Source organism: Aquarana catesbeiana, linkage group LG13 (genome assembly GCF_042186555.1).
Source record: "Aquarana catesbeiana isolate 2022-GZ linkage group LG13, ASM4218655v1, whole genome shotgun sequence".
NCBI classification, from domain to species: domain Eukaryota; kingdom Metazoa; phylum Chordata; class Amphibia; order Anura; family Ranidae; genus Aquarana; species Aquarana catesbeiana.
The window spans coordinates 121,802,668-122,214,965 of NC_133336.1; the positions used below are offsets into that span (position 1 = coordinate 121,802,668).

The following is a 412,298-nucleotide window of genomic DNA, read 5'->3' on the forward strand; positions in this document are numbered from 1 at the left end:
ACATTCTGCTATTACTCCTGAGTATGGCGATACCACATGTGTGAGACTTTTACACAGCGTGGCCACATACAGAGGCCCAACATGCAGGGGAGCACCTTCAGGCATTCTGGAGCACCCATGCCAATTCTGACATTTCTCTCCTACATGTAAAAATCATCATTTATTTGCTAGAAAATTACATAGAACCCCAAAACATTATATATGTTTTTTTAGCAAAGACCCTAGAGAATACAATAGCGGTCATTGCAACTTTTTATCTTGCACGATATTTGCGCAGCAATTTTTCGAACGCGTTTTTTTTGGAAAAAAAAATGTTTTTTGCTTTAAAAAAAAACAAAACAGTAAGGTTAGCCCAATGTTTTTGCATAATATGAAAGATGAAGTTACGCCGAGTAAATAGATACCTAACATGTCACCTTTCAAAATTGCACACGCTTGTGGAATGACGCCAAACTTCGCCACTTAAAAATCCCCATAGGCGACGCTTTAAAATTTTTTACTGGTTACAAATTTTGAGTTACAGAGGAGGTCTAGGGCCAAAATTATTGCTCTTGCTCTACCGATCGCAGCGATACCTCACATGTGTGGTTTGAACACCGTTTTCATATGTGGGCGGGACTTACGTATGCGTTTGCTTCTGCATGCGAGCACACGGACAGGGGCACTTTAAAAAAATTTTTTTTTTTTTTTATTGTTCATTTTACTTTATTTATTTTAGTTTGACACTTTTTTCCCCAAAAAAAATTTTTTGATCACTTTTATTCCTATTACAAGGAATGTAAACATCCCTTGTAATAGGAATATGGCATGACAGGTCCTCTTTACAGTGAGATATGGGGTCAATAAGACCCCACATCTCACCTCTAGGCTGTGCCTGAAATTAAAAAAAAAAAAAAAAAAAAAAAAGATCCTGGCATCGATCGTAGCGGTGAGTCGGTAGAAGCACCGGAGGGCGGCGGGAGGGGGGGACGTCCCCTCTCGCCTCCCGTAAGAACGATCAAGCAGTGTAACAGCCGCTATGATTGTTCTTATGGTGTAGGGAATCGCCGGCTGAAAAAGATGATATCTGAATGATGCCTGTAGCTGCACCCATCATTCAGATATCCCCGCACAAAGTCAAGGACGTCGTATGACGGAAGGCCAGAAGTGGTTAAAACGCTTTTTTTTTTTAACACAAAGTTGTCCATTTATACAATATTTATAACACATAGCATGTACATATCAAAAATGACACCCCAAAATAGATTCTCCTACTCCTCCTGAGTACGGCGATACCACATGTGTGAGACTTCCACAGCCTGGCCACATACAGAGGCAGAGTATGGCTGAGCATGGCTGGGTATGGCTGAGCATGGCTGGGTATGGCTGAGCATGGCTGGGTATGGCTGAGCATGGCCGAGTATGGCTGAGCATGGCTGGGTATTGCAGAGTATCGCCGAGTATGACTGGGTATGGCAGAGTATGGCTGAGCATGGCTGAGCATGGCCGGGTATGGCTGAGCATGGCCGAATATGGCTGAGCATGGCTGGGTATTGCAGTGTATCACCGAGTATGACTGGGTATCGCCGAGTATGACTGGGTATGGCAGAGTATGACTGGGTATCACCGAGTATTGCAGAGTATGGCTGGGTATTGCGGGGTATTGCAGAGTATTGCAGGTTATGGCAGAGTATTGCAGATTTTTGCGGGGTATTGCCGAGCATGGCTGGGTATGGCAGAGTATGGCTGGGTATCACTGAGTATTGCAGAGTATGGCTGGGTATCACTGAGTATTGCAGAGTATGGCTGGGTATCACTGAGTATTGCAGAGTATGGCTGGGTATCGCGGGGTATGGCAGAGTATTGCGGGATATTGCGGGGTATTGCAGGGTATGGCAGTGTATTGCGGGGTATTTCAGGGTATTGCAGGGTATGGCAGAGTATTGCGGGGTATTGCGGGGTATGGCAGAGTATTGCGGGGTATTCCAGGGTATGGCAGAGTATTGCGGGGTATTCCAGGGTATGGCAGAGTATTGCGGGGTATTCCAGGGTATGGCAGAGTATTGCGGGGTATTCCAGGGTATGACAGAGTATTGCGGATTATGGCGGGGTATTGCGGAGTATGGCGGGGTATTGCGGAGTATGGCGGGGTATTGCAGGGTATAGCAGAGTATTGCGGAGTATGGCGGGGTATTGCAGGGTATGGCAGAGTATTGCGGGGTATTGCAGGGTATGGCAGAGTATTGCAGGGTATTGCAGGGTATGGCAGAGTATTGCAGGGTATTGCAGGGTATGGCAGAGTATTGCAGGGGTATTGCAGGGTATGGCAGAGTATTGCAGGGTATTGCAGGGTATGGCAGAGTATTGCAGGGGTATTGCAGGGTATGGCAGAGTATTGCAGGGGTATTGTGGGGCATACCAGAGTACTGTGGGGCATTGCAGAGGGCATTGCAGGGCATGCATAGTAGTGGGGATGGCTGAGCATGGATGGATGGATGGCTGGATGTCTCTGTGCAGCGCTGTGGGCACTACACATGCAGCCCACAACGCTGCAGCCATCCATCCATCTCCCTCTCCGCTCACAGCGTACCGATCGGTACACAGAGGGGAGGAGAGGAACCGGCGTCATCAGATGACGCCGGTTTGTTTACATGTGATCGCTCCGTCATTTGACGGAGCGATCACATGGTAAACGGCCGCGATCAGCGGCCATTTACCGGGATCTGTGATGCGCCGGGTCCTCTGGACCCGGCGGTCACGGATGCTCTCGAGTGCGCGCCCTAGGGGGCGCGCGAGAGCAGAATTCTGGGAGGACGTCCCTGGACGTCCTCCCAGAGTTAAACAACCGCCCTGTAGCCGTCATTTGGCTATGGGCCGGTTGTTAAGCGGTTAATGGGACGGTTGGTGATGCGGCAGTGACACAGCAAGGTGAGGGACGTGGTGGCGCAGCAGGTGAGTGGATGCCTGCTAACAGGCGCTGCCAGGATGGATCTGAAATGACAGGTGCTCTTTAAATGTAAGGAATTATTCTTGCCGGTAGTTAGAATCTTTAATATTTGCAAACAAAATGAAGGTTTCCTATTTAGAATATTAAGCTGTCAGGTAGTAAAACAGCGATATCAGAACAGATTCAATCATACAGTTAGTAGTGTACATAGATTTGCAGAGCTTGGGTTCATTGAGTTTACTAAAAATTTAAATATTGCAGAATATACAGCCTCATGCTACATAACTAAGCTCCATTTCATGCTAATTAAACTAAATTATTAATGTAACTTAAATAGAAAACTATCTTTAGATCTTTACTCCAAAAGCATTTTTATTAAAATAAATTTGATAAAAATAAAAAAAAATTGATTTAAATCAAACAAATCAGATTTAAATTGAAAAAAATGTTTCTTTTGTTTTTGTTTTTTTCTAAATCATTGATTTATATCCACCCTGGATGGCACTGTACGGCATGCCATGGTTCTGTACGGCAGAATACACAAGCCATGACAATGATCCTGACAGGAAGGTTTCCCCACAGCTGGGATAATACCAGGGGCCCCCACCAGCCTTGACACAGGGAGACCCCTGAGCAGAGGTTGGGGGCAGGACATGGGGAGCCCAGTGACTTTGAGGGGGAATGATGATTGCTGAACAGGAAGGACATGGTAGGGCCATGGCCTGCAACATCCATCCATTGCTTGGCTGGCTAATATCTGTCTGATGTCCACAGACAGCAAATGCTCACAATCTCTGTCTTGCTATCTCCTGTATCCTGTCTGCATCCTCTTACCACCTCCTGTATCCTGTCCACAGCCTCTGACCACCTCCTGTATACTCTGACCACATCCTGTCCACATCCGCTGACCACCTCCTGTATCCTGTCCACATCCTCTGACCACCTCCTGTATCAAAGAAAAATTAAGGGTGGTGGTGATGGCGGCGCTGCTCTGTGCTAATGTAAAGCACAAACCAGCATGTAAAGTGACGTGTGCTGTTACACTTTGATGTTGGTGTCACGGAACGCCCCACACTCCGCTTGAGTGCTTCCGTCATATACCACTTCCTCCCAGTCTGTATACAGATATCCCAACCTCTCTGAGCACAAACAAGGCGACACTTGCTTGTTGCTACCAAGAACTGACTTTATTCAGAACCAGAATACAGTCTTATATACACAGGAGAAGATTACTCTAACAATACAAATGTAACCTAATTAACATGAGCTAATTATCTAATCCTTTATACAGCCTAGGTGACTGAGACATGACCTTTCGCCCAGACTTGTGGTCCCCGAGCTTCACACAGTTAATTAACACAATAGCAGCCGTCCCGTCTCCTACATTGTATAGAGGACAATGTCATTAGCTCATTCAATTAACATAAACACAGGTTGATGACACCAGTATCTCCTCACAGGATGTGTCCCAACAGAATGAATCCATTGAAAATCCAGGGCCCATAATCAAAAGGCAACAGGCTTGCATACAGTCCTCTCCAACAGCCTCTGTCCCGGCTAGGTCTGTGACATTTCTCCCCTTTCGGCAGGAGACTAACACAGGAGGAGACCCCAGACGGGTTGACTCCGAAGTTAGTAAGTAGTTCCAGTCCTCTACTGCCTGTACCCACACAGTACCCCAAACAAATTGTTCCAAACAGAGTATTACTCACCCAGCCAACCTCTGCCTCTCTCAGAGAACATATCTGCCGCTGGGGAGAGGCCTGGACTGGCTCTTCTCCCTGGAATCCTTTCTGCCGCTGGAGAGAAGACTGGGTGTCTGGGCTCACTCTGTCATGCTGTTGGGGATCGGGGCCCACTGTCCACCATCCCTGGGGTATACAGGTGGAGAATGAAGTCCCATCCACCTTCACAGGAAATCCATCCTCTGTTAGTTGAGGGCAGAGTCCAGCAGTCCTCGGCCCTGTTGCCAGCCCTTCTGCTGGAAACCCCACACCATCTGTTCCGGCTAACTGTTGGAGAGGGAGGCCGACTGCCCCGCCTCCCTGGAACTCTGTAGTTGTTGCCGGTGCTGGGCAGAGGTTGGTAGCACTCTGCCCTGTTGCCAGCACTTCTGCTGGGGACTCCGCATCCTCTGCTCTGGCTAACTGTTGGGGCAGGAGGCTGGCTTCCTCCACTCCCAAACTGTGTAGCTGCCATTGGGGAGGTGAGCCGGCTGCTTCCTTTTCCATTCCCTCATCTGGCTGCTGGGATGACATGTCGATGGTACTGTCTCCCAGGTACACGGATCTTTGCTGGGGAGGAAAGCCCACTTCCTCCACCCTGGCCAACTGTTGGGGAGGGACAACACACACCTCCTCTCCCTTCTCCCCCTGTATCTGCTGCTGGGAAGTGATTGCCATCTTCTCACCCTGAGCCTCCACAATTGCTGCAGGTGTGGGGCAGAGGTCTTGGACCCTCTGTCCGGTTGCCAGCACTTCTGCTGGGGGTTTTCCAGGTGGTTCCTCCTCTACAGAAACGTCTATTAAATCCCCAGTCTCTGGAATTGGTAAAAGTGTGGGACAGAGGTCTTGGACCCTCTGTTCAGTTACCAGATCTTCAGCTGGAGAAGTTTGTTTTAACTCCATAGATGCTGCTGGCAGAAAATCACATGTCCCTGTCAGTGTTGTGGGAGAAAGGCCGACTACCTCTTCTCTCAAGAAGGCCGAAGCCACTGTTGGTGCTGGGCAGAACACAGTGAACTTTGGCCCTGATAGCAGCTCTTCTGCTGGAGGCTAATCAGGTTGTTTTTCCTCAGCAGAAAAGTCTATCAAATCCCATGTCTCTGCAACTGATGTCTGGGGATAGAGGTTCACCATCTCCTGTCCATGGAACCCAGAAGATGCTATCATTTCTGGGCAGAGGTTAGCAGAGCTCTGCCCTGTTGTCAACACTTCAGGTTTGGGGACGGCAATCTCCGGATTTTCCACTGCCGATTCTCTGGCATGCTGCTGAACTTGTTCTAGCAGTTTCCTGTATGCCCTTTCCAGATGCTGTTCCTTCCTTAGCAAATGGTCCAGATCAGGTTTGAGCTCTGAGACCCCTGCAAGACCGAGCATAGACTCTCTATAGTCTCTCAGGTCCTCAAGGTCAGGTTCCCCTTCATCGCCAAACATAAAAAGATCTGTAAGGTTCTCCCACAGCAATCCAGGGCCGCCAAAGTCATATCCCTCCGGAGAGCATTCTGTTGTCTCCCCTAAATATCCCTCCTCTGCGTGCCATTGCAGAGCCGATAATGATTGTCCAGCTCTATCTCCTGCTGGACCAACCTGTCCAACTCAGTCACCCATTGCTCCTGGGGCTGCTCTCCCAGGAATGCCATCCGCAATGCCCGTTGGTCACTGGCCCGTTGCTCTTGGGTTGGAAAGCACTTGCCCTGTTTTATACCAGCGAGACGGAGGGCTGCAATCCAGAGCTCCACCCGAATCAGCTGCCTGAGCTCCAGGTATTCATCCTCAGACACAGTCCTGGTGTACGTTGAAAGGATGATCCGCAGCAGCCCCGGGAATTCTGATGCCAGGTCCATATCTCCGCTGGGGTGACTGAAGTCTGCTATGCTGATCTTGGATCCAGTTGGAGGTTTGGATGTCCCAGACTTCAGGAAGCTTTCCCGCTGCTTGCCACCAATGTCACGGAACGCCCCACACTCCGCTTGAGTGCTTCCGTCATATACCACTTCCTCCCAGTCTGTATACAGATATCCCAACCTCTCTGAGCACAAACAAGGCGACACTTGCTTGTTGCTACCAAGAACTGACTTTATTCAGAACCAGAATACAGTCTTATATACACAGGAGAAGATTACTCTAACAATACAAATGTAACCTAATTAACATGAGCTAATTATCTAATCCTTTATACAGCCTAGGTGACTGAGACATGACCTTTCGCCCAGACTTGTGGTCCCCGAGCTTCACACAGTTAATTAACACAATAGCAGTCGTCCCGTCTCCTACATTGTATAGAGGACAATGTCATTAGCTCATTCAATTAACATAAACACAGGTTGATGACACCAGTATCTCCTCACAGGATGTGTCCCAACAGAATGAATCCATTGAAAATCCAGGGCCCATAATCAAAAGGCAACAGGCTTGCATACAGTCCTCTCCAACAGCCTCTGTCCCGGCTAGGTCTGTGACAGATGGTAATCTTCAATGCCAAGTGCCTTATTAGCCCCTTGCCAACCAGCCGCTGTCATTTTACTGTGGCAGGTTAGCACGATCCCACGAGCCGTCGTAGCTATACGTGGGATCGGGATAGCAAGTGTGCACAGCACAGCGGGGGGTGCCGATGCTCGTGGCGAACGGTCGCGATGGCCGCCGGCCACGAGCGATCGCGGGCACGAGAGGCAGAACAGGGAAGTGTGTGTGTAAACACACAAATCCCTGTTCTGTGAGAAGAGGCGTGGCAGATCGTGAGTTCCTATTAGCTAGAAACCACGATCTGTCACTTCCTCTAAGTCAGTCCCCTCCCCCTACAGTTAGAAACACACCTAGGGAACACAGTTAACCCCTTGATCACCCCCCAGTGTTAACCCCTTCCCTGCCAGTGACATTTTTACAGTAATCAGTGCATTTTTATAGCACTGATTGCTGTATAATAGCCAATGGTCCCAAAAATGAGTCAGAAGTGTCCGATGTGTCTGCCATAATGTCACAGTCCTGATAAAAATCGTAGATCGCTGGCATTACCAGTGAAAAAAAATGATAATAAAAATGCTATAAATCTATCTCCTATTTTGTAGATGCTATAACTTTTGCGCAAACCAATCAATATACGCTTATTGCGATTTTTTTTACCAAAAGTATGTAGAAGAATGCATATCGGCCTAAACTGAGAAAAAAATTCACTTTTTAAAAAAAAAAAATGGGGATATTTATTATAGCAAAAAGAACAATATATGGCGTTTTTTTCAAAATTGTCACTCTTTTTTTGTTCATAGCGCAAAAAAAATGCAGAGGCAATCAAATACCACCAAAAGAAAGCTCTATTTGTGGGGAAAAAAGTACGTCAATTTTGTTTGCGTGCAACGTTGCACGACCGCGCAATTGTCAGTTAAAGCAACACAGTGCCGAATCGCAAAAAATGGCCCAGTCATTCAGCAGCCAAATCTTCCGGGGCTGAAGTGGTTAAAGAATGTAGTGTGACAGGTTTTATGATCCAAATAAATCCGTTTTTAGAATGACTCGTGCTAATACATATCAGTGGTTAATATAAAACATTCAATTTTTCAATTTAAAGTAACACGTGCTATTTAAAAATCATATGTGGTACACTAGACGTTGGTGAGTTAATATTCAAATCCTAGTCCATAACAAACCAAAAAAAAAACAACAAAATTGTAAAAAAGAACAAAAAAGCAAAAACTTTAGCTGTATAAAGCAGGTTTTACAGGTTTTCACAGACACAGAGACCTGCTTTATACAGCTAAAGGAGCATTTGAGGTCTGTTCCAGCATACAGCAGTAATGCCTCGTACACACGATCGGACTTTCCAGCAGAGTTGGTCCGACGGTCTTTCCGCTGGACTTTCCGGCGGACTACCTGAACGGACTTGCCTACACACAACCGGATTTTCCGGAAGGCTAGGTCCGCCCATCTTTCCGACGGACTTTCCCCGGAGTTACGGCGGACTTTCAGAATGAATGGACTTGCCCACACACTCATTTTGAACGTGACTCGGGTACGACGGGACTAGAAAAGGAAGTGAATCTCGCCGCTTTTATCGGCGAGATTGACACCTTGCGAGCCTCGTCACGGGGCATACCAGGCCCTTAAGTCTGGTAAGGATTATAAAGGGAACCCCCTACGCCGAAAAAACGGCGTGGGGTCCCCCCTAAAATCCATACCAGACCCCAATCAGAGCACGCAGCCTGGCCGGTCAGGAAAGAGGGTGGGGACGAGCGAGCGCCCCCCCCTCCTGAACCATACCAGGCCGCATGCCCTCAACATGGGGGGTGGGTGCTTTGGGGGAGGGGGGCGCCCTGCGGGGCCCCCCCACCCCAAAGCACCTTTTCCCCATGTTGATGAGGACAAGGGCCTCTTCCCGACAACCCTGGCTGTTGGTTGTCGGGGTCTGCGGGCGGGGGGCTTATCGGAATCCGGGAGCCCCCTATAATAAGAGGGCCCCCAGATCCCGGCCCCCCACCCTATGTGAATGAGTATGGGGTACATGGTACCCCTACCCATTTACCTAGGGAAAAAGCGTCAATAATAAAACACACTACACAGGTTTTTAAAATAATTTATTAGACAGCTCCGGGGGGGTCTTCCTCCAGCTTCAGGGGTCTTCTTCCGGCTTCGGGGGTCCCTTCGGTTCCTCTTCTCCCGGCGTCCGGTTGGTTCTTCTCCGCTCTCTCTGGCCTCTTCTCCCGGTGTTCCAGTTCTTCTGCCGGTTCCTCCGCTGACTTCATGCCGCTCTTTTGCCAGCGGAGGTCCGGACTTCTGGCTTCTTGTCTTCTTGGCTTCTTCCCTCTTCTCTTCTCCAGATGTTGACATGACGGTCTCTCCGGCTGGACTGCTCTCTGAGCGTTCCGCTGTGACTTATATAGGCGGAGACCCGCTCCCTTATGCTGTCACAGTCCCTGGGCATGCTGGGACTGTGACGTTTTAGGGGCCGCAGGGCCCCCCCTCCCCCAAAGCACCCACCCCCCATGTTGAGGGCATGCGGCCTGGTACGGTAAAGGGGGGGTGCTCGCTCGTCCCCACCCCCTTTCCTGACCGGCCGGGCTGCGTGCTCGGATCGGGGTCTGGTATGGATTTTAGGGGGGACCCCACAACGTTTTTTCGGCGTAGGGGGTTCCCCTTATAATCCATACCAGACCTAAGGGCCTGGTATGCCCCACGCTCGCCGCAATAGGAAAATTTGTTTTTCCTATTGCAGCGAGCGCGAGATGCAATAACCTGCCCTTGCGTCGTATCTGGTCCGTCGGACCAGCATACAAACGAGCGAGCTTTCCGTCGGACAAGCATACAGACGAACAGACTTTCCATCAGGAAAGATTTAAAACATGTTTTAAATCTAGGTCCGGCGGACTTTTGGTGAAAAAAAGTCCGCCGAAGCCTACACACGATCGGAGTATGCCGGAAAGTCCGCTCGTGTGTACACGGCATAAGGCTGTGAAAGCGCAACACCCCCTAGTGGGGAGAGCTCTCTGGTAAGAGTATATATATTACAAGAGCACGTATCGAAACACTTTGTACTTTCAAAAGTTTATTAACTCACCAGGCACCGAGAGGAAACAAGTCACCTATTTTGTTTCTGCTTTATTGTTGTTTTTTACAATTTTTTTGTTGCTTCTTTGTTTTTTTGGTTTGTTATGGATTAGGATTTGAATATTAACTCACCAACGTCTAGTGTACCATATATGATTTTCTTTTTAATACATCATGGGACACAGAATCAGGCTAATATTCATTACCTGCTGGGTTATACTTCATCATCAGGTGAATGGACACTGGTAGACCAAAGGTCTTCAGACAGGAAGTGATCCCCTATATAACCCCTCCCATACAGGAAGTACTTTAGTTTTTTACCAGTGTCTACAAGGTGGATGGCATGGTTTGTTTGAGCTCTCTGAGCTCCAGGTCTCTAGTCCCAAAAAAAGTTCCAAAATGAATCAAGGGATTGACTGATCGGATCCATTTGACACAGGCTTTTATGCTTAGATAAATGGTACCCGAGTCTCACAAAGAAGACTCAAGATCCTGCGAGGTCTTGCCTGTAATGTGGCCTCCGGGTGCTGGACCTTGCTGAGTGAAAATCCTGGACACTACAGCAGTAAGGCATTTCCTGCAGGGTGCTGTACAGGTCCAAGGGAGTGGACCCTAAACATGAAAAGGGTACCCAGTCCTTGAAGGTTCAAGTGACAGGAACCCACCATGAAGTGTGATGATTGGGCCCTTAGTTTCTAAGTGGCCCTGCGCCTGGACGGGTAAGTGAAACCCCCTTACTTTATTATTGTGGGGTGTCCCAGTGATTGTAACAATCAGTCAAGCTAGCTAAAACCTGTATGCGCCATGTGCGCCATTTCGCCTTGCTTGTCCATGGCGCACATGCGTTCGCAAGAGCGCCGCTGGGTGCAGCAGTTTGTTTGGCGGCCATAGCGTACGCGGCTTCGCCGCACATGTGCTGTAGCCTTTATCTGGGCACACGAAGATTTGCATCTTACGCAAATTCAGTCACGCCCATTCGCCGGGACCGCGCACATGCGTGTGCACACGCGCACAGAACCCTCCGGTGCACACCCAGCTTATTTTAAGCTGTGTAGGCCAAGCATGTGGTGCTTCCAGCAGCTGTGGGACACAGAGCAGGCTCTGAAAAGACACTTTCAGTGGTTCATTTTTCCTTACCAGGGTCACATGAGTCACCAGGTGTTGCTTGGCAGGCTAAAGGTGTTTATAAGGATTGTTGCATAGGGGCTTGGTGAGCCCTATTAAAGGGTCTCCCTTCTGAGGTGTTTTAATACTACACCCAAGTACTCTTTGTTTGTGGCTTATAAATGTCTTCCAAAAAGAGGAGTGGGACTAACACCACAGGGAAGGGCACACCTATGTCGTCAGTACTTCCTGATGAACCTAGTCGTATCCCTAGTGTTGTATCACCTGAAGGACCAGAGGCTTCCGGACAATCTGAGCCGCTGCGGCTATCTGGTATTGTGCCTACAGTCAACGCTGCTGCTTCACCCTTTATCACTAAGGATTAACTGTCCTCAGCCCTAGCCGGGTTAGAGCACAGGATTGCTGGCATGATTGCCTCCATCCCGCAGGGTGGCAGGAAGCGTGACAGATCCCCCTCCCGGAGTCTCCTAGTCTGGAGCAGGAATGGGTTGAGGATGGGGAGGAGCTTAAAGCTCAGGATTCAGTGGAGTGCCCGGCAGATGAGTCTGCTTCCAAGCAATCTGGACAAGACGATATCCAGTCGATATCTGCCTCTCAGTCACAGAGGCTTTTGATCCTGACTCTGACCGAAATAGTTAGTTCTGCCTTTAAGTTGCCTCTTGCAGAGGTGACTGAGCCCCCCTGGTCCTCTTTGGGATCTCAGAGGCCTCTTCAGGTCACACAGACTTTCCCTTTACACCCCTGTTGGAACAGGCGGTGTATGCTGATTGGGAAACTTCCTGAAAGGACTTTTGTTCCTCCTAAGAGGTTTTCCCTTTTATATCCCATGGATGAAAAGTTTGTCAAAAAATGGAGCATGCCAGCCGTAGATGCAGCAGTTTCTTCTTTAAACAAGAACTTAACATGTCCGGTAGATAACGCACAGGAAAGACTTGAAAGACCCTGTTGACAGGAAATTGGAGTTATTATTTTTTGTTTTTTTAACAAAGATAAACTTTATTCAAAGTCATTATTTACATGTCAGTTTACATCACATTGCAAGTAAATTAGAGTACTAATATGGTTATAGAAACCTTATTAACGGATAGTTGTACAACCAATAGCCGACTAGCGTTCAACAAAGTTTGGAGAAGGGGGTTGCAGACCTTTACCAGGAAAACGCTCTCACCCGAACCAGTGAGTCCTGAATACCTGCCCTGTCCCACCATCAACTGCAGTGTGGACAGTGCTAGTCTTGGCACCCTGCCCAGCCATAGAAAGGAGGTAACTATGGATTTTAGTTTGTTGAAGTAGGAGGCTGGGATCAGGAATGGGCTGTTCCTAAAAAGTACAAAAATTTGGGGAGGAAGATCATTTTTATTAAATTTACTCTGCCTACCTAGCCATTTAATAAATATTGGCCCAAATCCAAATTTCCAGAGAACAGCCCAAAGGAACCCCCATTCAACCAAATCAAATGCTTTTCAGCATCCAAGGATACCACCAATTTCCAGAGAACAGCCCAAAGGAACCCCCATTCAACCAAATCAAATGCTTTTCAGCATCCAAGGATACCACCACCCCTAGGCTGTCCTCCGGCGCTCTGTTCATATGTGTCAGCAGTCTGCGTATATTTATATCTGTCCCTCTGCCCGGCCTGAACCCGGATTGGTCAGGATGCAGTAAGGCCGTGATTACTGAGTTAAAGCCGCCGGCCAGTCCTTTAGCAAGTATTTTTAAATCATTTAAGAGATACATTGACTGGTAAGAGGAGCACAGTTCAGGGTTCTTGTTATGCTTAGGGAGGACAACTACCACTGCCTCAGACATAGAAGGTGGCAGCGCGCCACTCTCGGGTGCCTTTGCAAGGACCTCACGGTAGGTGGGCAGGAGATCGTCCGCATATTGTTTATAGAATTCCGCTGGGTACTCTTCTGACCCTGGCGTCTTCCCACTCTGCAGAGATTTAACAGCCACTTGGATCTCTTTCAGGGGGCTGTCCAACTTCTCCCTGGCTGTATCTGTATGGCATGGCAAGTCTACTTGCTCCAGATACGCATGCATCTCTTGTTCGGTAAACTGTACCCTAGGGTTATAAAGTTCCTGGTAGTAAGTGGCAAACTGGGTGTTAATTTGAGTAGGGTCTGTTAGTTCCCCCCCTAGAAGACTGAATTTGGCATATGGACACCTGGGAGGAGTGTTCCCGCGACAACCAGGCCAGAAGACGACCACTTCTCTCTCCTTGTTCAAAAATTCTTTGACTCTGGTGGAGCAGGTGTATTTTTGTAGTGGAAATACGGATAAGGGACACATCCCTCAGGGCCTCCTGAAGCGAGGAGTATGCCCGAGGGGTACGCTCCCTAATATAGTCTCCAGCGCCTCAGCCCTAGCCTCGGCTTGCTGCAATTCCCTGGTGAGCCCCCTTGCGGATGCTTCCAATGTGCTCATGGAAGCTACCCCTCATACAGACTACTTTAAATGCATCCCAGATGACAGGGACGGGGACAGATCTGTCCCGCGAGTTCCAGAAGGCCATCATATCAGCCTTACACGGGATATACACCCTCGAGTTGGACAAACAGAACCTAGAGAGTCGCCACAGGCCCTCTGATGGTGGGCACAACAACCCAAGCTGCAGGGACACTGGGGCGTGGTCCGAGACCCCCCTAGGCAGGATAGTGATGTCCCTTATCCTAGAAAGGACAGACCCCCCAGAATAAACCAAGTCAATCCTGGAAAACGTTTTGCAAGTGGCCGAGTGGCAAGTAAATGACCTCAGTTGGGGGTGTCTCCACCGTCAGATGTCTGTGAAGTTAAACGCTTCCGCCCATGCCTTCAATTCAGTGGCAAAGCCGGATGCCTGGGATAGTCTATCCATACCAGGGTGCAGGACCACGTTAAAGTCCCCCAGCAGCAGGATGTTGTCAGTGGCATATTGCAAGATTTTAGACACTAACTGATAAAGGAAGGAAATTGAGGCAGGAGGGGGAACATACAATCCTACAATAACCACCTCTAGATTCATGATATTTGCATGTATGATGACCGCCCTCCAGGGTCTGCTTCTAGCGCCAATAGGCAAAAGGGTAGGGATTTACGTATCAATATACTCACTCCTCTTGAGAGGTTTGAGTAGGTTGAGTGATATGAGTGGCCCACCCAGGGTCTATGAAGACTCATGATCCCCCCCCCCCCCGTCAGGTGGGTCTCCTGGAGAATACATATATGAGGGGACTGCTTTTGCAAAAACTGAAACACCAGTGACCTCTTAATCTTGGAGTTCAGACCCCTGGTATTCCAGGACACTATTTTACACACAGACATAGAGCCCCATTATCCAATTTAGAGGAAGGGGGGACACCACTGGAGCAGATTGGCCGCCCACCATACCTTACCACCTGTAAAATGATCCCTGTATAAATATGACAAGGGAAAAGGGGGTGGGGGAGGGTGGGCCCATAGGGAGCGGGCCCCGTAGGAAGCAGTTACTTCCAGCAACAGAATAATCTCAGATTGATATAATATAAAACAACTTTATTCATATATTGACAATAAAATTAACAGTAAATTCATTACTGTATTGTAGGGTGCAATGATAAATTACGTTAAATACTTGGCCAAATTTCCGCGGATACTGACAAACATACAGGACAAACATAAAACAATTAGGTGTAGCTAACCGAGTCCGTGCTTATTGCCGCTGCCCTCAGTGGCCTCAAGGCTCATGTCTGGCCATACAAAAACATTTTATGTGACTCATTGAGTCTTGTATAAAATTAATACAAAAGTCCACTGGGGGCTGAGGCAATGGAGGGGTGAGGAGAGGAAAGAGAGGGTGGGCACGTGAATTGGGGCTGATGTTAATGGATATAGCCTAAAAATACTGTATCATTGCGATCAATCAGTCCAGTAAATCGTGTATATAGGCTGCTGTAGTGTGTTATATTTCTGACCGCAGAGTCAGTCCTTTAGTCAGTTCATGCAGAAGTCCTGGTGACCATAAGCACTTGATAGCAATATTTAAATGTTCATTGGTGACTGAGCTTTGTAGCTTAAAAACACAGCACGTGTCATAGTGAAGTAGGAACGGGGGTCAGTATATATGGCCATAGTTATGTGTGTAGTAAGATTTAGAATTTCAGCTAAGAATCATATTTCTTGTATTTCATGTTGAAGCTATTTGTGACTTCCCCATTACAGGAATCTGCTACATTCCTCTTTCTGTGTAAAAAGCTTGCTTGCTGACATCATTTAAGACAGATGAAGGAACCTGCAAGAGCATACTGCAGAGAAACGAGTTTTGTATAAAGCTAAAAATATATATGGTTTTGCGGAACTGGGTTAGGATGCATAGGTTGATTTTTAAACGGTTAGAATGTCTGTTAAAAACAGAAGTGTACCGCCTGTTCGCTTGTGACGCAATATGCTGAAAATATATATGTACACTGTATTCACTGTATCTGACACTCTTGACGTGTAGACACGAGTCGGGTCAGGAGTGTCCATTCTTTTCTGGCCAGAAAGATGGAATAAAATCTCCCATACCAGAGTTCTTTGTCCAACTGTCATTCACCGATATCCTACCTAATACTTGCTACTTTAATAGTGTAAGGTGTTGCTAGCAGGATACGGACGTATTGAACAGGTGTATAGCCTGTTTATCTGTACATTACCAATCCATATGCAAGCTGCTTCCCGTTTGACCATCCACAGGGTCTTTGTGCAGTCACATTTTTGTCACTCCTGTGATGTACGGCCGCTTGTTAGGTAAGGCAGAAAATCTTGTGAACGTCTCCTTGCTGTAGCAACAATCGCGTGCTTGGGTTGAGTCTTATCACCAAGGAAGGTTAGTCACGTCACGCACTTCATTCAAGGGCTCACCGCCCTCGCCTCTCGCAGTACACACACCTCTCCGTGCTTGTGGCGTCCACGGACTGGGCTGCGTTGTGACGTCAACCCGTTTCGCCGTGACTAATGGCGTAGCTTCATCTTGGACGTCCCTGTATAAAGCACCAAACATGTATTACATAAGGCAAACTGACTCATAAATGCATTAATTTGAACCAACCAAACAAAAACCCAAACATCTCTATCCAGGAAGAAGCCTCCGCAGGCGAAGTAAAAAAAGTGTCCCCTCCCCATCTACCACCGCAGTCTTGCTGGGAAGAGCATGCTGTATTTGAGGCCTTTGACCTGCAATTTAGCGCGCACCGCGTCAAACGACTTGCGCTGGTACTGGGTTTCCATAGAATAATCAGGGAATATCATTGGTCTAGCATTTTCAAACTTCAACTCTTGCAGGGCCGTGGCCTCTCTCAGCACCATGTCTCTGTCTTTGAAGTGCAAGAGCTTGAAGATAAATGTGCGAGGAGGGGAAACCTGAGGTCCGCGTGTAGCAGGCATGTGGTGGGCCCTCTCTATGGTAAAAAAAGGGGGAGAAGCGGGCCCTAGGCAGAAGCTCTCTAAAGAGGCGCTCAGTGAATGCAGTGGGGTCGGTACCTTCTGACCCCTCCAGGAGGCCAATGATGCACAGATTGTTGTGTCTGTTAAGGTTCTCGGCATCTTCTGCATGGCTTTCCAGGGCTTTCACTCTGGCCTTTAATGTATGCAGGTCCGTGGTCAGTGCTCCCTCACTGTATCCTCTGTTGCGGACACCTGCTGCTCCACCCCCACCACCCGGCCGCGGAAGAAATCAAGATCCTGGCGGATGAAGTCTACATTTGTCTGCAGGTGATTGATCTTGTCCATCAGCGCTGCTTGGCCCCGTAGCAATTGTTTGCATGGCAATCGCGAGGTCTGCCACCGTAGCAGGAGGGGAGTCCACCATCTCTGTCTGGGACGCCATCTGAGCGATAATGGCGGCCTGGCCTCTGGTCTTGGCCCTGTCCAGGGGAGCCGCTGCTGACTTGGATCTCCGGGACTTGCCACTGGGCATGGCCCGGAGCCCCTGCTGTGTCACCAGAGCATTCTACACCACACTCTCACAGCCTAGGCACTGGGAAAAGGCAGGATAAGTGGCCGGACTCCAGGAGCTCTGTTACTGAGTGTCCTCTCCCGTCGCCATCTTGGACACGCCCCCGGAGTTATTATATTAAAGGCTTCCTTTTCTTTGGCCAGTTCAGCTATTCAGCCAGCTGTTGCAGCAATTGGTATTTGCCAGTCCGTAAAGAATCAGGTCAAACGGCCTGATAGGCCTAACCAGGAGGATGATCTGCCTGAAAGTAAGACAGATATTCCTTGAACGCTGTGTATTGCTGTTGATGCTTTAAAGGATTCAATACAGCAGGTTTCTCGTCTGGCTCTCTTGTTGGTATATATGCGCAGACTTTTATGGCTTAAGAACTGGTCAGCCAAGCTTCCTTGTAAAAAGTTATTGGCAGGTTTCCCATTTCATGGGGAACGTTTATTCGGTGATCACTTGGATAAATATATCCAAGAGATTTCCGGAGGGAAGATTTCTCTACTTCCTGTGAAGAAAAGCACCAGACGTCCCTCGTTTAAAAACCTAGGGGCTGCTTCCTCAAATGTCTCAGTGTCAGGGCGGTTGCACCGACAACAGGGCACTAGGGCCAGGGGCAAGCTGCAAGGCCAGGGCCAGAACCCAGTACCAAGTTCTCCTTTTGAGGGGACGCCCCCAATCCATCGGGTGGGGGGAAAGCTGCTGCACTTTGCGGACATTTGGAAAACAACAATTCAGGACGAGTGGGTCACCTCATTTATATCTCGCGGTTAAAAGCTGGAGTTGCGGGGGGTTCCCCCTCAGAGGTTTCTAAGATCCAGCGTGTGGACAGTGCTAGTCTTGGCACCCTGCCCAGCCACAGAAAGGAGGTAACTATGGATTTTAGTTTGTTGAAGTAAGAGGCTGGGATCAGGAATGGGCTGTTCCTAAAAAAGTACAAAAATTTGGGGAGGGAGATCATTTTTATTAAATTTACTCTGCCTACGGGGGTCAGAGGGGGCGACCTCCAGTCTGTGAAATGCTTCAAGAACTTCGCTAGCAGGGGAGTCAGATTGAGATCCATATACCTGGTACCCGGCCCAAGCATACGTATCCCCAGATATTTAAAGCTATCACCCCAGACAGGCGGACTTTGCAATGGGTGGCCTAGGTCTGGAGGGGTTCAAGGGGTAGATTAGGGATTTATCCCAATTTACTCTAACTCCTGAGTATGACCCAAACACATTGACCAGCTGCAGGGCTGTTGGGAGTGAGGAGGAGACATAATTTAAATACAGGATAGTATCATCTGCATATAAAGATATTTTCTCCTCCACCACCCCCACCCGGATTCCCCAGATTACAGGCTCAGCCTGAATCTGCGATGCCAGGGGCTCCACGGCCAGCGCAAACAGCCCGGGTGAAAGCAGGCACCCCTGCCTGGTACCCGTGCCCAGCGGGAAGGCCTGTGAGAGAGAGTGAGTTTTTAGTGCGCACCCAAGCTCTTGGAGAGGCATACATCATGCGTAGTCATTTAATAAATATTGGCCCAAATCCAAATTTTCAGAGAACAGCCCAAAGGAACCCCCATTCAACCAAATCAAATGCTTTTCAGCATCCAAGGATACCACCACCCCTAGGTTGTCCTCCGGCGCTCTGTTCATATGTGTCAGCAGTCTGCGTATATTTATATCTGTCCCTCTGCCCGGCCTGAACCCGGATTGGTCAGGATGCAGTAAGGCCGTGTTAAAGCGGCCGGCCAGTCCTTTAGCAAGTATTTTTAAATCATTTAAGAGATATATTGACTGGTAAGAGGAGCACAGTTCAGGGTTCTTGTCATGCTTAGGGAGGACAACTACCACTGCCTCAGACATAGAAGGTGGCAGCGCACCACTCTCGGGTGCCTTTGCAAGGACCTCACGGTAGGTGGGCAGGAGATCGTCCGCATATTGTTTATAGAATTCCGCCAGGTACTCTTCTGGCCCTGGCATCTTCCCACTCTGCAGAGATTTAACAGCCACTTGGATCTCTTTCAGGGGGCTGTCCAAATTCTCCCTGGCTGTATCTGTATGGCATGGCAAGTCTACTTGCTCCAGATACGCATGCATCTCTTGTTCGGTAAACTGTACCCTAGGGTTATAAAGTTCCTTGTAGTAAGTGGCAAACTGGGTGTTAATTTGAGTAGGGTCTGTTAGAATCTCCCCCCTAGAAGACTGAATTTGGCATATGGACACCTGGGAGGAGTGTTCCCGCGACAACCAGGCCAGCAGACGACCACTTCTCTCTCCTTGTTCAAAAATTCTTTGACTCTGGTAGAGCAGGTGTATTTTTGTAGTGGAAATACGGATAAGGGACACATCCCTCAGGGCCTCCTGAAGTGAGGAGTATGCCCGAGGGGTACGCTCCCTAGCCTCGGCTTGCTGCAATTCCCTGGTGAGCCCCCTTGCGGATGCTTCCAATGTGCTCATGGAAGCTACCCCTCATACAGACTACTTTAAATGCATCCCAGATGACAGGGACGGGGACAGATCTGTCCCGTGAATTCCAGAAGGCCATCATATCAGCCTTACACGGGATATACACCCTCGAGTTGGACAAACAGAACCTAGAGAGTCGCCACAGGCCCTCTGATGGTGGGCACAACAACCCAAGCTGCAGGGACACTGGGGCCTGGTCCGAGACCCCCCTAGGCAGGATAGTGATGTCCCCTATCCTAGAGAGGACAGACCCCCCAGAATAAACCAAGTCAATCCAGGAAAACGTTTTGTAAGTGACCGAGTGGCAAGTAAATGCCCTCAGTTGGGGGTGTCTCCACCGCCAGATGTCCGTGAAGTTAAACGCTTCTGCCCATGCCTTCAATTCAGTGGCAGAGCCGGACGCCTGGGATAGTCTATCCATACCAGGGTGCGGGACCACGTTGAAGTCCCCCAGCAGCAGGATGTTGTCAGTGGCATATTGCGAGATTTTAGACACTAACTGATAAAGGAAGGAAATTGAGGCAGGAGGGGGAACATACAATCCTACAATAACCACCTCTAGATTCATGATATTTGCATGTATGATGACCGCCCTCCAGGGTATGCTTCTAGCGCCAATAGGCAAAAGGGTAGGGATTTACGTATCAATATACTCACTCCTCTTGAGAGGTTTGAGTAGGTTGAGTGATATGAGTGGCCCACCCAAGGTCTGTGAAGACTCATGATCCACCCCCCCCGTCAGGTGGGTCTCCTGGAGAATACATATATGAGGGGACTGCTTTTGCAAAAACTGAAACACCAGTGATCTCTTAATCTTGGAGTTCAGACCCCTGGTATTCCAGGACACTATTTTACACACAGACATAGAGCCCCATTATCCAATTTAGAGGAAGGGGGGACACCACTGGAGCAGATTGGCCGCCCACCATACCTTACCACCTGTAAAATGATCCCTGTATAAATATGACAAGGGAAAAGGGGGTGGGGGAGGGTGAGCCCATAGGGAGCGGGCCCCGTAGGAAGCGGTTACTTCCAGCAATAGAATAATCTCAGATTGATATAATGTAAAACAACTTTATTCATATATTGACAATAAAATTAACAGTAAATTAATTACTGTATTGTAGGGTGCAATGATAAATTATGTTAAATACTTGGCCAAATTTCCGCGGATACTGACAAACATACAGGACAAACATAAAACAATTAGGTGTAGCTAACCGAGTCCGTGCTTATTGCCGCTGCCCTCAGTGGCCTCAAGGCTCATGTCTGGCCATACAAAAACATTTTATGTGACTCATTGAGTCTTGTATAAAATTAATACAAAAGTCCACTGGGGGCTGAGGCAATGGAGGGGTGAGGAGAGGAAAGAGAGGGTGGGCACGTGAATTGCGGCTGATGTTAATGGATATAGCCTAAAAATACTGTATCATTGCGATCAATCAGTCCAGTAAATCATTCTGTGTATATGTTAGAAAAACACCATATCAGAGGATTACTGTATATAGGCTGCTGTAGTGTGTTATATTTCTGACCGCAGAGTCAGTCCTTTAGTCAGTTCATGCAGAAGTCCTGGTGACCATAAGCACTTGATAGCAATATTTAAATGTTCATTGGTGACTGAGCTTTGTAGCTTAAAAACACAGCACGTGTCATAGTGAAGTAGGAACGGGGGTCAGTTTATATGGCCATAGTTATGTGTGTAGTAAGATTTAGAATTTCAGCTAAGAATCATATTTCTTGTATTTCATGTTGAAGCTATTTGTGACTTCCCCATTACAGGAATCTGCTACATTCCTCTTTCTGTGTAAAAAGCTTGCTTGCTGACATCATTTAAGACAGATGAAGGAACCTGCAAGAGCATACTGCAGAGAAACGAGTTTTGTATAAAGCTAAAAATATATATGGTTTTGCGGAACTGGGTTAGGATGCATAGGTTGATTTTTAAACGGTTAGAATGTCTGTTAAAACAGAAGTGTACTGCCTGTTCGCTTGTGACGCAATATGCTGAAAATATATATGTACACTGTATTCACTGTATCTGACACTCTTGACGTGTAGACACGAGTTGGGTCAGGAGTGTCCATTCTTTTCTGGCCAGAAAGATGGAATAAAATCTCCCATACCAGAGTTCTTTGTCCAACTGTCATTCACCGATATCCTACCTAATACTTGCTACTTTATTTGGTGCATTTGGCCGTGAGGGGTGAATATCTTTGTGACATGTTGAGGCAGGTAGCACTGTTTTCCACCAGACCTACAAGGAGTGGTCCGAGAGGCCAGCCCTGCGGGCTATATCGTAGTCTCAAAAGGCGCCTTCTAGAACTGTTATCTAGGAGACTGCGCTGTGTCCCATTTGGTGGCCTGCTGTGGACGACCTTGGTAGCGTCAAAAGGACCTGGGAATCTGAGAAAAAGATAGCTGGAGCTCCAACGGGAACAGGTGAGAGTCTTTTTACTTCTGTTTTTGGATAACAGTCAGACAGCCAGACAGCCTCTCGATGGATTGAGAGAAGGGAAGCCTGATCACCTTCCGAGAGAGACGTCCGTTCAGATGATTGTGCATCTTTCAGACGAATCCTCAGTCAGTCAGTAATTTTTGGGTGGGAGTGTCTGGTATGATTGATGTGTGTATGAGACATCACTTTGTGGTGAGGTGACCGTGGTCCTCTTCTAAGTGCGGTTCCTGGCCGGGAGACCGCGCCCAGGCCACTGACCGAGGGAAGCGTTGTCTATTGTCCCTACTTGTGTCGAGGATTCAGACCCCTTACTGAATTCTCATCATTTACCCTACCCTCTGTGTCTGTCTTGGTGTCTGTTAGGTTATAAGTATGGGTGGGAAATATAGTGTTGAATCTCCCCTACAATCCATGATCTCCAACTTTAGGAAGGGATTTGCTAAGAACTGCAATTTACAACTTAGCCCTGAGAAATTGATAACATTGTGTGAGAAAGATTGGCCCTGCTATGGAGCGCGGTGGCCCCCACAGGGAACCCTTGACTTAGAGACCATTGACTGATTATTTGAGAATATTATGCCAGACTCACAGAAACATGACCAAGACGCACCTTCCAGGAGGACTGTTCGTTCGGATGATTGTGCATCTCTCGGATAAATCCTCAGCCAGCCAGTCAGGAGGAATATCCGTCCAGATGATTGTGCATGTCTCGGATAAATCCTCAGCCAGCCAGTCAGGAGGAATATCCATCCAGATGATTGTGCATCTCTCGGATAAATCCTCAGCCAGTCAGTCAGTCAGCTAGGAGAAAACGTCCATCTGGATGATTGTGCATCCTTTGGACAAATGGGAGATAAAGACCTGCAGTGGATAGAAGCCACAAAAAGAGCAACAGTGTAGAATTATGGTTATGACAAGAGTAGTACCACTGACAAAACAAACAAAACACATATATTCTCAACCCGAAGAGACAGATCAGCCTCCCCCCGTATGTAGATGAACAGACCTCAGATAGAGACAGGTCAGAGCCATGTCCAAATGCCCCGTCCAGTAAACAAGGGGACTCAAGTTGTTGTCCACCTACATCAGATTCAGCAAGTTTGTCAATGCCAAATCTTAGTAAATATACTCCGAACCGTAACACTTTGGGTATAGGCAGGACAGAAATAGGGAACTCAGTAGTAGTCAATGGGCTCCCCAATCAAGTGTCCACTTCCACTCCGAGAAATCCTGATGCAAACAGCCGGACCCTTGCCCCGTCTTTTAACATACCTCTGCAAATGCCCCTAAGAAAACAGGCGGTGGAGGAACATCGGACTTTAGTTTACACCCCTTTTTACCACAACAGATTTACTGAACTGGAAGATTCATAACCCTGCCTACTCTGAGAAGCCCCAAGCCATCACAGATTTGCTCCGGTCAATAACTCACACCCATAACCCCACTTGGTCGGACTGCCAGCAACTTTTATTGACCCTTTTTAATACTGAGGAGAGACACAGAATTAACCAAGCAGTGCAGAAGTATAAAGGCAAAAGACCCTTCCTATTAGAAAGACTTTGTAGTTTTGGGGGGGGCATCAAGTCCAACATCAGTTCCTGTACATGCCGGATTCCCCTATTCCCTTGCTGGGCAGAGACTTACTTGCTAAACTCAGAGCATGCATATACTTCCAATCTGACGGACAGGCTATCCTAAAATTGCCCCATCCCTTTGAAGCCCGCATACTGCAAGACATCCCGGGACTATGGGCAGAAGACAACCCACCAGGATTAGCCAGACACGTTCCCCCAATCCTTATTGAATTAAAATCAGGAGCCACTCCAGTCAGCCTGAAACAGTACCCAGTCCCTCTAAAAGCCCTAGTAGGAATACAAAAGTACTTAAACAAATTCCTACACTATGGGATTCTAAAACCCTGTCAGTCTCCCTGGAATACACCTCTACTCCCAGTGCAGAAACCCGAAACAGCTCACTGTCGTCCTGTTCAAGACCTCAGAGCGGTCAATCAGGCTGTAATGACCATTCACCAAGCGGTCACTAATGAACTGTTACAATTACTGTGGGAGGCAGGTTATAAGGTGTCCCGGAGAAAGGTGCAATTTTGACAAGAGACTGTAAAGTACCTGGGATTCAGAGTATCACAAGGACAGAGACAATTGGGAGAAGGCAGGAAAGAAGCTGTTTTTCAGATTCCCACCCCGACTACCAGACGGCAAGTACGTGAATTCCTGGGGGTGGCAGGATTCTGCTGAATCTGGATACCGGACTTTGCCATAAAAGCCAGACCCCTCTATGAATCCACAAAGGGGGGGGGAAAGGAACCCTTTCAATGGGGAGAACAACAAAACAGAGCATTAAGACATTAAGGTCTCCCTAATGCAGGCTCCTGCGCTAGGCTTGCCAGATAGCCAAAAAGTCTTCTATTTGTATGTCAGTGAAAAACAAGGAATAGCTGTAGGAGTCCTGACACAATACTCTGGTTCTTGGCAGCGCCCTGTAGCATACCTTTCAAAACAACTGGACACTGTAGCTCAGGGATGGCCATCCTGCCTGCGGGCCATCGCAGCAACAGCCTTCCTTGTGGCGGAAGCTGACAAGTTGTCATTAGGTCAGGAGACTTATGTCCGAGTCCCACACCAAGTACAGGCATTAATGGATTACAAGGGGAATCACTGGTTTACTAACAGTCAAATGGTTGAATATCAAGCTATGCTGTGTGAAAATCCTTGTATCCACTTAGAGACTGTAAACACTTTAAACCCAGCCACTCTGCTCAACACCTCACAGGAACCACTAACTCATGACAGTCTCCAGGTAATGGATATGCAAGCCGACCAGACTTGAAAGACAGCCCCTTGGAAAATCCAAACGTTGAGTACTTTACTGATGGAAGCAGTTTTGTAAAAGATGTTTATCCCCAGATATAGGCTCAGACAATGGCCCTGCTTTTGTCCACAAGTGCCTCCAGGAATTTGCAACAGCACTTAAGATTACTTGGAAACTACACACTGCATATAGGCCCCAAAGCTCTGGAAAAGTTGAACGAATGAACTGTACGCTCAAGTCACAACTGGCCAAGCTCTGTCAGGAAATCCAAATGAAATGGACCTTGATGTTGCCCATTGCTTTACTGAGAATTCGGGGTACCCCAACAAAGAGGACAAATCTATCCCCCTTAAGGTACTGTATGGTAGGCCCCCATCCATCATTAGAGGGATAAGAGGAGACTTGCATCAGATAGGAGGGGTAGTTAACCGTGAACTGATACAGAGACTTGGGGAGAGTAAGCAAGACATAGGGAAATGGGTTCAAGAGAAACTGCCCGTAAGCTTGTCGAGCCCAGTACACCCCTTTAAACCAGGAGACACAGTGTGGGTAAAGGAGTGGAACTTAACCCCACTAGGGCCAAAATGGAGGGGTCCTTACACTGTTCTGCTATCTACCCCAACAGCCATTAAGGTAGCTGAGGTGACACCCTGGATACACCACTCCAGGGTAAAACGAGCTGCTGACCTCACAGACTCCTGGCACAGTACAGTAGATTCCCAAGATCCTTTGAGACTGAGATTGACCAGAGAAGTCAGAAGGAAGAACTCCAGCCCTGTGTTCAGCACACCCCTGGAAGCTGCTGAATTTACGCACGGCAGAAGATAGACAGACTGCAGCCCTGCGGCCAACACACTCCTGGAAGCTGCTGGCTCAACGCCCGGCGGAAGATAAAGGATATCTACTAAGCTCTGCTCCAACCACACCCCGGACGCTGGTTGGCCTACGCACAAGCGTGAAGCCTGAGGATATTCATCGGTGTAATGTATACTAAAATCTTTATAACGAGACTGTTGATAGTCATAGCAGTGATACTGGCCGAGCTAAAAAGAGGGGAGGGTAATTCATGTGACTCTTGTATAAGGACCACCAGAGTAGGATCCATAGCTACCAAGATGTTACTGTGGCACTCTCATTATCAATGCAAGGGCACAGAAACTGGTACTTGCATACATAATGGGACTACCTATTCAATGTGCTCCGTTGAAAATCAGATAACCTGTTATAACCCTACTTATGCTCCCTATAAAACTTGGCTAACCATCCAGAGCTTTAGCTCCACCGGTAAGCTGGTAAACCATACCCTGATCACCAACTCAAGTATTGCAGAGACAAGTTTTAATTATTTTCTGATTCTCCCTATAGTGTATGGAGTGCTAATATTTTTACTCTTTCTGCATTCTTATTGTTACCATGGGCCAAGGGTCACTATCCCAGTGTTTTATAAGTTAATGAGAGACCCGGATGGAGCCGACAATGGGGAATAATCTCGGTAGAAGAATGTTTTGTGCCTGCTAGTGAGGTCACCATAGAAAAAAAACAAAACAAAACTGTATGCTATTTAGTGATGCTTAATCTCGCTCATATTAATCGCTATGATTATGATCAAAGGGGGGAATGAAGTAGGAACGGGGGTCAGTTTATATGGCCATAGTTATGTGTGTAGTAAGATTTAGAATTTCAGCTAAGAATCATATTTCTTGTATTTCATGTTGAAGCTATTTGTGACTTCCCCATTACAGGAATCTGCTACATTCCTCTTTCTGTGTAAAAAGCTTGCTTGCTGACATCATTTAACCACTTGACGACCGCCTCACGCCGATGTACGTCGGCAAAGTGGCACGGACAGGCAAAATCACGTACAGGGTACGTGATTTGCCTTCCGCGGGTGGGGGGTCCGATCGGACCCCCCCCCCGGTGCCCGAGGCGGTCGTCTTTTGTCCAGCGGCGATCGGTGATGAGGGGGAGACCATCCGTTCGTGGCCCCCCCCTCGCGATCGCCGCCGGCCAATGAAAACACTCCTTTGCTGCTGTATGCTAAACAGCAGCAAAGGAAGTGATGTCATCTCCCCTCGGGTCGGTATTTTCCGTTCCGGCCCGAGGAGAGAAGACATCTATGTGAGTGCACCAACACACACACACACAGTAGAACATGCCAGGCATACAAAACACCCCGATCCCCCCCCCCGATCGCCCCCCGATCCCCCCCCAATCACCCCCCCCCCCCTGTCACAAACTGACACCAGCAGTTTTTTTTTTTTTTTTTTCTGATTACTGCATAGTGTCAGTTTGTGACAGTTACAGTGTTGGGACAGTGAGTACTACCCCCCTTTAGGTCTAGGGTACCCCCCTAACCCCCCCTAATAAAGTTTTAACCCCTTGATCACCCCCTGTCACCAGTGTCACTAAGCGATCATTTTTCTGATCGCTGTATTAGTGTCGCTGGTGACGCTAGTTAGTGAGGTAAATATTTAGGTTCGCCGTCAGCGTTTTATAGCGTCAGGGACCCCCATATACTACCTAATAAATGTTTTAACCCCTTGATTGCCCCCTAGTTAACCCTTTCACCACTGATCACCGTATAACTGTTACGGTTGATGCTGGTTAGTTTGTTTATTTTTTATAGTGTCAGGGCACCCGCCGTTTATTACCAAATAAAGGTTTAGCCCCCTGATCGCCCGGCGGTGATATGCGTCGCCCCAGGCAGCGTCAGATTAGCGCCAGTACCGCTAACACCCACGCACGCAGCATACGCCTCCCTTAGTGGTATAGTATCTGTACGGATCAATATCTGATCTGATCAGATCTATACTAGCGTCCCCAGCAGTTTAGGGTTCCCAAAAACGCAGTGTTAGCGGGATCAGCCCAGATACCTGCTAGCACCTGCGTTTTGTGCCTCCGCCCGGCCCAGCCCAGCCCACCCAAGTGCAGTATCGATCGATCACTGTCACTTACAAAACACTAAACGCATAACTGCAGCATTCGCAGAGTCAGGCCTGATCCCTGCGATCGCTAACAGTTTTTTTGGTAGCATTTTGGTGAACTAGCAAGCACCAGCCCCAGGCGTCAGATTAGCGCCAGTACCGCTAACACCCACGCACGCAGCATACGCCTCCCTTAGTGGTATAGTATCTGAACGGATCAATATCTGATCCGATCAGATCTATACTAGCGTCCCCAGCAGTTTAGGGTTCCCAAAAACGCAGTGTTAGCGGAATCAGCCCAGATACCTGCTAGCACCTGCGTTTTGCCCCTCCGCCCGGCCCAGCCCAGCCCACCCAAGTGCAGTATCGATCGATCACTGACACTTACAAAACACTAAACGCATAACTGCAGCGTTCGCAGAGTCAGGCCTGATCCCTGCGATCGCTAACAGTTTTTTTTGTAGCGTTTTGGTGAACTGGCAAGCACCAGCCCCAGGCAGCGTCAGATTAGCGCCAGTACCGCTAACACCCACGCACGCACCGTACACCTCCCTTAGTGGTATAGTATCTGATCGCATCAATATCTGATCCGATCAGATCTATACTAGCGTCACCAGCAGTTTAGGGTTCCCAAAAACGCAGTGTTAGCGGGATCAGCCCAGATACCTGCTAGCACCTGCGTTTTGCCCCTCCGCCCGGCCCGGCCCAGCCCACCCAAGTGCAGTATCGATCGATCACTGTCACTTACAAAACACTAAACGCATAACTGCAGCGTTCGCAGAGTCAGGCCTGATCCCTGCGATCGCTAACGTTTTTTGGTAGCGTTTTGGTGAACTGGCAAGCGCCAGCGGCCTAGTACACCCCGGTCGTAGTCAAACCAGCACTGCAGTAACACTTGGTGACGTGGCGAGTCCCATAAGTGCAGTTGAAGCTGGTGAGGTGGCAAGCACAAGTAGTGTCCCGCTGCCACCAAAAAGACAAACACAGGCCCATCGTGCCCATAGTGCCCTTCCTGCTGCATTCGCCAATCCTAATTGGGAACCCACCGCTTCTGCAGCACCCGTACTTCCCCCATTCACATCCCCAACCAAATGCAGTCGGCTGCATGAGAGGCATTTTTATGTCCTCCCGAGTACCCCTACCCAACGAACCCCCAAAAAAGATGTCGTGTCTGCAGCAAGCGCGGATATAGGCGTGACACCCGCTATTATTGTCCCTCCTGTCCTGACAATCCTGGTCTTTGCATTGGTGAATGTTTTGAACGCTACCATTCACTAGTTGAGTATTAGCGTAGGGTACAGCATTGCACAGACTAGGCACACTTTCACAGGGTCTCCCAAGATGCCATCGCATTTTGAGAGACCCGAACCTGGAACCGGTTACAGTTATAAAAGTTAGTTACAAAAAAAGTGTAAAAAAAAAAAAAAAATATGAAATAAAAAAAAATAGTTGTTGTTTTATTGTTCTCTCTCTCTCTATTCTCTCTCTCTATTGTTCTGCTCTTTTTTACTGTATTCTATTCTGCAATGTTTTATTGTTATTGTTATTGTTATTATGTTTTATCATGTTTGTTTTTCAGGTGTGTAATTATTTACACTTTACTGTGCTTTATTGTTAACCATTGTTAACCATTTTTTTGTCTTCAGGTACGCCATTCACGACTTTGAGTGGTTATACCAGAATGATGCCTGCAGGTTTAGGTATCATCTTGGTATCATTCTTTTCAGCCAGCGGTCGGCTTTCATGTAAAAGCAATCCTAGCGGCTAATTAGCCTCTAGACTGCTTTTACAAGCCGTGGGAGGGAATGCCCCCCCCCCCCCACCGTCTTCCGTGTTTTTCTCTGGCTCTCCTGTCTCAACAGGGAACCTGAGAATGCAGCCGGTGATTCAGCCAGCTGACCATAGAGCTGATCAGAGACCAGAGTGGCTCCAAACATCTCTATGGCCTAAGAAACCGGAAGCTACGAGTATTTCATGACTTAGATTTCGCCGGATGTAAATAGCGCCATTGGGAAATTGGGGAAGCATTTTATCACACCGATCTTGGTGTGGTCAGATGCTTTGAGGGCAGAGGAGAGATCTAGGGTCTAATAGACCACAATTTTTTCAAAAAAGAGTACCTGTCACTACCTATTGCTATCATAGGGGATATTTACATTCCCCGAGATAACAATAAAAATGATTAAAAAAAAAAATATGAAAGGAACAGTTTAAAAGTAAGATTAAAAAAGCAAAAAAATAATAAAGAAAAAAAAAAAAAAAAAAAAAAACACCCCTGTCGCCCCCTGCTCTCGCGCTAAGGCGAACGCAAGCGGCGGTCTGTCGTCAAACATAAACAGCAATTGCACCATGCATGTGAGGTATCACCGCGAAGGCCAGATCGAGGGCAGTAATTTTTCCAGTAGACCTCCTCTGTAAATCTAAAGTGGTAACCTGTAAAGGCTTTTGAAGGCTTTTAAACATGTATTTATTTTGTTGCCACTGCACGTTTGTGCGCAATTTTAAAGCATGTCATGTTTGGTATCCATGTACTCGGCCTAAGATCATCTTTTTTATTTCATCAAACATTTGGGCAATATAGCGTGTTTTAGTGCATTAAAATTAAAAAAAGTGTGTTTTTTCCCCAAAAAATGCGTTTGAAAAATCGCTGCGCAATTACTGTGTGAAAAAAAAAAATGAAACACCCACCATTTTAATCTGTAGGGCATTTGCTTTAAAAAAATATATAATGTTTGGGGGTTCAAAGTAATTTTTTTGCAAAAAAAAAAAAACTTTTTCATGTAAACAATAAGTGTCAGAAAGGGCTTTGTCTTCAAGTGGTTAGAAGAGTGGGTGATGTGTGACATAAGCTTCTAAATGTTGTGCATAAAATGCCAGGACAGTTCAAAACCCCCCCAAATGACCCCATTTTGGAAAGTAGACACCCCAAGCTATTTGCTGAGAGGCATGTCGAGTCCATGGAATATTTTATATTGCGACACAAGTTGCGGGAAAGAGACAAATTTTTTTTTTTTTTTTTTTTTTTTTGCACAAAGTTGTCACTAAATGATATATTGCTCAAACATGCCATGGAAATATGTGAAATTACACCCCAAAATACATTCTGCTGCTTCTCCTGAGTACGGGGATACCACATGTGTGAGACTTTTTGGGAGCCTAGCCGCGTACAGGACCCCGAAAACCAAGCACCGCCTTCAGGCTTTCTAAGGGCGTGAATTTTTGATTTCACTCTTCACTGCCTATCACAGTTTCGGAGGCCATGGAATGCCCAGGTGGCACAAAACCCCCCCAAATGACCCCATTTTGGAAAGTAGACACCCCAAGCTATTTGCTGAGAGGTATAGTGAGTATTTTGCAGACCTCACTTTTTGTCACAAAGTTTTGAAAATTGAAAAAAGAAAAAAAAAAAATGTTTTTTCTTGTCTTTCTTCATTTTCAAAAACAAATGAGAGCTGCAAAATACTCACCATGCCTTTCAGCAAATAGCTTGGGGTGTCTACTTTCCAAAATGGGGTCATTTGGGGGGGTTTTGTGCCACCTGGGCATTCCATGGCCTCCGAAACTGTGATAGGCAGTAAAGAGTGAAATCAAAAATTTTCACCCTTAGAAATCCTGAAGGCAGTGATTGGTTTTCGGGGCCCCGTACGCGGCTAGGCTCCCAAAAAGTCCCACACATGTGGTATCCCCATACTCAGGAGAAGCAGCTAAATGTATTTTGGGGTGCAATTCCACATATGCCCATGGCCTGTGTGAGCAATATATCATTTAGTGACAACTTTATGAAAAAAAAAAAAAAAAAAAAAAAAAAGTGTCACTTTCCCGCAACTTGTGTCAAAATATAAAATATTCCATGGACTCAATATGCCTCTCAGCAAATAGCTTGGGGTGTCTACTTTCCAAAATGGGGTCATTTTGGGGGGTTTTGTGCCACCTGGGCATTCCATGGCCTCCGAAACTGTGATAGGCAGTGAAGAGTGAAAGCAAAAATTTACACCCTTAGAAATCCTGAAGGCGGTGATTGGTTTTCGGGGCCCCGTACGCGGCTAGGCTCCCAAAAAGTCCCACACATGTGGTATCCCCATACTCAGGAGAAGCAGCTAAATGTATTTTGGGGTGCAATTCCACATAGGCCCATGGCCTGTGTGAGCAATATATCATTTAGTGACGACTTTTTGTAAATATTTTTTTTTTTTTTTTTTTTTGTCATTTTTCAATCACTTGGGACAAAAAAAAATAAATATTCAATGGGTTCAACATGCCTCTCAGCAATTTCCTTGGGGTGTCTACTTTCCAAAATGGGGTCATTTGGGGGGGTTTTGTACTGCCCTGCCATTTTAGCACCTCAAGAAATGACATAGGCAGTCATAAACTAAAAGCTGTGTAAATTCCAGAAAATGTACCCTAGTTTGTAGACGCTATAACTTTTGCGCAAACCAATAAATATACGCTTATTGACATTTTTTTTACCAAAGACATGTGGCCGAATACATTTTGGCCTAAATGTATGACTAAAATTTAGTTTATTGGATTTTTTTTATAACAAAAAGTAGAAAATATCATTTTTTTTCAAAATTTTCGGTCTTTTTCCGTTTATAGCGCAAAAAATAAAAACCGCAGAGGTGATCAAATACCATCAAAAGAAAGCTCTATTTGTGGGAAGAAAAGGACGCAAATTTCGTTTGGGTACAGCATTGCATGACCGCGCAATTAGCAGTTAAAGCGACGCAGTGCCAAATTGGAAAAAGACCTCTGGTCCTTAGGCAGCATAATGGTCCGGGGCTCAAGTGGTTAAGACAGATGAAGGAACCTGCAAGAGCATACTGCAGAGAAACGAGTTTTGTATAAAGCTAAAAATATATATGGTTTTGCGGAACTGGGTTAGGATGCATAGGTTGATTTTTAAACGGTTAGAATGTCTGTTAAAAACAGAAGTGTACCGCCTGTTCGCTTGTGACGCAATATGCTGAAAATATATATTTACACTGTATTCACTGTATCTGACACTCTTGACGTGTAGACACGAGTCGGGTCAGGAGTGTCCATTCTTTTCTGACCAGAAAGATGGAATAAAATCTCCCATACCAGAGTTCTTTGTCCAACTGTCATTCACCGATATCCTACCTAATACTTGCTACTTTAATAGTGTAAGGTGTTGCTAGCAGGATACGGACGTATTGAACAGGTGTATAGCCTGTTTATCTGTACATTACCAATCCATATGCAAGCTGCTTCCCATTTGACCATCCACAGGGTCTTTGTGCAGTCACATTCTTGTCACTCCTGTGATGTACTGCCGCTTGTTAGGTAAGGCAGAAAATCTTGTGAACGTCTCCTTGCTGTAGCAACAATCGCGTGCTTGGGTTGAGTCTTATCACCAAGGAAGGTTAGTCACGTCACGCACTTCATTCAAGGGCTCACCGCCCTCACCTCTCGCAGTACACACACCTTTCCGTGCTTGTGGCGTCAACGGACTGGGCTGCGTTGGGCTGCGTTGTGACGTCAACGCGTTTCGCCGTGACTAATGGCGTAGCTTCATCTTGGACGTCCCTGTATAAAGCACCAAACATGTATTACATAAGGCAAACTGACTCATAAATGCATTAATTTGAACCAACCAAACAAAAACCCAAACATCTCTATCCAGGAAGAAGCCTCCGCAGGCGAAGTAAAAAAACGGGTCCCCTCCCCATCTCCCACCGCAGTCTTGCTGGGAAGAGCATGCTGTATTTGAGGCCTTTGACCTGCAATTTAGTGCGCACCGCGTCAAACGACTTGCGCTGGTACTGGGTTTCCATAGAATAATCAGGGAATATCATTGGTCTAGCATTTTCAAACTTCAACTCTTGCAGGGCCGTGGCCTCTCTCAGCACCATGTCTCTGTCTTTGAAGTGCAAGAGCTTGAAGATAAATGTGCGAGGAGGGGAAACCTGAGGTCCGCGTGTAGCAGGCATGTGGTGGGCCCGCTCTATGGTAAAAAAGGGGGAGAAGCGGGCCCTAGGCAGAAGCTCTCTAAAGAGGCGCTCAGTGAATGCAGTGGGGTTGGTACCTTCTGACCCCTCCAGGAGGCCAATGATGCACAGATTGTTGCGTCTGTTAAGGTTCTCGGCGTCTTCTGCATGGCTTTCCAGGGCTTTCACTCTGGCCTTTAATGTATGCAGGTCCGTGGTCAGTGCTCTCTCACTGTATCCTCTGTTGCGGACACCTGATGCTCCACCCCCACCACCCGGCCGCGGAAGAAATCAAGATCCTGGCGGATGAAGTCTACATTTGTCTGCAGGTAATTGATCTTGTCCATCAGCGCTGCTTGGCCCCGTAGCAATTGTTTGCATGGCAATCGCGAGGTCCGCCACCGTAGCAGGAGGGGAGTCCACCATCTCTGTCTGGGACGCCATCTGAGCGGTAATGGCGGCCTGGCCTCTGGTCTTGGCCCTGTCCAGGGGAGCCGCTGCTGACTTGGATCTCCGGGACTTGCCACTGGGCATGGCCCGGAGCCCCTGCTGTGTCACCAGAGCATTCTACACCACACTCTCACAGCCTAGGCACTAGGAAAAGGCAGGATAAGTGGCCGGACTGCAGGAGCTCTGTTACTGAGTGTCCTCTCCCGTCGCCATCTTGGACACGCCCCCGGAGTTATTATATTAAAGGCTTCCTTTTCTTTGGCCAGTTCAGCTATTCAGCCAGCTGTTGCAGCAATTGGTATTTGCCAGTCCGTAAAGAATCAGGTCAAACGGCCTGATAGGCCTAACCAGGAGGATGATCTGCCTGAAAGTAAGACAGATATTCCTTGAACGCTGTGTATTGCTGTTGATGCTTTAAAGGATTCAATACAGCAGGTTTCTCGTCTGGCTCTCTTGTTTGTACATATGCGCAGACTTTTATGGCTTAAGAACTGGTCAGCCAAGCTTCCTTGTAAAAAGTTATTGGCAGGTTTCCCATTTCATGGGGAACGTTTATTCGGTGATCACTTGGATAAATATATCCAAGAGATTTCTGGAGGGAAGATTTCTCTACTTCCTGTGAAGTGAAGTTGCGGCGGGTTCCCCCTCAGAGGTTTCTAAGATCCAGCGTTCCCTCGGATCCTCCAAAAAGAGACTTATTGCTTCAGGCACTACATTATCTAGTGCATCAAGGAGTAATTGTAGAGGTTCCTGTATATGAAAGGGGCACAGTGTTTTACTCAAACCTGTTTATGGTTCAGAAACTAAACGGGGACACAAGGCCCATTTTGGACATAAAGTCCCTGAACATGTATCTATTGATACAGTCCTTTTGGATGGAGTCTGTCCGCTCAGGAGCAACCTCACTCCAGAGGGGAGACTTTCTAGCCTCCATCGATATAAAAGACGCGTATTTAAACGTACTTATTTTTCAGCCTCATCAGAGGTTCCTACTTTTTGCAGTAGAGGAAAGTCATTTTCAGTTTGTGGCTCTACCCTTTGGGCTTGCTACAGCTCCCCGGGTGTTCACAAAGGTCCTAGTACCAGTACTGGGTCTTTTAAGGGCCCAAGGGATTCTGGTGCTCGGGTATCTGGACGACCTCCTGTTCAGAGATCACTCAGTACAGGCTCTAGAACAGAGCATAATATACACAGTGCGGTATTTGAAAACCTTAGGCTGGATCATAAATACCGAGAAGTCAGCCTTGAGACCAGCTCAAAGTCTAAAGTATTTAGGTCTGATCCTAAACACGGTCCAAGCAAGAGTATTCTTGCCACCCGTAAAAATCTGTGCCCTGAAGGATCAGGTGCGTCAGATAAGGGGCACAAGACAACCCTCCTTTTGGCTCTGTATGAGTCTTCTAGGGAGGATGGTATCCTCCTTCAAGGCAGTGCCCTATGCCCATTTCCATTCCAGGCCCTTACAACAAGATATCTTGTTGGCTTGGAACAGAGGAAGAAAAACCCTGGATTATCCAATGTGCTTATCTCCTCAGGCATGCTTAAGCCTAAACTGGTGGTTGCAAAAATCAGAACCTGCAAAAGGGAAAATCCTTTCTCCCAGTAACTTGGAGAGTACTGACTACAGATGCCAGTCTCTCAGGCTGGGGAGCGACCCTAAACAGGCTCACAGCTCAGGAAGAAATGGTCAGGGACAGAGCAGACCCTGCTCATCAACTTCCTAGAATTATGGGCAGTACGTCTGGCCCTGTGGTCCTGGACGATGGAGCTTCAGGACTGCCCCATCAGGGTTCAGTCTGACAATGCCACGGCAGTGGCATATATAAACCATCAAGGGGGTACCAGAAGTCATTCAGCTCTGAAGGAGGTGAACTACATACTAGCCTGGGCAGAGGGACATGTGCCAATTATATCTGCAGTCTATATCCCGGGAGTAGAGAACTAGAAGACATTATCTCAGCCGCCAGCAGATCTGCCCGGGGGAATGGTCCCTACACCTAGATGTGTTCCAGGAAATTTGCCAACGTTGGGGATGGCCAGAGATCGACCTACTGGCATCCAGGTTCAACAACAAGCTACAGCAGTTTGTGTCTCGAACAAACGATCCTCTGGCAATCAGAGCAGTTCCATGGAGTTGGTACTCCCTGGTTTATGCTTTTCCTCCGATCCCTCTCCTTCCACATTTGTCTCGTAGGATTCGGAGAGAGGGGGTTCCAGTCATTCTGGTGGTACCAGCCTGGTTCCCGGAGATTATGATGGGCCATGGACGCTTCCACGTCGCCCCGATCTACTGTCTCAGGGTCCTATGCAGTCTCTAAATTTGACGGCATGGCTATTGAAGCCAGGGTGTTAAAGGACTATGGCATCTCAGGATCAGTGGTGTCTACTCTAGTGAATGCTAGAAAAGCTGTCACTAGGAAGATTTATCATAAGGTCTGGAAGACTTATATTGCTTGGTGTGAAGCCAATTCTCTCTTTTCTACATTGAGCTGTGGAAATCAAATTGGCTTTGAGTACAATCAGAGGTCAAGTTTCGGCCCTATCAGCATTCTTCCAAAGGCCTTTAGCCTCCCATTCACTGATCCAAACCTTCATGCAAGGGGCAACTCGATGGATTCCCCCCATTAGGTCACCTTTGTGTCCTTGGGACTTGAACTTGGTGCTGTCTGGGTTACAGAAACAACCATTTGAACTTATTAAGGAAATTCCATTAGACTTGCTGTCACGCAAGCTAGCCTTCCTAATGGCTATCACCTTGCATAGAAGGGTGTCGGAGTTGGCGGTCCTTTCATGCAGGGAAACGTACTTGATCCTTCACCATGACAAAGTCATGTTACAACCTGTTCCATCCTTTTTGCCAAAAGTGGTGTTGACCTTTCATTTAAATCAGGACATTATTTTGCCTTCTTTTTTCTCTCAGCCTCGTTCAGTGGAAGAGAGATGACTGCATTCTTTGGACATTGTCCGGGCAGTCAAGGTTTATTTGTCTAGATCTGCGGAGATCTGAGGATCAGACTTTTTTTGTTTTACCAAAAGGACCCAGGAAGGGGCAGGCAGCTTCCAAAGCTTCCATTGCCAATTGGGTCCGTCAGTTGGTCATTCTGGCCTATGGTCTGAAACATAAAGCTCCTCCCTTTAGGGTGAGAGCTCATTCTACCAGGGGTGTAGGAAGCTCCTGGGCTTTTCGCCATCAGGTATCTGTGGCTCAGATATGTAAGGCTGCTACCTGGTCTTCAGTGAATACGTTCAGAAAAATTTTATCAAGTGGATGTTTGAGCAGCCGAGGATTCAGCTTTTGGCTGTAATGTACTACGGTCTGCCGTATAAGTTCTGATGGCTATTGTTTGGCAGGGTGACTCCCTCCCCTCAAGGCTTTTGCTCTGAGACGTCCCAGCAGGTAATGAATATTAGTCTGACTCTGTGTCCCATGATGCATGAAAAAGAAAATAGGATTTTTCATCATACATGCCTGTAAAATCCTTTCCTTTAAGTACATCATGGGACACAGAGATCCCTCCCCTCTTTTTTGAGGATTTAGTGCTTGCCACAAAACTAAAGTACTTCCTGTATGGGAGGGGTTATATAGGGGATCACTTCCTGTCTGAAGACCTTTGGTCTACCAGTGTCCATTCACCTGATGATGAAGTATAACCCAGCAGGTAATGAATATTAGCCTGTGTTATATTCTTAATATTCAAAATTTAATTTGGTTAAAAATATATCTTTGAGGAGTTCCCCTTTAATAGTGTGAATGTGAGTTTTTTTGAGTTAATGGTTTACAGATGGTAACATTTGAGCTGAGTTCTCAATTTCAAGAAGCTATCAGATTATTTTTGATTGATATAACTGATTGTATTTTCATGAAGGAATGCCTATGTAATGGATATCTACGTTTTAGAAATTACGTGCTGTGAAGGGCCGATTCCCATCCCCCTCTCTTCCTTGACCCCCACCCTTGGATGGGAGGAGTAGGGAGAGAAAAGGGAGTGTGTATTTTTTGGCGCAAATTTTGATTAGGAGACCAGACTTGATATAAGGACAGACCTATGTTGAAGACAGGGCTTCCACTTCTTACAAACTTCTTTCAACATACAGCAAGCAACATACAGACAGCTGCTTTAAGAACAAAAGAAACAGCAGCCATTTTAGCACATGGTCTGAATTCATATTTTGAAACAAATGAACTTTATCTGAAACTTTTTGATCATATTTGAAGCAACACTAATTATGAATATGAATGTACTATTGTTGTAAGTATTTTTGTAACTTTTGTGTGAAAATAAAATTACATAGTTTGATTCAAGCTGACTCAGACATAATTCAGAAATTTGTCGCACAATCATCATTTCAAAGCTTTTGCGAATATTAAGCTATTTTTACCATGGCGCATGCCTGCCAGAATCAATTTGGCGGAAGTTTTATTTTCCACTTCCTTCCGTTGATAAGAGGGAAGAAGGTGATGAACAGAACTTAACTTTGCAAATATTGAACGAACCTAGAGGAAAAATCGATCGATTGATGATTGTGAAGACCTGAGAATTTCAAGTGGAAATCTTAATTCTTGACAGATGGTTAATCGAGTTCAGCGCAGAACGGAAACAGTTTTATATTCGGTGAGTAGAAAACCATGGATTTTGTAGATTGTTTAGCAAATAACAGTAATTTGGAGTTTGAAGGTGTAGCCAATCATGTATCAGATACTATTTTGTGGAAATCTATGTTTGAGAAATGTTTACAGGCAAATACTGAAATTGATAAGGCTAGATTCTTATTAGCTAAAACAAAAAAGAAATTACGTAATGTAATGAAGTTAGTTACGGTTTTTAATTCAATGGTTTTTGATGTGCCAGAAGATCATATGATTTACGTAGTGCACAAGTCAGGAGGTCTAAATGCACAAACACATGAGAATTTATATATTCAACAATTACTGACTGAGAAATGTGAATTGGAACAGAAAATGAATGTATTATTGGAATGGTTTAAACAAAGAGAAAGTTGTATTGCCTTTTTGACTCAGGAAAAGGTTGAAAATGAGAATATTATAAATTTGCTTAGAAAGGAATTAAAGGAAGTTCAGTCTTCCGCACATGCTCAGTGCTTAGCACAGATGGAGGCTCTCGAACATGTAGTAAAGTCAGATGCGAGTGTTAGTAATATTGCTATGGTGGGAATCAATGTTGGAGATCTGCTAAATAAAAGTGTGGTAGATGCGCTTGAAATTGATTCAGGAGTTGAAACAGTGGAGACTTCTGATGAGTCTATTGTTAGTATTTCCTCAGACAATGAAAGCGTGAAGTCTGTTGATTTCAATAATAGTAATATTATGCAGAAATGTAAGTTTTCATCGCCATATGCTCAGAGATGCGTTTATGCAAGAAGAACAGCTCTTAAATGTTTTGTTTGCAGACAAGAGGGTCACATAGCCAGGTTTTGTTTGATGGCTGATAATGATATGCAAAAGAGGTTGTATTATCCGAAAACTATACCAAGACGTTATGAAGTTTATTCTACGAGATGGTGTAGTAATTTGAAGTATAGAGGCCATAATAATCAAACCTATTTCCCTTTAAAGACCCAAATGCAGAGATTGCAAACTGAAAATTGTCAATTAAGACAGCAAAGGCATCACCATGTAGAATATACCACTGGGGGAAACAATGTTAGCAGTCCTTAAATGAACTGCATGGGTGGTAAGAATTTTCTGGTTAATGTTTCTTTGCTATGAATAAGGTTATGATGTGAGTTTTAGAGATTTGGCTTTTATGTATGAAATATTATAGGACCTTGATATATTCTTAGTATTTTCAGGGATAATCCTCTGGATTATTATTTTTTTACATTTTTCCTTGTTATGATTATTATGTTTTTATTTTTGTTTTGTTCAGGTGGAAAAATTGATGTTTAGTTCACCTGAAAGAGGGGGTAATTAGCAGCTTTGTACTCAATAAGCAGCTGAATACATTTTGTTTAAAACAATAGTGAGTTAGCTGTAGGCAATAGAACAGCAGACACATTAGCTAAGGAAGCAGCTTTGTATGGAGAATTAGTGATTCAACCTGAATTGGTTTCAATTAATGTTGTGAAGAAAACAGAAACACAGATTCCATTTTTTGCAGAGGAACATGAAGGGGTGATTTCTTTTGTCTTCTTCTCCGTGTGCCATAAGATCTTTCTTTGTTTGTGAAAACGGGATCTTGTGTCATGACTTAGATGTGTTTCTGCGTCCTGTTATACCACAACACTTCCATCTTCCATCCGTTCTAATCTAACCCATGTATCCTCTGTGTACCCTAGACATGTCTCTGGGCCTCAATCTCCTCATCTAACCCATGTGTCCTCTGTGTACCCTGGACATGTCTCTGGGCCTCCATCGCTTTTAATCTTACAGTGCAAGGGGGAACTCTGCAAGCCCTGATGTAAAGAGCAATGCTGCAGACTCTGATGTAAGTGGTAACTCTGACGTAAAGGGGAATGCAGTGGACTCTGATATAAGGTGGTCTCTGGTGACCAGAGCAACCCTTACATCAGATTTCCCCCTTAGATCATTCTCTACAGCATTCCCCTTTACGCCAGAGTTTCCTTGCTCTGTAAGGTGGAATCCTGCAGATTCTGATGTAAAGGGGAATGCAAGGAAGTCTGATGTGGGGGGGGGGACTCTGGTGACCAGAAACCACCTTCTGTATAGTGAATACACTAAGGCGGGGGTCAGCAACCTGTAGATTGCAGACAGGTGACTGGTAGATTGCGGTCTGAGCTTGCTGACTCGCCATTCCAGAGCATCAAACAGAGTGCAATGCAGAGGGACTATTTGTAAAGTTGGAGCTGTAGTGGGGCGCAACAGCCGCATAACCTGGTGCCTCCTCTGTAGTGCTGGCTCCTTTCCCATGCGGAGTGATACCAACTGCACTCCATCTCTTATCTCGGCTAGTGGTCTCCACTGTGGTGCCAGCAGCAGGAAAGAGGTTTTTAAGGACAGTGTGAAGCAATACACTGGGCATAATAGTATAGAGCTGCTCTGCGGTTTACCCACACCTGTAGCTGTAGTGTACCTGCAGGTTTGCTATACTTAGCCATAGATTTCTATTATATCCTGCTGTTTAACCACCTCCCAACTTTACGTGTGAACAAGCTCTAAGGGTGCCGCTGCCGTATGCAGCTAAGGGCTCATTCATAAGTGCAGCTGTCACGGAAGACAAGTCACCTCCGTCCGCCGGGCCGCTGGGCGCATGCGCAGGGGGTTGTTGTTGAGACGTGCACCCGTGCGCGGCCTGATGGTACGGCGCGCGCGGGTGCACGGCGGCCCGCGTGTGCGCGCCGTCGCCCGTGCGGGTGCCCGGTAGCGCGTCACGCTGACGCGCTCACTGGGAGGTACTTTAGACGACACCAGCGCCCAGTCGGGTTGCTGGTTTGTCGTCAGCTTACCCCGACCTGTGTTTTGAACCCTGTTTACTGTCACTTGTAATACCGACCTCTGCCTGGATATAACGACCACTCTTGCTTGCTGGATACCCTGACCCTCTGCCTGGATATAACGACCACTCTTGCTTGCTAGATACCCTGACCTTCTGCCTGGATACACGACCACTCTTGCTTGCTAGATACCCTGACCCTCTGCCTGGATATAAGACCACTCTTGCTTGCTGACACCCTGATCTTTGGCCTGTTAAAGGATCACTCCAGACCTGTTGGATTTCCTGTCCTCTGCCTGTGCTTCCAACCATACTTCCCACGGGGCTGCCACCCCCTTGATTCCCTCAGTTCCAAGGACTTCCTTATCACCAGTCTGTTACCTCTTAACCTTTACCCTTGCATCTCCAGGCACTTCTTCAGAAGACTCTCCACCATCCAAGCCATCCTACAGCTTACCGGAGACCCGTGCCTCCGCGTGCTTCCGATCCCCTGTCTCACTCTCGGGGGTTCGGGTGCGCGTGGTCGTAAGGGCAAGCCGCTCTCGGCATCTCGGCCTTGGTAAGTATTGGCGTGACAGCAGCAGACACTGCTGCTCCTGTGAAAAGTGATCTGAGTGTGTGTTGACAGGTGGTGAGAAGGCGATATGTCGTTCAATGCACGCAATTGCGACACGGTAGTACGGCAGAGGTTTAAATCAGGTGTGAGGAGGCAACTCTGACCTAAAGGGGGGTGCTCTGGTCACCAGAGATCACCTTATATCAGCGTCCATGCATTCCCCTTTACATCAAAGTTCCCACTTACATCAGGGTCTGCGGCATTGCCCTTTACATCAGGGTACGCAGAGTTCCCCCTTGCACTGTAAGATTAAAAGGGATGGAGGACCAGAGACATGTCCAGGGTACACAGAGGACACATGGGTTAGATTAGAAAGGATGGAGGCCAGAGACTTATTCAGCGTTTTCAAAATCTTCGGTCTTTTTTGTTTTTTTAGCTAAAAATAACCCAGCAGTGAATAAATACCACCAAAAGAAAGCGCTATTTGTGGGGGAAGAAATGATAAACATTTCCTTTGGGTACAGTGTTGCATGACCGCGCAATTGTCATTCAAAGAGTGACAGCGCTGAAAGTTGAAAATTGGTCTGGCAGTAAGGGGGTTTAAGTGCCCAGTAAGCAAGTGGTTAAACAACGTGCAAGTTCCTGTCTTTTTGCCTTGCACATGTGCTGTTGTTACATTGGTTGGCAAAGTACATGTTAAACAACGTAGATTTCGTAATTGTTCATGTATTTTTGCTGTGTGCGTGCGCAGTACTGTTGGGATAATTCCTCAGTGCACCGATGTCAGCACTGAAGTCATGTATGAAGTGCTGCGCATGCATAGTGTGCGCAGTTGGCAGAAACGGCTGATTCCACGTCACAGGAAGTGACGTGCTTTACTCATTCTGCCAGGTTCGACATTTTGTGTAGCGGCAAGATTGGTATCCCATAAAAGAATGTATCTCTTTCTGCTACTGCGCATGCTCCGTTTTCTGGCAAAACAAGCCGAACGTGAGCTGCTGCAGCCAAACATGACTGAGGTGAATTAACCCGTTACATGGTGAGTCATTGGCTAGATCATAAAGACACAGTGAGACACAGGCTGGATCTGGATGACAGCGGGACACGGCCAGACACAGGCTGGTTGGGAGGAGGGGAAAGCAACAAGCTCTATCAGTAAGACACAGGCTGGATGACATGGGGGGACACAGGCAGGATGACATGGGGAGACACAGGCTGGATGACACGGGGGTGGGGGACACCGGCTGCATGACACTGGGGTGGACACAGGCTGGACGACACTGGGGTGGACACAGACTGGATGGCGCGGGAACTGACACAGGCTGGAGTACGCAGGGCGGACACAGGCTGGACAACACGGGACGACACAGGCTGGACGACACAGGGGAGACGACACAGGCTGGACGACACAGGGGGATGACACAGGCTGGACGACACAGGGGGATGACACAGGCTGGCCGATGTGGGGGGGGACACAGGCAGCACAGGCAGCACAGGCTGGATGACTTGGGGGGACACAGGCTGGATTGAACGGAGGAACACAGGCTGGATGATCAGTGTATTCTGACGTCTGTGTGTTAGAAGGAGAGGAGAGGTCAGTATATCCTGGTGTCTGTGTGTTAGGAGGAGAGGAGAGGTCAGTGTATCCTAAAATCTGTGTATTAGGAGGAGAGAAGAGGTCAGTGTATCCTGATGTCTGTGCATTAGGAGAGGAGAAATCAGTGTATCCTGGTGTCTGTGTATTAGGAGGAGAGGAGAAATCAGTGTATCCTGGTGTCTGTGTATTAGGAGGAGAGGAGAAATCAGTGTATCCTGATGTCTGTGTATTAGGAGAGGAGAGGTCAGTATATCCTGATGTCTGTGTATTAGGAGAGGAGAGGTCATTGTATCCTGATGTCTGTGTATTAGGAGAGGAGAGGTCAGTGTATCCTGATGTCTGTGTATTAGGAGACATGACATCATTCGTGCTGGGTACAATCAGTAAAACACATTCCTATTTTGTGGTGACTAATGATGTCACCAGTGCTGGGTGCAGTGACACATGACATCATTATTACTGGGAGCAGCGACTCATGATGTCACCATTTGTGGGAGCAGTGACATCAGTAGTACACATAACAGGACACATAACAGGACCATGAGAAAATACACCACATTTTGGCCACTAGATAAAATATACTAATAACTATGTAGTGGAATATATATATATATATATAGAGAGAGAGAGAGAGAGAGAGAGAGAGAGAGAGAGAGAGACAAATGACGCCAGCAGGAACATTTCCCCCCCCCCCCCCCCGGGTGGACGTTATATGACGTTATTGGGTTCTCGCCGCTCCTGTGGACAAAGCCCATCCCAGATGAGGGTAGAGAGCCGATAAAAATGGCTCTTTACCACGTGACCGGCTGTATCCAATCACAGCCGGTCACATGTGTTGTGCTCATAATCACTGCTTGTGCGCGCCCCCAGGGGCGTGCATTGCGGCGAGCGGGGATGAGGGTGTCCCTCAGACACAGCCCATCCCCGATCAGGGTAAAGAGCCAATGAAATCGGCTCTTTACCACGTGACCAGCTGTGTCCAATCACAGCTGGTCACAAATTTCAAACGGCTGTAATGCCGTTTCCGGGTTCTCCTTCTCAGTGCGTGAGGAGACCTGGAAGGAAAAACAAAGTACAGTGCCCGATTGTTTCCCCCCCCAATAAAGAGTATCCCGGGTCCCCAGCCCTTGCCTCATAGAATATACGTTGGGGTGTTTGCTTTTCGAAATGGGGTCATTTTGTGGGTGTTTCCATTGTCCTGGTACTCCAGGACCTTCAAAAGTGTGATAGGTTGTCAGGGAACTAAATGTTCTCCTAGCAAAAAATCTTAAAAATTGACAACTTTGTGTAAGAAAAATCCTATAAATTGACAACCTTGGGTAAGAAAAAATACGTTTTCATTTTCTTTTCATATTTTTCAAGTTCAAAAGACTCATAATGCCTGATAGATTGTACCTTGGGGTGTTTGCTTTCCAAAATGAGGTCATTTTGTGAGTAATTCCACTGTCCTGGTGCTCCAGGACCTTCAAAAGTGTGATAGGTAGGAATGCAATTATATGTGTAATTATGTTTCTAGAACGCCTGATGGTGCTCCCTGCATGTTGGGCCTCTGTATGTGGCCAGGCTGTGAAAAAGTCTCACTTATGTGGTATCGCCATACTAAAAAATATGCATTTCTTTATTTTCCCAATTGGGAAACTCACCATGCCTTTTACTAAATACCTTTGACTGTCTACTTTCCAAAAAAGGGTCATTTGGGGGGTATTTGTACTTTTCTGGCATTTCAGGTCCTCAAGAAATGAGATAGGCCGCCAGTACATCAGGTTTGATCAATTTTTTATGATTTGCACTAGGGTTGCATAGATAGCGATACTAGTATCATTATCGGTGCCGATACTGAGCATTTGCCTTACTGAGCATTTTGACTTTTAATAGAGCAGCTGACAGCTGCCTCTCCTCCCTCCCCCCGGCTTTTAACTGCTTTATTGAAATCTATACAGGAAGATCGGTGCTTGTAACTCACCCCCCGCGCCGCACCAATCACCCCTGACTGTCCCCCATATCCTCCTCCAGTCCACCTCCGTGCTCCTTGGTCCCCCCCGTCCACGATCTGTCAGGATGGAGAGCTGTGGAAGGAGCCGGTAACTATGTTATTTACCGACTCCTTCCTTTTCCAAATGAACAGAGTCAGTGATCACTGACTCTGTTCATTCATAACTGTCACTGAGTATCGTAAACTGTGTTTATGATGCTTTAGTTTATGAATGGGGAGGAGCCTCTGTCTCCTGTTCTTTCATCTTCAGTGCAGCTGAGGAGAAAGGGACTGGGAATCTGTGTCCTCAGTCCCTTTCCCTGTCTCAAAAGGTTGGTGTCAGGGGTCTGTTAAGAGTAAGAGCTGTGAAAATGTGGAATAGACTCCCTCCAGAGGTGGTTCTGGCCAGCTCAGTAGATTGCTTTAAGAAAGGCCTGGATTCTTTCCTAAATGTACATAATATAACTGGGTACTAACATTTATAGGTAAAGTTGATCCAGGGAAAATCCGATTGCCTCTCTGGGATCAGGATTTTTTCCCCCTGCTGTAGCAAATTGGATCCTACTTTTCTGGGGTTTTTTTGCCTTCCTCTGGATCAACTGTGGGTAAAGGATTGGTTATATGGGATTGTATGATATTTATATATTTTATTTATTAATTCATTTATTTATTTATGGTAGATGAACTAGATGAACTTGTGTCTTTTTTTCAACCTAAATGTTGTATGTGTGTAATTAAGACCCCTGATATCTCACCAAAGCCACCCCAAAAAAAAGAAAAAAAAAAGAATTGTAATAAATAAATATTGAAAAGGTTAAATTGTAAAAAAAAAAAAAAAAATAAAAAACACACTGACACCGCCCTCCCCCCCCCCCTTTAAAAAAAAAGAGATCTTGTAAAAAATAATTGTAAAAAAAAAAAAAAAACTAGTGACAGTCCACGCATTATCAGTGCTGCATATTTGTGCCATTGTCACATGACATTAAAAAAAGCATTGGTAATCGGTAAGCGAAGTACGTGTATTCGGTCTTAAAAAAGTGGTATCGGTGCAACCCTAATTTGCACCATAGTTTGTAGACTCTATAACTTTCACACCGACCAAATACTATACACCAATTTGGGTTATTTTTTACCAAAAATATGTAGCAGTATAAATTTTGGCCCAAATTTGTGAACAAAAATCACTTATTTGCAAAATTTTACAATAGAAACTCAAAAAAAAGTTTTTTTTTTTCAAAACTTTCACTCTTCTTTTTTTACTTATAAAAATAAAAAAACGGTGGTGATGAAATACCACCAAAGAAAGCTCTATTTGTGTGAAAAAAAAGATAAAAACTTTGTTTGGATACAGTGCTGCATGACTGAGTAATTGTCATTCAAAGTGTGAGAGCACTGAAAATTGGGCAGGAAGGGGGTATAAGTGCCCTGTATTAAAGTGGTTAATACTAGAGATCGACCGATATCGTTTTTTCGGTGCGATACAATACCGATATTTTGGCCACCTCTCAGGCCGATAGCCGATATTCTCTGCCGATTATTCTATACATTTAAAATTTTTATTTTTACACTGTCCTTTTACATTTTTTTGTAATCATTGTTATTGCTGTCACAAGGAATGTAAACATCCCTTGTGACAGTAATAGGCAGTGACAGGTACTCTTTGTGGAGGGATCGGGGGTCTATAAGACCCCAAACCCCTCCTCTGCACTTGAAAGTATTCAAAACGCCAAGTTAGGCTGTTTTGAATGCTGTCACTTTTTAAAATTTGTCGCCTTTAAGTCTTCTGTAAACTGGTAGTGATATCATGACATCGCTTCCGGGTTACTAGATCCGAGACCCGGACGAAGCATCAGCTTTGTTCGGGTAAAACCCCTTGAAGCAGTATTGGTAATATCAGGTATGCTTGTGACCGATACCAATACTTCCAAAAAAGTGAATATTGCCTGCAGATAATCGGTCAATCCCTAGTTAATACACCTGTTGACATTGGGTGCGGTTAATTTTGTGTTAAGTTTAAAGGGGTTGTAAACCCGCAAGGTAACCCCCCAGGAGAGTGCTTCTCCTAGGGCACAGGTGTCAAACACAAGGCCCGCGGGCTGAATCCGGCCCTCCAGGCCATTTTTATGTGGCCCTTGCACTTCTCCCGCAGCTGCAGGAGAGCTCCAGCCCTCCTCCAGACCCCTACTTTCTGCTTTCAAGCAATGCATCCATCTTCTTCCCAGCAGCAGCATAAGGAAAGGGGGTGCACTGTGATGTTAGGGACAGTAGGGGACTCAACTTCTGATGGTGGGGTGGCTCTTGACATCTAATGTAAGGGGAGGGGATGCGCTGGACATCTAGTCTTACAGATATGGCTGGCCCTTTTGAGGACAATCATGGTGCTGATGCGGCCCACGATGAAGTTGAGTTTGACACCCCTGTCCTAGGGGGTTATACGATGCAGGGAGGAGCTACCAGCGCCGCTGGGGACCCCAGAAGAGCATGATCGGGGCCACTCTGCAAAACGAACTGCACAGTCGAGGTAAGTTTGGCATGTTTGTTATTTTAAAAAAGTAAAAAACAAAGCCTTACAATCACTTTAAGTAAAAACAGAAAAATAATCTTTTTTTTTTCTTCTTTGCAGGTATGGATTGTTTCTAAAACATTTACAATTGAGATTGACAAGATGATGATCGCAGCTGTAGCATTAAACTCCCTAGTGAGGAGCCTTTGGAACTACTCAGTAAGTATTAATTTTTACTGCTGTCATATGTGATTAGTAATGTATAAAATTGTAATATTCATTGATTTGGTAAACAGATTTCCCTTCTGTAGCTTGACCTCCCAGGCTTTTTTCTGACACTTTTGTTTACATGTAAAAATCAGTATTTCTTGCCCCTTTATCTGCGCTCTTATCTGTGCATATGCGCAGAATTCTCTGGTTGAAGCATTGGTCAGCTGAATTGCTGTGCAAAAAACTATTGGAAAGTTTTCCTTTTTCGTAGGGAACGGTTGTTCGGAAACGATTTGGATAAGCATATCCAAAAAATTTCAGGTGGTAAGAGTGCCCTTTTACTGGTTAAAAGAAGGAGTAGGCGTCCTTCCATTAACCACTTGCTTACTGGGCACTTAAACCCCCCTCCTGCCCAGACCAATTTTCAGCTTTCAGCGCTGTCACACTTTGAATGACAATTACTCAGTCATGCAACACTGTACCCAAATGAATTTTTGTCCTTTTTTTCATACAAATAGAGCTTTCTTTTGGTGGTATTTGATCACCTCTGGGTTTTTTATTTTTTGCGCTATAAATGAAAAAAGACCGAAAATTTTGAAAAAAAACGCATTTTTCTTAGTTTCTGTGATAAAATTTTGCAAATTAGTAATTTTTCTTCATAAATTTTGGCCACAATTTATACTGCTACATATCTTTAGTAAAAATAACCCAAATTAGTGAATATTATTTGGTCTCTGTGAAAGTTAGAGAGTTTACAAGTTATGGTGCAAATCATAAAAAATTGATCACACCTGATGTACTTTCTTGCGACCCGAACAAGTCAGGAAAGTACAAATACCCCCCAAATGACCCCTTTTTTGAAAGTAGACATTCCAAGGTATTCAGTAAGATGCATTGTGAGGTTTTTGATGTTGTCATTTTTTTCCCACAATTCTTTGCAAAATGAAGATTTTTTTTTTTTTTTTCCCACAAAATTGTCATTGTCATAGGTTATTTCTCTCTCCTCCTGAGTATTTCGATACCAAATGTGTGAGACTTTTACACAGCCTGGCCACATACATAGGCCCAATATTGAAATAGCACCATCAGGCGTTCTAGAAGCATAAATTACACATCTCATTTCTCAAAAGTTTTTGGAAAATGTAGAAAAAAAATGAAAACGCATTTTTTTTACGCAAAGTTGTGCATTTATAAGATATTTCCAACACATAGCATGTACATAGCAAAAATGACACCCCAAAATACATTCTGCTACTCCTCCTGAGTACGGCGATACCACATGTGTGAGACTTTTACACAGCCTGGCCACATACAGAGGCCCAATATTGAAATAGCACCATCAGGCGTTCTAGGAGCATAAATTACACATCTCATTTCTCAACCACCTATTACACTTTTGAAGGCCCTGGAGCACCAGGACAATGGAAACGCCCACAAAGTGACCCCATTTTGGAAAGCTAACACCCCAATGTATAATCTATGAGGCATAATGAGTCTTTTGAACGGTTCATTTTTTTCCAAAAGTTTTTGGAAAATGTGGAAAAAAAATGAAAACGCATTTTTTTTTATGCAAAGTTGTGCATTTATAAGATATTTCCAACACATAGCATGTACATAGCAAAAATGACACCCCAAAATACATTCTGCTACTCCTCCTGAGTACGGCGATACCACATGTGTGAGACTTTTACACAGCCTGGCCACATACAGAGGCCCAACATGCAAGGAACACCATCAGGTGTTCTATGGACACATAGCATTCACATACCAAGAATTACACCCCAAAATACATTATGCTGAGCAAAGAGTAAACAAAAGATTACTTGTGGTTGTAGTAGCGCAGTTGTACACAGGAGGATAGCACTGGTCCAGGCAGCAGACAGGGACTTGGTCAGCAAAAGCAAACGCAATCTTCCAGGCAACAGGCAGGAATACTGTCCATAGTCAGTACAGGCAGCAGGCAGGGGTACTGTCCATATATAGTCCAGGGTCAGTGCAGGCAGAGATTGTCAGCAGTGCCAATATATTGGTCCTGGTAGTAGACAGGTCCATGTGGTGTGGTCAGTTCATGCGACAGGCAGAGGCATGATGGCATAGGTCCTACAGGCAGCAGGGAGACGTAGGGCCTCGTTCAAGACAGAATGGGACCAGGGGTAGAGGCTTCTCCCACCCAAATCTCTTTGAAGCCTCCGAGTCTCCAGACCCTAATATAGGAATGAGAAAACAAATGAAATTGTTTTCTTCATCCAGAAAAACAATTCTGGAGCCCCTCACATATGTGAGACCCCTGTGTTCTGAATCCCACTAGTCCACTGGCAGGGTACAAGATCAGTCCAAGAGGCAGGCAAGAGGCATGGTCAAACAGTCCAGGGTCGGTTCCAGATCAGGCAGAGGTATGTACAGAATCGGTAGGCAGAAGCGTGGTCGAATAACAGTCCAGGGTCAGTTCCAGATCAGGCAGAGATATAAACAGAATCGGTAGTCAGAAGCATGGTCGAATAACAGTCCAGGGTCAGTTCCAGATCAGGCAGAGATATAAACAGAATCGGTAGGCAGAAGCATGGTCGAATAACAAGCCAGGGTCAGTTACAGAGCAAGCAGAGGCATAAGGGGTGTGAAGGCAGGAAGTGAGTGTTATGTTTACCATACTTCACTAATAATTTAGTGAAGTATGGTAACGGCGGAAACAGTCAACTATGCAGAGGCCTGGTTGGGAAGGACATTGGGCACAATGATAAGTGGTGTCTCTTCTCACCCCTCGTTTGGAGCACACCCGGCATTTTTTTTGTCGTTTTTGGCCTGTTGGTCTGGGAGGGATTTTATCTGGAAAGTGGCGTTCAGAGAGTCTACTAATTACATCGGATCTAATGTTTTCTGGTGGGCCGTTCGGGTATATAAGGGCAGTGGTCGGTGGAGGGTTTGGGTCTGTCGGTGGAGTTGCGATAAATTACATAGGTGTTGTAAATGGCCAAATTAAATAAATAAATCAAAACTTTTTTGTACCACTGGTATGTTCTTCTGGTGGAAAGGTAGGGCTCGAGCATCTGGTCGTTGAAGTCGACACCCCCCATATACATGTTGTATTCATAGATACACGTCGGCTTTTGAATTAGGCCATTCCTCCTGCTGATCTCAACAAATGTGTTGTTGTGGATTGAAGAAAGCATGCAGACGTCCCTTCTGTCCCTCCACTTCACAGCCAGAATTTCCTCATTCCGTAAGCTCGCCGCCTCCCCTCTTCTTAACTTTTTGTTGACGAGGCTTTGAGGAAAGCCCTTCCGATTCGTCCTCATGGTGCCGCATGCTGGAGTCTTCTTGCTATGAAGGTTTCGGAACAGAGGCAGACTAGACTAAAAATTGTCCACATATAGATGGTAGCCTTTCTCCAGAAGTGGGTTTATGAGTTGCCAAACAACTTTCCCACTCGATCCGATATATTCTGGGCAATTAGGGGGATGTAGCTGGGTGTCCTTCCCTTCGTATACCATGAAGGCATAGGTATACCCTGTAGCACGATCGCACAACTTGTACATCTTCACCCCATAGCGGGCCCTTTTGGTGGGAATAAATTGTTTTAAGCCCAGCCTGCCAGAAAATTTGATAAGGGACTCATCCACACATATGTGTTGTCCTGGGGTAAACAACTGGGGGAAGATTTCTGAAAAATAATTTATTAGGGGCCGAATTTTAAAAAGCTTGTCAAAATTTGGGTGATTTCGGGGAGGGCACTGGGTATTGTCGTTATAGTGAAGGAATCTCATAATCATGAGATATCTGGTCCTGGGCATTATTGAGGAAAAGATGGGCATGTGGTAGATGGGGAGGGTAGACCAATACGAACGTATTTGATTTTTTCTGTTTAGTCCCATACAGAACGTGAGGCCCAAAAAAATTTTAAACTCCTCCACTGTTAGGGCTCTCCATTCGTAGGGACGGGCATAAGAGGCCGTTGGGTTGCTTGCAATAAATTGTTGGGCATATAGGCTGCACTGGGCAACAATAGATGCAAGCATGTCCTCAGTAAAAATAAGGTGGAAAAAGTCTATCGGGGAAAAATTTTCTGTGTCCACCTGGACTCCTGGCTGGGCAGTGAAAGGGGGAACGTTAGCTTCCCCTGAATTGGGTGGCAGCCACAAGGGGTTTTGAAGGGAATAGGGAAGGCTGGCATGGGACCTAACCCTTTGGACCTGAGGTGACACCCCACTGGTACGTGGCCTTTGCCGAGGTACTGCGGTGCTGGTGGATGGCACCGCGGTGCTGGTGGATGGCACTGTGGTGCTGGTGGATGGCACTGCCTCCTCACCAGTACGCCTTCGTCTGGCGGGCGGACTCTCATCCTCCTCTGAGGCTGTCAGTGTACCACTGGTTAGGACAGGCTCGTAGTCCACGTCAGACTCAGAGTCGGAAAATGAGGAGGAATCAGAAGCGGAGAGCTCCCCGTTGCTCTCGTCGCCCGCAAGAATACTGTACGCCTCCTCAGCTGAATATACTCTTCTAGCCATTGTTGGTGATGACAGAAGGCACTGATGATAGCTGGCACTCTTACGTGGCACTGGTGACACTGATAACAGATGGCACGTGCACTGACGGGTGGTACTGACAGATGGTATTGACAGGTAGCACTGACAGGTAGCACTGACAGGTAGCACTGACGGCAGGTGGAACTGATGGCAGGTGGAACTGACGGCAGGTGGCACTGACGGCAGGTGGTACTGGCAGATGGCACTGGCAGATGGCACTGGCAGATCTGACTGACAGATGGGACTGACAGAGGCACTGGCAGATGGTACTGGCACTGGCAGATGGCACTGGCAGGTGGCTCAGGCAGATGGCACAGGCAGATGGCACTGGCAGATGGCACTGGCAGATGGCACAGGCAGATCTGACTGACAGATGGGACTGACAGAGGCACTGGCACTGGCAGATGGCACTGGCACTGGCAGATGGCACGGGCAGATGGCACGGGCAGATCTGACTGACAGATGGGACTGACAGAGGCACTGGCACTGGCAGATGGCACTGGCACTGGCAGATGGCACTGGCAGATGGCATGGGCAGATGGCACGGGCAGATGGCACGGGCAGATGGCACAGGCAGATGGCACGGGCAGATCTGACTGACAGATGGGACTGACAGATGGGACTGACAGAGGTACTGGCACTGGCAGATGGCACTAGCACTGGCAGATGGCACTGGCAGATGGCACGGGCAGATGGCACGGGCAGATGGCACTGGCAGATGGCACTGGCAGATGGCTGATATGTTGGCACAGTGTGTGTGTTTTACTCACAGTAACTCACAGTAAGCCTCTCTCAGTAACACAGATCGCTCTCTCTCCTCACACGCTGTCTCTGTGTGAGGAGGGAGAGCCGGCAATGAGAGATGATCTCATATGTTTACATTTGAGATCATCTCTCATTGGCAGAGCGATCGCGCTGAAAACGGCCGCTATGATTGGCCGTTTTCAGCGATCTGTGACTGGCTGTGTCCAAGGGACACGGCCAGCACAAAACTTCCCCGATGCGTGCCCGCGGGAGCGCGCAACGCGGAAGTAAACAGGAGGACGTCCAGGGACGCCCTCCCGGCAGATAGCGTCCGCGCTGCAGCCGTCTTTCGGCTATAGCGCGGGCGCGAAGTGGTTAAACGTTCTTCTTCCCTGGTACCAGGTGCTGCAGCCTCCAGGCAGTCTCAACGGCCTCCGCCGTCGGGTTCAAGAGGTAAGCCTCAAGGCCAAGCACAAGGCCAGAAGAAACCCTGGGGGCAGAAGCATGCAAAACAGAGTCCTAAGGCCTCCTTATATGAAGGGGTGCCCCCACTCGGTCGAGTGGGGGGAAGGCTTCTACAGTTTTCAGGAGCCTGGCGGGAAGAGATCCAAGACAGATCGGTCATCTCCACAGTATCTCTAGGCTACAAGCTAGAGTTTCGGGAGTTTTCACCATTTCGTTTTCTAAGATCGAATGTTCCCAGAAACCCGTTAAAAACAAGGTCTTTATTCCAGGCACTGGACCGGTTGATGTCACAGGGTGTAATTATAGAAATTCCAACAGAGGGGCAGGGCATGGGTTTTTATTCGAATCTCTTCACGGTGCCAAAACCGAATGGAGATATCAGACCCATTCTAGATCTCAAAGATCTAAATCAATTTCTAACCATCCGCTCCTTTCGCATGGAGTCAATCCAGTCAGTCGTGTCCACTCTGAGGGGAGAATTTCTAGCGTCAATAGACATCAAAGATGCATATCTGCATGTGCCAATTTGCCCCGCTCAACAGAAGTTTCTGCAATTTGAGAGGGAACAGCACCATTTTCAGTTTGTGGCCTTGCCCTTCGGGTTATCCACCGCCCCCGGTTCTGGCCCCGGTATTAGCAAGATTAAGAGTCCAGAGTATATCAGTAATGGCATACCTAGACGATCTGCTGCTTGTAGATCAGTCGGTTGCACGGCTAGACCGGAGTGTGTCCAGCACGGTCAAGTATTTGGAACACCTGGGTTGGATCCTCAACCTGGAGAAGTCAGCCTTATGGCCAGTAAGAAGGCTAGAATACTTGGGTCTGGTCATAGACATAGTCCAAGAGAAGGTCTTCTTGCCTTAGACGAAGGTCAGGGCTATAAGAGATCTAGTCCGTGTGGTCAAGGGAAAGAAGGATCCCTCCATTCTCCTTTGCATGAGGTTGCTAGGGAAAATGGTGGCTTCGTTAAAAGCTATTCCCTATGCAATTCCTTCGAGGCTGTTGCAAAACAGTATTCTGTCTACTTGGAACAAGAGGATCCAAGCCTTGGACTACCCAATGTATCTGTCCCCAAAGGTGCGCCAGAGTCTCAATTGGTGGTTGATAGCCAGAAATTTGCAGAAGGGAAAATTCTTCATGCCAGTAGCCAGAATGGTAGTAACTACGGATGCCAGCCTCTTGGGCTAGAGAGCGGTTCTGGAGGAGGCAACTGTCCAGGGGAAGTGGTCAGGGACCGAAAAAGCCTTGCCCATCAACATTCTAGAGATTCGGGCAGCGCATCTGACTCTAATATCCTGGACTTTCAGGTTGGGTTGCAGGGTTGTCCTGTCAGGATACAATCCGACAATGCCACAACAGTGGCTTACATTAACCACCAAGGGGGTACCAGGAGTCAGACGGGCCAGAGGGAGGTGGCCCATATTCTGACATGGGCAGAGAAGCATGTGCCTTTTCTGTCAGCAGTCTTCATTCCGGGAGTGGAGAATTGGCGGGCGGACTTCTTGAGCCGCCAACAGTTGTCCCCGGGGGAATGGTCCCTGCATCCCAAGGTTTTTTCAGCCACATGCCAAAAGTGGGGTACCCCGGACATAGATCTGTTGGCGTCCAGGTTCAACAAGAAGTTGGACAGCTTTGTGTCAAGGACAAAGGATCCACTCGCAATCGGGACAGATGCGCTAGTGACCGCTTGGGATTAATTTTCATTGATTTATGCGTTCCCCCCAGTTCAGCTGCTACCGTGGCTTCTATGCAGGATCAAGGAGGAAGGGATGCCAGTGATACTGGTAGCCCTGGTGTGGCCCAGAAGATCCTGGTATGCAGAGATCTTAAGGCTGGCAGTAGGGAAACCGTGGACTCTTCCATCCCGTCCAGACTTGCTTTCGCAAGGACCGGTGTTCCATCCTGCCTTACAATCACTAAGCTTAATGTTTTGGCTATTGAAACCCAACTTTTTTAAAGGATCGGGGGCTTTCAGGCTCAGTGGTGCCTCAGTGGTGACTACCCTGATTAATGCAAGGAAGCCGGCTTCTAGGGCCATTTATTATAGGATCTGGAAGTCCTATATTTCCTGGTGTGAAGCCAAAAGAAGGCATCCTCGAAAGCATGTCATAGGAAGAAAGACAAGGTGGTGTTGCATCCTCACCCAACCTTTCTGCCTAAGGTAGTGTCCAGTTTTCACTTGAACCAAGATGTCTCCCTGCCTTCTTTTTTCTCAGAACCTCGCTGTCAGAAACCATGAAATCAGACCGAGACAGAAGTACAGTTAAATCACCCTTGTTTAATAAAAAAAGTAAAAAGAACAAACTTAGTCAAAACATAGCCAAAGTTCAGTAACCGGAACAGATAGTCACCCAAGCCAGAAGTCAGGGATCAAAGTAGTGGAACAGCAAGCGGGATCTGGAGCCAGAAGGGATGTCAGCAAAGCCAGTCTTTAAACAAAAATGCAGGAGATAGTTTCTTGTGATGTGACCAAGACGAAGGCAGAGCTCCTCTGGACTGGGCGGCTTAAGTAGGCATAACTGACCAGCAGGATCATCAACAGCTGAGTAACTGTGGAGAGAGATGGGAGCTAGCAATTAGCCGACAGCTGAGTGGCCAGCTCGGAGAAGGAAGGGCTGAGCCCAGCCTTGACACACGCTCTGCGGAAGAAACATTTTTGCATTCTCTCGATGTGGTGAGAGCTGTCAGGATCACAGCTCAGAGGTGACAGCTCAGATGCGGAAGACTGATGCTTTGTTTGTGCTGCCAGAGGGGCCCAGAAAAAGAAAGGCAGCGTCAAAATCAACTATTTCACAGTGGATTCGTCAGGTTATAATTCAGGCTTATGGGTTGAAAAAAAGGGTTCCATCTTTTCAAATTAGAGCACACTCTACCAGGGGAGTGAGTGCTTCATGGGCAGTGTGTCACCAGGCCTCTATGGCTCAGATTTGCAAGGCCGTGACTTGGTCGTCAGTACATACATTTACAAAATTTTACCAGATGGATGTAAGGCGGCAGGAGGATGCCGCTTTTGGGCACAGTGTATTGCAGGCAGCAGTATAGGTCCTCACGTCTGATGGCAGCCTGCTTTGATATGTGTCTACCTCCCCTCAGGGGCATTGCTTTGGTACATCCTACATAGTAATTACTATGGCTGCTCTGTGTTCTGCGATGTACGATAAAGAAAATAGGATTTTTAACCTCTTCAGATCCGCGCTATTGCCAAATGACGGCAACAGCGCGGACCTACATTGCCGGGACGACGTCTATTGACGACGTTCCGTGCACGAGTGGCCTGCGCGCCCCCTGCAGGGCGCGCGCGGCGCGCTCAGTGATCAGCGAGTCTATGAGACTCGCCTGATCACAGATCGGAGTAAGGGGTCGGTCCCGACCCCTTACCACATGATCAGCTGTCAGCCAATGACAGCTGATCATGTGATGTAAACACAGCCGGTAATTTGCTATTTTTCTCCTCGCGCTGACAGCGTGAGGAGGAAAAAAAAAGCCGATCACCGGCGGCCGTGAGAGGGACATCAGTCCCTCTCACGGCGATCATCTGTGCCCACTGCCAGTGACACAGCAATAGACAGCAGTGCCACCTACCAGTGCCCACCAGCGTCACCCATCAGTGCCCACAGTGCCACCCATCAGTGCCCACAGTGTCACCCATCAATGCCCACATCAGTGCCACAACAACAGTGCTGCACATCAGTGCCACCTATCAGTGCCCATAAGTGCCCATCAGTGCCGCCCATCACTGCCCATCAGTGCCGCACATCAGTGCCCCCCATCAGTGGTACCTATCAGTGCCACCTATCCGTGCCACCCATTAGTGCCCATCAGTACTGCCTTATCTGTCCTTATCAGTGCTGCCTTAACTGTGCCTATCAGTGCCGCCTTAACTGTGCCTATCAGTGCCGCCTTAACTGTGCCTATCCATGCCCATCAGTGCAGCTTATCAGTGACCACCAGTGCCGCCTCATCAGCACATATCAATGAAGGAGAAAAATTACCTGTTTGCAAAATTTTATAACAAACTATGAAACATGATTTTTTTTTTTCAACATTTTCCATCTTTTTTTGTTTGTTTAGCAAAAAATAAAAATCCCAGCTGCGATTAAATACCACCAAAAGAAAGCTCTATTTGTGCAAAAAAAATGATAAAAATTTCATTTGGGTACAGTGTTGTATGGCTGCGCAATTATCATTCAAAATGCGACAGCGCTGAAAGCTGAAAAATGGTCTGGGCAGGAGGGGGGGTTTAAGTGCCCAGTAAGCAAGTGGTTAATACAGCTTACCTGTAAAATCCTTTTCTTGGAGTACATCATGAGACACAGAGGTCACTCCCCTCTTGCTGGGATATACATTGCTTTGCTACAAAACTGAGGTACTTCCTGTATGGGAGGGGTTATATAGAGGGGGACTTCCTGTCTTTTGGGTGTGCCAGTGTCTATTTACCTATAGGTGGCATATAAGCCAATGTTAGGAAAAAATACACTTTTTTGAATCTTAATGCAAAAAAACAAACTACATCACCCATTTTTTTGGTAAAATATAAAATATGATGTTTTACCGAGTAAATAGATCCCAAATATCTCACACTTTAAAATTGCCCGTGAAATGGCGATAAACAGCATAGATTTTTATTATCCGTAGGCGATGCTTTAAAAGCCTTTACAGGTTACCACTTTAGACACACACAGGAAGTCTGGTGCTAGAATTACTGTCCATGATCTGACGCTCGTGGTAGTACCTCACATATGTCGCACGATGCGTGCTTGCGGGACCGACACGTGCGTTCATCTTTGCGCACGAGCATGTGGGCACTTTACATTTTTTACATTTAATTTTTACACTGTCACTTTATTTATTTTATCACTTTTATTTCTGTAGAATTACCTTTGAACATTCATATGACAAATTAGCAAAATCATTCATCAAAGCATTTAATGGTACTTTTGTGATGTGCCAATGTGTCAGATTTGGATTTTGTTTTTGCGCATTACAATCAGTGCAAATTTTCACATACAAGAACCTAGTTAACCTTTAGAATTTTGATTTTCACATAAGATTCGATAAAAAATGTCTATCTCTCTTAGAATTTTTAGCTTACGGGTCAAAAATGACTGCTGATTTACCCACATTAAATCTTAGAAAGTTGAATGAAAGTTGTAGTAAAGCCTTTACCGCTGGATTGTGTGATAAAACTGAGCTAGTTTTCCCTGTTGGGGAGACACCCTTACTTTCTATTGAGTCACTGGGGCAGAAGTGAGGAGAAATTTCCCATATAGAGACACAGATAGCAATAAAAACTCTTATCTACTCCATGCAAAAGATATAAAAAAAGGTTTTGGTTGGAATTTACCTTTTCTTTTCAATATTTTTTATTAAATTTTAACAGACCTCAATACATAGAAATGGAATACAATCAAATACAATCAAGTGTAGGTAAGGAAGAGCAGATTGTTGTTCAATACTCAAATCATAAATAGTGGCATATTATGCAAAAAAATACTAGCAATAGCTACATTATGAGTGACGACACCTTGCCTTAGGGAGAGTTATACCTGGGACTGTTACAGGAACAAGAGATTCAGATCATTCGGTCAGACCTTCCCAGTGCAATATGTAGGCCTTTGCGTTCAGCCGACCCTTTTTGTAACCTTTTGTAATTTGGGAGGTCGATTGCTCACACCGGGCAGTCTCTCCACCTCAATGGGATCATACTGTGGAGAACACTGACCGGGGCAACCCCTCCTGAGAAATCACCTGGTCTGTCTGAAGGGGAAACATGTCCATTCAGGTCTGCTCAGAGTGACACAATAAAGGTGTCAAAATGAGTACCATGGTCCTGGCTCCTTACCTACTAGTTACTATTGTCTATTTTGATTCTGGCTACCTAATAACAAAACCGAGTTTAATGCATGACAAAAAGAATAAAGCGTAATTGGACTTTAGCGGCCGAGAGTTGCTTATAGCAAACCATGCCATAGGTATGTTTCATCTCCAATTGAAAGGAGATAGGGATTGGAAACGAGGGGGGACAGAGGTATGAGAAAAAGTATCTTAGGATGAATTAGAAACCGTGAGAAGTAAGTAGAAGAAGAGCAGAGAAGAAAAAAGAAAAGGTAGGAAGGTCACCCAGACGAAAATGAAGGATTCGGGGTCATCTACCCCCCAGGAGTCAACGGTATGCCCATGTATGTCGCCCACGGTTCCCAAATTAAGTAACTTGCTGGCTATCTTCTCTTGGGCCATGATCCATGAGATTTTACGTTTAATGCCAGCTAGCGGTACTGTGTGACATTTCCAATTCCTGGCGATGGTGATTTTGGCACCCAAGAGAATATAAAAGATCAAAGATTGTGTATGTTTGGGGATTTTCTCTACCTGGACATTGAGAAGTGCTATTTCCGGAACCTGTGGAACTGCCCTTCCTGTGATCTTGCGCAATAAGTGAAAAAAGCTGTTCCAGAAGTTCCGGATCCGTGGGCATGTCCACCAAATATGGAGTAAAGATCCCAGCTGGCCGCATCCCCTAAAAGCACAGAGGTGATGAGTCTGGGAAAATTTTAGCTAGGGTAGCCGGTACTTGGTACCACCGAGTCATGATTTTAATGCTAGCCTCCATTAGAGAAGTGTTCATAATCCCTTTGAACGATCTATGGAAACACCGACACCATTTGTTCAAGTCCCACTCATTCGCCAGGTCCTGTTCCCAAAGACGGGCATAAAGCGGTTTGTTTAGGGAACTGGCTAGGGAATTGTAGATAATGGAGATGCCCCCTCTCTGATCCTTTATGTTGGCGCACCACATATCGTATGCTGTTAATGAAGGGTGACCTGATACCTCCGACCATTTGGAGCGCAGGAAGCAAGTAATTTGGTATAGTCTGTATCTTTCGATTTCAGGCATTTCCAATTTACTCACACAATATCCGACAGAGAGGGGCCCTGAGGAATTCAGGAAGTGTCCAATCCTGTATAGGTCTTTGTTTAGCCACCATTTGAAAGCAAGTATGTTTTGGCCGGGAGGAAAATCTGGGTTGTGGAATAAGTAGGCAAGTGGATGAATGGGGGAAGTTAACGCAGAGTGTTTTTTCAGTCTATCCCAAAGGGACAGTGAGTGAGATGGGGTCGGGGCTAGTATCGCTGGTTTGAGGCGAGTGTGAGTGCAGAGTAAATAGTCAATCGTGTGACGTGGTGTCGCAAGTCTTTCCATCAATAGCCAGTCAGGTTTAGGGCCTCTAGAGTAGGCTACTGAGATCTGAGCTATTTGTGCCGATTGGTAATGCCACCAAATATTAGGTAGAGCTAGTCCCCCCTGGGTTTTGAGTCTAAAAAGCGTTTCTTTCGAGCATCGTCTGCCTTTGGAACCCCATATGAATTTCAGGATAGAGGATTTGAACCGAGTTAGTTGTGCTTTTGTGATCGGGATTGGAAGGGATCTGAAGAGATACAGGAGGCGGGGAAGGAGGGTCATTTTAATGGAATTAACCCTGCCCAGCCAGGATAGATCATGCTTAGCCCAAGCGGACATATCCGCTTCAAGGTTTTTGAACAAAGGAGGGTAGTTGTTGGCAAATAATAGGTCAAATCTAGGGGTAAGGTGGATACCTAAATAAGGGATCGATTTCGAGCACCATGAGAAAGGAAAATACGTCTGCAGACGTTTAAGGAGGTTTGGCGAGACGGATACATTCAGAGCAGCGGATTTGGAGACATTGACACAGAGACCTGAGGCTACTCCAAACTGCTCAAGGAGCTTAATAATGTTGGGGGTGGAAATGAGGGGGGATGTAACAAAAAGGAGTAGGTCATCTGCAAAAAGAGAACATTTATGCTCTTGTGGACCGCAGGAGACTCCTTTAATGTCAGGGTGGTTGCGGATTGCGATTGCTAGGGATTCAATGGCAATTGCAAAGATCAGGGGTGATAATGGGCACCCCTGTCTGGTGCCTTTCTCTATCCTAAGCGTGTCGGAGTACCTCCCTTGCATTCGTATTTGGGCACTAGGATTTGAGTATAGGGAGTGTAGAGTGCCTAAGAAGTTGGGGCCCATCCCCCATCTTTCCAGGACCCTAAATATATATGGCCAAGTAACCATGTCAAATGCTTTATGAAGATCAATGGAAAGTAGAAAACCCTCCTGAGGGGTTCCCCCGTCCCACTGTGAGCCTAGTAGGGAAATTATATCTATAGCCCGTCTAACCTGGTCTGGACTCTGTCTCCCCGGGATAAACCCCGCTTGATCTTTGTGAACATATAGTAATATGAATGATGATAAGCGATTTGCTAATATTTTCGTTAACAATTTAAGATCGTTGTTAATTAGGGTGATCGGGCGATAATTGCAAGGTACCGAGGGGTCTTTAACCGGTTTGGGAATGACCGAGATGTATGCTAGGTTCAAGGATTTATCCAGGGGAGGACCAGATTGTATGGAGTTAAAAAATTTGGCCATGTCTGCAAATTTCTTATAATAGCCTACCGAGTAGCCATCTGGGCCAGGGGCAGAGCCTTGTTTGAGATTCTTTATGGCCTCTTTGATTTCTATGGGGGTAATGGGTTGGTCCAGCAGCTCAGTATGATCCATAGATAGTTTAGGTAATAAAACTGAATCGAGGAACTCCGTGAGGTTGGAGGGAGGGTTTGGTTTATTGTCCTTGTAAAGGGCAGCATAATAGTCATGGAAACATTCCATGATACGTTGCGAGTTCTGTGTTAGTGTACCAGATGGCATACGGATTTTGGGAAAAGCTAGTTGACGTGGTTTGGGGGAGAGTTTGGAGGCTAGTTTGGATCCTATTTTATTTTTTTGTGAGTAGAACCTCGCCCCTGACCAGTGGAGGTGTTTTTCAGCCTCCGTAGTAAGGACCAGGTTGAGTTTCAGCAGGGCGGTTTCTAGTATTTGTAGAGAAGACTGGGTGTGTTCCCATTTGTTACGTTTACATGATTCCTGGTACTCTTTAGTGAGGCGGCCTATTTCTGCCTGATGTTCTTTTTTTTTAAACGGGATGAAAGCTGAATAATTTTGCCCCTTATTACAGCTTTGTGGGCTGCCCATAGCATAGTAGGGGAGATTGCATCCGTATCGTTCATGTGAAAGTATTCCTGGAGATCCTTCCCTATCAGAGTGCAGTGGACTGGGTTACTTAGGAGCGATTCATTGAGTTGTCATTTAAATTCTTTTTTAGAGTTATTGGAGTGGCATAGGGAGAGACAAACCATAGAATGATCTGCTATAGGGTAGTCTTTTGATAGTTGACTTTATTGCAAGGGGAACGTGCCTCGTCTAGATGAAAACATGATCTATCCTGGCATAGGTGTGGTGGGGGGGCGAGTAATGTGTGTAATCCTTGGAGTGAGGGTTCAATTCCCTCCAAATGTCTACCAGGCCAAATTCATAAATGAGCTTGCCAAATTTTATACTTTGTTTGGAGGGCTGTCTGGAGCGCGGTGGGCCTGATCCAGACTTGTACAGGGTTAGATCAAACGCCATATTCGACCCCCCCCCCCAGCACAATGATACCATCCAGCTGGGGAGACAGGGATTGCATCATTGAGATAAAAAATTTGTCTTGGCCCTTATTTGGGGTGTAGTACGAGACAAACGAATATAACGTTCCATCCAAGGTGCCCTTGACCAGAATGTATCTACCCATGGGGTCCCTAATCGTATGAGACATAGCGAAATTTAAGTGTTTGGAAAAGCAGACAGCGACTCCTATTGTTGATGGATAAATGATGGGTTGTATGACTTGGGGAAGTGGGTCTCTTGGAGCAGGAGGACCTCCGATTTATGGGATTGGTAGAGTGTAAATAGTTTTCTACGTTTGACAGGGGAGTTAAGGCCTTGCACATTGTGAGATATTATATGGAGATGTGGTGGTGATGTGTTAGTTATGGACATGGATCAGAGGGGGGGCATCTCCCTGATGAGAGTGGGACTTACCTTGTGTGTAGCTAGGGCAGACCGTTGACCCGGGTAGGTGCAGATTTCTGGAGGACCTTCGAGGAAGAAGAGATGAAGAAGTGGAGACAGAAGAGAGCAGAGGGGGCCTTTCTAGGTAAAAACATGAGAGAAGCATCATGCTAATAGGTAGCAACAATTGGAAAACAGTATTCCCAACCCCAGATGGTGTATGAGATCCCAATCCCAACACCATTATACCCTTACCCAAAATGAATCTTGAGTAAGCCACCTCCGGGATTTGGAGAGGCTAGTAGTCTCTAAGTGGAAAGAGGAGGAGTAATCCCCTTCTCCAGTCAGAGACAGGGAGAGCAGCAGGACAGCCGCTCCGGCCGTCTCCAGCAACCAAAAACTAAACAATGTGAGAAGGCCGAGCCCCAGAAAATGTGTAGGAAGGCGGAGATGTCCCCCATGACCACCAAGCCGGCCGAAGCCCCCACAGTAGGGGGCCAACCCGGAATGGCTCAGAGGAGAGGGGGGAGCATCTCACCCCATGGCCAGCAGAACCATGGGCCCAAGATAAAGCCCAGGGCACCAAGGACATCCATAGGTTATGTCCCTGGGCCCTGGGATGGAAAATCGCATTTAGACGTATCATAGTCTTAAACATACTATATTCGTAACAAGCGAACACAAGCAGACCAACAGAAAAACAAACTTCATATCAATTGAAAACCGTGGAAGAACAATATAAGAGGAGGAAAAAAAAAAAAAAAAAAATAAGAAAAATCATAGAGAAACCAGCAAGTTCTTGGGCTAGAGCTGTAAGACACAAAAATAAAAAAGGGAAATGATCAGGTAGGAAAATGTTTTTCAGTTCCCAACCATAGGGACAGGGGAAGGAGTGTTACGGCTAGCATAGCAACCGGGTGAAGGTGTTGAAGTGTTCATCGGAGGATCCGGCAGGATCAGAGAGGGTCATAATGAGCCTGCATGGTACCCGGGTCTTCGGTTTCGGTTATGGGGGCCTTGAGTCCTCGGATTTTTTATTCAAGCGCTGTTGCCACGCAGGGGCGATGGGGCTGGAAGGTGGGGGCCTCTTGGAGGACGAGTTAGGGATCCTGGCTGTCATTGTTGATTCGGGGTCTTGAGAGATGAGGCCCAGCTGGAGTAGGAGCTTTTCACCTTCCAGAAGCGAAGAAAAACCGTATGGCTTGTTGTGGTAAGGAGAGGTTAGGCGAAAAGGGAAGGACCACCTGTAGGTGATCGATTTCTGGGTTAATGCAAGCAGGAGCGGTTTCAGAGCTCTCCTTTTTTGTATTGTAAAGGGGGATACGTCCGCAAAAACTTGTATGGGGTGGCCTTGGAACATCAGTGACCCTTCTGCGCGGGACCGCTGCATCACTTCCTCTTTGACTTTGTAGAAATGCGGCTTGACTATAATGTCCCGTGGGAGGCCATCTTGGCAGGGGGGTTGCAAGGCTCTGTGAGCGCGGTCCATTTCGAGGCAATGAGCCGGGATGTCGGGAATAAGCTCCTTAATGAACATTTTAACAATATGATCAGTGTCCTTAAAAGATTCCGGAACTCCCCTGAGGCGGAAATTGTATCTCCGTGAACGATTCTCAAGATCATCGAGTTTGGAGAATGCAGTTTCAAGCTGTTCTTGGAGATCTTGGATACGGGCAGTATTTTGGTTTACTCTGGTTATTGTTTGGTCTGTCTTGTGCTCAATCGCCTCAATTCTAGTGCCCAAATGCTGCAGGTCATTCTGCATTGCAGTGGTAATTTGATTGGCTGTTTGAGAGAGACCCCTGGATAACATGGTGGCAAAGATTGAGATCATGGAGGAGAAGTCCTGAGGAGAGGAGGGTATGCCTTGTAGGGAGGCCTCTCCTCCCCCTGGGTTGGCTGGGAGGTCCGTCATGGGGGAGAGCGGCATATCTTCCAGGGTCCTGCTAATTAGGGACTCTGTGGAGGTGGGTGACAAGCAGCCATGAGAGAAGCCACTCACTGTGGGGCCTGCCGGCCCTTCTGGGCAGACATCCTGGTCTGCTATGGAGTCCTCCGTCTCCTGTGGGACTCCTCGTGCTGCGGCGTCCGGCGCCATCTTGGATAGGGCCGCGGGTCCCGGTCCGGTGTCCAGAACTCGGGTCAGGTCTCTCCTGACCGTGTCACCTGCCATCCTGGTGTTCCTGAGAGAGTCCCCTATCCGCAGGGCCTATTTGGAGCCGGGGATCGGCGCTGTGAAAGGTGCTGGAGGCTTTATGTGGCCGGAGCAGTGTGGAGCTGGCAGATTAGGCTTCCATCCGCCGGGCTGCCACACATGCGCTCGGAATTTACCTTTTAACCATGTGAGGACCGAGTCTATTAAATAAGTTACAATATTTTTTTTTGATAGAAAATTAATTTATATATTTTTTTTCCTAACACCCTAGAGAATAAAATGGCGGTCGTTGCAACCCTTTCTGTCACAACGTATTTGCGCAGAGGTCTTACAAGCGCACTTTTTTTGGAAAAAATACACTTTTTTTAATTAAAAAATAAGACAACAGTAAAGTTAGCCCAATTTTTTTTATATTGTGAAAGATGATGTTACGCCTCAGTAAATTGATAACCAACATGTCATGCATCAAAATTGCTCCGCCCGTGGAATGGCGACAAACTCAAGTTATGTAAGGTAGCTTCGGCTGTGGCCATGCGTTGGGGGTCATCGTAAAGTTGTCCCATACTTTCAAAGAAGGTGTCAACTGTATTTAACACAGGGCTCCTCTGTTCCATCAGACTGTGGGCCCAGGCTTGTGGTTCATCGGCCAGGAGAGAGATAATAAAGCCCACTTTTACCACCTCAGAGGAGAAAGTTCTGGGCTGGAGAGCCACATACAAAGAACAGGCATTTTTGAAAGCTCGGAACTTTTTGCGATCGCCAGAAAATCGCTCCGGTGTGGGGACCCTAGGTTCCGGGGCAGCCATGATTACCGTAGGGTTAGATGAGACTTGAGAAGAGGGGGCCCCGCTGGTGGGTGCAGGAGCGGAGGTAGGTAGTGTGGATGGCCCGGCAAGTTGCTGGAGACAACCATCTATTTGGGTGTAGCCCTCTTGTAATTTCTGAACTGCATCAGTAAGTGCCGACAACTGCTGGCACAGGATCTCAAGGAGAGAACGCACTCTGTTGGCCTCTGACATGGCTGGTTCGTACTGTCAGTAAAGTACTTACCGAGGCCGAGAGCAGTTCACCCTTGCGACTAAGCGCAGTCCACCCCCTGGAGGTGGAACAGGGAGTGGATGGCACCAAGAGGCATAGGCTACCCAGCAGGCAGGAGAAGACTTGTGTGGTAGTCCTTGCAGGGATGAGCAGCTGTGCAGAGACTGGCAGATGGGATGGATTGCTGGAGTAAGGTAAACAGAAAGTCCAGAACCAGGCTGAGATTCAAATACAGAAGATCTGGATACTCAAACACACCAGAGATGCACTCCAAGGTTTAGCCGAGCAACTGGAAGCCGCTTCACACATGACCTTCCAAAACCGCATGGCCTTAGGCATGGTCCTAACTGAGAAGGGGGGTGTGTGCAAAATGATACCTGAAACAAGTTGTATCTATATCCCAGACAACACAGGCCCAAATGGTAAAGTGACCTTAGCCATCCAGAAACTTGAAGGTTTGTCCAAAGAACTAAAAAAGAATTCAGGGCTCTCCAACCCCTGGGATCAGTACGTCACCTGGATCAAGGGGGATGGCAGGGAATTTTAACACAGATCGAAATAGCCATTCTGATAATTTTAGTGACCCTAGCTGTCATGGTCTGCTGTGTTCTTCCCTGCCTTAAGAAGTGTATGGAAAAAGCTGTTGTGAACCAGGAAATACCAGATGATGATGATGATTATGTAAGACTTGATGATGATTATGTGTTACACTCCGTTACAGTCACTCCCCCCCCCCCGAGATGCAACACCATAAGATTACTGGGACAGACAGCACCTGATTGCCCTTCTCTAAGCTGTATCAGGGGGGTAGTGAGTTAGTCGCTGCTCTTCTCTATATACAGCCCATTAGAGTTGCTGAGGAGAATGGACCAGGTGAGTAGGACTTAGTATGAGGGACAGATTTAAATAGACAGTTTCAAGGGGGGATTGTAATGGATGTGGTTGGAATATCATGATGAAATGTCTATTCCAATATATATAAGTACATGCTTTGTATGTCTGACATATATATCAGCTTCGGCTTATAAACCTTAATCATATACAACAGATGTTTGCTAGCTTGCTGTAGAACTAAACTAAACTGCAAGAGTTAACAGAAGAATTACACCTGCTCTGAAAATACACTCAAAAGTTAACACCAACGTTTTAGAAGGAGCAAGAACATAGTTATGACCGGTTGCTACTTCCTCATATGGATGACCCAGCTAAAGCCTATACTTTGTCACCAATATATATATATATATATATATATATATATATATATATATTTTGTGGTTGTTTTGTGATTTGCATACGCCAGCCTTATCTGATAACGAAATAGTATATAAGTCTTGAAGACAGGAAACAATAAAACAGAAGTAACTTTTCACTGAGCTGTGTCTGAGTGGATTTTATTTCAGAAGGTTGCACACTTCATATTGAAAATCAATTTGGCTATGGGGGCAGATATAAACATATCGGACGGTTCTGGTTCGACCCAAAACATAGTAATGTATTTACATCATTATTTTTCTATTTTTCATTATTTGTGATTAAGTTTATTACCTAAATCATATTTTTGAACAATGTAATACGATTCATGAATCTGTGTGTAATAGGTATATAAGTGTTCTTGCGTTTTTATTTAGCCTTTGCTTTCTGTTCACGAGATTCGTTAGTGACTATGTTTGACACCTACCTTTAAGATACCTTATGCTTCCCTTGCTTTTCCACGCTTGCGCATTTGGGTACTGTTAGAAGCGGGACTCTCTGTCTATTCTTATCTAATACATCTTTTACCTAAGTGAGTTTTCTCGTTCCACTTGTGCACATGCGCGAATCGAGCTGAGGTCCGCTCGTCGCGCTGCCTACAATTCCCACAATCCATTCTACCAGCAATGCTCTGACGTGATTGCATCATGTGACTTTGTCTCGTCTTTGTGTAGGGACACGGCTATTGAGTATAAATAGCCCGCAAATTTATATCGGCTTTGTGTACAGCACCAGGCTGTCTCCCAGGGGCATATCCGTCCATCTCAGTATTCATGTAAGTACTCATGCTCTCTCAGTTATGCTTTTTTTTTGTTAACACTGACTGGCAGTGTCTGTAATGCCGTTTCTCCCTTTTCATAGATCCTCCTTCTATGGGCATTGTATGCTAGTTGGGCTGTATTACATGCCACTAGCATTATTGAGTTTCACAAGTGCTTTTCCCTATTGGATACTGGATTTTCCAGTGTTATCTTTCTGGTGGTTATTATCACTTTTTGACACGAGATGCACACCTGCCCCTGCTGTAGTAACACTTTAAGTTTACTTACTAGTAGGTAACCTTATGTATTCATACTTATTTGCAGTGTTCCTCATGATGTATAATTTACTTACAATTTGTTGATCTTCATATTACCCATTAGAACCAGTTGCGTGCTGTTTACTTTTTCACAGCTTGCTAGAAGCATTCCACATTTTTGGAAACCTTCCGGCTACTGGAGATTTGTACATGAGACTTAGTCCACCTTAAGGTATCTTTTATGGCTGTTTGTGTCTTTCCATCTCTTCTGGTTTCTCTTTGATAGTTTAGCATACGCTTTTTAATGCAATATAATGTAATATATGTATATGTGATGTGTCGGATTTTAATTTGAATATATCTCATTTCAGACAGTGAGATTCGCTCTCCTCCTTTTTTTATTTCCTTTGTTACGTCTCTGAACCTTGATCGTGTCCTGAAGAAACCTAACGGCGAAACGCGTAGACGCACAAGGGCTCATTGTACAAATTGTATCATTTTATATGATTTTTAATCTTTTTGAACACTGTGACTATACCATGTACTTTTTTCAATAAATATTATTTTTGTTATTTCTCCATTGTTTCCATGCCTTTAAAGTCCGACCTTTGGTTACTTGTTTAGTACCCCTTTTTTCCCCTCTTCAATTTATGGATGTGGCATTGTGAGTGCTTTTCTTTCTCATTCTCCCAAAACAAGTTGTACCTAAAATGTATTGCAGTTTTCACTGCAAGTACTGTATTTATTGGCGTATAACACTCACTTTTTCACCATGAAAATCGGGTGCAAATAGCATGTGTGTGTTATACGCCAATACTTCAATTTTAGCTGCCTCGGAAGGGACAGGGAGGGGGGGCGGGACGAGCGCCATCAGATTACATACAGTGAGAATCTCCTGTTTACTTGGCGGCCTCTGTAATAGGAAGCCCCCTCTCCTGGGCCACCATTGGACCACTGTTCTGTCTATCATAGGAAATTCTCACTGCATGTAATCTTTCGGCGCTCGTCCCGCCCCGCTCCCTGTCCCCTCTAAACTGCAGAAGGGCATCGATCAGGCTGCAGTGATGGCAATGGTGAGGCTGCTGCATTGATGGCAATGGTGATGCTGCTGCATTGAAGGCAATGGTGATGCTGCTGCAGTGAAGGCAATGGTGATGCTGCTGCATTGAAGGCAATGGTGATGCTGCTGCATTGAAGGCAATGGTGATGCTGCTGCATTGAAGGCAATGGTGATGCTGCTGCATTGAAGGCAATGGTGAGGCTGCTGCATTGATGGAAATGGTGAAGTTGCTGCATTGATGGCAATGGCGAGGCTGCTGCATTGATGTGGACTGATGAGGCTGCATTGATGGCACTTGTGAGGCTGCAGATGGGCATTGATCAGGCTGCATTGATGGCAATGGTGAGGCTGCAGATGGGCACTGACCCAAAGTTCCTTATTTAAAATTAAAGTTTTTTTCCTGAAACTTCCTTCTTAAAATGAATCTGCGTGTTATAGGCCTGTGCGTGTTATACGCCGATAAATACGGTAATTATATTACACATAAATGCTTACTATATATTATTATATTATAATAGGGCGAGTGTGTGCATACTTAATTGAACAATGTCACGTTTTGGTTTGTGCATTTTTATAATATATAATTACATATTATTATTGTTTATATATATATATATATATATATATATATATATACACACACATATATACACATATATACACATATATACATATATATATATATATATATATATATATACACATACATATATATATATATATATATATATATATATATATATATATATATATATATATATATATATACACACACACACACACACACACACACATACATACATATATATATATATATATATATATATATATATATATATATTTTGTTTGATGTACTCACTGATTAGTCTTCATATTTTTCATATGAGGGGAAATACTGTATATGAATGTGATGTCTAGAAGTTCTATTAATGGGGATGTTTAAGAATAAGTCATTATACTTCTAGTAAGAAACATGGGGTTAAGTTCTACATTACTTCGTTTACGGAATTTAAAGATAAGGTAATTAGTGTGGGTATATTTTTTTAAAGTAATAGATCTTATAAGTTGCCGCTAGGTCTGGAGTGGTTTGACACATATGACATCCTGTATAATAATAATAATAATAATAATAATTCATGGCTTTCTGTTAAGCTTAAGTCAAAAGGTTATTCAAGTATTCAATAAAGTCAATTCTAATTCAATACCGCCCCCTGGTGGTGAAAATATTAAGAGTCCAAAATGGCTGCCCAGACGAGGTTGTCTTGGTTACATGGAAACAACCTATCAATTACTTAGTAGTGACACACACACTTTTGGGGTGGGATAAAAGAGTATACACATGACAGTGAAGGGGGATCTTGAGAAAGGCGGAGAGAATCTTGAGGCTGACAGAATTTTGAGAGGGGAGAAGATCTTAAGATGGAGAGACAAGAGGAGAAAAACTAAGCGCAAAGATGTAGTAATGAGGGCCAAAGAAGTCCTTTGGACATCCAGTTGATACTTCTCAAAACAAAAGAGTTTTAAGCCATGGTAAAGTATTATTTTTTTAATTTTACCTTTTGGGTAATTGAAGTTGTTTGAGCATATGCTTAACTAAACTAATCAATGTAGTTAGTGTCAGTTTTGAGAGTGAGTTGAATTCTAACTACAGTATGAGTTCTCCTCCCTTTTAAACAAAGAGATAAATATCTTGTTATATCTCAAAAAACTGACTTCAAAGTATTATGATTGGATTAGTTATAGCAGGGGTGTCCAAACTTTTTTCAAAGAGGGCCAGATTTGATGAAGTGAACATGCGTGAGGACCGACCATTTTGCCTGACATTCTTTGAACCATTAAAATTCGGTCTAAGTGTGTTCGTTCAAGCACTAATACAATGCCCAACAAGAATTATCTTGCCTTTGTGGCTGTGTGTGAGTAAAGAGATGAGCTTGGGCGTGTTATTTGGATATACTGTATTTATTGGCATATAACACTTTAAGAGTAGGAAAACAACTTAAATTTGAAGCAAAATAAGGGTCAGTGCCCATCTGCATCCTCACAAGTGCCATGAATGCAGCCCCACCATTGCCATGAATGCAGCATCCCCATTGCCATGAATGCAGCACCCCCCCTTGCCATGAATGCAGCACCCCCATTTCCATCAGTGCAGCACCCCCATTGCCAGGAATGCAGCACCCCCATTGCCAGGAATGTAGCACTAACCATTGCCATCAGTGCAGCCTGACTGATGCCCATCCGCAGCCTCGGAGGGGACAGGGAGGGGGGTGGGAAGAGTGCCAAAAGATTACATACAGGAGAAACTCCTGTTTTCTTGGCGGCCTCTTTAATACAAAGTCCCGCCTTCTATGATGGACAGAACAGTAGTCCAATGGCAGCACAGGAGACGAGACTTCCTATTACAGAGGCTGCTGTGTAAACAGGAAATTCTCCTGTGTGTACGGCGCTCGTCCCGCCTCCTCCCTGTCCTCTCCAAGGCAGCCAGCATATATATCTTTCGTGGCCCCGGCACTGGGAGATCGTTAGGAGCCACAAAAGATATATATGTCCAAATTAGCAGATGGGCCGTTCAAAGCCAGAACGCGTGCCACGATTGGCCCATGGGCCGGACATTGGACATGCCTGAGTTATAGTATGTGTTGAACCATAGATTCATTCTAAATTTATTTTTATTTAAAAATGAGTCTTGGTTAAATTACCAAATTTGTATATGGTTAATAAAATTGTCCATATACTGTAAAAGATATTTAAGCTTGAAGGTCTATTTGTTTTGAGAAAAATCACGTGTTAAAGTCAACACCTAGTTTGTTTACATAAGTCTATACAGCCACGGAAAGCTATTTACTAAGAGTTGAAATATGACATGTTGTAGCAAGAGCTTGTAGTAAAATTTATTATCATCTGTATCACCCATATATTTGAAATTATATATCTTTTTGTATATCACCAATTATATCTGATATTATTTTACACTATATTGTTAGTTAATAAATATATATAAATTTAGCACATTGTTGTACTTACTTGTCTTCAAACTAGCATGGATAAATGAACTTGAATTAATTGGTTACCATATTTATCGGCGTATAACACGTGCCGGCGTATAACACGCGCCGGCGTATAACACGCACCCCAAGTTTAGGAGGGAATTTTAAGGAAAAAAAACTTTTAGGAGTAAAGTTTAAGGAAGAAAAACTTACATTAAAATGCCCATCAATGCATCGTTATTGGTGTCCATCTGCAGCCTTTTCAGTGTCAGTGCAGCCTTGCTCCAGTGTCTATTGCAGCCTTGTCAGTGTCAGTGCAGCCTTGCTCCAGTGTCTAGTGCAGCCTTGTCAGTGCAGCTTTGCCCCAGTGCAGAATTGTCAGTGCAGCCTTGCCCCAGTGCAGAATTCAGTGCAGCCTTGCCCCAGTGTCCATTGCAGCCTTGTCAGTGCAGCTTTGCCCCAGTGCAGCCTTGTCAGTGCAGCCATGTCAGTGCAGCTTTTCTCCAGTGCAGCTTTGCCCCAGTGCAGCTTTGTGGGATCGCCGCGATCCCTGCCGACATACACAGCCGTGTGTATATTCAAATATGGCGCCGAGACTGCAGGGACTCGGCGGAGCCGAGATACACATACCCGAGGGTCCTCGGCTTTTCTCAGCGCCGCTTACACATACCCGAGAGTCCTCGGCTTTTCTCGGCACCGCTTACAGTCCCGTCTATGGGCGGGACTGTAAGCGGCGCCGAGAAAAGCCGAGGACTCTCGGGTATGTGTATCTCGGCTCCGCCGAGTCCCTGCAGTCTGCCCCTGCAGTCTCGGTGCCATATTTGAATTTACACACGGCTGTGTATGTCGGCGGCGATCGCTCCGATCACACAAATTGGGGGGGGGGGGGGAAATCGGCCTATAACACGCACCCACGATTTTCCCCTGATTTTCGGGGGAAAAAAGTGCGTGTTATATGCCGATAAATACGGTATATTGTGGAAACAATTGAAAATCTCCTTAAACACAGATTTTGCATAATTCCATAAATATAATACTGTTTTAATATTTCAGTATAAACATTTGACAGTACAATGTACCCCATACTCATTCACATAGGGTGGGGGGCCAGGATCTGGGGGCCCTCTTCTTAAAGGGGGCTTCCAGATTCCGATAAGCCCCCCGCCCACATACCCTGACAACCACCGCCCAGGGTTGTTGGGAAGAAGCCCTTGTCCCCATCAAAACACCTACCCCCCATGTTGAGGGCATGCAGACTGGTATGGTCCGGGAGGGGGGCGCTTGCCCCCCCCCCTTTTCCTGACCTGCCAAGCTGCATGCTCGGATAAGGGTCTGGTATGGATTTTGGGGGGACCCCACGCCATTTTTTTTGGTGTGGGGTTCCGCTTAAAAGCCACACCCTTCGGTCTGATATGGTCTTGGAGGGGGAACTCTATGGCTTTTTTTTTTTAAATTAATTTTGGCATGGAGTTTCCCCTCAAGATTCATACCAGACACAAAGGGCCTGGTAGCGTCAGGATCAAAGTCGGATCCTGTTCATTGAAGTCGGATGAAAGTCGGGCTTCAAGTCGCAGGGCAAAGTCAGATCCACAGTCGTACGACTGTCTTGTTGTACCAGTGTGAACCCAGCCAAAGGGATGCAGACTCTGCAACTTTCCTCATTAGAGCCCTGATTCTGCAGCAGCTGGTTGATAAATATGACACCACGCCCATTAGACTCCTCACTCACCACAGGGGCACAGATGAACAAACAGTGATTTCTTCAGAATAACAAAAAGGTAGGAATCTGCAACAAAGTTTGTTAAAATCCTTGCAATGTACATAGATCACCCAGAGGGGAATGTTTTTTTCTCCACAAAAGTGGTTATGCTTTAATTTTATGTCTGCATTTTCCAAAAAATTGTGGCAAAAAAAATGAAGTCTTCAAAAGACTTGCCATGCCTACTAGAAAATACCTTGGGGTGTTTGCTTTCCAAAATGTTGTAATTTTATAGGCGTTTCCACTATCCTTGTGCTTCAGGATCTCCAAAAATTGTGATAGGTAGTTAGGAAATTAGATGTGTAATGTATGCCCCTAGAAAGCCTAAAAGTGCTGTTTGGATTTTGGGCCCCTCTGTGTGGCTATGCTGTGAAAAAGTCTCACAAAATTGGTATCACCATACTTGGAAGGAGTAGCAGATTGTGTTTTGGGGTGTAATTCTAAGAATGCCTAGCCTATGCTGTATGTTGGAAATATTTTATTGACAACTTTGTGTAAAAAAAAAAAAAAAAAAAAAAACTTTTTCATTTTCTTTCCTGCATTTTATTTCCTGCATTTTCTAAACACTTGTGGCAAGAAAAATGAAATTTTCAAAAGACTCATTATGCTCCTTAAAAAATACATTTTAGTGTTTCCTTTCCAAAATGGCAACATTTTGTGGGTGTTTGCACTGTCCTGGTGCTCTTTGGATTTTGGCCAGCTGTATGCATCTAGGCTGTGAGAAAGTCTCACACGTGGTATCCCTATACTCAGAGAACAGGTGCAGAACCCCCCCACCCCTCCCCCATGCCTGTCTCCATCCCCTACCCACCCATAGGACCACTCCTTGTCTCCACCTCACACACCTCCTAGCACCACCCCCTTTAGAAAACAGGTAACCAAGAATAATTTTGGGGGCTATACAAGTAATTTGGAAAATTGGAAAAAAGCAATGTAGTAAAATATATATAACATTAGAACTATCCAACACTTATCAAAGTAAGCTCAAAGGCGCTTTCAGATGATTTCTACAGGCCTATATACTGCAAAGAGACAGCCCCATATCCCCCAAAAGACAGGCCCCATATCCAGCAAAGAGACAGGCCCCATATCCAGCAAAGAGACAGGCCCATATCCAAAAAGACACCCCCCATCTCCAAAGAGACATCCCCCATATCCAGCAAAGAGACAGGCCCATATCCAGCAAGAGACATCCCCATATCCAGCAAAGAGACATCCCCATATCCAGCAAAGAGACATCCCCATATCCAGCAAAGAGACATCCCCATATCCAGCAAAGAGACATCCCCATATCCAGCAAGAGACATTACCATATCCAGCAAAGAGACATCACCATATCCAGCAAAGAGACTTCCCCCATATCCAGCAAAGAGACAGGCCCATATACAGTAAGATACATCCCAATATCCAGCAAAGAGATAGGCTCACATCCAGCAAAGAGACAGGCCCATATCCAGCAAAGATACAGGTCCATATCCAAAGAGACATCCTCCATATTCATCAAGAGACACCCCCCATATCCAGCAAAGAGACAGGCCCATATCCAGCAAAGAGACATCCCGATATCCAGCAAAGAGACATCCCGATATCCAGCAAAGAGACATCCCGATATCCAAAGAGACAGGCCCATACCCAGCAAGGAGACATCCCCCATATCCAGCAAAGAGACATCTCCATATCCAAAGAGACATCCCACATATCCAGCAGATACATCCCCCATATCCAGCAAAGAGACATCCCCCATATCCAGCAAAGAGACATCCCCCATATCCAGCAAAGAGACATCCCCCATATCCAGCAAAGAGACATCCCTCATAGCCAGCAAAGAGACAGGCCCATATCAATCAAAGAGACATCCCCGTATCCAGCAAAGAGACGGCCCCATGTCCAGAAAAGATATAGGCTCATATCCAGCAAAGAGACAGGCTCATATCCAGCAAAGAGACAGCCTCATATCCAGCAAGAGACATCCCCCTATATCCAGCAAAGAGAAATCCCCCATATCCAGCAAAGAGACATCCCCCATATCCAGCAAGAGACATCCCTCATATCCAGCAAGAGACATCCCTCATATCCAGCAAGAGACATCCCTCATATCCAGCAAAGAGACAGGCTCATATACAGCAAAGAGACAAGCCCATATCCAGCAAAGAGACAAGCCCATATCCAGCAAAGAGACAAGCCCATATCCAAAGAGACAGGCCCATATCCAGCAAAGAGACATCCCCATATCCAGCAAAAAGACATCCCCATATCCAGCAAAGAGACAGGCCCATATCCAAAAAGACATCCCCTTATCCAGCAAAGAGACAGGCCCATATCCAAAAAGACATCCCCATATCCAGCAAGAGACACCCCCATATCCCGCAAAAGACATCCTGAAATCCAGCAAAGAGACAGGCTCATATCCAAAGAGACAGGCCCATATCCAGCAAAGAGACATCCCCCATATCCAGCAAGAAACATCCCCCATATCCAGCAAAGAGACAGGCCCATATCCAGCAAAGAGACACCCCCATATCCAAAGAGACAGGCCCATATCCAGCAAAGAGACAGGCCCATATCCAGCAAATAGACACCCCCATATCCAGCAAGATACATCCCCGATATCCAGCAAAGAGACAGCCCCATATACAGCAAAGAGACATTGCCATAACTCGCAAAAGACATCCCGATATCCAGCAAAGAGATAAGCTCACCTCCAGCAAAGAGACAGGCTCATATCCAGCAAAGAGACAGGCTCATATGCAGTAAAGAGACAGGCCCATATCCAGCAAAGAGACATCCCCATATCCAGCAAAGAGACATCCCCATATCCAGCAAAGAGACAGGCCCATATCCAAAAAGACATCCCCCATATCCAGCAAACTGACATCCCCCATATCCAGCAAAGATACAGCCCTTATATCCAAAGAGACATCCCCATATCCCGCAAAAGACATCTCAAAATCCAGCAAAGAGATAGGCTCATATCCAGCAAAGAGACACCCTCATATCCAGCAAAGAGACATCCCCATGTCCTGCAAAGAGACATCCCCATGTCCTGCAAAGAGACATACCCATATCCAGCAAAGAGATATCCCCCATAGCCAAAGAGACAGGCCCATATCCAGCAAACAGACAGGCCCATACCCAGCAATATACATCCCCCATATCCAGCAAAGAGACATCCCCATCCAGCAGACAGACATCCCAATCCAGCAAACAGACAGCCCAGTCCAGCAAAGAGACAGCCCAATCCAGCAAAGAGACAGCCCAATCCAGCAGACAGCCCAATACAGCAAAGACATGGTCCAGTCCAGCAAAGAGAATCAAATAAGCAAAAAAAAAAAATAGTAGTGATATAAAGCTCCATTTACACTTGTATGACTTTGGACATCAAAGTCGCAGGACAAGTCGCACCCCATGTTTTTCAATGAGTACCGTTCATATCTTTGCGACCTAAAGTCACAGCGACTGCAAAGACGTTTATGCACTACTTTGGACCACCGTTAACCGCTTCCCGACCGCCTCACGCAGATATGCTGTGGCAGAACGGCACGTACAGGCAGAATCACGTACCTGTACGTTGCCCTTTAAGAGGCGGCTTGCGGGCACTCGTGCCCGCCGGGAGCGTGATCGCGGGTCCCGCGGACTTGATGTCCGCGGGGATACCCGCGGTCGTCTCACAGAGAGGAAGAAATGGGAAATGCTAATGTAAACAAGCATTTCCCCGTTCTGCCTAGTGACTCTGTCACTGATCACCGCTCCCTGTAATCGAAAGCGGTGATCAGTGTTGTGTCACACACAGCCCCTCCCCCCCACAGTTAGAATCACTCCCTAGGACACACGTAACCACTACAGTGGTTAACCCCTTCACTGCCAGTCACATTTACACAGTAATCAATGCATTTTTAATTGCACTGATTGCTGTATAAATGTGAATGGTCCCAAAATCGCGCCAAAAGTGTCTGATCTGTCCGCCATAATGTCGCAGTCACAATAAAAATCGCTGATCTCTGCCATTACTAATAAAAACCCCCGTTAGACTTACCGGTAACGGTATTTCCAGGAACCTTCCAGGACAGCTACTTGAGAGATGATCGGCTCCGCCCTCTACAGGAAACACAAATCAGATAGAATTTAAAAGGCCCCTCCCTTTCCTCTGACCCTCAGTTGTTTAGAAGATCAAGTAACCTCCACCGAAGGTGCACTCGGCAGAGGAAAAAAATAGAAAACATAAAACACACCACCATCAGGAAAACATGGTTGACCAGTGAAAAAATAGAATAGGGTGGGAATATAGACGCTGTCCTGGAAGGTTCCTGGAAATACCGTTACCGGTAAGTCTAACGGGTGTTTTCCCCCCTCACCTTCTAGGACAGCTACTTGAGAGGATAAGCAAGATATTATACCTTAGGGAGGGACGACAGCCTGAAGCACTTTCCTACCAAAGGAAAGGTCCTGGCTGGAAAGCATCTGAACTCTGATATCTTCCCATGAAGCTCCCGCTCCTTCTGCCCATGATGTGGTCATGGATCTTGTTGAATGGGCCCTAATTCTAGAAGGAGGGGTGCGACCTGACGCTTTATATGCCTCACAGATAGCTCCCCTAATCAACCTAGCAATAGAACTTTTAGATGCTTTGGACCCCTTCTTGGGGCCACTGAACAAAACTAACAGTTGGGAGGAACTCCTAAAACCACTGGTCTTTTCTAGATAAAGTAGAAGACACCTCTTAACGTCTAAAAGACCAAACCTTTCCTCTTCCGCATTTTTGGGAGAGGTGCAGAAACTAGGGAGGACTACCTCCTGGGACCTATGAAAGTTGGAAGAAACTTTGGGTAAATAGAGTGGATCGGGTTTAATCACCACCCTGTCCTCTAAAATCCTCAGGATGGGATCTTTACAGGAAAGAGACTTTAGATCCGGAATCCTTCGCCCTGACGTAATAGCCAAAAGGAAGGACAATTTCAAAGAAATCATTTTCAGGGAAGCCTCATGCAAAGGCTCAAAAGGAGACCTTGTTAGTGCATTTAATACCAACGACAGATCCCAGGGAGGAACATGTTTGAGGATCCTGGGAGTATGCCTAGATCTGGCTAAAAGGAACCTCCTGACTAAGGGATCTACCGCTAGTCTTCTCTCTGAAAATAAAGATAGGGCAGCAGCCTGAACCCTAAGGGTGTTGACAGAGAGCCCGTTTTTTACTCCCTCCTGCAGAAAATCTAAAATGCAGGGAAGGGAAAAAGAATCTAAACCAGATTTCCTTTGCCAGAAAATAAAAGTTTTCCAAACTTTCCCAAGATTCTTCTTGTGACCAATTTACGGCTGTCCAGGACAGTATGAATAACCCTCTCTGAACATCCATTTAACTGTAGGATGCGCCGCTCAGCCTCCAGGCCGTCAAAAGGAAGGTCTGAGGATTTGGATGCAATACTGGTCCCTGATGGAGTAGATCCTTTCAAAGTGGAAGGGGCCAGGGAGGATACACAGAGAGGAGAACCAACTCCTCCTGGGCCACCAGGGGGCAATCAGAACGACTTCTGCTCTGTCCTGAATAATTTTCCGAACCACTAGGGGCAAAAGGGGAAAAGGAGGGAAGGCACAGACCAGGCTGAAGTCCCAAGGGAAGGACAGTGCATCCGTCCCCAAGGACTCTGTTTCTCTCTCCAGAGAGAAGAACGCCAGTAGCTTCTGTTGAGACTGGAGGCAAAAAGATCCACTGTGGGGAGACCCCACCACCACCTCCTGAAACGTGCCTTGATGTAGTTCCCAACCACTGGAACTGATGCTCACTCTGCTCAGAAAGTCCGCCAGCACATTTTCTGACCCCTTGATGTGAACCGCCCTTACTCTAGAGACATAGATCTCTGCCCAGGACAGAATCTGCTGCGTTAATGACAGAAGTGATTCCGAGCGAGTGCCCCCTTGCTTGTTCAAGTACGCCACTCTTGAGGCATTGTCTGAAAATATTAAAAGGTCCTTTGAATAGACCCTCTCTCCCAGAGACATAAGTTCTTTCCTCACAGCCAGAAGTTCTCTGAAATTCGAGGAGCGACCTGCTTCCTCTGGCAACCAGGCTCCTTCAGCCTGCCAACCCTGTGAGTGAGCACCCCAACCCCACAGACTGGCGTCTGTGGTAATCTTGATCGGGCAATGTTGTGCCCAATCCTTCCCCCTCTGCAGATGTTCTCGCTGCTCCCACCAGGCGAGATCTAGAAAATTCCCTTCTGGTAGTTTTACCAGCTGATCCAGAGAATTTTTCCTGCGATCCCACTGGAGCAAAAGAAAAGCCTGAAGGGGTCTGGAATGCAATTGAGCCCAAGGCACCCCTGGAATGGCTGCAGTCATTAGGCCCAGCAACTGCATGATTCGCCGAAGGGAGGTCTGAGGGAGCAGTTGAAGGTCTGCACAGAGAGAAGAATTCTCACAATTTTCTCTTCGGGAAGAAAAATCTTTAGGGCAACAGAGTCTATTAGATAACCCAGAAAAAGTATGCTCTGTGAGGGTACTAGGCAAGACTTCTGTTGGTTGACCTTCCACCCTAATTTTTGAAAGGTCCGCAAAACCAACTGTAGGTCTTGAATAACTCCTTGCCCTGAGAAAAAAAAAAAAAAAATCAAAAAATCGCCTAGGATATGGGACGATTGATACACCTTGAATTCGAAAAAAGGCCATGACTTCGGCCATGATTTTTGTGAAAATCCTCGGTGCTGCCGAGAGACCAAAAGGAAGGGCATTGAACTGCCAATGAGACGGCTCGTTTCCCACGAGCACTGAAAACCTGAGGAACCTTCGGTGGCTCTGGCAGATTGGTACATGAAGATAAGCGACCTGAAGGTCCAGGGTAACAACAGATTTCTTACTGAATAAATGATACGGAAACGTCTGTAAACTATGTATTGGTTCAGGACGCTTAAATTTATGACCATGCGAAAGCCGCCGGAAGCTTTCTTGACCAGAAAGACGTGAGAATAAAATCCCCGGAACTTCTGAACTACTGGGACAGGAGAAATAACTCCCTCTGTTTCCCACACAGAGATCAAATTTAACATGGCTTGCCGTCTCTCTTGGTCTCTCGGCAGGTGGGTAAGAAAAAACCTCTGGGGGGGAGATTTTTGAACTCCAATCTGTAACCCTTTACCAGAGTTTGAAGGATGAAGGAATTGGTGGAAATCTCTGCCCATTCCTTGATGAAGTGGCACAATCTTCCCCCTACCCCTAACCTGGCGTCACTGGGTATTCTTGGAAGGGGCTGAAGGAGCAAAGGGAGTTCCTCCTTTGAGTTTGTCTTTGTTAAAGGACCATTTCTTTTTAGACTGTTGCCTGTTGGCTTTAAAATTAGCCTTGTTTTGGAAGCTACGAAAAGGCCTCTTATTCTGGGGCTTATTCCTTTGGGAAGAAGGGAATCGTCTACTTTTCTCAGAGACACCAGATAAGACTTCTTCTAAGGAAGAACCAGTTTGCCTTCGAAAGGAATGCCACAGAGCTTATTTTTGGAGATAAGGTCACCTTCCCAAGATTTAAACCAGATAGCTCGCCTAGCTGAATTAATGAGAGCAGAAGCCCTAGCTGCGGATTTCACTGAATCTGCTGCTGCATCAGCTAAGAAGGCGACTGACTTGGCAATGAGTGGGAGGGATTCTCTAATGTCTTCCTTGTGGGTGTCAGATGCCAGAAGATCATCTAGATGCTGAACCCATACGTCTAAATTTCTAGCCACACAGGTAGATGCTACCGCTGGGCCTAAAGAAAAAGCTGAAGCATCCCAGGCCCTATGTAGCAATGAGACGGCCTCCATATGATCCTTAAGGACCCCAGAATCCTCAAAAGAAAGATCTGATCTTTTGGACACCTGCGACATAGGGGCATCTAATCTAGGACACTTAAAGAAAACCTCCTCAAAGTCAGGCTGAAAAGGAAATCTTCTTTGTGTCCTCTGGATTGGAACAACCTTTTTCAGGTTCTTTCCATTCAGATAGAATCATGTCTCGAAGAGACTGATGTACCGGAAAGGTTCTAGATTTCCGTCCCTGAAGGCCCCTATACATTTTATCCTGTACAGATTGAGCATGCTGTGGCATCTCAATCTGCTCTGAGGTATAAATTGCTTTTAATAGTTCATCAATATCCTCAACTGGAAAGAGATACTTGGATGAGCTACCTGTATCTTCCTCTGATGCAGACTTTTCATCAGATGAAGAGACTGAATTCTCACCCTCCTCCAGATCAGAGGTATTGCGTGAACTAATAGTCTCAGATACTAATAAGGGAAGGGACTTAGCAGAGATTGAAGGATCTTGAGCTATGGGTCTAGAAGAGGGAGGGCCTAAACTAGTAACCCTGTCATTCAGTGACCGAAAAGAATCCACTACCTCCTTCATAGAAGTCATTAACTCCTTAAAGGAGGAAGATTCTGAACTAGCTCTGGGTGGGATACAATCCTCACAAAATAGCTTTTTATAACTATCAGAGAGCCTGGCTCTACAGTTCCCACATTTCTTCTTCACCGGTTTGGCCTAGAAGAGAGCAGAAACAAGGGCCATGAATAAAAAGGATACATACAAAAGAAGTCCCTTGCTGTATCTATCCACAAACCAGGGCTTACCTTGGGGGCAGTATGGGACCCGGATGCTGCCGCTGGTTCAATACGAGCGGACGTTCCATCCTCAGACCTGTCCTCAGGCTCCATGAAGCAAGCGGAGAACGGTCGCAGAGAAGACTGCTGCTGTACCGCAAAAACTGCGCCTAGAATGGCGTTTTTAGCAGGCCATTCCCCTGCAGCATGTCCTCAGTGTCTCCACACCATGCTCCTTATAAAAACTCGGCGTCCGGAAGTGCGTCATGTGACTTCCGGTTCCGGTGCCATCTTGCTGCATCACCGGAAGTCCTCCTGACGCCATCTTGGTACACCGGAATGAAGCAATTAGGAGGACACAGTTCCACACAGCAGCGCTGGGGAAAGGAAGGGAGTTGCCACCATTTTACAAAGGCAAGTAACCCTTGGAAATAGGAAACCCTTCTGGTACAGACCATCATCCAGGACTTGGCCACAACTAGTCCTGGGTGAAACCAGAGAAGGGGGGTCCACCAACCACAGTTACCAGACCAAAAGAAAAGAACAAACGTGTCGGTGCTCCTGGAGGGGCTGGAAACATAAAAGAACTGTGGGTCAGAGGAAAGGGAGGGGCTTTTTAAATTCTATCTGATTTGTGTTTCCTGTAGAGGGCAGAGCCGATCATCTCTCAAGTAGCTGTCCTGGAAGGTGAGGGGGGGGAAAAAAAAAAATATTAATAAAAATGCCATAAAACTATCCCCTATTTTGTAGAGGCTATAACTTTTGCGCAAACCAATCAATAAACGCTTATTGCGATTTTTTTTACCAAAAATATGTAGAAGAATACATATCGGCCTAAACTGAGGGGAAAAAATGTTTTTTTTATGTAGCACTAACCCCCGAAGGAGCTGCTGAAATAAATTGGGTTTTTACCGTCACCCCCTTTACCTGTAATTTCACCATATCAGGATCCTAGAGTCCATGTTGAGCTTTGTATCCGACAATGTATGCACCAGTCACTTTAGTATTTTTCCAATGCTTTAATGAAAACTTTTTAGGAAGTAGCAGTGAAGAGGTAGAAAGGGAGTTGCAGGAAAATTCAAATACCTTTTTCAGATCATTGAGGAATTGAAGATCTTAGAGACGATTATACCTTCAGTCCAAAGATCTTTGCCCACCTGGATAGGTCTCTCTCACTGACCTAGCAGCCGGAATGGAGCGCAAACAAAAAGTCTCTGCCACAGACTTTGCAAGGAACAAAACTGCTATACAATCCTCTGCCATAGGACGTAGTGATAGATGAACAATCCTCTGCCACAGGATTCAATATCAGATGAACAGCAACACAGTACCAGAACCTTTAAGCCGACCTTAAAGGTCGGCAGTACTGTGCGGTAAGTTAGGTTAGGATGCATCCTCCAATTGAGTCACCAGGCCCCTCATGAGACACCAGCCTTCCGCACGGTCCTCTCTAAGATGGGTCCCCGCCTGGATCTTCTCAATTGCTTGGCTTCTTCCTGCAGGACAGACAGCATAGGACCACCTCTAAACCAGCGGGCCCCAGACGACCTCTGGGTCCACTCATAGTAACGAAGCCCCGGGCCAGCATGGTCCTGAGGCTGAAAGGAAGCCGTCACATACCTTTAGGCCAAGAGGGCCAGCAGGTGAAAGAGAACCAAAAATGGCGTCTGCTCCTTAAGTACTCTCTCCCAGAATGCATAGCAGTGGACCACCTCTGCTGAGTTGCTTCTGAGAAAGAAGAGCACTCAATACACTTCAGCTTGTTGCTTTTCAACACTGGCCTGTGGCGACGACACCTACAGGCGACAGCTTGAAACTGCACACAACACAGCCAATGCTGGAACAGAGGCTAATTTAGCCATAGATTAAATCTGAACTATGTACAGAACAGACAACCCACTAAATTTACATATAAGCGCCTGATCAACAGGAGCAGGGCGCTACATTTATATATTTTTGGGGGATATTTATTATAGCAAAAAGTAAAAAATAATGCGTTTTTTTCAAAATTGTCGCTATTTCTTGTTTATAGTGCAAAAAATAAAAACCGCAGAAGGTGATCAAATACCACCAAAAGAAAGCTCCATTTGTGAGAAAAAAGGACGTCAATTTTGTTTGGGAGCCACGTCGCACATCCGCGCAACTGTCAGTTAAAGCAATGCAGTGCCGAATCGCAAAAAGTGCTCTGGTCTTTGGCCAGTCAAATGGTCCGGGGCTTAAGTGGTTAATGCGACTTGAGGGCCATAGACTTCAATGTTAACCCTCAAAAGTCGCATCCAAGTCGCACCCATCCAAAGTTACACTCCAAAGTCGTGCGAAACAAGTGTGAATAGAGCCTAAACAGCATGAAAAGAAAGCACTGTCTGTCTAAAAAAAAAGGTTGGGAGATATGGTTTAGCCTTCACTGTCTGCATGCTTGTTGTAGGTAGTAAATGTAGCTAACAGTCCGGCTGCAGCCTAACAAGCACTGAGAGCTCCTGACAGTGTCACCCCATGTGATATGATTGCAGTCACACACACAGCCTGTGTCCCGCCAGTGACCCATCCAGGTGCTCTCCATGTTGTTGTCACTCACACTCCGCTCCTTGACGTGGCACTGGGCGCCGCCATGTTGGTGACGTCACGCAGTGCGCTGGCTGTCTGTCTGTCTGTCTGCTAGCAGGAGCAGAGAGTAGTGAGAGGGGAGACAGGTAAGTGTGTGTCTGTGGGGAGGGGGTAAGTGTGGAGACGGGGGTGTATGGACGGACACATAGAGGGACAGTTCAGGGTGTGTGCGGCTCTCAGTGTCAGGGGCGCAGTACACACCGGGGGTCTCTCCCCTCATAGGACAGCCAGAGAAATGACCGGCACTCCCAATTCATCTACGCACACCGGCTGAGGAGTTCTCTAAATTCTAGGGGCCACACACACTCCAAGGGCCACACACTGTGCATGGACTGCAACTTTTTGCAAGTAACGGTTCTCTTATGGGAAGGGGGAGGGTTGTCCACACTTCTCCTCACCTGTACACCTGGAGGCGGATCGGGGGGCTTCTGTGTATTGGGGGGACAATCGAGTGCTGACAGATCATTCTTCTAATATTATTATTGTATGACAGGATTGTGAGCAGTGTATTCTCTGTATATAGATCTGTGCCATGTATGTACCCTGGGTGATCTCTATTGTTTACATGGAATGTGCTCAGACCATAAGGGCCCCATTCACACCTGCTGATTTGAAACATGCATATTTTTTTTTTGCGCATTTTCGCACCACATGCATAGGGCAGCCTGTTGATTTCAATGGACTGCCAATAGCTCATGAAGCTTTTTGCCATGTTTTGGTTTGCATATTTTTTACGGCGTAGTTTTCTGCATTTGGAGTGCAATTTGCAATTGATTGTCACAGTGATCATGTGATTGGGAATCCAACCTACTCACTCCCAATCACCACTCTGTTACTGGAGCTGGGGGTGTGCAATTTAGCATGTTCGCAATACAAAACTTCAAACCCCCCCTATATGCAGCACCATGGAACCGCTCCATGCTGCCACATATATACATTCAGCAGACGGGAAGGAGTTTACAATGCTGGAGCTTCATGAAGTATGTTAAAGTGGTTGTAAACCCTCCCTCCTGACTTTTAACTATAGGTAAGCCTAGAATAAGGCTTACCTATACGTAGTGGAAATATCTCCTAAACGTGCGCCGATGATGTAATCGGCACATCCGCTGTAAAGAAACGGTCTTCCCCAGCGTGTTCCATTACTAATGGCTCCCACACGGGAGTGACGTCACGCGACTCCGGCCAGTCACAGAGCCAGTCACAGAGCCAGTCACAGAGCCAGTCACAGAGCCAGTCACAGAGCCAGTCACAGAGCCAGTCCCCACGGCCCCCGGAAGGAAGAGGGGCGAAGATGGACGCAGCCAGCACAGGCGACAGTGATGGATTTGTTTGCAGGTAAGTGTCAAATTTTGGGCTATTGTGCGATGCATACTAGCCCATTATGCTTTTAATTTGCAGGAAGTAAAACTCACCAGGGTTTACTTCCTATTTAAAGGCTAAGTTCATAATTTTGCAGCATGTTACACCCATATGTAGGTTATAACATGCTCCAGCATTTCCCCCACCATGACATCAGCTGGGGGCTCTTCTCCCCGCACCCACTGTAATTTTTCCAAAACAGTATGGCTGTGCAGTGCTCTGCTGATGAGCCCCTTTGTAGTTCATTCACAAGCCCGCAGCTTTCAAAGTGACAGTTCATACATTGGTGGTACAGGCTGAAAGCTGTAGGGCTTGTCTGCAGGAGCCTGGCATTGCACCTGTTATTCACTGATCACAGCTGCAATGCTCTGCAGGCCCAATGGGGAAACAAATAACAAAATGCACATTTCTTTCTGCAAAAATATGTGCATTTATTATTATTATTTCCCAAAAGGTAAGCTTATCCTTTAAATTGTAGACACCTTATAGGTAAGGATGGGCTCGGGCATGTTTGCAACTGCACCTACTTGAGCCCGCCAGGAAGCTTACACTGCGCATCGCTAATCACAGGTAGTGAGACATTTCCTGATCTGTGCAGCCCTGGATTAAATTCAATTTCCTGTGCTAGAGAAGGAACAGGAAGTTACAGGGAATCTCCCAAAGCTGTCACTGAATCAGGCGTCCCTGTAGGAAGATTTTTCCCTTACTTCTTCTAGGAACAACTGTAAATTTGAACTTCCCCTCCGTTTTCTATCTCCGTAACAATGACCCCAGTACAAATAGATGAGCGAATCTCAGAGACCAGTAAAAACTTGCCAGAGGGTATAACCCTTCCCCAATCTGTCCAAAACAAATAGTTTGTTTTTTATTTAGATTTTTTAATTTATTTTTTAGTCTAAAGTGTAGAGATACACTTTAACATTGTACCCGTGTATCAAAGACATTAAGTTATTGCCATATAGTATTAATTTACATTAGAAGAAAATTGTAATTTCTCACTTAGTATAATAACTATGCCGTGATGTGTTTACTGATCATTGTACACTGTGTTGTGAACCACTATCAACCATATATGAGCTTGGTTGCATTACGTATATCTGCTTAGTTCTTGTGAACAATATTGGGGCTTCATAAAGTGTGTTTAAAATGTGAACACCTAATAATAAGTAAAAAGAGAAATAACATTTTTGTAAAATAAAGTGTTTTCTAGGCTGAATTGTGTGTGTGTATGTGTGTGGTAATAATTGCATATAAAGAATCTACCCAGGGGAGGTATTGTGAAAGTAACTCACCTTTCAGGTAGTGATTAGAAATTATAGAGCTGATTTGTTGCTAGGTGTTAAATTGCTCAAGCAAATGTCGCCTTGACAGCATGCTACATTTTCTCTGGCTTCATTTGAATGTTTATGTGGCTGCTGTTTATTCTCGCTTTACCTTAAGGCTCCTACACAAGATCGGACTTTTTGACAACAAACATGCAAATTAGCTGTTTTGGAGCCACATCCAACCGTGCGTACGCTCCATCGGACAAACTTTTTCTGTTTTCATCGGACTTTTGTTGGCTGTGCGAACGCACAAACTTTCCGGCAACAAAAGTTTGATGGAGCAAAGTCTGATCATGTGTACATAAAACCGTCGGACTTTTGTACAAACTACAGTACGCAGCCGCGAGAATGTTTCCGACAACTGGTTTTCGACAACAGGGTACTGTACATCTCGCGCTGGCTGCAATAGGAAAAACACATTTTCCTATTGCAGCCAGCGCGAGAGGGAATTTCCCTCTGGGAGCATACCAGGCCCTTAGGTCTGGATCTTAAGGGGAACCCCCTATGTCGAAAAAACGGCATGGGGGTCCCCCCCAAAATCCATACCAGACCCTTATCCGAGCATGCAGCCCGGCCGGTCAGGGAAGGGGGTGGGGACAATCGAGCGCCCCCCCCCCCTCCGAACCATACCAGGCTGCATGCCCTCAACGTGGGGGGTGGGTGCTTTGGGGGAGGGGGGCGCCCTGCGCCCCCCCCCACCCCAAAGCACCTTGTCCCCATGTTGATGAGGGCAAGGGCCTCTTCCCGACAACCCTGGCCATTGGTTGTCGGGGTCTGCGGGCGGGGGGCTTATCAGAATCCGGTAGCCCCCTTTAATAAGGGGGCCCCCAGATCCTGGCCCCCCACCCTATGTGAATGAGTATGGGGTACATTGTACCCCTACCCATTCACCTAGGAAAAAAAGTGTCAATAAAAAAAACACACTAAAGAGGTTTTTAAAGTAATTTATTAGGCAGCTCCGGGGGTCTTCTTCCGACTTCTGGTGTCTCTCCGGCCTCTTCTCCCGATGTCCGGTTCTTGTCCGCTCTCTCCGGCCTCCCTCTTCTCCCAATGTCCGGTTCTTCTGCCGGGCTCCTCCGCTATCTTCTGCTCTTTTGCCGCTCTCTTTCTAGTGGTGGCCCGGTCTTTTTCGTCGTCTTCTTCCCTCTTCTCTTCTTTCGATGTTGACACAATGCTCTCTCCCGCTGTAATGCTGTGTGAGCGGTGCGCGATGACTTATATAGGCATGGGGCGTGGTCCCTGGGTGATGTGACCCCACCCCCTTATGACGTCACAGCCCCGGGGCATGCTGGGACTGTGACGTCATAAGGGGTGGGGTCACAGGATGACATCACCCGGTGGCCACGCCCCATGCCTATATAAGTCATTGCGAGGCGCTCACACAGCATTACAGCGGGAGAGAGCATCGTGTCAACATCGTAAGAAGAGAAGAGGGAAGAAGTCGGCGAATAAGACCGGGCCACCACTAGCAAGAGAGCGGCAAAAGAGCAGAAGATAGCGGAGGAGCCCGGCAGAAGAACCGGACATCGGGAGAAGAGGCCGGAGAGACCCCCGAAGTCGAAAGAAGACCCCCGGAGCTGCCTAATAAATTACTTTAAAAACCTGTGTAGTGTTTTTTTTAATTGACACTTTTTTCCCTAGGTGAATGGGTAGGGGTATGATGTACCCCATACTCATTCACATAGGGTGGGGGGGCCGGGATCTGGGGGCCCCCTTATTAAAGGGGGCTCCCGGATTCCGATAAGCCCCCGCACGCAGACCTCGATAACCAACGGCCAGGGTTGTCGGGAAGAGGCCCTTGTCCTCATCAACATGGTGACAAGGTGCTTTGGGGGAGGGGGGGGGCCCGCAGGGATTTTTTTAATCGCCTCAGTGTGAAAGCACTCGGGCTTTCACACTGAGACTGCAGACGTTTTTCAGGCGCCTTACAGGTGCTATTTTTAGCCCAAAAGCGCCTGAAAAACGCCTCAGTGTGAAAGGGGTCTAAAGGTGGAAAAGGTTCTGAAATCATTTGATATTTGTCTCATTTTTTAACATCCCAGAAACCTGACATTTTAACAGGGATGTGTAGACTTTTTATATCCACTGTATGTTGAAGTTCCTGGAGTCCAATCATGGACTTCATTTCCTTTTTTTTTTTTTTTTTTTATATGAAATGCTTATGTAGGAGTAGTGTAAAGCTAGTACATGTATTTTTTTTTTTGTTTACTGCTCAAAGCCCTGCAGCTGATTAAGGTTGGGTTCATACTGCCGTACGAAGCGGCTCACAGCAGGGGTCAAGTACGTCCCTGTTCACCGCTTCAAGTCCGATTTCGGTCCAAATTTAGAGCTGAATTCGGAACTGAAACGGACCAGCAGACACACAGAATCCTGCAATTAGCTCCAGAGATCTGTGAAGCGGTGTTCTGTCAGAATTGGCGACCCATCAAATCTTGTAATGGAAGTGACGTTCTGTCGCGGCCATATTGGCACACCCCGCTCGTCGGCATTAAGCCTACTGTCAAAAGTCGGCAAGCGGACATCTTTTTATACCCACTGATGTCTTACATTTCACAGTTATTTTTAATGATAAACTCAGCTTATATAGTGAAATGCAGTATTTAGAAGTCCGTGACACTGTTTTGATGTTGAATTGTAAAAGCAGCGGCAAGCCTGCTGATCTCACAGGTTTGCTAATCAGACAGATCACAGATGCTTTTACAATTCAACATCAAAACAGTCTGACAGATTTCTAAATATGTATTTTACTATATAAGCTCAGTTTACTGCTAAAATTAACCGTGAAATGGAAGACTTCGGTGGGTGTAACCAGATTCCCGCTTGCTGCCTTCTGACTAAGGATGCGCTCCGGCGTGTTCGCACACTCCACGTGCAGAGCCCGACAGGAAGTCGGCATAGTGCTGCGCTAATCACAGGCATTGAGACATTTTCCCGATGTGCGGCTGCAGAGATCGGGAAATGTCTCACAGCCTGTGACTAGCGCAGAGCCGTGCCGACTTCCTGGCGGGCTCTGCACGTGGAGTGTGCGAACGCGCCGGAGCTCATCCTTACTTCTGACTATATGCTTACTGCGGCCGAGTGCGAGGTGTACCAAGATGGCCACGACGGAACGTCACTTCCGTTACACGATTTGACGGGTCGCCTAATCTGACGGAACGCCGGCTCCATTGAGAGCCTGTCACGATCTCTTGACATGCGAATTGGATGCGGAGAAACCCGTATCCAACTTGCAATAGTGTAAACCCAGCCTTAAACTGAAAGTTTAGCTGTGATTTAAGGGCTCATTCACACAGGTCACACAGTCAAAAATGCTGCATACAGATGCGTACAGCAGGAGACATTCGTGTGGCGGCAATGCATGCATAGTCACTGGTACATGGTATTGATATTTACCAGGGCCAATAGTGTCCACGTAAGCTGTACAGTCTGTGTCCAGGGCCAATCACTCACAGGTAATCACCGCATATTGAATACATGCAAGCAGCAGCTATTAGGAGGTGGCAGCCTCCCATTGCTTTCAATAGTGCTCCCACAGCAAATTTCTTGGACCCCCAATTGGGGTTCTTATATGTAAATGCTTGCAAGCCCATTCGCAGCTGTGAATGTGACCTAACACACACATACAAAATTCTGGACTATACAATGAGCAGCAATTGGAAACCTACTTCTGCAGAAGAGTTCAGAGACTGCTTCATCCTGAGAGCTGAACCGCCAGACTGTGTGTCTGGGCTCAGTGTGCAATGTCTATGGGAAGGACATGGACAATGTTCAGTATACAGTTTGTGTGGTGAGTGAGTATAAATGCAGGCAGAGGAGTCTCTGGAAGAGAAACTAGAGATTGTGTGTGCTGGAGGAGGGATACATGGGAAAGACCAATGTGTGTGTGCTGGAGGTAGGCTCTCACTAGGGAAGGAGCAGCCAGATAGTTTGTACACCTAGAAATGTACTACTGGGAAAGCGATTGTAAAGGAATAAATGTTTTTTTCTAAAATGTTTCTAATACCATTGCACAGAGCAGCCCCAAACTCCTCTTCTGGGGCCCCTCATCTGCCTTCTCAGCTCCTCCTCCTCTTCTCTGAGTGCCCCCATAGCAAGCTGCTTGCTAAAGGGCACTTTTGTGGGCTCAGTCCTGAGCCAGTTTGTGCATCTATAGACTCACAGTGTGGCTTGGCCCCTCCACCGCTCCCTCCTCACAGGATTTGACTGACCGCAGTAGGAGCCAATGGCCCCCATTGCTGCCTCTGAGTCCTGTGAGGAGGGAGAGGGACCAAGCCATGCTGTGTCTATAGATGCACAAACCCTGCCTCAGGACTGAGCCCACAAAAGTGCCCTTTAGCAAGCTTGCTAACCGCCGCCACAGCACTGGACTGGGGGGGGGGGGGGGTTGACTGGGAGAAGCTGATCATGGAAGATTTTTTAGCTTAATGCAGAGAATGTAATAAAGTGAAAAAAAAAAAACCCATCCTGCCTTTACAACCACCCTTAGGCTTCATGTACACGGGACGCTTTTACAACCTCTCCTGAACGATTTAACTTGACAGATAGTAACCGACGTTTAAAACGTCCGTTTTGCCGCGTCCGCGTTTAGAAGCGTTTTAAAAAAAAATAGCCAAAAATTTAAAACGCCTGTAAATGAAACGTGGCTAAACGTCAGTTACCGGTCCTGAATGCATTTTTTTTGCTTTCCAAAAAATGCTTCTAAACTCAACTGCCTAGAAATGACTATAAACGACCCTGTGTACATGTACTGATAAGAGAGTTCAGAGGCAGCTGAAAAAAATGCCCAACTACTCCTAAACGTCCATTTACCAGCTGCAGTGTACATGAGGCCTTAATTGTTGGGAAAACTCAGTTTAGTTCGGAAGGAAGTTACACGACTTTGCCATCTCAACAGTATGAACCGAGCCTCAATTGCTTCAACAATTTGTATTATTTTGTGTAACTTTTGAAATAAAAATGTTCTCTCTAAAATACTTTGTATGTACTTGTTCCAGGTTGCACAGTAACATCTCAACATGGCAACCTTTCTGGAGTTTATTCAGCAAAATGAAGACAGAGATGGAGTCCGGTTCAGCTGGAATGTTTGGCCATCCAGCCGTTTGGAGGCCACAAGAATGGTGGTGCCGGTAGCCTCCCTCTTCACGCCAATAAAAGAGAGGCCAGATTTGCCCCCTATACAGTATGAACCAGTTCTCTGTAGCCGAACCACCTGTAGAGCTGTTCTAAACCCTCTTTGGTGAGATTTTCTTCTGTTTTGGTTTATCCTTCTTCTTTTTTTTTTTTTTTAATTTAGGAGCATATAAAATTACTTCATGAAAAAGTGACAAAATTCAATGATAAATGTAGTGATTTGAATGTAGTGAACTGCGCTTAAGAAACTGGTATGGCATATACCATCCAAGTCAAGTCAATATTATCTGGTAAGCCTCCTCCCTCTTGCACGGTGGTGGTGTTTGCTTTCATTTTTTCACTCCAAGGTTCCCAGGAATGCCAGGAACTTCCCACATGTGTATTGGATCACAAACCTAATTGGACTGTATTTCATCATTTCGTTCAACTTGGACATTTGTGTGTAGTGCAGTCACTATATTAGCACATTGCTTAATATCCATTCACATCCATTATGTTAGAGTTTTGTCATTTTGTCACATATATGTTTGAATCACATACAATTTTTCCCTTTTTTTTTGCAATCATAGAGCTGCACTCATTTATTTTCTGCCCTGTCACCACTGACATGGAATCCATCTTCACTCTGTCTTCCTTCCAGGTTTGCGGGCCCCGCCCCTTTGAATGGCTAAGCTGCGTCAACGTCACTCCCACAGCACAGCTCTCTCAATAGACGGTATGCTGTCCATTGAGAGTGCAGTGCGCATGCTCCAGTGAAGTCACCGGCTGCTACACATGTATATATCTCCTATGTGCATGTTTAGGAGATATTAACTGAACCTACAAGTAAGCCTTATAATAGACTTGTAGGTCAAAAAAATAACAAAGGGAGTTTACTCCCATTTTAAGAGGTCAGTAAGATATGTGTTTCTAACTTCTCAAGTAAAAGGCAAAATTCTGGATAGGGTAAAATTTGTGAAAAAAGAACAGATATGTCTTTGACTGTACTGTGAGAAGTACAGAGGCTGCTATTGCTGAGTACTGATTGTTTGGCTTGTAATGTAGTCCAGATGTTAAGAATTGGACTGATTGCATCTGACTTAAAGTGGTGGGCCAGCTGAAATTTTTTTTTTTTTTAAGTCAGCAGCTACAAACATTGTAGCTGCTGACTTTTAATAAGCACACTTACCTGTCCAGGGTGCCCGTGATGTCGGCTGCCCCGTCCCTCGGCTCTCGGGTCCCGGCGCCGCCATTCCAGCTATGGGAAACAGGTAGTGGAGCCTTGCGGCTTCACTGCCCATTTCCTACTGCGCATGCACGAGTGGCGCAGTGCTTTGTGAATGGGGCGCGCTGTGTTGTGGGACACACACAGTTCCCAGAACACAGCGCGCCCCATTCCCCAGAAAACAACGCGAGAAGGAGAAGACTGAAGATCACAGCGGTGTAGGAAGTGGCAGATTAGGATGATCTGCCTAGCAACAGCCATTTTTGGTAAGTTAAAAAAAAAATTTCTAAATTTTTAGGAATGTTTCATGTAAAATTTTTTTTTTTTTTTTTTTTTAGGGTGGCCCTCCACTTTAAATCATCAATTTAACTTGGGTGTTTGCAATCATACAGTAGCATGGCAGTCATTACTGCAGTATATTAATTTCTTCTTCAGCTCAATACGAATGGTAAATTCCAGCTAACCATGCATACATTCAGAGTCACTCCAAACATCTCTGCTAATAAATGAGTGGTGTCCCCTTCAACCCCCCCCCCCCCCCTTATGGAATCGTATCTTCTGTCACCAACACTGAAATGTTTCTGACACAGACTAAACTGTATGCTGCAATCCTCCTTCCACATACCAATCAAGAACTATGTCAACAGTCTCCTCTTACAACTTGCTCACACTACTCTTGTGTCACAGCTTGGGTTTCTTCAGCAGTAGTAGAATTTTGTGCGAAGAAGATAGGTTTTTTTTTTTTTTTTTTGTCCTTCATATGCATGCTTGAGGAGAGCCTTTGATTTACTACAAAGTTCTGTGGTTGTCTAACCCTATAATATCTGTGAATATTGTCCTATTGGTATCAAATTGTTGGGTTAAAAGGCACAATTGCTTTTGTCTACATACAGTACTTGATGATGAAAATAAATATGCTGGAACTCAAAGCAGGTTATTGATTGAACATAGTGTTGAATCACTATGTCAGCAAACACTTTTATATCTGAGTGTCAGCTTCTGATGACCTATCCCTTGACTTGTCCCTTTCCACATTCCTATCAAGTGTGTACACTGAGGCCTGCCTGGTCTTGTGCTGTGAATGAAATTCTTGGACGATATTTTGTGTAAGATGTGGTGTCAGATTTTTTCTGTGTTGCCAGTTGCTCTGCACATATAAGAATTAACATTTGGCATTTTGGTGATAACAGATGCTTAGTTAGATACAGGATGATTATAACACCTGGCAGGAGAAAAGTGCCTTAAAGTGGTTGTAAACCCAAAAAAAAAAAAAGCTGCAAAACAAAGGCATAATGAGCTAGTGTGCATAGCATACTAGCTCATTATGAATTACTTGCCTTAGATCGAAGCCCCCGCAGCGGTCCTCGTACCCCGCACCAGGCGGCGACATCGCTCCCGGAGTTACTTTCCAGGTATCGCGGGCTCGGGTGATTGGCCGGACTCGCAATGACGTCACTCCGGGGCATGTGGGCGGGAGCCGCCGGTAACGGCCCACTAACTGAAACAATGGCATGTACATGCCATTGCTTCAGTGCACATGTGCCGATGATGTCGGCACATGCAGATACAGGGGATATCTCCTAAACCAAGCAGGTTTAGGAGAAATCCAGGGTAGCTACAGGTAAGCCTTATTATAAGCTTATCCTGTAGCAAAAAGGGTTTACAATCACTTTAAAAAAACGCTCCTAAAGCCACATTTTGCACGTGCATTTAGGTACGTCAAGCATTTGAGCGTTACTGGATTTCATTGGCCAAAATACTTACTCTGACCATTGGAATGAATGAACACTCAAGCACTAAATACATCTAGCATTTAGGCAACTCAAGTGTTTTGTTTTTTTTTTTTCCCCCAAAAGATCCTCTCCTGAATATGTTGCTGATCATGTTGCATGATGTTGCATGTATGCATGGACACATAGGCTAAGATAAAGGTGTATTTCAAAAAACATCAAACGCCTATAAAAAGGGGCATTATTTAAGCCTTGTGTGCATGAGGTCTTAACACTGAGTGAACTGGATGAGGCAGGCAGTTTGTAACAGGTGAAGAGCTGAAGTAAAGCTGACCATACACACATAGATTTCTCTTAACCCACTGGTTGAATGAGAAAAATCTAATAGATTCCTCCATCAACACTAAACAGAATGGATGGTAGAATCTTTCCTTCCCAGCCCCAGTTGGTTGAACAATTTGTGTAGCCAGGAAGTGCTGACTGTGCCACCCATGCCTGAAATTTTTGCTGACTTGACCTGTCCATGGCAGACATAAGGTGCATAGGTAGCCCATTCAAAACAAACGTTCAGCACAAGGTGCATTAACATACTGCAAAGCTGTAAGACTAGCCTTTGCTTTGTTCTCTGTTTGCAAACCCTGAGTCAGGTTTATTATTGTAGGAGAAAAAAATTAAACATTTCCCACATTTTTCCTGAAACTTCCAACTGAAGCAAGCTGTGTTGTAAGACATGATAATAGTGCTTAAAGCTGAATTTCAGGCATGCATTTTTTTTTTTGTTAAAATATATTCCTTGATAACCACAAAGGATATATAGTGCCTTTCAAAAGTATTCACCCCCCTTGGCATTTTTTGTGTTTTGTTGCCTCACAACCTGGAATTAACATGGATTGTTTGAGGATTTGCATCATTTAATTTACAGGACATGCCCACAACTTTGAAGATTATTTTGTCCTATTTGAACAAATAGGACAAAATAACAGAAAAAGTCATTGTGCATAACTATTCACCCCCCTAAAGTCAATAGTTTGTAGAGCCGCCCTTTGCGGCTATCACAGCTCCAAGTCGCTTTGAATAAGAGCTTGCCACATCTTACAAACTGGGATTTTTGCCCATTCCTCCTTGCAAAACTGCTCCAGCTCCTTCAAGTTGGATGGTTTGCGCTTGTGAACAGCAATCTTTAAGTCTAACCACAGATTTTCTATTGGATTGAGGTCTGGGCTTTGACTAGGCCATTCCAACACATTTACATGTTTCCCCTTAAACCACTCAAGTGTTGCTTTAGCAGTGTGTTTGGTGCCATTGTCCTGCTGGAAGGTGAACCTCTGTCCTAGCCTCAAATCACACACAGAGTGGTACAGGTTTTGCTCAAGAATATCCCCTGTATTTAGCACCATCCATCTTTCCCTCAACTCTGACCAGTTTCCCAGTCCAGACTGCTGAAAAACATCCCCACAGCATGATGCTACCACCACCATGTTTTACTATGGGGATGGTGCTCTTTGGATGATATGTTGGGTTTGCGCCAGACATAGTGTTTTCTTTGATGGCCAAAAGTTAAATTTTAGTCTCATCAGACCAGAGCACCTTCCTCCATACATTTTGGGAGTCTCCCACATGCCTTTTTGCAAGCTCAAATCGTGACTTTTTTTGCTGAAAGTAATGGCTTTCTTCTGGCCACTCTGCCATAAAGCCCACCTGTATGGAGCATACGGCTTATTGTTGTCCTATGTACAGTCTCTGCTGTAGAACTCTGCAGCTCCTCGGGGGTTAACTTAGGTCTCTGTGCTGCCTCTCTAATTAATGCCCTCCTTGCCCGGTCCGTGAGTTTTGGTGTGCGGTCGTCTCTTGGCAGGTTTGCTGTTGTGCCATGTTCTTTCCATTTGGTTATGATAGATTTGATGGTGCTCCTAGGGATCATCAAAGATTTGGATATTGTTTTATAACCTAACACTGACTTGTACTTCTCAACAACATTGTCCCTTACTTGTTTGGAGAGTTCCTTGGTCTTCATGGCAGTGTTTGGTTTGTGGTGCCTCTTGCTTAGGTGTTGCAGCCTCTGGGGCCTTTTAAAAAGGTGTGTATATGTAATGACAGATCATGTGAAACTTAGATTGCACACAGGTGGACATTATTTCACTAATGTGACTTCTGAAGGTAATTGGTTGCACCAGGGCTTTTTATGGGATTCATAACAAAGTGGGAGAATACATACACACATGCCAATTATTTTTATTTCTGAAAAATAGTTTTATGTATATATTTTTCTAATTTTACTTCACCAACTTAGACTATTGTGTTCTGATCCATCGCATATAATTCAGATTAAAAAAACATTGAACTAAAGGCTGTAATGTAACAAAATAGGTAAAAAGCCAAGGGGGGGTGAATACTTTTGCAAGGCACTGTAACTCCACTTTGTGTGCACCAAAGGCCTTTACAGACCTGGCTGTACCTCCTACACGTAGCAGTGATATCCCTGTGCTGCACATGACCTGAGCAGAAAGCAGGGCTGTGGAAGGGGCTCAGCAGGCTCCACCCACTACAGGCTGCCTGCAGAAAATAAAAGGGGGCAGAAACAAGACCAGTTCCCCTGCACAAGCACAGAGAGCAGCACTGACCGGTCTTTATTGCAGGAAACTTCTGCACAAAGTCAAAGTTTTACACTAGATCTGTAAGAGATCTGTAAGAAATATAGAAAGCACACCAAAACTGAGGCAAGAATACACATGCCTCTGGTAAATGGACAAGAGTTCGGCCTTTAAAATTGGACTTGCCTTGATGAAAATGTCTTTTACATTTTTTTTATTTATTTTTTTGCCTCCACACTAATAGTAGCAGAAGAAAAAATTTATTTGAACACTTTTGGGTCACAGCTTAAAATGTGCTATCTTTATGGAAACAACTTTGCAGTTCAACCCAGGCTTCTTGTTTTAAGCCCCCAAAAGCAGTGTTTGGTTGCAAGGACTATGCTGCTGCATGATCGCACCAATACATACAGTGGGGACGGAAAGTATTCAGACCCCCTTAAAGTTTTCACTCTTTGTTATATTGTAGCCATTTGATTGCAGCCACAGTGATCTTTGGGTTCTTCTTTACCTCTCTCACCAAGGCTCTTCTCCCCTGATAGCTCCGTTTGGCCGGACGGCCAGCTCTAGGAAGGGTTCTGGTCGTCCCAAACGTCTTCCATTTAAGGATTATGGAGGACACTGTGCTCTTAGGAACCTTAAGTGCAGCAGAATTTTTTTTGTAACCTTGGCCAGATCTGTGCCTTGCCACAATTCTGTCTCTGAGCTCTTCAGGCAGTTCCTTTGACCTCATGATTCTCATTTGCTCTGACATGCTCTGTGAGCTGTAAGGTCTTATATAGACAGGTGTGTGGCTTTCCTAACCCAATCAGTATAATCATACACAGCTGGACTCAAATGAAGGTGTAGAACCATCTCAAGGATGATCAGAAGAAATGGACAGCACCTGAGTTAAATATATGAGTGTCACAGTAAAGGGTCTGAATACTTAGGACCATGTGATATTTCAGTTTTTCTTTTTTAATAAATCTGCAAAAATGTCAACAATTCTGTGTTTTTCTGTCAATATGGGGTACTGTGTGTACATTAATGAGGAAAAAATGAACTTAAATGATTTTAACAAATGGCTGCAATATAACAAAGAGTGAAAAATTTAAGGGGGTCTGAATACTTTCCGTCCCCATTGACCCCTTTTACGCGTTTTTCAGGCGTTTTTCAGGCACTTTAGCGTTAAAAAAAACACATGTAAAACGCCTGAAAGAAGCCTCATCTGCAAACCCAATGTGAAAGCCTGAGCCCTTTCACACTGCCAGCGCCCGAAAAACGCTGGTAAAGCGCAGTTTGAGACCCCGTTTTTCGGGCGCTGGCAGTGTGAAAGGGCTCGGTTCATCGGCACACCCAGCCCGGTGGCAAAAACATGAAAGCGCTGCAAAGAAGCTGCTTGCAGGACTTTTTTTTGACGACCTGCCAGCGCAGCGCCCCAGTTTGAAAGCACTCGGGCTTTCACATTGGGATTGCAGATGAGGCTTCTTTCAGGCGCTTTACAGGTGCTTTTTTTAATGCTAAAGCGCCTGAAAAATGCCCCAGTGTGAAAGGGGTCTCAGTGTGAAAGCACTCGGGCTTTCACATTGGGATTGCAGATGAGGCTTCTTTCAGACGCTTTACAGGTGCTTTTTTTTAACGCTAAAGCGCCTGAAAAATGCCTGAAAAATGCCCCAGTGTGAAAGGTGTCTAACATAGCAGCACTTGGGCCGTTGGTTCGAATACCAACTACGGTACTACCTGCCTGGAGTTTACATGTTTTCCCTGTAACTTCCCGGCTACTCTGGTTTCCTCCCACACTCCAAAGACATGCTGGTAGGTTAATTGGCTCCTGTCTAAACTGGCCCTAGTATGTGTATGTATGGATTTGAGTTAAGGATCTTAGATTGTAAGCTCCTTGAGGGCAGGAACTGATGTGAATATACCATACTGTGTAGTATGTGTAATTAGTAAATAATATCATAAACATTTTCATGTTTTACAGTTTGAGTTTTTCTTAGGACCATGACTCTTCAGGGTATTTTATGCATATTCAAGTTACACAGTTAAATGCCAGAATTATATTTAGAATGTATTTTGGAAAAATTCTGATAATTGTGCTTGTTTTGCAGTCAAGTCGATTACCGGGCAAAACTCTGGGCTTGCAATTTCTGTTATCAGCGAAATCAGGTGAGAAAAATCCCAATAGATAAATGACAGGCCCATTTTATAGAAGGAGATGGGAAAATGCATTACCTTATAGCAACCATTATTTAGGCATTTTTTGCTATTTGGCACAGTGCTACTTTAACTGGCAATTAGGTGGTCATGCAAGGCTGTACCCAAACTAATTTTATATAATTTTTTTTCACACAAATAGAGCTTTCTTTTTGGTGGTATTTGATCACCACTGGGTTTTTTTATTATATAAATGAAAAGAAACTGAACATTTTGGGAAAAAAAAGCAAAATTTGTTTACTTTCTGCTATAAAACATATCAAATAAAAAAAAAATCTAATTTCTTTGTGAATTTAGGCCACAATATATTGTGCTACACATCCTTGGTAAAAAAAATCCCAATAAATGTATATTGATTGGTTTGTATGAAAGTTATAGCATCTACAAACGATGGGGTATATACTGGAATTTCTTATTTATTTTATTTGATACTAGTAATGGCAGTGATCAGCGACTTCTAGTGGGACTGTGATAGTGCGAAAGGCAATCTGACACTTTGTGGGAACTGACAAACTGGCACTGACATCACCAGTGACACTAATACAGTGATCAGTGGTAATACTATACATTATCACTGTACTAACTGGGAAGGGGTTAACATCTAGGGCGATCAAAGGGTTAACTGTGTGCCTTTCAAGTGTTAGGCCCCTTTCACACAGGGCAATTGTAGCTGCAATCTGCTTGCTCATCAGGGGATCTCTCCGATGATCCCTGCTGAGCAGGCGGATGACAGGTCCGTGTCTGGTCTGCTCATGCAGACCCCTTTATTCTGTGGGTGGCTGGATGCCATCCGATCCCTTAGACGGAAGGGTAGCATCCCCATCCGTCTGTTTTTATCAGATCGGATTGGATGTAGGCGGGTGTAAACGGACACATGTCCATTTACACCTGCCGCTCCATAGAAGAATGGAGGTTCCGATAAATTCCGTCTGAAAACTTGACAGGTGGACCCGATTGGAACATCCATGTAAAAGGAGCTTTAATGTGTTTACTGTGTGCTGTTTTTACTAAGCAACGTGCAGGTTTTTACTCCCTGCTTTACCAACACAAAGCTCTCTTCTGTCATTCGCTCTGCTGATCAGCAGGTTCTGGCCATAAATCATTGACTGGGACCCGCTGATTGACTTGTGCTGTAGTGAATGACAGCAGAGCCGGGGCAGCGCAGCATGGCCATTCTTCCGCTGTAAATCTGCAGTAGGCGGTCCTTAAGTTGTTAACCCATAATACAGTAGATTACCAAAAGTATTGGGATGCCTGCCTTTACATGCACATAAACTTTAATGGCATCCCAGTCTTAGTCTGTAGGGTTCAATATTAAGTTGGCCCACCCTTTGCAGCTATAACAGCTTCAACTCTTCTAGGAAGGCTGTCCACAAGGTTTAGGAGTGTGTCTATGGGAATTTTTGACCATTCTTCCAGAAGCGCATTTGTGATGATGATGGACGAAAAGGCATGGCTCGCAGTCTCTGCTCTAATTCATCCCAAAGGTGTTCAATCGGGTTGAGGTCAGGACTCTGGGGTGGAGGAACTTGACTGGGCTGCACAAACTCTCTCATCCATATCTTTATGGACCTTGCTTTGTGCACTGGTCCAAATCATTTGGTAGAGGGGGGATTATGGTGTGGGGTTGCCTTTTAGGGATTGGGCTTGGCCCCCTAGTTCCAGTGATGGGAACTCTTAAGGCGTCAGTATACCAAGACATTTTGGACGATTTCATGCTCCCCACTTTGTGGGAACAGTTTGGGGATGGCCCCTTCCTGTTCCAAAATGACTTCACACCAGTGTTTACACAATGTGTGGTGGGACTATGTTGGAGAGCTAAAGTTACACTCTGCAGCGCTCAGTGAGGAGAGCTCTAAGAACTGATTGGAGGGAAGAGACACACTCCCCTTCACACAGGAACAGAGCAGAGGCTGTCAATTAGCTGAAGATCCCTCCCCTGTCACCTTGTTTCTCTTGATGTCAGGAAAACTTGTCAGAAGTAATGCAAGCTGATTGCAAAGAAATGAAGCATGAGACAGAAATAACACTTAGTGCTCTTAACTGAGACAAGTACACACTATAGAGGGACATGCTTTGTTCATATTTCATATCTGAGGCTTAGAAACACTTTAATTTTCTTTGCTGCCATGTAAAAGCTCTAATGTATGTATGTATATTTTTTTCTTTGCTCACTGTAATTTCTTTTTTTCCAGTTTCCTCCTACATATGCTGGCATCTCTGAAATGAACCAGCCCGCAGAACTCCTGCCACAGTTCTCCAGCATCGAATATGTGGTCCAGGTGCCATAGACTTTTCTTAACACTTAACTAAAGTCTCCTTACCTATGCTACTCACATTATATTACTGTAGTGTGTGTCCACCTGAGACAGGGTTGCCAACCTGACACAACTTTGTTTACTGACAGAATAAGGAGAATTTACTGACAACCTCAAAAAATGACAGACCTCCTATTAGAAACCAAAACAATCAATATTTAAACAGTATAAACACAATCTGCAAACCACTGACTATACCCATAACGGCAACTTCAGGGTTCAGGGGTGCACTGTGTGCGAAGTACAGAGGTGCCCCCTTTTCCCCCAAATCACCCCGCCACAGTACAGTGCTCCACTTGCACCCTCAAATCCCACTCCTTGATGGTACCTGATAGAGAGCTGCAGTTGCAGAAGAGCAGGATATGTTACTCAGGAGGGGAGAGTGTAGTGTAGCTGTGGGGCCGTGTGCACAGGCTTCAGGAGCTGTTGCCGCCAGACAGGCCTCGGGTTCCAACTACCTATCTATGCAGAGAGACAGCAGGCAGAGTACAGTTGAGATCACTCTGCAGTCGCAACTAGAGGAGCAGGATCGGCAAATGCGCCCATTTATTGACGACTGTAAAAATCACCTATTTTTATTTTACAAGCTGTCAGTAGATTTAATGACTGTTGGCAACCCTGACCTGAGCATTTCATTGGTTAATTCTATACTACCCATTTGTTTTTTATCTCATCCAGCAGCTTTCTAATTTTTCCATAGGGAAACTTTGTGTGTGAATCTGTGATGCTACAAATTGTTAGCATTTTAAGATTATGTATGTGCTTTGCCAAAGCCCAACTAAACTTTGTTTAACCACTTTTCTAACAGAGCTGTTTTTACATTTTTTGCACACATATCAAAATCTGCTTTTTTAGAAAATTAACCCCTTTGCTGCCAGAGCAGTTTTTGTGATTTCTTTTTTTGCACACGTTTAAAAAATCGCTTTAAGCTTGAAGCTCATACAAAGGTTTATAAAGCACAACATGTCAGTAAAAAATGCACTAAAAGTAAAAAAAAAAAAAAAAAAAAAGCAATACATTACCCAATTTTTGGTAAAATATAAAAGATGAGGCTGGACTTTTTACAAAATGGCTGAATTCCTGGAATTCAGCTTTAACCCTGAATAACAGACCTAGAATTATTGCTCTCTCTCTGGCATGCATGACTATATGTAATGTGTAGTGCAATCAATGTTTTTGTGCGGAGAATATGTTTAATCTAAGGGCTCTTTCACACGGAGGATCCGTATGTCCGTTTTTCATCCTTCCGTTTTCGGATGAAAAACGGACATACATGTATCCCTATGGAGCGTCAGATGTCAGCGGTGACATGTCTGCTGACATCCGACCCGCTCCGATCCGAAAAGTGTAACGGAGGAAAACCCTACTTTTCCATCTGTTTTCGGATCGGGTGACGACGAACTCTACGGTCCGTCGTCATCCGATCCCCCATAGGGGAGAGCGGCGCTCTGACAGGTCCGTCGCTGCACAGTGTGCAGCGACGGACCTGTCATCTTCCTGCTCAGTGGGGATCGGCGGAGCGATCCCCGCTGAGCAAGGGTGTGTTCACGGGCGGATCATCACTGATCCGCCCCGTGTGAAAGAGCCCTAAGAGAACAAAAAAAAGGAGGGGGGTGAATATTGATGATAATAAGGGGAGGGGAGGGGAGGGGAAAAAAGGCCATGAATATCTACAAAGACATCAGGAGGCGACATAAGCTGATGAGAGGATCCTAGAGCAACCCGCCAGACTAAAGTGCAGTGGAAGTAAAAGTATCAAAGTTAGATGAGTACTGGAAATGTTTCCAGACAGTCCAAAAGAGATTGTGAGGGTCAGATTTATCTTTGTCCTAGGCTATCCTATTCTCTAAGGATTTGAGTTGATTCATTTTAAAATCCCAAGCCGCTAAGGTTGATGGATCAGATTGGCACCAGCATATGGCAATCACAGACCGAGCTGCAGTCCAGAAAAATCGAATCAGACTCTTTGTGATCTGTTTGTAGGACAAAACCGTGAGCTTGGGCTGGTTGGGGTATGTATCCCCCACCAGGTCAGCGAACAATTGCATTATCTCTTCCCAAAAAAAATGCATGGGCAAGTGCCCCATATATGAGTCATAGTGCCAGGAGCCTGCAAATAGCGCCAACATAAGTCAGGGATGGTAGAATCAATTTTATGAAGAATGGAAGGGCAGAGATGCCACCTGGAGCATATACAATAATTTCATTCTTGGGCAATGGAAGATGCTGAATTTTAGGCCACTCCATTTCATCTGCCGGTGTATTAATTTCCCGGTCCTACATTTTTTTTTTTTTTTTTAATTAATAATTTTTTCCATCACATAGGAGACAAAAAATTCCCCTATGTGATACACTTTTTGGTGACAGGATCTTTTTCATAAGACATCGGGGCAGAATTGACACACCCTACATACTAGCATGATCAATACTGCTGTATCTTTGTATCACAGCATATTATTCTTTTTTTTATGCTTGGCCTGCATCTGATATTTTATCTGTTGTTTTAATTGCTTGAACAATAAAGATGTAAAAGATTTGTTTTTCTGCTAAATATAGCTTTTTGTGTATATGGTGCCGTTAAAGTCCCACACAACCATAGTAAAGGGTTTCCTATGCACTATTTTGGGATGTTGCCACAAAGGATAGTCACAGGAAATTTACTGGAAATATGCGATAGATAAACTGGACTTAGACAATTTTTTAAACTTGTGCAAAAAAACAGCTCTGACTTTAAAGGGTTAAACTGGGGGTCCAATTGGGCATTAATGATTTCTTCCCAAATCATTTATTTTTTTGGTTTATGGCGGAGAGTAATTAAATAATAAAGAAAATGATTTCACCAAAAATGAAATCAATCTCTGGCTAGACTTCTTATATGAATGCACTATTTTGTCCAGTGGTTGTAATTAAGATCTTTAATTTTGTGTTTTTGTTTTGTGGTACCAGTGTTGCTAAAGTATTCATATGTATAACAGAATATGATGCAGAATAAAATTTGCTTAGTTTTAGGCAAAATTAAAAATAAGACGTGTACTTACTTTATCCTTGACTACGAATGTGAACATACAGTACATTATTTGTCAGTCTTTGTATCCACTTATGTTCATGTCTTTGTTTTGTTTGAACTAAAGAGAGGTCCTCAAATGCCATTGATCTTCCTTTATGTTGTGGACACCTGTATGGATGATGAAGATCTTCAGGCTCTGAAAGAATCCATGCAAATGTCTCTTAGCCTGCTGCCTGCAACTGCTTTGGTGGGACTCATCACGTTTGGCCGCATGGTCCATGTACATGAACTGGGCTGTGAAGGCATCTCTAAAAGCTACGTTTTCCGTGGAACCAAAGATCTATCTGCAAAACAACTTCAGGTGAGTGATTACAATCGGTTGTCATTACCTGTTTAAGGCTTTTGCTCTTTTTTGCCATGTTAAAGTGGTTCTAAAGGCTCAAGTTTTTTCACCTTAATGCATCCTATGCTTTTAACCACTTCAATACAGGGAACGTATACACCTTCCTGTCCAGACCAATTTTCAGCTTTCAGCGTTGTCACACTTTGAATGCCAATTGCGTGGTCATACAACAACACTGTACCCAAACTAAGTTTTTATCATTTTGTTCCCACAAATAGAGCTTTCTTTTGGTGGTATTTGATCACCTCTGGGATTTTTATTTTATGCTAAACAAATAAAAAAAAGACCGAAAATTTTGAAAAAAAGTTTTTTTTTGTTTCTGTTACAAAACATTATAAATAAGTTTTCTCCTTCACTGATTGCCACTGATGGGGCTGCACTGACGGGCACTGATAAGACGGCACCGATGAGGTGGCACTGATGGGCACTGATAGGTGGCACTGATGTACACTAATTGATGGTACGGATGGATGCGAATCAGTGCCAAACAATGCCTGCCAATCAGTGATGCCCATTGTGGGCACTGATTGGCATCCATTGTGGACACTGATTGGCATCCCAATCTAGGTGGTCTAGGGTGGCATACCTGGTGGTGACACCCCTGGTCGTCCTAGTGGCGTCCCTGGTGGTCCAGTGTGGGCAGCCCCCCCCCCTCGGATAATCAATCAGCACAGACCCCCCCGTCATAGGAGCAGCCGATCTGCTTTCCTCTTCTCGCGTCTGACAGACGCGAGTGAGGAAAAGCCGATCAACGGCTCTTCCTGTTTACACTGTGATCAGCCGTGATTGGACACGGCTGATCAGGTGGTAAAGAGTCCCATCAGAGACTCTTTACCTAGATCGGTGTTGTGGTGTGTCAGACTGACACACCGCAACAATGATCACTGCGATGCGCGTCCCCGGGGGCACGCAGGGGCTTGATATCCTGGTGACATCATGTGACGTCCGGTCAGGATATTGAAACCACTTTGCCGCTGTCATTTTGCTATATGGTGGGCGGCAAGTGGTTAAGGTAAACCTTCTGGGTGCAGCTTACCCCCAGCCCCCCTGATATTTAAGCCCCATCTCGATCCAGCAATGTGCATGAGAGCAGCGGTTCTCCCGGGTCTCACTCTCCTCATTGGCTCACACAGCAGCAGGAGCCATTGGCAGCATTGCTGCTCTCAATCACAGCCAGTGAGCCAATGAGGAGAGAGTAGGGGGATGGGGCCAAGCCATGCTCTGTGTGTGAATAAACACCCAGTGCAGCTTGGGAGCGAGCCTGCTTGAGTGCCTCCATAGCAAGAGGCTATGAGCAAAGGGCACTCGGCAGGGGGGAGAAGCCAGGAGCGGCAAAAAGAAGAGGATCGGGGCTGCTTTGTGCAAAACCATTACGCAGAGCAGGTAAATATGACATATTTAGAAAAAGAAAACCATGCTAGGGCCCAAAATCATAAAGTAATCATCGGCTGCTAGCACTATACCTAAATACACAGTGCCAAATTTTGTTATACAAAAGCGCAGTGCTACGAAATACCACAAACGTGAATAATATAGGTGCAAAAATAGTTACCGTATATGTTGCCTCCACAGCGACCACATTTAAAATACATGAATCCAAGCCAAATATGTATAAAAACCAATATATGTAAAAACAATGTGTGTTAAAAACAATATCATGCATAAAGTCCCAATGAAGAGCCAAGAGGATAGTGATCTTCTCTGAAAACACCACAGGACAGAAGTGGATCCCCAAAAGCCGTGCAGGTCCTGAGGGATCAGTAGTACGCACTGGCTCAGCGTTGCACATGCATTGATCCCTCAGGACCTGCACGGCCGGGTGTATGATGGATTCATCGGTGCCCAGGGTATATAATACCATACAAAGTATTTCTCCCTCAGCGCTCATGCAAAAAAAATATGATTAAATAAAAATATATATAGCTGCTACTTTAAAAATGTAAACTGTATAAAAAAATATGGTAAAAAAACCTAAGTCTTTTAAACATTAGCAGCGCTTAAGAAGTTCATATGTGAAATAAAATACAAATAAAGATGAAAAGTTCCACTTGTGTCTTAATTGTGTACAGCAGGGTGTGGGGTGGTAGCTGATCCGTTTATAAAGAATATTGAACACCAACTCTCTGCTGATCAAAATCCCAGATAAATCCTTCACCACATTGCTTTTATGGGAATCCCCTATAGGTAATTCACTTACCAGAAGGTGATGGGTTAACAGCGTGCCTTTCACTGGTTAAATATCGACGGACTTAGTTCACTCAAATAGGACTGGATCCGTGAATGGATATTTAGATAGCTGTCAGCGCACTCTGCATACTTCCATCTAAATTAAGCTCGTAACGAGCGAAGAAATAGAAGTGCCCATAGCGTAATCCAGTAAGTTAAAATACTTTTATTTAAAAAAACAAAGTGGTCCCATATAGATGTACACTTACAATGTATCAAAATAATATAAGCATGTATCATAGATCGTTGAGTCCCGGTACACCTTATTACCGCTGAAAGCGGTATTCCTGGGTAAGGTATCATAGAAGATCAACGGCGTGGGTACTGGTAGTTAAATTCCAGTATATATCCCATAGTTTGTAGACACCATAACTTTTGTGCAAACCAATCAATATACGCTTATTGGGATTTACATGTAGCAGAATAGCAAAAAAATAATAAAATCCAGTGGTGATCAAATGCCACCAAAATATAGCTGTGTTCTGTGTTCCTCCTTGCTGATCAGCAGGTGCGGGCAGACATCCATTTGCTGGCATCTGCTGATCAGTTTGTGCTGTGCCTAATCCTTGCACAGCTGGTGCGCCCCCTACCCGGATGTGCTGGATCACATACACAGGTGAGCCACTCTCCTACGTGATGCAGTGGTTATAAAAGAAGCAAGCTTTCAGGATGTTTTTAGGTCTTTTCAGGTTTTATACAATTCTTTAAAGCCCCCCCCCCCAAAAAAGATTAAGTTAGGAGATTAATTTCAGTCAATAAAGAGCATTACTTAACCTTTCTGCATTAATAGAAAAATAGGAATTACAGCTGTTAAATCTGTATTTGCTGGGGCTCTATGATCCCTCCTATAGCTAATAATGGGATATTTTTCCTAGTGCTAGGGTATTGGTAACATGGTTTCCGCTAATGGAGGTTAGATGACTATATTTACTGGTAGGCATGTGACTGGCTGTTAAAGAGAGGCAGGGCATTGTTTTCAGCATGGGTATTGTAACCAGGCATCTGTGAGACTAGAATGAAGGGTGCCCACTCACTCCCACATGAGAAGTGTTCTGTTGTTTCCAGTTAGGAATGTATACTAAAGGTAAGCTTTACTGGTTCCTTTGTCACATTCATTTGAGCTAATTAGTCCATATTAGACAGTCAGACTGTTCCGAACAGGGAGGCTGTAGAGCCCTTAACTTGATCCACTTGGCCCGCTCCCGGGACATCCCTATGCTGCTGATTTCAGCGGACACGGAGAAGGCCTTTGACCAGGTCAATTGGCTCTTTCTTAAACGGATCCTGAGACAGTATTGGTCTGGGAGCCAATCTGTGCACTTGGGTAGATGAAATATATTCTCATCCAACAGCTACAGTCAAGGCTAACAATGCTTTTCATTAAGCAAGGGCACTAGACAGGGATGCCCCCTATCACCCCTGATTTTTGTAGTCTTATGCCGCGTACACACGGTCGGACTTTTCGTCTACAAAAGTCCGACAGCCTGTCCGACAGACTTCCTGCGGACTTTCGGCGGACTTGCAGCAGACTTTCTAACGAACGGACTTGCCTACACACGACCACACAAAAGTCCGACGGATTCGTACGTGATGACGTACACCGGACTAAAATAAGGAAGTTCATAGCCAGTAGCCAATAGCTGCCCTAGCATGGGTTTTTGTCCGTCGGACTAGCACACAGACGAGCGGATTTCGGGGTCCGTCGTAGTTACGACGTAAAGATTTGAAGCATGTTTCAAATCTAAAGTCCGTCGGATTTGAGGCTGAAAAAGTCTGCTGAAAGTCCGGAGAAGCCCACACACGATCGGATTACCAGCCAGCTTTAGTCCGTCGGCGTCCGTTGGACTTTTGTAGACGAAAAGTCCGACCGTGTGTACGCGGCATTAGTCTTAAAGCCCTTTTATGTAGAATCAGGGCCAATCCGAATATCAGAGGTCTTCAGGGTGGAGTCACACATCATAAGGTGGTGGCCTATTTTGACGACCTACTCTTCTTTTTTGCAAGCCCAGACATAACCATCCCCAGCCTTCTTCTTTAGTTGCAACACTATGCAGAACTATCAAACTATAAAATCAATGTCCATAAGTCAGAGGCTCTAAATATTAATTTGACCCCTGCAGCTCTTCACCGAATTCAGACTAATTTTCCCTTTTCTTGGGCCCAGAAGAAAATTAAATACTTGGGCGTATACCTTACACCATCTTTGTCAGAGATATTTAAAGAGAATTTTCTTCCATAGTTAACATCAACCAGGATAGATCTGAAACTCTGCCACCAGCAAACGTTTACCTGGTTCGGATGTAACAGCATTCTGAAAATGACAGTTCTACCAAGACTTCTTTACCTTTTACAAACCCTCCTAGTGGCCATTCCACGCTCTTTCCTTCACACAACTAATATGGAATTACTGAACTTTTTATGGGGCCACAAAACCAAGCGTATTTCATACCGACTTCTTACTCTGCCCAAGGAGAGAGGGGAAATTGGCTTCCTGGATACCTTTTACGTATTACTATGCAATCCATATGTCCCGTACTTTAGATTGGATCAAACATAAGTCAGAAAAGGGATGGGTAGGCCTGGCAGTCTAAACCTCTTCTGTTAGAGGTGAAACATCATGCTATGATGGGTACTAGAGTGGCAGTAGTGGCCAAAACTAACTGCCTAGGATCCGCTCAGCAGACTGTTAATCTCATGTCTCCTATAATTGGTGCTCAAGAATTTATTCCAGGCTTGGAGGATATAAGATTCAAAGACTTTCTTTTGACCAACCAATTCCGAGTTCAACATTTTCTGACAGGAGGCAGATGGAGGTCCATTTCGGAGATCTCAGCCCCTTTAGATTCATGGAGAGCCATGCAAATATGCCATTTCTTAACCACCATCAGATTGAGTAGAGTGAACCATAGTGAGATTTCTCAGTTCAAGCAGCTTTGTCCAGAATTCCCTATGCGCCATACGCTTTTAATGTCCTATTCTCTGATTTCCAAACCACCGGAGGACTTTGTTCCTCCCCTCCTTCAGAAATGGGAGTGAGACTTAGACATGGTTCTAACCCTTGCGTAGAGGGATCGGGTTCTTTACTTTGCCCACCGGTCTTCCCTGTCCAGCTGATACCAGGAAGCAGGATATAAACGTTTCACCCGCTGGTATAGGACCCCTGTACTCCTCCATAGGTTCCTCCCCACTGTTTCTCCATTGTGTTGGCGATGCCAAAAAGAACCAGGCATGTTGTTGCATAACTTTTGGTCGTGCCCTAGCGTACAACCCTTTTGGGAAGATGTCAGATGCCTGATTCATAAGCTTACTGATCTATCTCTGGAGATGCTCCCAGAGACATTTTTACTAAACCTCACCCCACTTTCGAGACAGGTCCAAGAGATCCCTCCTGATGCACCTGCGTAATGCGGCCAAGGTGTGCATCCCACAGAAATGGAAACACACTGACTCCCTGTCGTTTGGTCAATGGATAGCTGTGGTTAACGAGATCAATGATATGGAACACCTAACAGCGGCCATGAAACGCAAGAAGGAAAAATTCTGCAAAACGTGTTATTATTGGCACGACTTTCAGTGTTTACGAGATTATGCTTCGTACCTATCTCCTTGATTTGTATGGGCTCAGGCACAGTACTGATTGTTCTGTATCCTTTGGCTACTTGGGGGAGCACCAGCCCCTGCACCAATTCCTTGCTTTTCCTCTTCCCTTTTCTTTTTTCGCAATCATTCCTCCCTGATCCCCTTCTATGTCCTAATTTAGGTTTTATAGAAAATAATTTAAAAAAACACGCTCTTATGGCTTAAGCTTGAATGGGTCTTACCCCTGTTTACACACTAGTATTACATGTTCCTACATTGTATGTTCTAGGGGCCTTGTTCGGAACTAACATTTTCCATGTAATTGGATTCCCAATGGTAACAGAATTAAACAAGATGACATGGTTCCAAATATGAATTTACATATTTCATTGTTTATTACTGTTAAATGCTTTGTGAAGGTTTCTGATCCGCCGTTTTTGTTCACTTCTATACGCCGTGTGAAATGTGACACCCCCTTTACTCTAAGCCCTTGGAGGACCGAAATGTGCCATCTGACGTCACTTCCTGTTCTCAGGCATAAACAAAGGATTTTTTTTCGCTTTTTAAGGTAAATGAGAGATCTGGGGTCTTTTTGACTCCAGATCTATCAATAAAGAGGACCTGTCATGCATATTTCTATCAGAAGGGATATTTAGATTCCTCTTTATAGGAATAAAAGTGATCAAAAAAAATATAAAAATAAAGGGGCAGTCTAAAAATAGCAAGTAAAGTAAATAAGAAAAAAACGCACCCGCATATGTAAACGGTGTTCAAACCACACACGTGAGGAATCGCTGCAATCGTTAGAGCAAGAGCAATAATTCTTGTGCAAGAACTCCTCTGTAACTCTAAAGAGGTAACCTGTAAAAAATTTTAACGTGTCGCCTATGGAGTTTAAGTACCATAGTTTGTCGCCATTCCACGAGTGTGCGCAATTTTAAAGCATGCTATGTTAGGTATCTATTTACTCTCCGTAACATCATCTTTGACATTATACAAAAAAATTGGGCTGACTTTGCTGTTTTTTTTATTCATTAAAGTATATTTTTCTTTCCAAAAAATTGCGTTTGAAAGGCTGCTGCGCACAAATACAGTGTGACCTAAAATATTGCAACAACTGCCATTTTATTCTCTAGGGTCTCTGCTAAAAAATTTGATATATATATATATATATATATATATATATATATATATATATATATATATATATATATATATATATAATATGTTTGGGTGTTCTAAGTAATTTTCTATCAAAAAATACTGATTTTTACCTGTAAACAACAAATGTCAGAAAAAGGCCTGGTCTTAAAGTGGCTAGAGTCTGGGCCTGGTGGGATAAGCAGTACAATCTACGGGCAGTTGCTACTAAAATGTGCCATCCGATTTTCATTCCATGAAGCAACAAACCACTGGATGGTGCCAAACCAATGTATGGGAAGATCCTATAACGACAAATACATATGAAATGCATATTAATCTACATAAAATATATATGCCCACATGAGTTGGTGCTGCCAAGTCCAAGGAGTCCTGGAAATGCAAACGCACAAAAGAGAACCTCAGCAAAGAATTAATATTCTTTTGGGCCTTTCACAACAGTTGGGATCTCACGTACATTTGATGGGTCTTCCCACAGACCACATCTCATCTAGTTACTCATACAATTTTATGTGACTCGCACCATATATCCACAACCACATTGTGTGGCTATCGGTTGCTATAAGCTGCACACATCTGAGTGCTCTGAGGGTCTCTTTTCTCCAATTTTCATTCCACCATCCAACATGGCAACCACTGATATATTTCACAAATTTATACCTGTTGCTTGTGAAGCGCTTGGCAGGGGTTGAAACCACCTGCCAATCTCCTAAAACTGCCTCAGTAAGAATTTTTGCGATACAGCACTGCCTTATTTTAACTGACAATTGTGCGATCGTGCGACGTTGTACCCAAACAAAATTGATGTCCTTTTTTTCCCATATATAGAGCTTTCTTTTGGTGATATTCGATCACCTCTGCAGTTTTCAATCTTTGCGCTATAAACGAAAAAAAGAGCATCAATGTTGAAAAAAATATATTTTTTTTACTTTCTGCTATAAAACATATCCAATAAAAATATGTCAAAAATTTAATTTCTTCATCAATTTAGGCCAATTTGTATTCTGCTACGTATTTTTAGTAAATAAAATCCAAATTAGTGTATATTGATTGGTTTGCGCAAAAGTTATCGCATCTACAAACTATGAGAAAGTTTTAGGGACTTTTTTTAAAACTAGTAATGGCAGCGATCAGTGATTTTTAGCAGGATTGCAACATTGCGGCGGACAAATTGAAAACTAAGTGACAGCGATCAGTGCTAAAAAAAAAAAAAAAAAAAAATGCACTGATCACTGTATAAATTACACTGGTAGGGAAGGGCTTAACATCAGGGGCAATCAAATGGTTAAATGTGTTCCCTGGGTGTGTTTATTAACTGTGTCGGGGATGCTGACACTGGACAAAGAGAGAGCTCTGTGTTCCTGATTTCTAGGAATCACAGATCTCTCTCTCTTTCTGTGGCAGAACGACCGCCGTTCTGTCATTGCCGAGAATGGTCACAGGTGGCCAGCAGCTGCCTCGGCCCCGCTGATTGGCTCCCGCTGTGTCCAATCACACCGGGAGCCAGTCACGCGCCCTAGACCTTGGAGCGTGGACAGCGTACAGGTACGTTATTTCGTGCAGCCGGGCCGCCCTGCCGCAGTATATGTGCGGTGGGCGGTCCGGAATTGCTTAATAGGGTATACGTTCAGCTGTCTATCAGGCATTGGTTTCAGAATGATTGAATGTCATTTTGTTTTGCAGGAAATGTTATCACTTACAAAGACTCCTACTGCTCAGCCAGGACGTGGACCACAGATTCAGCAGCCCCCTCCATCAAACAGGTATGGGCAGTACAATGCCAAGAGATAGAGACCTGAAATTCAGCTGTGATTGAGCAGTGGTTATTGGAGAAGTTTTTTAATTCCAATTTTCTCAGTCATATTCCCCCTTTACACAGGCGTTTCTGTTCTGTGGGACCCGCTTGCTCAGCGGGGGGACTGCTCCGCTGATCGCCGCTGAGCAAGCGGATGACAGGTCTGTCTCCGCTTACTAAACAGAGCTCTTCTCTTTGGGAAAATCAGATGAAAACGGACCGCTTGTCTGTCTTCATCTGATTATATCCAATCCGCCAGATGGATGGAAAATAGGACCTCCATCCATCTGGTTTTGGCGGAGAGGATCGGAGAGCAGCAAATGTTAGCGGACATGTCACCGCTGACATCCACCACTTTATAGAGGAGAATGGAGCGTCCGATCAGGTCCGCCTGAAAAACTGACAGGCGGACCTGATCGGACAGCCCTTGTGAAAGCACCCTTATAGTAAAGATAAAGGTAAATATTTATTTTTTAATGGTTTTTGTAATGACATTTTTGAAACTGTGTTGTGTGATTGTCAGAGTTTTACAATGCCTCATGGGACATGTAGTTATGCAACAGCTGGAGGGCCGTAGTTTGGAGATCCCTGGCCCAGGCGATCTGAGCACAAGTGGGAGCAGGTCAAACCTAGGTATGGTACAAATATATTGGGGGGGGGGGGGGGTTAGGAGGAGGAGGAAGGACAGAACTTCCCCTTTTGGCTGAAGTTCCACTTTAAGGCTGGGTTCACTCCCAGCGGGGGTCCGGTACGTCTCTATTCACCGCTTCAGGTCCGATTTCAGCCTGAATTTTTGGCTGAATTCTGACCTGAAATGGACCAAAAGATGCACAGGGCTCCTGTGCAGTTTGCACCGGAGCCGCTGTGGAGATGTGTGAACCGACTCCATAGAGAGCCGGTCACAATCCCCTCCTATGTGAATTGGATGCTGGGAAACCCCCATCCAATTCGCATAAGTGTGAACCCAGCCTTAGTGTTTTTTATTGTCTTTGTTCTGTCAGCTGTTTTGTCTAATATTCCTCTGTTTTTTGTTCCAGTAATGTTTATTATCTTATGAATTTTGGATAATGATAAAGTTCAGTCTAAAGCTGACCATACATTATACAATTTTAATATTACATTTCCTTTAGATTCACCTTCAACTATGTAGTGCAAGGGCCTGCCTGATTGCATACAAATCGAAAGTGTTTAGGTTTGACCTCATATTATATGGTTTTGGTAAATCTAAAGGAAAATTGTACAAGAAAATTTTGTAATGTATGATGTACAGTGCCTTGAAATAGTATTCATACCCCTTGAAATTTTCCACATTTTATCATGTTGCAACCAAAAATGTAAATATATATTTTATTGGGATTTATTTATGTGATAGACCAAAATAAAAGTGGCACATAAGTGTGAAGTGGAAGGAAAATGATAAATGATTTTCAAAATTTTGTGAAAAGTGTGGCGTGCATTTGTATTCAGCCCCCCTGAGTCAATACGTTGCAATCGTTGCAATTACAGCTGCAAGTCTTTTTGGGTATGTCTCTATCATCTTGGCACATCTAGAGAGTGAAGAAGTGCCTGATACCTTGCACTACTATGTGCACACACATGGACTATGTGAAAGAAATGTATAAATTGAACCAAAAAGAGATCTAAAATAAAGAGAAAACCTCAAGTGAATATATGTGTATGGGTTTGCTGCTGAACAACTGCTAGTGTTTTAATTGATTGTAAGCAGTGATAAAAAATTAGATACTGTATGTGGTACAGCCCTCCCCACTAGTACTGCATAGTAAAACACACTAATGCCCCGTACACACGGTCGGATTTTCCGATGGACAATGTCCGATCGGAGCGCGTTGTCGGAAATTCCGACCGTGTGTGGGCGCCATCGGACATTTTCCATCGGATTTTCCGACACACAAAGTTGGACAGCAGGAGATAAAATTTTCCGACAACAAAATCCGATCGCGTCAATTCCGACCGTGTGTGGCCTGTTCCGACGCACAAAGTGCCACGCATGTTTAGAAGAAATTCCGACACGGGACAGCTCGTTCTGGTAAATTTAGCGTTCGCAATGGATACAGCACTTTCGTCACGCTGCAATGTAAAAAATGGTTTAATACAGCGCACTCTCTTCTTCTTTATAATGTGACAAGAATTAAGTAGTTTTGCTGCTCATATTCACACACACTTCTCACAAACTTTTATTTGTGTTTTTTTAGTGGGATTCCCTCAATATATTGTTATTAGTTGTCACATCTGACAGTTTTATATTTTTTATGTTTTTTTTTTTTTGTTTTTAAGCCTTTTTTTTTCTTTAATGTTTGGATTTTTTCCAAGGCTGGTCTTTGTTCAATGTTATTTTTATTTTTACTCCAGAATATTTTTGTGTGTGTTTTGTGTGGCAAGTTACCCCAACACCATTGATATCTTTTATTATTTAATCTCAAGGAGATTGTTTGTTGTTGGTGTCCCTTGTTCATTTCACATTGTATATTTGAAATGTACCTGAATCCTCACAAACTGTCATTTTTGAAGTAAAACACATAGGAGAGTATAATTCAAAACAAAAATCCTTTATTAAGGGATCAGAACCAAACAAAGAGGGAGGCAACACTGGATCAACAGGAGAAATTAGCGAAGCCTGGGACCCCCACGGCAGACATCAATTCTTCAACATCAAAATTGGTGGCCTGAGGAGTCCATGTGTAAGGGAGTGCAGTCTGGTCCGGGATTCGCAGAGATCCGGATAGCAGCACATGACATCTGTGTCCCCAGGCTGTGGTACCACAAGAGGCTGCATTTTTTGGCCGACCAGACTGGACCCAGGGCAATCACTGTCTGGTCTTCCTTTCACACTTCCTTCCGGGCTGTGGCTGTGCAGTTGGAGATGTGGCAGGAGGAGGAGTAGGACCTGGAGGAGGAGGAGGACTGGGGGGACCTGGAGGAGGACTGGGGGGACCTGGAGGAGGACTGGGGGGACCTGGAGGAGGACTGGGGGGACCTGGAGGAGGACTGGGGGGACCTGGAGGAGGACTGGGGGGACCTGGAGGAGGACTGGGAGGACCTGGAGGAGGACTGGGAGGACCTGGAGGAGAGGGAGGAGGAGGAGGACCATCCCAAAGCTGTGTGTGAGGTGTAATTTGGCCCCTCATACCTTTCTCCAGAGCCTCTGATATGAGGGCCTCACACATGGCTTTTTGGCCCTCCTCCATCCTCTGCATTTTATATGCTATGAAGGCAGCAATGTTCTCCTGCCTGGTGTGTGGTGCTCCCAGGACCTCTGTAGCCCTCCAAAAGAATCTGATAGCCGCCTCCTCTAGGGCACTCGTCCTACTGCCACTTTCTCTTTTCAGGGGGGGTGGAGGGACCTGCAGATCAGCCAGCCGGCTCGGCCCGGCCACCTCCTGGCTGAGACTTCCCTGTGTATGAAAAAGGGACATAGTTGTAATGTTTTGCATCATCAATCACAATCCTAAATTAGTACTCCAAACTAACATCTAGTTAACATCATTGATTGGACAAGCAGAAATATTTAGAGGAATGCTATACCTGGCTCAATCTGGGCTCCTCCACATGCGGCCTGGAAGGCCCAGGTTGGGCATCAGAAGCCTCAGCCGGGGGGGAAGGCAGCGTGGAAGGAAGACTGGAGAGGGATGGCCTGGGTTCAGTCTGGCCTGCCAGAAAGTACAGCCTATCGTAGTACAACATCCTGGGGACATAGATGTCACCTGCTGCTCCGGATCTCTGTGAATCCAGGACTTTCTTGCGCTCCCTCAGATATGTGCTCCTCAGGCCACCAATGAAAATCTTTAAATAAGTGATGTCTGCCGTGGGGATCACCTGCTTCACAATTTCACACAATTGCTCCAGTGCTGCCTTCCTCTTTGCTTGGTTCTTGAAATGGGGGTGGGTAATCTCCCACAGACAGGGCAGCTCACTTAGCATATCAATGAATAGTGACATGAAGTCAGTATCTCTCATTAAGATATCCATGTTCACTGCAAGACACAACACAAGACAAAGCCTAATGTCAGACAAAACTCTCCTAATCTTGTTACAATATAGGCCTCAATCTAGAAGCAGTATAGGCACAAGTTTGTCTCTTACCTTCGTTCTTACGATCGGCGCGTCCAATGCTCCTTCCTCCGCTCACAGATCGTACGTAATACGCACGCGTGTTACGCTTTATACACACTGCGCGTGCGTGTAACTCCGCCCGCCCCTGACGTTCTTTCTAGTGTATTACCCGCCCCTTTTCGTTCGGCGCAGTGGGTGAAGAGCATGATGTCAGAGTTACAGCAGGTGCATGCTAATTATAGCAACGAGGAGGAGGAGGAGGAAAGGCCGGATCCAGGCACGTCCCGATCCAGAAGGAGACGTTTTAAGGCCACAAATATGTCGTTTGGGGAGATGTTGGAGATGGTACACATCATGAGGAAGTCCGACTATGACGGAAAATATGGGCCTTACCCCAACCCCAACATCCGAAAGGCAAAAATCATTGGTAAAGTGGTCAGGAGTCTAGAGCGGAATTTCGGGGTACGAAGGTCTAAAGATCAGCTCAGGAAGCGGTGGTCGGACCTGAAGTTGAGAGAGCCAGAGCAGTACCGAAAGATCCGGAGAGTGCTGCAAAAAAGTAAGTAGTTGTGCTGTGTTCCTATTCTTTCTGTCTTTATTACGTTCGTTCTGCTCCATATGCTTTTATTAATTGTAACGTTTAAAAGGGCAACTTTAATGTTCATGGGCCCATTATTCGTTCGTATCAAACATTTTTATTTCGGCCTCTAGAACACCATTGTTTAGGCCATATGCATTTTCACACATTTTTTGGGGCCTACTTGGATGCCAAAGATTTGTTTGTGTAGATGGGTTTGTTACTAGAATGAAATGACAACTAGATTGTGTGTAAAGAGAGGACACTGAGCAGCTGTTTTCACATCTGGACACTGGAGCACAAGTGTGGGACCCCAGAACACCATTTTTATTAGGGGGCACATAGGTGCTCCAGTGTATACTATAGGGGGGTCTCCATCTGTGAAGCTTGTACCAAACAGGTAAAGTATTGCAGCTTGACAAAGGGCAATAAAAAAAATATACATCTTGGAACTCGGCTAAAATAGACAATTGTACCCCACTTCCAAGCAATGTTTCCTATTTCTAGTTCTGCCATCAAATATCTGTGTGCTAATTATACCATTTTTGTTTTACATAGGGGAGAAAAGACTCGGAGGACAGCCCTCATCCGAGGAGACCACAGACTCCCCCACCTATGGAAGAAGGTGAAATACCCCCAAACGAAGAAGAAGAGCAGGAGGAAGAAGAAGACGTGGTGGAGATTGGCACCACAACAGGTGAGTGTCTGCGACCACAGGCTCAGGTAAAAGAGATGGATGGTGGCAGATTTTTGAGACCTTTTTTTTGTTCTTTATCTCTTTTTAGGTGATCGTGATGTGAGGGATCCTGAACGCTTTACTTCAGAAAGTGCCCAGATACTTATCGGGGAGATCATGGGGTGTAATCTCCAATTGCAAAACATCCAGAACCAAATCAGTGATGTTATTAAAAAAAATAATAACATCATTGATGTTTTGGGGCGAATTTAAACCCCACAAAATCACCTGTTTTATTAATGTGGTCCAATCTTCCAAAAATGTTTAAAATGTTTAGAAAAGCCAAATTTGGAGGATGCACACAGTGTGCCAACATGTGCTATCTGCCATCACGGGAGATCAATGGACGCGTTTTGGGGGTGCAACACCTTCCTCAATTATAAAGTCGCATTGAGGAAAGGCTTTCTCCCCCAAAACACGTCCCTTGATCCCCCCTGATGGCAGATAGCACATGTTGCCATTCGTAAATTGGTGTGCATCTTCCAAATTTGGCTTTTCCAGGGGTGATTTCCCCCCATCTGAACGCTAGATCAAACCCAGTTCCTAAATACTGATGTCTGATCTAGCCTTCAGGTTTTACCTAATGTGAACTTTGTAAGTTCAAGTTTTTTGGCTTTCTTGTTGGTTTTACACAGGCCTGTTTTATCTGAAATGGATATTTTGATTTTTCATAATGCTACTGCAAACATTGTTATACAACAAACATGTTGGTTTGTTTTAAAAACCTTTGGTAAATGCGCATGTGATTGTGCAGGTATAAAAAAGTGCCTTACTCAAGAATGTGTGGATTATTGTCTCAACACTACAACACTTTTGGGGTGATGTAATTGTTGTTTTATGCACAAATGGGGGTTATTTCCTAAGGGCAAATCCTCTTTGCACTACAAGTGCAGGTTCAGTGCAGTTGCAAGTGCACTTGTAGTGAAATGTGTTTTTGCATTTAGGAAGTACCAGCCAACACTGTTTTTTATAAGGTTACCCAATCACGACATTTTCTGCACTCAACACATTTCTGTCAGGGTCAGCTAAAACAAACACAAGCAGTAAATGTCCACCAAGAATTTCTTTTGGTTGTTTTTTATTTGAAAAAGGTGTCACAGATTGTCTGGCATATTGATAGCCCCCCTACCCGCAAAGAACTCCAGGTATTGTAACCGGACATCACGGGCATTCAGGGAGGGCAAGCCAGGACGGCCGCTTTCAAGTGCCGTCATTGTTGATGTATTTGGGATTCCGGCCTCAGGCCCAACTGAGCCAGCATAGTTGGCTGAATGTTTTTGTAGAAAATTATGGAGAACACAGCAGGCAAGTATTATATGGTTCAGTTTATACTCCGCCATATGGATGGGTGTCATAAATAATTGGAACCGGCTGGCCAGGATTCCAAATGTGTTCTCCACCACTCTTCGGGCTCTGGCCAGCTGGTAATTAAAAACCCTCTGTTCCGGGGTGAGGGTCCTCATCGGGAATGGCCGCATCAGGTGGTCCCCCAGCGCAAATGCTTCATCAGCAAAGAACACAAATGGGAGACCTTCAACATTGTCCTCTGGAGGTGGCAAGTCCAAGCTGCCATTCTGGAGACGCCTGTAGAACTCCGTCTGGGCGATGACTCCACCATCGGACATCCGGCCATTCTTCCCCACGTCCACATACAAGAAGTCGTAATTAGCCGACACCACCGCCAACATCGCTATACTATTAAACCCCTTGTAATTATAATAGTACGACCCCGAGTTGGGTGGTGGGACGATGTGGACGTGTTTCCCATCAATTGCCCCTCCGCAGTTAGGAAAGTCCCACCGCTGGGCAAAGTGGGAGGCCACAGTCTGCCATTCCTGTGGCGTGGAAGGAAACTGTTGAGGAAAAAACAATAAACATTACTATTTTTTCACAGAAACCTGGCAAGCAGATTAGACACAAACATTATGGGGCAACCTCCAGATAGCATTTATTAAGGGGAATTTAACAACAACAAAGTATAAGGTACACCTATCATATTCCCCCTCCCCCCTCATGGGCCATTTCTAACATTATAGGGGGGGGGGAACTCTTGGACAGGTAACCCTCTTCACTTCATTGAGAGATGAATGCCTAAATACAGGGTATTACTTGGAACAGCCCCTCCTTAGTTACACTATTGGCAGCCCACTGGACAGGTAAGAAGTGTCATAATACAAAGATATAAATACACACTGTACACATTTGAGCACATTTGGACATTCTGCTATTACCTATCAAGATCATAATAGGATACAAAAACTTTAAACAGTACCATTGGAAAGTATACAGGCAGGCCCTTGCACTACATGCTTTGGGGAATTAATCCATAAATCTGAGCACTAAAGAGATGGGTATAGTGTGTATGGGTTTGGCAAAGTCAGCAGATAGATGATTGAAGATAGAGAATTGGGATCAGCTGACTTAGCAGTTGGGGGAGGGAGGGTTACAAAAAATTTGGGGACACCACAAAAAAAAGCCTCTGCCACTCTGCCTGAATTTAAATCAAAAATAACATTTCAAAACATTTTAGGGGGTGTTTGGGGTAAAGCACTACTATGGAGCTGATAAAATACATTGTTAAGTGACTACATGAGGTGAATATAGGGCAGGAGACACCATGCTGGGGAGGTTATTGAAGGGCAAATATGTATGAAGGACATAAAATAATAATTACATAAAAATCCAGCATGCATGAGGACAAAGGGGACATTCACAGCATATTACAATCATGGTAATTATGGAATGAGGGAAGAAATACAATATATTATCAAACATTCAATACAATAAAATGTGATATAAAAGGATAAAAATCTTACCTTCATATACTCCTTCTGCAGGACCTGTATGATGGCAGAACAGGTCTCTGGGATGATGATCCCCAGAGCCTGGGGGGAGATGCCTGTCGAGAACTTCAAGTCCTGCAGGCTTCTCCCTGTGGCCAAATACCGCAAGGTAGCGAACAACCTCTGCTCCGGAGTGATGGCTTGCCTCATGCAGGTATCCTGCCTGCTAATATAGGGGGTCAGCGAAGCCAACAAACTGTGAAATACGGGGTCCGTCATCCGGAGAAAGTTCCTGAAATCATCAGGATTATTCTCACGGATCTCACGGAGCAAAGGCATATGACAGAACTGGTCACGCTGAAGCAACCAATTCTTGGTCCATGAACTCCTCCCCACCCTGTTCATGGACTGGACTTGTGTCAAGGTCAGGACCCCAACGCCAAGCCCCCGCACAGCACGAACTCTACGAGGAGTACGCATACGAAACATGGCTAGAAAACGGTCGGCTGCTCAGAACGAAGTAACAGAACGCACTGAAGAACAGCAAGGCCTGTGAAGAGCGACCTGAAAAACAGCAACGAGCGGACAAGATCGCACAGAAAACTCCAATACGAACTGACTGCACGCACTGAAGAGCAGATACAAACCCACAAGCACAAACTGAACGGCAGAAAACGATCTGAAAGCCACGAGTCTGAAAAAGCGCGAATCGTCTCTCACCAAACTTTTACTAACACGAGATTAGCAAAAGGAGCCCAAAGGGTGCCGCGCTTGGTTCTGAACTGGCCTTTTCTAGTCTCGTCGTACGTGCTTGACGTCACCGCGTTCTTGGCGATCGGAAATTCCGACAACTTTGTGCGACCGTGTGTAGGCAAAACAAGTTTGAGCCAACATTTGTCGGAAAAAATCCGAGGATTTTGTTGTCGGAATGTCCGAACAAAGTCCGACCGTGTGTACGGGGCATAATAATGTATAATACGACACACTAAGCACACTAAATGTGAGGTCCTATACATCATTAGAACAAATAACATTGTGTGGAATATATATATATATATATATATATATATATATATATATATATATATAATATATATAAGCAACAAAAGACACTTTAAATAAAACACCACTGTGATGCCTAAACCAGTGATAATTAGTGATAGACGTTTCCAGTGATATAAAGTAAGCTTGAAGCACAAAAAGTCAAAACTAGTGAAGAGGCTGGTCCATGGATCCCATAAAAGGTTCACAGCAATTTCCAGTGCCCGCCACCTTCCAAACTATGCGCTCACCTCCATTACTGACCTTCCACAGGTCAATATGGGCCTTTCCCTTTAAGGGGCTAAAGAAACCCCTGGTGGGTGGTTGGAACAATCCTTATCGGTAGTACTCATAAAGAATTCAGAAAACTGACATAATGCTGAACCTTTTAAAACCACTTTAATAAAAACCATAAGAAATGACAAGTCACATTTTTCAGTGCACTAGCTCTGATGCACTCATAGCATGCATTGCACTATAAGGGAGTGCAGCCCCCTTAAGGATCGCTTGGATGTAGTACTGGCAATCACCAAACAGGGTACAATCTTCCTCTTATGCCGCGTACACACGGTCGGACTTTCCGGCATACTTGGTCCGGCGGACCAGAGTGTGCCGGACAATCCGCCCGTGTGTGGGCGGCGGCGGACTTTTCCGGCGGACTTCTTCCCAAAAGCCCGCCGGACCTAGATTTCAAACATGTTTGAAATCTTTCCGTCGGACTCAGTTTCGGGCGGAAAGTCCGCTCGTGTGTGTGCTGGTCCGACGGAAAGCCCGCTCGTGTGTAGGCTGGTCCGACAGACCAAATACGACACGAGGGGATGGTATTGCATCTCGCGCTCGCTGCAATAGGAAAAACAAATCTTCCTATTGCGGCGAGCGCGGGGCATACCAGGCCCTTAGGTCTGGTATGGATTATAAAGGGGAACCCCGCTACGCCGAAAAAACGGCGTGGGGTCCCCCTAAAATCCATACCAGACCCCGATCCGAGCACGCAGCCTGGCCGGTCAGGAAAGGGGGTGGGGACGAGCGAGCGCCCCCCCCCCTCCTGAACCGTACCAGGCCGCATGCCCTCAACATGGGGGGTGGGTGCTTTGGGGGAGGGGGGCGCCCTGCGCCCCCCCCCCCAAAGCACCTTGTCCCCATGTTGATGAGGACAAGGGCCTCTTCCCGACAACCCTGGCCGTTGGTTGTCGGGGTCTGCGGGCGGGGGCTTATCGGAATCTGGGAGCCCCCTTTAATAAGGGGGCCCCCAGATCACGGCCCCCCACCCTATGTAAATGAGTATGGGGTACATGGTACCCCTACCCATTTACCTAGGAAAAAAGTGTAAGTAATAAAACACACTACACAGGTTTTTAAAATATTTTATTAAACAGCTCCGGGGGGGGATCTTCCTCCGGCTTCGGGGGGTCTTCTTCCGGCTTCGGGGGTCCCTCCGCTTCATCTTCTCCCGGCGTCCGGTTGGTTCTTCTCCGCTCTCCGGCCTCTTCTCCCGGTGTCGCAGGTCTTCGGCCGGCCCCTCCGCTCTCTTCATGTAGCTCTATTGCGAGCGGAGGTCCGGACTTCTGGGCTTCTTGGCTTCTTGGCTTCTTGGCTTGGCTTGGCTTGGCTTCTCTTCTCTTCCCCCAGATGTTGACACGACGCTCTCTCCGGCTGGACTGGTTTCTGAGGGCTGCGTTGTGACTTATATAGGCGGAGACCCCGCCCCCATATGATGTCACAGTCCCTGGGCATGCTGGGACTGTGACGTTTTAGGGGGCGTGGTCGACCACGCCCCCCGACCACGCCCCCTAAAACGTCACAGTCCCAGCATGCCCAGGGACTGTGACATCATATGGGGGCGGGGTCTCCGCCTATATAAGTCACAACGCAGCCCTCAGAAACCAGTCCAGCCGGAGAGAGCGTCGTGTCAACATCTGGGGGAAGAGAATAGAAGCCAAGCCAAGCCAAGCCAAGAAGCCAAGAAGCCAAGAAGCCCAGAAGTCCGGACCTCCGCTCGCAATAGAGCTACATGAAGAGAGCGGAGGGGCCGGCCGAAGACCTGCGACACCGGGAGAAGAGGCCGGAGAGCGGAGAAGAACCAACCGGACGCCGGGAGAAGATGAAGCGGAGGGACCCCCGAAGCCGGAAGAAGACCCCCGAAGCCGGAGGAAGATCCCCCCCCCCCGGAGCTGTTTAATAAAATATTTTAAAAACCTGTGTAGTGTGTTTTATTACTTACACTTTTTTCCTAGGTAAATGGGTAGGGGTACCATGTACCCCATACTCATTTACATAGGGTGGGGGGCCGGGATCTGGGGGCCCCCTTATTAAAGGGGGCTCCCAGATTCCGATAAGCCCCCGCCCGCAGACCCCGACAACCAACGGCCAGGGTTGTCGGGAAGAGGCCCTTGTCCTCATCAACATGGGGACAAGGTGCTTTGGGGGGGGGGGCGCAGGGCGCCCCCCTCCCCCAAAGCACCCACCCCCCATGTTGAGGGCATGCGGCCTGGTACGGTTCAGGAGGGGGGGGGGCGCTCGCTCGTCCCCACCCCCTTTCCTGACCGGCCAGGCTGCGTGCTCGGATCGGGGTCTGGTATGGATTTTAGGGGGACCCCACGCCGTTTTTTCGGCGTAGCGGGGTTCCCCTTTATAATCCATACCAGACCTAAGGGCCTGGTATGCCCCGCGACGGGGCTCGCAAGGTGTCAATCTCGCCGATAAAAGCGGCAAGATTGACATCCTTTTCTAGTCCCGTCGCACCTGAGTCACGTTCAAAATGAACGGACTTGTCCGTGTGTGGGCAAGTCCGTTCATTCTGAAAGTCCGCCGGAACTCCGGCGAAAGTCCGTCGGAAAGACGGGCGGACTTAGCCCGCCGGAAAATCCCGGCGTGTGTGGGCAAGTCCGTTCGTTTTAAAGTCCGGCGCACCTGGCGGACAAAGTCCGTCGGAAAGTGTGCCGGACCAAGTAGGATAGAAAGTCCGCTCGTGTGTACGCGGCATTAGAGCGTGCTGACGTCACCAGGCCTTGCCCCGATAGTTCAAGCAAATCCTTAAAGTGATTGTAAAGTCTCGTTTTTCGCTATGGGGGCGCAATCGGCTTCGATTGGGTCTTGGATCTAGTAACCTGGAAGCAATGTCATGACCTCACTTCCAGTTTACAGAAGACTTAAAGGCGCCAAATTTAAAAAAAATTCCAGTATTCAAAACAGCCAAACTTGGCGTTTTTGAACGCTTTTAAGTGCAATAGAGAGATTTGGGGTCTTATAGACCCCAGATCCCTCCATAATGTGTACCTGTCACTGCCTGTTTCTGTCACAAGGGATGTTTACTTTCCTTCTGACAGCAATAAAAGTGATCAGACATTTTTTTTTCAAAGGGACAGTGTAAAAAAAAAAATTAAAAAGAATATATATATATTTTTTTTAAAGCGCCCCATCCCTCCGTGCTTACATAGCTGGGGGGGGCCTGTGTAATATGCAGATGGGGGGGAGGGCGCTGTGTGATGTAAAGGGGTCCAGAGGTAGTGTGTGAAGCCACAGCCGTGCGCCCACACTTGCAATGCCGGCGCTGCAGAGAGGAAGGGGAGACGAGCAAGGCTTTGCTGCCCCACATCACTGGACCCTGTGACAGGTAAGTGTCCAATTATTAAAAGTCAGCAGCTGCAGTATTTGTAGCTGCTGACTTTTATTTATTAATTATTTTTTTTTTAGCAGAACTCCGCTTTAAGTGGAAAAAAGTTGCTGACCCTCTTGTTCTAACAGGGTTTCTTTTGAGATTGCCATGTATTTGGCTCCATCTATCTTCCCATCAACTCTGACCAACTTTCCTGTCCATGCTGAAGAAAAGCATCCCCACAACATGATGCTGCCGCCACCATGTTTCACGTGGGGATGGTATGTTAAGGGTGATGTGCAAGTGTTAGTTTTCTGCCACACATAGCGTTTTGTTTTTAAGCCAAAAAGTTCAATTTTGGTCTCATATGACCAGAGCACCTTCTTCCACATGTTTGCTGTGTCCCCCACATGACTTCTTGCAAACTGCAAATGGGACTTATAGCTTTCTTTCAACAATGGCTTTCTTCTTGTCACTCTATAAAGGCAAGATTTGTGGCGAGCACGACTAATAGTTGTCCTGTGGACAGATTCTCCCACCTGAGCTGTGGATGTCTGCAGCTCCTCCAGAGGTACCATGGGCCTCTTGGCTGCTTCTGTGGTTAATGCTCTCCTTAATCGGCCTGTCAGTTTAGGTGGACGGCCATGTCTTGGTAGGTTTGCAGTTGTACCATACTCTTTCCATTTTTGGATGATGGATTGAACCGTGCTCCGTGAGATGTACAAAGCTTGGAATATTTTTTTTATAACCTAACCCTGATTTAAACTTCTCCACAACTTTATCATTTTACTTCCACTTCATAATTATATGCCACTTTGTGTTGGTCTATCACATAAAATCCCAATAAAATACATTTAGGTTTTTGGTTGTAACATGACAAAATGTAGAAAATTTCAAAGGGTATGAATACTTTTTCAAGGCACTGTATGGCCAGCCTTAGGCTCACCATACACTGTACAATCCTTTAGATCTACTGTCATATATGTAGTGAAAGGGCCTGCCTGATTAGATATAGATTGGTTGAATACATTAGGTGTATCCTCCTATTATATTGTTTTGATAAGATTGTGAAGAGGTTGTGCAATCAGATTGTATTATATGTGGCCATCATTTGATTAACTCTGAAGCAGTAAATCATTATGTCGCATTTGATGGTTTTGTTTCATTTCTCAAATAGGACTCCATTTGGACTTGCTGCCACCTCAATTGAGAGGTTGTTTTTCATACATTTCCTTGTATTAGATTTATTTGTTCTTGAATTCCCAACAGCCGTCACCCTTTCGTTTATTCATCAATACCTCCTTTAAAGTGTTTGTTAACCCAAAATAACAAAACAAAAAAGATCCTGTTCCCTTTAAGCATGTTATACAGCACAGTGCTTGTTCTGTGTAAATTGGCCCCCTGTATCACCTAGAAAACCTGGGTGATCCTGCCTGGCTATACCTTCCCTCCTGCAAACTGACCATGGTATATCATGGCTGCTGAGCCCTGGCACCGTGTTCAGTTTACATGCCTCTGTCAGCTGCAGCCCTGCTCTGTCCTTCTCTGTGCTCCCCCCCCCCCCCCCCCTCCCTGTCTGTCTGCTCGTGTCCGTGCACTCCCTCCCCTCCTGCTGCTCAAATAACCTTTCTTGTCCTATATAATCCTCGCTGTGCCCTAATTATAGGTGCGCCTCTCTGTGTTTTTTATTTTAAAAAAATGCCTCCTTTACCATATTCCAGAGCGTCTCCCTGGGATCACGTGACTAGTCAGCTCTCTCCTCTCCTCCCGACTGATGTCAGCGGGGGAATCTCGGCCTCGACTGCTGCAGCTGTCAGACAGGAGCAGCAGAGAGCTGGCCAGTCACATGATCGCGGAGAACCGCTCTGAATTCTGGTAAAGGAGGCATTTTTTTTAAAAAAAGCACAGAGACAGGAGATCCTGTTATTAGGAAACGAGGAGGATTATATAAAGTGGTGAAAGTGGGTTAACAACCACTTTAAGCTGAACCCTCCATCCTTATACATGGCACTATTGAAGCATTCTAGAATATCAACTGACCCCTGTAGTTTTTAAACTTTCATTATAAATGTTAAGATCTTGTGCATACTAACTAGTAATTCGTTTGCTATTCGTTTTCAGATTTTTACAGCCAGTTCAAAAGATTGATATGAATCTTACGGACCTTTTGGGAGAGCTCCAGCGAGATCCATGGCCTGTCCCACAGAGCAAGAGACCTTTGAGATCCTCAGGGGCGGCACTTTCTATTGCAGTTGGACTTCTTGAGGTAACAACAAAATGCTCCAGTCATCTATGCATGAAATTTGAACTTCTTCCTCTGAATGTGCACATTGTGAGTTATGCTGTACTTTGTTGTAATGTAAGTTATTCTAGGGAATGTGCACATTTTAAATACAGGTTGCACTGTCTGCAAACTATGTTGTGGGTAATAAGGAAAATTGAACTAGTCAAGCTTTTAATAATTTTGGTCCAGTTGTCAAGGATGGCAAGAGAAAGGAAGGATTATATTTGTACTTTATCTGCTTAGGTGAATGAAAAGGATAGCGTAAGGATAGAAATATACGTGTTTGCACTACTGACTTGTTATCAAGGATTCATGCATAGGGGCCATCATCTTTACCATTAAGTCGCTGCTTTTTTGAGCCATTGACTTGGTACAAAAGTCAGTGTATGTTAAGGAAAAAAAGACAAAACAAGACACGTGCAGCACATACCTGCAATATTTTCCCATTTTCCCATATTTCATCCCTGTAAATGCATTGCAAGTACAAAAATTTTTTTTTTGTTTATAAATACTAATATTATCAGGGTTTTTGGAAATGAGACTTTTTTTTTATCAGGAACACTGTCAGATACATTGTTTTAGCTGAATGCACACTGATGTGGAGATGCTGGTGTATTGGTTTTGGACAATATGGCAACTGTTTTTGTTGAAATCGGTGAGTTTTACAGTCAGTTTAATGTGAGCGCTGACTGAATTACAGTTGTGCTGAAGAAATTTTCATTGGGGATATGGTGTCCTATGCTGTATTCTGTAGCCCAAGATAAGAACAGGGACAACCAGTAATTATTAGACTTTTTCGAGATGACACAGAATATGTGTACAGGACAATTCTGAATTTTGAACCAATCAGCAGGTTTTCTTTTTAGCATTTATTGAACAGATTTAACAAAATGCTTTTGAAGTTATATATTTGACAGACCAAAAGAGAATTTCTCGTTAGGTTTTACATACACTTTAAGAACAACTTCTAACATACAAGTGTTTATTCTAGATCATTTGGCTCACTGAATATTGAAGCAAGGCTCAGGATAGGGCACATGTCTTTAAAAGCAGGAATAACTTTCAATCTTTCTCCGCTTTCATTCTCTCTATATTTTCTGACACATTTCTTTTAGGGGCATTTGGGTATTTTACCAATGCACCTATTCCTTCACCAGATAAAAGCATGTAACTTGTCTTTAGGACAGTCTAATATCGGTCATGATTTGTGTTTATTTTGAAACAGTGCACCTTTCCTAATACTGGGGCTAGGATTATGATGTTCATTGGAGGACCAGCCACACAAGGCCCTGGTATGGTTGTGGGGGATGATCTGAAGACTCCCATCCGTTCTTGGCATGATATTGAAAAGGACAATGCAAAGTACGTGAAAAAGGCAACAAAGGTGAGTCCTGGTTTCTTGGCTCGGGTTTTCACAAACCTCTTGGAATTTGGTTTTGATGGGCATCAGCTCCACATTTGCCCCTGCCACTGAATGCAGATCTGTGTGGGGTTCCAGGACGATGATGAAACAGATACCAGAACAATGTGATACCAACACGTGCAACCTAATTCACAATAGTTGGACAGTATTTTTTTTGTAACACTTGTAATTTTGCTGCAAAAATGTTCCTCCTTTTGCATTTGACATGGAAAGTTGTTATGCACAATGTTTACAAAAAAATGTAGTGAAATTAAATTATTCAGTGTGGCCGGGCTGACTGGATTACAAACCAGGTCAAACAGAATTGCCAATCCAATGGTACTGTATGTTATTTATACAGTGTGTTTCAAAAAGAGTGACCCTATTTCAAATAGTTACATTTAATAATGAAAATGTGTTACAGTTACATAACAAATTACAAACTATTAAGCAAGTCCTCAGGTTTCACTCACCATGTTATAAATGCTCTATGTGCCCCATCAAGACAATAGCTGAATTTGTCCCCAACGCGTCTGAGCGTGTCTTCTTCCGAAGAAGTTACTGCAGCCGTGATTCTCTTTTTGAGCACATCCTAGTCAACGGGTAATGGTGGAACATCAATGTGTTTTACATTTGTGTCGGCTTGCAAACCATTGGCTTCATATAAAGTCCCACCTCCTCCTCCTTACCCACTGGCTTTTGCTTGCGGGTTTTTTAGATATTGTTTTACATATCCCCACAAGAAAAAATTGCACGGTGTAATGTCTGGAGATCTTGGGGGCCAAGAGTGTAGTTCCAAGTCTTGGGGTCCAGTTCGACCTATCCAACATCAAGACAATTTTGTGCCAATGTCTCTGTGCTCCGTCTTGCTGAAAAATGAAATCTTCAGAGTCTTCATTAAATTGTGGGAAAAGCCAGTCCTTCAGCATTGCAAGATAGAAATGTCCCATAACAGTTTTTCCCTCCAAAAAGAAAGGGCCATAAATATTTGTAAACAAAACTGCTCAAAGTACATTCATTTTCCCCTAAAGTGCGTGGTCGCCCTGGACCTTACGTCCTTACGTAAACGCCCAAAATTGTTTATACCAATGACAAATCTTCTTTGCCACTGATGGCTCAATCCCGAACGGCGTAGAAATGTACGCTGCTCTGTTATTGCAGACTCAGTCTTGCTAAATTGTCGCATAAATGCCATCTTGTTAATGACTGAGGTTAGCGTCTGTTTGGGTGCTAGTATCTAGCACCCATTGTTTGAAATTTTAGGTAGTACAGGTTTAAAAAGCTTTTAAAGGTAAAATTTCTCTTTTTCAAAACAAAAAGACAGACACTAGCCATTTTAAAAGACCAGAACAGATCATTGCAGAGATCATACACAAGTCTACATAAGCACTAAAACCTGTGCAGTAGGACTGCAATAGATAACTTCTAGACTGTGGGGGTTATTTACGAAAGGCAAATCCACTTTGCACTACAAGTGCAAAGTGCACTTGAAATTGCACTGAAAGTGCACTTGGAAGTGCAGTTGCTGTAGATGTGAGAGGGACATGCAAGGAAAATAAAAAAACGCATTTTAGCTTGCACATGATTGGATGATAAAATGAGCAGAGCTTCCCCTCATTTCAGATCTACCCCTCAGATTTACAGCAACTGCACTTCCAAGTGCACTTTCAGTGCAATTTCAAGTGCACTTTGCACTTGTAGTTTGCACTTGTAGTACAAAGGGGATTTGCCTTTCGTAAATGACCCCCTGTATTACACAAACGTGATAGAAGAGCAGTCTAAATGTGTGGGCATCATTATTTAAACCTACTTCAGAGACAAATCTCTCAGAGTAACACTAGACCCTAAAATAGGAGTCTAGTTTCCAACTGAAATATGTCACAGAATATCCAGAAAACTACAAAGATAGGAGGAAAAGAAAGCACAAGAAGAAATTCAGTTTTGTAGCTCCTCGCTCCTGGGTAAAATAGAAAGCACTGACATTAAAGCGAACAAAAAGACTGTGGGGCCTCACAGGCGGTCCTCTCGCGAATGCCAAGGCTCCCAAACCGCATTGTGGAGTGCTGCCTTGTTTGCCAGGTGCGCTCTGAGAGATTCCATAATCTCCACATCCTTTAATCCTGGCGTAAAGCTCAATGGAGGACGGCGGCACTTGTTGCTTCCAGTGAAGGGCTACCAAGCATCAAGCCGCCGTTGTTAGGCTGTGTGTTAATTTCTTAGCTAGTCTGGATAAACTGGGAGGAAGCAACCCTAATAAAAAGATTTTTGGACTGAGGGGTATGTCCAAGTCAAACAATCGCTGAATAAGATCTTGGACCGAGCGCCAATACGGTTGCAGAAGTGGACTTTGCCAATAAATGTGTGACGGCGGCGCCAACAGCCATCTGAAGCTGAGGGGTATATGCCCTATAGGTGAGCTGCAGTCATGTACCCAAAGAAAAGCACCTTGTACAGGTTCTCTTTTTATAAAGAATACATATAGAGCTTTTAGCCGTCCGAGACCATATAGTCCTCCACTGCTCTGTGGAAAATTCTTCCCCAAGGGCCTGCTCCCATTTGAGCATATACCTATTTTTAGCCTGAGTATCCACATTATACTCATTTAATAATTGATAGATATCGGAGATTAGGCCTTTTTGAGAAAGACCAGCTAGGACTATTTGCTCAAACGGGGTCAGTTTAGAGAACTGGAGATTAGGAGCGAAAGATAAAGCGTAATGGCGTATTTTCTTTTTAAAACAAAGTTTTATTGAATCAAAAGTGCATACATGGTATTACATACATCCAGGATATAAAACATATCTTGCAGGTGTGAAGTATTCAATTACATACATGTCCAAGATTGGTTTCAAAGTGTTACAATCACATGGGAAGATTGCTCCAGGAGCTGTCGATAAGTGCTGCCTATACTAACGGTGATATGAGAGGCATAGGGTGGGATGCTTACATGGCGAGACAGACACAGGTTATGTTATGAACAGGTGTCGGAGTCTTGCAGCCAGTGATCCCAGATTTTGTTGTATTTGGCTGAGCATCCTCTGTTAACATACATACATTTTTTGTACGGTAAAGTATTGTTTACGTCCACCTTCCACTCCACAAATTTAGGGGGTAGGGATCTCATCCAGTTCTTGGCTATAACCTTCCGTGCTGAGAACAACGTCTCCTGTAGAAACATCTTTGTGTATTTATCAATAGTATCAAGGAGCAGCTCTATTGGACATTGTTTTGGGTCCAATGCTACCGGAGAGCCCATGGTGTCATGAAGAAAAGTAACAACTTGCGTCCAAAGACCTTGTATTTTGGGGCACGACCATAATAGGTGAATAAAGGTGCCCACCTCCTTCCCACACATCTGGCATAAGGTAGATTGGGTGTTTTTATACCTAGCAACCCTGAGGGGGGTGAGATATGCCTGATGAATTATGTAAATTTGGGTCAGTCTATCGGAGAGTTTGGGCGAGGCAGCCTTGCAGGATTCCAAGGCTTCCTCCCATTCCTCATCCTCCAGAGGGCCTACCGCTCTCTCCCATCGGGGCTTAAGGCCATATGCTAATTTGGTAGATACTGGGGTGGAAAGCATATTGTAGAAGGCCGATGTTAGTTTTCGGGGATCTGTATTCTTGACTATTGCCATGATAACATTAGGTGTAGATTGGGGGGGGGGGGGGGGGGGTATGGGCACGCACCTGGAATTGAGTTTGGGCCGCATGTCTTACTTGTAGGAATCTAAAGAGCATGTGGTTAGGGAGTGTAAATTCTTCTCTAAGTGTAGTGAAGGTTTTGAGGTTTCCATCAGCAGTTAGCTGATGTAGATAGAGAATGCCATGAGTGGACCAGAGGTCCGCGTCGGGCAGTTGTAGAGATTCCGACAGACTTTTATTATGCCACAGTGGAGTATAATCGTTGTATTGCGGTATTTCTAATTTGGAGGAGGCTAAATCCCATGTGCGTCTGTAGTGGTATATTAGAGTCTTTCTATCGTCTCCTAGTCCTGTACTACTAGAGCCCATCGCTATTGCGTATATTGAGTCTTTAGTGTGTCGGGCCCACTTAGGACAGAGTAGCTGGAAGAATCTCTCTGTCTGTCTTATCCAAGTGGTAAAGTTGGGACAATTGGGACGCAATATAGTATAGATTAAAGTCAGGTAAGGCAGTGCCCCCCAGGTCAGTGGGGTTTTTAAGCGCTTGCCAGGCCAGTTTATGTCTGTTGGTTCCCCAAACAAAGGGTTTGAGGAGGGCCTCGAGGGATTTGAAGTGTTTCAGAGGTATACTGGGGTGTGCCGCATAACATAGCCCCCTGATCTCTGGATTAGCTCGGATTGGAGATGGCTAAGGGTTCTGCGGCCAAGGCGTAGAGTAGTGGTGATAGAGGGCAGCCCTGTCTCGTGCCTTTACTGAGGTCAAACATCTGAGACGGCCAGCCATTGGCCACCACCTTGGCCGTGGGCGCCTGATACAGCAGCTGGAACCATTTAATGAATTTTGGTCCAAATCCATATCCCTCCAAGCAGCTCCAGAGATACTCCCACTCCACTGAATCAAATGCTTTTGCCGTGTCTAAAGTTACCACCACCTATGACCCAGCTTCTGCATGCATGGCTTGTAAATTGATGTACAGTTTACGGAGGTTGAATGAAGTGTTACGGCCCGTCATGAAACATGCTTGGTCCGCGTCTATTAGGGACAGAATGACTTTGTTTAGTCTAAGGGATAGCACCTTGGCTAATATTTTTATATCTACTTGTAGTAGAGATATGGGACGATAGGACTTAGGGTAGCCTGGGTCTTTCCCGGGTTTGGGGATAAGGACTATCGTTGCCTCTCTCATAGAGGGGGCAGGGTGAAGGTTTCAAACAGGTGATTATAGAGAGCGAGTAGTGTGGGGGTAATAGTTTGCTGAATTGGGAGTAAAACTCGATGGGGAGGCCATCCGAGCCTGGGGATCTGGATCTGGCAAAGCTAGCAATCGCAGTGACTATTTTGTGCGTAGTGAGGGGTTCCTCAAGTAGGTCAACTTGGTCGCTCGTCAGTTAAGAGAGGGTGATACTGTGGAGGAAAGCAGTCCTCGAGTCGGTTTGTCACCATCGCCTTGTATAGATCTGCAAAGAATTCTCTAAACATAGAGGTCATGCTATGTGGGTCTGTGATCTGTCGGCTTCCCGGGTCATGTAGAGTGATGACGATGGGGGGGGGGGTCTATCTTAACTATGCACTAGGTATGCTAGGAGCTTGCCTGCCTTTTCCCCGTGTTCAGTTTTTGTTTAGTAAAGAAAAGCTTTTTTTCAGGCCTTTGTAAATTGCAGTTGAGTTACCACTCTGGTTTGCATTTTAAGTTGGGCTGTTGTTGCTGGGGTAGGATTAGTGGCGTATTCTTGTTCAGTGGAGGCCAGCTCTGCTACAGCCCTGTCAAAGGCATCAACGGAGTTCGATTTAATTTTGTTTATGTGTGAGATCAGGGACGTACAGGCATATGAGTCCCAAATTGCCGCAATAGAGGTAGTTTGGTCATCTTCTGAAAAGTATAGCTTCCATTGGTCTAGGAGCTCGTCGTCCTCTGACATCAGTGAGAGCCAGAACGGGTTTAGGCACCAGGGCCTCAGTGGTTTATCTATGGGGATACCTAGGGTGGCCCAATATGGGCTATGGTCAGATAGTAGCCTGGGGCAAAAAGCGGTTTCTAAGATTCGTGGTGCTAGGGTGTGTGACACAAGGATGAAATCTATACGGGACATAGAATTGTGGGAGGGGGAGAAGCAGGAGTAGGCCCGTGTGTGTGGGAAGTTGTGTCGCCACGTGTCTATTAGGTGAAAGGTGGAGATAAGTTTTGAGAATTTTGTCTCGTCAGCACATGCGCCTGGTGCCTGCGCTGTTTGGAGTCTGTCAAGAGTGGGACGTAATGTGGTGTTAAAATCACCCAGCCATACTGCTGGTATTGTGGGGTGGCGAGCCATAAAAGTAAATCCTTCCATGACCACCGTTGTGTTGAAAGGAGGGGGTATGTAGAAGGCCATGAGAAGGAACAGCTCACCGTATAGCTTAGCATGAAGGAATACATACCGGCCCTGGGGGTCAGTGAGTACCTCACATAGTTCAAAATGTACCGATTTGGCTATTAGAATTGAGACACCCCTAGCATGAGTTGTGTGGGTGGAATCATACGCCCACCCAACCCAGGGGCGACGGAGGGCCATCTGGAGTCTCCCCTCGACATGTGTCTCAACCAGCACCACCACATCTGCTCGCTGTTTTTTTTTAGGAATGTAAGGGCTGCCGAGCGTTACATTTTCTCGCGCAGGCCCCTTACATTCCAAGTGAGCAATTTTATAGATGCCATAACACTGCAGTTTAAATATACCACTTTATTACGCAATATATGGTCTAGCAATAGGGTATAGAGATCACCAAAACAGAAGAGCAGCGAGGAATTAAACAATGTATGTGACAACCATCCAACATGTATACATTTTCCTATTACCTGCTCCTGGAGCACTGTATGTACACATAAAAATTGTAAAAATAACCGTTAAACAACCCCCTCCCCGCCCTACACCCACCCAAACATGTGCAGGCATAATCCCTTAACTTTGAACTGCCAACTGGGAAAAACAGTATCCTTTGAGTAGAAGAAAAGAATGTGGAACAGTCTTAACCACTGGGTCAAATAGTGGCGCTGGATCAGCCACCACTGTAAAAGATTAGGATGGAGCTGAATTGCGCGCCCCGCACATTTGTTTTTCATCAAGTCCCAGTTTCTATTCCCATCCGCATAGTGATGGTTCCCAGTGGTTGGTGGGGCAAAAACTCGCTGCAGGGTGCATGCGGCTTGTAGGTCTAATGCCGCGTACACACGGTCAGAATTTCCGACAACAAATGTTCGATGTAAGCCTGTTGTTGGAGATTCCGACCGTGTGTAGGTTCCATCGGACATTTGTTGTCGGAATTTCCGACAACAAAAATTTGAGAGCTGGATATCAAATTTTCCGACAACAAAATCTGTTTCTGATCGTGTGTACACAATTCCGACGCACAAAATTCCACGCCTGCTTGGAATGAAGCAGAAGAGCCGCACTGGCTATTGAACTTCGTTTTTCTCGACTCGTCGTATGTGTTATACGTCACCATGTTCTTGGCAATTGGAATTTCCAACAACATTTGTGCGACCGTGTGTATGCAAGACAAGTTTGAGCCATCATCCGTCGGAAATAAATCCAGGATTTGTACGAGGCATAACATGTCCCCATAGCTCCATTAGAAAAATAAGTGCAGGGGTGTGAAAAAGACCCCCGGGGGTAATGAATTACAGTAATTCGACTCATATTTTGTAAAAAATACCAGTTCCTTGATTGTCACTTGGAGGGTTCCATTGCATTAATTGTGGCGGTGCGTCCACCGGAGATATAGGGCTCCATGTGCCACCATGACCTGGTAAAAGTGAGTCTAGACAGAACCGTTAACCCAAGGTAAGGGCCAGGGCAGATGTGCAACAAGGAGGAGAACTATAGTGATCCAAGCAGTGTGGAAAATAAAAGGGGGGGAGAAAGTATCTCACCATATTGGCTCATCTGGTGTGTGGTTACTCTTTCAGGGGCAATTCTGCATTCCAGCCAGGTGATAACCTCTTCAGGATCCTCAAAAAAAAAAAGCACACGATCATCATTCTTCACTCTCAGGCGGGCGGGAAATAGCATGGAGTACTTTAAGTGGTGGCTGCGCAGCCTGCATTTGGCCTCCATGAATCCCTGATGTCGTCTCTGTACCTCTGCAGAGAAGTCGGGGAAAATTGCCACTTTGATGTTCCCGAGGGGATTATTGCCCTTATCCCTTGCCAGCCTCAGAGCAGCATCCGGGTCCTTGTAATTTAGGAATTTAGCGATGAAGGTACGGGGGGGAGAGGTCTAGCAGGCATTTGATGCACTGTCTCGACTGCGAGCATGGGGGACACGTCTCGGTCGTATGTGGTTACAAATAGGTGCTCAAGCAACGTTATCGGGTTTTTATCTTCCGCCCCCTCTGGGAGACCGATGAAGCAGGCATTACACCTCCTCAGCCGATTCTCAATGTCATCTTGCTTGGCAAGAAGCTGGTTAATCTGTCTTTGCATGTGATCCGACCTGGCCTGTAATGGAGGGAGAATGTCTTCAACGGTGCTGATTCGGGTCTCAGTCTCCTTGACCTGGTCGCGGAGTTTCTGAAAGTCCTGCCTGATTAAGGAGATGTCCATCTTGACCTCCTCAATCTGAGCAGTGAGGGAGGTCCAGGCATAGTGTGATAGCCTCCAGCAGCCTGTCTGTGTCTCCATTCCCTCGCTCCCCTCCCGCCTTCTCGGCGTCGCCATCTTCCTCAGTGTCCTCTCTGTCCTGCCAGCGGTACTGCGCTAGTTTCGCCGCTGCGGATTTTTTAACTTTTGAGGGGGACATGATGGCAGAAGTTAGGGGTGTCAATCTGAGCCAGTCTGGGTCCAAAATCATCTTACTGTAGAGTCACAGGATTAGGGTGTAAACAGGATCAATCGTCGGAGCTCAGAGAAGAAGCGTCCTACGCCATGCAGTGTCAGGCCACGCCCCCTGCGTAATGGCCTATTTGAAGGTATCCAAAAAGGCTCTGCAGTGCAAATCATGTTTCCCTCTGAGTTCTTCAAAGGGTAGAAGTGTGCGCGATATGGGGTCAACTAGGTGGCCAAAATGAAATGCATTTCTCGCCAACCAAGGGGAAATCATTTGGTGGGTGAGACTTTTCTGCATCTTAGGGTTATAGTGGAAGGTTGTCATTAAAGAGGCTTCAGATTGGAGGGAGTGTTTACATAGTTACATAGTGGGTGAGGTTGAAAAAAGTCCACAACACAAGTCCATCAAGTCCAACCTATGTGAAGATATCCACATAGGTATCGGCTGTCTCCAAAGATTGCGTAACAACGCCAAAGAGTGCAAAAGAGGTTGAAGGCATTAACACATCTGCATACCACAATAATTTATCCAGATGGTTTGGGGCCAACCACAATTTCTCTATTTCAGTCCAGCGAATATACAACCCACAAGGCTATTGCCCTCAATTGTACCACATAATAGTATCGTATGAGATTGGGAAAGGCCAGACTCCCATCATTCTTAGAGGACTGATAGGGCTATCCTATGCTGTTTATGGTTCAAATTTAAATTCAAAAGATCCACCTGAAAGCTCCGGAGGTGTTTCAGAGATATGGGAATCGGTAGGGTCAGGAAACAAGACAGAATCTTAGGCAATTTTAATCGATGCTAAATGACCCAGCCAAGAGATTCAGTAGTGCCTCCATTTGGCTAAAAGGAATCTTATGGATGCTAAGAGGGGTTTAAAATTAGCCCCATAGAGAAAGTGCTATCGCAGTGTAATATGGATCCCCGGGTACTTAAAATAGAACTTTACCCATACCAACTTGATAAAAAATAATGTTCTTTAGGAAAGTACATACATTTAACAGTTTAAAGTGGAGTTCCACCCACTTTTACAACTCTTCAGCATCCCTCACTAAACTGTGCACTGTAAACAAATTGGATATTTTTTTTATTTTTTTTCTCAGCACCTACTGTATATCTGCTGTGTTCATTTTTCACTTCCTCCTCCCTGGCCGCGGCCCATCGCATCATTTCCTGTTTGCAATGCCTTCTGGGAAGGGGCGGCAACTTCCTCTAAAACTGCCTTTGCTATGGAAACCTGACCTGAAACCTATTACGCTGCTTGTGCTGCACTGAGCATGTGGGGCGGCAACTTCCTCTGAAACTGCCGTTGCTATGGAAACCTGACCTGAAACCTATTACACTGCTTGTGCTGCACTGAGCATGTGCGAGATCTGCAAGGATGAGATCCAGGAAGAAATACAGTCGGGCTTCAGATGTCCACACTTAAGATGGCTACGGCCTGCTGTAAGTTTATAAAATAACAAACTACTGCTACAGACTAACAAAACAGACCTTAGTTTACAGACTAACTTTAATAGAATACATTAAGCTTGTGTATTATAGGGGTATTTTTATTTAAAAAGTATAATTTCGGCCGGAACACCACTTTAAAAAACAGTTCCATTCCAGTCAAACCGTCAAATGGCTGGTGTCATAACTGATCACCATGGCAGTTACAGAAACAACTTCCTTGGCTTTAAAGGATAGTAGGGCTTAATTTCTCTTTAGGGCTGTCAGCAACTGAGCACCTGCAGAACAGGGGGACACAGTGTGTTACTGGATTTTAAACCGTATAGGCACTTATTTTTAATGTTCTACATAGCTATACCTGCAAAAGGGGCCAGCCTGAAGTCATCTAGCAGGACTTCATTTTCTGACTAAAATTCCAAAAGTTACTGCACCTCGAGGGAGGGGATATTGAGCGGTAAAGCCTCTGATTTAGAGGAATTGACCTTATATTCAGACAAGGCACTGAACTCATGTAGTAGTTTGTGAAGATTGGGGAGGGTGATCCGGGGCTGTGTCAAAGTCAGGAGGACGTCGTCTGCAAATAAGGAAATTTTAAACTCTCTTCCCCTAACCAAGACCCTATGAAAATTGGGATCATGGCGGATCTGGGCTGCAAGAGGTTAAATACACAGAGCGAATAATAAAGGAGAAAGTGGACAACCCTGCCTCATCCCATTAGAAATGGGAAAGGGAGGGAAGGTGGCAAGCAGAGTTTTAATAGAGGCTCAAGGAGCCTTATACACGTGTTTAATCACTCTGAGGAAAGACCCCCAGAAGCCTAGGTATTCAAGGTTTGTAAAAAGGAATGGCCAGTTAAGCCTGTTAAATTCCTTCTCTGCATCTAAACTAAGTAGAAGGGCCTCCGTTTTTTTTTTTTACTAGATTAATGACCCTTCTTGTGTCTTCTGTGTGTCACCTGCTTGCCTCCAAGGGACAAAGCCCACCTAATGTTTGTGAATCAATGAGGGTTGAACCTCATTAAGCCTATAATTCACGCAAAAGGTGATATTTGATCCCTGTTTGGTTTAGGTATAAGGGTGAGATATGAGGCTAGCATATCCTTCGGAATCTCCCCCTCCCACATAAATCCATTAAATAGACGGGTCAAATGTGGTGAGAGAATGGGTAAAAAGGCCTTATAATACTTGTAAGGCTGACCGTCTGGACCTGGAGCCTTTTGGTTCAGTAAGTAGTACAGCTTTCATTCATTGGTGAGTGGTTGCACAGATATAAAATTTTAAAATTGGGTCATTCTGTTTGAAACACACTGTATTTATGCATTTGTTTTTTGCCTAGAATTTGCCCTTAAATTAAGATTCTTTTTATGAAAATCATTTTCTGTGGCACTCTGTAAGGAATAATTACAGAAAATAAACTATAGAGCATGTTAATGGACACAACGTGAATTGCAAGTAGGTGGCAGTATATCCCAGAGTACCGGTAATTCAGTATTCTAATTAAACAAGTTCATGGCAATCAGGATATGCTAAATATGGTAGCACCATGATAAATAAATATGAAACACGCTGCAGTGACACAAGTAAGATCCACTGTTTACCTCATTACTGAATCAATTTGATTATAATTATGGATTGGGATAAATTAGTGTTATTAAAATAACATAGGGACCCCCCCTTCCTTACCCTTCTTCAATATTTTCCTCATCCATGGTACAATCAATGTAATAATGTTTTTATATGTACCCTATTTTCTTTTTTAGCAGAGCCCCTAGGGAATAAAACTTTTTATGTCACACAGTATTTGTGCAGCAATTTTTCAAATGCAATTTTTTGGGGAAAAAAAACGCTTTCAGGAATTTAAAAAAAAACAAAACGCAATATTTACCCCAATTTTTTTGTATAATGTGAAAGATGATGTTGCGCCGAGTAAATGGATACCTAACATGTCATGCTTTAAAATTGCATACACACGTAGAATGGCGCCAAACTTTGGTACTTAAAAATCTCCGTAGGCTATGCTTTAAACATTTTTACAGATTACCAGTTTAGAGTTAAAGAGGAGGCCCAGTGCTAGAATTTTGCTCTCACTCTAATGTTCGCAGCGATACCTCACATGTGGTTTGAATGTCGTTTACATATGTGGGCGCGACCTATGTATGCTTTCGCTTCTTCGTGCGAGCATGCGGGGATGGGGACGATTTTACAATATTTTTTTTTTTTTAATAGTTTATTTTATTTTCATTTGTTTATTTTTACATTTTCCCTTTAATGTTTTACTTTTTGATCACTTTTATTCCTATTAAAAGGAATGTAAATATCCCTTGTAATAGGAATAGGGCATGATGGAGAGATGGATGAGATCTGGGGTCTACAAGTCCCCAGATCTCTTCTGTATGCTGGAAAGCCTGAGATTAAAAAAAAAAAATCGATCTCAGGCTTTAGCAACAAAAAAAACGGCAGTGTTTACATCTGCTGGCGCTGGAAGTGACGCCGCTTCTGGCCTCCGAGGGTCCTAGAGATGGCCGGGACCATCTGGTCCTCGGTCAGCTCTATGGTAAACTTATGTCCCCTCCTGCTGCCTGTAAAAGAAATCAAGCGCCGGAACGGCCACCGTGATAGTTTTTACTCTGCAGGGAATCGCCTGCTGAAAACAAAGATATCTGGATGATGCCTGCAGCTGCGGTTTGACGGCGGCAGAATGGATCCCCTGTGCAAAATCGCTGTAGCTGTATGGCGGAGGCTTTAAGGGATATACTCGCTGAGTCACTGAGGTGCCGATACGCAAGACTGGCGGCCACTATGTCCGCCGGGCACCCACTATCGCTAGTGACAGAGCAGGAACGTGGATCTGTGTGTGTAAACACACAAATCCACATCCTGTCAGGGGAGAGGAGACCGATCTTGTGTTCCTAGTATTTAGGAACACCAATTGGTCTCCTCCCCCCACAGTTAGAACACACAGTGAAGGAACACATTTAACCCCTTGATCGCCCCCTAGTGGTATCCCCTTCCCTGCCAGTGACATTTCTAATAGTAATCAGTGGCTATTTGCCGCCATTATTAGTAAAAAAAAATTTAAATAATAAAAATGCCATAAATAACCTATTTTGTAGGCGCTATAACTTTTGCACAAACCAATCAATATTGGCTTTTCTTTATTGTACATCACGGGACACAGAGCAGCATAGTAATAACTATATAGGGTATAGGCCACCTTTAGGTGAATGGACACTGGTATAACCAAAAAGGAAAGGGAAAGAACCCCTCCCATACAGGGAGTACCTCAGTTTTTTCACTAGTGTCTAAGGTGTTGGTCACAGTTGATAAAGTGCTAAGAGAGCTCCACTAAGTAATCCCTGATGGGATCAAGGGGCTGTGCAAACGGATCCATCTAAAGTGCTTGAGAGCCAAATGGATGGTACCCGGGCCTCGTGCAAGAAGAAACAAGGTTTTTGCCTGTAATGCTTCTCTTTTGAGAGCTGGACCCTGGGACCCGGCACCTTGGTCATGTTAATACAGCCAAAGAGTTTTCCGGCAGGGTGCTGTACAGGTCCAAGGGAGTGAACCAGTCAAGGGGGACCCGGTCCTTGAAGGTCTGGCATGACACGGCCCGCCGTGATGGGTGAAGGCTGGATCTGTCTGTGATAAGTTCCAGCAGTCCTGCTGCGGGATCAGGTAAGTCAGAAAGACAGGGAATGTGATATATATATATATATATATATATATATATATATATATATATATATATATATATATATATATATATATATATATAAAATATGATATGATTCACTTGATATTTCTGGTGTAAGTATGCAATGCCTTGCCTGTGTTTTGCCACTAGAGGGTGTAAAGCTACATACCTGGCTCCCGGCATTCCATGCTTCCCCTGTGATGTGTTCAAGTGTCAAAAAAGGCTTCCTGCGGCAGCATTGCTATTTCTCCTGCTCTGTCCGCCATCAGTAGGGGTTTGGGGGGACTATCCACCATCAGAGAGGTCAGGTTCTCCCCTGCTGAAGACCCCCCGCCCCCACCCCCCCTTGATCCTCCCTCACTATAGGGCCGGCTATCTCCTCGCAGAGCGCGGGAAAGGGATTCTTTTTTCTTAAAAAAGGTGGCGGGGCCTAAGTCGGCCGGGGGGCGTGGCTTAAATGCCGCTGGCGTGCACGTGGAGAGGCTCACTGCTTAAAAGCTTTACGCTCTGGGAGTGTCTACTTGGCTGACAGAGGGACACAGCACGCACAAGGGCATGTAAGCTGTATGGGTGTGTGGATACAGGCATTTCCAAGGGGCACGTTTACTCAGCATTGAGACTGAGCATTTATAGCAACATATTATGTAAATTGCTAGACTAAACCTCGGCAGTAGATGTATTTTGTTTAGTACCTCTGCTTTTTTTGTGCTTAGGACAGGCATGTTCAAAGTCCGGCCCGCGGGCCAATCGCCGCCCACGTTCTGGTTTTGAACGGCCCGCCTGGTTATTTGGACATATATATCTTTTGTGGTCCCCGACAATCTCCCAGTGCCGGGGCCACAAAAAAATGTATATGCCTTGGAGGGGACAGGGAGGAGGCGGGACGAGCGCCGTACACACACAGGAAAATTTCCTGTTTACGGGCGGCCTCTGTAATAGGAAGTCCTGTCCCCGGCGCTGCCATTGGATGACTGTTCTGTCCATCAAAGGAGGCGGGACTTTCTATTAAAGAGCCTGCCGTGTAAACAGGAGATTCTCCTGTAGGTAATCTTTGGCATCATGAGTGCATTGCTGGCAGTGGTGGGTGCGTTCCTGGCAATGGTGGGTGCTGCATTCCTGGCAATGGTGGGTGTTGCATTCCTGGCAATGGTGGGTGCTGCATTCCTGGCAGTGGTGGGTGCTGCATTCATGGCAGTGGTGGGTCTGCAAATGGGCACTTGTGCGGCTGCAGCTGGGCACTGACCCTTATTTTGCTTCACAGTTCTTTATTTATTTAAAACTAAATTTTTTTACTTGAAATTTCCCTCTTAAAGTGAAGGTGCATGTTATAAGCCAATAAATACGGTATATCCAAATAATACACCCGAGCTCATCTCTTTACTCACACACAGCCACAAAGGCAAGAGAATTCTTGTTGGGCATTGTATTAGTGCTCGAACGAACACACTTATGCCGCGTACACACGAGCGGAATGTCCGACAGAAAAAGTCAGACGGAAGCTTTTCATCATCTATTCCGATCGTGTGTATGCCTCATCGGACTCTTTTTCGAAAATTCTGACGGACCTAGAAATGGAACATGTTCTAAATATTTCCGACGGAACCAATTCCTATCGGGAAACCCGCTCATCTGTATGCTGTTCCGATGGACCAAAAACGACGCGTGCTCTGAAGCAAGTACGAGACGGAAGCTATTGGCTACTGGCTATTGCACTTCCTTTTTCTAGTCCCGTCGTACGTGTTGTACGTCACCGTGTTCTGGACGGTCGGACTTTGGTGTGGTGGTGTGTAGGCAAGAGTTTCGTCGGAGAAACCTTCAGAGTTTATTCCGACGGCAAAACCGGTCGTTTGTACAGGGCATAAGACCGAATTTTAATGGTTCAAAGAATGTCAGGCAAAATGGTCGGCCCTCACGCATGTTGACTTCATCAAATCTGGCCCTCTTTGAAAAAAGTTTGGACACCCCTGGCTTAGGACTATGTCTGCCCGTAGGAGGGGTAATTCATCAGGGGGAGTGCAAAGTCGCTGCGGTCAGAGCCTGAGGCTCCTAGTCGCACGCCCGCAGTTCCATCCTCCCCTGAAGGACCTGAAGCATCTGGCGAGTCTGAGCCGTCTTGTCTCACAGGCATTGTGGCTACTGCCAACATGTCAGCTTCTGCATTCGTCACTAAGGACGATTTAGCTTTGGCTCTGGCTAGTTTGGAGGGAAAAATTGCCGATTTGTTCGCGTCCTCCTCCCAGGAGGTGAGAAAACGCGGCAGGTCCCCCTCCTCCTGCACTTGACCTTCCTGTTTTGGAACAACAATGGGCAGATGATATAAAGTAAAAAATGATCAGCGCAGCTAGATGATGATACATATGAAATATTAACAATAAGTGATAAATGATGTGCAAAATCGCTAATTGCGATTATGTAAATTGCTAATGATGCTGTGCAAAATAACTGAAGCAACAGTAGCCCTATGTTCAGTGTAGATGAATACTAAAGTGCCTATGTTGTAACTGTGCAAAACCGCATAATAATGCTGTGTAAAAATCGCTAAAAAACAACAATAAACGGTGCTGAACAAACCAATCTGAGTATGTGCACATAGTGTTGTGCAAATGCAATAGTGATTCTGGGTATTAATATATTAATGTAAACGCATAGTATATATTAAAGTGCCAATAGCCCTATGTTCAGTGTACATAAACATAGAATGACACACTCCAATACTATAAGACACTGCTCCCATCATTAGGTGACCACCTAGTTAGATTATTAAACGACCTCACCAAAGGTAAGTCACTTCACCTCACCACACTACAAGCCCACATAGCTGTCATGCCTAAGGAAGGCAAGGACCCGTCCTGCTGCGGTAGTTACCGCCCTATATCCTTGCTTAACACTAACCTAAAACTATTTACCAAAATTATAGCTACCAGACTCCAAACCCACCTACCCCACCTGATCCATTTAGATCAAGTGGGCTTCATCCCAACGAGGGAAGCAAGAGACAACACCACCAAAGTCCTGAATTTGCTTTACATGGCCAATCGCATTAAAACGCCTAGTGTCTTCATAGGCACTGACGCAGAAAAGGCGTTCGATATGGTCAGTTGGAGCTTTATGTTCGCTACACTACGACATATTGGCCTAGGAGAGAACATGATGAAGTGGATATCAGCGAAATACGAGTCGCCGTTGGCCAGGGTGAGGGCAAATGGAGTGATCTCGGATACCTTCCCAATCACTAATGGGACAGGACAGGGGTCCCCCCTACTCTTTGCCCTCTCCCTGGAACCATTTCTATGTCATGTTCGATCGAACCCCGACATAATGGGAGTGAAGATAGGCCAAACCCAACACAAAGTGTCAGCTTATGCAGACAATCTCATGTTCTCACTCACTAACCCCTCGATTTCCCTTCCAAACCTGCTAAGAGAATTCGACACATACGGGGCACTCTCCAATTTGAAAATAAATTTTGCTAAATCTGAAGCGATGGGCATAGGGATACCACAAAATCAACTTGGACACCTTCAATCTAATTTCAAATTTAAATGGACGACAAATGCCTTGAAGTACTTAGGTACACTTATCCCACAGACGTTTACCTGTCTTTACGATCTTAACTTCCCGCCTTTACTGAAATCAATTAAAGCCCTACTAACTAACTAGCACATGGGCCTCCATTCTTGGATAGGTCGCTGTAATATCTTAAAAATGATGATACTTCCGAAATTTCTATACCTCATGCAAGCATTACCTACCCACATCCCTACATCCTATTTCAAACAGATACAATCCACATTTACGAAATTCATATGGGCCAAGAAAAGACCCTGAATTTCACACAAACTGCTAATACTACCTAAGCAACACGGGGGTCTAGCAGTACCAGACGTACGCACGTACTATAAGGCAATACACCTAGGGAGGCTAATAAATTGGTGCCGCCACCAGGAATCCAAGTTGTGGACATAAATCGAACAAACTCAAAGTGAGATACACCTCAATAGGGCCCCCTGGTGTTATACATCCCTACCAACAGACATCAAACAACACCCATTAATAGGTAACACATCCAGGATTTGTGCCCAACTCATTGCTAAGTCACCTCTATCTTCCTCCAACTCGCCTCTATACCCTATATTGGGGAAAACCTCGATTTTTACCGGGTGTGGAAGACGTGGTCTTTCGGAGGCTAGGCGAGAAGGGCAGATTTACTGGCCTCCTACTTTGGTGGTGCAGGGAGGTGGTGTACCATAGCGGAATTATCCGATCCCGCGGGCCCGTTTCGCCTGGACTTCCTGAGAGCATGACAATTAGGTCATTTTCTTCACTCTCTGAAACCACCCGTCAATAATGAGCAGTCTCTCACAACTTTAGAGGAACTATGTAACACATCGGGAACCATAACACATACGCTTTCATTAACCTACAGCCTCCTAAACACACCACAAGCAGACTTTATCCCACCAGGGATTCTCAAATGGGAACGGGAGCTAAACTGTCACTTTAACACAAAACGCCAACATATTCTTAGATTTACACACACATCCTCCATATGCGCCAAGATTCAGGAGACCAATTATAAAATCATGACGAGATGGTACAGGACAGCAGCGCTACTTCATAAACTCTTCCCAAGGACATCAGACCTTTGCTGGCGTTGTGGGGCAGACAGGGGAACGATGATCCACATTTTTTGGTCCTGCCCTGCCTTGAATCATTTCTGGCAAACGATACAAAGGGTCGCTCAAAAATTTACAGAACGCACCATACCAGACAACCCAGCATTCTTCCTCTTGCAGGCATCGGACATTCCTGAGAAAACATATAAAACATCTGTGATTAGACATTTACTAGATGCAGCTAGAGCCTGCATACCTCTTCAGTGGAAATCTACATCCCCACCGACAGTTACCTTATAGCTTAACAAGGTGGAAGAAATTAGACACATGGAAGACCTCATCCTCACAGCGCAGAACAGACAAGAAATATTTTCTAAGACGTGGCAACCGTAGATAATTTTCATATACTCAGCAGAGGGTCTAACACTGAGAGAACCGAATGGGACTCGGTAACAGAAAATCTTGTATTCTGTTATTGTACCCCCCGGTAATGGAACAATGATATAATAGACCAGTATAAACAATTAACAACATCACTCTCATGAGACTTCATGTTTGTGGGATCCTACCCTACACCTCCCCCCCCTTGTTTCTAACTTTTGCTCATCTTTTTCTACTTTCTGATTCCTTCCACACTATTAACCCTATCACCTTTCACAAGTTTCTAACGCTCCTTATAAAGGAGCTTTCTTTACTAAAATATAAGAGAAAATGAAGGGGTCGGACAAACTCGGGCCATCGACACCACACCGTTTTTCTTTTTTTTTTTTTTTTTTTTTTTTATTTCTCTTTCCCTTGTCTTATATTTTTCATGATACCGAGTCACAGGCAACTCCCCCCAGGAATATGAACCTTCTAGTTCCAACACGTACTTGACTAGTAATACAGCTAACAGGGAACTTATTGGGGACACACGAGACAATCTGCAAACAAACTATAGTGCTTGTGTGTACCATGTTGTATTCTGCGGTTACAAATATACAAATTGAAAAGATATTATCTGTATTATTAAACGGTTGGTATATAATGTACTATGTATTAATATGTATACATATATAATATGTATTAATCTGTAACATGTTGACCCGTGGGGGTCTCTCCCTTGTTGAAAATAAATAATTTAGAAAAAAAAAAAAACATAGAATGACTATGTTGCAACTGTGCAAAAACGCATGATGCTGCTATGTAAAATCGCTGAGTCTATGCTAATCAGATAAGTTGCAGCTAGATCAAAAGTGTGTAAATGCACTTAAATGGTATAAAGTAAATGATAATCGGCACAGTTTGATGATATATATGGAATATTTAACAATAAGCGATAAATGGTGTACAAAATCGCTAATTGCGATTATGTAAATAAACAAATAATGATGCTGTGCAAAATAACTGAAGCAACAGTTGCCCTATGTTTAGTGTAGATGAATACTAAAGTGCTTATGTTGTAACTGTGGAAAAACGCATGATGCTGCTATGTAAAATCACTGAAAGCAACAATAAGCAGTGCTAAGTAAAACAAGAGTGCGTGCACTAAGCGCTGTGCAAATGCAATAATGATCCTAGATATAAATGCCTTAATTCCAGTGTAACCACAAAATATGTAGAATAAATACATAATGATGTATAATACTAATAAAATAATGCTTGTGCTAAAAATTGTGACTGCGTGCTGACAATTCCCAAAATCACACAGTTACCGCAATACAGATGTGAAAGTTCACTAATTGAAAATGATAAAGTCTATGATAAATGAAAGTGCAAATAGTGCTCCAATGTGCTCTTCAAAACAGCCGCCGGTGTATCACTCTTCGTGTGTAACACTCGGTGTGTACTGGCCTCTTACCTCCATGGAAATGGTAAACGGCAATGGAGGTGGGTGTGGCTGGAGATCTTTGCAGGGTGTTGTAATGGATATCCCTCTTAAACCGTGGTATGGTGGATAGTGGCTTAGGATGTATTCATTTCCAGCAGATATATGCAAAGGATAAAGAAGAATCTCCCATAGTGTAATACTGAATAAGCTAATACATTTATTTAAAGCCAAATGGGTACTTAAAACAGTGTAAAATAAAAACGGCAAGTCTGTAAATTGTGCGGCTTTACGGGTGCCTCTGTGCCTCACTTTTGGTTCTCGTGCGGTCCGGTTACTCCCTATGCATTGCGTCACCTCACGTAACTTCTTCAGGGGATCCGGATTCGTTGAAACCGCTATCATTTTATATGAAAGGACGGGAAGTGTTTCGTCGGCCATTTTATTGGAAACCTGTCTCCAATATGGGTGGCGGCCATTTTTGGTTAGTCCTGTGTTAAACATAATCCTATGTGTTTGTAAAGGCAGCGGCCATTGCATTGGTGGGTAAACACACCACTGGATATATAGTATCGCCTACATTCTGGGAACTTATGTGTCAACACCTACACACAAGTTTCCGAGTATTAAAGAAAGAGGGAAGTATATAGTGCTTAAGTTAGTTCACTCATGTGTTAACTGTACCACATAATGAATAATTGGAGATAAGATCATACAAAAATAGTACTATTAATGGCAATTAATTACAATGAAAACCGGAAATGGTGTATAGAGGTAAAAACATGTTAAAATACATAAATATCTTTATTAAGAATAAAATAAAGTTGATTAAAATAAATGGGGAGTAAAAAAAAAAAAAAATAAGAATAGAAATAAAAAAAGAGGGTAGAAATAAAAATAGAATAAAAATAAAATAAAAATAAAGATTAAAAAATAGCAATTGGCATAGAAATGTCCCACCTATTAAAAATTACTTAAAAAGCAGTTAAGGTCAAACTCTATGTTGAGTCCATCTGGTACTAAAGTTTGGAGAGAATGTATCCATTTGGATTCCTTTTGGCTAATTGACCTAGCTTTATGAGCTCCTCTCCATGGTTTTTTATATTTATCAATATCCCAGAAAATTAATTGTGAGGGATCTTTATTATGTACATGTAAAAAGTGCTTACTGAGGTTGTGTTTAGGGAACCCCTTGTATATGTTTTGAATGTGCTCCCTTATTCTGACTATTAAAGGTCTTTTAATCCTTCCAACATATTGTAAATTGCAACACATATACAACTCCCTCAGTGTGGCAGCTAATAAAGTCTTTAATATGGTGATTTTGTCCCGTATGTGTGGATGTGAATTGGTTTCTTTTAATTTGTGTTTTTTTGGAGTGTTGGCGTAACATTGCTTACAAAGGAAAAACCCTTTTCCTGTAAAGAAAGTGTGTCCACTTGGAGGTGGTGGTTCCACAACGTTCTTTACAATAATGTCTCCTAATGTGGGAGACCTTGTATATACCACATTAGGGGCCTCTGGTAGTATCTGTTTAAGGTGCCTGTCGCTTTTTAGTCTATGCCAGTGTTTCTTAATCAATTTCTCCACTTCTTTGTGTTGAATATTAAAATCTAGAACTAGAACTGGGGTGTCCATATTACGTTGGCTTGGACTTTTTCCTTGTAGCATTTTTGTTCTCTCCATAGATTTGACCATGTCTATTTGTTTGTTAATGAATTTTTCTGAATATCCCTTATCCTTGAATCTATCTCCTAGAAAGGAGGCCTGTGATATGAAGTCTTCTTCCGTTGTACAGTGTCTCCTAATCCTAACCATTTGGCCTATGGGAATATTCCATAACCATGGTTTAAAGTGACAACTGTGCATAGATAGATAGCTGTTAGCATCCATGTTTTTAAAGTGTGTTTTTGTGATGAGTTTATTTCCTTCCAACATGATGTCCAAATCTAAAAAATTCACTGTTTTGTTGCTTATGTTCCAAACTAATTTAATATTTTTATCGTTCTCGTTGAGTTGGCTTAAAAAGTTTTCTAATGTTTCTCTACTTCCGTTCCGTACAATGATGATGTCGTCAATAAATCTTTTATAAAAAGTCAATTCAATTGGAGGTTTGTCATAAATTGATTTCTCTTCCCATTGTGCCATAAATGCATTGGCTATGCTTGGGGCGAATTTCACGCCCATCACTATGCCTGTAATTTGTTTATAGAAATATTGGTTATTGTAAGTAAAGTAATTGTATTTCAAACAAAATGCAATACATTTGATTAGGAACTTTCTTTGCTTGCATATAAGAGTTGTGTATTCTCTCAGCAACCATTTAGTAGCATTACAGGCCTGATGGTGTTGTACTATGGTGTATAATGACATCACATCAGCTGTGGCTAGTAGAGACCTTCCTTCAGGCACTGGGACTTCTTCTAAAAGTTGTAGGACATGCTTGGTATCTTTTAGATATGCTTTCGTTTGTTGTACGGCAGGTTGGATAAAGTTATCTAAATACTGTCCCATTCTGGATGTGAGGGATTCGATGCCATTGACAATAGGCATCCTGGTGGGTTAATTTTATCTTTGTGTAATTTAGGAACTGTATATATCACAGGGATTCTGCATGATTCCGGGATCAGGAATTTAGAGGAATTTAGGAATTTATTTAAAACCTCTTTTTTTATTCCAAGATAGACTAGTTTCTCCAATTCTTTTTTTATATTGTGTTGTTGGGTTGCCTAACAACTGTACATATGTGGATTCATCTAGTAGCTGTCGGTCTATTTCTTTCATATATTGTTCTTTAGATTGGATCACTACTATACCGACTTTATCTGCCGGGCGTATTACTATGTCTTTCCTTTTTGTGAGTGTTTGGATTCCTTTCTTAATATGTATAGGGTCGGAAGCTTGTTTAAGCTTTACTGTATCTAAATCTTGTAGAACAAGTTTTTAAAAAACTTCAGTGTGTTGGCTGTCACTCACTTGTGGGTTATATACGGAGTTGTTACGTAGAGTACTATGTTGAACTTCATTTGTTGTTGTTCTATGTTGTGTTGTCCCAACTGAAGTTGGGTTACTGAGCATATACTTTTTTAATATTGATTTTTGGTATATATTTTTGGATTCCAATATATGTATCGAATTTATTCAGATTTTTAACAGGGGCATGTTTCAAACCTTTATCTAGGACAGCCATTTCTTCTGTTGTTAGGGTTTTTCCACTTAAATTGAAGACACCTTCGCCGATTACTCTCGTTTTCTTTTTGATTCTCGTTCCTGCTCTAACTGTGTGATTTTGGGAATTGTCAGCACACAGTCACAATTTTTAGCACAAGCATTGTTTTATTGGTATTATACATCATTATTTATTCTACATATTTTGTGGTTACACTGGAATTAGGGCATTTATATCTTGGATCGTTATTGCATTTGCACAGCGCACTCTGATTGTTTTATTTAGCACTGCTTATTGTTGCTTTCAGCGATTTTACATAGCAGCATCATGCGTTTTTGCACAGTTGCAACATAGTCATTCAATTTCTATGTACACTAAACATAGGGCTATTGGTTTCCTCAGCACTGTTTATTGTTGTTTTCAGCAATTTTTACACATCACCATTATGCGTTTTTGCACAGTTACAACATAAGCACTTTATTGTTCATCTACACTGAACATGGGGCAACTGTTGCTTCAGTTATTTTGCACAGCATCATTATTTATATATTTACATAATCGCAATTAGCGATTTTGTTCACCATTTATCACTTCTTGTTAAATATTCCATATATATCATCAAACTGCGCTGATTATCATTTACTTTATACCATTTAAGTGCATTTACACACTTTGGATCTAGCTGCAACTTATCTGATTAGCATAGACTGAGCGATTTTACATAACAGCATCATGCGTTTTTGCACAGTTGCAACATAGTCATTCTATGTTTATGTACACTGAACATAGGGCTATTGGCACTTTAATATATATTATGCGTTTACATTAATATATTAATACCCAGAATCACTATTGCATTTGCACAACACTACGTGCACATACTCAGATTGGTTTGTTCAGCACCATTTATTGTTGTTTTTTAGCGATTTTTACACAGCATTATTATGCGGTTTTGCACAGTTACAACATAGGCACTTTAGTATTCATCTACACTGAACATAGGGCTACTGTTGCTTCAGTTATTTTGCACAGCATCATTAGCAATTTACATAATCGCAATTAGCAATTTTGCACATCATTTATCGCTTATTGTTAATATTTCATATATATCATCAAGCTGCGCTGATCATTATTTACTTTATACCATTTAAGTGCATTTATACGCTTTAGATCTAGCTGCAACTTATCAGATTAGCATATATTCACTTTGATAGCGCGAAGGATCTTACTTACATTTATCAATGGGCAGATGATAGTGAGGTACCTTTTGAGGGAAGGAGGTTCAGGTGATTCCTCTTCTGAGGATTCTCAACTTCGCAATCTCAGAAATTGCTAATTCAATCCCTTACGGACTTGGTCCGCTCTGGATATAAGCTGCCTCCTGCAGAGGTGGATGAGGTTTCCTTCTCCTCTTTGGGTTCACTAAAACCCCCACAGGGTTCTCATGCTTTCCCTATGCATCCGTTACTGGAGCAACTGATTTATGCTGATTGGGATCACCCAGATAAGCAGTTTTTTTCCCCCTAAGAAATTTTCATTTCTTTACCCTATGGAGAAAAAGTTCTCAAAGAGATGGGATTTACCAGCAGTGGATGCTGCCATCTCCTCTGTGAAAAGGAGTTTAACTTGTCCAGTGGACAATGTACAAGTATTTAGAGATCCAGCTGATAAAAAGTTGGAATCTCTACTAAAACCCTCATTTGCTGTAGCCGATGTGGTGGTACAGCCTGCAGTAGCAGCAATAGGCATCTGTCAATCCCTTCGGGATGAACTCAAGCAGGTTATTAAAGTTCCTCCTCAAGCTGATGAGGCCCAAAGTTTAGCTGAGCTACCTAGGGCCCTATACTTTGCAGTGGACGCTATCAAGGATTCCATCCATCAGGCGTCTCGTGCTTATGTTGATACATATGTGCAGGACTCTGTGGCTTAAAAATTGGTCAACCAAGTTACTATGCAAGAAGCTCTTGGCTGTGTTTCCCTTTCATGGAGAAAGGTTGTTTGGGGAAGATTTGGATAAGTATATCCAAAAGATTTCTGGGGGTAAGGGTACCCTTCTGCCAGTTAAGAAAAAGAATAGACAGCCTTCTTTCAAGACTTCCCCTCCTATGCCTGGGGCAACAGCCTCCAGGCAGTATCGACAGCCTCCACCGTCGGGGGCAAAGGGTAAGCCTCATAACCAGACACAGGGCTACAAAAAGCCCTGGGGTCAGAAGTCCACCAAACAGAATCCCAAGGCTTCCTTGTGAAGGGACGTCTCTGCTCAATCGAGTGGGGGGAAGACTGTGGTGATTTTCGGAAAGTTGGCAAAAGGAAATCCAAGACAAGTGGGTCCTCTCTGTAGTAGCCCTAGGCTACAAACTAGAGTTCCAAGCATTTCCACCATCGCGTTTTCAAAAATCAAATGTTCCCTAGGACCCAGCAAAGAAAAAGTCCTTTCTGGCACTGGACCGATTACTGTGTCAGGGAGTGATAATAGAGATTCCCACAGAAGAGAGGGACATGGGGTTTTATTCAAATCTCTTTATGGTACCAAAACCAAATGGAGATGTCAGGCCCATTCTAGATCTCAGAAATCTGAATCACTTCCTAAACATCCGCTCCCTTCAAATGGAATAGATTCGGTCAGTTGTTTCTACTCTATGGGGAGGAGAGGTTCTAGCATCCATAGATATCAAGGATACGTATTTACATGTGCCAATATTTCCCACTCACCAGAAGTTTCTGCGGTTTGCGGTAGAGCAGCGATGCTTTCAGTTTGTGGCCTTGCCTTTTGGGTTAGCCACTGCTCCCCGACTGTTTACAAAAGTGTTAGCCCCGGTACTAGCAAGACTAAGGGGCCAGGGTATAGCAGTAATAGCATACCTAGACGACCTACTACTGGTAGATCAGTCAATAGCAGGGTTTAATCAAGGGGTGTCCAGAACAGTCAGTTATCTGAGACACCTGGGTTGGATTCTCAATCTAGAGAAATCATTCTTATAGCCGGTAAGAAGGCTGCAGTATTTGGGCCTGGTCATAGACAGACACAACCCAGGAAAGGGTGTTCTTGTCTCAGGCAAAGGTCAACACTCTAAGAGAGCTGGTCCAGGCGATCAAGGCAAAGAAGGGTCCTTGCGTTCGCCTTTGCATGAGACTACTAGGGAAGATGGTAGCTTCCTTTGAAGCGGTTCCCTATGCCCAGTTTCATTCAAGACTGTTGCACCACAGCATTCTGTCTGCTTGGAACAAATGGATCCAAGCCTTGGATTATCCAATGAATCTGGCTACAAAGGTACGCCAGAGTCTCAACTGGTGGTTGATAACCAGGAATTTACAGAAGGGGAAATCCTTCATTCTAGTTTCCTGGCAAGTAGTAACAGCGGATGCCAGCCTATGGGGCTAGGGAACAGTCCTAGAAGAGACCACTATTCAAGGGAAGTGGTCAGTGTCCGAGAAAACCTTGCCCATCAATATCCTAGAGAGTCGGGCAGTACGTCTGGCTCTAATAGCCTGGACATCCAGGTTGCGGAATGCTCCTGTCAGGATACAATACGACAATGCCACAGCAGTGGCCTATATCAATCATCAAAGGGGCACCAGAAGCCACGCTGCCCAAAGGGAGGTGGACCATATTCTGTCTTGGGCAGAGAAACATGTTCCTTGCCTATCTGCAGTTTACATTCCAGGAGTGGAAAATTGGCAAGCAGATTTTCTGAGTTGTCAACAGTTGTTGCCAGGAGAATGGTCTCTACATCCCGATGTCTTTTGGCCATATGCCAAAGATGGCGTATGCCGGACGTGAATCTATTGGCGTCCAGGTTCAACAAGAAGTTGGACAACTTTGTGGCGAGAACAAGGGATCCACTTGCACTCGGAGTAGATGCGTTATTGATCCCATGGAATCAGTTTTCACTGATTTATGCATTCCTTCCAGTTCAGCTGCTACCACAGCTGCTTCACAGGATCAGAGAAGAAGGGAAGTCGGTAATCCTAGTGGCCCCGGTATGGCCCTGAAGACCCTGGTATGCAGGGATCATGAGAATGGCAGTAGGGGAGTCTTTGACTCTTCCAACTCGTTCGGACCTGCTGTCGCAGGGACCGGTATTCCATCCTGCCTTACAAACGCTAAATTTAACGGTGTGGCTATTGAAGCCCACATTCTAAAAAATCGGGGGCTTTCAGGTTTGGTAGTAACCACCCTGATTAATGCCAGAAAGCCTGCCTCCAGGACCATTTATTACAGGGTTTGGAAGAGCTACGTCACTTGGTGTAAAACCAAGGGTTGGCATCCTCCTAAGTATGTCCTAGGAAGAATTCTGGCCTTTTTCTACAATTAGGAGTAGAAATGAAGTTGGCCTTGAGTACAATCAAGGGTCAGATTTCAGCCTTGGCAGTGTTTTTTCCAAAGGCCGCTTGCTTCGCACTCTTTAGTCCAGGCATTCATACAAGGGGTAACTCGGATAACTCCGCCAGTTAGAATACCCTTGTGCCCATGGGATTTGAATCTGGTTTTGTCGGTTTTGCAAAGACAATCCTTTGAACCTGTACGGATTATTCCTTTTGATCCTTTTGACAAGGAAATTGGTATTCCTAGTTGTGATAACCTCTGCAAGAAGAGTATCAGATTTGGCTGCTTTCTCCTGTAAAGGCCCATACTTAATCATTCACAAGGATAAGGTTGTGCTGTGTCCCCACCCAACCTTTTGCCAAAGGTAGTGTTTGGTTTTCATCTGAATCAAGATGTTTCCTTACCTTCCTTTTTCCCAGAACCTCGTTCTGCAGAAGAAAAATGATTACATTCTCTTGATGTAGTGAGAGCAATTAAGGCCTATCTGAAAGCGACTGCTCAGATACGGAAAACTGATGTTTTGTTTGTGTTGCTGGAAGGCCCTAGAAAGGGTCAGGCAGCATCGAAATCTACTGTTGCTAAGTGGATTGGTCAGGTGATTAGTCAGGCTTATGGCCTGAAAAGAAGGGTTCCTCCCTTTTAAGATTAGAGCGCACTCTACCAGGGCAGTCAGTGCTTCATGGGCAGTGCATCACCAAGCCTCTGTGGCTCAGATTTGCAAGGCTGCTACTTGGTCGTCAGTACATGCATTCACAAGATTTTATCAAATGGATGTAAGACGGCAGGAGGACACCGCCTTCGGGCGCAGTGTGCTGCAGGCAGCAGTATAGGTCCTCGCGCCTGGTGGTGGCTATTTGCTTTGTGTCTCCCTCCCCTCAGATGGCATTGCTTTGGGACATCCCATATAGTTATTACTATTGTGCTGTGTGTCCTGTGATGTACGATAAAGAAAATAGGATTTTCTAATAGTAAGTCACGGGACACAGAGCCATAGTAGTTACTATGTGGGTTATAGGCCACCTTGAAGTGATGGACACTGGCACACCTTAAGACAGGAAGTCCACTCCCTATATAACCCCTCCCACTACTGGGAGTACTTCAGTTTTTTGGCCAGTGTCTAAGGCGTTGGTCATGAGTAAAGATGTGCTGTGCTGAGCTCCACTGGAGCAATCCTTGCTGGAGCTAGCTATGCAGCCGGATCCATTCAAAGTGTCTTTTAGGCCGAATTGAATGGTACCCAGGCCTCGTGTCCGAAGAAACGAGGTTTTACCTGTAACACTTCTCTTTTTAGAGAGCTGGACCCCGAGATCCAGTATTTTGGTATTTTAGAGCCATAATGTTTTACTGGCAGGGTGCTACTACAGGACCAGGAGTGTGGGTTCCCCGAGGGTCCCCAGTTCCTAAAGGTTTAACGGAACCCACTGTGAAGGGTGAAGATTGGGTCTGTTGGTTTTTACCACAGAAAACCCTGCGGTGGGAAAGGTAAGTGGGAGTTTTTCTAAGAAATGTTTTAATTTTCTTATGAAATGTCTCCTTTAAGAAGTAAAATGTTGTCATGCCTAAGTGTCACCACTGGGGGCTGTATGGAGCACGTACCTTCTCATGCTTTGCTCAGAGATCACACTGTGTCACAGAAGCAGCAGGCTTTTTTTCCTCCGGCTAGCAGGCAGACCTCTGGTAAGTTCGCAGGGGGGATTTTGCTTCACCAGACACCCCCTACCTGGGCTGAACTCTCCCCCTCTTCACGAGGCTGAACATTAGGAGAGAGCTAAAGAACGATCGGCGATGCTGTTTTTTCTTTCACCGCCCCTAGCACAGCGGTGGCTTTTAGGTCTCCTCCCCGCCATCCCTCCCACACAAGCCGATCCCGGCGGATCGGCGGCCCACGCTCGCGCGGGAAAACTGTTTTTTAAAAGAGAAAGGGGCGGGGCTTAGCGCGGCATTGGCGTTCTCCAAAGCCGCCGCGGGAGTGTGTTGTAAAAACTCCATTTGTGCTACCTGCAAGTTGTCGGAGGGACACAAGAGCTAAGAGGGGCATGAAAGAAGTTTGGTGACACAGGCATTCCTATTTGACACATTTACTATTTGCATCAAGCTGAGCATCAATAGCAGCGGCAGTGGCTGAACTATTGCTCAAGCAGTGGATGTGATTTCTTCTGATAGTACCTCTGCTTTTGTGCATTGGGCTAAGGTCAGAAGGGGGGTTTAAACACCCCCAAAAAGGCTAAAAGGGTCTCCCTCAAGCTCTGGAAAGCCTACCTATCTCTACAATGGCATCCTCCCCTGAGAGTGGGTAGATGGTCAGAGTGAGCATCGGGGCCATGAAATGTTTGCAACTGTTTTCATCACTGTAGCCCCTGTTTGTTACTAAAAAGGTCTGTTTTCCTCAGCCATGATAGGATTGAAGAAAAAAAAATAAAGGTTATAGGCTTTAATCGCATTCCAGTGTGGGACAAAATGCGGCAAGTTCTCTTCCATTACCCAGGACCCTCAAACTGAGGAACTAGGGGCAGGAAAAGATGAATTCCCTCAGGGGACTGTGGTGAGGCTGACTCCTCTTCTGAGGTGTCAAATGCGGGTGGATCAGCTTTCACAATCTGTAAGATTGATGGTGCAATTTCTTGCTGAATGGTCTGCTCCACATTTATGTACCCTTAACTGAGTGTTTGGGTTCGCTAAAGCCTCCTCAAGCTGTGCATACCTTTCCTGTTTCATTGCTGGAAAAGCTTTTTTGTATCTTAGTGGATCACCCAGATAACTTTTTAGGAGGGAAAAAAATCCTTTTTTTCACACTGTATTCTATGGTGGAGAAAATTCATTAAAGTGGGGTATACCAGCAATTAACGCTGCTATATCCTCTGGGAATAAGAGTTTGACTTGTCCGGCAGACAATGCTCAAATGCTTAGGGATCCAACGAATAAAAAGTTGGAATTCCTATTATTAAAAAAAAAAACAAAAGAAAAACACTTTTTTTTCTCTAGCAGATTGAGTGTTTCAGCCTGCACTGATAGTAATTAGTTAATTGTTGAGAGACCAGTCTAAACAGGTGTTCAAGGTTATCCTGCTCAGCAGGCTCAGGACCTGGCAAGCTACTAGCAGCTTTATGTTTGCAATAGTTGCTATGAGAGATTCTATCCTTCAGGCCTTTCGCCCTTCGCTAAGCACCATGCAAGAAGCTCCTGGCTAGTCTTCCTTTTGCGGTAGCTATTTGGGGATGATTTGGGTAATACATCCAAAGAAATTCTAGGGGAAAAAGTACCCCTTTGCCATTTTAAGAAAAGGAGTAAATGTATTTTCTTTTAAAGAAAACTCCAGGCAGTCACGACGGCCTCCGCCATCATGTTCAAAAGGTAACCCTCAGGGTCAACCCCAGGGACAAAAGATGTCTTGGGGGAGGAAACCTACAAAATACTGAAGCCTCCTTATGAGGAGGCGCCTCCGCTCACTCGAATAGGGGGAATTCTTCTGCATTTGTCAAGGATCTGGGGAAGAGTGTCGAGACAGATGGGGGACTTCCTCAATAGCTCCAAGGTACAAACTGGAGTTCCCAGAGTTCCTGTTTCCTCATTTTCTCAGATCAAACATTCCTAAGGATCCAGAAAAACAGAGGTCTTTCTCTCAAGCATTGGACCATCTTTTGGCAAAAAATTATCATGGTGGTCCCCATGTAAGAGCAGAGGTTGGGGTTTGGTTCAAACCTTTTTTTCCAAAACCGAATGGACATTCTGGAACTCAAAAATTCTAAATTCAATTCCTGAATATAACCACTCTTTTTTTTTCGCATGGAGTCAGTCCAATCAGTTATCTCCATCCTACAAGGAGTAGAACTTCTGGCGTCAATCGACATCAAAGATGCATACCATGTGCCTATTTCCTTGCTCACTAGTAATATCTACTTTTCAAGGTGAAAAATCTTCATTTTCAGTGTGTAGCTCTTCTTTTCGGTCTAGCTACTGCACCTTGAGTGTTTACAAAGGTTCTGGGCCCTCTTCTAGCCATATTAAGGGCCCAAGGTATAGCGATTATGGTTTACCTAGACAATCTGTTCTTGATAGACCAGTCGGTAGCCAGCTTAGACCAAAGTATGGTCACCACATTCAACTACCTGGAATATCTAGGTTGGATTCTCAACCTAGAAGAAATCTTCTTTAAGACCATGAAGAAGGCTAAAACACTTGGGTCTGATCATAGATACCCCCAGAAAAGGGTATTCTTGCCCCAGGCAAAGATCTGCGCCATAAAAGGAACTGATTCAGGTGGTCAAAGCAAGATGAATTCTTCTATTCAACGTTGCATGAGATTCCCAATGTGTCTGACTCCAAAGCCTACGGCCACACCCCCCTGAAAGCGCCCGATCTCGTTGGATCTTGGAGGCTAAGCAGGGTCAGGCCTGGTTAGTACCTGGATGGGAGACCAGGAAATACCAGGTGCTGTAGGCTGGGTGCGCCGGAGCCTCAGTTTATGGTTAATAACCAAAAATCTGCAAAGGGGAAAATCCTTCCTTCAGTTACCTGGGAAGTGGTAACAACATATGCCAACCTTTTTTGGGTTGGGGAACAGTCCTGGAAGAGGCAACTGTCCAAGAGAAGTGGCCCAGATCAGAAATGGCCTTGCCCATTAACATTCTAGAAATTCAGGCAGAGCACTTGATCCTGAGGGTCTGAATGTTCAGTTTATGGTATTGTCCTGCCAGGATTCAATCCATCAATTCCACAGCAATGGCCTATATTAATCACCAAGGGGGCACAAGAAGTTGTGCGGCTCAAAGAATGGTGAATCATACCCTATCTTGGGCAGAAAACAATATACTTTGCCTATCGGCAGTCTTCATTCTAGGAATAGAAAATTGGCAGGCGGACTACTTGATTTGCCAGCAGTTGTTCCCGGGAGAATGTAGATCTGTTTGCGTCCAGGTTTAATAAAGAAATCGACAACTTTGTGTCAAGAACAAAGGATCTGCTAGCATGCAGAACAGATGCCTTGCTATTCCCGTGGAATCGGTTCTCACTGATTTATGCATTCCCTTCTATTCTGCCTGCGTCCACGACTTCTTAGCAGGATCAAGCAGGAAGGGAAGTCATTGATTCTTGTGGCCCAGGAAATCTTGGTATGCTAAGATCGTAAAGATGGCGGTAGTGGACCCATGGACCCTACCGCCACGGCCAGACCTTCTCTCGCAAGGTCCTGTATTCCATCCTACTTTACAAACACTAAATTTAGGGTTTGGCTATTGAGACCAACATTCTACTCTGGTTAATGCAAGGAACCTGGCCTCCAGAGTCATATATTATAGTCTGGAAGGCATATGTCTCCTGGTGTGAATCCAGGGGTTGGCGCCTCAGGAAATATATCATAGGTAGAATCCTTGACTTTCTACAGCTGGGATTAGAAATAAAGCCAATCTGGAGTCCTATCAAGGACCAGGTTTCGGCCTTATCTGTATTTTTTCAGCGACCACTTCCTTCACACTCTTTGGTTTGTAGCTTTATCAAGAGGTAACGCGGCTTAAAATCTCCGGTTAAGTCACCCCTGAACTCTTGGGACTTGAATTTAGTCCTGTCGACGTTACAGAAACAGCCTTTTGAGCCGATACGACATATTCCCTTGATCTTTTTTGACAAGGAATCTAGTTTTGCTGGTAGCCATATCTGCTGCAAAAATGGTATCCAGAGTTGGCTGCTCTTTCTTGTAAAGAGCCATATATAATTATTCATAAGGTTGTATTGTGTCCTTCTCCTAACTTTCTCCCTAGGGTAGTCTCAGGTTTTCATTTAAACCAGGATATTGTTCTACCTTCATTTTTTCCCAGAACCCCATTCTACAGAAGAAAAGTCACTACATTCTCTTGATGTGGTGAGAGCAGTCAAAATCTATTTAAGAACAACTGTTCAGATTTGAAAAACTGATGTTTTGTTTGTATTGCCTTAAGGTCCTAAAAGAGGACAGGCAGCATCGAAATCTACTATTTCTAAATGGATTCGACAAATGATTGTTCAAGCTTATGGTTTAAGGAGGAAAGTTCCACCTTTTCATATTAAAGCACACCCCACTAGGGCTGTTAGTGCTTTGTGGGGGTGCATCACCAAGCTTCCATGGTTCAAATCTGCAAGCCCTCAACTTGGTCTTTAGTCCATACATTTACCAGATTTTATCAGGTGACTGTAAAAAAGGCATGAGGATATCGCCTTTGGGCATAGTGTGCTGCAGGCAGCAGTATAACTCCTCTAGTCTTATGTTGCCCTAATTCTGTTGTGTCTCCCTCCCCTCAGTTGGCATTGCTATGGGACATCCCACATAGTAACTACTATGGCTCTGTGTCCCATGATGTACGATAAGAAAATAGGATTTTTATAACAGCTTACCTGTAAAATCCTTTTCTTTGAAGTACATCAATACTTCAATTTGAAGTACCGTATTTATCGACGTATAACACGCACCGGCGTATAACACGCACCCCAAGTTTAGGAGGGAATTTTAAGGAAAAAAAAAACTTTTAGGAGGGAAGTTTAAGGGAAAAAAACTTTCATTTAAATGCCCATCATTGCAGCCTTCTCAGTGCAGCCTTGCCCCAGTGCAGCCATGTCAGTGCAGCCATGTCAGTGCAGCCATGTCAGTGCAGCCATGTCAGTGCAGCCATGTCAGTGCAGCCTTGTCAGTGCAGCCTTGTCAGTGCAGCCTTGTCAGTGCAGCCTTCCCCAGTGTCCATTGCAGCCTTATCCCAGTGCAGCCTTGCCCCAGTGCAGCCTTGCAGCTCGCAGTTTGAAAATCCTGTGATCCCCTGCGATCCTGAGCTTCAAAATCGCCGAAATGGCGCTGAAATACACAGAGCCGGTCCTCGGCTCTTCTCGGCGGCTCTCGTTCACTTTCGGCTCCACTCGTAGTCCCGCCCAGCATGGGTGTGACTGTGAGTGGAGCTATCGCGATTTTCCCCTGATTTTAAGGGGGAAAAAGTGCGTGTTATACGCCGATAAATACGGTACATCAATAAATGACATGTGTATTGCTTTGCTAAAACTGAGGTACTCCCAGTAATGGGAGGGGTTATATAGGGAGTGGACTTCCTGTCTTAGGGTGTGCCAGTGTCCATCACCTGAAGGTGGCCTATAACGCACATAGTAACTACTATGGCTCTGTGTCCCTTGTTGTACTTCAAAGAAAAGGAATTTACAGGTAAGCTATTATAAAAATCCTATTTTCATAACAGCTTACCTGTAAAATCCTTTTCTTGGAGTACATCACGGGACACAGAGGTCCCTCCCCTCTTATTGAGATGTGTATATATTGCTTTGCTACAAAAACTGAGGTACTCCCTGTATGGGAGGGGTTATATAGGGAGGGGGACTTCCTGTTTCCTTTTCTGGTTATACCAGTGTCCATTCACCTAAAGGTGGCCTATAACCCATATAGTTATTACTATGGTGCTCTGTGTCCCGTGATGTACTCCAAGAAAAGGATTTTACAGGTAAGCTTTTATAAAAATCCTATTTTTGCGTTTTTTTTTTTTAACCAAAAATATGTAGAAGATTACACATCGGGCTATACTGAGCAAAAAAATTTTTTTTTTTTTTTTTTTTTTTCAAAATTTGGGATATTTATTATAGCAAAAAGTAAAAGATATTATGTTTTTTTTTCTAAATTGTCGCTCTTTTTTTGTTTATAGCACCAAAAAATAAAAACTGCAGAGGTGATCAAATACCACCAAAAGAAAGCTCTATTTCTGGGGAAAAAAAGGACATCAATTTTTGAGTACTACGTCGCACGACCGTGCAATTGTCAGTTAAAACGACGCAGTTACATATAGCAAAAAATGGCCTTATCAGGAAGGGGGTAAATCCTTCCGGGGCTGAAGTGGTTAATAAACACTGGAAAGTTTTGAAAAATGACAGGATTCTCGACCCTAAATTACCTGAACATCCAAAGAATATCTATAGAAAGGCTAGAACATTGAGGGATTTTGTGGCTCTGAATATTGTTGATCTACCTCCAAGGGTAACCTTTTTTGGTTGCCTAAAAGTTTTTTGTTTTTTTTCCTGTCGGGGGTGCAGTATATACAAGGCTATTGGGTATTAATAGTAGTAGGACACAAACTTTTACATCTCAGAGCACTCAGACACTACGATATTCAAAGTTATATTTTGTGTTCCACTAGGTATGTGGTTTATCTCCTGCAGTGCCCGTGTGCTCTTCAATATGTTGCCAAAATATGTGGTAATATATGCATACAATGGACAGTATACTGATGAAAAAGAAGATGCATTGCTTGAATTTTCCTGCAGTGCACTTCACATTCGCAAATAATTAAGATTTTTGTCTTCTCTTCCCAGCATTATGAAGCTTTGGCAAACCGTGCAGCTGCCTCTGGTCATGTAATAGACATCTATGCCTGTGCTTTAGATCAGACTGGGCTCCTGGAAATGAAATGCTGTCCAAATAATACAGGGTAAGAAAAAATGGAAGTTGGAATGGATGCAATATTATTTCTTTCCAGCCTGTGTGGTTCTACGAAAGCCAAAGCTATGAATTTATAAAAAGCTTTAATTGTTTCTGCCTTAGAACTAGTGGTCAGTGTACAAAAAACAAAGCACAAGAGAGCAGTGCAATGTACCAGTGTATGTCCTCTATACTAAGTCTACATGTTTTCATTTTGATTTGGACAATGGAATTTAAAGCAGAACTATAGCCAAAGAATTGTTATAAAACAATAGCCTATTAAAGTTAAAGAAAAAAAGCAGCTTTTGTTGCAATACTTACCTAGGATTAATATATTAAAATGAAATACTAGCAAATATAGGATTGTGAATGCAATCCAGAAGAGAAATGAGTGTTATCAGAAAGATCCCAGTGCATGCAACCCTGTGGAATGCAATGGAGACAATTGCATTTTTTTATGTCAAACATAATTTTTACGCTTCTGGTTTTCAAATCTTTATTTTTAGTAAAAAGTAGACTGAAATTAATTTTAGTGTACACAACCACAATATAATACCCATTTTTTTTTTATAATACATAAAAGATGAGGTTGCATTGAGTAAATAGTTACCATATATGTTAAGGCGTAAAATGCACATTTACATAAAAGGGCACAAAACTACAGTACCTGAATTGTCCATAGGTGTCGCTTTAAAAGCCTTTACAGGTCATGGGGCTCGATTGACTAAAGAATATCTTATGATATACCGTATTTATCGGCGTATAACATGCACTTTTCTTTAATCGTACATTACGGGACACAGAGCCATAGTAGTTATTATATGGGTTATAGGTCACCATCAGGTGTTGGACACTGGCACACCCTAAACAGGAAGTTACCTCCCTATATAACCCCTCCCATACCGGGAGTACCTCAGTTTTTTTGTCAGTGTCTAAGGTGTTGGCCACGAGTGAAGATGTGCTGTGCTGAGCTCCACTGGAGCAATCCTTGCTGGGGCTAGCTATGCAGCAGGATCCATTCAAAGTGTCTTTTAGGCTGAATTGAATGGTACCTGGGCCTTGTGGCGGAAGAAACAAGGTTTTGTCTGTAACGCTTCTCTTTTTAGAGAGCTGGACCCCGGGAACCAGTACTTTGGTATTCTAAGCCATAAAGTTTTACTGGCAGGGTGCTATTACAGGTCCAGGTGTGTGGTTTCCCTGAGGGTCCCCGGTTCCTGAAGGTTTGTTAACGGAACCCACTGTGAAGGGTGAAGATTGGTTCTGTTAGTTTTACCACAGAAAACCCTGTGGTGGGAGTGGAGTTTTTCTAAGAAATGTTTTAATTATTCTTATGAAATGTCTCCTTTAACCACTTGCCGACTGCCTCACGACGATATACGTCGGCAGAATGGCACAGGTAGGCAGAGTAACTCGTACGTTATTCCCCTCCCGCAGGGGTGCCCGGGGCAGTCGGCATTGTTGCAGGAGCGCTCCGTCCTGAGAGGGAGACCACTGATTCATGGCCACCCCCTCACGATCGCTCCTGATGAATGGGAGGCTTCCTCTGCTTCTGAAATGCAAACAGAAGCAGAGGAAGTGATGTCATCTCTCCTCGTGGAGCCTTTTCGTTCCGGCTCCCGAGGAGAGAAGACATCAATGCGAGTTTGCACCAACACTGCACTAACCCTTGTACACACAGGCACATAAAACGCCCCCCGATAACCCCCCTGCACCCCCAGTGACACCAATAGCAGTTTTTATTTTTTTTACTGATCACTGCATTGGTGTCATTTGTGACTGTTAGGGCTGTTAGTAGTAGGCCCCTTTAGGTCTAGGGTATCCCCCTAACCCCCCCCTAATAAAGGTTTAACCCCTTGATCGCCTCCCAGTTAACCCTTTCAACCCTTGTCGCCAGTGTCACTAATCGATCATTTTTCTGATCGCTGTATAGGTGTCATGGGTGACGCTAGTTAGCCTGTTAGTTATTTAGGTTCACTGTCAGCTTTTTATAGTGTCAGGTACCCCCATATACTACCTAATAAAGGTTTTAACCCCCTGATTGCCCCTTAGTTAACCCTTTCACCAGTGATCACCTTATAAGTGTTATGGGTGACGCTGGTTAGTTTTGTTTTTTATTACCCAATACAGGTTTAACCCCCTGATCGCCCAGTGGGTGATATCAGTTAGGTTTTCGGGTCACATAGGGTCTACGTCACCCCAGGCAGCGTCAGATTAGTGCCAGTACCGCTAACACCCACGCACGCAGCATACACCTCCCTTAGTGGTATAGTGTCTGAATGGATCGATATCTGATCAGATCTATGCTAGCGTCTCCAGGAGTTTAGGGTTCCCAAAAACGCAGTGTTAGCGGGATCAGACCAGATACCTGCGAGAACCTGCGTTTTGCCCCTCCGCCCAGCCCAGCCCACCCAACTGCAGTATCGATCGATCACTGTCACTTACAAAACACTAAACACATAACTGCAGCATTCGAAGAATCAGGCCTGATCCCTGCGATCGCTAACAGGTTTTTTGGTAGCGTTTGATCCAGTTGCAGACAGCCTAGGAGCTTTTTTACCTGCGAGTCTCACTAGTGTACCAGACTATCATCTGTCAGATTCAGGCTCAGAATACGATCCTGTAGATGACAGCGGCTCCATGACAGATAGCTCTGACGACGGAGTTGTGGTCCCTGCCAAGGTCAGGCGTACCAGACCCTGATCTTCTTTTGCTGTTGTTGAGGTGCAAGAACCACAGGGCTCTCGTATGGAGCAGAGAAGTACTAGTGCCGCTCATCCTTCTGGTGAACTGGCAGGCACCAGCGGCCTAGTACACCCTGGTCATAGTCAAACCAGCACTGCAGTAACATGTGGCGATGTGGCAAGTCCCATAAATGCAGTTCAAGCTGGCGAGGTGGCAAGCACAAGTAGTGTCCCGCTGACAAAGACAGGCCCGTCGTGCCCATAGTGTCCTTCCTGCAGAATTTGCCGATCCTAATTGGGAGCCCACCACTTCTGCAGCACCCGTACTTCCATTCACTGGCCAACCCGGTATTCAGGTGGAAACAGTTGATTTTACGTCACTTGATTTTTATTTGCTGTTTTTCACCGAAGATCTCTATAGAGCTATTGTGGACCAAAGTAATTTGTATGCTGGTCAATTCATCGCCGCTAATCCCCAGTCCTCCCTTGCCGGAGATTGGAAACCAATTACGGTTTCTGAATTTAAGATCTTTCTGGGCCTATCCATCGATATGGGCTTAGTTAAAATGAGTACATTGCGGTCATATTGGTCCACTGACCCAATTTACCATATGCCCGTGTTCTCTGCCTCCATGACCAGGGCATGATACGAGCAGATCTTGTGGTTCATGCATTTCAACATCAATGAACTCTGTCGTCCTCGTGGAGACCCTGGATACGATTGGCTCTACAAAATTCGGCCCATTGTAAACCACTTCAACCAACGTTTTGCAGACTTGTTTACTCCCCATCAAGTTGTCTGCGTTAATGAGTCCCTGATTAAGTTTTCTGGCCACTTGTCTTTCAAACAGTATCTTCCCAGCAAGCGTGCCAGATACGGGGTCAAGATGTATAAGCTCTGTGACAGGGCCACAGGCTATACATGTAGTTTTATGGTTTACGAGGGAAGAGATACTCACGTAGAGCCGCCAAACTGCCCAGATTACATAGGGAGCGCTGGCAAGATTGTGTGGGACTTGGTGTCACCTTTATTCGGAAAGGGGTACCATTTGTATGTGGACAAAAATTACATGAGCGTGCCACTTTTTAGTCACTTGTTTGATCATCAGATTGGCGCACGTGGCACCGTGCGATTTAATTGCCAGGGCTTTCCCCAGCGGCTTGTAGATTCCCGTCTTAAGCTGGGGGAGAGAGCCTGCTTGAAGTGTAGTAATTTGCTCACTGTGAAGTGGAGGTATAATAAGAATGTTTTCGTTCTTTCCTCCCTTCATGCAGACACGACGGTCCAAATTCCTATGGCGACTGGTGTTGTGGAGCAACCCCTCTGTATCCACGAATATAACCAAAATATGGGAGGGGTGGACCTCAACAACCCGTTGTTGGCGCCGTACCTAGTTGCCTGTAAGGCCAGACGCTGGTACTAAAAAGTGTCTGTATACTTATTTCAATTAGCTTTGCTGAACGCTCATGTGCTATACAGAGCTTCAGGATAGACTGGATCCTTCCTTAAATTCCAGGAAGAGATCGTCAGAGCCCTTCTGTTTCCATACGGTGCTCCACCTCACCTTCCCAATCCAAATGCAGTAAGCTGGCTGCATGAGAGGCATTTTCTGTATGTCCTCTGGAGTACCCCTACCCAACAAGCCCCCAAAGAGGATGTCGTGTCTGTAGCAAGCGCGGATATAGGTGTGACAGCCACTATTATTGTCCCTCCTGTCCTGGCAATCCTGGTCTTTGCATTGGTGAATGTTTTGAACGCTACCATATACTAGTGGAGTTTTAGCGTAGGGTACAGCACTGCACAGACTAGGACACACTTTCACAGGGTCTCCCAAGATGCCATCGCATTTTGAGATTCCCGAACCTGGAACCGTTACAGTTACAACCGTTACAGTTACAAAAAAAAGTGTAAAAAAAAATATATATATATATAAAACAAAAATAGTTGTCATTTTATTGTTCTCTCTCTCTCTCTCTCTCTCTCTATTGTCTCTCTACTGTTCTGCTCTTTTTTTACTGTATTCTATTCTGCAATGTTTTATTGTTATTATGTTTTATCATGTTTTGCTTTTCAGGTATGTAATTTTTTTATACTTTACTATTTACTGTGTTTTATTGTTAAGCATTTTTTTGTTTTCAGGTACGCCATTCAGCTGCAACGCGGATTTATTTATCTTGACAGCAACAGCGTTTGCTCCCACGATACATAAAGCTGTGACTCCAGCGCTGTAGGAGGTGATTTCACCACCACAGTTAAAAAAGAGCATATATGCCAAAGCATGGGGGCAGCAGGGGTGGAGGAGTGATTTGCTCCTAACTTTTGGGGCGGGTGCCCCCATGCTTTGGCTATATTTTTTAGGCCATTCAGCTGCAGCACTGATTTATTTATCTTGACAGCAACAGCGTTTGCTCCCATGATACATAAAGCCGTGACTCCACCGCTGTAGGAGGTGATTTCACCACCACAGTTAAAAACAAAATGGTGCATGTCTGCCCATCATTAGAAGTGGGTGGATGAAGGGAGGTATTCAAATGGTGGGCATACCCACCGATCAGTCTCTTTTTTTTTTTTTTTTTTTTTTCCTTCAGCCCACAGGCTGCATGAAAAAAAAGATTACAATATATGCCCAACAAGGACCAGCAACATACTAGTATGTTGCTGGACTTTGAGTGGTTATACCAGAATGATGTACACAGAAGAACAGTAATAAAATTGCGCTTGCTCTAATTAATAAGCCGCTAACACAGCAACAAGAGAATTTGCTAAATAAACCAATAAGAAACAAAAAGTGTAGCGCTAAAAGAAAATACACCCTTAGTGTATCAATGTGAAAGATGATAAGTATTATGTGATTGTCCAATATTTTCAATACAAACAAAGGTGCATCCAAAACAATATAAATGTCTTTCGGTGACCTGGTAATAAACACTAGAGACCTCAAAGGTCACCACTGATGAGAAATTGTGTAATATACCATCAATAGCGTGTAGTTCAATATAAATATTTAAATAACAAAGTAATTTAGTATAACAAGTCTCTGGTTCAGCTGGTTGCTATTATGTCCATAGTACATACACATTGGATCTAATTAGATGGTAAATATATACAAATCCATTCCAAACACCGCACCACAGTGTCCTTAAAAGAAATGTGCAATGCCCACTCCCCGTGAAGATGGAGGCTTACCGGAGGGTTTGAACCCAGATCAGTGTATACTGTCGGGGTCAAACCAGCTTGTATTGCACAGCGGCAATGAAGGGGAGACCTTGGCAACCAGGAGATGGAAAAGTCCCAAGGAGCTTCATGGAAGGGTCTTCTCCGAAGTGGCGTTAACTATCCCCACGTATAACTCATAGAAGATAGAAAGGGGGCCACATAGTGTAAATCCGTAAACAAATACTTTTATTGTAAAAAAGAAATACACTTACATTTTAAGAAGATAAAAAAGCGCTTGTAAATAAAATAAAGGCGGCAGTGGAGTCCTCCCGACGCGTTTCGTCTAACAAGACTTCGTCTAGAGGTTACAAAGGAGAAAAGCGAAAAAGAGTATAAAGGGTCAGGGTGTTTTTAACCTGAGCTCCCAAACCCTCACTGAAGCAGAATTGTCTATATTAGATAAGGGCCTTAAATATGCCCCCCCAAAAAAACTTGATAAATTCCATACATTTATGGACGTTCACAGATACATACGTAAGGTCAACATCCAGAGGTATCTGGCCTCCAACCCAGTCCGTACCGATTATCCGGCGGCTACCTCAGGAACCGTCCATTCGGATTTGGCTAATCCTTCTCTTTTCTCCCCCCTGTTCCTATAGCCCCTGCCGTGAAAATCTTTAGGGACCTGATCTTACAGGATCTGGCTAATTTACCAGAGAAACGCATTCGCCATCCCCCACTGTCAAAAGGTGGAATGGAGTCTCTATGTGCGCGTAAAGATCTGGTGGTCCGCCCTGCGGACAAGGGAGGAGGAATAGTTGTCTTAGATAAAAGTCAATATGAATCAGAAATGCACCGAATTTTAAATGAACCAGGCACTTATCGAATACTACCCAACAACCCTACTCACATGTATAAGCAACAACTACAACATTTGGTTTCAAAAGGTTATGAATTAAAAATCCTGAATAAAAAAGAGAGAGATTTCCTGATCCCCATGGCACCCCGTATCCCTACTATATATTATCTACCAAAAATTCATAAAAATCCAGTCTGCCCTCCAGGCAGGCCAATTGTGAGTGGTATCAATTCCATCACAGCCCGAGTAGGTAAATATATAGATTTTTTCCTACAACCTCTAGTGAAGAAAACACCTTCCTATCTGAAGGACACCAGTTCTACCATCAGACTCCTTGAGAATATTAGTGTGCAAGACGACTATATCATGGCTACTGCCAATGTAGCGTCATTGTACACGTGTATACCACACGATAAGGGCATTGAGGCGGTCAAACATTTTTTGGCCCGTGAACATTCATTGGCGTCCTTCCAATGCGATTACCTTGTAGAGTTACTCGAGTTCGCAGCCAAACATAATTACTTTTGGTTTGACCACAATTTCTATCTCCAACAATGTGGAGTGGCTATGGGGGCGAAATTCGCACCTAGCCTCGCGAACTTGTTTATGGCCAAATGGGAGGAGGATGTCGTCTATACCCATGAAACCGGTTCTCTGGTCTTATGGGCCAGATATATAGACGACATCCTCCTCCTATGGAATGGTACTATGGACTCCCTCAAAGAGTTCTTCGAATGTCTGAACTCCAATGATAGAGGGATTTCTCTATCATATGAGGCTAGTAGGATCAAAATTCATTTTTTGGACTTACAGATTGAGTTAGTGGATAAAAAATTTATATTCAGTACATATTTCAAGTCTACAGACCGCAATGGTTTTATTCCTGTGGACAGTTGCCACCATGGATCATGGTTGAGCGCAGTTCCGCGAGGACAGTTTCTAAGACTTCGCCGGAACTGCACTGACACAGAAGTATTTCTTGAGCAAGCGGAAAACTTGAAATATAAATTCCTGGATAAAGGATATGATAGAGATAGTCTGGATTTTGAAATCCAAAGGGCTATGGATACTGACAGGAAATCCCTATTGGAGATTAAACCCAAGAGGGAGCCTGATGGGAAGCTACGATGGGCCATGTTGACATCTTTCTCAATACAACATAGACAAATTAAAAATATTGTAAGGAAACATTGGGACGTTCTCAAGCAAGACAACATCTTGGGTCCTCTTATTCCTGAACAAGCTAATGTTATTTTCAAGGGTGCTCCTTCGATACAAGGTCGAATAGCTCCCAATACCATCAATGCTCCCATCCATCCTTCTTTCTTTCACGACTGGACTGGCTTCTTCCCTTGTAGGAAGTGTATAGTATGCCAACATAATACTGTGAGGACTCGTAAAGTGACGGAATTTACTTCCACGGTGACGGGAAGGAGATACACTATAAAACCGTTTTGTACATGTAGTACTAGGTACATAGTGTATCTCATCACCTGTCCCTGTCACAAACAATATGTAGGCCGGACCACCAGAACTTTTTCCATAAGAGTGGGGGAGCATATTGCCCTGATTAAAAGTAGAGACCCAAAACACACAGTCCCAAGACACTTTAAAGAATTCCACGGTGGAAATCCAGATGGATCACAGTTTGTTATTATCGACAAATATATACCACCATGGAGAGGGGGTGCTAAAACCAGAGGGGTTTCCCGTCTAGAAATGTTTTGGGCACATGAGCTGCGGACATTTGCCCCATTGGGGATGAACGTGGAGATTGATGTCAATGCGTTCATAGACCAGTCTTAATTTAGGGCTCTAGCGTTTTAAGTTTTATATACGCATGTTTTGAAAGTTCACCTTTGAGCCGTATTGTTTGATGGAAAGTGTATGCATACATGTGAATCCAGCTCATTCAGTCTCCGGCATACAAACTACCTTACATGCCATATACAGTACTGATTCTGTTCCTTTTAAGGTTACCATCTATTATGGTCTCTATTGTGGGTGAGGCATTTTATATCCTTAATCACAATGTACACAGGATGTTATCGCCCCAGTATATGGATTCTTATAGGGATGATTATTTCCCCTTGCTAATAAAATGTAAGGCAATTTTTACTACCTAATTTGGCATTTTTTATGTTACGTAGAACAGTTTAGAATTCTCCTATGGGTCGCTATGTTTTTACATTAGGGGCTTGAGAAGCTCTACTGTTTGTGGGCGTAATATATGGTGGAGCGCAAGCTTCCCATTGATTGGTTGTTGCTGAAACGCGAGCCGCTCCATAATGTTAGTTGAGCGCATTCCTGTTTCGCGTCGTGACGTCACGACGTCATATCGCGCAACGTACGGAGAATTGTCTCCGTATATTTGAGGAAACAGCACCCTTTGGAACGCATACAAATCCAGAACGAGGCTTGAGATGAATCTCGTTCTCGCGGTGAGACGTTAGGACGTTATACCGCGAGATCGTAGGTGGGTTAACTCCGCACATACTAAAATACTCTCTCAGGTACCTATATCAACACTCTTATATATTACCACAACAACTTTGCGGGATTAACACTGGCCCCATTGGGATTATAATATATTGTGACCACCGGGCCGAATGATAGGGAGGTGGAACGCAAATATGGTCCCGCCATACTGAGGCCTGGAACGCACGCGGGTCCGCCATCTTGGGCTACCCGGAAGTGCTTGGTTTACGGAAATTGAATGGGCTGGAGTCACATTACATGGATTACAGCACCTATATTATGGAGTCAGGCTGCAGTGGATGGACACCCCTAGACGAAGTCTTGTTAGACGAAACGCGTCGGGAGGACTCCACTGCCGCCTTTATTTTATTTACAAGCGCTTTTTTATCTTCTTAAAATTTAAGTGTATTTCTTTTTTACAATAAAAGTATTTGTTTACGGATTTACACTATGTGGCCCCCTTTCTATCTTCTATGAGTTATACGTGGGGATAGTTAACGCCGCTTCGGAGAAGACCCTTCCATGAAGCTCCTTGGGACTTTTCCATCTCCTGGTTGCCAAGGTCTCCCCTTCATTGCCGCTGTGCAATACAAGCTGGTTTGACCCCGACAGTATACACTGATCTGGGTTCAAACCCTCCGGTAAGCCTCCATCTTCACGGGGAGTGGGCATTGCACATTTCTTTTAAGGACACTGTGGTGCGGTGTTTGGAATGGATTTGTATATATTTACCATCTAATTAGATCCAATGTGTATGTACTATGGACATAATAGCAACCAACTGAACCAGAGACTTGTTATACTAAATTACTTTGTTATTTAAATATTTATATTGAACTACACGCTATTGATGGTATATTACACAATTTCTCATCAGTGGTGACCTTTGAGGTCTCTAGTGTTTATTACCAGGTCACCGAAAGACATTTATATTGTTTTGGATGCACCTTTGTTTGTATTGAAAATATTGGACAATCACATAATACTTATCATCTTTCACATTGATACACTAAGGGTGTATTTTCTTTTAGCGCTACACTTTTTGTTTCTTATACCAGAATGATGCCTGCAGGTTTAGGTATCATCTTGGTATCATTCTTTTCAGCCAGCGGCTTTCATGTAAAAGCAATCCTAGCGGCTAATTAGCCTCTAGACTGCTTTTACAAGCAGTGGGAGGGAATGTGTCCCCCCCGCCGTCTTCAATGGTTTTCCCTGGCTCTCCTGTCCCAACAGGGAACCTGAGAATGCAGCTGGTGGTACTGCCAACTGACCATAGAGCCGTTCAGAGACCAGAACGGCTCCAATCATCTCTCTGGCCTAAGAAACCGGAAGCCAAGAGCATTTTATGACTTAGATTTCGCCAGATGTAAACAGCGCAATTGGGAAAGCATTTTATTACACCGATCTTGGTGTGGTCAGTTGCTTTGAGGGCAGAGGAGAGATCTAGGGTCTAATAGACCCCAATTTTTTCAAAAAAGAGTACCTGTCACTACCTATTGCTATCATAGGGGATATTTACATTCCCTGAGATAACAATAAAAATGATTAAAAAAAAAATGAAAGGAATAGTTTAAATATAAAATAAAAAAGCTAAATAAATAATAAAAAAAAAAAAAAAGCGCACCCCTGTCCCCCCTTGTTCTCGTGCAAAGGCGAACGCAAGCGTCGGTCTGGCGTCATATGTAAACAGCAATTGCACCATGCATGTGAGGTATCACCGCAAAGGTCAGATCGAGGGCAGTAATTTTAGCAGTAGACCTCTTCTGTAAATCTAAAGTGGTAACCTGTAAAGGCTTTTAAAAATGTATTTAGTTTGTCGCAGCTGCATGTTTGTGCACAATTTTAAAGCATGTCGTGGTTGGTATCCATGTGCTTGGCCTAAGATCACCTTTTTTATTTCATCAAACATCTGGGCAATATAGTGTGTTTTAGTGCATTAAAATTTTAAAAAAGTGTGTTTTTTTTTTTTTTTTGAAAAATCGCTGCGTAAATACTATGTGAAAAAAAAATTAAACACCCACCTTTTTGATCTGTAGGGCCTTTGCTTTAAAAAAATATATATATATAATGTTTGGGGGTTCAAAGTAATTTTCTTGCAAAAAAAATTTTTTTCATGTAAACAAAAAGTGTCAGAAAGGGCTTTGAAGAAGAGTGGGTGATGTGTGACATAAGCTTCTAAATGTTGTGCATAAAATGCCATAACAGTTCAGCCCCCCCCCCCCCCCCATGACCCCATTTTGGAAAGTAGACACCCCAAGCTATTTGCTGAGAGGCATGTCGAGTCGATGGAATATTTTATATTTTGACACAAGTTGCGGGGAAAAAGATAATTTTTTTTTTTTTTGCACAAAGTTGTCACTAAATGATATATTGCTCAAACATGCCATGGGTATATATGAAATTACACACCAAAATACATTCTGTTGCTTCTCCTGAGTATGGGGATACCACATATGTGAGACTTTTTGGGAGCCTAGCTGCGTAAAGGACCTCGAAATCCAAGCACCGCCTTCAGGCTTTCTAAGGGTGTAAATTTTTTATTTCACTCCTCACTGCCTATCACAGTTTTGGAGGCCATGGAATGCCCAGATGGCACAAGCTCCCCCCCCCCCCAAATAACCCCATTTTGGAAAGTAGACACCCCAAGCTATTTGCTGAGAGGTATGGTGAGTGTTTTGCAGACCTCGCTTTTTGGCACACAGTTTTGAAAATTGAAAAAAAAAAAAAAAAAAAAAAAAAATTTCTGTTCTTACTTCATTTTCAAAAACAAATGAGAGCTGCAAAATACTCACAATGCCTCTCAACAAATAGCTTGGGGTGTCTATTTTACAAAATGTCATGGGGGGGGGGGTTGGGATGTGCTATCTTGGCATTTTATGGCCTTCGAATCTGTGATAGGTAGTGAGGAGTGAAATCAAAAATTTACACCCTTGGAAATCCTGAAGGCGGTGCTTGGTTTTTGGGGCCCCGTACACGGCTAGGCTCCCAAAAAGTCCCACACATATGGTATCTCCGTACCCAGGAGAAGCAGCAAAATGTATTTTGGGGTGCAATTCCACATATAACCATGGCATGTGTGAGCAATATACCATTTAGTGACAACTTTTTGTAAAAAAATATTTTTTTTTTTGTCATTATTCAATCACTTGGGACGAAAAGAAAAAATATTAAGTGGGCTCAACATGCCCCTCAGCAATTTCCTTGGGGTGTCTGCTTTCCAAAATGGGATCATGGGGGGGGTTGTACTGCCCTGCCATTTTAGCACCTCAAAAAAATAGCTTTTAGTTTATGACTGCCTATCTATGTAAATTCCAGAAAATGTACCCTAGTTTGTAAACGCTATAACTTTTGCGCAAACCAATAAATATACATTGACATTTGATATTGACATGACATTTTTTTTTACCAAAGACATGTGGCTGAACACATTTTGACCTAAATGTATGACTAAAATTGAGTTTATTGGATTTTTCCTATAACAAAAAGTAAAAAATATAATTTTTTTTCAAAATTTTCGGTCTTTTTCCGTTTTTATCGCAAAAAATAAAAATTCGCAGAGGCAATCAAATACCATCAAAAGAAAGCTCCATTTGTGGAAAAAAAGGATGCAAATTTCATTTGGGTACAGCATTGCATGACCGCGCAATTACCAGTTAAAGCAGCGCAGTGCCAAATTGTAAAAAGTCCTCTGGTCTTTAGGCAGCCAAATAGTCCGGGCCTTAAGTGGTTAAAAAAAAAAGTAAATGTAATCATGCCTAAGTGTCACCACTGGGGGAGATGCTATGAGAGATTCTATCTTCAGGCCTCACGCCTGGGCGTGGTACATATGTATAGAATACTATGGTTGAAAAATTGGTCAGCTGAAGCATCATATATATAAAAAAAAAAAAAAAAACTCCTGGCTGGTTTTCCTTTTTGCAGTGAACAGCTGTTTGGGATATTTTGGATAATTCATCCAAATAATTTCTAGTGGAAAGGTACCCCTTTGCCATTTAAGAAAAGGAGTAAATGTATTTCATTGAAACAAGCTCCTTCTCCAGTGACGGGGGCATCAGCCTCCACGCAGTCATGACGGCTTCCGCCGTCAAGTTCGAGAGGTAATTCTCAGGGACAAAAGAAACCCACAAACAAGATACTAAAACCTCCTTAAGAGGGGGCGCCCCTGCTCGCTCGAGGGGGAAAGACTTCTGCAGTTCTCAAGGGTCAGGCAGAAAGAATGTCGAGACATACGGGTGGCTTCTTCAATAGCTCTAGAGTACAATCTGGGGTTTCAAGAGTTCCCGTCTCCTCGTTTTCTTGGATCAAACGTTCCTAAGAACCAGAGAAAAAGAAGTCTTTCTTCTAGCATTGGACCATACTTTAGCAAAGAGTGGTCATGCTGGTCCCCATGAAAGAGCTGTAGTTAAGGTTTTATTCAAACCTTTTTTCACTGCAAAATCGAGTGGAGGTGTCAAACCCATTTTGGATCTCAGGAATTTAAACCGGTTTCTGAATATCCGCACTTTTTTGCATGGAGTCAATCCAATCTTACAAGGAGGAGAACTTTTTACATTGATCGACATCAAGGGTACATACCTCCATGTGCATATTTCCCCGCTCACTAGAAATATTTACTTTTTAAGGTAGAAAATCTTCATTTTCAGTTAGTAGCTCTGCTTTCGGTCTAGCTACTGCACCTTGAGTGTTTACAAAGGTTTTGGCTCCTCCTTTAGCCAGACTAAGGGCCCAAGGTATAACGATTATAGTTTACCTAGACCAGTGATGGCAAACCTTTGCACCCCAGATGTTTTGGAACTACATTTCCCATGATGCACTCTGAAGTGTAGTTGAGTATCATGGGAAATGTAGTTCCAAAACATCTGGAGTGCCAAGGTTCTCAATCACTGACCTAGACGATCGGCTCTTGATAGACCAGTCGGTAGCCCGCTTAGACCAAAGTATGGTCACCACATTCAACTACCTGGAATACCTAGGTTGGATTCTCAACCTAGAGAAATCTTCCTTAAAACCATTAAGGAGATCAAAATACTTGGGCCTGTTCATTAGATACACCCAGAAAAGGGTATTCTTGCCCCAGGCAAAGATCAGCGCCATAAAGGAACTGATTAAAGTGGTCGAGGCAAGATGAATCCTTCTATTCAGCTTGCATGAGGGAAAGATGTTCCGTATGCTCAGTTTCATTCAAGACTGCTGCAAAACGGTATCTTATCGCTTGGAACAAGAGGGTTCAAGCTCTAGATTTTCCAATGTGTCTGACTCCAAAGGTGTTCCGAAGGCTCAGTTTATGGTTAATAACTAAAAAACTGCAAAGGGAAAAATCCTTCCTACATTTACCTGGGAAGCGGTAACAACATACGCCAACCTTTTTTTTAGGTTGGGGAGCAGTCCTGAAAGAGATAACTGTCCAAGAGACGTGGTCCAGATCAGAAATGACCTTGCCCATTAACATTCTACAGATTCAGGCAGAGCGCTTGGTCCTGAGGGCCTGGACGTTTAATTTGCGGAGATGTCCTGTCAGGATCCAATCCGACAATGCCACAGCAGTGGCCTATATCATTCACCAAGAGGGCACAAGAAGTTGTGCGGCCCAGAGAGAGGTGAATCATATCCTATCTTGGGCAGAAAACAATGTACCTTGCCTATTGGCAGTTTTTCATTCTAGGAATAGAAAATTGGCAGGCGGTCTATTTGAGTCGCCAGCAGTTGTTCCTGGGAGAATGGTTCCTTCACCCTGATATCTTCTGACAATAGGTCAAAGATGGGGGGATTCCAGACATAGATCTGTTTGTGTCCAGATTCAACAAAGAGATTGTCAACTTTGTGTTAAGAACAAAGGATCCGCTAGCATGCGGAACAGGTGCCTTGGTGTTCCCGTGGAATCAGTTTTACTGTTTTATGTATTCCCTCCTTTTCTGCCTCCATCCACGACTTCTTCGCAGGATCAAGCAGGAAGGGAAGTCGGTGATTCTTGTGGCCCAGATGATCTTGGTATGCAGAGATCGTAAGGTTGGCGGTAGGGGTCCCATGGACCCTACCACCACATCCAGACCTTCTCTTGCAAGGTCCAGTATTCCACCTTACTTTTCAAATGCTAAATTTAACGGTTTGGCTATTGAAACCCACATTCTGAGGAAATGTGGGCTGTCAAGTTCAGTGGTATCTACCTTGGTTAATGCAAGGAAGCCTGCCTCCATAATCATATATTATGGAGTCTGGAAAGCATATGTCTCCTGGTATGAAACCAGGGGTTGGCACCCGAGGAAAATAGGTCATTGGTAGAATCCTTGACCTTCTGCAGATGGGGTTAGAAATAAAGCTGGCTTTGAGTACTTTCAAAGGACAGGTCTCGGCCTTATCGGTATTTTTTCAACGACCACTTGCTTCGCATTCTCTGGTTCATAGTTTTTTCAGGGAGTAAGGCGGCTTAATCCTCCAGTTAGGTCAACCCTGAACCCTTGGGACTTAAATTTAGTTCTGTCGGCATTACAAAAAATGCTTTTTTTGAGTGGATACGACATATTCCCTTGGTCCTTTTTTTGACAAGGAAACTAGTTTTTTTGGTAACCATATCTTCTGCAAGAAGGGTATCAGAGTTAGCTGCTCTTTCTTGTAAAGAGCCATGATATTATTGCAGATGGGCGCAGATTAGGCTGCAGATGGGCGCAGATCAAGCTGCACTGAAGCTGCAGATGGGCACAGATCAGGCTTCACTGAAGCTGCAGATGGGCACAGACTGCATTGATGCTGCAGATGGGCACTAATCAGGCTGCATTGATGCTCACTGACCATTATTTTGCTTCAAAGTGGTTTATTTAAAAAAAAAACTTTTTTTTCCCCTGAAACTTTCCTCTTAAATTGGGGTGCATGTTATACGCCGATAAAAACAGTAATTGAATCACGTGGCACATTTTTTTCCAATTATCTCATGAGATGCTGAAAATGTCAATTCAATATCGCCTCATAAGTTGTTTTACCTCACAAACCAAAAACATGAGGTAAATACCTCTTCGTTCACTAAAGCAAATAAATAAATAAATGCATGAGTTGAATAAATAGTGGTCCAGGCATGAGGTATTTAAGGAATGTAAAAAAATAAAAGCCAATTTGGAGTAGTCTCTGCCTTTTTGGATCAGTTTCTCAACAGTAATGCATAGAAACCTAAATATGGAAGAACACAGAATCATCTGGGCTGATTTACTTAAAGTATAACTAAAGGCAAAACTTTTTTTTTTGTTTTGATTTGAGCGGAGATAGATTAGACCCCTTGCCAGGTTTTTATTGCTGTCTGTGTCCCCGTTGGAGAGATTCACCCTCCCTATTTGTCCTGTTTACTGTTATCATTGAAAGTGAAAGAAAATCCCAAATTTGGGGTTGTCCCCATAAAAGTAATAGAGGGGAAATCTTCCAACAGGGACACTGTTTCTGGTGACCTAGGCGTCCTCAAGGGATTCTTTTAATTTGTGGGGATTTATTCTCACTTCCTGCTTTGGCTATGGGACAGAAGCAGGGCCGTCTTTAACGCAGGGCAAAAGGGGCAACTGCCCAGGGCCCAGTTATTGTTGCGGGGCCCGAAGCAGCAGCCCCTTGAGCCCGCGCCAGTGGTGCCAATGATCTAACATTCTGCCTGCCACAGTGACGCTGCTGAAGTCCCGCCTCCTGGCTGCTGCTGCTGCTGACAATAGTGGTTAGTTGCTAGGACCGCCCAGCGTCTAGCAACAAACCACATGGCTAATCTGACTCCAACTCCGCCCCCGCATTCAGCGGAGATTGGAACTTTCTCCTGCAGTCCTGGCTGCTGCCACACCTCCAGGCTACCCCTGCAGCTGTCAGTGGTGGTTGGATGCTAGGTCACGACCACTCAGCATATAGCAACCAACCACATGGTTTGTCTGACTCCACCCCAGCCCGATGTGTTCAATGGATGAGCACAGGATTTCCTGCTCCAGACTGGGCTGCTGCGGCTGTTGCCAGTGCCACATGGCTTGTCTGACCACTGCCCTTCCACCCCTCAGTGTTCAGTGGAGGAGCACAGGGCCTCTTCCTCCAACTGCTGCCAGCCCAGTGCCAGCTCAGTGAACTCAAGGAAGGTAAGGAAAAGCTCTGATTTATTTTAGAAGAGTAGCAGAAGCTCTAGAGTCCCTGATATAAGGAGGGGATCCTGATGAAGGGGGGAAATGTGTGGACCCTGATGTAAGGAGGGGGTCCTGGGGGGCTCTCTGGGGACCCTGATGTAAGGACGGGGCTCTCTGGGGACCCTGATGTAAGGAGGGGGGCTCTCTGGGGACCCTGATGTAAGGAGGGGGGCTCTCTGGGGACCCTGATGTAAGGAGGGGGGCTCTCTGGGGACCCTGATGTAAGGAGGGGGGCTCTCTGGGGACCCTGATGTAAGGAGGGGGGCTCTCTGGGGACCCTGATGTAAGGAGGGGGGCTCTCTGGGGACCCTGATGTAAGGAGGGGGGCTCTCTGGGGACCCTGATGTAAGGAGGGGGGCTCTCTGGGGACCCTGATGTAAGGAGGGGGGCTCTCTTGGGGACCCTGATGTAAGGATGGAGCTCTCTGGGGACATTGATGTGAGGACGGGGCTCTCTGAGGACCCTGCTGTAAGGAGGGGGGCTCTGGGGACCCTGATGTGAGAAGGGGGGCTCTGGGGACCCCAAAGTAAGGAGTGGGCACTGGGAACCTCAATATATAGAGAGGATAGCTCTGGGAATCCTGATTTAAGTTTGGGGGCTCTGGGGACCTTAATACAAGAAAGGTGACTCTGGGACCATGATTTCAGATGGGGGGACTCTGATGTAAGGAGGGGGGGTTCTGCACTGCCACTGATCCCATCCCCTACCAGCACTGTAACTCATCTCATTGCCCCAGCACTACCACTAATCCCCCCCCCCCCCCGCCCATTGCCATTGATCACACACCCCCTCCCCCCACAGCTCCAAAAGCCAATGAGTGAGCAGTCATGATGTGCGGTAGTCTCTAGCAACCAATCAGGGAGCGTAAGTGGGGAGCAAAATTGCATGGTGGGGGCCCAAAAAAAATGTTTGCCCAGGGTCCAATCAATTCTAAAGACGGCCTTGGACAGAAGTGAAGGGAAATCTCCCCAATGACAATGTTGTCTTTTGTATTGGTGGAAGCAGGGTACTTATATATGTGTGTGATTTTTTTTGATACTATTTTCATTCAATATCTGACATTTATAAAGATATTTTGCATTTACTTAAGCACTTACGGACCGCCCGCCGTTGTTGTACGTCAGTACTTTGAAGAAGGATATCGTTGTTAAGGCAGCAGCTAGCTGCCATAACCCTGGCATCCTCTTCAGCGTGCGGTCCGCTTTCAGATAAAAGTGGTCTCTGTGGCTTATTTGCCACGAGATCACTTTTATCGGCGGTGGGAGAGTGCCCCCCTCTGAAATTTACTCTTTTTTTTTTTTTTTGCATTATAGGGTAAATATGAGATCTGAGGTCTTTTTGACCCCAGATCTCATATTTAAAAGGTCCTGTCATAATTTTTTTCTATTACAAGGAATGTTTACATTCCTTGTAATAGGAATAAAAGTGACACCATTTTTTTTAAAGAACAGTGTAAAAATAAAAAAAATAAAAGGTAAAATAAATAATAATAATAAAAAAAAATTTTAAACGCACCCTGTCCCGCCGAGCTCGCGTGCAGAAGCAAACGCATACATGAGCAGCGCCCACATATGAAAACGGTGTTCAAACTACACATGTGAGTTGTCGCCGTGATTGTTAACTAACTACTGTTGTCTTATTTTTTTTATTCAAAAAAGTGTATTTTTTTCCAAAAAAATTGCACTTGTAAGACCGCTGCGCAAATACGGTGTGACAGAAAGTATTGCAACGACCGCCATTTTATTCTCTAGGGTGTTAGAAAAAAATATATATAATGTTTTGGGGTTATAAGTAATTTTCTAGCAAAAAAAAACAGTTTTTAACTTGTAAAAGCCAAATCTCAGAAAGAGGCTCTGTCCTTAAGTGGTTAATGTGACTTACACCACGTGTGTCCTGTGAAAGCAGCTTCCCTTTGACTGGTATGCCAGTAACCTTTTTTCTTTTGTATTTATACATATGCTGCAGGGACCACACTGACTTGTGAGTTGGCATATTTCTACGGTTTAAACCATTTTACCTCCTTATTAGCACTAAAAACTGACAGGGGTTCTAATTCTTCTCCACTGTATCCATCCCACCTGATATCACATCATGAGATAAAATACTGAATAGTTTCATGAGTAAACTACCTCACATTTTAAAGAAATAACTCGTGCTTTTTTGTGTACTGCAAAAAAAAGTTTGAAAAAAGCTATTTGTTTTTTCTCTCAGATTTTAAGTGGAAAATAACCCTTTGTGGATTGAGCCCATGATCTCTTAAAGGAAATCACTTTTAAGGCCCCTTTCACACGGCAAACCTGCTCGGATCCGCCTGTCTGTTTTTCAGGCGGATCCGGGCAGGCCATCCATTGACTTCTATTGAGAGACAGATGTCAGCGGAGATGTGTCTGCTGACACCCGCCTGCCATCCGATCCACTAAAAACAGACGTATGGCGATACGTTCGCCATCCGCCTTGGCAGATCGGATGAGATCTGATGAAAATGGACATGCTGTCCGTTTTCGTCCGATCTCTCCATAGAAATCAGCGGCACTCTGACAGGCTCCTCCCCACTCAGTGAGCAGAGACAGACCTGTCATCCGCCGGCTCAGCGGAGATCAACGGAGCGATCTTCTGCTGAGCTGGCGGACTCCGCTAAACGGATCCGCCTCGTGTGGATGAGGCCTTAGACTGTTGCCTCTGGTACAGATGTCTCCATTGAAAGATTTCCCCTCGCCTCCTAATCCATTGACAAATCATAACACTTCAGATTTTCCATCCTTTTTTTTTTTCCCTAGTGACACTGGTCACCAGGCCAAATAGAGAGGCCAAATCTCCCCAAACGTACACAGACCGCAATAAAAATATAATTTGCGTTTCTAAATCTTCCTCATTCTTCTCACACACACAACAAAAATGGTTTAACCATAGACATGCTTTCTGTTCCTTTTCTTTTCGTCACTTTTTAAACCTTTTTATTCAGTGAACTTTAATCAGATTTCAAATGTACAGTAGGGAAAATAATTATTTGATCTCCTGCAGATTTTGTAAGTTTGCCCACTTTCAAAGAAATGAAGGGTCTATAATTTTTATCATACCTATATTTTAAATGATAGAGACAGAATATCAGCCAAAAATCCAGTAAAAAAACACATAAAACAAATGCTATAAATGGAGTTGCAGTTCAGTGAGTAAAATAAGTATTTGATACCCAAGCAAAACATGACTTAGTACTTGATGGAGAAACCCTTGTTGGCAAACACAGAGGTAAGATGTTTCGTGTAGTTGGTTACCAGGTTTGCACATATCTCGGGAGGGATTTTGGTCCATTCTTTACAGATCTTCTCTAAATCCTTAAGATTTCTTGGCTGTCGCTTGGCAACTCGAAGTTTCAGGTCCCTCTATAATTTTTTTATAGTATTAGGGTCTGGAGACTAGTTAGGCCACTCCATGACATTAATGTGCTGCTTATTGAGCCACTCTTTTGTTGCCTTGGCCGTATGTTTGCCCATTGGCTCCTCAATGTGGTAAAGTCGGTCTGTACCTTTAGCAGAGAAACAGCCCCAAAGCATAATGTTTCCACCTCTGTGCTTGACTGTAGGGCTGGTGTTCTTAGGGTCATAGTCAGCATTTTTCTTCCTGCAAACAGGGCGAGTCGATTTAATGCCAAAGAGCTTAATTTTGATCTCATCTGTCCACGGCACTTTCTCTCAATCCTTCTCTGAATCATTTAGATGTTCATTGGCAAACTTCAGGTGGGCCTGTACATGTACCACCTTGAGGAGGGGGACCTTGCGGGTGCTGCAGGATTTTAATCTATGACGCTGTATTGTGTTACCAATGGTTGGTTTGGTGACTGTGGTCCCAACTGCCTTGAGATCATTCACAAGCTCCTCCTGTGTAATTATGGGCTGATACCTCACTTTTCTCGTCATCATCCTTACCCCATGAGGTGAAATCTTGCATGGAGCTCCAGACTGTGGCGATTGATGGTTATTTTGTATTTCTTCCATTTGCGAACAATCACTACAACAGTTGTCTCCTTCTCGCCAAGCTTCTTCCATTCCAGCCTTGTGCAGGTCTACAATCTTGTCCCTGACATCCTTTGACAGCTCTTTGGTCTTGCCCATGATGGTGAGGTTTGAACGGAAGAGGTTTTAATAAAAAAATAAATCTAAGTACCTTTTTTATAATTATTATACAGCTGTGATGTGTCCCAACTGTTTCCCAGCCCATCTGTGGGGAAACCTAGGACAAAATGAGCTTTAATACTGGTCACGTGTTAAAGAGGAAGTAAACCCTGATGGGTTTTACTTCCTTCCTCTGCCCCTGCAAAGTAAAAGCATAATATGCTAGTATGCATTGCATACTAGCACATTATGTGACACACGAAGCCCGCGCTGTCCCTGCTGGTGGCTGCATCCATCTTCGCCCCTCTTCCTCCTGGGGCCGCGGACTCCAGCTCTGTGACTGATGGGAGCCACTTGACGTCACTCCTGCGCATGCACGGGGGAGCCGCCAGTCATGGCACTCGCTCGAAGGGCCATTTCTTCACAGCGCATGCGCTGATGACATCATTGGTGCAAAACACAGTAAATTTCTCCTAAACCTCGCACCTTTAGGAGATATTTACAGTACCTATGGGAAAGCCTTATTCTAATCTTACCTATAGGTACAACTTCCCCATGGAGGTTTACAACCACTTTAAAAAAAATAAAAACAGTCTTTGAAATACAAAGGGAAAATACATAATTTTAAATAAATGATTTAAATCCTCATACAAATGTTTTTGAACTGAAATCATCTTTTTTTTTTCTTTTTTCTTTTTTCTTTTTTCTTTTTTTTTTTGTGTGCAAAAATATGGTGTGGACGATCTAGGGGGAGGTTCTGCCAATTGCAGCCTGTTTCACCCCCCTCTAGCCTGTGTCTGTTTTGTGCTCAGAATTACAGGGAGGTAAAGCCTTCATCACTTAATATGTAATATCCCGAATTCATTATGTTTAGCTGTTGAGTGGGCATGGAGGAGGAGGAAGGGCATGGGCTGTCATTTATATGTAGTATATACACCCACATGTGTGTCTCTATAGTAATGTGGGCTGCACAGATAAGAAAAAGGAGAAAATGAATAGCTTAAAAGGGAACTGAAACTGGAGCATGTTCAGTAGAACGGCTGGTCTACACAGTCTCAGGCTGCAGTGGGGATGCAGACAAGTTGGGAGGGGCAAACTGTAAACAGCAGGATTAACCAGACTTTTTTGGAGAATATAGAAAATGAATCCCATAGTGACTGAGCGAATATGAACAGCATGTAATACAGCATGTACTGGCAGTTTTTGTGGGTTTGTTTATGATGTGGATTTAATGATACCTTAAGTCAGTGTTTGTTGTCTGTATATATAAAAGCCTTATTGATTTGCAATGATTATACTTAAAGTGTTAATATTCCTTATATGTGCCTACTGTACCATGTACTTGTGTGAGAAAGTGTCCTGTTCTCTTTGTATTGCTTCCTTTGTGTGAAATCCCTGGTGTTCCTGCCAGTCCCCTTGCTTTCCTATTTAAAAAATTTCCACACTAGGCTGAAGAGACAAATGTGGTCAGTTCTCTAGCTGTGCTGGGAACTTGGTATGCTCTCCTCCAATGATAAGACTTGCCGTGACACGCCCCTGCTGCATAGCCATTCACTGGGAAGCTCAGTGTGCTGCTGCTTCACCTCCCCCCAGCTTTTATGCAGCTGAGAATAGAGGGAATGTGATCACTTATAAAAAAAGGGAAAAGTATTTATAATTTTTTTTTATATCCATACAATATGTTTTGCTATTATTGTTTCCCAAGAAAAGTCAGCAGCTTAAAGTATGGATAATCATACATTTTTGTGGAAGTTTTAATTCCTTATTTGTTTATTGGTTGAGTTTCATGATTGTAAGGCCCTAACCAACCAAAATAACTGTGTAATGCCATTTTCAGTATAGTTTTGGGTAGCGTGGGAAAGGGTTAGAACTTCAATCAGTTTATTTCTGTCAGTAGGGGGCAAGGGTACTCTTTACTTTCTGTCTCAGTAACCACATATAAGGAGAGAGCAGAAATATTCCCAAGAGGACGGCGGTCAGCAATATAATCCTGTCTGTAATCTTTGTATCCTGATGGCCACACTAATAAAAAAAAAAATTAAAAAAAAGAAAAAAAAAGGGGGGGGGGGGAATCCTATCAGGGATTCAGGCAGCAATAATAATCTGACAGTTATCTCCACTTTCTAAATCTTTTAAAAAACCCGTGCTCAGATGTGTGTGTCGTGTATGTTTAGCATGATGTCTTGTTTTCTGATCTGTGACTTACATAGAATGATTTGTCTCCACACAGTGGTTACATGGTGATGGGGGACGCTTTCAACACCTCTCTTTTCAAACAGACATTTCAGAGAGTTTTTACTAAAGATGCACAGGGGAACTTCAAGATGGCATTTGGCGGTACTTTAGAAATCAAGGTAAAATAACATTTCTGTGGATTTATGTGGTGTAATCTTGCATAAATACCCTATTGTTATGGACTGTGACACATTTGTCACACAAACTTGTTCTCGGTCAATGTTATATTGTTTTTCTTTAGTTTATAAGTGTTTAAAGTTAAGTTTTAACTGTCCTTCTTTTATACCTGTTGTTGTTTTTTTAATGTATTTTTATTATTAAAATTTGTTCAATAGTCATTACAAAATATGGTACACCATGACATTCAGGCAAAAACAGGACACTTCATATCTGTTTTTTAAATACAGCCCCACATTCCAATAAAGTTGGGACGGTGTGTAAAATCTAAATAAAATGCAGTGATTTGCAAATTTCAAAAATCCATATTTTATTCACAATAGAAAATAGAAAACTTATCAAATGTTTAAACTGAGACCATTTTACCATTTTTGAAGATCAGGCCTTTTTTCTAAAATTTCTGTATATTTTAAAGCGGAGAAAATGGTGGGTGATGCAATTTTTTGTTATACAGTATTTGTGCAAATGTATATTTTTTTTTCCTCCCCAAAAAAAGGTTAATGAATTTTAGTGCACAAAAACACAATCTAATACCTAATTGTTTAGTAAACTATGAAAGATGTTACGCCAAGTAAATAGATACCAAACATGTCACGCTTTCAAATTTTGCAGTGAGACCTCATATGTGTGGTGCGATTGCTGTTTACATACTGTCGTTTGCCTTTGCACGCAAGCACAGGGGGACGGGGGTGCTTGAAATTTTTTATTTTTCATTTTTACGCTGTAACTTTTTATATCATTTTTTTTTTTTTGTTATTACAAGGAATGTAAACATCCCTTGTGATAAGTGATAGGCAGTGATAGGTCCTCGTTACTCAGACATCAGGTCTGTTAGACTCCAGATCTCTCCTCTGCTCTCCCCTTTCTGCCACTGTCTCCCATCTATTTAAAGTGGTGTTCCGGCCGAAATTATACTTTTTAAATAAAAATACCCCTATAATACACAAGGTTAATGTATTCTAGTAAAGTTAGTCTGTAAACTAAGGTCTGTTTTGTTAGTTTATAGCAGTAGTTTGTTATTTTATAAACTTGCAGCAGGCCGTGGCCATCTTAAGTGTGGGCATCTGAAGCCAGACTGTATTTCTTCCTGGATCTCATCCTTGCAGATCTCGCACATGCTCAGTGCAGCACAAGCAGTGTAATAGGTTTCAGGTCAGGTTTCCATAGCAACGGCAGTGTCAGAGGAAGTTGCTGCCCCTTCCCAGAAGGCATTGCAAACAGGAAATGATGCGATGGGTCACGGCCAGGGAGGAGGAAGTGAAAAATGAATACAGCAGATATACAGTAGGTGCTGAGAAAAAAAAATAAAAAAATATCCAATTCGTTTACAGTGCACAGTTTAGTGAGGGATGCTGAAGAGTTGTAAAAGTGGGTGGAACTCCACTTTAAGAGGTTCTAAATGCCAGAAGGTGGAGCTGGGCATTCCAATATTGTGACTGCTGTGATTGGCAGTCACATTGGTCACATGGTTGGAAAGCTCCTGATCGCAAGTATGCATCGGGAGCTTTCCGGTACCCACTGGTTACTGTGTCGGGAGCACTCTCTCAGCTCAGTAATGTGTTTACCTAAGGCTGCATGGGTCTGCTCACTCATCGAGAGGCCACGTACAATATATGCATACCTTGGGCAGGAACTGGTTAAAAGCTTTGAATCATACCAAGATTGGTATAATCCAATGCTTTTTTCAAACCATTAATGGTTTGTTTACAACTGGCAAAACCAGAAGTGATGAAATACTTGTCACTTCTGGTTTCTTAGACCATAGAGTAGATCAGGGCCGTTCTATGGTCAGCAGGCAGAATCGCCGGCTGCAGTCTCGGTGGGACAGGAGAATTCCCTCCTGCTGCTTGTAAAAGCAGCTAGGATTGCTTTTACAAGAAAGAGCTTCACTGCCTTGTCGTGCTTAAATAGATATGTTTTTAAAAAATGGATACCATAATAAAGAAACCATGTATATAACCACTATAAATTGCATTTAAGATTTGCTTCTTAGTTGGGAGTATCTTTTTCTGAAGATAAACACCAACCATGGTTTTTGGCTCAGGACATAAACCTACACCACATTGCATGACTTAACTCCTTCTAAGAGTTTTAAATGTAGAGAAGTAATAGGATTCAACAATATAGCATTCCTTTTCTGTTAACTGCAGTCCATTGATTTAAAAGCCTAGTAGGAAGCTTTTCTACTGTGGATTTCCCATTGCCTGACACATGTTCTACACAACCAGAGTGGCCTTATAGTAGAGGTTTGTGGCGGGTCATGACTCCTAATACATTGGTATAATTCATGTTTTGGCTTCATCATCTAAATTGTTTTCTACTTTAACCACCTACCAACCAGCTGCCGTCATTATTCTGTGGCTGGTCAGCTCTTTCCCGTGAATACCTGTTGGTGTACGTCGGCTCCTTTAAGAGGGATAACAGGCGCGCGCGGGAAAGAGAGCCAAAATGGGGAATGTAAACAGACAGATTCTCATTCTGACAGGAGATCTGCTGTTTCTAGTGATTAGGAAGAGCGATCTCTCTCCTCCCCCAGTCATTCCCATCCCCCCACAGTTAGAAACACCACCCAGGAAACACATTTAACCCCTTGACCGCCCCCTGGTGTTAACCCCTTCCCTGCCAGTGACATTTACACAGTAATCAGTGCATTTTTATAGCATTGATCACTGTATAAATGTCAATTGTCCCAAAAAAATGTCAAAAATGTCCGATCTGTCCGTCATATTGTCACAGTCCCACTAAAAATCGCAGATCACCGCCATTACTAGTAAAAAAAAAAATATATATATATATATATATATATATATATATATATATATATATATATATATATATATATATATATATATATATATATATATATATATATATATATATATATATATATATATAATGATAAAAATGCCATAAATCTATTCCCTATTTTGTAGACGCTATAACTTTTGCGCAAACCAATCAAACGCTTATTGCGATTTCTTTTCTTTTTTTTTTTTTTTGCCAAAAAGTAAAAACGATTGTTTTTTTTTTTTCAAAACTGTTGCCTTTTTTTGGTTTATAGCGCAAAAAAAAAAACACCAGAGGTGATCAAATACCACCAAAAGAAAGCTCTATTTGTGGGAAAAAAGGACGTCAATTTTGTTTGGGTACAGCGTTGCACGACCGCGCAATTTTCAGTTAAAGAGACGCAGTGCCGTATCGCAAAAAATGGCCTGGTCATTAAGGGGGAAAATCTTCTGGTCTGTAAGTGGTTAAACAGGTTTCAGGAGCAAACATTGTCATAAGAGCCCTTGTATTAAAAAACGTGTTTTTTTTTTTTTTTTAATAACAACCTTTAATTTGATTCCATTTTATGTATTTCATGGGTTATGAAGACGTCAAGAGAGATAAAAATTTCAGGTGCTATTGGACCCTGTGTATCCTTGAATGCCAAGGGACCCTGTGTGTCTGAAAATGTGAGTACTGATGTTTTTTTATTTACTAAAATTGAATGTTTTAAAACTGTTGTGTCAAATCAAATACAACTTAAAGAAATCTTCAAGTTCAAGACCTTTGTTAAGGTTTCTGTGATGCTCCTGGATGTTATTGCCTGACTAATATGTAGCTTCCCGTTGCCTTTACTGCCCAGTGAAGAGACAGCATTGTACTTTAATCAGCAAGCCACATAGGTTGGACTTGATGGACTCTTTTTTGGTGTCTTTTTTCAACCTCACCTACTATGTAACTATGTAACAAAGGGTCACAGAGAGACCCTTTGTGAGAAGAGTTGACGAGTTCTAACTGTTCCCTACGCTATCCAAAACTGAAATAAAAGTTTGGGCTAGAGATGCACTTTAAAGAGATATAGCTGGCCTGGCAAGCTAAGTATCTAGTGACAGACTGGAAAAACTGGAATAACATATAGGAGAGCATGTGCCTTAGAAGTTACTGTTAGCAGATAGTAAAACCAATTTTATAAGACTTTTTAAAAGCATCAGGATATTTAAAAGAGAAGTTCAGGGTTTGTTCCTCTTTTTTTTTTTCAAAATCATACTTACCTAGGTTGATGCAACATCGGTCCGATACTGCATCTGTCCACTGACGGCTCTAAGACTGAGAACTGAGCGATCCAACACCACTGATCGCTCAGTTCTCAGGGCTCTGCGAGCATGGAGCTGGTGACTGTCAGTCACCACTGTCTGCCCTGCCCCCCTTACCATGGTGTGTATAAATATATACAAATATGTTTGTGTATTTAGAGTACTGCAGGTTTCAAATATCATTTAATAATTGGAGTAAATGAATCTTTAAAATGAAAAGGGCCTTTACTTGAGCAAAAACAAATATAAGCACAGCATTTCACATCTTTCAAAACAAATAAATGTCCAACTAAGTCATGGCTCACCAGCCAATAGAAAGAGTTGGTATCAGGCTCGTCTTTGACCACATGACCACAAGGTTCCCAGATGGGAAGAGAGAGAGATAGCACACCGCTTCTCAGCTGGTGACAGTCTGTCCTGCTGAAATACTGCCTTTGCTGCAATTTATTTTCCAATGATTTTTATTGAAAATAAGTTTTTGACAGACAATAAGGTTCTTAACACAAATACCATTTCAACAACAGTGTTACAATAGTGGGTGTCAGATCAGTACATTTTGGTCATTCAATAAGAGTATGGTGCTGCGCTAATCCATTTAAGAACTATATAGTGCATAAATATGTGGAAATATAAAAAAAATAAAAAATGTAAAAAATGTACACAAAATATTAAGGGTGCTGGTATCTATTAATCATGATAACTTAAAACTCTATAGAGTGACTGTGTTGTACTGGCGTGCTGGTATAAAACATAAAACATGTGGTAAAAAAGCATGTGATCAATATCATGTGTAAAAAATTTCACAAATAAATACAGTAACTGGCTCCAATAAAATTCATATAAATAATCTACGAACCAGGCACACAGTAAACAAACACAGAGGGTAAAGTGACTAGTGCAAACAGACAGGGTGTCAGTGACAACTGACTACAAAAATAGGTGAAAAAGAACTCAAAAAAGTCCACAAATAAAAGTGCATAAATGGTGATCCTCTTTGGGCAAGTGAGGTGACTAGCACAAATAGTGATAATTTCTTTCTTCGTGTAACACACCACACATCGGTGGGCAGTGGCCCCTTACCTGCAGGTAATGGGGTAGTAGCATTAGCCAATTTGAGGCATGGCAGCCCTTATTCAAGATGCAGGGATGAAAAAAACTTCCGAATGGTGGAGTGCCAGCTTCAAACCAGTAGTGGGGGCAACAGTTTTTGGTCCTCTCCTTGCTAGCCTAGTATGGGGACTGCGTCCCTCCGAGTGTGGTACCAGGGTCACCAGATGGAAAAAAGAGCAAAGGAAGGTCCCACAATAGTTTAACATTGTTTGATGATAAGCAGAGTTTATTTCAACAATAATAGTACTCACATAAAAGCAGTGACACAGAGCATAAATCCGACGAGCAGCGAGCTCGTATCTCCAGTAAATAAAGAGTGCCTTTCCCGTCCCTCCGCGTGACGTCACGACACACGTGACTTCATCAGGGGATACAGGGAGGCACTATAGCTGTCCTTAAATAGCTCGCTCATAGACATTAATGGGCGACCATTTTCTAGAAGTCTAAAGGAAGTACTAAAGCGGCCATTTTCCCAGAGGTGAATGGACGCGGCCATCTTGTTGGTAACTAGCAGAGCGGTAGGGGGCGGATGTTAATACACGACGGCTGTGATGAGATAGCCAATCGGTAACACCATTAACAGCCACTGTCAGCAGAGGAGGAAAAAATAAAAAATATAAAACCGGCAAAATGACATAACTTTTATTCTGTGTGTGAAACCGCAGGAGACATCAGCACACAGAAAAGTAAAAAACGGAAATAAAACATATAAATTTTATTTAAAATTGTTTAAAAGGCCGAAAAATTAAAAATATGATTTATAACGGTAAACAATCGATCGGTCCAGGAGAGGCATCTATGTTAACCGGGACCGAGGAATAGCAAATGTGCAGGACAAGGCACTGGGGGATAGGTGCTCGGATTGTCAGTACATAGTAAACATACACAGGATCATTTATTTTCCAATGATTTTTATTGAAAATAAGTTTTTGACAGACAATAAGGTTCTTAACACAAATACCATTTCAACAACAGTGTTACAATAGTGGGTGTCAGATCAGTACATTTTGGTCATTGCACAACTATACTATCAAAGTTACTAACCACGACCGTTCCTGTCCTGAAAATAAGGTAAAGATTCATGAGATGCCTAGAATTCGCTGATCGAGAAAAAACATTCACTGTGTGCATAACAATGTTATTATTAACACTAGTATATATAAAAGATCCTGTGAGCCTCCTCTGATTATAAATTGCCTAAATGGCACTGTGAAACAGCTGCAAGAAATAAACACGTCTCATAAAAACATGCAGATAAAAGCAGAAATAAATATATACGCTGCGCTTTCAAATATACTCTTCGCATTATATATATATATGTGATAACCAAAGTACAAATATGCGTGTGAATCACACACCGTGATACATCCAGTAACTGGTGACTGTAAAAAGTGACAATAGTGCAACAAATAGTTATGAATACTTAAAAATGAACATATGAATGAAAATAATCAATCACACTAGTAAAAAGTGCTATAATGAGCATCCATATGGTGATTGGTTGTATCAAAATTATTGTTCATAAAATCATATAGTGTTCATAAAATCATATAGTGTTCATAAAATCATATACGGTTCATAAAAATATATAGTGGACTCAATCCACTAAAACATATAGATGAATAAAAAGTGCTTCTATGTACATATGTGTCATCCAGTTATTTCAGTTCAAAAGTGCTTCTAAAGTCCATGCGATTTGGAAGCTGTGTAGATAATCCAAAGCAAACCACTGTAATCACACTCAGGTGCTCCCCCCTAGGTATTAAACGCTCACCTGAGCATGTGACTTTGCACTTAATCTTAGTCAATACACGCCTGTGAACCACCTCTGGGGCTCTGCAGTTTTAGCCAGACTCCTGGACCCGTCAGCACTATACCTCGGTTGAGTGAAAAAGTACTGGATGGTGTAATAACCGTTTAACAGTTTATTAATCACATAAAAGCCCCCTATGGGGTACTCATAGTACAGGCGCGTCAGCACGCCACTCAGCATCAGGCAAACAGTATGTAAAGATACCGGATCAATATTGGAATGGTATGGGGTTCTTTCCTGGCAGGTCACCTGCTCCCCTAGGGGGGAGCACCTGAGTGTGATCACTATGGCTTGCTTTGGATTGATTCCACTATATATTTTTATGAACACTATATGATTTTATGAACACTAATTTTGATACAACCAATCGCCATATGGATGCACGTTATAGCACTTTTTACTAGTGTGATTATTTATTTTCATTTATATGTTCATTTTTAAGTATTCATAACTATTTGTTGCACTATTGTCACTTTTTACAGTTACTAGATGTATCACGGTGTGTGATTCACACGCATATTTGCACTTTGGTATCACATATATATAATGTGAAGAGTATATTGAAAGCGCAGCGTATATATTTATTTCTGTTATTATTAACACTCATAGCAAGTCAAGTCTATTGTGCTTATATGATTTCGAAAAGCATTGCATAGGAGGGAGAGCGCAAGAATCCCGCAGAGGGACTCTCGTGCAGTGGAACCAGATTTTCCAACATAAAGCCATAATAAAAAACACATTACACAGTGTAATCTAGGCTTAGGGTAACTTTAAAGCCCACTATCAAACATGTGGGAACATAAAACAGAGCAAAGTGAGAAATTGTATGAAGGAGCATGAGAAAGAAAGGAGAAAAGAGAAAAAGAAGTAGTTTACGGTCGATCACCACACTCTGCACTACTGACCCCTCCCCCCATCCCACTCCTCACGGTGACTGGAGATATCTAATCCAGGGGTTCCAAACCTTTTTGAATCAATTTTGTTGATCAATAAGGATACTAGTAAATTTTTCATTCATGATCCAGGAAATTTTATATTTCTAAAATTTTACACAGGGGTTTTCCATGCTCGCGCTATGGTGGTCTTGGCTGCCAAAATGGTTGGACTTGATGGACTTGTGTGTTTTTTCAACCTCGCCTACTGTGTAAAGATAAAAAAAGATGAGAGTCGATAAATAAAGGAATTATAAAAAAAAACACATAAGGGTCCTGAGATGTCTGGGCAGTTCACTTGAAAGATCAGAAAATAAGGCTGTCTTAATGTTTTTGGGTATATTTAATCCAGTCACTGAGTAAACCAGGTTGAAAATTCTTATCCAAAACTGTCTGACTTTTGGGCACGTCCACCAGATGTGGAGCATTGTACCCTCTTGGCCGCACCCCCAGAAACAGAGGCAATGCATCTGGTAGATTTTAGCTAGCCTCGTCGGAACGAGGTACCATCGTGACAATACTTTATAATTCACCTCCACTAGGGAAGTGTTCAGATTTCCCCTGTGCACCATGGTCGACCATTAGGACCAAACCTCACTCATCGATAGTCTCCCCCAGGTCTGCCTCCCAGGCTAATTGATCGGGGAGTTTAGAGCCCTAATCCCTTAACAGAATATACAACTCTGAGATACTACCCCTTGTCCCAGGACCCTCAGGCATTTGTTTTCATAAAAGGTTCTAGTGGTGATGTCCCCCTGATCTCGGCATAGTGTCTGTATATAATGGGTAATTTGGCACAGCCGAAACGATTCTGCCTGGGGCATTTCCAGAGTATCTCGGAAGTAAGAAGGCTTTCTAATGCCCTCATGGTCTATAAAATGTGCTATCCTGTATAGACCTTTATTAATCCACCATGTGAACTGTTACAGATGTCGTCCTGGGGGAAAGTGTGGATTTCTGAAAATGGGGGCCATTGGGGTATGAGGTGACTTTAGAGAAGATATTTTGCACGCCCTGTCCCAGAGACCCAAGAAGTGGGAAAGAGGGGCGCTAAGAATGCCTTTTATCTCCCTAGGGGGTAATCGCAGTAGAAGGTCAATGAGGAGTGTGGAACGTGCTTGTGTCTCCAGTTTTACCCAATCAGGCTGGTAAGTTGTAGAAAGAATTTGATTGAGTTGCACCAGCTGGGCCGCTCTATAGTATAACAAAAAGTGAGGAGCTCCCAGTCCGCCCCGTCATTTTGAGACATACAAGGAAGATCCAGCCACACCTCCCTGGCTCCAGATACATTTGAAAATTAATAATTGGAGTAGTTTGAAAAATGTTGTGGGAACCGGTATCGGCAGGGACCTAAAAATCATAAAGAATTCTGGGAAGTCATTGTCATTTTAATTGCACCCATTCTGCCCATCCAAGAAAGAGTATGGTTCAAGTCTTTTGCCATAGAAGAGAGGAGAGGGACATAGTTAGTTAGCCTTATATAGGGAAGAAACATCCTGGGAGCGTTTTACTTCTAAATAGGGGAGGGCCTGTGTACACCACTGAAACAGAAAAAAAGAAGCACGTATAAAAGTCATGGTTGAGGCAGGAAGATTAAGGTTCCATCGTCTCAGATTTAGTTTGGTTGACCTTCAGGCCTGACATCGCCCCAAATTTAGATAGAAGTGAAACCAAATTAGGTAGGGTCATGACAGGGTCCATGATAAATAAGAGATCATCCGCAAATAAATGCGCATTTATGATCTCTGCTTCCATTCAAGACACTGTGTATATTAGGATAGGTCCTGATGGCAACAGCCAATGTTTCTATAGCAACTACGAATAGGAGAGGTGAAAGGGGACAGCCCTGTCTGGTTCCTGTCCTAATTTGCAATAGGTCCAACTTGCGACCAAAGGCTACAATGTTAGCCGAGGGAGGGGAATACAGCACCTATAGTAGTGAGAGGAATTGGGCCCAAAATGTAATTGCCTCAAAATGTGGAACAGGGAAGGCCAAGAGAGGGAATCAAAGGCCTTATGAAAGTCTAGGGATAATAACATTCCCCGTCTGGGTCCTAAGCCATCCCAATTAGAGTGAAGTAAGAATATAATGTTCATGGCCCTACAGATCTGGTCTGCCACCTGTCGCCCTGGGACAAAGCCCACTTGATCCACGTGGACATATTTTGTCAGAAAGGTATTAAGTCTATTAGCGTACATTTTCGTTAAGAATTTCAAATCTACATTAATGAGCGATATGGGCGGTAATTTGTCACCTCACTGTGATCTTTATCAGGCTTCAGTATTAGACAGATGTGGGCTCTATTTAGGTCTCCATCCAGGTGAGACCCACCCCACAGGGAACTAATACATGGGAAAATGTATTTTAATAAGAGGCAGAGAAACCATCTGGAACCGGGGTCTTAGATGCCTGAACGTGTTTAATTGCGGTCAATGCTTCCTCCATAGTGATAGCCCCATCTATTACCTCTCTATGGGAGACAGAAAGGGACGATAGAGGCAGATCTTTTATGAAGTCATCTATAGCAACTGGTTTCAGGGTCTCTGGCTCTTTATATAAGGAGGTAAAATAAGAATGAAAAAGATCCAATATCTTTTGTGGATTTTGTGTGATGGATCCATTGGGCTGTCTGATTTATGGGACGGGGTCTGGGTGCCAATTTTTTGGTAAACAATGTTCCTGCTTTGTCTGCCTGGTTATAAAATTTTGCCTTCGTCCATCGAAGACTTTTTTCTGCCCTAGTCATTAGACAAAGTTTCAGTTCCAGTCTAACCAAATCAATCAGAGCCCTCAGGTCTAGGTCAGGATTGTCCTTATGCTGGGTTAGCAAGTTGGACAGCTCACGCTCTTTTTTGGCTGTTCAGCGAGTCGGAGGCTTTTATCAGCCATAATGCAATCTGAATGAAATGTCCCCTGATGGTCGCTTTGTGTACCGCCCAGGAATTTACCACAGAAGTGTCCAAAGGTGTCTGTGCAAAGTACTCTTTAAGATTTTGTTCGATATCGAAACATATTGAGGGATTGCTAAGCAACAAATCATTCAATCTCTAGGGGGCTGGACCAGTAAAACATTGTAGCAAGTCGCATGCTGTCCAAAGCACTGAATGATCTGACCATGTCACGTCCACTATTTTGCTGAAGTGAAACAAGGAGGCCACCAACAGAACCTTAACCATTTGCCGACCGCCACAGTACATATACTGTGGCAGGTCGGCTCTATTACGTGAAACTACGTACCTGTACGTCATTTAGTGCAATAGATAGCGGGGCCGCGCGTGCTGATTGGCTCCCCCTCTGGCCAATCAGTGGGTCTGGCGGACGTGATGTCTGGCGGCCACCCACGATCGCTCCACAGAGAAGCAGAACGAGAATGTAAACAAGGCAGATCCCCGTTCTGACACTGAAGGATATAGAGATCTTCTGTTCCTGCTAAGCAGGAACACGGATCTCTGTGTTCATCCAGTGAGTCCATCCCCCACACAGTAAGCAAACACCTCCTAGGGACACACTTAACCCTTTGGGTGAACCCTGGTGTTAACCCCTGCCCTGCCAGTGTCATTATTACAGCAACCGTGCATATGTTTAGCACTGTTTACTGTAATAATGTCACTGGTTCCCAAAAAGTGTAAGGTGTCTGATTTATCCACCGCAATGTCGCAGTCCTGCTAAAAATCCCTGATCGCAACCATTACTAGTAAAAAAATTTTTTTAAATATAAATAAATAAAAATATCCCATAGTTTGTAGACGTTTTAACTTTTGCGCAAACTAATCAGTATACACTTATTGGGATTATTTTTTACCAAAAATATGTAGCAGAATACATATTGGCCTAAATTTATGAAGAAATTAGATTTTTTACATTATTACATTTTACAATATTGTTTTTTTTTTTTCAAAATTGTCGGTATTTTTTGGTTTATAGTGCAAAAAATTAAAACCGCAGAGGTGATAAAATACCACCAAAAGAAAGCTCTATTTTTGGGAAAAAAAAGGACATCAATTTTATTTGGGTACAGAGTCGCACGACCGCACAATTGTCAGTTAAAGTAACGCAGTGCCGTATTGCAAAACATGGCCTGGTCATTAAGGGGGTAAAACCTTCCATGGCTGATGTGGTTATCTATTCTAGAATGGGTGTTATTAACATGCGAGAAAAAAAGTATAATCTTGCCTGGATGGGTAATGTTTCCGCCATAGGTCAAATAAATTATGGTAACGTTTTAGCCAGCTGAGGCTAGGTTCACACTGCTGCGAATTCTATTGCGAATTTGAGCCGTTGCGATCGCTCAAATTCGCAAGTCATTTAAATTACATAGATTAACATTAGTGCCGTTCACATCAATGCGTTGCGAATATAACTTGCGGGAAAAAAAGGTCTTGTGCGAGTTTGATCCGTGTGCGATGCGAATTCAGCTCCATAGACTACAAAATTTGCAGTAGAATCGCAAGAACACATATAGAATTCGCAATGCAAATTCGCAACGCAATCGGAACAAAATCGCGCTAAATTCGCACTGCAGCAGTGTGAACCTAGCCTTAGAGCCTATTTTCAGGAAATGCCTTTGGGAGGATTAGAGCCGTCTCATCTTTTCAAGTATAAAGTCTACAGCCATGTTTGAGAATCCCCCCCCCAAACAGGACAGGATAGTGCCCTGTAGTTCTGGGGTCACATTGTGCAAAAGCTTCCTAGAGAAGGGTAATTGACCTGTGTTCGGGGCGTAATAAGAAATTAAAGTTACCAGAGTGCCCTCCAGATGACCCACCACCAAGAGGTAGTGACCATATGGATCACCTATGAACTTCTCCAGTAAGAAGGTCACCCGCTTAGAGAAACAAATGGCCACCCCTCCAGTCTTTCCAGGTCCATTCGCTAGGTAGTGATGGTGTAAGAATTTTAGGTTGAAAGTCAGGGAGAAGTGCATTTCCTGGAGAAAAAGCACATCAGCCTTTAAAGATCTATAGTATTGGAAGGCCATCCTACGTTTAACTGGTGAGTTCAGGCCCTGTACGTTATGGGAAACAAATTTGAAAGGGTATCTATTGTTAGTGGCCGCCATGGTGCACAAGGAAAAAGGGCTGTCACTTATCGATTCCCTAGAGGTCACAAGATACATTTCCTCGAGAGGCAGAAACAGCAGGACCGCCAGAGTCTGGAACCATGGGATCGCAGCAAAATGGAAATAAAACAGATCAGGATTAGTAAAGAAAACAAAAAGAGCAACCCAAAGGAGAGTCTCCCAATGAGAGCTGGAGAATAACATACAATCGCAAGGATGTCAACTCTTTAAGCACAGTAACCAATGGGGACAATTCCCCTACTCCTTTTGGAACTGTCAGTGGAAAGGCCCCTGTGCCTGGTTTGGTTTTGGTCCCGTCACGGAGTGGGAGGTCTGAAAGCAAACAAGGCGAATGGCCGTCGCTACCAGCCTCTGCCAAACCTTGTAAAAGATATTCAAATATACATAATGCAAAGTAATATCATGTTAAGGAAATTCCGTAAACCATAATAGTAAACTAGAGAGTAAAGTGTAATGGGGAGCATACATGGTGGGTGAAACCTTGCCACTGATATTGTTAGACTGACAACTTTTTGTTAAGGGGTCCCCACAAAGTTGGCCTCCAAAGAACAAAGAGAGTACCATAACTTTAGAGATATAATGTTATATAAAGGATAATTAAGAAGATCCAATGTGATCCCGCCCATGGATCAGCATAGGAAAAAGGGTGACGACTGTCACAAACAAATGTAGCTGTATGAAACAGAAGAGTGCATGTCTTTTTCAAGGAGGTCTAGCTTTCAGCTTGGCCTTGCCTCTGGTTGAGCGCCAGACCGGTGGAAGAGGGCTTTGAGGCAATCTGCCTGGAGGAGTATGAGGTTGCGAGGGATGTGGTAAGCCCCAGGATCCACAGAAATTAGGGCTAATTTCTTCAACAGTATTACGCCTTATAAAAGGTGGAGAAAGAATGCCTTTTGCGTTGGTTGGTGAAGGCTAGACAGAAAGCTGAGGCCCAGTGATACTTGATTCCATTTGTTATGAGAGGCTGTAGTAATGGTTTAAGGCCCTGCATCTTTGCATGGTAGTAGGGAAAATATCCGCAAAGATCTGAATAGGATGTTCCCGAAAGTGTATATCCATGATTTCTCTGGCTTTGGCCATCACCTGTTCCTTGACTGAATAATAGTGCTATTTCACGATGATGTCCTATGGCAGACCATCAGCACGAGGTTCAGTCAAGGCCCTATGAGCTCTATCTAACTCCAATTTATGTGAAGGAAAATCCGGTAGGAGGCGAGGGAACCGTTGTTTGACCACTGCCATTGAATCCGTAAAAGACTCAGGAATGCCGCATACTCTAAATTTATGGCATAAGCGATTTTCCAAATCGTCAATCTTTGTTAAGGGCTTCCTCCAGTCATTGTACGTCCTTGATGCAGTTAGTATTTTGGTTGGTTGGTAGCGATCTAGTCCCATCCAGTTTGGAGTCAATGGTCCCTATGAGGGTTCCGAATTCATGAAACTCATGTTTCAGATCAGATGTTATGCCTTTAGTCGCCCTCTCCAGGCTGTGGTCTAATAATGCAGAGAAACGTGCTATGATGGCAGGGTTCCCTGGATACTCGTGTAATGGAGCAGCAGAAACATTAGGTGTAGGAGGAGGGCTGTCTTCCATGCTCCCTTGACTAAGCACTATGTCACATAAGGCTTTGTCCATGTCTGAGTTTTGGGAGGAAAACAAGTTCCCTGCCGGAATGATGCAGTGTCATGGGTGGAATAATCCACCAGCTCGCCTGTCCCAGCCATTGGTGGAGCTTCCCTGAGCTGGGCTTGTGAGGAAGACTGGCTGCTGCTGTGTATGCTGCGGCGCCGGCACCATCTTGACGGCCTGGGAGCTCTCAGGGGCTTCTCCCTGCGGAAGCTGTGAGGTTCCAGCCTGTCTCTGGCCATAGAGCGAGTCCCAGATGTGTGGGGATCTGGATCGGGTCTGTAGCAAGTGCGGGCAGGATCGCTATGGGCCAGGGTCAGTGGAGATGTGGTGGCGTGGAGCAAAGCTGAAGACAATTTCTGACACAGAAACCCACAGGGCTTTATACACTACTCCAGCAGTACTGGCTTAAAGTGGTTCCCAACTTAAACAGTTTTTCACATTAATGCATTCTCTGCATTAGGCCCCATTTCACACGGATGTTCCGTTTGTCCGTTTTTCCCCTATCCGTTGACGGATGAAGAATAAACATCAATGCATCTCTATGGAGAAACGGATGTAAACTAATCCATCCTTTTACATCTGCATCTGTCAACATCTGTTCTTTGAAACGGATAAAACCCCTATTTTTGTTCTGTTAAAAAAAACTAAACTGTTGAAAAACTAAATGGACAAATGGTCCATTTTTACATTGGTAGTAGATGTAAAAAACTGATGCAAACTGAATCAGTTTTTTTTTTTCTTTTTTCTTTAAAAAGTGACTGAACTGATAGGAATGCCCATGTGAAAAGACTCTTAAAGCGGAGTTCCACCCAGAAGTGGAACTTCTGCTCATTTGTCTCTTCTCCCCCTCTGGTGCCACAATTGGCACCTTTCGGGGGGAGGGGGGACAGGATACCTGTCATTGACAGGTATCCTGTTCCCACTTCCGGGAGTCCAGGCCGCAGCCCGTGACATCACCGCGGGGCTCCTTCCTCCTCTCCCTGTCGCCGGGCTAGTAGGAGAGAGGAGCGGGGCCTCGCGCATGCGCAGTATGTAGTTTTTTTGGGGGGCGTAACACCGCTTTAAGGCCCCTTTCACACATGCGGGCCGCTCATTTCATCAGTTCAGTTACGTTTTTTCAAAGAAAAAAAGGATGACGTTTAAATCTGTTTGTCATCAGTTTTCCACGTTTTTTTTACATCTTCCAGCTAGAGTCCTTAACCACCTAAGTCCTGGAGCCATTTTCTTCATGCAAAATAGACGGTGTGTCTGTTTTTCATCCATTTTTCCTCCAATCTGTTTTTTTAGCGGAAGAAAAAAGGGCTTTGATCTGTTCCAAAAAATGTTTCAAATGGATCTTGACGGAAGCAGATGTAAACAGATGATCATCCATTTACATCCGTTTTTCCATACAGATGCATTGATGTCCGGTTTTTCATCCGTCAACGGATGAATGAAAAACGGACAAATGGTCGGCATGTATCAAAGGGGCCTTAAGGTAAAAAAGGCCCCATACCTGTCCTAGCCTTCCTGCCCCTAAACACAAACCTGAGTTCTCCACTGATACAGCACTCTGCCCAGCTGCAGCTTTTTTCTCATCACTTTGTGGATTCCCGGGAGGCTCTGAGAGCAGCAGGAGCCATAGACTGTCAGTCAAACTCCTGTGAGGAGTGAGAGGGGGTGGAGCTTACCAGTGCTGTGTGTGCGTATCTATGGATTCACATAGCCCAGCTTGGGAGCACATAGCTTGCTGAGAGGGGCACTCAGAGGAGAAGCGGACAGTGCTGGTGGGGGGACAGAGCAGCTAAGTGTAACCCCTCTTTTATTTTAAAATAGCCTTTAGAATCACTTTTAGCCTACCTATGCGGCTCTGGGAGCTGCGTCTTGCGCAGGCTCAGCAGCCCATTCATTTGATGGCCTGCCGTGCCTCCAGAAACGCAGGGAAAAGGGCACTGCACCATTTCTGGAATCGCAGTGCAGTTCCGATTTCCAGTATGTGCAGCATGCCATTAGAATTAATAGCACTCGCAAGCTTACAGCAAGTTTTTCTGTGTGGGTGGTTGCGGCTGCGGGTACACATGCGGACTAGCTGCAGAAACCACCCGCACAGATGTGAACCTAACCTAAAACCAGAACCCTTTCTACCTACAAACTTTGAACCCCTGTGGAGCAATCATTCTCTTTAAAATGTATTGCCTGTTCTCCCAGGTGCCCTTTCCTTGCCAGGAGGTGAAAAGCTATTTTTCGTGTTCATTGGCAAAGCTTTAGCTTTTACTTTCAAACTAGCATTTAAAAGACAGACTGCTGTTCTACATTATCCCATTTGTAGATTTATATTTATATATATATATATATATATATATATCTATATCTATCTATATCTATATCTATCTATATAAACATCTGTTCTTCCTTTTCTTGCAGCACTTGCCTTACTATAATAGATTCTAAATAAAGCCTAAAACATAGAGTTGTAAAAATAGAATCAGGTTTAATATTAAATATGTTCACCCCAGCCTATTTCAGGAATACAGTGAAAATGTTGCTTTTGTCTGTGCAGAAGTATTTGTAATGCACTTGTTTTCTGGCCCTAAAACAAGTTTTCCAGCCACAGACTGAAAATCCTTGCATCAATTATTCAGTTAATTATAAATGCTGTTAAATGATATGAGATATGTGAACCGGTAATGTTCCCTGTCTATCATCGTTTGAGCTTGATATTTTCAGCGGAAATTATGTGGAAATTTTATTGTTTGGGAAAACAAAAAGCCTTAGAAGCATTTTACTGGGATACAGAAAAATTGTGCTTCTTAACTGTCCATGGCGCCTTATCTATTCTGATTTCTATCTGGCTAATGAGTGTTTCATTGCTCTAATGTATTCCACAGGAGATTGGTACGGGTGGGACGTGTCAGTGGAAAGTTTGTGGCCTTAGTCCGACCACAACCCTGGCGGTATACTTTGAAGTGGTTAATCAGGTAAGTAAATAATGCATTCTCTTAAAGATATTTTTAATAAAATGAATATAACAAAAAATAATGTACAAAAAAACAAATCTTTTCTTCCTTTTTCCTTTTTTTGTATTTGAGGACCCGATTTTTAAAATTACCTATATGGTAGAAAGACAAATATACAGTATCTACAAAAGTGAGTACACCCCTAACATTATTGTAAATATTTTATTATATCTTTTCATGTGACAACACTGAAGAAATGACACTTTGCTACAATGTAAAGTAGTGAGTGTACAGCTTGTATAACGTGTAAATTTGCTGTCCCCTCAAAATAACTCAACACACAGCCTTTACTGTCTAAAACAAAAGTGAGTACACCCCTAAGTGAAAATGTCAAAATTGGGCCCAAAGTGTTAATATTTTGTGTGGCCACCCTTATTTTCCAGCACTGCCTTAACCCTCTTGGGCATGGAGTTCACCAGAGCTTCACAGGTTGCCGCTGGAGTCCTCTTCCACTCCTCCATGACGACATCACAGAGCTGGTGGATGTCAGAGACCTTGCGCTCCTCCACCTTCCGTTTGAGGATGCCCCACAGATCCTCAATAGGGTTTAGGTCTGGAGACATGCTTGGCCAGTCCATCACCTTTACCCTCAGCTTCTTTAGCAAGGCAGTGGTCATCTTGTAGGTGTGTTTGTGGTCGTTATCATGTTGGAATGCTGCCCTGCGGCCCAGTCTCCGAAGGAAGGGGATCATGCTCTGCTTCAGTATGTCACAGTACATGTTGGCATTCATGGTTCCCTCAATGACCTGTAGCTCCCCAGTGCCGGCAGCACTCATGCTGCCACAGACCATGACACTCCCACCACCATGATTGACTGTAGGCAAGACACCCGTGTCTTTGTACTCCTCACCTGGTTGCCTCCACACATGCTTGACACCATCTGAACCAAATAAGTTTATCTTTGTCTCATCAGACCACAGGACATAGTTCCAGTAATCCATGTCCTTAGTCTGCTTGTCTTCAGCAAACTGTTTGTGGGCTTTCTTGTGCATCATCTTTAGAAGAGGCTTCCTTCTGGGACGACAATCATGCAGACCAATGTGATGCAGTGTGCGGTGTGTGGTCTGAGCACTGGCAGGCTGACCCCCCACCCCTTCAACCTCTGCAACAATGCTGGCAGTACTCATACGTCTATTTCCCAAAGACATTCTCTGGATATAACTTTGATCACAAGCACTCTACTTCTTTGGTCGACCATGGCGATATCTGTTCTGAGTGGAACCTGTCCTGTTAAACCACTGTATGGTCTTGGCCACTATGCTGCCACTCATTTTCAGGGTCTTGGCAATCTTCTTATAGCTTAGGCCAGTGATGGCGAACCTTGGCACCCCAGATGTTTTGGAACTACATCTCCCATGATGCTCTGGCACTCTGCAGTGTAGTGGAGCATCATGGGAAATGTAGTTGCAAAACATCTGGGGTGCCAAGGTTCGCCATCTTTATATAGAGCAACAATTCTTTTTTTCAGATCCTCAGAGTTCTTTGCCATGATGTGCCATCTTGAACCTCCAGTGACCAGTATGAGAGAGTGAGAGCGATAACACCAAATTTAACACACCTGCTCCCCATTTACACCTGAAACTTTATAACACTAACGAGTCACATGACACCGGGGAGGAAAATGGCTAATTGGGCCCAATTTGGACATTTTCACTTATGGGTGTACTCACTTTTGTTGCCAGTGGTTTAGACATTAATGGCTGTGTGTTCAGTTATTTTGAGGGGACAGCAAATTTTCACTGTTATACAAGCTGTACACTCACTACTTTACATTGTAGCATAGTGTAATTTCTTCAGTGTTGTCACATGAAAAGATATAATAAATTATTTACAAAAATTTGAAGGATGTACTCACTTTTGTGAGATACTGTAAGTGTAATAGTATTTTTAGTGAGTTGTTTTAATTAAAATACACCACAAGAAGGTGGTTGTTAACCCACTCTGCTAAGTTCATATAATCCTCTCTGTTTCCTAATGATAGGTGCTCCCGTCTGTGATTTATAAAAATAATGCTGGCTATACCTGATTTCAGAGTGCCGTTCGGCGCTCTTGTGACTATCCGGTTCTCCAACACCCCCCCCCCCCCCCCCCCGGTCTGACAGCTGCAGCGGGTGGTGCCGAGATTCCGCCGCTGACATCAGTCTGGACTAGAGGAGGAGAGAGCCAGCCAGTCATGTGAGAGGCGTTCTGAAATCAGGTATAGCCGGCAGTTTTTTCATAAGACGGAGACGGTAGCACCTATCAATAGGGGAAATTATATAATGTATTAAAAGTTAATTCAGCAACAGGAGGGGAGGGGGTAGGCACTTGACACACAGCATAGAGGCAGGGAGAGAGGCCAGAGGAGAGATTGTATGAAGGAGGCACGTAAACTGACCACAGTGTCAGAGCTCACCAGCCATAATGCACCTTGGGCAGTTTACAGGGGGAGGGCAGAACCAGGCAGGATCCGCTAGGTTTTTTAGGTGATACAGGGGTCCAAATTACACAGCACAATTACTGTACTGTAAATCAGTATATCATGCTTTAAAGGAACAAGATCCTTTGTTATCCCAAAGAAAAAAAAAAAAAAACATTTATACTGATGTCGTATGAGACTTGTAGAAATCTGAAACCAAAGGATGAGCGATTTAAACATTGTTCTACTGAGTCTGTGCTTGCTTCATATTTTTGTTGAGTACACAGGAAATGTCTGTTTTATGACCCCCTTAAAGTACACATCAGTACCATTTGAAAGTTAAGTGTATACCCAGATTTAGAAACCAAACCTCCCTCTCTAGACCATGTCTTAGCATTATTTGTTTTCTTTTATGCTGCTTCTGTAATGAGAAACAAATTATATTGCTCACTGTGACATCACCAGACTTTTAAAATATTTTAGGAGTAGCTGCTAGGAGATTAATTCCTATTGACATAGGCACACTCCCAGAACTAAATTTCCCAAAAGCACTTTCCCTTCACACTACATGGGGGCAGGCTCTTGGAAGTCAGCACTGTTTTACTGCAAAAAAAAATGTATGCATGTGGAGCGAAGCAGAGAGGGGAGGTGGAGCCCTTAACTACAACAGATAGGGCTTAGGACGGTTGGGATTGAAGTACAGCAAGTCAGTGTTGTCAGGTCAAACAGGTTAGAAGCACACTGTTTGTTTTTGTTTTTTTCAGATCAACAGGTATTTTTCTTTTGTGGTAAAAAAAAAAAACATGGGGAAAGGAACATTTATTGCAGAGATGTACTGGATTATTTATTTTTTTTTTTTTTATTTTGCTAAGACATAACCTGTAAGTCTTCCTTTTTATGTCAACTTTTGTTAAACATTTGCTTTTATAAAAATACCGGACGGTACATAGGTAGTCACAGACAACATAGTAATACAGAAATGCATAAGAAATACATGGCTAAAGAAAAAAATTCAACTTACTGATGCTCAGTGCATACTGAATTTTTTTTCACAACTTGGGTGCAACAATTTATGTTTTGGTTACAGAGAAAAAAATGCTTATAACGTCTATGCTTTGTGATAGTTACACCAGATGCATCCAGACAGCTGGAGCAGACAATAACCTTTTGCGTAAAATCTTTCCTGCTGATAATTTAGTCAACTGGGAACATCAACTGATCACCCTAATGAAAATGCAGTCCATGTATTCTCACTTCCACCCACTCTATGCTGCATGAAAAAAGTTGTACAACAGAAAAACTTTTGACAAGAAGCGCAGTCACACCACCAGTACAAGTGAAGATTTTGCAAGGAAGAGTGATTTGCTAAACAGTACTCTCCATCTGCTTTCTTCAGCTCTTCCCAACACATCCTCTTTTGTGATTAAGCACCAGTGCTATTCTGGGTGGTATGATGCCCATCAGGGGTGTATTAGAGTGTGGTCCAATTGGACATAAGTGTTGCGGCAAAGGAGAGATTGATTGACATGCACAATCATTTTAGGATTACAGATTCTTATCAGGTAAAATAGTTCACACATATATATATGCAACTGTCTATATAACATTTTGCATAGAGTTCAGCTTAGAGAGATCTTTTCTTTACACGACTGAAGAAACATTTTTTTTTTCTTTTTAATAATTTTTTTTAAACAATTTTTATTGAATTTAAATTTTTTCAATACAAAAAGTATACAACACAATTGAGGGAGGAAAAAAGGGAGAGAAATAATAGCAACAGACTTTTCCAGGTAGCGTGTAGGCGACTATCAAATATCAGATTTGAGGCATAGTCTAATAACCTAGGAGGCTAGATTTCAGCTCTGTAAAAGGGGAGAACATAATACTGGAGAAATAACAGTAAGAGCATCTCAGTCAAACAAACCGTTAGCATATTCTGTAACTTATAATAGCGTGGCCTGCGTATCCAGAAAAAGGAGAAAAGAGTATAAGAGGATAACAATCAGCTGGGCTTGTCCATCCTGGGCTCTGAGTTTTGCAGTGTACATGGCAAGGAGAATAAAAAGGGATCAAGGGGGGTCTATCCGAAGATACAAACACTCCCATATTGCTGTGTGTCGGTCCACCCGATCAACTAGACGAGCCGTCATGGACTCCATAACCTCCACATCCTTGATTCTGGCATAAAGATCAGATAATGTTGGGGGATTTTGCTTTTTCCAGTGAAGAACTACTAAACACCTAGCCGCCGTTAGTATATGTGTGGCCAATTTTTTGGCTAATCTGGGGAGTTTAGGAGGAAGAAGACCCAATAAAAAAAGCCATGGGGAGAAAGGGATATCCACCTCAAACAGCCGGTGGAGTAGCCCCTGGGCCGGACGCCAATAAGACTGAATAGATGGGCAGTTCCTGTAAATGTGGAGTAATGTGCCCTGTCTTGAAGACATCTCCAGCAGCGATTCGAGGCCGATGAGTATATGGGTATATAGCATGTAGGCGAGATGGTGTCATGTACCAAAAGAAGAGCACCTTATATGTGTTCTCTCTATAGAGTGTGCAAATAGAGCTCTTGGCTGCACAGGACCATACAATTTTCCATTGTTCAAGAGATAATTCCTCGCCAAGGTGTTCCTCCCATTTGCGCATGTAACTATGTTTCCCCAAAGAGACCATATCAGAAGAGTTTAAGATTTCAGATGTCAGTCCTTTCTGTGAGGGACCCGATAAGATTAAACATTCGAATAGGGGTGGCGTGGAGAATTGAAGGCTAGGGGTGAAGGTAAGTGCCTAATGCCGAATTTGGAGGTAGCCAAAGAAATAACTACGGGGAAGCTGATGCTTAATTCTAAGTTCGTCAAAGGATAATAAAACCCTAGTCACTGGATTCGCTAAGTGTCCATAATGAAACAGGTTCTTCTGCAACCATGCTGAGATCATCTGGTAAGTTAAGCTATCGGGTAATTTAAGGTTGTAAGTGGAAAGCCGTGACTAATGAGGCCTTAGATTGAAGAGGAGTCATGCAGTTTAATTGTCTCCAAATGGTTCATAGAAAATTCATAGTATGTAGTAGGGAGGTGGAGGGAACATCAGCATTTAGTGTTCCATAGTAGATTGTTCGGGTGGATGGGGGCTAGCCACAGTTTATCTATTTGGGTCCAGCGGCTATAGGCCGGGAGGGTAACCCAGGATGCTATAGCTCTCAATTGGGCAGCATAATGGTAACTAAGGGGGTGTGGGAAAGCCAAGCCCCCTTCTTTTATAGAGGCATAAAGTATTGAGCAGGCTATTCGGTGTTTATAATGCTATTTAAAATTTAGAAGGTCCATGTAAAATTTAGATGGTCCCTCTAAAGTTTTCTAAGCTGAGCAGATGGGATGGACACTGGGAGCGTCGGGGAGCAATACAAGATTTTAGGTAATATGGTCATTTTGACCAAGGCCATGCGTCTAAACCAAGATATTGGATAATGTCTCCATGTCTGAAATTTGTATCGGGAAGTAAGATACACCCCCAAATATTTAAAGTGGAGGGCCACCCTAAAATAAAAAAGTGCATCAATATTCTTAAAAAAATGAAAACATTTGAAAAAAATCTTTTTTTTTTTAACTTACCTGAAACCCCTGTTGCTAGGCAGTCTTCCTAATCTGATTCTTCCTATTCCGCGGCACTTCCTCCTGTTCGGCAAGCGGCCCCGTTGCCTTCTGGGACATGTGTGTGTCCCAGAAAACAACGGGGCCATTCACAAAGCGCCGCGCGACTCGAGCATGCGCAGTAGGAAACTGGCAGTGAAGCCGCAAGGCTCCACTGCCTGTTTCCCTTCGTTAGGATGGCGGTGTCGGCAGCTGATCCAATGGACGGATCGGCCTCGGGGGGCCGACATCGCAGACTTGCTGGACAGGTAAGTGTCCTTATTAAATGTCAGCAGCTACAGTGTTTGTAGCTGCTGATTAAAAAAAAAAAAAAAACGGCCGGAACACCCCTTTAATGGCATGGGATTTCCACATATAGGTAAAATTTTCTGAAAGACGATGCACTTCTGAGGGGGGTATATTGACTGGAAGGGCTTCTGATTTAACAGGGATCACCTTATATCCTGACAAGAACCCGTATTCCTCCAAGAGTTTATGGAGATTAGGAAGGGATACGCGCGGTCGCGTTAGGGTTAGGAGTACGTCATCAGCAAGTAACGAAACTCCAAATTTGCATCCCCTGACCGTTATACAACTAATGTTGGTATCCTGTCGGATCTGGGCCCCCAGGGGTTCAACACACAGAGCAAAAAGCAACGGAGATAGCGGACAACCTTGCCTAGTCCCATTTGAAATGGGAAGGAAGGGTAGATGCTGCAAAATGTGTTTTGATGGAAGCGGATGGAGTTGCATATAGGTGTCAAATCACCCTGAGGAACGGCCCCCGAAAGGCCAGATATTCAAGGGTTGAGAACATAAAAGGCCAGCTAAGCCTATCGAAGGCTTTCTCAGCATCTAAACTGAGCAACAGCACTTCAGTTTTTTGCCTGTTTATGATATACAGTGGGGACGGAAAGTATTCAGACCCCCTTAAATTTTTCACTCTTTGTTATATTGCAGCCATTTGCTAAAATCATTTAAGTTCATTTTTTTTTCCTCATTAATGTACACACAGCACCCAATATTGACAGAAAAACACAGAATTGTTGACATTTTTGCAGATTTTTTAACCAGTTCAGCCCCGGAAGGATTTACCCCCTTCCTGACCAGAGCACTTTTTACAATTTGGCACTGCGTCGCTTTAACTGCCAATTGCGCGGTCATGCAATGCTGTACCCAAACGAAATTTGCGTCCTTTTCTTCCCACAAATAGAGCTTTCTTTTGATTGTATTTGATCACCTCTGTCGTTTTTATTTTTTGCGCTATAAACGGAAAAAGACCGAAAATTTTGAAAAAAAATGATATTTTCTAATTTTTGTTATAAAAAAAAAAATCCAATAAACTCAATTTTAGTCATACATTTAGGCCAAAATGTATTTGGCCACATGTCTTTGGTAAAAAAAAGTCAATAAGCGTATATTTATTGGTTTGCGCAAAAGTTATAGCGTCTACAAACTAGGGTACATTTTCTGGAATTTACACAGCTTTTAGTTTATGACTGCCTATGTCATTTCTTGAGGTGCTAAAATGGCAGGGCAGTACAAAACCCCCCTAAATGACCCCATTTTGGAAAGTAGACACCCCAAGGAAATTGCTGAGAGGCATGTTGAGCCCATTGAATATTTATTTTTTTTGTCCCAAGTGATTGAATAATGACATAAAAAAAATTTACAAAAAGTTGTCACTAAATGATATTTTGCTTACACAGGCCATGGGCATATGTGGAATTGCACCCCAAAATACATTCAGCTGCTTCTCCTTAGTACGGGGATACCACATGTGTTGGACTTTTTGCGTACGGGGCCCCGAAAACCAATCACTGCCTTCAGGATTTCTAAGGGCGTAAATTTTTTATTTCACTCCTCACTACCTATCACAGTTTTGAAGGCCATAAAATGCCCAGATCGCACACCCCCCCCCAAATGACCCCATTTTGGAAAGTAGACACCCCAAGCTATTTGCTGAGAGGCATGTTGAGTCCATGGAATATTTTATTTTTTGACACAAATTGCGGGAAAGTGCCAATTTTTTTTTTTTTTTGCACAAAGTTGTCACTAAATGATATATTGCTCAAACATGCCATGGGCATATGTGGAATTACACCCCAAAATACATTCTGCTGCTTCTCCTGAGTACGGGGATACCATATGTGTGGGACTTTTTGGGAGCCTAGCTTCATACGGGGCCCCGAAATCCAATCACTGCCTTCAGGATTTCTAAGGGCGTAAATTTTTTATTTCACTCCTCACTACCTATCATTGTTTCGAAGGCCATAAAATGCCAAGATAGCACCCCATTTTGGAAAGTAGACACCCCAAGCTATTTGCTGAGAGGCATGGTGAGTATTTTGCAGGTCTCATTTGAAAATGAAGAAAGACAAGAAAAATGTATTTTTTTTTCTTTTTTCAATTTTCAAAAGTTTGTGACAAAACGTGAGGTCTGCAAAATACTCACTATACCTCTCAGCAAATAGCTTTGGGTGTCTATTTTCCAAAATGGGGTCATTTGGGGGGGGGGGGGGGGGTTGTGCCATCTGGGCATTCCATGGCCTCCGAAACTGTGATAGGCAGTGAAGAGTGAAATCAAAAATTTACGCCCTTAGAAAGCCTGAGGGCGGTGCTTGGTTTTCGGGGTCCCGTATGCGGCTAGGCTCCCAAAAAGTCTCACACATGTGGTATCCCCGTACTCAGGAGAAGCAACAGAATGTATTTTGGGGTGTAATTTCACATATTCCCATGGCATGTTTGAGCAATATATCATTTAGTGACAACTTTGTGCCTCTCAGCAAATAGCTTGGGGTGTCTACTTTCCAAATTTGGGGGGGTTTTGAACTGTCCTGGCATTTTATGCACAACATTTAGAAGCTTATGTCACACATCACCCACTCTTCTAACTACTTGAAGACAAAGCCCTTTCTGACACTTTTTGTTTACATGAAAAAATTATTTTTTTTGCAAGAAAATTACTTTGAACCCCCAAACATTATATATTTTTTTAAAGCAAATGCCCTACAGATTAAAATGGTGGGTGTTTAAATTTTTTTTTTTTCACACAGTATTTGCGCAGCGATTTTTCAAATGCATTTTTTTGGGAAAAAACACACTTTTTAAAATTTTAATGCACTAAAACACACTATATTGCCCAAATGTTTGATGAAATAAAAAAGATGATATTAGGCCGAGTACATGGATACCAAACATGACATGCTTTAAAATTGCGCACAAACGTGCAGTGGCGACCAACTAAATACATTTTTAAAAACCTTTAAAAGCCTTTATAGGTTACCACTTTAGATTTACAGAGGAGGTCTACTGCTAAAATTACTGCCCTCGATCTGACCTTCGCGGTGATACCTCACATGCATGGTGCAATTGCTGTTTACATTTGACGCCAGACCGACGCTTGCGTTCGCCTTTGCGCGAGAGCAGGGGGGACAGGGGTGCTTTTTTTTTTTTTTTTTTTTCTTTCTTATTTTTTTGCTTTTTTATCTTATTTTTAAACTGTTCCTTTCATTTTTATGGAAGACGTTGGGGGCGGCATTCCCTCCCACTGCTTGTAAAAGCAGTCTAGAGGCTAATTAGCCGCTAGGATTGCTTTTACATGAAAGCCGACCGCTGGCTGAAAAGAATGATACCAAGATGTTACCTAAACCTGCAGGCATCATTCTGGTATAACCACTCAAAGTCCAGCAACATACCAGTACGTTGCTGGTCCTTGTTGGGCATATATTGTAAACTTTTTTTTCATGCAGCCTGTGGGCTGAACGAAAAAAAGATATTGATCGGTGGGTATGCCCTATATTAGGATACCTCCCTTCATCCACCCACTTCTAATGATGGGCATACATGCACCGTTTATATATGCCGAAGCATGGGGGCATCCTCCCGCAAAAGGCAGGAGCAAATCCCTCCTCCACCCACTGCTGCCCCCACGCTTCGGCATATATGCTGAAGTATGTAACTGTGGTGGTGAAATCACCTCCGACAGTGCTGGAGTCACGGCTTTATGTATCGTGGGAGCAAACGCTGTTGCTGTCAAGATAAATAAATCCGCGCTGCAGCTGAATGGCGTACCTGAAAACAAAAAAATGGTTAAAACACAGTAAACTATAAAAAAAATTACATACCTGAAAAGCAAACATGATAAAACATAACAACAATAAAACATTGCAGAATAGAATACAGTAAAAAAGAGCAGAACAATAGAGAGAAAATAGAGAGAGAGAGAACAATAAAACTACAACTATTTTTGTTTTTTTTATTTTATTTTTTTTTTTTACTTTTTTTTATAACTGTAACTTTTAAAACTGTAACGGTTCCAGGTTTGGGTCTCTCAAAATGCGATGGCATCTTGGGAGACCCTGTGAAAGTGTGTCCTAGTCTGTGCAATGCTGTGCCCTATGCTAAAACTCAACTAGTGTATGGTAGCGCTCAAAACATTCACCAATGCAAAGACCAGGATTGCCAGGACAGGAGGGACAATAATACCGGGTGTCACGCCTATATCCGCGCTTTCTGCAGACAGGACATTTTCTTTGGGGGGCTCGTTGGGTAGGGGTACTCAGGAGGACATATGAAAAATGCCTCTCATGCAGCTGGCTTACTGCATTTGGATTGGGAAGGTGAGGTGAAGCACCGTCTGGAAACAGAAGTGTTCTGACGATCTCTTCCTGGAATTTAAGGAAGAATCGAGTCTGTCCTGAAGCTCTGTATAGCACATGAGCGTTCAGCAAAGCCAATTGAAATAAGTATACAGACACTTTTTTGTACCAGCGTCTGGCCTTACGGGCAATTAGGTACGGCGCCAACAACTGGTCGTTGAGGTCCACCCCTCCCATATTTTGGTTATATTCGTGGACACAGAGGGGTTTCTCCACAACACCAGTCGCCGTAGTAATTTGGACCGTCGTGTCTGCATGAAGGGAGGTAAGAACGAAAACATTTTTATTGTCCCTCCACTTCATAGCGAGCAACTTATTACACTGCAAGCAGGCTCTCTCCCCCAGCCTAAGAAGGGAATCTACAAGCCGCTGGGGAAAGCCCCAGTGATTAGGTTGCACGGTGCCACATGCTCCAATTTGATGATCAAAAAGGTGACTAAAAAGTGGCACGCTCGTGTAATAATTGTCCACATATAAATGGTACCCCTTTCCGAATAAGGGTGACACCAAGTCCCACACTATCTTGCCAGCGCTTCCTATGTAGTCAGGGCAGTTTGTCGGCTCTACGTGACTATCTTTGCCCTCGTAAACCATAAAACTACATGTATAGCCTGTGGCCCTGTCACAGAGCTTATACATCGTGACCCCGTATCTGGCACGCTTGCTGGGAAGATACTGTTTGAATGACAAGCGGCCAGAAAATTTAATCAGGGACTCATCAACGCAGACAACTTGATGGGGAGTAAACAAGTCTGCAAAACACTGGTTGAAGTGGTTTATGAGGGGCCGAATTTTGTAGAGCCGATCGTATTCAGGGTCTCCACGAGGACGACAGAGTTCATTGTCGTTGAAGTGCATGAACCGCAAAATCTGCTCGTATCGTGCCCTGGCCATGGAAGCAGAGAACACGGGCATAAGGTAAATTGTGTCAGTGGACCAATATGACCGCAACTCACTCTTTTTATTTATGCCCATGTTGAGGGAAAGGCCCAGAAAGATCTTAAATTCGGAGACCGTAATTGGTCTCCAATCTCTGGCAAGGGAGGACTGGGGATTAGCGGCGATGTGTTGACCAGCGTATAAATTGCTTTGGTCCACAATAGATCTTTCGAGATCTTCGGTGAAAAACAGTGAATAAAAATCCAGTGGCGTAAAATCAACTGTTTCCACCTGAATTTCGGGTTGGCCAGTGAATGGGGGAAGTACGGGTGCTGCAGAAGTGGTGGGTACCCAATTCGGATTGGCGAATGCAGCAGGAAGGGCACTATGGGCACGACGGGCCTGTGTTCGTCTTCTTGGTGGCAGCTGGAAACTACTAGTGCTTGCCACCTCACCAGCTTGAACTGCACTTATGGGACTTGCTACGTCACCACGTGATACTGCAGTGCTGGATGTACGACCAGGGTGTACTAGGCCGCTGGTGCTTGCCAGTTCACCAGAAGGAATAGCGGCGCTAGTACTGCTTTGCTCCATACGAGGGACCTGCGGTTCTTGCACTTCAAGGACAGAAGAAGAAGTTCGGGGTCTGGTACGCCTGACCTTAGCAGGGACCACAACTCAGTCGCCAGAGCTATCTGTCATGGAGCCGCTGTCCTCTACAGGTTCGTATTCTGACCCTGAATCTGACAGATGAGTGATTTCCTCTTCACTATCTGTCATTCTCAGAAACGTGTAGGCCTCTTCACTAGTGCACCTTCGATTTGCCATTTTGGGCTCTAAATTTAGGGGTACACTAGTGAGACTCACAGGCAAAAAAGCTCCTGACTGTCAGCGACTGTATCAAAACGCTACCAAAAAACTGTTAGCGATCGCAGGGATCAGGCCTGACTCTGTGAACGCTGCAGTAATGTGTGCTTAGTGTTTTATAAGTGACAGTGATCGATCGATACTGCACTTGGGTGGGCTGGGCCGGGGGGCAAAACGCAGGTGCTAGCAGGTATCTGGGCTGATCCCGCTACCACTGCATTTTTGAGGACCCTAAACTGCTGGGGATGCTAGTATAGATCTGATCGGATCAGATATTGATCCGTTCAGATACTATAGCACTAAGGGAGGTGTATGCTGCATGCGTGGGTGTTAGCGGTACTGGCGCTAACCTGATGCTGCCTGGGGCGACGCAGACCTTATCTGACCCTAAAAACGTAACTTATATCACCGCTGGGCAATTAGGGGGTTAAACCTTTATAAGGTAATAAACGGCGTGTGCCCTAAAACTGTAATAAACTATAATAAACAAACTAACTAACCAGTGTCACCCGTAACAATTATATGATGATCACTGGTGAAAGGGTTAACTAGGGGGCAATCAGGGGGTTAAAACCTTTAGTAGGTAGTATATAGGGGTCCCTGTCGCTATAAAACACTGACGGCGAACCTATATACTTACCTCCCTAACTAGCATCACCTGTGTCACTAATACAGCGATCAGAAAAACGATTGCTTAGTGACACTGGCAACGGGGGGTGATCACAGGGTTAAAACTTTATTAGGGGGGGTACCCTAGACCTAAAGGGGGGTACCCCAGACCTAAAGGGGGCTAACCCTAACTGCCCTAACACTTATAACTGTCACAAACTGACACCAATGCAATAATCAGAAAAAAAAACTGCTATTGGTGTCAGTGTGACAGGGGGTATGGGGAGGTGACAAGTGTGCCTGCGTGTTCTACTGTTAGTGTAGTGTTTGTGCAAACTTACTTGGATGACTTCTCTCCTTGGTGCCGGAACGAAAAGACCAGCTCGAGGAGAGTGACGTCACTTCCTTCGCTTCTGTTTACATTACAGAAGCCGAGGAAGCCTGTCATTGGCCAGGAGCGATCGCGAGGTGGGAGCCACGAATGAGTGGCCTCCCCCTCACCTTTGATTGCCCCTGACCTGAATCCGACCGCCGCAGGCACCGGGGGGGGGGGGTCCGATTGGACCCCCAACCCATGGGCAGGCAAGGACGTACCTGTAAGTCCTTTTGCCTGCCCGTGCCATTCTGCCGACGTACATCGTCGTGCGGCGGTCGGCAACTGGTTAAAAAAGAAAAACTGAAATATCACATGGTCCTAAGTATTCAGACCCTTTGCTGTGACACTCATATATTTAACTCAGGTGCTGTCCATTTCTTCTGATCATCCTTGAGATGGTTCTACACTTTCATTTGAGTCCAGCTGTGTTTGATTATACTGATTGGACTTGATTAGGAAAGCCACACACCTGTCTATATAAGACCTTACAGCTCACAGTGCATGTCAGAGCGAATGAGAATCATGAGGTCAAAGGAACTGCCTGAAGAGCTCAGAGACAGAATTGTGGCAAGGCACAGATCTGGCCAAGGTTACAAAAAAATTCTGCTGCACTTAAGGTTCCTAAGAGCACAGTGGCCTCCATAATCCTTAAATGGAAGACGTTTGGGACGACCAGAACCCTTCCTAGAGCTGGCCACCCGGCCAAACTGAGCTATCGGGGGTGAAGAGCCTTGGTGAGAGAAGTAAAGAAGAACCCAAAGATCACTGTGGCTGAGCTCCAGAGATGCAGTCGGGAGAAAGTTGTAGAAAGTCAACCATCACTGCGGCCCTCCACCAGTCGGGGCTTTATAGCAGAGTGGCCCGACGGAAGCCTCGTCTCAGTGCAAGACAAATGAAAGCCCGCATGGAGTTTGCAAAAAAACACCTGAAGGGATGCAAGATGGTGAGAAATAAGATTCTCTGGTCTGATGAGACCAAGATAGAAATTTTTTGGCCTTAATTCTAAGCGGTATGAGAAAACCAGGCACTGCTCATCACCTGTCCAATACAGTCCCAACAGTGAAGCATGGTGGTGGCAGCATCATGCTGTGGGGGTGTTTTTCAGCTGCAGGGACAGGACAACTGGTTGCAATCGAGGAAAAGATGAATGCGGCCAAGTACAGGGATATCCTGGACGAAAACCTTCTCCAGAGTGCTCAGGACCTCAGACTGGGCCGAAGGTTTACCTTCCAACAAGACAATGACCCTAAGCACACAGCTAAAATAACGAAGGAGTGTCTTCACAACTCCGTGGCTGTTCTTGAACGGCCCAGTCAGAGCCCTGGCTTAAACCCAATTGAGCATCTCTGGAGAGACCTAAAAATGGCTGTCCACCAACGTTTACCATCCAACCTGACAGAACTGGAGAGGATCTGCAAGGAGGAATGGCAGAGGACTCCCAATTCCAGGTGTGAAAAACTTGTTGCATCTTTCCCAAAAAGGCTGTATTAAATCAAAAGGGTGCTTCTACTAAATACTGAGCAAAGGGTCTGAATACTTAGGACCATCTGATATTTCAGTTTTTCTTTTTTAACAAATCTGCAAAAATGTCAACAATTCTGTGTTTTTCTGTCAATATGGGGTGCTGTGTGTACATTAATGAGGAAAAAAATGAACTTAAATGATTTTAGCAAATGGCTGCAATATAACAAAGAGTGAAAAATTTAAGGGGGTCTGAATACTTTCCGTTCCCACCAGGAGACTAATTCTTCAGCAGTAAGAATGGAAGGTATTCTGGGCAGAGTCTGATGATGGGCTATAACCTGTGAAGGCGAGGCCCACGGTTCAAACCACTCTCTCTGGTCTTCAGACTGTGTAGGTGGTACAGGGAGCAGATGGGGATCGATTGAGGGAGCGGGGGGAGGGCAAAAGCTCCGCACGGACCGTGGTTAGGCAGGTGATGCTGGGTTCACGGGAGCGAAGCGGTCTCTGTGGCTTTGGTGAGCTTGGGACTAAAGATGGAGTCTGAGAAGCAGGGGAGGTAGGCCGCAGCCGTGATTGTGAGCGGCCCGATTGGGAAGGGGAAAGTCATGTCTAGGGCCTTTTAGAGGGTGAGGGGACAGAAGAGGGACTCGCCCGCTGAGCTGCAGGAGTTGTCCTGACGTTCTGCCAGCAAGCCCCCCGCAGCCACCATCATTAGCTGACATCCCTCCTGTGCTGCTCGCACCAGTTCTGGTGCTGCAAATGCTCTGCACCCCGAGCCCAACCTTTTTTAAGCCAATTAGAGCCTCGGGCTCTAATCTTGTAGCTTGGGGAAAAAAAACAACACATGCAAACGTAGGGGTCCGGCACTCTGCAGGGGAGCTGCGCCCCTAATGGACCGGCCGCTCCTGGTAAGACCCCTTTCACATGGAGCCGACTCTGTCAACCAGATTTGCCTGCTCAGCGGGGGTTCTGTCTGCTGATCACCGCTGAGCAGGCGGATGACAGGTCTGCGTTCGCTCCGCTGATGCAGAGCGGACACGGACACAGCTCGCTATTCTCTATGGGGCGGTTGGATGGAAATGGATCGCTTGTTCAGTTTCATCGGATGCCATCCGATCTGCTAGATGGATGGGGAATGGTATCTGCATCCTTCTGTCTTTAGCGGACTGGACTTGATCGGATGCAGGTGGGTGTAAACGGACACATGTCCATTTACATCATCATCTCCATACAGAACAATGGGTGTTCCGATTGGGCCCCCCTTAAAAAAGGACAGGCAGACCCGATTGGTCTGCTTGTGTGAAAGGGGCCTAAGGCCTTGTTCACAGGGCAAACACAGCGTACCTTTACAGGGATGCACAGGTGTTCCGTGCATCTCTGTGCAGGCAGTCCCATTGATGTCATTTTGGGATGTTGCACCTGCACGAACAGAGCCGTTGCTCCCAATTTTACATCCATGTAGGTCTGTATGCATGTCCCTGAGCTCACACTGTCTGCGTTTTGGGGTCATGTACCCAAACCCACACCCACACGGATGTCAGATTGGGAACAGCAGCTATGCCTGTGCAGCCGTTGCATCCCAGTTGACATAAATGGGCCTGCCTGTACGGAGGATGCATGGAACACCTGTGCATTCCTGTGTGGGTAAACATGGCCCTCCATGGGCGTACACTTTAGTATGCCACATGTGAACAATGCTTTAGTAGCAATTTAGCAGGAATTTTGTAAGTTTATGTGCACTATTAATGATTTTAGTGTATTTTTAGCAAAAATATTGTTTTGATAAACATTTGCGCAAATATTGTGCTGCCTTAACCACTTCAGCCCTGGATCATTTGGCTGGCCAAAGACCAGAGGACTTTTTACAATTTGGCACTGCGCTGCTTTAACTGGTAATTGCGCGGTCATGCAATGTTGTACCCAAACGAAATTTACGTCCTTTTTTTCCCCACAATCCCCTCTGCGATTTTTATTTTTTGAGATATAAACGGAAAAAGACCGAACATTTTGAAAAAAAAATGATATTTTCTACTTTTTGTTATAAGAGAAATTCAATAAACTCAATTTTAGTCATACATTTAGGCCAAAATATTTATTGGTTTGCGCAAAAGTTATAGCGTCTTCAAACTAGGGTACATTTTCTGGAATTTACGCAGCTTTTAGTTTATGACTGCCTATCTCATTTCTTTAGGTGCTAAAATGGCAGGGCAGTACAAAACCCCCCCAAATGACCCCATTTGGAAAGTAGACACCATAGAAAATTGCTTAGAGGCATGTTGAGCCCATTGAATATTTTATTTTTTTTTGTCCCAAGTGATTGAATAATGACAACAAAAAATTTTTTTTTACAAAAAAGTTGTCACTAAATGATATATTGCTCACACATGCCATGGTTATATGTGGAATTGCACGCCAAAATACATTTTGCTGAGTATACATGTGTGACACTTTTGGGAGCCTAGCCGCGTACGGGGCCCCAAAAACCCACCACCGCCTTCAGCATTTCTAAGGACGTAAATTTTTGATTTCACTCCTCACTACCTATCACAATTTTGAAGATGGCACAAAACCCAGCCAAATTACCCCATTTTGGAAAGTAGAGACCACAAGCTATTTGCTGAGAGGCATGTTGAGTCCATGGCATATTTTATATTTTGCCACAAGTTGCGGGAAAATTAGAAACTTTTTTTTTTTTTTGCACAAAGTTGTCACTAAATGATATATTGCTCACACATGCCATGGGCATATGTGGAATTACACCCCAAAATAAATTCTGCTGCTTCTCCCGAGTACGGGGATACCACATGTGTGGGACTTTTTGGGAGCCTAGCCGCGTACGGGGCCCCGAAAACCAAGCACCGCCTTCAGGATTTCTAATTTTGATTTCACTCCTCACTACCTATCACAGTTTTAGGCCATAAAATGCCAAGATGGCACAACCCCCCCCCCCCCCCCCAAATGACCCTTTTTGGAAAGTAGACACCCCAAGCTATTTGCTGAGAGGCATTGTGAGTATTTTGCAGCTCTCATTTGTTTTTGAAAATGAAGAAAAGAAAAATGTATTTTTTTTTCTTTTTTCAATTTTCAAAACTTTGTGACAAAAAGCGAGATCTGCAAAATACTCACCATACCTCTCAGCAAATAGCTTGGGGTGTCTACTTTCCAAAATTGGGTCATTTGGGGGGGGTTTGTGCCATCTGTGCATTCCATGGCCTCCGAAACTGTGATAGGCACACTAGTCCGTCTGTTCAGATGCTATATCACTAAGGGAGGTGTATGCTGCATGCGTGGGTGTTAGCGGTACTGGCACTAACCTGACGCTGCCTGGGGCGACGCAGACCCTATCTGACGCTAAAACCAAACTTATATCACCCGCCGGGCGATCAGGGGGTTAAACCTTTATTGGGTAATAAACGGCGGGTTTAAAAAACAAATTAACCAGCGTTACCTGTAACACTTATATGGTGATCACTGGTGGAAGGGTTAACTAGGGGGCAATCAGGGGGTTATTAGGTAGTATATGGGGGTACCTGACTCTATAAAAAGCTGACGGTGAACCTAAATACTTACCTGGCTAACTAGCATCACCTGTGACACTAATACGGCGATCAGAAAAAGATCGCTTAGTGACACTGGCGACAGGGGGTGATCAAGGGGTTAAACCTTAGGGGGGGTTAGGGGGGTACCCTAGACCTAAAGGGGCCTACCACTATCTGCCCTAACACTTATAACAGTCACAAAACGACACCAATGCTGTAATCAGTAAAAAAATAAAAACTGCTATTGGTGTCACTGTGACAGGGGGTGCAGGGGGGTGATTTGTGTGCCTACATATTCTACTGTTAGTGTAGTGTTGGTGCAGACTTGATGTCTTCTCTCCTCGCCGCTGGAACGAAAAGACCTACACGAAGAGAGATGACATAACTTCCTCTGCTTCTGTTTACATTACAGAAGTAGAGGAAGCATTCCATTCGTCAGGAGCGATCGTGAGGGGGTGGCCATGAATCGGTGGCCTCCCCCTCAGCATTGATCGCTCCTGTAACGATTCCGACCGCCGCAGGCACCGGGGGGGCCCGATAGGGACGTACAGGTAAGCCCTTATGCCTGCCCGTGCCATTCTGCCAACGTACATTGACGTGCGGCGGTCGGCAACTGGTTAAAAATCGGTAGCACCTTCTTTTTATTCTACTGCCCAAATGTATGGTTTGGGGGCTCTTTTACAAATCCTAAAAGCTGTAAGTGAAAAAGGAAAACCTCTAGATTTTCTAAAATGTTTGCGTACCTCAGATTATCACTATTTCTCAAAAAGGTGCAATTTAAAATTTACAAATATTTGTTATTTATTAACTTCATACAAATTAAGCTTTTATATTTAGTAGGGATTTAGCAGGGACTTTGTAAAATTAGCTGTGTTTTTATCTGCTAAAATTGGTTTAAGTGTATTTTTTGTGAATATATTGGTTTGATAAACATTTGCGAATGAAAAATTAAAACCTTCAGATTTTTTTACCATTTTGCAAAAAGGCGCAATTTAAAAGTTACAAATATTTGTTATTTATTAACTCAATACAGGTTAAGCTTTTATATTTAGCAGGAACTTTGTAAATTTTACTGTTTTATCTGCTAATAATTGTTTTAGTGTATTTTTTGCATTTTTTTTTTTTTTTAAATATATTGTTTTGATAAACATTTGCGCAAATACTGCGGGATCTAAAAAATCAGTAGCACCTTCTTTTTAGTCTACTGATCATATGCTTTCAGCAAATATATGGTTTGGGGGGGTCTTTGACAAACTCTGAAAGCTATAAGTGAAAAATAAAAAAGCAAAGGAAAAATTGCAAAAATGGTCTGGCCTACTTAGAGTGTACAAAATGGAGCACAGGGCCTCGCAGTAAAGAAGGTTAAAAAGCCCAGGCAAATTGGGGACTCTAATCTAATTTCGTTCAGTACAAAGTTAAATAACAAAGCTTTTGAAATAAGACGAGTATTCATGAAATATTGAAGTATCTTAAAACAGGATCCCCTTCTCTCTGGTACCATTCGTCTTAGAACCAGTATTGTTTTTAGGAAAATTTATACTTAAGGCATCACATTGCCTCCAGTAGGGTTAAATATTTTAGGAATATGTACCCCACATTCACGTGTTTCCTTTTTGATCAGAAGGGGAGTAACTGAAGCCCACTAGGAGGGAGAATGGCGCCGGCTGAGAGCCTGTGGTAGGCACAACCGATGTCTCCTTCCCCTAATGCAGCCAAATATCCATAGTTCCCATCCAACACGCTCTAAGTACTCCAGTATTACTGATTCCTCTTATCCTGGTGTATAGTGGGGAATGAGTAGATGGAAACCGGCTGTCTGGCATAGCAACTGAGTAGAAGGAAGCAAACGAGAGACCCGGCTGTGGTGGACTCCCGTAAGGAAAGGAGCGGAGTAAGCGACCGGTGATACTCTGTGGCGGAGGTATTCGGAGGCACCCGAAGGAAAGCAGAAGCACCCGGAGCCATTCAGCGGCGCTCGGAGATTCCCGGTGGTACTCGGCAGTTCTCAGGGAGCTAAGCAGAGCGGCAGGTGACATCGAGAGAGATTGCAGTCGGAGTGTCCGCGACTGATGTGCACAAACAAAGCAGACCTATAAGGAAGATCCTGTGAACTCCCCCTCATTTAAAGAAGCCTCTTAAGGAAAAAGAGACGAATCCCTTTCCTTTGGCTTCACCTAAGCCCACATGGATTGAAAGAGCTAGGAAAAAGAGTGGTGAGCGGTGAGTACTATTTATTTGTACATACATAGACTGCTACATGAATAGACAACTATGTTTCAAAAAAAGGTAGAACAGGGTCGGACTTTAATTGTGCCTCAGAGGAGTATGAAAAATAGAATACCAAAACTTTGATTATAGAAAAATAAATAAACTTTATTAATCTGCCATAAGGCAGTACCTTCTAAGAATACAAGCAAGTTAAGATAAGTTACAGTCTTGGAGTTTTGAGATCAGGGTGTGCAGGTCCCAAACAGTTAGAAAGATGTGTTCCGCTTTGTCAGGGCCTTGAAAGTAGCACAATAGGATATCACATGAATTATATAGATAAAGTGTTAATAAACAATACATGTGTTACATGATTTTCATAGACAAAAATACAGATGAATAAGAGGTAGATGTATTAATACAATTGTTTTACATAGATGTATATAAGTGTCATGTCAAATTAAACATTTGTTAATACAGTATATATGTTATATTGTAGAACATTTAACATATACATACAGCTACACTATATAGTTATTGATGTACATCGGTGTTTCGCATATAGGGAGGGTTCAAGTCAGGGTGCTCAATTGGATAAAATTGAATATCTATGTGTGGAGGTTGAATTTTCTAAATGTATTGATATAGGCAGTTTTATTTCAAATACGTACACTTCCACGCACCCGGAGACTGTAAATTGAGGACGCCGGCTCAGAGGGACGTAAGTGGGCCTGGGAGCCCGTGGGGACACTCCACCCCACCTCGACGGAGGGAAAATGGGAAATAGGGCCCCTATGTGTAGATGGAGGAATCTGATGAACCATATAAATTGGATCACCACCATACACTAGCAAAATAAGCAGAAAATAAAATAGTAATTCAGGAAGTACAAAAGAAGGGAAATGAATAAGGAAGGGGTGTGGAGAAGAATAAAGAAGTGAACAATATGAGGGTGAGAACAGCAAGAGGAGGAGCTGTGGCAAAATCACCTAAAATCAGCCTAGGTCCTGGTCCAATAAAACAATACATGACCCAAGAAGGTAGTGTTGGAAAAAAAACAATAGAAAAGCAACAAGGAGCATGTGGGAGACAGAAGCGAAAGAAAAAAAAGCTCAAAATAGAACATCAACGGTAAGGAATATATACAGCCGGTCAAAAATAGAACAAGACTTTGAAATAGACCTGGGGACAGGTCATAAAGAAGAGCAACAGTTGAATGCCCAATTACCAACAAAAGTAGAAATGGCAGCCATATTTGCTGCACTGGAAAGCTCCTTGAAAATAGAGATGGCAACAATACATAAGAATCTAGGACATGTACTTACAAGGGTAGATGATACTGAAAAGAGATTGGACAGTCATACACAAACAATAAAAGAAATAAAAGGAGAAATGAAAGTCCTAAGAACTGAACAAAGGGAGCTGGAATATAAATTGGAGGATCAGGAGAACCGACACAGAAGAAAAAACCTGAGAATATGTGGCCTACCAGAGCCTATACAAGGAGAGGATTTAGTAGAAAAAAATTGGAAAATATTTAATCCAATATTGGTAGAGAAGAAATAAATCCAATAAAAATAGAAAGAGTACACAGGATTATAAGACCTGAAGGTATATCATTGGCTACCCCAAGAGACATACTAGTAAGATTCCAGGAATTTGAAGAGAAAAATGTAATATGGGGCAACATGAGAGGTAAGCCACCAATAAAATATGAAGATAAGAACCTCCAAATCTTTGCGGATCTGTCACAGGAAACACTAATGCCGCGTACACACGAGCGGACTTTACGGCAGACTTGGTCCGGCGTACCGGATTTCATCGGACAATTCGATCGTGTGTGGGCTCCAGCGGACTTTGTTTTCTCAAAAGTTGGACGGACTTAGATTTGAAACATGTTTCAAATCTATCTGACGGACTCGAGTCCGGTCAAAAAGTCCGTTCGTCTGTATGCTAGTTCGACGGACAAAAAGCCACGCTAGGGCAGCTATTGGCTACTGGCTATGAACTTCCTTATTTAAGTCCGGTCGTATGTCATCACGTACGAAGAACTGTAACAGACTGGAAATCCCTAATCCCTATTCCCTGGTTAGACTGCACTGCAGTGAGAAGAAAAATAATACAAGAAGAAGACAAATGGCAACTGATATAAAAGAATAAATAAATAGAACAGAAAATAAATGTAGTATCGTAGGAATAGAACATATTAGACTGGGGGGGGTTGGGTCAGGGGAGAACAGGACGGAATAAGATAAAATAAGGGGACGGGGGGATAAGGAGATCCGGCGGGTTTCAGACCCACATCCCTAAAAGTTTAAAGGGAGGTGGGACTTATAGGAGCGCCTGATAGAGCACCACCCCAGGACAGAAAGAGCAGATGGGTAGAGGAGACAAAATAGAAAGGACATAGAGCTGCTCTATGACCAGGAGAAGGTCAAAATGCCATCATACAACATTTTAGAGAGGGACGGATTAACCACATGCCAGGAAGTCCTGACCCTTCTCACGCCTCTTCTTCAGTGGGAAATTAATCCTTATAGTAGACGTTAGTATAAGTATGGTATCATAGAGACTCCCCAACAAAAAGAGCAAAAGGGAGGCGATAGGATTTGCAAGAGAGACGAGGTTTTCTTTGGAAGATAGGAAAGTGGACCTAGAGGGTGGGTATATATTTGTAAGAGGGAGGATACAGCATTCGGGGATAAACAATTATACCTTTTATTCCTCTGTGCATGCGACGTACATTGGGGATGGAAAGTATTCAGACCCCCTTTAATTTTTCACTCTTTGTTATATTGCAGCCATTTGCTAAATCATTTAAGTTCATTTTTTTCCTTATTAATGTACACACAGCACCCCATATTGACAGAAAAACACAGAATTGTTGACATTTTTGCAGATTTATTAAAAAAGAAAAACTGAAATATCAGATGGTCCTAAGTATTCAGACCCTTTGCTCAGTATTTAGTAGAAGCACCCTTTTGATCTAATACAGCCGTGAGTCTTTTTGGGAAAGATGCAACAGGCTTTTCACACCTGGATTTGGGGATCCTCTGCCATTCCTCCTTGCAGATCCTCTCCAGTTCTGTCAGGTTGGATGGTAAACGTTGGTGGACAGCCATTTTTAGGTCTCTCCAGAGATGCTCAATTGGGTTTAAGTCAGGGCTCTGGCTGGGCCATTCAAGAACAGTCACAGAGTTGTGAAGCCACCCCTTCGTTATTTTAGCTGTGTGCTTAGGGTCATTGTCTTGTTGGTAGGTAAACCTTCGGCCCAGTCTGAGGTCCTAAACACTCTGGAGAAGGTTTTCATCCAGTATATCCCTGTACTTGGCCGCATTCATCTTTCCCTCGATTGCAACCGGTCGTCCTGTCCCTGCAGCTGAAAAACACCCCCACAGCATGATGCTGCCACCACCATGCTTCACTGTTGGGACTGTATTGGACAGGTGATGAGCAGTGCCTGGTTTTCTCCACACATACCGCTTAGAATTAAGGCCAAAAAGTTCTATCTTGGTCTCATCAGACCATAGAATCTTATTTCTCACCATCTTGGAGTCCTTCAGGCGTTTTTTTTTTTTTTTTTAGCAAACTCCATGCGGGCTTTCATGTTTCTTGCACTAAGGAGAGGCTTCCGTCGGGCCACTCTGCCATAAAGCCGCGACTGGTAGAGGGCTGCAGTGATGGTTGACTTTCTACAACTTTCTCCCATCTCCTGACTGCATCTCTGGGGCTCAGCCACAGTGATCTTTGGGTTCTTCTTTACCTCTCTCACCAAAGCTCTTCTCCCCCGATAGCTCAGTTTGGCCGGACGGCCAGCTCTTGGAAGAGTTCTGGTCGTCCCAAACATCTTCCATTTAAGGATTATGGAGGCTACTGTGCTCTTAGGAACCTTAAGTGCAGCAGAAATTTTTTGTAACCTTGGCCAGATCTGTGCCTTGTCACAATTCTATCTCTGAGCTCTTCAGAGAGTTCCTTTGACCTCACGATTCGCATTAGCTCTGACATGCACTGTGAGCTGTAAGGTCTTATATAGACAGGTGTGTGACTTTCCTAATCAAGTCCAATCAGTATAATCAAACACAGCTGGACTCAAATGAAGGTGTAGAACCATCTCAAGGATGATCAGACAAAATGGACAGCAACAAAATGTCAACAATTCTGTGTTTTTCTGTCAATATGGGGTGCTGTGTGTACATTAATGAGGAAAAAATGAACTTAAATGATTTTAGCAAATGGCTGCAATATAACAGAGTGGAAAATTTAAGGGGGTCTGAATACTTTCCATCCCCATTGTACTCCAGATTGGACTTTATAATGGTGGAGCACAGACTGTTAGACTTAGTAGGAACAACATCCATAGGAATACAGACATTATCGGACCATATGAAATTAAAAATAAACAGCAAAGTAAAAAGGACCTGTGGAGGCTAAATGAGGATTTATTATTAGACAAAGAAAAAGAAACTATTATAAGAAAAGAGTTAGAGTTGTATTTTCAGCTTAATAAAACCCCTGAAGTATCTGAAGCCACGGTATGGGAAGCCCATAAAGCATATATGAGGAATATTAATATCCAATGGGGCTAGAAAAAAAAATGGAAAGATCAAATAATATAAATAGGTTGATAAAAAGAATATAGGAATTGGAACAATTACATAAAAAATGGACAAAAAAATACATGAGCTTACATTAATAAGAAAAGAACTGATGAAGCAAGAAACAAGGCAAGTTTTTAACTGAGTGGCAAAGGACAGATATAAATGGGGTAATAAGCTGGGGAAATATTTAGTAAAAACTTTGAAAAATAAAAAGTCAATTAATTTTATAGATAAAATGAAAAAGGAGAAACCGTATATTTAACAGAAATGGCTCAGGCCTTTCAAAGTTACTATAGTGCATTATACGCAGTGGGACAAAAGGGTTTGCAAGAAGCGGAACTGAGAAGAACTCTAAAAATACAAGAATATATAAATGAAGCAAACTTGGCTAAACTATCTAAAGAAAGATTGCAATTTTTAGAAGAACCAATAATATTAGAGGAAATAACAGCCCTAAAAAATACTCCAATAGGCAAGAGCCCAGGCCCAGATGATCTAACGATAAAATATTATAAAAGATTTTCAGAACAATTATCACTGAAACTCTGTAATTATATGAATAGGTTGGAAAAAGAGGAAAATCTGATGAAAGAATCTCTTTTGGCATATGTTGGTGATACCTAAAGAAGGGAAAGATGCAACTCTGTGCTCCAGCTATAGACCAATAGCACATTTGAATGCCAATACAAAACTGTACGCAAAGGTGCTAGCTACTAGATTGACAGAATTGATGTCTGAATGGACCCACGCAGATCAAACCGGGTTCATCCCAGGAAGAGAAGGAAATGATAATGGAATAAGAACTTTACTTCTGTTGCATAAATAAATTAAAAAGTTGAAAGACCCCTGTGCTATTTCTGTCAATAGACGCTGAAAAAGCTTTCAACAGAGTAGACTGGGGATTCATGATAACAACGTTGGAGAATATAGGAATAAGCCCTAAGATGGTTGGATGGGTCAAAGTACTGTATAGCCACCCTACAGCCGCAGTGAAAATCAATGGGAGTCTGTCATCAACTTTTGAAATGGTGAATGGTACAAGACAGGGGTGTCCGCTTTTATCCCTGTTGTTTGTTCTCTTGGCTACTATTCAAAGAAATGTGGACATAAGAGGGCTAAGGATAAGAGAGGAAGAACACAAAATAGCAGCATATGCAGATGATGTCCTATGCTATGTAACCAACCCCAGACTAACATTGCCAAACTTGGTAAAAGAACTTAAAAAATATGGAGAACTGTCTAATTTAAAAATTAATCCCATTACGTCTGAAATATTAAATATAAATATAGATAAGAAGGAAGAACAAGTTTTACAAGGAGAATTCCCTTTTACATGGGGGAATACAGAGTTAACATATCTGGGAATAAAACTCACTCCATCTGTGGAAAAAAATATATCAAGTAAATTAAATTCCCTTACTAAATGAGATCAAAACGGGGAAAAAAATTGTGATGAAACCTCCTTTCTTGGATAGGACAAATAAACATAATAAAGATGGTAATACTCCCGAAAATTTTGTACTAATTTCAGATGCTGCCAATAGCTCTACCCGAGATATATTTTAAGACACTTAGAGGAATGATATTGAGATGTATTTGGCAGGGAAAGGAACCGAGAGTTCAATATGCTCTACCGAGTAAGGACAAAGCACACAGGGGATTAGCCGCATTAGAAGGTATTATGAAGCAGTGGTTTTATCATGAATGGTGGAATGGAGTAAGATAATAAACGAAAAAAGATAGGTGAAACTAGAGATTACACAGAGTGAAACACAATTAGATAGGAATATTTGGGTATCACACAAAGATAGAACACTGAATAAAACAGCACCTGAATTAACTAAAAATGTTTTTTGAATTTGGGATAGAATGTATCAGTTGGCAAAATGGGAATACAATTCACCTTTTAATATCGCTATCGGGCACAAATATTTTTATCTCAGGGAATAAATTGCAATTTGGGGACTGGGTAAAGGACACAAAAAAAATAGAAAAATATGTTCACTTCAAGAGTTGAAACAGAGGTGATTTGAAAAAATTGAATGAATGGAGGTATTCACAGTTAAAACGCTTTGTGGCAGGGCTCCCACAACCGATTGGAACAGAAAAAAAATGAAATGCAATGGAACAACTATGCAATCCTCGGAATCTGGTCAAACATTGTATAGCGCAGATCTATAAAATAATTAGGGATATAGCGAAACTGAGAATACCTCCATTCATAGAAAAATGGGAAAGGGAATTGGGAACACGGTTAATAGAGGAGCACTTGAACAAAATATTAAAAGCGGTATATAGTTATTCAGAAGATATTCATACCATAGAAATAAATTATAAATGCCTTGCTAGATGATGTATAACTCCGGTCAAAGCACATAAATATCAGGCAGGGAGATCTCCAATGTGTTGGAGGGTCTGTAGCTCGCAGGACACTACGACACAGATATTGTGGGAATGCCCCAAGGTTAGAGAGTATTGGCAGGAGGTGTGGCAATATATAAAGGAGATTACTGAAGAGGAGGTAACATATGATCCATGGAGTGGTTTATTTCATAATACAAATAAAACAATGAAACAGTACAAAAATACATTAGTATTTCTACATATCTATTACATGCAGCCAAAAGGGTAATTCCTAAAAAGTGGTTGGATCCAGAAAAACCTACAGTGTGGGAATGGTTTAAAAGAATTGAGTATATATTTAGTATGGAAGACTTAAATAGTCGAGAGGAAGATCAAACAGAAAGATTCCAGGGGAAATGGGAAAAGTGGATGGATTTTAAAAGAACAAACAAATATACAGTGGGGACGGAAAATATTTAGACCCCCTTAAATTTTTCACTCTTTGTTATATTGCAGCCATTTGCTAAAATCATTTAGGTTCATTTTTTTTCTGTCATTCATGTACACACAGTACCCCATATTGACAGAAAACACAGAATTGTTGACATTTTTGCAGATTTATTAAAAAAGAAAAACTGAAATATCACATGGTCCTAAGTATTCAGACCCTTTGCTGTGACACTCATATATTTAACTCAGGTGCTGTCCATTTCTTCTGATCATCCCTGAGATGGTTCTACACCTTCATTTGAGTCCAGTTGTGTTTGATTATGCTGATTGGACTTGATTAGGAAAGCCACACACCTGTCTATATAAGACCTTGAAGCTCACAGTGCATGTCAGAGCAAATGAGAATCATGAGGTCAAAGGAACTGCCTGAAGAGCTCAGAGACAGAATTGTGGTAAGGCACATATCTGGTCAAGGTTACAAAAAAATTTCTGCTGCACTTAAGGTTCCTAAGAGCACAGTGGCCTCCATAATCCTTAAATGGAAGATGTTTGGGACGACCAGAACCCTTCCAAGAGCTGGCCGTCTGGCCAAACTGAGCTATCGGGGGAGAGGTAAAGAAGAACCCAAAGATTACTGTGGCTGAGCTCCAGAGATGCAGTCGGGAGATGGGAGTAAGTTGTGGAAAGTCAACCATCACTGCAGCCCTCCACCAGTCGGGGCTTTATGGCAGAGTGGCCCGACGGAAGCCTCTCCTCAGTGCAAGACACATGAAAGCCTGCATGGAGTTTGCTAAAAAACACCTGAAGGACTCCAAGATGGTGAGAAATAAGATTCTCTGGTCTGAGACCAAGATAGAACTTTTTGGCCTTAATTCTAAGCGGTATGTTTGGAGAAAACCAGGCACTGCTCATCACCTGTCCAATACAGTCCCAACAGTGAAGCATGTGGTGGCAGCATCATGCTGTGGGGGTGTTTTTCAGCTGCAGGGACAGGATGACTGGTTGCAATCGAGGGAAAGATGAATGCGGCCAAGTACAGGGATATCCTGGAAGAAAACCTTCTCCAGAGTGCTCAGGACCTTAGACTGGGCCGAAGGTTTACCTTCCAACAAGACAATGACCCTGAACACACAGCTAAAATAATGAAGGAGTGGCTTCACAACAACTCCGTGACTGTTCTTGAATGGCCCAGCCAGAGCCCTGACTTAAACCCAATTGAGCATCTCTGGAGAGACCTAAAAATGGCTGTTCACCAAAGTTTACCATCCCACCTGACAGAACTGGAGAGGATCTGCAAGGAGGAATGGCAGAGGATCCCCAAATCCAGGTGTGAAAAACTTTTGCATCTTTTCCAAAAAGACTCGTGGCTGTATTAGATCAAAAGGGTGCTTCTACTAAATACTGAGCAAAGGGTCTGAATACTTAGGACCATGTGATATTTCAGTTTTTCTTTTTTAATAAATCTGCAAAAATGTCAACAATTCTGTGTTTTTCTGTCAATAGGGGGTGCTGTGTGTACAAGAATGAGGAAAAAAATGAACTTAAATGATTTTAGCAAATGGCTGCAATATAACAAAGAGTGAAAAATTTAAGGGGATCTGAATACTTTCCGTTCCCACTGTATAAAGAACTTTGTGGCAATATAGATATCTGAGGGGGAGGAGAGGGAAGGGGTCTGTGGCATGGGGGGAGGGGAAGGGAAAATGAGGATAAATTATGTGAAATATTATATCTGTGTTTTAAGAATGTATATTGTAAAATAATAAAGTTTAACCGCTTGACGACCAGCCACCGCCATTATACTGCGGCAGGTCGGCACGATCCCGCGAGCCGTCGTAGCTATACGTCGGCTTTTGGGATCGAGATAGCAGGCGCACGCCTGCTGCACTGCGGGGGTGGCAATGCTCGTGGCCAATGGTCGCGATGACCACTGGCCATGAGCGATCATGGGCATGAGAGGCAGAACAGGGATGTGTGTGTAAACACACACACATCCCTGTTCTGTTCTGTGAGGAGTGACAGATCGTGAGTTCCTAATAGCTAGGAACCACGATCTGTCATTTCCTCTAGGTCAGTCCCCTCCCCCTATAAATTAGAAACATACACAGGGAACACAGTTAACCCCTTGATCGCCCCCTAGTGTTAACCCCCTTTTCTGCCAGTGAAATTTTTACAGTAATCAGTGCATTTTTATAGCACCGATCGCTGTATAAATGCCAGTGGTCCAGTATGCCATGTAAAACGACACAGTGCTGAATCGCAAAAAATGGCCCGGTCATTCAGCAGCCAAATCTTCCGGGGCTGAAGTGGTTAAATAAAAAAAAAAAAAAAGAAGGGGAGTCACTCACTATGGAGTGTGTTAATACATGTAGCACAGGAAAAAAAGTCAGGGGTATGGATGGAAAGTTACAACCCTATTTAACAGCTAATCAGCTGTAGGTCACAATATGTAATTTATGGCCATCTGTGCACTTGTTGCCTTTTGTATGTAAGCCATGCTTTACGTACCCCTAGGGTATGTTTTGGGAAACGCAAGGGGAATATTCTGAATGTCTATGACAAACATTCAGTCCTCCTTTCCAGCAAACACAATAATGATCTTGATAACCTTAGGGTGTTTGAAATTGAAGTGATCATGGGAGATGCTGATGCTTGCAGGTAAAGCCTCTTTTATAAGCTCTTATCTTTAGTTCTTTCCATAGATTTTGGATTGGCTGGGCCATTCCAGCAGCTTTATTTTCTTTCTTTAAAGCCAATTGGGAGTTTCTTTGGCTTTGTGTTTGGGATCATTGTCTTGCTGAAATGTCCACCCTCATTTCATCTTCATCATCCTGGTAGATGGCAGCAGATTTTTATCAAGAATTTCTTGGTACATTTTTTATGTGTAATAAAATGGGATGACACAGGGAAAAAGTATTGAACACGTGAAGAAAGGGAGGTGCAAAAAGGCATGGAAAGCCAAGACACCAGATAAAATCTATCAGTAATTAGAAAGCAATCTTGCCCCTTGTCAGTGCAAATTAATATCAGCTAGTTCAGTCCCAACTGTTAGCCTATAAAAAGGTGTCTCATTACCAAGGTGTCACACAAGAAACATCTCATGATGGGTAAAAGCAAAAGAGCTCTCTCAAGACTTTTGCAAACTTATTGTTGCAAAACATGCTGATGGCATTGGTTACAGAAGGATTTCTAAACTTCTAAATGTTCCAGTGAGCACTGCTGGGGCCATAATCCAGAAGTGGAAAGAGCATAATTTCACCATAAACCAGCCATGACCAGGTGCTCCCCACAAGATTTCTGACAGAGAAGTGAAAGGAATTTTCGAAAGAGTTGTCCAAGAGCCAAAGACCACTTGTGGAGAGCTTCATAAAGACCTGAAATTAGCAGGTACAATTGTTTCAAAGAAAACAATAAGTAATGCAGTTAATCGCCATGGGCTGTATGCATACTCACCACGCAAGACTCCATTGCTGAAGAAAAAGCATGTTGAAGCTTGTTAAGTTTGCTGCACAACATTTAGACAAGCCTGTGAAATACTGGGAGAATATAGTCTGGTCAGATGAGACCAAAATTGAACTCTTTGAATGCTACAATACACACCATGTTTGGAGGTCAAATGGCACTGCACATCGCCCCAAAAACACCATACCAACGCGAAGTTTGGAGGTGGGAATATGATAGTGTGGGGCTGTTTTTTAGCATACAGTACTGGCAAACTTCATGTCTTTGAAGGAAGGATGAATGGAAAAATGTACCAAGACATTCTTGATAAAAATCTGCCTCCATCTACCAGGATGTTGAAGATGAAACGAGGGTGGACATTTCAGCAATACAATGATCCCAAACACAAAGCCAAAGAAAGTCTCAATTGTTTTCAAGAAAATAAAGCTGCTAGAATGGCCCAGCCAATCACCTGACTTGAATCCAATAGAAAAAAATCTATGGAAAGAACTAAAGATCAGAGTTCATAGAAGAGGCCCACTGGACCGTCAGGATTTGAAGAGTTTGTGGAAGAATGGGCCAAAATTACACCTGAGCAATGCATACGAATAGTTTATCCATACAGGAGGCATTTTAAAGCTGTCATTACTAACAAAGGATTTTGTGCGGAGTATCAAATAAATTTCAGTTAGCGTGTTAAATACTTTTTCCCTGTGTCATTCCATTTTATTACACATAATTGAATTTCTGAACTTATTTGTTTTGGTTTCTTTGTATGTATGGATTGCATAGGTTGTTACCAGCGTGAAAATTTCATGTCAATAGTACCTTTTAGAAATATATTTACCTAAAAAAACAGTTACCTGTTCAATACTTATTTTACCCACTGTATGTGTGTATATACAGTATCTCACAAAAGTGAGTACACCCCTCACATTTTTGTAAATATTTTATTATATCTTTTCATGTGACAACACTGAAGAAATTACACTTTGCTACATTGTAAAGTAGTGAGTATACAGCTTGTATTACAGTGTAAATTTGTTGTCCCCTCAATATAACTCAACACAGCCATTAATGTCTAAACCGCTGGCAACAAAAGTGGGCACACCTCTGAAAAATGTCCAAATTGGGCCCAATTAGCCATTTTCCCTTCCCGGTGTCATGTGACTAGTTGGTGTTACAAGGTCTTAGGTGTGAATGGGGAGCAGGTGTGTTAAATTTGGTGTTATCTCTCTCACTGTCTCATACTGGTCACTGGAAGTTCAACATGGCACCTCATGGCAAAGAACTCTGAGGATCTGAAAAAAAAGAATTGTTGCTCTACATAAAGATGGCTTAAGCTATAAGAAGATTGGCAAGACCCTGAAACTGACCTGCAGCACAGTGGCCAAGACCATACAGCGGTTTAACAGGACAGGTTCCACTCAAAAGAGGCCTTGCCATGGTCGACCAAAGAAGTTGAGTGCTCAGCGTCACATCCAGAGGTTGTCTTTGGGAAAAAGACGAATGAGAGCTGCCAGCATTGCTGCAGAGGTTGAAGGGGTGGGGGGTCAGCCTGTTAGTGCTCAGACCATACGCCGCACACTGCATCAAATTGGTCTGCATTGCTGTCGTCCCAAAAGACGACAGCTATCTAAAGATGATGCACAAGAAAGCCTGCAAACAGTTTGCTGAAGACTAAGGACAGGGAATACTGGAACCATTTCCTGTGGTCTGATGAGACAAACATGTTTGGTTCAGATGGTGTCAAGCGTGTGTGGCGGCAACCAGGTGAGGAGTGCAAAGACAAGTGTGTCTTACCAACAGTTAAGCATGGTGGTGGGAGTGTCATGTTCTGGGGCTGCATGAGTGCTGCCGGCACTACATGAATGACAACATGTACTGTGACATACTGAAGCAGAGCATGATCCCCTCCCTTTGGAGACTGGGCCGCAGGGCAGTATAACATAACGACCCCAAACACACCTCCAAGACGACCACTGCCTTGCTAAAGAAGCTAAGGCTAAAGGTGATGGACTGGCCAAGCATGTCTCCAGACCTAAGCCCTATTGAGCATCTGTGGGGCATCCTCAAACGGAAGGTGGAGGATCGCAAGATCTCTAACATCAACCAGCTCCGTGATGTCGTCATGGAGGAGTGGAAGAGGACTCCGGTGGCAACCTGTGAAGCTCTGGTGAACTCCATGCCCAAGAGGATTAAGGCAGTGCTGGAAAATAATGGTGGCCATACAAAATATTGACAGTTTGGGCACAATTTGGACGTTTTCACTTAGGGGTGTACTCACTTTTGTTGCCAGCGGTTTAGACATTAATGGCTGTGTGTTGAGTTATTTTGAGGGGACAGCAAATTTACACTGTTATACAAGCTGTACTCTCACTACTTTACATTGTAGCAAAGTGTAATTTCTTCAGTGTTGTTACATGAAAAGTTATAATAAAATATTTATAAAAATGTGAAGGGTGTACTCACTATTGTGAGATACTGTGTGTGTATGTGTGTATATATATATATATATATATATATATATGTATGTGTGTGTGTGTATATTTAAATATAAAATAAAATCCTGGGGATGAGGTGCACTGCAGTGAACAGCATTAGTGCAAGCAATCAGGCCTTCTCAAGGGCCATATATTTTTAATTTTTTTTATCTTTTTATTATGGAGCATACTATGATGGCAATTTCTAATTCAGATTATATTTGTTGAATTGGGATGTTTTTCATCTCCAAAAGGCTTGACTGTATGAGCCCAGTGACTAATCCTATTACTTTCACTATTTCTGTATTATTATTTATGATTTTTGGGACTTGAATATCCATTTTTCAGAGCACTGTTGTGATACAATTGTTATATTAGTTAACCATTGTGGTGTAAGTCAATTGACCTCATCTCCAGAGCCTGTGGCAATAGTTGGCCATATACACACAAATGTTTAAATAAACATATATTTTATATATTTCTTTTACTCTTACTTTTGTCCCGCTTAAATTGATGTGCTTTAGTTTAATTGTGTTTTTTAGTGTTATATGGATGCATCTATGTCCCGTTTACTTCCAAGTCTACCGTCGATCCTATGCCTCATTATTATTATTATTATTATTATTATTATTATACAGGATTTATATAGCGCCGACAGTTTACGCAGCGCTTTACAACAACATTAGGGCAGACAGTACAAGTACAATACAATTCAATACAGGAGGAATCAGAGGGCCCTGCTCGTTAGAGCTTACAATCTTGCAAACCGTGTTGGTTGGGAGCATCTGCACCCTTTATGGCACAGGAGGAGTGACCATTGGCACACTTCTGGGAACATACTTTTGGTTTGCATACCAGTGATCGGCAGCCTGCTCTCCAACTGATCAGTGAGCGTGAGTGGAAGCTGCTTATTGCTTGTATTGACCGGAATCTTGGCCAGAATGCACAGATGTCCATTAACAGGATCAGCAATAACTTCTAGGCATTGTTACCTTTTTATAAACTTGCACATTTTTTTATATTTATCTATTCTATGGGTATAATACTGTATATACAGATTTTTAAAAGGTGTGTCAACATCATCATCATTTTGTATGCTAAAGGGTGTTTGGCATAAGAGTTAATAGAAAAATAGAATAGAAAAAATGAGATTGCATTACATTATGCTAATTTTTGCTTTTATGTTTACTTTCATTTTTATTATATTTTCATTATTATAATTTGTATGCATCTGGGCTCTGGAGATTGCCTCTGGCTGTCTCATGCATAGGTCCCTTTTCCTTTATAAGCGGGGCGTATAGTGAGTATCTCTTATTTAAGAAGAAATGTGGTACACAGACTAGCTTTGTTATGAAGAAGGTTTGTCCCTTGAAACATGTCAGTTGGCAAATTTACATGTCAGGATCATATGATCTTCATCTCTCATAGGACCACCCTGCCACTTGGGTTGTTTTTTTACATCACTGTTTTAGCCTTTGACTATTTTTAGTATGCACTCATTGGTTATTTATCTACAATAAATTTACTTTAGGTAATACATTAGGCTTTTGTTTCTGTTTATGTCTATATTGATCGCTATCAGTGGTAAAACTAAGTTTTTGCATCTACGATTGATGAAGCAGAGAGGAGCAGTCCATACATGTGTGAACTCTACCTTAGAGTAAAAATGGTACATTCCCCGTTTATGTTCAGTAATGAGGTGCATCACTGTGGTAAAGCAACCCTCTATGAATGTGACCGATGATTTTTTTTACATACGAAAACCCCAAAAAGAGATTTGTTGGCATTGAGGTTCACTTTCTATTTATCACAAGAAGATTCTCTTGTTTGATAGATTTATTTCAGAGGTTTTGTGATAATCAGATGTTTTGTTTATATGCACATCACTTCATACAAACAGCAAACACTGTACTAATGGATAGAACAGACACAACATGGAACAATTTACATTAGAAATATCACTTATAGTAAATTGAAATTCAATTGAGTTTTCCTTTATAAATAAGACACTAGCACATAACAGCATTTTATATAAACATAGCTTATAAACAGTAGTGTGTATTGAGAGAAGTATGCTTTTGACTATAAAGTTTCATATGTATTCAGTTTTTCACTTTTGCCTGATGCACTCTGAGAGTTGGAATAGGGCGATTCCTGGCATAAATAATACTTACTGTTCTTCTGCAAGCCCGTGGCACTGCTGAAAGTTTTTTAAACTAATGCCGCGTACACACAATCGCACATTCCAACAACAAAATACATGTTTTTTTTTTTTCAGACGTATGTTGGCTCAAACTTGTCTTGCATACACACGGTCAAACAAATCTTAGAAATTCCGAACGTCATGAACGCGGTGACATACAACACGTACAGCGAGCCGAGAAAAATGAAGTTCAATAGCCAGTGCGGCTCTTCTGCTTGATTCCGAGCATGCGTGGAACTTTGTGCGTCAGAATTGTGTACACACGATCGGAATTTACGACAGCGGATTTTGTTGTCGGAAAATTTGAGATCCAGATCTCAAATTTTATTTGTCGGAAATTCTGACGGAAAATGTCCAATGGAGCCTACACACGGTCAGAATTTCCAACAACGTGCTCCCATTGAACATTTCCGGTCGGAAAACCCGACCATGTGTACACGCCTCAAGCGTCATCTACCATACATATTTCATTTAGTTTTGCATGGAAAGGTTTGCCTTAGTCATGTCATTACTGGCATCTGAAATTGTCAGTTGTCTGGCTGCAATGCATATTCTCTTATTTCGGTATTTGAGTCATTGACCTGGAATACGTATGCAGATTGGGGTCAGAATTCATGTTTATGATATATACATGTTATCCTGTATATATCAAGCATATTGGTTAAAATGTATTTTTATACTGCCTTCACTAGGTTTATTATCTGTATTGTTAGGTACAATATCTCTTTAGATTCCCCTTTGTGAATTATGAAAAACCTGAGTTAATGTTCGTGTAAACTGTTATTTAGGGTATAGGAGCAGAAGAGAATAGCTAAAAATGTACATATTTCCCTTTGAATTGAACATTTCTGATGCTGCATACTGTAGATTTTGTAAACATTGTTAAAAATAAAGTTTATCTAGTTCCCACAGCAATAATATGCAATTATCTCATTCATACAAGAGAGTAAATGAAGCACCAGCTGCAGTGATGTATATGTTTGTATTCTTTATGATAGTAAAGAATAATAATTTATATTTTTCAATTTTACATCATAGTATGATTGATCAAAGAAACTCTGTATTGAACTTTTGGGGCAATAAGACTTGCACTACAATACATTTTCCTATCTGAGATAATAAATATAGCAACTGACAAACACCTTAAAAATAATCTACAAGTTAAGCCTTGAATCCAGTAAGATTTGGGATTCCTGTCTTGTCATCATTACTTGTATATGAAAGGAGTTCAGTTTTTACTGTTCCTTTCAGGTCTGTTCCAAGCAGACAATATTGTCACAGCTTCACTATATGTTGGTGTCAGTAGTTTTTTGAGGACAATATTCTGGGTCAGATCCTCTCATCTTGTCTTCTTTCTCCACAAGACTAGAATCTGCAGTGAATGGAAAGAAACATGTTTATGTATAACTGGAAAACATTTGCTGAGCACATTTTTCTTCAGTCCTCTCGGCTGTATGCTGAATGATATAATTTGACGACATGCATACTGGTTTTTTTGTCGCATGGCAAGCACAGCAGACTGCAGTAAATGTCAGCAACAATTTTGTGGCAAGGTTGAAGACTAATGTTTTTTGCACTTTATACATTTTTTTTTTTTTTACAAGCCTGTATTTCTCCCCATGTTTACCTTTCCAAATCACAACTTTTGTCAAAAGTAAAGCAGTTCTTAATCTGATCTAAGAGCTATCAGTGCACATTAAAGGACACTGAGCAGTGCTTTCACCATTTTGTTTGTCAGTATGCTTCATACCCTCCCTGTGAGCTCAGTAGCTGCAGTCTATATTTTCACTAATGCAACATCATTTGACAGTTGCAGTGGGAAAAGTTCAAAATGTTACCATGGTATGCAGGGGCATGATAGATGTCTGTGGGTGTGCAGTCTTTTCTGTCTGCATTTGTACTCATTAGGACTCTTGTATATACAGTGTGTATATAGCTGTATGGTCCTATCCACCTCTCTGCAATTCTGTGGGTTAGCTCTCATGCCGAATATGCTTTTTTTTTTTAAACTTTCTTGCCAGTTTTTTACTTTTAGATTGTACATTTTTCCTAAACCTACCCAATTGCTTAACTTGGGACTAGCATGCAGAGTGCATAACCTATTTGTATACACCTACTTGGGCAAATTTAGGTAGGAGCCAATTAAACTACTAGCATGCCTTTGAAGCATGGGAGGAAACCAGAATACAGTGAGAAAACCTATGCAAGCACAGAATATTGGTGCATAGTTAAAAGCTTAATTGTACATGATTTTTTTTTTTTATTATTATTTTATTGATGAATGTATATTAACTCCAATAAGTAAGTCTCTACATGGAAATATGGTGGCTTCGCAAAATTTGGAATTTTCATTTGGTTTAAGGGTAAAGTAAATATAAATCTGTTAAAGTGGAGCTCCAGTTCCCCCACCCCCCCCAGAAAAAAAAAATAATTAAAAGTCAGCAGCTACAAACCCTGGTCAGGGCACTTACCTGACCAGGGATCCAGCAATGTCCTCACCCGAGCCGATTCTTCAATTGGCTTTGGGTGCAGGCATCTTGGGTAAGGGAAACCGGCAGTAAAACCTTCTGGTTTCCTGCTGTGCGAGCCGCAGTGTTCTGGGACCTGTGATGTGTCCAAGAAGACTACGGGGGGGGAGGAGGAGGCCAAACTTCCGCACAGATTGCCATTGCGATCTGACCAAAAAATGGGAGCTGGTACCTGTCAAAACCAGGTCCCCCCTCCCCCAATTTCTAAATGTGGTGGGGGGGGGGAATGCAAACAAGCTCAACTCTTCCCTATTTGAGTGAGGTTCCGCTTTAAGTTGCCGATGTGATGTCCCAATGATCTCCTTCCCTATTCGCTTCTGTTCTGTGCCTGTCAGTGTGCCAATGTTAGCACAAATTGTAGAGGAGAATGGCAAGGTAATGTTACAGTTTACATACCATGTATGGTGCTTAATAATATCCCACACAGGACTTAATTATAAACATTTAGGTTTTCATTGAAGCTGTTGGCTTGGACTTTGACATGATGATCAGCAATGCTTTACATGGAAATATAGAACTTGTTACCTGTCATCAGGCAATATTTGTAATATGAGGCATTCCCATTCCTGTTCATGATTGAATAGAATTTGTCATGTTATGTCCTGGCAAACACTGATGAGACTGAATGCTTGAATTCCTCTCATTCTCACTTGGAGGCTCTGAACTGGAGCCCATGTCCTCAAAGATTCTTTTTAGCTTCCTCCAGCTCTCTCGGAGAGCTTTCCTGTATTTTCTAAAATGGGAGAACAAAAAAATATATTTATACTTGCATAGCAACTTGTACAAAAACACGGACAAAAAACATAATTATCTGCATCTTTGATATATTTTAATATACCAAAATGTATTTTGCAAAACAAACATTTGATTGGTAGGGAGTTTGTTTTTATAAATAAGGACTTCAATCTAGGGCAACACTATAGAGGGTTGCAGGGGGTCCTGCGCCTGTAAAGCTAGAGGTAGCTTTTTCTTAGTTATAGTTATCCTGCAACTTTAGATTCCGACTCTAGAAGGCTCATGTGGATGATGAAGGCAATTGTTTGCATTGTATTAAGAATAAATAAAACAAGGGTTGACTATGGCACACACACACACACATATTTTTTTAAAGGCATTCCTAGCACAGGTCATCCTGATTAGGGATATTTATTTACAGATTGTGGGTAGGGATAAAAATAAAATAATAAAAACTGCATTGTTATTAAAGCTCCAACAAAAGCAGCTACTGTACATCTAAACACCTGTGAAAGGAAATCTGTATCATGGGCTTTAACCAACCCACTCCATAATAACCCCCAAAAGTTATATACTACCCTGTTCACACTTCTGCCAGAACCCTGTATGTGGCTTGCTAGGAGCTGCATAGTCACTGCTTCCAATTCTCCTGTCTGGTCCATTTCTTCTCCTTATTCATGGAGAATCTCTCATTCATTCCTATGAAGAGGCTGTCTATTAATCATCCCGACAGTGGACACGGGCTCTATAGAAATTAATAAAATTTTTATGCACGTGCAGAAATGGGAATGAACCAGACAGGACACTTTACAGGAAAGATGTAGCAGGAGTGAGGACAGGTGAATATATGACTTTGGGGTGAGAATTCCTGGGAGAGGGCAGTAAGTTAAAGTTAAAAAGTCTAAAAGGTAACACATACATAAAATATGTTCGGAATATATAGATCATTTTCACTGAAGGTGATCACTGCATTTTAACATGCACAATTTGTATTGTACAAGTTTATGACAGGTTAAAGTGCTACTAAACCCACAACAGTAAAATCAGTCTGTATATGCAGAATAGCATACGTGCTCATGCTCAGTTTGGTCTCTATTGCTGGAGAGAACATTTCTTGTCTTGAGCTGAGCTTTTCAGGTACCATGATATGACATTACACATGTGGGTGTGTATACAGAGCCTAAATCACAGCCCAGTCCCTCCCTCGCTTCTCCATGCCCAGTAACTAAAAAAGAACACAGTGGGTGAAATGTTACATCTTGATTCATGGAAGATCTGCCTCCCATAACAGCACATGGACACAGGCTATAATGAAAATCTCCTACCTTAACTCTCAGAACTTGACAGACCCTGCAGTTTATCACAACAATGGTATACAGATCAGCCAAAAAGGTATATAGTGGCAGTATTTTATTGTAAAAAGATGATTTATAAGCTGTGGGCACTGAAGGGGGGGCTGATTAACTATTTTCATATTACTGGGTTTAGTAACACTTCAAAGTATAACTAAAGGCAAAACTTTTTTTTTTTTACGTTTTTTTTTTTTTTTGGATAGAGTGGAGAGGGATTAAAGCACATGTCAAAATGAAAAAAAAAGTTTTACCTATAGTTCTACTTTAACTCCTAGTGAAAAATCCAGTTTTTTAAGAACAGGTAAACCGTATTATATAGCAAAGTACAGGTGAACAAAAATACAGAATTTAGGTATGTGGGTTCTTTCTCACCTTTGTGCAAGTGTATTCACCCAAGGATTTATACCAGATGTCAGGACTACCAGCCATATTGAGGTCATCTTTACTATAGTAGGTACATTGTGAGCATAAAAGATTTCATAGAAACTAATGGTTACTGTTGGGATCCAACACACCAGCAGATAAACTAAAAGAGTAAAACAAATTAAAAATATAGATTGTAAATAGATATAAGTGATTTAAGTTGCATAGCATAAAGAAAGCTATAGCCAAACAACCAATGCACATCTGAAATACATTCAGTATACCTACCTATATTATACATACCTATTTCTTTACCAGAATTGTTTAATATTGGTCAACCAGTTATGTATATTACATAGCCTTGCCAAACTATCTTGGTTCTCCCTGCTATGAGGGCAGACACAGAAGAGGAGGAGCCAAGATTTCCGGCAGAAGGGGTGGTAAGGCGCCACTCTGTACAATACAATTGCACAGAACAGGTAAGTATAAACCGTTTTATTATTTTAATAAAACAAATAGACTTTATAATAACTTTGAAGTATAACTAAAGGCATTTTGTTTTTAGATTTGGATAGAGGGATGAGGTGTTAGAACCACTGCAGATTTTTTATTGTGTCCCTGTTAGGGAGATTTACTCACTTTAATTGTCCCGATCAGTAATGACACTGGGAACAAAAGTGAGAGTTAGGCTCCATTTGCGTTCACACGCTGCGTTATTCACCAGTAAAAATCGTCAGATTACTGCAGCTGGAAATGATAGATGTGTGGGAATTGCTGTGCACAGTGGGTGATTATTTGGAGGTATAACACATAGATAGCAGATGAAAAAACTGACAGTGGTTTTAGCCCTCTCCTACTTTACCATAATAAAAAAAAAAAAAATTGGCTTTTGAAATACTTTACTGCAATGCACGGTTATACACAACATAATGCGTGTTAACACACCATAAAGTTGTAAATAGGCCCTAAGTGTTGATGGTCTCTCCCTCCCCGAGACAGTATTTGGTAGGACCACCTTTGGGTTCAATTATACCTTCAGTTCTTTTGATGTAGGTCTCTACCAACTTTGCACATCTTGAACTTGCAATTTTTGCCTTTTTTTTTTTTTTTTGCCTAATTGCCCTAGCTCTGTCCGGTTCTCAGATAACCTGAGGTCTGGGCTGTCTTTCTAAGAAATTCTGGTTCTTTGTTTTAAACCATTCATTTGTAGCTTTGGCTGTGTGTTTTAAGGTTATTGGGGGTTATTTACTAAAACTAGAGCGTGCAAAATCTGGTGCATCTCTGCATAGAAACCGATGGGCTTCCAGGTTTTGTTGCCAAAGCTTAATTTAGAAGCTGATTGCACAGCTGCGCCAGATTCTGAGTGCACCAGTTTTAGTAAATCTCCCTCATTGTTTTGCTAGTGACCTGAGACTTTGACCTAGTCTAAAACCCCTTTCACACTGGGGTGCTTTTCAGGCAATACAGCGCTAAAAATAGCGCCTGCAAAGCGCCCTGAAAGAGCCACTCCTGTCTCTTCAGTGTGAAAGCCCGAGCGGTGTGCTGGCAGGACGGTAAAAAAAAAAGTCCTGCTAGCAGCATCTTCGGAGCGGTGAAGGAGTGGTGTGTATACCACTCCTGCCCATTGAAATCAATGGGGCAGCGCGGCTATACCGCCGGCAAAGTGCTGCTGCAGCAAGCGCCCCCGCTAGTGGCCGAATACCCCCGCAAACACTAAGGTTACCGCCAATGCCCCAGTGTGAAAGGGGCCTTAGATATCCTGCCAACTAAAACAGGTTATTCTCTGGAATCGCATGTGTTTGGCTCTGTCCAGCATGCTGTCCTGATTCTGACTTTTAACAGCAATTACTTTCTTCTCTCCATTTTTCCCATAAAACCCAGCTTTGTGAAGTGTGAAATTTGATTTTCTTCCGACCACATCTTTAGATTTCTTCTTTTCCTAGTTTCCTAGTCACTGAGATTTAGGAACTGGTCTTCTGTAGGCAGTGTCAGATGTGCCATATTGTTTTAATTTTTTAATAGTGGCCTGGTGTGCTTAGTTACACAAAAGTGATTCCATCTCACCAACAGGTATTCTTGTGCAATGCTTAAACAGAAGTGTGACATGGTTTTGCAAGAAGTAAATACCGTAACTTCCCCTTGGTCCCTGCTCTTATAACTAGTGCCTTCTCTGTCCTCAAGTATTTGGTGAATGACAGGGCTCTGCCTCGGGTAAACCATCTATATCTACTCTATAGATGCCAGGCCTCCTGTTCATTCATAGCCCAGCATTGTTTACTCTTTGCCATATGTGTCAGACAGGCCAGACCTGTCTGATGCTGTTATTTTATTTATTTTAAGGAAGAGGTGTAAATGAAGCTTTTAGTGTAACGTAGTTGATAATAAAGTACTGACTCACAAAACAACATCAGAATTAGTCTGTGACTCCAGCAGCATCCATATGCAACAATTTCATGATAATCTGTCCACTCTTTAATTATAATATAACTGGAAAAGCATGCTAGTAGGTGTCTTCAATCTATATTAAACTTTTTAAACACTTAAAGGATAACTAAAGGTTCAGTTTAAAAAATATAAATAATACAAACATGTCCTACTTACCTCCTCTGTGCAGTTGTTTTTTTACAGAGTGACCCGATCATCCTCTTCTGTCCCGCAGCAGCGCTCCTGGCTCCTCCTCTTCTCGAGTGCCCCATCGGAGAAGGGCTCTCCCTCGGGGCACCTGTGCGGGCGCGCTCCCGTGTCCTGCTGCTGCATCCATTGACACAGACAGCAGGACTCGGCTCCACCCCCCGGCTTGTGTCATTGGATTTGATTGACAGCAGCGAGAGCCAATGGCTGCGTTGCTATCAATCTATCCAATTAGGACCCCAGACACCGTCTGGAGTGGGTGTTTGTTCCCGGCGCAGGAATGAGCGGGCTCAGGCAAGTAAAAGGGGGGCTGGTTCACTACAAGAGGTTTTTGACCTCAATGCATAGAATGCATGGAGGTGATAAACCATGGGGGCTTACAACTCCTTTAAGCTGGCCATACAGTGTATGAACCTAATCGGGTTCCTAAAGGTACCTGACCAAATTTGCTATGTGGGTGCCCCATCAGCCACCTCCCACCCAACATCCAACTGAAAAATTGAAGTAGCTGGGCATAAAACTGTCAGCTAAATAGTGGCTGCATCCAATAAGATGCAACTGCTATATGGGTATTTTGACAGCCAGCAGGGCAGCTACAGTTGAAGGTTTTCCTTTCCACACTGTACAGCAGTGGTTCTCAACCTCAGTCCTCAAGTATTCCCAATGGGCCATGTTTTCAGGTTTTCCCTTATTTTGCACAGCTGCTTTAAATCTATTTTATCTAAGGGAAGTTCCAAAAAAATGTCCCGTTGGGGGTACTTGAGGACTGAGGTTGAGAACTACTGCTGTACAGCATGGATGGAGGAATTTGTTAGTTTTTATTCGTTCAGCTTATAGCCAGCTTTAAAGAAAGTACTGGGCCATATTTTGAAAACTAGGTTTACAATTGCTAAGCTATGCAGTATAATAACCTCATCAAATGGCAGACAGTGCCTAGGAGGGTACATCTACTCAGGACGTTTACTGCTCATATGATCTGAACTGACCGCAGGAGCAAGGAGGGTGTAAAAAGTGCCCACCTGGAATCAGCTGACTTAAAATTACTAATGGGAGTCAGGCCCACAATGTAGCAGGAAAATTCAGATCTTTTTTGCTGGTTAAATAATGGCCATTGCAGGGGCTGCACCAACAACTCTGGCAGGAAGATCATGCCATTGGCATCCCTAAGAGGTAAAGTACTCAAATAACAGGTCTAGGTTCAATTGTACTGTATTCCTCTAAGCCCATTCTATCTGCTCCTCGGTTTTTTGTTTGCTGGAGAGTGTGTTAAGGGAGGGGGTGTTAAGGGAACAAACTACTTTTCCCTGCATGATCACACCACAGGTTTACCTTAAAGGATAAGTTCAACTTTTTGGGTAGAATTTCACTTTTCTTAATAGAAGCAGTTTCCAATGCCATTTCTGGCCCCGCCATCCCAATGTACTTTTCTCTCACTTACCTCATCCACGAGATATTTAGAATCATGTCCCTCGTTACAATACTACCTTCCACCTACTCCCTATACAATGTGATTGTACAATCTCCTTTAGATCTCCCATCTGCTATGTAGTGCAAGGACCTGCCTGGATACAAATTGCATGGATCAGTCAGGTGTGTCCTTTATGCCATAATTCTGGTAAATCTAAAGGAAATTGTACAGAGATTGTACAATCAGATTGCATAGTGTATGGCCATCTTTATACAAGTACATAGGAGGGAATGGACAGAAACACTCAGTTGTCGGGCCCCGTTCACATCTCCACATAGTGAGAACTCTCATTCCTGCATGTGTTTGTTTTGGGTGTTTTGGAGCATTTTTACTTGTCACACATAGGGTAGTTCAATTGACTTGAATGGGCTACCCTATGCACGACAAACGTCCCAGAGAAGCTCCAGAACTTTTTTGGAGCGGTTTTTGGTGCATTTGCTGCACTTGGTGAGCCTTTAACATGTAATGACAACATTATGTTGTTAACATTATGCATAATGTATGCATTTTCTGTTTGCCATGCATCTGGAAACATAGATGTGAATGGAGCCTCGTTGTGTAAACGCATCAATTTCACTTTCAGACCCATTCACACCTAGAGTAGAAGGAGCGCATGTTTTTTGGCCCCTTTTTCCAAGTGACACACATAGGGCAGCCCATTGATATCAATGGGCTATGCTACACCTGGCAAAGAAGCTCATGGGACATTTTTGCACACATTCTACTCCATTTGTCGCCTGTTATTTCATGTGGCAAAATGTGTGTTTGCTTCTGTGTTTGGTGTGCCGTTAACAGTTAATGACACTGAAAGCGCAACTACAGTAGGTCATTTTAGGTGTATAAATGTGTACAATCTCTGTACAATTTACTTTAGATTTACAAAAACTATATACAGTAATAGGAGGACACACCATCAATCCAATCACTCTATATTCAATCAGGCAAGCTCTTGCACTACATCAGGGATGTCCCATGGGCTGCATGCAGTCTGAGCCCATCTGAAGGGATGCTGGGGAAGCTAGGCAAATGCAGGCATGGAGGAATACTGGGGATGCTGTGAAAACTTAATTGATGGGTAAAGGTGTGCTAATGAGGTCAGCTGGTAAACTCCTTCCTGTGTCTTACTGGCTAGGTTGTCTTTGTCTGTATTGTGAAGTGATCTGTGAAATATAGCCATGGGTGAGGTAAGGCCTTGTTTTCAAAATCAAAGAAAATTTGTATTTTTGTGCAACAGAGGTACATTAATGGTATATTGGTACATAGGGGAGCTGGATTTTAGAAGAAAAAAAAAAAGGTGAACGTAGCCTTTAATGTGGCAATGGCGGCCCCGCTGGAGGAGATTGAAGTACCCATGTCCCCTGCACTAATGGCGGCAACGCCTGAGGCGATTACAAAGCCCATCCTGGCAGCTATAGAGGGTTTCAAATCCATGCTGATGGTCAAGATTGAACATCTGGCATCTGAAGCACCCTCATTCGTCATGACTTAGCCTCATTAAGTATCCCTCTGATTTTGTCTGAGGGTCGCATAAGCATGGTGGAAGACCAGCAGGGATCCCACTCATCTCAGATCACTGAATTGCAGTCCCTGGTGAACATGCTGGTCCACAAAGTGGACGACTCTGAGAACAGACAAAGACGCAATAATATTCGCGTGGTGGGACTACCAGAAGGTGATGAAGGTTCCCGCTTGGCAATCTTTGCTGAATCCCTGTTTAAAAATCTGCTAAACCTGCCTGATATGCCTCCCACATATGTGGTAGAGAGAGCTCACAGGGTCCCTACGGGCCGTCATCCGGAAGGGGCCCCACCGAGGCCATTTTTAGTCCGGTTCCTCAATTACCGTGATAGGGACATGATTCTGTCCGAAGCACGGAAACATCCTGAATTGCCTTATGAGAATACTAAATGATGCTTTTCCCAGATTTCTCGGCGGAGGTACAGAAGCGACGGAGATCGTTCAATGATCTGAGACGCTGGCTGAGAGAAAAGGACATCAAGAACAGGATGTTATACCCAAGCAGATTGAGAATCCCATACAAAGGCACCGTGCGATTCTTCGAAACACCGATGGAAGCCAGCGACTGGATCGATAGTTTGTGAGTAAAGGGAGTAAATCCGGAGGCTGAAGTTGTTTGCTTTCTTATCACTGGTTAACACTGTCTGGATCTTCCTGTTTAGGGTTGGGAAGAGGAAATGGGGAGTTATGCCATACCCTTTTTTCATGCATAAATATCTGCTAATGTGCAGGCTTTCCCGAACTTGGCCTCTGTGTAAACCATCTGTACCCCCTCCTAGGGGTACATCACATACCCGGGGGAAGGGAAGGGGCACGAACTAACAATTTATCTATTTGTGTAACTCACGGGTATCCTTTGCAACGGAGTACTGCAGGCACGGACACGATGTCTTCAGACGGATGGACTCCAGAATAGTTTTTTTTTTGTACTTTTTTTGCACTTTTTTCTTTTTTTCTACTGTTTTATTCTGAACTCTTTGATGGTCACGCTATCCAGGACTTTTTTTGGTATAGTTTTGGGGAAAAAGCTGCGTGTACCTTTTTTTGTGGTTTGCTACACATCAGCAGGGAGTTACTTGGGTTTTGGGGGGTGGTTTTCTACTTAGCAGGTGCAGTTTTTCACTTTAGACCCTCTGATCTACCAATGATATGGTGCGCACAAGATTTGCATCGTCTACCGAGCAGGGGCGGATCCAGAGTCTAGTCTCGGGAGGGGCACTGCCAGAAAATACCTTTTTTTTGCGGGCAATTTATCGGGGAAACGGCTGGTGTTGGCGCTTCAATCATCACGGCACCCTGGTTATTATGGTGTCAGGATGATTGAAGCGCATTATTTCTATTCTTACATTGTAATATAAAATTAAATAGTTCAACTCACCATAATGCAGAATCAGTGGGAGCCCTGAGTGTGTCACTTTCCACGTTGCCTGCCACCAAATGCGGATTGTCACTTGCCACGTCTCCTGCAACACGTTGTGGATTGTCACTTGCCACACGTTGTGGATTGTCACGTGCCACGTCACCTGCCACACGTTGTGGATTGTCACTTGCCACAAGTTGCGAGTTGTCACTTGCCACGTCATCTGTCACCAGATGTGGATTGTCACCTGCCGTGTCACTTTCCTGCTAAGGTGGTCTCTTGCTATGTCCCAGAGTCAGGCAGCAGAGAGATGATTTAATCTCTCTGCGGCCCACAGCTGCCTTCACAGTGAGGGCGGAACTGCAGGGATGCAGGGCGGGCGCAGGGTGGTGAGAAATGTCACCTCTCTGCTCCCCTGCCGCCGGCTCCCTGATTGGCCAGCAGCCCACTCACAGTCACACATGGAGCCGCCCAGCTACCCCCCCTCACCCGCCCACTCACTGACTCACTCACTGACTCACTCACTGACTGAGCCCTGCTACCGAGTTACCTATTTATGATACGGGTACACTATATAATGTATGTTGAACTAAAAGGTGATCATGGCAGGAGTAACGGTTAATGTGGTATCTTGGAACGTTTGAGGCTTAAATGATAAATTTCGTAGAGCCTTGATGTTCCAATATTTTACAGGAGACACATCTGGATAGGAGCAAGATACTGGCATTGCGTAGAGCCTGGATACAGTGGGCGATACAGGCGACATACTCCACCTGTGCTAGGGGAGTGTCAATCCTAATTAGCAAGGCAGTACCCTGTACCATACACCATGTCATCTCGGACCCTGGTGGCTGTTTTCTAGTAGTTATAGCCGATATTAGCACGTGCAAGATGGTTTTGGTAAATGTCTATATACCACCTCCCTTCCAGGTTCAGTTCCTGTATGATCTCCTTAGTAAATTGGCCCCTTACATGCACCTTCCCCTCATAGTGGCAGGGGATTTCAATGCCATATTGTCTGCTGCCTTGGACTCGTCCAATGTATCCAGGGTGGCATCTGCCGACCTTTCTGCCTGGGCGGCTATGGCCTCCCTGACAGAACTCTGGTGATGGCATCTTGGACCACACACCACTTTCAGTACATATTGGTATTCCCTCAGCTCTGGGGGGGGGGGGGCGTGGAGATTGAACCCAGGCTGGTTGGAGGTAGAAGAGATGTCTTCCCAGGTGGCGCCACATTTTGCTGGCTACTGGAGGGACAACATTAGCTCGGCTGACCCCACTACAGTCTGGGACTCATTCAAGGCGTATATGCGCGGACACTACATTTCAGCTATTAAGCAGACACGTAGAGTCCACAATAGGAAGAAGCAAGAATTGCAAGACAAGGAAAGGACCTGTGAATTGGCTCATGCCAATGCTCAATCCGATACAGCATATGAAGATTTATTAGAGGCACGCCGCATTTTGGCACTGCACTTCACTGAACTTACACATACTACCAGAGCAAAAAGCGCAGAATCCATTTTCAAGCAGGGGGACAATAACGGAAAACTATTAGCTATGCTAGTGGCAGAGCAGAGAATACAGACCAATATACCATGTATTAAAAAACACAGGGGGACATTCTCACTAACCCAACAGATGTCATGGACAGGTTTGTGGAGTACTACAAGGACTTGTATGCTCCTATTCCAGCCTATGATAATCAACATTTAGAGGCTCTGTTGTCATCTTTGAATGTCCTGGTGTTGTCGGGGCCAGATAGGAACATTTTTGAGGCTGAGATAACAGATAAAGATATAGAGGCAGCTATCAGGGCCTCCCCCCCATAAATCACCCGGCCCAGACGGGCTTCTGTATAGAATGGTATAGATTACATATGGAGGACTTGATTCCCAGACTAAAAACACTGTATTGCCACTGTCTGAAACATAAGTGTCTCCCGGACTCTTTGTTAGATGCCCAGGTGATCCTCTTGCTGAAACCAGGCAAGGATCCATTGGTCTGCTCCTCATATAGGCCCATAGCACTCCTAAATCAGGACCTCAAAATTCTAACAAAGATACTAGCCACTAGACTCTCACAAGTTATCACTACCTTAGTGGACATAAACCAGACGGGTTTCATACCTCAAAAATCTACAGACACCAACCTACGTAGACTGTTTGCGCATTTGCAAATCGACCACAACAACTCAGGGACTAGAGTGGTAGTGTCTCTGGACATGGCGAAAGCCTTTGATTCTGTAGATTGGAATTATATGCTGACAGTGCTACGCCATATGGGGTTTGGGGACGTGTTCATGACCTGGGTCTCACTATAATACAGTAGGCCTCAAGCGGCCATAAAGTTAGGCTCTTCGGTTTTCCCCTCAGTACCTTGTGTGTAGAGGCACACGACAGGGGTGCCCGTTGTTGCCATCCCTGTTCGCATTAGCGATAGAGCCTCTGGCAATAGCTCTAAGGAAATCTACTGAAGTAAGAGCACTAGAGGTGGGAGGTATACAGGAATGCATTGCACTCTATGCAGACAACATGCTCCTTTTTTTACAGGATACAGGGTCGTCACTAGAGGCAGTGGTCGAGATATTAGATAACTTCGCCACTTTTTAAGGGCTGCAGGTGAACTGGGAGAAGTCCAGTGTGATGACTATCGATCCTGGCGCACAGACTCTGGCAACCAAAAAGGTTCCCATTTCCTGGGTGTCGGAGTTCAAGTATCTGGGCATACGCATTTCATCCAGAGTAGGGGACTTTATGCCTCTCAATCTACTCCCCTTGCTGGCTAAGGCCAAACTGCAGCTAGATGCATGGAAACATCTCCCATTGTCCCATCTACTTAAAATGAAGGTTCTCCCGGTCGTCTTATACATCTTGCGGAACTCACCAATATGGATTCCCTGTTCCTTTTTTAGACGGGTAAATAGTTTATTTAGCTCCTTTTTATGGTCTACAGCACATCCTAGAATTAGCCTCTGAACCCTGCAGGAACCCTGGGGTCAGGGTGGACTGGTGCTCCCGGACTTGTTTAAATATTTTATAGCCGGACAAATGGTAATTACCCGACGCTGGCTGACAAGAGATGATGGCGATGCAGCAACAGTATTGGAGGCGACCCTTATGGGATCGTATGAAAGCTTGTTTTACCTTGTACATAGGGGACTTCAAGCCTCCACTTCTTTGACTGGCTCGATGCGGGTTACCATTCGCGCCTGGGACAGGGCACAGAAATTAATGAAATCTGCAGATGGGGGATGGTCACAGGACACGCCTCTTTGGTTTATCCCTAGGTTACCCCATTTTGGTGCAATTCCTGACCCAATAATATGGGCCAGGGTTGGCATCAAACAACTGAAACACATAGTGGGCAGGAAAAAGTTACTTACCTTTGATCAACTCAAAGATAGATACAATCTGCCCAATTGGTATCTATTTCGATATTTCCGGCTACGACACGCATTCCTGACTCAGTTCAATTCAGACACACTGGAGCTGGGAGCATCTCCATTAGAGAATATGCTGGGTAAGGAAGACTTACAAAAACCGCTATCGACAGTTTATAAGGAATTATTTGTAGAGAGGCCGAAAATGCTTACCAAATGCAGAGATACATGGAGTGCACTGGTGACAGACTTTGGAGTGGGGGACTGGAACGATATGTGGGATCACCCGTTCTGGACTCTGGTGTCAGCCAGAGATAGGCTCATCCAATATAAACTATTACATAGGGTTTATTATACCCCAGCAAGGATAGCCGGTATCTATGGTACCGGTGCAGCAGAGTGCTGGCGCTGCACGACTAGCCCTGCGGACTTTGACCATATTTTCTGGCAGTGCCAGCCGATACAGGAGTTCTGGACGGGGGTATCACGCACTATACAGAAACTACTCTCGGTGCCGATTCCTGTAACAGTCACAGTCTGTCCATTGGGCCTGGTAGAGGACTTGGCACCAAGAAGGGCACAGAGAACCATGATTTCCCTTTCCCTCTTCTACGCACGTAAGGCTATCTTATGTTGGAAAAAACCTGAACTGCCCACAGTGTCCTTCTGGAAGGATATAATCCACAAAGCACTGCCATTCTACAAAGCAACATACCTAAACAGGGGCTGTCTGAAAAAATGTCTGAAAAAATTTGAGAAAGTGTGGCAGTGCTGGCTTGATGCCAGAAATACTTTGGGTTGACCTGCTACGGTATGGGAATGCTTTAAAAACAGCTATTTCTGATGTGGGTAAAGTGACCTTGTAAACCTGGTTAAATACGTCTCTGACTGTGTGATGATTGGGTGCACTACTGACTCCTGAGTCTAAATAATCTTGTTTTATTAAGCTTTTAATTCTGTTATTGTTGAAAGGCTGCCCAAGGGATAGGGAGGGAGGGGGGTAAGGGGGGAATTTTGGTACATTGTACTGTTTGTGTTTTGAAAATTGTTAATAAACAAAAATTAAAAAAAAAAAAAATAACATAAAAGAAGAAGCCACACATTAATGACATCTCTTGGCTCAGTAAATTTGTATTTAGCCATTTAAATAACACCTCTAATACGTGCCTATAGACCACACCTCTCTGACATGGACTAAGTCATACAAATCTATCTCTATGACTAAGCCCGTAAGGGTGAAATATGTCAGGGAGGGCTGGTCACCAGCCAGGGATGAGCTGTGTTACTTCAATGGCTAAACAAAAAATGTACTTAGCCAAGTGATGTCATTGATGCAGCTTTTCTTTTATGTCGGTGTATTTTCACAAAGTGAGATGGGGCTTCTTAGACCGCTACCCAACTGGCTTTGCAACAATGGAGGCACGGAACGGTGACATCTGTATGAGTCACTGACAATGTTACAATCAGTGTTTTCTAGGATGTAGGAAATTTATATCACTTATAATACATTTTTTGTGGAAAACTGAAATTTACAGAAATCAGATCTTTACAAAACACAATTATACTGTTCTGTGAACCATTAGGTTATTGGTAAAGATGTACTTGTCTATACAAATATGAGAATTAATAAACAAGTTATTTTCCTCAACGATTAAAATACCATGGAAATATTTGACCTTTTAAGTTGCATGTTCCAAATAAGTTTTTTTTTTTCTACATATTCAAAGAAATAACAAAGTTTCCCTAGTTTGTGGGGTATATTTAAAACTTCTCTAATACAATAATCGTGGTGGTGGTAATATTCCAGTTACTTGTTCCTCTAGAGGAAATTTTTTTTTAAACTGACTCTTGACCTCTGTGTTTAATAGACTCCTGCAGTAAAATTCTGATTTAATCCAGCTGAAAGGGATCTACTTTAAACATAATGAGCAATTCGGGCTCTCTCATGACTGTGCTGTATCTAGCTACTTTGTGAGAACAGGATATGTTCAGTAAGCCCTCTGTTAATAAATACCCACAGAATGTTTAAGGTTTAGTATAGCTTTTTTAGGCCCCTTTCACATGGGGCGGATCCGTTGGACGGACTCCGCTAGCTCAGTGGGGGATCGCTCCGTTGATGCCCGCTGAGCCGGCGGATGACAGGTCCGTCTCTGCCTTAAGGCATTGGCTTGATGTACAGTTTTTGTTCACAGTTGGAGCAAAATTATGTTTTTTTTTATTTCTTTTTCTCAAAGTTTTTTGTAGCCAGCGGTGATCTGTTGTAGAGCATTGTGCTGTATTTATGCAGCATGTTCCATTTTCACCCAACATGTTGGTGTGAACTGAGCTTATTGGAAACAATGGATTTCAGCTTGTCATTGCATTCAGTTAGCATTAATACAGTCCAGTGTGTGTGTTATGGATTGGCCTTTATTGTGACAGCCTGCATGATTGAGTACTGCCACACAAAAAGCTTATAAGAAAATCTTGCCTGTATAGTACCCAGCTTTCTGCGTGAAGATGTTTGGTACTACATAATGCATACGGTACAGTGGATATAAAATGTCTGATCACGGGTCCCGCGGACTCTATGTCCGCGGGGATACCTGCGATCGTCTCACAGAGAGGAAGAACGGGGAAATGCTGATGTAAACAAGCATTTCCCCGTTTTGCCTAGTGACACTGACACTGATCACAGCTCCCTGTAATCGGGAGCGGTGATAAGTGTCATGTCACACATAGCCCCTCCCCCCCACAGTTAGAATAACTCTATAGGACACGCTTAACCCCTTCACTGCCAGTCACATTTACACAGTAATCAATGCATTTTTAATTGCACTGATCGCTATATAAATGTGAATGGTCCCAAAATCGCGCCAAAAGTGTCCGATCTGTCCGCCATAATCTCGCAGTCACGATAAAAATCGCTGATCGCCGCCATTACTAATAATAAAAAAAATTATAAAAATGCCATAAAACTATCCCCTTTTTTGTAGGCTCTATAACTTTTGCGCGAACAAATCAATAAACGCTTATTGCGATTTTTGTTACCAAAAATATGTAGAAGAATACGTATCGGCCTAAACTGAGGAAAAAAAATGTTTTTATATATTTTTTGGGGATATTTATTATAGCAAAAAGTAAAAAATAATGCGTTTTTTTTTTTTTCAAAATTGTCGCTATTTTTTTGTTTATAGCGCAAACAATAAAAACCGCAAAGGTGATCAAATACCACCAAAAGAAAGTTTTATTTGTGGGGAAAAAAGGACGTCAATTTTGTTTGGGAGCCATGTCGCACGACCGCGCAATTGTCAGTTAAAGCGACGCAGCGCCGAATCGCAAAAAGTGCTCTGGTATTTGGGAAGCCAAATGGTCCCGGGCTAAAGTGGTTAATGTGACTGTACAATTCAGGTGAAAAACAAACTGAAATATTTTGGGTGGAGGGAAGTAAAAATAAAAAACTAAAATAATATGGTTGCATAAGTGTACACACCCTTAAACTAATACTTTGGTGAAGCACCTTTTGATTTTATTACAGCACTCAGTCTTTTTGGGTATGAGTTTATCAGCATGGCACATCTTGACTTGGCAATATTTGCCCACTCTTCTTTGTAAAAACACTCCAATTCTGTCAGATTGCGAGGGCATCTCCTGTGCACAGCGAGGGCATCTCCTGTGCACAGCCCTTTTCAGAGCACTTCACAGATTCTCAATCAGACTCAGGTCTGGGCTCTGGCTGGCACCTTCCAAAACTTTAATCATCTTCTGGTGAAGCCATACCTTTGTTGATTTGGATTTATGCTTTGGGTCGTTGTCATGCTGAAAGATTAAGTTCCTCTTCATGTTCAGCTTTTTAGCAGAAGCCTGAAGGTTTTGTGCCAGTATTGACTGTTATTTGGAACTGTTTATAATTCCCTCTACCTTGACTAAGGCCCCTGTTCAGCTGAAGAAAAACAGCCCCAAAGCATGATGCTGCCACCACCATGCTTCACTGTGGGTATGGTGTTCTTTTGGTGATGTGCAGTGTTGTTTTTGCGCCAAACATATCTTTTGGAATTATTGGCAAAAAGTTCAACCTTGGATTCATCAGACCATAACACGTTTTCCCACATGCTTTTGGGAGACTTCAGATGTTATTTTGCAAAATTTAGCCAGGCCTGGATGTTATTCTTCTTAAGAAAAGGCCTGCCATTCTACCCCATAGCTCAAGCATATGAAGAATACGGGAGATTAATGTCACATGTACCACACAGCCAGTACTTGCTGGTATTCCTGCAGCTCCTTTAATGTTGCTCTAGGCCTCTTGGCAGCCTCCCTGACCAGTTTTCTTCTTGTCTTTTCATCAGTTTTTGAGGGACGTCCAGTTCTTGGTAATGTCACTGTTGTGCCATATTTTCTCCACTTGATGATGACTGTCTACGCTGTGTTCCATGGTATATCTAATGCCTTGGAAATTTTGTACCCTTCTCCTGACTGATACCTTTTAACAATGAGATCCCTATGATGCTTTGGAAACTCTCTGTGGACCATGGCTTTTGAGTAGGATGTGACTAAGAAAATGTCAGGAAAGACCTACTAGAACAGCTGAACTTTATTTGTGGTTAACCAGAGGCACTTTAAATAATGGGCGGTGTGCATTGACTCCTATTTTACATGAGTTTGAATGTGATTGCTTAATTGTGAACACAGCTACATCCCCAGTTTGAAGAGGGTGTGCACACATTTATGCACCCTAAAGGATTTCAGTTTGTTTTTCAATTGAGTTGTACAGTTTATAGGTCACATTAAAGGTGAAAAAAGTTCTGAAATTATTTATCTTTGTCTTATTCTTTATTTTTACATCACTGAAACCTGACATTTTAACAGGGGTATGTAGACTTTTTATATCCATTGTATATAGATCATTCATAAAGAGTGTTTTGATACGAAAGTCTTCCTCATTAGCCTTTTACTAACCGCTAAGCGGAACCATCCCCACGGGCTCTATGTTGTATATATCTTGGACAATAAAAATCTGCCTACACACAAACATCTATTAGATTTAATTGGCAAGTCGCTTCTACAGTTCAGGTACATCCCCCTCAAGCTGCTGGGATGCGTATTAAGGGGGCTAAGAAGGAGGCAATGTTGTGTTTGTTTTTTTAACTAAACCTCTTCCTCACATCTTATTGGGTACACAGTAGCATATTTGCACTTGAGTTCTTGAATTTGCTCCCCCTGCCAGTGAGTCTCTCTGCCACTGTTAGATTTTAAATTTATTCACATCTTACACAAAATGTAGCTGGATGAGTTAAAACAGCTTCCATATTATAGTGATTGTTGCCACTGATGTATTACAAACATCCAAAACTCATTGAGAGTCTTTTAAAAAAACAAGGTTCTTAAACTCCGTGATAATGCATTCTCCGGAACTGATGTGGTGGTGAAGGAGGGGCATGGCTTTGGCTCTTTTGTGCCTCTCGCACTGCCAGCATGCATGTAGAGGAGACTCATGTGGAACTTCATAGGTCCTGGCAGGCACAGGGGGCACCAGTATATTGGCAGCCTGGCAGTGTGACTTGGGAAGAGTTTGAGAAGGAAACTCAAAGGAGGAAAAGTATTAAAAAAGCGAAAAACAGTATGTGCATGCACGTTCTGTTATTAACATCTTATTTATCAAAACAGAAAATTTACTTTAATGTAAATTTAAAAGATCCTTACTAGTATTGAAGTAGTGTAGTGAAGTGGCAAAGATTGAAGAGGCATCGAGGAGCTCAGCTATGAGGCAAGATTAGAGGAACTGAATTTATTTTCTCTTGAGAAGAGGAGATTAAGGGGGGATAAGATCAACGTGTATAAATTTATAAGTGGTCCATATAGTGAACATGGTGCTGAGTTATTCACTTTAAGGTCAAAACTGAGGACAAGGGGGCACTCTTAACGTCTGGAAGAAAAGAGATTTAGCCTGGGTTCACACTATTGCCAATTGTCAGGAGATTGTGACTGGCTCTCTATGGAGCTGGTTCACACATTTCCGGAGTGGTTCCTGTCCAAATTGCACAGGAGTCCTGTTGGTCTTCTGGTCCATTTCAGGTCCGAAGTCAGCCAAAATTTCTGGCTGAAATCAGACCTGAAACGGTGAATGGGGATGCACAGGAGCCCTGCTGTGAGCAGCTCTGCATGGAGGTGTGAACCCAGCCTGAATCTCCAATTGTGGAGAAGCGGAAAGGTTTCTTCAAAGTAACGGCTGTGAAAATGTGGAATAGATTCCCTCAAGAGTTGGTTCTGGCCAGCTCAGTAGATTGCTTTAAGAAGGGGTGGATTCTTTCCTAAATGTACATAATAGAACTGGATACTAACATGTATAGGTAAAGTTTATCCAGGGATCCAATTGCCTCTCGGGGGATCAGTAAGGAATTTTTCCCCCAGCTGGAGCGAATTAAATCATGCTTTGCTGGGGTTTTTATTACCTTCCTCTGGATCAACTGTGGATATAGGATTGTGTATATGGAATTGTATGCTAGTTCATTTTCCCTTTTATAAGTTGAACTAGATGGCCTTGTGTCTTTTTTTTTTTTTTTTTTTTTTTTTTTTTTTAACCTGAAAAATTATCTAACTATGAATTGCAGGTTTCAGCACTAACCCATTGAAACCACTTATGTCTACAATTATATCCTTAAAGGAGACCTAATGAAGTACAAAGTACTGTTTCAATATACATTATTGACTATCAGCATTTCTTAACCCAAAAGCAAAAATGTCTTTACCTTTGGGTAGAATGGAGAAGGGTTGGACTTTCTGTCAGGCTTTTATTGTTGTGTCTCTGTTGGGGAGATGATTCACCTCTCTGTTTGTAGCAGTGATCATTATCACCGAGAAAGAAGGTGAGGGGAAAGTCCAAAATTTTAGATTTATCTTCAGAACAAAAGGTAAGGAGGAATGTTTCAATCTGGACACCTGGTCCAGGGATAAGAGGGTATTTCCCCTCACTTTGGGAGATTTTGTCTTACTTCTCTCTTGTTCTCACTTGCTTCTCATGGACAGGAAGTGAAGAAACTTTACAATTTGCTGCCATTGCTTTTCAGCACACGTTCCACTTTAACAAAGCTATAAAGTTTCATGTTACAGCCGAGCTCCAGGTAGATATAAAATACGCAAATTAATACAGCTTTCTATTCATTAATACATCAATAAATTATTTTTTTTTTAAATACCAGCAGTGTTTGAATCTGAATCTGAGTTGGTATAAGCCTTGGAACTGGAGAATTTTACATGGTCGACTCTAAATACTGGTGGAACACGTAACATGTTCCAAAAGGTGAACTTATCCTTTTCCGGCAGCAGAGAAATTGCAGGTCTCCTGCCCTTTTTCTACCACTTTAGCTATTTTCCTAGAGTTCAGCTTTAATTACGTTGTGGGATCAAGTCACATTAGTGAAACATGTTTTTTAATGTATAAATTCATTATGATTTTGCTTTTCTGTTTACAAAACATAGTGGGCAATTTTATGACTTAATATCTTACAAAGAATAATGCCTCGTTCACACGTGGCATACTACAGCTTATGTCTGTATGAGGGCTGTGTTTACCTGCACGAAGATGCACAGGTGTTCCTTAAATTCTTAAACAGGGAGTCCTCTTGATGTCAGTTGGGATGCAGCTGCTGCACAGACACAGCCACTGCTCTCAGTTTGAGATTAGTGCAGGAACACGGCCTAAACGCACAGTCTGCATTCGGGACCATGCACCCGCACAGATGTCATATTGGAAGCACTAGTGTATTTGTGCAATTGGTGCGTCCCAATTGACATCAATGGTACTGCCGGCACCTGCGCAGCCCTGTGTGGGTAAACCCTGCCCTTGCACAGGAGTACACTGTAGTATACCCCATGTGAATGCGGCCTACGTGTCGAAAGATTTATTTTTTGCTGCTTATGTGAATGTTTTCATTGGTCTAATTCTGTCACATCTGAGAAACTTTACACCATTCAAGAGAATGACTTCTACTAAAGCCAGAGATATTATGATTGATGCTTAACAATGTGTCCACTCTTACACTTGCACTAATATTTGAAAAACACTATTTTCTTAAATAAATGAATATATATATTTTTTTTGTTTTTGTTTGTCTTTAAAGTGGATGTAAACTCTCACATATACCCAGTGAAGTGATGATCAGTCTCAGATGATATACAGGGATGAAACAAATCTTCCTACATAAGTTTTACATGTATATCTGGGGTCTTCAGCTTTATATACTGTTTAGAAAGTGCACATTGTGTAGGGAGATTTTCTCTTCCTGGTTAGCACTGCAGTGAAGCCTGGACTTACAGCCAAGACAGCTGATTGGAAAAAAGGCACACACCCCCTCTCCTCATAGGTAGAGACTTTTAGAGCTGATCGTTGAATGGTTCAGGGCTCTGATAATCTATTTATAGCATCCTCCCCAACACAAAACTCCGGCTACTTTTATCATATGTGACGGAGAACTTGGCAGGAGTTATCAGGCTGATAACAGAACGGGGCAGGAGACAGCTACGGGACATAGTGCTTTGAAGAGAGATAACAAAACACTGCAGATATATATGCCCAGCTCAAATTTTATGAATCGAGTTTACATCCACTTTAACCACTTCAGCCCTGGACCATTTGGCTGGCCAAAGACCAGAGCACTTTTTGCGATTCGGCATTGCGTCGCTTTAACTGATAATTGCGCGGTCGTACGACGTGGCTCCCAAACAAAATTGATATCCTTTTTTCCCCCACAAATAGAGCTTTCTTTTGGTGGTATTTGATCACCTCTGCGTTTTTTATTTTTTGCGCTATAAACAAATAGCGACAATTGTGAAAAAAACGCATTATTTTTTACTTTTTGCTATAATAAATATCCCCCCCCAAAAAAAAAAAATTTTTTTTCCTCAGTTTAGGCCGATATGTATTCTACATAGTTTTGGTAAAAAAAATCGCAATAAGCGTTTGGTTTGCGGAAAAGTTATAGCGTCTACAAAATAGGGGATATTTTTATGGCATTTTTATTAACAGATTTTTTTTTCTACTAGTAATGGCGGCGATCAGCGATTTTTATTGTGACTGCGATATTATGGTGGACACATCGGACAATTTTGACACATTTTTGGGGCCATTCACATTTATACAGCGATCAGTGCGATTAAAAATGCATTGATTACTGTGTAAATGTGACTGGCAGTGAAGCGGTTAACACTAGGTGGCACTGTAGGGGTTAAGTGTGTCCTAGGGAGTGATTCTAACTGTGGGGGGAGGGGCTACGTGTGACATCACTGATCACCGCTCCCGACTACAGAGAGCTGTGATCAGTGATAGTGTCACTAGGCAGAACGGGGAAATGCTTGTTTACATTAGCATTTCCCATTTCTTCCTCTCTGTGAGACGATCGTGGGTATCCCCATGGACATTGAGTCCGTGGGATCCACAATCCTACTCATGGAGCTCACGGCGGGTAAACGATGGCACGGCTGCAAATTCAAAGGGACGTACAGGTACGCCCATTTGCGCAGCCGTGCCATTCTGTCGACGTATAAGTACATGCGGCGGTCGGGAACCGGTTAACTATAACATATATTCTCTAAATGACTTAATTGTAACCTCTTTGTAAACAGTAGCCATAGTGCGCAATACTAATGGTAATTGTATCATTCTCACTTCTTACACCTTGCTTTTACTGTGTTGTAAATGTGAAAACAACTTACATGCAGACACAATGAGGATGACTGTATTCCTAAAATATGACCGGATAGGCACGTAGTAGCAATGCTGGTCATTGCAAACAAAGGTTCCTCTCTTTGCCTGGTTTCTGGCTATGTGAATAATGGCAATGTACAGCACACTGATTGTCAATATAGGGGCAAGAACTCCTCCACTGAGCAGAATCGCACCATACACTGTGGTTGAAGCGTTGAATAAGGGCAAACACATGTAGACATCACTGCTGAAGCTGTATTCTCCAAACCCCATGAATGGGAAAAGAGAGACTATTAAAGCATAAATCCACAATAATACCAAGATAATCCAAATCCGCTTCTTGGTGATCATTTGAGCATAACGCAGAGGAAAGCAAATCTCTGTAAACTTGTCAATAGTGGCCCATACCAAAGAGTTCAGTGAGGCCACCTGTAGAAAAACAAATAGGAATCCTAACAGTTTACAGGCAATATTGTTCATAGAAAAAATGCCTCCCCCTAACAGGCTGCTGTATACAGCAACTGGAATAACACTTATTCCGAAAATCAAGTCACACAGGCTGAGGTTCAGGGTGAGGGCCCACGTGTCTGTGCGCAATTTCAAGTGCGATGCAAATAGTAAGAGTAGGATGAGGTTTGCTCCCACAGCACCAATGCTGGTGGTGATCATGAGCACAGTATAAAAATGCAGTATAGCTGTCATCTTTTGCCCTGGAAATCGGTCAGGAATTTTATTTCAGGTTTTCTATCCACTTGTGGTCACCATTCTGCCTGTAAGGGGTTAAAAGAGATAAAGTTCAGAAACAAGAGAAACAAGTGTTCATCACATACAAACTGAAGTTTATGTTGGGTCTGTCTACCCAAAAGTGATATTTGCACAAACAAGAAGAATGATATTTCAGGAGTAAACAGCCTTTCTTTTTATTTGGGGGGGGGGGGGGGGTAGACAAACCCTATAAGTTAGTGATTTGCATCTGCATCTTAATTTAAGACGTCTCTTCCTTTAGTCTAAACACTTACTTTGTGACCCAATGTATAAATAAATATGATTTAAGACTCTATGGTCATTCCTATCTTTAATAATAATTGACAACCCAAAGTAATTTTTGGATACACATTCAGTACCATCTGTTAGGAACCTCCTGCACAATGAATACTGTTTATTTTGACTGTGCTAATGACAATAATGAGGGCAAAGTTAATAGAATTGCTGGAGAGCAAGCATGATATTACTATCAATGTTGGTTTATTTAATAACTCCCGTTATTTACTTAAATGATTAAATGTAATATTTTATCTTAGTTACAGGTGATCATCAGTCTGTGCAGTAGCAGAAGTGGTAGCGATTCACTTTTATATATAGCCCTGGATACTAGCAGGAAGTTAGTATAATGTTGTACACTTGTGCCTAGGAAAAGGTTTTTAGGCTTTATTTATCATCTCATGTCCTTGAATGGATTTTCTAGATAAATCAATAGCAGACTTTAACAATCGACCACTGGTAGAATGTTATGAACGGTTAACCGAAAACTTATTGACACAAACATAACGCAATCCTTTCTATGTGATCTGTATAGTGCAAGGGTTTTAGCAAAGTTTGTTCCTACTTTTTTCCTTTTTAATAAAAATAGTTGTTTGTTTTCAGCATGTCTTTTCAAGACTAATTTCTGAATTTGAGGGTTAGCTTTTATTATGACTACCAGGGAAAAAATTGGTGTTCTGATAAAGCAATAGTATCTGCATTTCTATTTAAGTAAGCAAACCTTAGGGAGTATCTCACCAAAAATGAAACTCCTAATATAGGAGATTTACTAAAATTTGATCTCTATCTCATTTAAAGCCTCCAGGTTAGAAGGGAACCACAAACTACAGCAAAAGTCTGGACAAAATCATATGGTCTGGCACAGACCCAGAATTTCCAACCGAGATTCCCATTGTAAAAGAAGGGGCTGCGCTACAATGATGTCCCAAAAGCCTGACACAGCTACTTCATGTATGATGATAAGTTTTATCTCCGGAGACTTGGTGCTTCTTTGGACATGAAAGCCGCACTGACATATGCCAACCCACTTCATGGATTGGTGGGAGGAGCGCCATGTCTTTGGAGATGAAAATCCATGCAGGGATAAGATCAGATTGTTTTTTCACTACGTTGACAATCTAATCTTTATTGTCGATCAAGAAGTCGTATTGAATTATTTCTTGACATATTTAAATGATAACCCATACAATTTGAGGTTTACAGGAATGGAATGAATCACAGGTATTATGTAAATGTCACATTGTCTGGCCAGAGCTGACTGGATGGTGTGCTTGGATGAGATGAGGGTGATCATGATAGATCATCATTGTACTGCATAATATTGCATCTGATTAAATAAAACTTGTACAATAAAACATTTTTAGAAAAAAGAGTGGCAGAGGAGAGTCAGGGCTGAAAATTTTAATGGAGAGCTACTCTGTGTGCACTGTCTGCTATTCCCCCCTGTCATCTCCCTTCTCCTCCTGTGCTGTCAGGGGAAAAAAAATTGTCTCCTTGCTAGCAGCGTGTTTGGAAAGTGGAGGGAGAGTGAGCTGTCTGACTACCCTGCTCAGCAACCAGTGCACTGATTTGAAAGGGATAAAGCATTAAGTACACAGGGTCCTCTGGGAGACTCGGCAAAGGTTTTAAAATTTGCTGACATTACTTCTACAATAAAATCTTTACAGGCAGTTTTTTTGTTGTTGGAAGTTACCTTGACTTAAATCTGTTAGAAAATTAAAGGTTACTGGCTTTAGTGGATTCTTAGCCCTCACAAAAAGATCAGCTAGCTGTGCCCAGTCTGTACCCAGTGAGTCTTTCCATTTTTATTTATCTTATCTGCCTCTCTTCTCAATTTGTTTAATCCCTTACACAAACCATCATGTATCTCAAGCTTTACTGTTGGGTAGAAAGATGTCCACTACCTTGACTCTGGCCTTTCCAAATCAGATTATTTTAGTTTTCAAAGCCATTTTTTTCTGTGAATGTGCTCCCCGATCTGTAGACTACTTTGCCGTCTGTTTCACTTCATTGCAACTCCTCATTGCAAATTATCCTCTTTTAATCCATTCCTAATTTCTCTATTAAATTCTTGGAAAACAGGTGTCTCTTGCACATAACAGATTAATGCAATCAAAATGGTCCTCCTACATAAAGTAACAGTTCTACCTATAACTGTATCTTGATATCTATATTACCAAAACAAAATCTGTGCAGAAATCAGGTACAGATTGGGCATACATTATTCAAATAAATAACCACATATTACCATAAAATACTCTCTGTGGGTTCTCCTAGATACACCCCCAATTAGAGCAAAAAAAATTGTGGGTATTACTTCAGGTCAAACCATTTCTTTGTCCACTAATGAAATGTTTTTAGATTTGTGACAAAGTCCATATTTTCTAGTGATCTGATTTCTCCCCATGTTCTTGAGTATGTGATCGATGCTTGCCCTTGAAACCTTCTGCAACACTATTTTTTAGACTAATCCAAGACATTTTGCCTTTAACCAGTTCTGAAAAACTGCCTGAATAATCCCAACACTTCTGGGTTGATTCAATATAATCACTATTCACTAATGCCAGGATTTATAAGACACACACCAGCTGCTGTATTCAAATCCTCAAACTTAGTGCCCAAAAATATTAATTATCACTAATGCAGCACTAAAATGTGCCTTATTCATTAACCAATAAATATCATATAACATTGATTATTAAAGTGTCTGTGCATTAATAACCTTACTTCCAGGTGTACCCACTTCACTCCCGGAAGTGATGTGGGTCCTCCTGGAAGTAAGGTCTGAATAGAAAGCCACTCGCACAGGTGGTCTGTGGAGTTGGCATCTCTGCAGGAGGTATGCTTGACAAACCGATGTACATAAAAATGCAATTGTGCAGTGTGAGTGGACATTGCTGTATGTGATTTTAATGGGGAGGTTTTAATAAAAGGATAAAAAGTTTTTTACCCAATAGAGGCCTTTCTTCTTTCCATGGAACTCTCTATGTGAGCTGAGATTGGTCAAGGAGTGGATGTGATCCTGGCTGGAGAGTGGAAGTGGCTCTGGAAGATTCTATCCCCTTGGAAAACAAAAGCGCTTAAAGCGGCTCTTCAGTCATTTTTTCAACTTTTCATCTATTAAATCTTCTGCCCTTGTTTTAACTTTGGATAGTAAAACTTTTTTTTTCTGACAGTAAATACCTTATACAGTCCACTTCCTCTTTCTTGTCTGGTCATCAGTCTAGGCTTATGACATCATGCAGAGCTGGAGGTATGTCTGTGTAAATCCAGGAAGTGAACAGGCAGCAGCTTCAGCTGCCCACAGTTAAAATGGCTGCAGCCAGACTTGGTGGAGGGTGATTTCTGCAGCATATTTGGCAAGTACAGAATCACAGTATATACAAAATAATATGCAAAGTGTTTGGAAGGAATCTTCAGAATGGCAAAGCTGTTTCTATTACAAATTATATGAGCAGACTGCAGCTCCTCTTTAAAGATCAACCATATATTAGGTGGCCGTGGTGATCTAGTGAGTTCTCTGGTGTGGTGGTGAAGGATCACGGATGATAAACACAGGAGTCAATAAAGGAATGGAATATTACTGGAGGATATCTGCACAGCACAGAGCACTTTTAAAATATTTTTTGCATGGGCACGTTATTAATGCAAAGACACTTTAATAGGTAATGTGGTATGTTTTTTTTTTTTTTTTTTTTTTTTTTTTTTTTTAGTGGTTAATGGATAAGGCACTTTTTAGCGCTGTATATGTAGTAAATAATACTTCTGGGGTGATATTGCGTATATATCCAGTCCCTGACTGTCATACTTTTTAGAGCTTGCATTTTTGACTGGAACCTGAAAGGGATTTCTATTCCTGAATAATTATAAAAAAGTGAAAAGTAACATGGTTTAGTGCCATCAAATGCTCTAAAACAGGGTTATGCAGTTAGCGGACCTCCAGCTGTTGCAGAACTACAAGTCCCATGAGGCATAGCAAGACTCTGACAGCCACAAGCATGACACCCAGAGGCAGAGGCATGATGGGACTTGTAGCTTTGCAACAGCTGGAGGTCCGCTAATTGCACATCCCTGCTCTAAAATGTATTAAGTATGGAATCCCTGTTCTAGTACTTTGCTTCGCTGTGCATAGTTTGGCTGCCCTTCTAAATACTACTTTCTTGTGAATAGTTTATTTTAATCCACTGTTTTGTACACTTCATTATACAGAGGGATCCCCATGTGGTGCTTTTGCATTATCAGGTTGATACATTAAATAAACACCTACCAGATTGCTCTTTTTACTCCTATCAGCTAAATGCCAATCCCTGGATGCCAAAGTCTTGTCTCCTTTTTTTTTTTTTTTTTTTTTTTAGCATATATCTAAAGCCAAAACGTGTATACTTTTGGATATTGACCCTTTTTGAATTTCTTTTGTCTATTCTTGTTACAGTGAAAATGAAATTTAAAATTTGGTCCAATCTTCACTACCAATAACATTGGTATTACGGACATATAGAGAGCATGAAGCTCCTCCAGCAGGGGCACAGACATCTATGAAAACCTAACAGACATTTTTAATCTTTCATTACGTTAAAAGGTGAAAATGTAGCTATAGCTACATTTTGGGTCTATTTATAAATGTTTTTACACAAAATTGATCTTGGAATCAAACATTTTTTGATTTGATTCAGTTGCATAAATCCTGGCTGAAAAAGTTGTGTGAATCCTGTAAACCAATATATTTAAATAGACCTTTTTAACACTTGGCCACATTTGGAAAGCTGGATTGATTATAAACATGATTTGTATTCAAACAGTTATACATATTTATATTTTCTAAGAGATATCCTTGATGCCTTCCCCTTTGTTCTTTTTCTTCAGAAGAATATCTGTTTTCTTTCTGGTACACTAAAGGGACACAGGAATTCAGAGACTGTCGGGTACACTGGCTGCTTACAGGTGGAATGGCCACAAAAAAAAATTGTGGACCAGTAAAGGAAAACCCCTCCTGGCCTGGGCAAATTCATGTTCCAGCCCTGTCAGCCATGTACAGTTAGATTTTAGTTTACCAAGAGACCAATGTAACTGTTATTAGCACTATTCAAAACATAAGCCTGAAATAATGAAACTTAAAGCATCATTTCAGGACTTTGCCTCTGCAGTCACGTGACGCTGCACCCCCAAGGGTTCTTCTGTTCTGTTTACTTCCTGCTTGGGTCCTTCATGTCAGTTCCTGCATGAGTTGGACTCATGCAGGAACCAGCATGTGGGTCCTCTCAGGATCCAGGAGAGGATGATGATGTCACAGTGGAACACTAGGGGATCAGGTATCTTGGGCTCTATTCGCACCACTGGATTCACAGTCCCCCCCCCCCCCCCCCAAACTGGCGGTGGCGAGAGATCTGGAGAGGGTACTTAGGTAAGTATATCTGGCTTCACAAAATAAGGGGAAAAATGTCTAGTGGGATAGGTTAGAGTTGGGTGGGAGAAAAATAGTTTTAGCCAAAAATGAGGCTTTAACACACAGACTTGTGCATTTCCAAAAAAGGTACAGTGAGCCCATGTTACAGATCACTACAGCCTGAGGATATCATTGCCCAGATGTCACAAGAATATCTTGCTGGCACTACAGAAAGTGTCCTAAACATTTATTCCCTGGTTATTAGATTTGCCATTTTGAATGTATTGTCTTCATATCTTACTTGCCTCAGGTTCTACAATAAACAACTGGATAGTTCTATTTTCTGTGAGGATTAGAGAAAGATGTATGCTTTCATATGTACAGGTTTTTTTTTCTTAAACGTTCTTAGATGACATTGAAGGAATAGATTTTTTATTTTTTTTATTTTTTTATTTTTTTTTAGGTTTAATTTGTATAGGCTTTTCTTAGTAAAAGTTGTCAGTGGAATAATTTTTAGTATTCCATGACTAAACCCTTATATTATTTGGATATGATTAATAGGATAGTATTTGGTATAATCTTAATTATTTTTTAAATAGTTTTATTGTAGCTTTGCAGCAATGGAAAACATTAGGTACTCCAGAGTTATATCCATGCAGGGGAGCCCCTGCTAAAACAACTGACATAGTACATAACCAATCAGTTGGTTCATGTTTGACCCTCTTTTATATATCAAGTATGTAAAATAAAAAAGTGTTGCAGCAGCCTTGTCAGTCCTCGTCCTTGAGGGGCAGGTTTCTTGCTTGTGTTCACAAGTGCACTACTTTTGGTACGACTTGCATTGAGTTCTGTTAAGGAAATCGCATGCAAGTCGTGCCAAAGTCACGCTGGGGTCTGACTTCAAAGTCGCAGGCAGCGTGAATCCGGGCTGAGTGAACATTTCACAGCAGTATGAGATTAGGGGAAAGAAGGATGAGTCTTGGCCACAGAGCATGCCATGGTCAAGCTGTTTTTGAGTTGAGGTACAGAAGACACAAATTTGTGGCCATGGAGGAATTGTCAGTCCTCGGTGCATAGATTATTTTGTCACTTTTTGGAACCATAGGTTTTTAACTTAAAAAAAAAAAAAAAAGAACTTGACCTCTACCACTGCGGTGGTTCATTAAGTCTGCGCCCCCCCCCCCCCCCCCGTTTTCTTTGGGTTGTACTTCTGGGACACGTAACTTCCGCCATTTGGAGCGCAGGTGGAATACAAACCAACGTTTCCACTTTAATTCTAAAGCCTTACTTGCTTTATTCAGTGTAAGTGCATTTCCACCTTTTCATTCAATATTAAAACCTACTACACTATGAGAGGTTCCTCTCTCTTTCTCTATATGTGAGCATATGTCGAGTTTATTTAAAGGCGCAGGAGTGCCGTATTGTCTCTGGGTGCCCACCTCCCTGTGCATTTGAGTTCCTGGCCAGATACGAGTGGATATGAGTAGAGCACATTTTCCTCAGAGACTGATGATAAAGCCTGCCTGTTAAGGATTAATTTAATGCTGCTTGACTTCCTGTAATGGGGGTCACGATGTTCTGGTGAGTGAGTTGCACATCTATGTTTCGGTGGAGAGGAAAAGCGGCATCACCCGCTTGGTGTTAAATCTCATTTCCCGCGGCCTTAAAATTCCAGGACAGTACAAATACCGTCCAAATGACGCATTTTTAGAAAGTAGACAGTCCAAGCTATTTAGTAAGGGGCATGGCGAGTTTTTTGAAGTTTTAATTTTTTGTCACCGTTTTTTGGAAAATGAATAAATGAAATAATTTTTTTTCCCCACAATTTATTTTTTTTTTCACAATTTATTTTTTACATACTTTCACAAGTACAGCACAGCATCATCATATGACTGGTGTGGTGGTGATCAGGGATACTGACTGGTGACAGTATGGTGACTGGTGACAGTATGTAAAAAACAAAACATTTAATAATTGTTTTTATTACATTTTTTAAACTTTTTTTTTTTCTTTTGAAAGATTTTTTTTTTTTTAACATACACTCATCAGAGTAGTTAGGAGTACTACTACGGAGATGATCAGTGTTTTTTTGTGTTTTTTTTTATTATTATTCATTAATATTGCTGATCACTGTTATAAGCAATAGTTTGGGCTCTCATGAATGGTTTTCATTCCAGACAGCTTGCTTACTATTGTGATCTGTGATTTAGCTACAGCTAATCACATGGTACAGGGTGCTGTGATTGGCCCATGTACCATGTGATAGCTGTGGCCAATCACAATAGTAAGTAAAACTGGCTTCCATTCATCATTGTTTATATTGTAATCATGTAATCGCTATGACCAATCATAGCGATCCCATAATACCCTGGCCGCTCACAGCAGCCAGGTACCAAGTGCCGTGATCCGCTGTGTCAACTGGATTCATGGGATTGCGGCGTGGTGCACACCAGGGGGGCATACAAGTGCACATGTGCACTGCGATGTACCAGTTAGACACAGTGCCTGCAGCTGCCGCCTGCTCACAGTTAAAGTACTGTGAGCAGGTCAGCGAGTGGTTAATAGTACAGAATCTAGTACAGAGCCTTGTGGTGTGCAACTAGTTACTTCTCTGTGTTCCGAATGATCCTCCCCATTTACAACCACACTGATATCTATCGTGTAGCCAACTGAGTATCCACTGAACCACCTAAAGGTTAAAGTGGATCTAAAGCCTGGACATTTTATACCTTAATGCATTCCAAGTGTTTGTATAGCTCCCTTGCCTCTCTTTATACTTACCTGAGTCCCTTCACGATCTAGCTCTCTTCTCTATCTCTCTGCTCACAGAGGCAGCAGTGGGAGCCATTGCTGCTGCTGTCAAATCCTGTAAGCAGGGGGCAGGCTGAGCGGGTGTCCATCAATAGAAGCACACAGCCCAGCTTGGGATTGAACCGGCAGGTGTGCCCCATAGTAAGTTGCTTGCTGTGGGGGCAAACGAAAAAAGAAGAGAAGAAGAGCACCGGAAGGGGACCCAAGTAGGTATTTTAATTAAGAAAAATTGTCTTTACAAATGCTTTAAAGTGGTGGTAAAGTCCCATTGAACACTTCTACCTACAAGATAAGCTTATGAGAGAGCTTACCTGTAGGTAAAAAGAAAAAATACTAGCACATTATGACTTGCAGGGAGAAGATTTATTTATTTTTTTTCAGTTAAAACGGGGTTCCACCCAAAAATGGAACTTCCGCTGTCCAGATTCCTTCCCCCCTCCGGTGTCACATTTGGCACCTTTCAGGGGGAGAGGGGAGCAGATACCTGTCTAATACAGGTATTTGCTCCCCCTTTCGACGAGAGATCGCCATAGGATCCGCGATGATCTACGCCATGCGTTGGAGTGACGTCATCACGGCTCCGGCTAATAACACAGCTGGAGTCCGCTGACCTGGAAGTAAGACGGGTGAAGATAGAAGTGACCTCCAGTGATGACATCGCATTGCTGGAATGACTTCGTTTTCAGGTAAGTTTCACATAATGTGCTAATATGTGATGCATACGAGCAAATTATGCCTTTACCTTGCAGGTCAGAAAAAAACAAAAAAGGGGCCCAGCGGTTTGGAACCACTTTAAGAGTTACTCTCCAAATCAGTGCCTATTAGCACAGCATGGGGATCACAGGGAGGAGAGTCGGCCGGATCACACAGAGAGGATCTCCCGCCTGCTTGTATCTGAAGCACCGGCTGCTGTCAAAGTCCCGCCTCCTGGACCCGGCTCCTATGATAGACATCCCACTACTTCAATTTCCCGGCATTAGACCATTGTGCTGTTTATCGTAGTAGGCGGGACTTTGACAGCTGCTGGCGTTTCATGTCCAAGCTGCGTCATGGAAGGCGTTCCCCTCTGTGTGTGATCCGGCCAGTTCTCTTCCTTTCCTCACCCCTCCCCACAGTTTCCTGGCCGATCTCTGGGAGGAGAATCGGCTCGCTAAATCAGTGCCCATTAGCACAGCACGGGGATCACAGGGAGGAGAGCCGACCGGATCACACAGAGAGGATCTCCCACCTGCTTGTATCTGAAGCACTGGCTGCTGTCAAAGTCCCGCCTCCTGGACCCGGCTCCTATGATAGACATCCCACTACTTCAATTTCCCGGCATTAGACCATTGTGCTGTTTATCGTAGTAGGCGGGACTTTGACAGCCGCCGGCGTTTCATGTCCAAGCTGCATCACAGAAGGCGTTCCCCACTGTGTGTGATCCGGCCAGTTCTCCTCTTCCTTTCCTCTCCCCTCCCCACAGTTTCCTGGCCGATCTCTGGGAGGAGAATCGGCCCCCATTCAAACCCCCCCCCAACCAAGCTGGAGAGTGCAAATTTTGAAGGCTAATCTAGTTGCCTCCTGGATGATACACTACCCACTGATTACTTACTTCTGTCATTTTACTCTGACCTTTTACTATTTTTTTAGAAATCTACCCATTTCAACAACATTTGTCTTTTTTTAAATCCAAAACTTCTGTAATTTGTATATGATTTTTCAGTTTTTGTTCTAATAAACCAAAGTCAGGTTCAAAATCAGGAAGACACATGACAGAAGGTTTCAAATAGTTCATAGTTTTTTTTTTTTTTTTTTTTAATTAGTTTTATACTATTTTTGACATAAATGGAAATTCTGCCTCCTCTCTTTTGTATTCTATCTTTCCTGTATAGTTTGTGCTCTGGTATAGTTATTTCCCAGTTATACATGGTACATTTTGAGGCAGTGTTATCCTTGTGATTGTATTGGGGAAATCCGGTGAACGTTCCAACCAAAATACTTACTGGTCCTTTCCTTTACTCTTTTGCAAACTCAACTCTAAATGCATGTTGATTATATTTGGATCCCGTTCTACAATTTCTGACCTATGTCATTATAAGAAAGGCTGAAATATTTAATTTTTTTAATACTTTTGCATCCTGAAGTAATCTGTTGGTAACTGACAGTGTTTAGTGATACTCCGACACTAAAATCTCTCATACTGATCCTTTCCTTTTAGAGGAGATTTTGAAAGCTCATCTCTAAACTGCATGGTGAGTTTATATTTGAAACCTAGTCCCATGATTTCTATTTAACCCATGTCAATATAAGGGTCATTCTCCCAAAAGAATAATCTTGCTGTTACTAGAAGTCATATTTTCTCCTATTTAATTGTATTTGTCACAGTAGTCATAGACATTGCTTTTTAAGTGATTTACATTGAGTTAACAAAACAGATTCTAGCCCCAAGGAAATATGTAGTTATGCACACATGGGCATTTAACAGTTATTGCTAAAATTCCTTGGAGACTGCAAATTCATAAGATCCTAAGCCTGTTGTGCTATGTGTTTGCTACAAATCTTTTTTTTCACCAGTGTATTTAACTGGATACCAAGAATTGACATTATAAGGACAAAACTAAGATTAAACAAATGGCATGCTTAATGAAAAAAACTGACTTACCGGCCTGCAGGTTTACCGTGGATGATTCAGAAGTTAAATGTAGAATTCTTGAAGGGACAGCTTATGGGATTCTGCAGGTGTTGGATACCGGCATTGCCTACACTTGGGTGGACAGTTGTATAGAGGACATCTATGGATCAGTAATCATGACATGTAGCATCCTGTTTTATCCAGTGTTTGCTAGCTGACGGAGGCATACAAGTGTCTAAGCCCTAGAGACGGAGACTCAAACTATTCCATCTGCCTGTGCATTTTTTATGGCTGGGCATCCTCCTCAATTTCCTTCTCGCTCTATTTTCAGGAGCAATGTGTAGTGTAGCAACACAACCAGTGACTGTAATTTCACATGATGTTTTATTACACTGATTATATTTGATGTCTGTCAATTTAATAGTGGCTCAGTTAATTAGTGGAGATGGCGATGTGTTATTCCTTAGAGTAATTTCCATGTCACAAGTGTAAAAATGATGTGACCAATAGTAGAGTGAGTGCTGGGGAGCAGAGTTTCTATAAGGTCTAAAACGACTGAATTGTGGCTTTAGATAAAAGCCTTAGATTGTAAATGGTTACTTGAAAAGCAGTGGTTTGCTGTTAAGAGTCTCTTTATGCGAGTCTTCACAATTGTTCCTAACCATTGAGCAGTTATAGTGTTCCTTTCTCTAAATAGACAAGCTTTTGTTTTCAATCCGGTCACTCCCTTATTGCAGCTCATGTATTTTATGTAATTTCTATGGATTACAGATGTTCCCCTACATACAAAAACTGTATGTAGGGGAACCAATCAGACATTATCTTTCTTCAGATTAGTGAAGACAGAATGAAGAAAGGTGTTTGCCGTACGTTTTTTGTTTGTGTGCTACTTTGCATTTTTTTACTCTGCACATCTACTGATTGCCTCATATGATAACAGATATACAATCCCAAACATTTCAAGAATTGTAATATTTTGATACTTCCTGCAATTTGATGTAAGTGTTGTCAGCTGCTTTATTGGATGTAGTAAGCCAAAAATTGACAGTCAGCTCTTTAACCACTTCAGCCTCGGAAGCTTTTACCCCCTTCATGACCAGAGCACTTTTTACAATTTGGCACTGCGTTGCTTTAACTGACAATTGTGCGGTCGTGCAATGCTGTACCCAAACGACATTTGCACTCTTTTTTTTCCCCACAAATACAGCTTTCTTTTGGTTGTAATTGATCTTCTCTGTGTTTTTTTGTTTTGTTTTTTTTTTTGCGCTATAAACAAAAAAAAGAGCGACAATTTTGAAAAAAAAAACAAAACAATATTTTTTACTTTTAGCTACAATAAATGTCCCCAAAAAGGATTTTTTTTTTTTTTTTTAAATCAAAAAGGTGTTTATTGAACAAATTCACATAGTTTCCAATATACAAGCATCATACATTAATATATTCTTATGCAAACAATACAGTCTAGTCATCATCTATTACCAGAGTCTTGTCTGTATGCCAAAAGATGTTTACAGTGACCCAATGCTCATCCAACCTCTGATCTTTAATAAACCTCATAAACCTCCCCCATGACACTGTAGCAATCTAGACATTACCAATTCCCTGGGACTTAGTCCAGGGGTGTCCAACCATGGTGCCCAAATTCTCTCAAATCTATTAGAGCTACCCCTATGTTGGTAAATAGATTTTTCCATAGTTAAGGTGTTACCCATATGTGTTATCCAGGATGTCACAGAGGGTGGTGAGACCGACTTCCAGCCAATCAGTATAAGTTTACGCGCCTGGAACAGTGCCCTAGTGAGTGCTATTCTAGTCATCTCTTCCGGGACAATGTCCTCTAAGACTCCTAATAGACAATGAATTGGATCTAGGGGAATGTTTGTCTGGAACACTTGATTAAGTGTCCCCAGTACCTCGCTCCAGTACCTATGGAGTTTTGGGCATCTCCAGAGTAAGTGAATGAGATCACCTGGATGTCGCTTACATCTACTACACAAAGGGTCTGGCCTTCTACCCATGTTATATAGTTTAAGTGGGGTGTAGTGCACTCTAAGTACTATATATAATTGGTTGACCTTTTGGGTCACATTGAGGGAGCATATATTAATAGATTGCAGAGCTTCCTCCCATTGGTCTCCCGTGAGTGGACCTACATCCTTCTCCCATAGGGACGATGCCTTATTTGGGTGAGCTTTTAAAAATTGCATCAGTAGCATTTGATAACATTGTGAAATAAACCCTTTAGTTTCTGTGCTGGACTGCATTAAATGAAAAATGGGGGTAGTTGACTGGGTCCAGGGAGTTGCTTCTCCCTGCGTGCCCACCGCATGTTTAAGCTGGAGATATGGGTAGTACATGGTAGTTGGTAAATTATACTTGGCTTGTAGTTCCGAGAGCGACATCAGCTTGCCATTCCGAAATATATCCCAAAAAGGTTTTTAACCACTTCCGGACCGCTGCACGCCGATATACTTCCTTAGTTTGAAGAGGAATATCGTTGTTATGGCAGCAGTTAGCTGCCATAACCCCAGTATCCTGTTCTTCGGCCAGTGGTCCGCTTTCCGATAAGAGTAGTCTCTGCGGCGGATTCGCCACAAGATCACTTTTATCGGCGGCGGGAGAGGGGCCCGCTAGATCACTTTTATCCACGGCGGGAGAGGGGGCTCCCCTTGTGCCTACTTAGTAGAAACAAACGATATGTCTCCTCTCCCCTGACAGAACAGAGATTTGTGTTTTACACACACAAATCCCCGTGCTGTCTCTCGTGCCCGTGATCGCGGGTGGCCGCGAGGATCGCGCCCGCTGACCACACGCATTGGGTCCCCCCGCAGTGCGACTGGCATGCGTGCCCCCAGCAGCTCTTAAAGGGAACAAAGTACGCATATCTTGTTTTACCCAGCCGTGCCATTCTGCCAATGTATATCGGCGTGAGCCGGTCGGCAAGTGGTTAAAGTATTATTAAAGCCAAAACCAAATATATAATATATTGCAGCTTACCAATCGTTAGATGTGATGGCTGCTTGAGTTTTCTTTTTTTTTTTTGGCTTTTTTCCCCCTCTGTGTTTCGCTGGTGATCTGGCCAGTAACCGTATTAGAGTGCCTACACTCTAGAGAAAGGAGTAGCAGAGACACCTTTTGGACAGCAGCATTGTCAGCCTAGGGCAGTGTTTCTCAAATCCAGTCCTCAAGGTGCCCCAACAGGTCATGTTTTCAGGATTTCCCTCAGATGAAACGGCTGTGGTAATTACTAAGGCGGTGAAACTGATCAAATCACCTGTGCAAAATAATGGAGAGCCTGAAAACATGACCTGTTGGGGTGCCTTGAGAACTGGAGTTGAGAAACACTGGTCTAGGGCGAGAGGAGTGTTAGTTCTAGCAGATTTAGATACACTAACGAATTGAAGCCAGCCTCCAGGTAACACTTTAAAAGAAGTTACAGCAACAGTTCTGTGTCTTTTGGCATAAAGGTTTGACACAAATAAAAATTGAACATGCTAAACATCTCAGTCAGTGGTAAATGGTTTGTCACAACCCTCTAACTGCTACATCTGCAGGACAGCTTGTTCTGTTCAAAAACAACATACTGGCTGGATCGACAGGTGAAAATAAATTTAAAGGAAGTCTAAAAAGAAAACAAATGCAGCTACACAGTACTGTGCAAAAGTGTTAGACACTTGTGAGGAAATGCTGTAAAGTAACAATGCTTCCAAAAATATTTGCTACACAAAGCGAGTAAAGAGAAGAAAAAATAAATCAAATCTATATTTGGCATAACTACTCTGACTTCATGCTAGCATGAAGTCTTAGACTTGCACACTTTGTACACTTGCACAAAGTCAGGGGTTTTGTAGGATTAGAGTCAGGTGTATGATCTATCCCTTATACCAAGCAGGGGCTAATGATCATCAATGTCATGTGGGTTGAAACAGTCATTTACTGAAATCAGAAACAGCTGTGTAAGAGGCATAAAGCTAGGTGAGGAACAGCCAAACTCTGCTACTAAGGTGAGGTTGTGGAAGACAGTCGTGTCACAGGTCATACACCATGGCAAGACTGAGCACAGCAACAAGACACAAGCTAGTTATACTGCAACAGCAAGGTCTCTCCCAGGCACAGATTTCAAAGCAGACTGGGGTTTTCAAGATGTGCTGTTCAAGCACAAAGATATGGGAAACGAAGACCGTAGCCAAGGAAACTTAATGTAGCAGATGAAAGACACATCATGCTCACTTCCCTTCAACATCATAAGATGTCCAGCAGGAGGCAAGTTTGTTGGCCAAAGGGCTGGAGAGCAGTACAATAATGAATGTCTGTGGGCAACAATGAAGCATGGTGACATGCCGACTTCAAAACTATGTGTAAGTGTACCTGGAAGAATTGATGAAGTTTTGAAAAGCAAAGGGTGGTCACACCAAATATTGATTTCATTTGGATTTTTTTTCTGTTCGTTTACTTTCCATTTTGTTGATACAAATAAACTATTTCCACTTCTAATTCTGAAAGCATTTTTAATTTACAGCATTTTTTTACACCTACCTAAAACTTTTTCACAGTAGTGTACAACTAAGAATTGGTTTGCTGCAATATAATGTTTTATTTTGGGTTTAATACCATTTTTGATTAAAGTGGTTGTAAAGACATAAGGTTTTTTTTATCTTAATGCATTCTATGTATTAAGCTATAAAACCTCCTGTGTGCATCAACCCCCTAATATTTACCTGAGCCCCATCTAGATGCAGCAATGTTGCAGCAGTGCCTCGGCTGCCTGGGACTCACCTCCTCATTGGCTAAGACAGCAGTGCAGCGCCATTGGCGCCCACTGCTGTCAAAGTCAGTCAGCCAATGAGAAGAGAAATGAGGTGGGGCTGGGGCTGCGGCTCCATGACTGAATGGACACACGCAGCTGTGACTTGGCACGGGTGCCCCCATATCAAGCTGCTTGCTGTGCAGGCACTCAAGAGGAGGGAGGGGCCAGGATCACCGAAGAGGGGCACAAGAAGGGCAGGATCTGGGCTGCTCTTTGCAAAACCATTGTACAGAGCAGGTAAGTATGACATGTTTGTTATTTTTAACTAAAAAAAAAAGCAAGACTTTACACTTTAAGGTAAAGAAGTTACAGTGAAAGGATCACGTTCTATCAAGTGTTCAATTTAGGTAAAGCACTTATTTGTGAAGACATAATAATATTGTCAATACTTTATTTTTACAAAATGGTAATAATCGGGAAAAAGATTTGCATTTACTAATGGGAAAGAAAACCCTTGTTTGACTATTTCTAGTTAGTTGTTCTCTTCATTTTTGCAGTTGGGTCCATCTGGTAGTGAAAGTGTTAAGTGTGAGATTCTCACATTGCCATTTTGAAGGCAGATAATGAAGCTGCTGCTGTAGTGTGTTTATACTCAATATACAATCATGAAAGCTGTGCCAATAAGTTCATACCTCCCTCATTAATGTATTCATGTTGAGGTCCCTCGTGTTAAGAAAATGTCAGATCAATCAAAATGTGGCAATTTGACACAGATGTTGTAATTAATGTTTTCTTCATCTTATTTGTTTAGCATAATGCTCCAATTCCACAAGGGGGACGAGGTGCAATCCAGTTTGTGACACAGTATCAGCACTCAAGCGGACAAAAGCGAATCCGAGTAACCACAATAGCAAGGAAGTAGGTAGCTTGCTGCTATAAAGATATGTAAGATCGGGCATAAAATACTGGATTTTCTGGTGTGATTTGAGCTGTCATAGCATTTCAAGCTGTTATTGATTAATAGCCTTCTATATCACATTATTCATGGGTAGGCACTAGTTGGCTGATCCACCCATTGTTAGTAATGAGTTTTTCTCACCTTGGTAATTCTGCTTCTCTTGAATCTCTCTATTCGAGCTGAAACTTTCCATACTGCAGTCTTTGTAAAAATCTTTATAGGAAAATTAAAGCTTGCGCACAATGTCCATGAAAGGCAGGTGTACCTGGAAACTTGGGTAGAGCGATCTCAGTAACAGAGGCCCAGATAGATGTAAAAATCTGGTTAGTGATAGTCTGGCATTTCATACCTAAACTTGGAATATCAAATTCAAGTGCAGGCTGGCCCTTTAACAAATACTTGAATGGGAGCAGGGCTTAGCCTGCATATATGGGGGTTTGAATAGGCCGAATTTTCATGTATAAACTTTGTTCATTCTGCTAAGGCTGTGTGGCTTAGTAAGCACAGTTCATCTTTTTTTCAGAAAAACTGGAATTACATATTTCTTGTTTGTGTATTAGGAAAATTAACTGCTTGCTAGTCTTTATCAGGCTGGACTGAACACACTCCTCTTTTATCACAGTGATAAGAAATTTGACAATGTGTAGCCAGCTTAATACAAGAAATAAGATGAGGAAGCATCAGGTTTTGCTTTTTCCTCCTGTTCTTCATTCCTGTTTAAAAAGCTTAATTTGCTATTCAGATTCTGACCTTTTTATGTCTTCTCACCATGACCTGGTGTGAGCAATCTGACCAAGTTGTACAGCATGTCACAACAAGTCCACACACATACATTCCCTGGAGCCATGAACTAATTGTATAATTAATATCTGGAAATGCAGTTTTTCTTGTTGAACATGTTAGAAGATGTAAAATATGGTAATTTAGGAAGCTATACAGTAATAGGAACAGAAATAAAAACGAATTACACAGCAGGGCCACATATCAGCCAATTACCCTCTAGATCTGTCATTCAATTTGCAAAAAAAAAATGTTGTGACCAACTTTAGGGCCCATTCATACCTAAGTGTTTTTGTAGCTCAAAGCTACAAAATGCTCAGGGAGAAAATAAATCAAATATTCTGTATGGCGATGGTTAACATTTCCACTCCAAGTCGCCTAAAGTCAAATGTCTGAAGCTCAAAAAAAGTTTAGATCCGGCAGATTGATGCATTTTTGGTCATCTGTTGTTAAAGTGATTCTAAAGGCTTGTTTGTTTTTTTTTTTTTTTTTTAAATAACAAATATGTTATACTTACCTCCTCTGTGCAGTTGGTTTTGCACAGAGCAGCCTGCATCCTCCTCTTCTCGGGTCCCTATTTGCTGCTCCTAGCCCCTCTCTCCTTTAAGTGCCCCTCAGCCAGCAGCTTGCTACAGGGGGCACCCAATCCGAGTCAGAGCTTTGTGTATCCATTCAGGCACGAAGCCCCGACCTGGCCCTGCCCCCTCTCTCCCCTGATTGGCTGACTGACTTCGATTGACAGCCGCGGTAGCCAATGGCACCACTGCTCTGTCTCAGCCAATTCAGGAGGAGTGTCCTGGATGGCTGAGGGGATCGTGGACATCGCTGGAGAGAGAAGGGGCTCAGGTAGGTAATTAGTGGGGTGCTGGGGGGGCTGCTACACACAGAAGGTTTTTATCTTAATGCATAGAATGCATTAAGATTAAAAAAACCTTCTGCCTTTACAACTCCTTTAAGTAACCAGCAACCCCTAGCAACCTACCAACAGTGAGTCATCCCAGTTGTCAGCAAGGATAAAGCATCTGTTAAGGAGCTGGCACATGACAGTTTCTTAACAACGATAAGTCATCCCTGCTGTTAGCGTGGATTCCCCGCTGATAATAGAATGTAAACAAAAGAGCCGGTGTTCTGCCGAGAAAGTTCCGCTCGGCGGATAAGGACCCCCCTCTACTGCGCAGGCGCTGTGCCTGCGCAGTAGGATCCGGCGGAAATAGCCGAAGGTGAATAGCTGAAAATCAGCTGTACACGGCGCCTGTAAGAGGGCCCCTGGCGGGCTCGCTTCGCTCGCCACGCTTTGGGCACGGCCTCGCTTTGCGTCGGCTCTTTTTGATTCCCCCTCTAGGTCCACTTGGATGGTGGGGAAGGAACCTGGACCTAGAGCGCAGGCGCCGTGTACAGCTGATCGAAAAGTTTGAGCTTCGGCTATCTCCGGCGGCTGACAGTAGTTCGTACTGCGCAGGCACTGCGCCTGCACAGTACAGGGGGGGAACTTATCCGCCGAGGGAACTTTCTCGGCAAGACACCGGCATTGAAAAAAAAAATGGCACTAGGGTACCCCCCCCCAATCAATATCAGGCTCTTTGGGTCTGGTATGGATTTGATAGAGGACCCTGTTTATTAAGACCAAAGGAGTAATTAATGTTTGATTCTAGTTGAAAATGTGAAAATTTTAATTTAGGTTGGATATATTATTGCCGTTGCATAGATAACTGACGTGAACTCATGTCAGGAAGTGGAGATTATCATTCTGTAAAATACAATACAAGCACAGCATGAAAAGTTCTGGGGTATATTGGCCATTGACATTTATTAGTCTAAGAGAGTTAATGGGATAAGAGAGGAAATTTGTTTGGACAAAAGTGTTCTTGACAGGAAAGCATTTGTAAGTGACTGGTGTCGTATACACATAAGCACTTAACATTGTAACAAGATACCATTGTCACAGGCTTCTGCACTGTTATTAAGGTAATCTCTCATTACAGTGTTCTGTAAATCATAGTGGAACAAGGCTGTGTAATATCCATCTAAAAATGAAAATCCAAAATTATTTTTTATGTTATTACTCTTTGCATGTTCTATAGTTTCTAGTTCTAATCTGTAAAGTGAAAGCTCACTGGTCTATAGCTCTATTTATCATACTAAACAAACCTTAGGGATCTCATGTTGTAATGCGGTAGGTTGTTTGGCTAAATTTGTAGAGCTTTTTAATGTCCAGACAACATAGCTGTGGACCAAAGAGGCTGTATGACTTGCTAATGCAGTGTGGGTGCAGAGAAGAAAACACAGGGACTGCAAAGAGGTACTCATTACTGGGACCATCACAGTGGTCGGAGTTGTTGATTCATAGATAGTGTCTCATGATCGTTGCATAATCACTGTATGTTTATTATTTGGAAGATGTTTTCTGCTTTCCAGATTTGTTACTCTGAGTGATGCATATGTGTCAAAAGTAGTTGGTTTTAATGAAAAGGAGATGTGTTGTTTCTGCCTTTACATTAAGGACTGAGGCCAAAGTGATGTAGATACACTGGCACTTGTTGTGTGCAGTTTAATTAATTGTCGTAATGCACATTATAAGAAATATTTTTCAGGTTGGCCACCGAATGATATAGTCTTAGTTTTTTCTATTTCTATTTTTTTAGAATTAAACTGTTGCCTCCTGTTACTCTTAATGCTTTGACACTAAGGCTACTTTCACACTGGAGGTATTTTTCAGGCGCTTTAGCGCTAAAAATAGCACCTGAAAACTGCCTCACCTGCAGCCCCAGTGTGACAGCCCGAGTGCTTTCACACTGGGGTGATGCGCTTTCAGGACGAAAAAAAAAGTCCTGCAAGCAGCATCTTTGGGGCAGTGTGGGAGAGTGCTGTATTTAGCGTTTCTAAACAGCCCCTGCCATTGAAATCGGGGGCCAGCGCTGCCGAAGCGCCTGCAAAGCACTTGGGAAGCGGCGCTTTGCGGGCGCCTTTAACCCTTTTTCAGTTGCTAGCGGGGGTTAAAAGCGTCCCCGCCCTAGTGGCCGAAAGGTGCCTCTAAAACAACGGTAAACCACCAACGCCCTGCCAGTGTGAAAGTGCCCTAAGTGTAACCCATGCCTTTCCTTTTGCCAAAGGCTGTTGTGATCTGTCACAGCTCTCGGCTCTGAGACCCAGAACTGAGCGATCAGAAGACTGCTAATTGCTCAGTCCTCAGGCCTCACTGAGCAGAGAGCGGTGATTGTTAGTCACCGACTCTCCGCTTTGCCCATCCAGAGGTCACTGGAGGGGGTGGAGGTGGCTGGTTCATGCTCTCTGTGGCGCACTGAGAGGTTAAGCCGTCTGACAATCAGGCATATGGGTGGATCTCAACATTGTCGGGATCTCTGCAGACCCTGGACCAGCTCTGTGATGTCAGCGGACTTTGGGTCACAGGAGTGCAGAAATAAGTGCATTCCTGTGACCCAGAAGAGAAGTATGGACAAAAAAGCTTTGGCCATGCTTGTCTTATTAACATGGCAGCCAAGGCTTCTGAAGGTAAAGTACATTTTTCCACATTCTTTAAATTGTTTTTCACAGACATTTTAGACTTTGCGGCTAATGGTACTTTTACACTGCAGAGCTTTTCCAGGATTGACCTAGTAATCCACTTTTCTAGTGCATTTTTAAACCTTGAATGACTCTCAGTGACATGCAGTGCATTTAGTCATTTGAAAACACAAAAAATGATGCATGCACTAATTTTTAGCAATTCCGCACACAACGCATGATAGTGCAGTAACATGCATGGTGATGGGATTCTGTCAATCCAGTATTCAATCTGGCACATGCAGTGGATAAAAAAAGTCTACACACACGTTAAAATGTTGTCAGGTTTTTGTGATGTAAAAAAATGAGGCAAAGATAAATCATTTCGGAACTTTTTCCACCTTTAATGTGACCGATAAACTTTACAACTCAGTTGAACAACAAACTGAAAGCTTTTAGGTGGACAGAAGAAAAAAAAAAAAAATAATAATAATATGGCTGCATAAGTGTACACACCCTTAAACTAATACTTTCTTGAAGCGCCTTTTGATTTTATTACAGCACTCAGTCTTTATGGGTATGAGTCTATCAGCATGGCACATCTTGACTTGGCAATATTTGCCCACTCTTCTTTGCAGAAACACTCCAAATCTGTCAGATTGCGAGGGCATATCCTGTGCACAGCCCTCTTCAGATCACCCCACAGATTTTCAATCGGATTCAGGTGTGGGCTCTGCCTGGTCCATTCCAAAACTTTAATCGTCTTCCGGTGAAGCCATTCCTTTGTTGATTTGGATGTGTGCTTTGGGTCGTTGTCATGCTGAAAGACGAAGTTCCTCTTCATGTTCAACTTTCTAGCAGAAGCCTAAAGGTTTTGTGCCAATATTGACTGTTATTTGGAACTGTTCATAATTCCCTCTACCTTGACTAAGGCCCCTGTTCCAGCTGAAAAAAAAAACAGCCCCAAAGCATGATGCTGCCACCACCACCATGCTTAACTATGGGTATGGTGTTGTTTTTGCGCCAAACATATCTTTTAGAATTATGGCCAAGAAGTTCAACCTTGGTTTCATCAGACCATAACACATTTTCCCACATGCTTTTGGGAGACTTCAGATGTGTTTTTGCAAAATTTAGCTTGGCTTAGATGTGTTTCTTAATAAGAAAAGGCTTCCGTCTTGCCACTCTACCCCATATCCAGATATATGAAGAATACGGGAGATTGTGGTCACGTGTACCACACAGCCAGTACTTGCCAGATATTCCTGCAGCTCCTTTAACCCTTTGCTGCCCGATCGCTCTCACGCACCCCCTGGGACTGGTGCGTGTTCCCTGCCATGCTTACCGGGCTCCACTTGCCCATCTGCAGGCCTGGGACCATCATGGTGGGTGGGGGCGGCTGGAGGGGAAGGAGAAGAGCAGACACATATCCGCTCTCCTCCCTTTTTTTGTGTGACCCGGAAAGCGCCGTCTCTAAAGTCCCTTCCAGGTCAAGCTCTGAGTCCCCGGCTCGCTCAGCCAGGAAATAATGTTTTGCAATGCGATCTGCATTGCAAAACATTTAGTGGGGCACAGGAGAGACATGTAGGGTCTTTTAGACCCTGCACATCTCAATAAAGAGAACCTGTCACCAAAAAAAATCACATAGGGGACTTTTTTCCCTATGTGATGAAAAAAATTTTTTGTGCAAAAAATAAAGTTACACCCCAAAAAAAAATTTTTGGAGACCCCCCCCCACATACAAGAACATAAACGCATGCGTCAGGGAGCCTACACATGAAAACGTTGATTGCGATACACATGTTATATCTCTTCGCACACGCTGGAGTGAGAACAATAATTCTAACACCAGACCTCCTGTGTAACACTAAACTGATACCTATAGGGGGTTTCTGAAGCATCTCCTGTAGAAAATATAGGGTACTGAAGTTTTACGCCATTTCACAGGGCGCACAAAAATGTAGGTTTGGCATGTTGGGTATCTAATTACTCAGTGCAACCTTGTCTTTTATATTTTACACAAAATTTGGGTCATTTATTGCATTTGTTTGCCCTGAAATTCACGTCAGTGTGTTTTTTACTGAAATTTTGCATTTCCTAGACCTTTGCGGTAATATCACTTACTACCACTATTTTATTCTCTAGGGTGTCTGCTTTCAGAAAATGTATAATGTTTGGGGGGGTTTTTTTGTAATCTTCAGGCCTAAAATGATTTTTTAAATGTGTGCAAAAAAACGCAAAAACGGCTCTGGCAGCGAAAGGCTTAATGTTGCTGTAGGCCTCTTGGCAGCCTCCCTGACCAGTTTTCTTCTTTTCATCAATTTTGGAGCGACATCCAGTTCTTTGTAATATCACTGTTGTGCCATATTTTCCCCACTTGGTGACTGTCTTCGCTGTGTTCTATGGTATATCTAATGCCTTGGAAATTCTTTTGTACCCTACTCCTGACTGATCCCTTTTAACAGTGAGATCCCTCTGATGCTTTGGAAGCTCTCTGCGGACCATGGCTTTTGCTGTAGGATGAGACTAGGAAAATGTCAGGAAAGACCTACTAGAACAGCTGAACTTTATTTGGGGTTAATCAGAGGCACTTTAAATTATGGCAGGTGTGTACGGACTCCTATTTAACATGATTTTGAATGTGATTGCTTGCTTCTGAACACAGCTACATCCCCAGCTTGAAGAGGGTGTGCACACTTATGCAACAACATTATTTTAGCTTTTTAGTTCCCCCCCCCCCTAAAAGATTTCAGTGTTTTGTTCAATTGAGTTGTACAGTTTACAGGTCACATTAAAGTTGGAAAAAGTTCTTAAGTGATTTATCTGTGTCTCATTTGTTTTTCAATCACATAAACCTGACATTTTAACAGGGATGTGTAGAATTTTTATATCCATCGTATGTCATAAGGAATAATGGCCATCTCCAAACCTACCTTGGTGGTCTATAAGGCCACTGAACATGAAGAGTAATGCAGTGCCAGCCCTGGGCAGACCTCATAGTGTAAAAGTGGCATTTTCATCATCCACCAGTATGTCATTGAATTTTGATATTCTAAAATGTTCAATATATGCAGTGTTCTCTAAAATGAACTTATTATTTAAAAGGTGTATTTTTGATGCTTTTCCTTTGAGGCATATTTGTTTTCCACAGGCTTATATAAAATATGTTCTTATTAACCATCATATGATTTGTTTTTGTAGTTGGGCTGATGCTCAGACTCAGATTCAGAATATTGCAGCATCTTTTGATCAAGAGGCAGCAGCTATTCTCATGGCCAGGCTGGCTGTTTACAGAGCAGAGACTGAAGAGGGTCCAGATGTCTTGAGATGGCTTGATCGGCAGCTCATTCGACTGGTAAGATATTGTCTGCAATGATTTATACGTAAAGTTGGGCAGTTATATGAAAAACATATTAAACATATGTTATGCTAACAATTAATGTGATTGTAAAGTCAGAAGGTTTTTTATCTTATTGCATTCTATGCATTAAAATAAAAAGCCTTCTGTGTGCAGCAGTCCCCCTAATATTTACCTGAGGTCCATCTAGATCCAGCGATGTAGGAATGTCTCAGCTGCCCTGGACCCCCCTCCTCAGTGGCTGAGACAGCACTGCGGCTGTCAAAGTCAGTCAGCCAAAGAGAATAGAAAGGGGGTGGGGCAAGGTTGGGCCACGGCTCCATGTCTGAATGGACACAGGGAACTGTGACTCAAGTTGGTGCCCCCATAGCAAGCTGCTTGCTGTGGGGGCACTCAGCAGGAGGAAGGGACCAAGAGCACCAAAGAGGGACCTGAGAAGAGGAGGATCCGGGCTGCTCTGTGCAAATCCTCTACACAGGGCAGATAAGTATAACAGTGAGTTTAAAAAGGGAGAATCAACACTTAATTAGAAATGAAGTGAAAAATCACTGACTCGCCCCTGGTGGGGGATCCCGGAGTTAGATAACAGACTTGAAAGAGAGGATGGACTTGGATATGAGAGTACCAAGAGAAGGTAACTCCAAAGGGAAACACACTGCAGTGTAATTATCACAAAGTAGAAAATATTTATTAACCACTTAAGGACCAGCCTCGTTTTGGATTTTAGGTGTTTACATGTTTAAAACAGGTTTTTCTGCTAGAAAATTACTTAGAACCCCCAAACATTATATATGGTTTTTCTTCTAACACCCTAGAGAATACAATGGCGGTCATTGCAATACTTTTTTTTGCACCGTATTTGCGCAGCGGTCTTATAAGCGCACTTTTTTTGGAAAAAATTCACTTTTTTGAATAAAAAAATAAAACAACAGTAAAGTTATCCCAATTTTTTTTTATATTGTGAAATATAATGTTATGCCAAGTAAATTGATACCCAACATGTCATGCTTAAAAATTGCGCCCGCTCTCGTGGAATAGCGTCAAACTTTTACCCTCAAAAATCTCCATAGGCGACGTTTAAAAAATTCTACAGGTTGCATATTTTGCGCTACAGAGGAGGTCTAGGGCTAGAATTATTGCTCTCGCTCTACCGGTCGCGGCGATACCTCACATGTGTGGTTTGACCACCGTTTTCATATGCGGGCGCTACTCGCGTATGCGTTCGCTTCTGCGCGCGAGCTCGTCGGGACAGGGGGGTTTTAAAATTTTTTTTTTTTATTATTTATTTTACAATATTTTATTTATTTTTACACTGTTTAAAAAAAAAAAAAAAAATGGTGTCACTTTTATTCCTATTACAAGGAATGTAAACATCCCTTGTAATAGAAAAAAGCATGGCAGGACCTCTTAAATATGAGATCTGGGGTCAAAAAGACCTCAGATCTCATATTTACACTAAAATGCAATAAAAAAAAAAAAAAGAAAAAAAAAGTCATTTAGAAAAATGACATTTGAAAAAATATGCCTTTTAAGAGGCGTGGACGGAAGTGACGTTTTGACGTCGCTTCCGCCCAGCAGTGTCATGGAGACGAGTGAGCGCCATCTTGGCCTCACTCGTCTCCAGACACACCACGGCACAGGACGCGATCGCCTCCGCCGCTACCGACGGCTCCGGTAAGCGGCGGAGGGCACCGGATCGCGGCGGGAGGGGGCCTCTCCCGCCACCGATAAAAGTGATCTCGCGGTGAATCCGCTGCAGGGACCACTTTTATCTGAAAGCCGGCCGCCGCACGAAAACGGGGATACCGGGGTTATGGCAGCTAGCTGCTGCCATAACAACGATATCCCCGTTCAAACTTAGGACGTACATCGTCGTGCGGCGGTCGGGAAGTGGTTATTCTATTAGAACTTCCACAAAGGAGAGACAACCTTCACCATAACACAGTAAAAAACTATTTGAGACAACGTTGTCAAAAATCTGAATAAAAGAAAGGAAAGACCTGGGATCACATGCATTACCCACTTTCACACTACCAGTCAAACCTATGCACTAATGAGGCACCTCAAAGGGGCAGCAATGGCCAAGTAATTACTAAACAATTAGTGGATCAATACTTAAGAATGAAAAGGGCACATCAAATACAGTCCTTAAACCCAATAGGGGAAGAAAAAAACAATCCAACCATTATGTGTGGACTGTTTGCTGGATTTTCAGGTGCTTGCATGCACTTGTAGGCATACATGGAATAGTTCAACAAGCATGTGAATGGGGCTGACGGGGAACGAAGATAGGAAGGACTAATTGATGAAACTTCAGCCTGAGGTATGAAGGTGAGGGGACGACCACTCGGCGGTGGTGATACAGTAAGGATGAGAAAATCGGGAAGGGTGTCCCTGGAACAAGCTCACGGCCATGCTGATGTTCCGTCCTCACTAGCAGGACTGTTCACAATGATGGCAATCCGCCAATGTATTTGCCTTCCAGGTTCCACAAACCTCCGAATTAGCAGTGGAGCCGATGCGCAGGTGGAGGTGTATGTGATAGTAACATTAACTCTGCAGTCTTCAGAGCCCAAACAGCTTGGTGCGCGCCATGGAAGCAGATGACTGTGTGTGCTGGAAATTGATCAGGTGGGGCGGCAGATGGAAAGAGTCGTGCAGGTGAAGCCGGGTCAAATGACATTGAAACGCCAATGCATTTCACCCACATCACGTGAGTTTCATCAGGGCACTGTGAAAGTCTAAAACCAGAGTTTATAACGGGTAAACTAGATACCTCCCATTTTGGATTGACTCCCATCACTTAACACAGTCTTAAAGAGACACGCCAGTAAAAAATCCTAGTAATACTTAAAAATAGTCACTAATGTGGCAAAGCACACCTATAAAAACCCAAAAACCCTTTTCATTGTTTAGTATTGATCCACAAATTTTTTAGTAATTCCTTGGCCATGGATACCTCTTTGAGGTGCCTCGTTAGTGCATAGGTTTGATTGGTAGTGTGAAAGTGGGTAATGCATGTGATCCCAGGTCTTTCCTTTATTCTAATTTTTAACAATGTTGTCTCAAATAGTTTTTTACTGTGTTATGGTGAAGGTTGTCTTTTTTTGTGTGGAAATTCTAATAAATTAATAAATATTTTCTACTTTGTGATAATTACACTGCAGTGAGTTTCCCTTTGGAGTTACCTTCTCTTGGTACTCTCATATCCAAATCCATCCTCTCTTTCAGATAAATATACCATGTTTGTTATTTTTAATTTAAAAAAAGAGACTTTACAATCACTTTAAGTTAACACATTATGATAGTGCTGCTTAAAATTTAGTATGTGCCGTTAACTAAAATCGTTTTTTTTTTATTAGGAAAAACATGTACTATATTGGTGTACAGCTATGTATACCATTGCCATCTACAAGTGAGCATCTTCCATCTGAAGCGTTTGAGAAAGCTGCTTTTTTTTTATAATTAGTATTCTAACTCATTTTGGATTGAACAAACATCTGATAAGTAGGCATTTATAGGCATAGGCAGCTAGCATTAAGACAGTATTATTTTTAAGCCCATTGTAAAAATACACAATTTGGATTACATTTGATGGGTATTACAACCACGTTTTACTTTACATTCTACCAGTTTTGCAGGGGGTTTTCTGATATTTTCTATTTTGTTTATTTGATCCTTCCTAGGATTTTTGTATAAACCAGGATCTGTCTCTTTCTTATAGTGTCAGAAATTTGGAGAATATCAGAAGGACGATCCCAATTCTTTCCGGTTTTCAGAAACGTTTTCTCTGTACCCACAGGTACATATGTGTATGAAGTTTTATTTGAAAGTGAAAAAAATCCCATTGCATTGAATTCTATGGTTATCCTTTCTAGTTTCTCTTGTATCAATTGAAGTTACCTAGCTATCACAAGGGAACTTTTATGGAACTCATTCAGAACTTCTTTTAGTATGATGCTGACTAGCACAACCACTCACACGAGACAGGAAATCCCACTTTTGGGGCCAGTGAAGGTGAAGAAAAGCTGCAGGAAAAGTATTGTTCTTCTGTATGGGCTGTGATAACAGTGGAAAACCTCTTCTCTTCAACTTCTACTAGATGGCCTCCTAAGCCAAAAGTTTATCTTGTAGTATGTTTGGAACAGGTTTAGCTTCAGCTTTTTTCTGCTCATATTAAAAATATTCAAAGAAAGCAAATAGGGAGCTATTTAGAAAACTCGATAAAATTGTAATAATAGCAACTATATAAATGTAATCCATAGACAAGTCATAAATTAGCTGTGAAACCTGCACAGAGTCAAAGTTTTACACTGGATTACTGCACAAATCTGGTAAAAATACATAAGCGTTTTGTATTTGCGATTCCCGAAGCTCAGCTTTAAGCCCTGGTTTCTGCACAAAGTAAGAGCCTTCTCCCATGCTAGTTAATTCTGGCCTACTTACTGTTAAACTCTGTTCCAATTCCAAAAAAAGTTGACATGCTGTGTTAAATCTACATAAAAACAGAATGCAATGATTTACAAATCTTATAGAGCCATATTTTATTCACAATAGAAAATCAAAAACATTTCAAAAGTTTACATTGAGAAAATGTACCATTTCAAGAAAAAAATAAGAACATTTTGAAATTGATGGCAGCAACACATCACAAAAAAAATGCTGGGACAGGGCCATGTTTGCCATGGTGTAGCATCCCCTCTTCTTTTAACAACACTCTGTAAATGTGAGGGAACTGAGACCAGTTGCTGGAGTTTTGAGAAAGGAAAGTTGTCCCATTCTTGCCTGAAATAGGATTCTAACTGCTCAACAGTCCTGTGTTGTCTTTATCGTATTTTTTGTTTCCAGATGCGCCAAATATTTTCAAATGGTGAAAGTTCTGGACTGCTGGTAGGACAGTTAAACACCCGGACTCTTCTACTACAAAACCATGCAGTTGTCATAGATGCAGTATGCGGTTTAGCATTGTCCAGCTGAAATATGCAGGGCCTTCCCTAAAAAAGACACTGTCTGGATGGGGGCATATACTGCTCTAAATTCAAACAGAAGCAACAGTGCTGCTACCCATACAACATACCGATAAAGAGCTCCTGGGTGCCCGATCCACAGCCATTTCACTGAGTAAATATATAGAAAGATGATCCGAAAAGTTGATGATATACTGCTCTAAAGCCTGGATATATCTTTCAGCACTGATGGTGCCTTTCTAGCTATGCAAGCTGCCCATTCCATAAACACTAATGCACCCCCATACCATCAGATATGCAGGCTTTTGAACTGGGTGCTGATAACAAGCTGGAAGGTCCCTCTCCTCTTTAGTCCAGAGAGCGCAGTGCCCATTGTTGAAAAAAATTATGTCAAATTTCAATTCGCCTGACCACAGAACAGTTTCCTACTTTGCAACAGACAACTTTAAATGAGCTTTGGCCCAGAGAAGACCGCAGCATTTCTGGATCGTGTTTAGTTATGGCTTTATGAGCTTTAACTTGCATTTTTCAATGACACAACAAACCGTGTTCACAGACAGTGATTTTTGGAAGTATTCCTAAGCCACCACAGAATCATGGCTCTTGTTAATGCAGCGCTGTCTGAGGGCTCGGAAATCAAAGGCCTCCAATACTCCGTTTCAGCCTTGCCACCCTGAGCACAGACATTTCTTCAGATTATCAGAATCTTTTGATATTAAGTACTGTAGATGATGACATATTAATTTAAAGTCTTGACAATTTTATAGAACATTTTGAAATTGTTTGACAATTTTTATATGCAGCTTTTCAGATTGGTGAACCCTTGCCCATCTTTATACTTCCGAGACACTCTGACTCTCTAAAGTTCTCTTTTTATGCCCTGTCATGTTACTGACCTGTTGCCAGTTAACATAATAGTTTGCAAAATGTTCTTTCAGCTCTTCCTTGTTAGTATCACTTACTTTGCCAGCTTTTCGTTGCCCTGTCCCAACTTTTTTGAAACATGTTGCTGACAACAATTTCAAAATTACCTTATTTTTTACCTTTATATAAAATGGTACATTTTAGTTTCATGAGATGTTCAAATCATTGTTTTCTGTTTTTATGTAGATTTTACACAGTGTCACGACTTTTTTGGAATAGGGGTTGTATGACTGGTGTAAAGTGGGTGGATTCTGAAAGCATCAATGTTAGTGATGTGACTGGAGCTTCATTCACACACACTCCATTTTCTACAGCTCGGCCTGTTAGTGCTGTAATAATAGTCAAACAGCATGCAGGGAGTGTAAATTAAGGTAGCCAATAAAGAAAACCCATACTAGGCAAAGTGCTAAGTTGACTTTACAGGAGGCAGAGTCAGCAGCATTTACTTAACTTCCACATGTTTCCCTTTGCTCAGAGCATTTGAATTCTACATGTAGCCCTCCTTGCATTTAGCCACTCAGGCACCAAGGTTTGCATTATGGGGAGGCAAGAAGAGTCTCACATGGAAATGACAGGTATTTCTCCACGCAATGGGGGAGCATGGGAAGGTAAAAAAAAACGACTGTCTCTAAAAAAATTTAAAAGCACTCCTTGTTGAAGAATCAAGTGTACCTTGTTCCTCCTCGCTTTACATTTTTACAGTGTTATCTTAATCATACAGTACAGGATACCTGCTGGATATTCATACACCCTGTGATATAGGTTGGTACCTTCAGGTGATTGGACACTGCCAAAGTTTAAATGAACACTCACCCCTGTGTGTACCCCTACAATCCTACCATGCACCATTAGACTTCAGTTTTTTGCTCTAAGGTGATGGGCCACTTTTCCCTTACAGAAAAATAATTTCTTCACTACTTTATTGTTTTACTTTGGATTCTTCAATCAACTCCTCACTGTCTTCTAATTCAACAATAGAAGCAGTGCATCTGGTTTGGTGCAACTTCAGTATAACCTTGGGAACCAGGTGTACCCTGCACTGGTCCGATAATGTAGCCTCATTTATTACAGGTTTCCCTTTCAAACTTGGGGCAAAATTCCACCATTCAGAGCGTGGTCTTGGGTGGTTGCCTAGCTGTTTATATCACACCACAGTTTACACTATTTCTGCCACGTCTGCTTATAGCCCTTTAAAAGGTACTTAGGCACTAAACGTTTGTCACAAAGACTTTACTAAATAATGGCCTACACCCGGGTTGCTGTGTACTCCTGACACACTTGCTTCATTTTTGCACATTACTTTTTGAGTACCCCATGGGGGTATTTCCTCACTGATGACAATGGTAGTAACCAGGTGCTAGGGGGCCATGGCAATAGTTCAGGCAAACGTTCACTCTGGTGAAGGCCTGAAAAACACTCGTACCACTCAGAGTGATAGCACTTTTCTTACACTGGAGTAGAACAATATTTTAAGACCAATGTATGCTTCTGACTCTAGCGCTACCTAGGCACCCAAAAAGCTGTCTATCTGACCAAGCAGATTTTTCTGCAACTATGTCAGACTTTTTTGAACGACTAATAATTTTAATACAGCCGTCGCTGCCCAAGAGCACAAAAGCACCTAGATCCTTCTCCACCGCTGTCTCTTCTGGAGTTGGAAAGTGAATTGCCTCCTCTAGGGGACACAAACATTAAGGGCGGTAAAGAGGACTAAGAAGCAGTTTTGGAGCAGGTTGCGAAAGACTTCTCACACCCAGCCTCTCATACACATGATGTTATGGTTTCACGCAATATGCTTGCCAATGTACATATGCTCACATTATTGCACTCAATTCTTCTTCATCTCACTATGCCCTCTTTGCTACAAAGAGACCTGCAAAGTCTACAAAGACCTTCCCCATTCATGAACAAATATTATAGGCAATTTATCATGATTGGGTTAACACTGAGAAATGTTTCACTCCTTTGAGAGTCATTGCTGAACTTTATTCAGTGGAAAAAGAGCTGACTAAAAATTGGTCTACTCTCGAAGTGGACACTGCACTTTCAGTCTTAAACATCTTACTCTACCTACAGATGTTCCTTCATTGAAAGCTGCTGGCAGAAAATTTGAGACTCTTTTAAAGACCCTCTTTAACCACTCAGGTCCTGCTTTGCCACCAGCTATTGCTGAAATTTCCGTTTGCCAGACGACAGTTAATTGGACAGGGGCAATGAATAACCAGTTGGATCATGTCTTTCATGATCGAACCTTGGCGCAGCACTTGCAGACACTGCCTTCAGCCATACTTTTTTGTGTTGATGCCCTAGAACAATGGTTCTCAACCTGGGGGTTGGGACCCCCTCGGGGGTCGAATGATGATTTGCCAGGGGTCATGGAATCCTGGGCTGCTCCTGAAGCCCGCACCGCTCTCCCAGCCTTTTTGCGGTCACCCAGCTGGGCTGTTCCTGGAGCCCGCGGCTGCCCACTCAGCCTCTTCGCAGCCGCCCATTCAGTTCACAGCATGGCTGGGGGGCAGAAACTAGAGGTCAGCTGACTGGTGAGGAATGCAAAATGGGAGGGGTTGGAGGAGACCCCATCTCTTGATTTCAGTATAGGTGTCACTGCTAGGAGACACCACAAAGTCAGAGACACAGTGAGTAACACTACCTGTGATTATAGTTGCCATTAAAAGTCCCCACTACAGTTCTCAGGTCGCGTTCACTCATCCCGTCCCCCCCACCAAGGAGTAAGAGAAGGAATAAAAATAGAAAATACATAGAAGGGAGAGGAAAGAGGGGGAGGAACAAAGTAAAAGGGAGAGAAAGAACAAGGAAGACGGCTAGAGAGAGGGATGGGCAAAAAACAAGACATTAGGATAGAGAGAGAGATAAAAGGGAAAGAAAGGAGAACAAAGAGAAAGAGTGGTACATCCTAAAATGTACCATAAGAGGTTTTAATACTGTACGAGTGGAAGGGACTCAGGGAGCGCTAAATATCTGTGGGTTGGGGGCGCAAATTACTTGTCTTGCCTTGGGTGCTGACAACCCAGGCTACGAAAATAATTTTACTTATAGTTGTCCCCACAACTTGGGAAATTTTGTCAAGGGGTCACGGCACTAAAGAGGTTGAGAACCGCTGCCCTAGAACAAGTCATGACTTAGATCTCCAGAATTGCCCTAATTTCTATCCATATGGTTAAAAGCCTGGACAGCTGAAGCTGTTTTCAAATGTTGCCCCATACATATGCTCTTCAAAGGAGGATGTCTATTTGATGAGGCACTTGACTAATCAAAGAAGTCACAGAAGGTAAAGTACTTCTACCACAATTGAAGGTCCTAAACCCTCTTTCAAGGACTGTCAGATCTGCAGACCACCCTGAACTATCTTTTGGAGGGGAAAAGTTCAAATAATTTTATTAAAATGTATTCACGGTGCCGAGACCTAATTTGGGGGGGGGGGTGCATTTGTCTTGACCTAAAATTCCTAAATGGGTATCTTTAAATCCCAAGGTTTTGTATGGAATCTGCAAGGTCATTTATTGCCTCTCTGAGACATGGGGCATACTTAGCCTTTGTAGACATCCAAGATGCTTATCTACATAACATATTCCTATTCACAGTAGGAGACAAACGCTTGCAATTCTGCCATTTGGCCTATCGTCTGGACCCAGAGTATTCCCAATGGTTCTTGCACATCTTCTTGTCCTCTTGAGAACTTTGGTATTTCAGGTATCATGGTACCTAGAGGACCTAGACCTTTTTTTTTTTTTTTTTTTTTCCAGCTATCCGCAAACATCCCAATGGTTATTCAGATACTTTGACTCACTGACTCTGTCCATTTGGAAAAGGAAGGGGCCAGTAAATGACAGATTTACTGGCCCCCTCCCCACTCTCCTTCCTGACACCTCCCCCGCAGCAGCTGGCAGGAGAGGGGTTGCTTGTAGCTCTGCAGGAGAATGAGGGGGGCCAGGAGAGCGCACAGGGGCGGTAGCAGCAGAGAGAGGAGGAAGCTGGATAGGAGGAGGTGCAGCAAACAGAGGAACCAATCCCCTATATTTTTCTCCTGCAGCTGCTGAATGCCTGCGGGAATAGAGGAGGAGAAGCAGGCTTTCAGCCTCTGCTGGAGGAAAATGGAGGGCATTGTTTCCTCTGTATGCTGCTCCCCCCACCCCTCCTGTCCAGGTGTACAGGGGAGCCACATGGGCCCCCTAGGGCATGGGGCTGGGTCGCAATTTTGACCCCTGTATTTGCGCCCCTGGGTTAAGCCCACAGTGGAGTGTCCCGCAAAGCTGTGTCAGTGCTCAGTCACCTGAAGGTACCAGCCTTTAACCCAGGGTCTTTGAATATCCAGTAATATACTCCAAGATATGGATTTTAAAGAGGGACTGTGGTAGTTGTTAAAAAAATTAAAAGTAAGTAGCTACAAATACAAAGACAGCTACTGACTTTTTAATGCACAAAGGGAGAGGCGCCTCTGGGTGTAGATCTAAAACAGGTTTAGTTAACACATTGAAAATGGCAACCCACATTTGTGAAGTTAAAAACAGGCATATAATTAGTCCCAGCAAGGTGGAGGGGGATGTCATCAGTAGACGGTCCAATTGTTCACCGCTCACTCGTTCACCGCTGATGTGTGGAGCCAGCCACGGTGGGGAACGGTGCTCCTTTTTCAAGCTTAAAAAAAGGAGCATGGCTGCCGTGTCATTCGCAGCGCGCATACTCAGGAAATGCGTTGCATGCCAGTGACATCATCCATCCTCTCCTTCTGTACCATCAGCACTTCAGGCCTCGTTCTGAGCTCTTTCCCACCGTGGCCGGCTCTACACCTCAGCGATGAATGAGCAAGCACCTCGCTTCCCATCCAGTATTGGACCGTCTACTGATGACATCTCCCTCCATTTTGCTGGGACTTATTACATGCCTGTTTTTAACTTCACAAATGCGAGTTGCCATTTTCCATGTGTTAATTAAACATGTTTTATATCTACACCCAGAGACGCCTCTCCCTTTGTGTATTGCAGTGTACTGGAACATGGTTTCTGTTCCCGTATGATGGCTGCCTGGAGTGGTCCACCCTTCCTATGGTCCGTGGACTTTTTTTTCAATACCTGTTGGACTTATTTCGACAATTTCCCCCTGACATTCTTGCTATTACTATATATGCCTTATAACTTGTGGGAAATCTGTGTTCAGTTCATTGCGCCTATACTTGTCCTACTGACTTTTTAATAGACAGACACTTACCAGTCCAGGTGTCCAGTGCTGTCCTTCAGCAATCGTCGGGTTTTCGGATGTAGGAAGCCAGCTGTGATTTCCTGGTGTTTCACAGCCAGCTCCCCCCGTGCATGCATGAGAAGTGCTACGCTTTTAGAATGGTCCCGCCATGAATGGTGAATAGAATGGTTCTTGGATATGTGACATGTCCCGGGAGTTTGCGGGCAAGGAGGGGGGGCTGGGTTTCCTCTCGGCTCACCTAGGTGAGCGGAAGTGAGAGTGAATTTCTGTCAGAAATAGGTACCCGCTTCCAGAAAAAAAAAAAACTGTTCTCCTATAATAAGAGAGAGGGGAGGAGGAGGCTGAGCTGAACTTCACATTTTAGGCGAAGTTCCCCTTTAAAGATAAGTCAGAATTCCTGTTTCTATTACTATAGCACAAGCAAAGCACACAGGTTTCATGAAAATTCACAGGTGATCTTACAGTGGAAATTGTAATTTATTGACAAATCAATCCCAATTTATTTCTGTGTTTAATGTATAGTGCATTGCATTCAGAAGCTGTTTTATCTTGCTTATTAAACTATCTTGCAGTTTATGTTTCATCTGAGGAGGTCACCATTCCTTCAGGTGTTCAACAACAGTCCGGATGAAAGCTCTTATTACAGACATCACTTTATGCGCCAAGACCTCACCCAGTCTCTCATAATGATACAACCAATCCTGTATTCTTATTCCTTCAGTGGCCCCCCAGAGGTAGAAATTTACTTATTTGCCTTTTCTTTGTGGTTATTTTTAACTATAAAATACTTAGTGAATTGTTGATCAAACTTAATCTGTGATCTCTTTATATTTATGGTATCACCCTACCCCCATGATCCTCTATAAATACTGTATGTTGTATAGGAGTGCACATACAGTACTGTGTAAAGGTTTCAGACAGGTGTGAAGAAATGCTGTAAAATAAGAATGCCTTCAAAAAGATTTATTTTAATTGTTTATTTTCATCAATTTACAAAGGGCAAAGCGAGTAAACAGAAGACAATCTAAATGAAATGATGTGACTACTCTTTGGCTTCAAACCGACATCAATTCTTACACTTGTACACTTGCAGAAAGTCAGGGATTTTGTAAGATTGAAGTCAGGTGTATGATTAATCAATTATACCAAGAACTTGATAATGATCATCAATTTCATATGTAGGTTGAAACACAGTCACTAACTGAAACAGAAAAAGTTGCGTAGAAGGCTTAAAACTAGTTGCGAAACAGCCAAACTCTGCTATTAAGATGAGGTTGTGGAAGACAGTTTCATGTCACAGGTCATACACCATCCATGACAAGGCTGAGCTCAGCAACAAGACACAAGGTAGTTACATGGCATCAGCAAGGTCTCTCCCAGGCAAATATTTCAAAGCAGACTGGGGTTTCAAGATGTGCTGTTCAAGTTCTTTTGAAGAAGCACAAAGAAACAGGAAACGTTGAGGACTATAGACGCAGTGGTCAGACAAGGAAACTTAATGCAGCAGATGAAAGATAAATCATGCTCCCTTCCCTTCAGAAGATGTCCAGCAGTGTCATCAGCACATAACTGGCAAAAAACAGTGGGTCCCAGGCACATCCATCTACTGTCTGGAGAATTCAGGCAAGAAGTGGTCTTCATGTATGAATTGCAGCCAAAAATCCGCATTTAGCCTTGACAAAGCTCAGGATGATGTGCAGTGTTAGTTTTCCGCCACACATAGCGTTTTGCTTTTAGGCCAAAAAGTTCAATTTTTGGTCTCATCTGACCAGAGCACCTTCTTCCACATGTTTGCTGTGTCCCCCACATGGCTTCTCACAAACTGCAAACTGGACTTCTTATGGCTTTTTTTCAACAATGGCTTTCTTCTTGCCACTCTTCCATAAAGGCCAGATTTGTGGAATGCACAACTAATAGTTGTCCTGTGGACAGATTCTCCCACCTGAGCTGTGCAGCTCCTCCAGAGTTACCATGGGCCTCTTGGCTGCTTCTCTGTTTAACCCTTTCACTGCCAAACCCTGTGCTCCATTTTGTCATTTAGCCTTTGTCGCTTAGCCTTGACATGGAAACAAGGCTAAGTGACTCAACTATGCATGAATACAGGATCTGGGGTGCAGAAAAATTGCAACCAGTGCTCTGGACTAATGAGTCAAAATTTGAACTATTTGGCTGAAGCCGGAAAGGGGTAAAAGTGCAAGTGGTTAAAAGTTAGCAGCTACAGTATTCATAGCTGCTGATTTAAATTTTTTTAAAACCTGACTAAAGAACCACTTTAAGTGGTTAAAGCAGGGGCATAGCTCATATGCAAAAAAACGTCCACTCAGCTTTAGAAACGTAATCGCTGTCTGTAGCTTTTAGAAACCGAATCCAAGCTGTCTGTTGCCTATATGCTTCAAGTGATTTTGCAATGCAAAATATAGAAATTTTTACTTTATAGGTGGGACCTTTTTTAAATGCATCTATACAGTGTATAAAGTGAGGCTTATATATTTTTTACATATTGTGCTTTGGCTTTCAGTAGTCTGTGTGATAGAGTTCATACAGCAACAACCATGCCAGGGTACAGGATGTAAAAGTGTTTTTATCTTATCTTTTGTTTTTGAGGTATTTCAGCTATATCAGGAACCAGCATAAATTCCTTGCTCACGTGTAATGTAGCCTGTTGTATAATGATTCAGAGTGCTCAGATGCAATGCTGTTAAATATTTACTTTCTATCTGTGACCAATATTCTGCACAGGGCAAACCACTAATGTACTGTTTAATGATGCACGGCCTTGCATTCCCGTAATGTTAATTGCAAAAAAATGATTAACCTCAGGCTCAGCAGGAGCCAGGGGTGGCATTTCTAGGTGCCAGAGTAGTGTTTACATTCAACATTGATAAATGATCAAGCATCATTTCTGTGTGCAGCTGTATAGATATTTGCCTTCACTCAGTGTCCAGACGCATTGCTGGTCACATCAATTTCATCCATCGCTAGTCAAGTGTACAGAAAGCATGTTTAATAAGTCTGTGTGCTGTGTCCTCATTTTCTAATTGCAGTGGGGGCCACAGATAGATATCTTGCCAGCAATGACAAGTGGAGAGATATCTTCTTATCCATTTGATAAATGGCTTAGGACTGCAGAGAGTGGATGCATTGCTGTACTTAGGAGACACATCTCTGAATGGATAGCACATCTGTTATTGTACAGAGCGAAGACCGCTTTGTGCAAAGTTCATGTAGTGGAGTAGAGAGCATACAAAGCTCTACATGTGTAGTACATAGCACAGGTGGCCCTAAATGATGCAAAATGCAGACAGGTTTGTGGATAGTACATGGATGTTCTATAGGGGGCATACAGTTCTGTTGATCATGCATGTAGGGTAGTACAGAGTGCAAACTGTTCTATAGATACAGTGGTTATAGAAAAGAATAACCCACCTTTTTAAAATAATCACATTTTGCTGTTTTGCAGCCTGAAATGAGGACTGACACAGTTTGTTTTATCCAGCTGTGTTTACTAGTGCAACTTATAACATCCAAGTGAAAGATATAACACCAAATTGTCAGAATAAAATTAAAAAGCAGAATCACTGAGTTGGAAAAAGGATCAACCCTTGTGTCAGTATTTTGTTGAAGCACCTATTGCTTTCATTACAGCCTTTAGTCTGTTGGGTTATGTCTCTACTAACTTTGAACATCTAGACTTTGCAATATTTGCCAACTCTTCTTTGCAGAACTGCTCTAGTTCAGTTAAATTTGATGGTGACCATTTGTAGACTGCAGTCTTCAAGTCATTTAACAGATTTCCAGTGGCATTTAAATCTGGCCTGCCTTTTTGGAAGGGTAAACTCTCTCCCCATTGACAACTTTATGGCAGAGGGCAGCAGATTTTCCTTAATGATTTGATGTTTTTTTTCCCCACCCATATTCTTTCTATCCTTTGGGTCATTGTCATGTCGGAAGGTAAACCTCAAGAATTTAAAGATATTTTGCCCCATCCGTTTTTCTTTTATCCTGACAAGTGCTCCAGTCCTTGCTGCAGAGAAACACCCTCATAACAGGATATTAACACCTCCATGCTTACTGTATGAATAGTGTTATTTGGATGGTTAGCTGTATTGGATTCCTGCCCAACATATCGTTTGGTGTTGAGATCAGATTATTCAATTTTAGTGTGATCCTTTTTTCTAACTCAGTGATTCTGTTTTTGAATTTTTATTTTATTTTTTCCTGACATGTTGGTGTTATATCTTTCACTTGGATGTTATAAGTTGCACTAGTAAATACAGCTAGAGAAAACACAAACTCTGTCTTCATTTCAGGCTGCAAAGCAACAAAATGTGATTATTTTAAAGGGGGGTGCTTCTTTTCCTTACCCACTGTAGTACATGTAGTGCAGTACAGATAGTTCTGTTGGTAGTGCAGATAGTACAGAGTGCATGTCAACAACAACAAGAAAAATTCCCAGCTCGACTTACCAGCCAGCCTGCAACTAACCAAATTGTTATGTCTAACAATTCACGTTAAAAAAACGGGGGTTTAGTTTACTCACATTTGCAACTACATGCGTAAGCTGAAAGGCACCCCAGTATTATCTGCAGTCCTAACTATAAAATTTGAGATCCTCCATAGAAGAAGCGCATATAAAATAATGGATAAATTGAGAGCAGGTATGCCTGGAGGGAGGCCATTCATTTTTAAAGGCACACTGAACACCCAGCAAATAGCACAATGGCATTGAAGGTGTCCAGTGCACACCCTATCCAAATAACCAATAATGGTGAAAACAAACGGCAACTGCTCAAACCTAAAACTGTCCTTAAAGGGGTTGTAAAGGTTCGTGTTTTTTTTCACCTTAATGCATCCTGTGCATTAAGGTGAAAAACACCTGGCAGTCACCGGCCCCCCAGCCCCCCCCTTTTTACTTACCTGAGCCCTGGAACTTGACCCAGCGGGGACGTGCTGTCTCTCTGCCCGGGGTTCTCGGCTCTTGATTGGATAGATTGATAGCAGCGCAGCCATTGGCTCCCGCTGCTGTCAATCAAATCCAATGAAGCGGGGGTCGGGGCCCGAGTCCTGCATTTGACCTCTATGGATGCCGAATGCTGGACTCGGGAGCGCGCCCGCAAGGCAATCCCCTGGGAGAGTGCTTCCCCCAGGGGGTTATCTGTGAGCCGCCGGGGGACCCCAGAAGACCAGGTTCGGGGCCACTCTGTGCAAAACGAGCTGCACAGTGGAGGTAAGTATATGTGTGTTATTTAAAAAGAAAAAAAAATGACCCTTACAATCACTTTAACATCAAGGAGCATATGGAAGGGCGACACACGTCAAGCAACAGAAAAATTCCCAAAATGTATAGAGTTAGCATAGAGAAGCATATACCTATCTATAGGGAAGAGGGTAGATTTGGACCAATTTATTTTTATAACATAGTAGGAACCATACTCGTAAAATGTCTGTAGGGTGGCATACAGGGAGGACTGGTCATCATTCAGATACAATAAGGCATCATTGCGTATGACCGTTTGTCCTCTAGTGACCCAACCCGCAAACTGTGGATAGCTGGATTAAAGATGCTTACTTACATGTCCCCATCCTTCCATTGCATCAGCATTTCCTACACTTGGCTGTGAGGCTTCTGCAATATCAATTTGTGGGTCTGCTCTTCGGGATTTCACTGGTTCCTGTACTAGATCTGTTGCATTTTGTGGCATCATCATTGTAGGGTACTTAGATGACCTTCTGTTGCGGGTCAGCGTTGGCTCTGTCAGACAACATGAAGTTGGCTAGCCAGATGTTACAGTGATTCAGATAGATATAGAATCTTCAGAAATTGTTGCTGGAATCATTTGAAGTATATGGGTATTTGTGGACGATACTAAGGTAAGCAGGGCAATAACTTCTCCGCAGGATGTGGAAACCTTGCAGAAAGATTTGATTAAATTAATGGGGTGGGCAACTACATGGCAAATGAGGTTCAAGTTAGAAAAATGTAAAATAATGCATTTGGGTGGCAAAAATATGAATGAATCTGTACACTGGGGGGGGGAGAACCTCTGGGGGAATCTAGGATGGAAAAGGATCTGGGGGTCCTAGTAGATGATAGGCTCAGCAGTGGCATGCAATGCCAAGCTGCTTCTAACAAAGCAAACAGAATATTGGCATGCATTAAAAAGGGGATTCATTCCAGAGATAAAATGATAATTCTCCCGCTCTACAAGACTCTGGTCCGGCTGCACCTAGAGTATGCTGTCCAGTTCTGGGCACTAGTCTTCAGGAAGGATGTACTGGAAATGGAGCGAGTACACAGAAGGGCAACAAAGCTAATAAAGGGTCTGGGGGATATTAGTTATGAGGAAAGTTTGCGAGCACTGAACTTATTCTTTCTGGAGAAGAGACGCTTGAGGGGGATATGATTTCAATATACAAATACCATACTGGTGACCCCACAATAGGGATAAAACTTTTTCGCAAAGGGAGTTTAACAAGACTCGTGGCCACTCATTAAAATTAGAAAAAAAGAGGTTTAACCTTAAACTATGTAGAGGGTTTTTTACTGTAAGAGTCTCAGCAAGGGGCATTGGTAGTTTCAAGAAACTATTAGATAAGCACCTGAACGACCGCAACATACAGGGATATAAAGTGTAATACTGACAAATAATCACACACATAGGTTGGACTTGATAGACTTGTGTTTTTTTTCAGCCTCACCTACTATGTAACTCTATGGGTCTAGTCCTCAATATAGTAAAATCATTTTCTTGGAGTCTATTGAGGGACACACCCTCTGTGTTCATGATCATGGTCTCTTTAATGCTTTGCTGCAAAACCGAAGCATGCTCTGGGAGTGGTTATTTTTGGGTGGCCTACAGCTTTTTGTTTGCCAGTTCTTCTGTGGATGACAGTATAACCCAAAGGTGAAAATCTTCCTGTGTCTCAATGGGCTCCAAGAAAGGGTTTTTACAGTGAGTTTGAAAATCCTATTATTGACCATTTTATTTAAAGATTTTGGTACTGTTTTAATACTATTTAAACATAATTAATAGCTTGAATCAACATATTAAAACAAATTTGAGTATTTAAATAGTCGTATTACCATCCAACTAAAAGCGCCAGTAAAGCAATAACCTAAATAGGTTTTTATAACTTTGAAAGCTGAGCTTTGGGGCTGATGTACAAAAATATGAATTTATTAATGTATTCCTGTGGTAATCTCTGTATTTCAAAGCAACTAGAATTAATTCTTGAATCTGTTTAGGGATTGTTATGGTATGCCCTTTCAGTGCATGGTTTCAGGTGGTTATTTTAAAAAAATGTTATAACTCAAATCATTTTGTAAAACATTAACCTGGAAAGAAATAAAACATGCATCTATGTAACAAAAATCTTTGTGTGAGGTTAATCTATATGCCATTATGACATCATTTGTCTCTTTGATGTAATTACAGCCTGTATTACTGGACAGCAGCAGTATACTTCCAGACAGGATCCTATTGATGGACACATTTTTCCAGATTCTTATTTATCATGGCGAAGTAAGTCTGGAACTATAGGATACCTTCCATATTTCCTCACATTGGGGGAGATTTACTAAAACTGGTGTACACGGAATCTGGTGCAGCTGTGCATAATAACCTTTTAGTCTCTAACTTCAGCTTGTTCAATTAAGCTTGGACAATAAAACCTAGAAGCTGAGCGGTTTCTATGTACAGCTGCACCAGATTCTGTGTGCACCAGTTTTAGTAAATCTCCCCCATTGCTCCTGTTTGTGAATAGATCTGACAGTTTAACATGTTAACCTGTGTATGTTGGTATACAGACTATTGCACAGTGGAGGAAGGCAGGATACCAAGACATGCCAGAGTATGAGAATTTTCGTCATTTATTACAAGCTCCAGTGGATGATGGGCAAGAAATACTTCACTCTCGTTTCCCAATGCCTCGTTATGTAGACACTGAGCATGGAGGAAGCCAGGTAAGAGCCAAAACAAGAAAATTGTGAAACTTCTTTTAACAGGATCTACAGTTTACTATGAGCACATCAGTTTTTCACAATTTTTAAGTAAGCCATCTATCTATATATATATATATATATATATATATATATATATATATATATATATATATATATATATATATATATATATATACCTAATCTTCATTCTATTATACAGTGTTGCAAAATTTCACACACATGCTCACATGTGACATAAGTCTGCTTCTCTTATTTCTGCTTTAAGCATTACTGTCAGATTCAGTATTCCAAGGCAGGTGTGAATATGATTGGTGACTGTGAGAAACCTATTAGAACTGACACTTTGGTATGAGGCTATCTGTATTGAAAAGGTAGCAACAGGTGTGCAGTGGATGAACTTTGTTACAAACAGGTTACAATAAAGGGGTTATCTTTCACTTAAAGCTGAAATAAATATGATAACAGTGGCTGTTCACCTAACAGTATGTTTTGTAGCTGCTCTGAGAATCTTCAGTATGGCTAGGAAAACCATTTTTTAAAAATTGGGCATCAGTAGTTTATAATGTTTATATTGTTTTGTCTTAAGCTTTTGAATGGAAAAAAAGTGTTCAGCTGGCTTCTGTGGGGCATCTTCCATAAGTTAAAGTGGTTGTAAAGTTTATTTTTTTGTTCTCTTAACCACTTGCCGACTGCCTTACATACATGTACTGTGGCAGATCGCTCTATTGCGCAAAATGACGTACCTGTACTTCATTTTGTGCAATAGCTACTAGGGGGCACGCACTGCCGGTGGTGCGATCGTGCACTAATTGGACAGAGGGGGAGCTAATGGCTGCCAGCCACCCGCAATCGTTCCCAAGAGAGTCAGAGCAATCCCCACACAGTTGGCAAGCACCCCCTAGGGACCCATTTAACCCTTTGATCGTCTCTGATGTTAACCCCTTCCCTGACAGTGTCAGTACATTAACGTGCATATTTTTAGCACTGCTCACTGTAATAATGTCACTGGTCCCAAAAAAGTGTCAGTTTGTGTCTGATTTGTCTGCCGCAATGTCACAGTCCCGCTAAAAATCACTGATTGCCACCATTACTAGTAAAAATAAATAAATAAAAATTTCATAAAAATATCCCATAGTTTGTAGACTCTAATTTTTGTGAAAACCAATCAATATACACTTATTACACTAATATTATGTCAATTAGATTTTTTGCATTTTTTTATTGAATGTGTTTTTATAGCAGAAAGTAAAAAATATTGTTTTTTTTCCCCAAAATTGTCGCTCTTTTTTTGTTTATAACGCAAAACATAAAAACCACAGAGGTGATCAAATACCACCAAAAGAGAGCTCAATTTGTGGGAAAAAAAGGCCATAAATTTTATTTGGGTACAGTGTCGCTCAACCGCGCAATTGTCAGTTAAAGCAACGCAGTGCCATATCGCAAAGAAATGGCCTGGCCATTAGGGGGGTAAAACCTTCCAGGGCTGACGTGGTTAAAATAATAAAACATGTTATACTTACCTGCTTTGTGCAATGGTTCCTCCTTTTCTGCATGTGCCATCATAGAAAGCCGCTTGCTATGGGAGTACATGTGCGGGCTCGTTCCCAAATTGGGTTGTGTGCATCCATAGACATGCACAGCGTGGCTTGGCCCCGGCCCTGCTCTTTCTTCACAGGCTTTGACTGACAACAGCAGGAGCCAATGACTCCCGCTGCTGCTGAGTTTCCTGTGATAGCAGAGAGGAGAAGAGCTGCAGACGGGCACAGTGCTGGATCAACAGGAGGCTCAGGTAAGTATTTAAAGGCAGGTTTGGGTTGTCTATTGAAAGGTTTTTTGTTTTTCTACCTTTAATGCAGAAAATGCATTGAGGTAACAAATATAACTTTTTGCCTGTAGACCTCATGCACACTAGACGTTTTTACAGCTGTTCCTAGGGGCGTCTGGTGGTTTTTTTCCTGCTTCTAAACTGCCCTGCATGTTAGCCTATGTGTTCATGCACACGCAGGCTTTTAGCAGCGTTTAGTGGCAGGAGAGTTTAGAGGCAAGAAAAAATCCCATTGCCAGTGCGTCCAGGAGCAGCATAGTTTTGGCAGAAAAAATACTTCACGCTACTAAAAGCTGATAAAACGTAGGCACATTTAACGCTTGAGCATTAATTCATTTCAATGTCCAGAATGAATTATTTATTCTGGCCAATGAAATTAATTATTGCCCAAGACCTTGACGCCTGTAAAAGCTTTTACTAGCATCAGGCATTTTTTCTGCAAAAACGCTGCTGGCTTATAGGCGAGTTCAAATGAATGTCCTGTGTGCATGAGGCCTTATAATCAACATCTATAATGACTATAATAATTTCTATAAAATTGAAGGGAAAGATTTTGGCAAAACTAGTTAAATTGCATGTTTTTGGTAGATACAAGTAAGTCATTTTTAAATAAACTGTATAGCGTTCATTAAAAAATTACTTGGTGAGCCTATCATTAAGTTCTTTTCTTCAGGCACTTCCTGTGATAACGTGACAACTCTCTTCCAAGTGTGCTCCTGCATTGTCACCATTTTACATGAACTTTTGATGGAGACTAAAAGTAGTCTTGCTGACACACATTGCACAGACATGGTCCACTGTTATTACTATCAGGAAGGCTGTCCTGCGCAATGATGTGTGTCTGACACTGGTGCAAGTTTAAGTGGACAGGAAGAGGCAGAAAGGGGTTAGAGGTGATCACCAGCATGAGAAATGGTGAAGACTATATTATATGTAAAAGGCCAGGGCAGATTTTAAAGAAACACGCAGGAGAATTCACTAAGACTGGAGCTTCTAGCTTTTATTTTTAAAGCTTAACTGAACAAGCTTATGTTAGAAGCTTATTGTTTAACATGCATAGTTAAAATTAAATGTAAACTTGGTGCAGCACTATATCGAGTCAAGCAATAAAACATTTATAATGCTTGAAGTGCCAAGAATTGTAAACAATATGTGCAATCAATATACTGTGCCATAGTGCTATCACTGTGCTGTACCAACAGAATATTGCATAAACATCGGTCCAAATCCGAAATGCCAAATGACTGATAAACAAAATGTTCTTCCACTTCCAAAACTTATTAAAGTGCTAAAAGAATCACATGTACAGACTTTTTGGAAAAGTACTTTATTTACTTCTGCACTTTAAGTGGATACATTTTATTGTTTACAGCAGCAGCACTTTTATAGGTATTGGAAGTGGAAAAACATATATATATATATATATATATATATATATATATATATATATATATATATATATATATATTTGAATGACCGCAACATACAGGGATATACAATGTAATACTGACATATAATCACACACATAGGTTGGACTTGATGGACTTGTGTCTTTTTTCAACCTCACCTACTATGTAACTATATATAGTTTACTGGTCATTTGGACTGCTGTTTATACAATATTCTGTACAGCACAGTGATTGCTCTATTGCACAGCTTATTGATTTAACATATTATTTACAATTATTGTCACTTCTAGTGTTATAAATTATTTATTTCATTTAGATTTTGATACAGCGCTGCACCAATTTTACGTTTAATTTTATTGCCACTATTTCCATGTGGGGATATAGGAGGTTCACAGCAGCTTAACATATAGTAGCTATAAAGGTGTAATTATCCAAGCAAAGCTGTTTATTAGCTGCTATGCACAGTTGCTCCAGAATCTGTCTGTTCAGTTTTTGTAAATTTCCCCCCACAGTGTTTTAGTGAACTAAAGTCATCTGCTTTGGGTTTAGATCTTCTTTGAAAGTAAACTCCAGGAAATACCTCTGAAAAGGCAATAACATCTACCTCCAGTGTCCTAAACCTGTGTCTGGGGTGCAGCATTACCATTAGCTCTGTGCTCCCTTCCAAACAATCCCTAAACTAAGATTCAATCTATAATGCATTCAAGGTTCCAAGTGGGAAAATGTAATGGACATGAAGCGACTGAACCCCCCACCTTAAACTGACAGAGAGAACAGTGATTAGGCAGAGCTTTCAAAAAAGGCAAGCTAGTGCTCTTATATATGGCTCCAGACATACTACTACAAAAATAAACCATATCTTTTAAATAATTCACATCATAAGTGCAAAGATCGGTTACTGATACCATTAAGGTGCAGAGAAGTGTTACTAACAACTGGTGTGTATATAATAAACAGTATGCACAGTACTTAAATACTATACTATATTCCGAACTATATATACAATCATCAAGTACGTGATGTAACATGTTCTGCTCACATTGTCCATAGCAGATCTATGAATAGAAACTGGAAGAAATCCAACTGATGAATTGTGACCATTGGAGGTCCAAACAGTTGGTAGAAGTCACAGCAGAGTTTTGCCATTTTCATGACATGTTAAAATATATTTGCATGCATGCCAGTAGCTAAAACTCTCAGTCTCTCTAATCCAGGTATAACTAATTAATCAACATTAAATAAATTGTAGTTAGGCAAGTAATAATCATGCGATAGATGCATATAGTGTATGTCCCAAATTATACAGTGCCATCTAATGATGTAATAAGGTGTAGCATAACCAAAATAGCAGTCATGAGAAAAATCAAGCAAACCATGGGAAGGAGCTCCCTATTTATTTTTTTGTACATGACATATATAATAAAAATCATCAATAAACTTTTCAACAACATTAGTTTCTTTTTGTTTATCCAGTTACTACAGAATTAGACCATATACCTTACAATCAAATAAAAACCGTTTACATATCTGATTCTATTTAATGAAAGAGTGGTGTCATAGACAGAGAGGGAACATATTTGGATGTCCGCTCTTTTCAGAGGGCAAAAGAGCTTCTTATTGATTTATATACTATGTAAGATGTGAATTTTAATAAGCCTACATTAACACCAAACTTTTTAATATTTCCTAGGCTCGTTTTCTGCTATCAAAAGTGAACCCATCACAAACGCATAACAACATGTATGGCTGGGGACAGGTCAGTAACCAGTTCTGCTTTTCAAATGCAGTCCAGTTTTATCAGCATATTACTTGGACCCCTCCTATTGTTGTTTAGGCATGTTTTCCATTGCTCTGTCATCAGAGAGTTTATACAAGTATAAGTTGTTTATACAAGTTGTCTGGCAATTGCTCAAATATTCCAGTATGTCCTTCTGAGCTCAAAAAGCCATTCATTTGGCTGATTATTTTTAGGTGGGACGATGCTTGCCATCATCTTGTAGCTGTTTTCTTCCACACTAGCAGATATGGGTCAGAATTTTACCAAGACCTTTAAAGTTTATCCAGTCTGGCTTAATGGCAGAATCGTGCTGTTCAGCATTAGGCAGCTTAAAGTGTTCAAATGTAAAGGGTAAATCTGTGCTAGGAACTAAAGTTAATAAGCAGCTGTGTGCTGTATCCCAGACACCAGGCACAGATAATATATGTAAAAAAAGTGCAGCACTAAACAATAAAGTGCAATAGTGCGAATTCAGACAAATATTACTCAGAGAGGTCACACAGCGCTTGGTTGGATCTCTGATCCACTGAGAGAGAAGTCCGGACGCTCCTCTCCTATGGCCGTGGATGGTATACACCGGGCAGTTCACAGCAACTCCAGATGCAAGATGCAGTGTAGGAAGCCTCGATATCAGAATGTTTAGGAAACAAAAGGACTCCACATAGTATGATACTGTCTCAACATCCGGTTTACTAAGCAGTACACTTACATAAAAGTCCAAGCTATGATCATGTCACAATCAACAGATCAAACAGATAAAATCCTTGTGAGTTTGAAGCAGCGATCGCGCAAGTGCAGCAGCATGTGTATGTAGCTATCCCGACGATCGTTTCATCATAAATGACATCAGGGGTACATAGCTTAAAGTGTTCGTTCATCTTTACAGCAAAAATGTAAAGGTGAACAATAGACACCCTCCCCAACCCACCCCCAGTCCCCGCTGTACTTGCCTCCTGTGTTTCCGAGATGGCGCACACAAATTTCCCCTCCCAAAACAACCCCCATCTCTCTTTGACATGTGCCAATTTTTTTTTGGGGGGTGGGGGGGAGTGTGGGTATCTGGTTTTCACCAGGTGGGTATCTGGTTTTGTACTCAGGTGAGTACAGCGCTGGATCCTGGGACAGGTAAGTGTCTATTAAAAGTCAGCAGCTACAAAATTATTGCCAGACAATGGATGAGATCCGAACCCCCTCAATTGGTGGACTGGAAAAGAGACATTAACACAACCCTTCCATATAAAAAATTCCTCTATATTAACAGAGGTTGTCCAAACAAGTATAACAGAATATGGGATAGATGGTTACAAGAGTCTATGACATGCATATAAACGGTGCTTATCCTGATACTTACTAAATATGAGTGTGGAAGTGTACGGATTATATATGAACCTACAGAACTAACTACATGATAGTAATATATGTGTATCATGTTCTTTGAATGCGGAATATCTTCTGTAAGATGTTAAACATGTATACCAATGCTTTTCATGTATTATGTACAATCTTGCAAATAAAAAGTTTGTTATAAGTTAAAAAAAAAAAAAAGTCAGCAGCTACAGTTGTTGTAGCTGCTGATTTTTAATTTTCAGAAAAATGGCTGGAGCTCCTCTTTAAATTTTGTGTTGATGTAGTGCAAGTTTGTCCACGAAAAATGAGCGGGAGCTTCATATAGTTTGCGAAGGTGAGAGTGCACAATGGATATCTCTGAAAGTGTTTTAGCAGAGGAGGAACCCTTGTGTTTTGTTTCCAGATCTTGGCGTTTATTCATTGCAGTGTAGTGTGTTCCTTTTCCTGCGCAGTAGTAACTGGCCAAGGCGTTTTTTGCTGGCAGGGTGCTGTACAGGTCAGGGCTGTGGACCTCGGGAATGGGGGGATCGAGTTTCCTGAAGGTCAATTAGACGTTGCCCGTCATGATGAGTGAAGGTCAAGTCCTGACTTTGTCATTGGTCAGGACTCTGCAGTGAGAATGGTAAGTCCCTGAGTAGCCTTGGTCCTAGTGCTTTCCCTTAATGGTGCTGCCTGTCTTTTTCGCTTCCACACTAGAGGGCACTCTTCCCTGTTCTGTACAGCCTGAGGTCGCTCTGTGCTGCTTCTTTCCTTGTTGATTCAGGAACTTCCTGCAGACAGGCATCCTCCATATTTGCCAGCCAGCCATGGATAAATTGTTGATGTTCCAGGGAGGTTTTTTCCGTGTGTTTGTGGCAAAAGCTTGTACGCATCTGTATGGGTATGTTTACCTCCTTTACACAGGGCGGAAATAAACGCGGATGATCCCCTTCTACTGAAGCCCCTCTGGTATTCGAGCCAGAATGGGTGGAAGTCGAGGAAGATGCGGAGGAGGTAGAGCTCAAAGAGGTCAAGTGCAGGAGTCCCCTTAGATGGAATCGGAGTCTGAGGGGATTCAGAACCAGACTGTCGCGGGCCCAGAAGACCCTTGTGAGTACTTTAGTGGACATGATTTGGATTTGCCTCTGGCAGACCCTACGGCTCAAAAATGGCCGCCTCTGGGCTCCTAGTGTCCTCCGCAGGGTACCCGGTCTTTTCTGTTACTTCCCCACTTTTTCGGAATGCACTCATCCAGGGTGTTTGTTCCGCCCAAAAGATTTAAGCAACTTTATCCTATGGAGGAAAAGTTTGCTAAGAGTTGTGTTTCTTCCTATGTGGACGCTGCTGTATCTTGTCTCAACAAAAATTTGATATGTCCAGTAGCAAATGCTCAGGTCTTTAAAGATCCTGTGGACAATAAACTAGAAATCTTGCTTAAGCCATCTTTTTCTTTAGCAGGGGCTGCTATGCAGCAAGCAGTAGCAGCCATTGGAGTCTGTCAGAGTCCTAACGGTCATGTAAAGCGCCTGGTTAAGAAGGATTCTACAGGCACTGATGCAGGCTCAGGTGAGGTTTTGCAGTTGATGTTCTAAGGGATTCTTTTCAGCAGATCTAGCGCATGGGGCTTTTAGCTATTCACATGCCTAGATTGACTTAAGAGCTGGTCTGCGGAATTGCCCTGCAAAAAGTTGACGGGTTTTCCATTTTACTGAGAACGCTTGTTTGGGGCACAATTGGACTCTTCTATTCAGAAGATTTCAGGAGGGAAGAGTTCCTTTCTTCCCTTGAGGGAAGAGAGTAAGTGTCCACCCTCGTAGGGTGACGGCTCATTCGTCAGAGGCTTCCTCTATGCAGGTATTTCATCGATCGCAGGGCTCTTTTTTATAGTGGAAAGCCTCAGAGCCAATTTAGCAGAAAGAATTGAACCCCTACACCGACAAAGTCAGATGCCAAGTTTGCTTCCTTGTGAAGGAGCGCCCCCGCTCGTTCGGGTGAGGGGACGATTGCTGAAATTTGTGGAGGCATGGAGGGAAATACCGGAAATGTGGGTTTGACGGAGTGTCTCAAGGTTACAAGTTAGAATTTTGGGAACTCCCGCCTCCGTACTTCATGCGTTCAAATGTCTCTGCGAACCCGCTGAAAAGATCCCTGCTTTTTTAGGCTCTTCAGCTTTGATTGCAGGGGGTAATCAGGCGGGTTCCTGAGGTCGAGAGATTGCAGGAATTTTATTAAAATCTCTTCATGGTTTCCAAGCCAGATGGCAGCGTGCATCTGATTTCAGACCTGAAGTGGCTGAACAAGTTCCTTCAGGTGAAGAGTTTTCGAATGGGGCCGGTGGCTGTCATTCTACAGTCAGGAGATTTTCTGGCATCCATCGACATCAAGGGTGCTTATCTGCATGTCCCAATATTTCCTCCTTATCAGAAATGTCTTTGGTTCGCTATAGAGGACTAGCATTCCAGTTGTGGCATTGCCGTTTGGTCTAGCCACTGCCCCTCAGATTTTCACAAAATTTTTGGCTCCAGTCTTGGGGTTATTAAGGATTCGGGGGTGCCCATCCTTGGATACCTGGATGACCTGCTGATAAGAGAACTTGTGTTGCCACAGCTGCAAGACAATGTGGGCCTCACGGTTCAGACATTGGAGAGGTTTGGTTGGATTTTCAATCGTTGGAATCAGCGTTGCTTCCAATCCAGAGACTGGAAGGGTCTGATCTGGGATACAATTCAGGCAAGGGTTTTTTTCCTCCAGAAAAATGTGTCTCCCTGAGAGGGCAGAAAATTTCATTCAGGGAAATAGGGAATGCCTCAATTCATTTTTGTATGGGGGTTCTGGGGAAGATGGTGGCCTCCTTCAAGGCAGTACATTTCGCTCAATTTCACTCCAGACCTCTACAGCTAATATTTTGTCAGCTTGGGACAGGAGATCGCAATCTTTGGACTCACCGATGTGTCTGCGGCCCAGTGTTCTGTGGTCTCTGCGTTAGTGGATGTTGCCACAGACATTTGATACAGGGAAATACTTTCTTCCAATTTCTTGGAAAACAGTCTTGACAGATGCTTGTTTGTCAGGATGGGAAGGTGTGGTGGATCATCTGTCAGTACAAGGGACATGGTCCCCACAAGAAAGATTGATGCCCATCAATGTGTTGGAGCTACGGGCAATTCCCTTGATGCTTCTGCATTGGATAGATCTATTACAGGGTCTTCCAGTGAGAATCCAGTCCGACAGTGCTACAGCAGTGGTATATGTCAATCAGCAAGGGGGCAGCAGAAGTCAGGCAGCCCAGGAAGAGGTGGGTCTCATCTTGTCCTGGGCAGAAGTTCATGTTTCCGTCCTATCCGCACTGCACATTCCAGGAGTGGAAAACGGGCGGGCAGATTTCCCAGATCTTCAAGGCTATCTGCCAGCACCAGGGGAAAGTCGGTCAGGGAGGTTCAATGTGAAGCTAAGAGATTTGTGCCCAGGACCAGAGATCCACAGGCGTTTGCAACGGACGCCCTTGTTAACACCTTGGGATCAGTTCTCGCTGATATACACCTTTCCTCTGATTCAGCTGCTTCTGCATCTGTTGCGCAAAATCAAGGTGGCGAAAACGCCAGTAATTCTGGTTGTTCCAGGTTGGCTTGGTATTCTGACATAGTAAACCTGGCAGTGGACAGGCCCTGGATGCTTCCAACTTGCCTGGAGCTGCTTCTTCAGGGTCCATTTTGCTATCTTTCTTTAACGGCTTGGCTATTGAAGCCAGGGCCTTGATGGATAAGGGGGTATTCAGGGCAGTCATTCCCACATTATTGCAGGCTAGGAAGGAGGCCTTTAGGCGTATTCACCATAGGGCTTGGAAATCCTATATAGCCTGGTATGAGGCTAGGAAATTTCATTCCTATAAGTATGTTATAGGGCGGATTTTGTCCTTCCTTTTTAGTCTGGAGTAGACTTGAAGCTGGCCCTGGGTACAATTAGGGGCAGATCTCGGCTTTGGCAGTAAATTTTCAGATAACAATTGCTTCACATTCATTGATACGAACATTTGTCGGGGGGTTCAGCCAACTACTAAATCGACTATTTCACATTGGATTCGGCAACTGATTGCTCAGGCCTATGGTTTAAAGGGCAACAATCCACTAGGAGTGTAGGGGCTTCTTGGGTGATCCATCATCATGCCTCATTGGAACAGGTATGCAAGGCTGCTATCTGGTCATCTATTCACACCCTTTCAAATTTTTATAAGGTGAATGTAACTGCCACAGAGGATGCTGCATTTGGTTGCAGTGTTTCGAGGACCATGGTGTAGCTTTGGGCCTGGTGGTGGTGGCTGTATTTCCCTTTCCTCGGGAGCAGTGCTTTGGTACATCCCAGGTGGTTGTAATTAATTAAGCCTGCTCTGTGTCGCGTGAAAATTGGATTTTTGTCCTTACCTGTGAAATAGATTTCTTGGAGTACATCACGGGACACAGACAATACTCCCTCTTTTTTTTGGAGATATTGCTTGCTACAAATTGGAGGCTTCCCTAGTAGGGGGTGGGGTTATATAGAGGAGGACTGTCTTTAATTGTCGGTGTCCATTCACCTGAAGGTGCCGCATAATCCAGGTGATCATGATTAATTAGGCCTTCTCTGTGTAACTGTTATAGGAACGGAGCTTCAGGATTGAACAGGTCAGAGTTATTTGAGCCAAAATGGAGTGAGGGAAAGGGGTAGAGGCAAGATCAGGGAAAATTCTAGAAGGCTAGGTAAAGAAGTGAGGAGAAGGGTTAATAAAGAGGTGGAACAAAAAGAATGAGAGCGCAGAGGTAAGAGCATGAGGGGCACTCAAAGAGTGGCCAAAAGGTAACCCTGAGATGCCCGCTGGGTTGCAGGGGCACTGTGTGGTATCTCTCACAATAGGCACAAAACATGCCTAACCTTTTAGGGGAGAGAAGTCGAAGATAGGAGATGCCCAGCAGTTAACCAAACTTGATGTCCAATATTGTAACAATAGTGTAAAGCAGTTAAAGAACATGGACGGTAGAAGCTTAGATGCTTATCCGGATACCTTAGACGCACATGGATGGAGATAAGCTGTGGATCCTAATTGTATTCTGGTAGGATGCACAAATAACATTGTCATAGCACAATAATATTTAGAGGCATATCAGCCAGATCTGGAGCCCCATGTAGTCTTAAATGAGCAATATGAAGCAACGACTAGGTCAGAATAGGGATTTGGTCACCTGAGAAGGTGGACTTACAAGTATCAAGGCTAACTTCAGTAGAGCAATAAGAAATTGATTAACTGCCATAGAAGTATGCTAAGGATAATATTTAACATACAATAATTTACCCACTAGGGGCAGCAGGATCTGGGCGATAGATGAAAACATTAATAACACCTGAATAACAATGAGTAAATTAACCAAGAGTGGCCCAAAAGATTCCACAAAAACATTATAGAAGTAATTGTAGAACCAGGCAGGTATATTGTCATTCAGTGTCATAAGATATAACCGTAGGCTAGACAGTAATGGAAGGAGCATTATCAACCCCACGTATTAATGAATATCAGCATTTGAACCACAAGTTGCAACAGCAAAAGACACAAATCAGGCTGTGAGGCTTGTTACATTAATTAGAACCTGAGATAAGGCCCATGGACAATAATAGTACGCTCTGCTCAGGTCCTGGACCCAGGTCTTGGTTCTTAAAGCGAATATGGCAGAAAATAAAAGCTTAGAGGGCTAGTCAGTAGGATATATTGAAAGCACTGTGATGGCTCTATAGTCAACTCTAAAGCAGGAGAGACTGGAGAGGTAGAAGATGGGCCTAAATTGTATAGCCTGATTGCAGAGGACTGGACACAAGGTAAGTGGAGTAGGGCTTGAGCAAAAACCCCAGGTTGTGTTTGTCAGGCTGTGAGGAGGAAGTTGTGTGAGCGCTGCTGGCTGCAACTTGGCAGGGGGTTTTGCCGGTGCCATCTTGTCCCTAATGATCAGGGGTTCTGGCAGGGTTGTGCGCAGGAGGTAGCACTGAATGGAGCTCTATACCGACACATAGCTTGTGGGTGAAAGTGATCGGTAGAACAGATGATTACTGCTGGGAGAATACAGAGCTCGCCACCATGTGTCTTCAGCCTGCCATCGTCTGCCGCATCCCTCATCCACTCAACAAAACACTTTTTGTTTCTATCTCAAACAGTGTTTCCAGCTATTTTCTGTGAGCTGCAAAGCACCTACTTAAAGAGGAAGTATACCCTGATGGGTTTTTCTTCCTTTCTTTTACCCTGCAAAATAAAGGTATAATGTGCTAGTATGCATCGCATACTAGTACATTATATGACACTTAACTGCAAACGAAGCCCGCGCTGTCTCCGCTGGAGGCCAGTCCATCTTCGCCTGTCTTCCCTCTGGGGCATCAGTGGTCATGGCACTGACTCCTGAAGAAACGGCATGGGTGACCGTTTCTTCAGAGCGCATGCGCCAATGACATCATCGGCGCAGTATACAGTAAATATCTCCTAAACGGCGCACGTTTAGGAGATATTTACAGTACGTATAGGTAAGTCTTATTTTAGGCTTACCTATAGGTACAAATTACACAGGGAGATTTACAACCTCTTTAATAAGTGATGGAGATGATGAAAAAAGGAGGGGTTTGTTGTACAAATCAAGAGAGTAGTCAAAACACTGCTTATGAATAGATTCACTATAATTAGTGTTATCACCCTAGGACAGGAAGTGTTTTTAGCCATACATCTTTTGTGTGTCACAGAAGTACACTTATTTTTGTTCTCCTGTGGCTCAGAGTCAGCCAATAGTGGGCTATTGCCCGCTATCAGCTGATGTGGCAGAGCTGCTCCAGTCTCTGAAAGGATCTTGACAACTTTGTCAGGATCCACCTGGCTGCCTGATTTGCAGCTGGCTCCACCTCTCAATGCGCCGCTGTAAGCCGCAGCCAGCTGTGCCCACCCTCTCTCCTGTCCAGTGAGTGCTGGAAGGGCAGGGTGGAGAGCATTGACTGACAGTCTGCTCCGAGCAAACTGAGAATTGAGCAATCAGCAGTCATGTTATCTGTCAGATCTCAGGCTTAGAGCCTATGCGGGACAGCTGCAGCATCACACCTAAGCTGCAGCATGGAGGTCCACACTTCTCCTTTTATTTATTTTTATTTATTACAGTTACTTATATAGAGCCGTCATTTTACGCAGTGCATCGCTTTACTTACTGTATTGAATTGTATTGTAACTGTACTGTCTGCCCTTGTGTTGTAAAGCGCTGTGCAAACTGTTGGCGCTATATAAATCCTGTATAGTACACATTCACATAAGTCCCTGCCCTCGAGGAGCTTACACTCTCAGGTCTCTAATTCACATTCATACATCAGGGACAATTTAGACAGGATTCAATTACCTATCAGAATGTCTTTGAAGTGTGGGAGGAAACCGGAGGAAATCTACGCAGGCACAGGGAGAACATGCAAACTCCAGGCAGATGCCTTTAGGTTCATCCCTTTGTGATGGAATCTGGAACTTTTTATCCTGGAAAATTGTGGGTCTATGTCATAACCTGTAGAGACTTTTTGAGCGAATGTACAGTAAAAACATACCACACACAGCATGCAGGATGTTTTTATTATTATTGCTACAAAGCACACCAATTTTGACAGGGTTACCATGGTACTAAGATAATACCCGGATTCATGTGTTTTATTCAGGCTCTTGTAAACAATGTGACCAAATGTGCACATAAACAAATTAAGCAGTAAATAAAAAGTTCCAAAATATGATCATGGTGTTCCTCGGGATTTGTTACAAGTAGTTGGGTTTGGTCTTTAAGGCCCCATTTCCAGTAAAGCTTATATTGAGACCTTGGCCAGTGGTTGCAAACCCTGCTTGTGAGTATCTCGCTAAAAGCAGGTCTCAATCTATACACAGAGCTTAGAATACATATCAGTGATGCTACACAACAGCACAAAGCTTTGCTATAGTGTTTATAGCTGTACTGCCTCTCTGACTCACAAGAAAAATTTTCCAACTGCAGTGTGAACAGGGCCGGTGTAAGGATTTTTGTCTACTCAGGTGAAGGTGCATTTTACCTCCCCCTCATCCTGGTGTCCTAAGGTGGCTTAAGATTCCTGTATCCCTGACTGCTACAAACTGTCCCCACATCTAATAAAAGTCTACAACCGGGTTTCAGTGCGAGGTCCCTTGCCTGATCCCTGCAGCTAGATCCCTTCTGCAAAAAAAACACAAAAAACTCTTCCCTCTCCTTTGACACTCCTTTGACTTACTGTATTAAAGCTCCTATTGTGTGGGATTCTGACTGCCTTGGGTGCAGAGGGGAGTTACAAAAGGTGGGAGGTGCACTGGTGAACCTCTCTTTTCTGCGATCCAGAAAATGAATCTGTAATCAGTTTATGATCATAGAGTGGTGGTCAGCAGCTGTACTGTGCTTCAGTATATCAAGGTTATATGGATGTATAGTGTGGGATCAGCCTTCCTAGGCAGGATTTGTGGATCTCAGCAGCTCCTCTACCAGGGATAGATTGGTGTATGTTGCCCCCAATGTGTCCTTCTTTAATCCTGTCCTCCCCCTGCTGTATATTGTGTGTGCCTGGGGTGCTGTCCTCTGCTTAGCATGGAGCTCTCTAGCCCTGGTTAGGGGGAACATTTATTGTCCAGTGTCCCCTTCTATGGCGCTGCTAGCTGCCCCCATGTGCTGCAAAAAAAAAAGTCTGATAGTTTTAATCCTTACCTACTCCATCCAAAATAAAAAAAAGCCACTTTTGTGGTTCACACATGTCTGACACTGTGTAGCCAGAGGAATGACACTACATTCTTTTCTAGCTAAGGATTTCAGTGTCATCTCCCTGCCCCAGTCTACTAACTGGACAAAGAAAGCGAAGCCTGACACTACTTGCCCTCTCTCTATAAATGCTGCAAGTGAACAAGAACACAAATTCAACTACCTGTACTTCAAATACAACTGAATAGTTTTTCCCTTGAGTTGAGGTTGAAGGAACTTGAACTCAAAGAGAGAATAGTTTTGCATCCTGTGGTGTAGCTCACAATCACTGAGGGCCAATAAATCTATGCATTGAAAAAATGTGCAACAATTTAGGTTATCTGTATTGCACTACTATTCATTTTGAATGACATCTCAATGCACCACACATGCCTTGCAGTATGCTGTGATGCATGCCAACAAACCATAGTTGTGTTACAAATTTTGTGAAGATTTATGGGACATTTTGGTGCATTTGCATCCCATTGCACTCAACTGGCTGCCTTAATGCAAGGCTTGTTAACACACAACAAACGTAGTGTTAACGCACTGCATAAGTGGAAATGAGCCCCAATAGAAGACAATGGTAACCAAAAAGCTAAAGAGTTGAAATTGGTGGAAAATTTAAACTTTTTTATTTTTGTATTTTGCTACTTCTATACTTTATAATATAATACAATCACCAACACGAAAAAAAATGATATATAACATTCTGTTGTCTTATGTCCTCTCACATATTTTTACCCAGAGTATTCATGGATGACTTATCTCGTAGCCTTGTTTACAATACATACGATTTTGACATGTATTGTAGTCTTAACAGCAGGATAATTACAAGATATATTCTACCTGCAGTGGCCACTTCAATTCCCTATCTCATGCCCAATGCCATAAATCCGACTGGCTGCTTTGTCGAGGCTCTCTCCCCTCCTGCTCTCGCTGCTGCTAAGGCTGAACTGCACACGTTGCGCTCAGCCGGGGAGGGAGTGGAGTTCCGCCAGGGGAGTGCTCTGATCCCACAGGGAGCCCCCACAGAGCCGGCGCTTAATGAGAGACAGCGCTGGAAATACAGGCTGCGGGAGGAGACATGGCAAAGTTGTGGGGGAGGGGTAAATACTGCAGGTGAGTGGGGAGAGAAATGTGAGCAGAACCAGGAGGGGATGGAGGGAACGAGAGGTGCAGAGAACCTGAGACATAGATCGCTTAGACCTGTCTACACAGGCTAAGACAGCTGCCTATGCTGCCTTATGGTGGCGCCGGCCCTGAGTGTGAACATACTACTGTATAAGTGTGTTTAATGATCTCTGTAGGTGGGCTCAAGACCTTCATGTTTTATGGAGAATTACTCTTTCCTTTCACAAATGCTTTAATCAATATACATTGTTCTCACAGGAGTCTGGAGCCCCTATTCTCACAGATGATGTCAGTCTGCAAGTTTTCATGGATCATCTGAAGAAACTAGCTGTTTCCAGTGCTGCATAATAGAATACCTTCCTGAATGGACACAATGCTCCGGAAAGCGTTTGGCTTGTAGGTTTTTCCCCACTAGCCTGCATCCTGACAGTGCACATGGCACAAGATGCTGGAACACCAATTGCTCACCCATGCTGTATTTATTAATATGTATGCACATACCACCTGATCTCTCTTGGCTAGAGCGTCTCAGCCCTTTGTACTTGTTTTATTACTATACCTTTAGTTTAAACTGAACAAATCTTTCATGAGCAAAAGGAACAAAACCAGACTATTTTTTAATCGCAGACATTGTTTCTGATTATTAAACACTACACACTGTGAAATGTGTTTACATTTGGGATGTGTATGGAGGATTCTTTTACAAGTGCTGTTTCAAGCATGAATATAAAGGTACGATAGTATTGGTGGAGTGCTGGACCCTAATTTGAGAAGGTGTTTTTGAGACAGTCAGCTCTTTAGAGACTGATGGGCTTGAAAATAATAACAGCAGTAGCTATAGTAGGAGGATGAGAGGATCACAATAGTGTTTCAATTCCAGTAGGTTTTTATTGATCACTGTAAATATTATACAATTCATATATAATACAATATTATACCTCCATAATTTATATGTGAAATTTGCAGCAATCACAAATTTCCAGGATTTAACATTGTATTATAGGGATCCCATCTTTCTACTGTACTTAAAGTAGAAGTAAACCCGAATTTTTTTTTTTTTTTTATGTCATAATATAGAGTATAAGATTTCCTATCATTTGAGCCCAGTCTTGCCACAAAGAGTTAATTTAGCTCTGAGCAATCCTCTGTAATTGTTCAGTGAGATAAATCTTGACAAACAGAGAAAAACTTTGTCAAATCCTCCCCCTTGCTGTGAGTGACAGGTGATTTACATATCTCGTTTACTAGCCTAAGACGTATGCATTATTTTTTAATTCCCTCCCACTCCTTTCTTCTGCTGCTCTGCCAGGATTGGATGTTCCACACCTCATCATAATTGGGCATGCTGAAGTCATGTGGTTACTTTCCTGTCTTTTCACTGGATGTTAGAGATCATAGCAGAAGTTCAGTGTAAAATACACAGGAGAAATGCATATTGACAAGGGGAGTGTAGAGGTGGGCAGGGAGTCTACTGACATCACGACTCCACCCACCGAGCTCCAGACAACAGGCCCACCCACAGAATATGCAGTTTTTCGGGTCTCATAACAGACAGAGGGGAGACATTTGACAGGTTGAGATACATGCAGGAGGCATGTATATCCTTATAGATAACCACTATGGCAGTAGTTTAGAAAGGATGACATTGGGTTTACATCCACTTTAAAGCAGACTATAAGGCCTCATTCACACAGGTTTAGCTATGCGTACACCCGTCACTGCTCCCAATTTGAAAGCCGCACGCCCAAAGACATTGGTGTCCTGACTTGCTGGAATGCACTGGTCCAGTTTTATATTTAAAATAATAATTTTCATCTCTGCCCAGTACAGAAAGTTGCAGCTTCTTTCCATGCACATCTTATGTAAACACAAGTCAGTATTCATGATTATGTTGCACTTGGCCATTTCATTGTATTCAGTTTTGCATGTATTTTCTGTTATTTTATGTTTTACATTGATATCTTCCTCTGTCCGAGTAATCTCAGATGTTATCTTTCTGGTATCTTTCTTATCTTACACCAGTAGGCAGGTTCCAAGCTCTGCTTATAGTCTTTTAATTCTTTCACACATAGGAAAACTAGAGGACAGAGAGGTGCTTGTGTGGCCCAGAACAACCCATCTGATGCCAGATTTTACTGCTATGGTGAGATTCAAACATCTGATTGGTTCCTGTAGGCCTGTTGGTTCCTTTTTTTCTTTTTTTTAATAAATCAGCTTCATCCTTCACAAATGACAATTTGGAGGTGTTTACTGCCCCAGTCAAGATGTTTCTGTTCTCAGCTTAGCATATGATGTCAGTTCTGTTTATATGTTTACATCATGATGCCTAAATATTGCTGCCTATAATAAAACGTGCATTTTCAGTATTGTTTTTTGGTACATTCATTGTCACACAGAATCTTTGTTTCACAAGTGTGATTCTCTGCAGCTTTCTATCATATGCTAATGTTGGTGTGTAAGGATAAGGAGTGTCACATACAGGAGTGTCCGACATGAGAACCACCCTCCCAGAGTCATCTGACAACTTTTTCTAATGCAATGCCTGCAATCTGATCATTTGCTATAGGCAATGCTGAAAAGTCTTATTTCAGACACTTTTATTTTTACAGAAGATGATTTAATAGCTCTGCTACTTTCATCAATGTAAGTATGCTATAGCTATAAGATCTTATATCCAGTTATACCTTTCATTTCTGTATTTCAAACCATTTGAATAAACTGGTATACTCAGAGTACCTCCTTTACATTTGTATGGTTTCCTCTGTCTTTCTAATGTTAAATATGATGTGAAAAATAATGATTTCCACCCAGAATAGTAAATTTATGTTTAAATACTTTTTCAAAGAAAGCTACTGCCATGCTGTCTGCGTGCATTCTACTGTAACTGTGTGTTCTATCATTGGTAAGTGAAGATTGAAGGATTGTTCCTCCATTGCAGATCAGAAGTTGGCTGCAGGAAAATTGTACAGCAAGCACATAATGGATAGCAAGGCAGGTTTACATTTCCTAGTTCATGGGGTAATGTAGCCACTGGACTGTTACTACTGATAAAATGACCACGCACCTCTGCTCCTGAATAGCTGTTTAGGTAGTTAATATGGAGCTTGGAAACTGGGGGGGGGCACCATTTGAATTATGCTGCTTTATTAAGTGCTCAAGCTACCTTCCCACCAGGGAGAGGAATCACTTCCTTTTTTTTAAAAGTGCCTTATCCTTTCTTTAGTGTAATACAAAAGGTAGATTTAATAGATGTTGCAAAAATGTACACGCCTCTATGAGATGAGAACTGATATGAAAAATAATCCTTTGAAAATGTCACAGTTGATGAAATGCGACAGGGCAGAGCCACGCACGTGACATCATCGTGTACTGGATGTGTCCTCTATGGTGAATTTGATGTGTTTAAACTGCGCTGTATTTGACCTTTTACCATGTAAGTGTAATTTTTAACTTTTAATAGTGGTGGCTGATTCACATTATGTGAAGCATGGCCCTCCTTTTATGTTTATGATACAAGGATGTAGCATCGGAAGCAGTGGTGACTCTAGGAACAATATATATGGGGGGGGGGGGGGGGGGGCACATAAGATACCACAGTAAAAACTGGGGAGGCACTAATAATTTTCAAGTATATATAAATAAGATTACAAAATGCTAGCTTAATGCTGTGTTTTTATTGTACTAACCTAACACATAAAAGACAAGCTTTCAAGAGTTTTGCTTTCTTCCTCTGGTATTGCTTCAGACCTTCAGAAAGAGAGGAAAACTCTCAAAAGCTTTTCTTATGGTTTGATGATATTTCAGCAAGCAGTTCACGCAATAATAGTCCCTAGTATTGGTGCCATTTTACGCAGTAATAGCCCCCAGTATTGGTGCCAGATTAAGCAGTAATAACCCCTAGTATTGGTGCCAGTTTATGCAGTCATAGCCCCTAGTATTAGTGCCAGTTTATGCCATAATGACCCCTAGTATTGGTGCCATTTTAGGCAGTAATAGTCCCTAGTAATAGTGCCAGTTTATGCAGTCATAGTCCCTAGTATTGGTGACAGTTTAAGCAGTAATAGCCCCTAGTATTGGTGCCAGTTTATGCAGTAATAAAGCCTAATGTTGGTTCCAGTTTACACAGTGATAGTCCCTAGTATTGGTGCCAGTTTATGCAGTAATAGCCCCTAGTATTGATGCCAGTTTATGCAGTAATAGCCCCTAGTATTGATGCCAGTTTATGCAGTAATATCTCCTAGTATTGGTAACGGTTTACACAGTAATAAAGCCTAATATTGGTGCCAGTTTACGCAGTAATAAAGCCTAGTATTGGTGCCACTGTACGCAGTACTAACCCCTAGTTTTGGTACCAGTTTCCGCAGTAATAACCACTAGTATTAGTGCCACTTTATGCAGTAAAAGCCCCTAGTATTGGTGCCAGTTTATGTAGAAATAGCCCCTAGTATTGGTGCCAGTTTATGCAGTAATAACCCCTAGTACTGGTGCCATTTTATGCAGTAATGGTGCCAGTTAATGCAGTCATAGTCCCTAGTATTGGTGCCAGTTTATGCAGTCATAGCCCCTAGTATTGGTGCCAGTTTATGCCATAATGACCCCTAGTATTGGTGCCATTTTACGCAGTAATAGTCCCTAGTAATAGTGCCAGTTTACACAGTGATAGTCCCTAGTATTGGTGCCAGTTTATGCAGTAATAGCCCCTAGTATTGATGCCAGTTTATGCAGTAATAGCCCCTAGTATTGATGCCAGTTTATGCAGTAATAGCCCCTAGTATTGATGCCAGTTTATGCAGTCATAGCCCCTAGTATTGGTGCCAGTTTATGCAGTATTAAAGCCTAATGTTGGTTCCAGTTTACACAGTGATAGTCCCTAGTATTGGTGCCAGTTTATGCAGTAATAGCCCCTAGTATTGATGCCAGTTTATGCAGTAATAGCCCCTAGTATTGATGCCAGTTTATGCAGTAATATCTCCTAGTATTGCTAACAGTTTACACAGTAATAAAGCCTAATATTGGTGCCAGTTTACGCAGTAATAAAGCCTAGTATTGGTGCCAGTTTATGCAGTCATAGCCCCTAGTATTAGTGCCAGTTTATGCCATAATGACCCCTAGTATTGGTGCCATTTTAGGCAGTAATAGTCCCTAGTAATAGTGCCAGTTTATGCAGTCATAGTCCCTAGTATTGGTGACAGTTTAAGCAGTAATAGCCCCTAGTATTGGTGCCAGTTTATGCAGTAATAAAGCCTAATGTTGGTTCCAGTTTACACAGTGATAGTCCCTAGTATTGGTGCCAGTTTATGCAGTAATAGCCCCTAGTATTGATGCCAGTTTATGCAGTAATAGCCCCTAGTATTGATGCCAGTTTATGCAGTAATATCTCCTAGTATTGGTAACGGTTTACACAGTAATAAAGCCTAATATTGGTGCCAGTTTACGCAGTAATAAAGCCTAGTATTGGTGCCACTGTACGCAGTACTAACCCCTAGTTTTGGTACCAGTTTCCGCAGTAATAACCACTAGTATTAGTGCCACTTTATGCAGTAAAAGCCCCTAGTATTGGTGCCAGTTTATGTAGAAATAGCCCCTAGTATTGGTGCCAGTTTATGCAGTAATAACCCCTAGTACTGGTGCCATTTTATGCAGTAATGGTGCCAGTTTATGCAGTCATAGTCCCTAGTATTGGTGCCAGTTTATGCAGTCATAGCCCCTAGTATTGGTGCCAGTTTATGCCATAATGACCCCTAGTATTGGTGCCATTTTACGCAGTAATAGTCCCTAGTAATAGTGCCAGTTTACACAGTGATAGTCCCTAGTATTGGTGCCAGTTTATGCAGTAATAGCCCCTAGTATTGATGCCAGTTTATGCAGTAATAGCCCCTAGTATTGATGCCAGTTTATGCAGTAATAGCCCCTAGTATTGATGCCAGTTTATGCAGTCATAGCCCCTAGTATTGGTGCCAGTTTATGCAGTATTAAAGCCTAATGTTGGTTCCAGTTTACACAGTGATAGTCCCTAGTATTGGTGCCAGTTTATGCAGTAATAGCCCCTAGTATTGATGCCAGTTTATGCAGTAATAGCCCCTAGTATTGATGCCAGTTTATGCAGTAATATCTCCTAGTATTGCTAACAGTTTACACAGTAATAAAGCCTAATATTGGTGCCAGTTTACGCAGTAATAAAGCCTAGTATTGGTGCCACTGTACGCAGTACTAACCCCTAGTTTTGGTACCAGTTTCCGCAGTAATAACCACTAGTATTAGTGCCACTTTATGCAGTAAAAGCCCCTAGTAATAGTGCCAGTTTATGTAGAAATAGCCCCTAGTATTGGTGCCAGTTTATGCAGTAATAACCCCTAGTATGGGTGCCATTTTACGCAGTAATGGTGCCAGTTTATGCAGTCATAGTCCCTAGTATTGGTGCCAGTTTAAGCAGTAATAGTCCCTAGTATTGGTGGCAGTTTATGCAGTAGTAACCTCTAGTATTGGTGCCAGTTTCCGCTGTAATAGCCCCTAGTATTGGTGCCAGTTTATGCAGTAATAGCCTCTAGTATTGGTGGCAGTTTATGCAGTAATATCTCCTAGTATTGGTAACGGTTTACACAGTAATAAAGCCTAGTATTGGTGCCAATATATGCAGTAATAACTCCTAGTTTTAGTGCCAGTTTATGCAGTAATAACCCCTAGTTTTGGTGCCAGTTTATGCAGTAATAGCCCCTAGTATTTGTGCCAGTTTATGCAGTCATAGTCCCTAGTATTGGTGCCAGTTTACGCAGCAATAACCCCTAGAATTGGTGCCTGTTTATGGAGTAATAGTCCCTAGTATTGGCACCAGTTTATACAGTAATAGCCCCTAGTATTGGTGTCAGTTTATGCAGTCACAGTCGCTAGTATTGGTGCCAGTTTACGCAGTAATAAAGCCTAGTATTGGTGACAGTTTACACAGTAATAACTCCTAGTATTGGTGCCATTTACACAGTAATAACTCCTAGTATTGGTGCCAATTTGCGCAGTAATAAAGCCTAGTATTGGTGCCTATTTATGGAGTAATAGTCCCTAGTATTGGTGCCAGTTTATACAGTAATAGCCCCTAGTATTGGTGCCAGTTTATGCAGTAATAGCCCCTAGTATTGGTGCCAGTTTATGCAGTAATAGCCCCTAGTATTGGTGTCAGTTTATGCAGTCGTAGTCCCTAGTATTAGTACCAGTTTACGCTGTAATAAAGCCTAGTATTGGTGACAGTTTACACAGTAATAACTCCTAATATTGGTGCCAATGTAAGCAGTAATAACCTCTAGTATTGGTGCCAGTTTACACAGTAATAGCCCCCAGTATTGGTGACAGTTTACACCGTAATAACTCCTAGTATTGGTGCCAGTTTATGCAGTAATAAAGCCTAGTATTTGTGCCAGTTTATTCAGTAATAACTCCTAGTATTGGTGCCAATTTGTGCAGTAATAACCCCTAGTATTGGTGCCAGTTTCTGCCATAATAGCCTCTAGTATTGGTGCCAGTTTATGCAGTAATAAAGCCTAGTATTGTTGCCTTTTTTTTGCAGTAATAGTCCCTAGTATTGGTGCCAGTTTATGCAGTAATAGCCCCTACTATTAGTGCCAGTTTACGCAGTAATTAAGCCTAGTATTGGTGCCAGTTTACGCAGTAATTAAGCCTAGTATTGGTGCCAGTTTACGCAGTAATTAAGCCTAGCATTGGTGCCAGTTTACGCAGTAATTAAGCCTAGTATTGGTGCCAGTTTACGCAGTAATTAAGCCTAGTATTGGTGCCAGTTTACGCAGTAATTAAGCCTAGTATTGGTGCCAGTTTATGCAGTAATAAAGCCTAGTATTGGTGCCAGTTTGCGCAGTTATAACTGCTAGTATTGGTGCCAGTTTCCGCCGTAATAGCCCCTAGTATTGGTGCCAGTTTATGCAGTAATAAAGCCTAGTATTGGTGCCTTTTTTTGCAGTAATAGCCCCTACTATTGGTGCCAGTTTACGCAGTAATTAAGCCTAGTATTTGTGCCAGTTTATGCAGTAAAAACTTCTAGTATTGGTGCTAGTTTACGCAGTAATAAAGCCTAGTATTGGTGCCAGTTTACGCAGTAATAAAGCCTAGTATTGGTGCCAGTTTACGCAGTAATAAAGCCTAGTATTGGTGCCAGTTTACGCAGTAATAACCCCTAGTATTGGTGCCAGTTTACGCAATAATAGCCCCTAGTATTGGTGCCAGTTTACGCAATAATAGCCCCTAGTATTGATGCCAGTTTATGCAGTCATAGCCCCTAGTATTGGTGCCAGTTTACGCAATAATAGCTCCTAGAATTAATAGCCCCTAGTATTGGTGCCAGTTTACGCAATAATAACCCCTAGTATTAGTGCCAGTTTACGCAGTAATAAAGCCTAGTATTGGTGCTACTGTATGCAGTACTAACCCCTAGTTTTGGTACCAGTTTCCGCAGTAATAACCACTAGTATTAGTGCCACTTTATGCAGTAAAAGCCTGTAGTATTGGTGCCAGTTTATGTAGAAATAGCCCCTAGTATTGGTGCCAGTTTATGCAGTAATAACCCCTAGTATTGGTGACATTTTACGCAGTAATGGTGCCAGTTTATGGAGTCATAGTCCCTAGTATTGGTGCCAGTTTATGCAGTCATAGCCCCTAGTATTGGTGCCAGTTTATGCCATAATGACCCCTAGTATTGGTGCCATTTTACGCAGTAATAGTCCCTAGTAATAGTGCCAGTTTATGCAGTCATAGTCCCTAGTATTGGTGACAGTTTAAGCAGTAATAAAGCCTAATGTTGGTTCCAGTTTACACAGTGATAGTCCCTAGTATTGGTGCCAGTTTATGCAGTAATAGCCCCTAGTATTGATGCCAGTTTATGCAGTAATAGCCCCTAGTATTGATGCCAGTTTATGCAGTCATAGCCCCTAGTATTGGTGCCAGTTTATGCAGTAATAAAGCCTAATGTTGGTTCCAGTTTACACAGTGATAGTCCCTAGTATTGGTGCCAGTTTATGCCATAATGACCCCTAGTATTGGTGCCATTTTACGCAGTAATAGTCCCTAGTAATAGTGCCAGTTTATGCAGTCATAGTCCCTAGTATTGGTGACAGTTTAAGCAGTAATAAAGCCTAATGTTGGTTCCAGTTTACACAGTGATAGTCCCTAGTATTGGTGCCAGTTTATGCAGTAATAGCCCCTAGTATTGATGCCAGTTTATACAGTAATAGCCCCTAGTATTGATGCCAGTTTATGCAGTCATAGCCCCTAGTATTGGTGCCAGTTTATGCAGTAATAAAGCCTAATGTTGGTTCCAGTTTACACAGTGATAGTCCCTAGTATTGGTGCCAGTTTATGCAGTAATAGCCCCTAGTATTGATGCCAGTTTATGCAGTAATATCTCCTAGTATTGGTAACAGTTTACACAGTAATAAAGCCTAATATTGGTGCCAGTTTACGCAGTAATAAAGCCTAGTATTGGTGCCACTGTACGCAGTACTAACCCCTAGCTTTGGTACCAGTTTCCGCAATAATAACCACTAGTATTAGCGCCACTTTATGCAGTAAAAGCCCCTAGTATTGGTGCCAGTTTATGCAGTAATAACCCCTAGTATTGGTGCCATTTTACGCAGTAATGGTGCCAGTTTATGCAGTCATAGTCCCTAGTATTGGTGCCAGTTTAAGCAGTAATAGTCCCTAGTATTGGTGGCAGTTTATGCAGTAGTAACCTCTAGTATTGGTGCCAGTTTTCGCAGTAATAGCCCCTAGTATTGTTGCCAGTTTCCGCTGTAATAGCCCCTAGTATTGGTGCTAGTTTACGCATTAATAGTCCCTAGTATTGGTGCCAGTTTATGCAGTAATAGCCTCTAGTATTGGTGGCAGTTTATACAGTAATATCTCCTAGTATTGGTAACGGTTTACACAGTAATAAAGCCTAGTATTGGTGCCAATATACGCAGTAATAACTCCTAGTTTTAGTGCCAGTTTATGCAGTAATAACCCCTAGTTTTGGTGCCAGTTTATGCAGTCATAGTCCCTAGTATTGGTGCCAGTTTACGCAGTAATAACCCCTAGTATTGGTGCCTGTTTATGGAGTAATAGTCCCTAGTATTGGCACCAGTTTATACAGTAATAGCCCCTAGTATTGGTGTCAGTTTATGCAGTCACAGTCGCTAGTATTGGTGCCAGTTTACGCAGTAATAGCCCCTAGTATTGGTGTCAGTTTATGCAGTCATAGTCCCTAGTGTTAGTACCAGTTTACGCAGTAATAAAGCCTAGTATTGGTGACAGTTTACACAGTAATAACTCCTAATATTGGTGCCAATGTAAGCAGTAATAACCTCTAGTATTGGTGCCAGTTTACACAGTAATAGCCCCCAGTATTGGTGACAGTTTACACAGTAATAACTCCTAGTATTGGTGCCAGTTTATGCAGTAATAAAGCCTAGTATTTGTGCCAGTTTATTCAGTAATAACTCCTAGTATTGGTGCCAATTTGTGCAGTAATAACCCCTAGTATTGGTGCCAGTTTCCGCCATAATAGCCTCTAGTATTGGTGCCAGTTTATGCAGTAATAAAGCCTAGTATTGTTGCCTTTTTTTGCAGTAATAGTCCCTAGTATTGGTGCCAGTTTATGCAGTAATAGTCCCTACTATTGCCAGTTTACGCAGTAATTAAGCCTAGTATTGGTGCCAGTTTACGCAGTAATTAAGCCTAGTATTGGTGCCAGTTTGCGCAGTTATAACCCCTAGTATTGTAAAGGAAGTCCGAGAACTGACCCCTAACATAAAACACCTCCATCCCTAATATCAGAAAAAGAAACAAATGAACGTCGCCCACGGGACTTTAAATGAGGTGTAAATGGTGATCAAAGGGTAAACAGGTATAAAAGTACAAGTATTTTATTGAAAACAACAGCATAATCCATAATAGGACATGAGCATGGGTGAACAGGTTCATAAAACAGCAACATTGCATAGTAGTCCTAAAACATAGCCATAATATAATAGTAATACATATAATACAGGTATGCATGGTACATCTCTAACCCGACGCGTTTCGCGAGCTTTCCTCGCTTCATCAGGGGCTGATGTGCATAACTGCTGTCTGTAAATACAGATTAAAGTAATTAGAGTATCGGTTATGATTGGATAAAAGCAAGAAGCCAGAACCGGTCATCCCATACTTACTTGTAAGACCAAGGCTACAGACACATAACCCAGGTACGGGTCGGCGGAGGGCATCTCCCCCGGGAGCTGAAGGGGCCGAGGACCCAACCAGAGGACCGAGGCCAGGCGTGGGGGGCAGCATGGCAAAATGAGAGAGAAAGGAGAGCGTGAACCCAAATTGTTCCCAAATGTACTGCAGGGCAACTCACTGTATGGGAATATAAATATAAGGTAGTATAGGATTAAGAAGTTTGGAAGTATGAGATGTATATCGTGGCATCAAATGCAAGGTATGTTAATAAGCAAGGTCTAAAATAATAACATTGATATTGTCATGGAAATATAAAATGTATGCTACTTGCATGGTATGCATAAGGTGTCCCGCAGAACAGAGAGAAAAAGAAGGGTACAAGGTGAAGGAGTGAATGAGAAGGGGAGGAAAGGGAGGGGGAGGAGGGGAAAACATGGGGAGATGAAGTGGATAGTGACAGAAAAAGAGACAGAGAAGGAGAAGAAAAAATAAAAAGAAAGGGGAACAGGACCAGGGGGAAAAGAAAGAAAAAGTGAAAGAAGTGAAGGGAGATGAGGCACGGTGAAAGAGAGGACAATTTGATTAATGATGTGATAAACTAAAAAAGTACTTCCGTGTAAAAAGAAAAAGTGTAATTAGAGGAGTGAGTCAGAAACAACAATCATAACCGATACTCTAATTACTTTAATCTGTATTTACAGACAGCAGTTATGCACATCAGCCCCTGATGAAGCGAGGAAAGCTCGCGAAACGCGTCGGGTTAGAGATGTACCATGCATACCTGTATTATATGTATTACTATTATATTATGGCTATGTTTTAGGACTACTATGCAATGTTGCTGTTTTATGAACCTGTTCACCCATGCTCATGTCCTATTATGGATTATGCTGTTGTTTTCAATAAAATACTTGTACTTTTAACCATCACTTATATTTTGCAATTTGTTATCTAAAATCTTTTGCCACTATCACTAATATACTGCAATTTTATATTTTTAAATTGCTATTTGTTTGAAAGATATAAAGTTGTATATTTGGTTTACAGGACACTACATATGCACTATGTGGTATTCAGAGGGAGGGTTCCACCATCAGTTAAATGATGAAATTACATTTAAATTGAGATACTGTGGTGAAGAAGGGAGCACAGCATTGTATAATTTATTGTAATATTTACATAGTATTTATATTGGTTATAGCAAGAGGGGAAAGGGAGAGAGGGAAAAAAGAAAGAGAAGTTAAGGGGGGGGAGAGAGATGGGAAAAGGGGGGGGGGGGAGGCGGAAGAGACAGGAGGGAAAGGGGGGGGAGGAAGAGAGAGAGAGAAAAGAAAGAGAGAGAGAAGGAGAGGGAGAGAGACGGAGAGGGAGAGAGACGGGGGAGTGGAGAGGCATCAGAAAATACAGAGAAAATGAGAAGTGGAGCCCTTGCAGTAAATTTCTCTTCCTATACACATTTCCCAGATTACTTTCACCTAAATGGATGCTTCTGCTTCTTCTGCTCTGTTCTACTCCTTCTCTTCCCCCTCCCTAGTCCCCACGGCAGCTTGGCTCTTTCTCCAGGCTCCAGCATTCTCTTCTTCTCAATCAAAGGTGGCAGCTTGAGAAGGGGGCTGGTTACAGCAGCGCCCATCGACTCAGTAAGCAGCATTTTAGTCATATGGCTGGCCGGCAGCCGTTCCTATAATTTGAGACTGCTGGTTCCTTTCTGCTGCTTCTAAAGTCAGTACCCGGGACAAGAGGGGGGAGGCTGCAGGGGGCCCCCTATGCACGGAGAGCCACTCGGTAGCAAAATCTGCAGTGACAGGAGTGTGAAGCCGGAGAGGAGGGAGAGCACAGTGCATCTCCCAGCTCTCTTCTCCTCTCCTGCCGCCGCAGCCTATTTTAACAAGGGGCACATGGGAGGACAGTGCCTTGAAAAAGTATTTATACCTCTTGAAATTTTCCACATTTTTGTCAGGTTACAACCAAAAACATAAATGTATTTTATTGGGATTTTATGTGATAGACCAACACAAAGTGGCACATAATTGTGAAGTGAAAGGAAAATGGTAAATGGTTTTCAAAATATTCTACAAATATCTGAAAAGTGTGGCATGCTTTTGTTTTCAGCCCCCGAGTCAATACTTTGTAAAACCACCTTTCACTGTAATTACAGCTGCAAGTCTTTTGGGGTATGCCTCTACCAGCTTTGCAGAGAGTAAAATGTTTGCCCATTCTTCTTTTCAAAAAGCTCAAGCTCTGTCAGATTGGATGGAGAGGGTCTGTGAACAGCAATTTTCAAGTCTTGCCACAGATTCTAAATTGGATTTAGGTCTGGACTTTGACTGGGCCATTTTAACACACAAATATGCTTTGAGCTAAACCATTCCATTGTAGCTCTGGCTGTACGTTTAGGGTCATTGTCCTGCTGGAAGGTGACCCTCTGCCCCAGTTTCCCTGTATTTGGCTCTATCAAGCTTCCCTGCCCCCAATGAAGAAAAGCATCCCCCACAACACGGTGGAGATGGTGTGTTCAGGATGATGTGCAGTGTTTGTTTTCTGCCACATATACTGTAGCCTTTTGCTTTTAGGCCAAAAAGTTCAATTTTTGTCTCATCTGACCAGGGCACCTTCTTCCACATGTTTGCTGTGTCCCCCACATGGCTTCTTGCAAACTGCAAATCAGACTTCTTATGGCTTTTGTTCAACAATGGCGTTCTTTTTGCCTATCTTCCATTAATGCCAGATTTGTGGAGTGCATGACTAATAGTCCTCTAGACTGATTCTCTCACCTGAGCTGTGGATCTCTGCAGCTCCTCCAGAGTTACCATCGGCCTTTTGGCTGCTTCTCTGGTTAATGCTCTCCTTACCCGGCCTGTCAGTTTAGGTGGACGGCCATGTCTTGGTGGGTTTGCAGTTGTGCCATACTCTTTTCATTTTCGGATGATGGATTCAACAGTGCTCTGTGAGATGTTCAAAGCTTGGGATATTTTTTTATAACCTAACCCTGCTTTAAAATTCTCCACAACTTTATTCCTGACCTGTCTGGTGTGTTCCTTGGCCTTCATGATGCTATTTGTTCACTAAGGTTCTCTGACAAACCTCTGAGGGCTTCACAGAACAGCTGCATTTATACGGACATTACATTACACACAAGTGGACTTTATTTACTAATTAATGACTTCTGAAGGCAAGAGGTTCCACTAGATTTTAGTTAGGGGTATCAGAGTAAAGGGGGCTGAATACAAATGCACGCCACACTTTTCAGATGTTTGTGAAAAATTTTGAAAACCATTTAGCATTTTTCTTCCACTTCACAATTATGTTCCACTTTGTGTTGGTCCATCACATAAAATCCCAATAAAATACATTTACATTTTTGGTTGTAACATAACAAAATGGAAAATTTCAAGGGGTATAAATACTTTTTCAAGGCACTGTATATCCATGGTGAAACAGGTTTTTATAGCTCTACTTACAGGAGTAGTACACTAGGCAAGCAAAAAGACTTGGCACCTACTATGGGCAGTCCTCTCTAGGTATAAAATCCCCCTCTCTGCTATAGGTCTCCGATCATATTGCCTATTGTCTTCAGAAGTATGAATGTGACTTTTTGCTGGCACTTGTGGTCCCATTACTTTTCTTTTTCCCCTTTTCTTTTTTCTCTGCAGAGATCTTCTATCAAAAAAAGCTTGAAAATCTAGATCCAGTGGTCACCTCAGTCTGACCAGCAAGTGTGCACATACCACTAGCTCCGCACTCAGTCTGCCATGACAATGCCCCACAGACCAGGGTGGCCAGCAAGTTAAACGTCTTGTGGGGACACATATGACCGGTGACGTTCGTGTCACAGTGATACCCCTGGCCGACAGACCCCCCCCCCCCAACCTCCGTGTTCCTCTGTTGGGATCTTTTTCTTTATGCTATGTTCTGATGTAACCATCTATTTGTTGACCTAATAAAATTATTTTGTAAATGAAAACCATATAACCTACTTTCCATGTGTTTTTGATGCAGAAAAAAAGGGCCAGTTCAAACCACATGCAGTCCAGTGCATTTTTATGCATTAAAAACGCATGGAAAGTAGGTTATATGGTTTTCAATGGCATAGTTCACACCAGTGCTTGCAGTTCCAGGAAAAAAAAAAAAAAAAGGAAAACATGCTGCATTTTTCCTACATTGGACCGTACTGGAAAACTGTAAAATGCATCAAAAATGCACTGTAACAAACATGTCCCTATTTAAGGTTAAGAAAAAAGAGGGGGGGGGGGGGGACGTGCATGCAGAAAAGCATCTGGAACACATCCAGACTGCGTTTCTATGGTGTGAACTGGCCTTTAACCTGAGAGATACGTTTTGGAGACATGGTTCTGTTGGGTGGACTTTACATACTCCCAGGAATATCTTCTCTACTCCTATTAGGGGAAGTTCAATAAAATCTTATTTAAGAAGATGCTCTTATCCACCAAGGTAGTGGGGGGGTGCCCCTGGAACCTGCAAAGACACCCTCTTTCCCCTTCACCCCATCATTCCTTGTCACACTCTCTCCTCCTAAAGTACCAGTGCCCACGTAGATCTACCATTTTTATTTAAGGTAGTCATTGCTTTTTAGCTGCATCTTTCAATGGTCCTAGAATTGATTCAGAACACCTACCTAATAAAAGGAATCTATCCATATTATGTGTCCTGCACTGCTGTACGATCTGCCTTCTTTATAAAGGTTTAAAAGAAAAAAAAAATGTAGGACTTGGGTCACTTTAACTATGCAGGCTGATGTGATGGGAGAAAAGCAAGGTGTGCCAAAAACTATGTGGGGGGATGCACCGAATCGTATATTTAATTAAAATCAGCCAAACGGCTACTCACATAGTCAGGTTGAAAAAAGACACAAGTCCATCTAGTTCAACCATAAAATAAATAATATTATACAATTACATATACCAAATCTTATATCCACAGTTGATCCAGAGGAAGGCGAAAAACCCCAGCAAAACATGATCTAATTTGCTACAGCAGGGGAAAAAAAATTCCTTCCTGAAACCCCGAGAGGCAATCGGATTTTCCCTGGATCAACATTACCTATAAATGTTAGTACCCAGTTATATTGTGTACATTTAGGAAAGAATCCAGGCCTTTCTTAAAGCAATCTACTGATCTGGCCAGAACTACCTCTGGCGGGAGTCTATTCCACGTTTTCACAGCTCTTACTGTGAAGAAACCTTTCCGTATTTGGAGATGAAATCTCTTTTCCTCTAGGCGTAAAGAGTTCCCCCTTGTTCTCTGTGTTGATCGTAAAGTGAATAACTCAACACCAAGTTCACTATATGCACTTATGTATTTGTACATGTTGATCATATCCCCCCTTAATCTCCTCTTCTCAAGATAGAATAAATTCAGTTCCTCTAATCTTTCCTCATAGCTGAGCTCCTCCATGCCTCTTATCAGTTTGGTTGCCCTTCTCTGCACTTTCTCCAGTTCCCCGATATCCTTTTTTGAGAACTGGTGCCCAAAACTGAACTGCATATTCCAGATGAGGTCTTACTAATGATTTGTACAGGGGCAAAATGATATTGCTCTCTATGGAGTCCATACCCCTCTTAATACGAGAAAGGACTGCTCACTTTGGAAACCGCTGCATGGCATTGCCTATTATTGAGTTAATGATCTATCTAACCCCCAGATCCTTCTCCACTACGGATCCCCCCAGTTCAACACTCCCTAGTATGTATGATGCATGCCTATTCTTAGCCCCCAAGTGCATAACTTTACATTTATCAACATTAAACCTCATCTGCCACATAGTCGCCCAATTAGACAGTGCATTGAGGTTGGCTTGTAAATATCCTGTAAGGTCGTTATTCCACTGCATAGTTTGGTGTCATCTGCAAAGACTGAAATGGTACTTTTACTCCCATACCCTATATCATTTATAAAGATATTAAAAAGTAAGGGTCCCAACACTGAACCTTACTAGCGTTGGTTTCACCCGGTGTGATAAAACATGGTGTCACCCCCTCCCAACCCATCAAGTATAGTCGTCACTCAGTACAGACTCCCTTCCCACAGTACAGACCCCCCTCCATCAGTACAGACCCCCCTCAGGATAACACCCCCTCCATCAGTCTAGGCCCCCTCAGGATAAACCACCCCCCCCAATAAATACAGACCCCTGCTCAGGATAAACCCTCCTGTATCAGTGCATACCCTCTCAGGATCACCCCCCCAGGATAAACCCCCCCATCAGTGCAGACCCCCTTAAAATAAACCACCCCCCCAATAAGTGCAGACCCCCTTCAGGATAACCCGCCTCCAACTTTACAGACCCCCTCAGGATAACCCCCCTCCCTCGGTCAGTGTAGACCCACCCTCAGGCTAAACCCCCCTCCCCTCATGCACCTGGGTGGCGGGCGGAGGAAGATTCAGTGTTCAGCCGCCCGGAGAGTTGCTCAGACTGTCACTCTCCAGGTGGCTGCGCCGCACTTGTGTATAGTGAAAGGAGGCAGCAAGCCTGTACCCAGTGAGAGTGAGGAGTTTCACTCAGGACGAATGTGGCCCCTGTACGTTCCAGCTGAAGAGCCCCTTCAGGACCCTCCACCTCCCTCAGGATGGGGTCACCCAGGTGTGGGCCACGTGTTCAGGGGCAGAGTAGGGGTTGGGTGGGGCAACTGGTGGCGAGTAACTCTTAAGGCCTGACTATTGGCTCAATTTTGAGCCCTGTATGTTATATATGTATGTATATAATAATGTGACCTATAAACTGTACAACTCAGTTGAAAAACAAACTGAAATATTTTAGCAGGGGGGGATAAAAAACTAAAATAATATGGTTGCATAAGTGTGCACACCCTTAAAGAGGTTGTAAACCTGTGGGAAAAACAAAAAAAAAAAACAAACCCTGTAAGACAAAGGCATAATGAGCTAGTATGCATTGCATACTAGTTCATTATGAAATACTTACCTTTGATCGAAGCTGTTGCAGCAGTCCCCATACACAGCTGTGACCGGCGACATGCCTCCTGGTTTGCGGGTCCTGGCGCTGTGATTGGCCAGAGCCGCAATGACATCACTCCCGCACATGTGCAGTCACGGCACGGCTGCTGAAGAAACGACTCACTTGGGCCGTTTCTTTAGTGCGTATATAGTAAATATCTCCTAAACCGTGCAAGTTTAGGAGATATTTACAGTACCTACAGGTAAGCCTTATTATAGGCTTACCTGTAGGTAAAAGTGGTGTAACTAGGTTTACAACCACTTCAGCACCGGAAGATTCGCCCCCTTAATGACCAGGTCATTTTTTGCGATACGGCACTGCGTCGCTTTAACTAACAATTGCGCGGTCATGCGACATTGTACCCAAATAAAATCAACGTCCTTTTATTCCCACAAATAGAGCTTTCTTTTGGTGGTATTTGATCACCTCTGCGGTTTTTATTTTTTGCACGCTAAACAAAAAAAAGCGACAATTTTGAAATTATATCATAAATATCCCCCCCAAAAATATAAAAAAAAACAAATGTCTTCCTCAGTTTAGGCGGATATATATTCTACATATTTTTGGTAGAAAAAAAAAATCGCAATAAGTGTATTTGTGGTTTGCGCAAAAGTTATAGCGTCTATAAAATAGGGGATATATTTATGGCATTTTTATTATAAATTTTTGTTTTACTGGTATAGGCGGTGATCTGCGATTTTTAACAGGACTGCAAAATTGCGGTGGACAGATCGAACACTTTTTTGGGACCATTCACATTTATACAGCGATCAGAGCTAAAAATAGCCACTGATTACTGTATATATGTCATTGGCAGAGAATGGGTTAACACTAGGGGGCGATCAAGGGGTTAAATGTGTGTCCTAGGGAATGATTCTAACTGTGGGGGGATGGGACTGGCTGGAGGAGGAGAATGATCACTGTTCATACTTAGTATGAACAGCAGATCTGTCTCCTTTCTCCTGACAGAACGGAGATCTGTTTACATTGACAGATCGCCATTCTGTCTCTCTCAGGAGCAATCGCGAGTGGCTGGCAGACATCACTGCCGCCGGGCATGTGCATCAGCTATGTCAACACGCCCGCCCCCTAGTGGTCCTAAAGCGGCCGACGTACAGCTACAGTGATTTGCCCAGGGGAGCCAACCTTCCGCAGTATAACTGCGGCGGCTGGTCCTCAAGTGGTTAATGCTGCTGTAGGCCTCTTGGCAGCCCCCCTGACCAGTTTTCTTCTTGTCTTGTCATCAATTTTGGAGGGGTTTCCAGATCTTGGTAATGTCACTGTTGTGCCATATTTTCTTCACTTGATGATGACTGTCTTCACTGTGTTCCATGGTATATGTACTTTCTTGGAAATTCTTTTGTACCCTACTCCTGGCTGATCCATCTGATGCTTTAGAAGCTCTCTGTGGATAATGGCTTTTGCTGTAGGATGTGACTAAGAAAAGGTCAGGAAAGACCTACTAGAACAGCTGAACTTTATTTGGGGTTAATCAGAGACACTTTAAATGATTGCAAGTGTGTACTGACTCCTATTTAACACTATTTAACATGAGTTTGAATGTGATTACTTAATCCTGAACACAGCTACATCCCCAGTTATAAGAGGGTGTACAGATTATATATATCTATCTATCTATCTATATATATTTATATACACACACACACACACACACACACACACACACACAGTTCATTTTAGGTTCAATGGAAAACTGAAACAAAACTGAGATTGAATTATCATATTTTACATATATGACAGGTTTAAGCATTTTGTCAAGAATACATGAAAGCAAGGTGGGGAGGTTTATGTTGGAGGGGAATCAATCAACATTTGTCAATGGTTTAACTAAGATTGATACATTTTCCTTCTGTTAAAAAAAATGTATCAATCTTTTTTTTTTTTTTTTTTTTTTTTTTTTTTATTTACAGGTATATGATTGATACATTTTAATTTAGAAAGAAAAGGCATGCATCTTTGATGGTGATACTCGGACCCCGTTGTTTAGCTGTCTGATTAATCTGGGTTCAGCTCCGGAAGGTTTTACCCTCTTCCTGACCAGGCCATTTTTTGTGCTGCATAATGCACTGCATTGCTTTACATGACAATAGCGCAGTTGTGCGACCCTGTACCCAAATAAAATTGATGTCTTTTTTTTCCCACAAATAGAGCTTTCTGTTGGTGGTATTTGATCACCTCTGCTGTTTTTATTTTTTGAGCTATAAACAAAAAAGACTGACAATTTTGAAAAAAAATATATATATTTTTTTACTTTCTGCTATAAAACCTATCCAATAAAAAAAAATATTATATATATATAAATTTAATTTCTTCATCAATTTAGGCCAATATGTATTCTGCTACATGTTTTAAGTTAAAGAAAAAATCCTAATAAGCGTATATTGATACACAAAAGTTATAGCGTCTACAAACTATGGGATAGATTTATGGACTTTAATTTTTTTAAATTGTTTTTACTAGTAGTGGGGCGCTCAGTGATTTTTAGCAGGACTGCGACATTGCGGCAGACAAATCTGACACCAAGTGACACTTTTTGGGGACCAGTGATCAGTGCTTAAAAAAAAAAAAAAAAAAAAAAAAAAAAAAAAAAAAAAAGCAGGGTCACTGTATAAATGATACTGGCAGGGAAGGGGTCGACACCAGGGGGGAGGGGGGCGATCAAAGAGTTAAGTGTGTTCATAGGGAGTGCTTTCTAACTGTGGGGGGAATGCAGACACTGGAGAAAAACAAGATCTCCATTTTTCTCTCTGGCAGAAACCGCAAGCTGCCTTATTTACAGAGGCAGACCGCTGTTCTGTCTTGCCTCGGAATGGGGGGCCAGCCATCGCGGCTCCTGGACCCACTGATTGGCTCCCGCTGTGTCCAGTCACAGCAAAAGCGGGGCTCTGGCGGCATGTGCGTGCACCCCAGAGCAGGAACAAACAATGATGTACGTGAATTTGCACTAAAAAGCCACCCTACCGCAGTATATGTTTGTGGGATGGTCCTTAACCACTTCAGCCCCGGAAGGTTTTACCCCCTTCCTGACCAGAGCACTTTTTACAATTTGGCACGACGTCGCTGTAACTGGTTATTGCGCGGTCATGCAATACTGTACCCAAACAAAATTTGCGTTCTTTTTTTCCCCACAAATAGAGCTTTCTTTTGGTGCTATTTGATGACCTCTGCGTTTTTTATTTTTTGCGCTATACACAAAAAAAGCGACAATTTTGAAAAAAATAATATTTTTTACTTTTTGCTATATATTCTTCTACATATTTTTGGCAAAAATAAAATTGCAATAAGCGCATATTGATTGGTTTGCGCAAAAGTAATAGCATCTATAAACTATAGGAAAGATTTATGGCATTTTTTTTTTTTTTTTAACTAATAATGGCGGTGATCTGCAATTTTTAGCGGTATTGCGGCGGACAGATTGGACACTTTTGACACATTTTTGGGACCATTGACATTTATACAGTGATCAATGCTATAAAATGCACTGATTACTGTGTAAATGACACTGGTAGGGAAGGGGTTAACACTAGGGGTGATCAAGGGGTTAAATGTGTGTTCCCTAGGTGTGTTCTAACTGTATGGGAATAGGACTGAATAGGAGGGGAGACATTTCGCTGTTCCTACTTACTAGGAACAAACGACATGTCTCCTCTCCTCCGACAGCACAGGGATTTGTGGATTTACACCCACAAATCCCTGTGCTGGCGCTCGTGCACACGATCGCCAGCCACGAGCATCGGGTCCCCCGCTGTGCAGCGGGCGTGTGCCCTCTGGCGGCTATTAAAAGAACTATATATATATATATATATATATATAGTTTCGCGCAGCGGTGCCATTGAGTTGCAGTAAATGTACGCGAGCCGGTCGGAAACCGGTTAAGCAGTTGTGGGAATTTTTTTTTTTTTAAGTTTTGCATATCCATGTTAGGAAGATTACATCAAATGTGCTCAAAATCAAATTGTATCAAAGAAAATCCAAAATGTTACAGTTCATACCAGCACAAAAATTTGGGGAGCACTTGACACTGTGACATATTAAATGTCTGATTTACTCTCAATGTGGGCAGATGTTCACCAGCTTTGTGCTATATCTCTGGGAAAGGAAGTGAAATCTCCTGAATGGGGACAGCCATTAACCTGATAGAATTCTTTCCTCACTTTATCCATGATAGACATGATGTGACAGTCAACAAAACAAACAAAAAAGTCATTTTAATAGAAAGGCAGTCAGGTAATCTCTCCTGAAAAACACACTGATCACGAGAAGTATCAAGCAAGCTCCTCAATTCAAAGTGCCTTGAAGTATTACCAGCCGGGGTATGCTCAGCCAAACGTGAACTTTAACATTAGTAAGGGCTCAGCTGAACTTAAAACATGGTTATCAAGCCAGGCCCATTCTGCTAAAATTCAACTCTATTGGTGAAGTCCTTGCAAGGCACATGTCAGTTTATTTAAAAGGAACAAGTGCCTCCAGACTTTGACATAACCAGGATGGTTGACAAATGCTCTACTATTAGCACTGATTTGGAATCACTTCCTTTTTTTTTTTAATTTTAAATTAGGTTTTTGACAGAATAATTCCCAATAAAAATGATTACAATTATTTGGTATTGCTTATCATATTGCATAGATTAATATATAACAAGTATTATGAAATTAATAAGTTATAATGGTAACGTACACTATCTGAATTTTGATAACCTACTACTGCCTACCCCAAGTGGGATCAAACTGTAAGCAGGATCTGGTTATCAAGTACTTAAATTATTATGGATAAGAAGAAGGGTCTTTACGATATTCATTATCTTGGTGAATCATACAACACTATTCTTTAGAAGCTCTCGGGTTGTTTATACTTGCTTGCCATTTTTTCTTGAAGTTAATGATAGAAACATTTTTGTTAGGGTCAACTCTTAAATAAGTTGCTTTAAGTTTATATTGCTTTGTCAAATTATTGCTTCTATAAGAATAATGACACGGAGTCAGATTAGTCTGTGTCACAGTTCGGAGCAAGAGAGAACTGCACCCTTTTACTTCTTTCAAAGGCCTTTTATAGGCAGCTCTACAAGCAGTAATCTTATCGGCATTACCAAATGAGGTTAAGGTACAAAGAGTTTCTTATCAGCGAACATGTAATGATTATTCAGCAGTTCCAAATTCCATCTAGATACAGATTGATACGTACACAGAAGAGAAAAGCACAAACAATTTAAATAGAACAATTGATACGTACACAGGTAAGAAAGGAGCACAAACAATTTAAATAGAACAATTGATACGTACACAGGTAAGAAAGGAGCACAAACAATTTAAATAGAACAATTGATACGTACACAATTTAAGTGGAACTCTAAGTCATTATTTCAACCCTATCAAATGCTAATATCAATTTGTATTGAGCTTGAGTGTTTAATCTTATGATGACGTTTGACAGGTTGGGAGCTTCTGTACGTTTCCACATGCTGGCAATGGTAAGTCTCGCAGCTATTAGGTAATGCGTTACTATTGTTCTAAAACAATGCAGATATACATCTAGAATCACTTCTGCCTAGTGATTTAGGATATAAGCTGCTATTCTTAGTACTTGCAAAAAAAATGGGTGAAATACTTAAAGCTGAAGTAGCATTTTGGCAGGAACAATGCGTATGTAAACATGTTTAGGCATGTCAAGCTTTTGGGAATCAATTGCATTGGCCACAATAATTATTTATTCTGGCCATTGACATGAATTCATGCTCAAGTGCTTGATGTGCCTAGCATTAACACGCATCAAGTGTTTTTTCTGCCAGTATGATGATTCTGCTGCTCTTCCTGGACAAGCCTTTAACCACTTCAGCCCCGGACCATTATGCTGCCTAAGGACCAGAGGACTTTTTCCAATTTGGCACTGCGTCGCTTTAACTGCTAATTGCGCGGTCATGCAATGCTGTACCCAAACTAAATTTGCGTCCTTTTCTTCCCACAAATAGAGCTTTCTTTTGATGGTATTTGATCACCTCTGCCGTTTTTATTTTTTGTGCTATAAACAGAAAAAGACCGAAAGTTTTGAAAAAAAATGATATTTTCTACTTTTTGTTATAAAAAAAATCCAATAAACTCAATTTTAGTCATACATTTAGGCCAAAATGTATTCCGCCACATGTCTTTGGTACAAAAAAATGTCAATAAGTGTATATTTATTGGTTTGCGCAAAAGTTATAGCGTCTACAAGCTAGGGTACATTTTCTGGAATTTACACAGTTTTTAGTTTATGACTGCCTAAGTCATTTTTTGATGTGCTAAAATGGCAGGGCAGTACAAACCCCCCCAAATGACCCCATTTTGGAAAGTAGACACCCCAAGGAAATTGCTGAGAGGTATGTTGAGCTCATATATTAATGAATATTAATTTTTTTTTTGTCCCAAGTGATTGAATAATGACAAAAAAAAAAAATTACAAAAAGTTGTCACTAAATGATATATTGCTCACACAGGCCATGGGCATATGTGGAATTGCACCCCAAAATACATTCAGCTGCTTCTCCTGAGTACGGGGATACCACATGTGTGGGACTTTTTGGGAGCCTAGCCGCGTACGGGGCCCCGAAAACCAATCACCGCCCTCAGGATTTCTAAGGGCGTAAATTTTTGATTTCACTCCTCACTACCTATCACAGTTTTGAAGGCCATAAAATGCCAAGATAGCACAACCCCCCCCCCCCCAAATGACCCCATTTTGGAAAGTAGACACCCCAAGCTATTTGCTGAGAGGCATGTTGAGTCCAGGGAATATTTTATATTGTGACACAAGTTGCGGGAAAGTGACAAATTTTTTTTTTTTTTGCACAAAGTTGTCACTAAATGATGTATTGCTCACACAGGCCATGGGCATATGTGGAATTGCACCCCAAAATACATTTAGCTGCTTCTCCTACTCACTATACCTCTCAGCAAATAGCTTTGGGTGTCTACTTTCCAAAATAGGGTCATTTGGGGGGGTTTGTGCCACCTGGGCATTCCATTGCCTCCGAAACTGTGATAGGCAGTGAAGAGTGAAATAAAAAATTTCGCCCTTAGAAAGCCTGAAGGCGGTGCTTGGTTTTCGGGGTCCCGTACGTGGCTAGGCTCCCAAAAAGTCTCACACATGTGGTATCCCCGTACTCAGGAGAAGCAACAGAATGTATTTTGGGGTGTAATTTCAGATATTCCCATGGCATGTTTGAGCAATATATCATTTAGTGACAACTTTGTGCAAAAAAAAAAAAAAAAAATTGTCTCTTTCCCGCAACTTGTGTCACAATATAAAATATTTCATGGATTCGACATGCCTCTCAGCAAATAGCTTGGGGTGTCTACTTTCCAAAATGGGGTCATTTGGGGGGGTTTTGAACTGTCCTGGCATTTTATGCACAACATTTAGAAGCTTATGTCACACATCACCCACTCTTCTAACCACTTGAAGACAAAGCCCTTTCTGACACTTTTTGTTTACATGAAAAAATTATTTTTCTTTGCAAGAAAATTACTTTGAACCCCCAAACATTATATATATTTTTTAAAGCAAATGCCCTACAGATTAAAATGGTGGGTGTTTCATTTTTTTTTTTCACACAGTATTTGCGCAGCGATTTTTCAAACGCATTTTTTGGGGAAAAAACACACTTTTTAAAATTTTAATGCACTAAAACACACTATATTGCCCAAATGTTTGATGAAATAAAAAAGATGATCTTAGGCCGAGTACATGGATACCAAACATGACATGCTTTAAAATTGCGCACAAACGTGCAGTGGAAACAAAATAAATACATTTTTAAAAGCCTTTACAGGTTACCACTTTAGATTTACAGAGGAGATCTACTGCTAAAATTACTGCCCTCAATCTGACCTTCGTGGTGATACCTCACATGCATGGTGCAATTGCTGTTTACATTTGATGCCAAACCAACGCTTGCGTTCGCCTTAGCGCGAGAGCAGGGGGGGACAGGGGTGCTTTTTTTTTTTTTTTTCTTATTTTTTTGCTTTTTATCTTATTTTTAAACTGTTCCTTTCATTTTTTTTTTTTTTATCATTTTTATTGTTATCTCAGGGAATGTAAATATCCCCTATGATAGCAATAGGTAGTGACAGGTACTCTTTTTTTGAAAAAATTGGGGTCTATTAGACCTTAGATCTCTCCTCTGCCCTCAAAGCATCTGACCACACCAAGATCGGTGTGATAAAATGCTTTCCCAATTTCCCAATGGCGCTGTTTACATCCGGCGAAATCTAAGTCATGAAATGCTCGTAGCTTACGGTTTCTTAGGCCATAGAGATGTTTGGAGCCACTCTGGTCTCTGATCAGCTCTATGGTCAGCTGGCTGAATCACCAGCTGCATTCTCAGGTTCCCTGTTGAGACAGGAGAGCCAGAGAAAAACACGGAAGAGGGTGGGGGGGCATTCCCTCCCACTGCTTGTAAAAGCAGTCTAGAGGCTAATTAGCCGCTAGGATTGCTTTTACATGAAAGCCGACCGCTGGCTGAAAAGAATGATACCAAGATGATACCTAAACCTGCAGGCATCATTCTGGTATAACACTCAAAGTCGTGAATGGCGTACCTGAAGACATAAAAATGGTTAACAATAAAACACAGTAAACGGTAAAGTACAAAAAATTGCATACCTGAAAAGCAAACATGATAAAACATAATGACAATAAAACATTGTAGAATAGAATACAGTAAAAAAGAGCAGAATAATAGAGAGAGAATAGAGAGAGAGAGAGAACAATAAAACGACAACTATTTTTTTTTTTTTTTTTATATATATTTCTTTTTTTTTTACACTTTTTTTTGTAACCAACTTTTATAACTGTAACCAGTTCCAGGTTCGGGTCTCTCAAAATGCGATGGCATCTTGGGAGACCCTGTGAAAGTGTGCCTAGTCTGTGCAATGCTGTACCCTACGCTAATACTCAACTAGTGTATGGTAGCGTTCAAAACATTCACCAATGCAAAGACCAGGATTGTCAGGACAGGAGGGACAATAATAGCGGGTGTCACGCCTATATCCGCGCTTGCTGCAGACACAACATCTTTTTTGGGGGGGTTCGTTGGGTAGGGGTACTCGGGAGGACATAAAGAAAACGCCTCTCATGCAGCCGACTGCATTTGGTTGGGGATGTGAATGGGGGAAGTACGGGTGCTGCAGAAGTGGTGGGTTCCCAATTAGGATTGGCAAATGCAGCAGGAAGGGCATTATGGGCACGACGGGCCTGTTTGTCTTCTTCTTGGTGGCAGCGGGACACTACTTGTGCTTGCCACCTCACCAGCTTGAACTGCACTTATGGGACTTGCCACGTCAGTGCTGGTTTGACTATGACCAGGGTGTACTAGGCCGCTGGTGCTTGCCAGTTCACCAAAACACTACCAAAAAAAACTGTTAGCGATCGCAGGGATCAGGCCTGACTCCGCGAACGCTGCAGTTATGCGTTTAGTGTTTTGTAAGTGAGAGTGATCGATCGATACTGCACTTGGGTGGGCTGGGCTGGGCGGAGGGGCAAAACGCAGGTGCTAGCAGGTATCTGGGCTGATCCCGCTATCCCGTTTTTGGGAACCCTAAACTGCTGGGAACGCTAGTACAGATCTGATCAGATCAGATATTGATCCGTTCAGATACTATACCACTAAGGGAGGCGTATGCTGCGTGCGTGGGTGTTAGCGGTACTGGCGCTGATCTGACGCTGCCTGGGGCGATGCATATCACCGCCGGGCGATCAGGGGGCTAAATCTTTATTCGGTAATAAACGGTGGGTGCCCTGACACTATAAAAAATAAACGAACTAACCAGCGTCACCCGTAACACTTATACGGTGATCAGTGGTGAAAGGGTTAACTAGGGGGCAATCAAGGGGTTAAAACATTTATTAGATAGTATATGGGGGTCCCTGTCGCTATAAAACGCTGACGGCGAACCTAAATATTTACCTCCCTAACTAGCATCACCAGCGACACTAGTACAGCGATCAGAAAAATGATCGCTTAGCGACACTGCCGACGGGGGGTGATCAAGGGGTTAAAACTTTATTGGGGGGGGTTAGGGGGGTATCCTAGACCTAAAGGGCTAACCCTAACTGCCCTACCACACTAACTGTCACACTAACTGTCACAAACTGGCACCATGCAGTAATCAGGAAAAAAAAAAAAAAACTGCTTGGTGTAATTGTGACGGGGGGGGGGGGGGGGTGATCAGGGGGTAATCGGGGGGGGGGATCGGGGGTGTAATGTATGCCTGGCGTGTTCTACTGTATGTGTGTGTTTGTGTAACCCAACTTCCAGTCTTCTCTCCTCCGCGCCGGAATGGAAAATGCTGAGCCAAGGAGACATGACATCATTTCCTCTGCCTCTGTGTACAATACAGAGACAGGGAAATGATCCCATTGGCTAGGAGCGATCGCGAGGGGGGAGGCGATGAATGGATGGCCTCCCCCTCACCACCGATCGCCGGGGAGGATTTGCCGACCGCCGCAGGCACCAGGGGGGGTCCGATCGGACCCCCCCACCCGCGGGCAGGCAAGGACGTACCTGTAAGTCCTTTTGCCTGCCCGTGCCACTCTGCCGACGTACATCGTCGTGCGCCGGTCGTCAAGTGGTTAAAAGGGGTTGTAATGGTTCGTGTTTTTTCACCTTAATGCATCCTATGCATTAAGGTGAAAAAACTCCTGTCACTGACCAGCCCCCCTGTTTTACTCACTTGAGTCCTGTAATTCCCAAACTGGGGACGCACTCTTCCCTTCTGCCCGCTGTCTGGGCTCTTGATTGGATAGATTGATAGCAGCGCAGCCATTGGCTCCCGCTGCTGTCAGTCAAATCCAATGACACGAGGGCCGAGTCTGGCTTTCTGCGTCTATGGACGCAAATGCTGGACTCGAGAGCGTGCCCGCAAGGTAAACCCCCCCCTGGGAGAGCGCTTCTCCTAGGGGGTTATACGATGCAGGAAAGAGCTACCAGCACCGCCAGGGGACCCCAGTAGTCGAGGATCGGGGCCACTCTGTGCAAAACGAACTGCACAGTGGAGGTATGTATACCATGTTTATCTTAAAAAAAAAAAACTTGGCTTTAAAATCACTTTAAGCACTTGCCAACCACACTATGCATATACTGTATCAGAGAGGGTCGGCTGTGCAGAATCACGTGTATATAAACGTGGTTCTGCATTTAGGGGTAGGGGCGCCCGCCTGGCTGTGCTCCAGAACCCAACAATTGGCTCAGAGTCTCACAGAACACAGCCCTGTGATTGTAAACAGCACAGAGCTGTGTTCAGTGCTAAGCAGGGAGTGAAAACAACTAGATCCCCAGTAAAAGCAGCACAAACACTTGTTAGGCATATATTTAAGCCCTTGATCACCCTAGATGTTAACCCCTTCTTGAACAGTGTCATTAGTATAACAACAGTGTATATTATTAGCACTGATCACTGTAATAATGTCACTGGTGATGCCAGTGGCAGTTATCCTCCCCCCCAGATTCAGATAGCGTCAGATTGCCCACCCCACCATCGTAGTCCCATTATAAGTCACTTATCGCATTACATTACTTAAAATAAAAATTTCTAGTATACATCCCATAGTTGGTAGATGCTAAACTTATAAAGCAATCAATATACACTTTTAGGAGTTTTTTTTTTTGTTTTTTTTTTTAACCAAAGGGATGTAAGCAGAATACATTTTGGCCAAAATGTATTAAGATATTGGATTTTTTTTTTTTTTTTTTAGGAGATGTTTTATAGCAGAAAGTAAAAAATTGTTTTTTTTTTTTTTTTTAACATGGTCAGTCTTTTTTCATTTATATATTAAAAAATAAAAAACCCAGCTCTCTTGTAATAGCAATCAGAGCGGCCAACTAGCCAATTGATTGCTATTACAAGCAGCGTGTGAGGACACTGCCTCCCCCCCCCCCTTCTCCCACCGGGAGACCCGAGCTACAAGCCGGTATGTCCACTGGCTAGTCGGAGACCCATGCAAAGCCAGAATCGGGTCTCAGCTATGTTAACCCGGAAGCGATGACATCACTTCCGGTTTACCTGGATGTCAACTACGCCATTTTTTTTTAACATCAAAAGTATTTAAAAATGCCAGTCTTGGTGTTTTTTAGTGCTTTCAAGTGCAAAAGAGGGATTTGGGGTTTTATTGACCCCAGATCGCTCCATAAAGAATACCTGTCACATGCCTATTGCTGTCACAAGGATGTTTACATTCCTTGTGACAGCAATAAAAGTGATAAAAAAAAAAATGTAACCACTTCCTGCCCGGCCTATAGCAAAATGGCGGCCAGGCGGTGGTTCCATTATCCTGACATCTTTAAGGATAACGAGGGGGCGCGTAGCACGGCGATCGCTGTAGTGGTGTGTCAGTCTGACACACCACAACTCCAATCCAGGTAAAGAGCCTCTGACGGAGGCTCTTTACCATGTGATCAGCTGTGTCTAATCACAGCTGATCATGGTGTAAACAGAAAAAGTCATGGATTGGCTTTTCCTCTATCGTGTCTGACAGACTCGAGTAGAGGAGAGCCGATCAGCTGCTGTCCTGACGGGGGGGGGTCTACGCTGATTATCAGCGTAGCCCCCCCCCCCCAAGGATGCCCACCCAGGACCAATCTGTGCCCATCACTAATGCCTGCCAGTGCCTGCTTATCAGTGCCATCTCTCAGTGTTCAGTGCCACCCATCAGTGTGCATTAGTGCAGCCTCATCAGTGCCCATCAGTGAAGGAGAAAACATACTTATTTACCAAATTTTATAACAGAAACAAAAGAAACGTTTTTTTTTTTTCAAAATGTTCGGTCTTTTTTTATTTGTTTAGCAGACAATAAAAACCCCAGAGGTAATAATAATAAAAAAAAAGATGTAATTGAAAAAAAAAAAAAAAGGTAAAGTGCCCCTTGTCCTCCAGTGCTAGCATGCAAAGGCGAACGCGCAAACTGCGATCGTCCCACACATGTGAGTTATCACCACAAACATCATATCATGGGCAGTAGTTCTAGCACTCAACCTCCTCTGTAAATCCAAAGTGGTAACCTGTAAAGGCTTTTAATTTGTCGCCTATGGATGGTAAAATTGATGGCATTTGTCGCCGTTGCGTGGGCATGCGCAATTTTAAAGCGTGATATGTTTGGCACCTATTTACTTTGACGCGACATCATCCTTTATACTTTACAAACAATTGGCATATGTATTGTGTTTTTTTGCATAACATTTATTTTAAAAAGTGTATTTTTTTTTACAAAAATTGCATTTGAAAAACCGTTGCGCAAATTCCATGTGACAAAAAAAATTGCAATACCCACCAATTTATTCTCTAGGACATCTGCGTTAAAAAAAATGTATAATGTTTGGCGTTTCTAAGTAATTTTATATAAAAAAATACTGATTGTTACATGTGAACAAAAATTGCCAGAAAATGACTGGTCTTCAAGTAATTGGTGGCAGTATTGAACCAAACCCTTACCACTTACTGAAGTTCAAGACAGACTGGTAGGATTTCTGCACACCTTACAATTCCTTTTAAAGGAGTTGAGAACCCTTGTTTAAAAACAAAAAACAAACATATCATACTTACCTCCACTGTACCTCTGGTGTGCACAGTGTCACCCCGATTATCGTCTTCTGGGTTCCCCCAACGACACTCGCGACTCCTCCTCGCATCGGTAAACTCCCTGGGAGATGCGCTCTCCCTGGGGGTTATCTTGTGGGCGCGCTCCCGAGTCCAGCATTTGTATCCATAGACACAGAATGCTGGACTTGGCCCCGCCCCTGCCTCATTGGATTTGATTGACGGCAGTGGGAGCCAATGGCTGCTCTGCTATCAATCTATCCAATCAAGAGCCAAGAACCCCGGGCAGAGAGGTACAGCGCGCCTCCGCAAGGGAACAAACGGGCTCAGGTGAGTAAAACCCTTTTTTTTTTATTGTGCCACACCAAAAGCAACCAACAGTTGCCAATGTGTGGGGTACAATTAGGAATTAATGGCAACCCTAAAGAGCAGAGCATTTGTGTGTCTGGAACGAGCGTGACTTTGTGCGTACTCCACAATACGCAGTAACGTGAACCTAGCCTTGGACAGGGGTGCCTCAAGGCTGAAGATTCTTTTCAAGGGCGCTCTGACTGAGAAAAGGTTGAGAAAACCTGCTGTAGGGAATCCAAAAATGTTTGGTGAGTCTACTCATTGCAGGCATATTATGAATGCGAGGAACATAAACTGACTCCCTGAATGATACTTGGATGCTTACAAGTACCAATGTAGAATTTTACTGTTATTACCATCAATGGTCAACAAAATGTACAACCCAGACATGTGGGTTGATGGATGCAGAATTCAGATGTATGCATAATGGTAAAACACTAGGCATATGTAATATTAGCAAGTTTTTATCTACCAGGATATTAAAAGTGACACTAAACAATGTCTTTTTTCCTCAAAAAATAATCCATACAAATTTACTACATAATGGCTCTGTAATCCATTATTTATTAAAGAATTTCTTACTGTGCGTTTCTGCTTCTTGTAACATCCTCTTGGAGGAGCTCCTGCACCAATCATTTTCCCCTCACTTTTGTTTGAAATGAGTGGTCCACGTTAGCTGTGGTCATGTGCACTGCTGTATGCACACTACACATCCCATAGTCCATCTAGGGAGAAAGAAAGAGGGTGGCTCCATTCCTACATACAGTGGGACCGTGGAGAACAAATGTAGAGAAATTTTGATCACAGCAGCTTAAAAGTATATCAAGACACATTATTGGTGCTCTGTCTACTAATACAGCTGGCTGAAGAAGAAACAAGGAACTACTAGATCAGCCTTTTACTTCCAGGGTGCCTTGGCAAAATGCCCATAAATTGTATACAAGCCAGAGGGTTGATCAAGCCTGCCTTTTAGTTACACAAAGCCAAAGGTTTTTATTTGTGCATCCTTACAACCTTCCAGCATCCTAACAACCAATGATTTCATTGTTTGACAAGGAGGACGTTGGACCACTGCATAGCATCCTTGTTTGTCCCTCCCCTGCCCTTCTCCATCAGCACTGGGGTCACATTAGCTTAGCAAGGAACAGAAACTGAGGGAGAGGAATAATAGTCAGTACCTTTGTGCAAAGGTACTGTATATTTGCTTTGGAAAAATAAATCACCTCTAAGACAGGCCATACATGGGTCGAATTTCGAAAGAATTTTCTTTCGAAAATCCTATCTAAGAATTTTCGTTCGTATTTCGCACCATTAGTGGGCTGCAGCAACAGCCGATATTCATGTGGCAATCAAATTTGAGTAATCAGACATGTTGGAAATTTTTTGAAAAACGATTTTCTAATTAATGATAGGAGAATCGTGCGAGAAATGTAATCGAAAAAGAAATGCGCATGTGCAAGAAAAGAAAATTCCTGAAAAGAAAAGAAGATTCCCAGCCACTAAAATTCTTTTCTGTTAGCAATATGAGGTGAAATTGACGGTTTGGTTGGCCGAATTTCGAAATCAATGGTGGCATCATCGGATCACAAAACGCACAAATTCGAAAATTCTTTCGAAATTCGACCATGTATGGCCAGCCTAATGATGCGATTTTATGTGTTGCGATAAGTGAAACTGTTAGAACAGTTGTTTACATTTTAGAATGGGGTGCCTTGAGACTATGGATAATTTTAAAGGGTGCCTTGACTGAAAAAAGTTTGAGAACCACTGCTCTAGATGTAGGGATGCAATATTTGTGCGCAATTTCCAGAAGACTCCAATGTAAGCTAAAACTAAGGAGAGAGAAGGCAGAACAGCACTTGTGTAGCATACCCCGACTGTAAAAAAAAAAAAAAAAATGGGCTCAACTCTGAGTAATGTTTGTTAAAGCTTAATGTAAAAGCACACCTTAAATGTATTTTTTTTCCTGCAATAAATTTTACTTGTATCACTTAGAAATTAAGCAGGGTGGTCTGCTTTCACAATTCAACTTTGATCTATTCCCATGCTTAGGGCTGCTGTTAGAAATCACGGGGCCCCACACAGCCTACCTGACAGTAGGGTCCCCCCACCACACTTGAACCCCCTACCCAAAGAAAATATCAAATCATATTTTACTAAGAGAAAAAATACACAAAAATCATTAGTGGACATAAACAACAAAATTCTGCCAAAGCTGTCTGTGGGAGCTGAGGAGGATGGAGCTGTGTGTGTGAGCGATGTGCAACATCTCCAGAGTATTGCTGCAGCGGACAGCATTGTAAGAGGCTAGCCACAAGGAGATCTCTTATACCGCAAACTTGGAAGCAAAGAGCTGGTTTAAGACCACAGATTCCGGTCTTTCCTGGTGTGATGCTGATGTGACACGTCAGTGCTAGGGGGGGGGCCTGATGGCGGCGCCGCTGTGAGCGAGCGGAGGTGGCTCGGAAGATCTGCAGGCTCCGACTGGAAAGAGAGCCAGCGTTACCCCCCCGGCAGAGGAATCCCATACCAACAACGGCAGGCGACGGTCCTTGTGCTGACCGCGCTGACAGGTTGAGTTCATCTCCCTCGGGGCGACTGATATGTGGTGAGCTACATAGCGATATCGTGTATTCCTGCTCGGACCGGCCTGCAAATGTTTGAATGTGTGCCACGCCGCCTTCTTTCTTCATCTCCCTCTCTCAGCTCCTCAGAATAAATTCAAATTAAATTCTCATACTGACCCCGTTAAGTGCGGGACAAGGAAAGATGCTCCAGCCCACATAGGGGGAGCATCCAGTGGACCAGGAAGCCTATGGAGTTGTGCTTTAACCCTATACAGCACTGCATATTACTGTTCCAGATTGACTGGATTTATCTTCGGGTGTAAAAGCGGGTGGAGCAGTATGAAGACACCTTCAGGTACGATCTTTTACCCCTTACCACACTTAAAGCCTACTGAAACTTAGTTGTCCCAGCTGTCTTATAAAGGGACTGTATCGGAATGCGCATACGTGAGGGTGCATATGAAACAGTGGTGGGACCCTAGTGTTAAAAGGTCTAGAGGAAAGCTAAGCGGTGTGATACATATTGTTCTTTGTTCCGGTATAAAGTTCTTAAAAGTGGACTAAGAAATCTTGACTTGATCCTCCCAATCTGTGATTTTGATGTGCAGGCTGCATACTGGCTCTATGTATTGGGAACTTTAATAAAGTGACAGTCTGATCCTGATGTTAAAGAGCCCTGGGCGAGAGAGGGAGATACACAGAGACTATTATTCTTAAGGCTCCTCGTAGAGCCCTTGGAGGGCTCAGAACTGCTGCTTGTCTTTATATCCTGATCTACTGCCATTATTTATGTTTAAATCGGAGCAGGAACTCCAATACAAGAGTGGACTGTAAGGGTCAGGATATACCTGAAAGTTCCCTGGGGAACTGGTTTAAAACAACTGCAATCCTACATAAAGTTCTATTAACCACATGACCGAAAGTTTTTGTCCAACTTTTCTGTTTTTTTTTCTCCTTTAATCTTGCTCTTGCTTAGCTCCTGTGTTCCAATACAACCCAAACGGATTATCCTAACTGCCTGCAGTGTAGCTGAGTCACTTAAGGGGCTTCCCTTCCTTAACACACTCTGTGTAAATAGATCGGGGCTTTGCTCAGTCCGAGTTTGAACTGTTTTTCCTTTTTTTTTTTTACCCTTGGAGCAGAGTGCAAGGGGAAGGGATGGATTTCTGGGGGGGGGGGGGGTTAAACTATGTTGGCTCCTTAAATAATTCTCGATTGATAGGGAAGGGTGGAAGTCAATAAAAGAGACCATGAGAGGTCAATCACAAAAAGCAACAGAGCCCAAGACCCCTAAAGAGAGCCTAAGCACGAGTACAATCCAGAAATACCTTAAGGAAACAAGCCCAAAAAGTCCAGGGCTGGAAAGGAAGCAAACGGGAGCAAAGGAAAAAAAGAAAAAACTAGCAAAACTTAAAGCGGATCATAGTGAAGGATCCAGAGAAGAATTGGACCCAGAGGGGGAACCGGATTCCACCATAACGGAAGAACAAAGGAAGATGGCCCTTATCCCAACAAAAACGGAAATGATGGAAATGTTCGAGAAATTAGAGATCTCGATTAAAGCAGAAATTTCTAATGTCAGGATGGATATGGGCCACTTACTGAAGAGTTGAAGAAGTGGAGAAAGTATCTGGAAAACAGGCCCAAGAAATCTCAGATTTAAAAATGCAAATGAGGAGAATGCAAAAGGATCACCGTGATATTTTATATAAACTAGAAGAGCAAGAAAATCATTACAGGAACAGCAAGGAGAAGACCCAGTGAAATTTGAGAATTCAGCTCTACAAATATTCTCTGACTTATCAGCTGGGACTTTGGCTCGGAGACGCCAACTAAAACCGATGTTGGAGCAACTAAGGGCGGCTAACATTAAATACAGTTGGGGTTTCCCAGCAGCCTTATTGGTGAAGGAAGAACAGTTAGACTAAAGTTCCCCAAAGACCTTCAAGATTTTTGCAGAGACTTGGACATTCCAGTTCCAAATATTCTCTAGGAAGGAGGGGAGATAGGAAAAAGATGGGAGAATAAGTAAGGGGCAAAGGAATAGAAAAGAGAGGGGGAAAGAGAAGAAGGGAAAGAGAGAAGAACTTTGACAGATCTAGAGGATCATCCTTACTAACTGGGAGAATTTCAAACCTTAATTCATATTCTGAATGGAGTGGGGGGGCTGAATTGGGAGGGGAGGGTGGCCTAAGCTTCATAGGAAGGAGTCGAAGGAGGCAGGGCATGGGGGTGAGTAAATGCCACCTTTCGAGCTCGCTCCCGCCCCTCTTACCCCCCCAAGACACGGTGGGGGAGGAGGGACGAGGACACGGGTGGTCGTGGTTGGAACCCAAACCTAGATGAAGAAGTTTGCAAGATGGGTTTGACTTATTCTCCGGGGGGGGTGTAGGATTATGGGGAGATGCTCTATCTTGCAGGGTCAAACAAACTGCCCCTTTAGAAGGCAGGCTATTGCTTTGAAGTGTGGGCCCTCTTCAGACCATCATAAATGACAGTAACTAACTTCCTGGCATATAACGTCAGAGGGTTGAACTCCCCCACCAGGAGACACAAAATTTTAAAAGAACTCTAGCATTATCGAGCAGATGTGGCATTCCTTCAGGAGACCCATCTAGTCCAGGAAACCTGCATTAAACTTTATACTAAAGACTTCCCGATTTGGTTCTACAGTGACTCTCCGATTAGGAGAGCTAAGGGAGTGGCGATCGGGTTTGCGAAGGCGACAGAGTTTTCGCTGATGGACAGAATGGCAGACCCGGAGGATCGCTACCTGTTCCTGAAGGGGAAACTGGGAGATAAGATATGCACCTTGGCAAATGTCTATTGCCCAAATATAAACTCAATAAGGCCCCTTTCACACTGGGGCGGTAGGGGGCGTCGGCGGTAAAACAGCGCTATATTTAGCGCTGTTTTACTGCGGTATTCGGCCGCTAGCGGTGCGGTTTTAACCCCTCGCTGGCGGCCGAAAAAGGGTTAAAACCCCTCGTATAGCGCGGCTATAGCCGCGCTGTCCCATTGATTTCAATGGGCAGGAGCGGTGAATACACCGCTCCAAAGAAGCGGCTGACAGGAGATTTTTTTCTTCTCCTGCCAGCGCACCGCTTCAGTGTGAAAGCCCTCGGGCTTACACACTGAACAAACAGCGGAGGCTGTTTAGGGGAGGTTTGCAGGTGCTATTTTTAGCGCAATAACGCCTGCAAATCGCCCCAGTGTGAAAGGGGTCTAAGTTTTCTAAACCGAGTATTGAGTAGATTAATGGATTTCAAGACAGGAGAGGTCATCCTAGCGGGGATCTTAATTTTTGCCTGAATCCTTCTCAGGACAGTACGTCATGTGCGCAGGGGACAGGCAGGGCTGCATTAAACGCTATCAGACGTAGATTGCATCAATGTCAATTAATAGATGTTTGGAGGGTGCAACGCGCTAATGAGCAGGACTATACCTTTTTTGTCCCCTGTGCACGGGACGTACTCAAGGTTAGATTATATTATGGTAGACCACAGAATGTTGGATCTGATAAGTGATACCAAGATCGAAATAACCTCACTTTCAGATCATGCCCCAGTCATAATGAAATAAAAAGAGAGAGGAGCGCACCGGCCATGTGCATTATCTTTTGTAAAACATTTATTGAATAAAATGATAATAAAAGAAATTACTCACAAACAGTAGTAAAATCTGGTGCCATAAAACTCGAGCAACAACAAGCAGCAAGTGGTAGTGATGATGAGCGAAGCCTTCCAAAGGTCTTAGAGGAACATAAAAGCTTCACTACTAGCTGACGTGTTTCGAAGGGCACGTCCCTTCTTCATCAGAGCTCAGCAGTGAACCCTCCTTCAACAGTCCCTGTATATATAGTGTAATGTGTTAGCCTTTGGTTAGCCTTTGTTGTAGCTTATTGATATTATTCAACCACATTGATATTCCTTTTGATTGTAGATTTTACATTTACATCTTATATCATTTTTAATCCATAATTTACATTCATCTATTTTTATCCAATTTTTCATTTTATTTAATTTATTAATTTATTATTTAGCATTTATCATCATCTATTCACTTGTACAAGTGAGTTGCCCATGAGGGAGGGATCCACTGAGGGGGAGGGGCTCTACATGCCCTCCCTACTCCACTGACTGTGCTTTCTGGCACACACATTACACTATATATATACAGGGACTGTTGAAGGAGGGTTCACTGCTGAGCTCTGATGAAGAAGGGACGTGCCCTTCGAAACGCGTCAGTTAGTAGTGAAGCTTTTATGTTCCTCTAAGACCTTTGGAAGGCTTCGCTCATCAGCACTACCACTTGCTGCTTGTTGTTGCTCGAGTTTTATGGCACCAGATTTTACTACTGTTTGTGAGTAATTTCTTTTATTATCATTTTATTCAATAAATGTTTTACAAAAGATAATGCACATGGCCGGTGCGCTCCTCTCTCTTTTTATTTCTTTGTCTGCTAGGATTCCCCATCCTTGAGGGCAGCAAGGCCGGTGTCGTCCTTCCATCGATCTGGTTGACCACTTGTGCGCAGGAGTCAATTTCTTTTTTCTGTATCGGGGTGCCCAGTCATAATGAGGATGAAGGCTCCTGAGACCCAAAGACAACCACTCACATGGCGACTGAATGAAAACCTGCTACAAGACGATAAAATAGTCGATATTTTACAGAAAGAAATAGAACTATACTTTGTGCACAACGATACAGGGGAAACAACATATTCCACCTTATGGGAGGCCCATAAAGCTCACATAAGGGGAATACTTCTCTCTATTGGAGCAGGGGGAAAAAAGAGATTGGATAAAATAGAAAGCCTTACAGTGGAAATTCAGTTTAGAACAAGCACATAAAAAACACAAAGGTCACCACCAGGCTCTCTTTCACCAACTGATTAACAAGAGAGAGGAGCTTAAAGATATTTTGGAGCAAGAATCCAGAAGGACGTTCAAGTGCCTTGCAAGCGATAGGTATCTTTGGGGAAACAAATCAGGTAAACACTTAGCTAGGGTACTGAAGAAGAAAAGAGAAATGAATTTTATTGAAAAAATCCAAAATAAAACTGGAGAGGTGGTCTATACATCTAAAGCGATAGCGGAAGAATTTAGGACCTATTACGAAGCCTTATACTCAGTCAGTCAGAAGGAACAGCAGGGACAACAAGAAGTAGTTAAAAGGGAGAAGATCAAAGAATTCTTAAACAATTCAGGTCTATCAAGCCTGCAAGAGAGTGAGAGTGATGACTTGGATAGACCTATCACGGAGGTGGAAATATATACAGAACTTAAAGAATCTGCCCCGGGAAAAAGCCCAGGACAAGATGGTTTTACAACTTTATACCTCAAAAAATGTAAAAAAATTTTAGTCCCTAAACTGTGCCAATACTGGAATAGCCTGGGCATGAACTGTGAAATGGGTGGGACTGCACTGTCTGCAGCAATAACTGTGATATTAAAAGAGGAGAAAAACAGTGTACTTTGCTCGAGCTACAGGCCTATCACCCTATTGAATGCTGACACTAAGTTGTATGCTAAAGTACTAGCAAGGAGGCTGAAGGATAAAATATCCACCCTGGTGCATTCGGACCAGGTTGGCTTCATTCCAGGCAGAGAAGGAAGGGACAATGGGGTACAGTCTTTTGCTCCTACTTGAGTCTATTAAATCCAGTGAGTCCCCAGGTCTATTCCTGTCGATTGACGCTGAAAAGGCTTTCGACAGGGTAGACTCATGTTGAGAACACTGGAAGTCATGGGAATTAGCCCAAGAATGATTAATTGGATAAAAGTGCCGTACAGGCATCCTCCCGCATTGGTGAGGGTAAACAGGGTCTCTTCTTTACCATTTACAATGAAAAAGCGGAACAAGACAGGGGTGCCCACTGTCACCTCTCTTGCTCGTCCTATCTTTGGAACCCCTGTTGGCGACGATCCGAAACATTAGTGGGATTAGGATAGGGGAGGAGGAGCACAAATTAGGGGCATTTGCTGATGACGTGCTCTTCTACATTACTAAGCCTAGGATTACGATCCCAAACTTGCTGGAGGTTATGAGAAAATATGGTGATATCTAAAATTTTAAAACTAACCTTAACAAGTCCGTAATCCTAAATGTCAATCTGACTAAACAGGAAGAATCGAAACTTCTTAAGGAATTCCCTTTTCCTTGGAAGAAAGATATAAAATACCTGGGAATCAGATTGACCGACTCCTTAAGGAAAACATATTCATTAAATTTTGTCCCACTACTAGATGAAATTAAGAAGGAAATAAAAAATTTTTCTGCTCGTCCCCTATCATGGATAGGGCGTATCAATACAGTTTAAATGAATGAATGATGCAGAGTGAAGACATTGCTGGATCTGGTGGCAGAGGAGAAACTCCTTCGTTTGTTGGCTTTGAGGCTTAGAGAGGGTAGCAGCAACCTGCAGCAGGTCCATTCCGGCAGGGTCTCCTGCATTGACATCTACCACAGCGGACACCTGTTCTTGATCTCTCCGGGGTTTTAACAAATTGATGTGATAAATTTGGTATGGTTCCTTTTTACCAGCATCGGAAGGAACTCCTGAGAGTATCCCCTCTACACCGGTGCCCCCGTTATTGCGGATTAACCATCTAGCGAGGAGACTGACAGGAGAATCTGAGGAATCCATTGTGAGACATCTCCAGGAGTCCACCTTCCACTTCTAAGCCTGTTTTGACCCCCCTGAGTAAGGGTGGTCGCAGGCTCTCCGGTAAGCCTCCAACGTTATCATCTGGTGGCGGGCTGTACTAGCCGTGGAACATGTAACTCCGGACCCTGCATTGGCTTTTTTGTGGACTTGTTTTTTTCACTAATCACATTTATGAATTTTATATTTTATCTTTTATTAATTTGCACTTGTGTATCATTTTGTATACATCTTTTAGGGTATGGTTTTACACTAGCTAATTTTACTTATTGATTTTCACTATTATATTCTAATTTTGTGACTTAATAATTTTAGGTCATAATACAATAATTCACATGTGTTCATAATTTATATGTTCACCTTATTACCAGTCCAGCGCTACACTGTTTTATCTTTGATACAGTTAAAATGGTGCTCGCTCATTGAGAGGATTAATATCAAAATTTATCTGGAGTAATAAAAAACCACGAATAGCTTACTCGGTTCTTAGTAGGGGGGAAAAAGCAGGGTAGCTTAGCCGCCCAGGATTTCATAAAGTATTATAAAGCTGTGGCACTTGCACGGGTGATGGAATGAGCTAAAGAAGTCAATGACAAGAGATGGGTGAACATTGAAAATTTCACAAGTAATACACAACTAAGTCACGCAATATGGAACCCGCCACAATTTAGGACACTGGGACCAAACACATGTGAAAACAAGTAATGCATTTAAAATATGGGATCAGATTCACTTACAGAATAAATGGGAGTTTAATTCAACTTTGATTTACTTGAAAGACAATGAGTTTTTTGCACCAGGGATGGGGTCGATGGGAGGGAATTGGATTAAGAAAGGAAATGCACAACTGAAGAATATAATCAAGAAGTGTAAAATAAACACATATAATGGGTTGAGTTTAGACACGGAATTAATGAAGATTGATGTGTGGCGGTACGCCCACCTGTCTCAGTTTGTAAAGAAATTGCCTCAGCCTCTCAGGAATTTTGAAGACTATAGGCTGTTGGAGCAGCTCTGTCTGAGAGAAAAATCAAAAAATAATATATCAAGGCTATATAAAATACAGATGATTGGAGATGAGTCGGATGTGCAGCCATACATCAAGAAGTGGAAAATTGAGGCTCACAATGTAATCAACACGTTGTGGATAAAATTTTAACTTTGTCACACTATTCGTCGGTGGACATTAAGATAACTGAGACAAATTATAAGTGCTTAGCCAGGTGGTATGCGACACCAGATAAAATTAGTAAGTTTATCCTGGAGAAATCTGCCGAGTGTTGGAGAGGCTGTAAGGCTCTGGGAACAATGTCCCACATTTGGTGGGAATGTCCTATCATCATTGTATATTGGAAGGAAGTTCTACAGTTAATTAAGGTAATCAGCAACGAGGTAATCCTGGAAGACCCGTGGACATGTTTGTTCCACGGGGACAGCCGATCCAGTTAGACGATACAAAGCCTCTATTGGTACCATCTTGTTGAACACTGCAAAAAGCCAGATCCTGAAAAAATGTCAGGAATCGGAGAGTCCAAAAATTCGGGATTGGATTTTTAGTGTCAACGAAATACAGAACTTAGAGAGTTATGAAGATCAGGGACCAGAAGCTGAGGAAAGGACGGAGAGGCTTGACAAATGGGAAAAATGTCAATCATTTAAAAAAACATGGAGATATGTTGATGAGATTACACGTTAACTGTAAAGTGGTCAAGAATAGGAATATAATAGGTCAATGGCCTTTATTTCAGAAGCTAGAGCAAGATGGAGGGGGGAGGTGGGAGGGGTTCCTGGGATGGGCAGGGGTTTTGTATTGAAAGTATGTTTTATTGTGTTTTCTCATAATACTTTGGTATATGATCTGTTCGTTTTTCAATTTAAAAAAAAAAAAAAAAAAAAAAAAAAAAAAAAGGACCACAGATTCCTCTCCCCTGTAAGCTACACAGTGGCTCATACTGTGAAGGTGAAGAACCTCCTTGTGGGATGAATAATAGCGGTGGGTGCGTTTCCTATGGGACACCTTTTAAAGAAGCACTGAATAACAAGTTTGAAGAGCACTTTTGACACTTTGTTACCTGCATCTGCACTTCTTTTATCTGCATCTGGACTTTGTATTGCACCAGCACAGTTTATTTAAGGATCTATATATGCACATTGAGCCCAGTACAACACCATTGGTTCCATTTGCAATTATAGCACAAAAATATATTTAGTCACTTTGGTGCACCAATATAATTTTATGGTTTATTTTCATATTGTTGCCCTCTGAGCAGGCCCATGTCATTACAAACACAATTGATAGCACCTAAGAGTGGGTATATTATACAGTAGTTTTTGTGTTTTTTGTTTTTGCTTTATTGTGTTTTTTGCATTTTTGGGTATATGTGCAAGTTAATTCAGTATTAGCACATGTTGTTACCATCAATCAAATAATTGCACTTCAGCACTTTTTGCACATGGCATTTTGGTAATACATTTATACGTACAGGATCCATACCAGGTACACACCATGTTTAGAGGGTCCCTAGTACCCCATTTTAGAACAGCGGCACTTCTATCTTCTTTTTTCCCTATACCTTATATTTTCGCCTTAGGGTGGATTTATTGATAGAGGCTGCAGTTCTTCAATATACTTTTTTCACATTATTTCTTTCACACCATAAGCGCGGGAGTCTATTATTTTCTCATTCCCTTTGTTATGAAGCCCATAAAAAGCTCTGGTGCAACCAATTACCTGTGTGCAATCCAAGTGTCACATGATCTGTCATTACATATACAAACCTTTTTGAAAGGCCCCAGAGGCTGCAACACCACTAACCAAACACTGCCATGAAGACCAAGGAACTCTCCAAATAAGTCTCTTCCCCGTCTTTTAATTTTAATTTCCACTCCCTCTTTTTCCCCTATCCTTGTCCTCAGGGATTGCAGAGTGACTAGGTATGAGATGGCCTTCTATTATTATTATTTCTTCCTATTTAGAACCATTCTCGCACACATCCCCCTTGTCTGCCACGGGGGGAGGCCTTTTCGGGCCACGTGGCTTCACACATGGCCATTAACCGGTTGGGTGAGCAACTCGTTTGTTCTCTTTATATATGTTTTTTGCTTAATTATAATTGTATAAAATCTTTAAGTGTAATTTATTTGATTTGTGCTTTATTTAAAGTATTTGTCTTATAGATTATTCCTCCTGAAGAAGCAGTGAATGCACTGCAAAACTAGTAGGAAAAGCCAATCTTTGAGATACACTTCATCAACAGATATCTCTTAGGGACCCCCGAGTATTTGTTTATTGAATTTTTTTTCATATTTGCTTTTAAATGTATTCTGTATGTTATCTGTATATGTGTTCCGCTCTCAAAACACTGACTGTTGTGTGGTTCTAAACGGACAGCTAAACACTTGTCAGAGACTCCAGTAAACGGAAGCCCAATGCTTGATTTGTCTACCGAAGTAATCCAACTTTATTTTAGTTCTTTGTTTTTAATTTTTGTTTTTGTGAAACTGCAATACAATACAATAACAAGATATCAGTACACATAGAATAACTAATCTAGCATAAATGACAGATGACACAACAGAAAGACACTTACAGGTGATGATGTCTCAAGCCCCTTGGGAGAGAAACAGACATGCTGCATCCATGTAGAATGACAATCTAAAATGGCTGAAGAACTTCCTGAACCAAAGGTCACATCTTGTATGAGAAATTTACCTGACTGAAGATAAAGCTGCTACAGACTTTGGCCACTAGATGGCAGTGGTAAACTACACATTCTATATAAGTAATTATAACGTAATTAGCTTGCATAGGCAGCACACTCCCTGTCTGATATAATACATTATATCACTACTTATACATATCTACTGTACAGGGAAAAACACACTCATAAGAAAATATGTTTCTGTCTAGAACTGGTAACATAAACTAAAACATGAGTCCACAATATCGTGTCTCTTGGCTATGGTACTTCAAGCTGGAAGCCCACATGAAGAAATAGTTTTGTCCTTAAACCCATCTTCAGATTGGAGAAGCCGCACTAGACCAAACTATCTCCAATGGCAATTGTAATCCACAGGATGAATTTTAACTCTTGGCGAAAGTCACATCTGAAAGCTGTCAGTGACAAGCTCTATATTATGTATTGTGTCAACAACATAACAGAGTACCTGTTCAAAGGAGAACAATGACATCTGAAACTGGTCTGGCGTACACTTTAACAGTCCCTTGTTTTGTCACTTTGACTTCAACCTTTCTGACATTACCATCTTTACTTGGCAACGTATTCGTGACAATTCCCATAGGCCAGTTGTTTCTGCTTTCTTGACCATCTTTCAATAACACAACATCTCCAACTTTAACATTGGGACTGGTCTTATCCCATTTCCTGCGACTTTGTAAGGTAAACAAGTAATCTCTCCTCCATCTCTTCCAAAACGTATCAGCCAGACACTGGACTTGTTTCCATTGCTTTACATGAAGTTCTGTTGTACTAAAATCTCCACGAGGGGCCGACACAGAGTCTACCTTTTGGGTCAAGAGCATAGCAGGAGTGAGAACTGTTGGATTATCTGGATCTGTAGATATTGGTACCAAAGGTCTTGCATTAATGATGGCCATAACTTCTGCCATGAAAGTACTCAAAGTCTCATGAGTCAAACGAGTAGGTTTAGCTTGGAGTAACATTGCATCCAAAATGCGCCTAGCTACACCTATTAACCTTTCCCAAGCACCTCCCATGTGAGATGAGTGTGGAGTGTTAAAGATCCATGTGCATCCTTTGTCTTCAAGATAGTCTAGAAGTTCTACATCATTTGAACATATATGCAGTTCCTTGCATGCTCCTACAAAATTAGTACCTCTGTCCGAGCGAATTAACTTAGCCAGACCACGAACAGAAAATAGTCTTCTTAGGGCGTTGATGAAACTGGATGCTGACATGGACTCAATCAATTCTATATGCACTGCTCTTGTAGAAAGACATGTGAAAAGAACAGCCCAACGTTTGTTGTCAGCGCTACCTCCTCTAGTTCGGCGTGTTACAACTGCCCAGGGACCAAACACATCAACACCCACACTAGTGAATGGAGGCTCAGGATTGATTCTATCTTTTGGTAACTCTGCCATCTTTTGGCTTTCCAATCTCCCTCTGAGCTTACGACACATGACACATTTGTGAATGATTGCAGACACTAGACGTTTTCCACCAAGAATCCAGAAACCTGCAGCTCGGATTGCACCTTCTGTTATGTGGCGCCCTTGGTGAACTATTTGATCGTGATAATGTCTTACAATCAAAGTAGCAATATGGTGGTCATGAGGAATGATGACAGGCTGCTTTTCCTCATCTGACAGCGTGGCAAAGGATAAACGGCCACCTACTCTCAATAGTCCATCTTGATCTATAAAGGGACTGAGTTTTGTAAGACGGCTATGTTTTGGAAGCGTCTTTTGTAGTTCAATGCAGTCATATTTATGCCTGAAATATGTATGTTGTACAGAAGAAATTATGACTGTCTTGGCTTGTGAAAGTTCTTCTAAACTGACTCTTTCATTGAAAACTCCCCAGCTTCCGAGTCGATCATCATTGGTTTTCTTCTGGAAGCTTTTCACAACATGAATTAGTCTTGCTATGACCCTGTTTAGTCTCCTCCAGTTGGAAAATCTTTCGAAGCAATGTAACTGCAGTCTAGTGTCAACAGCTTTAGTGCTGAAGTTTACTACTTCTGACCTAATTTCAGGATCAGCTTCGGGTTCCACTAAAGAGTAAACATTGGTGTTATCAGGATTATCTACAACTGTCTGATACAGAAAATGTGGGCCTGAGAACCATATAGAGTCCTGAAGGCAAGCTATCTGTGTAGGCCTGGTAGCATAATCTGCAGGATTTTGTTCTGACTTGTGTGGATGGTAAACACCAAACATTGGCAGATACCAGTGTTCTTTACCTTCGTCCAGTGATGGTGTTACTTCGGCATGATTGTTGTCAAGCATCCTTTTGATGAATTCTGTAAAGTCTTTTTTCACTTCAGGTTTTCTTTGCAAAGTTTTACGTAGTGCGTTCAGGCACATCATGGCTTGCTCTCTGTTACTAGGTAAATAACACCTGGGTGTGCGAAAAGGTAAAGGAGCTACCCAATTATTGTTTTCATCTTGGAAAGTCTCTTTATCCATGATATTGAGAAAGGCTTGATCATCTATGGACATTGCTTGTTTGTCATCATCTTTTGTTCGCTGGAACACTGAGTTCCCTAAAGTGTCAGTCTTCATGCCACTACTAATGTCTCTATTGTAATTAGAAGAAGAGTCACAGTATGGTTTTAGGGTTTCTTTGATGACAAAGCTGTTCTGACATGGACTAAGAAGGGATGAGCGCCCATTCACTAGCACAGATGTCTTTGAAGTGTTGACGCTGTCAGGCCGATGTGTTGCTCCTAGACAAACTTCACCTACTATAACCCACCCTAGGTCAAGTCTTTGAGCATAGGGGGCATTAAAGGGCCCATTAATTTGTTGGCGTACCTTATGTACCTGTAGAATGTCTCTTCCAAGAAGTAGAAGAATAGAGGCATCTTTCTGGATAGCTGGAATAAGGTGTGATATCGAATTGAGATGAGGATGATGAAGGGCCACTTCTGGTGAAGGTATCTCTGCTTTATCGTCTGGTAACATATCACACTCTATCAAGGTGGGAAGTGAGAGATGGACTCTCTTGTCAAGAGACTCGATAGTAAAGTCGGTAGCTCTTCTTCCTGAAGTTTCCATCACTCCTGCACATGTCTTTAGGGTGTATGGAACTGCACTCGATGTAATGTTGAAAGCATCAAAAAAGTCTGACCTTGCCAGTGACCTGTTACTCTGTTCATCAAGAACCACATACATCTTAACTGCTTTTTGCTTTTCCCCTGTGGGTACACTGTTGCTAGGCAGATCTTGGAACATGAACGTGGAGTTATACTGTCACCACAGATTTCCGTGCATTTGGACATCACTGGGGTAGATGAATTATCTTTTTGCTCCCTGTCCCCACCTTTTGGGGCTTCTGTGACCTCTAATGGTCGGTGCAAAGTATCAGGGTGTAAAGCTGTGATGTGTCTATTACTGCCACATTCTGAGCAATCCGCTTGTATTTTGCAGTCTTTGGCTACATGTTTAGTGGATCCACAACACTTGAAGCAGATGCCGTTTTGTCTAAGAAAGGCTATCCTTTCCTTGACAGGTTTACTTTTGAACCCTTTGCACTTGTTTAGGGGGTGGGGCTTTTTATGAAGTGGGCAAAGTCTGTCAGGGTCTTCAAAAGTATTTACCTTGTAGCTGCTTAGACAGTCTGGGTCCTCAGAGGGTACAGTTGTCTTATGGGCGATCACTGAAGTCCTATGGAAGGCTCTAGGTGGCTTTTCTGCTTTTGGCAGTTGACTGTTGGTGATGAAGTAAAAGCTGGGATCACACCTGATCTTAGCTTGCTGCTGCACAAACCTAGAAAACACAAAGAATGGGGGAAAAGGGACATCATGATCTTCTTTGTATTTGGCTCCAACACTCATCCATTTTTCTTGTAGGTTGTGAGGTAGTTTCTCCACTATAGGCTTAGTACCGCTAGCGGTATCTAAATGTGCAAGTCCTCCTAAATAGCCTTCTTCTTTGGCACACTGGACTTCCCAAAGTATATCACCCAGCTCTTGCAGTTTGAAATTGTCTCTGCTGTTTAGCTTAGGGAAAGACTGCAGTCTTTTCATTAGAGCACCTTCAATTGCTTCTGGTGATCCATATCTTTCCTCTAGCCTTTGCCAGGCCATATCAAATCCTGCTGAAGGGTTAAATATGTGAATCCTGCGCATCCTTCTTGCATGCTCTGCTGACTCAGTCCCAAGCCATTTTATCATCAGGTCTAGCATCTCAGCTGCTGGTAATTCTAAGTCTTTGACTGCATTCAGAAAAGAAGATTTCCATGCCCAGTAATTCTCGGGGGAGTCATCGAACTTGAGAAAGCCTGAATTAACCATCTCTTTACGGATAAGATATTTAGTGACATCTTGTGCACTCTGGTGTTTGGGTTGCTGTAGTAAGGATTCACTTGTCCTGTTCCTATATGTCTCTAATGGTTCATCTTTAAATGTTCTGGCATTGCTAGCTTCATGGGTTTGTTTTCGTACACTCTGGGATTCTGCTGACTCTGGATTGGGAAACTGTTTCGTTGCATTGCTGTTTAAAAGTTCTTGGACATACTCCTTTGTACGTTCTGCTGAGGAACAGGGTTTCTCAGGCACATCTGGGCCTTTGTGGATAGACCCACTTCCAGACCGCTCAATATCAGCATAAGCTGCGGCCTCTGCTGCTGCAGCGGCGGCTGCGCACTGACACTGAAGTATATGCAACTTTGCTTCCTGCTCTGATTTTTCTTTTATAATGGCAGCCTCTTTCTCAGCAAATTCTAGCTTGACCCGAGCTGCCTCTGCTTTGGCACGAGCTCTGACTAAAAGGGCACTTGCTGATGAAATCTGACTGGACCTTGTTGATTTAGACGAGTGTGAGCGTGCATCGTCTTGCTGGACACTTGGCATGCTCTCCCTGCCTTGATGTGTCCCGGGTAGCTGATCTTCAGCCTTATACTGTCTTCCTGATCTTAGACTCATTCTGTCTGTGCAGAGACTAATATCTCCAGGCTTGTTGCGCTACACCTTTTCACTGTTCCGCTCTCAAAACACTGACTGTTGTGTGGTTCTAAACGGACAGCTAAACACTTGTCAGAGACTCCAGTAAACGGAAGCCCAATGCTTGATTTGTCTACCGAAGTAATCCAACTTTATTTTAGTTCTTAGTTTTTAATTTTTGTTTTTGTGAAACTGCAATACAATACAATAACAAGATATCAGTACACATAGAATAACTAATCTAGCATAAATGACAGATGACACAACAGAAAGACACTTACAGGTGATGATGTCTCAAGCCCCTTGGGAGAGAAACAGACATGCTGCATCCATGTAGAATGACAATCTAAAATGGCTGAAGAACTTCCTGAACCAAAGGTCACATCTTGTATGAGAAATTTACCTGACTGAAGATAAAGCTGCTACAGACTTTGGCCACTAGATGGCAGTGGTAAACTACACATTCTATATAAGTAATTATAACGTAATTAGCTTTCATAGGCAGCACAATATGTAATAAATAATCGTTTTATATATCAATCATGTTGTTGTTTATCAGTACTGTGATATTCCAAAACTCAATGGTTGTGGTGGACTAAGTGCATGGTTAGCTTCAGCAACTGCCCCACTTCCCCACCTCTTTTCTCTATATCACTTTGGATGATGGAACCCTTTTATGTCTAGTTAAAACTATAGGAGGCTATACTCTAAATTAAATCCTGTTTACTCACTGCTTTGTCAAAAGCACTCTGACACCATCACGCACCGGCATGCTTGAAGATATCGCAGCCGTGCTGGAGAGGTCTTGACTGCTTTATACTTGTCTTCATTTGTAAGTGTAATTCTTTTTAAATAAATTAAGTTTGCTACAGTATAGCACTATGAGAACGTTTCCTTTTCTTTTAATACATACTAGTGCTGGAGCACGATAGCAGAAGAGAGTCCAAGCGTTACACTTCCAGCAGCAGTGTCCCTGCTGTGAAACTGGCTGACGGGGGTCGCAAAGCTCCTTTGAGATCCGATGGTGAGAGAGTGTCAGCTCTCTATGGTGGAATACACAAAGCGAAATCGATCTCCTTACTGTGGGATCATATATAGATATTCAGGTAAAAAAAAACGACACAAGTCCATCCAGTTAAACCAAAAAAAAAAAAAAAAAAAACAGTCCCATATACACAATCCTTCTCCCACAGTTGATCCAGAGTAAGGCGAAAAACACCAGCAAAGCATGCTCCAATTTGCTACAGCAGGGGAAAAAACTCCTTCCTGATCCCCCGAGAGGCAATCTGATTTTTCCTGGATCAACTTTACCTGTAAAGCCCCTTTCACACTGGGGCGGTGGGTGCGCCGGCGGTAAAGCGCCGCTATTTTTAGCGGCGTTTTACAGTCAATTTTGCAGCGCTATTTGGCCGTTAGCGGGGCACTTTAACCCCCCGCTAGCAGCCGAGAAAGGGTTAAAACCCCCTGCAAAGCGCTGCTGCAGCAGCGCTTTGCCGGCGGTACAGCCGCGCTGCCCATTGATTTCAATGGGCAGGATCGGTATACACACCGCTCCTTCACCGCTCCAAAGATGCTGCTAGCAGGACTTTTTTTAGCTGCCAGCACACCGCACCAGTGTGAAAGCCCTCAGGCTTTCACATTGGAGAGACAGGAGCGGCTCTTTGCAGGCGCTATTTTTAGCTCTGTAGTGCCTGCAAAGCACCCCAGTGTGAAAGGGGTCTAAATGTTAGTACCCATTTATATTATGTACCTTTAGGAAAGAATTCAGGCCTTTTTAAAAGCAATCTACCGAGCTGGCCAGAACCACCTCTGGAGGGAGCCTATTCGACATTTTCACAACTCTTAAGCCTCGTACACACGATCGGATTGTTGGCCAACAAAACTGTGAAATTTTATCTGAAGGGCGTTAGCCCAAATTTGTCTTGCATACTCACGGCCACACAATTGTTGGCCAACAATTATGAACGTAGCGACATACTATGAGGTTTTTCATCCCTTTAGCGCCACCTTTTGGGCTCCTTCTGCTAATTTTGTGTTAGTAGAAGTTTGGTGAGTGTTGATTCGCGCTTTTCATTTAGCGCCTTTCATTTCATTTCTGAACAGCCGTTTGTCAACCAGACATGTTGCAGAATCGGAGGAGATAACGTGTTATTTATTAGTGGCATTAAAGTTATTACTTTGACATTATTTTTTTGGTTGAATAATGATTTGATTTGGTCTATTTGTGAATGCATAGAATGCACTTTTTGGTTAAGTTCTATTGGCAGATAGCATGTCTAATTTTGTTTTTTTTAATGCAAAATGAAAAAATTGTGTAGAATACTACTTGGCTATGTGTTTTACTTCAAATGAGTTTGGGAGTAGGCACTTGGATTTTAAAAAATACAATGTAAAATTAACAAGGGACACCAACATAGTTGTATCTTTGATCTTATAAACTACAGGATAATGGTGTTGTGGTAAGTTGCCCAAATAAAAAAATGAAAAAAAAGCATAAAAATATTACTCTTGATAGCACTAGAAAAAAAAAGCCTTTGAAAATTAATTTACAATAACCCCATCAGTATCACCAGCAAAGCAGCTTCATTATTATCCCATTAAAAAAGAAGAGAATATGCGCTGCATTTGGAGATTTCATAATTTGCCACGTCACGAATGTTAATTCTCCATTACGAGCGCTAGTTTACAAAACCGACTGCCTCTGGCTCATCCTTGCTTCCGAGCATGCGTGTCTGTACTTTGGAATTTTGTCCCACGGACTTGTGTACACACGCTCGGAAAATCTGACAACAGACATTTGTTGGCGGAAAATTTGAAAACCTGCTAGCCAACATTTGTTGGCGGAAAATCCAACAACAATTGCCCGATGGAGCATACACACGGTCGGATTTTCCGCCAACAGCCTGACATCACACATTTTCCCTCGGAAAATCTGATTGTGTGTACGAGGCTTTACTGTCAAGAAACCTTTCCATATTTGGAGATGAAATCTTTTTTCCTTTAAACATAAAGAGTGTCCCCTTGTCCTCTGTGATGACCTTAAAGTGTATAACTCAACACCAAGTTCACTATATGGACCACTTATGTATTTGTACATGTTGATCATATCCACCCATAATCTCCTCTTCTCAAGAGGGAATAGATTCAGTTACTCTAATCTTTCTTCATAGCTGAGCTCCTCCATGCCTCTTATCAGTTTGGTTGCCCTTCTCTGCACTTTCTCCAGTTCCCAGATATCCTTTTTGAGAACTGGTGCCCAAAACTGAATGGCATATTACAGGGTCTTACTAATGATTTGTACAGGGTCAAAATGATATCTCTCTCGGGAGTCCATACCTCTCTTAATAAAAGAAAGGACTTTGCTCGCTTTGGAAACCGTAGCTTGGCACTGCATGCTATTATTGAGCTTATGATCTACCAAAACTCCCAGATCATTTTCCACTATGGATTTCCCCAGTTGTACGTCCCTTAGTATGTATGATGCATGTATATTCTTGGCCCCCAAGTGCATAACTTTACATTTATCAACATTAAACCTCATTTGCCACTTAGTTGCCCAATTAGACAGTGCATTGAGGTCGGCTTGTAAATTGGAGGCACCCTTTAACCACTTGCCAACCAGGCGCTGTCATTATACTGCGACAGGTCTGGACAATACCGCGAACCGCCGTAGCTGAACGTCCGCTCCTTTAAGCGGGATAGCAGGAGCGCGCGTGCTGCACTCCGGGGGTGCTGGTGCTCGTGACCGGCGGTCGCAATGACCGCCAGCCATGCTCGATCATGGGCAAGAGAGGCAGAACAGGGACGTGTGTAAAAACACAAATCCCTGTTCTGTGAGGATAGGAGATGCAGATTGTGAGTTCCTAATAGCTAGGAACCACAATCCATCATCTCCTATAGTCAGTCCCCTCCCCCTACAGTTAGAACACACACACTAAGGAATACAGTAAACCCCTTGATCACCCCCTAGTGTTAACCCCTTCCCTGCCAATGACATTTATACAGTAATCAGTGCATTTTATAGCGCTGATTGCTGTATAAATGTCAATCATCCCAAAAACATGTCAAAAGTGTCCGATGTGTCCGCCATAATGTCGCAGTCCCGATAGCAGGTCGCCGCCATTACTATTAAAAAAATTAAAATTACATAAATCTATCCCCTATTTTGTAGACGCTATAACTTTTGTGCAAACCAATCAATATAAGCTTACTGCGATTTTTATTACCAAAAATATGTAGAAGAGTACACATCGTCCTAAACTGAGGAAAAAAATAGCTTTTTTAAAAAAAAATTGGGGATATTTATTATAGCAAAAAGTACAAAATAGTGTTTTTTTTCAAAATTGGCGCTCTTTTTGTTTATAGCGCAAAAAAAAAAAAAAAAAACGCAGAGATGATCAAATACCACCAAAAGAAAGCTCCATTTGTAGGGAAAAAAAGGATATCAATTTTGTTTGGGTACAGCGTCGCACGAATGCTCAATTGTCAGTTAAAGCGACGCAGTGCCGTATCGCAAAAAATTGCCTGGGTCATTGAGCAGCCAAATCTTTCGGGGGCTGAAGTGGTTAAGGACGTTATTCCACTTCATCGCTTAGTGTGATCTGCAAAGACAGAAATGTTACTTTTAATCCCAGACCCTATATCATTTATAAAGGTATTAAAAAAGTAAGGGTCCCAACATCATCATTCAGAGTAAGAATCATTAACCACTCCTCTCCGAATTGTGTCTTTTAGCCAGTTTTCTATTCATTTACAAATTGATCTTTTCCAAGCCTGTAGACTTTACCTTACACATTAGCCGTGTGTGGGGAACTGTGTCAAACGCTTTTGCAAAATTCAGGTATACCACGTCCACAGCCACCCCTCTGTCCAAGGTTTTACTTACCTCTTCATAAAAAGAAATCAGGCTTGTTTGACAACTTGTGTCTTTCATGAATCCATGTTGTTTGTTGCCTAATATACTTTTTACCCAGCAAGAACTTTTATTAAACTCTCCAGTATCTTCCCGACTACAGAAGTTAAACTAGCAGGTCTATAGTTGCTTGATAAAGACTGATCCCTATTTAAATACGGGCACCACTTTGGCCCTGCGCCAATCCAGTGGTACCATTCCAATCATTAACGAGTCCCTAAATATTAGAAACAATGGCTTTGAAATTACAGAGCTCAATTCTTTTAGGATTCGTGGGCGGATGCCATCTGGTCTAGGTGCTTTATCCACCTTTATTCTGTCTAAATATTTCTGGGCCATATCACTTTTGAGCCATTGTGGATCATTTGGGGCTGTGTCAATACCACCCCCATTATGGACATGAGCTCCCCATACTCCTTTGTATACAAAGAGCTGAAGAAGGTATTTAATATATTTATCTTCTCTTTGTCCCCAGTCACTCACTCTAGATTATTTTGTAAAAGGCCTATTGTGCTCAGACCTGACCTTTTTTACCATTAATATCTTCGAATAATTTTTGGGGGTTAGTCCCATCTTTTGCAATCTGTCATTCGTTTTGAATTTTTGCATCCTTGATTTCCTTTTTACATATTCTGTTATATTCTTTGTAACATTTAAACGATGATAGCAGCGTTCCTTCATTTTTATATTTTTTAAAAGCTCTTTTTTATTATTTATAGCCATTTTAACTTTGGCCATGAGCCACATAGGTTTTATTTTTAGCCTTTTAAATTTGTCTGGTAAGAGGCTTCTCAGTTTAATAAGCACCTTTCAGCACTGAAGCACTTTTTCCAGCACCTGGATGGACTTTAATTTTGGTACTTTTGTATCTTTCATCAACTTTCTTCACTTATGTACTTTTTAATGCGATTTTGCACACTATATGAAATAGTCTATTTTTGGCATATCATTTATTTATATATCAATTGTTCACTTTTTGGTGCGACAGACACTTCGAGACAGCGCACTTTCTTATTTAGGTATAATGAATGGGAAGTGCTCTGTACTGAGCCGCTTCCTGTTCATTCACAAACTGAAGCATAATAAACAGTTTACTATGCTTCCAGTTTTGAATGGACACAGGAACAATTGGTATTGATCACTCACTGTGTCCATTTAGAAAAGGAAGTGGCTGGTAAGTATGACACATTTTCCATCCCCCTCCATTCTGAAATATCCCCCCCAGAACTGGCAGTGGGAGAGGAGCGTAGGGGAGGCCCAAGAGCATCTGAGTTAGTAATAAGGCTGTCCCTTTTGAACTTATGGATCCTAGGCCCACTACACAAAGGCTGGCTGTACTGCCTTATCAGCAGCCCTGCCAAAGCCAAGAAAAAAAGTAAAGCTGACACACTCATTTGTGCTGTAGCAGAAAACATTTGGAGACTTCTAATAAAGAACTGAATGTGGCATAATCCGACAAATTCATCAGCACAGAATAAATAAAAAGGACTAATAGTGACATATGGACACAAAGCTGTATTTATGGTCACACTGATAGTAGTTACTGTGTTACCCCAAACTTGTCTTTTGTGTAGACACCTTGTAGGTTTCATATTATACAAGCCAGTGCTGTGAATGGATTGTCAAAGTACCATATATTGTCCAATATTAGATCAGTTTTATAAACTTCTTCTATTTACATACATAAACAAACCTGTACAACATATAAAAAGTTGACTGGACATCTTACTTCATCCAAGACCATGTAACATTTTCTCTGCAGAATGTTTAACTTTGTAGATTCTCCTAACCACAGCTATTTTTAGTTTATATCAGGATTAGGTATATAGTTAAATTGTTCAGGCGAAGAGTCTAGTCTAGCGTTTAGACAGGTGACACATTTATCAACTGTGCACCACTCATTGGGAATCCTTCCATGTGTTACTTGGTGATTGCAAGATCACCTTCCATGAGTGACTGGTGGGTTTAGGGCATCTTCCATGTGCGACAAGTAGGTTTAGGTCATCTTCCATGTGTGACTTGGTGGCTACAGGTCATATTTCCATGTGTGACTTGGTGGCTACAGTTCATCTTCCTGAACAAAAGTCCCTCCAGCCCTTGCAGAGTTCATTTGATGCCTTTGTTTGCATTGCTCTTTCCACGAGACTTCAGGTGTCAACAGAGCTGGTATCCTTTGCACAGAAATAGTGGACAACAGTGCCACTTGGATAGCGGGCAAAAGCACTGTAAATAAGGGAAAACAAGACAAATGAAGGACTGATACTGATGTTTACACTTCATATAGATTCCTGAAAGAGGATAGCTGACCTGATTACCTATGTTGAATAACTGTCACAATGATAAACACATATTATTCTTATTCAGTATATTTGTTAAGCTGCTTCAAGTTAAATGGAAATTTCGATTTAGCCAACATGTAATTGTAAAGAAACAGGTGATCCCAGTATTGACACTTTTTAACCTTATTAGGGGTACAAGTACTAATGAGGAACCACCATTTAATCATAGCCACCTAATCTGAAATTCCACAGAAGAGCAGAAAGTACTAAGAGTACACTTTACAAGCTGCTCAGTGTTGCCAACCGTCTATATTTTTACGGAAGGCCCGTAAAACAAGGCACTTTTCTCCCTGTCCATAAATGCACAAAATAGGAGAAAGGTGACAGTAAAAAAAAAAAAAAAAATAGCTGTGACGGGCTCCGCTTGGAAATGCCCGAGACGATCCGATCCTGTATTCGGCCAGCACCGGAGGGGCCACCCGGGCCCAGATATGACAGAGGCCGTGCCCCGCTCTACTGGCGAGGTGAGTGGTGTCATGGTGCATCCCGCCAGGCGTGCCAGCCTTTGAAAACATCAGGAGCTGAGCAGCCAGAACAGAGGAGCCCTCGTGGTGGTCTGATGGAGTGTCCGGACCATCCAGATTCCACGGGAACAGACACAGACCTGCCCAGCAGCTGAACAGCTGCCCAGACATCCACAGCACGAAGGAACCAGCCCAGGGCAGGCACACAAGCAAAGCAAGCCTGCATTCTCAGGACTTCCTTACCTTAAGATATCAGATGATACTTCCCACATGTACATGCAGTCTTGCTTGCAATCATCTTTGTGGATAGAAGGATGGCATGATAGAGTTATGAAAAGATGGGAGGGATAAAGTAACAGAGGGGATAAAGGGGATGGAGGGTGAAGAGGTTGGAGGGACCTACAACAGAGGCATGGTTGGAGGGACAGTTTAATGGAGAGAGGTGGATTGAGGGAGATGGGAGGTCTTTAGAATTGGGGACAAATTCTGGTGATCCTAGTTGCTACCAGGGATTTCCCCTCACTTTCTGTGGTGGCTATGGAACAGAAATAAAGGGGAAATCTCTCCAGTTTGACATAGGTGACAAAAACTGATTGGCTAAATAATAAGCCCTTATTATATTGATAACAGAAATGTTTTTTTACCTTAAACCACATTGCTATTTGCATATTTTACTTGTTTGTAGCTGAAATGTGCACTCATTTTGTAACTTTTGTAAAATGCCAGTAAAAACTTGGCTGTGCCAGTAAATTTCAATCTGGTAGGTTGGCAACACTGATGTCTTACCAGGCCCTAAAATGTATATATAAACAAGAAACAGGCGGCCAAATACATAATCAGTTTCTAAGTTTAGCATCTGGATCCTTTATTGGAGAGAAATGTACTGACCTAGCAGCAGAAAAGCACTTATGCTACTTGTCAGCTGCATGTAGTGTGTACAGTGCTAATAAAGAAATTGAATCACCTATATGAGCGGAGAAAAAGCCATCTATGAAATCTAAACCTACCTACATGACATACAATTATAAGTTTGGTGAAAGGTGAAATAATTATTTAGGGTACTGTAGAATACAGGGGTGTAAAAACAAACTGCTCTATAGTGTTCTATTTCTTCTAATGTTTGAAGCTGGATATGGAATCAATATTGAACTATTTAGAACTATTAATGTTATCCAATGCAGCTACTAGCTATTACAGCACCCACACCAGCTATTTGTTGCAGCACAGATTTGCACTGCATACAGTAGTGTAAAGAGTGAGGAGATGCTACAGGAATTACTTTTTGGAGTGTCAATTCCCAACAAGTTCAGAGGCACGACAATTTTATTGCAAGACAATAAAATATTACATAGTTACATAGTAGGCGTGGTTGAAAAAAAAAGACAAGTCCAACCTATGTGTGTGATTTTATGTCAGTATTACATTGTATATCCCTGTATGTTGTGGTCGTTCAGGTGCATAATAGTTTGACAACTTCGATGATCCACGCTGAAACCACTGCCTGTGGAAGAGAATTCCACATCCTTGCCGCTCTTACAGTAAAGAACCCTCTACGCAGTTTAAAGTTAAATCGCTTTTCTTCTAATTTTAGTGAATAGCCGCGTGTCTTATTAAATTCCCTTTTGCGGAAAAGCTTTATCCCTGTTTGTGGGGTCACCAGTACAGTATTTGTACATTGAAATCATATCCCCTCTCAAGCATCTCTTCTCCAGAGAGAATAAGTTCAGTGCTCGTAACATTTCCTCATAACTAAGATCCTCCAGACCCTTTATTAGTTTTGTTGCCCTTCTGTGGACTCTCTCCAGTTCCAACACATCCTTTCCTGAGAGGACTGGTGCCCAGAACTGGACAGCATACCCCAGGTGCGGCTGGACCAGAGTCTTGTAGAGTTGGAGAATTATCGTTTTATCTCTGGAGTTAATCCCCTTTTTAATGCATGCCAATATTCTGTTTGCTTTGTTTGTAGCAGCTTGGTATTGCATGCCATTGCTGAGCCCAGCATCTACTACGACCCCCAGGTCCTTTTCCATCCTAGATTCTCACAGAGGTTCTCCCCCCAGTGTATAGATTGCATTCATTTTTTTGCCACCCAAATGCATTATTTTACATTTTTCTACATTAAACCTCATTTGCCACGTAGTTGCCCACCCCATTAATTTGTTCAGATCTTCTTGCAAAGTTTCCACATCCTGCGGAGAAGTTATTGCCCTGCTTAGCTTAGTATTGTCCGCGAATACAGAGATTGAGTTGTTTATCCCATCCTCCAGGTCATTTATGAATAATTTGAATAGGATTGGTCCCAGGACAGAATCCTGGGTGACCCCACTTTCCACCCTGGACCATTCCGAGTACTCCCCCTTTATCACTACCCTCTGAAAACTGGCTACAGGGGCGAGTTCAATCCATGTACTCACCCTATAGTCCATGCTTACGGAACTTACTTTGTACAGTAAATGTTTATGGGGAACTGTGTCAAATGCTGTTGCAAAATCCAGATACACCACTTCTACGGCCCTTCCTTAATCTAGATGGCAGCTCACCTCCTCATAGAAGGTTAATAGATTGGTTTGGCAAGAACTAGGGTTGTCCCGATACCACTTTTTTTAGGACCGAGTACAAGTACCGATACTTTTTTTTCAAATATTTGCGAAACCGATACTTTTTTTTTTTAAGGTCACGTGACAGTGTTTTTTTTTTTTTTTAAACAATGCTTTCTTTTTTTTCAGGGGGGGGTGAACGGTGTCTGTGTGTTTTTTTATTTACATTTTTTACAATAATATTTTTTTTAATTATTTAAAAAAAAACCTGAAATCTCCCCCTTGAGACAGAGAAAGAGACCGAGGATAGAGATTCCCCAGTCTCTTTCTCTGCAGCCTCAGCTGCACTGAGAATGAATGGAGAGAAGACAGCGGCTTCTCTCCATTCATAAACTGAGACATCATAATCACAGGAGATTACAACGTTTCAGTTATGTGAATGGACAGAGTCAGCTGACTCTATCCATTCACAAAGGAAGACATGGAGAGAGACAGCACAACGGAGAGGGACAGAGGAAGAGAGAGGGACAGCAGAACGGAGAGGGACAGAGGAAGAGAGAGGGAAAGCAGAACGGAGGGGGACAGAGGAAGAGAGGGGGGGGCAGCAGAACGGCGGGACAGAGGAACGGAGGGGGACAGCGGAACGAAGAGGGACATTGGAACGGAGGGGGCATGAAGGAGGATGCAGTGACAGTCAGCGGTGATCGCGTGTGGGGGAGTTACAAGCACCGATCACCGCTGTATGTCACTAAGCAGCTGAAAGCCACGGGGGGAGAAGCTTGTATCTCCCCCACACGCCGTTCACCGCTGACTGTACAGGTATCGGCGGAAGCATCGGGAGCATTTGCCCGAGTACAAGTACTTGGGCAAGTACTTGGGCAAATGCTTGGTATCGGTGCTGATACCGATACTAGTATCGGTATCGGGACAACCCTAGCAAGAACGCTTCTTCATGAATCCATGCTGATTACTGCTAATAACGTTCTCATTACTAAAATCTTGTATATAGTTCCTTGAGAGCTTGCATACAATTGATGTTAGGCTAACTGGTCTGTAATTCCCAGGGATTTATCTTGGCCCTTTTTTAATTGGTGCTACATTGGATTTTCTACAATCAGCTAGTACCATTCCAGTCAGTAGACCGTTCTTAGAAATTTGGAACAATGCTCTGGCAATTACTTGATGGAGTTCCTTAACCACATCCCGCGCGCCGGCCGTCAAATGACGGCTGGGTGGCGCGGCTCTCGTTCTGGGTGAACATCATATGACGGCCTCTCAGAATGGGCGCACATCGCGGCGATCGGTGGTGCGGTGTGTCAGTCTGACACACCAATACGGAGGCTCTTAACCACGTGATCAGCTGTGTCCAATCATGGCTGATCATGATGTAAACAGGAAGTGCCGTTGATCGGCTTTTCCTCACTCGCATCTAACAGATGCGAGTAGAGGAGAGCCAATTGGCTGCTCTCCTGACAGGGGGGGTCTGTGCTGATTGTTTATCAGCGCAGCCCCCCCTCGGATGCCCACCCAGGACCACCAGGGATGCCACCACACTGGACCACCAGGTACGCTACCCTAGACCACCAGGCAAATGCTAATCAGTGTAATCCTGTGGGTATAATTGAGAAAAAAGGCGCCACTACTCAAAATACCGCCACTGCGCCTCTGGATAGATACAGAGTATGCAGAAGCTGCCACTTAAAAGGATAAAATATAAAAGCTGAATTTTAACTACTGGTCAATCTGGGATAATGACACAAAATTAGCGGCGCTAAATGTTTGTGCACAAGGAGTATTAAATCCCCTAAAGTGACATGTGACTCACAATTTACAAATGAGAATATAACTGACATGTGCTAAAATATAATAAATGCTAAAGCACTAAATTGAGAAATAGCACTAAACACCCTGTGACAAGTGAAGTGATATGATGTAGCTAGTGAAGCTACAAAAAAAAAAAGTTTCCAAAATATAAAAAATAAAGTACATAAAGTATTGAAGAGGATCTATAGTCGATGTGAAGATCTCTTAATCCATTCACCACACCAATGTGTCTGTGATTCCACTCCCCTAAAGAAACGCACTCACCAAATTCCAATGCCTACATTCTCATGTTAGGCTAAAGCGCATTTAAACCACATGGATAGGGTTTTAGAGCAAGCATCCGAACTCCAGCCATGCGTCTCATATAATCTCCACATGTGAATAAAAAAGTGTACCAATAGTGTAATACCGTAAACAAAGCTTTAATGAAAACACTAAACAGCCTTCAAGATTTAAACTCACATGGTACAAGTTAAAAGACAGCAAAAGTGACTAAGGTAAGCCTTTCAAAGCCTCCAGAGCAGCAGATAACACCAGCAAGTTGACGAACAGGTTTAGATCCAGGACCAAGGGAGGGGTGAGATTCAACCTTATGCCTGCACACCTTGGGTCCGCCGTGGCCGTTTTATCTGCTGCTCTGGAGGAGTTGCAGCCTCATCCATAGCACAAGAGACAATCCAGAGACTTCACAGAGCAAGACACTTTCATGAAGCCCCCTAGGACTCCATCTCCTCCCGGTTGCCAAGGCCTTCCCTCTATTGCCGGTGGGCAATACAAGCTGGTTTGACCCATACGGCGTATGCCGTTCTGGGTTCAAACCCTCCGGCAAGCCTCCAGTCACTTTGGTTATGGTATCTTCACATGCTTCTATATACGACACTTCTGTGAAGGTTCTTAAAGCGGGGGTCCACCCACACCGCCAAAAAAAAAAAAAATATTAAAAGCCAGCAGCTGCTGACTTTTAATACATGGCCACTTACCTTAACCCGCTCGGTTCTCGGCAGCTGCCGCCGCCATCCTAGGCGAGGGAATCAGGAAGTGAAGCGTTGCGGCTTCACTTCCCGGTTCCCCACTGCGCATGCGCGAGTCGCGCTGCGCGTCCCAAGTGGTCCCCGCTCTTTCCTGGGAGCTGTGTGTTCCCAGGAGACAGCGCGGTGGGGACGGGAAGTGGCGTAGACTCCCATGGGAGTCTATGCCGGAAGTGGGTGCAAATACCTGTCTTAGACAGGTATCTGCACCCCCCTCCCCCCTGAAAGGTGCCAAATGTGACACCGGAGGGGGGGGGTTCCGAAAAGCGGGAGTTCCATTTTTGTGTGGAACTCCGCTTTAAGACCTAATCTTTTGCTTGTCATCAAGACTTTCCTTACATTGTCGGTGGACAAAAAGAGCTGGTTTGACCCATTTGAGCACATGCTATTTTGGGTCTGAACTTTCTGGTAGGCCTCCATCTACTCTGGTGGTGGTATTTTCACAATTTCCATTTTTCTACATATGGTGATCATGATGGCCTCACTTATATATGGACTGTAAATCACTATTATATTTGATGGACTTCTAAATAGACACCAGAGATTTTATTTTTTATATTTTTTTATATTTTTTCAATTGTTTTCTTTATTATTCATATTTCATTTTTTGTAGCGCTACACTTTGTTATACCTGCCCGTCAGTGCTGCCTTATCGGTGCCCGTCAGTGAAGGAGAAAACTTACCTATGTACAAAATTTTATAACAAACAAAAGAAAAACTTTTTTTTTCACTTTAGGTCTTTTTTTATTTGTTTAGCAAAAAAAAAAACTAAAAAAAAAAAAAAAAAAAACGCAGAGGTGATCAAATACCACCAAAAGAAAGCTCTATTTGTGGTAACAAAACGATAAAAATTCTGTTTGGGTAGCATACCGTGCAATTGTCATTTAAGCAGCGACAGCGATGAAAAGCTGAAAATTGGCATGGGCAGGAAGGGAGTGCAAGTGCAAGTGCCCTGTATTGAGTAGTTAAGGACCCTCGGGTGCAAGTCATCTGGTCCCGGTGACTTAGAAATAGACTTGAAAAACGTAACAATCATAATTCTGTCCTCTGTTAGCCATGAGGGTGCTTCCTATGACATGTCATGAGGATAAACATTGCAGTTTTGGTTACTGAAGCCCCCCGATTCCCTCGTGAAGACTAAGGAGAAGAATAAATTAAATACCTTTGTCATCTCTCCATCCTTAGTAACCAGATTCCCTTCATCATTCTTTATGGGACAAATATGATCTGACCTCCCTTTCTTACCATTTATGTACTTACAGGATTTCTTAGGATATTTTTTACTCTCCTCCACTATGTGCCTTTCGCGTTCCATCTTAGCCATCCCGATTGCACCCTTACATTTTTTGTTGCATTCTTTGTAAAGTTGGAATGCTGATAATCCTTCACCCTTGTATTTTTTGAAGGCCTTCTCCTTTGTTTTTATATGCATTTTTATGTTGGAGTTAAGCCACCCAGGCCTTTTTTTAGCTCTTTTAAATGTATTGCCCTTTGGGATGCACTGGCTAATGCCCTTATTTAATATGCTGTTAAAGCATACCCTTTTTCCTCCGTGTTCTTTGCTCCTAAGATTTTATCCCAAGTATTATATTCTAGCAAGGATTGTAGTTCAAGGAAGTTGGCTCTTTTGAAATTGAGTGTCTTTGTATTCCCCTTATGTTTCCTATTTGTGTGATTTATACTAAAGCCAATTGTCCTGTGATCGCCATTTCCTAAATTGCCCCGTATTTCCACATCAGTGATCAGGTCTGTATTGTTGGTAATCAATAGGTCTAATAACACTTTGTTTCTAGTTGGTGCATTTACCAACTGACCCATGAAATTGTCCTGTAAGACATTTAGGAACTGGCGAGCCTTAGATGAATGCGCTGTTCCTTCCACTCAGTCCATGTCTCAATAATTAAAATCCCCCATTATAATGACACTTCCGATTCTTGCCGCTAATCCAAATTGTGATAGGAGGTCCGCCTCCTTCCTCTGGTTAGGGGGCCTAAAGCATACTCCCAGTATTACTTTACCCTTAGTTTCCCCCCTTTGTAGCTCTACCCATAGGGATTCCACCTTCTCCCTTGCTCCCTTAGTGATGTCATCTCTCACATTCACTCATACATCATTTTTGATATACAGGCATACCCCTCCCCCTTTTTACCCTCTCTTTTCCTGCAATATAGGGAATACCCTTGAATGGTTGCCAGCCAATCATGAGAGCTGTTGAACCAAGTCTCTGAAATTCCTACAAAATTGAAATCCTCCTCGAACAACAGTAGCTCTAGTTCTCCCATCTTGTCCGCCAGACTCCTGGCATTGGTGAACAAGCCACATAGTTTAGACCGGTCGCATACTATCTCCTTATTGGGTGCTCTGGGGTTGCAAATAGGACTTGTTACTATACTTACCTCGGGTTTAGATACTTTACCTACCGCTAATGCCCCCACCACTACTACCCTCTGGAATATGTTCCGTGCTGACTATATCTACCTCTGGACCCTCCCCAACGTCACTTAGTTTAAAAGCCCCTCTAACTTTTCGGCCATCTTCACTCCCAGCAGATCTGCACCTTCCCCGTTTAGGTGCAGTCTATCCCTTCTACAGAGCTGATAACCGACTGAGAAGTCGCCCCAGTTCTCCAGGAACCCAAACGCCTCATTTCTACACCAGCTCCTCAGCCACTTGTTTACTTCCCTAATCTCCCTCTGCCTCTCTGGTGTGGCTCGAGGTACCGGTAGTATTTCTGAGAATACTACCTTGGAGGTCCTTTTCCTCAATTTAGCTCCTAAGTCCATAAAATTGTATTGGTTTAAAAAAAAAGGAACAAACACTGCAAGTAAGCATATTAAATATTTGACTATACTGTGCTTTTACCAACAATAAAGTTGGTGACAGAATCGCTTTAAAGCAATGTACCACAAATTTTTTATTATTAATAAAATACTTTAATCCGGGGGGTGGAGCTGGCTTCCAGTGAGTCAACAACAGCAAGAGAGAGCTCCGGTCCGGGAGACGATATCCTGCTGACATCCTGGGTAGTAGAGGATCGATAAGGTGGGCATAAAGAAAAGCTTTTGCAGTCCCTTTCCCAGAGCGATTGTGACCATGGTAAAAATCGGGCCGCCGACGAGCAAATCCCCAGGAGAACGGCTGGCTGAATTCTCTTAAGATAGCGGCAATGGCGGACGGGAAGCACAAGGAGCGGAGGAGGAGTCACAGACAGTGTCACAATCCTTGGCTGCAGAAAAGGAAGCTTTACTGAAAGTAAGCCCTTTGCCTAAGAGCGTTCTCTAAAAAGGGGACATTCTTTAGATAAACTGCTGGAGGGAGAAATGAAGAGCAAGAGAAACAGGAGCCTTCACGTAAACAGATTATGGCAGCTATACATCTCTGCCAATCTAACCTCACTGAGAACATAGATGGCATCAGGATGGATATGTCCTTCATTAAAGCAGGACATGCAGACAATGAAAGAGAGGGCTGCTGAAGCAGAACACAGAATCAGTGACCTAGAGGCTGTGGTGTGTCCCTTGGAGGATTCTGTACAGGCGTCTCAGAAAGAGCTAACGGCCAACACTGATAAGCTGGGTGACATGGAATACAAACAGTGACGCAATAATATTTGTTTGGTGGGCAAGCAACCTGAGGATTTTCTGGAAGGCTGGCTCAAAGGAAACATGGAAGCATCTACTTTTTCACACCTTTTTGCCATTGAGCGGGCACATAGGATCCCCTCCAGGCCTCCATGGCCTGCGGCCCCTCTTAGACCAGCGATTGCTCGTATCTTGCACTTCAGAGATCGAGAGAATATTTTGAGAGCGGCTAGAGTACAAGGTGAGCTTATGCACAATGGCAAACGTATATCACTTTACCCAGAAGCAATGGGCCAGTTTTGTGCATGTGAAAAAAAGACAGAGAAAGTCAGTTAATTTACAGTATGGTCGACCCTGCTAAGTTGCGAGTTGTGGATCGAGGGAAAGTGCCCTTCTCCATTAATCCAGTGGAAGTATCAAGATGGCTGGATGCCAGGGGAGGTCCGAATGCACGGGCACAACAAGAAGCAGCTTGAGTGGATAAAGGGTTCTTCATCCCACGATTGGTAGAGGTACCTTTACTCCTGGAAGTTAAAACCTGTTCTTCATTGTTTGGCATTTTTTGCCCTTTGATTTTTTTTCTCCGGCTTAATTTTAGAGATATGCATTCTCCAAGGCATTTTTTCTGACTGGTTTGCAGTTATGTTGCTACATCCTTGTGAGATGCATTAGTTGTGGAGTACTCACTATGGATCCATAAGCGTGTGCCCAGGTGGTTGGATGATGAGAGATGAACTGCATAAATGTAAAATCTGCTTACAGACAGTCTGGGCTGGAATATTCTCTCATCAGACTCTTACTGATTCTAACTCTGCTCTACTACAGAACTATATGCCGATTTAGTCTCCCGCAGAACGCTTGGTATAATTGCAAATTTTGTTCTCTGTTCTTCCCCCACTCCCTTTTTTCCCCCTCTTGTCTTAAATGTGATAGCTTATCTCAACGGACAAAAGGTGACTTTCTTGCAGTTGGGAGTGGGGGTGTAGACCTTTGAGCCCCAAAGTCAATTTCCTTGGCTGTGTTATGGGAATAGAGCACACAACATGTTGGGTGTGGGGAGGGGTTTGGGATGTTTTATGCCTTACGTGAGAGTGTTTCTTACCCATCCTATTCTGGGGTGACTCTATATGGATATTTTGGGCAGTTTCTGCTGCACAATGCTGGAGAATGTGGGAAATTGACTCTGGAGCTGGTGGTATCCATTAAAATATCTCTGAATAGAAGACCATGGCACAGAGGCTTAAATTCAAAGGTTAAATGCTCCTTAGTTTTTGATTACATAAAGTAGTATAAGCCTGACATTATTTTGCTTCAAGAAACACATCTGCAGGGCTCCAGAGTCATGACCTTAGGACGTGCAAATATTGCTCAAATGTGTAATGCTTGGTATTCTACCTATTCTAGAGGGGTAGCCACCTTGATTACTAAAAATCAATAAATATTAATATTATACGGATTAAGATTGATCCAGGAGGGAGGTATGTCGTTGTGTTGTGTAAAATTTTGAATACCTGTTTCACCTTAGTCGATTTATTCCTCCTCCTTTCTCCTATAGGGTACTGGAAAGTATACTTTCAGAGATGGTCTCGGTGGCGGAGGGGACTTATCTACTCCAGGGTGACTTCAATGTGGTTTTGAATGCTAGCTTGGATTGACATGCATGTTTGTCTGGGTCTCCTCCAGTTTTGGAGACATAGCTGGATTATTATGCTCTCGTAGATGCTTGGAGACAGAGGCACCTGGGGGTTCAGGGAATTTTCCCGCCAGAAACTCACCGTATATTGTCTCGTATTGATATGTTGCTCACTCCATTGGCGGGCCTTCAGTATCTGTCAAGGGCTATTTCGGATTACTCTCCTATGGAAGTTGGCTTAAGGGTGGGTGACATCGATTGAATTCGCCATTGGTGTATGACAGCTGGATGGTTTCAAGAGGAATATGTGAAAATTGGTTGCTCTAAGGCGATAAATCATTATTGGGCAAAAAATAATAATACCACTGCTATACATAACCAATGGGACGCTTTTAAGGCAACTCTTAGAGGGGTATATATGACGGAGGTTAGAAACTTTTCTAGGAGTTTGGATGCACAGGTAGCTCAGGTGGAACATTGCTATGTGAACGACTCCTCCTCAGATAATTATAAGACATGGCAGGACTATGTTCGTTCTTATTGCTTACTTATGGCGGAGCGGTCTAGTAAAAGTCAGCTGGATCAATGTAGATGGATATTTGGAGAGAAGAATGGTCATCTCTTAGCACTTCTAGAGAGGCCCACTTCTACTCCAACTTCGATAATACACATTCGTATTTCTCAAGGGTTCTTAGTTAGGATTCATAGGAAATTCTATCGACATTTGAACAGTTTTACAGATCTTTGCATCAGTCTCAGAGAGGGGTTATGGATGATGCTCTGAAAGAGTTATTGCGCTTCCCACTCTGGTGAAGAGAGTGAGGGGTTAGATCAGGCAGTTACTAGGGAAGAGGTGTAAAATGCGATAGCCTCCTTTAAGCCCCATAAATCTCCGGGTTTAGATGGGTACCCAATGTATGGCGATGTGCTGGTGCCTCATTTCTTACGAGTCTTTACTCTGTCCAGAAAGGAAGGCATGTTACCAGCATCTATGCAGGAGGCTCTGATAGTTCTGCTCCCCAAACCAGGGAAAGATCCGTAGGAATGCAAAATCATGTTGTCCCATTTCATGAATAAACACTGACGTAGCTAGGCCATTGCAAACCGTGGTTAATAAGGTGGTGGGGGGAGATCAGACTGGCTTTATGCCGGGGAGATGTGCACATATTAATCTTAGGTGTCTTTTCGTTAATTTACAATTCACCCGTGACAGTGTGGATGGTAGGGTAATAATGTCACTAGACACAAAAAGAACCTTTGATTCAGTGGAATGGGCATATCTATTCCAAGTGTTAGTTAAATTGGGCTTTGGAGCGCGATTTATTTCCTGGGTAAAGCGTTTATACTGTGAGGCTATGGCTCGCATTAGAATTAATGGGCTTATCTCTGAGGCATTTGCTATACATAGGGGGACTAGGCAAGGGTATCCTCTGTCGCTCACCTTATTTGCATTGGCTATTGAGCCCCTGGCTGCAAAATTAAGAGAGGATGACAGAGTCCAGGGCCTTCGTATAGGAGAGCTGGAGGAATGTGTGTCCTTATAGGCAGATAGGCAACAAGTAGTAACTAGTGCGCAAAAACCAACTCGTATATAAACACCAGGAAGCCGCCAACATAAAAAGTACACTCACATAACTCAAAGGAATATTAGATAAATATATGTGTAGTGCTACCTATTCTAGAATCAAATATCAGATGAGAAGATACGGTCATCAATAAGGATGATGAAAAAAATCTACAATGTAGCGTGCAATAGTCAAGTAAGTAGCAATGACAATCATACTGTGCAAAATGATAAAAAGTGAAGTGACCTTACTCGTCAAAACACATAGTATATATCCACCAATAATGAGCGTGATATATGGACTCCTAATATGGAAATTATTAAATGTGAAATGTGGACGCCTTACTCATCAAAACAAGCAAAAATAAACGTGATGAGTGGACTCCTAATAAAGAAGTGATTAGATATACAAAATATATTCCATAGATGTGTAGTAATCAGGTATGTGACAATGCCTTTGGAAAAGTGCAAAAACTATAGTGAAGTGACCTCACTATTTAAAGTGCATAATGCATCTAAAGCAATAATAAACCATCCAGATATAACCTAATAAGTGAATTCTAATATTAATGTCATGCACATAAAATCAAAATAATGATGGGCAAAGTGAAAACTATTTCATCCAGGTATAACTACCAGTAGCAACCCAAGAAATTACAGTAAAAGTGATATAAAAGTGCAATTGCAATAATACATGTGTAAACAAATAAGGATAAACTAATAGCACTAAGGTTGTGGAAAGGTGTCCAAAGGAACACGCAAAGTACAGTTCAAAAAATGGTAGCGTGCGACTCCAAATAACAGCCCGGTATGAGTCCTCTGAGAGTGATGAACAAAGAGCAAGTGCAGTAACCAGAGCTCTGTGACGGTCAGTGTCACTTTATTCCACCATTGTTCCCAATAGTTTGCTTCATCTGAGCACTGCTGTTTTTCTGCAGTCTCTTTGCAGCTACTTCCTGTCTACGTGTATGAACTCCAGCAACTGCTGTATGCCCTTGTTCAGATCCCGATGGTGACAAAAGTGGGATATACAAAGCAAAATGTATTTTCCAGTACACTAGCCATCAGAAAATCCACAAAAATAGACGATGCCTGTGCAATGTGTGTTGGCTTGTGACAGGGTAAGAACATTTGAGAGATGTGCAGTGCATTGTCACCCTGTAACAGTTAATGTCTGGTTAAGGACCTTCATGGTAGAACCTCCAGATATATATTTTTTATAAAAAGTGCAAAATTTTAAATAATGAAAAGGGCTGTTAAAACTACTTGTTAAAAGTGGTTGTAAACCCAATTAAAAAAAAAAACAAACTAACACCTGCAAGACAAAAGGCATAATGAGCTAGTATGCATAGCATACTAGCTCATTATGCAATGCTCACCTGAGATCAAAGCCCTTGCTGCAGTGCCCATACACAGACATCACTCCCGGGGGTTACTTACGGGTATTGCGGCTACGGCGCTGTGATTGGCCGGAGCCGCGATGACGTCACTCCTGCGCATGCGTGCAGTAACGGCACACTCACTGAAGAACGGCACATACGTGCCATTGCTCCAGTTTGTGTCAGTGCGCATGTGCCGATGACGTCGGCACATGCAAATACAGGGGATATCTCCACAACTGTGCAGGTTTTAGGAGATCTCCTGGGTAGCTACAGCTAAGCCTTATTATAGGCTTACCTGTAGCGAAAAGTAGTCTGTAAGGGTTTACAACCACTTTAAAGATTATATGAGGTTTTAGTGACGAGATTTACATATACTTAAATACAGTGAATTTCATGGGTGGGTGGAATTACAGTAGTTTGCTGCAAAACAATTTTACAAACCCTGCCCTAGTAGAGAGAGTGCAATCTGTCCTCTCAGCCAACATACTGAACTGAGAAGGTAGGTGGCTCATCGAGTCTATCATCGAACTATTGTATTGTTTATATTATTGAAGTCCTGAAAAGAATTGCAGACTAAATGAACATACGTAAAAAAGATTTCTCTTATTGGAATGGGGTCACTACATACCTGTTTCCAATTTTTTTCTTACATACACTACATATCTTCTCCTCTGTGATTACACACTTCACCTGTTGATGGGAAATTCTCTCCTCTTGTACCTGCAAAGGTGAACTGCACATTAGTTTCTGTATAAAAGTTTTTTTTATAAATGCTTATATATATATTTATACCCCCTACCCTACCTTAATTCCAGATGCTTAAAGTGATTGTAACGGTTTGTTTTTTTTTTTTAAAAACAAAAACACAACAAACATATCATACTTACCTCCACTGTGCAGCCCGTTTTGCACAGAGTGGCCTCGAACCTCATCTTCTGGGGTCCCCCGGCGGCTCCTCCCCACATCAGATAACCCCCTAGGACAGTGAGGGCGAACCTTGGCACCCCAGATGTTTTGGAACTACATTTCCCATGATGCTCCACTGCAGAGTGCATGAGCATCATGGGAAATGTAGTTCCAAAACATCTGGGGTGCCAAGGTTCGCCATCACTGCCCCAGAAGAAGCGCTCTCCCGAGCGGGTTACCTTGCGGGCGCGCTCCCGAGTCCAGCATTCGGCGTCCATAGCTGCTGGATCTATGACTCGGCCCGCCCCCCCCCCAGCGCCCGCGTCATATTTGATTGACAGCGCAGCCATTGGCTCCCGCTGCTTTCAATCTATCCAATCAAGAGCCGAGAACCCCGGACAGAGAGACAGCGCGTCTCCGCCGGGTCAAGTTCCAGGGCTCAGGTAAGGTACGGCTGGGGGGCTAGTCACTGCCAGGTGTTTTTTCACCTTAATGCATAGGATGCACTAAGGTGAAAAAACACGAAGGTTAACAACCCCTTTAATACCCCTCTGACACAGCCTATTGTAGCGTTTATATCCTGGTCCTGAAATCATCTCTGGCACAGCCTGCACAGTAGTTATATTCTTGAATGGGCTGCACCACTACATTAAAAGAGGCTTAAACTACGTATACAGTTGTGGCAAAAAGTTGAATGACACAAATATAAATTTTCACAAAGTCTGCTGCCTCAGTTTTTATGATAGCAATTTGCTTATACTCCAGATTATCAAAATGAACTTAATTCCATAAAAAACATTTCCACTGCATTTGTGAAGAAGGCTTCAAAGCACCCAAGAAAGTCCAGCAAGTGCAAGGACTGTCTCCTACAGTTGATTCAGCTGCGGGATTGGGGCACCACCAGTGCAGAGTTTGCTCAGGAATGGCAGCAGGCAGGTGTGAGTACATCTGCACGCACAGGGATGCAAAGACTTTTGGAGGATGGCCTGGTGTCAAGAAGGGCATCAAAGAAGCCACTTCTCTCCACGAACATCAGGGACAGACTGATATTTTGCAAAAGCTACAGGGATTGGACTGCTGAGGACTGGAGTAAAGTAATTTTCTCTGATGAATCCCCTTACCGATTGTTTGGGGAACCTGGAAAAAATTGTTCGGAGAAGAAAAGGTGAGTGCTACCATCAGTCCTGTGTCATGCAAACAGTAAAGCATCCTGAGACCATTCATGTGTGGGGTTGTTCCTCAGCCAAGGGAGTGGGCTCACTTACAATTCTGCCTAAGAACACAGCCATGAATAAAGACTGGTACAAAAACATACTCCGAGAGCAAGTTCTCCCAACCATACAAGAACAGTTTGGTGATGAACATAGCCTTTTCCAGCATGATGGAGCACCTTGCCATAAGGTAAAAGTGATAAATAAGTGGCTTGGGGAACAAAACATCAATTTGAGAACAAATCAAACATTTTGGGTTTATGGCCAGGAAACTCCCCAGACCTTATCCCATTGAGAACCTGTAGCAATGGAAAGTTTTGGGACTTTGAGTGAGGCACAGGGTTGTGCCTCCATCCCAGGTTCAAAAGAGAAAAAAAGGGGCAGTGGGACTTTAAATGAGGCAGTTGACAGATTGGGGTTAAGATAAAAAATGTTCAAGTATATTGCATATAAATCATACTGGTGTATATTAGATGTAAAAGGTTGCGTGTGCATGTGCACAAGACATGTCCTACATAAATACATGTATAAAAAAACAATCAACATGATATCTGAGCAATGAATAGCTAACACATACATTGGGGATCGAAAGTTTGGGCACCCCAGGTAAAAATGTGTATTAATGTGCATAACGAAGCCAAGGAAAGATGGAAAAATCTCCAAATGGCATCAAATTACAGATTAGACATTCTTATAATATGTCAAAAAAAGTTAGATTTTATTTCCATCATTTACACTTTCAAAATTACAGAAAACAAAAAAATGGCGTCTGCAAAAGTTTGGGCACCCTGCAGAATTTATAGCATGCACTGCCCCCTTTGCAAAGCTGAGACCTGCCAGCGTCATGGATTGTTCTCAATCATCATCTGGGAAGACCAGGTGATGTCAATCTCAAAGGTTTTAAATGGCCAGACTCATCTGACCTTGCCCCAACAATCAGCACCATGGGTTCTTCTAAGCAGTTGTCAAGAAAACTGAAACTGAAAATAGTTGACGCTCACAAAGCTGGAGAAGGCTATAAGAAGATAGCAAAGCGATTTCAGATGTCAATATCCTCTGTTCGGAATGTAATTAAGAAATGGCAGTCATCAGGAACAATGGTGTTAAATAGAGGGCGCTCATTAAAGAGTTGTATACCCTGCGGTGTACAAAAAGTAATGACAAACACAGATCTATACAAATATATCAGTGCTTGAATATGTGCAATAGTGGTGGTAACCTCTATTCCTAAATAAAGTGAGGAATAAATAACTAATAAAGTGATAAATACGACAAAATAAATAAATATGCAATTGATAAAAACACATGCAAGTGTTTCAATTCGTGCTGTATGAGAAAAATCTTGTAAACCAAAGCAATGTCCAAACAGGTTGAAAGTGACAACAAATAGTGACGATAAATGTGTAGATCAAATGTTCCACACAAATGATTCCTGGGTGATTGAATGGCACACGCTGAATAACTCCGTGCTTCTTTCACCACACCGCCGTGCTAGTGAAACACACTCTCCAGACATGCACTCACCGAAAAAACATGCCAGCACTCTCATGCACGGCAAAACACGCGCTTTTTACCACACTCCAGGGTAAAACCACACTCCAGGTGACGAAACATGTCGGGGCGTGGCTATGACCTGTGATCTGTGACGTACACGCTTAGCCATACAGGAGGAGAGGATTACGAGGGCTCTAAAGGACGGAGGATTCCCGAGGGAGGGGTGAGATTATACCCAGCAGCTGCACACCTCGGGTCCGCCGTGACCTTTTGATATTGGTTATCCACAAGTTGAAGTTTGCTGTTCAGTACACGTTTTATGCTCGTTTTTCATTACACCAATGTGAGTGCGATGTGTGAGGATTGCAGTGATTTGTAATAAAGTTGTTTTTGCTGAATTACACTATTGGAGCATTTACTTTCTTTTATGTGGACCCATTGAATATCATCATTTGAACCTCGTCTACACTATTTACCCTGGAGTGTGGTAAAAAGAGCGTGTTTTGCCGTGCATGAGAGTGCTGGCATGTTTTTTCGGTGAGTGCATGTCTGGAGAGTGTGTTTCACTAGCACGGCGGTGTGGTGAAAGAAGCACGGAGTTATTCAGCGTGTGCCATTCAATCACCCAGGAATCATTTGTGTGGAACATTTGATCTTCACATTTATCGTCACTATTTGTTGTCACTTTCAACCTGTTTGGACATTGCTTTGGTTTACAAGATTTTTCTCATACAGCACGAATTGAAACACTTGCATGTGTTTTTATCAATTGCATATTTATTTATTTTGTCGTATTTATCACTTTATTAGTTATTTATTCCTCACTTTATTTAGGAATAGAGGTTACCACCACTATTGCACATATTCAAGCACTGATATATTTGTATAGATCTGTGTTTGTCATTACTTTTTGTACACCGCAGGGTATACAACTCTTTAATGAGCGCCCTCTATTTAACCTCTTTGTCGGTTTACCAATGTTTGGATCTATAACTGATATTCAGGATTAAATATTGTATTGGATTATTATATTTTTAAAGGGGCAGCTCAACAATTTAACATTTGTTCACACACATTTTTACACTATTCACCCATTATTGAATCACTGTTATTGGTGCTGGGAAATAGTTTTAATATTAGGTTTATTCTCGATAGTGCATTACACTTTTATGTTTGAGGATAATTAGGGAGCCACTGGCGCGGTGCAGGTATCTCTCGTGTAGAGGGCGTGCATTCATAAGATACCTGATTTTTATAGTCATCAGGAACAGTGGAAGTTAAAGCAAGATCTAGAAGATCAAGAAAAATATCAGGCAGAACAGCTCGCAGGATTGTGAGAAAAGCAATTCAAAACCCACGTTTGACTGCATGATCCCTCCAGAAAGATCTGGCAGACACCGGAGTTGTGGTATACTATTCCACTATGAAGAGATACTTGTACAAATATGGTCTTCATGGAAGAGTCATCAGAATAAAACCTCTTCTACGTCCTCACCACAAAAATCAGCGTTTGAACTTTGCAAATGAACATATAGACAAGCCTGAGGCATTTTGGAAACAAGTTCTGTGGACCGATGAGTTTAAAATAGAACTTTTTGGCCGGAATGAGCAAAGGTACGTTTGGAGAAGAAAGGGCACAGAATTTAATGAAAAGAACCTCTGTCCAACTGTTAAGCATGGGGGTGGATCAATCATGCTTTGGGGTTGTATTGCAGCCAGTGGCACAGGGAACATTTCACGAGTAGAAGGAAAAATGGATTCAATCTGTGAAAAAGCTGAAGTTAAAGAGAGGGTGGCTTCTACAAATGGATAATGATCCTAAACACACCTCAAAATCCATGGGAGATTACATCAAGAGGCGTAAACTGAAGGTTTTGCCATGGCCTTCACAATCTCCTGACCTCAACATTATTGAAAATCTATGGATAGACCTTAAAAGAGCAGTGCGTGACAGACAGCCCAGTAATCTCAAAGAACTGGAAGACTTTTGTAAGGAAGAATGGGCAAAGATACCTCAAACAAGAATTGAAAGACTCTTGGCTGGCTACAAAAAGCGTTTACAAGCTGTGATACCTGCCAAAGGGGGCAGTACAAGATATTAACTCTGCAGGGTGCCCAAACTTTTGCAGACGCCATTTTTTTGTTTTCTGTAATTTTGAAAGTGTAAATGATGGAAATAAAATCTAACTTTTTTTGACATATTATAAGAATGTCTAATCTGTAATTTGATGCCATTTGGAGATTTTTCCATCTTTCCTTGGCTTCGTTATGCACATTAATACACATTTTTACCTGGGGTGCCCAAACTTTCGATCCCCACTGTATGTCATGTAGAAATTATACATATGAACTGGGAAGCACAAGACAACATGATGTAAAAGGTAAGCCTAAAAAAATATGATGCATGAAAAGGTTGATCAGAGTGGGATCCTATAGAAAGCATAATGGCTGCATCCTTGGTGCCCGACGCGTTTCTGTGAATACACTTCTTCAGGGGGGATGCTATAGGATCTCTGAAATAAAGTATAATGACATCAGAAGATAGACTAGTTGCAGCCAGAAAGGACAATGGGTCAGTTTCTGGATACTTATAACGTAACCAAGCTGTGGTGTAGGGCAGAGACTGGGCCGAAGAGGTTTGCCCTTCCCCGGAGCTGAGGTGGCAAGGGATCCAACACATGACAGGCGCAAACCGGCATAATCCCCAGAGCGCAAACCATCTCTTCCACAATGTGGCCAATAATTGGTCAAGGTGGTGGAAAAATATCTGAAATGGACAAATAAATCCATTGAGATACACCAGGGATACTAAACTTGAGAGTAAGAGGAGTAGGGGCTTGATAGTGAAGTCACGGAATATTACCTTTAATATGCTAAAGACAAGAGCTTTCCAGAGCTGTGGCGTCTGCACGTGTGTGGAAGAGAGGACCGCGCCTGATATGCGACCCGTCTGCGCTGGCGATTACCACCAATGTCACGCTGAGCCGACAAAGCGTGGGGCGGGGCCCCTGCCTGGGCGGTGGGAACCCGCCCATGACTGACGCCACCACGTCCAGCTGGGTCGGCAAGGATGGAGAGGTACGCGCCTGCACAACGCCAACCAGTGAGCGATCCCCCACACCAAACCGGACCCCCCTGGGGCGGACGTGGAGGGGATGGGGAGGACATGCAGAGCGCATCGCAGCTCTGGGTATCGAACAAGACATGGCCAAGAGGCTTGCCACCATGCTGGAATGTGTACAGTGCGCCAAGAGTTAGAACAACAAGATGTTGCAAGAAAATGTGTGTGTGGACCAGAATGGTGCACTAACACACAGATAAACCCCAAATAAAGCTAGGCAGGGGATAACTGCCTGCTACTGTCAACTGCCTCCATCCCTGGTAACAAAAAAAAAAAAAAAAAGAAGAGAATCCGTGGTCAATCCTCAAGAGCAGGCTAAATAAAATAAACTCCAGAAAATCTGAAAAACTCCAAGCACTGATTATGCAAAAATGGGCTGCCATCACTCAGAAAGTGGCCCAGAAGTTGATTGACAGCATGCCAGGGCGAATTGCAGAGGTCACTGCAAATACTGACTCTGCATAAACCTAAATGTAATTGTCAATAAAACCCTTTCACACTTATGAAATGCTTGTAATTATACTTCAGTATACCATAGCAAAATCTGACAAAAAGATCTAAAAACACTGAAACAGCAGACTTTGTCAAAATTAACATGTGTGTCATCCTCAAAACTTTTGGCCAAGGCTGTACACAAATTAAAATGTAGAAGCCAGTCATTAGACTGGCTTCTGTCCAACAAATCCTGCTGGAAAACCAGCATTCGATTAGCACATGCCACCAATGGCTGCAGTGCTGATCATTGTATTCTGGCGGAGGGATCTAGGGGGGGAGTCCCAGCTGTCAAAATGCATTAGCGTGGTGGGGGAGATCCCTGCATCCACATTGCTTGCCTTACCAAAAGCGGAAAAACCCTGATCAGTGTGAAAGGGACCTGACTAGTGCATTGAGGTTGGCTTGTAAGTTGGAGACGTCTTGTAAGGGTGCTATTCCACTGCATAGCTTGATGTCACCTGCAAAGACTGAAATAGTATTTTTAATCCCAGACCCTATATAATTTATAAATATATTAAAAAGGTAAGGGTCCCAACACTGAACCTTGGGTTACACCACTGATAACCTTAGATCAGTGATGGCGAACCTTGGCACCCCAGATGTTTTGGAACATTTGCAGTGTAGTTTAGCATCATGGGAAATGTAGTCCCGAAACATCTTGGGTGCCAAGGTTCGCCATCACTGCCTTAGACTATTCAAAGTATGATGTAAAAAATCAAGTGACAAAACATGGTGCCAAAAAGAATTTTATAAATGAGTGATGCTGCCCCTTTTAAAAGTGGATATCCACTCAGATATATAGAAAGTGTAAAAAAAAGTGTGGCGCTACCTCAGAAAACAACCAATTGGTTAATACAGTGACCTAGTGCACTCACTCAAATCTAATACTCCAATTAAAAAAAAAATACACAGCAATAAAAATAGTGACTGAAGAAAATTAAATCACCGTGATAATCCGTGAAAAACACAAATTCTCATGACAATATAGTGAACAAAATAATAAACGTGACAGTTCACCTAGCAGTGTTTGTGGGACGTTCGCACTCACCACTACTTAGGTGCGGAGAAACCCCAAATTGGTAGGTTCTCTTTAACCAGTGATGCAGACGATAATAGTTCCTTATTCTTTAATAGACTTCAGGTACTGGTGCTCAGGAATGAGAACATGGAAAACAAAATTAGGGGATGATCAGTGTCTAGCAAGGTAAGATGTCAGGAACAGATATAGATCAACAAACAAATGCCCACTCACATTTGAAAGTGCTACGTGCTAGCACCAGTATAAACAGCTTTCATGTGCTTCTGCATGCCTTCCTACCGCCCGTGGCATGCGTTCCAAGACCAGGGGGATGTAGAAACCAGCAAACAGGGAAGCGACGTCAGTGAGGGACGGACAAATAGCCTCTATGCATTTCGTGTGATACACATCAGGAAGCTTCAAATGCGAGTCGGCATTTGTTTGTTGATCTATATCTGTTACTGGCAGCTTACCTTGCTACACTATGATGGTCCCTTCATTCTGTTTTGCATGTTCTCATTCCTGAGCACCAGTACCTGAAGCCTATTAAAGAATTAAGGAGCTATTATCGTCTGCATCACTGGTTAC

General features: G+C 43.1%; 2 protein-coding genes, 1 long non-coding RNA gene and 1 pseudogene across 4 annotated transcripts in view; 2 read left to right on the forward strand and 2 right to left on the reverse strand.

The window, feature by feature from the left end:
• Window positions 1–86,572: 86,572 nt before the first annotated feature.
• SEC23A (SEC23 homolog A, COPII coat complex component) lies at window positions 86,573–334,576 on the forward strand. Of its 2 annotated transcripts, XM_073609690.1 has the most exons (21): window positions 86,573–86,711; window positions 94,304–94,545; window positions 102,055–102,112; window positions 104,356–104,442; window positions 107,610–107,846; window positions 116,538–116,617; window positions 130,630–130,665; window positions 131,574–131,718; window positions 132,962–133,120; window positions 168,981–169,096; window positions 192,733–192,856; window positions 196,289–196,369; window positions 210,427–210,516; window positions 289,124–289,230; window positions 296,753–296,906; window positions 300,634–300,711; window positions 308,590–308,751; window positions 315,454–315,540; window positions 315,825–315,980; window positions 320,905–320,970; window positions 332,469–334,576. In XM_073609690.1, the coding sequence occupies exons 2-21, from the start codon at window positions 94,325–94,327 to the stop codon at window positions 332,556–332,558; spliced, it is 2,334 nt and encodes a 777-aa protein (XP_073465791.1). In that variant the 5' UTR covers window positions 86,573–86,711; window positions 94,304–94,324; the 3' UTR covers window positions 332,559–334,576. The 2 variants fall into 2 exon arrangements, with proteins under 2 accessions (XP_073465791.1, XP_073465792.1); XM_073609691.1 differs by lacking the exon at window positions 130,630–130,665.
• LOC141120662 (5S ribosomal RNA) lies at window positions 164,980–165,095 on the forward strand (annotated as a pseudogene).
• On the reverse strand, window positions 246,515–252,073 carry LOC141117667 (uncharacterized). The gene is made up of 3 exons (XR_012237195.1): window positions 251,688–252,073; window positions 249,754–249,961; window positions 246,515–248,072 (listed from the first exon to the last, which is right to left on the reverse strand). It is a non-coding gene; the product is annotated as an uncharacterized lncRNA (long non-coding RNA).
• Window positions 334,577–388,608: 54,032 nt separating the features above from the next.
• The window catches only part of VPS39 (VPS39 subunit of HOPS complex), a 111,904-nt gene continuing 88,214 nt past the window's right edge, over window positions 388,609–412,298 (reverse strand). Inside the window, exons 24-25 of the mRNA XM_073609491.1 lie at window positions 404,094–404,185; window positions 388,609–389,336 (exon numbers count right to left, since the gene is read on the reverse strand). Of these exons, the coding sequence (XP_073465592.1) occupies window positions 389,261–389,336; window positions 404,094–404,185 (168 nt within the window). The 3' untranslated portion in view covers window positions 388,609–389,260. The remainder of the gene's footprint in view (window positions 389,337–404,093; window positions 404,186–412,298) is intronic.

What these genes read in the sequence shown, in the direction of transcription:
- SEC23A (XM_073609690.1), top strand. Translation starts at nt 94,325, where the DNA reads ATGGCAACCTTTCTGGAGTTTATTCAGCAAAATGAAGACAGAGATGGA. An exon ending in TATCTGCAAAACAACTTCAG is followed by an intron (nt 107,847 to 116,537) that starts GTGAGTGATTAC and finishes TTTGTTTTGCAG; the next exon opens with GAAATGTTATCACTTACAAA. An exon ending in ATCGGCAGCTCATTCGACTG is followed by an intron (nt 296,907 to 300,633) that starts GTAAGATATTGT and finishes TCTTTCTTATAG; the next exon opens with TGTCAGAAATTTGGAGAATA.